General features: G+C 41.0%; 27 protein-coding genes across 28 annotated transcripts; 16 read left to right on the plus strand and 11 right to left on the minus strand.

Annotated features, from left to right (window-relative positions):
* Positions 1-3,795: 3,795 nt before the first annotated feature.
* On the plus strand, positions 3,796-21,244 carry dpp7 (dipeptidyl-peptidase 7). The gene is made up of 13 exons (XM_083978286.1): positions 3,796-3,986; positions 12,749-12,875; positions 12,956-13,095; positions 13,841-14,004; positions 14,449-14,584; positions 14,694-14,775; positions 15,321-15,487; positions 16,419-16,479; positions 16,599-16,717; positions 17,717-17,873; positions 18,613-18,677; positions 18,762-18,832; positions 19,383-21,244. Exons 1-13 carry the CDS (start codon positions 3,900-3,902, stop codon positions 19,492-19,494), a joined length of 1,488 nt encoding a protein of 495 aa, XP_083834412.1. The 5' UTR covers positions 3,796-3,899; the 3' UTR covers positions 19,495-21,244.
* A 270-nt stretch (positions 21,245-21,514) lies between these two features.
* On the minus strand, positions 21,515-31,557 carry man1b1b (mannosidase, alpha, class 1B, member 1b). Its single transcript, XM_083978285.1, has 14 exons — positions 31,334-31,557; positions 30,603-30,722; positions 29,551-29,659; positions 28,567-28,685; positions 27,838-27,971; positions 27,651-27,757; positions 27,290-27,466; positions 27,011-27,159; positions 26,373-26,561; positions 25,802-25,992; positions 25,572-25,692; positions 24,623-24,817; positions 24,377-24,508; positions 21,515-23,677 (listed from the first exon to the last, which is right to left on the minus strand). The coding sequence occupies exons 2-14, from the start codon at positions 30,705-30,707 to the stop codon at positions 23,471-23,473; spliced, it is 1,935 nt and encodes a 644-aa protein (XP_083834411.1). The 5' UTR covers positions 30,708-30,722; positions 31,334-31,557; the 3' UTR covers positions 21,515-23,470.
* Positions 31,558-33,442: 1,885 nt separating this feature from the next.
* noxa1 (NADPH oxidase activator 1) lies at positions 33,443-43,886 on the plus strand (the record flags this gene model as incomplete). The annotated part of the gene is made up of 15 exons (XM_083978555.1): positions 33,443-33,616; positions 34,360-34,442; positions 35,496-35,604; positions 36,169-36,300; positions 38,929-39,036; positions 39,313-39,372; positions 39,455-39,492; positions 39,589-39,727; positions 39,919-39,987; positions 40,110-40,197; positions 41,484-41,587; positions 42,265-42,419; positions 42,866-42,968; positions 43,527-43,650; positions 43,780-43,886. 15 exons carry the CDS (start codon positions 33,443-33,445, stop codon positions 43,884-43,886), a joined length of 1,593 nt encoding a protein of 530 aa, XP_083834681.1.
* A 6,163-nt stretch (positions 43,887-50,049) lies between these two features.
* whrnb (whirlin b) lies at positions 50,050-85,102 on the plus strand (the record flags this gene model as incomplete). Its single annotated transcript, XM_083978665.1, has 11 exons — positions 50,050-50,763; positions 64,206-64,382; positions 65,269-65,394; positions 71,754-72,031; positions 73,838-73,874; positions 74,855-75,040; positions 79,217-79,408; positions 81,763-82,453; positions 83,190-83,374; positions 84,022-84,144; positions 84,926-85,102. 11 exons carry the CDS (start codon positions 50,050-50,052, stop codon positions 85,100-85,102), a joined length of 2,886 nt encoding a protein of 961 aa, XP_083834791.1.
* Positions 85,103-94,289: 9,187 nt separating this feature from the next.
* stxbp1b (syntaxin binding protein 1b) lies at positions 94,290-111,818 on the minus strand (the record flags this gene model as incomplete). Its single annotated transcript, XM_083978556.1, has 19 exons — positions 94,290-94,402; positions 95,140-95,294; positions 95,398-95,483; positions 96,065-96,166; positions 97,069-97,178; positions 97,490-97,628; positions 97,888-97,968; positions 98,105-98,170; positions 98,751-98,811; positions 98,957-99,064; positions 99,375-99,505; positions 99,972-100,056; positions 100,376-100,524; positions 102,087-102,190; positions 105,558-105,636; positions 106,394-106,470; positions 106,866-106,947; positions 107,045-107,094; positions 111,782-111,818. 19 exons carry the CDS (start codon positions 111,816-111,818, stop codon positions 94,290-94,292), a joined length of 1,815 nt encoding a protein of 604 aa, XP_083834682.1.
* Positions 111,819-115,425: 3,607 nt separating this feature from the next.
* On the plus strand, positions 115,426-138,697 carry niban2b (niban apoptosis regulator 2b). Its single transcript, XM_083978746.1, has 14 exons — positions 115,426-115,708; positions 125,713-125,843; positions 126,093-126,221; positions 126,315-126,420; positions 127,269-127,436; positions 130,098-130,213; positions 131,340-131,444; positions 132,009-132,171; positions 133,081-133,268; positions 133,394-133,549; positions 134,502-134,615; positions 134,970-135,077; positions 135,953-136,064; positions 136,946-138,697. The coding sequence occupies exons 1-14, from the start codon at positions 115,654-115,656 to the stop codon at positions 137,881-137,883; spliced, it is 2,589 nt and encodes an 862-aa protein (XP_083834872.1). The 5' UTR covers positions 115,426-115,653; the 3' UTR covers positions 137,884-138,697.
* Positions 138,698-140,124: 1,427 nt separating this feature from the next.
* On the plus strand, positions 140,125-155,931 carry npdc1b (neural proliferation, differentiation and control, 1b; the record flags this gene model as incomplete). The annotated part of the gene is made up of 9 exons (XM_083978557.1): positions 140,125-140,194; positions 149,644-149,811; positions 151,329-151,418; positions 151,515-151,730; positions 153,030-153,096; positions 153,553-153,634; positions 154,199-154,278; positions 154,956-155,055; positions 155,821-155,931. The coding sequence occupies 9 exons, from the start codon at positions 140,125-140,127 to the stop codon at positions 155,890-155,892; spliced, it is 945 nt and encodes a 314-aa protein (XP_083834683.1). The 3' UTR covers positions 155,893-155,931.
* Positions 155,932-160,907: 4,976 nt separating this feature from the next.
* Positions 160,908-161,921, plus strand: LOC310990991 (alpha-(1,3)-fucosyltransferase 7-like; the record flags this gene model as incomplete). Its single annotated transcript, XM_083978558.1, has 1 exon — positions 160,908-161,921. The coding sequence occupies exon 1, from the start codon at positions 161,082-161,084 to the stop codon at positions 161,919-161,921; it is 840 nt and encodes a 279-aa protein (XP_083834684.1). The 5' UTR covers positions 160,908-161,081.
* A 2,809-nt stretch (positions 161,922-164,730) lies between these two features.
* LOC310991177 (lymphocyte antigen 6G-like) lies at positions 164,731-170,698 on the minus strand. Its single transcript, XM_083978791.1, has 4 exons — positions 170,639-170,698; positions 168,674-168,724; positions 167,672-167,779; positions 164,731-165,143 (listed from the first exon to the last, which is right to left on the minus strand). Exons 2-4 carry the CDS (start codon positions 168,720-168,722, stop codon positions 164,989-164,991), a joined length of 312 nt encoding a protein of 103 aa, XP_083834917.1. The 5' UTR covers positions 168,723-168,724; positions 170,639-170,698; the 3' UTR covers positions 164,731-164,988.
* Positions 170,699-171,177: 479 nt separating this feature from the next.
* On the plus strand, positions 171,178-208,445 carry msh3 (mutS homolog 3 (E. coli)). The gene is made up of 24 exons (XM_083978369.1): positions 171,178-171,439; positions 171,563-171,677; positions 172,881-173,164; positions 173,720-173,953; positions 174,222-174,338; positions 174,429-174,546; positions 174,649-174,788; positions 175,473-175,639; positions 179,559-179,668; positions 179,836-179,950; positions 180,729-180,813; positions 181,397-181,506; positions 183,563-183,695; positions 185,301-185,488; positions 186,149-186,317; positions 186,517-186,581; positions 187,263-187,379; positions 187,656-187,763; positions 188,696-188,810; positions 189,228-189,385; positions 196,982-197,168; positions 205,792-205,924; positions 206,082-206,250; positions 208,253-208,445. The coding sequence occupies exons 1-24, from the start codon at positions 171,302-171,304 to the stop codon at positions 208,335-208,337; spliced, it is 3,360 nt and encodes a 1,119-aa protein (XP_083834495.1). The 5' UTR covers positions 171,178-171,301; the 3' UTR covers positions 208,338-208,445.
* A 1,334-nt stretch (positions 208,446-209,779) lies between these two features.
* rasgrf2b (Ras protein-specific guanine nucleotide-releasing factor 2b) lies at positions 209,780-253,269 on the plus strand (the record flags this gene model as incomplete). The annotated part of the gene is made up of 28 exons (XM_083978185.1): positions 209,780-210,055; positions 226,490-226,596; positions 227,704-227,851; positions 235,071-235,160; positions 235,249-235,385; positions 236,267-236,383; positions 236,552-236,631; positions 237,795-237,988; positions 238,124-238,233; positions 238,324-238,442; positions 239,402-239,562; positions 239,678-239,744; positions 240,256-240,392; positions 240,906-240,988; positions 241,325-241,573; positions 244,645-245,138; positions 247,110-247,235; positions 247,758-247,847; positions 248,681-248,787; positions 249,791-249,903; positions 250,104-250,164; positions 250,810-250,913; positions 251,645-251,729; positions 251,816-252,013; positions 252,499-252,578; positions 252,685-252,802; positions 252,909-252,977; positions 253,112-253,269. The coding sequence occupies 28 exons, from the start codon at positions 209,780-209,782 to the stop codon at positions 253,202-253,204; spliced, it is 3,813 nt and encodes a 1,270-aa protein (XP_083834311.1). The 3' UTR covers positions 253,205-253,269.
* A 7,411-nt stretch (positions 253,270-260,680) lies between these two features.
* On the plus strand, positions 260,681-264,543 carry LOC310991441 (creatine kinase U-type, mitochondrial-like; the record flags this gene model as incomplete). The annotated part of the gene is made up of 9 exons (XM_083979150.1): positions 260,681-260,832; positions 261,170-261,368; positions 261,454-261,549; positions 261,653-261,874; positions 262,006-262,091; positions 262,934-263,057; positions 263,229-263,363; positions 263,465-263,590; positions 264,427-264,543. 9 exons carry the CDS (start codon positions 260,681-260,683, stop codon positions 264,541-264,543), a joined length of 1,257 nt encoding a protein of 418 aa, XP_083835276.1.
* Positions 264,544-272,903: 8,360 nt separating this feature from the next.
* Positions 272,904-280,144, minus strand: LOC310992026 (corticotropin-releasing factor-binding protein-like). The gene is made up of 7 exons (XM_083979988.1): positions 280,038-280,144; positions 279,806-279,893; positions 279,130-279,287; positions 277,761-277,971; positions 276,483-276,637; positions 274,077-274,197; positions 272,904-273,359 (listed from the first exon to the last, which is right to left on the minus strand). The coding sequence occupies exons 1-7, from the start codon at positions 280,116-280,118 to the stop codon at positions 273,205-273,207; spliced, it is 969 nt and encodes a 322-aa protein (XP_083836114.1). The 5' UTR covers positions 280,119-280,144; the 3' UTR covers positions 272,904-273,204.
* Positions 280,145-292,707: 12,563 nt separating this feature from the next.
* Positions 292,708-296,729, minus strand: LOC310992024 (homeobox protein orthopedia B-like; the record flags this gene model as incomplete). The annotated part of the gene is made up of 3 exons (XM_083979986.1): positions 292,708-293,310; positions 295,962-296,353; positions 296,654-296,729. The coding sequence occupies 3 exons, from the start codon at positions 296,727-296,729 to the stop codon at positions 292,798-292,800; spliced, it is 981 nt and encodes a 326-aa protein (XP_083836112.1). The 3' UTR covers positions 292,708-292,797.
* Positions 296,730-346,501: 49,772 nt separating this feature from the next.
* Positions 346,502-355,091, plus strand: LOC310991721 (secretory carrier-associated membrane protein 1-like). 2 transcript variants are annotated; one of them, XM_083979604.1, is made up of 10 exons: positions 346,502-346,825; positions 347,999-348,079; positions 348,312-348,425; positions 348,608-348,619; positions 348,938-349,049; positions 350,640-350,768; positions 351,042-351,201; positions 351,541-351,642; positions 351,751-351,868; positions 352,216-355,091. In XM_083979604.1, the coding sequence occupies exons 1-10, from the start codon at positions 346,769-346,771 to the stop codon at positions 352,375-352,377; spliced, it is 1,047 nt and encodes a 348-aa protein (XP_083835730.1). In that variant the 5' UTR covers positions 346,502-346,768; the 3' UTR covers positions 352,378-355,091. The 2 variants fall into 2 exon arrangements, with proteins under 2 accessions (XP_083835730.1, XP_083835731.1); XM_083979605.1 differs by lacking the exon at positions 348,608-348,619.
* A 504-nt stretch (positions 355,092-355,595) lies between these two features.
* LOC310991699 (LHFPL tetraspan subfamily member 2a protein-like) lies at positions 355,596-367,860 on the minus strand. The gene is made up of 3 exons (XM_083979571.1): positions 367,707-367,860; positions 358,519-359,246; positions 355,596-357,196 (listed from the first exon to the last, which is right to left on the minus strand). Exons 2-3 carry the CDS (start codon positions 358,928-358,930, stop codon positions 356,940-356,942), a joined length of 669 nt encoding a protein of 222 aa, XP_083835697.1. The 5' UTR covers positions 358,931-359,246; positions 367,707-367,860; the 3' UTR covers positions 355,596-356,939.
* A 10,599-nt stretch (positions 367,861-378,459) lies between these two features.
* LOC310991131 (betaine--homocysteine S-methyltransferase 1-like) lies at positions 378,460-381,335 on the plus strand. Its single transcript, XM_083978724.1, has 8 exons — positions 378,460-378,607; positions 379,088-379,220; positions 379,622-379,734; positions 379,823-380,014; positions 380,127-380,274; positions 380,352-380,534; positions 380,639-380,867; positions 380,978-381,335. Exons 1-8 carry the CDS (start codon positions 378,590-378,592, stop codon positions 381,165-381,167), a joined length of 1,206 nt encoding a protein of 401 aa, XP_083834850.1. The 5' UTR covers positions 378,460-378,589; the 3' UTR covers positions 381,168-381,335.
* Positions 381,336-381,474: 139 nt separating this feature from the next.
* On the plus strand, positions 381,475-385,736 carry LOC310991132 (betaine--homocysteine S-methyltransferase 1-like). Its single transcript, XM_083978725.1, has 8 exons — positions 381,475-381,790; positions 383,156-383,288; positions 383,427-383,539; positions 383,718-383,909; positions 383,993-384,140; positions 384,609-384,791; positions 384,896-385,124; positions 385,253-385,736. Exons 1-8 carry the CDS (start codon positions 381,773-381,775, stop codon positions 385,428-385,430), a joined length of 1,194 nt encoding a protein of 397 aa, XP_083834851.1. The 5' UTR covers positions 381,475-381,772; the 3' UTR covers positions 385,431-385,736.
* Positions 385,737-386,757: 1,021 nt separating this feature from the next.
* kgd4 (alpha-ketoglutarate dehydrogenase subunit 4) lies at positions 386,758-389,622 on the plus strand. The gene is made up of 5 exons (XM_083979994.1): positions 386,758-387,081; positions 387,300-387,448; positions 388,521-388,584; positions 388,802-388,995; positions 389,089-389,622. Exons 2-5 carry the CDS (start codon positions 387,395-387,397, stop codon positions 389,104-389,106), a joined length of 330 nt encoding a protein of 109 aa, XP_083836120.1. The 5' UTR covers positions 386,758-387,081; positions 387,300-387,394; the 3' UTR covers positions 389,107-389,622.
* A 65-nt stretch (positions 389,623-389,687) lies between these two features.
* pdxp (pyridoxal (pyridoxine, vitamin B6) phosphatase) lies at positions 389,688-393,117 on the minus strand. The gene is made up of 2 exons (XM_083978503.1): positions 392,324-393,117; positions 389,688-390,849 (listed from the first exon to the last, which is right to left on the minus strand). Exons 1-2 carry the CDS (start codon positions 392,919-392,921, stop codon positions 390,503-390,505), a joined length of 945 nt encoding a protein of 314 aa, XP_083834629.1. The 5' UTR covers positions 392,922-393,117; the 3' UTR covers positions 389,688-390,502.
* Positions 393,118-394,664: 1,547 nt separating this feature from the next.
* LOC310990992 (UDP-glucuronosyltransferase 3A1-like) lies at positions 394,665-400,443 on the minus strand (the record flags this gene model as incomplete). The annotated part of the gene is given in 13 exon segments (XM_083978559.1): positions 394,665-394,822; positions 395,695-395,918; positions 396,035-396,254; positions 396,472-396,557; positions 397,158-397,303; positions 397,398-397,606; positions 397,900-398,064; positions 398,251-398,414; positions 398,684-398,804; positions 398,894-398,995; positions 399,268-399,388; positions 399,392-399,433; positions 400,306-400,443. Coding segments are annotated over 13 exon segments (1,896 nt in total).
* Positions 400,444-401,095: 652 nt separating this feature from the next.
* On the minus strand, positions 401,096-414,822 carry spef2 (sperm flagellar 2; the record flags this gene model as incomplete). Its single annotated transcript, XM_083978560.1, has 37 exons — positions 401,096-401,245; positions 401,633-401,848; positions 401,952-402,122; positions 402,420-402,512; positions 402,863-403,045; positions 403,296-403,402; positions 403,492-403,648; positions 403,811-403,883; positions 404,316-404,454; positions 404,604-404,729; positions 404,863-404,953; positions 405,050-405,115; positions 405,362-405,425; positions 405,574-405,642; positions 405,757-405,902; positions 406,150-406,287; positions 406,403-406,541; positions 406,927-407,054; positions 407,256-407,389; positions 407,635-407,805; positions 408,004-408,155; positions 408,282-408,354; positions 408,495-408,733; positions 408,938-409,053; positions 409,393-409,476; positions 409,657-409,730; positions 409,880-410,099; positions 410,322-410,493; positions 411,026-411,213; positions 411,878-412,066; positions 412,245-412,458; positions 412,605-412,678; positions 412,980-413,126; positions 413,438-413,587; positions 413,802-414,054; positions 414,189-414,291; positions 414,765-414,822. The coding sequence occupies 37 exons, from the start codon at positions 414,820-414,822 to the stop codon at positions 401,096-401,098; spliced, it is 5,067 nt and encodes a 1,688-aa protein (XP_083834686.1).
* Positions 414,823-415,953: 1,131 nt separating this feature from the next.
* Positions 415,954-434,493, minus strand: lifra (LIF receptor subunit alpha a). The gene is made up of 18 exons (XM_083979488.1): positions 434,345-434,493; positions 426,579-426,797; positions 426,203-426,339; positions 425,450-425,603; positions 424,966-425,241; positions 424,093-424,219; positions 422,957-423,093; positions 422,682-422,824; positions 422,278-422,431; positions 421,660-421,724; positions 421,146-421,383; positions 420,758-420,943; positions 420,504-420,605; positions 420,218-420,364; positions 419,885-420,019; positions 419,674-419,767; positions 419,469-419,535; positions 415,954-419,304 (listed from the first exon to the last, which is right to left on the minus strand). Exons 2-18 carry the CDS (start codon positions 426,682-426,684, stop codon positions 418,609-418,611), a joined length of 2,964 nt encoding a protein of 987 aa, XP_083835614.1. The 5' UTR covers positions 426,685-426,797; positions 434,345-434,493; the 3' UTR covers positions 415,954-418,608.
* Positions 434,494-436,560: 2,067 nt separating this feature from the next.
* Positions 436,561-448,558, plus strand: cep78 (centrosomal protein 78; the record flags this gene model as incomplete). Its single annotated transcript, XM_083978562.1, has 17 exons — positions 436,561-436,642; positions 437,635-437,903; positions 438,009-438,184; positions 438,364-438,436; positions 438,554-438,657; positions 438,841-439,015; positions 439,137-439,250; positions 439,611-439,675; positions 439,812-439,914; positions 440,580-440,700; positions 441,957-441,999; positions 442,170-442,325; positions 443,589-443,666; positions 443,997-444,178; positions 445,919-446,081; positions 447,012-447,267; positions 448,545-448,558. The coding sequence occupies exons 2-17, from the start codon at positions 437,642-437,644 to the stop codon at positions 448,556-448,558; spliced, it is 2,085 nt and encodes a 694-aa protein (XP_083834688.1). The 5' UTR covers positions 436,561-436,642; positions 437,635-437,641.
* A 3,825-nt stretch (positions 448,559-452,383) lies between these two features.
* cdo1 (cysteine dioxygenase, type I) lies at positions 452,384-458,099 on the minus strand. The gene is made up of 5 exons (XM_083979682.1): positions 457,844-458,099; positions 456,547-456,624; positions 455,213-455,370; positions 454,494-454,663; positions 452,384-453,432 (listed from the first exon to the last, which is right to left on the minus strand). The coding sequence occupies exons 1-5, from the start codon at positions 458,011-458,013 to the stop codon at positions 453,403-453,405; spliced, it is 606 nt and encodes a 201-aa protein (XP_083835808.1). The 5' UTR covers positions 458,014-458,099; the 3' UTR covers positions 452,384-453,402.
* Positions 458,100-468,557: 10,458 nt separating this feature from the next.
* Positions 468,558-478,895, plus strand: ap3s1 (adaptor related protein complex 3 subunit sigma 1). Its single transcript, XM_083979893.1, has 6 exons — positions 468,558-468,861; positions 472,048-472,139; positions 472,913-473,024; positions 473,109-473,180; positions 473,633-473,740; positions 478,068-478,895. The coding sequence occupies exons 1-6, from the start codon at positions 468,793-468,795 to the stop codon at positions 478,194-478,196; spliced, it is 582 nt and encodes a 193-aa protein (XP_083836019.1). The 5' UTR covers positions 468,558-468,792; the 3' UTR covers positions 478,197-478,895.
* A 2,640-nt stretch (positions 478,896-481,535) lies between these two features.
* Positions 481,536-540,641, plus strand: commd10 (COMM domain containing 10). The gene is made up of 7 exons (XM_083978873.1): positions 481,536-481,681; positions 483,124-483,214; positions 484,747-484,857; positions 486,264-486,419; positions 488,440-488,550; positions 539,673-539,732; positions 540,074-540,641. The coding sequence occupies exons 1-7, from the start codon at positions 481,653-481,655 to the stop codon at positions 540,110-540,112; spliced, it is 597 nt and encodes a 198-aa protein (XP_083834999.1). The 5' UTR covers positions 481,536-481,652; the 3' UTR covers positions 540,113-540,641.
* The last annotated feature ends 32,113 nt before the right edge of the window (positions 540,642-572,754 follow it).

Below are 572,754 nucleotides of genomic sequence, written 5' to 3' on the forward strand. Positions count from 1 at the left end.
TGTTAGTGCAGCTTTAATCTTTAGATTAGAAAACATGGACACGCACATTTTTATCAATATCTGCTCCGTTTACCAAGGGAAATAAATTTTGCAAATGTGCTATATAAAAATAAGAATAAAAAATAAAAATTAGATTATTGCTTTCATCAAAAGTACTCTGCGCCACATACACAATAATCACAGAGGCACATGAAGAGCCAGATTTTCACGACACTGTAAAACAGCATAACATTTGATTTTTTAGTCCAGTTGTTGAATCAAACTGTAGCTGAGAGTTTTGAAGAGCATTTGAGAGTCAGCATGGTCATGTCAACAGACAGTGAAAGCACTGCATGTCATGGAAAAAGGACAAAACCCAGGTTAATAGTTCAGTGAAACGATACTTTAACATATTGGAGAGATATTGTGACACCGTACAAATAGCTGTGATGTTGTTTAGGATCCAACCATTCTCTAATTATGCCTAATCCTTTATGACATTCCCTTTGTGTGATGACTTGCTGTCCAACAGGCAGCCATGATTGTTTATCTGTTAAATGTTTCTTGCAAACTTCAAAGAGAGAAGGAACCCACGCTGGTGAGACCTACCTGACTGATTTGTTTTCTACAAAAAAAAGAAAAAGAATAACTTGTAGATGTTCTCTTTTCTTTGTGTCATTTTTTGTATGACATGAAAAAATAACTATGGTGTGTTTTATGTGACTTGCTTTTGGTTTGCCATCGTTCCAGGTCAAATGTTTCTTACAGACTTCTTTGCAATGTTTTAAGACAAAGTGCCTATCCTTTTAGATATACTGTAGAAAAAGATGCAATTTCAACTGTTTTCTAATGCATCCCACTTGAGTAGATGTTTGGTTTATTCTGTATGTAGCTCTGCAGGAAAACATGTTGTACAGAACGCCTTATCTGCACGGAGAGAAACGAAACATACAGTACATTTAGACGACAGGAGACGTGATTATTTGTCTTGTTTCTGACAAAACCTTAAACCACATGTAGGTGGAGAGCAAGAATAACATTGTGGAAATGCCGTGACAACTGCATAAATATATCTATCCACATACATTAACGCCAGTTACACATTGTGCATATTTTTTGGGGGAAAATGATGTCATAGTGTGAGCCTCACAAGCTCTTGTTTGGACTGTTGAGTGTGTGTTGGTCAGCTGAGGTCTAACAGGAGTAGGTGGACGAGGAGAGGAGTTGAACAGTGAGCACTTTCTGATTTAGGACCCAGAGTAGCAAAAGATGATGCTGTCTATTGTTTAAATCAAGTCAGGCCTTGTGTGTGTGTGTGTGTGTGTGTGTGTGTGTGTGTGTGTGTGTGTGTGTGTGTGTGTGTGTGTGTGTGTGTGTGTGTGTGTGTGTGTGTGTGTGTGTGTGTGTGTGTGTGTGTGTGTGTGTGTGTGTGTGTGTGTGTGTGTGTAAATTGATTAAATGAACATTGGTAAGCATCAGCTGTTGTGGATATACAGTACTTTTAACAGTTTGTTTCATGGAGGGTTTTTTCTTTCATTTTCTTCTGTAAAACTGGGAGAACATAGATCTGCAAGAAATAATAACACCAGATATTTCCAGCAGCTACTGACCCATGGAGTTTGACAACAGAACATGTTACAGCTCATTTCACTTTTAAACATCAGGCTTTGGAGTCAGGATGAAAAGGTTTCCTTTTGTAGAACCCAAAGAAGCTGAAATGAAGAACTTCTCCATCCACATCAAAAGAAATTAAAACCACACAACACAACTGCATCATAAGTTGTGTCCCAGATCCACGCCACATGTGAACTGACCTGTGCAGTAGAGATGCTGTTGATGGAAGTAGAAGCATCAAATGCACAGAACAACAAAAGTTAGGTCACAGGACCATATAAGAATTCAGCTCTGAAGATCACAAAAATAAAAGAATAAATTCAAGGCATGAGGCATTAATAGGCTCAAGAAAAATCTTGGAATGCAAAAAAAAATGAAGAATGAGTGTTTCATTTTTACTTGTTAAAAGCTCGGCTTCCATTTTGAAGGAAGAAATTCTCCAGCTGTCATATTCGTAGAAGTAACGTCTCCACACCGCCGAAGGTCACAGAGCTCTGGGGGACCGTCTGGTGTTGCCTGAACCTGTACTCTGCTCTGATACATGTCGGCTTATCTGTTATATGCAACTTGCTCAATTTACATTCACATGTTGACGTACTGCTGAGTTATGACATCACAGTGAACCAGAGCTGAACCTTTGCAGCTGCTGACTGGGTGGACGGCTGGAGACTGGTTCCTTGTTTAACCACAGTGATGCACACACACTACATGGGCCTGACAGAGTAGGGCTATGCAACAAGACAAACCCATTTCTTCATCCATTCTGTAGCTTTACATGCTGGTCTCTTCAGATTCAGGCTTCAGCATGAGTGTGACCAAATCTTTTATAGAAAACGCTTTGAAAAACATGCAGACAAAAAAGACTAAAATACATAAAGGCACAAAGTGTAAACAACAAACAGAATATTTAGGATTACAGCAACTTTATACATATATTTGCATGCATAACATTTATCCACTTTGACAACGTCAAATGGAAATCCCATGGCTCAAAATGAGACGAGGTGTTTCCTGTTAGATCAAAACAAAACGGTTTTCATAAAACAGCTTTGAGCACTGTCCACGTGATTACCATTGTCAGACAGGAACACGCTCTTCTGCAGATAGATCACAGTCATTATTTTAAAGGTTTTGTGATACTACGGCAGAAATATTCTCACAGTACCGGTACCATCTTAAACTACGTGGCCTCTATATAGCGTCAAATGAAATGTATCTGTGTCCATGTCTGGACCAGTCGGCCACCAAACATTAGAGGCGCTCCAATCTCTTAATTTCTGCATCCTACAGTACCGGCCACGGTCAGATGCAGCTTTTTCCTGAGAAAATACAAATGTTTGCATGTTCTGACGATGTATGTGCATGTAGAACACTTAGTACTTTTAGATACTCTGCATTATTTTGTTGTTGATTTTTAATATTTGATATAAACTGTGGGGTTTGTTGAAAAAGACAAATTTCTATTAAGAACAGTATTGAACATTGTTGATAGTTCCACCCCCGTGCAGCAGAGCTGGAACATTCCTTTATTTGGGATTCGGTGAAATGTTTGTTTGCCTGATTTTGAGTTCCTTCGCCAGCCTTTGAATTCTACAGTTGTTTCTACATTAAACATTTTGTATGAAGCAAAGTTCCTTGAAATAAAAAAGAATGAAATGAAACTGTCTATGATTAGTCAGATGATTGTGTGAGTTTTTGAGTACAGTGGGGGTGGATGGAGTCTCCTGGGTAATTGTAGCCTACTGTATGTGATGATGGAGGTTCACTCTTAAAACACACACAAAACATCAATTTGACAAGCACAGCCCTCACAACACAAGCAAATAAATAAACATAAATAGTACTGGATATACTGACAACACATTTCTAATGGACACCAGTGGATGGGTCAAAAGACAAACAGCCAGACTTCAGATAGATAGATAGATAGATAGATAGATAGATAGATAGATAGATAGATAGATAGATAGATAGATAGATAGATAGAAAGATAGAAAGAACCTTTAAATTCAGCCTTAGGGCCACATTGAGAACTTTTTTTTTCACAGACTTCGAAAATAAAGTCGTAAATTACGAGAATAAAGTCATATTGCACATAATATTTTAACCTGTTGTTTTAGAGGAGGAAAAAGACTGACGGCTTCATGTGTCAGCTTCATGTTCTACTAAAATCTCGCCGCACCTGAACGCAGCACGGATGAAAACAAAAGTCACATGATGCTTGCGCCTCGCGCAGGCGCACTGGCCACTAATGAAGCGATACACGACTGTGGCGTGGCGTAAATAAACGCGAGTATCTGAAAAACATGGGGAGAATATCGGAGTTTTTGGCGGTGACAGTGACGCTTTTGTCTGCTCGGGTGCTGCTGGCGCTGCCGCACACCTACTCCCAGGTAATGAGTCAGTTTCTGTCCCTGCTGTGTCTCTTTTTTCTACACCTCAGTTCCGCTTCTGAGAAAACTCCGTCTCCGTTCACACGTATGGAGTCCGGAGAAACATGTGAAAAAGGAGTTACATATCGATTGCTTGATTGGGTCTGGTCTTAAAATAGCAGAAACGTTTCAAACTCGGCAGTTGGCCAACAAATTAAGAAATACGTCGACCTTCATTCAAGTAAAACTTTATTATGCAGTGGGTATGATAATAAACTACATGAAGTTGATGTTTTTACCACGCAGGGCTAAGCATTAGCCATACTTATGTTGAATGAATATTCTGGCATTCAAATAGTAAGATATTATACTGCGGTCAAGTGAGCCGTCGTTCTTCCTCGCGGAGTCAAGCCAGCCGCACAAACATTTGAACTGCGCCCGTATCATAGAACTTACGGTAAATTCTCCGAGTCCACTGACGAAGCTAACGCTAGTTCAGAACCAAGCGAGATGACTTCCGGTTTTCAAAATAAGACGCGGATAATACAAAGGCAAGGTGTGTGTGTGTTCCCGTGTGTGTGTGTGTGTGTGTGTGTGTGTGTGTGTGTGTGTGTGTGTGTGTGTGTGTGTTCCCGTGTGTGTGTGTGTGTGTGTGTGTGTGTGTGTGTGTGTGTGTGTGTGTGTGTGTGTGTGTGTGTGTGTGTGCGCGCGCGCGCGCGCGCGTGTGTTCCCGTGTGTGTGTGTGTGTGTGTGTGTGTGTGTGTGTGTGTGTGTGTTCCCGTGTACCTACCTAACAGGGCCTTATGAATTTTAAACAGGAAAAGAGCCTTATACTCCATTTTTACTGTGCAGTAACATGACTTTGGCCCATAAGTTCTGGCAATACTTGGTACAGGTGACTTCAGGACCACCCTGGCTACTTCCACAGTCATTATCAAACAATTTTACTGTATCATTTTGGAGAAATTAAGCCTCAAAGTTGCATCTCTAGTTTTTTTGTTTTTTTCTTTACGGGAAAAGTGCCTCATACTCCATTTTTACTGTACAATAACATAACTTTGGCCCATAAGTTCTGGCAATACTTGGTACAGGTGACTTCAGGACCACCCTGGCTACTTCCTCAGTCATTATCAAACAATTTTACTGTATCATTTTGGAGAAATTAAGCCTCAACGTTGCATCTCAGTTTTTTTTAAACAGGAAAAATGCCTTATACTCCATTTTTACTGTACAATAACATGACTTTGGCCCATAAGTTCTGGCAATACTTGGTACAGGTGACTTCAGGACCACCCTGGCTACTTCCTCAGTCATTATCAAACAATTTTACTGTATAACTTTGGAGAAATTAAGCCTCAAAGTTGCATCTCTAGTTTTTTTGTTTTTTTCTTTACGGGAAAAGTGCCTCATACTCCATTTTTACTGTACAGTAACATGACTTTGGCCCATAAGTTCTGGCAATACTTGGTACAGGTGACTTCAGGACCACCCTGGCTACTTCCTCAGTCATTATCAAACAATTTTACTGTATCATTTTGGAGAAATTAAGCCTCAAAGTTGCATCTCAGTTTTTTTTAAACAGGAAAAATGCCTTATACTCCATTTTTACTGTACAGTAACATGACTTTGGCCCATAAGTTCTGGCAATACTTGGTACAGGTGACTTCAGGACCACCCTGGCTACTTCCACAGTCATTATCAAACAATTTTACTGTATAATTTTGGAGAAATTAAGCCTCAAAGTTGCATCTCTAGTTTTTTTGTTTTTTTCTTTACGGGAAAAGTGCCTCATACTCCATTTTTACTGTACAATAACATGACTTTGGCCCATAAGTTCTGGCAATACTTGGTACAGGTGACTTCAGGACCACCCTGGCTACTTCCACAGTCATTATCAAACAATTTTACTGTATAATTTTGGAGAAATTAAGCCTCAAAGTTGCATCTCTAGTTTTTTTGTTTTTTTCTTTACGGGAAAAGTGCCTCATACTCCATTTTTACTGTACAGTAACATGACTTTGGCCCATAAGTTCTGGCAATACTTGGTACAGGTGACTTCAGGACCACCCTGGCTACTTCCACAGTCATTATCAAACAATTTTACTGTATAATTTTGGAGAAATTAAGCCTCAAAGTTGCATCTCTAGTTTTTTTGTTTTTTTCTTTACGGGAAAAGTGCCTCATACTCCATTTTTACTGTACAATAACATGACTTTGGCCCATAAGTTCTGGCAATACTTGGTACAGGTGACTTCAGGACCACCCTGGCTACTTCCACAGTCATTATCAAACAATTTTACTGTATAATTTTGGAGAAATTAAGCCTCAAAGTTGCATCTCTAGTTTTTTTGTTTTTTTCATTACGGGAAAAGTGCCTCATACTCCATTTTTACTGTACAGTAACATGACTTTGGCCCATAAGTTCTGGCAATACTTGGTACAGGTGACTTCAGGACCACCCTGGCTACTTCCTCAGTCATTATCAAACAATTTTACTGTATCATTTTGGAGAAATTAAGCCTCAAAGTTGCATCTCAGTTTTTTTTAAACAGGAAAAGTGCCTTATACTCCATTTTTACTGTACAGTAACATGACTTTGGCCCATAAGTTCTGGCAATACTTGGTACAGGTGACTTCAGGACCACCCTGGCTACTTCCACAGTCATTATCAAACAATTTTACTGTATAATTTTGGAGAAATTAAGCCTCAAAGTTGCATCTCTAGTTTTTTTGTTTTTTTCTTTACGGGAAAAGTGCCTCATACTCCATTTTTACTGTACAGTAACATGACTTTGGCCCATAAGTTCTGGCAATACTTGGTACAGGTGACTTCAGGACCACCCTGGCTACTTCCACAGTCATTATCAAACAATTTTACTGTATAATTTTGGAGAAATTAAGCCTCAAAGTTGCATCTCTAGTTTTTTTGTTTTTTTCTTTACGGGAAAAGTGCCTCATACTCCATTTTTACTGTACAATAACATGACTTTGGCCCATAAGTTCTGGCAATACTTGGTACAGGTGACTTCAGGACCACCCTGGCTACTTCCACAGTCATTATCAAACAATTTTACTGTATAATTTTGGAGAAATTAAGCCTCAAAGTTGCATCTCTAGTTTTTTTGTTTTTTTCTTTACGGGAAAAGTGCCTCATACTCCATTTTTACTGTACAGTAACATGACTTTGGCCCATAAGTTCTGGCAATACTTGGTACAGGTGACTTCAGGACCACCCTGGCTACTTCCTCAGTCATTATCAAACAATTTTACTGTATCATTTTGGAGAAATTAAGCCTCAAAGTTGCATCTCAGTTTTTTTTAAACAGGAAAAATGCCTTATACTCCATTTTTACTGTACAGTAACATGACTTTGGCCCATAAGTTCTGGCAATACTTGGTACAGGTGACTTCAGGACCACCCTGGCTACTTCCACAGTCATTATCAAACAATTTTACTGTATAATTTTGGAGAAATTAAGCCTCAAAGTTGCATCTCTAGTTTTTTTGTTTTTTTCTTTACGGGAAAAGTGCCTCATACTCCATTTTTACTGTACAATAACATGACTTTGGCCCATAAGTTCTGGCAATACTTGGTACAGGTGACTTCAGGACCACCCTGGCTACTTCCACAGTCATTATCAAACAATTTTACTGTATAATTTTGGAGAAATTAAGCCTCAAAGTTGCATCTCTAGTTTTTTTGTTTTTTTCTTTACGGGAAAAGTGCCTCATACTCCATTTTTACTGTACAGTAACATGACTTTGGCCCATAAGTTCTGGCAATACTTGGTACAGGTGACTTCAGGACCACCCTGGCTACTTCCACAGTCATTATCAAACAATTTTACTGTATCATTTTGGAGAAATTAAGCCTCAAAGTTGCATCTTCAGCTTCTTTTAAACAGGAAAAAATGCCCTATACTCAATTTTTACTGTACAATAACGACACTTTGGCCCATAAGTTCAGGGAATGGTTGGTACAGTTGGCTTCAGGACCACCCTGACTACTCCCTCACTCAATATCAAACGTTTTTACTGTATCATTTTGGAGAAATTAAGCCTCAAAGTTGCATCTCTAGTTTTTTTGTTTTTTTCTTTACGGGAAAAGTGCCTCATACTCCATTTTTACTGTACAGTAACATGACTTTGGCCCATAAGTTCTGGCAATACTTGGTACAGGTGACTTCAGGACCACCCTGGCTACTTCCACAGTCATTATCAAACAATTTTACTGTATCATTTTGGAGAAATTAAGCCTCAAAGTTGCATCTTCAGCTTCTTTTAAACAGGAAAAAATGCCCTATACTCAATTTTTACTGTACAATAACGACACTTTGGCCCATAAGTTCAGGGAATGGTTGGTACAGTTGGCTTCAGGACCACCCTGACTACTCCCTCACTCAATATCAAACGTTTTTACTGTATCATTTTGGAGAAATTAAGCCTCAAAGTTGCATTTTTGGATTTTTTTTTTTTTTGAAGGAAAAAATGCCTTATACTCTATATTTACTGCACAATAACATCACTTTGGTCCATAAGTTCAGGCAATGGTTGGTACAGTTGACTTCAGGACCACTCTGACTACTCCCTCAGTCATTATCAAACATTTTTACTGTATCATTTTGGAGAAATTAAGCCTCAAAGTTGCATTCTTTGATTTTTTTTTTTTTTTTTGAAGGAAAAAAGGCCTTATACTCTTTATTTACTGTACTATAACATCACTTTGGTCCAGAAGTTCATGGAATGGTTAGTACAGTTGACGTTAGGACCACCCTGACTACTCCCTCACTCAATATCAAACATTTTTACTGTATCATTTTGGAGAAATTAAGCCTCAAAGTTGCATTTTTAGCTTTTTTTTAAACAGGAAAAAGGCCTAATACTCCACATTTACTGTACTGTTCCATCACATTGGCCCATAAGTTCTGACAATGGTTGGTACAGTTGACTTCAGGAGTATCCTGGCTACACCCTCGGTCATTCTCAAACATTTTTACTGTATCATTTTGGAGAAATTAAGCCTAGAAGTTGTCTTTCCTTTGTTTGTTTTGCACTGGAAAAGCTCTCTCATTTTAGAGAAATTAAGCCTCTAAATTAGAATAAATACTGAGCATAAGGCCTCTTTCTATGTAAAAATGGAACTGTATAGCTGATTTTCTCTAAAATGATGCAGGAAAAATGCTTAATAGTGGATCAGTGGGTAGTAAGGATGGTCCTGGAAACAACTTTATCAACTTTTGTCAAAAATTATGTATCATAGGGATTTTACATTTGCGTGAATATTGAGCAAAATTAATGGATTAATTTCTCAAAAATTATACAGTCCAAATACTTGATACTGCATGGGTGAGTAGTCAGGGTATTCCCGAGGTCAACTACACTACTGTACAGTAAAGATGGAACATTAGGCTTTTCAGTGCAAAACTAATTTTTTTTATTATTATTAATTTTTTTTTTTACAAATTTGAGGCTTAATTTCTCCAAAATGATACAGTAAAAATGTTTGATATTGAGTGAGGGAATAGTCAAGATGGTCCTGAAGTCAACTGTACCAACCATTGTCCGAACTTATGCACCAAAGTGATGTTATTGTACAGTAAATATGGAGTATTAGATCTTTTTGTCATGTTTAAAAAAAGAAAGAAATGCAACTTGGAGGCTTAATTTTTCCAAAATTATACAGTAAAAATGTTTGATAATGACTGTGGAAGTAGCCAGGGTGGTCCTGAAGCCAACTGTACTAAGTATTGACCGAACTTATGGACCAAAGTGATGTTACTGTACAGTAACAATTGAGTAAAGGGCATTTTTTCCTGTTTAAAAGAAGCTGAAGATGCAACTTTGAGGCTTAATTTCTCCAAAATGATACAGTAAAATTGTTTGATAATGACTGAGGAAGTAGCCAGGGTGGTCCTGAAGTCACCTGTACCAAGTATTGCCAGAACTTATGGGCCAAAGTCATGTTACTGTACAGTAAAAATGGAGTATGAGGCACTTTTCCCGTAAAGAAAAAAACAAAAAAACTAGAGATGCAACTTTGAGGCTTAATTTCTCCAAAATTATACAGTAAAATTGTTTGATAATGACTGTGGAAGTAGCCAGGGTGGTCCTGAAGTCACCTGTACCAAGTATTGCCAGAACTTATGGGCCAAAGTCATGTTATTGTACAGTAAAAATGGAGTATGAGGCACTTTTCCCGTAAAGAAAAAAACAAAAAAACTAGAGATGCAACTTTGAGGCTTAATTTCTCCAAAATGATACAGTAAAATTGTTTGATAATGACTGTGGAAGTAGCCAGGGTGGTCCTGAAGTCACCTGTACCAAGTATTGCCAGAACTTATGGGCCAAAGTCATGTTATTGTACAGTAAAAATGGAGTATGAGGCACTTTTCCCGTAAAGAAAAAAACAAAAAAACTAGAGATGCAACTTTGAGGCTTAATTTCTCCAAAATGATACAGTAAAATTGTTTGATAATGACTGTGGAAGTAGCCAGGGTGGTCCTGAAGTCACCTGTACCAAGTATTGCCAGAACTTATGGGCCAAAGTCATGTTATTGTACAGTAAAAATGGAGTATGAGGCACTTTTCCTGTTTAAAAAAAACTGAGATGCAACTTTGAGGCTTAATTTCTCCAAAATGATACAGTAAAATTGTTTGATAATGACTGTGGAAGTAGCCAGGGTGGTCCTGAAGTCACCTGTACCAAGTATTGCCAGAACTTATGGGCCAAAGTCATGTTATTGTACAGTAAAAATGGAGTATGAGGCACTTTTCCTGTTTAAAAAAAACTGAGATGCAACTTTGAGGCTTAATTTCTCCAAAATGATACAGTAAAATTGTTTGATAATGACTGTGGAAGTAGCCAGGGTGGTCCTGAAGTCACCTGTACCAAGTATTGCCAGAACTTATGGGCCAAAGTCATGTTATTGTACAGTAAAAATGGAGTATGAGGCACTTTTCCCGTAAAGAAAAAAACAAAAAAACTAGAGATGCAACTTTGAGGCTTAATTTCTCCAAAATTATACAGTAAAATTGTTTGATAATGACTGTGGAAGTAGCCAGGGTGGTCCTGAAGTCACCTGTACCAAGTATTGCCAGAACTTATGGGCCAAAGTCATGTTACTGTACAGTAAAAATGGAGTATGAGGCACTTTTCCCGTAAAGAAAAAAACAAAAAAACTAGAGATGCAACTTTGAGGCTTAATTTCTCCAAAATTATACAGTAAAATTGTTTGATAATGACTGTGGAAGTAGCCAGGGTGGTCCTGAAGTCACCTGTACCAAGTATTGCCAGAACTTATGGGCCAAAGTCATGTTACTGTACAGTAAAAATGGAGTATGAGGCACTTTTCCCGTAAAGAAAAAAACAAAAAAACTAGAGATGCAACTTTGAGGCTTAATTTCTCCAAAATGATACAGTAAAATTGTTTGATAATGACTGTGGAAGTAGCCAGGGTGGTCCTGAAGTCACCTGTACCAAGTATTGCCAGAACTTATGGGCCAAAGTCATGTTACTGTACAGTAAAAATGGAGTATGAGGCACTTTTCCCGTAAAGAAAAAAACAAAAAAACTAGAGATGCAACTTTGAGGCTTAATTTCTCCAAAATTATACAGTAAAATTGTTTGATAATGACTGTGGAAGTAGCCAGGGTGGTCCTGAAGTCACCTGTACCAAGTATTGCCAGAACTTATGGGCCAAAGTCATGTTACTGTACAGTAAAAATGGAGTATGAGGCACTTTTCCCGTAAAGAAAAAAACAAAAAAACTAGAGATGCAACTTTGAGGCTTAATTTCTCCAAAATTATACAGTAAAATTGTTTGATAATGACTGAGGAAGTAGCCAGGGTGGTCCTGAAGTCACCTGTACCAAGTATTGCCAGAACTTATGGGCCAAAGTCATGTTATTGTACAGTAAAAATGGAGTATAAGGCATTTTTCCTGTTTAAAAAAAACTGAGATGCAACGTTGAGGCTTAATTTCTCCAAAATGATACAGTAAAATTGTTTGATAATGACTGAGGAAGTAGCCAGGGTGGTCCTGAAGTCACCTGTACCAAGTATTGCCAGAACTTATGGGCCAAAGTTATGTTATTGTACAGTAAAAATGGAGTATGAGGCACTTTTCCCGTAAAGAAAAAAACAAAAAAACTAGAGATGCAACTTTGAGGCTTAATTTCTCCAAAATGATACAGTAAAATTGTTTGATAATGACTGTGGAAGTAGCCAGGGTGGTCCTGAAGTCACCTGTACCAAGTATTGCCAGAACTTATGGGCCAAAGTCATGTTACTGCACAGTAAAAATGGAGTATAAGGCTCTTTTCCTGTTTAAAATTCATAACACACGGGAACACACACACACACACACGGGAACACACACACACCTTGCCTTTGTATTATCCGCGTCTTATTTTGAAAACCGGAAGTCATCTCGCTTGGTTCTGAACTAGCGTTAGCTTCGTCAGTGGACTCGGAGAATTTACCGTAAGTTCTATGATACGGGCGCAGTTCAAATGTTTGTGCGGCTGGCTTGACTCCGCGAGGAAGAACGACGGCTCACTTGACCGCAGTGATATAGTGATATTATGGGATTGCTAGTCTTGAATAGAGCTGGGTGTAACACTGGAACACTTCCTGGGCTTCCAGACAGATTTTTAGGAACCACAAAATGCTGAGTAATGTTATAATCTCCGTTTGATCTGGTGTGTAAAGTGTAAAGCCTATGTTGTCAGAATTGAAGTGATTCAGTATGTTAATATTCTCCATATTTCATTAACATTATTAGCCCAGAAAACATGATGGATTCGAGACAGCTCCCCAGTTCACAGAGAAGTATTTCACTCAGACTATGGATCACTTCAACTTTAACAGCATGGGGAACGGGACATTCAGTCAGCGTTACCTGATCACAGGTAAGACCAGTGTCCTCTTATAAACGTGTCAAACGTTTAACCAAATGACTCATCGTGTTGTGTGATTCCTCTCCTTCTAGATCAGTACTGGGAGAAAGGCTCTGGCCCGATTTTCTTCTACACAGGCAACGAGGGAGACATCTTTGAGTTTGCCCTCAACTCTGGGTTCATCACAGAGTTGGCTGCTCAGCAGAGGGCGCTCGTCATATTTGCTGAACATGTAAGAAAAACGTGTGACAGTGCAGTTAAATGCAGACAGACAGTGCTGTCTGTGGAAATACTGACTCAACGTGTCTTGTGACAAAGGCAAGGGGGTGGTTATGGTTAACGTTTGACTTATATAATCATATGATCAGCTGATTTTTACTTCCAATGTTCCTTTCAAATTTTACAGGGCAATGCCTGCATTGTTTTACTTGGTCAATCAATTTATTTTTCACATTACACAACATTTAATACAGGAAGAGTTTTGTAGGAATTGAAGTGTTGAAATGCATTTTTGTCTCTGTGCCTAAACATATGGTTTAAGAAATAATACAGAATAATGTCTATTGTTGACATTATTCTCTGTATAACCACAATGTGCTCTCAGCATGTAGGCTATTGTTTCCCCATAGGAAGTCATAGGACCTTTGAAACAGTTAGTAACTCCAACAATATGACTGTGTTCAGTGGATTAATCCATAGCTGGTGCTCACCAGGGTGGTGTGAGTGGAATTAAATTAAAATTAAGATGTAAATAAAATAAATACTGGTTAGTTGGATACACCAATTGTTTGTTGACCACAGGAAAATCACAAATTATTGCCTGACTCGTCCTTTAAATGCACTCTCATCTGTTCATCTGGTTTCTATGAGTATTTTTCAGTGTAAGAAAAGATAGAGCTGGCGTGTCCTGTTGCTCTGGCTCTGCATCTGCTTTGAAGCTCGGATCAAACAGTTTTGTCGTCCTCCGTCTCTCACAGAGATACTACGGCAAATCTCTGCCCTTTGGCAAAGACTCCTTCAGCATCCCTCAGGTCGGCCTGCTGACGGTGGAGCAGGCTCTCGCCGACTACAGCGTCCTGATCACTGAGCTGAGGCGGCAGCTGTCGGCCTCACGCTGTCCCGTCATCGTGTTCGGTGGCAGGTAGGATCCACCTGCCTGTTGTCCGTGTCGTCCACCCGCCGTGTGACTTGTTGTGGAGTTTGTCCGAGTTTGTCCTCCTCCTTACATAACACATCATTACAAAACTGGTTCATACCTCAGTGCTTTTATAATGTGGCACATCACTGTGTTACAAGCCACAAAATGAAGTGAACACTGTATTTGAATCATGTGAACATGTTCAGAAATCAGATGCCATATTTAACAACCTGTCTTTTCACAAGTTCCCTCTATTTACCTAATGCTGTCTCTGCTCTCAAGTATCAAACAGCCCAGTGAATGACATCAAGTTTCTCTTTGCTCTGATATCTGATAGGGGCCAGGCATGCTATGCCCACTGAAAGAAAAGATACAGACAGTTAGTATTAGGTCTTCTTTGTTTACTCTGGTGCATTAACTGTACACTGTCTGTTCTTTTCTCTGCAGTTACGGTGGCATGTTGTCGGTCTACATGAGACTGAAGTATCCAAACATAGTAGCAGGAGCTCTGGCTGCCAGTGCACCCATCCTGTCCACAGCTGGCCTGGGAGACTCCAAACAGTTTTTTAGAGATGTTACAGCTGTAAGTGCACAGATAGTACTTTCTCCCTCTACAGAAATTCTTACAGATGACATGGTAAGAAAATAGTATATGTACATCTAAGTTCACAGCTGTCATTTCTCTCTTGAAGGACTTTGAGAGCGTTGCCCCTGAATGCAGAGACGCTGTGAGAGGAGCTTTCCATCAGTTGAAAGATCTGGCTGAACACCAAGGTAAATGTTGTTGCCATGACCTTCATCTTATCTACAGAAAATTGAATGCCTTTATTTTAACAAGAGCTTGGCACGAGCAAGAAAACACTTGGATATGGACAAGGAAGGTGGTGGGCAAATAAACAAAACCAGACAAGAAGACAGATAAAACAAACGTAAGGAAAAAACATTTGATTGATCAAATGTGAATGTGAACAGCACACATGACACTGGGTTAATTCTGATGCCACTTCATATTTACACTGTATATCTTCAGATGGATTTAAACTCATTAAATGATGAGAGTGAGTTAGATCTTGATGTGTGAAATGAAACAAACACATCAACATCTGCATAAAGTGAATTTGGACTGATCAGGGCCTTTTTTTCAATCTAGATTAGTTATATCTGTGTAGCTTGAAAGATGAAGAGACCTGGTGGTAAAAGTTATATTCAGTCGGCTCAGTAGATATAATTCAAACAATTTTCATAAAAATGCCTCAAATGTAAATATTTAAGTAAAAAAGTACCTAATACCTCTCACTAACTCTGAGTTTTGTTTCCAGATTACAGCCGCATCCAGTCAGAGTTCAGTCTGTGTAAACCTCCGTCGTCTGCTCAGGACATCCACCAGCTGTACGGCCTGCTGAGGAACGCCTTTACTATGATGGCCATGTTGGATTACCCCTACAGCACGCACTTCATGGGCAACATGCCCGCCAACCCAGTGAAGGTACTGTATACATACACACAGTAATGAAACCACAAGTCAGTAGCCTACAGTGCTGTGCATGAGGTAGCAACGCCACATATACTGAAACTATTCTGAAAAACAACAGAAACTTCTCATTCAACCGTCCCAAGGCACAATAAACAAATATATAAACAAGGCCAACAGATTACAGCAGCTGTGGACCAGCTGTGGACCTCAGCTGTACAGCTGCAGTTATATCATTTAAAACCCAAGCTAATATTATAGAGAAGACCCTAGAGCAGTGGTTCCCAATCATGACCCCCTTTTCACATCACAAATTTCTGGCAACCCGGCGCCATCAATCAAGATGTGCCAGCTCAGATATTTTTATATGCTGCATTTTATTTGAACTCGATTTATATTTGAGAAAATGAAAATATAGAATACTGTTGTTTAAGATTATGCATGTGTGGTGTTTTTAATCATAATTAAAAAAAAAAAAATATTAGTTTAAAAAATATTCTTATATATCAAATACTAGACATTTCAGGCGACTCCACATGTGGTCCCGACCCCAAGGTTGAAAAACACTGCACTAGAGACAACACAAAAGACACATACAGAGAAAAGAGGAGAGGAATGAGAGAGCAAAAAGACATAAAATAAATAAATGTGTGGAAAGGAAAATGTTCCTTATGGGTCGTTGTCATCGCAGCACAAAAATGAAAAAAAATACAGTTTACTAGTAAAGCACATGAAAAAAGTTTTAAACAAACAGATAAATGAATGAATGACAACAGAAGAAAATGGGAGATACAAATATTGATGTACAAGATGTGAAAGTGTAGATTTTTATGATGTGTGTTTCTGTCGTGTGTGTCTGAATTAAAGGCAGAAAATTAACATAAAGAGATCAAATGAGCAAATATGAATTTCAATAAATCTGATCTCGACTGACTTTGGTTTTCAGGTGGCTTGTAAAACCATGCTCAGTGGATCTGATCTACTGGCCAACCTCAGGGACACTGCAGGTAAAACTGTGGAAAGACTCAAAAGTGCAGAAATGAAATGCAAACCAGTCTTCTCCTCATCCATGTTGTGGAGGTGGTGATCAGACACTGCAGTAACCATCATGCTTTCCATCCTGCAGCGATTTTTTACAACGCCACGGGCGTGCTGACCTGCTTCGACATGTACAATCTGTATGTGCAGTGCGCTGATCCCACTGGATGTGGACTGGGCTTCGACAGCCAGGCCTGGGACTACCAGGTACTCCACCGTCCACCAACACACAGCGCAGCATGTGCAGCATCTACACAGTATTTTGTATGTAAACAGAACAACAACACAAGGATTATCAGTAAAGAAGCAGAGGGAATATTTTCATGTAGCCAAAGTTAATAAAATACAAATAAACTGAACAAACACAGCCATTGAAATACCATTTGAATGAATTACTATTGCATTTTCACTAAAGCAGAAAGACTTGTGGAGAAGTGTGAGTCCAAGAAGAGATTGTGTTTCCTTCTTTGTGGGACAGAATCTAGTTTGGACAACAGAACCACCTCATTCATCTTAAAGGGATAGTAGCATTTTTTAAAAAGTGGGGTTGTATGATCTACAAATAGCCCCTAAGTACTTTAATTGTAGTAGAAGACTCTCTGCACTCCTCCCGTTAGCAACGCCAGCTCATAGCCCTGCCTAGAGATTTACAACATACAGTGTTGTGAATGGACCCAAAGAAACGGCCTATTTTCGCAGCCTAAAAGAGGTTTTATGTGAAAAAAAAATACACAGTTCCATTGTTTGCTATAATATAATTTTTTCCAGCCCTTCAAAGTGCAGGAAAAACGCAGTTTTTATTTGGACCTAACCAACTTACGTATCCCTCCAGCCCAGGGTTAGCACCCGCCGATCAGCAGTTGGTTAAGTCCAAATAAAAACTGTGTTTTTCCTGCACTTTGAGGAGTTGGAAAAAATTATATTATAGCGAACAATGGAACTGTGTATTTTTTTTTCAGGTAAAACCTCTTTTAGGCCACGAAAATAGGCCGTTTCTTTGGGTCCATTCACAACAATGCATGTTGTAAATCTCTGGGCAGGGCTATGGGCTGGCGTTGCTAACAGGAGGAGTGTAGAGAGTCTTCTACTGCAATTAAAGTACTTAGGGGCTATTTGTAGATCATACAACCCCACTTTTAAAAAAAAAATGCTACTATCCCTTTAACAATGATCTGAACCCTGTCCCTGCTCCTGCTGTGTCTTCAGGCGTGCACGGAGATCAATCTGTGCTACGAGAGCAACAACGTGACGGACATGTTTCCTCCCATGGCCTTCACTGAGACAGACCGCCAGGTCTACTGCTCCAAACGCTGGGGGGTGGTTCCCCGACCCGCCTGGCTCCAGACCCAGTTCTGGGGCGATGGTGAGTAGTGACAGGAGATACATACACCACCAGACTTCTAAAACTTAAAGGTCAATATCGACAAGGCAATGAAAAAGTCCCACTGACTCTGTTTAATATCTGAATAAAATGCTTGTATGATGTGTTGTATTTAAGCTAAATGATTCTGTGACCTTTTTCAAATGTACCCTCTGTCAGATCCATATAAGACCAGAATCAAGCATTTTATATACGGAGAAGGAAGTGTAAACCTAAAGTTTACATGAGGTGTGAATGAGCCTGATACCACTTCACCAAATGTCACTATAAAATACCAAAAGCACCTGCTGCTATTAAAATATACCTGTCAGCCATTATAACCACTGACCTTTATCAGGCTAAATGTTTTCCTGCAGCATTTGATCATATTGTGATTTCGATCACGTTTTGATTATTTATTCAGACTCAGTACCTACACAAGGTGCTGGTCTATATATGTCCAGAGAAGATCTCTTAGTGCTGTTGAAAGTGGAAACATAAACCAGTGCACAACAGTTAAGTGGTAAAAAGCACTCCCATTAGTTTTGGACGACCTTGGCTCAGTCAAGGGCAGCAACAGATTAGCGATGACATGGTACATGATTATGATGATGTACTGTAAGTCATCATTTTAAAACAGGTACCATTTTGTAATTATTTAACACTTTGGAATAGATGATTGTTCCACATTTCTCCTCCACCTGTGTTTGTGTTTTCTGATGAGCTCTGCTCCTGTGTTCAGTCCTGTCTGCAGCCAGCAACATCATCTTCTCCAACGGAGATCTGGACCCGTGGGCCAATGGAGGGGTAAGAGATGAAACCGAGTCGGAACGCTTTACTGAACTGTTTCTGCTTTCAGCCCGACTTCATCAGCTCTCTCTCTGTCTCTAGGTCCGAAAGTCCCTGAGCTCATCACTGATAGCTGTTAATATTGCTGGAGGAGCCCATCATCTGGACCTCAGGTACAGCCAGCTGTTGGGCTCTGGTCACTTTTTTGTTTTTGTTTTTTAATTGACACACATTAATTGGGAGTTCTCACCAAAGGTTGTCAAAGTGACTTGTACACTTTCTTTTTTTTAAGTATATTTTTGGGGCTGGGAAACCTTTTTTTAAATCCCTGTTTGCATCAAATGAAATCGAGTCATAATCTGGTATTGGAATTGGATGAAACGGCTCTATAATGGTTGGACTCTCCTCCCATAGTTCCTCTGTAACGCCCAGCTCCTCTGCCCAGATGATCTGCACCCACACGTGCAGCAAAGGCTGCGACAACGTGTTTAGATTTAAATCATAAATTGATGTTTGTGCCTCTTGTGTTTTATGGGAAACTCAGGAATACTCTTTGACACACAGCGGTAGATATGATATTAAGATATTAAGGTTGGAGCTGAACAATATAAACTAATTCATCTCTGTAAAGATCATTTTACAACATCATCCTTTCTCGTAACTCTTGGACACACGAAGAGCAAAATCTCACAGGACTTTTCTCATCTTTCTCTTTCTATGCAGAGGATCCAACGATGCTGATCCTGTGTCGGTGATCACTGCCAGGAAAACAGAAGCAGACTTAATCGCTCAGTGGGTGAAAACGGAGAGGACCAGATTACAGCTGTCACCTTAGGAACACCGCTGCAGAGTCTGAAGCATAAAAAAACTTTTATTTGTAAAACCACCGAGGTTCATTTGAAACCTCTGACCAGAGGAAATACTGGACTGAACAAATCCATCCACTTCTCTTCTGCATTTTAATTGAAGTAGGTGGGTGTAGAGTACTGCGTGTGCGCTTTGTGCTTCCCACTGATCGCATCATTGTATTCTGGGTTGTTTTTTTATTTTATTGTCGACACTTAATGACTCAATGATTGACTCAAATCTTTTGTTTCTGGTGAATAAAATCTCTTTAATTTGAATGTATCGATACAGAATTAAAGCAGATCCAGTGTTGTTTACACCAACAATACATTTAGCATGTTTGAGAAATCTGAAATAAATTAAAAGAAGACATTTAATAAACATTGAACGGATGCTGCCGCTCCTCCACGAGAAGAAAGCTCTTTAACACTTGTTCCACATTCATATATTAAAATCCCTTTCTACAAAAATCACAACTTAACATTGATCGAGGACGTGTTAGGTTTGACACAAACGACAAAAACAACAGAGCTCTTTGAGGAAAAAGAAAGTTGAAGAGAACATTTAGGATATTTCGGTCCTGTTTCGAGGGTTGATGCCGAGAGGACAGATGTCGGGTTAAGAATATCAGCAGTGATCGGATGTAGACGGCGGCCATGTTGATTGTTAAATGCAACTGACACTGTGATGATCCTGTACTAATGATTTCATCAAACCCACAGACAGTTGTGTGTTTACCACTGGCTTCTATTTACAGTAGATCAAACATAATGCGAACACGTGGGTCTGAAACCACAGTTCAGGTGTAAACTCCACACTATCTGCAAACCACTATGACAGTATATGAATGAAACAACAAAAAACTGACCACGTGTTCACACAGTAACAATATTCTTAAGCCCTTAATTAAAGCAGCTGTTCCACTTCCACTGTAAAACTGTGTAAAAACTGCATTACAGCTGGACTTGTCACGTAAAGACACAAGTCTAAATAAGGTTTCAAATGTTTCCATTCTGGTGACAGCACTGAAAGTGATGAATGACAACAGATTGTTGGGCACCGATCGTCAACATTAAGACTTGAAGTCAAATCTGGCTGTAAACGGTAAAACCTCACAGCTGGTTAGGCATCTGTATATCTGCAGCCTTTTGTTAAAGTCTGTTCAGTGGCTGCAGTCTAATGTAGAAATAAAATCAGTCATCGGTGACAAAAATCTAAAAATATTAACATCAGTCACCCACACCAGTGACACCGTTATCAAAAGCGCTGAAAATATCTCCTTTTTGTTAGTTTTTTTCCTGAAAGATGTGGCTTTGGAGAAGATGGCTTTTCATTGGTGAAAACAAAATTAAGAAAAAGAAAAAAACAACAACCTGGGATTGATCATATTTTCAGCATCTTTGGCTCAGGAATTATGCTGAAACAATCACAGAGGGATCACACACACACAGAGAGCTTGGAGGCGGGGTTTAAACACACACACACTGGTAAGAGAGTAGCGTTATGTAACTCAGATGACTGCTTTGAGGGACTGCTGGGAAAATATCAATCCTCATTTCATTGTTCTGCTGTAAAAAAACAACAACACTCAAACCTGCAATCAGCTGATGGATGGTAACAGTTTGAATGTTGTCTGGAGCAACATTAAAGGCACATGTGAGGAAAAACACAGAAGGTACAAAATGAGTTTGGTCTCAATTCAAAGTCAGAAGGTTTTTTTTTTTTTTTTTAAAGAAGAACTGGGATGTAACTTAACTGTTTTTACATAAAAGACTGAAAACTGTTCTGTAACGGCTACGACAACTAAAAAAAAAACGCACAATCCAGGCTGTTAGCATAATGGTAGCTGCAATTACATTACAGCTGAACAGAGACTCTACAAATCAATATAGTGCTAAATTAAGACACACAATCTAACAATTTCTTTCTGTTGAGAGATAAACACAAAAACGTCACAAGGAAGACGACAAGACAATGAACAGGAACATTCAGTGAACCCCCATCCCATCCAAACACGTAAATCATTGACCACCACCAATAACTATCCTCATAAGACAAAAGCTTCCCACGCAATCAGATCTGTTGTTGGGCAAAAAAAAAGAAAAAGAGTTCATTCCCGGTGCTGCATTCATATCATATGGGGGAAACGGACCTTTCTGTTGTAGTGAGCCATACCTGACAGACTTGAGTGTTTAGTTCTGATTGTTAGTTTATCAGCAATTTTTTTCCCACACCTGACATTTCCTTGTTGATGTCTTGACAGCTCTGAGTTTGTCAGTGAGCGTGACCACTTGTTCGTCTTCGGTCACGGACCACCAGTCACTTCCTGTACAGCAGATGGCTGTGTGGCACCGCGATGTAATCATTTCTATAACAAGTGCACAATGGAGACGCTTTTCTCGCTGTCACCGAACAGCCCGCAGGACACCAATTATTGAATAACAATTATTAGATAATTACACAGGTTTTCCATCAAAACAAATGGAACAAGAAGTGAAGAATAAATAGAATATATGGAGGATGAGTTGATCTGAACCAGATTAATTTGTCACTTTAAACAGGACAAACTTAAGAGACAAATAAGGGGCAGCAAGTTAAATACCTGACAAGACAGTTTGTTATATTTAATATAAAGAAAAACTGTCCTGCCAATGAATTTGTAACTACTGCACTGTTAATAATAGCGGTAGAAAGTTAACGTTCTTGTGTACTTGCCACTTTATACCTCTACTACATTAACACTGAATGTAATATTTACAGATTCTGCTTAAATAAAAAATATTGTATAAGTTCGGTCTGTGGCCCCGCTGTTGTCTCTTGGTAAAACTCACCTGTGCTGAAATGGGCCATTTACCAGATTAATTCAAATTCATATGAAGATGCTCTGACTGGATTTTATGAGGCTGTTTTGTGTGCAAATAATTTACGGAGACATTTGTGAACATAACTGGGTTGCTAGGATGAAACATATATTCATATATTTAATCCATGCTGCTTCAGCACATTTACTCAAAGTAGAATCACCATGCAGCCGTACGCCTCTGCCATAACACTATTTCTATTTGAGGTTGATGTTGTGTTCACGCCACAGTGACACGGCAACCCTTAAGTCCCAGTGAATGGTTGTGGCACAGAGACATAAAGGATCTGTAAATTCCCCCATATCCTGTATGACATGAATGCAGCACGGCACGCCAAATGCACACGCGCGCGCCCCATCAGGAAGCTTCAGCATCTGAGAATAGTTTCTAGCACTTAATGACTATAAACAGTGATATGAGGAATTAGCTCACACCCCTCCTGTACAAACATGTGAGCAGGGCGTCAGGGTCCAGGTGCAGCAGGCAAGTGGTTGGTTTCAGTTCAGATTGTGTGTGGCTGCTGCCGTCAGGGGACACACACACACACACACACACGCTGCTACAAACGCAACAACCAGCGCTACGGTCAGACACTCAGATACTGGCTCTGTGTCACAGTGGATTACATTCTGTTGCAGAAACCTCTCCTCTTGTTAGAAGAATATAACGCAGGGGTAAAATCTTTTTTTTTTTCCTGGCATGGCCATTTTTGTTTAGAAAGTGAATATGAACAACTGATAGTAAAATAGAAGCTATGAGGAGCTTTAAACTGAATATAATCGACCCAGTCCTCAAACACATGTCCGAGCCCCATGCTCCTTCTTCCCTCGACATGTGATGAAGACAGCTTCAGTTCAAGTCAGTCAGGTTTTTCTCCTCTGTGCTGAAGTTTTCTGGGTGTTAGAGGACAGAAAGCGTCCTGTGCTTCTGCAGCACGCAGAGATCCACACCGCAAAAATGACCCAGAACAGTGACGAGGCATTTTCTAGTTGGCTCACTGATACAGAGGAGACTAAGCTACTGTCTTGGTGTTAGACGACCCTGAGATGTTCTGTGTTTAATATGTGCCATTTGAATTCCTGTCAATGTGTATGTGTGTGTGTGTCATGCAGTGGAAGGCCATATAGGCAGAGGATGAGCTTCAGTGTTGAAGACATACTGGTCTAGACTGACCAGGTTGGGGTCATCTGAGAAGAGCAGGTAGAAATATTTCAGGGTCTCCCCCAGGAAGAAGCTCTCCATCTTGTCCCGGGGGCTCGGGTATTCTGGGTCACGCACATTATTAACGGAGGTGTAGCCGCCGGAGGAAACCTGAAACACACACAGTCGCACAATCCATTCATTATATTGTCAAACATAAAAGAGTTGATTTTTCTAGAGTGAACCACAATTTAGCGAGCTACGTTACACAACCCCAGAGCATAAAAACACAAACCATCCCTTTAAAGTGATAGGAATAAACTGCCTTTAATACGTTAATACGTCTACACTCTCCCCAGTACTTATGAGAAATCACATGGGAGATAAGTTTGGCAACATTTTTTTTTTTTTTTAAATAAGACATATGATTGGCTGTTTGAGTAATAGCACATTGCCCAAGACCTGCTGTGAGCCGTTAACAACCAGTTTACAAAGTAGGAAGGTGGAGCCTTTAACGCCAACAGCTTTTTTGACACATGAATACTTTTAGTCAAAATTAAATTCGAACTTTCACACTTGATGGTTTCCTTTCTCACACTTTTATTTGGTAGGCAAATTTTTTTTGTCAACAATTATCACTTTTACTAGCAAAAGAGGAAGTGGTTCTGTGGGTGAGTTTCTGCCATGATGGAGATCTATCTAAGCCTGTGGCCTGTTGTGACTCCTCTGTTTACTCTGAACATGAACAGAAGTGTCCTCAGGTTGGGTTAGACTGTCTATTAGGACATGATAGCTAAATGTGGGACTGTCATTCTGATGTTACAAGATTAAAAAATATTCATCTTCATAGATAATCTCTTTTTCACCTACCATGGTGTACTTGTTAAAGCTTTGGAGAATCTCCCAACCCCATTCCCGGTACTTTTGGTCCTTGGTAAACCTGTACAGGTAGAAGAGACTCTCTACCGTCTCTGGTCGTAGGAGGTTGTGTCTGTCTGCCAGCTGTCACAGAGAAAATAACAGAGACACAGACAATACAGTTTTAATATCTGATTTGATAAATAGGAGTCATCACTCTGTGTATACAATCTCTTGAAGTTCTGTCTCTCTATGCACCTTCACTTCGATGTCCCGGGTGCTGCCCTCGTGCATATTGAAGTGGACGATCTCTGGACTGAGGCCGGTCTCCATCTGGACGTACATCTGGTAGCAGGTCTCCATTAGCTCTTTAGCCAGATCCATGTGATCAGCAGGCAGGCCGTTGTGAGCACCGAGGGCCAGAGTGCCCGGCAGGAAACACACTAGATGGTCCTGAGTTAACAGAGTTTAAAGGGATAGTTCAACATTTTGGCAAATTCACCTATTGCCATAATCCCTATAGTTTAGCGGTAGGTTAATTAGCTTTAATTGTCAGTTCATGCTGTTTTTAGATCTGTGGGGTAGAGACGTGAGCTGCTCAGCTAACGCAACGGAGGCGAAAGGTACTTACGCCTTTCCCTCATCAAACTCATCAAATACACAATCCAACATTCTCCAACACAATCCAACATCCAACACGTTCTCGTGGACAAGTTGTTGTTTTCGAGGCAAATGCGTAGCCGGAACTACATTCCTGACACAGCTGCTGGTCGGAGTGATTTCAAAAGTGCAAGTACTGTAGTTCAGAGTATTTGCTTCATGTGTCGTAATGATACATAATTATACATGATTATTTCATAGCGTGGTGAACGTGCAGGTCACCACTTGTCCACAAGAGCGTTTTGGAGTTGTTGGATTGTGTATTTGATGAGTTTGATGAGGGACAGGGGACCTTGTACCATTCACCTCCATTGTGTTCGCTGAGCAGCTCACACCTCTGCCCCGCGGATCTCAAAACAACATGCACCGATAATTAAAAGCAATTAACCTACTCCTATGACTATACGGTTTATGGCAATAGGCAAATTTAGTCAAACTGATTTTCAAGTCTGTTAAATAGATTTTTTTGAGACATACATTCTTATCTTTCAACAATAGATAACAGAGAAGCAGGAGGAGCCTCAGGATGCTTCTGAGTGTTACTGACCATTTTAGGGCTGAACTGTCCATGTGAGATCTCCCCAACAAAGGTCAAGCCATTAGGAGAAGATTTCTGCAACAGGTTCTTCTTTACACCCTCTATTGCCTGCAGGTAGTCCTCCAAGAGCCTTCACATACATACATGCAAAATTAGTCTTTTTTATTTTGCATAAAGCTACAAAGGTCTATAGACTTTCTGAAAACACTGTCAGTGTTTGTGTGTGTGGTCCGACTCACTGGTCCTCCTTCTTGCCTCCCTGGATCCACTGCTTCAGCAGGTATTCATAGTAACTGTCGGCTCTGGCTCCCAGTGTGTAGATGCCTTGATGGGTGAACTGTCCGTTGTTTGTGTTGATGAACATGGGCACGAGGCCATCCAGCTTGCCGTCTAGCTTATGGACCTGATTCATCACCTCAGCCACCGCAGCCTGGAAAAATCAAGGTTGGAGGTCATAGTAGTTAAGCTGGGGGGATTTTAGTGACACATTATGTTTCTGCAAAACAGATTCTAAATCTCTATCTGGAATATTTTAATATGCGACCACAGTAAGCTTGACACATTTTCTTCTAAACGAATTTAATAACACAAAATACACATCTCAACAAAACAAGCCCTGCTCACATAATGAACTCATAAACTGCACAGCCACTACACAAAGGTGATGGAGAAATATGCTATCATCTTAGTATATGTTTAAAAGAAATACAATTTTTTTTTCTAACTACAACTTATTTTGTTGCAGATCATTCAGTCATGGCTTAACAATAAAGGCTTTCTAATTTTCTAATGTCTTGGGCAGTTTGTCACCTCATACTGTGGATCCTGGGTGAGGCGGCTTAGCTCCCTGAACTCCAACTGGATGCTCGTAACCTCGGCCACAGTGCTGTCTGAGGTCCAGCGAGGGGGGTGGGCTGTGCCTTTCCCGATGTTCACGTCAGAGTAGGGGATCTTGGAGGGGGTGTTGAAGGCTGGCATCAGCCTGGAGCCGATGTCTTTCTGTGTAGGAAGAACATGGATTGAGTGATTGAATAAATTAAGCTTTATTTATTTATCCCTTATTCTTATTATCAGTGTATTATTTATCATTTTTTATGCATCTATTGTATTTACAGGGTTATTTTTCATTTTTATGGCACAAAAGCATCAAATAACAACACAAACAGAATAAAACGCCAAAAACACAGGTGAGATGGTTACATGTTTATGTCTGTGTGGAGTTTAAATGCTTTGTTTTGCATTATAGTTAAAGTATCAACCATTTTGTCTCATAGCTTTGATTTGAAAATTGACCTTTGGTTTCTTTTCTTTCAATCTCATTGACAGTGTGTGGCCGGTGAGGAGGCGGTCTGAAAGTCTCAAGACTGAAAGCTCAAGTATTTTTAAAAGGTGCTGCGTATGTGTATGATTTGTTCTTTATGAATGAGGGAGAATGTGTGTTGACTCACAGCTTTGTCCAGGAACAGTGCGTCTCCAGTCAGATGGTAGGTGCCCAGCAGGCCTCCCAGGATGCGAATGGTGCTCTCGAACAGGTTGACATTGACATTCTTGTTGAATGTGAGTTCTGTGGCCACCCATGCCTTTGCTTCTTCAAATTCTGCAACACAATAACAAGAATAAATGTAGAAAAAGTGATTTGAGAAAGCTCTACAGATGACAACCACTGTTCTTTGTGAGCTTTCAGCTTTCAGGAGATTAGATTTTTAGTGTTGGAAAGCACAACCTACCTTCTTTGAGCCCCAAAATCCACATGGTGTCCAAGGCATCAATAAGCGTCAAACCGAGGCCAAACCACTCGCTGTAGGACTTAGAGATGGGTCTGAGCTCATCGTGACCCCAAGCAAATTCCTTATATCCCTTCCATGCATGTCTGAAAGCTTCCCGCACTGCCTCCGGCCAGCTGACTACATCAAAACACAATACGCACCAGCCAGTTCAGTATCTCATCTTAGTCAGTCAACGGATTGATTCAGAAGGGATTGAAGTGTTTTATAAAGTGAATATTAGATGTAATGGTATTAATTGTGATGTATTTTGTATTAACTTGCAATTTTGCTACACAGAAAAACACAATAAAACAGCAGGTACCGGGATCTTGAGATGGTTTGGCCTCTGGGTTGACAGGTGGATCTTCCTTTTTCCGATCCTTGGTGCCCTCTGTGGCCTGTTCGGTGTCGATCACCGCCCCACGCCAGCTGAAAGTGACCACTGGATTTAGAAATCAACATACACAGACAAATCTAACTTTGCTTAAGATCAAAGGGGGAAGTCTCACCTTATGACATTCTCCTCTTCCCCTTCTTTCTTGCCAACCGCTGGCTTCTCCTCAGCCACTGTAGCTGAAACATTTCCTCTCTTCTGAAGACGATTCTGAAGGACAGGTGGTCCTCTCTTATTGGATAATTTCCTCTGTGACACAAACAAGAAAACTTATTTTACCATTTATGTCTTCTCTTCATGTGAATAGATTATTAGGAAAGGAAAGCAGATAGGACATCCTTTTCAACTTTGGCTATTAAACAGATACTACTGTGACAGACTAATTTCCCTGTGAATACATTTATGAGAGGATCATATTTATTTATTCTCACAAAGCCACATTGCTGAATCCGTGCATCAGGGATATTAAACTGAACCTTGTTCTGAGCAACAAGTTATTTATAACCTAACCATATTAAATCGAGCTGTAACCAAACAAATTACTGTTACAAAGCACTGTGACTCTCCCACTCCTCACGAGCTCCACACTGACAAGCTACCGGCAACACAGCGTCTCTGTCTGCCCTTTCAAAGTAAAAAGCCGCTGTCTGACGTTTAATAGCAGCGGGGATGGTTGTGAAAATACATGCGGTGGTGCGGGGCGGGTCAAATTACTTCCGGTTTATTATTCCGGAACCGGACGTTAGGAACCGGTTCCTATTTGGAACCGTTTTTCGGTGCCCAACCCTATTCACGACCTTTGGGAAGCCAGTGGTACTCTTCAGAGAACAGTGAGAGATCAAACCTGGGATAGTTGATCAGGCAGTACTGGTTGGCCCTGCTTGGCAGGCTCAGGCAGCACATGGGGGATGACGGGCTTCTCAAGGCTCTCGGTGGCCGAGTCTCGCTCCACATCTGGAAGGCCTAAACACACAGATCAAAATACTTGAATCAAGACTGAACCAAACTGATCCATGAGTTATAAAAAGTTGTATGCAAATTCTCGGGCACCACTGGACAGATTTCATAGTCTGTTGACACTGAACTGAAAACAAAAATTTAAAGAGGAACTATGCAAGTCGCTTTTTCGCTGTTTTGCTTACCTTCCTCTCAGCCATGTGCATTTGTTTACAACGAAGTGGGTGAAAAATCAATTAATAGGGCGATACATAACGTTATATATCAAATACGATGTTACAACGTGTATATTTGTGTAGTTTAATCCGTCATAAACAAGAGATTACGGGTTACGGGGCGCGTTTGTGTCGTGGCGCTGCAGAGACAAGAGCTAATAATTAGACAAAGGTTATTAGTTACTAGTGCAAATGTCACCAGCTGATAATTTCTAATGACAACTCACAAGTCCTTGAGAATCTATTCAGGTACAATAAGGTGAGTCACAGAATAAGAGAGTCACACAAGCCACAGTTACAGTTAATTCATTTATTTATCTTTTTTGTTTTTCACTTTTATAAATTAATTGACCAAAAAGCTGACCTGATGTCAGCTGGGATTCGCTTCACCCTCTCCTCAGCAGCCCTAAGGGATAAGCAGTGCTGCTAACAAATTGGGGAATTTCAAGAAAGGTCTCTTTTCTAAACTATATTTGGTGCAGGGTTGTATTTACTTCTTTTCACTTCAAACAAGATATTTCATGTGCTGATGTGTTCACACTCGCTGTAAACAAGATTGAGCAGTTTTTCTCATATTGGCATTCGATAACTGCAGCTGCTGACAGCATGCTCACAAAGCACCCCATGGGAGACATTGAATGTATGAAGAGCTTTACCTCTGAGGTGTTCAGTAACAGTGGGATAGGAAGCAATTCCACAAATAAACAGAAGGATGCCGGCGCAGAGAATGAGGCTCCGCTGCAGTCTGGACAGCTGCTTCCATTTCTGCAAGAACATAGAGAAAGAGGAGATAATCTCAGTTACTATTCAGTTTCAGTACAATTTATATTCTTATAAATAATGACAAAAATATCACATTATAGCATCTTTAGGCTGCCGGGCACAGATCAACATAAATAACAATTCCAAGGTGAGACCAGCACCGAAACAAACCAATTTCTGTTACTTTGTAGCCTGTGCATGTGACTGATAATTAAGTGTACAGTTGATTATGTGCATCTGTCTAGAGCTGAAGCAGTAAATACATCTGTCCTGCAACGAATTCTCCAGTTTCATAGTGGTAATAGCACCCAACAAAGTATCCAATGGATGGATGATTGTCAATAATCTGTATCCCAACCGACCCTAAAGAAGCCACAACGTTTGATTCCTACATTGTTTATTACATCACATCAGCTTTTGGTCTAATCAACAGTATAGTAGCATTGCATCGGCAAAACACCTCCCGTGAAGGAAACCAGCTTTCTAAATCTTAAAATAATGCCTTTTGATACTTGACCATGAGACTGTAGTTTTTCACCTTCCCTTCTCTTTTTTTTTTATATCTTAAGTAAATTCAATCATATGTTTAGTAGAATGACAAACATAAACTTGGACGTGTGCAAAGCCCCGGCAATGACACCTGAAGAGCTGTGAAATGAACTAATGGTTTGGTCTGAATACTGTATATCACCAGTATATCACCCAGGGCAAAGCACACAACTCTTCATTGTTACACAGAGAAGAAGAGGGAGCTAATGCATTCTTCAGGGTGTCTTTTTCCCACAGATATATTGACTATCATCAGCAACTAAAGCCAGGGATGGGGAAAATAGGACACAATAGTGCTGCTGTCCTTTACTGGGTCTTAGCAGGGTGGGAAACCAGAGCAGTGTGAAGATGAGAGCAAAAAGGGAAAACCATCTACTGTATGATGCAACCCACTTACCCTCCAGCAGGACTGCCTCCTCCACTGCTTACTGTTATTGTAACTTCCACTTCCTTGTCCTGTAAGGCTTATAGATACATATTCCCGTCGAGATGGTGTGTGCATGTCTGTAACCCAGCCCTGAGAGAAGACACAGTGGATAGAAATGGCAAATGACAATGATGAGGTGACATAAACAGTAGGGGAATTAGCATGCCATGCCAGTCTGGCTGATACATAAAACTGTGCTACAAACTAATACAAAAATACCACATAAGAAGTAACGTAAAGCTGCTTAATACTGGCTCTGGTTCATTATCAGGGGGTTATTTAGCATTAATGTGAGAGCTCAGCACAGCTAAGCTACTAGCTGCATGGCTGTAGCTACATCACAAGATGCAAAGTTAAATCAACAGGCTGATTGAACTAATGGGCACTGAATATTGACATCTCAGTAATGTGTCACTGTCACGGGCAGTAGTTTGAAATTAGCTTGCTCTAATTAAAGAATAACATTATTTCGTTAAAGAGGCTAGCCGCTGTTATTTCGGCTGCCTCATCGATGTGCATCGGCGGGTTGAGGTGACGGCTGAGACGGTTAGCAGCTCAACTGTAGACCGAGGCATAGCTTGAGGCCTAAAATAACGGACATTGTAGGTTAAAAATAATGTGAAAGTACAGCAGAAATATTATCTGAAGAAATGTTTTGCTGAAGATAGAAATATATAAAAACAATATTCTGTCATCATTACCTTGAAAAGTATCCAGCATTACAAATGCGACCAGTCTTATCCAGTAGCACCCAGCAGCGCTTCAATAAATAGCCCTTAGCTCAATGTTGTTAATGAAAAAGCCTCGGGGGTCTCTTCATGTCTAAACGATTACTTGTTACTACACAAACAGTAAAGAAAAAATGTGCTAGTCGGATGTGCTCCACTTGTAGCTGACGATGTGATGCCGCTCGCCTACAACAACAAATGATACAGGCGCTTCCATGCTGCGTTCATGGACCTCTTGAAATGTGGTAAACATTAGAACTATAATTACACTGGCTGGCACCAGGCTGGCACTTATAGACTGTATAGACATATGGGCACTTCCACCTACGCAGCAGCCTCAGGCATCTTTAAATGTCACTTGGAGCCTCTGCATACCAAAGGTGATCTGTATACAGAGGGGTGACATAGGGTTTGAACAGAGCACATTTTACATCTACAGCAGCCTCAGGGTATATTTTACAACACTGTCGACGGATGTTCAAATGATTATTTTTTTGTCAGTTTTGAAGTAGCCTATTTAAGTACTTTTCCCTCTACAGTTTCCATTATGTTATACTGCTTTTACCCGTGGCGTTTCATTGATGGCTAGGGCATTTCATTGATGGGTAGGGCATGTCGTACTACCCAACCTGTGCAGCAGGTTGACCCAGTAGACCCAGCATGGAAGACATTGGATGCTTTTCCTTGTTTTTAAAAATCAAACCTATTCTGTGTCACTTTATGTTTACAATGACTTTCTGGGACATGAAGTCGTTTTTCTCCATACTTCCTTCTCTGTAACTTTCCTCATAAAAGAATATTGAATAGACCTCATTCAAAACTTCTCTTCTGTAGATCTATGATGCAAACTGCAGTGTGTGTTACCATAATACAATGACTCAGTGTAATTACACCTGTTCTAGATAGGCCTTAACCTCGATATTTATGACACAGATAATGCTGGATTTCACAGTCATCGTCGCCAGGTTTAATCATGTTTAAACACATCTGTGTGTAGAAGGTGGATTTCATACATTCATACAAAATATTGTTGACATATCTTATTATTACTTTTCAATTTACCAGTCATGATTTTAGTGATAAAATGGGTTTATTACATCTTGTTCAGTCCTGTGTGACTCATTTATATTATAGCTGTCATACGTACGTGCCACACTGAGAGGTGAATTCCTGAGCCTCTGTTGGTCCTTTCTCGGGAATGTGGATAGGGAACTTCCTTATAGCAGGAGGGTGGAGACTTTGGAGACCTGTTTCATTCACTCACACTTCCCTGTTGGTAGGCTACAGTGTGGAGGACCGTAGGCACAGACTGACTTTCACTGGGTTTCTCCATTGGCAGCACAAGGTAAGCAGTCTGACAGCAGGAGATTTATAAAGTTTCTCCCATGAACTCTTCAACTTGTGTGAACTGAGCTGAACAACGTGTGTATAATTAGCAGTGGGTGAAGTTCAAGGAAGTGTTCCAGGAAAAATGTGCAGGTTGTTACAGATAAACAGAGGTGCAGTTTCTTTAGTTGTTGTTCATTTGTAATTTTATCATGTTTTTGTTTTTATCTTTTATTTTTTTCTTTAATTTCAAATAACTACCAGATAACAGAGAAGGTCTTACCTTATTTGTCTTTGATCCAGATCCCACAATTGTCAAACTGATGGTTCATGTGACATAACCTTTTCCTATGTGGTTACTTGTATATTGACAGTGGCCAAATCATTAACTGTGAATGTGAAGCACTCAATGCTGCTTTGCTTTGAATTTTTAATACCTAAAAACTCAAAAAAAAGAAAGAAAGAAAAACAGATTTTTTAAAAATCAGATTGTATGCTGTTATGTTGGCTCACATATGAACCCAGTGCAAGAGTTTAAGTTTTTATTCATAAGTTTATGATTAAAAGTAAAAGTGACAGACTTGCACTTTATCTTCACTTCATCAGTGTCACAGTTTGTGGTTCAGAAGAACAAACCCTCATGTCACTATAATTTTCTTTTTAAAAAAATCAACAAACATTAGGAGAAGCCACCTCCACTTGATATCAATGTCCATGTTTGTTTTTTTGTTTTTTATTTGCTCTCCTCTCTCCAAGATGCTTTACACCGAGTTAATCAAGTTGTGGGATGAGTCGGTGCAGGCTGTCGACGCCAAGGACTGGCAAGGAGCTCTGGACAAACTCGAGAAGATTACTGAGCCCACGTCTCGCACTCTGTTCAATACTGCCGCAGCTAACCTGGCTCTGGGACAACTGGAGGAGGCCCTCAAGGTCTGTGTGTGGACTGACGATGTCATTCCTGTCACTAATATGGCTGTGTCAGATCCCATGATAATAACTTTACTGACAACTGATAAATTGTCCAATAAGTTTTATTCAATCAATGTCATATAAAAGGGGATGATGCTGTATTGAACATCAGCATGGCTGTGATTTGGTTGTATAGGCTGCAGGTCTGCATGCTTTTAAACAACAGACATGGCATTCAATAGACATGAAACTCAAAATTCAGGGACAAACATCAAACATCACACCTAATCAGAAAGTTTATGGTCAGAGGCGCTCCATGTTGTTTATTTTACAAAACCAGATTTTTCAGACAAGCATGCTGACATTGCCCTGAGGAGTAATTTGCACACTTGTAACCCCAGGGTACTCTCTTCAGTCACAGTCAGCCACCTGTAACAGTTAGTATCATCTCTGCTGCTCTAGTTTTGTGAGACAATGTAGAAATGTAAAAGGTTCTGGCTCAGTCATGGCTGTGGGGGGTTGCCACATTGTTGTTTACTGTCACTGTTTATTTTGCATGTTTATTATTTTCTTGCAAGAATCTGGTTTTCTACATTCATGTAGATGGTGCACCACCATGTAGTGTAATTGTTGGTGAGATACTAATGGATGCAAGCATCAGTACAGTACAATACAGTCTCTTGAGCAAACTATTAAACCAGCTGCCTCCCACTCTCCATCGGTGTGGCCGTCACCATTGAAGAAAAACTTGTCCTTTTCCTCAGGCTTTAGACCTCACCCTCGTCAAGGATGAACGTCTTGCTGTCGGCTTCTTCCAGAGATCAGGAGTGATGATGCAGGTTGACAGGTAGGAGCCGTCACCCTGTCACAAACACTGATTTAAAGTTAACACCACAATGCACACTCACTCTCTCTCTCTCTCACTCACACATGAGAGTCTCATGTGTGAGTGATGAGACAGACAACGTTTCATTCAAAAATACTGTGATTGTTTTGTGAAATGTGCATAGTTTTGTGCTAAAGGTCACTTAAAGGCAGTTGTCCCTTCCTAAATGTAATGGATTCCCTGTTGTAACTACAGTAGTGTGTGACGTCACAGTCTTATAATCAAACCTACTGAATGTATAAATGGAAAGACTAAATGGTTGACCAGGTGGCAAAGGTAGTACTGGAAAAACATTTAAAAATCGAAGAAAAATACTAAATCACATAACAAACACAATAAAAACACATAAAACACCAAACTCAGGAACAACAAAAGATAACAGACAAGAAATCACATGACTCTCATGATGGAGTAAAAGCCAAGAAGTTAAAAAAGACATGATTTAAAAGCTTTACAAAGGTTGGGAGGCATTTTGATGTGTGGATAATAACAGTTATGGGCTACTGCTGGAAAGGCACAGTTATAACCTAGTTGTCAAAATGGCAAGATGCACCTGATCAGCAGACCTAAGAGACCTAAAGGGGCTTTGGACGTAAGAGGTCAGAGTTATACTGGGAGGCAAACCCATTAAAGCAAACAAAAATCTAGGAAACCAGTGGAAGGAGGCTAAAACTCGGGGGTAATGTGTTTTCTCTTGTGGGTTCCTGTTTAAGGATGAGCAGAAGCATTTCAGATTAACTGTATGAAAGGGAGAAAGCTTTTAGATCTTGCTTGTGTGTGTTATATAAGGACCAAAGTGTAAAAATAACACTTTGTGGTCTATTGGTTTGTGGGGTTACATATCTTGGATGGGCACAAAAGTCTTTCCTGGGACATTTCATCACCATCACTACCAAGTGATAATCAACTAATGTAATGCTCCAAATGAAGAGTTGTAAAAACATAAAGCTTGTACAATGGTCCCGCTTGTTATCCATCACTGTTTGTCTGTTTTCTGCATCACTCTCTGTCCAGGTTGGAGGAGGCTCTGTCGGACTGTATCTGGGCACAGAAGTATCTGAGAGGAAACATGGTCATTGACTACAGACAGCTGGGGCTACGATACAAGCTGTACATCTGGCAGGTCTGACACACGCACACACGTGCACGCATGCATGCACACTCCTGGGAGCTAACAAAGCTTCATTGATGGAGGCTGATGAAGAGGTTGCACAATATCACATATTTCTTACAGTACAGATAAGACATGCTTGAGCTTCTCACAGACAATGCACCTGCAGTTGCACCTGGCCGGTGACAGTAACATTACCAAAAATCACATGGATCAAGATGGTGTAAAATTGTCACAAAGGGCTACTGACAGAAAAACATTGCATTGAAAATTGGTTGGTAGCACTTCACATTACAACTTGGTAATAGTGGTTTAATAATATGATTTAAAAAAAATTAAGTGACACTATGAAATTACCAAAGTAATAATCAGGCAAAAATATTTCCATTAACAATGCACAGAAACAGGAGTTTTGATTCAGAGGCAAATGCATCAAGAGTCAAGTCAAAACTCAGATTTTCTTATTGCACCACCACATTTTTTTTAGCTATCACTGGATGGGGCCCTGAGTTTGTGTGTGAATTTAATTTTCATTCATAAAAGCATTATTAAGATATGATCTCATTCCCCCTATAGGTTTTATTTAATGCAGCAGCTGTGTACTCTCGGATGGGCGACTGGAAGCAGGCCACAGAGGTCCTGATGTCAGCGTCTCAGGAGAGAGGAGGTCGTGGGGGAAACATAGAGGTGGCTCTGGAAAGTGTTGCGGTGAGTTTCACATCTTTCATAACAGACTGGAAGAGATAAAAAACTAGGTTTGGTGACATCTCCCACATGATTGTGCAGAACATTGAAATTGAACAGTTTACACATTTGATGAGGATGGTTTGCTCTTCTGCACTCACCTCTTTAAAGATTAACCTTAAAAAGGTACGGAAACTTCCTGGAAAAAAAAAAAAACTTCCTGTAGCTTCCTGGAAAACAGCTAATTGTAATTGTTGTCTGTGCTCCACTGGGCGATGCTGTTGTGCAGTTTATGAGATCACACCAGCACCAGCAGGTTGATATGATATGATATGATATCAGCTCATAATCAAACAGCAGCAGGTAGAGTAGATATTGTATGAGCAGTTCAGGTTGAGGAGTTGATGACTAGCCAGAGCTGAAGAAAACTTTTCAGGTGAGAGGGGAAACCTTAGGCTGCCTTCAGCTCTAAGTGCACATGACTGTATGGAGGGTTTTTTTTTTTTTTGTGTGTGTGTGTGTGTGTGTGTGTGTGTGTGTGTGTGTGTGTGTGTGTGTGTGTGTGTGTGTGTGTGTGTGTGTGTGTGTGTGTGTGTGTGTATGTATGTATTGTGGTGTTAACTTTTAACCAGTGTTTGGGCGTTGCTTCCTGTTTTTTGCTGTGGCTTCAGACCAACCGTCTAAATCCTCAAGCAGACACTTGAAGTTGTGTATTAGTGACAACCAGCCAAAATGTCTGTAAAGTTTAACGCACAACTTTCAAACAATAAATCAATTAATTTACAAAATACCTGAACATTACAGCAACATTTGTAAGTTAAGCAGTGCTCGCAAATTGTGAAACATCGGTAACACTTTAGATTAGGGAACACATATTCACCATTAACTAGGTGCTTATTAATATGCATAGCTTACTAGTTCCTTATTAGTAATTATTAAGCATGTATTAACACCTTATTCTACATAGCCTTATTCTACCTCTATTACACCATGAATTAAGATTTTTCATGATATTAACTCCTGATTATTGCTTATTCATTGTAAATGAATGCATTGTTGTTTCTGAATAATGATGTGAATAACCAGTGGCTTATTGGGGCCTTGTACAGAACAGTAATTCTACCTTTATCACTCTTAATTAGTATAGCATTAATGCATTCATTGCATATTAATAAGCACCTCGTTAATGGTGAATATGTGTTCCCTAATCTAAAGTGTTACCGAAACATCTTACATTGGTATAAATTACATGTACTAAAGTGGAAAACATGTGGTTCTGATGTGGCTTGGTAGTAGCCTACTGCCCATTACACAAGGTCAAGAACAAAAGAAAGCCTTCCCACATTTGTAATAAATCCCACCTCCTGCCTCCTGTGTCACATTGACTGATGGCCCAGCTCACCTTGATTGTACGCACACCTTGACACGCTCTCACATCAGAAAGCTGCCAAGTACAACCACAGGCTCAGCAGCTCCTCTGGAGCAACAGGGGTCGGAGGAAATGAGGTTGGGACCACTGAAGCCCCACTCACTGAGAACGACATTACACTGTGATAGATACCACAACACAACCTATGTCAACATGAATGACATCACAGGAATCAAAGAGGCCCTGTCATTGCGTTTTATGTGATATTGCTTTTATACAACAGTGCTACGAGCGCATTTTAGAACAGTAATAAACTACAAGAGATTATGATTTGTTTGTTTATTTAATCATTTATTTGGCTCCGCCAACAGAAATAGTTCCGCAACTGGAAGGGAGACAAGGCTGTTGCCAGGCAACACATAAACATTTCATACTAGCTTGCTACTAGCTACAAGCTTCTCCACCGAGCTGCTTCCAGTGCTGGTTCTGGTTCTGGTTCTGAGCCCGTGTCTGATTAACACCGGAGCAACAGGACCAGCGTGAAGACATACAGAGACGTTATCGATACCGTATTACATTTGTTTATCATCTATGTAATCAATATAAACACAGTTGAAGCTAGTAGCTGAGCTACGTGGCTAACAACAGCTAATGCTAATATCAAAACACATCACCGTTAAAACGTAGTTGCCCCGCGGCGATTTTTTTTCCAGCTGGGTTTAGTAGAGATTTATCGCCAATTAGACGGACCAGGTCAGGTCCAGGTTTTAATGTTCAGGTCCTTTTATAACTGTAGCTGTAGCAGCAGCAGCAGCAGCAGCAGCAGCAGAGAGATGGGGCAGCTCCTGTGTGGGGAGCGTGGCTCTGACTTAGCTCCTGTCCAGCTGAACAGCGGAGTGATTATGTCTGTGAAAAGTCCCAGTGCTGTTATACTGTATATCAGCACTATGGAATGTCTCGTTGTCCAATCAAATTGCTCGGTTGGGACCGGTCGGAACTAACTGTTGTATAATCTTATTTATAAAAGGTGTGGCTATTGTTATTTTAATGAAAGCTATTGTATAACTGTTTCACACAACAAATACAGATTGTTCAGGCCAGACATGTTTCAGAATAACCAGAGGTGAAATGACTATAATGTGACTGCATGTTTCACAGATACTGTCACTTTAGAGTGATTTCGTAATTCTACAAAATTCCTTTCAAAAAGTTAGTACATACATAAATACAGTCACTGTGATTTTCATTAAAACAAAACATTTTGACCCCAACTTTAAAAACAGAGAAAGGAGGTCCTGGCTCCCCTCATGGTGCCTGAGGATGTGGTGTTTCGTCCCTCGAAACAGGATGTGGAGCAGCTGAAGCAGAGAGACTTCTTGGGCAAAGCAAAGGTAAGGTATCCAAATTACCTGTCAATGTGATAATAGTTATAATTATCGCTCATTAACTTTTTTTTTTAAGGTTTTAAAAGACCTGCGGATGAACAATTACCTAATTAAAATGATAATTTCTTCCCAACTTTTCTGATTGAATATGTTTGCCTTCAGAAACTGAAGCTATCTTTGATTAGATACAGAACAATATCTGGGTCAACAGAAGAAAAAAAAAAAGTTTAACATTCAAATGAAATGTGTGGGATTTGTTAACATATGATGTTCGACTTGCAGGTGATTTCCTCCATTGTCCCAAATGATGATTTTGGAGGCTTTGAACCTCTGAGGCTGCAGGTAATGAAATGAAAGATGAAAGATGATGTGATTTTGTCGTCACTCTCTCCCTCGGCTGACTGTCCCTCTCCCCTCTCCTCAGAAACCTGGTTTCTACGAGCCCAAGATGGATGGAGCTCAGTGAGTTTTACCACGATTCAAACTGACATTATCACAAATATTAAAAAAAAAAAAAAAAGCTGTGATGTGTGACTGGCTTTGTCTTTTCATTGTCAGGGATTCTCGATACATGCGCCTTCGAACCCCTTACATGGGTCGGGGCCCAGGACAGCTGACGGTGCCGGGAGGGGCCACAGTGTTTTTATTCGGCGAGGAGGACAGGGATGGGATGGCAACTGTCATATATGATGGACAGGTGAGGAGAGAGAGAGAAGAGACAGGCAGGTAGAATGATTTCTTTCTGCCCCCTAGTGGCCAAAGGTTAATAAAACTAATCCAAATCTGCAGATACAACACTGGGAATCTTGTGTCATCAACCCTGGTGTGTTTTTCAGAACAATGTATTTCATGCCAGTGTCTGATGTTTAGTCCTTTATTTTTTTTCAGAGAGGACTTCTACCAATGTCGCTATTGGATCCTGCAGATGTGAAGACCCCCAAAAGCAAAAAGGACAATGTAATGTGTTCGTCCGTGCAATTAATGATGTGATGATGACGACACACATTTCTCACCATTGGGAAAAATAAAAACATGAATTGCAGTTTTCACCGACCTTCCTGTCTTGTTTTGTTCCACAGAGTGTCCCCAGTGGTATTCCCCTCCCACCCGGACTCAAACCTCCCACCCGTCCTCACTCCCAGTCCAGCGCTGCAGCTTCTCCTGGGGGTAATGATTAATCCCTTTGCCCTTCTAGCCTATTTATTATACATTTTCTAAAACCTCATTGCTCTGGAGGGGAAGCTCTCTCCACCCTCTGTCCTCTGATCTGATCTGCAGCAGTCAACACTTTTGCTTATTATCAGTATAAGAGAGACATGTTATAGTAATGGAGGTTTGAGTGAAACCACTTTTTTTCCCTCGAAGATTATGTTTTAGCAATTTGCCGTTTTTAGACAGTTGACAATCTAGAGAGAATATTAAAATCTGCAACAAAAGTATAACTGCACATTGACTCATCTACATTTAATATAAAGCTTGACCCATGTGAGTCACTGTCACTGACTTAGACAGTGTGAGTCAGTGACAGAAGTTAGTTGGAACTAAATCTTCAGTCCATCCTCATTGTTTCAGTCTTATAAATTGAATTGATTTATTTTCAGTTCTTGGTGAATCATTTGCTCATCTGTAGACAAATGAAACACGTACAACTGATCTACTGTGCACTGACGACTGACTCTGGGTCCTTGGGTTCAAGAGTAGACTGAAGCATAGATGATACCCACTGAAAGGGTTTTTATGTATTTTTGATTAATTTGATTAAAAAACAATCAAGTGACACATTGTGCACTTTTTAATTATATTGTAAAAACATTTTAATAGTTAGAGCATGAATGGAAAGATTTATCACACAAAATGCTGTAAAAACAGCCATCCATGTAATCTGAGAACCACTGCAGCATAGTTATTTAAAAGGAGCTAATTTGTAATATCGTAATTGACCACAGTCTCCATTTTTCCTATAATTACAAAATGATTATATCTTTCTAGGATAACTCTCAGGAAATTACAGCCCTGTAATAAAGAATTGCTTCATTGCTTTCTTTGCTCAACTTTAATCTTATCTAAGAAGATTGCCATTGAAGCACAATCCCAGTCAAATGGTTTAAATGATTTAGATTGTAATGACTTCAGGAGAAATACTACAATCTACTTTCACTTTTGTTTTTTTGTTTTTTCAGCCACTTCATGCTGATCACATCTTGGGTTGTTGAAGACAATGGCATCAATAAAAAACAAAGCACAAACAGATAATCCAAAAGAGTCAAGAGTTAAAAGTTTAGGGAAAATGATGAAGAATTATTGAACACATGCATGTGGATTTTTAAGGATTGATAATTCACATGAGAATATAGTGGATAACACACTCCTAAAACACAACATGTACCTGACTAACCTTCCAATAGACTTGTATTGTGTGTGCTCAGACTGTACCTGCATTGTTTTCCCTGCAGTCCGTGCCTTAGACACTCCACCTCCATCCTACACCACTGCCACCCACGCACCGCTGCCAGCCTCAGAGCCTCCCAAGTACACAGCCAACGCAGCCAGCAACCAGGTAGTGCTCCCCTCTGAAAAGCTTGATTCATTTGTATGAGCTGAAAGGTGGAATCACATGATAGTTCTCTTCCTCTCACATCCAGCTTATGTAACTCTTTGGTCTCCTACAACCCTGTGTCTTAGAAATCACGTTTATATGCAATTAAACGGCAACACAAACTACATTTTGTTTGGAAATTAAAAAATACTAGATTGTTGACACATGAGAACATTAAACTCACCTTGAACTCCTGCTGGCACATTGGAAATAATGGTTTTCAAACATCAAAAATCCTGCATCTCATAATGTGCTCAACAATCTGTATCAAACCCATGTGCGCCTCACGTAACTTCTAACCTAATGTTAGAAGTTACGTTCCTGTAATGCGTATAGAACAAAACTTTTGACTTCAACTGACTTTTTATGAGGCCTGCACATGTTGTTATAGCAAATAAATTTCATTTACTTCACCCAGGACTCAAATTCCAAGGACAGGACAAACTTATTGAGATATCTCAAAATGATAGCTAGCTTTTAATGAAAACAAAGTGTCAAAGGGGTAACGATGATAGTAAGTACTATTACTGCTACAAAATAACCACATAAAAGTTAAAGTAACTGGAACAGATCCAGAATATTATCCTCCAGATGCATTCACACAATTTTTTGTATGTGTTTGTGCTCTTTGCTCCTAGCAGACCAGCTCAGCTCAGGCAGAAGACTCTGTGGTGGTGAAGGTCCACTACACGTACACTGTGGCTATGTCTGTCCCTCTGGACACCCCATATCATGAAGTGAAGGAACAAATTGCACAGAAATTGGGCCAGCCTGCATCTCAGCTGCGCCTCAGGTAACTGCAGTCGAGCCAACCCACTTCTGTCTACATGAATTTCAACAAGTGATGCTTCATTTTCTAAAAATATGCTTTCTTTGTCCGCAACCACCCTGTGGGTCCAAAATCTGCTCCAGCTAAGAAAACCTAACATGAGATATAGGACACTGAGGCTACAGCTCCTCAGGCATGAGAGGAACTGTAATAAACAGCAGAACAGACAAAAACACATCACAAAAACATCATAATGGGACCAGTTCATTTTGATAGCTGTCCAAATGTGTCAAAGAAAATCAAAACCTGTATCAGAGCTTTGATTTGCATTGATCTAACAGTTTTGAATGAAGTCACTTCATTTCTCATTTTTTATATTCTGACAGCCCACTTTTGCCTCCAAGATGCCCTCAAATTCCCAGCTATTTCCTTGCCACCAGTTCACTTAACTCTTACTGTTCTCTCTTCAGACATAAGGAGCACGGCTCCCGGGTACTGATACCACTGAGCGGGGAGCCAGGCCATACCATACAAGAGGTGGCTGAGGCCGGCAGAGCCACCCTATGGTGCCAGGTGAGCATTTAATCTTGCAACAGCGTGAATACCAGATCTTAAAATCGACATCAAATGTTAGGTGTCAAAAGGTTTGTATTTGCCACTGAGCAAAATTTCACCTCTGTCAAAGGAGCAGACACTCAAACAGTGGGTCAAAGCTGGAGAGCCCTGTGGGTTAAAATGCTGAGTACTGCAGTGTGCTTCAGCTGTGAAGTGGTTGCACCAAAGAAAGATGCAAATTAAGATTATAAATTTAACATAGGATAACAAAATTTATTGCACAAAACACACTTAAGTCTTCTTCTTAACTTGAGTATTTTAAGGTTTTTCCTTCACTGTTCACTGTAAATACACTTACGTTTTGTCAGTAAGTCACAGGCATTGAGCACTGTGATACAACGGTTCAGCCGAAAAGCACAAAACACAGTTCAGAGCCCCATTTATTTTTCACACAGTGAAACAGGAGAACATTATGTTGCATCCTCATGCCCAAAGTCACCCAAATTTAATGGATGAGTTGTCCAGGTTACTACATTGCTGCTAGGCTAATAAAAACGTACTCTCCTCCCCCTTCAGACAGAAGACCCCCTGGCCAATCGTAACATCCTCTACCAAATGCTGGCTCTCTATGACTACACTGCTCAGGGCCCAGAGGACTTGGAGTTCAGTGAAGGAGACACCATCGACATTCTGGGTGAAGGTGAGGCCCTGCAGGTTAACCTCTCACCAGGCTGTGTGTCAGTGGTACTGTGATCTGAAATGTTCTCCCACTGCTGTATGCTCTCTTCAGATGTACCTCATTTTGTTTCTCGCTTGCTCTCTCTTCTAGTTAATGAGGAATGGCTGGAGGGGCACTGTGCGGGAAACATCGGCATCTTCCCCAGCGGCTTCGCCTACAGGGAGACCACCAACACTGACCAGAGCTCCCAGTTATAAAAGACGACAACAACGTACTGTGCAGTCATCTCTAATAATCTGTAAAATAGTTTCTCTCCCACATGGTATCACTAGTGGCTCAGAGAACGTCTTTGGCACTGAAGAATATGTTTACAGTCAATCTGCTGTAGTTTTCCATCTATTACATTCTGTATATTCTGTAATATTATGATATTCTGTATGAAATATGTCTATCCAACTTGGTATCAACATTATGCTCCTGTAATAATTCTATAGAGCTGTGATCTTGGTTAGGTACGTTTTTTTTTTTTAGTAGCCTCTATTTTGGGGGCTTTTCAGGCCTTTAATGGATAGGACAGTAGAGGGACATGAAATGGGGAGATATTTTTTCTCAATGAAGTTACTCAGAGTGTTTATTCAATATCAGTGAATACATTTATCCCTGTTGAGAAAGACAGTAAAACATCCATAGCAAGTTAAAAGTTACAATCTTGAACAGTGTCCAGGAGCCTCATTACTGCAGAGCAGAGAGAAGGAGCGGTTATCACTTATTCAGAGAAGCACACTCATGTCTTTGAGACAACTGATGAAGGAGACTGAAATATCTGAGTTGAAGAGCTCTTTGTTCCCATGAGACTAAATCTAAACTTGCAACAACACCACACTCAGTTTGTTACACTTGCTTACAGTATGTTTGAAAATGGGCAAGCAAGCGAAAAGCAAAGATACATAATTCATCACAGTCATTCAGGAGACCTCACACTATTACATACTAAAATGCAATGCAGTGGAATTACAATTGAGCTGGTTGAAGTATATTATTTGCAAAAATAATTTTGATCATTTGCATCACAATATAAATGGTAGGTAATTAATCCAATTTATAATTGTGACTTCTGTTTCCTTGTTCACTGATAAAAAAAAAAAGATATATATCTCTCAGTCTTATCAACACAAAGCAGACTTCCCAGGATGCATTTAAGATATTACTGATTAGCCTTTCACACACTGTGATAACTACACTGGACAACCATATCAAAAGCCATGTTGATGGTCATTGTATGGTCCCTAGTTTTAATCTGGTTTCATGCTGACTTGTGAGGAGAAATAGAGGACCAATAAATGAATTTAGTGTGTAGCTACTGGGTGTGCATGTGCCTTTCTGAATTGAAACATTGCCTTTAATCAAATCCATGTCAATCTCTGCTTGATCTTTGCTCCCTTTTATAATGCTGCAAGCGACAAAATCAAATAGGTATTTTTGATAGACCGACTGTTACAGCTCAACATCATGCATCCAGACACCTTTCACATCATCTTAACTGTATGTCTGGGGGGTGGACTAAAGATAGCCATTCAAGTCTGTGTATTAGTTAGACAGGGGGGAGTTTAACTTCCTCACAACCGTGGGAAGTTCACTGCCTTGAGCATTAATTGCCAGCAATGGAAATGTCAGGTGCTTTTAGCAGCTGCCACAGATGGTGGATGTAAAAATGGATGAGATGGGGGCACCTGAGCAGCTAAGAGCTCCATTCAAATGGATTATGAAACAGAGGCCTCTAATTACTTGGCTATTCTCCCAACACAGAATCAACACCCACCTTCCTCTACTATAGCTAGCCTACTGGTAACAAGGATGAATCCTGTGGGAGTTATATTAGCTATAGAGAGTGAAAGCAGCCATTCAAAATGACAAATGGAAAAAGCATAATTTGGTTATGGTGTGAGTGTAATTGCAAATAGTGCAATACTTAATAAAAAAAAAAGACTAAACAAAGTCTGCAGCCACTTTACATGTCTGTAAAATTACACTTAACTCACAGTGGTACTTTGAGCTAAATGAAAACACATTTTACAGTTTACTGTGTTACTGATAATCTCTGTCTTAACACTCCTTTAAATGCCACTTGGCAAACTCCAAGCAGGCTGACAAATACCTCGCAGCTCGTAGCTCTACCATGACAGCTGTTTTTGATGGAGTGCAGGTGGCCTCCTTCCTGTGGGTTCAACCAAATCTGATGTCCTGCCAGAGTGAATTTTGGAGGGGGAGGTTTTGGTGTTTCCAAACATCCTCTATTCAGGACTGACTGAAAGAGCCAATCCACTAAAGACATTAGGCCTTAATGAATTTTGAAATCAATTCTTGCCAATAACATCTTGTTCACTTTTGGACCAAATGTAGCCTACTGGTCATGGGTAGGAGAGAAAATAGTTTGTTTTAGTTCTGGAAAAGAAGAAGACTACAGAGACATTATATAGCATATTGTGCCTAGAAGGACTTTGCTCTACTTTGTGAATTGGATACAATAAGATTTATTCTTTGGCAACTAATAGCCTAGACGTGAAATGCGGTTCTTGCAATAGGCCTAAAATCTGTGAAACTGCAGTCACAGAAAATAATGGAGAAATTCCTGAATGTGTTAAAAAGGGAAATCAAACATGCAACAACACTTGTGACAAAACAAGTTAGAAAAACACCTGGGCTAAAAACTAAATTATTTCATGTGTTGTATGTAGCTGGTTAAAAGTTAAAACCACACAGTCGCCATTTTGGAGTGACGTCACTTTACGTGCCTGGATTCATTGGTTGGTTGATTGGTCGAGGAACAGACTCACCTGGCTGGCGCGGGCTGCAGGAGGGTATCGCACCGGGAGCCCGGTAGCTACACCGGAATGCACGGGCTTTCGAGTTGATAACGTACGGCGTCTGAACCGTAATGGTCCGTGTTCAGGTGGAAAAAGTCTGAGGGCAAACAACAAACAAGGAGAGCGAACAGCAGCCAATTACTGCTGTTGTGCAGGGCGGTATTAGCTAGCCTACACAAGCTCATCAAAAGTCAGGTGTGCAGTGGTTCCTGGAGGGACTTTGAGAATAACATAGCCTACTTGTCTTAGCATTTTCCCTTAGGATGGGTTGACGGCTTTGCTGTTGTCGGGACACGTGAAGCCAAAGCTGGCTGAAAACTTTTTTTCCCCTTTTTTGTGTGTGCATGCAATGCAAATGGATGAAACACGTTCATGTTGACGAACGTGATGGAAATGGGCAATAACATCAGAGGATTGTCTAACTATTGGAGAGCTGGTTGGGAAACCGGGAGTTAAGGTAAGAAATATTTCCTGGAAATCTTGGAGGTTTGCATTGATCAGCTGCTGTGGCCTTGTGCTGAGGAATGTTTATGTTTATTGAGATCCCCATTAGCATCTGCATAGCATCCGCTATTCTTCCTGGGGTCCAAAACATAGGCTACATGCAGACAATAAAAGATTCACACTAAACAATATAGACGTAAAACAACACAAACAATAAATACAAACAATATAGACCACATAGACAAATACAAAACATGACATAGCCTACATTCACTACATGACCAACACAACAAAATAACAAGACGACAGCTCCAACCAGGTTTCCATAATATAGTACCCTCCACAAATAATTAATTGACTCTATAACCACTATCTATATCTACCTACTATAATAATATAATACACTAACCCATAGCCTATATTTATAATAGCCTACCCATATATTTATATCAAGTAGGCTACCTAATCACGATTAATGGAAGTTCATTATATTCATCATAATATTCTTTTAGAGCAATGTGTGGTGTTGATTGAGACATGTGAGTTTTGTGGGCATTCATCCAGTGATGGACATGTTATGTTTACTAGCCCAGCAACAAGATGATGAGTTTGGCTTGTGTCTTGTGTTCACTCTTATCTCTAAATTCTTGCCAATGGATCTGAAGCAAGACTGAAACTCAGATCAGACTATCAGGTGGAGTGTCTGTGGGCCCATCATTAAAAACATCCCCATCAGATGCAGGTGCACTCCCAATAACTGCAGCTTGAAGCTTATTCAGTCTTTTCATTTTGTGGGTTTTGCAAACAAGACCATATAGAAATTTGAGATTGTTTTCTTCTTAATATTGTGTTTTATCAACACAGTGTTTTTCTGAATTTTTGGATTAGAAGACAGACAGTGGCTCTGCTGGTCAGTGTTAGCTTTAACTTTGAGAGGGAGTAGATTAATGTTGTCTCTCAACAAAACCTCACTCATTCTACTTAATTTAAGCTCTACAACGTAGGTTTGTCACGTGTCAGTCAAAAGCATGGTGATATCAGCCTCCAAAACCAAATATAATGGGTGTAAGCAGCTTTTTCTTTAAAAAAAAAAAGGGGGGGGGGGGGGGGGGGCATTTGTTCCTTAACATTTTAAGAGTGTTAAGAAGAGGTGACTAAACATGACACTGTCCCAGCTTTTTGAGTTGCTAAAAAAATTGAAAATGAGCGAATCACTTGAAAAACAATTTAATTTCTGAGTTTGCAATAGGCTATCACTTGAATATGGACTTGTGTTACAAATCATCACAATTTTCTTTTGGTGCCAGCCAGGGTTTTAAGAGTTATTCATCATTTGTTTTTTGTTTTTTTGAATGATTTAGCCTTGGTCCCCACACAACACAAAAGAGTAGTCAAAAGGCAAGGCTGCCATTAACAAAAACTTTGTCACCTAAGACAGCAGAGCTCTGCTAGAATTAGTTAGAAATCATTAACCATTTGTCCAAATATCACAAAACGTGGAAGATAAAATAATATAATTATAATTCAATGTCAAAAACTTTGAAAGGCTGGAGCGTCACACCGTGTGTCATATTGACTACATATTTAACTCACTCCTACAAGACAACATGAAGTTTGACTGCTTCTCCTTGAGTTCAAATAACTGGAACTTGTTACAGCCTGAGCATTGCTGTTCAATTCAGTGTCTTAAATGTTTTTCAATTGCCTACAGTATGATTGTCCCTGCTATAATTGCTTGTTGATCAGCCTGTCATTCCTGTTGAATAAGTCCATATTGTTGGGAAACTCGGATCACTCGACTCGATGGGCATGGAAGTGAGGGAACTATGCATTTCTTATCTATTATTTGTTTACAAGAAAAACATCACAGTCAGAAGACAGTAGGTGGCAGCAGGATCACTTTACTCGAGGGATCGTGCTGACTTGGTGAGAAATCTGGATAAGTTTGGAGTTAAACAGCTTTGACTGAACCTCCACAAAGTGGGAGGCCCCACTGGGCCCTTGTCAGGAGCCCATCTCTTCAGCTGCACCGTCGTGTGGCAGAAATGTTTCCGTGGGACTCTTATCATGCAAGCGGGCCAGACAGAGGGAGCTTGTTACTGTCATGAGGAGGAAGACTCTGGGTTTCTATAAATAGCTGGGCTGTGTAAAAATAGCTGTGGGCTACAGTTATGACAAGGAGTCTCAGGGAAGTATTTGCTATAATGCAGCTTGATCAGCTTAAAGGCTGACGGGCAGACACCTCCACTCCTCTCTGCACCCACATGAAGCAAAACTGTTTAGAGATGATCCCAGAGCACACAGGTTCACAGAGCTGCTCCATCCAGATAAAACACAACTGTCTCAAACAGAGCTTCACATCCAGAGCGTCTGTTGAGGAAATTATGAAATCAAATGTGTGAATTGTGACATTTCACCAGGCAGTTTGAAGTTATTTGTAGCTGAACTGTCATTCCTGCTCCACCACTCCACAGAGCATGACATCAGCCAGAACTACCATTAAATAAGAGTGAATAGTGTTGTCAGTTTCTAAGCAACACCTACACACACACACACACACACACACACACACACACACACACACACACACACACACACACACACACACACACACACACACACACACCTGCGTCATTTCCTATACACTGAGGGGTCTCTGAGCTCAATTCAGCTCAGCCAGTCGGTTGCGCACATTCAAGACTCCGCCGTGGAAACGGCAGACTCGGAGTTGGTCTCGAGTGAACGTGTTGAACAGCAGCAGTTATCATAAGGCACAGTTGAGTTGTGTGATACTCTACCACGGACTCCAGTCTGACGTTTTTTTGCCTATTATACGGGGCATTTACATTGAATGATTGGAGGATAACAAAACCAACAGGGGAAAAGACGCTTTGCTTTGATGTGAAGATGCTTGTTTTCACTGGGACGTGGTTTGTTTTCGGCTGACACGCCGTACACGCGCGGCGCACACAGCCAGTTTACGCGCGCTTATCCCCGATTACCTGTTGAAGTTGCCCGATGCGCGGCGAGTTGTTTCACCTTAGTGCTTTTCAAGTGGGAGACTCGACCGGTCCGTCCCGTGTGATGCTCCGTTTCCCCGTTATGTTGTAGGATGAGTGCTGATCTGGAGCGAGTGTCGCTCAACACATCGCTGAACTCGAGCGGCTCGGGTGGCCGCGCGCTCTCTGCCAACGTCCGGAGGCTCCACAACGCTCTCAACCTGCTGCTCAGCGACCTGGAGAGAGAGCACTTCATCCACTGCCTGAATGTTTACCACGCCAAGCGCAACGTCTTCGACTTGGTCCAAACTCTCAACGTGATTCTCAACACGGCCGACAAACGCCAGCTGCTGCCCATGTTGCGCCTGGTCATCCCGAGGTCCGACCAGCTGCTGTTCGACCAGTACACGTCCGAGGGTCTCTACCTGAAAGCGGACCTGCTCCCCAGCAACGGTAGCGCGGAGGGTTTCGGAGAGGAGGGTGACTCAGCTCTGCAAAATTATGTCAGCTCCATCCACGAACAGCCTCTTCCCTCGGGCTGTCCGGACGGTTTCAGCAGCGCCGCGGCGCAGCTCTCCGCTCCCATGCTGCAGCAGTTTCCCGAGAGCTTCTTTGGAGAGGTGCGCCAAGTCACCCTGACGCGCTCCAGGAGCCACGAGGGTCTTGGCTTCAGCATCCGTGGGGGAGCGGAGCACGGCGTGGGGATCTACGTTTCCCTCGTGGAACCGGGGTCGTCGGCAGAGAGAGAGGGACTAAGGGTCGGGGACCAGATAGTGGGTGTGAACGACCTGGTGTTCAACAGTGTCACTCACATAGAGGCGGTGAAGGTAGGATGTCATGCAGGGGGACCCACAGTCCCAGGGTGTGTGAACCTGTTACTGCAGCTGCAGTCCACATGTAAACACATGAGCTCTGGGTGTAACATGGGGCAGTTGTAACTCTCACAACATCAGTGTTTCCAATCAGGAACATGTTAGAAATCACCATATTCACTCTAAATCTGCTTATTGAGTCCTTATCATGTGAGGAAGCAGCAGCCTGTAAAAGACACTGTTTTAGAAGGAATTATTTAATAAACCTGCAATTACGTATATCATTTGGATAGTGTTGGTTAATTAATTATGGATACAGTATCTTTATCATGCCTGGTTAGTTCATGGTTGTAAGTCTGGATCATAACAGCAATACAAACACACACACACACACACACACACACACACACACACACACACACACACACACACACACACGCAACTACTCTGTTGCAAAGTTATTTTAGTGTGGAACAAAAAGCTTATTTGAAGTTCTTCTCATAATCCCAGTGTGTTTGTGTAGCAGAGTAGACAGCTACACCATATAATAGCAAACACATGGATCAAGTTTGTATTAAATTTTGAACACAGTCTGCCTTGCTATTAAAACACTGGGAAATTCAATGCTGCAAATATAGTTTTTAAAATGCGCTTCTTTCCTGCTCCAAGTGCCTCTAGTCCAGCTACACACTAATTAGTTTTGCTGCTTTTACTAATTCTTCTGCACCACTAAATGCTGGTGTTAATGCTCAATGGCTGCAGAACCAAGATGTACTCAAATGTTCAAATGCAGATACTCTCTCTTTCTCTTTCTCTAACTCTGTCCTCTCTCTGCCTCTCTCTCTTGGACTTAGTCTGGTTGCTTCATGTTGTCATCTCACAGACACCAGGACTCTTGATGAGCTGCAACTAATAATCATTCACTTTCGGGAAAGGTCCATCTGGTCTACACAGAAACCAAGTCCCTGTGGAGGCCAGTCACTGCATTTACCTCTGACCCACCGTCTAAAAATAGCTTCAAAGATCCTCTATAACAAAAGATGGTGCATCACAAAGCATGGTCGTGATTGCTGTATGAATTCATTTCAAAACATACAAAACTAGAGCCCTTATTTGACAGCAGCAGTTATGAAGAAAGACAAGTTTAATTCATGGTTTCACATAATCCATGGTCCCTCCGAACTCTGATTGGAAAGTATATTGTCCACAGAAGTGAAGCCAAACCAAGAGAGAGAGAGAGACTGTGAGATCCTGCAAGAGTCTGTCACTGAGACAGAAACAGGTCTTGAACGAAGTAAATGTTCTCCTGATCTGTCAGAAAAATGTCATTTTGACATCAGAAAGTTCTGAGGATCTGTGTGGTGTGAAAAACTGATACAATGTTTATTTTTGGTGACTATGAAGAGAGAGAATCTTACTTTACTCCACTTCTCCTGTTGGAGTGAACAGACACAGACCGCAGCTGCTGGTCTCCTAAAGGGGCAGGGACATGGAGGAAGCAATGTGACACAGCGACAGGAAATTATATGTGTATCCTAAACCTCTCCTTCATCAACTGTCCCTGCTGTAGCATTAAAATGTGTGTGGGTGTCTATAGTCTGTTATGTGAAGGATACTCACAGCAGGACATATTTGGTCCGGATAGCTACTGTATCTTGCAGGCTACTCTTGGTGATGGAAATCTGGAAAATTGGCTAATTATATGTGATGATTTTATATTTGTTTGTCTGTGTCTGTGCTGGTCACTGCTCAGGATCAGAGAGAGGGTGCTGTGGTCTTTTTGTCTTATTAGGGCTATACAGTCGAATGTATCTGTACACAATGTCTTATTGTCACAAACTGGAGATTTGATTTGTTTTCTCCACTTTTCCTGGTTGTCCATTTGTTGATTCTCAGGAAGGAGCTGACCCTTTGACCTGTGGTCTGGTTGTACATTTCTTCAGTGTAAAAAAAAAAGCTAGTCTGTTTGTTAGAGAAAAGTTGCTTGCTCTCTGATTCCTGTTATTTGAGTTATGGACAGAGTATTGTGTCCATAACTCTGCACGTCCTTACTGTGAGCCTATTTAGTGGTCCATGGCTGATGCCAGACCTGATGTGTCTGCTACGGATCATAATATAAAGAAATGATAAAGAATGATCAGTATTATTGCAGTAGAAGTATTCAGGGAATGTTTAAAAAGTTCTAAACACATGACCTGCAATGCGATCTTTAATCGTTATGTTAAAATAATCAAATATACAAAAGCTCTGTGAGTCACAGATGCCTGCTTCATGCCCACTCTCTGAACAAAGGAATTTTAGTTATATTTCATGCTGTAATATATTTTGTAGCACGCTGACGCTGTAAACAGACCTGTCACCTGTCCCTCTCAGTGCTGTTAAAAGATGTAGATGAAACGCCGACTCATACATCAAAGCATCTCAGGTAGAGGATCAGCAGCTGATAGCTCACCTTTTTGCCACTTGTCCAAACAGGTAACTGTTTAAAATCATGTAATCATAGGAGGAAAGTACAAAATAAAAGCTGACACGATGAACACAAACACGAGGAACTCAGAACTCAAACACAGAAAAAAGCAACAAAAACACAAAACATGAAAGCATCAACAAGGTGAAGACATAAAGATATGAAACTGAAGGTGAGGGGAGACGATGAGACACAGCCGAAACTTTGCATTAAAACATTGTAACTGTATTTGGTCAAAATGTAAACACAAATATTGATGGCATGCATACAACAGCTGCAGTCTGCTGCGCCAGGCCAGTGCAGAAAGGACTTAATACATTTTACAAAGAGATAAGGACGCCAACTTTAAGGCAAAGCTCTGTAGAATAAAGCTGCGGGATCTGTTGGATTTTGGACTGCAGCCAGTAAAAGCATTTTGATTGAGAAATCCTGTAATGTAACAACAGAGTGGCAGCAATCTTAGTAAAGAAAACCTCCTGCTGACTTCCCTTATTGACAGAGAAGCATGAGAGGAGAGATATTTAATAGAACAAATGCGGCGACGGTTTCAAGCAGTAAAATAAATATGTTGTTCAGCTGATGTCACTATGTTTAAAAATATCTTGGAGGATGTACTTTTTTTATTGTCCTAGACATACTTGTTTTGCAGCATGTATTCAGACTGTCTGACTGGAGAAATCTGTTATTACCTTGGAAGATTTTCTCACTTAGTCAGACTTGAATACGCTCTACCCTCAACAATATTTCAATCAGAAACAACCTTTCCATGCGGGTGAAAAGCTCAGACCTTGGACGTCGTCTTCTTTATGAGCAAACAAAGAACCTTTTCAGTCATCTTTACAAGCCTGTATTGAATGAGTACAGCAGCGTGAGGGGAAAATAAGCTGAGCACATTGTTTTCTTTTACCTACATACTAACACGTGTGGCATATGGAGGGAGTATCTGGTTTATTTTGCTGTCTGCAGTGAAGCAATTGGTAATAGGCAAGACAGGTTTTTGTCCTGAAGCAAAAACTATAAAGGGGGCACGTTATGTTATGTGATTTTTTTCTCTCAATTGAACGCTGTTCTTCATGTTTAACGCTGCCAGATGTCTCGAACATGTGGCGAGTGGTGGCGGTGGTGGTGGTGTGCAGTCTTAGAGATTAGGCATTAAGCATTTGCAATTATTTGGTGCCAGTCGTCCATTAGGTGGCAGTTTTGTACAAAAATCATTAAATATGCTAAGATTATTTTTCCAATTCATTTTGAATGATGAAACAGCACATAATCATCTACTATATGTCCTCTTATAAAAGGTCTGTTAAAAAGTTTAGGTGGCACTTACTGAGGTGCCCAAAGCTGCAGTCCCTGTTAATGACCAGTAGTATCTGGCTCCAACAGTGAATCAGTCCCCATAGACTCCCATCCTAAAATGTCCAACTTTACAGCAGAAATAAACATTGTCTACAGCTTGGTACAAATAACTGCACAGGTAATTCCTTCCTTATAATTAGATCTCACAACATATATAACTCAAAACATACTGTTACTGACTTCAATTATGGGTCCTGTGAGGGGTTGGAGGTATATGAGAAGGGATTGATAAGTGGCTGCTAGTGCTACACATAGATGAAGGTCTCCATGTAAACAGATTTAGTCACGTAAACAGATTGGACCAGTCCCAGCCTGGTCAGATGCGTACATGAACTGATGAAGCCTCTTGGATGAGAGGTGAAACGTCTTCCTAGACAAATAACTAAGTCCAGTTGCTTTCGATTTAACCTCCTTTGAAATACTATGACCTGGGCAAATGAGAATATGCACCGGCTTATTTAGTCACGTTACTTGAGAGCAAAATAGTGAGAAACTTGGTTCAACTTTTTCATCTTTCTATCGAGAGAAATCACCTTTTCAAATAGCAAATGCACTTGTGCCAAGGCCGAGGTGGAAAGCGACTGAGCGGTCTTAAGTCTGTTGTGTTATGTTTAGTGGTGCCTATTGTCAAGTCTGTTACGCACAAATTTGTTGAAAATAAATCAACTTAAATGTTGGGATCAGTCAGGTGAAACAAAACAGTATAGAGAATGTGAAGTTACGTCATGCCGTGGAACGTTGGGCGCCATCTTTGGAGGATCGCGAATGTAAACACTTGCTCGTCTCCCTAAAAAAAGTTCCCCAAAGTCGCTTAAAAGTAATCATGGTGGGACAGTACTGCTGCGTAAAAAAAATGCCACAGTAGTATATGCACTAATACCAAAACGAGATAGTTCACGATGTCTGGATAAGTCAGTGGAGGTCTTGAATCCAGTCCCCACTCTCTGTTTACGTTTGCGTTCCTCCAAAGATGGCGCCGACGTCCCACAACGCAAAGCGGCGTGACGTCAGCTTCACATTCTCTATAGACTTACTTTGTGAAAGTTTGTGCAAGAACCTCTGCAGAGGAGCTTTTCGTTAAATTGGTAACCAGTTTCATGATGACCAGAAAATTGATTTGTATTCCTATAATATAAAATATGTTGTATCAGCTGGTGTGTGTGTGTGTCAGGACTGGACTTACGGGTCAGTCTAGTAACAGCAAACAGAATCTAATTCTGTGTGAAACACCGCAAGTTCAGCAGTACACTTTAGATGCAGCGTGCTTAATGGGAGATGACACTAGATTGGTTAACTGGGTCTTATGTCCAAAACACTCCCATAAGTACAGCCCTCTTCAAATAATACACCAGGAGCAGCAACTGTTTTTTCTGCCATTGAAATGACTATTGTTGTTTGTTTGGACTGGTCATTACAATTTGGCTCATAGATGTAAAACTAACTGTTGTGCAAATTTGCGTTTCTATTGCATTTTTGCTCACACATGCACAAAGAATGTACTGTATTTTCCTTATCCTTTCCCCTTCATCATCCATTCAGGAACCTTCCTGTGCTGAAATCCCACACAAACAGAGCAAATAGGTATGATGCTGTTTGTACACGAACAGGCAGAGGGCAGAGACCTTGCAGAGCCTTCACAAAGAGCCACAAATATAAATGTTAAGTAATAGAAATAAAGAAACAGAGCAGCAAAGTGATGTAAGGCGGATAATAATAAAAATTTATGACAGCCTTTTTGTGATGAAGCTGTTTGATCAGATGCTTAAAACTAAACTCAAGCAGAAAGCTGCTCTGACCTGCTCGTATTAATAGCAGCATTACTTTAACAGGAAACAACATGAGCACAGATTCTGTTGGGGACTTCAGAGATAAACTCATGGATGAGACAAGGCAGGAATATTTTCCATTTTCATATTCACAGCAGAGGGGTTTATATTGAGAAATTATTGCACAATTATCAGTTTTCCTATTGGTGCCTACTGTACACATGCACATCTGGAGGACTTTGTCCATCCTTCAACATTAAGCCTTACCACTAATTTTTAAGTGATTCTAGATGAAGAGATAGTGTCACAGGGCTTCTCACAGCACATACCTTGAGCATGGGGGGGCTCTGTATTGTATCAGTTCATTTGTCCTGAGCCTGCAATCTAAGGGTTAACAAGAAAGGAAGGCAATCTGACTTAGAAATCAAGGGAGACTGTCTGAGACTGAATGGAATTGTCAGACTGTCTGTGAGGGAATGCTTTCAATGTCTTTACGTAGTGATTGTGTTTAGAGGTGGAGAAGTCTCTGAACGCAGAGAGAAGGAGGCCAGCAGGCTTTTTTTTCCTCCTCCGTTATTCACAGCAGGTGTAAACGTGTTCCTTTTTAGTAAGATGTTATTTTGAAGCCCGAAGTCCACAGTGTATAGTCTCTGCCGGGATATACTACTCTGCGATAGCAGCTGATCAGGCTTCGTTACCAACCTCTCTCACTATACTGTACGCTCGCTTTTCCTTTGTCCAAGCTGTTGCCTTCATCTGGCTTGGTTTACTCGCATAAACTCCTCAAGTAACTCCTTGTGTTTGCCTCTCAGACTCTCTCTCTCTCTCTCTCTCTCTCCATCCATCACATTTTTCTTCTTGATCTCTCTCTCACCAGCCCTCCCTGGTGAGACTCGTGTGCTCAGTTGTGTATTTCTTGTTTGGAAACTCTGACAGAATATTAAAGTCGGAGACCCTCCACTGAGGCTGCGTGTAGTGTATCAGCAAAACCTGCCTCACTGCATCAGACTTAGAATGGGAAGAGATAGTGGTGGGATATAGATATTCAGTGATGTTCATGCTGCAGAGAGAGCGCTGATCTGTGTCCATGTGAAATAAGTTCTGGGAGCTGAGCCTCGCTGTTCCCTGTGTCTCTGAAGCTCAGCAGTAAATAACAAATAAAACAAAAGTGAATGGAGACAAGCTACTGAAGGTTTTACAGTTGGAAAGTTGAGCTCAATATACACAAACATGGTGTTAATCATGGATATCTTTCTATATGAAATAGATTTTTAAAGTTGCATGTCCTTTTCTGAAGATGTTGAAAATGACACTGTAGTGACTGTCATTGTAGCCATCGTTTTCTAAATCTTTATGAAAGTGATGCAGATGATATTGTTATTCACTTTGTTCATTATCATATTAGTTGTGTGATGTGTCTGCTGATCACAGCATAGTATGCAGACACTATAATCACTGAGGAACTTTTAGAAACTTTCAGATTTAAAATATTACATTTTTCTCTCGCTCGCTCGTTTCTGCTGTGTTTTCAAGGTTGAATTGGGTTTTATCTGAATCGTCTGTCTGACATTACCGTGGACATCAGAGGAGGTGTGCTTTTTCAGTATAATGTCTGGAGATCTCTTCTCTCCCACCGTAGCAGCTCCACTCTGAGATGCACTTGTCTGGAAAATTCACATTTTACTTAACATTGCATAGACATTTTTTTCTTTTAAAGCTAATTTATGATGAGTGCCTTTTTTATTTCTGAAAATAAGAGTGCAATAACGATGCTCCGGGCTGGGTGTGACTATCAAACCATACCCAAACAGCCTCAGCAGTTTGTCACCAGGTTGTCAAAGCGGGCTTAATGAACGTGAACAATTAATGACTAGACAGCGTATGGTGTGTAGTTTTCTAGTTTCCTAAGTTCATGATTGATTATTATTACAGATGATATGAGTTGCTGCATAATATACAAGTATAGTGTTTGTGTTTGAGCAGCTAATTATCCATCTGTTTGAAACAAACATTTGTTTCATGAGGTAAAAGTTGTGTGGTCAAGCTTCTACTACCACCATGAAGAGGTGTGTCTGTCTGCTGCCAGTATTTTGATCTGTCCTTGTTCACCTCTATGAAATCCTCCTCACTGCATTGGTGGTTTTCAAGTATATATTTGAACCAGATGAAAAATCTTATTGGTAGGATATCTGAATCCCAGGTTTTTAGCTGAGTAAACGTTGAACAGCTCAGCTCTCAGCTGCTGGAGACGTCGTGTCCTGTGTCCACTGTAGAGTGCCTGTGAATCTTTCTAAGTGAATCTCCTCTAAAGTAATGTCCTGGTCTGTTTGTTACGGAGAGGAGCGTGTCTCCCTGGATAATTCAGCTGCTGGTAAAAACCTAATGAGAGTCTGCTGCATAAGTTATCAGACAAAACAATCAAAACAAAAGTTAATAACAATCTTGGCTCCCAAATCTCCCCTGACGTCTCTGTCCTCCGTACAGCTTCATTCATTCTTTATAATGTTATAATCACTGGCTCTGTTTGATTTCCTGAACAACAGACACTAAAGAAATCCAAACTGGGAGGAATCTGCAGTAATGAAAATCATCTCCCATTATTCTGTAATTGTTTTCAGAAGTTAAGACATTTCGTTAAAAATGGATCCAGTCCTCCAACCTGAACAAAACACACAGGTAGTTTTTTTTTTTTTTTTTAACCCTCTAATTTGACTGACAAGAGTGTCTCTTGAAATAGCACACCCACGGCAGCAGGAATACAAGGCCGTGGTTGTCATGGTTACAATACTAAACATGGGGACTGTTACCGACGGCACGCACTGACCTTTGTTGCCATGGTTACTATAATAACGATTGGTCTGGGAAAAGATGGTGATGTGCATCAAAACAAAATCCTAAACTTGACATGATGTTATTTATAATGGGTTATCAATGGGACATATAAATATGAATGTGTGGCTCTCTGCAGCTGTAATGAAAGGCCTCTTGTTATTTCTCATGATCTCTTATGTGCTACATAGCCTACTTGACCCACACCCTGTCTGTCATCTTAGCTAAACCAAAACCAAACCAAAAAATAACTCAACTACAGATCAGAATGTGAGTTTCAACCAGGGGAGACTTAACAGGAGAAACGCTGTGCTGCCACAGAGTAGACTTATGTATGATAATATTTAATACAATGACTGTTTTTAAGTTGTGTTTTAGTCATGGAGATTTGCGGGTCTGAAAGTCTCCTTAAAATTCCTTCACCAATCAGCTCCAGGCCAGCGGTTGCTATGGGCAGCTGTGGGCTCAGCCCACACAAAGTGAAGAGAAATGTTTGGTTGTGATTTAAAGCATTACATAAGCACCGTCAGATGTTAAATGAACACCGTGGGGCGGTGTACAAGCACCATGTGGTGCTGAATTGAGCTCAGTGGGATTTACATACTGTATGCACGTTGCACTGTTCAAGTGTATTTGGCTCCTCGTCCTGGTGCTTTTACCCTGTCCTCTCTTCCCCTCATGTCACTTTGGCCCTGTTGTTCTAGGGACGAGAGCTCCAGCCAAATCCAATCTGTTTTCCCACTGTGTGACTTCAGCTCAGCTTTATGACCTTGCCTTGGCTGATTCCTTTGGATTTGTCTGCCTGTGTTTGTTTTCTCTCTCGTGTATTAAACCTTTTTGCCGACTAATGAGATGGTTGAAACCTATTTTTGTGTCCAAGTTGTTTTTTTGAGTCCCAGCCACGGGGTTATGTTCTAGTTTTGTCATCAAATATGACTTATCTAGGTGAAAAAAATACCACTTTGAGCCAAGCTTGTTTTCAGAAACAATATTAATTTCTTCTGTTATAAACCAGATGAAAAAGAATTAATTTAAATGAACTGCTTCATTCTGTGTGCGTGAGGAAAAATAAGATTACATAATAATCAGTCGCATCAGACCTTCAACAAGCTCTCCCTCGGATAGCTCCATGGACGAAGAGGAGGAGGAAGTATTTCAGTGAGTGAGGTTATCTTACGCTGTCAGGACCAACATCATGTGACGGGTGGTTGCAGAACAAACCTTGTTGACGGCTCAGCTCATTTGGCTGCTTTTTCTAAAAAAAACTCCACTGCAGGAAGCTGCTGTTGTGTTTCAAGTGTCCTTGAACAAAACTCTTTTTTTTTCTTCCCTGACTGCGATAACAGGCATTAGTGTGCAAGAGAGGCCGACGGGATTCAACTCCCCTATGTAGAGGAGAGGTGGTAGATGCGGCGGCTTACTGTAATACATGCATGCATAATAAAATGTACGTGTACAACATATGTATGTAGGAATGTGTGTGTGTGTGTGTGTGTGTGTGTGTGTCTGTCTGTGTGTGTTTGCTTAAGCAAGAAGGAGAGGGCACAGTAAAGGAAACAGAGAGAGAATCAGGTGCAGTAACTGTGATAAATGAACAAGCAAAAGGAAAACAGCTGGCTCAGGAGATTTGAGGTGACAGTCAATTTAACTCAATATACTTCCTCCATACACACACACACATGCACTTTAGTCTTACTGAAGTTGTGAGGACACTGGCTGACATAATGCATTTTCCAGCCCTTTACCCTAACGTCACTACCAAATGTCTAAACACCTCTGTAGTCCTGATTCTTATGGACGGTACACACAGAATAAACTGGCAGAAACTTTTCTGGAAATGACGGTTTGAGGCTGACGTAGTGGTTCGGTCACAGTGAAGGGCCCTCACAGTGGCCCCTGGAGACTGGGTGACCAGTACTGATGTCTGCTTTGGCCTCTTGTCCCACACATCACCCCCCTTCCCCCCCTCCCTGAATAAAAATAAACCCATCTACCACTTTTAACATAGCAACGCTTGCCTCCATCCTCTCCACATCCACCTACCCATCCTGCTCCATGCAAGACCCACTGAGAGCTCCTCGTCCACCCACTCCATCCTCCATCAAGCACCGTGGGGATTCATATATAGCCCGAAATTGCACTTGAGTGTCACTCGTTTGTGCTCGTGGCGGGGCTGATCTTTGCCTCTTTCCATCTCTGAATGGCTCTGAGCCTGCAGAAATGTTTGGCCCAGAATAGAAAGCAGCTACTTCTGCCTCAGCCTCTAATTTACTCTTGTGATACAACGTTGAACAAAGTGAATGGACCCGCCTGCAGAGACTTTCTTTGTCATGTCTGGTATTTGTTAGTGAAGCTCTAGTTGCAGACTACCATCATTCCCTCACTCCAATTTATCTGGGTCGCTCTTTTTATCGGAGTCTGTTGAGGAGCCTGATACTAAAATATTTTATCAGGGCTATAATTGAGTAGAGGACGCACTGCGCTGTAATGGTGGGTACATCCTTTAATGGCTTGTTTGTCTTAACTGTGTGATGTCAGAGTGGAAAATGTAATTTTAAGGGCCTCGTTTTATAAAGGACAGATGAAGGAAACACTTTGTGTTCCCTGTGGAATGATAATGAGTTTTAATAAATGTAATTACTGATGATGGGTGAGCATATTTTTCAGTAGCCTATCATGTTTGTTAACCGCTGCGTTTGCTGCTTCTCTGTAAAACCACAAAAGTCCTACACTCACACAACACAAAAAAAAAAACACAATGATGACGATACCAGGAACTGAGGAAACACTATCATCATAAACTTGTACTGAGGAAAACACAGATTAAAGAGCGATAAAGATAAAATAATGAAAATCTAAAAAAGAGGAGTTGAATTAAAAAATAAAACTAGAAATAAAAGTATGAATAAAATGATAAATAATAAAAAAGGGTCTACGACAGAACAGTAAAACAACTGACTGAATGACTGAATATATAAGTGGAAAATTAGACTAATTACTAAAAGACGGGCTAAAAAGATAGGTTGAGTTTGCTTTTAAAATTTCCTGCACTTTGTGCTGCCTCAGAGAGGCTGTTTCACAGTGAAAAAAACTTCACTATGGGTTTTCACTGTGAGTTCACACGACACAGGCACTTGCATGACTGTTGCTTGAATAGACACAATATTTTTCTGGTTTAATTATCAGTAGATGAAACCAGACGAGTGTATTTGAAGTGACTGCTTCTCTGATGAGTAGTCAAAGGAGCAGGTCTTTGCCTCTGTCATGGTTTGCCCTCACAGGACTATTTTGGGCTTTTAGGTCTCTGTGTGTTTGGACATTTATCCACCTCCACTGTGTTCTGAATGTGCTCTGCCTGAGATCAGTTGAATTAGTTGTTCTATGCTTTTCCACCAGTAGAAGCTGAATTTCTCAGAAAACAAAGTATGAAATGATGTAGATGAATGGCCGTTACATGACGTACAATAACAGCATCATGTTCCCTCCATGATCCCTCTGATAGCTGACTCTACATCCTGGCATCTAGCTAAACCTTGATTATACTAATCACATGACAAACAGTTGAGGCCAGTGTGTGGTTGATTGACGTTACCGTAGTTTTTGTTGTTGCATGATTTGAATGTCAGTGATCTTAGTTATCTCACAGTAAGTCCCTGGTGTCTGGAGGAGACTATGAGTGAGTGAACAGTAACGCCATTCATTTTCTACAACCAGACCTAAAACCTAAAACCAGCCCATTCGTAAGTGAATAGAAATAACTGTCACTGTCTTTTGTTGACACCCTGCACTAAGACCATAAAGCCAACTGTTTAATTCTCTATAATTAGAGACCAATCACCTTTCACAGCAGCTTTCCTTCATCCGTCCTCATACCTCGCCAAACAGAAATAACTGAGCTGTCACACAAAATGGAGAACTTTTCATGTCCCATCAAAAAGCTGTTGTGCCACTGTAATGGTGACATATCTAGGAGAGCTGCAAGATGAGCATCATCCATCACAGACGTAGGGCAGCGGCACAGACCAGACCCAGTTTCCAGCAGAGAGAGGCAGACTAAAATATCTTGCTGAGGAGAAACCAAATATCCTGCATGGAGACACAGGACTGGAATTTAAATCATATTTCTTGAAAATAAGTTTAGAAATGTGTCATTCAAAGATGCACAAGTGGAGGATAATGTTATGTCTTTCTCAAAGGTGCATCCACAGTGTACATCAGTCATACTTAAGGAGAGTGTACAGTGTACTTAAAGGAGAACTGTGGTAGATAAAGAGTTGTAAACTTATCGCATTTGCCTCAGTTTACGGTAGATACCTTTGATTTTTTTTTGGGTTAGGGTTTGTGGATACAACAGATCAAAGCAGATTTTTTCCTCTGAGGCCATTCATTCGAAAATCACATTAGCCAATTTCAGCCAATTTTTCAAAAGGCCACCATTTTTCAAGATGGCCCCCATTTCTGGCATAGGAATCAAAGTTAACATTATTTTACCCATCAGACAAATCTCAGTGATTTTGCTATGTTCGTACTGATAATGTCAAATTCACAATACTTAAAGGGATACTTCACCCAAAATCGATGATTCACCAGTGAAGGCTTTGGAGAACTTTCAGAGTCATCAAAATGCTTTTGGAGTTCCGGGGGGAGGTCCGGCTATCGATTTTTGAAATAATGAAAAATTTTTTCACTAAATGGTGTCTCTCTATGATTTTTTTCTATGATTGTTCTAATTCAACAGGACATTTATGGGACCTTTTGTCATCGGTTTAATCCTTATCAGTTCCCTGAAGTTCCCCTTCTACATTGTTAAAGATGCATGATTTGAGACGTGGATAATTGATATGGAAAAAATGTGGATGAGCTTATTGCAAAAAGTGTCATTTCCACAGAGCCCCCAAAGACCCTCCCTCCATATCATATTTCATCATTTGGTCATCAAGACCATGTTGTGGGAACAAGTTCACCTGAAATGATTTTCAGCAGGTGTTAAGTTGCCTACTGTATCTACTGTATGACGTCATCCTCCTCTCCTGTTGCAGGTGCTGAAAGGATGTAAGAAACTGGCCATGTCCGTGTGTTCGATGGGTCGGATCCCAGGAGGCCATATCACCAACCATGTGTACAGCTGGGTGGACCCTCAGGGCCGGAGCGTGTCTCCACCGCCCGACAGCCAGGACGCAAACCCGAGACAAGCGTCTGGCATGGAGGAGAGGACGGTAAGAGCAGTTTGTGTGTGCGTGTGTTGTGTTGTGGTGGTGAGGCTAAAAAAGAAGGTCGGGTGTAGAGGATGTGATGCATTCTACAACCCAACATGAATAAAACATCCGAAGCAGAAAGACATAAATGCAGTGCAGGCTTTTCTATGAAAGCAAATATACTGTTGGATGATTTTGGAAATTCAATTCAAAACAATTTATTATCGAGGACGACTCCAAAGTTTTTGTAACTGTCCTCCCACTCACAGCATCATTTCAGCACTGGAATATGAATATAATCTCTGAAGTCATTTTCCCCACAGGCCTGTGACTTTTCCGCCCCTCAGGAGATGATTTAGTCAAACTGAATCATCTAAAAAATGCATCTGTTACTATGTTTTCTGATCATCATCAACCATTACACACTGATTCACGCTGAAAAAAATAACCTAAACAAATCCTATCTCACAACAAGGCAGAATGTAAAAGAGATTATAACTTCAAATGCCTCCGTTCTTTTGTCACACTTGAAACGCCCACATTTGATTCAGTTTTTTAGGCATCTTAGTCATATGAATTAAAAAATACTCAGCATACTCAGTTCAGTTGAACACCTGCTTGATTTAATTTCATCATTACGGTTGGGTTGAAAAAATTCATCCTCTGATTAAAGCAAATCTTAATTTGAGTAATCTGATATTGATTCAGTGCTGATTAATTAGCCAAACCAATAACTGGTCTACCTCTAGTAGAGAGCAAATAGATGGCTAATAATAGCGAATAAACATATAAATATTTATACAGCAGATATACTGTTTTCAGCATGCAACTACTGCAGTTTCTCACTACAACAGGAAGACATGATTGTCAATCAAGCTGAAAGGTGTGAATGGTTCCTTCTCCACAGGTTAACCTGAATATGGATGATGGTCGCTCTCTGGGCCTAATGATCAGGGGTGGAGCTGAGTATGGGCTGGGGATCTACATCACAGGCGTGGACCCTGGATCTGCTGCAGACGCTGGTGCACTAAAGGTACTTACAGTAGAGTTAACCTGTCCTGACAAGCGTGGCTACATCACACCACAAAGCCTGCACAATATCCCCGGTTGAATGAGTTTAATTGAAACTGTGGCAAAGGATCATTCCCTGAAGTTGTCCATAAGAAGGTGTTACTCAAGCCTCGCTGTCTTCGTGACGAGGCTGTATTTGAGTAGTGCATTCCTGCTAAATCAGTTAAAGTGTGGAAAAGTGTGTTAGAAAAATATTAGGTATGTGCTTTCAGAAGACTCACAACAGAAAAAGCAAAAATCTTCGCACTTCTATTTCCTTGGCAGGTGCATCGGAGGATGACAATTAAGTCCAAATTAAACAAAGAAGAGTTCCCCCACACATGGCCAACTTGCAGAATTTATTGCCGAAACGTCGCAATAAATTCTGCAAGACTCACAACAACCATAATAGTCTCCAATCCACCTATTGTGTATGTTTTTGGACTGTGAGGGGGGAACCAGGAGAGAATTGACTCAGGCACAGGGAGAACAATCAGTTGAACCAAACCCAGGACCCTCCAGAGCCGCTGAGAGGCAACGGTGCTAACCACAGCGCCACCATGCCACCCTCATTTGCAATGTGGTGATAGATTAAAATTCAAGACATTTCCAACATGACTTTGTGTATCTATCCAGCAGTTTCACTCTGACATGCACTGAATTTCCACCTTCGGCTGACATGGAATTGCGTCATTGCCATTATTATTTACCAAGTGCAGAGAAACACTTTGACTGCTCCTTCAAGGTTGTCTACAGTTGAAGTGCATTTTATTTGTGGTAGAACATCCCTTAATACTGTCGACAAACTTTCAATCTTTACAATGTATTAAATGAAACGTTGACATGAGGATTTCTGGCAGTGCGTCAGCTATTAACATCTGCCACCGGAGTCTTGATGAACCTATTAGTATTCCTGCCACCTGCTCACTATTAGACTGCTAAACCTGTTGTCATCGCTAACATCTGCTAACTGCCTCACAGCCTCAGTCAAGCAGCTGACTTCATCACCATGACAGGCCTGCAGAAATGCTTCAGCAGCCCTTGCTAAATCTGTGCTGTGTGCTTTCAGGTCAGCTTTCTGCCTCAACAAGCAGGCCACTCTCACTCTGTGCTATTTTGTAATTTGCCTAAGGGAAGAAGAGAAGTGGGGAGTGTTTCCTACCTGTAAACAATATGGTTAGAACCTAAATATGGCTTCAAACTTTTCCTCACAATACCACAGTGTGTCCGACTTGGGATAAAAATAAAACATGAAATTTGATTGATTTAAAAACAAACAAAAAAAAGGTTTAAAAGGCACTGAAGCTCGGAAGGCATGCTCCCTGAAAGTCGTTGTGACACCTTTCACTTTACTTGACACTGGGATGAGAAGTTACTTTTATTATTGCGGTACTTTTTATTACGACTGGCTTGGTTATACTGCAGAACTGGACATTTTGACAGGCTCTGAAAGAATATATGAAAGCAGGAAAAAAAGAAGAGCGCAGAGAGCGTGAAAGAGAATAGGGGCATATAAAAAATGTAGTGGATGTTTTCTCTTCACTTCACAGATGTGCCTCCATTCACTAGTCTGCAGCCAGCCATTGTCTGTGGACGTGAGCTGCTGCCCATCCTCACAGTGTGCATGAATGTGTGTGGTGGTCTAGGACGGTGCAGAAGAATTTCTTTGGGAGCGGCATTAAGAGAAAGAGGCTGTATATCCTCTCCCAGGACCCCCGCCCACTCTGTGTGGCAGTAAATAAGATGGAGGGCTGGCGACATACAGCTGCAGGTCATCATCACAAGTCAAGTATAAAGAATTTTCATTAGAGCTGGCCAAAACAAACTAATCATTATCACAGCTGTTTTTGCAAGTCGCATAAGGTACACACTGGTAAGTATTGCCTCCAGGAAATCTCTGTACGCCCACAGTCTAAGCCCAGAACCTGACGTGGCAGATGGTTTCTTACACAGACTTTATTGGAAACCATTTGGAAAATGAATAAATGCTACTAAGACGGGCTCCACACTAAAATATTGAATTTGATTTTTTTTTTTTTTTTTTAATTTTTAAGTATTTTCTTTTACTTTTATGCCTTTAATTGATAGGATAGTCAGAGAGAGACAGGAAATGGGGAGACAAAGAGGAGAATGACATGCAGCGAGGAGCCTCTGTATATGGGACGCCTACTCAACCCAGTGAGCTATACAATGCCTCCGATTCCTAAATCTTAATAAGTTTTAAAAAAAACATGGAAGAAAAAGTGACTTCAGGAGAAAGACAAAAGTGACGGCGATCACATGGTCAGGCCTGCCATGCAGTGAGTGTATAGTATATAGGTGAAATCCTGGCTAAGAAGATGGTATAGACATTAGGCACAGCCACAACACGCAACAGTACACAAAATCTGGTTAGTGTCGCTTCCTGGCTAGCTCGCTCTCATTGGTTACTGTGAGTACTTCCATTAATCATGTTTACGATTACCCTCTCTTCTCATTGGTTACCTGTCTTTAACAGATGAATGATCGTTGTGAATGCAACACAGCATTACCGTTCGTTCAACACTATTTAGCTCAGAGTGAAATGGCTGAGGGTTGATAGTTGGTCTGGTGTAAAGCCCAAAGCAGCAGAATTAGCTGGACACAGTTTGAGATTGCAATGTTTCTCCTGAACTCAGCGTTGCTGGGAAACTAGTAGATCTATGCAGCTGTGTGAATGGCCCTGGCTGAGGCCATAATACTAATTTATATTTGTGCAGCGTAGTGACAATTGCTGTTGTCCATTCATTACTTAAAGAGAGTGAACTGTTGAGCCATATTCATTAGAAAGTGATATAAATCTGCTCTAAATATATTCAGTGAGAGGCTGTTTTCTGACCTTGAAGACATCTCTGCTGCCTGTGACACTTGATTTGAAAGATAAAGATGAACATATTTAATTCAGTGTTTGCAATATTGAATATTATTTCAAAGGAGTAGATGGTATATACCCAGGCATCTTTCCTTATACTCTCAGGATTTCATATTTCAATCATTAAACTATGTCTCTTCTGAGAGATTTCCTTTACTCATGAGCTAACTCTTTGCTCTCTGCATCTTATGGTTCAACTTGATCTAAATGAGAGTTTGTCCCTCCTCAAGCCACAGGTTTGTTTATCACGTCCCACGTCTTTGGCAAAAAATCAGAGTCGGTTTCTCAAACGACTAGTGTCAAATTAAACAGATATACGAGTGAGTATTGGCCCTTTATTCAGCAGTGGATTGCAGCCAGGCAGTTTATCTAAATCTGATAAGACTCAGCTAACACAGGTCCCATGAAGTTTTTCACATCAAGAAGAAGACAGTCCTGAGGGGAACACTGGTTATCAGTGTGAATGTGGGAGATAATTTAACTCTCATTATATCAAGATCCTGACAAATTAAGATGAGAGGGTTTTTTTTACCCCAGTAACGACATCACTGCCCTCCAATGTCGAGGACGAAGTGATCAACATAGTGGATGTGTCTGGTGCTGAAAGACATCCAGAGTTTTATTGGGGAGTAGAAGATGTCCCTCTGGTAGATTCAATATCAAGTGAATGCTGATAACGACTTTAATGGAGTTTGTCATCAATTTATTCTGCTTTTATTCCAAACATGGAGAGTTTCAGACCACGTTGAATGTCCCACTCAATGTCAGGTTGTAAATTGTGGAAGAAAATGTAGCGGCGCAGCTGCTGCTGCTGCTGGAAGGACACAGTGTCTTCTGTTGCAGGACGTCTTTCAGGAGTTCATCATAAAAGTATAAAAATATCAGAGAACACTTAACAAATTTTTCATGGCCTGCACAGAACAACATTAAGGATGAATTTCCAATAAAGATTCAAGTGGCTAAAGCTCATGTTGCCTCAAGCACAGGTAAAGTGGAGCAACTGCAGAACTAAAGGTGGAAGGAAAGGGTTGACAGAAGACAGAAAAAAAATAGATAAATACAAAATTTTTCTGGATGGATCAGATGAGCAGCATTAAGTCTTGTGTGATCTGAGCTCCCCGTCCTCTCAATCCTCTCTGGACCTCCCACTTGGAGGAGAGTGCTCATCGGCGTCTTTGAAGTTTGTCATTGTTGATGGCGTAATCCCCTGTACATGCATCCCACTCACTGGGTTTCAGTCTGATTGGCTTCACTTTTGGGGCTGGCTGCTGTCACCTCTCCCAGCTCCTCCAATCATCTCCCCCGGATAATTCCCAACTCTAGTGCAGTTGGCCTTCTTTAATGACAGAAACTAGACCATCTGTATGATGGTAGAAGAAAACCTGGCCTTGTGATGGTTCAGTGGGTGGTAGCTATATGAGGAGATTTATAGGGTTCAACTCACAAGTGCAACAAACCTACTGAACAAGATCCAGATCCAGACTATCATTGATAAATGACTTGTTGTTTCAATGCTGGTGGTCCCCCGACTTCTCAGTCTGTCCAACACATTTCCCACTTCTGTGTTTAGTGTTACTCTGCAAATGTTAATGTTAGTTCGCTAACATGCTGAAAAAAGTATTAACGAAACATGAGCGTGTTATAGCCATGTGTGGGTGTGTTAGTATGCCCACATTAGCATTTACTGTAGCTCAAAGCATCAGGGTGTCTAAGTACAGTACAGCCTGATAGAGCTGCCGGCAAGGTTTTTTAGTCTCTTCATGCAAATGTGTCCAGTGTTTGACACTAGTGGACGTCTTACTGCGTTGAACAACCTGACAGAGACACTGAGTAACATCGTGATTCCCTTCAATCATTCTCTGCTTAAATTCAAAACCCCAAAAGCAGCAACACTGTACTTGATGTACAAAGTTTCATAACAATAGGACTGTTGCTCAATCTGTCACATTAAGATCCCAGTGCTAGAAAATGAAATGGAAGTGGGACAGCGGTTATGAAAGCAGCATTAGTGTTTTGTCTCGGACTTCAGAGCAGTGACCGATGATTGGTTCTCATGAATAACATGATCATCGCTGTGACACTGTCCTCTTACAGTCTGTGTTTAAAAGAGCCTGGACCTCACCTTTTGTCTGGTACAAAGGAGGACAGTTTGCTCCGGTGCAGCATTCGTTTTTATGTGTGTGTCTGTGAGTGTGACACCGTGCAGACAACTGAACCAGAGGGGAAAGTGAGAGCGACCTTGGGTTTCACTGAGGGTTGTAATGAGCTGCTAACACCAACAGCCTATGGGCTTGTTTGTTATTTATAGGAGGACAGACTCACTAATTCCCAGCTCTATGTACTGTACTGTATCTATCAACACAAACCACTGCTTCATTTCTCCATTTTTTTTAAAACGGCAATTATTTTTGCTGGATGTTTTCAGTGCAACAATCTCTCAATCCCTCAAAAGACAATAACAAAGTAGTACCACTTCAGTATTGTACATATGCTTTTTGTGTTTGATTCCTTTTGAATTACAAAATGGTTTCTTTGTTTTAAATGTTTAGGATAAAACAATATATGATAAAAATAAGTATAAAAATGACAATTCCTGCAGTCTTTCTTTTATATTGGGTTTTACACCCAATATAAAAGATTTCCGGATGGAAATTAGCATTGCTGCTATAATCCGGCACATTTACATGTTTTTATATGTACATTGATGTGCACTGTCCCACCCAAATAAACAAATAAAGTAAAGTACTGTCATTCAGTATGTTGTTTCAGAGTCACAAGGTTCTGTACTGTGTGCAACAATACAACAAAGTGCTGCAATCAAACTGAGTTCAAAATGGTCCACTTCATTCATGCCTGCATAGCAACTCTGCCTGTCTGTTGATCTTTGTAGCCTGCTACTGTTGCTTGGTAAATGCAAGTTACATGAACAGAAATGCTGTCTTGTAATGTGCGAGCTCAGAGATCTAATAACCACTTGGTGTTATGTCGTTAACAAAGTTAAAACAACAATAGAAAAAAAGATAGTTACTGGGTTGTGTTGGTGGAGGTTACAGATGTCCTGACAGCTGGTTTTGAACCTCAGTTTCTGAATAGTTGTGAGATGGTGTTTATTTTTCTGTGAGACTTTGGTACTTCTACATTATTGATATAGAGGCTAGACCTGCTGTAAACTCAAACTTCACATGTCCTCTACAATATAGGAATATTGAGAGTCTACAGTGCATTTCCCTACAGTCAGAGAGCACCTCTATATGATATGAGGTAATCTCTTGATTTTGTTTTTGTTACCTGAAGACTTTTGCATGTAGAGGAAATGGATCATTTTTAGCGTTATCTCTCGTTAGCATCCAGAATTCCCAGAGACAAACCTACATGCTGATCTTCCATGCTTACCCGGCATCTGTGTCAGTCTATAGTGGGTTGTCATTGATTGTTTAACTGGTCTGTTGCAGGTGGGTGACCAGATCCTGGAGGTGAACGGGCAGAGCTTTGTCATCATCTGCCACGACGAGGCGGTTAACATCCTCAAATCAGGACGCCACCTGCTGATGAAGGTGAGGGATGTCGGTCGCCTGCCTCACGCACGCACAATGGTGGATGAAACCAAATGGATCTGCAGTCAGGGCATAGCAGAGACCAGTGCAACAGCTAACCCGAGCTCTGTCACCAACCCCACGGCCGGTGCTGCTGTTGTCCACACTAATGCCAGTGCCAGTACCTGCAGTTCGAGGTGAGTACAGTACGGTCAGACAAATAAATACTAGAACTGTCAAAAGCAATGGTACATAAATGCCCACGTTGTGCAGGCTGAGCTGAGAGGAGAGATTGGGAGGAAGGAGAGAACCCAGGAGCAGCAGCATTCAAACACTACTAAGCTATTTGTTATAATGTTCAGAGTGATCGCTAATGATAATATCTCACGTGTTGAGCACAACATCCATTATTTTCAACAATTAGTTTTGTGTAGCCTGGATGGAAAGCCTTGTGTCAGCTGGTTTCAGCTCTGTATCTGTTCTCTTCTCTCCTCCTCCCTGCAGTCACATAAACAGTTTTATAAAGCAGCGGCATTCACAATGAAGCTGTTCATTTTTACATGTTTTGTGTTTCTGCTGTCAGATGGAACGGAGCAAGTATGTAACTAGTAATTGAAACACAGTTCACATGATCTACCGCACAGGTGGAGATAGCAGTACTTGTTTTGCTCTTTAATCCCAGCTTTATACCAGAAACGCATTTCTCTCTTCCAGGCAACAATCGATTCTCAATCACACATAGTTCTGATCTTTAATTACCACATGGATTTGTAACAAAGAGCTTTTTGTGTGTGTTTGCTTGTTGCTTCATTTGCAAACAATGAACTTGAAAAGAACTGTCGCCCTGGGAGGAGGAGCTTCTCTTTGTGTGCGTCTGCTCCTCTGTCTCTCTCTCTGTTTAGACTCTCACATTTATTTACTTGAGTGGGTGGTTGCAGCCTGCCTCAGTTCACAAGGTTTGTAGGAAGTATGAAGAAGAAAGAAGAGGGAAAAAACAGAGGAAGCCAACAGAGTGAAGCTGTTGCTAACTCAAAGGAATTAGCAGGTCTGAATAAAATGTTAACAACAAACACCAGCAACCAGAAATAAGACAATACATGCACCGCTGAGAGATAAGGGGTTTCCACTCAGTGAAACACCAGAGTGCTTTTAATTTGAAATTATTACAGGATGTGTTGTGTTTGTTTTAACCTGTACTACATTTAACTACTCTCCATAACAAACAGAGGGAGTCGGACATGAAGAGCTGCCTCTAATAAAAGCCTGTTACCTGCTGGAGTTGAAGTAAATAAAACTATTATGGAACTAGACGGAGGATGTGAGCTGCATGAGAGAGGAAAGATAGACAATACTGTACAGCTGAAATCACAGCTGTGTTTTAATTCATTTGTTTGATATCATGTGATGATTTGACCATAGTAGTAGGTCCACACATAATACCATAGGCTTTGCCCTGGTCTTATTTTGAATGGACACCACATTTTCCAGAGTCTATATAATCAGTGCCTCTCAGTTTCTGAGACAGAAACGCTGTCATTTTATGAACATAATCTTATCTAATAGAGATTCCATCACAGAGAGAGGCTCTGTTTGGGGACAAGAAAACCTGCCCTGTCATGGAGGATTGCGTTTGACGTTTCCATTGTGTCTGACAGCAGAGCAGTGTGTGGAGATACCGCTCTCCCTCCCTCATCCATCTGTCTCCAGCCCCTAATGGAGTTGGCCCTGATTGGGAGTTAGGGGAAGTATAAATTCCTCTGCCGGCTGCTGCCTAATAAATCATTCAAGTTGGCTCTCAGCTACACACTTCATTAAACTCATGTAGCTGCAGGCGGGGCAATAATGTTGTGTTTTGTAATGTTCTACATGCACAAGAATTGGTGAGGTAATACATTCATGTTGATGTGTTGCTCTCGACAAAGTGTTTTGTTGGATGATTATAAACTAAGTGGAGGTGATTTGTGTCTTGAATATGCTTGCATTGTTTTATGCTTTGTTTGCAGACCATCGTCAGCCAGAGCTACACATGTATTAGGAAAGGTAAGAATGGCAGTCATGCATCACCCTGCCTGTACATACTGTAACACTAATGAGCATGTATGATCTTGACTTGTCTGACTCGGCATGTTGTATGTCCATGTCTGTCCCGTTTTGTTTTGAGTTAACCAAATCAAACACGGTGCTACTTGAATTTTAATCTCGTGATGGTGGAATACCAGGAGCTACTTATGACTTTCTGCCACAGTCTCCAGTCAGCTCCTCTAACTAAGCTGTCTGGCCCAGTTGAGACTCTATTATTTGAGGTGAATATAATGCAAGGAACTGCCATTCCTGTGTCAAAATGTGTGCAGTTTTGTAGAGAACATGTCTACAGTATCATATTCTACAATCTTTTTGTTTTCCATGTCCTGCAGTCAGTCCGTTCTATTACTCCAGTAATGTGTGCAACTGTGGTGTTTATCCCCCTTTACTTGCCATGTGCCTGCTTTCTGATGGGACCTTAATGTGGCAAGAAAATTAAGAATCTAAGACCTGTGGTGCTCGTTGGTCGAGTGGTTGTAAGACCATTGGATTTTGCTGAAACTCAGTCTGCCAACAGTGAGAAAAGCTATTTTCAAGTTGAGCCGCAAATGAAGAGTAAACCACTGATGGCAAACAAGTTGATTTTGTCTGACTGTGAACAGATCAGATATGTGTGTGGAGGATTATGTTGGTGGGGGGGGTCTGAGACTTTCTCTCTGCATGCTACAGACCATTTTTCTTTTTTTTTCTACTATCATGTTTTCTTTTGACGGTGTGTCAGTGGCACAGTGGTTCGCATGTGGAGTGTAGTTTGCATGTTCTCCCTGTACCTGTGTGGGTTCTCTCTGGGTACTCCAGCTTCCTCGCAAAGTCCAAAGACATGCACGCTAGATTGATTAGTAACTCTAAAATTGCCTGTAGGTGTGAATGTGAGCTAATGGATGGATGTTTTCTTTTCATCTTCCCTCATATGTTTTGCTATCTGTCCCTCCATCCAGCCTGCACTGTACAGAGGCGTGGGCCCGCCCGGTGTGCTGCTGTCTCTGGAGCAGCAGGCCTACATGCTGCTGACGGAGCCAGAAAGGAAGACCATGGGCTACTACCTGCAGGAGTACCAGGACGGACACATAGGAGTGGAGTCTTTGGTCATGGCTCTGTTCGAGCTCTTCAACACACACGCAAAGGTGAAACAATCACCTGTGTGTGCATCACTTTTTATTGTCCTCTGGAAACATTTCCATTGTGTTTGTGCTACTCGCAGTTGTGTGTCCTCTGTTTGGCTGCTCATTTCTGTATCTGGTTTTGTTGAGTTACTGTATATAATACAGATGTTACTGGTTCAAATTTGCGGGGTTTGTCCTGCACTGCAGGATCGCGTGATCGCGTGACTTTTCACCACAACTGTTTTCCTCTAGGTGGCAGCACCGTACTAAATACTGCTCAGACGTTTTGGGGACAATGCTGACAGCCTGATAGCCGCGATTAGGAGTGGCGCTGTTCATGATACAGAATACAAGAGGATGAAAGGAGAACTAGCTGCAGACAGTAAATAATATAGTAGCCTAGTTTTTCAATGACAAAATGTAACGACGGCAGCTACAGTAGACTATAGCCCACGTCTCACTCTCTTTTTTCGGTCATCTGTCTCGTCATCTCCAAAATGTGTTTTTACAATGAGCCAACTACAGTACTGTGCAGTAGTGCCGCAGATTTCTCACTCCGCACCTTGTTTGAGAGTGCAGCTGGATGATTTCTTGTGAATGAACGGGTCTGTGTCACTTTGGGGCTGGGCGATAAAACATAGGATAAATAACTTTCCCTCGATAGAAGACGCGGCCGATACAAAGTGACACCGTCAGCCATGCAGCCGGCCTGGACTTTTTATTTTTAATTATGAAGGATCGCAAGGCAAAGATGATAGCATCAACAAAACACGGCGTAACACACGCGGCTGTATGGGACAGGCTTTTATTTAATTCAGAACAAACCGCTTAGCAAAAATGGAAAATATAGTCTATAATAATTAATTGATCTGTTGTTTGGCCACTGTTTGAAAATAACCCGAATTATGAGCAAATAATCTGATCCAGAACAGCAGTCATAATCAGACTTCTTCTAAATAAACCTAAACATTAAATAACTGGGTCAGGTCGGACCATGGGGTTATTTTTTCTCTTCTTCTTCACAGGAGAAGAGGAGGTGCGCTGCGCTCACGGACGCGTTGATGTTTTGTGATTTATCTGCTGCCTTGACTCTGCCCTTTATACATGTGCGTTCAGATTAACAATAAGACAAGCCATGGTTGAGTTTATTGAGTTTTAGCTGCTCAATCTCATTGTTTCAAAGAAAAGGGATTGATTTTTATAACGAAATGAAACGAAAACAATATTATATTGATACATTGTTGTAAAAAAAATCCAAAAGAAACGAAAATGAACTAAAGAAAATAACTTTCACACACACACATTAAAACAGTGCGATTGGTTGAAAGCTGATAATTAGCCATGTGCTTATAAGCTGATTGGCCGAAACCAAGAACAAAGCCGCGTGAATGGCCAATCGCCATGTGTTAACATTTCCATATTCCGCACATTCTGTGACAAACTGTAAACTGTTTTCTTGTCTGTAACAACATCTATTGCACGTCTGTCCGTCCTGGGTGAGGGATCCCTCCTCTGTTGCTCACCCTGAGGTTTCTCCTGTTTTTCCCTGTTAAAAGGGTTTCCATGGAGTTTTTCCTCAGTCGATGTGAGGGTCTAAGGACAGAGGATGTTGCTACGATGCCATGTGAAGCCCTTTGAGACAAACTGTTTGTAAAAACGGGCTATACAAATAAAATTGCCTTGCCTTGCCTTGCCTTAACGGCCGACATGTAAATCAGCTGTTTCGATGGGCGTTATATGAATAGAGATGTTAATGTGGTACTTTGCACATAGCCTCCTCTTCTCCTGTGAAGAAGAAGAGAAAAAATAACCCCATGGTCCGACCTGACCCAGTTATTTAATGTTTAGGTTTATTTAGAAGAAGTCTGATTATGACTGCTGTTCTGGATCAGATTATTTGCTCATAATTCGGGTTATTTTCAAACAGTGGCCAAACAACAGATCAATTAATTATTATAGACTATATTTTCCATTTTTGCTAAGCGGTTTGTTCTGAATTAAATAAAAGCCTGTCCCATACAGCCGCGTGTGTTACGCCGTGTTTTGTTGATGCTATCATCTTTGCCTTGCGCAGATGATCCTTCATAATTAAAAATAAAAAGTCCAGGCCGGCTGCATGGCTGACGGTGTCACTTTGTATCGGCCGCGTCTTCTATCGAGGGAAAGTTATTTATCCTATGTTTTATCGCCCAGCCCCAAAGTGACACAGACCCGTTCATTCACAAGAAATCATCCAGCTGCACTCTCAAACAAGGTGCGGAGTGAGAAATCTGCGGCACTACTGCACAGTACTGTAGTTGGCTCATTTTAAAAACACATTTTGGAGATGACGAGACAGATGACCGAAAAAAGAGAGTGAGACGTGGGCTATAGTCTACTGTAGCTGCCGTCGTTACATTTTGTCATTGAAAAACTAGGCTACTATATTATTTACTGTCTGCAGCTAGTTCTCCTTTCATCCTCTTGTATTCTGTATCATGAACAGCGCCACTCCTAATCGCGGCGATATGTGATACATAATCATCAAGTCATAAAGCAAGACAGGCTTTATCATATTACAATAGTTTCTGTGATTTAGGCAGTGTATACAGTAGTTAGTTCTAGTTTAATAGCCTAGAGTTTAAGCTGTGGATTACTGCACAGATCACTGAGTCATCCGCCTGTCGTCCTCCGTTCTCACAGATGCCACCTGGCGGTTGTTTTGGCACATTGAGGCTTTTCATTAAAACCTCTTGTCTCGCCAAAGAAAAAAAATGCATGAGTCTTGTGCCGTCTCGCGTGGACCACGCGTGAAGTCCGCAAATTTGAACCAGTAACATCTGTAGAGGAAAAGAAAGAAAAAACATCAGTCATTATTAGGGGTGTAACGGTACACAAAAGTCACGGTTCGGTACGTACCTCGGTTCAGGGGTCACGGTTCGGTACGGTTTCGGTACAACAGACACTAATTGAATGTAAAACTAAAATCTGTCTTGTGTTATAAAAGTTAAAAGAAAAAAGAATACAAAATGAAACAAGTGCATTAGGAGTGTTATAATGCCATTCATTAATTCTAGAGGAAAAAAAACGTGCACTTGACAACTGGCAACTATTATTCGAATTATTAAATTATTATTATTAAAAAAATATTATTAAAAAAACAAAACAATAAACTGACATCAATGTTGGTTTACACAGTTAAATTAGACTAGCAGTTGCTTTGGTGATGTTTCTGGTCCTGCCTGTGTTCATAAAACATATTAGGCAGCTACACGCACATCCCCCAAAAAACTGAAGACTAGGTGCTGGACCACCAAGAAAGACACAGGTAAGGAAAAAAGGAGACCGCACACTAGTTAAAAGCTCCCGTGACAGTTTAATGTCACTCACACGTTTCGGGCGTCAGCCCTTCATCAGACAAAATGTGTCTGATTATATATAGTGTGCGGTCTCCTTTTCTCCTCACCTGTCTGTGTTCATGTCAAGAGGCTTAAAAGCTGCGGGATAAGTTGTTGCACACAACTAGTCTTTTTACTTGCACCAGTGATTGACATATCGGGTTGAACATGCGCTACGTGTTTGATGCGTTTCTAGCGACGCACCGCGCATCCGTGAAACATCGCCGACGGACTTTGTCCGGTGGACCAGTCGCGAGCATGGATGTACTATGGTCGCGAGCCGCCGCCGTTTGTTTCATTGAGAAGCCACAGTGACATGAATGAAGCAGACAGCTCTCCTCCTCTAACTTCACTCTCTCATCACTTCTCTTCTTCGTCTGCTATGACGGCTGCAGGCAGCTTCGAGGCTCATTACCGCCACCTGGAATCGAGTGAGGACTCGACTTTTTTTTTTTTTTTTTTTTTTTTTTTTTTTTAATATTCATTCAGACGTATTCGTCGTGTGACTGTGTGCACCGAACCGTGACCCCCGTACCGTGACGGCACGGGACGAATACATATACCGTTACACCCCTAGTCATTATCAATGTGACAATTGATTATCAACAGTAAAACAAAATAAAACATGGTCTTGTATCATTTTCTGTGGAGAAAAAATGGTTATGCCCGCACACTGATAGTCACACAGTGATTTTTATTGCACACAAACTTTTTTTCCATGGTATTTGTATTGCCCTAGGCTGCACCTCAGGAAAACGTGATGTGCGTATAAAAAACCCTTGCTTTCTTATATCATTTTCTGCCATTTACTTCCCTGCAGCTGTCCATGTTGTCCGAGGTGAGGAGTCTGGTCATCCCCCAGGATCTTGAGCTGTATGACAGGCTGGTGTTGCACCGTGAGCGGGAGAACCACCAGCCCTGGCATGGAGGCCTGGGAGTGCCGCACCTACAGGGCCACTGCAACCACACCGCCTCTGTGATCCATGATGGAGGACAGACCGTCCCCGCCACGGTAAAGCCCTTATCTGCTACCACTGACATTCAATATAGAAATGAGACTTGATAGAGCATGATAATCACTGAAAGAGATTTTTTAAAACTTTGCCAAGGTTACTTTGCGCTAATGACCACCTTGTTACAGCCTCTAGTTACATGGCTGCTTCCCAAATCATCTGACAGAAAAATGAAATGATTTATGTGGTAGAGTATGATGCAATAATGCAGGGTGTGCTGGCACACTGCCACACAATGCTAATTCATTTCCTAACATTAAGCCAATCAGATCTCACTGAATAGGACGAAACAGTCTCCTCTGTCAGAAAATGTATATCCTTGTGTGAAAACAGTTAGGATATTTGATTGGTAAGCCTGAGTTTGAGAGAACTGAACCCTTATCTCAGTAAAACCAGATAAAAGCAGATAAAATCACCATGGTAACCTCTGGGTGGTGGGGGAGGGGGGGATGTTTTAAATCAGCTGATAAGATAGCATCTGAGTTATCAGTAACATTTTACTGACATTTAAATTCTTCTGTTGAGATAAAAAAAAAAGTGAATTGTGTGCCATATCTGGTCATCTTTCATTGGTATGGCTAGGCTCAATATAAGCTAATATTAAATATGGAAAACAATGGTTGGTCTGGTCCAAATAGTCTCTGAGTAATTATGAGAAGTGCAAAACGATGTTGCAGAGATTCCAATCCAACGTAGCAAACGTTGCTAGTCCTAGACATCACTGCACACTTTCAGAGCACTTGCTGATCTCAGAGCTGGGTTTTTTTTTGGCAGAAGGGGGATCTTTACTATATTAGGCAGGTTGTCATGATGTTATGGCTGATTGGTATATGGTTCAGGTTGTGGTTTTGTTCATACTGAGTGAAGTGTGAATTTTCTATAACCGACTTTGTTCTTACTGACTGAACCCTCTTGGACTCTGCACACCGCCCCGAGGGGCCGATCATGTCCTTGTAGCATCGGCATTGAATAGGCTAATGTTGTTATCACAGATTTGGCCCCTGCAGTACTAAAGTGCTTCATACTCACACTCTTTCTTTCAGACTGATGGCTGTATTAGCGACTGGACACAAAAAGAGCAGGAGGAAAACACTAAAGCCTTACAGAACATCACACTGGTACGTCTCATTTTTTTAAAATTTTATCTTCAGAAAAATTGGGCATGCATAATTGCATTGTGATTTAATGTTTCACAGAGCATATAATATCCAGAGGACAGATTAGATTAAAATCCCCATTAGAGAAATTCATCGGAGCTTTGATGGTAATCACATCCTACAGGAACAAGTGCAAGGTTAACCATGAGAATAAGAAACAGCATATGCAATAGAGCTGCTTCACATTAAGACAGATACAGCAGATAAACTGCTGGTTATAAACTAACCACACAAACCTACCACACAATCAGAGATAGACATTTTTATGTACCCAATTGATTGAAAATACAACTCGAAATACTACAGAGCTTTAGAGGTGTGGAATTTTTTTACTGAGCTGCAATTTTGATGAATATTTATCATCTTATTCTCAATAAAAAATGAACAGTTGGTTCACAGTTATAACCAAAACATTCACCACTGGCACCAATGAAGTTTTGGTAAGGTGTTTGGTGAATCCGAACGGGGAAGCAAGGCTCGGCCCAGGTTGTGTCCTGACTGGGAAAGTCGTTGATCAGTGGAAAGAATAATTTGCTGAACTCAGCCGACACGTCATCCGTGAAGGAGGCAGAGTCTGAAACTCAGGGGACGTCTTATCCACAACCCTAGTGCAGATCACTGAGTAGCGAAGCTCTCAATTTACTCGTCAATTTTTGCTCCAACCTTCACCTATGTGTCATGAGCTTTGGGTAGTGACTGAAAGAAGAGAGACTCCAGATGAAAGCGGCTGAAATGGGTTTTCCTCCGTAGGGTGACTCAGCTCAGCCCCAGAGACAGAGTGAGGAGCTCAGACATCCAGGGGAGTTTAGAGTAGAGCTGCTGCTCCTTTGCGTCGAGGAACCAGACAAGGCTGTTTGGCATCTGATAAGTTATGCTTCCTGGCAGCCTCCGTTTAGAGGTCTCATGGGAATGCCCAAGTGGGAAGAGACCCCGGGGCAGCGGTTTTCTCTCTGGCCTGGAAATGCCTCGGGATGCCCCAAGAAGAAGAGCTGCTGGAGAGAGATGTTTGAAACTCTCTGCTTTACCTACCCAACCCCAGATAAGCAGGAAAAAATGGATGGATAAATCAGCACTGAAAGTTTTAAGGATAATAACTTATACATTTCTGTCTTTCTTTCATTATGTGTACATGTCAGAGAGCAGGGAGCAGCTCCATTAATCTGTGATTCATTGTGTTGCCTTCTTTTCGCTGACAGGATGAAATGCAGGCGTCTGCTGAGTTTCTGTGGAGCGCTCCTCTCCAGGCCCAGAGCCGGCTGTCCAGGGAGAAGGAGCTGGGCCGGAAGTCTCCAGTCCGGCTGATGCAGCCCGGATCCAGCCAGCTCTTCGCCGGCCCCAACCAGCTGCTCCAGGACTGCCTCCAAAAATCGCTTAAATCCCTCCCCATCGCCCACCAGCCCTCCCCCGCCTCCGGCGACCACTCGGGCATCGGAGCCACCCATCACACCTCTCTCAATGCACTGCATCACACTTTCTTTCAGCCCTGCGACGCCGAACACCTCAACCACCCATACTTTGCTCATCACTTCCACCACCATCCCGGCCACCACCTCAGATCTAGCTCGGGGCACCACACCTGCCCCGGCTTCCTGCACCACCGGGACTCTGCAAAACCGCAGGCGTCCGTCAAGCTCTCCTCCAGATCTTCCTCCTACGAGAAATCCTACATCTTGTCGAAGTCTGCGTCCTCTTCCAAAGCGGCATCTCCCTTGGCCTCCCCGCGCCCATCGCCACATCCCTCGCCATGTCCCTCCCCCTGCCCCTCCCTCATCACACCTGCTGCTCCACCCTGTAGTCCCGACCCCCACTGCTCACCTGCCCTGCCTCAGAAAGTTATGGCAACCGACATGAACTGGTTGTCCGCAGACTCCAGACCACAGCAAAGAGGTATGAAAGTATGCAGCAGCACATGTCCGTATTTGTATCGTTTGTGCAAAACCCATGTTTTAACCCGGTTTTAAACTAAATTGGCAACTACACATGTACCACTACGCATATGGTGCCATATACCCAGCTGTGTATCTGGCAGCAGAGTTAGTATGTGGAGCCAGCGCACAATATTTCAGCTTTGATCCCAACATCCTGAAAGAAAATTGGGTTACATATTGTACATTAAGTACTTTTACACAAGATAAGACAAACTGGATTTTCTCATTAACAGATTTATTTCCAAACATTCAATTTTCCTTCCTTTGATAGGTGTTAGGCCACTGTCAGTGAATTCAACACCTCCTGCAGATTGTTCACATTAAAAGGCTAATGAGGAACCTTTGACCAGCAAAAGCTTATTTATTTATTTATCTTTTGATCTATATTTTTTATTGTACAACTGCACAGAAACTATTTTCTCTGGCACTCTTGTGGAAGGTAACTAATCACATTTATTTACATATTTTACATAGATAATCTCTTAAACATATGTTTTTCAAGCACAAATTTTTGAACTCAAGGCAGCTGGTTTGCATCAACAGTAAATAACAATAACATCAGTGAGAGCACATCTCTTGCTTTCTGCAAAGCAGCATCATACTCAGCTCAGGGCACAATCCAAGACCAGACCTGACCCCAGTTGCTCTGCATATATTTACTGCTCCATAAACTAAGACGACAATGTCACATCCAGGGGCCACGCTGTCCCAGCTGTCAGACAGTGGCCAGACCCTGAGTGAGGACAGCGGGGTGGATATAGCCGAGGCAGGAGGCCTCAGTAAGGACGGCAGCCCTCGACCCAGCAAGAACCAGAGGCGCCATCTTGAACAGCCAGGGGCCCAGTTCTACCCTACTTCAGGGGCCGTCAGACAAGTGAGTGTGTCACGCTGTCGTAACCACTTAAACACATCAGTTGATTGGTCATGGTCGCATTGTGCTGAGGTCACAAATGGAACTAATAAATGTGTGAGTAGTTTATCATGAGTTTGTGAATTCAACATACTGGGACTTCCTTAATTGCATTTACTTCATGGAGTGAAGCTATGCAAAGACATTTTACATCATAGCCTATTAACTGCAGATACAACAGTGTGATTAACGATTATGAGTGATAATTTGCTGTCTCATAACAGTGAACTATGGTGATTATCAAACCTATTCACAATGTTCCCACCATCTCTACACACTGTTTTAAGACAAGCTACCCTCAGCATTCAGTTCACTGACTTCACCTTTCTGAAACAGTCATATTTGAAGTAACAGCAGCTGATCATTATTATTACATTACTGGCTGGCTATCTTACCACTGGAGTGTTCATTGTGTAGATAAAGAGAAATCTGAACTGCAATTTAATGCAGTTCATGCTGCAACAGTCATGGTGCTACACTTTGTTTCTGTCACATGCTGCGATGTTGAACTTTTTCTGTTGTTTCTCTTTTTCCAATTTTGTCTGGTCTCGATCTGAAGACTAACTTTCTGATCTAAAGATAAACTTAATATCAGTATCTCTGACCTCTCCCAGCAGACACCAGTGCCAGAAGCCACTGCTACCTTGGTACGAGTGGTGAAGAATGCCAGCACCCTCGGCATTGCTATTGAAGGTGGAGCCAATACACGCCAACCTATGCCACGCATAGTCACCATTCAGGTGAGACGGTATCCTAGTAGTGTTTGGCTGAAATTTGGTTAGAAGCTACACATGATGAAGATTTACTGTCTTCACCGTACAAGGCCTAGGTTTTTACCTACCCTACCCTACATATACAGTACCTGATCATAGGCTTATTAGCATTCTGAGACAATCCACATCCTCCTGTTGATATTTCCTTTTAATGCCACTCACATTTTATGGCATAAAAATGTTCAAAGGTGTGAGGATGAGAGGCACTAATATTAGATACAGATGTAATAAGTTACAGCTTCATCTCAGCAGAATCCAGCCTCTCAAACTCCAACCCAGACTAATGTATGATGTAGGGCATCATTGACTGAGCTGTGATTTATCTGGGATCATAACACTGATCCCACTCACCAATGTCTGTAAAGACACTCAACCCTTAAAGGGCATTTCCAGTCATAATCAATGTTTATCTCAGATATCAGGTCACCTATGATCAGTCCATTTCACACCATCCATACTCTACTCCCAACTGCAGCGTGTGGACGTTTATATTCGTTTTTGTTCAAGAATCTATCGTTTTTTCAATGTTCATTAATGGGCTTTGGACTAATTTTAAAATTGTTCTGTGGTTGCAAATACTGTCCTTTTGGGCTGTATCTGTTAAAATCTTATATAGAAGGACATATAAATCCTAGCAGTGCAAAGACTTCTGACTTTAGTTTGACTTTAGTTAGACTTGTTGTATGAAACTGCACACATGTATTCTCTGTCTGAATATGTTCTGCCTTTTCTCCTTCTGTACTGACAGAAAGGAGGCTCAGCTTATAGCTGCGAGAAGCTGAAGGTGGGCCTGGTCATCCTAGAGGTCAATGGCACCTCTCTTAGAGGTCAGGAGCATAAGGACGCCGCCCGTATCATTGCAGAGGCCTTCAAGTCCAAAGAGAAGGACTACATTGACTTTCTGGTGATTGAGCCAGGACTCTGATATGAAGATTTTGGACTTCATGCAGCTAAGAAGACACCATTTTACTGCTTGAGGGAACCATATGAACTCAATCATAATATATACATCATGGCCCTCATTTTAATCTAATGTTACATTCTTTGCACTCTCAGTCTTGAGTTATCCTTTGTATGAAACATGAAAATGTCATATGATATCTGAGTCACTCTGGAAGGAGGGAGGATAATTTATGTTCATCACAATTAATCAAATCAAATCAAGTTTGATTACTCTAATTTTCATTACAGAGGTACCCAGTAAAATGCCGCAATACTGTAAGTGTATATGAAGTGAGTCTGGTCCAATCACAACCACCAAGTGAACAGTTTAGCCACATTGTGACTTTCTAAATACATAAATTAATAAATCCAACATATTCTCATTAGGTTAATAAGAAATGTAATTCATTCACAGCTACATTTCCTGCTAAACATATTTCCTTTATGAACAAAAAACAGCAGATAGAGCGCTCATGTGGGTTCGTTGCAGAAATAGTATCCAGGAAGGTAGTTTTTGGTCGGGATATGCAATCAGACTGGAACAAAACGGGATCCAAGGCAACTCTTCTCTGGTACAAAAAATTAAAAAGCCTTTATTGAAAGGCTAGGCTAACATTAAAAATACCAACATGTTTCGGCTTCATCAGGGCATATTTCCTTCATGATTTACATATATCGTTTATCACATTATATAGTTTCTGATAGACAGAGAAAATGAACCAATGTAAAGACCAAATAAGGCCTGTTATGTTAACATGTCAAACCTGTGGCTGTGGACTGACGGGGACTGAAGACAATTATTAAGGCTGTGGATGAAAGTGCACCTATTGTATGTGGCTCCATTTCATAATGTAAGTGGGTCCACACAACCTAATTTGCAAACAGGTTAGCAAGAAACACGGCTTAAGTTTACTTATAACATCATATGAAGTAGTATAATAATAGACAGAAAATGTAAATGTACTGGAGAATTTTATTCTTTAGAATTCTAATGTTCACTGAGTGTAGGATGTTTCTACAGTATATCAGTCCTGTCTGCTCAGAAATGACATTTATATTCATATATTTATTTCGTTGAAGAAGTTGCCATGACAACTTAATGAGGACATGTTGCTCAATTGTGTTGATTCTGGGCAACTGAGCAAAACAGTTGTTGTGAAACTGTTCTGTTTAGACTCAGAGCACAGTTAGGGAAACAGGGCTTTGGTCTAATACAGAAAAAGTTCACAGTGACTTCACAAACAAGACGTTTCTTTACATTTAACCGAACCGCCGTCTTTCCCATTAAATGCGCCTCTGTTGTACACAGGACCATGGGAGTGAACACACATCACTGCTCTTCATAAATGTAGCGCTTCATTTGTTTTTCAATTAGAAATACATCATCTCCAGTATACAGGCTGGTCTATATGAAACTTCATCCAAACATACAGATGAGATAATGGGGGTCTTGTATGATTGATAATATCATTATCCTGCTCTCTATGGGATGCTAACGAGATGAATCAGGGAAACACTGCTCAGATTGTTGTAATTAAACTGTGAAGAACAGAACAGAGGACAGATATACCAAATAAGAAATGACAGAGTAAAGAGCGGCACTTATTTTCCATTAAAAAAAAGAAAAAGAAAAATATTACCATAATAAAATCAAAATGAATAGGTCCACCTAGCCCAGACTTAAGCAGCCTACTGTGAAGGACTTACCATTTCAACTCCATATAAGATAACAGCTGACATGGCTAAGATAGGTACAGTAGCTTAAATACTTTGAAATATTCAGTGCAGTCAATACTAAACAAAAACATGGCGTGCATGATCAGAAATCTCCCTGTGATAGACCTTTAATTTAACAGGTCAGGTTACCGTGATTCTGTTTCAATTTGTTTTAGGGGTGAAGCTATAATATTTGCACAAATAGTGCAAAACAAATCAAACTTGAAAACTAGAGAATAAGGACTCTTGGAGATGAGTTCTGGGTTCTGTCAGTGTCTCAGTGGTTCAGCCTCAGTGAAGTTTGACAGTAGACGTTTTGTCTTAGCAACTCTTGATCTCATTGTAGGCCTCTATGCAGGCAGTTGATGCGAAATAAAACTTTAATGCGTTTGTTTTTATAAAATACCATAAGAATAGGCGGGCATTTGCAGGATGGCTCTTTCTCAAAAAGAAATAGTGATAATAATTAAAAAGTTCCAAAACTTGGTTTTGACTGGGGTTATAGAAATAAAAGATGCATGGAGATGAACGGCCAAAACAGCAAGATAGCAAAAGCTGCAGCTAAGAGCATGGCTCAGGGTATTGGCTATGAGCCGTGGCTAAGCATTGGTAATGGGCATTGCCAACAGCACAGGGCTGAGAGCTCAGTGAAGAGCGAAGTGGAGCTAAGCTAAGGGGCATGGGATGTGATCAGCAGTATTATTCCTGGTGCACGTTTCAGAGGTGTTATTTATCTTCTCCTTTGTTTCAGCTTAGAAAAGAGTAAATTTCCATGACACTTCTAAACTGTTTAATCTAAAGTTTATGAGATAAACTTACACATCTGCCCTCTACCATGACTATAAAGTGTTAAGGAAGCAACATATAATCCAAATGGCACTTAAAATGACAGAAATTAACAATTCAAAAGTGGGTTTCATCAGGCCTCAATTCAAGCATAATACTTGTTGTGAACTGATGAAGAACACAAGCTGTCACTAAATCAAAAGTCTTAAAGTCCCTTGATTATAATGATAATGCTACAGTATGTAGTCTGTTGTGTAAAGGATGCTGATTGTATGGTCACATGAAAGATGTTCATTCTAAGATGTTATAGGATATTGCCGTCTAGATTATAGAAATACAGGAATTTATTTAAATACATGTAAAAAACAACATGCACGTTACAGAATTGTTAAATATTTAATTTTATATTCCTCTCAGATCTGTGTGTGCTGGTCACCACTCAGGACTGGAATGTGGGTTTTAGTTTATGGCTCCATCTAAAGAGGGGAAGGGGGAGACTGTAGATTGTGTGTGCTTTAAGGGCAGAGAGTTCAGAATATAGACCTTAGCGACAATCAGTGTTTTTGTTGTTACTTTTTCTACATAAATAATTATCAAATGTCAATACACAATTTTTTTTCATTACAAACTGGAGATTTGGTTTGTTTTCTCCAATTTGTCTGATGTCCATTCGTTTTAAAAAAAGAACGGTGTCCAGCAGAGTTTCTGAAAGTCTCTTGTTTTAAAGACTAAAGTGGTGCGGACGGCAGAAGGAAATGTAGCAGAAGTGATGTGCTTTAAAACTAAAATGCAGAAGTATACCTAGCCTTAATGGCTTGGAGTGCCCCTTTAAAAGCATTTACTGTATATTTGATTTATCTGACTCTGTTTCAACAGAGGCCAAACAAATTGTTTTCTATTATATCCACAGTATACAATTTTTTTCATAATCAAATTTGAACCCGCACTCAGGACAATCTAAAAATACACTAAGCTAATTCAGCAGAAGCGCAGTGCAGCATCTGTTGAGAGGGATGTAAATCACATGTCCAGCTTGTATTTGGACTGTTTCTTTCAAAACACATAGGCTATTTGTTCCACATAACCCAAGATTTATTTTTTAATCATAGCCATAATCCAAAGTAATACACTCGGGCCAACTAGATAATTATCAATATTTGCTTAGAGAAATGCAAACATGTGCTTGTTTTTCTAATGAATATCATCTAATCATCATCATGTAATTTCCATTTTACAGTTGTGTTATATTATTATCATCATTATTATTATTATTATTATTATTATTATTATTATATACCCTATTTGTCAGATATCTGAAAAGGAATATTGGAACATAAATTCAAAACACATGCACTCTCATGCCTGCATCGAACGAATGCCCTGCAGTAGGTCCTCCCTTTATGAGAATCATAAAGTCCTTGAACCTGTTTGAAAGTGGTGCTGATTTATCAACATGCTCTTAAACGTCACATGACGCACGCCGTAGGACGATAGTTATATTTTTGCAGTCAAATGATATAATCCCACTTCACTGAGATAGTACTAGAGAAATGTAGGAGTTTAGTGATAAAATGTAATGCAACACTAAATAGTCTGGATCAAGGATATATGTTGGTGAGAATACTGTTTTAATGATGTGTTAAAGACTAGGTTTTTTTGTTTTTTCATTTTGTGAATGCAAATATTTTAGCAATATAGCTTATACAGATGAGACTGTGCACAGATTTATAGAGCTGTATGTACAGTAAGTGGTGAGAGGCTGGAGCATTTTGTTAAATACAGTTATGTAACCTCCTTTGTGGCTGATGTAACTGCTAATGTCTCTTGTGTGTTTCCCTAGCACAGCTGTCTCAGCACAAAAATATCCTTCAGAACAAATCACTTATTCTTGTATATGGTTCTCTTTTTTTTAACAGCTGGAAGAATGAAATATGCCCAAATAATCCCCAGACGCAATAAAAAAAGGTCTGATCAAAGTAATCCTCACATCTCATGTTGCATACTTGGTGAAACAAGCAGAATTTTAAATCTGTTCAGGTGTGTAGTACTCTAGCTAGTATCAGCAGTGTACAGTGGCTGGTGAAGGCAAACACGTGGCAACAGTTTAAAACACTTGACACATTTGGAGGGCCGAGGTACATATTATTCAGTATATAAGCTACTGTAATGCTAGTGCTAATGCATTTTCTATTACTCTTTTACAGTATTGTAAAAACTATGGCCAAATCTAAAACCTTTTACGTCATCTCTTCTTTCTCTCCACATTCTTATTCATCTGGTCCAAGGTCAAAGGTCAAATGTCTAGTCATAGGTCTGGCCTGCAGCATTTTGTCTGTTGCAGTTTGTGATGTTCATGGTATTTCTCTTGGCTTTCTGCCGCAAATTTCCATTTTTATTAATTATATTTTTTCTGTCTCTTCTTTTTGAATCTACGTCGCTTTTGAATTTGCAGGTTGTCTCCTATTAGAAATGTTCTGGGCTGTTGCAGCGTCTTTGCTCTTGTCAGCCAGGGTTGTACTTAAGACAAGAGGAGTTATTCTTTAATGTGTTGTATTTTTAAAGGGTAAGTATTTTTTTTCTCAGACAAATAGAGCCTGCGCCATAAACCAATCATGTGTGTCCTACACACACATGTTGCTAGTGTCTCCTCAGATGAAATCTGATTAACATAAACACTTGGAAGGGGGGAAATGGGTCTCATGCCAGACTTTTATTTCTTCAATGCCCTCCACTCATGGATGTGCTTTCACTGCTTTTATTTATCCTCTACACAAGTATAGTATTATGTCAAAGCAGGTGTGAGAACAGGAGTATGGAGATGACAATTACATTTAGTCGGCTCCAGGACAATGAGATCAGCCATTTGTTAAATGGACTGAAAAATGTGTTAAGTGACTGACTGATTTAAAGACTCTTTCGGAAACATAACTGCAAATGTAAAATGATCATGATCATTGATCACTACATACATAGCTTTGCTTCACGTAAACAGTAGCTGAAGGTAATTGGGTGGGTGGAAATGTAAAAACTGAAACAGTGGAATTCCCTTTAGTTATATTTGACAAGATGTTGTGGTTATATAAGCTTGTTTGTATTCACATAGCAGAGGTGGACATGAGTTCACCTGCTCTGCGGTTTCTATAGTGTTGAAGTGACTCACATCCTCTACTCTTCTCTGCTTGCACACTGGATGAATAAATTGAGTTTGTGCCAGATTGGCAGTAGAGCTTTATTCTGAAAGGAAATGTAATGTCTCTCTAATGCTTGAGCCTTAGTCAGAGTAGTATTCACTGGACGCTCACTTTTCTCACTTCCCTGGTTTGTTCTCTTTTTAGTTTGTCATATAAAAACCAAATGCAGCTTTCGAGGGAAATGACTCTAAAAATAGTCACAGTTGAGTCCACATGTTTCAAGAGCCTTGTCATCTCCTGCTTTCAATCAGCAGCTGGAAATGGCTCCCTCCAGTGATGTATATAATAATTACAGCTGAAACTTTGTAATGTGTAATGTAGTAGGCTACTGTAACCAGGTAAGTCACACTGAACCTCTAGGCTGGGTTGACCTTGGTTGCTAAAACCATCTCCTGCCCACTGTGGCAGAAGGCCTTTACAGTCTTATGGCTATTGCTTCTACAATCTTAATAATCTATAGATTTATTGTTAAGACAAATTGTTATTTGAAACATTTACAGTATTTATGGGGTGCTGAATTTAGTTTAGTTTCATCGCTGATATTTTGAGTATTTAGCTCACTGTTCTCACATTTAGCTACTTTTTGTAAAACAACAACTGCTATAAATGTCTATACATAAAACATAAATCTAAAGCTAAATGTGAGAAAAGTGAGCTTAATACACACAATATATCAGCGATGTAACTGTAGCCTAACCAAAATGTTACATTCAGCATCCCATAAGTCCCAAGTATTCCTGTGCAACCATTATGATTTAGAGGCCAGATTTTGGATTTATTGGACAGGTAATGCAATGTTTTCTCCTTTATTCTTTCCCTTGTTCCCCTTGTGGTTTGTGGATGCTGTTACTCAACAGCTGTCAGTGGTTCTGCAACAACCCTGTTCCAGATGTCTGGGTACTTCATGCTGCCCTTAAGGCTTCTGAACCACAATTGTGAGGTGACCTTAGGACTGTCTGTGAACAAACTTTGAATCCAAATAGGACTAAAGATTCATTTGTGGCCAGTTGATTAAAACTCAGTGCAAACTGAATAGATATTGACTGAGTCACTTCTTTTATGCAACACATTTTTTTTGTCTTGTTTGAAAGTGTCTCGCTGACTAATATCTGACATTTTGAAAGTTTATCAAATCAATTTACAAGTTAACACTCTTTTTCAAACTTGAACATTTTTAGAAAAAGTTTTTTTGGCCAATGATTCATTCTGAGCGGAGAGAAGACAATGAAGCAATTGACACACAAAGATATTATTTTGACAGTCTTAATCTCTCTTTCCAGCTCACAAGGTTTTAGTGTCATGAATCACTGAACCCTGTGAATCAAACCACATTTCAGTCAGATGTTCAACTATCCCTTCATAAAATGAGTACAAGTAATGGACAATGTGTAGAATTTTTGCAGTGTTTTTAAAAGTATGGTTTTGTTTAATAACAAATAAATAAATAATAAAATTGCACCACTACAGTTGTTTTATCTGCAGTTTACTGTATCACATGAATGTAAATAATGTATGTTATTGCTGAGCTTACAGGGTGGAGAGCTGACTTCAACTAAATCTAAATGATGGAAGCTTAACACACACAACCTGCAGCAAGTATGTTTCATGTATGGACATGAAAACACATATTTAACATTTGATATTTTGCATATTGACTTTTCTCTTCACAGAGGTTAGGGTTAGGATCACTGGTTACAGAAAAGCACTATACAACAATAAGCAATGACAAAATTGATGGTAAAACACGGAGAGCTGACAGGAACCTGAATCTCTAAAGGACAAAACTACAATGTCAGAAACATTGGTGATTATTAAGACGATGCACGAGAGACTATTAAACTACGCTGTATAATTATCTTCAAATGCTTCATCTACAGCTACAAATATCATCAGAGTACATTGGCATTTTCAAGGTCAGACACGTGACTGTGACTCTGGTTATTTGTACAGTGTAATATGGTTGCTACAGTGAGGCGCTACAGACATGGCATGGAGCAACACAATAAATGAAGAAAGTGGTGTGTTGGTGTTAGTGAGATAACAACAGAAGCGAAAATGTCTCAGATCCATGAGTTTGTTCCAATATAACTGTGAAGCAGTGGATTATTGTCTAAATAAACTCTATACTCTCCTGAATCTCATCCAATCATTTAAACTGATTCACACACATTACTCTACTACGGAAACCAAGAGTGGTCATTCTTGCAAACATCCTTTAATCTCAAGATAACACAAGGTCTTCATCCTGAGATAACAGTTAATTATCCTGTTACCTGGAGATAACAAAGTTTGCTTTTTCTTTTTTATTATCCTATTTCTCAGGTGTGATAAGAAAACTAGGGATGGTGCATTGATTACAGTCAGAGAATATTTCATTCAAAGGCAGGAAACACACTGCGCCTTTTCACACAAGCTCATTTTCACATCTGCCCTCGTCAGCTAACGAGTTACTAAGGATCACTGAGCAGTACTGTGACTTCATGTAGTGAACGAGGCTCAGTCATAATTGTTTTCTCCTGATAAAATCTCATAACCTCAAGATAATGAGTTGTATTGAGATAAAGGAATACAAATATTTACAAGCATGCCCCCTCTGGGCTTCCATAGATTCCCATAGAAAGTCATCCCACAATTCACACTGTCTAATATTAATAACCAAAAAAAACAACCTTTCATCAACATCAACAAACTGACTTCAAATTACAATTTCAGGACTGACACAGCAACTGAATGGTGCACAACATCAAGTGTATATTTGATGCAACATGCTGGAGGATGTAGTGGAGGGGAGGGGGGTGGGGCCATGGCTGCCGTGGAGGACTGACGGGGGGAGCACTACAGGAGCTTCTTAGCTGGTCTGCTCATCTTTGTCTAAGTTTCTGAGGACATTCAGAAGGCGAGATGGGGTGAAGATCTCAGTTGATCCTGAAAGACACAGGAAGAGGATACCGGTATGTGAGATTTGAAACTTGCACATCTTTGAGTCAGGACACAAAGTGAACATGAAGAGAAACAACGAGACACACAAGCAGACTGGGTGTCTTGTTTCCATGTAGGAAGATTAGGGGCCTGCTGAGTCCTAAAACATCTATGATTTGTCATGGTTTATAGACTGATGGATTACACAAATGCCCCAAATACCTTTGAGCTCTGTTGGTCTGGAGCTACTTTAGGGGTTCACTATGTATACATGTATACATAATACATAGACTATGTTTTTTTTCAAGTGGGTCTCAGTGCTCCCATCACCTTTCTCCCCTATGCAACAGCCCTGGGTATAATTACAAAAAAGTACATATGAAACAACAGAGGACCAGTCAGCTGCTCCACACATAATGACACTGTAAACATCACTGACAAAGGAATAATACAGGGTTGGAGTCACAGGTGGGACACATTGGGCACATGAGTGGGTTGACATGGTGGAACACGGATTCACAAATCACATTATGACCTCTGTATTTACTTCCAAAAGTCTTAGTCTTCTGCAGGCGGCTCCTCTGTGCCCTCTGGTGGGGCATTTGGGTCCAAGAAGTCTGGGTGCTGTAGTTCCTTTAGGTACTTAGGGGGGGTGAGAATGTGGGTTGAACCTACAGGGGACAAAAGCCTGCAAGCTCAGCAAGGACTGAAACCTGGGGGAAAACCTTGTTTGTTAGATAAGATACACACACGAGATTGATAAGAGACAAGAAAGATTAATTTAAAGAGGCGCTGCCAAATAAGAGCGCTCTCCTGGCAGATAAGCTGTGACTGAAGGCAAACAAAGTGAGAAAAAAGTCTGATAAATGAAGCCTGAGGCTTGGAGGCTGGATGAACTGCAGATCATTTTACAGATTCACTTGTTTTCTGCCTCTTCCTGTTCCTGACGTGGCATCGATTTCCTCTAAGTTTCAACGAATCAGCTCAATGGCAGACAGTGATTAGGTCCTGTCTGACCTCTGTCAGGCTGCAACAAATCTGCAAGAGACTGTGTTTTAATTCATTGGTCTTGTGCGGGTCAAACGCTGTTATGTGTACTTCTGAACATAAAACAAAAAAATATAAAGACATATCAGTGCATGACATCATCACTGCATTTCAGTTATGACATCTACAGCTGGATGCTACAGTTCCTCCAATGTCAATGCTCGTGTCTGTTTGACTCCATATTTCCAGTTTGTTATGCAGACTCTGTTTGAAATTATCAGGTTTCCTTTCTAAAGACGTGATAAAGCTGCTCCAGAGCTTTCAAGAACAGTACGCAGCTATCAGAACAGACGTAGTCAGATGATACAGTGCAATACAAGCAGAAATACCCCGGGCAGCTTATTCTGTCCATTCAACTCACCAATCAGAGCCTCCCACTTGCCATTGGCCTGGGTGACCTCATACACACACCGCATCTCGCTGTACGTTACTCCTCCGATAATGAAGATGATGATCCTGGGCCCTGTCTTTATCTCTGTGGGGCCTCTGTTCTTGTGCCAGTTACCATAGCGAGCACTGGATGGTGAGAAAAAATTACATTTTTCAAGAAAATATTTAACACTAGCGATTCATTGACACAGTGCAGTGTGTAGTTTAATGGCTTTCCTTTACCACTCACCTTGATGGGGCACTGGATTTGGAAGATACTTGTCGCTGGGAGATGTATGGGTACTGCTTAGGGTCAAGCTTGTCCTCAATAGCATCCTATGGGAACACATAAATAATAAGAACTTTACTACAGTTTGCACCAGTGACAGACTCAACTATGTTACAGTTCTCATCCAGAATACTATCTAAAGCCTCATACAGATGAGTGTGTGATATTTTATGACCTCCTCTGCAATTTAACTCCTTGTTCAGGAGGATTGTATCATTGCAACCTGCATATTTTTTACAGCTCAAATCAGAACATCAGCTAAGATCTTTGTGTATTTGTTTGTCATTTGTTCATTCTCTTCCTGCTTTGCTGTGATTTACTAACAAGACATTTTCTATTTTGCAAAATAAAAAAATAAAAAAACAGAGCTGCACTTTAAAATACATGGACAACAGAATATAAACAATAGGGGGATCAGCAAATGTGCATAGACAACAAAGATAATTGTGGCTGTGGAGCTCCAGAGAGAAGCCTGAGAGAGAAGTAAAATCAACAATTGTTGATCCAATTGTTGATTTGGGTCAACAATTCAAATAAAACACAGCAGAAGAAGAAAATATGGAGCTTTAACAGGAAATATCCGGTAATTCCAATGTCCCAATGTGTAGTCGTAGCGTACGAGAAGTACCTCAATAAGGTCCTTGACATGAGGAGTCCACCTGGAGAGCTGGTAGGTCTGCTCACTGACGCGTTCTTTACGATCCGGCTTCTTGGCTTTCTTGGCTGTGCCCTGTAAAGAGACAGCACCAGTCATGCATGCACACATCAGCAAATCAATTCACTGAGACAGTTGAAGAGTACATCATGTTTTAGTTTTTTGAGTTTCTTGAGTCAGTATTGGTCACTAGTGGTCATTGTGCTCCTGCGCTGACAAAATGACACTAAAGCACAGAGACACAAACACACCTGTTCATTTGGGGTTTTTACATCACCCACAAAATCCACACAAAAAAATCTACAACAAAAAAGCTAGGAGGTGTGATATCAGATATGTTCTTGATAATATTCTTTTGTGCCACAAAGCTCCTTTGTTTCCAAAAATGATTAAAACAAACTGGTGAGCCACAGTGTTGCACTATTCATGACCATGAACACACACACTGTAATTTATTCAAAGCACATCTCACAAATGCCATCCTGCGGCTGGAAATACTCATTCGAGCACCAAATGCGAATTAATCTGCTGCTAAAAATAGTTCAAAACAAATGCATTATTTCCTCTTTGTTGAATAATGCTCGCTAAAACTGAAGTGTCCAGCTGTTTTTGGGAAACTACTGAACAACCCCTAATAATAAAACATTTTCTGAAGTGTTGCAGCGTGTTGAGTATTCAGGGCCACCGTACTCTAAAGCCTGAGTTTGCGTGTTACAGACAGGACCAAGGACAGAGAAATTAATGACACATTGTTGCGTTTGGTGTTAGGAGATTTTGTTGAGAATAGGGGAAAACACAGAATATGACCAGTCTGAAAAGCTATGTGTAATCTAACAGTAATTCATCTGTGTGTATGTTTGGTCTTGTGTTGTTATTACATTTAACTGTGTAACTGTAGTTCAGACACCTTAAGATTACATGTTCCCCGTACAAGAGCCATTTTTCTGGCACTGAGGTTGTGGGCCAGGGCAGCTCACCTCAGAGATAATGGGAATGCCCATGTGGGCCATGTTGGAAATGATGTCACTGTCCTCTGGTGGGATGTTGGCATGCTGCAGGAGCTTACACAGGTTCTCCTCACTCACCCCTGACACACACACATACACACATGCGCCACAGATTTTCAGTCCCGACATGCAACACACACAGGTGAGAGCATGCACATGTACAAATGTGGTGTACTGTAATGCCTTTCAACACAAGGAAAACTGAGAATAGATTAGCACCAAAAACAAACAGAAGACATGACACATGACTGAAAATATGTTATACTTCAAATCAAATATTGTGTTCAAATGCCAGAAATGTTCCTAGTTAAAAGCTTCAAATATTGTCATCATAATGCAATCCTCTCAACTATGAATGGGATAAGAAAACCAACAGGAGTGGACAGCTGACCGTTCTTGAGGAAAATGTAGAGCAGGATGATGCGGATCTTGTCAGTGACGTTGACGTTGGCGTCCAGTAGAACGGGTACAATGAGCCTCATGGGATCCTTGATCTTCTCTCCCTCTGCATCTGTGCTCATGGCCAGATCCTTGAAAACAATAGAAAACAGAAGGAGACATTCGTTCATTTTGATAACACAGGGTCAGAGGTCACTGAGATGGAAATCTACAGTAGCTGAGACAGTAGGAACGCTTGTTGTCTTTGATGAGGTCAGTTACTGTACACCCATGGCTACAACTTAATAATTTTTTCAAACTGGCAACATAAAAAAAAACACAAATTTATTATATTTACTATTAAATATAATTATTTTTTATGTTCATAATAAAATAATCTATTTGGTTTACCTGTTCCACACGACACAGTTTGTCCACAGTGCCCTGGTAACGGTTCATGCAGTCCTCTGCCAGGTGGAGATGGGTTGAATACTGAGGTCAGAGAGGTCAGAGAGGTCAGAGAGGACACCTGACCATAGGAGCCTCATGTTTCATGAGATGAGACTCTGAAACTGTGACAACGCATTATAACATATACATAAATGTTCTGTAACACTGAAGCTCTTACCTTGCTCAACTCTTTTTGATACTGAGGCATTTTCTTCAGCATCTGAGACAGTTCCTTCATTGTGGTCTGAAAGAAACAGATTTATGATATAATTTATTCTGTTATGTAACCTTGTTCACTTTCATATCTTAAGTGCTGTTACTGTAAATAATTTCTACAGTACTGCATTTAGTTCGTTTTCCACCAATTTCCTTCGAATCAGAAGTATAGTGTTTTTTTTTGCTCCACTACATTCACTTTTAATTACAGATTAATATTTTACATACAAAATATATACTGTGCATAAGTAATCATTTTTAAATCATCATCTCTTCTTCTATCTGTGGCGCTTTTTAAGCATCTAGTGTTGCTTTAGTAAATCAAAGTGTTTGTTTGGCCTGTTTTGCCTTAAGACTGCAAAATGAACAATAAATGTATTTCTGTATTGATATGAATTTATTCATATGAACCACAGCCATGACAGTTTGGGGGTAAAAGAAATGTTGTTATCTGAGTATATTTTTGTTCGCGCTGTATCTTCATCCCATCAAATACAAGTACATATTAAAAATGAGTGCTGCCTGACACTTTTGCTCTCCTTTTCTCTCTGCGTGGCTGTGTGACAGTAATAAAGTAATACATCTGGAAAGCAGTGTGCGCTCTCTACCTTTTCTCCAGTGTTCATCTTTTTGCTTGCAGAGAATTCTTTCAGGGAACGAGTCACAGCCCTGTGAGGGGAAGTGAGAAACACGGAAAGTCGGGAACACTTAGTGAAGAATGAATGAAATGTGATTTTCTGTGTGTTGACACCTCTGTGGCAGCTTTTCACAGAGCTTTAGGTTTGTGGTAATGGGTGAGGAGAGCGTCACTCACGTTGACACCTCAGCGATGTGTTTGTGTCTCAGACTCATCCACAGGTCATCGTCCTCATCCAACAGAACCTCCTTTGTTCTCGTCTCTCCCATCCCACTGGTCTCAAAACTGAAAGAGGCCGAGAGAGCAAAGTCTGTATGTGTTGACCGAGGAGAGGGAGTTTTCAATTTGATGCCGTTGGGAATTAAATGTTTTTTCAGTGCAGACTGACAGTGAATGTAATAATGTTTATGGTAGTACATTCATCTCTTGGTGTCTTCCCTCTACTAAGACTGACTGGGCACTGTTTTACCATACTGACTGAGACATTTGACCCAAATACAACTTTAATACATAACCCCAAGTAAGTGAGTAAAGTAAACGAAAAAAAAAACCCAGACAAACAGTGAAATGTGCACCATGAGCTGTGGTATATTACCTGTAGACATCATTCTCGACGCCCAGCAGATCGTAAGCCATGGCCTGCAGCGTGAGCTCGTGTAGGACAGGTGTCACAGGATCAAAGCCCCGATCCAGGATGAGCAGCTGAGTACGAGACTTGTCTGGACCCTGAAGGCATCAGAGCAGACACACAACAGGGTCTGATTAAAAGAAGTTTCACGTGTTGGCACACACACTCCACTCCAGTGACGGGTAATATCAGGTGTTAGCAGCCACAGTCGGTGCTTCCTCTGATTTTCAGGGTGAAAGATCTAGAGTCTGCTGCACTTTGTGTCACATACAGTTGGCCACCTGGCAGTATTCACTCTTACTTAATGGATTTGTGTTCAAAAAACAAACAAAAACATTTAACATGAAGATCATTTTTCTTGAGAGCAGACAGATCACACTAAAACTTGTGACCTATCAGTGATGCCAGATTGTTTGGGGCAGATGTAGGTCACATATGACTCTGTATGAGTACTCGCAATGTATTCCCAGGACTGTATCCAAAGGCCAGCAATACATCAATACTATACTATACATAAACAACAGTACCTACTCAATGTTAGTCATTTGGTCATCCAGCACCTACCTCTCCCATGGTGGGGTCATCAGCCTTGTAAGCATCCAGCTTCTCCTGCAGCATCTGGGCCAGAACTCCACAGTCTTTGTACTCCCTGAAACCACACACAAATACACACAGCACTTGTGGGGGTGCACTAATTTTACACATGTAAGAGATCAGTCACATGAGTCACATGATGTTATTTCACAGGTAAATTCATGTTTCATGTTTAAAAACACCAGCCTATGGTGTAATTTTGATTCCTAATGTGACATGTTATTTGCATTGTGTGATATGAGACATAATTATTATTAGTTGTAGTAGTAGTAACAGTAGTATTAGTAGCAGTAATAGTAGCAGAACTTTGCTGTGAATTGCTGTGAATTGGACCTTAAACTGAAGGGTATATAATGAGGCGTGGTCTGTCTCACATTCTGTATCGGACTCCAGGATACTCTTTGAGTGTGGCGCATAAGGTGGCGATCTGCTCAGCACAACGCTCCAGCATGTTGTTCTTCACATCAGCCTTGAAGGGGCTGTAGAAGTCCTGAAAGGCATCGACTTTGCCCAGGGAGAAGACCTGAACATATGGGACATAACAGGGAGACAGGCCGAGGGTCACTGTCAGTTTCATCCTTGTCCTGAATTTTATTTGACACAGGTATGCATGAATACATAAAAGAAATATCATCTGTAACTTAAAAATATGTCTGAAAGCAATTGGACCACTGTTTTATTCAGTGCTTTTAATGTTATTAGTACCACTGACTCTGAAGGAATCCAAGATGGGAGGAGCTTGTAATGGTGGTGAAGACAATATCTCCCATGATCCTCCACTATTTCATGATGTCACTCAACATTGTCACTGTTTTGATTGTGAACCCCTCTCGAGACAGACGTTACAGACTGTCACTTTAATTATATTCAGCTTTCGGGAAAAAATAATAAATGAAAAAAACATATTGGCTTCCAGAAGCTTCTGGCTCAGAGGACTGGCGCTGGCAGTGAAAAGCTGACACTAATTAAACCGTTTTCCACCCACACTCACCTACAGTACAAACAGCATGTACACATGCATCCATCTGTTCCTCACAAGACAACAATCCCTCTGCTTTCTCCTGTCAAACAGCTTATCTGCTCCCCATTGCCCATGAGCAGTGGTCCCATCAGCCAATCAGGTACACGGATGAGAAGAGGGTGGGGCTATCGGGTGGGTAAGATTTGTCCCTCCCTCTCAGGATTAAATCTACAGCAGCAGAGGATTGACAACTAAAGCTGATCCAACACAAAACGCTGTCAGTCTGCTCCTCATAAGCACCGTTCTCCCATCTATTGAGGAACTGTGTCAATAGCACAGACCCAGGTGAAGGGTGTGGGGGGTTAATAAATTCTCATTTTGTTTTTTTAGCATGGGCAAGAGTAAAGACCCTGCTTATATTCTAATTCATCCGTTTCTTTCCTTACAATTTGCAAAGAAAATAACTTTACAAATGATCTTTCAACTACTAGAGAAAACAGTCACTGCCTTTTATCATAGATGTAATAATCAAACTTCCAGTCCAAAAGCCTACTCTTAATCCAAATATTTTGACCAATATCCAACATTTCATTTGTGACCAGGACATTACATTTATGCAACAATAAACAAACCCTATTCTTCTACCTGTGCAACAATGGGAAAATTAGGAACATCCATTTCCCGAGACGACGCTGAAAACCTAGTCCATGCATTTGTTACCTCGAGCCTGAACTGCAGAAATTCTTTATGTAATATCCCAATAAAAGGCCTCCAGTGGATTCAAAATGCTGCAGCATGTGCACCAAACCAAACCAGAAAAAGAGACCACGTATCTCTTTATTAGCTCAATAGAAAGAGAAATCAAGAGTCATAATACTTTACCAGACTCTTCAGGCTGTGTTGTACAGTAGGCTGTTTGTGTGTAGTAATAGTGATAAGATGATGATAAGCTGGTTGATTCACAGCAGTGCAATTAAAGACATACCCAGTTTCCACTCAACCTTTTAGCATTAAAAAAGTGACACTATAGCCAGGTCTCTCCTTTCAAACTTCACTCTTCATATCAGGGTTAGATAGTTTTGAGTGGTTGCCATGGTCTGATCCCAGACTAGACAGCGTCTCACCTGTGATTCATAGGGCAGAAAGGCGACATGGATCTCAGTCAAGGCCTTCATGGCTTTGGAGGCTCTGGATTTGGTCAGCAGTCCGAACAATAAGTCTGGGATCGCTGCAGAGAGTCAGAAGAAAACATTGTGACTGACTGAGACAACCAGTAGTTAGATAACATAAAGATATCAACCTCGTCGGATTGCTTATTCAACACAATCCCACTGATTAATGAAATGTATTTTAACAGTAATATGTTGTACCCATCCCTCATCGGTGTGTTGCATTTGTTCCAGGTGTTAGGGTCTATTCATGTTCACAACTTTATTCAGATCAGGTCTGACTGTCCTAAAGGAATTTTTATTTTAAATTTCATTTTTTGAAAAATGATTGGTGCTTGATTCTGGTACTTTCTTCGGATCTACTGAAGACATAGCCTGACAAGCCAGACTATATCATTAAAATGTATACCTAATGTACACCTACACCTACTTTGCACCTACGGAGCAAATATATTTGCTGCCGCTAGGGTGCGTCTAGATTTCTAGGCTACTGAAGACATCCAAATCCAATAAGAGTTCAGCCATACACTCCAGCTGTACCTGCTTGTCAACACTAGTGAGCTGGCTCTTTTAAGTAAATGACAGGATGATCTTCTCCGCGCCACGCGTCGCGGACTGTGACTGTATGTTGTGCTAATGTTGTGCGTGCTGTGCGAATCATGTGATTACAAGCATGGCATGCTAACAGTTTACAGGAGGGAGGGAAACAGAGAGAGATGTGGTGTGTTGCGTAGAGTTGTGTTGCTTTGTTTAGCCTTGCATTGCAGTGCATTGTGGTGTAGCGAGATTTTTATACAAGGACCAGATGCATTGTGTCTGTTCAGTTTTTGCAGTGAAACAATACAATATACGTTGATAGCGTTTGATTCTCTTGCATGTGATCTTTTTTATACCAAGCATATTGTAAACTTATGGTACTATGTAACTGATAAGGTTAGTTACATTGATTTATTTAAGTGTTGCCCATTAAGTTGACATAATTTTTTTTTTTTACCTCTTCTCATGAAATGATTGTGATTTATTCTGGATAGATAAAGTGTATAACTTCTCAAAACTTTACTGATCAATCTCTTCCAAACATACCACTGTTACGGTGTACATTTTAGGACATCCTCAGGTGTCAGGCTTCAGCCTTAGACTTTAGATGAAAAGGCATGAGGTCTTAGGAAAACCACTGTCAGGTGTCCACTAAACAGCCTCAGAAAAAAGTCGTCAGACCAAAAAGCGTCAGAAAAAAGGCGTCAGACCAAAAGGTGTCAGAAAAAAGGCGTCAGACCAAAAGGCGTCAAGAAAAAGGCATCAGAAAAAAGACGTCAGACCAAAAGGCGTCACAAAAAAGGCGTCAGAAAAAAGGCGTCAGAAAAAAGACATCAGAAAAAAGACATCAGAAAAAAAGGCGTCAGAAAAAAGATGTCAGAAAAAAGGTGTCAGAAAAAAGACGTCACACCAAAAGGCATCACAAAAAAGGCGTCAGAACAAAAGACGTCAGAAAAAAGGTGTCAGAAAAAAGACGTCAGACCAAAAGGCGTCAGAAAAAAGACGTCAGAAAAAAGACGTCAGAAAAAAAGGCGTCAGAAAAAAGACGTCAGAAAAAAGGCGTCAGAAAAAAGGTGTCAGAAAAAAGGCGTCAGAAAAAAGACGTCAGAAAAAAGGCATCAGACCAAAAGGTGTCAGAAAAAAGGTGTCGGAAAAAAAGACATCAGATTAAAAACTGACTATTTTCATTTCTTCAAACTTTGATTTAACAGTCTGCAGACCATACTTTTTTTTTTGCTGCTGTAAAATTAAAAACATCATGTTTTTAAATGTGACATGATAATTAGCACATACTAATTTCTTGTTATGTGTTATGTAATTGCTCATCAAAGCTTTCTGCATAAATGTATTTATCCACATACAATCATTGAAACTGAAATTGTTGAATATTTAAATAGGCTATAACTTTATTTATAGGTTAAAATGGTGTAAATTCACGTCACATAACAAAACATGATGTTTTTCATCCTAGAGCAGTAGAAACAACAACAATAGCAATAAAAGTAAACCGTCAACACTCATGTCATGACGACATATCCACGCTGTTCTGGCAGAAGCGCTGCACAAAGGAAAATCGCGCGCAAGCTGGAGCCCTCCCATTCACACCAGATGCACATTTCTCCATACCGGTCAACCAGCGCCTCTGCCTGTGTGTAGGCTGTGTGGGTCTGTGGCTGCGTGTGTAGTGTATGTGTGGGTCGACTGTGGCTGTGTGTGTGTGTATGTGTTGCCTAGGTATGTGCGTGTGTTCATCTTTCTCATGCTCTGTTTAGGTATATAAACACAAATAGATCACAAACGCAAACACACGGCTATTGTATTTGTCAATCGCAGTATTTTATTTTGAAAATTGCTTTAATCTTGAAAATTAACCGAATTCTCTTGTGTTTCTTTGGGTAACTTCCTGCCCAGATTGATGCGATCGTTCGCGACTCACACACAAAATAGACCAAAACGATCGCTGCAGGGTGCGAGCCGGCTGCGTAGGTGCGCGCCGCGGTGTGTCTGGTGTGAACAACACAATCGGTTAACAAGGGCGCCGGTAGGAAACAGACTCCGTTCCGCGTCTATTCGTGGCACTTCCGCGTCCGGTGTGAACCTGGCGTTACATATCGGAGACGCGTGTTCCTTTCGGGTGCAGACTCTTTTCTGCACGACAGCTCGTTACCGGTGTCGTGTTTCGATGATGTCATTAAATACAGCGATAGATAGATAATTTACTAGTCTGCCCCCCCCTCCAAAAAAAAAAAGCCCCAACTGAATCAAAGTTTGACACCTTTTGGTCTGACACCTTTTTTTCTGACACCTTTTTTCTGACACCTTTTTTCTGACGCCTTTTTTCTGATGCCTTTTGGTCTGACACCTTTTTTCTGACACCTTTTTTCTGACGCCTTTTTTCTGACGTCTTTTGTTCTGACGTCTTTTTTCTGACGCCTTTTGGTCTGACGCCTTTTTTTCTGACACCTTTTTTCTGACGTCTTTTGTTCTGACGCCTTTTTTCTGACGCCTTTTGGTATGACGACTTTTTTCTGATGCCTTTTGGTCTGACGACTTTTGGTCTGACGCCTTTTGGTCTGACAACTTTTTTCTGAGGCTGTTTAGTGGACACCTGACAGAGGTTTTCCTAAGACCTTATGCCTTTTCATCTAAAGTCTGAGGCTGAAGCCTGACACCTGAGGATGTCCTAAAATGTACACCGTACACTGTGAAAATTAAACCACATTAACCTTTATAATAGGAATAAAAAGAGTAATGTGTCTGAAAACAAAATGATTCCAACTTTGTGTGCACACATTTATTGAGGTCATTCTGTTTTTCAGAATGAGTTTTGAAAGTGTAAAAATGTTCTATCTACAGTGCAGTTTGTTGGTGTGGACTGGATTTACTTACTGTCGGTGAAGAAGACGTGAGCAGCTCGGTACCTTGGAGACGACGGATCTCTGAAGTCATCGATCAGACCTTCGACAGACTGACATAGCAGACAAACAACGACTTAACTGACAATTCATAATTCTGTTCACAAAGTTAGTGAAAAGAAACATCTAATAATAATCAGTGGTTATGTTTCCTACTATGTATATATAACTAGGCTATATAACACAGACTAACTGTAACACTATTGGAAGTATTCACAAGACAACTAGAAATACTGTAGGCTGCTGGATCCAGTTGCACAAAGTGTTTGACACTTACAGTAAGATTTAATTTTTGCTTTGACCCCAGAAGTAAAAATCAACAGTTTCCATGGAAATCACTATATTGTCTCACAAATCCACTCTTATCTTCTTATAATCTTATCTATCTAATTCTTGTGGTCAAAGCATCAGACACAATGAGGTGAATGACACAGCACAGTGCAGAGGAGAGGGAAGAGCACACCTGAGTAAAATGAATCAAATCTACAGCCATATCAATTCCTCTTTGTTGGGAGTTAAGGTTTTTCCTGATCCCAACTCTTGTCAAGATGTTCATTCTCTTCGTTTACACCCAAAACTGAGTTATGTTGAGGTTAACATTCAATCAGAGGAACCCTAATTTTGCTGAGGTTTACTGTGCAATGTGACTTTAAGTGATTCCTTGGGGGAAAAGAAACCTTAAGAAGAAGACTTGTGGGTGGGAAATCTTACTGTAAGTTAGTCTTACCTTGGCCCCTGAAATTCAATGAGATCAAATGGAATCAAGTGGTTCTGTATCATACAGTATGATTATATACACTGTTCATTTACCTCATCTGAGGGCGTGATCAGGTAGATGGCCTCCATGCTGGGTAGAGGCTCACGGCGCTTGGCTATGTCCTCTACAACTGAATAGCACAGGAAAACAATGACGATCAATGAAGGAACAAGAGACCTTGACACACAGCGCAGGTTTTCATTTGTGTCATTTCTTTGTCAAGTCCACACAGTTAATGTTTGCCTATTGCTGTGTATATATCATTTTAGCCTTTACTTTAACAGATACCAAAGGGGCCTTCTTTGTCTTTCAGCTGTGAGACTGTAATATACGGCATGCAGGTAATGCCAGTATTCCTCTTCTCCTCCATTAGTGGCCACAAAGATTTCAGCAATTTAATCAGCAATTGATTCATATTTGTATGGGGTATTCACAGACTCTTTTACCTGAACTGAATTTGATCTAATAGCACTACATTAGGGTTAACCTGACTTGAAAATGTCCAGCCGGTAACGGTGTACTTACTGGTGATTCCTTCCGACATGATGTCTGTCATCTTACAACAAGAGGAAATCATCCTCATACTCAGCTTGTCCACCACCAGCACCTGAAACACAGATGCACACAGCAGCAGGATTTTACCTTTATATTCTGAATGATTTTACTTATATTCAATGAATGAATTATAACATCAGGTCCATTACCTTCCATTTCCCTTTTTCTCGTGCCTTCTTGATGACATCGTTCATTATCTCTGTAAAGACAGAACATTTAATTACACATATTTTAAGACATCAACATAAAACGTGAAAATAAACCAAATCACACTTCACATGACAAACTCAATCTCAGCAGTCACATGAAACAAGCTAAATGTATCATCATTCAGAAACTGAGCCTTAAAACCAGCTGTCATGACTTCTGTCCCAAACCCTATCTTCTATATTTTTTAATGTATCAGTTTGGACAGAGTTGACTTAAATTTTGCTGGGAAAAATAATCAGTCAGCCCCTATTGATCTCTGTGCAGACTGCACAGTGTGAAAACTTCCATCCAGTGTTTACATTGGTAAACCATACAGTATGGAGGGGTGCGTGTAGAGATGGGTCACTGGTCTATCACAGGACCAACATAAAGAAACAAACAACACACATATCCCTTCAGCCTCAAGCTTAATCTATATTAGTAAAATCAATGGATTTACACAATATATAATTTTAGTTTATGATTTCTCATTGTAGAAAAGTGGAATTATTACAGCTCTAGTAGTTTTGTAGTCAAAGTGAAGTATGGTGTAGAAATTTGAAGCAGAGATTCTGTCAGTATTACTTAAATACAGATGAAATTTCTGAGATGTCCGTATAATGGCCAAATATATCAGCAGAAGCCTTGATAAGAGTAGCTTTACACATATGTGCAATCTCATCACAACACAATTTTGCAAATCCTTTTCCGCTGGGAGAAAAAAATGCCTATACATCTGCAATAACTGGACAGCAGGAAACAGAGGAACAACATGATCCTCTCATGACTGGGGCAAGTGTACAGCAGCAGCCAAATAATATCATAATCATGTAGGCCTATAATCGATAATAAAGATGGAATAATATAGGGAAGTGAGTCAGCTGAGGTGTGAATCAAACTAATGTTTGAGAGACAGAATCCCATGTTTCACAACATCCTGTCATTTGTGTTGATGAGCAGCAGCGTCCCAATTTTCCCCACTAGGGTTTTAAGTCTCGTCCAGTCTGTCAGCCTGAACATGAAGGGCCCACTGCAATCACTGCATCTAATCTGCTCCCAATCCTCTTACCCCATCCACCGTTCTGCGCCGTTTCTGTGTCAGCGGATGTGACGTCTCTCTCTCTCTCTCTCTCTCTCTCTCTCTCTCTCTCTCTCTCTCTCTCTCTCTCTCTCTCTCTCTCTCTTTCTCTCTCTCACACACACACATAGGCCTACATACACACAGACACACACACACACATTCTCCAAAACAAGTCAAAATGTCCTGTTTCCACAGAGGGGCGGGATGAAATTTCATGCAAAGAGCTGCTCCTGAGATTTTAGAGATACATCAGCAGGACATTGCAGGGACATGATACATGATGATATGAAATTGGAGCTAAACCTCGGTTGTTTGTCACAGATTTCAAGAGAATTTTATATGATTTATCATAAACATTTTGATCATTTATTGATCAGATTGGATATTTTCCAAACCCTGTCTCCACTCAGCCAGACTCTGTTGTCTGTTGGAAAACCAGTAATGACAGTAGGCTAAATTATACATCAATGAATGGTCCTGTTTATCCAATTAGTCATCAGGATTAGGTGTAGGTGTTGTGAAGGAATGGGGCGCCTGACGAGCAACTTTCATAAGCAGGATCAACAACAACAGGCTGTTGCTGTAGCTGATAGATCCAGTTTCAGGATAAAGTGGTTTATCACAGTCACTCGTTGCACCGATCTGAAGACAGCCCCTCTTCTTAAAACACAAAACCTCTACATCGCTGCTAAAAGCACTGCTATGTCCATGTTTTACAGAATCTGAATCTGAATATGAATACTTTACTGACCCTGAAGCGGTAATGAAGTTACATAAGAGTTGCTCCCTTAGGAATGACAACAAAGAATAATGAATAAGAATTAAAATTATACGGATACAAATAAAAAGATCACCATAAAAGGCAAGAAATGTTCTTTCAATAAATGTATATGGTAATTGGAAACATATGCAAAGATATATCAAAGATTGTACACAATAGTAATATAAACGCAACAAGATATGGTGTAATATCTGTTTGAAATTGTACCTTTTTTTTTAAACAACAGTAGAATATTGCGCAGAGAACTTGAAGTATTGTACTCATTTATAATGTTGCATCAGAATCACATTTTTTTATATAGTGAGTGTAAATGAAGATGTGCAGGTTACTAATGCCATGTGAACTGACAACAATTCAGAGGGTCCCTCTCCTCTTTAGCCTTGAGGATGGAGTTCGACCTGATCCTCGGTCTAAATGGACATTTGTACTGACGGGACTCCCATCAAGAGTTCCCAATATATTAATTCAACCTGGCTGGATGATATAAAACTTGATGGCAGAAATGTGCTGCCACAGAGTAGTTGTAATGAATTGAATTTCTAATTCATAATACAGTCTTAATTCATTTCATTCACTCAGCTTGTTGACTCGCTTAGCCCCTTGCTGCCTTGCTCTCACTCTCTTCTCTCTCTCTCTCTCTCTCTCTCTCTCTCTCTATCACACAAACACGCTAACAACAAACCCATCTGTCATCGTCTGACTGGCCGTCAGAAGCACCGGTATCAGTGGGATGATGGGCCGGGGAAAAAAACAAAACATCAGTAAAACGTTTACTGTCCCTGTCTGTCTGTCTCCCTTTCAGCCTCGTGTGCCTGTCATTCAGGGTGCTCAGAGCGCGTACTGACACTTGTTGTTTAGCTTTGTGTATGTTTTTTATTTATCACAAAGTACTTGGCAAACACACTATTTGCAGTGGACCATCTATCCTAAGATAATCATCATGCGCTGAAGCATGAACATGGGGGAGAATAGTAAACCAGTAAGAGGCATCCCGGCCAGCCCATGATTAGGGAGAACATTCATCTTGTGATCATTTGTGCAAAATTTGAACAAATTCCCTTTAGATGTTCCTGAGACATCATATTCATGAATGGACAAGGACAGAAAGATGGAGGTAAAGACAGTCTCTAGCCACAGCTGTTGCTTTCATAAAATGGTCTTTGTCTGAAGGAATTACACTTACACTTGCAATCTGTATGCTGAGGTGCTTGTCTCACTCTTGCGCACTTTAGTTTCCACTAAAAAATCATCATGAAAATGTTGTTTTGCTGATATATTTCACTTTCATTACTGTAAAACCCATCAGTCTTGAACAGCTGAATCTCTGGTCCCTCGACAGCATCTGATAGCTTCTACAAAAAGACAGCCTGAATATTTAATATGTCCTGTTTCTGGGAGAGATCTGCTGAATGCCAACTACATCTGTTAACTAGATGCCACAGCAGAAATATAATGATATAATGATGCAAAACATCAGATATAGTTGGAAAGTCAATTTTCCTTTTCCTGGAAGATCACTGATCATATCACAAGATTGATATCACCTAGAATTCTCAGCCGACATCAAGCAGTAAAATATTAAGCAACAGAAATAACACTGACCGCTGGTATTACAGAAGTTAAAGAGTACAAGAGTAAAAAGCTTCTTCTTTTTTTCTTTTCTTTTTTACATTTGTGCACTTCAAAGTCCATCTTATTCTCTTTGCATCACTAAAACTTTGTTGTTAAATCTCTAAACCAAAATCAACAAACTAATCACTCAATAAACATTTATTGATTCATTACCAATATTAATATTGTATTATCATATAAAAGGGATAAACACCATCCAAATGAAGTTGTCACCAAAACTATGTTCCTACTGACATCTTTGGATGGATATATGTATACTGTAGTGAGTGTATTCCAGAAAAAGACATCAGTATAAAGCCATTACTTTTATAATTCATTAAACCTTTATAAAATAGTGACTAAATGCAGTTACAGTATTATTTAGTATTCATTAGCATTTATCAGCACTGAATGGTTTATCAGCACTTTAAAGTGGATATAATGAGGACCAAACCTGTTTATGTTTGAGCATCTGTCAACAATTTAACGTTTTCCTATGGAAAGATACATTTTATAACATCGCAACACTCTCAGGTAGAGCTGCTATGTCACTTATTATTGTTGACATGCAGCCTGAAGTTGACTAAATATCTGCAGTGATGTTTTATAGTGGAGTGTGTGCAGCTGACAGCAGACACACACGCTTGTTTCGTTGTTACTGTGGATCTTCCCCCTGCACCTCACCTCCTCTGACAATGATGTCACAGCTCTTAATCCACACAGGCAAAGATTAGCGAGGAAGGATTTACACCAACCCAGGACCGTGCTCTTATATGAAAGACAAACACTAATAGTTTAACGGGCCAATGACAACACAAACCCCCATAACGGTCTAACAGAACGGCACCAGGCCACTTGCAGCCTTATAATCCCGCCATGGATAAAAAAAAAACCCAAAAAAGAAGGGAAAAAAGCGCACAAACAACTATCTACAGAGCCGCATGTGGCGGATTGAATCTGTGCTTCTTTTGCGCAATGAAGTGCTCATAATAAAAAGAAAATGGGGGCCGAACCTGCGTTATCCTACAATAATAATCAATAATCGGTGCATGTATCTACCGGTAACTCTAGCTCCTGTCACAGTACGGGTTCGAGGCAGCACCTGCCTGTGCAATCATTTAAATGTCAGTGGACTAATAATGATCACATCAGATGTGGACGACGCCTTTCTCAACATATTACAAAAGTGAAAATATTATTATAAATAAAATAATCAGTTCTTACTATCTCCAACAATGGCTTTTAGTCCCAGTGGTGACATGATGACCCTTTCGCTGCGCGTCCAGCTACAACTGATTGATGTACTTCAAGCGCATGAGAATAAGCCTCTTATTTCCGTTCCAGTTCAATTCAAAATAAAAGCCTTTTGTTGTTAAACGTTTATCACTTTTGTAAAATTGCTAAACCAATTTCTCATCACGGAGTCCACACAAAAAACATTCAGCCTGTTGCCTCATCTTTCAAAAATTGTCATTCTCAGTTTGATCCTGAGTAAAAAGACAAAAAAAAATATGCAGCATTCACACTAACTCAGCGATTTCGGGGTTCAAGGAAAAGAATACATTATTAATACAGATAAAAGAAAGTCATAAAGTCTCGCTGGCTGGTTGTGTAAAAACATACATATTGAGTTGCAACTGTAGATGCCCCTTCTATTAGACTGACAGATAGCTACAACCTCACATCTTGAGAAGACGAATAGAGAAAACATTAAAAGTTGTCGTTGCATCTAAAAAAAAAAAGAAGAAATAGTTTTGTTCTCTTTTTAAATTGTTTTTTTTGTGCTTGATGTGTATTTTTGTTTTAAGCTGATTGACTGTCTTGGCAGATGTCACAGATGCTGGACATCAAGTGATTCTACAAGCATTTTGGTGTTATTTCAAATAATGAAATTATATACAGGAGCTTTTTTTTTTTTTTTTTTTATCTTGGGTCTCTGATCCTGTTGCTGAATGCAATCCAATTTAACAGTTGTTTCGTGGCTTTTATTTTGAAAATAACGTGTCAAATCCAGAAACCCGATGTTGCTATTCTGTTCTGACTTATTGTAACAGAAGTATGTCAAAAGCCAATATAATAAAATACAATACATAATTTGAAGGACAAATAAAAGTGAATACAGATATGTTCCCTTTAGAATCGAATTAAATCCATATTTTAATATTTCAGTGTAAGAAGAATATTTTTTGGATTCCCTGCTGGATTTCCTGAAAATCCGCTGCAGAGTGCAGGTTAGGCCACATGAACGATATTAAAACTAGTCCCTCATGTCCAGCAAGATCAAGCCAAGGTTATGGTAGTAGCCCATCAAGGTCTGCACCTCAGGCAACACCAGAGAGAAAAGACAGTTGGTCTGACAGCCATGAGAGGGCAGCAAAGGAGAAATAACCAGAATATCAGCTTGGAGCCATGTGTGTCTCACTGTTTCTGTTTGTTACAGTCTCCAAATACACATTTTCCCAAAATGTAAGTAGAACTTATAAAACTGAGCCTTTTTCATGGTAATCCTTGAGTTAAACGACTAATAACAACCAGATAGATTTGATTTCTGTTGGTGAAGCCTTAGCAATTAAACACATGGGTACAAACACACAAATGGAGATAAATAGTGTGCTGCTGACACATCCAGAGTTTTCAGAGCAGCTCTGGAATGTACCATGCTCTGGCACTGTGCACAAGATTTTAATTTGCAACAGCATGTAACAAATCCAGCTGTAGGCCTGTGGCATTTTTTTTGTTTCAATTTGTTGTGTTTTTGTTTGTCTGTTTAAAGATGTTGAGTCATCTTCACAGACTGCCAATTTCTGGTTTAGTGAAACTGTTACCAAACTATAATTAGCTTTTCTAATTGCTCTTCAGATGACTGAAACTAACATCTCTACATTGCCACTTGGGTGTAATATTTGTGTTCCTGTTTATAGTAAATAGGGGCACCACAAATCCAATGTCCAGTTCCGGTTAATTTAATTTTGACGGTAATTCATTTGATTGTCATCTCAAGTGTATTTTTAAATGTTATTCTATTTTTATTTTTGATTGATTGCTGAACTCAGTATTTGCAGAATTAATAAACCGAGTTGACTGCAGACCACTGTAGACTCAGGAAGGGGACTACACAAAGCATTCAGTCTTTCACCACCACAGCTGTAATCACTGGAAAGAGGCCTTTGAAATACCATTCAAACATTCATGTTGAGAGATAAGAGACTCTATAAGAGATCTGTAGAAACAGTTCTCAGACTTTATCTGTTGGTCTCAGGACTGTGACACTATGACTAAAGCCTTGTAGGGTGTGTTAAAGTCCACTGGTGCAAGTGAACAGGTGAAAAAAGGAGGTTGCCTTCAAAAGGATTGAACTTAATCTTTTAATTGTTTGGGGTGTGGCATTCAATAATCCAGTCAAAGTGCTATTCCCACATCTTTTTTAAGGCCTGGTACACTACTGGATCGTAATTATATTGCTCACTGACCAATGTTAGGACTTAATAAATGACTGGCTTTGTCCTGGCATTGGAGATGAGGACTCATTGATAAGGATGACAGGAAAGTGTCTGCCTAGTTGGCAGACACTTTCCTGTCATCCTTATCATCATTATCATTTTTAGAAGGTCCCTTATTGACTGAACTTTAGGCCTCACCTAATGCAGTACAGACAAAAAAGAAATGAGAACATTGATGATTTTGTAGCAAGGAGAAGAGAAGAGAGAAGAGATGGCAGTGAAATGTCAGTTTCCTGATGAAGAGCTTAAAGAATGTCTGATTGACCACATTATTGCAAGCACATCACATGATGCACTGAAGAATTATCAATAAACCCAGAGGCGTTTCCTTAGCTGATGTGAAAATATGAAGCCCTACCAGCAGGCAATGCACAGCTTCATCATCTCAGTCTGTCATACACTGAGAAAGTGTAACAGTTGTCAGTTGCCAAACCCTGAAAACCACAGTGACATTGAGCCGGACGAGTGCTTTGATGGAAAATCCACAAGATACGAAGAAGAAGAAAAAAAGACAGCCCACTGCAAAGAAAAAGTTGAGAACACTTGCATACATTTTCATGTGTTACTTTAAAGAAATAATTGTTGGTTATGCACAAAAGAGAACAACACCACCAGGTTAACATGTCAAAGTCTGTGGGATACCCCAGTTGAGAAGAGATTTGTGTTTACAGTGTTAAGTGTGTAGTTATACATGACCTGGATTGAGGGAGTGATATGATTTATTGGGCACTGCACATGATATAAAGTGTTCAACCAAATGTTCATATTGGTTATCTTGGTAACAACACTTCAGATACTATAATAACTGTGAAATGATACTATGCTATTAACTCAAGACCAGGGTTAAGTTGGTCAGTCATTTTCTTCTACCTCACCGAAGCATGCTCCAACAGCACGCCAGACCACACCTCATTATAAGACCTGCACACCCACGGGTGGCCTCAGATTGGTGAAACTACTATTTAAACAAGGTTGTGGCTGAACAGGAAAATGACAACTACACCCATCGAAAAAGCAACAAAGTAAATTGTGGTTAGCTTTGCCCTGGTATAAACTAGAGCCCTTGAACTCGTGACCTCAGTATTTGACTCTTTCTCAACTACTAGGAAAAGCCATGTGGTATATTCTATTGAGGAGAGTTGGGGAGATGTGAAATCTTCTATCTAATTTTACATTGTTTCTCACATCATAATTCTGTTAATAATGTGAAAAAAAAAAAAACTACAACAACCACGTTGCCCTGATACCATCTTTAGTTTTGAGGCACATTTCCCAATTTTCCCCACATGCAGTGAACGCACCACCACTGGAGGGTGGGAGTTCCTCTTACTTTGAAGGAGGGTGTGTCTGAGCGAGGAAAAAGACCAACGTTTGTGACTTGGTTGACTTATTTTTTCTTCCCCCTCCTTGTCCGGAGTGTTCGCCACCGCCCGTCTTTTCCTCCGACTTCACTCAGTCTAAGTTTTACCCAAGAGGAGGCGGAGGGCTTCTACAAGTGTCTGCGATTCTCCCTAAGGATTATTCTGCCTTTGTCTCAAAAAGACTAGCTGTAGACCTGCAGTGGAGTCAGTCTGGGACTTTTGAGTTTCATCCACCATGGGGGACGTCATTTCCAGTCACCTGGATGAAGCCAAGCGGGAGATTATCACAGGTGAGCAGCAGTCTGCGTCTCTGGTGTGTTTTCTTTTCATTTTGGTGCTCGCTGTTTTTTTTTTTTTTTCGCGTTTTGGCACATGTGCGTTTTTACGCAGCGGCCGCCCTGAGACAGAGTCATGTTAGGAGGATGTGGCACCGCTCACTGCTCTTTAACCAGACCGTGAACGTGTCTTCTACAGCCGCTGGTATCACTCTCATATCAGTATTGATCTGCTGTTGTAATAGGTCCCTGTGTGTGTATGAGAGAGCGTGAGAGTGAGAGTGTGTGAACAGGGCAGTGGACAGGATTTTAAAACGCAGGGTCATTAGTCTGCTCAGCCCCCCCACCACCTCTCCAAGCATGACTAAGTTTTCTTCTCATGTTAACACAGTGTATGGCCCACAGTACAGTATGTGTGGCTGTTTTCTCAGAGCCTTTTGATCCATACATTAACTTCTTGTGGTTAGAATTACTGCGTTTCCTCATGTTTTTGCCTTCAAGTGCTCTTATCATTTATATAAATGGTGTATCTACTTTTTTCAGCAAACTTACATTGGAAAAATGTAAGTTTACATACATTATGTAATGTAAATGCACCTACAGTATGTTTCCAGTTAGGTTACCAATTGAGACAAATACAGGTCTGATTGAATAGCTGTGAGTTCTCTCAAGTTCTGCCTGTCTCTGTTGTAATGTTAGTGCTGTCATTCTTGTACACATTTTTTACATTGGCCCTGAAAGGTCAACACAGAAAACGCCTACAATTACACAAACGTGCTGCAGAAACCCAACCTGCTCAACAGATAGTTGTCAGGTAGCTTGATTTGAATGGAAATCTGACAAACCTGCATGACAAACCCCCCCTGCCCCGGTCAACAGACAGGGTGGAGCTGCTGCATCCGCCAGCCCCACCCTGTCTATTGACCTTATCAGTTGATTAACCAGGGTTAACTCTCACTTATCACAGTTGTCTGGGCTGCAGCTAACTACACTAGTGCCCAGGTTCTTGGGACTGATTCCTGTGGGACACTATGACAGTTTTCCACACTGATTTCCACACAAGTTTCAGATGGATACAGATGAGGTGAAAAGCAACAGAGAGGTGATGCTATGTTACCAGCCAAGTGTCATCTTATTATTTTATTTAATGCCTTGAGTTGCCAATTCAGAATGACGCACATACACAGAGACACGCATACACAGTGTACACACACACACACGGGAGATGTGTAATCTGAGGAATGCATGAAAAAGTGTGTGTGTGTGTGTGTCTGGAAGGACACAGCCTCCTCCGGGCCTTGAGCTGCAGCGTTGCACAGCCAGTATAAGCCCAATGCCAGGCTGGCTTCAAGGGAAGTGCCTGGATTTATCATTAAAGCTGTCCACACACACATGCACACATTCTCTCCACTCCCTCTTGTTGCACTGAGAAGGCAATAGACGACTGAGCTAGAGATGAAATATGTAAACTACATTTTGTGGACATGATTCTTATCAGAGTTGATGTAATCACATTCATAGATAGCTCATTGTCTTCACGCAATGAATTACGACCACTTGATGAATGGGCTGCACCTATTTGTTGTCATCTGACAGTGAGAAAAGAGAGTTTCCTTTTATTATATGTTGATGAGATTAGTGAGTGTGTCCCATGTTCCACTTTCCTAATCACCTCCAACACTGACCTCATTCCACTTCAGAGGGTGATACGGGGGTTGGTAGGAGGGAAATGACCGAAATCACAGGGCTAAACTCTCATTTCCTCTTTGGAAGCTGGCGCGAGTGCACCTGTGTGTCACACTTCTGTATCTAAATCACAAGTCAGTAGTTTTATAACATCCCATTTTCCTGTTTTCATTGAAAGTTAAGTCCAGCGAATACCAAAAATGATTACAGTGCATGATGTTACATTATATCCATGCAAGGTTATGGAACCTTGAGCCAATCACAGCTTACAGAGAGTGAGGGTGGGGTACACTCTGCACAGGGTTGACAGCGGGTGAGAGGTTTGTCTGTGATAGACTCACATTTGTCACATTTGTATGGTGTCACAGTTAACCTGACGTGTCTCTGTGGGAGGAGTCGGAGAACTTGGAGAAAACTCACATACAGTAGGCACAGTGATAACATGCAAACTCCACATACAGTAGAAAAGCCCCAGGTCTTCTTCTTGCTGAGGCAACGAGCCACTTTCCCACCGTGCTGCCCCGTTGATATTTAGTGAGCATGTGAGATTTCTAGCGGCTGCAATGTACTGTATACCGCTGCTACTTCTGCATTGCTGACTTCCACTGATGTGGTTGTGTCACTTCTATTTTAGAGCTGCTCTACCAGTCACAGTGTAGAGTCAAAATCCTTAATGTAACACACTGTATACTTTTTGTTGTATTCACTGTCCACCTCTAAGTCTGACACCTCCGATTTATCTTGGGGCACCTTCAAGGTACGACTGGTCAGTGAGGGCATGATTCAGCTTTTCTATAAACTCTAACAGGGTCCCCCAAACCTAATAGATAATAATTTGAAGTCATATTATCTGTTGGATACCAAAGATAACAACCCAATAAACAGTAGCTTGCAGGACAGTAACAATTAAGAGTAAAACGATCTTTTAGTCAGGGTTGCAAATTACAAGTTATTCTCCCAGAATAACGTGTCTAAATGCTGTTATTATTACAGTCAGGTTTTCAATGTTTTTTCCTATTTAGATTCCAAAAATGTGTATCTAGTTGACCACATTCACAAAGTGTTCCCCTGTGTAGTCATACTCAGTGTGGTGTGAGTGTTTTGTGCGACAGGCCAGGAAACAGGAAGTCCCAACGTGGAGTGTTTTTCCCCAGCTCTGTTAAATCTCCAGCCTCTGGAGCGAGAATGAGGTGGTCAACAAGCTGGCCCTCTGTGGCCCGCTGAGGTGCGACACTCTCACTTTCAGAACACACCCTTCTCAGCACAGAGACACTTTTTAAATAAAACGGATACCTGTGGCTGCTCGGACCCCACAGTATATGTACTGTATGCACACCTCAGCTGGAGGCAGAGCAGGTCTCACGAGGTAAAGCTCTATAAAGTCAGAGCCGAGCCTGAGAATGCTTCAGCTGAGGATAAAAACCAGAGAAAAAGGATAAGTTAGAGGGTGGGACACTTCATGAAACCTATGTAAATAGAAATCAGAGGGAATGTTGTGGAGAGGAGCTGCTGTGGCTGTCTGAACAAAACTGTCCCACTTTAAACATGCGATGTGAAAAAACTGCTCTTTGGAGATGTTTGAACTAAAAACGTCCTCTAATTACATCAGTACACATGTTTACATCTAACTGAATTTGCTCTCATTTAGTGTTCGAGATACTTAACACGAGTGCAGCTGCAGCTCCTGCCTCAGCTGTGATGGGAACAGTCTAAATTTATGAGTCAGCCTATGGGTCTATCTCAGTGGAATGTTTTTGTTAAGACACTGTGGCGAGAGGAGGAGGGGGCAGGGGCTTCTCCTGTGCGTCTATTAAATCACAGTCTGGTCTTAACTCAGATCTCTATGATCAAGACGTGCTGAAACTGTGGAGCTGATAAAACATACTGCCATCATGTAAACTCTTAGTGGTGTTGGTTAGATAAGATCATCACAGCGATGGAAGACAGCACACGGGTTTCATTAGAGCTGGTAGCTGGACTCAGCACTGCTGAGGGCCCCTGGGCAATTAGTGTGGTAGCCAGCAGCAGCACAACAAAGCGTCTGGTGGCCTCCCAGCAGCGGCTCACCCAGCTTCCTCAGGTTCTTACAACATCTGAATCTGAAACGCTGACTTCACTAAAAGATCAATATTTGTACCTAGATACTTCCACTTTACTAAGTACTGTATATCCAAGTCATGTTTCTACTGTACCCACAGAATGTAAATAAAGATGGACATAGCCTCCTGTCTCATTAAAAGTTACAGAGGAGAGGTGAGCAAGGAGCTGAGATTTGGTCCATGCTGGCTTTTGGAAGCATATGCTCACCTATCTATCACTCGAAAGAGGCCACGCCTTCAGTTTGTTAGATTTAGCATTACACTTTTAGAGACTACAACTGCTTTTTGTATCAGTTCTGATGTGAAGTTGAAATTTTAACATGGGAGTTTGGGGATTGACTTCTTGTTGAAGCCAGGCTCCAGTGGTCTTGGCTTCAGCATCTGAGACTGCTGCTTGAAAAAGATGTAGCTATGAGTTTGTTTACAAATTAAAATAGTTCAAAGAGTCAAAAATAAAAAATAAATATGTTTTTACAGTAATCATCTTATGCCTTCCCAGGCTTATCTGGTGACCATTAGGAAAGGCCTGACTAGAGATGAAACTATATGAAAATCCTAATTATTGTGATTAAATTAGATATATTTTGAAAACCACAAAGAAAATAAGCACCATGAATAACAATGTCTGTACTAAGACGACTGAGCTTGTTATAGCTGTGATCAGAGGTATATACCTCACTGCTGCCTCTGATGATCCCTGTCATTCAGCGCAGTGTCTGAAAAGTTGGAGGAGCTCAGTGAGACAAACATTGACAGGGACATAGTTTGAATTTAGAGTGAAACAGTTACCGTGTGGGATGCGTCGTTTATGTTGCACAATGATGAGAATTAACGGTCTTAGAGCAAATGTAGAACCTCGAGGGGGAGATTCAGAGTGACTGTCAGGGAGGCATATGCAACAAATGATTTTTTTTTTATAATTACTAGTTACTGTTACCTAGCAGCGTAGTGTTGTGTCTTTTTCATCTGTAGCCAATGTTGTACACATCTCCAGCTTTTCTGCTGCTTTACTCTGCTGTTAATTTCTGAAAAGAAGTGGCAGCTGTTTGATTGATGTAGCTTAATATTGCCACATAAAGTCTATGGACACCCACAGTGGTGTCGTAATGTTTCTGTTCTGATTTCCCCCTTCATAGCAGTGAATGTAGGCTAAACAATTAACTCCTAATACAAACATCATCAAGTAAAGCAGCAGTTCTTTTCTAATGTACATAATAAGCTGTGAGTGTATATTCGTTATCTTTTTTGTGGATAGGCTGCATGAATATATTAGATTTTATTGGTTGCTGTTGATCCTTCTCTCACAACATATAAAATTACAATACCTGTATACTGTATGTTTGGTAGCTTAAATATGTCATAACATTTAATAGTGTAATTGTAAGGTCATCATTATTACCTTGCAACCTCTGTTACCTAGGTGGGCTGCCACAGTTTATGTAATTAATAGGCAACACTGACAATAATTGGAATGTATCTTGTGAACATTATATTGTCCAGGGGGCAAAATGATGAAACTGAACACATCCATCTTTAGATCCTAGACAGACGTGAACTCGTTGTCCTTCTTAATTTATTATTATTCCACAGAAACACAGAAGTGTTGTTTGTGAGTAAATTGCTTCAGTACATCAGCTTAGTCGCCACATGAATAGGACTGAAGACAAGCATGGAAGAATCACATCCTTAACTAATGGTGGATAAAAACACCCCGACACTATGAAATCAATCTCACATACAAGCGCTCACACACACGTCACTGTCACTGGCTTCCTGAAAGGCCCAATCAGTACTGCTGAGGAACAAAAACCTAAAACACACACACACACACACACACACACACACACACACACACACACACACACACACACACACACACACACACACACACACACACACACACACACACACACACACACACACACACACAACACTCATCCTCATCACACAGTCACCACACACCCTCACATTGATGTAAGCTGCCGCTTTGTTGGGGCTTCTCTGTTTTGGCAACAGAAGTGCCAAATTAGGGATTTTTGAGTTCAGGAAGTGGACAGTCAGTGGAAACCCTGAAAGGTCTACTAACACATATCAAAATAGTCAAGACAGTCAGATAAGAACAGTATTATAGTGTATCCCCTGCTGTCTTCAGTGGTTTGAGATGAATAAGGCCTTTGATTCCTCCCGGCTGCTTGATGCAGTCTGGTTGTCATGTGATTACGCTGATTGACTTGTCCAAACCACTTGGAAGCAGCTGCTGTCCGTCAAATGGATGAAATGGGCTTCTGCTGAAGTTTTAAATACTTTTACTACTCACAAATATTTTTTACTGGTATTAGTGTCTTTGGGCTGAGCCAGCTGTTGGAGGGAGCTTTTGAAACAGGTCTTACACTGTAATAAATATGCTAAAGGTCCCAAGTTATTGTCAGAGTGACAGGAAGGAAACTGTAAAGGGCAGCAGCCAACAGGATTCATACTTTGACTTTAAAGGGTGAACCAGTCGTGGGTCATGCATTTTGGTTTGTGGGGTTTATGTCGCCTTTGTCGCACAAGCTTTCTCATGTGTAATCATCGTCATGTGGTACTGTGTGACTAAGATGAGTGAGAGAAACATTCACATTATTGCATTGTTGCTGTCTGCGGTGGATATTAGATGAGTCAGTCCTGAATGACCTATTGTGCACTCATCTCGCAGAGCTTTTGCCCCACCCACTCAAAGGGGGAAGTCAATCTGATGTGCTACAGTTCAGAAAGATCACTGCCGGAATCAAATATGGTTGACGAGTCATAGATCTAAGATGACATCCTCTGGAGTCGGGTTTTTATTGGACTGGAACAAAAAAAAAGTGTCAGTGCTTCATGACAAAGGTTCATGCTGACTTGACTTCATACTGTATCAGCAGATTAGTCAGCTGCCCATCTCCTGTTCAACCACATTTCAGAAGTCCAACTGGATCCAGGTCTGGAGACTGAGTGAGGAGGTCACTGAAGTTCACTGAACTCTCTGTCAAGTAGATGAAAACAGTTTGTGACATGGAGCGTGATCCTGCTGCTTTATAAATAGTGAATAGAGGCCATTAAAAGTGACGGTCATGGTCAGCAACAACACTGGGTTAGATGGTGACAATCAACCATGCTTGATTGATTGTACTTTGATGACAGTATTCCTCATGAGGCAGGTTCATTGATTCAGACTCTCTGCCGTCTCAGTACAAATCCAGATTCATCAGGACTGGTGCTCCCGGGTCGGTGATGTTGAGTCTGTGTCCACCGCTGCCTCAGGTTTCTGTTCATAACAGGAAGTGGAACATGACGGGGTCTTTTCTTCTACTGTTGACAGTCCATCCACCTCAAAGTTTGAGGTTTTGTTCTTCTCTACTCAGCACAGTTGTGAAAAAAGTGGTTATCTGAGTTACTGCAGTGTGGCCTTTCTGTCAACCAGCTGCAACCAGTCGGTCCATCTTCCTGGATCTTGTCGTTGCTACATACATTCTGGAGAAAAACTCTGCAGGTTGTATGTGAAAATCCAGAAGATCAGCATTTTGAGAAACACTCAGACCAACAATTACAGTCGGAGTCACTGAGCTCATATTTGTCCTCATTCAGATGTTTGGTGAGAATATGAACTGAAGCTTCTGACCAGGTTTAGAAGTATCTCTAATAAATTGAGTGTCTGTTGTAGGGTTAAGCTGTATGATTGTATGGCACTTGGACTTCCCTTACCATCTCACCCCTTCCTCCATTTTTTTTTTTTTTAGCTAAGGGCCACATTCCTCTTGAAACTTCCTGTCCAAAGAACCAGAGAACAATTCCATTGATGTTCACCACACTTAACTCACTGGTTCTCACAGAGTAAAACTTGAGAGTGTGGCCTTAGACATACACACAGGGAGAAACTACAGTATTCCCCTGGTTGTTAGCTCTTAGGTTTTTTTTGTGGACTCTGGTGCTAGAGAAGCAAATGTGTTTCTGAAGTATGATAGACTATGTGGGAGAGAGGTGAGGAGAAGGGCGAGTGTGATGACTCATACTGAGGGGAATGTGGAGGAGGAATGGCTCACTCTCTTTGGTCACCAGGATGTTTATTCAAGATCATTTGGTTGAAGGAGGAGCTGGATTTGGGAAGACCTACTACAAGGAGATGATTTAAATTGAGCTGTTACACCTCTGCTATTACCAGATTCACTTTCATCTCAGACAAACGGTATATAGTACCAGGAAATAAAAATAAATTGCACAATTTTCTGTGATTCATCTCTCTTTTCTTAAGATCAAAGGATGGTACTTTCAAATGCTGTTGTTTAATATTGTTTGAATCTCTCTTTTTTTCTGGACCTTTATTTCTGGACTTACTCTTATTCACTGTATCTCTGTGAAGGATTAAGTCTGTGGTTTGTGATTTGGTCAAGGTGTCCAACCTCTGAGATAAATGGTTGCTCTGTGAATATGGAGCCACTGCCGCTAAAACATGTTTAACATTTCAAACTAATCGGTAAAGTTAACATCCATTTTGACATCACTATTTTCTGCATTGTAGAACAATACTGAGAACATCAGTGACTAAATGAAAAGACACATGTGATTATTTAGTTAACTGTATAAATAAACCAAGATGATTTAGACTGTTGACACTTCCCAGCGGCCTCCTTTTGCTTTGACAGCTTTGCACGCACTAACCTGACTTCATGAAGTTGTCACTAGTTTTCAACAGTCTTCAAGGAGTTCATCTATGCGCCTCTTGGCCGATTTTCTTTCACTGTGCGTCCAGCTCAGATGAGTTCTGTCCCACCACTACATGCACCATCACCCCCCCCCCCCCCCCCCCCCCTTCATGATTTATTGTGGGAACCGCGCATGCATGTGTTCCACCTAAGATGCAACATTTGGAACCACTTGTATTTCTTGGCCCAAAACATTTCACTTCATCTTGGCCTCCCTTAGTGGTGGTTTCTTTGCAGCAGTTCGACTGTGAAGGCCTGATTCACATGGTCTCCTCCAGACAGCTGATGTTCTGTCTGCTACTTGAACTCAGCATTCAAGGAGCTGTTGCTAACTGCTGATTTGTGAGGCTGAATGAACTTCTCTGCAGCAGAGGTCAGTCTAGGTGTTGGTGCTTTCATGGGACAGTCCTCATGAGAATCAGCTTCTGCACAGTTTGAATGTATCTTATTGCACAACAATTTGAAGATGTATTCAAAGATGTAACTAATGAATGAATGAATGGATAGATGTGTACTTGATGTTTGCATCCTTTACCATGGCATACCTGGCATATATCTTACAAAACAGTGTTTTTTATGTCTGACTTGTTGAGAGGCTGTAAGCTGCAGGGAGTAGTTGTTCTTTCCTATCCGACTCTCACCTCTTTATGCTGTCATTTGACACGCTGGGAAAATGTGGTCGTAAATGGACATATTGGACATAAGCAAGCATTTACAACACATGTTGCACAGGACTTGCACACATTTGCCTTTTTACCCACTTTCTTACTGCTGTCTGGAGCATTTAAGCTGAAAGGCTCCCACATGAGAGACTGAAATAATGCTACTGGCACACCAACTAACTCTGGGAATATGAAACAAAAACTCTATTTTTAGAAAAACTGTCATAGTGTAAAAAAAAAAACTGTATGCACAAACAAATACGGTTTATTTTTATGCATTCAGACTCAGAATACTTAGACTCGTATTTCAGAGTTTCTTTAAGATCCTAGTAATCATATTGGATGTCATGTAATAGTTCTTGTGAAATCAGAACAAAAGAAATCATTTGTTGGAGGCTCAAATACATCACCAACACAACACCACTGTCACCATGTAAAGTGTTGATGAGATATGGATACAGTGCTTCAAAGAATCGATAAAGTATCACATAAAATATTGCAATATTCTAGTGTATCAATATTTTCTTACACCCCTACGCTTGGTACATGGTACCATGTGTGCGTGTGATTGTGTTTGTCTTGGCCTGTGGAAGTCTCTGTGGAAATAACTGTTGTTCTGAATCATCTTGATAAAACACTGATTGCAATGACAGTTGTTGTATACCGCACCCTGGAGCTGTACCTCTGACTATGGTCATTGTTTGAAACACAATGTGAAACACAATAAGCATCACAGCCATTGTACACACGTCCACATTCAATGTGTGAATATGAAAAGAATTGTAGAACATTTCTTGGTGAACTTAGTGACTCCACTTTCCTAACCCTCTGTGTGTGTGTCTGTGTTGCAGCTCGGACCGGGGAGGTTATGGGTGAGTTTGGGCATCTGTATGAGCAGCAGTACGCAGTGGCTCTCTTCAATAATATTCGCCTTGACATAGAAGGAGGAGGTGGCCCACAACCCCAGCTGCTACACCGCAAGGTAAAGCTTCCTCTTGTTTCTGCAGCCGTTTACGATGCAGTCAGCTCTCTTGAGGGAAATAATGCTGACTATTAGACTAATTTGAGATGTTTCTAATACAACATAAACACAGGCTGGCTTATTCCCTGCTTCATTAGTGAAAAAGAAAATCTTAAATGATCCAGCCTGTGCCGTGTACTGTCATGCACATGTGTCGGTTTGCCTTTTGTGGTTTATAAGCTTTGGGCTGAGATCTGTTTTTGTTTCCAGATTCCTGTGGAAAACAAGTCCATCTTCTCTGGCTCGCTGCTCCAGTATCTGGAGGAGAACAAGAAATGGAGGAATCACTTTCTCTTTGTCCCAGACTCCTATAACATCAGCTATTACGACAACAAAGCGGTAAGTTGTCTGTACAGTCTGTTCCTAATTGACGCCTTGTTGATTCACTGTCTGACTTCACTTGTTAACTCTGCTCTCTGTCTTATCTAACAGGCTCATGACAGACGCCTCCATCCCAAAGGAACTATCAACTGTGCTGGCTACAGAGTGCTGACGTCTATGGAGCAGTACCTGGATGTGCTTAGCAGCAGCCTACCTGGTAGGCAGGGGGGGGGGGGTGGGGGTGTTGTGGTGGGAAACGGGAGCAGAAACTGAGGCTCGGACAAATACATTATATAGGATATTTTTCTATCATGACCCTGGTATCTGTTGTTGTTTTTAGCCAATCAACAGACGGGTACATTGTCACTTGTCAGAGTGCTTGTGTGTGTATCATGATATTCAAATTTGGCACAAATGTGCACTTGGATTAGACTTTGGTGGACAAAGGTCAAAGATCAAGATCACGGTGACACAGGTGAACACAGACCTAGTATAGTATAGTATAGTATTTCTCAAGTGATCCAATTACAAATGGTGATCACTAACACAGGCCTCTCTCTCTCTTCCTCACTCCCTCCCACTTTCTTTAACTCTCACTTTCAATCTCTGTCTTACTCTAACTCTTACAACAGTCAACCGTCATTTGGCCAAAAACAAGAACTCATATCTGCTTATTTGAATATAAAGCTGGGAGACCCACCCCACCTCTCTCTCTCCCTGGGGTCTTCAGCTGTGTTTCTGTGGCCATGTCGCTCACCTGTCTGAGGGCCGGGTCTGTTCTCACCCCTCACTAATGTATGATGAACATAATATTAATTATTTTGATAGTTTATATTGTATGAAATTATGATTAACCTAATATATTACTGTCATATATTATTTTATTCTGTGTTATTACCTACTGAACATCATCACAAACATCAGTGTAGACGCCTTTTAGACAACTTGGTGTAGGTTTGTCCCTCTTATTGATCTTGTTGTGAAGACTACACTATATTAAAATGTATGGAAAGACATTCATTATAGAGATTATATTATAATCTAATATATATGCCTTTTTTTCAGGTGTGAAAGCCAAGGTGGGAAGTTCACCCTTCCTAAAGTGTGCCAGCCAGTTCCCTCTGATCCTGTGGCACCCATACAGCCGTCACTACTACTTCTGTGTGGCGACGGAGAAAGAGCAACAGAAGTGGCATGCTGTCCTTCAGGACTGTGTTAGACACGCCAACGACGGTGAGTCCTGCAAGAGATTTTTGACCACACATGGTTTGAAATGTACTGTTTTGGTCCATGGTGGGACTACAATATTCAGAGGGCATTTTCAGAGAAAACAGAGGAACTGTTTTTGTTTGTCTGCTTTGCTTTAAAATCTGATGTGATTCTGATGTGTGGTAGTGGTACTATCTTTTTGTACTAAATGGCAGGAGTTTGAGAGGTGTGTTGAGCAAAAGTATCAATCAGGTTTGTGTAACCTGTGTCTCCTAGCAACACACAGCTGAAGGGTATTAATCGGCTGATTCAGATCATGAGAGACATCTGACATTTCTGTCAAACGCTATGGACTGTTTTCATTACATACAATATGTTTCAGTACAGTTTTATTCAGGAAACATTTGGGTGTTTAGTTTTTTATCCTAACTGACCCAACTGACCAAATATACCTTAGTGCCCAAGAAAGGTGTATGTGTGGGAAACACTGAAATACATTATGGCATCATGCCATGACTCATGTACCTGTCAGCCAAGGCTCCCAGCTCAGATTAGCATTGTGCAAGAGGTAGGAGCCAGGAGGAACCGTGACTTACAGCAGGAGCTTTGTTCTAACTTCACCTCTGCTGTTTACCTTAGCAAAGTATTCATTAACTGCCAGTTGCTGCAGTTTATTCAACAGGCCTGCACAAACACTATCTGTAGTTATTTCGAGATGGAAATGGACAAATGAGTTTTTGGGACTGTGAGTGGCAGTGAAGACTTTATTGAGAGGAGATAATCAACAGAGAGCATTTGATGGTATCAAAAAGCATCTGAAGGGCAGCACTGGCACTCTGCTGCACCAAAACTCACATAGTGGTTTCATCTACTCTGTCCTCATATACACTCGGAGCAGAGACAACAGGACAGCCAACTCAAATCAGTAGCATATGCCTCCATAGCACGCACCAGCAAAGATCCGGACAATGCTAAAATAAAAAAGGGGCCTTAGCCATCACATGTTATGTTCAGATATGTGTCTCTGTTGGGTTGAAGAACTATTTTCCACGATGCAGCTTCAAATAAAGCCACTGCTGATGTCCCGCCGAGAGCATCTGTAGGGACCAAAGGTGTTCAAGACTAGACTGAATACTGCACCGAGGGGTGGACAGACGGAGAGCACTGCTGAAGACGGCGACTTGTCACTCAAAGCAGCCACGCCCTCAGTTCTGTGCTACTACGCCAGTAGAGTTGTGGTTTTAATGGTCATCAGAGGAACTGCAGCGTTGAACACATCTATTAGCTTCATTTTCATTCTCAGCCTCTGCCACATGGTTACAAATAGTTAGGTCCAGGAAAAGCCTCTATAAATTTCCAGTCATAAAACCGAAATATGAAAACCAGGACAGCACACTATTTTGCAAGTTGAGCAGATTAGAATACCTGGATTTTCAGATTTTAATTTGCTCCTTAGTGTCTCGGGAGTGCAGTGCATTGATTGTGTGAGTGTAGAGGGCAGTTGTTAAAGTGAAAAACCTGAAAGTGGAAACACCAATAGTTAACATGCCTGAGCTGTGAGGTATGAGCAGCTGAATGATTCCCTATGTTCTCCATCTACCACACAAAGCAGTGAGACCTGCACTGGCTTTTAATAGCTCTGTTAAACAAGGTGTGAGTGCACCAGTTTCTCCCCAGGTCAAAGACTTATTGTCTTTCACACTGTGGGTTCTGTTAGTGTTTCACACAGACAGAGTGTAGTCCTCGTGCACTGAAGCTTCTGCTACATGTTCAGAGGAACAACTGATGGGATTGTAATGCTCCAGAAATGAAACAGAAATATTTGAGGTTTGACCGTCACTCTTGTTACACACTCTTCAACTTCAGTAGCTTAATGACATCCGAATGGAAAATGACTTCCACCTGCTGTTTACTTCAATTATCTCATCCATAATATTCACGTAATGGTCATGGAGGGAAATGCACATTAAATTGTATCTGCTGGTGCCAGTTGTCTTCTGTTTCTCTGTCTGTTGCTTTTTTCTCTACTGTAGTACTCATGTTGGAGCGTACCCTAAATGTATAAAAGCAATTTCATTTTCTGCTTTACCAGGCAGCATACTCGCATTTTCTATTTGACTTGCATTCCACTTTCCATACGTATAAAACTGGATTTCATTGCACATTTTATTATTTTATTATTACCAATTGAAAAGATTGCTGTTATGTCTACAGTTTGCCGTGTGAGCCTTAACTACTGTAGTTCATTAAAAAAGCAAGATATCAAGGCTATAAAACTCCTCCTGTATTTCCTGCTCTCCTCTTCATTATGTGGGTGTGGATGCAGCCAGCAAATAAAACAGGATTTTGAAGAGGATATGTTAAAAAAAATTAAATTAAAATTAAAAAAAATGATGGCTTAGGGCTGCGGCTGCGGTAGTCAGGATGCTAATGGTTAGATATTACTGAAGAGAAAGTCAGTGTTTTCTAAAGAACTCCAGGAGGCTCACTCCTTTCTTCATAAGGTACTCCCTGGCAACGAATATGCTGCATTCATGGTGTCCATGATATTGAAAGTTGAGCTCAGTGTGTGTGCTAAGCACTGAAATAAACCTCTCCCATCCTGATGGAACTTTTGCAGTGCCAGTTTTGGGATGCTTAAACTTAAATGCAAACCCCTAACAGCTGTGAATATTTTCACCCCAGGTTTATCGGAGGAAGATAAAGTCCAAACACCTGCATTCACTGACACAGTGCGACTCTACCGCCAAGCAAAGGGACACTACGGCACCTGGGAAATGATGTGTGGTGCACCATCACAGGTAAGCATGGCAGCAGCAACACTTTGTTTCACTCCTGGGATGTGCCTCATTTTTTAAGGTGGAATAGGTTTGTATGCCTTATCTCTGAAGAAATAGACAAGATGTGGGATCTTTACATTTGACCTTTGTCCTCCAAAATGACACCGGTTCATCCAAGTGAATGTTTGTGCCAAATTTAAAGAAGTTCTGTAAAGGTGGTACAGAGATATTGCATCGATAGGGATGTGGCAGATGTCTCGATGCTTCTTCCTGCCGCCCAAACAGAGGCATAAAAATCTGGAGTATGAAGCAAGAAATGAATTGAACATACCCGGTCCAACCAACTCTTTTTGGGCAGGCTCTATTCTTTCAGTACTCTTTTCTTTATGACTTGTTTCCAGCTGTCAGCTGACTCTCCCTGCACCAGCACTCAGTAACAATGAGCTAATCTTTTTCCTGCGCCTGTATACAAGGTTACAACTGATGGACCTTTTAACCTTCTTCCTGAGTGGAGATGGAGAAAAAAAAACCTCTCTGTATTTCTCACATTCAGTTCATTTTCAGTAGTTTCATTTTCAGACATTGTTGTCATTGTTGTTATTGTTTAAAGTTCGACTCAATCAGTATATTTTCCAAGCAGAACACACGCACACAGACTGACTGACTTCTACATCCTGCCGCTCAACTCTGTTTGAAGCTAGTGCCTTGAGGGAACATTAGCAGCCACTAAAATAACACATCTGAATCTCTGGCTAAACTGAAGAAGCATTCGAGTTGCATTATGGGTAATGCGGGTGCCAGGTTTTGACAAGGATAAAGAATGTATGGAATTTAAAAGATGATATCTCTGCCTCTTCTATGTCGATTTCTGTCTTTTGATCAAGGAATGAGGTGGTTGTAATACTGAAAACATAATACTGAATACAGATTGTGTATTTTATTCTTCTGGTTAAACTGGTTTTATTTGATGCTGATTAGATAAACTCAAAACTGGGAACTCAATGTCGAGTTAATGTCCTGGAGGCAAGGGATTGTTTTTGGCTCATATTACACTGAGGTCCTGGAGAGAAACTGAACCGTGCTCAAAATACTAATTTCAAGAATTGAAAGACACTCTGGTTGTACTGATGTAATTTTCTTCTTGTAGATCCTCTCTAACCTGGTGATGGAGGACCTCCTCCCTGAGCTGAGGGAACTCATCTCACCCCGTCTGAAAGGCAAACTACATGAAAGGCAGAGGAACTGGATGCTGGTAAGAAATGACCTCACACACATTACACTGAAGAAATTTATATGAATTTGTATTTTTACCTTTTAGCATCAGATGTGTTTAACATCTTACCCATGTAGATTCTAAGAAATATTAAGTTATCAATACTATTACATTTCCCTTAGTTTATAGCCTTCAGGGTAAGGGTATAAACACCGAAGACAGTAAATAATAATAATAATAGTAAATAGACAGATAAATACAATTTCTAAACTTGTGTAAAATCAAAAGTTCATCTTTGTCCTTTGACTTTTAAAACAAGTGTAAGTGTTCTATTGATGAAGTAAGTTTCAATTAAATAAATGCATTGCCTGCACTAATTGATGATTGGTGGCTTGGTATTTGGTTGCTATCTCTGTGGGTGCAGGTTGTAGACCGTATACACATATACAGACTAAGTTACTATTTGTTTTGTGAAACTTGGCAGCCTCATGCTCAGCGTCATCAGAGTATCATGCAGGGGCAGTGCCAACTCCAAACTAAAATACTAAAGCATTAGTATGTTAGATTGATTCATTTACCTTGAGCAACCGTGTGTGTGTGTAGATCAGCGATGCGGTTTACAGCCTGGTGCAGGGGCGGTGCCAGACCCAATATGAGGCGCTGCTGCAGAGGTGTGAGGCGGCCAGTTCTTCTCTAGACGCCACCATAAGAACAGACATGGACCAGATCATCACGTCCAAGGAGCACGTCACCAACAAGATCAGGGGTGAGTGACAGCAGCAGCTTTTACTGCCGGAAATACTCCAGGGAAACAATTTCACACTGTTTTTATTTGATCCCTGTTTGAGAGTTTCATTGCTTATTGCCTAATAAAATGTATTGAGCATGAAGTGTGCCACCACAGTGACTATAGAGTGATGGGCCTACTGTTTTGTGCTGCAGGAGTTTGAATGGTATTGTTATTTTTCAGCAGTTGTTCCTCATTGTTGCAAATAATCTCTGTTTGGTTTGACAGCAACTTCAATTTTAAGCATTACACAATAAAACTTGTGCAGATTTGATTTTATCATATGAGAAATCCACCCAGAATTCAGTCTCATTTTATCTTTTTAAACACACTGAGACCATTGGACAAGTTTTCATTTCCTGACACTTACACTATCACAACAGTCTGTTCACCAGCCTCAACCAAAAAATCTTGTCACGGGTTCCAGACCGAACAGAACTCAGCTGCCAAACTTTTAATAGGATCCAGGAGAAGTGACCACATCAAACTGGTTTCGGTCTCCTTGCAATCGCTCCCAGTACATTTCAGAATTTTTAAGATCTTACTGGTGACTTTGAAAGCTTTTCATGGCTTCTCTCTGGCTTTGTATATCTGACCTTTTAACATCTTATGAACCGGCCCATAACTTGAAATCCTGAGGCAGAGTTCTTTTATTCCTGAGGCAAAGATAAAAACCAGAGGTGACAGAGGTTTCACAGTCAGAGCTGAAACTGTGGAAAGAGCTGTCTGAGGAAATCAGCTCAGCAGAGCCAGTGACTCCTTTTTAACCCTTTTATTATAGAGCTTTTTTTTTTCAATGTGACATATTTTCTCGACTACTATTTTGGCTTTGGTCTCTTCCTGTGGTCTTTTTGCACTATCATTATTATTATTCCTATCCCCCCACAGCGGTGGTTCTCCCCAAAGCCGAGAAGCTGCTGAAGGTGAGCATCCAGCCCTACATCAACTCCATTCTGGATGCCCTGATGGAGCCAACCAGCCGAGGGTTCTCCGAGGTCCGCGAGGTGTTTTTCAGAGAGCTGGTCGACATGAGCAAGAACACCCTTAATGACAGCAGCAAGGAGAGCGTAGCACAGGTAGGATGTGGGGATGATGACAGGATGATATGCAGACCAGATTTTCAAGACCAAAGATATTAGATACATGAACTTTTTGGTACCAATAAACACTGTTACCCCTTCCTTCTCCTCCTCCTCCTCAGCACATGGAGAAGATCTCCCTTTTGGCCTTCCACCCTGTAAAGATGCACAGCTGCTATGAGAAGGTGGAGCAGCTGAGTCTGGAGGGTCTGCAGCAGAGGTTTGATGTTTCCAGCCCCTCAGTGTTCACCCAGAGGGCTCAGATCCTCATGAGAGAGGTAAGTCTCAGAAATTTGCATTTATCTATGGCACTTTCTGTCAGCTTTATGATAATTGTCATTTCTATCTGTTATGAGTTTGAACATGTTCACGTTGATCGCGTGAATCTGGGAATATGATGACATTAGCACAAATCTGACAGGTGAAGAACTAATAGCACACCTGAAATGTCAGTAATAATTCCCTCTGTTATGTAAGAAGCACTTTAGGCCTCAAGCCTTATGTGTCAACAAGACATTTTAGCCTTTCAAAAATGAAACACACCAATCAGAGGATCGTTACACTCAGCATACCTGAGTGTAACTTCTGGGTTCCTACGTGAGATGCCTTTGCTAAACTCACCAATTTTTACTTTCTCCTGAAATTGTGTCTTCATGGATTTTAAAACTACAAACAATAAAGCAGAGATAATAGCTTTGGGTGTTTATCTAAGTTACCAATGTCTCCAGTCTATAGTAAACATGAGGAAAGTGTTAGACAGAAGAAACATTTATATCACATTGTATAAATACTTTGTTTTGTTTTTGCATTGAGTCAAGCTGAGCTTTACCAGGCCTCCACTCACAAATTAATTCCTCCTCTAGTCTCCCTGTGTGGCAATTTCTATCATGTTTAGCAAAGTCAACAATGTGAAGTTTTGGTGGTCGGGGTTTAACTTGTGCTGACAGCCTGACACTGTAGAGAAGTGAACGCCCTCTAGTGGTGGTTCAGTCAGGTGAACATGGAACAGAGGGGAAGCCATTTACATGATGTATCTTAAACTTTGTGTGTATTTCACAAGACATTACTGTACTTCACACAGTCCAACAGTGATTTTACCAAATGTATTGCTTTTAAACTTCAACCTACATGTCTATGCCAAAAAATGCATACAATGAATATGATAAAACATACTCACGTGGTCTCTGAAATGTGACACACTGGCCTCTCTCTCCTCATCTGTGTCCACAGCAAATGGACGATGCAGTGTATACCTTTGAGCAGATCCTTCACCAGAGTCTGGAATCTCAAGGCACTGAAGATCTTTGTAAGACCATCCAGCGCTGCCAGGACAGAGTCATTAAGGTAAAACCAAAAGAAAGAAACTCTGTGGGCCTTTGATTCATCATCGTAGGAAAGGCACAGGTGCTGCTCATGACCTCAACAATGTTTAAACATCTGGGTGAGCCAGCCTGCACACTTCCAGGCCCCTCATGTCCGATACTGCTTTTTGTAAGTGGTCATAAACCAAACGTGAAGACCCAGCAGTGTAATCTCTAATACTATACAGTACACCAATCAAGCATAACAATAAACAATTTATTTTTAATGGTGTGTACTGAAGCAATGAAGCTGTGCAAAATAACTAAATCGATGAAAAAAATAAATTCCCAAATCTGTGTGTGCTAACGATGCTTTCTTTGTCTCTCCTTGGTTCAGAAATTTGACTACGACAGCAGTACGGTGAGGAAGCGTTTCTTCCGCGAGGCTCTTCTTCAGATCTTCATCCCCTACATGCTGAAGCAGCTCAGCCCTGCCTGTGCTTCGGTGAGAGCCACAAAACTTTGTCACCAATTAGATGCATTCATTCATTTCTGTGGTTCGCTCAAAAGTCACAGGGGAAATACTGTATGCTAAATGATAAGTGTTCTGCTATTAAATGTATATATAGTAGTGTGAAAAATAGTGAAAATATACGCACATCCCTTGCTTGGGGTGCTGGGCCAAAGGGACAGTAGAAAAGAGAAGAAATAGCCCGCACAACCTCGTTTTGCTCCAGAATATTTTACTGACAACGTTTCGGGCTTCTCAGCCCTTCATCAGGTCATCATCATCGATCATCGATCATCGCATGATGATGACCTGATAAAGGGCTGAGAAGCCCGAAACGTTGTCAGTAAAATATTCTGGAGCAAAACGAGGTTGTGCGGGCTATTTCTTCTCTTTTCTATATAGTAGTGTGCAAATTGTAAAATTGAGATTTTTAAAGCAGATGTTGATTTTAATATCATCATCAACCTTTATTTAACCAGGCAAGTTAGCCAATAACTCATTGTTATCAAAGGCAACAGCTTGGTAGGAGGCAAAAGACCTCCTAAGGGAAAAACATAAAAAAACAAAACAAATGTTTGTCAATTGAGAACAAGCATATTAATCTGATATGTGGTTCATTGAGCTGGTTGCGTCGTTCCATCCAGCTATACACATGAATGAGTTATAACAACATGTAATAACACTGTGTGCCTGACAGATGGCACTATTTATATGAAGGTGACTGAAATATTCCTATACTTCTGTACACACTTTTGTTAGATACAAACCTGAAAAGGCATGCAGTCATTTAGAAAGATGTTTAGTTGAGACAAAAAGTCAAATCATTTGGAGGTTCTGAGTTTTGTTTTTGTTGTTGTTGTGAACACCAGGAGCTGCCGCGCTTCCAGGAGCTGATCTTTGAGGATTTCTCCCGCTTCATCTTGGTGGAGAACATCTTTGAGGAGGTGGTGCTGCACTCAGCCATGAAGGACATCATGATGGGTCAGTATAGAGTCTCTTTCTACATTTACGTAGTATAATCCTTTTTTTTTTATTCACTTAAAACAAAACAATTTGAATCTCCCATATTTTGATGTTTAAGAAACAATTCCTAATTTTTGCTTTGTCCACTGTTCCCAGTAATGTCTTTGTGACTATGTATATCATAATTAGCAGCAAGTTACAAACACAAACCATTAGCCATAAAATCAGTAATTGTACAAACACAGATAAGCTCCAACATTTTCAGGAAAGAACCATTTGATGTAATGTGTCAAAATGACATTAAGACATGTTACACATTTATGCGTATTTGCCTGACATTCACTCGAATATAACTGACAAAGAAAAATGAGAAATATTCCAATTCAAAACTTTCTATATTTTGCTTAAAACCATACCTGATGATGTTATGGGAGAATGTCTCCTATAAGAAAATTAGTCCGAAAGTGATTCAATTTTTTGCTTGGTGTTTTATGAAGACGTTGTCTCTAAAGAGTTTCATAAAATCACTAAATCTACTGTTAAAATTGGCCTGTTGGAAAGAACAGAGAGGTAAAGCTCCTGTGTACCAGTCAACGCAATAGTAGCAGATCCAGCCAATCAGTCACACCACCATCAATCCACGTTTAGACTGAGGAACACACAAATACAGATCAGGAAATGTGGAAATACAGAAATGAATCAATAAATACACAAATTAATAGATAAAGGGATTAATGTAGAAATACAAAAATAAATACACATGAACGAATAATAAATGCATGTACAGTATAAATACAAAATGATGTTGTTTTGTATTTGTTTATTTATACTTATATTATTATTTGGCTTTTTAACTTTACTGTTGATGCACATTTTTCATCTCTTTTCTCTGTCTGTAGCTGTGAAAGAGGCGGCAGTCCAGAGGAGACATAACCTGTACAGGGACAGCATTGTCCTCAGTAACAGTGACCCCAGCCTGCACCTACTGGGAGAAAACCCCTCCATTGACTGGGCTAAAGAGCACAGCGGAGGAAAGGAGGAGGCGGATGGAGCAGGGGACGATGCAGAGGGTGACATTGAGGGGGAAGATGGAGAATCCCAGAAGAAGAGAAGGATGAAGCAGGTTGTTTCCATGATTCACGTGGAGGACTCTGTGGAGCTGTCCACTGAGTCGAGCACAGAGGTGCCCAGCAATGATGACATGGCAGAGAGGGATGAGGAGGAGGCAGAGGACGAAGGAGATGAGGGAGAGAGCTCAGATGGTAAAGCTTCTCCTGGCCAGAAGGAATCTGAAAGTCTCAAAGCATCAGAGAGCTCTCCTGGGCTGTCAAACGGTCCCGTCTCGAAGGAAGAGAAGGCCAGATGTGAAGAGCAGGTTCAGGAAATCCTGCCAAAGGTTGAGTCTGCTACAGAAAGTGCTTTGGCCTCAGAAGAGATGGAGAAGGAGACAGAGAAAGAGATGGAGAAGGAGACGGAGAAGGAGACGGAGGAGGAGGAGGAGAAAGGAGACAACAACCAATCTGTGCTTGAAGAACAACCACCCTCCATCCAGGAGGTGTCAGAGGAGGTGTTGTCCCCAGCGCCTGCAGCTACAGAAACAGCTTCAGAGAATCCTCCGGAGGTGACCGCTGACCTCCCCCCACCTCCGCATGATGACAGCGGTTTCCAGTCTCCTACCAGTGACGGAGCGCAGGAGGAGGAGGAGGCAGCTGCCTGCACAGTAGTTCCACCACCAGCAGCAGCAGCAGCAGCGGCAGAGGAGCACCTTAAGGAGGAGGAGGGGACGACAAGTTGTACCATCACAGCAGAAGCTGAGGCCAAAACCACTGACTCCTGAGAGCAGAGAGCAGTGAAGAAACTGTTTCCATTTGTTTCACCTAAACTGAATCCTGCTCTGTTTCTGCTTCTTCTTTTTTTTTTTTCGACAGACATGAAAAACACTTCATGCCGTTTGAACCACATCAGTTTTCCATTTCCATTAGTTCTGGGCATGTAATCACTCAACCAGTTATTTTCACCAAGCTGGGCTTAGGTACTGTCTTCCTTTTTATTCATAAAGGTTTTTGTTTACTTTTCACAATTTTGGATCTGGCAGAAAGTCCTCAGCAAACTCTCACCTGTCAGTCCTCATACGTTCTCTTCACCTGGTATGAATGTGAGCACAGTGGACGACTTCAAGTCTTCAATGGTTATAAACATGAATGGCCTTGTTGAGGTGCATTTAGTGAAGTAGGTGCTCTCATTATATGCATGTGCAGTTCAACCTCTTTGAGGTTAATGTTTATAACTTCTGTGGTATTTGTATTTCGGCTTATTGAAGATTGAAAGTGTGGTGTTGGTGTAAACTCACTGCGGTGACTAACAACTCAGTCCAAGTGTTATAAAGAAGAATCCAGAACACATGTTGGTTGTTATTAGACCTGACGAGCCAACAGAAAATACTTTCCAGGCTTCATCATCTTGACTGTCTTCATGTTCACCGACATCTCAAGACTTGACAATTTCTCGTTTTGGTGGGAGTAACACTATTTTATGACTTTATCCCTTAGCAAAGATATTTTATGTATATATACTTGTTTATGAAGTGGTGACCTACCAAAATGTAATTTTACATAATTTTATATAATTTTTTATCAGTGCTGTTACTGATATCTCTCCAACACCTGTTTTATTTATTATTTTGCACCCCTTCCCCTTTTTTGACCAATTTACTTTAAGATATATTTTATTCTTGTTTACAAATGACTGTTATTCATAATAAATCAGAATTGATTAAATACTATCATTTTGTCTTCATGATTTTTACGGTTACCACTCGAAGGATAGAATAGGATAGAAGATGCATAAAGTTTCTTCACATCTACCAACCCAGTCATCTCAAGTAGTTGACTGGGAGTCAGGATGTGAATGTCTGGGAGTGAGGGCCACATGTTGACAGCTGACACCTCCTAAACCTCTCAGTCCTGAAAAGCAGTGAGATGAGACATTGGCTGCTGCTGTAGCTGCTTCTCTTTCCTGCCAGAATATTTTGGAGAGAGTGGTTTGTATTGTCTAAAATGTCCTGCATCTTCCTTTGCATGCGTCGCCGTCTTTCAACAACTGTCCTGACTGAGTCCAGACTCCTGCTGATCACAATCCCAGATTGTTTTCAACTAGCTCAGTAGCTTCAGTAATTCACTGCTGACATCCTGTACACATCCGTCAGAGTGAAAAAGGCAGGGAACCAAGTGTGAACTGCGGTTTCATAGGATTCAGTAAAGAACAGTTACAGGTGTAAAAATCTGTCAAAGCGCCATGAGAAGTGTTAACCAACAGGCAAACTGTATTGAGATTGAGACTGAGATTTGTGCTGGATACTGATACTTGATCCAAAAGATGTGTGATAGAGAGACTGTGTCAGTGGCTGTGTGCACACCTTTTACTAGAAATTTCTTGTGATTATATTAATTTCTGATTTATTTTTTACATAAAACTTTAGTAAATTGTCACTGCCTCCACATGCTGCTGTGACAATGCTTTATTTTTTCATGTCTGTTTCATAGTGAATATTGTTATTATCATTGGTAGTAGTAGTCTTAGGTAGTAGCCTAGTAGCAGTTAGTAGCTTAATGTAATGTAGATCCTGTTCTACACTGTAGGTGGCGACTTGCACTTAGAAGTTGGTGTTGCATTGAGGAAGGGCAGCAGAGAAGAAGCAGCAGCAGCAGCACCGGAGTGCAGCGTGCTGACATCACGGACTGACTTGGATCAGCAGCAGCGATGACGCTCAGTCAGTAACAGGAGAGCATCAGTGCAGCAGCAGCATCAGCAGCATCATCAGCCTGGAGGAGCGGACACACAGGGACACTGGTGATCTGAGCCGCCGCCGCCGCTGCATCGTCTCTTCATCTCCCGGTTCTTATCCTGACCTGAGTCCTCTCCTCCCTGAGCACCAGGGGATGGGGGGGTGAGGGAATGATCAGCACCGACTACCTTCCGCCGTCGCCTCCTCTTTCTCCTCCTCCTCCTTCTCTTCCTCCTGCTCCTCCTCTGGTTGATCTCCGTGGCCCTTGACAGTCGTCGGTGAGCTGCGTCCAGGATGCGGGCCCCGCTGCTCCGCCAGGCTGCGGTGTTTGCGGCCCTGTTGGCGCTGGGGATGTGTCTGACAGGTAAGAAGACCCGCTGGCTGCTGCTGCCACCTGCTCGGCTGCTTGTAGAGCACCGGGCCTCCAGCATCAGGCTGTAATCCTCTCCTCTCACCTCTGACAACAAATGATGACCATGTCACTGTAGTGGTGCAGTAGTAGCCTACTTGATTGTTTACACAACCTAGTAGTGATTTGCAATAGATTGTGTAACATGTTAGTACATGTTTAATTTTAATGAACAGAATGTAACCCTTTTTTATTTTTATTTTTTATTTTTTTTAGCAATTAAAGGACAATGTAGGTTGCATGTTTAATAATTAGGAAATAGTTAACATCATTGATCTTTTTAAATATTATTATGATGATTCCATGTGCCTGTTACTTTTTCTTCATGTTTTAGATATGATATCCTAAAAACAGATCTGAAAGTATCAGTCTGACTGACTGATACTTTCAGGTCTATTTTGATTGATTATGTCAAGAAAGAAGAAAACTGACAACAATTTTGATAATAACCCATTGAGCATTTTCACTTTTGTGTGATGTGTTATAGGCTACACAATTCCTCATAAGGGTGTCATTCACTTGACACATGGATCTGGAAATGATCAGAAAATGCTGAATGTTATGGTCACTACAGTGATTTCTGAATAGCTTTATATAGTATGTGAAGTTGTGGTGAAGTTTGTGTGTAAGATCAGTCACGACCACAAACACACATGAAGGCTTCAGTGTCTCTAGGCATCTCCAGCCAGTGATGGGTGTTGCTTTGTGCGGCTGTGAGACCGTGCAGCAGAAATCACATTAGACAGTGAGGTGGGAGAAGGGTGATTCAGTGCCAGAGAAATAGATTGGAACAGGATGTTTTCAGGGTGTGTGAGTGGGTATGACGGTGGTATCATGGCAGAGGTGTCGCCATGGGGCCTGGTTGTCCTCAGAAACACATTCCTGCTGTCAGAGCGTAAGAGGTCTCCGTAACTGACCGAAGATGACGACCATTTAACCTCTCAGGGCTCACTGTGACATCCACACAATCCCCCTTTTGCATTTTGAGTCATAAGGTAAATGGCAGAGATTGACAGGAAAAACAGAGTAGTTGTGCGCACATCCAGTCCTATTTTAGGCCAGGTGCCGGATAGTCATAGGATCAGAGAAAAAGGAAAAAGAGAACATCTGCACACTGGATTAAGGCTCCCAAATGTTTTTGTGTAAATGCAACGTTTCGACCAAAGTGGTCTTCCAAGATAATCCAATGGCAGAACATCATCAAACTGAGACACAAACACGCCTTTACACCATTACTGTATGTGACACTGCTGTGAATCTCTTCACCGAATTTAGATGGTCGCATTATTTAATGCAGTGTGACACGGTCTGGCTCTGATCTGAGAGCCACGACTCACAGCCTGACACACGCACACCTTTTGGAGTGTGATGGTGATCCATCTCCTTGACAGCTGATGATCTGCTGTGCTCCGTCTTTTTGCTCAGTGCAGCACTGCTCTTTACATGATAGATAACATTCACCTTGCAGTGCATCTGTGTGGTTTTTCCTTTAATATATATACTGTATATACTGTGTGTGTGTGTGTGTGTGTGTGTGTGTGTGTGTGTGTGTGTGTGTGTGTGTGTGTGTGTGTGTGTGTGTCTCAGGGTTGTCCGGTAATTATCAGTTTAACTGTTACTGTGCTTATTTTGAGGTTAATGATCTAGTTGTATAAGCAGTGGCCTGACTGTAAACACTGGAGTTGCAGTATTTGGCGCTGGTCCTCTGGTCTTTAATAACAATTAGGGCTGTTTTTTTATGATGACTCAATGAATTTATAAATTAGAGTTCTTCACCTGTTCTTGCATCAGCAGGATGTTGTGTGTGTGTGCAGCGTCATGGGATTTTATTGTTTAACTACATTTATTTCAGCAGCTGCAGTAACCCGTTGCTTCATCATGCTATAGAAATCAAACATACTGTTATGTTTGCATTCTATTCAATTGATGTGAAAGCAGCTCCATAGGGTTCAGGTCTGAAGACTGAGCTGGTCTCTGTCTTCATTAGCTACTTCTGACAACAATTTACAGCCCTACTTCCTGCTCGACAGTATTGTCCTAATGATGCTTCAGAGGCTGTAGTAACAGTAGGGCCTATACATCACATAAAACATAACATATTAACATAATATACATAACTCAGTTTTCATTGCACTGATTCCCCAGTCTCTCAGTGCAGCAGCCAGTTGCTTCTTTGTTTTGGTATTTGAGGACAGACTCATTGGAATCCCGCTGATGCTGTCTCGACCCGTTTTGCTCTGATGATAATCTGAGCAGATGAGATTTGTGTTTGTCCTCTGTGTTTGCAGTTGGCCTGATTTTTATATGCCCAATCTGTGAATAGTTGATTTAGAAAGCCTCATCCCTCAGGCTCTTACTCTCTAATGTGTTTTCACAATTTGAACTTTGTGCTGCAGTGTTCATCAACATGACTGTCACAGTGAGCACAGTGAGCTGCCACGTCTTCTTCTTTCTTGGATTTTATGATTTACACAGACCTCACAGACTATCAGCAAACAGTCAGAGGCACCACCTAGTGGCACAACAGATACTTCAGTCATACATTTTCTGACTGTTCTGTGTTGTTGGTTAATAATTAATTAAATTATCAATTGGAAATTAATGGACATTTATCAGTTAATCACTGACAGTCTCATTCCTTTCTGTGTCAGTTTAACATCTTCGTGGTCCAGGGCTGAATCCTTGTCACTTCAGAGTCCCTGTCATGGCCAGCTGGCCAATGTTGTTTCAAGTGAAATAAAAAGGGCTCCTTAGTTTTCTCCTTAGAACATTTCTGTTATGATAAATTAACTTCAGTGTATTATCTCAAAGCCCCTTGAAATATTGAATCATTTTCATCCAACTGTAACAATAAGGTCAATAACTGTCATCCTTGTGCTGATACGACCAGTATTAGCAGCTAAGCTCTGGGCTGAATTGAAGGTAGCAATTCTGGGTTCAGTGTCTTGCCCAGGGACTCGGTGACACATATGTGTGAATTACACAAGCTAGAGGGAGCTGGTTATCGTCTCCTTCTCCTGAGCTGCAGCTCGGTAATTGTCAATTTAAAGATGCTTCAGCAAGGTTTCTATTTCTGCATCTGCTTTTTACTCTGAGCCATCTATTTTAAGACTTCTTCCTGTGAACCCCCGTTTGAAGCTGTGGATGGAGCTGCTGCTTTCTGCATGGTGTGAATCAGGAAAAGAAAACTGTGTTAATTAAATTTCTTTACAATGTTTGCTTGACTCATCCTGACCTAGTGGAGTTCTACAGGTAAAGGTCAAGCTGCTTTCTTTCAGTTGTGCTTCTTTTACCTGGTGGTTTACCAAATAAAACCTGCAGTATGTTTTTGCACGATTGTGATTGTATCCTTCAGTTGGCTAACAATTTATTTATTTATTTGTTTATTTCGGGCATGTCAATTAAATCATCATCATCACACTTCATATTAGTTCAAATAATACAATACACATGGCCGAAAGGGAAAGCGGGAGAAGCTAAAGCTTATCTAGTCCCGCCCCCCATGGCTCTGCAGTGGGATGCGAATTTAGGAAAAACCATGATCTGTCCCACAAATTGTTCTCTGCTGAGTGGAACATGTGGTCACATCGAAAAATTAAAAGCACTTTCCTTTGGCACTACATTTTTTGAACCACTTACCCCCCATATTCATACACACAAGCAAACCTGCTGAGGGCAGTGTGAGTGAATGTGAGAGTATTCAGAAGTATGAGATTCTACTGTCCAAAGTTGACAATATGGCTGTGGGCTTCTTCTTAGGAAGGTTTATACTGAAGAGAAATGAGCTCAAGTATATATGTGCATCATCAATGATAAATAGCATGAGCTCGATTGATCTGTCATTTCAGCATCCTGATTTCATGCACTGGTGGACTGCACATCGGGAGCACTGGGACATTTCCCTGCCTCGAACAGTCAACCTCACCAGTGCAAATATAGCAAGCAAGAATGAGATGGACCAATCAAACCCACTTATCTGGCAACCAACATAATCATGCCTGTAGGCGACGCACAGTAATTAAAGATAATACAGCTCTGCTGTCTTAAATCTGTATCCGTGTGCTTACGTGCAAGGTCACATTGTTTCCCTCAGGTCTGAAATAATAATAATCTAGTAGCAGTAACGTGCTGCTAATGAATGAATAAAGTATGAAGGATCTCAGAAATTGTGTTATTGTCACCAAATATATGTGCAGGAAACACTGGGTCAGAAATAAGGAAAAGCTGAGCAGAAAGGGAGAGGAGATAGAAAGCCCATAGATGCAGCTAAATGCTGTTAAAATAAGCTGTTGTTGTCATGTTCACTGGGAGGGCCGGTCAATCAAAAACTGGGCCATGCCAGCACTGGGTCAACAGGCTGCAGTTACGCCACTAACACAGTCTGTGCAACACAGTGATGAGATCAATAGCGCCAGTTGTAATGACTGGTGTTTTAGTCAAATGCAAGAAATATCAGTGACAGCAATATATAGTATATATATATAGTTTGTGTGATAGATTCGCTCTGATTTTAGTATATTGTAGCCTGCAGAGTTAGGTGTCCGGTGATGGAGTCAAGTTCACAGTCTAATTATCCACCATTGATTTCATGTGATCCTGGACATGGTCATGTATGAGTTCAGAAGAAAAAAAGGGTGAAGTCTGTATCAGCTCCTCATGTGTTTATTGTACAGTAGATCAACGTTTCGATCACATGGATCTTCGTCAGACGAAAATCCATTTTCAATCCAATTTCTGCAACTCCAAAACCCTAAAAGCTCTGAAGGACATGTAGCTCAGTACGTCAGTGCTGCTACTACAATTTAAGCTGTTGAATAAAATTAAAATCCTAAATTCCAAAATTTGCAGTACTGCTGTGAGTTTATTGGTTTTCCAAGAGAGTCCACTGACCCTGTTTGACAGCCGAGGGGACAGTGGTGGCCCCGAGTAGTTTACAGTTGTCAATAGTTCACAGTTCTCTTCTGTCAGTACAGTTCATTTGAGATGACGTCAAAGTGAAAAGAAAGAAAGAAAGAACATGTTTCACCTTCTTTGACAAAACACGGGGCTAGAAGTTGCTAGGAAACAGTGACTTTATTTGACACTGATGATCTTGCTGGTGTTCGGAGAGTCGATGACCATGAGTGCTACTGACTAAAGCATAAAGGCCTGATAATACATGTTCTTATGTGCAGAGATAAAGCTTCTCTGCAGACACTTACTATTTGAATATGGAGGTATTCAAAGCAGTGCAGCTGGCAGACAGTTTTCACAGTGTGTGCAGCAGGTGCGCACAGACTTTGTGTACTGATGTCTGCACAGTTATACCGCAGGACTCTAGTAAGCAGGTTGTATGTGCAGCACATAAGAATACAAACCTCTTACCTGAACCGAGACTAAAAAATGAAGTTCTTCTACTGATCACTAGAGTCTGGTTTAATGGCTTACATTTATATTACGCTTTTCCCAACACCCAAAGCGCTTTACAGAAACCATTATTCATTCATACCTCATTCACATTTAGTTTCTACTGCTGATTTCCTCCCTCAAGACAACAGTGTAGTGAGTGAATCTCTACATAACTCACCTTTTTTACATTTCATTAAGGCTTAAAGTTATATGTAATTGAAGGTTTGGCCTCACTCCACCTGTGCCCCTCCTCTATGCTCATTTCTAGATTAACTGTTTGGGTCGGAGACTCGGAGTCCAACGCTGCCAAGATGCTAACAGCAGAGCAACTCACTCTGAGCGTCTAACCTGCTGTTCAAAAACCTGTGGGTTACGTCAGGGAGGCTACATTCATCTTTATTGACAGTGTTGGTTTGTCAGCAGATTGTGCCAAAAGTGCTGAATTTACAATTCTCAGGAAATAATATGGTACAGATCATGATGTGAAAATGTTTTTTATGCCTCCATGATTGATCCCATTGATGATCTGAAAGTCTCAAATGTGTGTAGGATTGTTTGGCCTTGACCATGTGTCATTTTAATGAAATATTGTGTTACTAGAGTCAACACACGTACCTAAACTGGTGTGTTTTTCATGGTGGTGATATTTGCATGTGCTACTTGCCCGTACTTCACTGTCTTTAATGTTGAGTTAAGTTTGGTGCTTACAGTGTCCTCACTGAGGTGGGGAAGGGGTTTGGTCCATGGGTCTTTAGACATCTGTGAGCTTCAGCTGTTTTCCTGTGCTTAGCTCTGAAATGAATGAGCCCAGCTAGTTCATTTCAGACACAGAAACAGGGCCTCAGTGCACCCTGCTCTCCATCAGCAAGTTGTAAAGCTTTTGCATAGATTAGCACTGCTGTTGTAGTCTGCAAGATTAGGCCACTGGGAGTGTGTATGGGCCGTACAGTTTGATAGCTGCTTTGGCCATGGCATTAATTATAGCGCAGCCAGGACCTTTATACACACACACACACCACAGAATAGTAAGTCATAAAAAGTGTTAAAAGTAAGCCTCTAATTTTTATAGAAATGAACGCTTCACCTGCTCTCAGCTGTTATCACTGATGGTCTAATCATTTCTTTCCTTGTGCATTTGTCATCCTTTCTCTGCTCATTACACCAGCCTGAGACAAACCCTCCATCCTTGACTTGTGCACTCGCGCTGTGACTCACCCCTTGATGATGTCACACCTCCTCAGTTGCCATGGACGTTCTCATGACAACCAGTGTCTGGGTTCCAGTATAGCAGAGACAAGAGCGATTCTGACAAGGAGGCTGAAGGGGTTAATATTGATAGTTGGCTCTAATTATTTTCCACTTCTCGAGGCGAAGAGTCCAGTTTTATTCTGCTCTTCACACCGGTGCTGTGTGTTCACATGTTTTCTGTTATCCTCACAGGTAAATGGGTGCAGTGTTACAGGAAAACAACAGGCGCAACAGATACTCCCTGTGGGGAGGTAGCTACCTGCAGCAATGCTCTAACTGCTCAATGGGGCTGTTGTGGAGAAAACTGGATGAAAAATCCAATGAATCCTCTTCACCCTTTAAACTGATGTCTTCTTCTCTCATGTGCAATAAAGCAATGTAAAGAGGATGACAAGATTATAATCTAAAACACAATCACACTAAAGGCTGTGATGTTGTCCTAAATATAATTTTCCAAGCTGGCATTTTCCCTGAAATGCCTTGTGATTATATCATCTCTGACCTTCACATACGCATGCAGTCAGGACAGTTTAAAGCAATCTCCTGTGACTTCTGTGTGACTCAGGGAGCAGATTTCCAGCGTTGATTTTGTATTTTCTTATACAGTACACACATGAGCGGAAAAGAGTTGCTTTGAATTTCCGGCTTCTCCCGTTAAGATGCGGCCACAACTGCAGCCTTCCTCTATAGTTGATCTATACACCTGTCCATATAGCCTACAGTAGAGTATTGGAATGATAGATATGTTTCCGACACAACAGTGGGCATTTATCTTATGAATAGGATTTCTGTCAGATGTAAAGAACATAACACCCATGGAAACTTCACAGTTACTGTGCATGTGTTTGATTTACTGCCTATGGAAAATGTTAGAAGTATATCATATAATACAGTTTTTCTCAATCGCTTTGGTGCTTTTCTCAGATCAGAATGAAAGTTCTCATAACTATTAGTTCAACCTCCACAACATGTAGTCATTTGTCCAAATCATCGTAGCAGTTTCTCCTTCCTTTGAACAAATTGCAAATGCTTTTGGACATGTATCAGTTGCTCTCATACAATTCTCTGCTGTTTTACAACATTTGCTTATGTCCTGTCAGTCAAAATGAACTATACTTCTGAACGCTGAATAGTCATTCTCTATAAAACTAATAGTCCTAATTTCATTGCTTGAGTCATTACATACAAAATTGTTGAACTAGTTTTCAAAATCTGTCAAACTCATTTTAAATGTTGGGAGAACCGCTGTAAATTCAATTATTCAAACATTTTAGGGAGAACAGGTATGTGTGGTATTGGACAGTAATTCAGCACTAAACAATCTGCACTGCACTGCTGTCATTGTGTCAGGCATTACTGTAAGCTACAGTGGGACAAGCATTTTTTTTTTACATACATTTCTTTACATACATACAGAAATACTGTATTGTAGTGTGTTACAGCAACCTACTTACGGAAAAGATCTGCCATATTTACAGTATTGTACACTACAGTACATAATATGGGTTGATTCAGTATATGTAGCCTACTGTACATTACTGTAATTTTACTCTGCACCACATAGCATTGCAAGACAACCTCACAGAGGTGGGAGAGGACCCTTTTTACTCTGCAACAAGAGGAAGCCATTTGTGCAATGGTGATTGCAAACAGTGACATAAGGTTGAGAGACAAAGCAATGATGACAATAACTTTAGGAATATTTTTCTTTTGCACAACAAAAAAAAACAACTGTGAACAAAATAGAATTACAGAGGACATATGCAGTAAAAATGTGAAACATACAGTACGTAGTCAGTATCAGTTACTTCACTAAATACAGTAATGTGTAACTTTATTGTAGTTTTCAAATGGCTGTAAAAGTAGTGTATACGGTACTGCTGTCTTGACCATTTTCAGGTAGTATCACCAAGACCTGATTTTTCTGCATTAGAAAACACTTAGAGAATAAACTGTCATAATGAAAACATGACAAAGCCATTTGACTATCTTGTCCATAAACAATGGTGTCAAGACTTCTCATTTTGACGACACTGACAGTTTCATTGACATGAATACTTGCTTTTGAGGGATGAACTATCCATTTTGAGCGAGTGACGCACTTTTGCAGGTTATCCACTAGGTTTTGCATTTTGTAATAATTGTTTTGAGAAATGCACTAACTGTTGTGCAAATGTTACAGTAATAGTGATTTGAGAAAAGCACTAAAGCGATTGAGAAAAACTGTAACATAAGGTATGGAGAAATGTCCTACTTACAAAAACACACATGTAATCCTCAATGTGTGTAATATAGGCTATTTGATAGAGCAACAAACTAAACAGGAGAAGTTTTTGTGCCATTATTACGTTTTAGACAATTGATGTTGATGTGTAGCCTATCAGTTTACTTTTGAAAAACTTAATGCCACTCATGTTTGTATGATAATTATAAAGCCCGGAGCCTGTTAGTTCAGGAATCAGGGAAAAACGGGTAACAAAATATACTTGCAAGTTAGGTAAATATATACCTTATTATCTGTTTAATCTATACAAATACAAAAGTGTGACACTTTTTCCGATTTCCTTTGGACTTCAAACGTCAAACAAAGCTGTTTGTGCTAAAATTAGCTGCCTTAGTTCTGGTGGTATTGGTCTTTTCTTCTAATGCTCTGTGAAAAAGATTTTTTTGAAATTGTCTCTTTTGTTGGTTTTAACGATTGTTGCACTGAAAATGTTATTCCTCAGAGCATTGTTTATAGTTTTCCTTTGTTATATCTTCATCAGCAGGATCCCATCTGTGCCCCCGGAGCTTAGACTGTGCCCGAGAAAGACGACACTTCTGCCAGCCGGGCAGCTCACACTGCGGCCCCTGCCTGCGCCCTTTCGTGGAAAACTCCCATGGCCGATGTGTGGTCAAGAGGAGACATTCCTCTCATTCTGCTCACATCATTAAAGGTAGGTGCTCTGTCCTCACTCTGGCCTTGTACACAACTCAGTCAGTTAGTCATTCAGCAATATTTGTAATTATAGGAACATTATCAATCAATTGATTTAATTACTACAGAGGCTACAAAAACGGCCTCTCTGAGTTGTTGTCGTTTAAGGGATTGGCTCTAGCAGTGTGTATTGGACTTCATATTACCCAGTCTTCCCTGAATGTCCCATGTTTGATGATAGTCTCACACTGAGCACACCTGCATGCACATGTGAAGTCAGAACACCACCTGGAGAGACGATCATTTGATTTACATGACATTTCCATTGTGTGGCCTGATACACAGCTACACGTTGTGTGGTCTCTGGCTCCATCTGTCCTGCTTTCACACAGTCTGTACAGGAACTAAGCTATGAGCACGGTGTCTGGCAGTCGCTATAATGCACGACTGCGTTAACCAGCCTGCTGTGACCACCCACGAGATGTGCAGGAGTGCAAAGTCTCACATGCAGTTTTAATTTATTCTAGCTTCTTCTCTTCTTCTCTCTTCTCTTCTCCTTTTCATTTTTTTCTCTGCACAACACAGAGGTTGCAGCAGCAGAGAGGCTTCTTTACCTTCTCATCCTCTTTTTCCTCCCTGTTGCTGCAGTGATGCTTTTCATTCATCACCTTGAGACCCACCAGCCACCTTCACATCCATATATCTGTCTGTTCTGGTGTGTTTTTCATTTCACTGTCCTCCCTGTCCTTGCTGCCCATCCACCGACACACACACACACACACACACACACACACACACACACACACACACACACACACACACACACACACACACACACACACACACACACACACACACACACACACACACACACACAAACACAGGTTCACACACTCATAGTATACTATATATAAAAATAGACGAATGAAAACTATTTGGCACATTTGCCACCCCAGCCTTGCACTCACAAACACACACTTGTATTCTTCCTCCCACACAACAGACCTAAGGCAGTGTGATGATCGTGCAGCACAGGGTCACAGGAAGTGAATGAGCCTGAGATCCGTCATTAAAACGATAACAAGAAGACCGCCGTTTTGTTTTGTTTTTCTGTTTTTTGTCACATGAGGCAATGTTGTCATTTTCTATTGAAAGAAATTCTCAACAGCATTAGCTGATGATGGGAAGAATAGTGTAATATCATTATACAAGGAAACATGTCTGATTTGGAACGGTTGTTCATCCGTAATATTAGGATTTATGGTATCCTGGAGGAGGCAGAGAACACCTAGATACTGCAGATAGATAGATAGATAGATAGATAGATAGATAGATAGATAGATAGATAGATAGATAGATAGATAGATAGATAGATAGATAGATAGATAGATAGATAGATAGATAGATAGATAGATAGATAGATAGATAGATAGATAGATAGATAGATAGATAGATAGATAGATAGATAGATAGATAGATAGATAGATAGAGAATTGAATGAATGAATGAGTGAATTCTGGTTATGTGTTCTCCCAGGTAAGACAAGCACACACCCTGAACTGGATGAGGAGATCGACTTCCTGGCTGCCATCATCAGTGAGCAGAGAACTGAAACCAGGCTACCAGGTAGTGGAGCAGCTAAATACTTTACCCCTGTTGTTGGTATTTTCTGCTACATCTCTGCTGATGTAATGCCTCTAAACTGTCCTTTCCGTATCTCAGCTCCACCCTCCGAGGATTTCCCCAGAGTCCGACCCATAACCAAGCAGCTCAGTGAGCTGGGCCACACTCACAGACCTTCAACTGCAGAGCATGCTACTGGCCAGATTGTCCCGTTCACCAGAGTGACTCCACCCACCACCACCACAAACCACACCCCCGCTCTGCTCAGCAGTCCCGTCATCCTCCCCTACCCCACCAATGACCGCGTCTTCATCAGTAAGTCTCTTGTCCTTTAACCTCAACCCGATTTGCTGAGTAACTAGTCCTCTTTGATCAGGAGGATTTGATTTGATGATAAATATTTATTAAAACAAACAATAAAAACAATGCATAATACAGCTTTCCAGCCAGTGCCTGAATGACAACGATGTTCAGAAAGTTTCCTTTATGATGTCATGGTCTGGTGACTGAAAATAACAGTTGAAGAGATTCTAATGTTCAGTTCATTTCACATCTTTATTGTCCAATGTCGGGACATTTTTGCCACACTCTGGCAAACAAACAATAAGACAAGGAAATGTACTACACAGGGAATATAGAATACAATAAAGATTCATGTAATAAAAGCAAAGAAGCACTGCAACAAATAAGATTACAGATAAGATGACAATCACGTGTTGCAGCAGATGGTCACACACAGCAGATTGTAAAGGAGGTGAGATCAATTTGTATTCATTAAAATATTGTGACTTGATGGATTTATGCATAAATTTCACTACTGCCATAATTTAGCAGTTTGATATTGCTAATGTAAGATTGGGCAGTATTTACATTCCCAGTGTAGCTGACAGAAGGCTGTTGCTTCAGGACCCTATATAAATAATAATAACATAATAGAGGGCTTAAAATGACATAATTAGTTTGCACTCTTAATATATGTATAAGAGCTGTCATACTGAAACTGATTTGTTTGGCAAATACAAATCAAGCTCTGCCAAAAGAAAGTTATTGTATGTTTGATTATTCCTATTTTTGTGCATTATCTTATATTATATTAAGAGGGTAAACCAGTATAACCACATACACAAAGCGCCCTCAGGTTGCTAGTGCTGGAATCGCAGATGGCGCTAAATGCAGCCTCAATAAAAAAAGGTGTTGGAGAGTATAAAGATGAACAACAATCATAAAGTAGCTATCTGCAGCAGAAAAAGCAGTCACATTGCAAGGGGGGAAGTTTTCCTGTGATGTCAAAACCTAAAAAGAAACTCGAAATTATTGGGGTGAGTCCAGTAAAAGACCTCTTTTGTCAGGACAAATGTCAGCACTGCACGCTGGGAAATCTCGAGACTGGCCTCAAGGTTTCAGAATAGAGCCTGTATGTTACTGTCATTTAGTTCTGCCACACTCCATTACTGTCATCACTGTTTTCACTGTTGGTGATGACCAGTGCACACAAACACTGACACTCTGCTTCAGACACGTCTCCAGAGCAGTCAGGCATCATGTCCTCCTCTGATACCTACAGATATGCACAGCGCTCTCTGCCCCTAATTGTCTGTATGTATTTCTTTTCAGCCATGAGCACCATCTTCATCGCGGCAGGTTCATTGGCTTTGATAATAGCCGGGGCCTGTTGGGTCAGGTAAGATGATTATTCCTCTTTCTTGGAAAAAAAACAAACATTAGTAAGTCATGTAGGTAGCACTCACAGAAGCTTTGAACACTGGTTGCTAGTCCTGCTTTGGATAAGGTATTAAGTCCAGGGAGTCAGTGAAATTATGGAGGTGATGTGGAGGAAACAAAAGAAGAAGGTAATTCGTTCCTGGTGGAAATCTTTGATATTAAATAAGGTCTTGTCACGCTAAATAGGAAAACTGGGTCAATTATTTTTTAATAGCTGTGAAGTCTAAAGTGTTTTCAGTTGTGTTCACATCTTAATTGGTCTAATTTTCTGTTTTGTTCCCAAAGAAAAATAGTGCCATTAAGTTTTGACAATGTAGCAGGGGGATTTTATTGTGCAAAGTTGTGTGCTGTTGAAAATGTCACAGAGACACAGTATGACATGCCAGTCCGTTCCAAATTCATTTTTTCCCGACAGATTGCAGAAAGGTGTGCGTCTCACTCGGAAGGTGGACTTTGCTGCTTATGGACTGATTGGAGCCCAGAACTTTGACACTACGGTGAGCAGAACATTTTAGATCTGTCCTAGATTACAGTAAGATGTGTATAATATAATGTCATGCCCCACTAAAAACTATATTGTAATGTATTGAAAATGTTAGTTGTGACTATTATTTGTTGATCTTATAACGTTGAAATATGTTATTATTTATTATTAGTAATGCTGCTGCCTAAAGCATGGCCATGTGTAATATGACATATCTTTATAACAGAAGAGAATAGAACTGTTGTCGTGCATGTTTAAACCTTTGTGCTTAATAACTCTTTGAGCTTAATGACACAAGAAATAATAAGATGTCATTATATCATCTTAAACATCTTACATATCTTATATACCTTAAATGAATGCTTTTAAATGGAAGATCATTCACCAAATGTCTTGCTGGGCACCACATAAATGACCAGAAGGACCAGAGGGACCTGCCCTTTCAGCAGTTTTACAACATGAACACGTGCGGTACAGACACATGGTAGAAAGTAAAGGCCACCTGAACGGTGTGACTGTGATGTGGATGAGTACCGCTGACATCCTCATGACCCTTCTGCCCTGCACTTTGTTCTAGCCCGGGGACAAGAAACTGGCCCACAGCGCTCAGATGTACCACTACCAGCACCAGAAGCAGCAGATGCTCTCCTTGGAGAAGTGAGTCTTCCTCCACACACACACACACACACACACACACACACACACACACACACACACACACACACACACACACACACACACACACACACACACACACACACACACACTTCTTTCGTTGGCGTGTATGATTCGCCTAATAGCTGTATCCCCCTCCAGGGCCTAAACTCTGAAACCCCTAACAGATTAATTCAATCAGCCGGTCAGTATCTGAGTGAGAGCATATAAAGAGGGATAAGAAAGCACTGTTTTATACAGCTGTAGGTTCAGGACTTGTGATTCTTTATTTCCCTTCATTCACTCCCTGTTTGTAAAGAAATGATAATGTTGATCTGATGTGATGAAAGCAGATCTTTAATTAATTATCATATCATCATTAGACAGACAACTACGCACAGTTGTGAATCACCGGTGAGCTCTGTGTTTATAACATAATGTCTTTTTTCTTTAGTGTCTGTAACTATTCTTCTACATACTTCTACTATTTCATAGGCAATGTTCACCAGTTTTTTAACACTTATGGCATCCCTTGGTAACTATGGTAATTCCAGATTTCCTGCAGAAATGTTGACTCACAGAATCGTGAATGGCTCAAAATGTCTGCTACAGAGCTCTTATGCCCTCTGTCTGTCTGTCCGTGTGTGTGTGTGTGTGTGTGTGTGCGCCATGTGATGCAGACACAGGGATGAGCACAAAGTTCCTGACTCAGGAGCATCCACAGACGAGGAGAATGAGGACGGAGACTTCACCGTGTACGAGTGTCCTGGTTTGGCACCTGTGAGTAAATCATCTTTGCTTTCATTACAGCTGACTGCGCCTGTATAATCATCCACATTGCTAAATCTGCTAAATCTGTTGTCAGTGGAGACCTTGGATCAGCAACCCATGGTTGATACAGGCGGCTGGAACAGAGCTGCCTGCAGGCCAGGAGAGGGGACCTGGTTTAATGAAGGAGTAATGAGCAATACAGATTTGAGTATCCGACAGCGCTGGGTATTTTTATTTAAGTCGTGGTTACACAATCAGACGCAGCTGGAGGGACTGAAGTACAATTACTTCCACTCACATGGACACACACACAAAGTCTTTTTTTTTCTCAGGGAAGTTCAAACTGAGTGAAATGAGCTGAAGCAGCACTATGATCACATTACCAACCGTTTTCGAAATCTAGATATGAGTCATCATGAATAACTAGCCGATAATATTTGTCATGATGACAATGGTATTGTTACCCAAAAAGACAACCTAAGAATCACTAAATTAAGCATTGTATAAATCACCTCAATTAACTCTTACAATTAATATTCACCATGTTTAATAACAGCCCACAGGTCAGGAAACTATATGTAATATAATTCGCTCTGATCCCTACTATGTGTCTTTTTTTATTCAATGGTTATTTCATGGTCTCAACTTTCTCTACATGCAGAAACAATGGGTGTTTGAAAATAAGGAACATAATTTCTTGTTCTGTTAGAAAGTGTAGCTGATGCAGCTCCTCTCTCTCTCTCTCTTTCTGTCTTTCTCTCTGTCCATCTGTAGACGGGGGAAATGGAAGTGAAAAACCCACTGTTTGACGACTCCACCCTCTACCTTCAGAGGTTCCACAAGTAAACTCGGACATTCAACTCGTTGTGTGTAAAAATAGTTTAATTTACTCCTCAGTCCAGTCGCTTTAATGGAGAGTGTGAGGTAAACGGAGGAGGAAGAGCATGGCGTTCGTGGACAGTGAACAAACGTCACCGGGCTGGTTTCTTGTTTGAAGCAGGACTGAATCTGGGACCAATGTCTCCCATCCTACAGCCACAGTCTCTTATTATGTTATCTGAATTTCTCCTAGTTTTGTTTACAAGACTGTAATTAACCGTTATGGAAGAACTGAGAATGACTTCTGTCAGGTAGCACACACATATTCAATATGATATCCTTTGGTAATAGAGCAGAGTCTGATGCACAGACAGTTTTCAGATGCCACTAACCTAAGTATTTCTGTCAGTTTATTGATAGATGGATATATTTATTGATAGGTAACTACTTAATTTATCAGGTTTTCATTTGGGCTTTGGTTTGACTGAAGTATTTTTAAAAGGAAATGTAATTTTCATATTTCATGCAGCACCCTGATCTCACTGTTATGTAGCCTCTCAGTCTAGTTGCTCTATGCATGAATTGATGATGCTGCGTATGAAACACGAGAGCTAATATGCATTTTACAGGTCTTACAAGTTTCTTGCCAACTTGAATGATTTCAAAGGAATTTGAAACGTCTTCATGTTTAACTCTGACACAGAGTGAGGCCATGCTGTTGCTGAAGTGGCTGGTCCCCATGGTTTTGTGATCTGTATTTAGCTGCTAATGTACTGTACAGGAGAGAGATCTGACCTCTCACTGTGTGTCCGTTCACATGTTCAACTAGACTCTCGATTGCTGTGTCAAATATTGCGCTGTTTGCTTTCATATCATTGACTGTGTTAGCAGGGTTCCTACACACAAGTTGTGGTTTTCAAGTTTTTAAAGCATTATACCCATTATATGTGTTGTGCATAATACTTTTTAGCTGAAATGTCATAGTTTTGTAGATTAAAGGTGCAATACTGTATGTACATTTTTGCTGTCGCTACATAGCCAATATTTACATTGGCAGCTATCTAGTCCAGTAGAAATGTTGTGAGTTCAGCATCAACCTTCATTTCCTTTACTCACAACAGCTGTGCCCAGAGGTGAAGAGAAACACTTGCTTTTCTTTTCACTCATACTTGCTTCACACTCACACTCACCCCCGAATCACACTGTAGCCTCCAGTCCGCCCTCAGTTCACCATGAGAGGACGTGACTCATTTTCGCAGCATGATGTCTTTTTTTTCTTAAAATATATTTTTTATCATTTTATTTTCTAAATGACAACTTTATTCTTCTAATTTTATGACTTTATTCTCGACAGTTAGACTTTTTTTCCCTCAATGTGGCCCTGGTTGTAGTATTCTGACCTCACAGGGAACTTAAATGTAGCACTTTTACGTGTAAAGCAGAGAGCGTCCACATAACTTCACACAGCTTCTAAACATTTATTAGTATACAGACAATGTTTCAATCCTGTCTTTTACGGATTTTGACGAACATGACAAAACTATTGATAAAATATTTACCTACACGACGATCTTACACGATAAGAGACTAATTGTAATCTGCAACCATTTTAAAACAGTCAACATAGCAAACACACAACGGAGCCAGAACAGCATAAATGGAAACACATACTAATAAATCTGCGATTCTTATGTAATTAGAATCAGCTGATTTAAAATTAAACTTGCTCGAAAATAATCTAATTTACTTAAATTAGGCAGACATGACAAGTCTAGCCAGAATATTCAATCAGATGTTCCAATGTTATAGTTTTACAAGTGTGAAAATCATCACCAAAACTGAATTCAGGCCATAGTTGGTGCAATTCCATTTTTACAATGTTAAATTAACTTTCACAATGGTAATGCCAACTAGAAGTTTATGTTAAACTTAAACTGTGGTAATTATATGTTTCTTAAACATAACAACATCACATTTTTACATTTTCCCAGACATAATCACAACCTCAAATTGAAAAACGATTTTATTCAAACATTGGCTTCTCAGAACTTCTATACAGTAATTCAGTGTGCAGATATAATATGCCCCAATCTAATGTTGTCTTCCCTCATACCAGGGTGGATTTTAACAATGGTAGATATGATACATGACAGATAAGATTAGATTGGTGCATCCCTGTAACATACTGTATTCTCTGTTTTTTTCTTTTACCGGACCAGCTCTCTTCACTTGGACTAAATAGTACTGCAAATGTACGCAACTACCTTTCTGTATTTTGCATTGGTCATACAGTAGATGATATTACACACTTAAAGTCCAGTGACAGAAGTCTGGCAGGGACCACAGCTGTAAATGTGTCCCGTCGCTGTTGTTTCTCAGGAAAGCCGCTGTCTGTGGCACCTCTCTTCAGCCCCACTCCCACAGCCTTTCAACTCTCCCCAAAATAAAGGAGCATATTCAACTGTACGTGACCTGCACACGTACTCAAGTGTCAGTATGAGAAACATGTATAGCAGATACAAGGAAGTATTAAGACAAGAAAGCTTTAACTGTGTTGTAAAGATGGTTTATTGTAACGCACTGAGCTTGTAGAACAACATGTATTGGTTGGATGTACTGTGTCAGGAATGACCAGAAAAGATACAATTGTCATGTTTTTTGCCTTTTCTAATAATAGCTGGCTCTTCTTCCCCTTCACCAGTGCTGAGAGCTAAACAACCCAAGCTGCTTGTCTTGTCATTTTCTCTCTCTGATGATGACTAGGTCTCGTGAAGGAACTCTAGAACAAGGCTGGCTCTCTTTGATAAAGACTGTTTTCAGACTACATATAACAAGTTCTATACACTAAGAAGGACTTCTTTACACTATGTTTAGCATGCATGTGGATATATCAGAGCTGAAATGGAAGAAATAAATATTTATATAATCTGAAGTCATATATGGTCTGTGGCATTGTTTGTTCAAATGAAATAACAACACACTCATAAGAGGAGAACATTCCTGAAGCGTTCATTCACCCCAAATCCTTGGATAAATCATGACACATAAACTATTTCAGAGCCAGAGGCATATTGTTTTCAGTTTATTCATCTACCCTATTCTTGTGGACACCACTGCAGGACGTATTCAAGTATGGCACAAAGATAAGCTAAACTAAGATAAAATAAACTAAACTAAATGTAAACATGTTATATCCTCTAGAAATATGCGCTAGGTTTGCTTTTGATCCATTGCAAAGAAATGCAGTGGCGTGTGAAAGTATGGGGGAGACACAGAGACACAGAGACCAGGGGGAAAAAACAATTCGTTGAAACAGTTAAGATGTGGTTGGTGCCTACAGGAGCTGCCTAACACTGTGCCCCTTTCCTCTGCAGAGCTGTGAAACAGGAAGAGGAAGACCAGCTTGTGGTTTCCAAATCTAGATCATCAGTGCTTCAGTGCCAATTCTGCAAACAGCAGATGCACAAGCAGTTAAACAGGAAGGTACATGAGAATGAAACAAGGTGGTACAGTGATAGATGTCGGTAATGTGGGGTGTGGGTGACACCTAAACCTAAAACCAGCTAAACACCAGAATAAAAAAACCTGTCCTCTCTAAGAGTAAAATCTGCATGATGTTATTTCAAGTTCATTCAGGTCTATTTTATGTATTAGTGTTAAATGTGTTTTGAGGTATTTGTACGTTTTATAGTTCTTTTATAATAAGATTTTTTTTTATTCCCTGTGCAGCTCATTGGTAAAATGTGCGTTATCTTTATTATTAAAGAGTATAAGATTTAATTATTAATATGATGATATTATTAACATAACATTTTCTTTTTTTAAAAAAGGACTTTTCACACAGAGCAAGTCTAGACTGGTTCTTTACAATGTATTCCTTTGGTATACAGAAAACGTCAAAACTCTTTTTAGAGGTTATGTAAGTGGTTATAAAGTATGAAAAATGTTTTCTTTTCTCACCGCTTTTGAACTAGTGACCACAGACATAGTAGGTTGTACACTAGTATGTCAACCCCTACTGGGTGGGTATGTGTGTAACTGTCAAGTAAGAAATGAGTGGCAGGATTTCCTTTTCTAGGATGTATTAAGCAGGACAACGTTCTGCGGGCAGCAGCTTGATGCCATGAAAATCCTGGTAAGTTTATTTTATTCAAACCCTCCTGCATATCTGACAAATTTTGCTGCAGACTGATGTCCTCATTGTTTATATATCTTTTTATCATAAAATATTCTGTCTCTGAAATGACGTCGAGTTTGTTGTACCCAGTTATGTGGGTGTGCCACCGTTAGAGAGACGCTTTTGACAGTTATCAGAAGATGCTTCGTCATCAATACACACAAAGAGTTCCCACACTACTCATATCAAGTTATTTTAAGTATTTATTATTAATCATATTGATAGAAAATCTGTTCTCTGATTAAAAAAAAAAAAAAGACTGACCAGTCATTAGTTTATTTCATTGTCATCTGATTTTGACGGTAATTTGTGTGACAAAAAGTTTGATTTGTATTTTGTATTGATTGATTTGTACTTTTTTTTAAACCATGAAAATACGTTTTCTTTAGCAATTAGGAGTGTGCAATACTGATGATGACACCTTAAAGAGAAGTAGAACTAATACTGACAACACAGAGAACACAGACAGCAGTGCATATTTCATTAAATCATCTGCTAGTTTACAGTTTGTTATTATCTGATGCAATTTTCACACAAATTATTCAAAATAATTTACCACATTAGAAAAAATATTAAACAATTTTATATATATTTTTTTGTTTACATCTCTACTATGTTCACTTGAAATTGAGCTCACTGAATTATATAAATGATAGTTGTTAGTTAATGTGTTAAAAAAGAACGAGATATGTGGAGTTGTTATTCTTGTTAACACCCTCTGCAGTTCCTGCATTGTAACCCTGTGAAAACATTGCATCGTACCTCTGATCTACCCTTCCTTCCTTTCAAGTTCCAAACCAGTGATCTGTGCCTTTTATTTCCAGTTACCATGACGACATCTGAATTCCAAGCTTTCCGCCTCCTCCTTTTCCTCGCCCTCCTCAGCTTTCTCTCGTCTTTGTTTTATTACACTTTGTTGGACCAGAAACTTCATCTGCAGAAATATCATGCAGATGTTCCTCAAAGAAACATCAACATCCTGCTGTGGCACTGGCCATTTGGCCGCTCCTACACACTCGATGGGAACAAGTGCCTGCAGATGTACAACATCAGCCACTGTTCGCTCTCTGATAACACCTCTGACCTCTCCAGTGCCGATGTGGTCGTCTTCCACCACCATGAGCTGAGTTACAGTCTATCAGCGCTGCCCTTGAACGTGGATCGTCCAGTCTCCCAGCACTGGGTGTGGATGTCCATGGAGCCTCCCATCAACAACGAAAACCTTATGCAACTCAATGGCCTCTTCAACTGGACAATGACCTATAGACGTGATGCAGATATACCCATCCCTTATGGAAAGACCATTAGAGGAGAGGATAACTCCAGCTTCCAGATTCCTGCTCCAAATCGCTCCTGCCTCGTCAGCTGGGTTGTCACCAAATACAATCCTGACCAGGCTCGGGCTCATGTTTACCAAAGTCTGAAGAAGTATATCCCCATAAACGTGTATGGCAGTTGGAACAAAAGACCTCTGGCTGACAAGAATCTGCTGCCCGCCATTGCAAAATGTGTCTTTTATCTGTCGTTTGAGAACTCTCAGACGAAGGACTACATCACTGAGAAGCTCTGGAGGAACGCTTTCCAAGCAGGAGCCATCCCAGTGGTTCTTGGCCCCAGCAGGGCCACATATGAGGCGTTGGCTCCTCCCGGTTCCTTTATCCATGTCGAGGACTTCAAGAGCATAGCACAACTTGCTGCCTATCTGAAGCATGTTGCTGCAGACAGGCAGGCCTATGAGCAGTACTTTGAATGGCGTCACACTCACAGAATCAAAACCTACACTGATTGGAGAGAAAGGTTGTGTCAGATCTGTGTCAAGTACCCAAGTTTACCCGCCAATAGAGTCTACCATGACCTGGAGAGTTGGGTCAACTGCTAAGACTGTCTTCTTCATGCTCTCACTGTTTTGTAACCAAATGCAAGCATAAAATACCACACGAGATATTCTTCGGTTGGTGGTTCACTGTATGAGAAAGCAGAAGTGGGAACTTCAATCATAAATAAACATGTGTCAAAACCACAGAAGCATGTTTCTCTTTTCACATTTTGAACAGAGAAACTTTCAAATTCAGTGAAATGTCTGTTTATTATAATATGATTTTTTTAAATGAGTTTTCAACTAATTTTAGGTGTCTGAAAATACTTGGTTAACTTAATTAGCTTTTTGGAAGCAATGGGAAGATCAAATGCTGATTAAATGTACCTGATCATTCTTTCTAAAGGTCTCATGATGCCACAAAAAATCTGATTAACATTACCCCCAACCCTGGTCAAGACCTGCGTCTGTTTGGGGTTCAAAACCCTTATGGATATTTTTTGCTGCATGAGATGGAGATGGAGTGTAGGTTTCAATGCAAAGAATCTACAAATTCCTTACAAATAAAACATCAAAAACATGTAACATGGACCAAAACAAATGGGCAAGCCGCCACTGCTACAGTAGCTAATAGGCCTACTGTTAAGTGTCTTTTTTTTACACATACAAACAGGGCAAGAAAATGTCGAGGAAGAATAACTGAACAGTACAATTTACATGACTGACTTAAATGTGAAACAAATAAAATAAACAGCAAAACTGAAGAGTGTTCACTAGGCTACTGTTGACTCAAGTAGCAGGCCCCTTGAATTCCTGTTGGGACTTTTGGGATTGTTTCCGACCTTGAAGATCCAATTTCAGGAGGCCAGATTAAACTCCAATTTGGAGTTTAGAAATTCCAACTTCTGACCTACAACTGGAGCGCACCTTTAATTACACTTCACATCAGAATTGCATTCCTAGCCTTGGGGAAGACTTTGCCAAAAGACCAAATAAACCCTTGTGTTGACAAAATGTTCATATTCAGGTTCAGTCTCTTTTTTAAAATTAGATTTAGGGTTATAATTTCTGCTGTTATTGACATGTGAGGATAACATTTTAACAGATTTTTTCTCAAGCACAGTCAACTCCTCTATCAGTTTCAACATTTACAGTATAATTTGACCTCATTAAAAGCCACACCCATGTACCCACTAGATGAAAGAAGTGTGATGATGAGAAGATATAGATAATCTCTCTCTGCATCCAAATTAACAATTAATAAACATATAGCCTTCTGATTAACTTTGGCATGTGTAGAACTTTTTACATCTTCCCAGAAAATTAAGTATAAGTAAAAGTTGATTTCAAAACAAAAGCATTGTTTAGCCTAGTTTTTCCACTTATACACACATATCTGAGCGTGGATTGCGGCTGAACAGGGTGCGAGTGATGACGTGATTTCTGTCAACTACGCAAATTTGGTGTTGCCTTTAGTGAAGACAGCAAAGCGGGTACGGCATTGCATTGTGGCTTCCTGTTTCTACGGCAGACCCAATGTTAGATGACTAGTAGATGAAGTGAATTATCAGGAGCATGCATGCTGTGATCGAGTTTGAACAGAATGGCGAAATGAAATCGATCTAATGGAATTTATGAAGAGGCAAATAAAGTTGTTGTTGAGCCACAGTAAATAAGAAACGCTACGTTAAATATTATTTGTGAGGAAGTAAATGCAGCTGTGGGAAAAAAAAGACCAGCAGATGAAGTTTTTGGGAAGATGGCAAGATACGGCGAAGGCGAGGTGCAAAAGAGAGATGATGGGCTGATAAAATGTAGGCGAAGAGACGCATGTAACCAGTGTTGAACAGCAGGTGGAGCTCACTTTCTTTCTGCGATGAGCAGGTAATACCACGGGAGGGATCGAAGATGTGGTAAAGGCTTTTTATAGGACAGTCTATGGGCGATGGTAGTGTCTCTCTGAAAAACTGAAGACTGGAGAGGGAGGAGTTTCAGCACCAGCAATCTCATGAATAACTGTTTGCACGTTCTCCTCGCCAATATTTTCCACACCAGGGTAGAGGCACCCCATACTGTACTACTACAAGACTAGATGGATAGTGCGTTTGTTTTGCGCGTTTGAAAGACACGATCCCCAGTGTTCGTAGATCTGCATACAGCGTGCAGGTGGCAAATAAGGTCCTGTGCACAGGTTTAATCAATACTTTGATGGCATTTTGGGACCATCTGAGGTTGAGTGAGTTAGTGAGAAATGATAAAGGTGTTTTGTTGTTCTTGGGGCAGCTGTGAATTTGGTTATTGGTTTTGCGTAGCCTAAATAGCAGGACGAGTTCGTATCAGTGATATCAGGCAACAAACCATATCTGATCTGAACTGAAGTTTTGCTGTTTCAGTTTCAGGTTCCTGATACTATGTGTCTGCTGCCTCATAGTCACATTGTCATCTGCTTTGTCAGTCAAAATGTCTACTGCGAAAATAAGACCATGTCTTGTCAAGAGGTCACTGCTGCTTCTGCCAATTGTATAGGCCTTTAACTCCTTCCAAAGCATTAAACATATACCTTAATTGTCTACTGACGTAATTTTTACTTGTTCTGTCATTGATTTTTCTAAATACGGCTTCAAGACCAATCTATTTCGACCTATTGTGGTCGTTTTCATAAAATGTATCAGTTTAATCTAACCTATGACAGAACTGAGATTACAGTGATTCTGATTAAGCCTATTGTAAATAACCCCACCAACCACATCAGATCTAAGATACAGTGAAATGGGGAGGAATAAAAATACAGTGAGATGATTTTTACATTTACATTTAAATTTGAATTTAATTCAATATTTTCTCTTAAAAAAAAAAATCAAATGATTCATTGTTTTCATCTTTTTATTTAAAGAGAGTCACATTTTCATTTTTCTGTATAATTGATACTGGTTTAAATATTCTCACATAAATTATGAGTGCTAAAGCAAAGAGTGAAAAGGGGGCCAAACAACCCTGGTCTCCCCTCAGATAGAGGGTATCAATTCATATCTTTTCAGTTTTAAAATTTGTTTATTTAGTTGTACAAATTACATTGGGAAAAAGAGCAGCACAGAAATTTAAAATTCTTGGATGTAGCTCTCCCAGAGCCTCAAAGAAAGACTGTAATGATGGCTGAGGATACCAGCAGGAGGATGACACTAGGACCAGTTGGCACAGCACTGTTACACAAGTCCCCTTCACAGCAGTCCATGGCACTCACACATGCTAAGCTGGTTTGGCAGCCCTTGGTAACCATGTCGTAACCTGCAAAACATGATGGGAAAACACAAACTTTTTGGCCCTCATTTATCAAACTTGCGCAGGATCTGGTGTAGATTCTGGTGTAAATATCAGTGTACGCCAAGTGTCACGTGTGATTTACTAAAAGTGTGTAGGCCTACGCTGCTGATTTTGGCGTAGAACCGGCGTGGTGGTGATAAATCCGGCAGCTGAAAACGAGCGTCATTTAAATGTCACGCCCGATATATTCCTGCTTTAGAGGCGTCGCCCTGCCCCTTTTACGACATGGAGACACGGAAGACGGCCAAGAATACGGACTTTACCGACATTACCGCGTTGAACAGGGAGAGGGCGGCAACATTAAATATCTGGACATTATAGATTGATAGTTTTTGTGATTGATAAGCGTCATCCCGGTGGATGGAGGCTGCAGACGCACGTGTCACCGACCACGTCAGGAAACCCAGCGATCTAATGAAATGCTCCTGCAGTTTACTAAACACAAGTGATTGAGGAGAAATCATTTGGCATATTACTGCGAACGTGACTTTATGACCATCAGCACCGCTGGCATGGTTCGGCTGATGGAGGGATGTGAAACACCGGCCCGATGTCCCGCTGACAGGTCCCGGTGACGGGGGGAAAAAAAAACACTCCGCCGCGGAGATCAGCTGCACCTGGACAGGTAGCGGGGGCTCCGGTGTCCGGCAGAGAGAGAGACTGAGGAGCTGTCCGGTCATGCTCTGGTGCTGCAGATGTTGGAAGTTTGTGTGTGTGATCTACAGTAACAGGTCTGTCTGTCATTGACTGTTCCTGTTTACACAGCTGATTATGAATTAACGAGCATCTGTCACGTCGTGGTTTTTAATTCATCTCAGTTGCTCAAAATAAAAGTCGAGTTAAATTTTCAACACGGACTTGGTGGTATCGTTTCTCTTTTTTTGGCTACTTTTTTATCTTTTTATCAATGTAAACAACAACAACAACATGTGGTCCACATCGCTGCGTTATTAGACTATGGTTTAATAATCGTTCTGACACAGCAGCACTCCTTCCTGCATGTTCTACGCTGGTTCCAAATGTGCGTACACCTGGGGCCTCATTTATCAAAGAGGGTGTAAAACTGCTACTAAATATTTGCGTACGGCGAAAAGACGAAAATGGCGTACACCCGAAATATTTACACCTTTTTCAGATCAATCAAACTGTGCGTACGCACAACTCTCCGCAATAAATCACACAGGACTCAAGAATGGTGCACACGTGAACACACCTCTTACTCCGCCCCCGGAACGCCTATATACAACTATATATAGTCAGCACGTGCATATTTAATTAGCCATGTGCTCTCTGTGGCGCAGCAACTTTTGTGACAACAAAGTGACATCGAGACAACGGGCGGAGGACAGAGGAAAGAAGCGGAACTTCTCCGCTTCTCCGAAAGCAGATACACGGGCAATAAATCAGTCAGAAAAATGATCTTGCATTTTAATAAGCTACAATAAAAACAAAAACCTCCCAAATCTCAACAAAAGGGAGCAGAAAGAAGAAGAATCTTATGTAATCTGCCCCTTTATCCCAGAAAATCTTTTTTTTTTTTTTTTACCTAGATGTTAAAACAATGTAGGAAGCAGGACGATAGTTACCATTACTTTGCACGCCTTTCCACTACACAGTTACAGCTCTACTGGACTTGGTTTAGGTCATTTTCCATTCACAGTTCCTCCTCAGAGCCTCAGAGTTGTCTCACTCTTTATTCTCTCCTCTCGTCAGCTCCAAACACACGTGCACCTCGTTAACTCAGGTGACAGAATAATAACAGTCTCAGTAGCTGCAGATCGGTGTGCGCTGCTGCCGGTGTGTTTTTAAACTTGGATGGTTTGATCCTTGTCGGACGTCACACATAGCCTAATCAAAAAAGCAAAATCCTCAATCCGCTCTGTTTATTAATTAACATATAGCCTAGTGTTATTATAGAGCGGGTTGGATTGCCAGCATCAACGGTCCACCACTACCACAATTACTTCAAAAAATCCTACTGTGCTCTTCTAAATGTACTCCGCTGCTCTCTCCCTCTCACACTGCAGTTCTCTGACTCAGCAACGGTGTCGCCAATTCCTCCTGTTCCTCAAAAAAGGCGTACGCCAGGGTCAAAATGGGTGTAAATGTCCGCACTTTTCCCCGTCAGGTTTTGGCTTTATAGATCCCAAATTTGGCGGAGAAAAGTGCGTACGCACAAAACGAGGGGAAAATGGCGTAAAAAAAGGTGTATCCACAATGATAAATGAGGCCCCAGGTCAGAGCTGGCGTGAGATTTGTGCGTACCGTACGCTCACGCTCAGATTGATAAATGCCGATCCTTGAGGTGAATTTGGTGTACACCCATTTTTTTGGTGTACGCAAGTTTCATAAATGAGGGCCAATTATGTTGTGTAAAATGGCGACTGAGCATTTATTACAAAAACATCCTGCATCAGCTGTTTCATTTTTGTCGTGTAGGGGAACTGTGATATGATATGATATGATGTTCTGTTATGTAAAAACAAACTTACCGTCCACTCTGAGAGAGAAACAACGGTTGAAGATGACAGGACAAGATTTGGTGTCCGTGCAGGATTTAGGTGCAGCGGCTGTGCATGTGTAGCACCTTAACCCACATACTGTAGAGAGACACAGAACTCAGCAGTTCAAAACATGCCACATTATTATAACCACTTTGCAATTTTAAGTTAATTTGCTGCCTTAAAAACACGAGTTAACATAACTTGAAAAGGCAATGGGCTTTATGCACAGTTCCACAACTTCCTGAAATAAGCCAGCTGGTTTATTTCCTGTCTTACATTATTGGACCAACTAATTAATCCAGGTGTGCCTGACCATTGTTGTGAGGTCAGACACACCTGGATTAATTAGTTGGTCCAATAATGTAAAACAGGAAATAAACCAGCTGGCTTATTTCAGGAAGTTGTGGAACTGTGCATAAAGCCCATTGGTATGAGTATTAATTAAACAGAATAATGTGGGCTGAAAGGGTGTCTAATTGTATGTTCCTTTGACAAGACAAAGCACCTTTTTTTCAAATGGATAATGTAATATAGTTAGTTTCAACTCAAAATATCAAGTTCAATGAGTTAAACAACTAGTATAACTGAATTTTGTGAGTTGAAATGGCATATATTGACAAGAAAAAGTTTAGAATATCAAGTTCAAACACTGATTATTAATTAAACAATCTATACCTTCCTGAGTTTGTAAAGTTGAGTTCACTCGTGTTTTTAAGGCAAGGCAAGGCAAGGCAAAGCAAGGCAAGGCAATTTTATTTGTATAGCCCGATTTTACAAACAGTTTGTCTCAAAAGGCTTTACACAGCATCATGCCAAATCCTCGGCCCTTAGACCCTCACATCGACCGAGGAAAAAATACCAAGAAAACCCTTTATACAGGGAAAAAGTTGGAGAAACCTCAGGGTGAGCAACAGAGGCAACAATTGAACTTGAGTTTTTAAGTTAAACCAGTCCAGAGCACATACGCACAAGTCAATAGGTTTTTCTTACCTGTGGAAAGAGTCATCAACAGGATCATAGCTCTATATAGTTGCATCATGACTGTGAAGAAAACAGTTTGTTAATCAAGCTTGTGAGACAGAACTGGGGAGAAACTTCTCTCTTTCAGTGCAACTTCTCCGTCTTCTTTCAGACTTTAAGCATTAGCATTTTCTTACAAAGCTTCCTCCCAAGTGCCCTGAATAACGCCAGCCCTAAAGTGACCTCATTGTTCTGGAGACAAGCGTATGGAAGATTAACACTTTACAGAACTGAAAACAACTCCTTCCTCAGACTGCAGACTATCTACTAGTCTGTGTAAGATCTGTGTTTGTGGAACAAAAAAAAAAGATATTTTGTGTTATTTATTTACACGTATAGTACTTTTTCTCTCTCTCTCATATCAGATGTTGTCTGGATGGGCAAAATACTTTCACTTCCTTCTTTTGACTCACTCTCAGATGACATTCAAATAAACAAGAAGAGAAGCCTAACTTGAATGGAAAATTCTTAACACAAGGTGACATTACTCGCCGATTCATTTGACTCCTTTGACCTGTAAAGACATGTCAGCACTGTTGCATGGTTCACCGTGTTTGAATAAGGCTTGACTCAATGATCTTTTGTTCACTTAGATCAAATAGCCTAAGTGTTTGTGATTCCAATATTTTCTTAAAAAAATAAAAACAAAAACCTTTCAATCTAATCATAATAGCTAGTTGTATTTCCAGTAGTTTTTCAAAGAGTTACAATACCAGTCAAAAGTTTGGACCCACCTTCTCTTCCAATGGTTTTCCTTTATTTTATTTTTTTCTACATTGTAGATTCACACTGAAGACATCAACATTATGAAAGAGCATATGTAAGTAGTAAACAAAAAAGTGTTAAACAAAGCAGAATATGTTTTGATTTTTCAAAGTATTTGATGGCGGTTTTTAACACTCTTGACATTCTCTCATCAGCTTCACGAGGGCGCCACATGGAACAGTTTTTCACAGTCTTGGAGGAGTTCCCACAGGGGCTGAGCACTCAACAGAGTGGAAGCTCTGTGGTCTAAGTAATCCCAAACCAACAATTGAATTTAGGTCACATGACAATACAGTAAAACTTTAATGAGCACTTTTTTTGTTTACTACATAATTCCATCCTTCATAGTTTTAATGTCTCCAATATAAATCTGTGTCAAGAGTGTTCAAAACTGTCATCAAAGCAAAAGGTGGCTACTTAGAAAAATGTTAAACACATTCTGCTTTGTATAACACATCTTTACTACATGATTTCATATGTGCTCCTTCATAGTTTTGATATAAGTGTGAATCTTGAAGAAAGTAATAAAAATAGGGAAAAATCATTTAATGAGAAGGCGTGTCCAAACCTTTGGCCTGGTAGGCTACTGCATATTAGCCTACATAGGCTAGGCAGAGACATTCTATATTGTAGAAGGACTTTGGCCTAGGCCTATAATTACATAATGTAACAACAGGCTTTATGCCGAGCTCCACTACTTCTTGAACTTAAACAAGCTCCAAGCTCTATTCTGATGTTAATTGATTTATTCACTAAAATTTTTTCAAAACTATCACAAATACATACTTTTGTCTATTAATCTGTCTGACTCTGACCTCAGTAGTCACAACAATGGTCAGACACACCGGGATTAATCAGTTTGTCCAACAATGTAAGACAGGAAGTAAAGGAGCTTGTTTAAGTTCAGGAAGTAGTGGAGCTCAGCCAAAGATGGTTTGGCATAAAGCCTATTTAAAATCATTAGGGGGGGACAAAAATAATGTATTTGTGATAGTTTTGAAAAAACGTTAGTGAATAAATCAATTAACATCAGAATAGCATAGAATTCATGAAAAATGTTTAAGGTAGCCTAAATTAAATTATGTCTTATGTATGTAAATGTAGCTATACAGCATTATGTTTATAAAACGTAGGCCTATATAGCCCGTTTAATAAAGAGCTTGGGCTTACCTTATAAGGTGTATCAGAGATTTGTCATGAAACGGTTGAGCTGCCTGGAGGTGGAAGTGGTGCACCCCATTTGTTTAGAAATGAAGGTTTTGAGCGCTTATTAAATACTGTGTTGTACCGGAAGTGATTTGATCAATTTCAAAATAAAAGCGTATCCGGATGACGTAACTATTGTAGAGGAGATGATGTACCAAGAGGAGATGAAAAGGTCTGTAGGCTACTTTGGTATGGCTAACTAATAGTGGAGGCTAAGACAGTTCACACAAGAGTCAGTAATAATAACAATAACAATAACAATAACAATAACAATAATAATAATAATAATAATAATAATAATAATAATAATAATACAATCCCCCATCCCATATATTTTTTAACCTTCAATCGAATCCGACTACTGTATGTGCACAAACAACCATATTGTCAAGCTCAATTGTTTAATTTTGAAAGGTGTAACCGGAAACTTTTATGTTCTCCAATTGACTTGACGTTGGCTGCGTCATTTATGCGTCCCCGTGAGCTCAGCAAATGCGCCGCAATGTTTTGAAAAGCCGGGTAGGAAACTGAGGCTAAAGACCCGTGCCACACCGACGGGCTGCACGTTACGTGCACACATTTCTACGCATTTAAGTCCGCGGCGCAGATAAAGAGATAAGAGCAAAGATGCCAAAGTCTCTGAAAAAGTCCTGCAACGCTCCGATCAGCAGGTACTTCACAAAACTTAGCAGCAGCAACAGCAGCAGCAACACTCACTGTGGGATTAAGCAGAAGCCTAATGAGCAGCAGGTTTCAAGGGGCAAGGTGAGGTGTTCTTCATTGAGTAAAACTCTCACACACACGCAGACATGCACAAATGCGTGGATCAGATATGCTCGGGTTTTGAATGCTTTTCAACACTGAACCTGAGCTGCTTGTCTCCTGCAGCAGAAACTTTCCTCTGAAAATGTTGGACTGCCATCAAAACGAGCAAAGCTGTCTGCACAGGATCAGCAGGTGGAGGATTTGGACTGTGAGCTTTTACCCTGCCAGAAGAGTAAAGGTGAGTGTGCGCACTGTAATGTGGGCTACCTCAAACCCAACCAGCCTCAGCATTACCACCATTCAAATACATCAAACAACATGATTTGCTATTGATATTGAGTCTGTGAAGTTGACAATGTGAACACACTGCTTGCCTAAAGCTCAAACAATGGGAATTTTGATAATTGGAACATAATGGTAGGCTATTGTGACAACCTACAGACAAAGTGCAACCGCAACCATGTGTAGGTTGTTTATGAAAAAGAGCAAATTATTTATAGATTTGCACAGCATTTACAGTGCCTTGCAAAAATATTCATACTGTACCCCTTGAACTCTTCCACATTTTGTCACATTACAACCACAAACTTAAATGTATTTCATTGGGATTTAATGTGATAGATCAACACAAAGTAGCACATAATTGTGAAGTGGAAGGAAAATGATACTTTTTTTTTTTTTTTACAAATCAAAGATCAAAATTTAACTTTTGGCTGACATGCAAAATGACAAGAACACTGCACACCAACCTGAGCACACCATCCCCACTGTGAGCCATGGTGGTGGCAACATCATGCTGTGGGGATGCTTTTCTTCAGCAGGGACAGGGAAGCTGGTCAGAGTTGATGGGAAGATGGATGGAGCTAAAAACAGGGCAATCCTGGAGGAAAACCTATAGAGGCAGCAAAAGACTTGAGACTGTGATGGAAGTTCACCTTCCAGCAGGACAACGACCCTAAACATACAGCCAGAGCTACAATGGAAAGCTTTAGATCAGAGCATATTCATGTGTTAGAATGGCCCAGTCAAAGTCCAGACCTAAATCCTGCTGAGAATCTGTGGCAAGACTTGAAAATTGCTGTTCACAGACACAGACGCTCTCCGTCCAGTCTGACTGAACTGTAGCTATTTTTCAAAGAAGAATGGGCAAAAAGACTCAAAAAGACTTGCAGCTGTAATTGCAGCAAAAAGACTCAGGGGGGCTGAATATGCAAACCAAGGTTTCAGATTTTTATTTCTTCAACACGATGTATAATTTTCCTTCCACTTCACAATTATGCACTACTTTGTGTTGGTCTATCACATAAAACCCCAATAAAATACATTTAAGTTGGTGGTTGTAACGTGACAAAATGTGGTTATGTTAAAGGGGTGTAAATACTTTTCCAAGGTACTGTATATAATAATCATAATAGTAATCACTCTTACTCTGTTTTTCAAGCATTGAGTCATGGAGCAAGAAGCCTCTGCTCCTCCACCCTGGAGAAGCTGAAAGGCTTCAACTTGACGGCCGAGCCCACTGTCAGGAACAGTGATAGTCAAAGGGAAGAAAAGAGGACAGAGGCTGCTGGCAGTAAAATTTGTGATGGTGGAAGCGGCGTTTGGCCTCCTCAAGATGTCCCAGATCATCACAGCAATAAAAACAGACCTCAGTTGGCAGAGGAGGAGCAGGAGGATGACGATTCGGCCGAGGAGGAGTTTAATGAAATGGCTGCTAAAAAACAGGTGTCGTTATAATTACTGACTCCATCACACAGTACTCACCTGAGTGGGTTTTTGGCAGCACAACGGCCAATGATGACAGTTGAAGCCCCTAATAACAGGAAGCATCTGACACACTATAGCGTCCATGAGCAAGACAGGGCCAAAAGCCAGCTTCCTTATGGAGTGGAGGGTAGGATGAGGTGTTACATGCAATAGTGTGAGTTGTGTGGAGAAAAGAGCAGCCTTGTATAAGGTTGGAGTTTCATTATTTTTTGGTACAAATATTTCTATGATAAAACTTTATTAAGCATTTATTCATCATTATTGGGTTTTCAAACTGCCATATATCAATATGGATACTGTCTGGTCAAGAAATCTACTGTGGTATCTCGTAAGTCTGTAAAGATAAAGATGAAATTGTAAAGGGGCATAATCTTAGCATAATGTGTTTTTTTCCTCACACACAAACAAGAACTGAAAGTGCCAAGTGGGGAACTGTTAACTGCTAAACAATACTGTGGCTTTTGCCAGGGTGAACCACCGTTTTGTGGTGTGTGTGTGTGTTTTTCTTTGCAGCCATTCGTCTTGTCTCAGTTTGCAAAGTCAGGAAGAGGAGGAGTTGGGGGAGGAGGGGGAGGAAAAGGTGCAAATCCGAATCCTCCGTCAGATGCCAGCGCCCCCTCCAGACGCTCAAAAAGCATCTACACTCCCCTGGAGCAGCAGGTCATCCAGCTCAAAGAGAAACACAAAGACGCCCTGTTGGCTGTGGAGTGCGGTTACAAGTACAGGTTCTTTGGGGAGGATGCAGAGGTGAGAGCTGAAAAGTATCCATGCAAACATGAACATTAATTTCTGGTTTCTTTGCATTGTTTTAATATCATTATTATCATTATGAATATGTGCCAGCACCATTGAAAAAAGGTCCACCTAATTGGACTAAATTCAAACCAAAAACAAGTTTTAGTCATCATGTCAAAAAACTGGAGTAATGAGAAATTTGAGAATTTACCTGAAGGCTAAATTTGGCCTCAGTTATTTTCAAAGGTTTCACTGATGTCATCTTTGTGTGTGTGAACAGATTGCTGCTAAGGAGCTGAATATCACCTGTCACCTGGATCATAACTTCATGACGTGCAGCATCCCCACACATCGCTTGTTTGTCCATGTCAGACGGTTGGTGTCCCACGGGCACAAGGTATGAAGTAATGTGTAGTATATTGCAAATCCAGGCTGTCAAGAGCCACATTGTTACTCATCAAAATATACCATTGTCTTGAATTTTTAGGTTGGTGTGGTGAAGCAGACGGAGACGTCTGCGATCAAGGCCTTGGGGGTCAATAAGAACGCCCTGTTCACTCGTCAGCTCAGTGCTCTGTACACCAAGTCCACTCTGGTGGGAGAGGGTATCCTTGTAGACTGTGAATATCTGTGTGCACGTGTCCCGAAAAACCACCTTTGACCACGTGTGTGAGTCTACAGCTCCTTGACAGTTTGTTTTTGTTGAGATGTGAACCCGCTGGGCAGACTGGAGGATGTAGAGGAGGGGGTCTGTGGGGATGTGGCGGTGGACCCACCTGACAGCTTCCTGCTGTGTATCAGTGAGAACTGGAATAAAGTGAAGACGCAGCTCACTGTAGGGTTGGTGGTGAGTATCATGGGCACAAAATCTTAAAAATAAAGCAAAAAAAGGAGGATTACAATGATGTACACATTGTGAAAAAAAATAGGGTGTATGTTTTCATGATTTGTTTATCTCTCCCTTTAACATCTGTTATTGCTCAGATTCGTGAGATTTAGTTCTTTTCTTTTTCTTTATTCATCAGTTTGTTACAGCAATAACCAAAAACAAGACTTTTCCATCTGGTTATTTTATCCATAAGCTGTTTCTCAATTTTAATTTCTGTATTATGAGATATAAAAATGACACATCACACAGATTGCACATTCTGAAATGGAAACATGTGTCCATATCACATAGCACAGCCCTGACATGGAGAGTAAAGTTAATGTTGATGGGGTTATGTTGTCACTATATGTTGTCAAAGTACACTTACTTGACTTTGAAATCCTACTTCCCTCATCTTTCTATGGAAATTTCATTTAAACCTGTATGAATGAATGAATTTATATTTATTTAAGTGTCATGCACCAATTAAGGCATATTGTATTATATATTAAATTTGAAGGTGAAGGTGAAGGTGAACAACATAATATGATTCTTGAAATCAGACCAATGGTCCAAGCATCACAGGAAAATATCCTCCTTCTTGTTATGTACCTGTTTTTTCTTTGTTATATTACTTCAGTACACATGTGTTTGTGTTTGCAGTCCGTCCAGCCCAGCACAGGAGACGTGTTACTAGACTGTTTCCCTGAGGGTCAGTCTCGCTCTGAGCTGGAGACTCGTCTCCTGAAGATAAACCCCGTGGAGATCCTGGTGCCCTCTGACCTCTCCGAGCAAACCCACAGACTCCTACAGAGCATCGCCAATGCCAGGTAATCTACCATCCGGACACAAGGGGGCACTATATACCCATTTACCACACCACACCATGCATACACTGATGTGTTGACGTGTGTTTGTGAGTTTCATTCACAGCAAGTGTGTTTAGATTTCCCCAGGCAGGCAGACAGATGTCTTGTCTGGACTTTTCATTGGCTCAGTACAGATAAGGAAATCAATGCAGGTTCATATTGAGGTGATATGATGATGGCCCACGGCACCCTGGGTACCACTGTAAGGCTCAACTGGGTCCATATATATGCGTATAAACTGGCTTTACCCTTAAATTGATGTTTTTGGTGGCTAATATATTAGATGTATCTATGGTCAAACATGTAAAATAGTTATATTTGTCGAAAAAGTTAAGAAAGGCTGGTTGGAAGCTCTGGAGGCCAGCAGTGATAAATGTCTTTTCCTTTAGAAATGAACTCCATCACAGTTTTTCCAAAGTGCAGCTGCTGGAAAGTCAGATGTTGCAAACTATTGGTACATGAAGGTATACATTTATAACCAATATTATCAACACTATTGTGGAATACTACTCGAAGTAAACTTTTTAGGTGTTAAAATAAATAAACAGCAATAGTCTAGTGCTTCTGGGAACAGCTGCTTGTCTTTGTGAAATCATTCTCTTGTTCACGTTATTTAAAAGATATTTTCAAAATGTGCCTTTTGATGTAAAGTGTTTACTGCAGAAAAAAATCCAGTGCAACTCAATAAAGGCCAATAAAGTTTATATTAAAAACGCTGTGCAGCTCAGCCACCTTGGAGCCGCATGTTACTGTAGATTGAGTTTTAGTTTCACTTCAAATCACATAAGGAAGGGATCTTTTAATTATACCAGCAAGCAAGACTTCTTTTAATGTTCATATGGGCACCTGAATGTTGTTTTAAAACAAAAAGACAAATTATAAATATGAACCTGTACATAACTGAGACATCACAGTCAATGAAACACCATTATTCCAAATGACAGAGATTTGGCAGCAGTGAATTTATCCTAGTGAGAAGCTCAGCACAAGAACATGAGGAACAGCAGGAAGTCGTCAGGGTTTATGTTGTACCAACAAGTCTGTTGCAGAAACAGACACCGGCTGCTGGATGAAGCACAAGATCGAAAAAGAGTTCAACACTTTGTTCCTTGTTTGTCAGTGGACTAACAGCTCTGCCAGTGACAGTGCTGCTCTAACTGCTGTATTGCAGAAACCTGTTGCCTCCCATCGCGTCACCGTTTGGTTCATCTCTGCTGACAGTCTGCACCCAGCGCGTTCACACCAGTGGGGACGGGTTCCTCTGGAGGCTGCCTGTGATTGTATTATGCTGTGAAAATGAAATGAAGAAGTGGCAGCGAGTGGATTAGATTAGAAAGGCGATGCTTGAATGAATGGGAGGGGGTGTGTGCTGCTGCTTTTGACTCCCTGAGGGTGCACATCACTAATTATTCACCTTTATTTGTTGCATTCCAGTGGCTATTTTTCTTAGCCTTTCTTTACCTTCTCACTTTAGATTTAATTCTGCAAGTTTTGGTTCATTTGTATTCAATCCTGTCTTTCTTTGTCTCTTCCTCCTCTTCCTTTTTTTCAGCTGTCTGTGTTGAGTGATTACAGAGGAGGGGGGCCTGTAAAGGCCAGTCCAATTATTGTGTTTGAACAGCACTGCTCTCTAGCGTTGTGCTTATCAGCGGCAAGACACTTCTCACTTTGTATTCTGTATATCATACAAATACAGGGCAGCTTTGTCCATTCTCCTCAGACATACAATTTGACACATGTGCTGTGTATACTCACACACAAACACAGCCATGCAAGGCACCTTACAAATCCTTCATATCGGCCTCCTCCCAAGACAAGTGATTCATTTTTTTCTGTAATCATGATTCATCAGACTGAGAAGAATCACACTTAAAATGCATAAATTATTCTAAAATAGATGTTTTGATGGACGTCAGGTTTGACACTTGCAAATATTACAGTAATGTAACAGCAACCTATTAAGACGCACAAAAGCAAGACCCACCCAAGTGAATGTTGGAGATTTTTGTGCTTGTTGACATTACGTCGACAGCCTCTGTGTCCCTGGGGGGCGTGCTGACGAGACGGCCCCCAAGGCAACAAGCTGTATGTGTGTCCATGGAGCGGCAGGTAATGAGTCCCTGGGAGGTTGGCAGTAGCTAGGTGCAGCATTAGTTTCTTTACTCATCCAGCAGCCTGGACTCATGAGTCAGGATCAGAGCGGTGACGGGGATCAGAGCGACTGAAAAGCTCAACGGCTGATGCTGTCAATATAAATGTTCTCGGTTGGCTTTCCCAAAGATTTTAAGTCGACGGCTGACGCTCTTGAAAGTTGATATTACATCCTGGGTGGATGGTGGAACTGCAGTGATGTATTAAGAGCGATCCATAGTGTGTGGTCTGTGTGTGTGTGTGTGTGTGTGTGTGCTTCACAGAGACTCAGTCAGAGACTAATCGAGCACCTTAATCTGTTGTGCACATTAACCTCTGATCTCTGGGTCTCAACATTCTGCTTTAACCTTTAGCCATCCCTGCTTCGTATTGATTATCACCATCACAGTGCTGTGAGCATTTGAAGAAAAACTAAATATTAGAAAAGAACCTTGTGGTTTAAGATGCACAGTGCGTCTCTTTTAAGCACAAAACCCCCCTCCCTTCACATCAATTGAATTGAATTGAAATTTTAAGTGCTGACACAGTAGTGACTTTCATCTGCGTACCAACATGATTCATGAATTATAACCACTTTGATTGTTGCACCATCATCAAATGAAGGTTATAATTAGGTTTGAATTTGTACAGTTTGTGACTAAATGCCTGCAGAATTATTGCAGAATTGCCATCAGCCTCAGCTGTACTGTTTCCTGCTATTTGGCACCGTGTTTCTGCAGACTTACACAACCGCATGTTAACATTGCCACTCTGTCTCTATCTATATTAACATGCTGACATTAGCATGAAGCTTCAATTAGCGTTGTTGTGCTTATTGTCCCACAAAGCTGCTGCTTTCATGTTTTTTTTTTTTAGTTTTAAGTGGAGTTATCAAATCCCTGATCAGTTGTTTGAAGTATGGATGTGGCTAAGGAGGTAGAGTGGATCATCCACCAATTAGAGAGTTGGTGGTTTGATCCCCAGCTTCTCCAGGCTGGTGGTTGAAGTGTGCTTGGGCAAGATATTCAAGTGTAAGTGAATGGGTCAGTGTGGCAAGCATTGCAAAGCACTTTGAGTTGTCAGTGAGAACAGAAAAGTGCGTTGACCTCAAACCACCACACTGAAACGTCCTGAACCCAGGGTCACGATGCCGCCAGGGTCCTGGCTGTCAGGGCGTTGTAGCAATGCTACACTGCTTCCCGCTGTCCCTCGATCAATACCTGCAATCACTGATGTTCTTGTAAACCTCATAATATGGCTCAGTTGACTGGTTAAATGATTAATGGTCCTAGTTGTACTGCAGGCACAATATGCAGTTTATTGATCACACTATGCAATCTTTGTTCCCACAGTCCTGAAGTGAAAGATGATGATTCTTCTGTGTGTGTGTGTGTGTGTGTGTGTGAGAGAGAGAGCGATAGAGAATGTGAGAGCATTAGGAAACGGAAGACAGTAAATGCTTCAGCGCTGTGTCCAGAGCCACGTGCTCGCCTTGGTTGCTGTGGCAACAGCAGAGCGGACAAAAGCAACCAAGTCCTTGAAAGCAGCGATGCCTAGATAGTGAATGGAACAATAGGGTGATACAGGGAAGTAGCAGGGAGATGCAGGAGGGGAGCAGTCTGTGTGTGTGTTTGCCTGTGTCCCTGTCCAATTCTTCTTGTCTCATTAGACGTCAGATGTTGCGTTTCTTTCTTTCGTCACAAGCATAAATAATAATAATAATAATAAACACTCATGTTGCCTCCTCCAGTGTCCAGGCTGATGACCGCGTGAGAGTTGAGAAGAGAGACAGCGTCCAGTTTGAGTTCCCCTCGGCGATGAACACAGTCACCGAATTCTACAGCCACACCCACGAGAAAGGTGCGCTTGTCATCGCTTCTCTTTTCACACTTTTATTCTTTATTATTCCCATCATCAGTTGCTCGTACACTGTCACAGCCGTTCTGACGTCAAACACTGGATGTGTCTGAGGAGTAGGCCTGTGAACACTGTGTGTGTGTATTTGTGTGTGTGTGTGTGTACTCTAGGCGCTCGCTCTCTGTCGAGTGTGGCGTCCTTGGAGAGCCCGGTGATCTGCTGTCTGGGGCCGCTCATCCAGTACCTCCAAGAATTCAACTTGGAGAGAGTTCTTAAGAGTGAAAGGTACACACACAGACCCACACACTGTACACAAACAAACACACTCGCACTCGGCAACACCGGCTACAAGCTTCATAATTATCGAGCGTGCTCGGTGGGCAGTGAATTCCTGGGTCTCCAATTAATTTTCAGAGTTGGATTCCAGTCAGGAATGTGTGTGAATTTACGCATTAAACCTGCAGCAATATAAAGGAGCGTTTTACAACTTATTTTTACACTTGTATCACTTTGAACTGCTGTATTTATCTCCTCCTTTTCCCTTTTTACCACCCTTTAAGCTGAATGTTAACATTGTACAATTTATGCAAAGTCATAAAGTTGTGGAATTTTCACAATCATCTCATTTCAAAAACGGCTCCCTTTAGGCAAATTCACATCATGTCTTTAAACTCCTGTAGTTGTAAATGGTGCAGCGGTGGATCGCTATCTGCTTCATGGCTCAATACTTGGCTGTAGAAGCCATCTAACATTCATTAAAACCATCACTTTTTCCAGTTTTCCATTCTCCAACATCATATGTAGGTAAGTGTCAGGGGTTCTAAGTTGTAGGTGGATAATGAGGTGAAAGTGCAAAAGAAAAGCTACTTTAAGTGTCAGTTTGGTCGGTTCACCATATTTTACATTGTATTTTACACTTTGATTGCTTTGTCCTTTCTTTACCTCATTTACAACTTTACACAAAGAGAACACCAGGATTGATTTTGACTTATGGGAAATGTATGGAAATTGTCTTAATAAGAAAAATTGATGAATCTAAAATAATATTTTTTGTGCTCCATAGCTCTTTTCTGCATCTGTCCTGCATGTCTGAGGGTATGAATCTCAGCGCTGCCACTCTCAGGAACCTGGACATCCTTAATAATCAGGTAGACGTACATCTCAGCTGACACTGCTCTCATCTCCCGATTGCTAAATAGGAAAGTCTGTCTTTGGCCTGGTGAAGAAAAACCAAGTGTCCAAAAATTAGTTGGATGTCACCAGGTAGATAGACACATATTTACATATGTCGATGCAACTTTCCACATGATTGTCATAAAACCTGGAGAAATCAGTTTAGAGTCAGATTCGTTCAGTGGACTGTAAAAATTTAATGCATGATGGAAACTGAAGGAAAATGTTCAGTGACTAGTCAGACGTGCGTGGGTGACGGCTCAAAAGTTCAGCATGTCTCCACTGCTGTGGCATGTGTGTCAGACGAGCAGGCATTCTGCACAGTAAACACACACACACATAAACGACACATTTGGAGGTCAAACCAGGTCCAAGCCACTCACTGCTTGTGGCTCATTCATTTAATTACTAAGAGAATGGCTCTTTCTATCTATGCTAAAAAAACAACAAGTTGTAACACCATGTGGACGTTATGTACAAGCGGCATGTGTAATGTACACATGCCGCTTGTATGTGTAAGCTGTTTTTTTGTGCTTATGTGTGTCCTTTAAACGATAGACAGATGGCGGTGTGAGGGGCAGTCTGCTGTGGGTGCTGGACCACACTCGCACACCGTTTGGAAGGAGACTGATGAGGAAGTGGGTGACCCAGCCCCTCACAAACCCACAGTAAGTACAGGATCACCTGCCCTGACTCTCTCTGCTTCTTTCACTCTTCCTGACATTCAGTTTTCACAATGCAACACAATTAATTTCCACATCAGGATTTGTTTTCCTGCTCTGTTAGACCCTAACTCTTATTAAGCCCTGGAAAAAGCCTCTTATCAGTGATTATACAACTTTCATGTCATACGGTTAAGATGGGATAGATTTCCCTATTTAGGATTTTCAGGTGGTCATGTTATCAGACAATTTAAGCTTAAGGATTAATAGCCTTGATGATATAACATTATATCCATGAGATCTGGGTTCAGTTACCTTGAACAACCGACTCTGGCTCACATGAGGCATCAGTGTTTTTCAGTCAGTATTACAACTGCGCCCCCAAAAGTTCAGCTTGTTGTGTAGTTTTGTCAGGATATACTGTGTGTGTACATGTATGTGTGGTGTTTAAAATGCCTTGCTGGAAGAATAATTTCCCCTCATGGGGCAATAAAGGTCTGACCTGAATGTGTTTGACTGCAGACCGTAGGTGCACCGTCTGGGAGGCCAAATGCAGGGCAAAAAAAGGCCCGGACCATTAACTTTACCTTGTGTCACAGTAGAACAGAAAGCAAAAGTGCACAATTATTGTTTTTGTTCAATAATACATGTTTTTTTATGACTGCTGTTTTGAGGAATTAATTATCGGATTTAGTTTCTGCTTTCTGGTGCATTTAGAGAGTATGAGCTTCAAGGGTCAAATGAGTGTTTAAATGATCTCCACAGTCCAGTTTTTAGTTCTGTTACTTTAAATGAAATGCTCCTTTTTCACATCTAAGTAAACATTGTTGGAGAGGATTGATAATCTGAACACTGATGTGTTTTTCACTCAATAGAGCAGCTGCTCTTATTTTCAAAAATAAAGGCACACACAAAAATGCTGAAATTGACTCACAGCACTTCTACTACAGAAACCTCTCAGTTTTAATACTGCAGCATTATTCCAGCTCTCTTCTCGGCAGTGTAATTTTATAATCCATATATTGATTGTGTGAGTATTTCTCCTTTGTTTGTATGTGTGCGAGTCCCTCCCTCTCTCCCTGTGCGGGGATTATAGCCGAGGATTGGTCAGTGCTGTTGGATTATACAAATATCTGAATTAGAGAATTTCGACATCAGTAAAACCCAGATTACACCCGGCCACATTAACTCACAAGACACACTCTGCAGATGCACACAGACACTAGTACACATGTGCACGCAAAGACACATGTGTGCGTATGCTGTCTATAGTTATTATATCTCTAAACTCATCTTGATCTGCTTTTTCAGTCAATGTTCTCTTCATGACCATAGAAAGGTCTTTTGTTGTTTGTGTCTTTCAATAGAAGATTTTAGTACATGGTTGTCTGCAATTCAGACATCAAGTCAGTTTTTTAAAAAAGTTTTTATAATCTATAATCTCACCTTTAATATTGTGCCTCACATGGCCCTAATGCACTGTAAATGTCTGTTTTTTTTAGTTTAACAGACCTTTCAAAGTGCTTTATAATACTTACCAAATTCATCTATTCACTGACACATTCATACATCACACACATACACACTTTCGCAAACTGGAACAACCATCGGAGGCAACGTGGGGTTCAGTACGTGACCTGGGGGAGCCGAGGATCGAAGCGCCAACCATCTCATTAGTGGACAAGTAACCCACTCTACCGCCTGAGCCACGGCTGTCCCAGTTGATTAATAATCTGGATACTCTCAGCATCTACCCTGTCTCCAGAGATGATGTGCCAGAGATCCTTTAATTAAAACTAATTTAAGGGGGGAAAAGCATGTGATCTTGCTACAGTATAGATAAGACTGTTCTTTATAGCTGAAGAGAAGTAATAGGCAAACCACAGCACATGTAATGAAAAGAGTTCTTCAAAAGGAGCAAGTACCTCTCACTCAAGACAGATTCAGCCCTCTAAATGACTCATTTTCTTTGGTGATGATGTTAAATGAAAAGTTTAATTTCTCTCATTTTTTTTCTTTCATTAATGTCTTCCCTATTCCTGCTCCTCCCATCAACCCACAGATCCATCTCTCAGCGGCAGGATGCGGTGCAGGAGATCTTAGAGTCGGATTCTCTAGCTATAAATTCCACCAGGTCCCTGCTGTCACATCTACCCGACCTGGAGAGAGGCATCTGCAGCATCTACCACAAAAAGGTAGGAAGTAATGAAACGGGCATAGGTCAGAGCACGGAGCGCCAGACTGACAAGTGTCTCCATCAGTCTCACACACCTCTGGCCGATTCAATTTCTGAGATCTGTGGGTGTAGAGAAATTGTTTAAAACTGCCAGAAACAACAGCCAGGATCACAAACGTCTTTTACAGGAGCAGCAGACCTTCATCCCCTCACTGTTTTGCATGAGAATTAAAACCAAGATCTCTCTTTCTTTCTTTCTTTCTTTCTTTCTTTCTTTCTTTCTTTCTTTCTTTCTTTCTTTCTTTCTTTCTTTCTTTCTTTCTTTCTTTCTTTCTTTCTTTCTTTTTCTCTCTGCTTCCCTCTCTTTGTCTCTCTCACTCTCTTTTATGGCATGTCTCTTGATTAACAACGGGGAACAGTGGCCTCAGTGGCACTTACCTGATTGTCTGACAGTCTCATTTCCCGTCGGACCCATCTTCGAAATGTCAGAAGGCTTCATCTCACATATGTGTGTGTGTGTGCACAGAGATTAAAGCAGCAGTGTGGTCTGAGTTTGATATCTTGTTTCACATTCAACTTTCTGACTCCTTCACATATTGTTAAAGAAAATCATCAAATATCACTGAACACACGTACTCACACACATACCCACACTCTCTGTCTCTCTCTCACACACGCACATAGACACACACACATAGAGTGCTTAATTGTCATTTCGCCCATCTGTAGATAAATGGACCTGTGTGTAATGGCCTGTGTCTCTATGGCTCCATTGACATAATGGGAGGGAGGGCACGCTTCTGGTCTGCACTCACTGTCTGTTTGGGTTCATAAAAGAGCAACAAGGGGGCTGCTGACATCTAGGACCATTAAAACTGCAGCATGTGATTAATACCATAAACCATTGTCGGCGTGACACTCATTAACCTTTCATGACTTGGTACTACACTGTGACATCACCAATGGCTATATGCAGTCAATATGATTTACAATATTACTTCTCCTCAGAGGTGAAAGCAGAACATTGATTAATCATTAAGTTAATTTCCTTTTAGATGTTCACCAGTTTTATTTTTAAAAGCCGCAGCATTGATCCTGAGGAGACATAAAACTGTTGCTGATGTATACAGCTGCATTTCCTACATTGTGGATTGTCATTATTTACAGAAGGAGCTGAAATCTGCACAAAATAAAATAGACTAATGGCAGAATTTGGTCAGAGTCAGAGTCACTTTATTTCAGACTGATGATATGTAAATAAAGATATCAGGACAAAATAAGTGAGCAAAATCCAGGCAAATTCTGTGTCTACATTTCCGTGACATTTGTCACAGACAGTGCACTAAAGCAGCTGTGATATTTAGTTTTGTTTTGGGTGGGCGGGGGGCGACTGTGCTGGCTTTTCTCAACGGTTGCTCTTTAAGCTTTACTTCCATATTCAATGCAGATGAGATTTTGTGATCTAATCTCGCTGGTGTACAGAGTCGCATACACACACTAAGCAGTGGGGAGAAAATGATTTTCAGCTACCTTTTGCAGTTGAGCAACACCGTGTCAGAAGCCACCACATGCTCCACTAATCACTTCAGTGAATATTCTGCATATCTTTGTGTGTTTGTTCCAGTCCTCCACGCAGCAGTTCTACCTCATTAGTAGCAGTCTTTCACGCCTGGGGCTGGAGCTGCAGGCCTTACTCCCCGCCATCAAGTCACAGATCAGCTCCACGCTGCTCCACGGCCTCCTGTTGGACACTCCTGATCTGCTGGCTGCGGCCCACGACTTTCTCAAGGTGCTCAATGAAACAGCGGCCAAGTGAGTATCCAGAGGCATTAAAAGTAATGGAGGAAAAGTCCAGGAAATGCTCTACTAAGAATGTTTTGATAATAATGTGATTTTTAAAGATACCTCATATATATAAATCTCCATTGATTGAGCTCTTTGGTGCTTTTTTTTCCCCCTTTTCAAGTCAGTTCTTCAGGCATTTTGGAAGTGTGACAGGAAACAGGGAGAGGGAATGGGGGGAACAGACACTTGGTAAATGATCTTCCCATGTCATGAGTTGAACCTCCTGTAATAGTGCCAGGGCCCATATGGGATGATGCTGTCTAACCGCTCACCCACCACAGCACCCCCATGGTATTCTTTTGACTTCTGTACAAAGGATTTGATTTGATTCAGTTTCCGACTTCATTCAGTTTGATTCACTCTGGTGCACAAGTGTTAGATCTAGAAATAAATCTTACGTGGTGACATCGAGCCCTTATGTTCATATGCTGAAGTGGGAATGTTGATTGTTGTTGTCTGCTGTCGCTCCACGTAATGTATGATCAGCAGTTGGCATGGAGTACGAGAGCAAAGGACCTCCTAGTGACATATGGATGATTTCCTCTCCTCTCGGTTTTTCACTGCTGAAGAAAATCGAGCTGATGGGCAGGCTGATGTCACTGAAAATGTCTCTGTGTGTTTGTGCAGGTCGGGGAATAAAACTGAGCTGTTCTCAGATCTGTCCGGCTTCCCGGTGCTGCAGGAGAGGAGAGACCAGATCCAGACCGCCCTCAATGAGATTCAAGACCACCGCAGAGAAGTCCGAGTGACACTGAAGGCCCCCGCATTCGAATACACGACCGTCTCTGGACAGGAGGTAGTGTCTGTGTGTGTGAGGTTTGAGCGACAATGGCCTGTCATGTCATAGTCTGATTGGGTTGAAAGACTGACTCACGGTGATGATCTGTGTGTGTTTGTGTGTGTAATTTTTGATCAAAAGTGACGCATTAATTTGTCTGACTGCTGAGGCCTTGTTTATGAAAATCTTCCTCCTCCTCTTCCTTCTCTGCTCTCAGTTTCTGATTGAGGTGAAGAACTCGCTGTCATCCACTGTGCCACGCAACTGGGTCAAAGTCAGCAGGTCAGCTCACAGCTGCAACACACACACACACACACACACACACACACACACACACACACACACACACACACAATTACGAACCCTTTGTATTCTGACAACGGAGACAATGAATAAAAACCGCTCTGTGGTTTTAAATATCACCTCTGAGCGCCGTCTGAGATGTAGCTGTGTTGCTCTACATCTTCTAACTACATCGTCTCCAGAACATTTACATTGACACTTTCATCCCACTTACAAAATGAAGAAGAACACTGAAGCGTCAGTACAGTAGGAGACCTTGAAGTTAGTATATTAAGCACTAAATCTGCTCGGTAAGTTGTAATGCAATGAGATCAGGCAAGGAGGTGCTCAGTAAGAGAGGGTTTAGGCATTAGGGTGTTAGAGGTTTTAGGAGAGGAGGTGCCTTTGGAGGAGAGTACCAGCGAGTACTTTGCTTAAATTTGGTGATGGAGCTAATATAAGATGGTTTGACACTGCACTACTCAAAACTTTTCACATTAGCTGTGTAATGTTATGTAAAAGAGGATTAATATCACCTGCCTCTGAAGTTTGCTGCTGCTGCTGCTGCTGCATTTGAAAATGGGATGATGGTGACAGCCAGGGTGCAGTAACTGAGATTCGTCAGATATTTAAAACATGGACACAGTCCAATCAGACGCTCTCCTCCTTCTTCCTCTGCAGCACCAAGGCAGTCAGCAGGTATCACTCTCCTTTCCTGGTGGAGCACTACAAGAAGCTGCTGCAGCTCAGGGAACAACTGCTGCTGGACTGCCAGAGGGAGTGGATCGGCTTTCTGGAGTATGACACTCTCTTGCATCCACAAACACACACACACACACACACACACACACACACACACACACACACACAGATTATAAACCCAAATGAAGAACTGTTCAAAACATGCCAGTCTGTGGTGCAGGTACGTAGATGCCTCCGCAGCTCTCAGCCTGCCAGAATTAGTCCGTTTTAGTCAAGTGCACTGTCAGTGGCGCTTTGTCAGAACACAGTATGCACTCACCTTAATTTACACTTGAAAATCTTTTTCCTCTCTCTCCCTCTCTCTCCCTGTAGCCAGTTTGGGGAGCACTACCACACCATTAAAAGGGCTATTAGTCACCTAGCAACCATGGACTGTCTCTTTTCGTTGGCTGAGGTGGCTAAACAGGGGAACTATTGCAGGTGATGTCCTCTCGTGATGACCGTAAATATAAGTGTGTGAGTGTGTGTAAGTTTGTGTTGTGCATATATTGTGTGTGTGTGCATTTACTGTATGTGTGGGATATTGTGTGGTTGTGTGTGTGTGTGTGTGGGTGTCCTGTGTCATGTCCTATAGTCTCAGACAGGCTGTGTGTGGGAGTGTGCACTGGGCTCAGCAGCGTGCTCGGCCAGAACGCCAACATCTCTCCCCCACACACACACTCACGCACACACAAACTGACATACACTTTTACACGTATTGTCTATTTCTACACGTTTTAGTACTTAGGGCTTACTTCTGTGTATTTGTACTATAGGTCCACACTTGTTGTATTGAGTAGAGATTTATGCCTTCAGTTTAGTGTGGGAAATATAGAGCATTACTGACACATAGACAGCTCACAGCTGTGTACTGTGGATAGAGTGGATAGTGTAGTAGATAAAAACAAAGTAGAATAAAATAAGTTACAGAGCACTCTACTGCAATGATGAATTTAATTTAATTTAATTTTAAATATGTTAATATAATTACAAATTTACCAATTTTTAGCATCCAAAATGTAGTGTTATATTCACTGCTTCTGACATCTCTGATAGCTGGATATTGTTCATATAATGTCTATTTGGAAATGTCTGTTTATCTGATGTTCTGATGTTTTTGTTATATATGTATATGTGTGTTTATCACATTTTAATTCATTTAAAAAAATGTTATCCTCTAGAATCAGTATCGTCCATTTAAGTTCAGTATTGGTCAGTCTCTAATATTCGTACCTTTAAATAAATGGGAAAGTGAAAACACTGTGTCAGTTTTAATAGTTTTGGCATTTTCACACATGTACTGAATGTGTGGTGTGTGTGAATGTGTTTTTATTGTACATGGCAAACTGACTGAGTGTCTTCTCTGTGTTCAGACCAGAGATGTGTGCAAATCAACGTCAGATCCTGATTAGGGACGGGAGACACCCTGCCATAGACTTACTGATGGGAGAGCACAATCAGTTTGTGCCCAACCACACTGAACTGCAGGTACACACACACACAGTCGGAGAGCTATGATACAAAGTTGAGCCAAAACGCACACAGACGGTTGCCTGCTCACTAACTCATTGAGACAGTTCTGAAACAAAATTGCAACAGTACTAAATGCATAAATACACATGATATCCACACACACACATAGACACACACTTCCTTGCTTGGTGGGTGTAGGTTAATCTTGCAACAGAAGCACAAGCCAGTAGGAAGAGAAGCCAAGCTTTCAGTCCACCCACCTCCTCAGCTGTGCAGAACAGCATGCAGATATCTTATTCTGTCTCTCTTCTCGTTTGCCTTCTGTCTATGTCACTGTTACCATTCTCTCTCCTCTCCTCTCCTCTCCTCTCCTCTCCTCTCCTCTCCTCTCCTCTCCTCTCCTCTCCTCTCCTCTCCTCTCCTCTCCTCCAGGGGGATGGCAGGAGAACTATGATAATCACTGGTCCTAACATGGGGGGTAAGAGCTCCTACATCCGCCAGGTGTCCCTGATCTGTGTTATGGCTCAGATGGGCTCCTACGTCCCGGCCTCTGAAGCCCGTCTGGGGATACTGGATGGTATTTTTACAAGGTATGAACACAAACACATGTGAAATTTACCTCTGCATTTGTTTTTGATGTCTCAGGGCTCCAGACTGACCCTAAATGGAGGCATTTTGTACCTAAAATTTGAGACAGTGCAACAAAAATTTCCATCTACTTGTGCAACCAGTATTACAGGTTTTTCTTTTTCCTTCTTTTTTCCTCTTGGCGAAATGTGCAAGGGGCAACTCCAAGGATCTGGAATCTGTCATTACAAGTGTCAGACCAATGTGTGTGAGGACCATGAATGAAAAGGAAATGTGAATATTTGCTGTGCAAGTCGATTTCTGGTGTGCGCCCCTACATTTTCTGCTTGTGCTCCTAAAATTTTAAGTTAAGCGCCACTGTGCTCCCAGTAAAAAAGGTTAGTCTGGAGCACATGGATGATTTTTGACCCCTGACCACCAAAGTTTAATCAGTTTGTCCTTGAGTCTTTGAGAAATTCCCTCAAGTGTTTACAAGGCCAGAACCATGTGTTGTGGCGTCACAGTGACCTTAACCTGGAGACCTTTGACCTCTAAAATCTCATTAAGTAATCCTTGACTTCAAGTGGACATTTCCAGTCATTACTGAAAAACTGTGTCAACGAGAATGGAAACAGACATGGACAATCTGAAAACTCTGGCTCTGGCTGTTACCGGCCTGGAGGCATAAAATTTAACTCTACAGCAACATCTCCGTCCAAAAACAGTTCACATTATGATCCACACAACACACAGGGCTGCTCATCTCTGACAAAATGCTCCATATGACAACTGCCAAGAGCTGCTGGAGTTAACTAAGAAATATGTTAATTTGTAATTTGGGCGAACCGACATTTATCTGAGAATCTGCTCATGAATTGGCTTCAACATGCAGTGTGGCTTTTACAGGAACAGGAGATGGATAACGGCGATACAGGAAAAAAAAAAAAAAAAAAAAGAACACAGCTCACATTTAACGGTCTCTTGGGCACAGAAGCATGTCCATGTTTTTCCTGGCAGGCATATTAAAGATGAGAAATCACACACACCACAATTACATGTACACATATCCCTGGTCTATTATGTAAAAGTGATATAACCACAGTGCCATGGAAAGCAACAGTCTATTTTTTTATATGGATGAAGACAGAAACACTCAAGAAGTGATACCTATGAGCGTTTTCTAGTCTTGTCTCCCGTGACCATGACAACACTGATGGAGCACGTTGCACTTTCACCTCTGCAGATTCTGTCTTATTAATACCAATAAACATCAGGAAACCAGGGGGGAAGTGAGATTCAGTTTTTTGTCCTCAGGTCATGCCTGAAGTTGATGCACCAAACACCTTAGTTTCCCTTACGTCTCCTTCATCATCTGTGTCATGGTTGGGTTGGTTTACCATCGCCTCTTATCCCACTGCATTTCTTTCCCACACAGGAGGAGACGTGGGGAGTTGAGTAAGTACGAGTTGTTTGACAGACCGGCTCCATTGTTCTGTCACGGTTTAGTGCGATGCGGCTCTTTCTGTATCGTAGGAACTCTTAAGACAATAAGGTTTTGTGGGAGGAGATCTTTCTTTGCCGCTGATGATTGTTCTCGTAATGATGAGAGCAGCAGTAAGCTCTGCATGTAGTTTCCAGCCCTGACTACATATTAGTGTGGAACACAGGCCAACATACGGTTTGGTCTCTGCTATTATGCCGGTGCTGCACTTTGTGATTAGACCTAATGGCTTGCAGATGTGTGTAATTGTATTTTTTTGCGGGTTTAAGCATGTTCTTATGTATTAACCCAGTGGGAGACAGCCACTTTTCAGTACATCAAACCTGTGTGCGTGCGAGTGTGCGTGTGTGCAACTGTGCACGCGCGCGTTTCCTAAGATACAGTGTTGGGGGGGGGGTTCTGTATTTCATGTTATCTTAGTGTGTGGAGGGTTGACATTGTACAGTAGTACAGATGATATATATTTTCTGTAAACTGGAAACAAACAAAAAAGAAAATTTAAAGTAACCTTTAGGCTAATCAGCTCAGTTGGATAAGCTCGCAACATAAATGTGTTAATAAAAAATCTTGGAACAATTCACTATGAATAAAAAGGCTGTATATATGAATCAAAACCACTAAAATCGGCAGAACAGTATAGTATCTTTTAAAAAATTTTTTTTTTTTACAAAATTTAGTGGACACAAGCAGATATTTAGAAGCGCAGAAATCGTTTTTGTTCTTTCAAAACAAAAATGATTTCTATTTCCTGGTAAACTAAGGTAACTGATGTGTTCTTCCAGCGTCAGACAGCACGCGGGCACAAAATCCAAGTGGAAATCAGTCTAACCTGACCTGGATTCTGGGGTGTTTTATGACTTTATATTATATCAGCCAGTTGGCAGTAAATGAGGGAAAAGAGCTGTGTGAGTGATTTGTAGCTAATCACTACAGCTGGACTTGAACTGAGGACGTTGCGGTTTCTGGTAAAAAAAAAAAAAAGCCTTCAAACTAACACTGTGTCACCTCTGTGCTTCAGTTGCTCTGTTTTTATAAACACTTGGATGTTTCAAGAAAACGGTTAAAAGAGCCCATTCAAGCTTAGAATTACAATGAAGGAGTAATGATGTCACCTCGATGTCAGAAACAATGAGTGTACTTACTTTACTGTGAGTCTATATAAGTCGGTACAGAACCGAGCATGTGTGTGTCTCTGATTTGAGTTTTAGGTTAACTATGTCTTCCTGCATTTCAGAGCTAATTAATGTCCACAGAGACAACACACACAGCCTCCCTGTAATCTCTGTCCTCTCTTCACCTACATCGTTACCTCTGTCGTCCTCCCCGTTTCTAATTGGACTGCTCAGCCTCCGTTTTATCACAGGGAGCAAAGATCCTGAGGAGAATGGGTCTTGATAATAAACGCTCGATCAATTCCCACTGCTGTGTCAAGCATAATAGACGCAGCGGTGGGAATTGCTTCATCTTGTGTGTTTGTGTATATGAGAGATGTGATGTGTTTATGAGTGAGAGCTTGTGAGTTTTTTTACCAGAGTGGAATAAGCAGACTTTGTGGGTTGGGGGGTAATTAGATGGTGCGTAGGTGTTTTAATGGGATATCCTGTCTGAACTGATCCAGATGATTGATGATCAACGAGGATACAATGAATAATCTGGAGATTGGTTTAAAGCTGCGTGCTGCCTCACATAGTCTTGGTTTTATCCTCCTGCCCACTTCACTGTGCCGCAGGATTTTTACACATATGCCTTACAGTGGTTTCTCCACGACTGTGTGTGTGTGTGTGTTCTTTTACAGGCTTAACCAGAGTAAGCCAACAGCCCGGTGTGAGCGACGAATATGTGAATGTGCACGTATGCAGCTGCTGTATGTGCTTGTTTTCTTGTTAGTATTGAGCCCTGAGGGTTATAGAGCACTTCTTTCATCACTTCATGGTTGTTATGGAAACAGCAAAAGGAAGCAGAATGTAAAAGTGTGTTTTGAGAGGGACCTTAAATCGACCATGGACTCCTAGCAGTGATTATACAGTGTTTTACTTCCACAAAGTCTTCACAGGCTTCACGGGAGGGGGTGGGGGTGGGCTGGCTACCAACAGGTCTCTGTGTAACATCATCCCCTAAGTGGGTGTCGTAACATGTGGAGAAATGCAGGACCCTAAATCCACTCATTCGTTCCTCCGGGGGGTTTTTGTGTGTGGAGTCAGAGAGCCTGCGTCGTACAGGCCTGTTTGGGTCTTTGGTGTTCTATTATAGCAGGGATTCCCAAACAGTGGTGCGGCTGCTAGGGGGTGCGTGGCATGAAAAGGGTAATGGTGACACTATGGTGTTATGTGTTTATTAATAATTAAATAACTCAGACATTATATTAAATGAGGTTCTCACAGTGTTAGTAGAAAAATCCAAGAAAATCATTTGTTGACCTGAATTAGAAACGTTTTTTTTTTTTTTTTAATCGTATGTGTCGGGCACGGGGGTGTGTCAGCTAAGTCGGTAAGTAGAAGAGGGTGCATGGCCTAAAAAGTTTGGGAACCACTGTTCTATAGGACCTTGAGGTTTAACCCAAACTCTGCAGAAATCTATAGTTCAAATTCAAAATGATCGGAAAACTCCAAAGGCCACATGTCCTTTGCTTTTGTACACAGCATGCTGTGATAAAGATAAGGAATAAAGCCAAGCAACACACATTTTTAAGTCTTGACGTGGATAACAATAAACTAGCTGCATCCCAAAATTACAGTATAAAGCTGCAGGATATAAAACCATTCATCCTTTTCAGGGTGCAGGGTCGCTGCCTGGAGCCAATCCCAGCTGACGTTGCCAGTCTTATCACAGGGCGGACATGCAAAGACGAGCAACATCACATTCACATCTGTGGGCAGTCTAGAGTCCCCAATCAATGTACTGTTCATGTCTGCACTGTGCAGACACAGAGAGACCCGGGAATCGAACACAGAACCTTTTTTCCTGAAAACCTATAGTGCTAAGTGCTGAGTCTGTCCCACAAGAGGATATTGCACATTTGCTTAGTTGTCCTATGCACAAGTATTGTAGTGAGGAATGTATACAGCAGCTGGAATGTAAACATCTGTACTCTCTGTAAATGCAGCGTATAGGGTCAGTGTCAGTGTTCGGTAGTGTTCAGCTCTCACATGGCTCTGGGCCGGAAACCTGCTCTTAGTCTGTTTGTTCATGATATAATTAACCTCAAGTGTCTACCAGAGGGCTGCAGGTCAAACACATATGTTTTGGGGGGAGAGAGGGTCTTTCAGCGTGTCGGCTGCTCCGCTGAGAGCTGAATAAGTCGTCTAAAGGGAGCAGTGAGCAGCTAGTGATTTTCAGGGTGGTACTGATGGCCCTCTGAAGGGCTCTCCTGTCTGCTGATGAGCAGCTGGGGAACCATGCAGAGATGCAATATGTTTGCACACTCTTGATGGAGTAGTGGTAGCTGGAGGCCAGCAGCTTCTCCTGCAGGTTTTTTTTTACCCAGAATCCTAAAAACAAGGACCTGGCCTTTCCACATGGGGAAAAATGACTCTCTGAGTCCTGCACCATCAGACCTTCGGACATCATCCCTGTCGGCTGTCTTGTCTCCTCCTGAGATAATTGTAAACTCGATGATGGCTGTTGCTGGGATGAGTGGTGGCGCAGTCATGAGTGCAGAGGGTGGAGAGAAGGGGGCTGCAGCCCTGCTGGGCGCTGTAATAGTGGATGAGAAGTGGGGGCATCATCTAACAGTCTGGAGGCGGTGAGAAAGTTGTAAGTTAGTAATGGAACATAAACGGCAAATATGTGAACTGTCGCTATGGATAAAAACTGTGAAAAATAAAATAAAAACAAAAAAGAAAACTGTTAAAAGATAATTAAGAGCTCAAGCAGCTGAGACACTGGGGCTTGGCTCTTTTCTTTTTTACCCCATTGTTAACACTGTGTGTATTTATTTTCCTGTGTAATATGTGGCTTGGGGTTCAGAAAAACTGTTCCAGTGAAGTCTAACAGCAGGAGTTTGAAAGACATCAGTGCCGGGTGTCAGTCTCTGATATGAAACAGCAGAGCACATCTCCTCAGTGTGTCACTTTGAAAATAGATTTCTCACTTTGAAGTTTCTGTGTGAGAGTATTGTGGTTGTCTAGTCGGTTTCTGGTGTTTAGTATTGTGGTTGTTCTTTGGCTTTCAATTTTCTGCTCTAAAAAGCTAAAGACTGTTGAAGCTAAGTTTATAAGCGAAAGCTGTCAAAGTAAGAACAAAATATTGATAGAATAAGAAATGAAATAAGTCACCCAGCAAAGAGGAAACCTCGAGTGATTGATAAACACTTGAAATGTGGCTAAACAAGCTTTTCTGTGTGAGGTGGTGGTGATGATAAATGGAGGCTATTTTCAGAACCAGTTTGTTTGGCGGGAAGAAGGGACTAAATGAGAGCAGCAGGACACCCAGCTGGTGGAGGGTTGTTGTGTTTCCGCTGTGCTCCCCTCCTCAGCGGACAGACAACACGTGTCTTGCTTTTCATCTGATTCTGTCCGTCCTCTCTGCCATGCAGTATAGATCCGATTGGCGCAAATGTCCCCTGAGTTTCAGACACACACACACACACACAATCACTACATAAATTGCCTAATGAAATGCAGCAGCATGTCTGCCACACCCCTCTTCTATATGGCGTGTGGTGTAACCATGGTAGCGCAAGGTGCCGCAGGATCCTGCTGGTTGTTCATTGATAGGTATGGTGTTGAAGGTCAATCAGGACAGGAATAGACAGATTTTTCGGAGTGCGAAACGCCGACTGGAGGAGGTCTGTGATCCAGCTTGTGGAGTCTGAAGTTTTCATCACATGCGTCACTGCTCTGTCTGTCAGTCTGTGTCACGGAGCGTCACAGGAGCTCTCGCACTGGCTTTGAAGAGCTCAACAGGTTGCCATAGTGTCTCTGCGGTGCAATCAGCTCGTATCTGTTGACATGGACTCCACAGATGGAAACATCAGTTGTATTTAAGGTTGTTGTATTTTCCGCTGTTTCAGTTTCAGATACCCTTAACATCTCTTATTTTGCTTGCATGAGCTTTCCAAGTCTCAACAAACCCCATTAACTTGACAAATGTGTTGCATATCCCTCACTTCTGCCTGATGAGGAACACCTGTTCATGAGGTAAACATTCACCCAAATGGCCTCAAAATGTATATACAGTATATATAAGCCTTATATAACCTATATAAGAACATTACCCTGTGTTTGTAACAAAGTCTCAGTTACAAAAATGTTGCCAAAGCCACACAAACGCACTTTATTTCATGCAGTCAGATTGTGGCCAACAAATTTAGCAGTGGTATGAGAGGACTGGAAACAGCAATATTAGTAGTACAGCTGTCTGCAGTGCGTCATCACAACAGCTTTGTACTGTGACAGATACTGCACAAACAGGAATGATTTAACATCGGGTTAAAAGCTTAACAATGTCTTTGTAAATCAAAGCAGTCCACAGGCCTGATGACTGCATAGCCCACAGTGGGTGACGTTCCTCTGTCTGTGATGATGCCATGATGATGGTGACAATATGGTGAACAGAATAATTGATTTGTTTGGTTAAACTGATGATGCCCCATTTAAACTCCAGCTTAATTCAGATTAAAGCATTATGTCCATGAAGGTCTGAAATGCCCATGAATTTCGCTGCAAGTATGAGAAAAGCAGTAAATGTCTCAAATCCTCTGCTCCTCTTCTTTCTGCCTCCTAAGATTGAAGCTGTTCTGTTGTAATTCTTGCTTCTTGGCCAAGGCCCCTTCAGATGTCCTCCATGACCAGCAGCATGTGGACATGAGATTTTTTTTGCCGATTTGCTTAGGGTTGTTTTTGTCTTTACTTGGTGCATCAGCAAAACCTCTGTGAGAAGAAGAAGAAAAGCTTTTACTTTTTTTTTTTTTTTTTTATAAAAATGGCTGACCTTTCATTTTTCTGTCTGTGAGTTGGTTTGGGGCTTTCTGGAAGAACAGCAGCAGTTTGTTGGTTTTCTCCCTGTAACAAATCATTCTCCATCAAAATGAAGCTGGTCTTCCAATATAACCACACATACGTCCCACCATATTACCTTCAACCTCTCACATCTTTTTTTTTTTCTTTATGATTATCAGGATGGGGGCTTCCGATAACATCTACAAAGGACGCAGCACATTCATGGAAGAGCTGACCGAAGCCTCCGAGATCATCGCCCTCGCAACTGAGCGGTCATTGGTCATCCTTGATGAACTGGGACGGGGGACTAGCACCCATGATGGGATCGCCATCGCTTATGCCACCCTGGAGCACTTCATCAGAGATGTAAGTGTGTGTTTATTTGTGTGTGTGTGTGTGTGTGTGTGTTTGAGCTCTGTAGTGATGATTTGGGAATAAGATGGTTCTGAATATTTAAAGAGGGAAAGAGAAAGAGATGAGAAATGAGAGGAGAGGCACTGATGAGACATTTGGGGCATGCAACTGTTTGCGTAGCTGCTGAATTACCAAATAACTTAAAAACCATGCTTTCCAGAAACACAGCCGCGCACACACATGCACGCCTATTCTACTTGTTGCCATCTCCACGAGCATTGCAGGATCTTGAAGCCCAGCCCAATTAGCCAATCAAATTAATGGCTCTCGGTCTCAAATGAAGAGGTGCATGTGCACACTTGAATATTTGTGTGCATGCATCTGTTTGATTGTGTGTGTGCTCTGCCGCCTGCTGAGATTGTTTCCTTTGCAGGGAAATACGAGCCACCAGAGAGGCCTCAGCAGCAGAGCAGCTCAGGAAAACTGAGCAGAATTGCAGAGAAGTCTGATCTATAGTGTTAATATCCTATTAGAGAGCAGGAACAAAAGAAGAAAGAGAGCGAAAGTGACCCCAAGATACCTAATTGTTGAAGGGATGTATGTTATGCTGCAGCAGGCCTCATTTACCTTCAAGAAACGCCCACATAATCAAGGTTGATGACAGGCTGTCCAGGGTCTAGCGTTTGCTCTTGCAATGGATCTTATGCCTCCGAATGGGTCAGCGCCATTTCTTAATAACATGTTTCCTGTTCCGTCTTGTCAGCTGTTGTAATAATGATGTGCTTTGAAAGCAGGAAGGTGCCATTTTAGCTAAAGGGAGGAGAAGAACAGCTCAGAGACTCATGGTTCTCTGAAGAGTAGAGATGGGGCAGGAGATATATAGTACTGGGTATTTCAGCAGTTCTTGGAAATCAGTATTCCTGTTAGAGAGACTGTGTGTATGTGTATGTGTATGTGTATGTGTATGTGTATGTGTATGTGTATGTGTATGTGTATGTGTATGTGTATGTGTATGTGTGTGTATGTGTGTGTGTTATCTGCAGGGATTATGTGAATGGCTGAACAGGAGTCCTTTGGGCATTGCACAATGTTGCGTATCTCGGTTTTGACAGAACAGATGAGTGGTACCCTGAGAGAGGAGGGAGGATGTTTGTGTCATTGGATGGAGTTATCAATAACAACATTGGCAAATGAACTGTTGTTTCCTTGTGAAGAACCTGTTCAGTCTCGTGAATGTTTGTGAGTCATCGTGTCATGAGATCTTTACCATTTGGATATGGAGATGTGATGCTCTTCTGCTCTTGGATACATCAGATGTGTCAAATAGTGTGAATGTACATTAATTAGAGGCAAATAATTTGTGTATTTGCACGTGACATTTACACACTGTGTTTGACTGTGTGGGCAATCTTCTGTGGAGGCAGGTGTTACAGCTCTTTGCACTTTACCATCGGAGAGATGATTGTAACTGTAAATAGAGAATGAAATACACTTGAAATTAAAGGTAGGGTTGTAGATTCTGGAAAAAGGATTCTAGCAGGCCATAAGTCAAAAGTCCCAGCCCCTTTCATCAGACCTCTCTCTGAATCCATGCTATAAAGGGCAGTGAACTACACACTAAATGAATCCTTATGTCTTTAAGTCTAAATGTCAAAAAGCAAAAAGACAACTTAAGGAGGGGAAAAGGGCAACATTTTTTAAAAACTGAATAAACCAAGATGAATAATTTATACTAAGACAATAGATGATATGTCTAATCTAAACTTATGTAAACTATCTAATTTACTAAATACAATAAGCAGCCAACTGCACCAAAAGGAACGCCATCCATCAGCCCAGGTCCAGCAACCTGCTAAACATACTCGATAGCTTATACATGCTCCTCACACTTGAGGAAATAGAAAGCGCCCCCCAAGGTGCTGATGCTGCTTCAGTCCTCAGTGACAGATTCCATTCATAGGCTCCTGGAGTTTTACCATCAAACTGTACTTATTTCTTTTCTACCTTCTGGGTAATCAAAGCTGTGTCCATGAGAACTGGCATTTTGCTATTTGTTTATTTTCTGTTTTCCAAGAGTTTATTCAAAAAAGCCCCAAATTGCCCCTAGTTACCTCCTTTTCAAATATAGATGAATAAACATTTATCTTTGAAAACCTCCTTCCAGTTTTAATGTTTTGCCAGTTCCACATTAATCTTTGGACAGAATCTCGGGGTTATGTAATTCTGCTGGAAAACGTAGAATGAAAATGTGTGTAAGTAGCAGCTAATGCAGCAGGGAGCTGCGGTTGGCAGGAGGAGGCAGCTCTCGAACTACCTGTTGTATAACAGCATTGATTTGTTAGAAAACGCTTGCTATTAAAGGAAAGACAAATAAAAGAGCACAAAAAGAGTTGTGCTCTGCAGAAAGAGGCCTCCTTGGTACAGACAGACCTGCAGAGTCCTTCATGCTCACTCCTCTTCCTCCTCCTCTTCCTCCTCCTCCTCGCCAGACTCAACTTACACGTCAAAAGTCAAGACTACACTTCCTTTGACTCGGTTGTTATAGTAACACACCTTTCCCTGTCCCCAACACTCACCGAAGAGGTAGTTAAGAATGTAGATGAGTTTCATAACACCACTCAATAAAAGAGACAACCTTGGCGCAGAAAGAAAAAAAGAAAAAGAAAATGGGAAAGCAGAGGAGAGAGAGAGAATCACTAAAGCTGTGTTATACTGTGTTTTCTGGTGAAATCATGACCAGCATGAGAGCGGTTCACTACATGTTTATCTAATTTAATTCCTGTTCTGCTGCAATATATGAAGCAACCCATACTGTCCTCTTTTTTTAAGCCATTAGCCACTCTCAGACTCACTTGGACTCTCACTTTTCAGCAGGTCCTGCCATTAGCTTCACACATCGCTCTTCACTCGCACCGTGACTCAGAGTTGCACGTTACAGCACATGCATCGTACAGTAATACTGCAGTTTAGTATCTGGAGAGCATCGGGCTGCGCTTCACACCGGGACTCTTCAAACTCACCAAAGCTCACTTTTGACTGTGTACTAATGGGTGAATTTCCAGAAGAATGTATTGTTCCACGTGGGCGTAAATGGTCTGATGTGCTCACGCTGATGCACAAAGCTCCTACGAAGACCCACATGTGCTCCACTGCACTGCGCTGCGTTGCTCTGTACTCTCTCCACTGTATACTCATACACATGGATAAGATGTTTGTCTGTTTCTCTCCCAGCTCACTTTGATTGCACCTCTTTGCCGAGCAATCTAGCGGCTTCAAAGTTTGACTGGGAGGATTTTGTTGGAAAATTCATTGCACTTCTTCGCACAATGTTTAGAAGCAGTGGTTACCAGCATGTGGGTCAGGACCCCAGAAGGAGTTCCCGCAAAGTGACGCAAGGAGATGGAGAATTTTTTTTTTTTTCTCAAATGATGTTTATTTTCTTCTGATGTAACTACAATTTCTCACCCACACCACCAGATTGAACATTCAACACAAATTCTTTTAGTGAATTCAAGGAAGATGTCATCACTTGTCAATGTGATTACATTTGTCCATTCTCATATTAATTATAAGTTTAAGGTAACTTAAACTATTGGTAATTGATTAAATTTGATTGATAATATGTCGTATAAAACACTATCAAATGGTGACATTTGTCCATCACAGTTTCTCAGTCTAATGTTTCATTTTTATCACACCATGTATTATGTAGGAGCTCAAAATAGCAAACGTTCATTGTATTTCCTTGTATTTTCAGTGATGTGTTATCAGTAAATCACACCACATTGTTGTCCAAATACTTGCTCACACTTTGTTTAGTGTGCAAGTTAGTTTGGTGTACAGTATTTAAAAAAAGTTCTGAAACAGAAACATTGATGCATCCTGTTGCCAGTAATTGAGATTATATAAACTGGCCATATGCCCAGTCAGGCCACAACCATATCCAAGCCTGCTAGCTTCACTCAGAGATGAGGAGCAGGCAACAGAGGTCTGGTGTACTTGCTTTTATATAGTTTACTACAAAGGTTTTGTAAAACCGGAAATTCATTTTTATTTTTTCTAACTTTTTTTTTTTTTTTTAGATATGTGCGTAAACGGTGACCTGTAAACACACTTTGACGCAATTAAAACTGTCGGAGCTGCCACTAAATTCATTTTTGCAACCACAGAGGTAAAGATGCACTAAAGCAACAAGCCATGTCAGCATCTTTAGCAGTCAGTTCTTACTACTGGACCACAGATGTTACAAAAAAGCTACAGATATACTAAGTATTTCCACTTTAACAAAAAGCCAAAACGTGACCTTCAGGGAAGGATTGCCTGCCTGGCACCTTTCATTGACCCTGGTTCAAATTAAACCAATGAGAAAATGACTCTGACTCAAAGCCGAGGTCAGAGGTCAGTGAACCAAATCTCAAAGCACTTTGGTGAGAGCCTCGTTATTTGTGAGGTGTTGACTCGAGTCTAATTGGACAGAGAGTAGTACCAAGACAGAGAGTCGGTAATAGTGTCGTTGACACCTTTAGCCTTATCCTCAGAATCAGATTAGCGAGTGGAAACACACTTGCAAGCGCACACACGCTCAAGTCTTGACAGCATGTTATTATGAAACAGCTGAGGAGAGAGGAGATGCAATACAGGTGTAAAAAAAAAAAAAAAGACATTTATAATAGGAGGAGAAATGGACAAGGTGATACAACACAGTGTTTTCTGTAGCACCTGACAGATCAGCAGTCTGTGAGATGCTGTATTATTGGAGCCATAAAGTGTTCTCTGCATCTCTCATCCCTCACCCGAGAGTCATCTGAGCGAACCATGTGTAAGTCAGAGCTGCTTTTCAACAGACATCCTCCAGATCTTTGGCAGTGTTTCTTCCCAGGCTGTAGCTAGCTTTTATTTTCTATGTTAACCAACTTAAAGCTTCACTAATTAGTTTTTTCAATCAACACAGCGCAAATGATGATGTTTGAAACCTGCAGAGAATTAACAAAATGGCAGTTCCCCACCATGCTTATCGGGTGCTTTGATGGCTTTCCAACTTACTGTTTTGATTTTCTGGCCACGACCTTTGTTGTGGTTCAGCTGACCCCAAGTGGCCATTAAGTGAATTTCTGAATTTCAATTATTTTTTCATTACTGAAAAATCAAAAATGATGAAAAAAAAAAAAAAAAATGCTGAAAAGCAGTTTCCAGAATTCATTTAAACCAACTGTAAATATTCAATCAAATTCAGTTTTATTTGTGTAGAGCTAAATCATAAAATACTAGGGGTGGGAGAAAAAATCGATTCACATAGATATCGCGATATCTTTTTTGACGATTTTTAAATCGATTTTATTTTTCAAAAATCGATTTTTTTTTTTTGAAAAAAAAAAAAAAAATTGAATTTTTTTTGAATTTTTTTTAAATATTGTGCAATGTGTATTTGTTAGCCTCTTTTACATACAGAGAGTACAGGCTTTGAAAAGGGTTTAAGTTCACTTTATAATGGAGTATGTTAATTTATAGGCTCCTACAGTATTTGTGTGCAGATAAATGTTAAAAATGCGACTAAAAATCAAGAGAATCGGCAATATCGTAGAATCGCAATTTAAATCGAATCGCCATCCAAAAAATCGTAGAAGAATCGAATCGGGAGAAAAGCATATCGTCCCAGCCCTATAAAATACATTATCTCAAGGCACTTTACAGTACAGGCTAAGGTCAAGACCTGATTTTATCATAGAGAGAAACCCAAGAGCTCCCACAGAGCAGAGCAGCACTTGGCAACAAGAGGAAGGAAAAACTCACTTTTAACAGGAAGAAATCTCCAGCAGAACCGGGCTCAGGAAGGGTAGCCTACTGACTGAACTGATTGTGTTTCAAATACAAAATAGGGGGGGTATGGAAATTGAGAGAGACCATGAACAGCAGCTGATTGTTCATTGTAATGATAAACTGTAATAACAAACAGATTGATATGTAGGAAATAATTTTAATTAGAATAGTTGTTGTGGCAGATCTGGATCCTGCTGCTCTGAAACAAAGATACCGGATGTAGCAGCTAACTGTTTGACTGAGAAGATTATTTGATTATCAAAATTGGCTTTAATCAGTCGATTAATTTACTAATTTCATCAGATCGTCCAGCTCTGCAGAACAAGCCTGTCAGTGTTACCCTAGGGTGGTCTGGTAATGAGCTGCCATTAGCACCTAATCAGACCATTATCCCGGCTGCAGCCTCCCTCTGCCACACTCCATTTGTTCTTCACTTCCAGTGTAGGTGGACAGGAATGATTGAAGTTGCTTGTCTGTGTGTGTGCATGTGTGTGTGTATTGTTGTACATGCATTTCAGCGGGTACAGGTCTGTGAGTCTCCATTGGAAACATGTGGGAGTGACCCTGCGCTTCACTTTCAGAGGGAGGTATTGCTTTTGACATGTGACCTTTCTTAGACTGAGCTGTTTGCAGGCCCATCCCGAAGCCAGCCGAGTCCTGCAGCTGCATGTGTGTCGCGATGATGTAAGACCGGGGGGCCCTGCTCCACCATGAGAACTCCTGTATGATTTGTTATCATTACAGCTCTGATTGAACGTAATATTCATTAATAACATTTCGGGGTTATTAATGCAGCATTGGAAGGGTGTTTTTCATTGGTTTTATCATGTTTTCAACACAGGTTTCTGCACTCCCTCTTCCATTTACATGATGAGGTTGTTAAAGTAAGCAGGAAGAAGGAAATGCACTATGTTTTAGTGAGAACTCTTAACAGCTGCCCTGAGGAAAATGTTTGTACATGAATTTCACACGGAGGGAGTGAGAGTGAGTGAGTACATGAGTGCACTTACCACACACTTTTTGTGGTTTTCATGTCTTAACCTTAACGCCAGAGTTCAGTTATGTTTCATTCAGCCCAACAGAGATGAAAGCAAAGCAGAATGAGGTGAAGTGCTTTCACTTAACTGAATATGTCTCCAGAGCCTGGAAAGCAAAAGAGTGCAGAAAAACGGGGGCAGAAATCCTTAAGAAACAAGAAAAAAACAAAAAAACAAAAGAAGTCAGTGAGCTGATGGAGGGGAAAAAGTGATATGTGTGTTTATACCAGTGGCAATATTCACAAAGCATGCCTTCAAGTGTTGGCTCATCACACTACAGGGAACAGAGACAGTTAGCAACACTGGGCCGAAGCACTGTAGATAGACACTCTGCTCTTTGTTTTTCAGCTAGTGTTGCCTAATACATTTGCTCTGCTACCTGCCATTTGCTATATGTGTTACTGTTACTTTTTTTGCTTCAACTTCTCTTTAATACAAGGGTTAAAAATCTTTGAAAAAAAAGAAAAATTGTTTGGTAAATATGAGATAAAAGTTAGAGGACAAAGAAATACATTGAGTTACTTTGAGCTATTTTTTAGCCACTTTCAGACCTTCAGGTCCAGATTGAAATGTCTAAGTATTAGAGGGATTGATGGGAATTTTGCTCAGACTTTGGTGGATCTCCTCCCTCCTATATCTTTTGGGGTGGTCTGTGTGGGCCGAGGAGGTACAGCAGGTTGTTGACTACCAGAGGGTCAGTGGTTCAAGCCCCGCCTCCTCCAGTGCACATCTCGAAGTGTCTTTGGGCAAGACACTAAACCCAAGACTTGCCCCGATGTATCATGTGTGTGAAATGTGCAATATGTAGATAAAAAGTGCACTGTGAATGTGTGAAAAGTCCTACAGTACATAAATGCTAATCCATTTATTTACCATTTTGTCTTTAGCGCCACTAGCAGGTTGACATTTCTGGGTGTGGGTTAGTGAATTATGTCATCAACTAGCTGCTGGATTATTGCTATGAATTTTAATACAGACTTTCATGTCCCCCTCAGGATGAAGTAGGCTATAATAACTTTTAGTGATGCCTCCCAGCTGCCTTAGCTCCACTTTTTGTTTAAAAGTAATTGGCAAATAATAACGTGATGAATGCTAAATTCAAACATGTAAGCTTTGTCAATGAGAGCCAGCTGCCAAACTGATGTTAACTTTTAGCTCAAAGCGCTGCTATATTTTAACATTATGGCTTCAGGCTGTTCATGAAAATGTTTCTGTTTCTCTCTTGTATTTTATTTGACTCATCACTGGCTCGTTTGCTTATGTGATCATCAATCTATTAACACAGCCTCTTGCACCTGGTAAGAAAATGTGATCTGCATATGGATGTGTTAATCAGATAGTGACAAATACAACATCGTTATCGCAACGTGTCCGTCGGTTTTGTTTTTGGTTTATGGTTTTCTTGGCTGCAATCTGTGAGATCTCCTTTTTTTCACAGGCACGATGCAAAGCTGGCGAGTAGGAGGGCAGGCGTCAGTTCTGTTTTCAGTAAAACTAAACATGACAGGTAGAGGGTCAGAACAAGTGATATTACTCTGTAGCCTGTGCTTTCTTTTTTACTTTATACCTACCAAAGACAGAACAACACAGGCGACAAGCTTCTGGCAGGTCGGTGCAGAGCAGTAGTGACATTCCTACCTGCAGCTGTGCTCGGTTTTTACAAGAGCAGATACCCAACTCACCCTGTTTATGCAGTTTTCCTGCATTTTGTTTGGAGCTGCCAGTGGAGTTGCCCTGCATAAGACTGCTCCGGGTGTTAATTCTCTCTTTCTTTTTCTCAGGTGAAATCCCTTACCCTGTTTGTGACCCATTATCCTCCGCTGTGCGAGCTGGAGCGGGCATATCCTGAACATGTGTCTAACTACCATATGGCGTTCCTACTCAATGAACCTGACATCATTACCGACGCTGATGGTATGTGTGTGCATTTTCATGAACGTGTAAAAAAAGTTTTATGGTGGAAATTATGGGTTCGCCTGAACAGTATTACTTAGGCAGTTTCTGGATTATTATCGCTTGTTGAATTGTTGAGAATTGAATTTGTGTGCAATGTATGTGTGCATGCTGACAGATGGAGAAGTTCAGCCAGAGTTCGTCACCTTTCTCTACCAACTAACTGAAGGAGCTGCAGGGCGGAGCTATGGCCTGAACGTTGCCCGATTGGCTGACGTCCCAGATCCTATACTACACACTGCTGCTCGCAAAGCCCAAGAACTGGAGAACACGATTAATGCCAGGAGGTGTGTTCACTCTTCACTCTAACTATTTTGTAATGGGTAGCGCATTTACACATCAAGATCTGTTTACTGTTCACAGGGAGAGCCACTCAGTCTGTGAAAAACATTTGTATAATGTACTTTGAGGCTCTGGAGGAGCTGTTAAAGGACTGTGACAGTACTGCTCTCTCAGGACAGTTTGGGACTAAAAACATTATAATTATAAACATTATAGAATTATAATAGAAAGCCTGTGGTGCAAACAGTAGGTGTTTTAAGGATGTGGACCCAGCCATGGTTTAAAGTAATGCAGGGGGCTGAGTTAGTGGGGGTGTATTGCCTCAGTGAGACAATGAAATCCCCAAATTCAAAGGCTTATCGGGCCACAACAAGGCACAGGGATTTGCAGTAGGGGACAGAGGATTTTATAACTCTGCAGAGTTATCAGTGTATCAGCATTTTATTTATCTTCATGTGACAGAAACAAGGTAAACTGTAGAAATGCACCGGTAATCTATGATGCATTTATTTTTGCCAGATGGCATATTGTTGTGGTAAAAGTTGAGCTTGGTGTGTGTCCTGTGTCCTGTGTTTGGATCCCCTCTGTGTTACCAGACTCTCATAAATGAATGGGTCTGAACGCCACGTGACACAAAAGCTATAAGAAGTTGCATTATGGGGAATTTAGCTGCTTTGATTTTTAACCAGTCTTCTTAAAACCTGTAAGTGTTTGACTAAATGGCTGAAATACAGTTTATACAAACCCACAAATCACAAAATATCCTGTTCCTGTGTTAATGGAGAGTTTCTTAAATATCATGAGGTACAAATGGAGCCAGATGGTTTCAAACTAACAGTCAAACGTGTGTCATGAAGTTATAAAAACCTCAAAGCAGCTACACCGACACTAAATCCAATGTTTGTTTAAGCTTTAACGCTAAAGTTAACTTGATTTCCTGGTTGCGCTGACACATCTGAACCAGAAAATGTACCAATATTTCTGGAAAATCAGACAGGGCACAGATTAATAAGAGCAGCTCAGAGTTTGCCACCTGATGACATCAAGGAGTCTCACAGAGGATACACAGACACCTACAAGCAGCTTTATGGCAGGATGTTGTCTGGTGGGAAAATCCCTGGGTGCTGCTTAGAAAAGACAGAATTTTTTTTTTAATCATCTTGCTCCAAGTCTTGATTTTAAATTAATGTGCCAAATCTGGCTATTAACCGAAGGGCAATTTTAATTAGTATTAAATGTGCTAGAATTTCTTTTTTTTTTAATAAATCTAAATTGAGAATCTTTAACAGCTTTTGTTAAATTTCATGTCATTGCATATTTTCTCCCAGGGAGCACAAATCTTATTTTCCCTCGGCTAATTTATTTTCCAAGTATTGAGGAGAATACTCCGTGCGCACTAATGGGGAAAGGGAGAGAAAATGTATGTCCTTTTCATGCTGATGGAGAAATGATTTTTTCTCCCAGGATAAACCACATACTGCCTGCCTGGCAGAGATGTTCAGGGATGCTCACGAGTGAGTAAGGAGGCAGAAACGTGGCTAATTCTTAGTCCTTTGCTGTCAAAGCGTCAGAATATTGCACTTTTTCCAAACACAGTCTTCTGTCTCTGTAAATTTGTACATGGCATTTCCTCGCTCTGTAACAGACAGCCTGCTGGGAGTTGAGTGCTGCTTAGACTCTTCCTAAGTAATCCTCACCATATGAGATATCTGTCACCGCACGCGCACACACAGAGCCATATCTCTCTGTCAGTGTAATCCCCCCTATATGAAATGTTTGTCCTTTGTTGGACTGAAGCCACGCTGAGTACACAATAATCGTACACAGGAGAGCTGAGCTGCCGGTCGGAGGTTAAGAACTGGGATTTTATTGTGCTCTCACACAGCTCTGTGCCAGACTACAATGTGTTTAGGCGCGACACATAGGGGGCTATGTGAGGATAGAGCTACGATTGTTTTATATACAGTGTTTTGTTAAAGCAACATTACTCTGTCTCTGCCTCTGTAGGAAGAGTAAGAAACTTCTCTCAGACTTCTGGAGCATCTCGGACAGATCATCCCTCATGGAGTGGCAGAAGTCACTCGACTCTTGACGTGGCTGCAATACTGGTCAACACCATCACCACCACACACACAAAGGAGAGACGGTCAAAGCTACCGGTGAATTAGGATGCTCGCAGAAGATACAAGTTCACAGAAGTAAGAATTAGTTTCAGAGTGGACTCAGAATTGAATCATTTTCATCACCGGTTTCCTAATATCTGGTTAGGTGGTTGAATAAACAAAAGAAGACAACCTTGTCGCACCTGTCATTCTTACTTCACTTTTTTAGTATTGCACTAACATTGTTGGACTCATGGTGGATGAAGAAGAAATAAGGAAAGATAAAAATCAATACCATAGATGTCATCTGTTTCTGTTTCCCACATTGCTCAACCTCGTCCACATTGTGGTGCCTACACATTGCATCTTTTATGGCCAACAGTTGAGTTGCACAATGCACATTCAGGTGAGTGGCAGCTTGCATTGCCTTGAACCAATGGCTTCAAACAGATGTGAGGAGCTCGGCTACAGAGGCCAAGTAAGCTCATGACTTTCTAACTCCACACCCCCAGACTCAGTCCCATGTGGCGCCAGTGTATAACTACTCAGGCAGCTCCCTGTGGAGCCTCGGAGACCTGTAAACACACTTTAATGTGTAAAATCTGTAGGGTTCACTTTCAAGTACGAAATATGGCATTTCCTCTTGCCAGGCAGAGTGTCAAAAAAGAAAAATACAGTGATGTTAAATTGGTTCGGGCAAGGTTGAATATTGTATTTATTTAATTAATTTATTTAATTATTTATCTTATGACCCATTAATGTATTCACTAGTCTGCTCTTTGGCCCAAATCCATTAATAATTCAGAAACAAATCACAACACTTGCCTCTGAGAGAAATCTGCATTACATCTCTCTACTAGCTCTCTCACCCACACACACACACACACACACACACACACACACACACACACACACACACACACACACACACACACACACGCTCCGCCTTTAATTCCGCCAACTCCAAGATCAGCACCCATCACCGGAGAGAGAGGAGTAGAGAGACCTAGTGGGAGAGAGTGGTGTGTAATAGAGAGAGAGAGTTAACCACTGTCATACCGGTTACAGCTTATCTCCTCTGCGAGCGTGTCACTGTCTGTCCACTTGAGGGAACAACGCTCTCTCTCTCTCTCTCGTCGTTCAATTATAGTCGCGTGTTTTTGTTTTGTTTTTTGTCGCCAGCAGTATGGATTAATTCTGGTGCTTGTGGGACTCGAACACCTTTGTTATGAGTTCCTCAGCTGAAGCGCTTCCGTCAGCGGAGCAACTTTTCCGTGCGCCACGGCGCCGCTGAGCTGCCGCGCGTCTCTCGGTCGGAAAGTTCACACGCAGACTCCGGTGAACATGGGCTCACGGTGAGAACTCACGGCTTGCCCCTAATTTTCGTCCTCTCTTCCAAACCCTGGTGCGATTAAAAATATAAAAAATAAAAATGCAAAAGAGCGTCCGCTACAACGAAGGGCACGCGCTGTTCCTGTCGGCGGTCGCGCGTAAAGAGGGAACCAAGCGCGGCTATTTGAGCAAGAAGACGGCGGAGAACAGCCGATGGCACGAGAAGTTCTTCGCCCTCTACCAGAACGTGCTCTTCTACTTCGAGAACGAGCAGAGCGCGCGACCTGCCGGGATTTACCTGTTGGAAGGATGCACCTGCGAGCGCGCGCCGGCGCCCAAGATGTCCACGACGGGGAAGGAAGCGCTGGAGAAACAGGTGAGAGATTTAAAAGAAAGCAGGAGGGCGTCAGTGCACTAAACCCTGAGAAGCTCCCACATGTAATCTCACCTGCCTCAACAACTTCTCTCTGACAGGCAGCCCACTGACAACCAGGAACAGACATGGTAACACATGCATAACAAAGGGGAGCACTGTTTCTGGAGGCTAATCATAGTGTTGGTTTTCAGATTACCAATTACATAGTTAAAACAATTACCACAGTAAAAAAAAAAAGAAGAAGAAATAAATAAATACAACATGAACTCGATCTCCTGTGCTTGAACTGACATCCATGTACTGAAAAGAGCGAATGGCTCATGCAGCATCAAACTAAAGTGGAGCATTTAAGCCTCTCTGCTCTCCACAGTTTCAAAAAAGCCATGCAGTGTCAAGAGGAGCTCCAAGTGCATTCTCCCAGAACAGGTGACCATCCCCCAAGGATTCACATGTGCAAGTGGCTGATATAGGAGACAGTGGTTACAGCATACTACAGCAGCAGTAGGCTGTTTTTTTTCCAATTCCTAATGACAACAATGTTGAAAATAATATTAATAATACCACAACCACAAAATGTAGGCTACTTGATCTGTAATCTGAGAGTGAACCCAATAATCTGTCACATTTTTATCACGAATGCAATGAAGTTATTGCCAGCAAACATGAAAAGATGAAGCAAAACAAGGTTTCAGCTCAAAATTCAAATACACTGCTGGTCAAACAGTGCAAGGAGCAATGCAATGCAGCAACAGGTTCTTGTGTTTAACCCTATGATGGCTGCAAAGTATGAGAGCCCTTTGAAGACACGTAGCCAATCACATATACACTTCAGTAAATCTATTTACATTTAATGAAAAATGTGTACATTGGATGCCATAACATTACTTCAAATGGAAATATTTTTAAACAGATGTGCCTCATCTAGTTCAACATGCTGCAACATTTAACATCTTAGCATCCTCAGAAATCTGTGATTTGAACTGTACAAAAAAAAGCAAATCTGTTAGTAGGCTATAGGTGCCCCTGGAAGTCGCCTAAGCATTGTTGCTTCAACATCTTGTTGCTAGGAAACATTTGAATTACCATTTTGCACATGCGTTTCATTCAGAAAAAAATTGAAATGCACATGGTTCACAATTCGCATCATTTTGAGGGTTGTCTCAATCAAAGCATCAGAAAACAGCACGTGAAAAAAAACCTTGACTTGATGAAAAATAATTACAGAGCGAGAAAAAGAGTGATTTCTTTTTCTGATCCCAGTTTTCAGCTGGCCTTGGCAGCTGTGTTCATGTGTGTACAGGCATCATGCCCATTTAAATGTGGGGAGATGAATACAGTGGAATGCAGTGACTTTTTTTAAATTTATTTTTTTTACACTTTTAGAGAGTATTAAAGAGACAGTGAGTGTATGCACAATTGATCATAAGAGCTGAGGAGAGGTCAGATATAGCCACCAATCACCATGTAGAAATATTTATCTCCCACCTACTTGTACAGTGGACGTCTGTCTCTTTAAATGAACACTACGTGTAAAGATAATTCATTCCAGATGTATGCAAATGGAGGAGAAGGTTTAAGCCAGGAGATTGTAGAGTGTGGTTTTAATCAAAGCACGAGGAAAGTAAGAGGAGGTTTTCTTTACTGTAATGGAGTTGTGATTCAGGATGATGAAAGGAGGACAGATATGTCTTTTGAGGGCAAAATTACACATGGCTCCGACTGCTAATACTGGCATAGATGAAAGCATGAAACCTGTCTCTTATGATGTTAGCAAGCCGGGCAATTATGATCTTATTTTATCCTCTCTTTACACACACACACCACACCACACACACACTGTCTGTCTCACTCTCCATCCCCACCTGTCTCACACTCACACTACAGCTGTGATGTTTAATTAGGGCTATTTTCTCTCTGTGCTCAGCTGAAACCTTGTGTGCTGCTCTGTAAGGGTATCACTACATCACCACACACTCAGGGGGGATAAAGCAAATAATGAGAAATAAAAAGGTTTATGAATGTGTATTTGAGATCTTAATCAGGGAGAATTTCAGAGTTCAGTCTTGTGCAGTGTTGTGAGTGAGGGTTTTGTTGGATGAAGTGAGAGAAGGCCTTCCATATCTCCATCAGTACAGTAGCTCTTGCTCTTTACTGTTTCTGTGTGCAGTCGAGTGAGTCTGCCAGCAACCTGCAGTATCACACCCCCACAGCGAACCACAATGCAACCACACAAATAACACAGCTACTGCCTCCCGCTCACTTTCTCTCTCTCTCTCTATGTCTCTCTCTCTTTCTCTCTCTCTGCATTGTAGATAGACACAAACCCTTCAAATAATTTTGGAGAGGATTCACAGTGGTTTGAATGGTTTCCACAGCGACTGTGGATATGCACTACTGATGTGTGTGTGTATGTGTGTGTAAGTGTGTAAAAGGCCGGCAGATTTAGCTGTGTATAATTGTGACACTATCCCTCCTCCCATCGTCAGGCATCCAGTTGGTTATTGATCCCCAGAAGGAGTCCTGCAGAGGCCACGGACCATTGAAGCCATTATATACAGTGTGGTAGAATCATATGTCAAAACACAACATTTCCAAAGATAAAAGAACAGGACATGACATGAACAACTTATTTCTGAGAAAAAACAACAACATTTTTTTCAGAAAATACTATTTTTTGAAACTAAAAGATCTGTCTTGTTAATTTTCATAGAGCAAATCGATGGATATTCTTTTGTGTTCACATTGTACAGATGCTCCAAACAAATACTGAAAATATGCTTTTTTCCCCCCGTTTAACATGTTTTTGTGATTATTGGAAAAAGGGAAAACACATGTTCCTTTTTGTGACTGCCTCTCTTACAGAAACAAAAAATCAGTTTGGCGTTTTAGTAGCTTCAGTGTTGCCATCCAAAACTAAGTGCATCCAGATTGTTATGTATACTGCAGCAAAAAGATTCACAGTCAAACTTTGGACTTGTGTAGGACGGCGCTTCGTGTGTGAAATAATCAAAACCAGCCACACTTTTTTATTGAGGTGGAACCATGTTGGATGTTTCCAGAACGTAAAGTTATATAATGTAACTCTTTCATATTTAAATATCAAAAAATGACTCGCATATCACATATTTTCTCATCCTATGTTTTGACCTTGGTGATTGTCTGAATGTTTCATTTGGTCTTCTGTCAGTATTGTGGTTGCCTGCAAGAAGCTCAAAATTGCCTTTTATCTAATTTCAAGCCACATTTTTAAGCTACACTTTTTACAGCTCATTAATTTTCAATTATGCATTTTCTACAGATGACGCATTTTAGTCATAGGACATATAGATATTAAGTGAGAAAAAAGCCAGGCAAATATTAGGCACCTCAGCTCACAGCCCATTCGAGATGGCCCTCATCCACCAAACAGCTCATCACTGCTTTATTCTGTGGTTTTAATCCCCTGCTCCATTGGTTATGGAGAGGATAACACCTCTGTGATAGGTCAGCAGCAGGTGAAAACCTCCTGAATGTCTGGTTCATAAGTTATCAGAGAAACAAGCCAAGGAAACATTAGGCAGTCTCGCCTCCCAGCCCTCTTCCTGATGTCCAGGGTCTGCCAAACGTGTTGGTGAAACAGTGATATTTTATGTGAAACTTCCTTAGTCAGTGTTTTTACTGGTGAGAATGACCTGGTCTGTTTGTTTTGGAGTGGAGGAGACCTCTGTGTCTAATTCGGCTGCTCTTAGACATGTCCAGGGTGACTGATACTGAGGGAAGCGGAACTGGGCGAAGCTTGTGGCCATCGTGGTGGAGATAACAGCTCCTATGACCCCACACATCATCAGCAAATGCCACCTTTTGTTATTGTTTTGATTGAAAGACCCTGAGTGGTAGAAGTTACATAATGAGCATTTAAGACCATCATCAAGCATGCTTTGAAAGAGACAAATTGGCAGTTAAGGGGATCGAATGTGCGACCTTGCCTCCATCCATGCGTAATGCAAACGGCTGCAGTATAGTGAAATAGGAACTGTCATTATTAGAAACTCCAAGCAGGGGAGAGACACGAGTGGTAATTCGCTCCTCTCTGGTCTGGGTGCACTGGCTTTAATAAAGCAGGCATTTGTTGAGCTACGGGCACACAAGGAGTCTTCACAACCTGCCTGATTAGAGTTAATGAAAGAAAAGGTGGTGTGACAATGAAGAGCTGATTTGTTGGTGCTGACTTCCTGGCGTATGCATCAATAGACATGTGCATGTGAGCATAATTACTTCTCATTAGAAGACTTCTCTAGCTCTAAACGCCACTCTCAGATCCTGCTTATCCTGATTGTCTGTATCAAGTAGAGGTCGACCAATGGGACATTTTATCAACTATGCATAACAAGTGAGGCTCTAATGGGGCCGATGGCAGTCTCCTCCCTATGGTACTGACAGCTTCATCATATTATTGCACCAGACAACTTAATTCATAAACTATAAGCATGAAAAGGTTTTTGGTTGATGTAGAAAGCTTGGAGTTTTCTCTCAACACTGGCTAGCACCACATAGTTGGACCTAAAGGCATCTTCAGCGGCTCCTCTCTCTCCCTCCTGATGTCCTGTGTTTGATGGAGAAAAGCAGATTTTTTACACAAAATTACGTTATTGTGTTTCTAGGATTTCAATTAGGTTTTTGAGAGAAGCTGCCTAAAAATACACGTTTTCTCGCAACCCTGCATTTAGTCTGCAGAATCTCTCTGACCGTGCTGTGTGTGTCCCACTTTCTACGTGTTTGTTAGCGCCTTACACACACACACACATATACAGAGCATCGGTTTACCAGAGTTTGACACACTAAAGATTGATGTCAAACTAAGTTAAACGGTGGTTAGATGACCTACAGCTGAACCAACAGGCCTTAACCAAACATAGCCAGCTTGGGCAGAAAAATCTAACCAAAAACCACCTCACGCTTATAAAATATGAATGAAATGGTAAGTTGCAAAGGTGTGAACCTGGTTTTGCCTCTATCTATAGATCTGTAAAAACATGATGTACTGTAGCTTTATACAGTAAAATGTTCTATCAGTGTCTTATCAGTTCAAATAAAACAGGTTTTTCACTTACAACAACATAATTTTTTTTCATGCGCTATCGGCCGCTTGATTGATTATCAGCATTTCTTGCTCCAAACCATCGTTATTCTATTGGTCTTTAAAAATCCACTATCGGCTGACCTCTGGCATCAGGGAACCAATTCTCCCTGTAATCCTGGAGTCTGATCTGCCTTCCTCTGCAGGATGCTTTTTATTTTGCTCTGAAGGTTTCTGTCAGGTCTTACAGCCATTGCAGACCTCATTAGTGTCAGATAAGAATTGAAAGTTGCCTTTAAATCTGTCTCTCATATTTGAAATACTGCACCAATGAAAATGTGAGTGACAACAATAATGGATTTTACTTTAAAAAAAAATACTCCTGATCGGGGCGGTGTGTGGCACAGTGGTTAAAGCGGCCGCCCCATGTAGAGGCTACAGTCCTCAACGCAGGCGTCCCCGGTTCGAATCCCGCGTCGGCCAGACCTTTCCTGCATGTCATTCCCCCTCTCTCTGCCTCCCCCTTTCCTGTCTATCTCACTATGTGCTATCAAATAAAGGCAAAAACGCCAAAAAAAAATACTCCGGATGACAAATGTGTACATGTCTGTTTTCTTTAGCAAGTAGTTTCTCACCTGAAAAAAAATTTGTCTGCAAATAGACAAATATTCATGAATTTAAGTTAATGAATGAAGTTAATTTTAATGGGGAACTATTAAGTCTGGTCGTTTTTACGCTGTTTTGCTAACCCCCGTCCGGGCTATCTGCATTTGTTTGAAGCCGGTGAGAAAGCAATCCATGGAGTGGTGGATAACGTTATATCATATACAAAGTTACAATGTTTATATTTGTGTAGTCTTATCTGTCATAAACAAGAGATTACGGGTTAAGTTAGGTGTGTTTCTGTTGTGGTGCTGCTGAGACAAGAGCTGGGACACCGTGTGACACCGATCTTGCAGGGTTGGTTTTCAGCCAAGAGATGCTACATGGAAGGCAGAGAGCCTGCATTCTCCCTCGTAACAAGTTACAAGTCATTTCTTCATCAATCCATCACAATTACTACAAAGCTGTTTAATTAAGGTAAAAATGTAGCAAACCAGTTCCTCTTTAAAGAAACAGCTCCATTTTGGCAATAGGCTTATTTTTTCTCAGAGAAAACCACAGCAAGTCACTAGAGCAATTTATAAATATTTTCATTTAATTGTTTTGCTATATAGTTGAAATTATTACAGACTAAGAAAATTGCACGATGACATCAACAGTGTGAAAAGCAGTAATTGAAAGTAAAAGCTATGCATCTGGGTCTGTGGAAACTGGAGGAGAGAGCTCTGTATTTGGAAAGGAGCTCATCATCTAAACTGTTACCATCTCTGACCGAGGGTCAGAGGCTGTGAGGGCAGGGTCATGTTTAACTATGCAATAAAACGAAGAATGGTGTTATTACAGGGCCACAATTAAGATTTAGCATCACCGTACCTGATCAGCCAGGGACCCCTGGTCAAAGTAAACACGACTGACCAACAGGTAAATATTAGGTCAAAATGCTAAATGCTAAAATACCACTTTGACTTATACATTGGCTTTAGTGAAGAGTGCTCCGCATTCCTTGTGTTTTTAATCATCCTGCTGCTACTGTTGAGCGTGTTCAGCTCACTGTTTAAAATCTTGGCAGAACTGAATAGATTTTTACATTGAGAGTGAATAAGCGGAGAAGTTGGATTAAGAGCAGATTGTTGGACTTCAATGTGCAGTACAGTACAGTAACTGACTGTTGTAACTTACTGTATAGAGGAGAGCATCAACAACTGTGTTGCCTGGAAACGCAGTTTTTTCTTTGTGTTTGTTAGCCGCAGCCACTGACCATCTAAAGATGCTTTTTAATAGTTTCATACTGCAACTATCTCACTGCACATGTAAAGAGCCAGTCCAGCTGCAGCTTCTTTCTTTATTAAGGCTATCCACCTCCTGGCTGTAGGTCGATGCTTAACAAAGACTCACAGTCTTGATTTTCTCAGTCAACCCTTAAAAAACCAAACAACTCGATTCTGTTATATTACATTGTTCCTTTAAAACAATCAGTTATTTCATGTTTCATAATTTCATTTGAATGTTCGGGTCTATTCATAGCATAAATCCCACAGAGATTTATTGTCACATTCCTCAGCTTTACCAGACTTCCAACAAAAGCTCCAGAGGTCCAGTATCTCTCCAACACAACAGAGCATTGAACAGCTAACTTGATTTTCTGACTTAAATCACCCCCACACATGACTCTAAAGGAATGCTTACAGTATACCGCTAAGATCTGCTCGATGTGAAAATAAGCAGCTTCACTAACTTCTTTGAGATATCAACTTTTGCAGGTAACGTGTCAGTCTTACGTTGATGAATTGTGGTGCTGCTCGGTGCCGCTTTTTATCAACTTTGGTAAAAAAAAAAAAAAGTATGGCTTTTATACACCTGACTCCAAACGTGATACAAAAATGTTCTACCATATTGTTTATCTTTGTCAGGACAGTTGATTTTTGACATGACTGAAACCTCTCAGTCACCACTCTGCCTCAGGTCAGGCTCAGCTGAGGTGAGAACAACACAAAAAAGAAACATCTTAGCAAGTGCTAGGTTTGAATCATCACATCTCCTCCTGTTGCAGTGCTGGGCTGTTTGTGGGGACGCTGCAGGTGTTAAGAGCTCCCCAAGCTCCCAGCTTCTGCACTCTTCACTGGCGTTATCGCTATTGCTGGGGCTGCTCCCATCTATTATATAGACTCCTCCTGTCACCGGCTAAAGGTGCTGATGTGCAGAGGTGGCACAGGGAGAAGGACACATGCATCCTCTCACACATCCCACCAGGAACATATATGATAAACTATACAACGGCAGGCAATAAGATTGTTTTATGTGTTTGTTGTGCAACCATTATGAATGCTGTTTTCTAGAGTCATGATAGGCAATTCTCAAGAATATACTTATGTTGTGAAACAGATTTATGGTGTGTTTAGAGACCTCTGCTGTTGCATTGTGGGAGTTAGAGCAAATTATCCAATTCCAGGATCTACAGTATTACATAATAAAACCTGTATTGGAGAATTGTGTGGCAGGATATTTTACCAACAATTCGTTCTGGTGATGCAGTTACAGAGCAACTATGAAGCAACAAATTTGTAAGATGGAGGGGAAAAAAAGCTTGATGTTGGTTGCATCATACAGTATGTTGCATTTTATATTCCATGTGTGTGTTTTTGAGTTATATAGAAGAGAAGGACAGCAGTGTAAGCAAAGAGTGGAGGAGGGGAGCAATCTGTTTAATCTCCAGATAAACAGACAGGTAATCCCTGATGAGAGTGTTCTGAGGCAGGGACAATAGTTATTAGTGTATTTATATACAGTGCGTGTGTGTGTTTGTGTTTGTGTGAGAGAGAACTATGCAGATGTGTGAAAGTTGTGTGTGTGAGAGAGCGAGACAGAGACCCTTAATCTGTCAGAAGTGGAAGTGAAAAGCATGGAGGGCGATGAGAAAACAGCAGGATGTGGGATGTTGATTCTGTGATTGTCACATTAGCTGGTGCATCATTAGTTGAATGCAGTGGTTACATAAAGTATTGCTGCTGTTGGATTAATGTTTTGAATCTGCTTACAATGATGAGTCTCCAGGAAATAAAAAAAAATCTGTTTTTTGTTCCTAGGCTTTTGTATGATGTTTGCTCTGGCACTTTGCTTACACTGGCTGCCCTACAACTACAACAAAAATGGAAGGTGAAAAACAAAACACATCTTCTATACCCTTTGAAGCTCACTAATTATACCAAAGTTGTTTAATCCCTTGAACACAGATCTGTTAATTTGTGGTTTTAAAAACAGTTCTGTGTCAGACTTTCTGGTTGCAGTGACTTCCTGTGAGGCCTTAATAACTAAAATAACTAAACTAACCGGCCTCTGCAGACTTTAGTTGAGTCATAATCTAATGTAGCTCTCCGAAAGGAATAAATGTATTTCCCAAAATGTTAAACAATTATCTAAGGAAGAGAAGGTTGGCCAATGTCTAAAAAAAAAAAAAAAAAAATTGTTTTGGAGGTGCTGTTCAGCCACCAGCCAATTACTTTGGCTGGTGGTTGTTGCATTATACATATATTGACCTTATTTACGTTGTGAATAAAGGTGAATAAACAATAATTTATATAAAATAAAATAAAAATCCAATAGTTGTCAAACTGTTCCTAGTAATAATAACTACTAATAGAATGTGTTTTTATTCACTCCATTACATCATTTATTATGGCAAACATTATGGATGACACCTGACCACTTATTAAAAAATTAACAGAGAATTTTTGTGACCATAGCAATATACTTTTTTTGTTCTTGTCCTTGGATCATTTTTATGTATTTTTACGCTCGGCACAAAAAAGACATTATTGCCCCTGAGGGAGTGCGACAGGAGCTGAGAAATGAGAGGAATACAAAGTCGAGAGAGGCAGATTGTGAGTTTGATCCAGAAGATTGGTGGGTGGAAAAAGTGAACGCACACCCCTCCTCTCCAATTTATCTTTCTAAAGCGTCCTCTCACACACTTGTATTGTTTCAGTAACTGGTTTGATAATGGGCAATAATAATGTATTTTGTGCCTTTGTGCATGGAAATTCTGAATAAAGATGATAAGATCTATAGATTAAATCTTTTGCAAAAAGCAGAAAGCTTCTCTCTGTGCAATCTTTCAGTTTTTTTCTGATAAACACCCACAGTAGAGAGCTATGGCTTTAAGTACTCTTATTGGGTCTTTCTACCATATAGGACTAATACTGCAATATTTTTTCAAACAAAAATATCAGCTATTTGTTTTGAGTATGAAGTCAATAATCTCTTGCTGATATGTTGGAAACATAGTGTTCTCCTATGAGAACTGCTGACAACAGGTGGTTTGAGATTATCTCTGTTTTGATAATCACCCACAATCTCTACATGTGGTTCTTCTGTAGTACCTCACTTTGTTGTTCTGTTCTTTTCAGGACAACACCACGTGGTCAATATACACCCACACAAGTCTACAGGAAATCCAGTGTATGGATTATATCAGTTCCTCTGTCCTCTTTTGTCTTACACACACACACACACACACACACACATGAATCAGGCCTACTCTCTGTTGTATTTCTCTGTAATGGTAATTATCACCCTGCGGGACACAGGATCACTGTGCAGAGCCTGCTTCTCCACAGCAGTACAAAGGTGAAGGCACATTATACAGCAGCCTCCACTGAAGCCCACTGTTTCTAGTTTGTAGTGAGCATATATGATCTTAACAAATGAGAGGAGACAAAAATGTGTTTTTAATCTGACAGATGTTTACTGCAAACACATTACAAGGCACAGCCAACCTGTGATTGTTTTTTCTCTGCAGCACAGTATGATATGTTCCCAGTTCTCTTTGCACTTATCTATTTCTTGCTTGCACAATATTTTGCTACAAATATGTACTTTTTGTGACCTGCCTGGCTGCTAGTTCCACTAATGCAACTTTTGAGTTGGGTTGTGATTAAAAGCTGAATTAGCACTTTTATATGCCATTTGTGTAGTAGAACATCAACACTTTAGAAGTCATTACATTTCAATTAGGTGTTTGCCTAATTTGTGCTGCAGAACACACAGTGGAGCAGCTTTTGGAAGACGTGAACAGACCTTATTTTCAATAATTTTTCATTTATTTCAACAGAAACAGAAACAGAAAATGCAAAAGTGGCGTTGCGTTCTCACTTTTTATTTCGCGTTTAGACAAGCGTTGTTTGGGCTGGGAATCTGCGTGCATACAGTGATGTAAAAGGTTGTGGAATTCTATGTTGTATGCACGCCAGGTGGCCAGGGCGTGCAGACTTTGTGATGTTGTGTGGCAGACAACACCACAAAGTCTGCACAAAGTCAGTGCATAGAACCTTCCTTCTCCTTCTCTTTTCAGTAATACTGTTTGTAAAGACTCAGTACAACTGCTGAAACGACTGTTGCATGTTTATTAGAGCTGCCAGGGCAACTCAAAGGTCCGACGGATGGTAATAATCCGACATGTTTGTTGTTATTTTCCTGTACTGGCACATGCCTGTGATGTAAACACCTACTGTACGCGATGTGAGCAGATTGGAACAGACTTTTGCGTTTTTTACCCTTTAGATGGGAAGGCGATGGTGGAGCGCTTTTAAGATTTCCACTCTGGATGGAAGGGTGGTGTTTCACTTTTTTGTGTTTTTAAGCCCGAAAAATGCTGTTGCCGTCTAAACGAAAGGAACATTCGATAAAATATTTAGTCGTTTTCACCCGCGTGCGTTGTCGTGTAAACAGGGCCTTAGCCAACATTAGCATTAACAGCTGGTTACTTATCAGTCAAGATGAAACATTGTGAGCTGTGGATAGGGTTAAAACGATGTAGTCATTAAGCAGATAACATATCCATAGGTCCATGAAAGTGCTTTCTTGCATGTTTGTGCAATGCAGCAAATGCAGAGCCTGACTCTGTCCTCTCTTTAGCTTCTTGGCATATTCATTAATGCTTTTACAGCGGGGCTCCACACTATCGTTTAACTTTGAACTAAACTTTGAACTAAACTTTGAAACAACTTTGAAGTTTCTTGGGTGGGTCTGATGCTGATGGAGAGGACTGCAGAGTTGAACCCCACAGTCTTATATGCGCACACACACATGAATCGGATCTACTCTCTGTTGTATTTCTCTGTAATGGTAATTATCACCCTGCTGTGGACAACAGCATCTTTTCTATTTTGCCATGATACCAGGTAAAATAGAAAAGATGATCTACCAAGAAAAGGCAACCGTTGCTGTGGAAATCAATGCCGATGGTAACCCCTGTTTTGCGTTTGTCACTTTATTTGATTCAACAGTTACTTTTCTTTCCTTTTGTGCCAAGGTTAGCATGGTAACCAGCTAGCATCAGCCCGCTTTGTCACTTTCTGATACCGAGTCACTGTCCAATCTGCCCTTAGTTTAATATTTACCCCACTTGCTTAATGCTAATGTTGGCGACATGGCAAAGCGTGGCTCCTCTATAATGATAAACACACCTATAGCCTATCCCTCTATTCACTTAGCTTGATAAAATCCCTCAGGACTATGTGGCCATGTAGTTTGACATATTCCTCATCAGGTAGCCTATATGGCAGGGGTGTCCAACATGCGGCCTGCGGGCCAAAACCGTCCCGGCAGTGGGTCCAATCCGGCCCTCAGCATGAATTTGCAGAGTGTGAACATTTTAAATTTCACATATTTTTATCAAGAAATTTCAGGTGGTTCATAATATGTTTTGTAAAAGGATAGTTCATTAACTGTAAACATCTTAATAATGTACTAAAACAGAGGAAATTCAATTCAATTTTTAAAATATATTTATTGGTTATCATGCTATTGTTTTACTGGTTAGGCCCACTTGAGATCAAATTGTGCTGTTTGTCGCCCCTGAACTAAATTGAGTTTGACACCCCTGCTATATGGCATAGCTCCACCCAATTTCCACCTGACTAGAGGTCTAATCAGCCAGTGTGATTTAAAACACTCTTGTGGCTGCACAGGGTCCTTAAGAGACTGTTGACTGGTTTTCATACAGTGTAGAAATGAATTGAAAAAAATGGTGAACTGGAAAATTGGTTAGCAAAAATGGAAAGAAGCCTAGACTTGGTTTATTGTGAAGTAGGCAGAACACACTGGTGCGGTCTTAAAAACCCGTGGGGGAACATAACATATGCACTGGAGCCTTTATTGCTGGTTGCTTTCTTCTGCTGTACAATAGAGTCTACTTAACCCATATACACTATTCACCAATGCCCATGTGTGACGCTGCTGTGTCAATATTGTAATTCAACCACCTTTCAGTATCACAAGTGTATACACATTTAGCCCCAGTACAGTGGGGATCAATCTTTTAACACTTTCAGCATACGGTACATGCCTCTTTCTACCCCGTAAACAACATCAAAGAAGTGAAATGCCAGTTGCTTTGAAACACTGAGCTATGAGAGCCAAGGGAGAGAGAGAAAGAGAGGGAAAAAAACAAAACAAGGTCCATCCCTGGAACTGTACAACACAATTTGGCCTCTCATCAGTGCAGATACCAAAGCAGACGGCAGTGTTGCATGATCATTAGTGGCTGTTCCAGTCCCTTATCATCAGCGCATCCCAACAGCAATTCTGTCATCTCTGCTTTTAAATATTTAGAGCAGATGAGTATTTCTGGATCCCCCAGCCATCGTTTGCCTAATGAATCTATTACCACCAAGTCCAGTTTCATCCTTGACTCTTTAATCTTTAATAAAGGTAAAAGTCTTTCATCACAGTGCTGAGGTGAACCTGTGTGCTTGTGGTATGTTTTAATTTCCTAACGTTAGGTCTCTATTGGTAAGTGATGTGGAGTGAGTCAGATGTTGTTTCCAAGAACTTTTCATGTGGCACATCTGGTGTCTCAGCAGGCAGCTTTAAATGACTGACCAGAAATTGCTTCTGAATAATGAAATGTGCTGCCCTTCATTGTGTCTGTGTCTCGCTCTGTGGTGGTAAAACACTCACGCTGTCAGTTTCACAGTCTCATTTTCCTTAATAGCTGTTTCTCAGCAAAAAAAATGGTCGTCTCAGGTGAGTGGTAAATTGCTCGTTAGTGACATAAAGAATGAAAGAGTGGAAAGGATCTCTGTCTCTGGGTTTCTTTTACCTTCCCTCTCTGTCTTTGTTTGTCTAAATTACATTTTTACAGTACAGTGAAGGCCCTGTGGGATGAAGCCTATTTGAAGGGAGGGTGAGCTGGTTGTCCTGAATGGTACTGTAGAGCAGGGTAGCTGTGTGCTTACAGCTCAGAGAGAGTTGGACCTGTGTTTACTGTGTTCCTCTTCAGCTAATAATGATACAGTGTTATCCAGTGCAATGCATTATTTCTACGAGGACCAGCTCAATGTGAAATCCTCTACACAGGATCTTATAACATTAAACTTTAATGTTTTGCCAAGGGGCAATTGGGTCGCTGCTACAGCATAAAGTAATAGCAGATAGGGGTAAAAGAGCATATACTGTAGATATAAAAGTAGGATAAAATATATCTCAGATTATTTAAACGTAGCTACAAACTGACACCTTTAACACATCTTAAGCAGAGAACTTCTTAACACAGAATTGAGTACAAACGACTTACTATCTATCTAGAGAGTCCCAAGGAGGGAATAGCGGCACAGACTTAGGCTCAGTTCTTCATCAGATTTAATAAGCTGATGCGTTAGCATATGATGATGATATGCTCTATATAATATAAAGAATGGTGATGCCGTATTTAATATAAAGACTGGTTGATTGGAACTAACTTGGAAGTATGTCGTACTAATAAGTAGAGCCACTGTGGGGTTTCTATTCTATGCATCCTTGAGCTTGAACAGATGTGGTCAGTGTATTTTCTTCCTCACAATACATTTTGCGAAATTGTTTTTTTTTTCACCACGTTTGCAAGGACATTGTGACGCTTCTTCACCATTATCAGCTGTCAATTGCAGACCATTCTCATGTGCAATGCAAACAAAGATGTTCATGTGAAAACACTGTTTGTTTTTTTGCCTGAATGTTTCCATTTTATGCTACAATATTGTACATTCATATATCTGTTAGAATAAAAAAAAATACAATCCATTATGACATAATTAATTAACCAAAGCTTAACAGTCAGTGATACTTGTATTACAGTAACATAATAATTCACATTTAGAATCCTCTGTACTTTTACTTAATTGTAAATTTACCATTGCGTTTATTTACATTATTGTTTTGCTACTTTAAGTATATTTAAAGTAAATATATTCTATAAGACAGCTAAATTGTTGTCTGTCCATGTAATGCATAGAGCAAAAATCTATAAACCTTATAAATACAGACTTCTATCTGAAATGTGCTTTGGCTCTGATTATCAATTCAGGCCTCTAAAATCCGCTTTAATCTGGATTGATTCGTTTTTCCACTGAATGGCTCTTGCTCCTCATGTTTTAAATTGCAGGATGGATCAATAAAAGCATTAAATGAATAGAGGCAGTGCTGAAAAGCAGAAAATGGAAAACACAGCTGAAGCGTCAGATATCGGGTTGCCATGGAAATGTTATCTTGTTAGGTAGTGACACAATTTAGAAATAGTATTGGGTTAAGAAATATTATGTAACAAGTCCTTCTCCTCCCGCTCTCTCTTCCTCTCTGGCTCTCTTTCTCCTTGTCAAACACCGTTAGAGCGCAGATTATTGTTGATGTAATAAAATCCAGGCAGCCAGTGAATCGAAATGACACACACATAAAAAAAAAGCAGGGATAGTAGGTTGAGATGGAGATGGAGGGTCTATGTGTGTGCGTGCTCCAATAACCTTAGTGGCTCTGCCCCGGCCCATCCCCACTGCAGGGGCCAAAGCCCATGCATCCTCCTGCAGGGTAAACATCTCTCTGGACTGTGTTTGGTTCACTGAATCCTTACTGAGAGAGACACAAAGAGAGAAGAGATGAAAGTATGGAGGGATGCAGAGATAGAGGAGGAGGAGGAGTGGGTTTCGACAACAAGAGAAGTGAGGATGCTGGTTGAGCTGGGCAGAGGAGGTGGAGTGGGATGGTAGGTGAAGTGCAAAGAGAGAGGGAGGAGGAAAGAGGTGGTTGGATGAAGAGAAGAGAAGAGAAAGTCCATGTACTGTAGAGCTGAGCCTTCTCTGTTTTCCCTGACTAAGAATAGCAGCTCTTCTGGTAACCCAGTGCCCCAGGACATCACCATTTGAATAAAAGCCTCTATCGCTTCATATAATGTCTGGTGTGTGCTCTTACTGTAGGTGCATGTCTCTCTGCTTGCATGTGTTGGTATGTGTCTGTGTGCGAGAGTGGGGTAGCATTTTAAGGGCAGATACTGAGGGAAGCTCATCAGAATAATAAGAGAGACAGACAGGAAACGAGAGACTGAGAGAGGGAAGAGAGAAACAGAGAGAGCAGGCTAATTGATGGTGATGATAATAGGCTGGTGGAAAAGGAAGGCACAGACGAGACTTGATGTTTTATTTCAGCGAGCAAATAACTCTGTCGTGTGTGTTGAGCCACCCACCCTCCCCCATCCTGTCTCCCTCTCTGTCTGTGTGCTCTGCTTGGTTCATGTGAGGCCTGTGGAACTGTATGCAGGATGAATTGCTGGGCAAGAAAAGTAGCGTTTCCATATGTCGTACCATATGTCTGATTAGCTGCGGCTGTCGCATCTCAAATGAGCAGCCAAAACATCATTGTGTGCTGTAAAGTGAGACTGCTGACATCACCGAGGAGTGGTGACGCTGAGGCTGCTTTGCTCTCAGGGTCGCAGATATAAACCAATTTTCTCTCTCTCTCTTCCTCTGCAGCACTACTTCCTCATCGTGTTTGGTCATGATGGGCAGAAACCTCTGGAGCTGCGGACAGAGGAGGAGAGTGAGTGTGATGAATGGGTGGAGGCCATCCAGCAGGCCAGGTATACACACAGGGTTATACAAATGCTATTTCCTATGGGGATAATATTAGCTGTGTTTATTATGTTAGCCAGAAAATGAGCGCTCACTCCCTTTTCCTTTGCGTGGAAAGGAAATAGTTTATCGAGTAAAATTGCATGACCACAGTTTGATTTAATGTGACAGGACATTAACATTAGAGACCATTAAAATGAAGTTAAAAGGCCATACTGGTGGTTTTGCACATTAAATATAAATCATGTATAACTGACCACAAAGCTGGTTGTTTCCCAAAGAATACACTAACTTGTTGCATTTCTTTTAGTTCATTTTAGAGCTGATTTCACTGGAAACATGTTTTTTTTTGTATTCTTCTGCATCTGGACCGCAGTTGTAGCAAGACCTTTTTTTGAAAGCTCTCACTCACTGTTTAATTCAGAGGCTATGACATGTAGACTAAGTTTTGACAATCAGCTGTTGAGTCCCTGCATTCACAAGCCCCAATGTGAGAAAAAACAAACCTCCAAGATAATGAAACTCACTGATCTGAAACGTCTGAGAAAGATAATGAACACTTTATAGTTTCAAAGCAGGTGGGAATTGTTTGTAATTTTATAGCTGGTGCTTTACAAGCTCGGGTTTATTAGGTGCTTGCGGTGTCATCCGTCTGTCTTGTATCCAAGCGAAGCAATCAGTGACTATTCAGACTGTTTGAGCTGCTGACACACACACACACGCACACACTTTTACAGACACTGAATGGATTCAAACCACTGCTGGACAGTAACAAGTTAGAGGGAAATTATGGCATCTTAGAGAGTACAGTGTGCTCAGCAGAAATATATGGTAGACTCATTCATTATATATATAAAAAAAGATAAAACGTACCAAACCATCAGTATGATCATTACCCGATTCACCCAGCAGCATTAATTCACTAGTGTTTTTGTTATTCTCTTACTTTCTACTATTACACATGGTGGGGGACAGCAGCAAGCAACAAGCATGCCTATGTTGTGTACAATTAGTCACAATACAGTCTTGTTTCTTATTAGTGTCTTATTTATCTGTATGAAGTTGTGTGCATCCTCCTTTCTGTAAATATCTGTGGACCTCTCCTTTATTTTCAGTTACTCCGACATCATCATCGAGCGGGAGGTGCTGATGCAGAAATACATCCACCTCATACAGATAGTGGAGACTGAGAAGGTGGCTGCCAATCAGCTGCGCACACAGCTAGAGGATCAGGACACAGAAATTGAGAGGCTCAAAGCTGAGGTACAGCAGACACACACGAGGACACACTCAAACACACACACACAGGCCTTAGAGGTGTAATCCTCAAGGTTTTCATTCATCATCAAACTTCATTTTCATTACCAATCAGCAAATGTGGGCGTCTCCACATCAAGCAGGATTCGTAGAGTGGAGGATTATAACTTGAAGGCATGTGTATCATTTTAAAGCTGGGGTCTGTAATCCTGTTCAGAAGCACTTTTCGTTATACTGGGGGAAATGGCCCGTCTAATTTCAGAGGAATCAGTGCATTATGTCATCAGGAAAAGGAACGGAGAAAAACAGAGCTCTGTGACAGCGGCAGGACTGAGAAAACTCCGCCCAATCTGTATCCTTCAGACCGAAGGGCACGGATTGGTCGAAGTTTGCTCGGAGAGTAAAGAACCAATCAGATGCCTCCGTGTCTCGTTCTGCACCCGCCCCCTCCTGCGCGCGCGTGCACAGTCTTCACGTCTCGCTGTTGTTGCCCGGCTGGAAAAAGTCAGCACTGCTCTGCAGAAGAACGGATTTCATGCTCATTTCTGAGCAATGGCTGAGAAAACGCAGCCCAAATCACCACTTCCACGGTTACTTGTAACGACTCGCCCTGAGAAAAAGGCAAGGAAGAGAAAGCCGGAGGAAGAAAAGGCTGGCTGCTGACAAAACGGCTCGGGATCAGTCTATGCTCTGGATGCGGCAAGAGGCTAAACCAGAGTACATCGGTGTAGCTTCAGGTCGGTGGAAACAACGGAGGGATCTGGGCCTGAAAAGTGATGCCGAGGTTGCTGTCTTTCTGCTGGACAGGTAATTATTTGTTTTGCTTCGGGGAGGATTTCTTATTTTCATGAAATATGTAGGCTAACTTTTGCTAACGTAGCTATTGTAGCTTGTATTAGCCAAATGCTAATATTAGCTTCTCTGTGGGTTTAAAACTGGTCGGTGACTCTAGTATTGAATAGATTCTACCATAGTCGTCAGTGTCTGCATTATTATTGTGATAAAAGACGCACATATGTTGGCTTTTACGTTTTACAACTGTTGCTTATTTATGTTTTCATAGTCATGACATGAGAAGGATCGATCAACCTCGACGCAGTCTAAACACGGATCGATTAGGCCCCGCTAGCTTCAACTACTGTTTCCAAGTCTCTGTCCACGGTGAGTTCAACTTGCTGCTGCTGCTGCTGCTATTGCTATTGCTATGAATTTGACCAACGTTGTCTTTGGTGTGGTGTAAAAATCTGTCTTTCATATCTAGCCCTTTCTGTTTTATGTGGCTCAAAGTGCTATTTGAGGTACTTCAGAAAAGTATTATTGCACATACAGTAAATAGGCTATAGCCTACAGTATATGAAGTGATATCTGCCGTATCATTATACAGACATTGAGTAAATGTTAGTGATTATCTTTTGAGAAATATGATGGCCTGAGGATAAAACCTGTCCTTCACCTTAGGAGGCCCAGCACTCCACACAGAGTTGTTAACATCAACTACAACAACCACCAACACTAAAATAAAACACAGCTACCATAGGTACCTCTAACTTTGTGTGGTGTTGGTGGAGTAATTGATAATGTTACAAGCTTGTCTATGGACTATACTCTGTTAGCTGCTATGCAGAGAGGATAGGGGAAAACTGAGGATCTTCTCAACAGTTTATATAAATCTTTATGCCTTTTTGTTCTGTCAAAACATCTTCCTTTCAACTGCCAAACCCAAGACTTCTATTTCTACATATAAGCAGTTCTGTGTTTTGTCCTCTATGAATGAAGGGTAAATGTATGTTGATGCTGCACTGACAGTATTCTCTAATTTTGCAATCTTCACAGAGATGATGACTTCTCAGTAGCTGGGGTTCAGGAATCAGACATTAGCTGCCCAGAGGAGACAGCTCTTCAGCAATTGGATGCAAGGTATGTTACTGTGACAACCATCCCTGCTGCCTTGCTCTCTCTCTCCTCACAGTAGCAGGGTGGTCAGTGGCCGAAGCTGCACCTGGGCTCTGGGGAGGCTGTGGTCTACAACCCCCTCCTGGAGTCAACTGCTCTCCCTCTCTCCTGCCTGCAACACCTCCTGCTCTTTGGTTCATGTTTTGGTTCTGTTTTTACACTCTACAACACCCCACACACACACATACTCTTCCATCCATACACCCACTTACATTACTGATCTTACAGACCACACACGCCATGCTTAGTTTGTTCTTTTTCAATCCTTTTTAATCAGGAAAAAAGGGGCAAAAAATATTATTGGCATTTTTGAAGAGGACACTTTTGTCCCTAAATGATAAGAACGTATGTTTTTCATAAGGGTGTAGGTTATAGGTTGTATCACAGCCACCACACTTGACAGGAGTTACCTCCTGCTCCTTATGATGTTGCTCCTTTCAGACGTTGTTCAACTGGGGCAGAGCTTTATGCTTCAGACCTTGACGCATAAAACTCCACCCCGAGTAAACTGTAAGCTAATATGAATGTATCACACAAAGCTTATTATCTTTTCTCTTATTACAGATACGGCAAGGTGTACAATAAAAAGTGGAAGAAGTGGAGCCTTTCCACAGAAAAGGTGGAGATGGACTACAGTTACATTGCAGATCAACAGAGCTGACAAAACACTCCTCATACACAGCCTGACCTGTCTGCCTTCCCTGGAAACACCTTTTCCATGTAAACACCTTCTCCAATGTGTAGATATACTCATGTTGAAAATGTACAGATACTTATGTAACAATAAAGGGTTATACCAACTTTGTTGTAATTTTTCTGTAATCACTTATTTTTGTTGTGGTGGTGAGAAAATGTATAGCTTCTTTTGCAGAAATACTAAAATGAAAGGCATTCATCACTTTCAAATTTTTATTAAAAACAATATAAATAACAAAAGACACAATTTAAATATAAGTCAAAAATATAGGCCTAAATAAGAATAATAAAATAACTTTGGAATGTACAGACTGTAAACCTCAGTGCAAATTTGACAGGAATCTAATGTAGAACACAGTATAAACAGCAGGGCTCTAGTAAATCTTACAGTGTGTTTACACTCTACAAGGGACAAAACCTTTATACTGTCCATGAGGATCTGGGTAGCGGTCTCTTTATTTTCCAGACACAGGAACTAGGTAGATGTGGAGCTGGAGGGCCTGGCGGAGGAGCATCTCCTGATGCTGACATCTGCAGGTATCAAACAGGAGGTTTGGGTTGATGAGATTCTTCCAAGCTCAAGTCGTTCATTTCTAGCCTGTAAAGAGAATAGTTCATCAAGAAGATTAGACTTTCTCATCATGTTGTCCTTATTATTACTAATATTACTGGAATTTCATTTATTATTTTTCCTTTTACAGTTTATGAATGACAATGAATTCTCTAACAGAAATGTTGTGTTCACAGTAAATGGCATGTCATTGTTTACAGTTGTTTACATGTTTATGTTTATGTTGAGATCAAGAGAAAAAAAAGGGCTCAGACTGTAGCTGGGGTCTGAGCCAGTGCTGTCATCGTGTAAACTATCAAACAACAAAGATATCGTTATCCTATTGGCATATCTGCCTAACTAATTTATGTAGCCAAATTGAGATATTGGCCTAAATTTACTTTCCTAACACTTCTGCATCACCCTGCATCATTTTCAATGAAAAACTGAGTTAGGCAGATATGCTATGTGACTATTAAAAACACTAAATACACGTTTGTCAGTGAAAAACACATCACAATCAGGCTACAATGTAATTTAGCTGATGGGTCTGTATCCAGCCGGATCCTCGGGAAAATTCAGCAGATTCAGACCTTCAGACCTGACCTGCCCCTGGGTCTGCACAGACTGATGTGCTATAAAACAAACAATAATAATAATAATAATATAGTTTACTTACAGGTACGGTAAGTGAGACATGACTGTTTGTTGTCGTCCAAAACTACTCCTAGCTCGTTAGCTCGTAGCTCGTAGCCCTTAGCTCGTAGCTGTCCTCTCCTCCGTGCTGCTTCTGTGCGCGTGCTAGTGTGTGGGGGCGTGGCTTGGACGGACTCACTGACGGGAGGGGGAGCAGGGGGGAGGAACTTTAGGAGGTGCTTTTTTCAAATCTTGCTCGCTCTCTTGCTAGTTTTCCAGCATTACAGACCCCAGCTTTAAAGAAGACCTCCACTAACACATCTCTCACCATGCTGTTGGAGGAGGAGGTGGAGACGGAGGGAGAAACTAGCAATTCAGGCTCTTTTAGAAATGTAAAAAACTTACAAATATCACATACTGTACCTCCTACAGTATGATGTCACTCGGGTGGCTACAGGTTCATTTGGTCACAAGTAATGATGATGATTTGATTATGGTAATTCATTCAGATTACTGTAAGTCAAAAATGATTTGTTTGACATGGGTTTGACATAACCAAACAGACACAGGATTAAAACTTTCTTGAAAATGTTTTTTATTTCACTCACTCACTCTGCTGTCAACAATCATGAATCACACTTATATATATCAAAACGCTGTGGGTGTGTGTGTGATTTCTTACAGTTTTGTTTATGGCAGCGGAGGGAGGAGTGGGTGTGAACGGTGCTCAGTCTGCGCTGAGCATAGGAGGAGAAGCCCACTCCTCAATAAAGACAGCCCATCAGTTTCCTCACAAACAGCCACCAAACCATTACACTATCGAACGCAACACATTTCACAGCACAATAAATCAGACGTGCACGTTCCGCTTGCACACGCAACACACACCTGACCTCGACATTGTTAATCAGAACTAATTGCGATTCTCCCTTTCTCTCTCTAACGCACACACACATACACACACAACGGCAGGCAGTTATTGGTTTATTGTAATTAGATCAATAGCTCTAATCTTCCCGGAAGTAAACAGTGAATGAGTTTACAACGCTGTCAAACTGTTTCAGAATCATTGCTTATTGACTTTCACTGGAATTGTGTTGTGACGACGCGAATGTAAGCAGGTGTGTTTCGTATCATTTTACAAAACTCCTGTGTCCAAATGAATAATTTCAAGCAATATAGCAAAATAACTGTCAATGTAACATATTTGACAAGTGTGTCTCATGTAGCCTAATGCAAAACACTGGGTCACAGTTAAAACATAAAGCATCTTGCTGGTTATTTAGCATTTAGTCTTCAGAATTGATATTGGAATACATTTTCTAGTTAGTGCCATTTTAACCACATTGTTCAGTGTAAGTTAGAGAGCAGTGTGTCTGCAGGAGCTCAATTCAAAGCTTCATGGGTCAGTGATCTAATCAAACAAATGTTTTAAAATGTTTCCTGGAAAAAAATAATGTAGAATGTAAATTGTATCCTAAGATAGAGTTCAGATTTTTGCTAATATAAATACACTCTTAAGTTTTACTGTCATTTAATGGAACTATTTAAGTTTCTCAACTGATTCAATTATCCTTACTGTAATAGGAAAATAGTAAACTAGACAATTCAGATATTGTGGACCAAAACATTGACGCTGCAGTGTTTTAAAATGAAACAACTAATTAGAGATTTAGAGAGAATATTCTTTCTGTTATGTACCACAGAAGTGGCCAGAAGGCAATGCACAGTTATTTTTAAGGTACAGGTGTTTGACTGAAATTGAAATCTGGTCCATGCAGCAGTCTGGCCCCAGGGGATGCCATTTACTCATCCAGCTGCTAACATCTCCATAAATCACCACCACCCCACACACACACACACACACACACACACACACACACACACACACACACACACACACACACACACACACACACACACACACACACACACACACATCCCCCTGAAAGACATTTCCAATTCTGTCTTTGCTCATCTGTGTCAATAGTCAGTAGTATTAACAGCTTGCTCATGTGCACAGGAAATCACACGTTGTTGAATGGATTAGTCTGTAATTCTCCCTCGGAGCAACAAGTGGATCAGATACAATACTGCTCACTTGTTATATCTCATTGGCAGCATACAGTGAGCCAGGTTTATAATGAAAATGCTAACGAAAGACGTTTTATATTAGGAAACATCTGCCTGTGTAATGGGGCTGCTCATGAAAAAGGATTAGACTTGGAGAGCCAGTGTGCAATTGATGATCCATCTCATTAAAAACATACTCTTGTTTTTTTTTTTTTTATGTGTGTGTTGCTCCGTGTTTATGAATAATTAAACCAACTAGCCACTGGAACTGTCAACACTTGGCAGACCGGTTCCTCTCCGCTGCCATTTGCATGATAGTGCTAGTGAATAAGAAAATGAAGATGAAAGTGTGTGTGGCTGTAAAATGGCTTTGGTTTCATGTTTCATGCTCCTCTCATTATGTGATAAACTGATGTTGTCAAGAGGCCTGGAGGTAAAAACAAACAGGTTTAAGTGATATAGTAGCAAAGCAGGTGTTTACCAGAAGGCAGTGTTGCTAAGAAAAAACCTTTTACCAGCTATGGTTGAAATTCATTACAGAGAAGTGGTGCTATCTATTATTAGGTTTACAATGTGAAGTGAGTTTCTTTCCCCCCACAGTTTTATGACATTTTGAGCCTGGCGTATTCCCTCTGTGATGCATTTCATGTATGGCTCACTTTTCAAACCCAGTAGATGACATTAAATCTGTGGTAGGTGGTTGGTTTTTCTCACCTGCAGCAAGTAAATGTCACATGTCTAAAGGATAATCTGACCTTGCTGTCTGAAGGGAGCGTTTCACAGCTGCAAGAAATTATGCACAAACTGACATAATTAGATAGATTGGCTCTAAAAGGATTTCATATAAGGGTATCTGCAGATTGGCCTCTGCTAGAAATACATGGCAGTGGATTATGCTTTGTCTTCCGTCCCTGCTGTGTCCTACAATGCACTACAGGTGATCAGACTCATAAGAGCCTTCATTTGCTTACTGTCACCAGCTGATAGCAGCCACCCACCCCCTCCCCTCCCCTCCCCTCCCCTCCTCCCTTCCTGTGTCATTCTCTGTTTCTGAATGAAGGCACCAGATTGTCAAAGATGAGGAAGTCTGATGTTTATCTGGTGAAAACACACCAACAGTTCACTGAGCACGCACTGAATGACTATCACCTACACAATATTCAAACAAAAAGACTGTTGGTCCCATTCAGCATATAATATCCTCATCACTAAAACCTTATCACCTTATACTGTACCTCAGAGGACACCTGCTTCTTTTTAAATGTACATTTTATTTAATGTCTTATATGTTGTTTTTGACTGAATTTCTCTTAAAAGATTATAGCTCTGAACAAAACCAAGGAGCGAATGCGGCCTTACCATGTCAACCATGAAACTGAAGACCCAGACATCAAAAAGATCAAAAAGGTAAATAAATCAATTTCCACATGTTTTGTGTGTTTCTGGTTGCTGTGAAGTGAGATCTCTCATCTTGGCCTCTCTTGTGTCCATTCAGGTGCAGAGTTTCATGCGGGGTTGGCTCTGTCGGAGGAAGTGGAAGATCATCGTTCAGGATTACATCTGCTCCCCTCACGCTGAGAGCATGAGGAAGAGGAACCAGATTGTTTTCAACATGGTGGAGGCAGAGACAGAGTATGTAAATGTACATTATGCCTAGAGGGGTACAGTAGCTGTAGAAAAGTTGTCATTGTTGGTTTGCACTACATGATGTTATCTCACTTCACATCTCAGATCAGGGAAGGATGCCAATTGTGATGTGTTACACTATTAGCAGTGTGCAGCAGGATTGGATGATATGATGATGAATACTATGAGGAGACAGAGACGTGTCCATGCTTTTTATGTTATGTAATGAACTAGGTGTAGCTTTAACATCTCATGCAGTTTGAGATCATTCCTGCAAATCAAAATTGTCCATATTTCTTAATCAAATTGAGTTTTATTGAATCACAGTCACATTATTACACTCTAACTGGCAGACAAAAATCCATCCTCAAATCTCCTGATTAAATGCTTTAGGGCAGTTTGTATTTGCACCAAATTAAACTGTGATGATTGTGCTGTAATATAGAAAATCTGAGATAAATATGATGATATAATATAAGTAATATTGGACTAAATAGATTCAAATGAAGTGTTATATGAGCACTGCTCACACACAGATCATGTTACAAATCACATCTTGCTTGTGGCAAAGACGGTGAAATGGTGACTTCAAAAGATACTTTAATTTCATCCAACATGCTCTCCTATAACAGGTAAAAAAAAAAAAGTAATCTATGTGCAACTGTGTATTACAAAATAAAAAATAAAAAACTCTTAAATATATATAATTGCTTGTGTATGTGTTAAGGAGAGAAATATGAATTCCTACAGCATTGCAGTCTGCTGTACATGACTAATCCAAAGCCTGTGCAAGGATAAACCCAGATGGTTTTATAATAAAGTCATCAATATTAATGTTTTTCTGTTCATCTGTCTGTGTGTGTGTGTGCGTGTGTGTGTGATGACAGGTACGTCCACCAGCTGTACATACTGGTCAACTGTTTCCTCAGACCTCTGAGGATGGCTGCCAGCTCCAAGAAACCCCCCATCAGCCATGACGATGTCAGCAGCATCTTCCTCAACAGGTGTGTACTGTATGTGTTCATCCAACATGTTCTGTTTGTATAATTTCTCCATTTAAATTGATTACTCAAGTGTTAATTACGCCGCAGGCACAAGCAGAGACACATGAGGATTAACAAAAAAACAAAACAACAGTTAAATCTCTTTTGTACTTTTGTTGTATTGTTCAGTGAGACCATCATGTTTCTTCATGAGATTTTCCACCAAGGCTTAAAGGCGAGGATAGCCAACTGGCCAACTCTGGTGCTGGGTAAGCTTCAACATATACCACACATATACCACACAAAAAACGCACAAATACACACTGGGTGCATACCGTTTCCTCTCCAGTGCTCAGTGACATCAAGGTCAGGTTTTCAGTGGTCCTCCAAATCCAGTTGGTCTCATTCAAACGTCAGCCTTGACGTCTTTCTGCCTTTCAGACGCACATGCACACACACGCTCATTTCCCTATCTCTGTCTGCAACACACACAATCATTGTCTTGACAGACAATGACCACTTAGACCAGAAGGCATCCCACAATTTCTCCTCCGAAAACAGAAGCGCCCTCAACAGATAAGCATCACCTAGGAGACAGACGACTGAAAGACGTGGCAGCAAATTACTTGTGACAAATTCAAAAAGGAAAGGGTCCACTGATTAAACATGTCACCCTTATCTGACTCCCTGCTTCAGGCGGGCGCTGAATGGAGATTTTTGGCCAATAGTATGTTTTACTTCAAATCTTTTGCAGATTGTTTGTGTTCTTCTTATTAATGTTTTTTATTGAAAATATGTAGCTTCCAGCACAACTTGTTTTTAGATTATGCACAAATGGATATGCCAATATATAATGGAGGCACAATGGGTTTCTGCAGTAGCTTAAAATGAGCCATTTGTATTTTTTGCTATTGATACATAGCCAGTATGAGCATTAATGGTAGTTTACCTGCTTGCTTGGATGAAACATTGTGATTTTAGCATCAAACTTTATTCATTTCATCACTATGAGCCGTTTCTAGCAGTGGCAAGCAATGGCATTGTTAACTCTTGTCACCATCACAACTGTTCTTACTGCTAACAAGCTAACTAGCACTTTGTCACTTTGATAGCACTGGTCAGAGGGTGTATTATCACCTCCTATCCTGGGAAACACAACAATGGCTGTTCCTGGCAAAGAAACCACGTTCGGTGGCAGAGGACACGTACAAATAGCCCCATGTCTGCTACACCAGATGCTATTTAATTTCATGTCACAAAGATGCTCAAATTAGCTTCCTTTTCCTATTTCTCTCTTTACCACAGCTTCTCTTCTCTTCCCATGTATTTTGTCTTTTTGATTTTGAATTTATTTTTTTTCTTTTTATCTTGACCAACCATAAATCTAAACATCTGGCTACTATGTGGTATATGTGTATGTTTTTGTTTCCAGCTGATCTATTCGACATCCTGCTGCCCATGCTGAACATCTATCAGGAGTTTGTGAGAAACCATCAGTACAGCCTGCAGGTTTTGGCCAATTGTAAGCAGAACAGAGACTTTGACAAGCTGCTGAAACAGTACGAGTCCAACGCTGCCTGTGAGGGAAGGATGCTCGAAACCTTCCTCACGTACCCCATGTTCCAGGTAGAACTTGGACACCGACACACACTCATTTACTTTCACAAATACGTGAAGTGTTGTCTCAATTTATTGCCACCAACTGTCTTCTATAAACACTTCATGCATTTTAAAAGAGCCTTTTTCCACATTCACTTCAAGATCCCCCGCTACATCATCACTTTACATGAGCTGTTGGCACACACACCTCATGAGCATGTGGAGCGCAAGAGTCTTGAATTTGCCAAGTCCAAATTAGAGGAACTGTCCAGGTGTGTATCAGGTTGTCAAAATTATCAACTCTCCTGACGCATGTGAATACACTGAATACTGAACTAACTGGTGTGTTTGTGTTTGGCCAGAGTAATGCACGATGAAGTGAGTGACACGGAGAACATCCGGAAGAACCTGGCCATAGAGCGGATGATAGTGGAGGGCTGTGACATCCTGCTGGACACCAGCCAGACCTTCGTCAGGCAGGGTGAGCTTTCATGTGCTGCCAGCACTGCTCAGCAGACAGAAAATCTCTGAGGGTTTACGTCACAGTAACATCCACCTGTCTGCCAACTTGTACTCAGAGAGCGCAGACATGGTACTGTGGTGGAGCTCAGTCACTGAATCATGACATTAGCCACTGTAATGCTTTCTGGGAGAGGGAAGATTTGTCTCTGTCAGCACGCCAAGGGAAAATGTGACTCTGACTTTGTTGTGGTGTTAACCTCTGGAAAACTTTTTTTTTCATTAGATGTTGTGCTGACTCTGCTCGATCACATCCTATGTATGTAAAATGCCAGACTTACTAGACTTCATCCACTAAAAGTCGCCATTCTTTCACAGAACAGATAAATGGATTACCTGATGACTCAGGTCTTACTGTAGCCTGGAGTGCCAGAACAAACAGTGTGCTTAATCTAATAGAACAAAGTCGTTCTTCATCTCAAATCCACTAAATATTTTGTATTTTATTTACCATCGCTGACCTGAAGCGACAAGTTATTAAAGGAACACAGGTTCAAATCTTGTAAAATCTTAATTCTGATCCAGTGTTTCTGAGAAATTCACTGAATTCATATCTGCACTGGTTGTCAGCAAAAGATATTCTAAATATTGAATAATTCTGCTTGTCTTTTTTGCTGTAATTGTGTTACAGTTCAGTAGATGACAGCGATTTGACAGATCATGACTTGTTCTGATCCTGAAGAAACAAAATGTCACCCTTGAATCTTAACATTTGAGTGATCTCCTCTTTCATTTTACTATTGCAGATCCAAGTGCACACACTTATGCACACATGCAGAATTTATAAATTGTGTTTACAAGTTGTTGTTTTTTTTTTTACACATGCATGTTGTGCCACTGGAAAAGCTTAGTAAAGCCAGCCTCAGCTTAGTGTCAGCTTAATGAAATGTAATGTAATCCTGTGCCCCTCCTGCACTCCAGGCTCTCTGATCCAGCTGCCGTCAGTGGAGCGAGGGAAGCTAAGTAAGGTTCGTTTGGGTTCTCTCTCTCTGAAGAAGGAAGGAGAAAGGCAGTGTTTCCTCTTTACCAAGCACTTCCTCGTCTGCACACGCAGCTCCGGAGGGAAACTCCATCTTCTCAAGGTGAGTACACCTTAACCTCTGCAGTTTAACTTTGTGAGAAAATTTGTTTTCTACATTAAAAGTAACACTCAACTGAAGTGTCAATAAAAGTTTGTGCATCTTCTCTCTTTTGCAGCAAGGTGGAGTTCTGTCCCTAATAGACTGTACACTCATAGAGGAACCAGATGCCAGTGACGAGGAGTGTAAGTTGAAGCAGTGTGTGCATGTTAGTCGACACACATGCAGCACTTATTGGCTCATTTAGGCCCTCCAGCACTTATGGAGGTTAATTAGATGTCAGACAATAAGTGTCCAGAAATGACTTCCCCTTAAATATCAGATGTTCATCCCTTTAAATGTCAGGTTTTGATCTTTTAACATTGCAGTGCCATCATTATTTTTTTTCTGCGGATTCATTTTGCAAATAGGGACTTCGATGAAAAACCTACACACACACCACACACACGCACACACAAACACACCTGCTGAGAAAAGCATGTGCATATGCACACACAGTTGCCTTCAACACACACCTTTAACACTTAAGCCCCAAGAGTGTGTAGAATGGAGATAGTGGGTCTGTTTAATTAACCCTCTGTGTGTCTGTGTGTGTTTGTGTGCGTAATTTTTTCCCTGTTATCGTCATTAAATGGTCTGTTGCACTGTAGAAAATAAATAAATAAATAAACTATTTCTTTCTCCTCTGCCATGCAGCTAAAGCTGGTGGTCAGGTATTTGGTCAGCTGGACTTTAAGCTTGTGGTGGAGCCATCGGACTCACCTTCATTCACCGTGGTGTTGCTGGCACCATCTCGTCAGGAGAAGGCTGCATGGACCAGTGATATTAGCCAGGTAATGCACAAAGTCGCACAAACACACACACGCCCAGACAAACACAGAATAACAAGAACCTCCAAATAGCAAAAGCATGTCTCCGCTGGGCATTGCGAAGGCTTAGTGATAAGTAAACACAGACACGGGTGCAGTTCTCCAGGGGCGGGTTCAGCTCACTGCCTCAGTACTTGACAAACAGAGTAGCACTATAGCGCTAAGCGTGTCAGACTGGATTAATTCTTAACAGACAAAAAAAGACACTGACAGTCCTCTTTTTCACACCATCTTCTTTTTAGTCACACTTCAAAACTATTCTTTGAATTTGTTTTGAAAGGGACCACACACACAAACAAATGAGTGCCTAAGTGTTTTTCCATGAGGACGATATATGAAGTTTCAGCCTTCAGCACCAATGAACGTCTTTGAATACTTGTAATTCAAACAAAAAAGTGAAAATAATTTGCATATGGTATGTTATTCTCTCACTCTATTTTGTCATTATTTACCTTCCTTTCCTCTCTGTCACTGCAGTGTATAGATAATATCCGCTGTAATGGTTTGATGACCAGTGTATTTGAGGAGAACTCCAAAGTCACTGTGCCTCATATGATCAAGTAAGTATGTTTATGTGTGTGAAGAGGAAAACCATCTCTTCATGCCGCTGTTGCAAAACATACCTTTATAATGAAGCATATCTGGGTGAAAATGTCACAGTTGTGTTGATGTAACGTTTCTAGGCTGTATGTTATGTATTATGCTTTTTAATATATTGATTTTTACCTGCTTGATGGTATTCTTTGGTCTTATTTTTTACCGCCTTTCTTTAAAATTAGTGGATTTTTTATTAATTTTGTTTTTGTTGAGCTCCTTTTCATAAACTTTTCCTTGCTTAGCAGCCCAAACAGTCACCCATGCTTGGTTATGTGTGTGTGTACGTGTATATCCATCAGATCCGATGTGCGTCTCCATAAAGATGATGTTGACATTTGCTTCAGCAAGACGCTCAACTCCTGCAAGGTCCCCCAGATCCGCTACGCCAGCGTGGAGCGGCTGCTGGAGAGGCTGACCGACCTGCGTTTCCTCTCCATAGACTTCCTCAACACCTTTCTGCACACATACAGGATCTTCACCACAGCCACGGTGGTCATGGACAAACTGGCCGACATCTACAAGAAGCCGTTTTCCTCCATACCCATCAGGTCATACTGTGCACACACACACACACACACACATAAATGTCAGCTACAAACACACATAAAGACAGAAATAACATATATGAGGAGGTGATCGCCTCATATAACTTCATAAAATCTACTACATTCTGATCTGTCTGGTGTCTGTGTATGATTTTGTGCTTATACAAACACGAACACAGAAGGATGTTTATTGGCATTTTGTGAATTTTCTTTACTTTCTTTCTTTTCTTTTTCTTTTTTCACTGTGTGAATGATGTAATCAGGTGTGCTTCCACCTCGGTCCACAAGGTTAAATACATACTGGCTGAAATACACACCAGCCTGTGTGTGGGGACCAGCAGAACAGATGCTCCAACAAAGTTTCTGGCACAGCCATAGGAATATATTGTGTATCCAATGAGAGGTCTCTTTCTCTCTCTCTCTCTCTCTCTCCCCCCTGCTTTCCCCATGCTCTCTCTTTCTTATTAGGCTCTGGCTGCATCAGATTCATGTGTTTATATTCCTTCCTCTGCTTTACCTCAATTAGCTTTTCAATTTGAAAAGCTCTGCCTTTCCCTTTGCCCAGGGGCATGTTTGAATGCAAAGCTTTATTCACCATGACCTGTGGCCTCCCTCTCACTGGGAGAGAGCAGGAAAGATTCATGCAGGTGTGCAGGTGCAAGTGTGGTACAGGCATGTGGGGAAAGTCTGCTTTCTTAAACCTTTACTTAAATAGGATGCGTCTAATGTTTGCCCTTAATGCCTCTCCAGTTTGGCACATGAGCAGCGCAAATGTGCCTCTAGTCAACTCCCCTGTTTATTTAAGTACAATAGCATCGGTACAGTATGAACAAGATTTATGTTTTCCAGTTGTTTGTTAGTAGGTTTTTTAATCTTCTTTGTGTTCATCTATTATAGTCATCCATAGCCTTGTGGATGTCATCTTTCATGTTTATCTTGGTATTACTAATTTTGAGGTCTATTAATGGCCGTCTTATGGGCAAAGAAAGGTGCACGACAGTTTCCTGTGTCTCACACAGATGATTAGATTCTCTGCTGTTATGGACACACATGCTCACACTCTTGCAGCAATAAGGTTATTAAACATTAACATAGGTTCCTTGCACTGGATTTCTCTTTCTCCCATGTGGTCAGTATAGGTCAGTATCTGAAGACATGCTGCTGCTCTTCCACTCACCCCCTCCTCCTCCTCACCTCCCCCCCTTCAAACACACCTTTCCTCCTCCGAGAGATTCATTCATCATTCTCCCACCATCTTCTCTCAAACCATCCTCCGCCTCCGTCACATCCCCCACTGGCATTCACATGTCTCGATCCAACCGTCACACCCATCCATCTAATCATTTTTCTGTGTCATCCATCTTTTTCGTGTCCCCTCCAACTACAGGGCGCAGTACCACTCATTTGACCGTCTGTCCATCTCATCCATCTGTCCCGACTACAGCCTGAAGATCAAGAAGATAGCCATGGATCAGTCCAAGTAACCAACTCCACTCTCTCTGTCCTCCTTCTTACTCTCTTTTTTCCTACTTTTTCTGCTCGTTCTTCCATTCCTCTCTTGGTGTGATTCTTCACTGATGCATGACTTTCCCCCTTGACTCTTTAGTGACTTCTTTATCTTTATAAGAATGAATAACAACAACTCACAGAGGTTGTAATTTCATCCGTTTGAGACATTTTAGGTTGATGGTACAAAAACAGGGACGGGTGAAGGGAAAATATTTTGTAGTCTTCAGTCTGCAGCTGGTCTGTAGCATGTTTTTCTCACTGTGGCATCGCTTCCTCAAGGCTGGTTTTTCCTTCTGTATCCATATTGATCCTTCTTGTCATTCCTCCTCAGTCTGCTTTTTATCCTTCTGTTGAGCATATTTTGGTGCTTGCTTCATATTTCTGGTGCTTGGTTCAGATTTCCTTCTGCATTTCTCCTTTGGGCCTTTCCTCCATCCTCCCTTTATTTCCCTCCACCCTCTTTCAATCTGGGATGCAAATTTTTCTTCTATTTCCTCCTGAATACCTGGCATATGTGAATAAATGATGGCTGTGTTTATCTATGCATGATTACTTCTCTCTTGATGTAGGTCTTTACACTCTGAGTAGTGTTAACGTCATCATGAAGAGAAAACCCAAATGCTTGCTAATTAAAACTTTTGCACCTCCATTGCCTAGTAAATAAGGCATTTAAATGTTGCAAATGTAATCTGCAGTAACGGATAGAGCTGAGTGCATTTTATGTTGACTATGATGCTCCTTTCAGGCACAGGATCAGATACTAAATTCCATTTCTGTGACTTTCTGCTTTAGGGGTGTTGAAAGGCATTTATACTCATGCTGGCTGAACAGTTTTTATACATAGTCCCGACAGTGCAGCAGCACAGTGATCCTAGACATTCAACAAAGACCTTTTTCGAGCTAAACACCAACAAGACAGTCACTTAACATAAGCCAAGCTGTACAAACTTAACTTACTAAACTCTAAACTCAAGTCAAAAAGCACCTTAGCATCAAGCATGAAGTTCATCCAGTAAGAGTAGAAGATGAGAGATGGTACTGGTGAGAGAGTACCAAAACAGTAAGGGTCCAGGTCATAAAACCAAAAGATTTGTTCGTCAGTGCTATAAAGCTCCATGGGGCTAATGGATCTGTAAAGTCTAGTAATGATTCTTTGTGGGTCTATCACTACAAGCTACCTCTGTCACATCCTTTGAACTGATAAACAGAATGATTACAGCAGCTTTAAGTTTATGTGAACCTTGCTTTCTATTAAAATATGGGAACCATGTATATACAGTAAAGGTGTTGCACTACTGTAATAATCAAACTACAAGTCAGAGACATTGTTCTTTACAGTATGAATTCTGATGACACTGTATGACATTTTTAACCCTAAACCAAGGATTTATCTCTAATACAGGGAAGCCTGAAAAAAAAATCCATTTGCTAACAAACCTTTTACAGTCTGGGGGATAGAGACTCTCGTATTGAGCTGTCATAATCACTTGTTTGCCTGAACTCTCGCTTTATTGCTCTTGTAATATCCTAGTATTTTGCTAACATATTGCTTTCCCTCCTTTCAGGTCCTTGGAGCTGTTCTTTGCCACCAATCAGAACAACAGAGGTGGCGAGCACACAAACGATAAATCTCCTCGTCTCTGCCGCAAGTTCTCCTCTCCTCCTCCTCTGTCCATCCCATCCCGCACCTCCTCCCCTGTCCGAACACGAAAGCTTTCCCTCCACTCCCCCATCAGCGCCAGGGTCGGAGGCCTTGACCTGACAAGTCCTCTGTCAAGCTTTGGCATCAACCACAACACGTCGCAGTCTGCTGCCAGCAGCCCGACATCTGCCCACACCCCTCAGACCCCGACGCCTCAGACCCCGACCCCAACCACCTCTTCTCCTCCTCCCCCTCCCTCCTCAACTTCTCCCCCACCCAACAACTCCAAAACACAACAAGACCAAATTCCTACTGTTCCTTCGTCCCCGGACCAGAGTCCCGGGCCGACTGCAGAGGGAGAGGAGGCGCCCAAGATCGACCCCTTCTGTGGGAAACTGCGACGGAGCATCCGTAGAGGTACAGTACACCACAGTGTCCGTATGAACACAATACAAAAACACTTTTACTCCCATTAGAGCTGTGTTCCATTTATGTTATACTACCTAACAACAGAGAAATAACAACCCACACACATGACAAAAGCCAAAATTATCAAATCCTTAAGTACGTGAATGTAAAAACACTGGAAACTGACAACATTTTGATTTTAAATAAGTAATAATCTGACAAAGAGTTCCTTAACAGCACCTGGGCAGTTCTTTTTGCACCTTTAACAACACCAAACATTGATACCAGGTTGTAGTATAGTTCTACATCACTTCAGTGAGGAGAGGTTACACCAGAAAAATGTCAGAAAAGACCACATACAATATTTCTCAAACGTAGAACCTTTTGGATGTTTTAGTGGAATCCAGAAATACTGTCAAAAGATGATTATTGTGCTTTTTCCCATGACTATGACAGGCTGGGGCTGTAACAGCCATATGCAAAAATGTGAAGCATTAAGCAGATGATAAAACTCTTCTCCTGCATTATGCCATGTGCTCCGTATATAAACTATATATTCTCCATAACTGAGCATCCACATGTACAGTCTTATTGGGGTACTCAAGAGCTCATGAAGAGCTGGAGGTCACTCATCAAACGACGCAGTGTGAAGTGTTCTCTATAAGAGCAGAACAGGCGCCTGGTGGGACATCATTATCTCCTCGCATTTGTGTGCTTGAGTCAACTAAGCTGACTTCCCACCGCACATGCTCAGATCCTCTAATAGTAGCCTGGACGGGAGACTGGAGACAGTGTTGTCAGGCTGTCACGGTATAAGAAGCAGCAACGCCGAGGACAAGCTCCAGTTAGACCCTCATTAGCATGTGCATGCACACGCGCCTAAATTGTGTGTATGTATGTGTGCCGATGTGCATGTGTGAATGCATACGTGTGAGACAGCTGCTAACCGCTGCTAACTGCTCACCGGGAGAAAAAGGCCCATTAGTGGCCGTGCCATCAAACCACCCTCACTTCCTCTACATAGTCAGTTCCTTAGCCCCTAATCAGTCCATAGATTTCTGCACTGTATGTACCTGTACACATACTGAACAGATATTTCCATATCTTTTATTTTTCTATTAATCTTGCCCTGTTTCTTGGTCTTTCCTCTCTTACTGACAAATTTTCAAGTGTGACGATCTGAAGAGACGTTAGATGAAACCTCTCACAGTTTGAGACGACCCTGCCTCTCTGTGTCTTTCAAGTTACATCAAAGTGAGATTTATCTCAATGGAACATTTAGATTTAATCGCAAAGCAAAGCACCTCAATACACAAGCAGTAACACAAGCATCTAGAGTAGGGATGCTGGTAATAAGGCGGAGTGTTTACTGTACTCAAGGCCAAATGCAAAAATGAACTCGTGACAAATTAAAGGAAAAACCTGAATAAATATACCAAGTGTCGACCCAAGTGCACACCTGTGGGAGACGGTGCCACAGTTATCATCAAAGCACTAAAAATGAAGAAATATCATTTGGAAAATGAGGTATTCATCCCTCCAGAAACATGTAGATTCATGTTGAGGAAAACTGAGGCTGTTGTGGAGGCTTGTGTTGGCTCACACTTAATGTTGATTTTTCCTCCAATTTGTCACCCATTTAAACTGTGTATTTTGGTTCAGTTGTAATCCTTGCTAATGCGCCAAGACACACTTGAATTATCGCTTCTTTTCTGGTCACTATATTCATGTATTTATGTTGGAGTTGGAGTGTTTAATTTATTTATTTATCTATTGTATTTAAAAAAAAAAAAAAAATTGGACTGAACTGAATCATCTGAATTGAACTGATTGGACATTTTCTGGGTGAATGAATCAATGTAACACACAAACATGTGGAATTACGGATGATATTGTTCTTCATTATAGTGGAGCAGCAGCGGTAATGACTAGCCATCATCATCACTGCTACTCTTGTTCTTCTCCTCTCCTCCTGTCCAGCTGTTCTGGAGTCAGTGTCGCTGGAGAAAATCATCCCAGAGTCTCCTCAGAGCAGCGAAGCAGGAGACATGTCTCCATGTCGCTCTCCCTCCACACCTCGACACCTCCGCTACAGACAGCCTGGAGGTTAGACTGTGTGTGTATGTATGTGTTTATGTGTGTGTGTGTAGTTTATGACTCATAATTAGACCACAATGTCATAGGCAGAGGCCTCTGCAGTGCGCAGCGTTGTGCTCACTGATGGGCAGCTTGGGACCCTGGAGGCTAACGTCATTGGTACAGCAGCAAAACACAAAAGTCAACCCAGACCCTGTGTGTTTGTATCAGAGTTTTTGGTTAGTGGAAGTTTTTTCCTTGGGGTATGCCCAGTGAAATTGATTTCCTGGATGGCATGAGTATGGTTAGTCATGCGGACTTCATTGTGCTTACAACAAAAAATACAAAAATGTTAATGATTGGCAGTGTTGCTTTTGCCAGCTATGAAATGATTATTTCATTTGACTCACAATGTCAGGGGAAAAATCACAATAAAGTAATTTTAATTGGTTGCTATTGTAATCCTGTCACATATCAGAATGAAAAATATATATATATATAATTTACTGTATTGTTGCTCTTGATGATAATTATGTGTTTGTGTGTCTGCAGTCCAGTCAGGGGAGAACTCACGCTGCTCAGTCTCTCCTGCCTCAGCCTTCGCCATCGCTACAGCCGCTGCAGGACATGGTACTCCACCAGGTACACACACACACACACACACACACACACACACACACACACACACACACACACACACACACACACACACACACACACACACACACACACACACACACACACACACACACACACACACACACACACACACACAGGCACACACACACACACAGATTGATTAAACATATTGTGAAGTTTTCAGTGAATTAATGAAGGGGTGTTGTTGAAAGTGAATGTCAATAAACTATAGCCAAGGTAATATGGAAAAGTGAGTCTTTAATTCAAACTGCCTTTTATTGTTGACAGAGTGTTAAAATAATACTGCAGACCAAGTTTATCATAACAAGGTTTTATATATTCTGAGGGAAGCTAGAAGTCATTTTTTCTTCTGAAGAGTATATACAATATTTTAATATAATAATCAATGTAATATCATATCATAGGCGATAGGCCTGGAAAAGTAATGGAAGAAAGTTGTCCTTTTACTTTCTTTATAAAAATAGCTCCAGTATAGGATTTTTTTTTATGTGTAATTAATTTGTCAGTGTAGCACTACGTGGACCAAGTAAAATACTAAAACTCTGTGTCTGTCCAAGCAAACACTTTTGGTTTTATTTGTTCAGATATGACATTGATGCTATGATAGAATAGAAACTAAATGAATTAATAGTTATAGTCCTTACACTCCACATTTAACAGTTTTCACACATTTCAAAAGAGTTTCTCCTTGTGATATATTTACTTTCATCCACATTATTTGGACAATCGTGTTGGATCTTGCCGTCAGTGGTGGAGTATAATACATTATGCAATCGTAACTCTGAAGCTTTCGTTTTCTCCTTCTCTTTTTCCAGTCTTTACTAACTCTGAGAGAACTTGTGATAAAGAGTTCATCATCCGCCGAGCTGCAACCAACAGAGTTCTCAACGTGTTGCGTCACTGGGTGTCCAAACACTCACAGGTCTGTCTGCACCCACTACTCCCACTACTGCCTGTATATGTGTGTGCGTGTGTGTGTGTGCGGAGCTGGGTTGGATGCTGTATTTTGCTGTGGTGGTCAAGTCTGTGGTCTCATTAAAGCAGGTGTCTGATGCGTTCTCTCCCTGCTCTGTTGCTCTCACTTGAGCATGTAAACAGCCGCATGCACACAAACACACACCACATAATGTTGCCGTGTCAGTTAGACGAGCAGCGCAGCCCGCCTCAGTCCACCTACCCACTCTGCTAAACAGCCAGTGGTGCCTCTAATGAATCGAATATCAAGGTAATTGCCTGGCTCCCTGTGTAGAGGTCCTTCCAGTCCAACTGCATCGATCTGTTTTATGTATTTTTCTTCAATAATACAAAATGCTGTGATGACGGGCCAGCTTTAGCCGGCTTATTAACACACAGACAAGCACAAACACACACATTTGTACACCCACTCACATTTTTCTATCTGAGGCCAAAGAACAAAGAGCTTGTTAAAACCGACCTTTGAACAGAAGTTCAATTGAAGTGGGGAGGAGGAAAGGGAGAAAGTGAAGGGACAGGAGGTGTAAAGAAGATTGGAGGGAATAAGAGGGAAAGGAAGGATGATACAGCAGTGACAGATGATTGAATGGGGGAGATGAGAAGAAGTAATTAATCATAACCCTGAGGGAGAGAAGAATGGGATCACCTGTTGTGTGTGTATGTGTATGTGTGTGTGCAAGGTGCACAGACCTTTGTAATTCCTAATCTACAAACAAGAATATTCTTTTATATTCTTTTCACCATGATGCTATTAATTCAGTTATGTCAAATATCCTTATAAACCTAAATAGGATATGGAGTAAATAGGTCAAATAGGTCTGGGTCTGGTTTTTATTAGAATTAAATTAAGTTTTATGTTGTGATGCAAGTTCAGTTTAAGAAACGTTGCGGTGAACCTTTTAAGTCAGGGTCCTTTCACGTATAAAAGCTCATTTGTGCTTTGTGTTTAGGACTTTGAGATGAACGGGGAGCTGAAGATGTCAGTGATCTGTCTCCTGGAGGAGGTGCTCAGAGATCCAGACCTTCTGCCACAAGAGAGAAAAGCTACTGCCAACATACTAAGGTGCAGCACACACACACACACACACACACACACACACACACACACACACACACACACACACACACACACACACACACACACACACACACACACACACACATACACATATACAGCTGCACAGATAGCTGCACGTTCAGTATCATACTGCACATGTATGAAGCACTTGATTGCAACACTACCCTCCACTTCCACTCTCCTAGTGCCCTTTCTCAAGACGAGCAGGATGACGCCCAGCTGAGGATCGAGGACATCTTACAGATGGTGAGAAAACTGCAGCACATCAAATCTTAAATTACCCTTTGGTGAGCCATTGAAAACATTTTGTTGTGATTTTATGTTTAATCAGTTTTTATTCCTTTGGACCAGATACACAGCAATGTTTATCTGACAATGTTTTATAAAAAAGATAAATTCCACAACTTTCTGCATAATGTGAACCTCTTGCTACTGCAGACTTTCTATTTGACATGGCATTTAATTTCAATATGAATATTCATGTGGCCCTCTATGGGATTACTTGCTTTTATGAAACTGTCTCCCTAATGTATTTACACATTAATACACACCTCCCCTAATTTCCTGGTACTCCCCTTTGCCAGTTCTTGGGATGAAAACAATCAGGGCTCAGGAATGTCTCTGCTGAATGGTCTTGGCTGAATAGTATTTGGAAATCACAGAGAGAGACACATTGGCTTTGTCAGAAAGTTAAAAGTGCATACTGTCCCCTCCCCTTCTCCTGTCTGTTGTCCATCTCCAGCGGATTGTCAAATGTCAAAATTCAGATTAATCGTAATGAGCCTCTTTAATAGACATCTATACTGTATCTCCTTGTTATTAGGGCTTTGTGTTATGCTGTGAGTATTTGTTTACGACTGTGTGTGTGTGCATGTCCCTGTGTGTGTTTAGGCAGACTGTCCGAAGGCAGAGTGTTTTGAATCCCTCTCAGCGATGGAGCTGGCTGAACAGATCACTCTGCTGGATCACATTGTCTTCAGGAGTATTCCTTACGAGTCAGTCCTCACCTCACACACTGTCACCTGCATCAGGCCGAACTACACAAAATCAGTTTCATGGCTACTGAGACCGGCTACTGCACATAAAACTTTGTTTTTACAAGGACAACATGAAAAAGTGACGGCATTGCATTATAACTTCACCACTTCAAACATCCAGTTATTCTTTATTAAGATATTCACATACTGCTATGACGAAGGTTTCTCCTTCCATCCCGCTTTGAGAAACATCTGCAGCTGCTCATTTGTGGTGCATACTGTATTTAATTTTCTGATAATGAGAATTGAAAATAATTTTTCAACTCAATGATTTAGACCAATTTCCTTTGCTGTTAATTGGGTAACACGCACAAGATGTGATTATACGTAAACAGTAACTTTTCTAACATCAAAAATCTGTGACCTGAGAGAGATCATCCAATTCTCCAGCGTGTTATATTAAACTAGTTGGAAGAATAAGGAAATACAAATAGCTTTTAAATATTAAAGCAAAGCTGTTTTGTAGTTTCTCATGTTGAGATTTTGGCTAAATGGCAGCAGAAGATTTTCATCCAACAATAATACTCTAATCACTGTTCAGTTCTTGTTTTTTCTCCTCTTTCTTTGTGGTGCGGAAATCCTGACAAAAGATGATAATAACAGTAAATCACTCATATCTTGTGAGCCTGATGTGCTGTATTTTAGATCTCATTCAGACCTCTCACATGTTTTTTCCCTCCTTTTCTCAGAGAGTTCCTGGGCCAGGGCTGGATGAAGGTTGATAAGACGGAGCGGACGCCCTATATCATGAAAACTAGCCAACACTTCAATGACGTGAGCTCTTTCACTGCATCTCTGACTCCGCTGTCACTTTCAAATGTATCTCCTTTTTATTTACTCCCCTCTCTTCCTTATTGAAGATGAGTAACCTGGTGGCATCACAGATTATGACCCACACAGACGTGGGCTCGAGGGCCAACTCCATAGAGAAGTGGGTTGCTGTGGCTGACATCTGTCGCTGTCTCAACAACTACAACGGAGTTCTGGAGATCACGTCTGCTCTCAATCGCAGTGCCATCTACCGTTTGAAGAAGACGTGGGCTAAAATCAGCAAACAGGTGGAATAATTCCCCATCAATCCTCTCTATGTATAAAACACAGTTCGCACTAAGTATTTCACTTAAAAACAAGTGCATGTAAAGTTTTTTTTAGAAGCGCAGAGGAATAGGAGAAAGTTATTTTGTCTCTACATGGATGTCTCTTGGTAGCATTGATGTCATTAGAGAGTTCAGAGACAAGACAATGTAGCACGGCATTCCCTCGTCGTGCTCAGTATCTTTCCCTGCTTCATTCTGATGAACCCTAAATCAATTAAGGCCATAATCATCCAATCACCAGACAGTCTGTCTCTCCACCAAGCCATTCTGCCTCTTCAGCTCTGAGGCTAATTTGATTTTTGCCATTTTATTACTTTTAATCATCATCTTTTATCGAGAGTAAGTGGATCTTAGGTTAATGCAACTGTCTTTTTTGGCCCGAGTTGTTCATAATCATCTTTTAACTGATTTTGTGATTTTGAATGTGTATTTGTCGTCTCTCTCAGACTAAAGCTCTGATGGACAAATTGCAGAAGACTGTGTCCTCTGAGGGGAGGTTTAAGAATCTGAGGGAAACCTTGAAAAAGTGAGATTTTTCACAAATGAGACAATAGAAATGAGTTTTTCTTGGCTGTTTAAAAAGATAAAATGAAAGAAAATATTTCACACTTTCACACACTGTCCCCCAACAGCTGCAACCCTCCATGTGTGCCATACCTGGGAATGTATCTAACAGACCTGGCTTTTATTGAGGAAGGGACGCCCAATTTCACTGAGGAAGGTCTTGTAAACTTCTCCAAAATGAGGATGGTAGGCTCATACGTTCATTTAAAAATAAAATACACAACGTCATCAACACGTGTACACTCTACTGTACTTCAACATCAAATCAACTTTAATTCTACATTTGCTTTAGATATCCCATATCATCAGAGAGATCCGACAGTTCCAGCAGACTCCATACAGAATAGAGCATCAACCCAAGGTATATACTCTTTTCTAAGCATCACTTCTTTCTGCAAATACATTTCTATCTATTCATCTAGCTGTTAAAAATGCTAAAATTGGCAGCTACGTATGTGAAACCTTTAATGGCACTAATTAATGTTTTCTCTCCAGGTGACCCAGTACCTCATGGATAAGACTCTCATCATGGATGAAGACACGCTCTATGATCTGTCACTGAAGATTGAGCCCAGGCTTCCCGCCTGAGTTACAGCTGTTTGTGGCCAGCAGGAGAATGTCAAACCTGGACCCCCTCCCCCAAAGGGCAACACGCCCACGCAATCTCATCAATCAAGAGGAAATCAGGAAGTTTTGAGAGCGGCATGAAGATGGAAATAAAGGACTGATGTGAGAGATAGCTTGAGAGCCTCGTGTGAGGACAGTCAAAGGAGCTTCAGAGTTTTTACAAGCGACTGAGAGCGCATGAGAAGTGGACAGACTGCAGATTTGTAAAGTGTTAGGCTGATTTGCCTTGAAGGCACACAAGCTGCGTTGCATGAGGGTTTTGAGGAAATGGCATGTTGCTGTGTGTGTGTGTGTGTGTGTACTCATCATTTCCTCAATGGAGAGTGTGGTTGCACAAGACATCACACTTCCTCAGATGGCCTAAGAGAGCAGGAAAGGCTGAGAGCATGGAGGAGGGAATCAAATACAGTGGGTATAACAGAGATGTAGCATATACAGATAGTGTGACAGAGAGATGTCTGAGCTCGTGTCTCTGTGCTGTTGTCTGTGTTCATGTTGCCTGTGCAATTCTGTGCCATGTCCCGGAGCAAGAGACCCCTAAATTGCTTTCTGTCATGATGGTCACTGCATAAAACTTGCATGATTTCAGCTTGGGATGTAACTGTGTAAAATGGCCTTCAACCTGACCCCTGACCCTCAGCTTAGCATGCTTCACTCTTAACCTGGGTGACAACTGAGCCACTATGCACCCTCAGTGGGCTGGGTACGGCGAAATGCCTTTAAGCCTTCAAATATAATGTGGACAGACATTAAAACAAGACAAAAAGATTATCTGAAATGGAAAATTTGGTGCATTTGGTTATGAAGGGTCTGATATTTTTCCATTTATGAAACAATTAACTCTTTGTCTTTAAACAGCCTTTTCCTAAAGACTTCCCATGAGAATGGAGAGCTGTTTTTTTTAAAGAAAAAAAAAGAAGTCCACATGAATGATACACAAATTATAAATTTCACTTTACAGTGCCTTCCACTAGTGTAGGTCAATTTCCCCACAATTGCCAATTTACAAGCAAATTTTTTATACACAGTAAATCCTGCATTGAAATCCTCAGATTTCTTTTAAAAATAAGATAGAAAATATTCTCATAAAGCTTCTTTTTTCAGAAAATAGGTCATGTAGACTTAACAGTAGCATGTTAGTGAAAACACAGTGAAGTCATTGGCGCATCTAATTGTCAGCAAATATCTCCCTCTAGTGTTTAAACCTTGCTATAACCTTCTGCTGACCCAAAGCTTTTGCAGTGTTTGTGTGCATTTGACTTTTGTTTTCGTTTTTTAACTCCTTTTTTTTGTTGTTTTTTTCATTTCATTTTATATAATTTGCTTTTACAAACTGTCAAATTCTGACATGTGTATAGTCAGGTCTCAGTGTGCAACCTTTGGATGTACGCTGGGACAGTTTTTGCACTCCCTGAGATGTAGCTTTGCTTGAGTGACAGTATGATCGTTATTTACCATGCTATTTATTTAATCAGATACTGTATTTATATTATATTTGTATATAGTGACTCCACACATATCATATGATCAATGAAACTTTGAATTGTTATGCTGTGAATATTATTTTTCTTTTGTCTTTCTTGCTTTTATGTTGTATTCTAGTTTTGCATCCCAGGCTCTTGTATTGCAAGAAATCTGTTTAACTTTATTCTGAAATTTAGAGAAAAAAAAAGTCTTTTGAAGGTTAAAAAAAATGTAGCATTTGAAAAATAAAAATTTGTTTTCCATATAGCTGATATGATGAATGTAGTTGTCCTGCAACAGCTGCATGTTGTGCATGTCTGACTGGACGCTCCCTGTTCCTTCTCCCGCTGCTTATCTATATTAATATTGTCTCTGTAGGTGTCAGGAGGCTCCGTTAAAAAGGCATAAAAATGATATCTTGTCTATCAAATCTGGAATGTTAGTCTCTTGGTGTGTACCGTACAAAGTCAAGCATAGTCTTTATAGGCTGTGCCATCTGCAGAACAGTCTGTTGTTATGCAGTGTTGGACGTTACGCAGGCCTCAGTGGAAATGGAGAGCCTTCCTCATAAAACAATAACCTTTCTCCAGATTGATTAGAGGAAATGTTTTCAGGCTTCGCTTTTGGGAAAACGTGTCATTTGCACTGCTCCTGTAATTCTGAGTGTCTATGTCACGTACAGGTTTGGGAAGATTGGATGCTATGTTTGTACTGTAATATGATTTTGTGTATTTGTGTGTTTATTTATTTGTTTGCATTTTTCACTCGTAGGTGCAGGAGAAATAAATTCAACATGCCTTATGTGTTTGCGCTGTGTAATCATTCCAATGATATTAAGATTTTTTTTTCACTTCTGCTTCCTCTGGCAACAGCTGCCCTTCATTTTAACTCCCATTGCATTACGGCAACATAATGCAGGGCTCCAACAACCGTGTTTCAGCTATGATGTTTGTGTCAAACTACCAACATCGAAGCAATTCTCTTGTTTGATCAGAGTACAGTTACATATACAGTAGATAGATGTCTCAGTAGAATTAACCCAACGTAAGAAATGATTTACCTGGGACTAACCACTTATTACTGTAACTCACATGTACACACTCAAGGCAAGAATCTAGACTAAACTAGATTATAAATTCTACATTGTCAAAGCAGACTACAAAACTTGATGCAACTCTTACAGGTAACCTGGGCTATTTGCAATATCCATCCTGTTTTGAGGTTTACAGGGAAACACACACACAGTGAGTGAGTGCAAAGCTGAAACAACAGTTATTGTGCACTCTCTATGGCGGTTTTTATGTTTTTATGTGTATTTTTGTATGTGGTTGATGGGTCTTGTCAGGTGGCATTGTGCCCAAGCCAAATTTTCCCCCATGGGGACAATAAAGTATCTATCTATCTATCTATCTATCTATCTATCTATCTATCTATCTATCTATCTATCTATCTATCTATCTATCTATCTATCTATCTATCTATCTATCTATCTATCTATCTTCCATTTTACAGATTAAGGTGCATAATTGAACAATGTGAAAACCTCCATGCATCTTGACATAGTGCGCCCTGGCACTGTGACAATCCTGCCCCTCTGTGGTCAAGAGTGGCACTGCCTCTTCAGTAAAGGACTGACCTGCTTATAAGGTGTTCATCTCGCTAAACCATCTCAGTCTTACAGTAATGGAGGTGGATAATTAGGGTGGATCCATCCATCATTTACTGATCCATTAAATGACCATCTAAGTTAGGAAGTGGAAACACTGTTGAACAGTTTCATCTGAAGTGAAAACAACAGAAACTGTTACTCATTTGTGGGTGGTGCAGTAAATAACATCAGAGTGAAGGAAGAGGACAATGGGGAAAATAGCATGGCGTAAAGTCCAGGCAAGTCATTGCGACAAATGTTGTTGAGGGGGTGTCACATTTTACTGTGGGATTTCGTGACAGTTTTTAGTGCAGATGAACCAGCTGGAGGGCAGCTTGCAGTTGTGGGTTGTCATCTCCCAGTGGGAGTTTTATAGCAGATCAACCAACACAAATCCTGTTTCTGGGGGACAGATGGATGGCAGTTAGTTCAAGTTTATCACAACACTGAGAGTGTGACATCTCACAGCCTTTTCCAGTCAAAGACAAGACAGCAGCTCATGGGTTCAGTGAAAATTATAAGGCCGATTACAGAAATGCTGAGAAAAAAACACACATTAAAAACAGGCTTTTGAGGTGCCGTGTGATGCACGGGTAGTGACAACTGTGTGATCTTAAAAGCCATAAAAGAATAAAAAAAATGTCACAATACATCTGCTTTGTGCTTTGTGCCTCCTTGGGAAACTCTTTCTATTTCTCCAGTCCCCACCCTTCATGACGTTACCGAAGTGAACTTCACTCTCAGTGATATAAAAGAGCTATTAAAACACACGTGAAATACTGTAACACTTTGAGGAAGTGGATATATTCTGAGCAGGGCCGTTAATCTTGTTTACAGATAAAGTGTCCATGACCCACATTTTGATCAGTCCAAATAGGCCCATTAGCATCTTTAATTTGCATGATAACTAATGTGTCCTTTATTTCTCAGAAAAATAGCAAATCACATTTTCATGTATTTTTCTCTTGCTTTATACCTGGATTTTTGTAACTGGAGACATGGGTTAGAAAACTCAGATAAAAGCCACAACGTTGATACATTTGGTGATAAGTAAGAGATTTTCAGCAGGAAAATATGACACTGTGTTTCAGACAAAACACAGAACATTAGTTGAAGTGTTGCTGCTGAAAGACACTTGACCAATATTGCTGAGAGCCTTTGAGTGTTTACTTTAGGAGTTGGCATTCAAAAGTCGGTGCAAGGCCTGAGAAATAAATTGATGATTTTGAAAGGAGTGGCCCTCCAACAACAACAACCTGAGCAATTTCACAAAAATAGCTTGAGCTTCATTTCTCGATGTCGACTTTTTCCTCTGAACATAACCAAATGAATGAATACTTGACCTTAAACGGCCTTTTGACTCATTGAACATATGTTTCTTAGACCTTTTGTGTCCGACTTACAGTAAGTTTGGAGCAAGTAAACTGAGGACTGAACCTGCAACATTATCAAAAGCCCCGATGAGAGCTACATTTCTGACAGACTTCGAGACTTCACTGGGTGTTGGGTTTCAAAGTTTACTGAGGCTTTCAAAAATTGAACCTCGGGGTAGCATGTCCACAGTCTTTTAATACACTGAGACAGCTTCACTTGTTCTCAAGAGGAATAAGTAGAAGTGTTGCTGGACAGATAGCTTAAGGTGTTAGACGACTATGTGGTAGCTTTAGGTTCTGGGGTTTGAGCCATGAGACATGCATTACATTTTGAGTCCAAGGAAAAGGAATCATAATCTCTAAGAAAACAAGCTCCATCATCCTTAAATATCTTGGGGAGGGAAAGACCACCATGCAGGTCTGAGGTCCTGTGTTCAATCTTCAGGATCTACGGTGAATTATAAAGTCTAGCTCCAAAAGTAAACACAGCTCATGGTGTTAGAAGACTGCTTGATGGCAATCAGGGTGTCAGTTTGATTCTTTGGAGGCTCAGCAACTGGGAAAAATCCCAGCGTGACGGCTTCAGTGCTTGGTTTGCATTGTGTCTATTACAGGTACCTGGAAGGTCAAAATCGACAGACGACAAAGGAAGAGGCCTCTTTTTGCATTTGTGTGTATATTGATTTAGCCTTTATCCACATCTAATGATGCAGGGTTCCCCACTAATACGTTTAAAAGAATTGGTCTGGGGATAAGTGCCGCCATGACACTCAGAAACTTGTGCGCATGCATGTGCGTAAGTGCATGTGTGAAGAGGCAGGCAGACATGCTGACTGACTGAAAGAGGATTTTCTGTCTGTCGCCCAGTGAGAGGCTAATCCTGAGCCAGTGTCCCCATATCTCTCTCTCTCTCTCTCTCTCTCTCTCTCTGATCCCATCTCTGTTCTTCAGTCTGCTCTCTCTCTCTCTGCAGATCGACCCTCTCTGGACTGAGCTGCAAGACGCACATCAGCACTCTGCTGCCTCCTCTCTTCCGCTATCCTCAGGTGAGTGATGGACCCTTCCTCTTCACTTTTAATCCCTCTCTTTTGCAGATCATCACTTTTTCCTTCCTATTACCACACTACGTCGCTACAGACCAGTGGCTGTTCCAGGAATTATGTACATTTATTTTAAATATCATCTGTTTAGGTTTGGTATAGGGGCATCAGTTTTGCTCTTCAAGTAAAATAGGTATAGGTATGAATAAGTATGAATAATGAGATAAATAGGATTTAATATACTTATATACTTATACAATCTACACACAATACAGCAGTATTTTTATTGGCTGTTTGATCCTTTAGTTTGTTCTTTTCTCAGGCAAACATTTTCATCACATGGTTTATCTTACACAGCAGCCACCTGTAATATTAGTCTCTAAATATGCCTGATATCAACAGGGAGCAGCCACCTGGCAGCAACTGACTGTTCATCTTACATTTAACATCGATTACAGAAAATCAATTAAATCTAACAAACATCACTTGACTTTTCCCATCTCAGTTAAAGTGCCTCTCCTCATTACTTTCCCTTTCCTTATGTAATCGTCTAGTACCTGATGGGAATCCCTCTAATCCTACCTTTTCCATCGTCTCTTTTAATTGTCCTCACACTCTCTAACCCCTCCTGACCTTAATCTGACCCTTAACCCATTTCACACAGCCCCTCACTCCTTCATTCAGTTTCATCTCTCCACTGGTCTGTTCTTTATTCCAAGTCTATTAAAAACATTCCCTATACTTTTCCAGTAGGTAACTCAGTTCTCCCTGACTTCCTCCTGCTCTCCCTCATCTTCCTCAGTACCTGTTTGACTCCTCCCCACCACCTACCCACTCTCTGTCTTGGTTTCCGTCTTGTGTGAGGTCAGTGACCGACCCAGAATGTCTGAAAGGATCATGTGTTGTTCGGGGCTGATGCCAACTCCAAGTTGGCCTCCTGAGTTTAATCTCACCGAGTGCTGCTATCAATAGTGTGTGTGTGTGTGTGTGTGTGTGTGTGTGTGTGTGTGTGTGTGTGTGTGTGTGTGTGTGTGTGTGTGTGTGTGTGTGTGTGTGTGTGTGTGTGTGTGTGTGTGTGTGTGTGTGTGTGTGTGACAGACAGAGAGAGAGAGAGAGAGAGAGAGAGAGAGAGAGAGAGAGAGAGAGAGAGAGAGAGAGAGAGAGAGAGGGAGATGTGTGGGTGGGTCAAATGTGACTTTGACCCAAAAGCTCAAGACAGATTTACAATTTATAATTTACATTTGTATTAAGGCTATTGTGCAACAATACAGCAGCCTCTCCTGGGAGAGCTGAAATATTGATTTATAACATTAGGGCGACTTATATCTATTTTTCTCCATTACACTTATTATCCTAAATTTCAGGATGATAGGTACAACATTAATTACAGTTTAATGCTTCTTTACTTGACATCAGTTCTGATATTTGATTGGATGGGTCGACATGTTATATCAATATGGCGGTATCTCTCTCAGTGTCCAATCACAAATCATCTGATCACCTGAGCTGCTGATTCTCCCAGGACGACCAATCACAGAGCTTCTGTCTGCTTGTAGAATAATCTCAGCACACAAGATGCAGGCATATCTGTTACTTAAGGATTTGATTGGTTAATGCAATTAGCAGTTTTGGCTGAGTGTGTACCTGTGAAGATGTGTGTCAGTAAATCTTACTGTAAATGTGAACTTAAGGCAACTGTCCATCGAGTAGCAAATACAAAAGGGTGAATATATATTTGGATATTTAAATTCAAAAACTACTTATCACAGCAATTCAAAAAGATCCATTGTCCTTATTTCATATTCATAGGCATCACTTGAAAAGCACCAAAGGCAGATTGAAATTTGTTAGTTTATCTTCACATCTTTGCCCTCTGACCTCTCTCCAGGCAATTACCTATATCAGGTAAAACATGGCGAACTCTTTCACCCGTGTAATTTCTGGTCGTAACACCGCAGTGGTGTTGGCCAGCATTGGAGCTGGCACCATGGCATCTGGATACCTGCTGAGTGACACCACTGGTGCTGCTGGTGCCTCTGAGAGGAAGAGACTCTACCCACCCAGGTACGTGAGTGTGGATGAGTTAAACTGAGGCAGGACAACCTTGTTCCATGACAATTTTCCACCTCAGTGGACAATAAAGATTTATTCTATTCTATTGTCCAAACCTGCAGTTCATACATCAAAACATCATCATACTGTATGATCATGACTGGGCTTGTTGTTATACAATACATAATATGCATGCAGAAAGCCTGATCCAAAGTTATGACACTGCTAAATTTCAACTGCTGTTTCTGTTGAGCCACATCTGTATATGCAGAGTTAGTAAATCTGAGAGTCGACTGAACAGCTCAACTAAGTTAATTATTTATCCACTCACTCTTTCCACTTTCCACAGTGCTGATTTCCCTGACCTGAGAAAGCACAACAACTGCATGGCAGCAGCCCTGACCCCAACTATCTATGGACGGCTGAGGGACAGGGAAACCCCACGCCACTGGACCATCGACCAGTGCATCCAGACTGGCGTAGACAACCCTGGACACCCCTTTATCAAGACCGTTGGCATGGTAGCTGGGGATGAGGAGAGCTACGAGGTAGGAGCTCGTAACCACTGTGAGTTATTGGATTTGATCCTAAACCATGGACAAACCTGAACCTTAATTTTTTTGTTTAAATCAGGTGTTTTCTGAGCTGTTTGACCCTGTTATCAAGGACAGACACAACGGCTATGACCCTCGCACAATGAAGCACCCCACTGACCTGGATGCTTCCAAGGTTACACCTGCATTTCTCTTTACTCCTGTGTCACATGATGTCTTCTATACGTCAATTCCTGCATCCCCTCCTGCTTATGGTGACCTTAATATTTTCTCCTCAGATCACCCAGGGAACGTTTGATGAGCGCTACGTGCTGTCAAGTCGTGTCCGTACTGGTCGTAGCATCCGTGGACTGAGTCTTCCCCCCGCGTGCACTCGCTCTGAGCGCCGTGAAGTGGAGCGTGTGGTGGTGACAGCTCTGTCTGGCCTGAAGGGAGACCTGTCTGGTCGCTACTACAGCCTGGGAGACATGACTGATAGGGAGCAGCAGCAGCTTATTGATGTGAGTGCACAATCAAACACATTTGGACACACACAAACACAGACAAGGTTAGTTTATGTCATATTTTTTAACTTCCTTCACCATCTAATACCCCACCTTCCGGTTCCTCTGTCCCTTCACTGGCCCACCAGGAGCACTTTCTGTTTGATAAACCTGTGTCACCTCTGCTCATGTCAGCTGGGATGGCCAGAGATTGGCCTGATGCTCGTGGGATCTGGTAAGAGTATAGGAGAAATTTAGTTTAAAAGAAACATGTCTGGTTCTGTAGCTTAGAGACCCTGCAAAAGCTGTAGTCACTGCATACAGTACTTTATCCAGTCTCACATTCACAGCCATTGCCCATTTGTTGGGTTGAGCTGGGCTGGAGACATCAGTAGAAAACCAACAACTGCTAATCCATGATCATTTCCAGGCTATAACTTCTTTTGAGGAACAAATCAGTGTTTTGTTTAATTATATTCATCAATTTTATTAACCAAGAATGGTTATTAAAGAATTTTATGGGAATACTGTCCACCAAACAAGTGGACCAACACGACTGGAGAAAAGTTTATTATGAAGTAATGTCCTTTATTTTGTATAATTATGAAATAGAAGATAATGTAAAAAACTAAACAAAAACAACAACAACAACCAGGTTCAGGGTCTCTCACATTCTAGATGTAGATTTCTATGTGTAATTTATATTATACAATGTAATAAAATTGCATTGCATTGCATTGCATAATAATGGAGTTGAATCGCTCATAGTGCCCCAGAACTCCTTCAGACTATATAAATACCCCTTCTTACACTTTTCAAAAAGCTGCTTTTCCTCTCTTCTGAAAACCCCATGTCTTTTCTCATAAATCTAAATTCAAGTTAATTTTATTTTTTTATAAAGTACTGTAGTTCTTATCCCCACCCCACCTGTGCCTTTATAAACTACGACCAGCCTGACACTGAAGGCACATGGTCTGCTGAATGTGATGTGTAAAAGACACTTTCTTCTCTTCATATGATTTAGCTGGGAAATAAATTGTATGTAAAACATCAGCTCTGCCTTCCTGATTGTCTCAGGCACAACAACGAGAAGAACTTCTTGATCTGGATCAATGAGGAGGATCACACAAGGATCATATCCATGGAGAAAGGAGGAAACATGAAGAGAGTGTTTGAAAGGTTCTGCAGAGGTCTTAAACAGGTATGTCTGTGCATCCTCTTGCACCACTATGGGTCATTGTGATCTTTTTAATCCTTGCCTACAAGAAAATATACAGAAAATATTCAAATTAACACATCAAACTAAAAGAAACAGGACTTGCCCTGCAAAAAGTTTAGTTTTCTCTCTGCTTTCTTTTCATGTATATTCTAGGTGGAGCAACTAATTCAGGAGAGAGGTTGGGAGTTCATGTGGAATGAGCGTCTGGGCTACATCCTCACCTGTCCCTCTAACCTTGGCACCGGGCTCAGGGCTGGTGTGCATATCCGCCTGCCCTACCTCAGCAGGGTATTTCTGGAAACACTGCACACACACACTTTCTGTTCCATACTGTGGTTCTCATGTCTGAAAAATGAAATGACTGAGCGTGTGTGACGCTTATGATGCAGGACCCTCGCTTCAAGAAGATGCTGGATAACCTGAGGCTACAGAAGAGAGGCACAGGAGGTGTTGACACAGCTGCTTCCGGAGACACTGTTGACATCTCCAACCTCGACCGTCTGGGCAAATCCGAGGTAAACACTTGAGAAGGAAGGCAACAGGTTAAGTAGAAGAGGAAATGAGCAGCAGGTACAGGGAGACAGAGTCAGACTGAGGAGAGCAGACATCCCAACAGGTGTGGGCTGTGAATCACCATACCACCTGCTGTTATCTAATCTGTAATCCAGGCAGGGATGTGCCACTTGAGGTTAAAAGACTTCTGCCACTTGATCTGAGCCTTTCATGCAGCACTTCCTCACAGGCTCTGAGAAAACAGGCACTTTAAATCAAGTGCTACAAAAGGTCAGAAATGGTTAAGGTCAGGGCTATAACTAGGGGTTCCTCCAGTTGCACCAAAGGAGGCAGGAGCATGCAAACCTGAACTCAGGGAATTCACTGATAACTTATCTGTGATAAAGTAAGCAATTTTATGCATTTATTGGGCCATAGAAACCAAACAGATTGTTGGATGGCATGGCAAACAAGTCAGTGGTTCTCAGCTGCCACACAGCTGAAAAGGTACAAGCACAAAAGTATATGTCGTTTATTAAGTATTTAACTTCAAAAAGTATAAATAATATAAAATAAATAAGCTTAAGTCATTTAATTTGTGTACAAAATTATGCAATTTAAGCAAAACTAAATTTCTTCCTCTGTATACTGATGCTCATTACAAGCTGACAAAATGTGACAATTCTCAGTTTATTCCAGCCAAACCAACTGCTTCTAAAATGAAATTAAATCTGACACTTGAGTCTCAGTGGCCACAGATAATTAACACGGACAATTAAAATGAACCTGTCTAACAACTTTGCACATTTTGATCATGTGATTTTTTTTGTTTTTCTTTTTGTTTGCTTTGTGTTCACAGGTCGAGCTGGTACAGTTAGTGGTTGACGGCGTAAACTACCTAATTGAATGCGAGAAGAGGTTGGAGAGGGGACAGGACATCAAGATCCCCGCCCCCATCGCTCAGTTCAGGAAGTGAACGACAACCTCTGCTTGGAATCTTGGAATAGAGGAGGCGCTCCAACCGCTGGTCTTTTAAATGTTGGTCTTACAAGATATTCATGGCATGTGTATCACTGTACTGACATATATGCACCATTAATTCATGTACATGAATTCTAAACAAAATAAACTCTTGATGAACTGAGTTGCATCACTGGCAGGTTTTGAAATGTTGGGTGGAAAATGTACAGGAATCTAAACAAGAAAAAAATAGTAACTAAATTTTAGGGAAGCCTACTTGTACTTTACTAACTTGTACATCAAAAAACACAAGATAATATTATAAAAATCCACTACATTGCTATGGCAAATATTAAAGCACCCTCGACTTCTCGGTCGTCAAACAAAAAAACTAATACAAAAAAACAAAATAGGCTACTGTGTGGTTCTTTGTCATGTTTCACACTGAGTTTTTAGCAGCTCCACCATAAAGACATTCCCTCTCTCATCTCCTTTTTGTACGTCTATTAGGGTAGAGTACCTCTCAATCAGCTCTTGTATATCAAATCCATCCAAGCCACGTAACACTCCCATAAAACTATAAAACAAATGCAAAACAAGACCATAAAGCAAAGCTGTATCGAGGTTCAGAAAGCACAACTCAAGTGCAGGCGAAACACACATACACACAAGGCTGAGCTCCCAGCTCCTGACAGAGATGTTTAGGTCATGGCCAGCTGCCAGACCTAATAAGATGGAGCTATACTGGACAATAATGCCATGACCTTTGAAACTCTACAATATGAAGTGCTGAAGCTGATGTGTTGTACTGTGACTCAGACTACAGTGGGTTCATATTGTTTTTCATGATCATATGTATACATCTTTACCTAAGACAAAGGAGGACATGAGGAATAAAATGATACACAAATGAAGGATCATCCTTCCGGAGCAGCTGGTGGTTAACCTGGCATTCAGACCTCACCTGCCTCCTACAGTATACAAGGCATTTAATCCAGGGGGTAAAAGGCCAAGCTATAACTGACACCAGACAGGCCACCACGGCAAGGTGGCTGGTTAACAACATGACATATCCAGTTTCATCTTAGGTGAGAAGAAATGGGGATTATACTTTAAGGATAAAGGCACCCTGCCATGAGAAATTAGTGTTATAATAATTAGAGTGAATGGTCCCTTTAAATCCCGGTCAGAGAGTTGCTCTTCCTTTTCTGGCAGCAGATTAATGACGTAGATCTATTAATGCTATTAGAGATCTAAACTGAAGAGCTCAGAAACTGAGTCTCTGAGCTGAGTGTGTGTGTGTGTGTGTGTGTGTATGTGAGTGCTGAAGAAATAATGCACCAATTATCACGACTGAATGAGGCTAGGATTTATTTGATGGACATTAAAATTAGATTTTTTGACGTCACACAGAAAAGATGTGTTTTTTGGGTTTTTTTCAAAAACATATCTTTTCTGTGTGACGTCAGAAAATCTAATTTTAATGTCCACATCAGCATCTGTACACTACTGTACTAATATGAAGCCAGTTATGATGATAGCAATATTCTGCTAAGGTCACTGTGGATCGTTTTGGCTGTGTGAACGTGTGTGTGTGTGTGTGTGTGTGTGTGTGTGTGTGTGTGTGTGTGTGTGTGTGTGTGTGTGTGTGTGTGTGTGTGTGTGTGTGTGTGTGTGTGTGTGTGTGTGTGTGAACAAGGATTAGTTACACATTCACATCTCTGGGTGTGTCGGCTTCACGCGCTCAGCTTTACTCCAGATGGCTGCAGTGTTTCTAGTAAACAAAAGACAAATAAAATTAGTTTCAGTGCAAGTTCTCCAGTTAAGCAACCTCCTATTGACACTGGAACTCCTTTGAAAAATGAACTGATGATGAATTAGACAGAACTGTCGAGAGCTAGATATCAACACGAGCTATAATTTATTATGGCCGTTGGTGGACACTCCCCAGAGTTTTTTTTTTTGGCCATAAAACAGGTAACGAGGTGGACAGAGTTCATTTGACATCAGACATCTGAACTGTTTTCAGTTCTCTGCACTTAATCATTTGATCAAATGCACAAAATGAGGCTGTGTGTGTCTTTAGCTTTCCTCTGTGTGATGCTGTCCACAGGTAAGAACAGGAAATACGAATTGCACAGAATTCAATAAGGGATATCTTTTTTTCTTTTCTTTTTCTTTTTCTTCTTCCAGCTTCATTTTGCATTCTCCTTTACCCACAGTGTCCGGGATAAGGTGTTTCACCTGCTGGGGGGATAACCCTGGCACCTGTTATGAGATAAGGATGTGTCCTAATGGGTATGATCGCTGTTCCTCTACAATAAGTAAGTTTAATACACCATGACATGCGGCTTTAATAATGTGGATTTTTATATGTAAGGTGTGATCTTTATTTTTCCTGAGTGGATCTAAGCTGTAGCATCACTAAAACGTTGTCTGAGCTATAATTCTGTCAGCCTCATCACATATAATAACTTATCTAATAGAGCCTATCATGTCTCTCCATTACAGTTGCTGAGAATTTGGTCAGCAAGCACTGTATGAGGAGTGATGTGTGCAATAATGTTGTCTCCAATGGCGTCCGATGCTGTGCTGAAGACCTGTGTAATGGAGCAAAACACACGCAAGTCTTTGTCCCTCTACTTCTGGCGCCCTTTGCTGTTATCAAACTCTTACTTTGAAACCAATTGTGACATTATTATGCGATACAAAGTCTAAAGCTGAGTTTTCGGGAGAAGATCAGCCCTCAAAGTGGAAAAATAACTGTTAATCAAACAACTTTGGAGGCAGCCATCTTTGATATCTGTATATCTGTAATGTTTCTGATGGTTACCTCAGTATGACTTGAACAGATGTTATATATTTTGATAAAGCCTATTTGTATATATCATGTACCTGTATGAAATGATATTGTAAGTAAATATATTTGCAAACTTTTTATTTTTGCCACATTTTTTCTGCATAGAGCTGACTGGATTTAAACATCTAAAAATCTTAATAAAAAATAAACAAAGAGTTTAAATTAAAATGGCTTTGAGGCATTAAAGATTAAACAGAGAGTAAATTAAACTGGGATTGACTGTCAAGCACCGTCCTGTGATCAAAGATGGCAAACTGAACAAAATTCACATTTCTCACAGTAGAGGGCAGTATAGGAGAAAACAAATGTGATACTAACCAAAGCCCATACATATTTGTGTGTATCACTTTTAATTTTCATGCCAAATTTACACATTATATGTTATTACAGTTTTTTACGATTGAATAAACACTAAAATCTAAAGTTTTGCCCAATTATCAAAACCTTACACTCAAGGAGCAAAACTTGGCCCCAGATTTGCACCACTGTAAGCACAATGAGTCCGTTCACACTTTGTGCAAAACAATACACACCGTGATTTGAAACACTAACACACACGTCTATGCATTAGACACAGAAGTATATCAAGATGTCACTTCCTTGCAATTCTAAAGCACTGACTGTCAAATTACCACACCTATGAGCCAGTTGATTGAACACTGCCATCAGGTGTGCAAACACAAGATTGCTTAATTGTAGACACACCAATCAGGTTTAAGCACTATAAAAATGCAGCAGGTGAGTTCACCAAGCTTAACCAAAATGGAAGGAAGAGGAAGAGGAAGAGGAAGAGGAAGAGGAAGACCTCAAGCAGGAGTAGGTGAAGCTCAAAGGAGAAGAGGTCCAACTTTACTAAGCAATGAAATTCGCGCAACTCTTGTGGACCATGTTGTGAACCATGGATTGACGCTGAGGGAGGCTGGACTGAGAGTCCAGCCAAATCTCAGCAGATTCACCGTGGCATCTGTCATAAGGGCATTCAGACTGGAAATGTGTTTACAGTTGTGCAAATCCGAGCGATGTTTTGCAAATTCACTGTGTGCTTCACCCATACTACTCTATGCACTTAGAAGCAGAATTAGCCGAAAGTGTTTAAGGTTTTCAACAGCAGAGTGTAACTGGTGCAAACAGAGTTAAGTCATGTGCAACGTGTGTGTTTCATATGGTAAAAAAATATGGTTTTGATAAGTTAGTGTATCGTTTTTACAAGAGTGGTTCATTTTGCAAAGGAGTTAAGGTGTTTTGCTAATTGGGTATGTGGTTGTGCTATTCGTGTGTTGGGTTTTGCTAAACAAAACAAAACAATCAAAATTGTGTTTATTCAATCGTAAAAAACTGTAAGTAAGGATTGTTTTAATTAAGTGGTCACTGTTGTACTAAGGTTTTTAGATTTTTGACAGTGGATTGTTTTCTGCATTGTATTAGCCTGTGACAACAACTATGACTGATCACAGACCAGTTTTATGTGGCCAGGTCGGAGTTTGGTTTACTGAGGTAGTTACTGTACATTGTAGTTGTATATAAGGGACTGTTGTGGCACTTCTTATTTGATACAACAAGCAAGTTTAATCAAAGACTTTTGCAAAGAGACCCAAAGCACTCATGGGGGTGCAGAGTAAAGGAGACGGCAGATTAAATAGTTCTGTGGGTTAAACATTATCTATCAAGGTTACTCTCTGTCTCTCTTTAGACAAACAAACAGCATCTTATGGTCATAATATACATATGATATCAAAGAACAACACAGTCAGGACAATGTGATCAAGTAACTCAGCTCACTGTAACTTTTATTACAAGGCATGTAACTCTTGACCTTGTGTGCACTTCTAAAACAGCAGATCGAGGCCTCACCCAGCACATTATCTGATCAAAGTGTTTTATTACACAGAAACTGTAAACAAACTCACAGCACTTCAGACATCCATTGTCTAATGTTTATAGTCAATATTACTTTATGATATCAATGTTAGTTAGTGACAGATGTATCATTGTGACACGTCACCCACAGATCTGCATAAAAGGACTGATTTTCACATCACCTCTTCAAAAAATTCCTTAAGCTATATTCTTAACTAAAAAATTAATCACAACGCACAAAGAATTTTGTGTCTTCATCTGCACAATTGATGCAGCTTCATAAATAACACTTGTAAAGCACTTTTAAAAAAATGTTTGAAGTGTTGTGTCAATACTGAAAAGAGCAAAAAGCTGGATAGAGCAAATGAAAAAATGTGTGTGTGTGTGTGTGTGTGTGTGTGTGTGTGTGTGTGTGTGTGTGTGTGTGTGTGTGTGTGTGTGTGTGTGTGTGTGTGTGTGTGTGTGTGTGTAACCAATGAATGTTCGTTCACTGGTGTAAATGCTGTAATGCTCTATCGGGTATGTGTGCAACATATATATTTAGATATTCTTGATATCAGGAAGCCATCAGGATGTTTGTATATAAATACACTCTGTTATATACTAGAGACCATCACCTTCTATAAATGGGACAATACGGGATCTTTAATGATTATTTTGCTTTAGGACATTAGAATAGAAACTTTATTGTCATTGTATCAGATAAAACGAAATTGGAGATGCTACTCCTAACTCTCCTCCTAACACTCCTTTAACTGTTAATGCTTCACTATGACTACTTAATTACAATATAATGTTTTTACACTGTGTGAGTCTTAATACTCCTTTCATCACTAAACCAAAGTATTTTAAAATAATCTGAATATACTATCCAGTAACATTAGGAGTGAAGACATGAAGAGAAAATCAGTTGGGCAAACAGAACCTCTGCACAGTAGGTGGTGAATGTAATCAGGTGCAGACCTGTTCTGTAAGTACAGGGACTGTTGGGCGAGAGAAAAGGAGAGAAGTCATTATAAAGAAGCAGCAGCAGAAGACTTTCATCTCTGTGGCATATTCACTGAGCAGTTCAGTGTGAATAATATCTTAAATAAAGATAATTTCCTCTTTCTCTCTGACTTCAGTGTTATTAATAACATAAGCATGTCTCTTTCAGCACAGGGTCACATTTCATCCACAGTGACTTGTGACCCCTCTCGGCCAAACAAGTGACAAACTCATTCCCACTCCACCGTCACAGATCTCTATAAATACATTACATTATTCAAGACTGCTGTGCCCAGTGCTAGAAACAAATAATCAGGCTTTATCCCTTTTGATGGCATCCAAAGTGCATTTCATTCTCTAATGAAGACTGAAAATTGCAACACATCGAGCGAAAAAAGACATCCGCTGGTTAATTGAATCATCACGGCTGAGCAGGTTTGAGATTAATTCCACGTAAGGAGAAGATCAAAAGCGAGTCAGTGAGAGGGATGTCAGGAGGAATAAGAGCACCGAGGCTTGTGGGATAATCCCATTAAGAGCTGCACATTCATTCAGACTGAGGATCCACAACTATACAGTATATAAGACACTGAGGATAAACAGTCAGTATTGGAGAGGAGGTCCCAAGCAAACCTGTGCTCTCAGTTTTAGAAGATTGGGGTGAATTATTCTGTGCTCTCAGTATAAAGCCTTTCTAATTATGATTTTGTGCAATGATCAACCACTATGAAAGAGTTTGTCTCTGGAACAGATTGGATTACAAAAAAGGAAAAAGAAATGCATGCGTCATTGCTTAATACTGATTGCCAACAACATATTTTTAATACACTGGAATACACATTTATACTGTACATATACACACGTATCACTGATGACTACACGCCAAGCATTTGATCTAAAGCGAGAATTTAGCACTCCACATGTGTCTGTGTGTGAATATTCACATCACCATATATGGCACAACCAAAGTTTTTCAAATCCTTACAGCTGCAGCGGTATATGCTAGTGTTGGCTAATTGGTACAAAATAACCAGAACAGCTAATGCTAATCCAAAGGAGGCTAGTGGATTAATATGACCTTTGACCTGATGATGCTGTTAGATGCAAAATTAAGCAACAACTAAGGTTACCATAGTTTTTCCTGAGTTGGTCTGTCATGTGCTCACCATCCCAAGAACAGTTTGTAAATTTAATCTTTCTTTATTTTGAAAGATGTAGAGACTGTTTTTATGCATTTAATTCTTCATGCCTTGACCACTGCAACAGTCAATGCACTTGATGTCACCGAAAATGTGTGAATTGACTCCAGACTTTTTCCACCAGAACCAAGAGGTACTGTCCATATCCATATTGCTCCTATTTTAGCTTCTTTACACTGACTCACACACAGTATGTTTGATTTATTGTTTACTTTTTTTTTCTCCCATAGTTATATTTAAGACATTTTAGTAAAATATGAAATCATTTTATTAATGTCTTAAAGCAGAAGTGAGTGATATATTTGTGTTAATATAAGTCTTAAATAGTTATATCTTCCAACAGCAATCACTTACATAGAGTGTTTGGACTGAAACACGGGTCTCTCAGTCCCTCTGCTCTGCTCTGAGCCGAAGAGAAAACATTTATCGTATCCTACAGTTTTTATCCAATCAGGAGAGAGAACGGCATGCAGGGCTGTGTGGGCAGCCAAGGAACGCCGTGAATGTGGTGACGTAGCGACGAGGACTGTTATGGTGCGTTCAAGGAAACTCGTATTTTTCCGACCGTGAAGTGGTACCAGTTCGATCTGGTACGAGTTCACCGGTCGGAAGTTACGAGTGGCCGTTATAGTGACTTTCACCGGTAAAACAGGTCGGAAAAACACGAGTGGGTTGCCTGGAACGCTACAAAGTCGTAAGTTGTGACTTGAAGCTGTAATTTACGATTTCAAAAGCCTGCCTGGAACGCAGCATTAGCGAAAACGACCGGATCACTCACTTCTGCTTTAATTTGAAGTTTGAATCATTTTTTTATATAATGTTGTGGATTATAGATCACTAGATTGGGATCATCATTTATCTTTTACACTATAAGTTTGGTTTATTTTGATGTATCATGTAACTTTATTTTGCCTCTAACATTTTGTAACCTCTGTTTCAAAAAACTTTTATTCATTTACACGCATCATTATCATTATCAATATCATTATCACCTTATTTTGATAAGATGATAATAATGCTGATACATTTCATACATTTCAGGATCATGGTGGTGGTAGGGGAGTCTTTGCCTTTAAGATTCATCCTCTAAGAAGTTTCTGAGATGTTTCAGCAACAATGTAAATGTTGGAGAGTTTTGCAAGTAGATTTAGTGCCACGTAAGCACATCTAGTATTTTGAGACGATGGTTTTGAGACGTAAAAGTGAAACAAGCAGAGTGAGTATGAAAGTATGTATGAGATGGGAGTAAGCTCATAAAAGCAGTACATTAAAAATATGCTTTATCATGCAAGTCATATTTATTTTTTAAATTGTCAAGGTCATATAAACATAAGACAGTAGAGACGTAAAACCTCCCAGAGAATACTGAAGCAGATATAAACTAAGAACAACAGAGGAACGGTTTGCCAAGAAATACAATCTATCACAGGTTTTCATGACAAACACCTAAAAAGAAAATAATCAAATCCTCTAACCTGTAATCCATACATTTGAGATTAATAAAATAGTTATTCAAATAAATATGCTACGACCAAAGCTAACATACAGTAATAAGGGCACTGAATAAAATATCTGGCAAAGACAATACAAAATATTTAATGATGTTATTGGTCCAATAGGCCACTTTCATTAAACTGGTATGTTTACAGAGAAATGCATGGCTGTGTGATTGCATGTGCATGTGCATGTTAATTTGTGGGTCTGTGTGCGTGCACTTGTGTGTACTGTGCATATGTGCAAGTGTGTGTGTGTGTGTGTGTGTGTGTGAGAGATCTCATTCCACAGAGCAGAAGTTATCCAGACTGTTCTCTCGGGTCTTGGGCAGCTCGTTGTGTTCCAGTAGTCGGTACTGGAAGGAAACGCGGTTGATATAGTTCCCACTGGACACCAGCCTCACCACCGAGTTATCACAACCAATCTTCATCTGGGCTGAAGAAACAAAGAGAAAAACAGACACTTTACACTGGAGCACATTCAGAGCATTCTTGTTCTCCAGCCAGGCCTCCTTAGCCTGGTCAGGACAAGTGTCTGAGCAGGACTAATCTTTGTCCCACTTCATTGAGATCATGGTCAATCAATAAGAATAATCTAATTAAGTATAGAGCAGATGTTGAAAATGTAGGAACTGCTCATTGACATGTTAATAAAAATGTTTGATCACACACTTTTATGGGCAAATCATAAATATTTATAGGTTTACAGGTGCATTGATTGGTTTATTTTTGTAATACTAATACAGTATCAGATAAAAATCAGGGTTGTAAAGTTCAATTTGCGTTATAATTATTTGGTGATTTCCTCATGAGGTGAAACATCGCCACATGAGAGATGTTCCTATTATCTTTCCATCTGCAGCATGAACTGTCGTCTGAACTGTCCTCACTGTGAGAGGGTGTTGTTGCTGTAACATTTTGGTGAAGATGAAATTAAGTTTGGATATTTTGATCAATCAACGTGGTGGTAGAAATATGCCAAACTGTGTCAAATAACAAAAGATGGCGTAATATACAGTCAAAACCAATGGTAGACATAGTGTAGCATTGCAAGGCAAATTGTAGAATTACAAAATATTCTGATGGAAATCTCCTGTTACAGAGGATCTACAGTGGAGGTAGTAACCTGGGGTGGGGGCGGGGGGAGACTCACCAAGCCCACTGAGGGAGAAACAGAGGTCAGCGACAGGAAACATCTTGGAGGTGTCCACCCCGTTCCCTCCCAGCAGTTCCACGTAGTCACCTGACCCCGAGCAGCCAGACCACAGCTGCCTCTGTAAAATACAAACAACAAAGTACTCTGGTGGATTTTTTTTTTTTTTTAAACACAAATGGCAAATATGTTGAGGCATTCACATATACAGGGTAAAAACAAAAGGAGGAAGAGGATGACCAGGTGGGTAGGGGGAATATATGAGATCTTTGATTTTAAATTACTGTATTTCACTGACAGGCAGTTGGTGACCTAAAAGCCGTAACACTGCAGAGCATTAAGCGGAAAACAAGGGCCGTAAAACGGTCAAATCAGTTTTGAAAAATTGTAACACTTGACTTTGGAACAATTACAACTTTCCACAACAGTTGAGTAGAAATGTCAGATTGTTGTATTTGGCCCAGTAAATCCAGTACTTACAGTTTATCATCATGTCAGTAGTCTGGCAACCAGTGTCACACCAGCTGCCAAAATCTTCATCGGTCATGGCTACGCAGCAATAACAAAACCTTCAAACAGCACCGATAAATATTTATATCATTCTGTCATTTTTTATGCGATTTTTTGATTTAAGGAAAAAACGATTAATCACATTTTACGCGTAAAGCGCTTAACTACCACGTACTTAAAATGTATCGTAGTAGTTGTAGAAACTGTTTTCAAGTTATTGTGTTATTGTGATCCTCTACAGTATTTGAGTGTGTGTGTTTTTTTTATTCTTAATATTTCTCAAATCTGCATTGACAGATTTTTTGGCCACTGCAAATATGTGAGCACAACATAATAATCAATCCCATTTTAACCTGGACTTGTTCCCACACACAGCAGTTACATTGCAACATTATCATCCATTTGGAGTTGTGTTTCTCAGATGGTAAATGCAAGTCCAACATTTGTTCTCTGGTTTTTGGCCTCTACCAACTCCTGAGGGAAATACAGTATCTGGCTCTTAAGCTGCTAAATGTTCCACTATGTTCTGTCTGCCTTCTGGTGCTCAGCAGGTAGAGTACAGTGGGGTTTCAAAACATTTTTTGGTGCAGACAGCTGCCTACCGAGGCCAAAATGATGCTATGAGAGCCCTGAAACTAAATTCATCTGAACAATGAGCTGAAACTCATTATAAAGCTCTGCAAAGTCAAGAGAGCAGCAAATGTAGTGAAGTTTCTCCCATTACGATTGTTTTCACTTTGTTATTTGATTCATTGCTATTAAAATAATATTGGTTCTTGCTGCTTAATGTACTTTGACTGAAGCATTTTTCTTTACTCCAATTTGAACTCATTTCATTACATAATGCATGTGAAAATGCCTGGCATCTGTATTGAACATTTACCATATAGGGTTAATACACTACAAACTGTGATGATTGTGTTCAATGAGTAGTAGATAATTGAAGCTCCAACATAACTATAGTCTGCCAACACAGATGTTCTCTCTCTGACTTATTGTAATAACAATAGTAATACTAATAATAATAACCTCTATTTATATTGAATCAATCAGACATTTTGCCTTTGCAGTCTAATTAGACGTTGCAAACTCCTGGCCAAACAGAACAATGATTGTGGACAACTCTTCAAAACCCTGGATCATTTTCACTGACAATAGTTTTAGTTTTCCTCCCAATGTTTTGCAATTGATTCTTGCTATGATTTCCACACATGGAAAATACAAGACAAGGTCAAAATAAGGCCAATGCAACTTCATAGTTTGAAATAATTTTGGACATTTACTGGTAAAATGTTTATCACTTTCATGAGGGTTAGGAAGATAGGAGTTACTGTAGTCTCTAGGATTTTCCTAAAAAACAAAATATAGACTTATACAAAAGAAATCCTGCGTAACCGTCAAGGCTACAGGCTTCTACGCATGTGGTGGTGACTTTGTCTGCAGAGCTGCTGCCCTCTGCCTGGATTATGATGTTTTGGTGTAGTCGGGTAATTCATGGGCGGGGAGCTCGGTGAGTTTTCCCCAGCCAATGACAGAACGCAGGTGAAGTTGGGCATGCGGTGCCTTGAGCATGCATAAAACACGGAGGCTGGACACCACCAAGCCTGGAGAAATGGCAGATACACACTTCCACAAATGGAAATGAAAATACAGTCGGAGTGAGGCGCTGCAGCGTAGGGCCCATACTGGCAACGGGAGCCTTGAAGCCAGCGATCGGCTCCACTGTCCACTCACTGCAGCGGCCCTCCTACTCCTCGTGGCATAGCCCTCAATGTGTGTGTGTGTGTGTGTGTGTGTGTGTGTGTGTGTGTGTGTGTGTGTGTGTGTGTGTGTGTGTGTGTGTGTGTGTGTGTGTGTGTGTGTGTGTTAGCGTGCGCGTATGTGTGTGTGTCTAACCTGTGGGCTGAGCTCATTGCTTTTGGCCTGCCCCAGGCTGAGTTCTGTCAGTCGGATCTCCACAGGATAGATGATGGAGAAGCTGCAGTTCCTGTGCTGGTGTGGTATCACCATGGTGAAGCTGCCCTCTGGACTCTGAGACATGATGTTACAGGCTTTACACACATACACACGCACACACACACACACACACACACACACACACACACACACACACACACACACACACACACACACACACACACACACACACACACGCACGCACAGAAGCAGAGGTTTCAAATTAACAGTTCCCCATCACCAGAGAAACTCATTATTGACACCTCATGTTACAAATTGGACATAATCAAGGCTGACTGCGGGGAGGGGACACAATTAGAGCTGAGCATGGAAATCCAATTCCAGTTCTGATGACAAAGATAAGAAAATAATGAAATCTGAATTGATAACAGTATGGTAGACTAGACAGGCATCAACAGGAGTCGGAACACTTTACTCCTGCAGGCATGTTGTTCATTTGGAAACATTTTCATGGTATGAGAGTCTTGCCAATCAAAGCCGAGGGGAGAACTATTAGAATAAATAACATGGAGTGTTATTTGTACTGCAAGTGCAAGATCTAAGGGACTTTGACTGTTGTTTATGTGCGTACGGTAACACCCGCTCACATTTATGAATGAATATAAATGCGGAACTATAGGTAAATCACATCTTTACAAATATGGACAGATTTATACTGTTTTATTCACTTGACTTGCGATCAGATAAAGTAAAGGGACAATACTATGGCCAGCTGCAGTTAATGGTCAATAAAACCAAACATACTGCTCTGAGATTTATACTGTTTTGCTACAGATAATCCATTCAAACCTCCTCTTTTGTCTCAGCGCTCTTTCTTTGTCTGTGTTTGTCTTACAGCCAGATTGTGATTGTTACATTATGTTGCTTGACACAGTGTTAACACCGTGTTTGTCAAGCAGCTGGAAAACAGGTGCATCCCTCTTATTCAATCTCTTGCTGTCGCTCTCGGCCTTGATTAATGCTCAACCAGGCGCAAATGTCCAGGAAGACACACATGCATGCGCACAAGCAAGTACCACCAGTCTATCCCTCATCTTACAACACGAACAGCACAAATCTGATTTAGATGCAAGACCTTGGTCCTCCTTGTGATTTTTTTTTTTATCTTTCTCTTTTATCGACTTGATCACTGTTTATTTTGCTTTCAAACTTTTAAGCCAATGAATTGATGAATCAAAGATGTGCAGCAGGACTCACGGAAAGGGTTGTGCAGCTTTTTGACTGCAAGGGTGAAGCGACTCTCGGGGCTGTGAATGCGGAAGAAGATCATGGCGACGTTCTGAGAGGAGCGGCTGCTGGATCCTGGCAATGGAGAGGAGCAGTAGTCTGTGTAGCGCTGGTGCAGAGGGAGCTGGTGATCTCGACTGCTGGGGAACTTATCCCCCTTAAGAACCCAGCCGTCAAACATCTGCAGGGGAGGCAAAACATTTGAGCATAATTTTGCATGATGAAAATATCTAATATGAAACATGCTAGATTTATTTTATCAACATAGAATTTCCCTCATACCTTTGTTTATATCTAGGAAATATACTTCTGATATGACCCAAAGGAAAACAACAATTCAGAAGTGAAACATTGAAATAAAACAATCAATTTAGATACATACCACGGCTCTAGCTGCCAGTATGAATTATAAACTAGTAAGAACTGCCAATTTTGTCAGTTTTGAGGAGGACAACTGGTGAAATGCACACAAATTGAGATATTAAAATAACATTTTGGACTGTCTCACAACTTTTTTGGTTCATAATGAGTACAACATGAAAATAATTGGCAATTAGAAACTGTGCAGCTAATTTTTATGGTGCGTTAGAATGCAGCTACACAACAAATGCAACCTAAAAAAAGGGTAAAAACTGACGACAGCAGGTATTCAGTACAGTTCATCAACGTGTGAGTCTCTGGGTTAGGATTCATTTTACCCTCAGAGGGTAATTGAGGTGTTTTTTCTACTGCTGTCAATCCAAAGAGATTCACAGGGCTAATCACAATGCTGAGTCATCAATCCAATTTGATTACCACCATTATCCAGTGACAATTTTGTGCTATAAATATCTTGTTAATCATATTTAAACAGACAAGCGTGTTGAAAATACAGAGACAGACGCTTGGCATTTGTTTTTGTTGAGCAAGATGAGTGTCTTTCTCCTCATGCGGATTAGATGCAGGTTACACAGAGACACTTCAAACCCAGTCAGTGTTTAAAGAAAAAGTGGTTTGCAGACCTTCTGACTGTCATGTTTTACCACTTTGGCCCACATGAACTGACAAGGCAATGTAACTGGCAGGCTTGGCTTCAGAACCAAAGCCTCCACTTCCCACACTTGCTGTGGGTGACGTGACCAATGCAGAATGTGGCGTTTGGCCGTTGAGCGCTTCCTTAACCCTGCCTGGCACCATTTTAATCAAACAGAAGGAAGATGAAATAGATTTCAGGGTTTAAAAAGGCAAAGCACTGAACTTCCGATCTTTGCTCGCTCCGAGAGGTTTGGGTCAATGTGTGGGCGGGCGTTATGTTTTGGTGAGCAGGGATGGGTGAGTGGGTGTTGGGGGTGTGGGCAACCTTAATGAAATCTCCAGCGCTGCAGTCGATGCTGACGTCAGACAGCTCCAGACTGATGACCTCACTTGGCTCGGCGATGATGAAAGCAGCGCAGGCCAGCTGTGGCCGAGATGCAACAAAGGTGAAGTAGCCATCAGTGGCCAGCATGTCCAAACATCCTACACACACACAAACACACACACACACACACATTATATTATGACAATAAAGGGATTCCCAAAGCACTTGTCACCATATTTTCATTCTCAGAAATTTGTCTTGCACTCAAAGTGGGATTAAGGTCAAACACAACAAATCCTCCAGTGTCCATAAGACACAACAAGTGATGATTAGTGGACTCATACAGTAGCTCTGATAGAGCTCTGAGGAGCTTGTGCCATAATGGACTAAGAGGGAAAAAAAATTAACCCTGATATAAGTGGAACAATAAAGATTGATTGCTGTCATACTTGCTAATGTTGTTATGCTTTCTAAATTAAGTTAATACAGTTACAGCACGGACAACATATTACTGAGCATGGACTGACTGACTGATTGACGAGTATCTGCCTGGACGCTGGAGCTGCTCTGAATACTTTTAATTATGTAAAGCGTTTACTTGTTGCTTGCCAAGTCGGTAAACAGCGCTAAGTACAATGAGCTAATGAATAAAGCCATTGTTTGCAGCAGCACTTACTGAGAGGTCGGCGGAAAATAAAATCCTCTGATTCTCTTTTCTGGTCCAAAGTGAGCAGAGAATATAATCCATCTGCCGCCTCGATGTCCTGGATCACACAGGACACAAACACACGTCAAGTTCCAGGTAGTGGGTTTACTTTGAAGGCACCAGTTTAACCTGCATGGCTTCATCACTCCTTCCCTTCCTTTGGTTTAGTTGAGTTACATGGAAAACAAAAACGGCATCTTACCTCAATATAGCGGCTGATCCCCATCCTGGATGAAAGGGAGATGAGGAAGAGGAGCAGCTGTGTGCGCAGAGCCAGCGACATGCTGAAGTGTCTCGGTGAAGTGTTTCCTGAAGGGGGGGGGAGAAGAACAGCTCCGGCTGTGAGGTGGCAGCTTTTATAGCAGCACATGCAGGCAGGCAGGCCTACATCAGAGGGTCACTGAAGAACTATACTGAGCCGAGGAGACTCAGTGATTCACATAACGTGTGAAAAGCTGTCATTCAAAGCCACATGAATGTACTTAAATATGGGCAGCTGTGTGGAAGATGAAAACAATTACTTAGGTTAGAAATGTAATTAAAAGTCATATGAAGCTAATTTCAGCCAAATTTAATACATTACTAAGGTATAAACTAACCAACTGTTTAGCAGTTGTTACATTATATACATGCTATCTTCATGTTCATTTACATGAAGATAGCATGATAAATGTTGACACTAATGCTGAGTTATTAAATCTAAAACACATTTCACCCCTGATAAATCAGTTTACACCTAATTTCCTTTGGAACTACAACTTAAATTAACTTTGTAGGCTGATTTTTAATACATTTCACAAATGAATGGCTATAGTGTCTGACACAGAAACACACTGTGATGATTTATAACCCACATGTTAAGAGGAATTTCACATCTGAGATCTAGCTATTATTACACAAACTACAATACAAACAAGCAACAAATTTCAGATGTAATTATTTTCTAACAGATTAAATAAAAATTTGTGCAAAAATGGCACGTGAGCTGCACTGACCTCAGTCCAGTTTCCAGAAGCACAACCTAGGGTTCGAACACGCAGCCCAGAGAAAACATTGTAGTGTTTGGGAAGCCAGTGAGGGATTTAAGGTTCTCTTTAATCCTCCATGAGTTACAGATAAACAACCTGTGGGAAGTTTTCTGTCAACACTAATGCTGAGTAAATCACCTGTATCACTGTTAATCCCTGATATGCATCACAGTGCTTGTTTTTCTCAACACCTCTGTTACATACATCATTTCTAGGAAACAAGGATCGTCTGTTAAGGATGTCGACCAACATCTGCCTCCACTGATTTATATGGAATTTCCAGCTGTGCCTTGTTTTCACCTTTTATCTCACCCTCCTCCCTCCCTCCTCTGTTGCCTTGTGGTCAGTCGGTGTCTACATACTGTAGACTTATTTGCCAACTTCTGGCTCATAAGCACGGATAAGAAAGGGAAAATTAGTTTCACTTACTCTTTAATAAAGCTCTCCATCCCTCTGTCAAAACAAAGAAATCCTGGTTAAGTTTTTGTGGTCTGATTCTCTAAAAGCAAACAGAGATTGATACTGTGGCAGCAAAAACGTATCGACAAATCCAAAGGAGCAACTTCAAACTTTATTTCTACTCAAAATGGAAAAACACCTTCTGTAACAGGAAAATACATTCAGTAGAGTGCAGACTTGCAGACTTGAGAGAAAAGAACTAAAATTCAGAGTAAATGACTCGTATCTGACCAAAAAAATAAAATAAAATCTTCCTTGACCTGTGTTCACCAAGTTAAGTGTAAATCAGCTCAGTACTTTTTTGTGTAATCCTGCTGACAAAGCAACAAACAAACACACACACACAGGTGAAAGCTAACCTCTTTAGCAGAGCTGATCATTTAGGTGCTGACACTAATTTTGCTTGACCCGCAAGTAAAAAAAAAAACAAAAGATCATCACATAATCATAGCAGAGGAGAATTATGTTTACATTACAGGTATTTGATGTTGATGAGACAGGCAGCTGCAGTAGAGCAACTACATTCAGCCAGAGAGAAATCATCAAGTGTACGGTTGTGTTGTTCCTTGCACGTCTGTGTGGACAGGTGTTCACAAGAAGAGACACTTGTTCAGTTAATGTTTGACCACATTTGAGTGTATTCTGCCGCTGAGATCCAACCAGAGAGCCAGTGATTTAATGTACAGCTGTATTCAAACACGCAGCATTGATGACATTTCGTAACAAAACAAGAACAAAACAGTGGAGAGAGTTCATTCTGCACAAAGCAAAGAATAAAAAAAGAGCAGATGAATAGGAGAGGAGGGAGAGTCAGAGAGAGAGTGAGAGAGAGGGGGGCCTGTGACGTAATTTGGTTTGGAGTGACATAGCAAATTCATTTAGATGAGACTAATTGTGGGTGTCCATGCTGCCACTGTGAAAGGTCAAACTCAGATGTAGCTGTGTGTACGAGATGATCATCGCCCTGTCAGCGTTCATACACGCTCCTGATGGAACAACCAACACGCTCTCTCTCTCATTCATCTGAAATGAAGACGAGAGACTCTGTGAGAAACTCTGGCTCGCAATTATCTTGAGCTAATGATAGCTGACGTTTTCTCATAGTGATGAAGGTCTGCGATGCCGTACACAGGAGTGTGAACTTAAAAAAAGACAACAAAAAAAACAAAACAATGATGAGCATAATGAATAACATTTGGTGTAACACCCCCCCTCAGTCTGTTGTCTAAATACTGATGACCTATTCAAGGTGTATTACCTTCATCTTAAAAGCCAGTGGTCAGTGATAATAATTAGATGTCTTGCAATGCCCTAGTGTTGAGAAGATGTCCGAACCTATTAGGCAAAGTCTCACAGCTAAAGTGTGTTTTGCTAATGTGACAGCAGAAGGAAAGGAAAATGTTAGCAAAATGCTAGATGGTGTGTGTGCGTGTGCGCGCGTGTGTGTTTGTAGGCTTATTTCATATGCCAGCATGTGCTACAAGTGTTTGTCCCCTGGCAATTTCTCAGAAGTGCTACCATGTGTGCAATGTGGCGCTCTAATACATACAGTACTGTAATTGTTTAAATCCAATTTATTAAATGAATCGATAGATTTTAATGAACAAGTAACCCCACAGTCACATTGTACTGCTCTAAATGATGAACAGATATATCAATTCATATTATGTTGGTCTGTTCACATTCTAATATAATCGAATGCAATCCTATCTAACCCCCCTGCCCCTGATACCCCCTAGCTACAAATCCTGTCCTCATTAACATCCACTGCAAATGCGTCACATTGCAGAAATTTGGATTCTTAAAAAATGCTACAGTGGCAAGGTAAAGCCAACAATCACATGAAGAAAACATGACAGCATACAAAAGTATACAGACTTCAAAAAACACAGACCGAAAACTGTATCCATACTGAGTTAGCAGTGACATCAGTGAATTCTGTTTGTGTTCCTGCTCTGACGCTGTATGAAAATGTAACATGAAATTATGATATCTTTGAAATTGATTGAATTCAGAAAGATCCCTGTCCTCATTACTTAAATAAATCCTAGTGGAAGTGTTGGCTGAGTCAGTCCCAACAAGACAAAAGACTACAGCACCATCTGGTGGCAAGTACAGGTTGAGATTATTTGAAGGTCTATGAGGTGCAGCTCGAAGTGAGGAGCAAGGACACTATGATTTTCTTAAAAATGTAACCTATTCTTCTCTGTAAGTTTTTTTTTAAAGATAGAAGCAAGTCAGGAAATGTTAAAGAGTGCAATTTTGGAGTGCCCTCTGTGTCTATGATGATTGGCTCAGCAGGCCGCCCCTCCATGTGGTCAAAGTTAAATCACAGTGATTGTTGACTCCACACATTAGCGTCTTAACCCTGCCTTGTACCTCAGCATGCAGCCTCCTTCTGCACACCTGCTCCCGGGCAAAGATAGCACATATAGCTAAGTGTTTGCTTTGTTGTTCCTTGTGTGTAAACCCCCCCTCCCCCCACCCCACCCCCCCCTCACACTCACACACACACACCTGTGTGCGGATCTGTCTGTCAACGCAGCGGTCCAGCCCAGCTCTCCTTACTGCCTGACTGACCCATTCATCTCCTGTGGGGGCCGTAATGAGCCCACCCTCCCTGTTTGGACCGACCTGACAGAGAGAGATTACTTTAAAGCCTGCATGGATTTTCTTGCTTGTCCCCTCCTCCCCATTCCTCTCCCCTGAATGTGGTTAATTCAAAGTACATTAATGAGGAGCGATGGATAACACACTCTTCTTTTAATTACCTCCCAACCGAGTTCTTCAGGGGAGGTCTGGTGACTCCCATCTGATGCTAGGCCTGTTTGTTTGATTTGTTTTTACTTGTAAAAGTCTTCTATCTAATACATTTTGTGATCGTGTATGAATCATGTATGGGTCAGTGATGGAGACACTGCACATTAAGGTAAGAAATAATAGGATATGCAAAACTTAACTTTTCTTAAAAAAAGGGCTTGAGTACTCTTATTCTCTCTCTTATTCTTTTTGTGTGCAAGGTCGTTGAGAGTCACTCACAAACTTCCCTGTATTAAACAATTATTGACAAGGTTACTAGACAAGTCTTTACTATTAATCTTTAAGAACATAATGATCACAATATACTGTATGTTGATTATGCTGAGGTACCTGAAATAGTGGGACATCTTGTGTCTGGCCTGGTAAAGCAATGAACACATTACCAGATTGTGCAGTGATGATTGATGGTGCATGCAGATGAAGAGAATAATTCAGCATGATTGTATAATTACAGAAAGCTCCGTGGAATAATTTTTCCCAGGCAGCAAGAGGCCTCTTTACCCAATGAGACACAATCAGATAGACTGACACAATCAGAAAGCAGTGGCCCCAGATCTATAGGAAAACACTAGCTTCAAAGTTAAACATTATCACAATACACTTATATTTGCTGTTGTTGTTTGTGCAACTAATGCAATGTGGATACCCATGTTTGGCCTTGTGTGAAAGTACAAGAATGGGTTGAAAAACTGATGGAAAGGATGGAGGGACACCATTGAGACTACTGTTTAAGTATTAGATTACTTGTTCTTTCAAACAAAAAACACAACACAGCCATATATTGTTCAGAGAGGGTCAGTGTAAAACAAATGAGAGATGCTGAACACACCTGTATCAACACAGTTTTTTTAATCAAACTACATTTTTAACACAAATTAACAAAATTATATATATCTTTAAAGAGTAAATGGACGGCATACAGTGCTTCTCTTGTCTCAAAGCTTTACACATTCGACCATTCATACAGCGCGTTTACCCTTTTTTCTACCACACAAACATTCACACATCAGTGATACATTAGGGGCAGGTTTTGGTTCACTATCTTGCACAAAGACACTTCAACATGTGGAACGACTGATCTGGAGCCACTGCAGGCTCCCTTTGACTCAACTCTGACTATAGAGTCTTATTCAATCTGAACAAATAAACCGTATATCGTCCTCTAAACATAGTTTGAAGTTCTCTGGGTGAAGTTCCCTAAAACTCTGAAGCATGTGTGCTGAGGTGGTTGGGCCTTTGACACTCACTAAATGTGTTCCTTCATCATTCACCCTCCACTGTGGTCTGGTCAGTCTTTTCCAGCCTAATAAACATTGATTAGTCCACATAATCAATGCACTCAATGACAATGATTCAGTGCACTGCATAAATGTATCGACTGCAATCAGCTATAAACAGCAGCCCTGTTTTTCATGCATTTTCTGCGTTTTATTAGCAATGTTTTGATAGAACCATAATTGTACAACTCTCTGTGGCATCAACAGACATATTTCATTAAGTGATACCGAGATGAGATAAAAATCTATTGACCATCTGTCTAAATTCTTATTTCTTATTTATTAAATAAATAAATAATTGTATGAATGAATAAAGAACACGCGTGAACTGTGATCGTCTCAACTGCAACCAGAAGGTGGCAATGTTTAGCTGCTGTTGGCTTTAAAGCACTGCCAGCTCTTGGTTTCTGCTTTTCTTCAAGTGCTGCACACTGATTTGTATTTTCTGCTGTTTTTTGTTTTTTTTTAGCCAAGGTGTATGAACTGAATAAATACAAACTGTGACCAGAAATGAGTTTTCATTGTTGAAAATTCGGTTACAATCAGGATTTCAAATTAGGAAATGAAGACGATCAACTGTTGGATATTATAAACCACAAAACCATGTAGGATTACAAAACTAGCTCGGCCACCTGCATTCAGGTTCAGGGTGTAAAAGGACATCTAACCTACCAGTCTGGGTGAGGAGAGTTTTTGGGGAATACCATAACACATCTATCTGCTCTTAGAGTGTCAACGACACCATCCAAGATCCAAAAAAGATCCAGATTAGATCATCTTTCACTTAACAGTTGAAATAATAATACAAAAAATGTCCAAAAGGAAAACCCCAACGTGAAGCATGTAACTTTTCTATTCGTGGTTTCTGTGGCCATGCATGACCAGGTCATGTAATGAATGTTGATAAAGTAGAAAAGCTGGTTTAATCAGGACGGATCACTGTGCAGAAGTGGAGAATGTCAGAGAGAGCAGGCACAGATGCTTAGTGAGAAATCCAATATTGACTGTCGGGATAAATGTCCTGCATATTCTCTCATCTGTCCCAGGGGCCGTGGTATTATGCCTCTCACGTTAGCACTCCTAATTGGATTAAAAATGGCTTGTTATTGGGAGAAAAATGACTGAGAAAACTATCATGATTATTGCCTCTCAACAACGTTGGCTCCCAGAGCTGAAGTGGTGAAGTAATTGTCATGGCTTGGGAAAATGTCAGAATCGGGTGATGCAGTCTCTTTAGAAACAAATAGCTTCTTTGATTGATTGTGTTTTCATATCAAACCAATGGGAGTCGATGCAGACACATTCTGCGCCTTGTACATTGTGTTATTCTGGTATAAAGCAATGCCACATCAAAGTCCAGCAGCAAAAAGAATTAATTTGCATCCTCCTTGTTTTATCCTTTTTTAAATTGTTGTATTGTATCAACTATACTTTGTGCGTGAATATGTGTGTGTCAGTCTGTAGGTAGACATGTATTGTATGCATGCACGTGTGGCTGTGAACACACGCATGAACAGAAATGAAACAGACAAATCCATCAGACGTCCAATGGGTTTTGGTTTGTATACCACCAGGAGCACCCATTAACAGAAAATAAATGCTTGACGCCATAAAGCTGACAGTGTCTCATTCATACTGACACTCTGGCTAAATTACACATAAAAGCACTGATAACATCATCATTAAATATTGATTTTAAGGATGGTTGAAACGAAAACACATCCACACATAGTCGTGCAGATGAGGGCATTTGGATGAGAGTCAAAGCAGAAACAGAAAGGGCAGTTACAGTGGCATCTCGTGAGAATACGAGACAGAATATGAGCAGAGGAAGAAAGAGAGAGGGGGAGAGAGGGTGAAAAGTAAAGAGAGGTAAAGGGATGGAGGTGGTGGTGGTGGAGTGGTGGTGGGAGAGGGGTGGGGGGGGTTGGAAAGAGATTTAAGGCTGAGGCTCAGAGCAGATGTTAGTGTTGATGATGATGGATGCAGGTTGTTGAGATGCAGAGTTGTTATCATGAGAGGCACTCGCAGCCTCCTCACAGCACACTTTCCCCCCAGATGTCACTGTGTGTGTGCGTGAGTGTATGTGCACGAGTGTGTGTGTGCACAGCAGTGGGCTGGGGGGGGGGGGGGGGGGGGGGTCTAAAATGAGGAAACCGCAGGCCAAAATTACAAAATTAGGTAAACACACTCAGACATACGCACACATTTTTTTTTTATCTGTGTTGTTTTTATAAAGTTGTAGGTGATAATTCTTTTTTTTCTTTTTTTTTGTAGCTCAAACACATTGAATCCAAACAGTAAAGAGAAAAAAATGCAATACAACAAAGGAGAGTTTGGAGACTGATTGGCACAGATGAGGATAATGAACAACTGTGTGTTTGCTCTTAGGCAGGAAACACAGTGAAAAGCAACTTCCTCTAAAGGTCCTAATTGGCTTAATTTGAAGATTTTTCACCTCAATCTCACACAGGAGAGAGGTCGCATTCTCTTGCATTACACCATGTGTCACTGGGCTACCACACACATCCCTGCAATAATCCAAATTCACCAAAAAGCATACACACTGGCTGCACACGCACACATACATAGGCAGCAGGTGGTGTGTGTGTGTGTGTGTGTGTGTTGAGTGGAAACCTGCTCGACACTCTAACCAGATAAAAGGTGCAGGACAGAAACATGTCGGTAATTGATTGCTAATTAGTTCTTTTGTTGTCGTCCATTGTGTCCTGACAGAGCCTTGCCCCCGAGCTGTCTATTCACTCACACACACACGTGCGCGCACACACACAGAGATGTAACCCCAGCAGGCCTCCGCTATCCAACTCTTGAATCCAAATACACAAGAATTTACAGTGTAAATGGTGGATTTTTTCCTCCCTCCATTCACTTCATGCATTCACAGACAAGAAGACACACATGCAAAGTCTCATTTCATCTCAAATCCTCCTGACAAATCATACTACTGTAGTGCAGCACCACCTTCCCTTGTCAGCTTCATCCTACATTACAGTATGAGTTGCAGCAGACTCTACCTATATGTGCCATTTCCACTGAGTCGCCATGCCCACATCTCTCTCTCTCTCCCTCTCTCATCAGTGCATGAGAAATTACCTAATGAGGAATGGGTCGCACATTTCCACAAACTCATTAACCCGCGAGCGAGTGAGACTAATTGCAGCGTTTGGGTAATGTGATTTCACATCTGTTACTGCAGCCCAGGACACAGTAGTCAGCACAGGGCTGGATCTAGTGGGCTGAGCCTTGCATAGAGCTAGATTTAGCAGAACAACCCACACTCGGAGGCTGACACCGCTGCTGCTCCAGCCTGGATGGGTGGAGCAGCCAGTCAGTTTGGCTGTGGTTACAACATTTGATCAACTGTTGTCATGAAATATCTGGTAATTACATTGCTGCTGCTGGGTGGGTGGGCCACTTGCATTCATTCTGAAAAAAAAATTGACTCCTTATAGCTAGAGCTGGAATTTGTGAATGTGTGAAGTAAGGGGGTAAGTATAAAACAAATAAGCAATGATGAGATTTCAAACAGACAAAAAAAAGTGGCATTATTGTGGATACTGAAATTTTATGTCAGACTCAGAGGGGTGACCAAATCCTTTATTGGTTTACACTTCAATGAGTGTAAACAACCCATCTTAGTTTTTTTTCCAAGAATGCATTAATAATTTAATATAAATGTACCCAAGAAAAAAGTATATTTTCAATTATCTTCAGGTTTACCCTCCCTGCTGAGTTACTTATGCTATCCTCCACTCTGTAAATAGTGTGGCCTGGCTGTTGTGTATCAGTCTGTAAATGTAATCACAGTGTGATCCCTTGTCATGCTGTTGTATGGCTCACTCCTAAACAGCTTGAAAAATGATGTGAAAACAATAGTTTCTTACTGTACGTTGGAAAACTTCAGGCTATTTCATTCAGACTAATTGGGTATAACAGAAACATAGGGTTTGACACACACACATTCACACAAACACACACCAATGTGAAAGCACAGGGAGGAATAAATGAATTTTTCAGGGTCTTGACTTGGGTTGGTATTTTCAATAATTCAGTAAATTACTGCAAACAAATTTGTGTTAATAGAAAAGGTGGGAACCAACTGTTTAATACGGGAAAAGTAATATACTTTTGTTAATTATGATTAATCCTTTGCTTAACCCCCCTGCATTGTTACCGAAACTCCAATTATAAGTTTACAGGCAGTGGGACTGCTTATGGTAATGCCATATCTCATCAATTACCATCCCGTGACCGTAAATTGGCCTCAGCGCTGACAACGAGATGAGGTTAACACGCTGATTAATTTGAGCTGCTGTGATTTCAGGCTCAAGTTGACACTTATAATCTTTGACACAGACAGAGAGGTCCGCTCACTTTCATAATGGAAAAATTTTATTTACTACTTTCAGAAGCTGCGTCTGAGTTTATAGACATTAGCCTACATTTCACATCAGGATAATTTGAAATTGAAGCCACACAAATAAGGTGAGAGTTTTTTTTTTCTTATTACAGAGCTGATGGGCAAGTAATGACGGATTTTAAATAAATGTCAAATGATCAAACGGTGTAAAAGCTAAACTGTTTAGTGCTGTTTATCTGTATTTTCTGTCTGTTGTGACATGCGTGTAATGCAGCAAAACACCATACAACCATGGGCCTCATAATGAATCAAAAATAATGAGAACATGCCAGTTTAGCAACTCCAGGATGGTAGTGTCAGTTTATATTCATAAATAGAGGATTGTGTTTGTCCATGGCTGTAAAACACACACACACACACACACACACACACACTGATAGTCCTACCATGTCTCATGGATGCTCAAGCAGTAGTTCAGTTGCAAACAGGAACTGAGCTGCAACATACATGCAGGTGTATGCTGATATTTAAAGGTTGTGCTAAATTGCAAAAATATTCTTAAGCGACAGCCCCTATGGGAAACACCAAGATCAACAAGGTTTATTATCTCATTGATATTTTTTGCTCGTCACTCTGTTTGACTATCTAAGCTCCCTCAATGAGCATCTGTTTGCATTAAAAAGGTGAAAAACACATAAATAACACTGTGCTGTAGGTCAACATCTAGTACATTGACCAATAATGTATTGTTTCCATTTAAGAAGAAAATGCATCTGGGGGCGGTGCGTGGCGCAGTGGGTCGAGCGGCCGCCCCATGTAGAGGCTACAGTCCTCACCGCAGGCGGCCCCGGTTCGAATCCCGCGTCGGGCAGCCCTTTCCTGCATGTCATTCCCCCTCTCTCTGCCTCCCTCTTTCCTGTCTATCTCTACTGTGGACTATCAAATAAAGGCAAAAAAATATATACTTAAGAAGAATATGCATCTGAATAGAGTCAGTCTGTGTTCATATTTATCCCACCAGTTTCTGTGGGTCCTGAACTGCACTACACTACATTGGTGTGAGACTACAGATAACACAGTGGTTTCTATAGACACTCCACTAGGTTATTTTCTTTAATTATAATTATATGAATAATGATAATAATGATAATGTCAAAGCTACATGCTTATTCAGGTCTGGTTGAACTCGAACATAAACCTGAGGATTATTAGCTACTGTAAACCAGACTTAATGAAATCACAGTTTGGCTATTTGGGCTGTATTTGTACAAATTGCTATTTGGCAGCCACCCAAGAGCAAAATGATACTGTATCTGTTTCTAATGCAGTGTGTTCAGGAGTTGTCTGCAGATGCTTGTGACCCATACAGGCTTATAGGCATGAATATAATTATTGGATTATTGATCCATGTGGCTAAAATTCTGGTGGAATTCCACTTGCCTTAATATGTCTGTGGGAACTCGTGGTGTTTTCATCTCGTCCAACATTTCTCTCACAACCCATTAATGTTTAGTTTTTGCTAAAACTGATCGATTATGTCATTTCTGTTTTGCTAGTTTAGGGTCATAGCAACCTACAGTACCCCAGCCTATAAATATAATCTATAGGCCAGTGGGTACTGTTGACAGAGACACACTCGGCCCTGTGATTCCTCCTGTTTAGTTACAGTCCATCCAGTCTGCTCAGTGGGATGACCGTCATGGTTAAAAGCAATGACCGTCACATCACAGCACTGACATCTTTACCGCTGCTGTCTGCCACCATGGGACCAGTCACCCTTCATAAACCCTTAACCCTGTCACCTCAGACACTGTAAAAAGAAACTCAATAGGTCACTGAACAATGACCACAAACACAATTGTGCAACAGAATGATATCTATGAATACAAGCTTCAGTACAAGTCTTGTCAGATGAATCCACTGTTTTTCACAGATGATCCAACTAAATCCCTGCACAGTAAAGACAGCACCAAATATCATAATATAGTCTTCAAACCAAAATAATGATTTGATTACCAGTGCAAATCTAATGGAGACATGAATCATTCTTGTTTTGACATTCTTGAAAATTACTTTTATTTGTTCTCATTTTAAATTGGTACAAACCCGTCAATGTGGTGCATCTCGATGTAAGATCAAACATTTAAGAAATGTGTTAAGTAATAGCACATACAATAAGTTAAAACATGTCACAAAAAAGACCAGCGGGTACATAGCAAGAATGTTTTATCTACACAAAACATCCTAAAACATAGTAGGCCTACTGAAAGGATCATTGTATATATATTTTTTTTCTTTTGTCCTCTTTAGATTTATGCTCCCGTCTCATGCAGACGAGACTGAGGTCGCCTACCTGTTCAATCTGAGTGGGAACCATTTTCTCCTGAAATTATTCAAGCGTTTAAATCCACATGCACAGTGCAAGCCTGAGACGCAGTTCAATAGGCCCATCTAATAGTGTGTGTTTGTATGTATGTATGTGTGTGTGTGGGTGTGTGTGTGTGTAGGTGTGTGTCTGTGTGTGGTAGACCAAAATGTATACCCAATCTTATAAATAACCGTTTTGACATAACACAACTTCACCTGAACACAATAACATGTGTGCATAAAGACACACTCAATGAAAACGTAAATACGACGATTGTTTGGCTCTTGGTAATTAGGGCCTATAATCTAGAGATCATTACAATAGTATTTATCATCAGTAGTTGATAAAATCCTTTTTGAATTAACAAGATAAATAACCCCAAACCCAAATTATTATTTTTTCCTCCAGTTGTCCATCAGTGTTGTCCTTTTTCTTTTTGTCATTATGTCTAGATGAAGTCACACACAGTCTCCACATTTCAGACATGTCGGGCCCGATTAGCTCGCTCGTTCTCTCGCGTTGCTCTAAATAGCGGGGGTAAAAACAGAAGAATTGCCCCATGGTGGAGCTGGGAGAGGGAGTTGGGAGGAGAGGGGGTGCGGTGTTGGTTGGTTATTTTTTAAAAGTCACTAAGTGAAACTCATGGACACTGTGTGCTCCAGCGCTTTGCGCCGCAGTGACGCGATGCTTGTCCCTCTCCACATGTCACTGTCCGGGGAGTTACACAGCTGCGGGGAGCCCGATACGTTCGTTGGGCCGGAGAGAGAGGCCGACATTGAGGCCGACATTCCGGGGAAATGCGACTGGTAGAGGTGGGACTGCAGACCGGGGCCGTTGGAGGACAGGCCGTTGGACAGACCCATGGAGTTTGGTGGGCCCGGGCCCAGGCTGCACTGTGACAGAGACTGCGCCATGCCCGGCTGACGACCCAGGGCGGGCGGCAGCTGCAGCTGGGAGACCCCCGGCATCCCCGTGGCCCAGCGAGAGTCGTTGGCGTGGAAGGAACACAAACTGTTCTCCATGGCGGCCGCGGCAGAGAACTGGGGCAGGCCCGGTGTGGGGAGCAGCGTCCCCGGGGAGCGGAAAACATTGGTGGTCTTCTTCCTTTTCTTCCACTTAGCGCGTCTGTTCTGGAACCAAACCTGCGATCAGAGAGAGACGAGACCATGAACCATCAGAGGGACACACTCAGGGACACATGTCTGAGACAGTGTCAGTTTACATCACACCATAACATAGGCAGCAAGGAGGATGTTGTTGGAGACATGTCCAGCCAACACAGTGGGCTGTGTGGGTTAGTGCAACCAGAAAAATAACCCATTTTTACTCACGCAAATCCCACTATAACCTCGCTGCATCTCACTCAAACTTCAGGATTAATATGACATTTGGGTTTTTATAAAAGCTGCCATATGAACATGTGCATTTCATGACATAGCAGAGCAACACGAACCCAATTCAGGTTGTGAGGCCTGGTCTAAATTAGACCACATGTTGTGTGACCACTGATGAGCTGAGACAAACTGTACAGACAGTAAATAAATAAAACTATAGGCTAGATCTTCTTAAATCTCTATCTGCACCTGCCTGTCCAGTAATGAGTGTTAGCCTTTATAACACAAATATACGTCAAAAGAATTTCTTGTCAATACCAAATCATTCACCTACTGTCCACTTAGGTTGTTATCATGTGTTTCTAAGAGGCTATAGGAAAAACTACAGCAACCAAATGAATACAAAGCTGGAGGGAGCTTTGTATTAAAAGGCAACAATCACATCACTTTATTACTGGAGTTCCGCTGCACTGGGCCCAACAATTTATCTTCCTTACATCTTATTTACAAACAGATTAATTCAAAATTGCCCTAAATATTGTCGGGGCTTAAATACAAATGGCCGACAGTTACTACTATACACAATCTAACGTGGAAATAATATGTGCCAATCCGCTCACGCGCCCAGAAACCCATGCACGTATACAGCGAAGCCTATAGGCAACACGGATAAGGACGCACGCGCCTCCCCTGTTGGGCTTTATAAAGATTTCATCACCCTCGGCCGTGATTAATGCGCGCGCGAGGCCGCGAGTCGATGCCTCCGTATTAAAAGTGAAATCTCGCTCTCTCTCATTCCGCCCAGCCATCCGTGAAACGTCGCCCAAACCCATTACACTCGCGGGGAAAGAAAATGCAATTTCTCATTCCATTAAAAAAAAAAGTACAATATATTCTTGAGTCCTATTAAGACGTCGCTGATAGAGCATTTAAAAAAAAGAGGAAGAAAAAGAAGAAGGGGGCGCGCACTGGGACCCAACATGCCCACTGAAGGCTGCACCTGCGCGGCTTCAGTGTTTACCAACAGCCCACAGGAGCCGGGCTGAGCGGCTGCAGGGATCCTGCACCGCACAGAATAAAAGAATTGATTATTAAGGTGACTAATGATTATACTGCTTTTATTGCTTTCAGTGGGATAATTTGCATGAATTTCACATCACTGGTTAATAACCCGTTCACTGTTATAAATAAGGCTGAAACTGGTTGATAATGTGTTTGGTTTATTGGAGCCTGTTAATGCAGGCTGGTTCAAAAATAAGCTTGTAGTGTTAGCAAGTGGAAAATGTTTGAAAGTGATTGCTATGTTTCATTACCCCAACTATTAAATAAGGTTGCAAACGTCACAACCAACTATAACCTAAGCCTCTCATTCCCAATCTAATCATTTTGTAAAAAAATATGTGAGTCATGGAATTTAAATGAAATCCTTAAAAATATTTTGCTCCCATTATTTTTAAATAATAATGAAAATAATAATACTTTGATAAAGAACGAGTTGTTGTGTGCAGTTGTTTTGGGTCTAAGTTTTTTAATTGCATAAATGGCAGCTGCAACGTCCTTATTTTAATATTTCAGGGGTGCAGTCACAGAAGGGGGGTTGCAAAAAAATAAATAATAATAATAAAAAATAAAAATCCGAAAACTGTGAAAATTATGAAAGGCGTCCTAATATTTTTTGACTTCATGAGAACCAGATTCCTGTTCTGAGAAATGTTTCAGCACCTTGGACAGAGGCAGTGTGTACCTATTAGAGGGGGCACGGCTTCTTCAAATTAAATACAGCCTGCTACTTACCATCAGGCTAAAACTGATCAAATTATGGGATAGATGAATTATATAATTGAATTAAAACAGGCTTGCATTAGTATATTTTTGTAAAACAATCGGTATTAGAATAACACTAAACGAATCCTGCATTTTCTCAAACACAATTTCATGTGAGTAATGAGGCAGGATATGGGAGCAACTGTATAATATATATTTTTTAAAAAGAGATCATTTTAAAGAGGATTATTACTTTAATGAATCTACACAAAAGTGGACTTGAAGTTATAGTTTGAGGTAACTTAGACTGCACCAGTGACGTCAATGCATTCCTGTTAGCTTTAACTTTCTTGGCATTTGCAGCCAAATTAGCGGGGAAACTAGACAAACAACTGAGAGTACATTATAGTCAATTAGAAAAAAAAAAATATATATATATAGCCTATATATATATATATATTAGAAAACACTGGACTATTTCATACAAACGCACAGAATGAACATGGAATCCTGAATCCTCTGCTGGTGTGTATTTAGCCTGTTTGTTGCACCTTAGCTCCCAGACGGAACTAAAGGGCTTTTTGGACATTTATAACCAAGGATCGAAATGTAACAACCACAGCCCGTCCCTGCCTTTTTATGTCAGTGTTTGCATCACATACAAAAAACAAAAACTACACTGCAGGAGTATTTACCTGAACTCTGGACTCAGTGAGGCCGATCCTCAGCGCCAGTTCCTCCCTCATGAAGATGTCGGGGTAGTGGGTTTTGGCGAAGCTGCGCTCCAGCTCGTTGAGCTGCGCCGGAGTGAAGCGCGTCCGGTGCCGCTTCTGTTTCTGGCTGGCGGACTGACTGGAGCTCTGCTGCGGCTGCTGCTGCTGCTTCTCCTGCTCCTTCCCGTTCACCGGCATGCCGGCAGAGTTGGATCCCACAGTGGCGATGTCTTCTCCCGGCAGGAGGGTGGTTCCCTCTACTGAGTCTGAACCAGGGGCCATGTCTCCCGGATGCCCCTGGTCTTGCACGCCGCCTCCCAGCCGGCACTTGAGAGCTTCTCGGTGTCCGAGTAACTCTGCAGCATCCTTCATCCCTGAGAGGGCGAGGAGGGGAGAGGCTTTGAGTAAACAGCCGGCACAAGCATCTTTAAATCAGAGTTGCATGAAATAGCCTGGTTTCTCTGAAACAAGCACTGGGTTAATGTAGAAAACACACACAGTCAACAGCCTGAAGCTTCAGATATAATCTTATATCGTAATTTTTGCTGTCAAATCATTCCGGATAAATTACAGTAAACAACTGCTTCCAACAACGATAAAACATTTAGCTGTTGACACAATTAACTACACAGTCTATTTATCACTTTAAAATGTTAAAGAAGTTGAAATCTTACACTGGAGTTTAGGGCCGGAGTTTAGTGATGATAACTCACCGAGCCGAGCATCCAGGAGGTCGGCATGAGAGAGCATCGCGTACCGCTCCAGGGTGAAATGCGGTCCAAAAAAACCCTACAACTTTGGGGCAATTTAAAAAGTATATATCGTCTAAATGAACGAAAATTCGGTTTGTGGTTAAAAAAGGAGGTCCCTTGCATTATAATGTCCTTTAGAGCGACGGGGAGGCGCTTATTAGTTGAAAGAACCCGTGAGCTTCCTCAAATAAGAGCCAATCAGAGTGGGAGCTTGGAAATGTCAGCGACGTGACTCCCCCCTCTTTTTTTCTTTCTTTTTTTTTTAATATACACACATAGGTACGCACACGCACGGATTCAAACGTGCACGAAAGACTACAATTCAATCCAATCCTCTGCCATTCCGTTCTCTGATTTATTAGCTTTTCATGCTCAAATTATTCCACGTTAAACATCTTAATGTGTTTGTTTAATCTCATATAGCCCATGTGCCATGACAGGACTCCCGTTTGCAGACAGACATACATGTAAAATAGCGGAGGTGCATGAGCTCATTGAAAAAGGGGGCTTGTTTTACTTTGCTCAAGGAGAGAGGAGCTTACAGTTGTTTGAGCCAGAAAATGTGTTGCCATTAAATAATTACACGAATCCAAATCTCAATTTTCAAAGCACTGGACTGTGTCAAATGGTCTGTTTACACACAGTGACCCAGCTTCACAAGGGGAGGATTGATTCCCTAAATTAAGGGAAAAAAGCCAATGAATTAAAACACATTTCAAGCTAATTACTCTTTGTAGGCCTGTATTAGTTTTTATTTTATAATTTTTTTCTGGAAGAAATAACAGTGTGTGTGTGTGTGTGTTCTGCACAGATCACAGTGTGGACTTTAGTCATAAGAGAAAAGAAACACCATAGGAAGTGAGAAGCCTTACAAGAGCAGGCCTTCTCTCTCAGCCCCACTTCCCCTCCCGTCCTTGAATCACAAACAAAACGAATATCGCTCCCGTTCCCCCATGGCAGGTGATTTGTGGAAACAAATGGAGGAAATAAATAAATAAACGAGTACAGATGGATTTAAGCTCCGTTAGTGATCGGCCGCTTTAACTCCCATCGACTTTTCATCAGCGCGGGGGCAATTAAAGGTATTTAGGCCTGTTTGGTTCAAACAAAATCAGACGTGGTAGACCCTAAACGATTGTGCCCCCTTTAGCAGCGGTCCATAAGTAGGTCTATTATACAATTAACAGGACAGTCATTGATCTGCGCGCTACTCTTCCTTCTCCAGACAGTGCTGGTTAGAGAGGGCTTTTGGCAGATGTCAGGGTGAGCCTGGTGAATAGACCTCCGCCTGGGACTAAATAGGTTTCTTTGCAGCCGCACAAAGGAGGCGTCCGAGCGAGGACTCCTCTCTCTCCTCCCGCGCCACATGGAGGCAGCTCATCTTTTATGCTCCTCAGCCGCAATCTGCCGGGACGCAGGGAAGTAGCCTATATGTGGCACAGCGTGAAAACTTAAGGAAATGGTCTGGTGCATGGTCCACTGAGATGAGGAAAACTGTGACCAGCTCCCGAAGGTTCAGGATAAGCAATCAGCAGCAGCAGCAGCAGCAGCAGAGGCTCGATTCGTTTGATTCACAAGTGTAGACAAGGAGAGAGCAGAGGTGTCTGTGCTGGGAGTTGGAAGGCCAGCCCTGCGTTTGTGAAGGGCTTGAGCCAGGAGAGACGGTTTGTACGCTCTGGAAGTTGTTTGATTTCCAACTAGTGGAAGCATGAGGATGACTAATGTAACATTAAAAAAAAAAAAAAACTAACTAACTAACTTTTTTTTTTTTTTTTTTTTTTTTAGAAATGAACTCAGTCCATGAAGGTCAGAGAATATTCAATATCTGTGGAAGTAGGCTAAATGTATGAATAATCTACGACACTAAGTTAAGTAAATACATTTATTCAAATTCTGAAATATTTTAAAAGTCATTTTGAAGTTATTATCTGGAAATTATTCGATTCAGATAAATTTTACTTTTTTTTTCAAGTGCATATTTCAACTGGTAAAAACAATCATGAAATTACTAATCTATCACTGTTATTAATTATTTAATATGGAGTTGCTTTATTTTATTTTCAAAAAACTTGTGCAAGTTGCAATTTTTTTCTTATTCGGTTTTATGCAGAAATAGACAATAATACATATTAATAAATGAACGTACTAGTTTAACAACATCAACAATAGGTCTGATAAAAGAAGAAGAACATATTTTTCAAAGTATTGGTACATTTACAGGATAAAAACTGATTTCGTAATAGTTCATATGGGCGCTCTATGCACATACAAATGTAAGAATTAAATGCTCGTAGTTATTCTTTGCCTCGCATTGATAAATATTGATATTGTGTTTTGCTGCAGGGAGAGCAGGGAGCCGGATCGCAGATATCCCCCCTCAGCTGTCCGATCCTCAGGCTGTAACTTATTGCTGTAATAAGAGGAACCCACATGAAATGGGTCTATGTCTCACTCAGCCTCCCTAACTGGACCACATCAATCTTCCCCAGTAAAAACACACTCACATACAATCCTCCCGGGTTAATGCGGCGCATCTGAGTGCGGAACGGCTGTTTACACGCGAGGAGACACTTTTAATGGAAGCGCACCAAAAACAAATGCAATTTTGTAGAGCAATTTCAAAGATCAAGAATTCCGTGTCCACCCTCTCCGCGCTTTTTTAGCAATCAAACTGCGTTAAATCCATTGCTCATATGGGCCTTTACAGAGTAGGTTAGAATAATACAAGTAACAAAAGGCAGATGCAGGGATGAGATCCTTTACACCACAGCCAAATTGTACCATGGACCAGCAGGCGAACTGGTTGTTTCTTATGTTCAGGCCTAATGCTTCGCCTCGTAGGCATCTGCATTCACTCAGTTATAGAAATCTAAAAGGAAAATCGATTTTTCATCTGCAGAAACGGCTCTCTAACAAATCGCCAATGTAGTTTTGTGCAGGTGATTTGATGACAGTCGGATAAGGGGTATAAAAGGAGCCGACCAATATTGCATCCGAGCCCGGGAGATGCAGAGAGAGGCGCGGAGTGGAGAGCCGCAGACAGCTAGGCAAACCCATTAGAGGCTTCCCTCTTCGGCCACCCAGCCTGGCTGCACCACCCCGCGCATCTCATGCCCCAATTAGGCCCGCTGCCCTCCGCCTGGTCTCCGTTACTGCGTGATCTGGTGCACGGAGCGGTAATCACGGCTTCAAATAAAATAATCAGCAAAGAAGAGCGATTTCCTTAATGAGGAAGAAGAGGCGTGTGTCACGGAGAGGGATGGTGTGGTGCGTGCGTGCTTGGAGCTGTGTGTGTGTGTGTGTGTGTGTGTGTGTGTGTGTGTGTGTGTGTGTGTGTGTGTGTGTGTGTGTGTGTTTGAGTGGTTGGTTGGTAGTTGCGGGGTTATTAAAACAGCAATGAAAGTCACAAAGGTGTCATTAAAGCAGTGGTGTTCTGTCTCAACAGCTTTAAAAGTGTCTCATTACTTGTGCTGTTAAAAGTTGACCCCAGGAGTGAGCAGCAGCAGCCATCTCCTGCCAGTCAAAACCAAACATAAAAAGGTGGATTGTTCCAACTTGTTTATTGGGTCAATAGCCCCCAAGGAAAAGTAGTAAGTACCATACATTCATGACGACACAGCAGCACTTTCAATTGTTTTATATAAAAAGGGGGTGGGCTTCTGTGGTATGCCATACTGTACTGTAGTAGAGTCAGGAGATTAGTTTGCCTCCAAATGACTCAGCTGCAGCCTTATAAAAAAACACTTAACCACACTCAACCTCTCAACACAATCACAACAATCCTTCTATAAATCCATCAAGTTAAAAATGTAAATAAAAAAACCTGTCAAACTGTTTCTTTAACATTATTGTCCTCTTGTAAAGTGAATGTAATTTTCTTACATTTCACTGCTTAATAAAACTGTGTCATGTTTGGGATGATTTAAGGACAGCTCGCCCCTTTAAAAACAGACCATAAATATTGACTGTTCAGCTGAAATACTCTTGCTCGACCACAAGACTTTAACGTCTGATTAGTCGCCTAATTGAGTAAATGGCAGCAGCACTACACATCACACAATCATTCAAATCCCAACAGAAAGGCCAGTGGACCTGATGATGCTGGTGCCTTAGAACCACAAAGATCCATTGATTATATATCCCAAATTTATCTTATTTCCCAATAGTTATTTTTAAAATAATTTATAGACATTTGTACACTTCTTCCTTAGAAATCAAAAATAAATGCTGAAAAATGGTGAAAAAGAAAGTCTACAAAACAGACGGTGATCAATTTGAAATCAAAGCTGTTTTCTTCGCTCTCTGAAAACAGACATTTTGGAAATACAGGAGTTAAAAGGCCACTGGCAAAACAAATCTTTTCTAAAATCTGTGTTGACATTTTATTGGCTGAGAGTATCTACTGAGGTTTGCAGCACAATTCTGATAAAAGCTCGATTCCTCTGGATCATGAGCCCTCTATGTTTTCATTAGATCTCACTGTACTGGCAGCAGTGTAAAGCACCCGTTTGCCTGAATGTGCTTTTTTCTTTGTGTTTATTTAATTTCTAGGCATAAATACTCTCAATTTTTTAATTAATCCTATCCTAACTTAATCAGATTTAAAACAGGAGCTAAATATTTAACTCGCAGGGTTACAGTATTAAGCATAGCCTGTAATCTATTGTATTTACAGCCTGACCTCAGTCAATTAGGCTTCCCCTGTCTGCAGATCTAATTCCTTCTCCTCCCAGACACCTTGACTTTCCCTCCAGTTCTGCTCCAGCTATTAGAATATGTTCTTTCTTAAGTCCGGTCATTAGTTAGGTCCATTACTGTGGTTCCATCATTAGGAAGCTGTAATGCATCATTGAAGGTAATGAGTGCCTTACATTACAGGTGCCAGCGAGCCTTTGACACACTGAGCGAGAGCCTTTTCCTTTCACTGCAGCCTGAAAACAGTAAAATCAGCTTTTACACATTTTAACAGCAGAGACTGTCAGAGTATAACAGTATATAAGGCCAGTGTTCAGACGTATCTAAAGTGTTAAAGAAGCTTTTATTAGCAACACCAACAATGCGGATGATTAAGTAAAATATGACAGTTTATGATTTAATAGTTGCAGATGATGAGAAGGTGCTGTGGTTACTCTAGTTGTGGCAAACCATATGTATATACATCCACATACACACACACACACACACACACACGCCACCTCCCACACATACTCACACACTCATGCTCCTAAAATACCAGATAAAGGGGAGGACTTGGGTCACTAGTGTCTCTGAGTAGCTTGAAATTAGAAACATGTGCTGGTAATTATCAGCCTGCAGCAAAGCCACATCATGCAATTTAATGCCTCAGCAAATTAAAGAATAAATGGGATCAGTCTCTTTGACCTTGCTCACTCTGACTTGCCGAACTTGATCTACCTGATACTTCAGTGAGTGTGGCTCACTCACTCTCTCAAGAACTATATGGCGCACAGCACACACACACCCCAATATATAGTAGTGGGGGGTGGGAGTTGGTGCATGTGCACATATAAACACATCCTAAAAATGAGCTCTGGCTGATTGTGTGATGAGGAGAACGGTGTGTGTGGAAGCAATGCAGTAAAACCTTTGAAATAAAAACGAGAAAGCACACAAGTGCACACACACACACACAGATGTTGTATTTCTATGTTGTTGCCGCCCATCACAACCTCGCAGCTTCCTTGTGTTTTCAGTGCTGTTACTCACCCAGCCAGTTCAGCTCGTCTCTCACCTCACAAATCCCACACTTTCCCATCCATCCATTCTCTTTATCATCCTCTACTCCCTCCCTCCCCTTTCTCTCTCTCTCTCTCCTCCCTCCTTTCAACCCACCCCCGCCACATTTCTGCTGCTTCTCTGCTAAACACGGCGCACTACCCCTCCCAAGATTAATTGATCATCAATTTAGCTCTAATTTGGACCAAGTCAGCTGGTAAATGGGGCAGTTTTCCCTGATTGTTAGTGAAATGTGTGCAAGTACATTGATAAATTTTGATTATTTATCAATTACAACCAAATGAACTAAATCTATTGAATAAATTCTAGCCTGATTGCCATAATAGAGTTTGAAAATATGGCTATTGATAATGATTCCGGCTAATAGTCTTTTCCGGCCGTGGTTGCCGGCTTGTCGGAATGACAACACAAAACTCATTTTTCACAGAATCAGCTGAGTGAGTGCGAGGCCGATCTTTCATTAATCAGTCACATTACGGAGCTGATTCGCCGTAATACGCGACGCTTTCCTCAGAAAGACTCAAACACTTTGTCATATTTTATGTCAATTACCAGTCATTTCGTTGTGTTCCATCAAGACATCTTGTAATAGTTAACATATGCTAAGGTAAAGCTCCCCAGTCCCGCCCTCCGGGAGCTCCACCGGCGGATGATGCCGTCGCTGTGTTTGGGTGAGGAGAGACAAGAGAGAGAGAGAGAGAGGGAGGAGGGAGGGAGGGAGGCTGCTGATGATGAAATGGGCCCTGCTCTTAATTTCTTATTTTCCCGAGCTGAGGCGCTTATGGGAAGGGTGGAGCAGGGGCTTTTTAAATGGACCTGCCACCGTGTTTTCCCAAAGTTAATGGAAAAGCAGCTTGCTGGAAAATAGGGAGAGGGAAAAATTGGAATTAGGTTCAGAGGCTTTCACACACAATAACAAGGGATAACTATGAGCTACGGGCCTGTTTCCTCACTGACATACAAATTAGTGCCGTCATTTTCTCACAGCCCCGGCGTGCCATCAAATCAAAAAAAGGGATCTTTTCTATATCATTTTATCAGAAATGTGTTGGGACAGGACTGTGTACGGTCTGAGGACGCGTTAAAAACAAACCAGATGTTCAGTGCAGTGTTCAGTGAATGAAACGGATTCGATCTTAAATGTGTCTTACATTTGCCCTCTCTCTCTCTCCCTCTCTCTCTCTAAGGCTGACCGCTGGGAGAGAGGAAGGGCTTTGAAATAACTGCGATATCAGCCTTCCTTTTTAATCAACGATATGAGCCCCTCTGCACCAATCATGGCTGCTGGAAGCAACTTAATGATCAGCATTTAGACTGGGCAGGTAAACCGCCGCGCTATGGAGCCAACACAGGGGCCAAGTGCAGGTGAATTAACCCAGTCCAGATCTAATATGCTGGTGTCAGCTCTGGTTAGTGCGTGGCTAACTGTGGCCTGTATTGGCAGTGGCATAGCATCCAACATTGTCTCCCTCATATGCCAGCAGGCAGCTATCTATAATCGATGGCCACTTTTAATTGGACAGGCTGTCTGTTAGTGGACCCCGAAGGTTGTGCAGAGGGGGAGCAGCACTGTATTTACCACATGGTTATTGTGGATAAATAGGTTGGGGACGTTGGAGCTTTTCTCTGTAAAAAGCCAATCAAGGCCTCTACTGTTGCATGACAGTCAATTATACTTGGGAATCTCACACAGTGACCCTTAACAATTTACAGAGGCTCCTACTCATAACGCCTGTAATAAGCAGGAAATGCCATAATAAAACATTACTGTCCATTCGTCAGTCAAAATTGAGTGAGGGAGATTTTTTTTGGGTGGAATTTATGTTTTTGTTTTTAATCATGCAATAAACTGCATGCCTAAGTGTCACTGTGATCAATAGGCTATTGATAAAATATTGCAAATTATATTAGCAGTTCAACAGTTATTTCTTTCCAGTGCTGCTTAATAAAGAAACTTTCGTTTGTAATTAAGCCTAACTGCACTGAATTGACCCATTATATCAAAACACAAACTAGCTCCTCTTAAATATATATCGGCTAGTTGGTGTTTAAGATATGGAATCAATAAGGTTAGACATAAATATCTCCACTAATGCAGTCGGTAAATGAAATCAGCCGCTATTAGCCTCATTTCTATCCAGGCAAGGAGGTCAGAGAAGAGGAGAAATATGAATTAATTCTCTCTAAGCCGGAACGACCTACTGATGCTGGGTTGAAAGGCTTTTCATTCCATATCCACATACTATTCATTATTTCCAAAATGAACTCCGCAGAGGTAGGCCGCGCTGCCTTGACTAATAGGCCTAAGTGACTTTTCCTTTATTTCGCCACTTGAGGTGCGAGAGACTGGGAGAGATTTTTTTTTTAAAAGTCTGTGATTGCGTTTGTTATTATTTGCTGTGGTGTATAATACGGCTACCACGTGATCACCTGTCCTTCCTCATCTCTCCCAGTGACTGTTAAACATTCAATGCCAAGACTGTTTTATCCTCGCCTTAGTGATATTAGGCTGCTGCCTTTTTAAAGCAGCGGATTGCCAGCGCATGTGAACAGGCTGGAAGCAAGAGACAGAGGGCCACCGGTGGACATGCTGCTTTTGGCGCAGCCTCTAATTGATATTGAGCGAGCTGCTGGTGAGGAGCGCACAGGGCCACTGCTGGCTAATCTATGCTTTAATCAGTGTGTGTAATGAGAGTGGCGGCACGCTCGGAGAGAAAAAGAGACTTACAAGCAACGTCTGTCGGGGTCCGGAGGAAAATATTGGGTCTAATTGTCGCGATTAAGGAAAACTAGAAGACACTGTGCTTTGTGTGTGTTTTCTGTAGAGCCGGGAGAAGGTGCATGGACTCCGGGCTTCAGACAGCAACACCTGAGCGGAGCCCTCAGGTGCTGTCCAAGGTGCTGAAGTTTACACAGGTAACTCAAGTGTGGGTCACTGGGTAAATGTAGGCTTACTGTATATGTCTGTGCGTCTTTTTCTCCCCAATCTAAATTCTCACAATCAGTGTGTGCCTCACAAGAACCTGATCACAATTCTGGTGAGGTAAGCTCATTAGTGAGCGAGGCTGCTATTGTAACGGAACAATCCGTACCGAGGGGAGAGGGGAGGAGGAGGAGGAGGAGGAAGGATGAGAGGCAGGAGGAAGGCAGGCGGGCCGCTGGCTGAATAGCAAGCGGAACATTAGTAGAGGTGTGTGTGGGAACACTGTCAGGCAATTAACAGGCCATTAGAGATGACGCACACACGCGCACATGTAGCACCGCACGCGCACACATACACATAGTATGGTTCCGCCGCGTCACGTGACCCACAACCTCGACGTGTGCGCACAAGCGGAGACGCACTTGTCGCGTTGCACACACACTTGTGAGTGGCCAGAACAAATAGAAACTCAAGTGAAATGCAATGCACAAACAGCAGCCGTGCAATAAATCCAACACTGGTGAAACCTGTAATTCGCAAGCTAATTGTTGTTGACGTGATGTCACAGGTGTTGATTTGACTGGTCATTTGTGTTGCACTGGATTGGATCATGTAAGTTTGTAATGATCCATGGAACAGCCTACAGTACATTTTAACTTGTCGTGCAGCCAGAGGTAAATTGGCTTTTTGTTGAATGAGTCAGTCTGATGTTGCTCGCGTGCCACTGTACAGGTGTTCCTATTTTTCTGGTCACTCGCAGCGAGAGAGAGAGAGAGAGAGAGAGAGAGAGAGAGAGAGAGAGAGAGAGAGAGAGAGAGAGAGAGAGAGAGAGAGAGAGCAGCCGAGCGCCATTTTACACCCAGAGTGTCAGCAAAGCTGTCTGACAGTCTGCCTGCGGCTGAGATTAGCCTCATCTATCCGGTGTCAGGGACGGCCGTGTCCAGAAAATCACAGCATATAAACGGGTCTGACTGAGGTGTGAGTGTGTACGTGGGGGGAGGGAGGGAGGGAGAGAGAGAGGGGTCAACTGCATACTTACACAAACAGACTGAAATTGACATTTGACTGCGGTGCTGTGCGAGGGGATGGAGGGGAGGGGTGGGGGGTGAGGGGTGGAGGGATGAACAGAGCACACCTCAGTCTGGGTCCACTTCCCATCCCCGGTGCTAACACTTTGTCCTTCCATCAATCACACCTGCACACCTGCATGGATATATACTAGTGTGAACAGTAGCCTATACACACTCACACTTATTCTCCTATTGTTGTGTATAAATAAACAAACGTTAGTGTGCAATAACAACCTAAAGCTATGTGAACGAGATTATTATCACATAACACAAGAGGGATCCCCATCCACCCTTACACCAACAAAATGAGATATCCATTACATTAGTCCACAAAAGTGACAACTAACACAGTGATTGATAGCACAAACTGGAGAGAAATCGTGGCACTTTTTAAAAAAGGTGAGGAGACATCTGGAGTCATTGGTTGACAAAGTCATTACACCTGCGACAAAGTGGATCCTGTAAATTTAAGAGATATGACTGATGACTGAACCCTGTCGCATGTTGTTATTATAGGAATAATATTTTGCTTTTTAAACTCCTTACACGTCTTATTTAGCTGCTTTTATTTGCAACGTGAAGTGGCTTCTGGGAAATACGACCACATCCTGTTTTTTGTTTTTTTTTATCATAATAAATTTCACTTACAGTTATGGTTGTTGTTGACGGTTGTTATTATAATTCGTGGGGCCTAATTTATAACCTGCAGAAATGAATTGTGCATATTCTATTATTTCTATGACCTATTTATTCCCCTTTTATTTGTATTTTCTGTTTACATTGTGTCTGACTAAATTGAAAAGCAAACACTGGAGCGTTTTGCTCCCCGGTTGCAGAATATCCGGCGGGATGGAGAGATGGAGATATCAGGAGCGATCATATTTATGAGACTTTCTGACAAATAGGCGCAGTTACGCTCCGGCGGCGCACTGCCTGTTTACATAGAGCAGCTCCATCTGAGCGCCAGGCGTTTATGGACCGTGTATATGTGCGTTTGTATTGACGTGCGTGAATGTGCAAGCGTGACTGTGCTCGTGTGTATGTGTGTGTGTGTGTGTGTGTGTTTGTATGTGTGGTGCCCTAGAGACGAGAGACGGCCTGATGACCTTGGAGAGAGTCACCTGTGAGGAAGTGACACATCCCGGAGAGACAGAAGACAAACCAGGGCTCTGTGGAGGTAGACACCCCCAGTAAAACTGTCCACCTTGTAAAGCTGCTGAAGTTTTGAAGGTGACTGCGTGACTCCATACCCCCACCCCCACCACCCCCCTTTCTCTTGCATCTGGAAACGCCGACGTCCTGAATGCACTCTACCTCTCCTGGGCTCCCCCTGCGCTCTAACAGCCTATTATGGCTCATTGAACGACCTGGAGTTATTTCCTATACAAATAAAGTGCCTTTGAAAGAGATTAGAGAAATATGTATGAATTTCAGCTTAATTTATTTGATCATTCCACATTACAAAGCAGCGTAGTGCTCAAATGTGATAACAAGTTTTCAGTTCCTTTCATTATGTAAGAGAAATTAGACCTCGATAGGATTTCACTGGGGCGCGGTGGTTCCTCGGATGAAATGTAATTTGTGGGGAGAATTTGTTGTATCTGTCACAAATATTCCCAATTAGCTGCGTAATTATTTGAGGGTTTCTGCAATTACGGCTTAAAGCGGTAAATTTGAAGCTGTGGCTGTCCCTAATTGGTCTAGATTTGATATTTTGCATATTTGCATAATGAGGAAATTGGGAGGAAATTGTGTTCATCCATTTGTGAAAAATTCTATGAATTTTATGAATCTGAAAGCCATCCCCTTGCGGTCGGTGACTTTGCCTCGGCTCCCAAAGGAAGACGGGGCGGGTGCGCGCGGGGCACGGTCACGTCTCCATGTGCGCCCCTGAACGCACTCAGGGTGAACAGAGAGCTTTTACAGTACACTGCAGAAAGTGCTGCAGGAAGCAAGGCTTTGTAAATACAATAAAATATTGTAACAATTATTTTTGATTGATTAAAATCACAATATTACTGCAGTGGGATGTATAGGAATATACATTTGTGATAAAAAGCGGTGTAATGGTATTTGCTTTATGCCTCTGTTCACTGATTTATTAAACATTAGCAGACAGGCCATGGCTATCTTTTCCATCAGTTAACAAACAATATGGCTGTATGGCTTTTATTAAGGAGCCTTTGATTTTGTCATTAGGTTTATATTAGATAATTCATCCAGATTGGTCTGTGAGACTTAATTATGCATTATCACAGTGTGCTGATTGATATTGAGAAAGCTAAGTGTTCTATGTAATTGGTAATAAAGAAGGTAATTTTAGAAATTTGTCCAATCAGTAATGATTATGAGGCTGTGAGTAGGTAATGATGTTAACCCTAGTTGCCTCTTACACAGTCCACCTCTAGCATATCAAATATTAAATATAATAAGCTCGACAAAAAGAGGAAATACCCTGTTCACACACATTAGCATTGGTGCAAAATTCCTGCTTGCAAAAGTTAATGAAAATTGTAAAGAAAATGAGCTCAGGAGGGCCAAACCTCAGGTACAGTAAAACACTTCACCTTTGTGGTGCGACTTGGATTCAATATTACATGAAGGATCCACCTGATAATAGTGGTGGTGGAGTGTGTGTCCTCCTCATGTGGAAGGGCTTCAGCCCACTGAGAGTCGTATATCAGAAAGCAGTAAAAGAGGGACACTAAGAGCACTGATGAATGTCTGAGAGATAGATGTGTTAAGTGACCTTGGTACATTACACTCTCCTTCAAAGCCAGAGCAATGAAGATTAGTACAGTCTTACCCTGCCACACCAAGCGTGTGTATGTGTGTGTGGGTGTGTATTTGTAGTCTCAGGCTGGATCTTATGCCCACTTTTCCGACCAGATTTAGTTACAAGAGTGACATGAGTTTAATGTGAGTGTGTCCACAGGTCTTGTGCTTCACAGGTATGGATGTGTTCACATTTTATATATACGTTTATTGTTTTTTAATGAAGAGTTGTGACTATAGATTGGCCTAAATTCATTATTGATTCATTAGAAAAAGAAACAGCAGCTTGATTAATGATTTGTTTCGTTTATGAAATGTTAAAAAGGGGGAAATTTTAAAATTCTCTGAGTACAAGTCGATGTGGTCAGATGTCTTTTTCCAGCCAACAATGCAAAAAATCCAAATATTTAATCTATAATGGTATAAACCAGAGGCACACTTTTGAGAAGCTGGAACCAGAGGAGGTTTTTGTTTTGTAAATTACTTAAATTGTTGTGTATTAATTTTCTGTCCAACAAAAGTGACAGAGCTCTGTTTAAATATGACTCTTTTTTTTTATTCCTTAGACAATGGTTGATTTTTGGTTTTCCCTTAGAAGCTTACAAGCTCCTTAACCAACAGTTGCTGTTTGAACATCCCAATATTGTTCTCAAAACTGGTCCAACAACAACAATGACCCTGAATTACACCAACTGCGGTTTTATTAAGAGAGAGGAAAGCAAGCCAAAAACAAACACAATCACAATGATTTATGGGATGGGTTTCATACAAAATATCCGTCTTTAATATTCACAGGCAGCTCGTAAAATAGGCTGCATAATAATTTCACCATTTCATGGGATATTAGACCATAATGACCACAGTCCAACCCTCTACACCCCGCAGCCCTACAGGCTACACACACATACAGATATACACCTCAACCCCTGGGCAGACCAGTGTCGGGGCTAATTTATAGGTGAAAATGAAAGGCAAGCTTAATGTAATGGCTCCTTACAGCCATGACATATTATTCACACCATCACTCCATGGGTTCGGAAAGAGGAAGATTTTGAAACAAGAAGGAATGTGGATTAAAGAGGGGAGCAGGTCAAGTGAGAGAGGGAGAGAAAGAAAGAAAGAAAGAAAGAAAGAGAGAAAGAAAGAGAGAGAGAGAGAGAGAGAGAGAGAGAGAGAGAGAGAGAGAGAGAGAGAGAGAGAGAGAGAGAGAGAGAGAGAGAGAGAGAGAGAGAGGGAGAGAGAGGGAGGGAGGGGGAGATAGAGACTAAACACATCAATACAGGGATTGGAGGGCTCAGAGCACACATTCAGTTTTTTTTTTCCAGGGAAAAAACAACAGCAGCCATGAATGTGTTCCCAATGAATCTACAACTACAAGCCTGAACAAATAGAATCACACACACACACAAACACAGCGGCAACAACAGCAGCAGCAGCAGCAGCAGCAGCAGCAGCAGCAGCTGAAACTGGCGTATTCTACTCTTTGAGTTAATGGGAATAAAATACCTCAGTGGATGAGTGCAGATGTGTTTGATACAAATAGTCATTTTCCTATTTGCTGCCTCATTGGGCATGATGAATGATGGAAGTCAGGGAGGCGGTGTGATAAATGGCAGCACCTTGGCTCTACTGCATGGCCTATTGATTCTCCTTCTTTATTACCCCTCCAACCCAGCTGGCTGCTCTGCCCCCCCTCTACACACACACACACACACACACTCTCTCTCTCTCACACACACACACACACACACACACGCTCATGCAGTGCTCGCAGAGAAACAAATACACAAGTGCATGCAGCCATGTGCTGAATGAATACACACAGAACAAACACACAAAGCATGCAACACATGCACATTCGGGGCTGCACAGAGTAAGGGAAGGTGATGAGAGGCGGCGAGAAAAAGAGGTGAAGAGAAAGTGATAAGAGGTTGGAGGAAGGGTGAAGAGAGCAGAGCAGGACTGTGTTTTTATATTTATGGTTTAACAAAGCCATGAGGTGTCTGGCAGCCTCCGATGATGAAAAATTTATACAAAGCCAAAATCAAAACATATGATGACTCAATTAAAGTGTTTTGTGAGGGGGTGATTCCATCTTCCTGAAACTGTTGGTTCATTTATAAATTCCAAGCTGTCAAAGACTGAATAGTTTGATGAGGGATTGGCCTGTGTGTGCAACACCATCAGTCACACAGACAAAGCGGGCAGGATAAATCAGTGATATGACCATCTACTGAGCTCTTCATTGCGAGGTAATGAGGGTAGCATCCTCCTCTGCACAGTAACATCCTAGCAGATTTCTAGGAGACAATCAGGCAAGTCCACGCCGCTGTAACTGTCACAAACAGTCATCGGAGAAAAGAGGAATGACAGATGTATCCTGTGCGATGACAACACGAGCAGAGAGCACGAGGAAGCGCTTTCTGTTGGCCAGCAGGAAGGAAGGGACACGGGTCAGATGGAAAGAGGGAGAGATAAGGCCTGTCAAAGATGAACGGAGCAAATGTCTCCATCATCACTCTGGTGAAAATAAGCCGACTTATTCCTCCTTCATCTCTCTGAACAAGTGCAAAGGAACAGAGAGATCAAACCCCCGCTGACCTCTCAGACTTCAATTTACCTGCTGCATCTCCTTGACCTTGAACCACAGAGATAATAATTCAGAGTCTTGGGCTGGTGATGAATGGTTTGTGTCCATGTGTGCACGTGTGTGTGTCTGCGTGCGTGTGTTCATATCTAATTCACAATAGCAATGGCAAGAATAAAAAATGGAGAGGCCCTGAGCAAGACAAACAGAGGCAAAACGCACACATACATAAATACACACCTGTGACTTCAGAACGAGTTGAGTAATGTATTGGATTAATATACTGAGCCGGCTGTTTTGCAATTAAGCTAAACTTTGTTCCATTAGGCTGCAGAGTAATGAAATATTCCTTTGGCTTGTGGCCTTTATTCAATATTTACGTCACTATGCTGTTTATTTTTTCTGTTCCATTTTTCTGATTGAACTGTTACTGTGCATCGTCATTAAATATGATGTGTGTATTGTCTTTGGGTCTACTTTCACATGAGCCACTCGTGATGTCTAATCACGGTTTTGTGCCATTTTAAATTTCTAATAACTCTACATAATATTAGTAAATATTCATTATCCATTAATAAAGCAATGATCTGTTTTTTTTTAATGCAAAACCTAACTTTAAAACACCTTTTTTTAAAGCATTTAGAAGCATTATTTAAATATTTTAGTTAGTGTTTCAAAACGTGAATGTGAGGAGATAAGGTGGTAAACTTGTACTACATCTCCTTATGTGGACACCAGTAAGTAGCTGTACACACAGATGATAAATAACCAAATAGTAAAGAACAGATGCAGTAATATCAGATAGACCGATGTTGTTATAGAAGCTATAATAGCTGACAAAACTGTACATTAATATAATGTTGGAGGGTTAAAGGAAATACATTTTTCCCATGATTCTCTTTTGCATACATGGATATGGCATATGATCTGTAGGGGTGTGTGTGTGTGTGTGTGGTGTGTGTGTGTGTGTGTGTAGGCACCATGAGCATGTGCGTGTACATGTGCAGAGTTGATGGCTTCCACCTCACGCTCACTGCTTTAAAAGTCCATTTGGACTCCTGCCTACAATCACCTTCTCGTCATCGCTGTGGTAACAGAGCCAGGCCTAATTAGTATGCATTATCAATTAACAAACTTAATAGCCGGCAGATTGATTAGATCCTCAGTTATAGGGGCAGAACTCAGGCGAAACACGAAATGAAAAATAATCATACACACAGGCTTTCATGCTCACTCTCTCTCTCTCACTCTCTTTCTTTCATTCACAAACAGCCACACACACACACACAGCAGCAGCAGCAGCTCACTCACCTTCTCCTCCTCCTCACTTGTGTAATTACTGTATGCATATGGCGGTGAGTGGATTGGGAATGAGGCAGTGTGAGGTTTTAAATAAACCTTCAGCTTATAATGAGTCAGGCCGCCATGGCTAGTTTAGCTCTGATTGTGCTCCATTCTAATGAATGACAAACCCTCTCCACACGTATGCACATATACACGCACATACACGCACACAAAACATGGATGCTGTTCAAAGACATGAGCAGTGTATGGAGAAATGTATACGGTGCATCTTTCACTCCCACACATTTCACCATGCACACAGACACACAGACACACACATCAACTCATCCCCACACACACTGAGAATGTAATCAGGCGTTAGGTTTACCCTCCTATCAGTCTAATGGAGGTTAATGAATGATTAGGTCTAATAATTTTAGAGTGGAGCTCTAGCTTAGCCACACGATGCATCAAACGCTAAACAGAGTGAGATCAGTGACAGAGTTAGAGCGTCAGCAACAAGAAACAATAATCAGTGTTTGGATGGTGAAATGAATGCAAAAAGGAGAAAAAGGGAAAATATCACTACTTTTTTTTTTTTTTTTTAAGAGATTTACTTTTAAAAATGTTACTTTTAAGTCTCTATCACTGCAAGTGCTGTCCGTGGTGCTGAAATGCTAAAGTTCAGAGCTGCATATATATACACAACGCGGGTAAAAATATATGAGACAAGATTTTTTCTCTATCAAAGAAGTGTATAAATCAGTTAAACATGAGGCACAAACAGGGAATCAGACTGAAGGGGAGAAAGTTTGTAGCCAATTGAAAGTGACATATTTTACACATTTTTACTTTATTAACTTTCATATAATTTTCTCTCTGGATAAAATAAAATGGTTGTGACAGAACACATACGTAAAGATTTAGTGCATGTTGCTACATACTGTCTTGGAGTAATCTTTGAACAGGACCGTTAAAACAATATACATGTATGATCCAAAAAATAACATCTGGAGGTGATCACTACAATACCAGTCCTGATGGAACTGGGAGACCAATAACTCAAATTATTTTGGGGTATTGATAGGTGAAAAATGCGTACTTCAGAAGAAAGAAGACAATGGAGCAACGGTCAGTCATATAACATGATTTTCCTTCCTAAGCCCTGGCTACTAAATGCAGGGCTATAGTACATAGGCCCAGTATAGAACCAGTGACCTACCACATCAGTGAAAGGCCAATTCATGAGCATTAAAATGCAAACGCGCGCATATTTCACAGTGTTAAATTTTATGAAGCATTTAAAGCACCGTCCCTCCAGTAGTAAATCCTAATGGTCTTATTTCCTATTCATAATATTCATACTCGCCACCTCTAAGCAGTGACATTAAAAATGTTTGCATCTCCACCAACTTAGAGGTTGAAATGAAACAGAGTTTGGCAGCAAAGACACATACATATTTGCACATAATCACACATACACACACTCACACACACAGGCTCACAGTGTGACTTTAGTGCAGATGTGCGCCTGGTTTCCTCTGCTGCATTGTGGCCCAGTTTGCAGCCATCTCCCCTCTGATGTATAACTCGTTGTCCAAGCCTTAATGTTGATTTATTATCCATCCATAAATTAGAAAAATATGTTTGAGAATTCCATGGCGCAGCCAGGCTCTGCGGACCGTCTGGGGATTGGCTGATGTGTCAGAGGCGCATATTGGCTCGCCAGGCAGCCTTTTGTTTCCCTGCACCAGCAGGCATTTAATGAGTGCTGATGGCTTAAGGTAAATGTGTTAGGACAGACAGCAACAACAGCCACAAAAACAGCCTGCTACATGGGAGAGATGCGAGAGACCCGCTCAACAGCAGAATAATCCTGCTCATTTTTTTCCTCTACCGGCGTCATGTGCATGTTAAACAACAACATGATTGTCATTATAAATCATCTGACCCTTTTCATCAAGAGTCAAATAAAGTTTCATAAGCAGCTCATGCTTGTGAACTTCATGAGCGGTGTCTTAACGCTACCTTAAAGACAGTTTGGCTAATTTTACAAAGCTTCAGCCTCCCATTCAGCAGCTCAATAAAATACCTCTCTAGAGCCAGCTCATCATATTAGCTCCAGTTTCAGCAGTATGCAAGCCTATTTTTTTCTTATCCTGCTATTATCGAATAAGGTTCATTATTACTGGCGATGATTCTCTAGCCGGTCCTGGCTGACTTGTGCACCGACATACACACTAATTTCTAATAAAGCCTCAGACATCTCTGGGGGTAACATGTTGCAGCACCACCAAGACTGTGCCACGGTTCTATCAGAAATGTTTTTGTGCCGTTCCTATTAATCATAGAAGTAATCATGGGTCAAGGTTTAATTTTGTGACATAAAAAGCTGCCGTGATGTACGCTGGAGCTTCGTTCCCTATTTATCCAGAACAGCCTCTAGCTCTATGAGACACACTGTACAGTGCATAATCAACACACTGAGACAGAAACATCATTGTCATCTTGTCTTGAGCTGACACTGTCACTTCATTGTCATGGCTGTTAGGTCTGCTGTGCTGATGTCCTGCTCCACTGTTTATGTTACAGATGTTGCAGTAATCAGAGCAGCAGCGTGTGAAGGACTCAGCCTGCAACCCCGACCAACATCACGCCTGCAAAGGTCATTGTGGAAATGCTGGGTGATGGTGATGGCTGGGATAGAATGAGACATGGTTCCACTGAGATAACCCATTTTTCCTCACATCGATACTTTCGCCATCAGTGGTTCTCTTAACTCTTTAGATGCTCATATGTCTCCCCGACAACCTCAAACAGACCAAAAAAAAAAAAAAAAATCTACCAACAAAAACATCACATGACAATGTATTTTAAAAAGCTTTATAATAAAAATGACTAGTATTCGCTTCTTAAACCTTAATAGCTGCCTCAGTGTTAAGTATCTTGTCTTGGTGGCTCGGTGTAATATCAGCAATTAAGTTAATTGGGCAATAATAGGGACAGTAAGGCACATGTGTGCTCAGTGTTTGTTCACAATCTATTATTAATCCATATTTTAATCATCTTGTTAGAATTTTGAACCAATTACAGCGCTTGTCACAACATTAGCTGGCCAGTTTACTCTCAGAATGGCTTCACCCATTAGCTGGGATTTTGAGTGCCTTTTCTCATCCAGAAAACGATGAATCTTTCTCATAGAAATCCATATCAGTCAAGGCACAATTGCTGTTTTGATGCCAGACTGGGTTGAGGAAACAACTGGTGTAGTTTTGAGGAGGAGGAGGAAGAAGAGGAGGAGGGGTGGTGGGGTGGTGGGGGGGGAATGATGCCTGCGAGACACACTTATGGTCCGTCAGTTGGTTAGCTATGTCTCAGTCTGAGCATTTATCCTGGGCCATAATGGGGGGGCGCCGAGTTGCTAGTGGCGGCCATTGTTTAATGATCTCCTTCGGCTTTGGGAGTAAACTACTGCGGTAATCAGAAGGGTAAACTCAGCTATATTTCAATTTGGAGAGCCGCTCTTCCGTTCAGAGAGGCCGCTCTGAGACGATAAATAATAGGACTATTTAGCCTATCCCACAGGCTGCCTCTCTGACACCTACCCAAACACACACAGACGCACACACACACACACACACACACACATATATAAGACAGCCTATAACAATTCATGTCCCTTCCATAAATCAGCCCCACTAAAAGCTGGTGATTAGCGACATCATTTAGCCCCTAAAACCCAAACAGCGACAACTGTTTCCTTCCCTGTTTCAGAGAGAAGATGGAGAGATGCACAGATGGTAAATTGGCTGCAGGGGAATGAACTGTAGCTGGATGACTGGACTTGGGAATGTAGAGTAAATTCAATGCAGTTTTCAGCTCAGGAGCTCAGATTATTTGGGCTTTTTATTGTGGCCAGTGACGGTTCTGACCTTACGTATTATAACATGGTCACCGGGGAGATGATAGCATCCTTTATGAAGCGTTTTGTTGTATTTAAGGTCAACAACATTTTCAAGGCAACCCTCTCTAGACAGTGACTGAATAATGACACTCAACTCAAATACTTCCACATTAGACTGGGTTTTGCAGTCAGTTTTGCAATCCTATTCCACTTAATTAAATCTATATAATGTTATTGACAAGATGTTATTTTTTATTTTTCAAACCAGAAAGCAAAGACAGTTTTTCCTTCTTTCAGGGGTGAAACCACAGCCCAACATATCAAAACGATGCAGATGTATTAATGCATAAACATCTTTCGGGTGTAATTTTTTACTTTTCCACATATTCATTATCTTTGTCCTCTGTTTATCAAGGAACAAATTGATAATTGCATAGCCAGGTTTGCTCACTCTTTAAACCCACAGGTGACAAACAAGCAGTTGACATGAATCTAGTTTGTGTTACACACTTGTCCCTTCCCTATCCGTGCCCTCGTATCATTTCTGGTGCCTGCTGTGCGTTTAAATTTATGTTTTTACCACGATATATGGAAAATTGCATTGTAATATTCCTCTACTTATTTTCTTATCAAGGGCTCAGTAAGCCTATATGATGATTTTTTTTTTTTATCATCTCCACATCAGCAGTGGAAGCAATTTTCAAATTACGGTGGGCCACCAGCGCAGCGTAAAACACTGATAGTGTTTATTTGCTTGGGGGAGTGTCGTGTTGAGAAACACAAGACTCAAGTCAATGGTAGAAGGTCACACTGAGGATAAAATAAAAAGCTGTTGATAGCGCACCACTGTACTTTATGAAGGTAAAATACTTTGTTTAGAGTAGAGACTATGGAATAATGATATTCTGCCCTGAGAAAAACTATTTATCTTTATTTATTTATTATTTTGCTTCTTGTAAGGTCTGTAAATGACATTGGAATGTTTTCATACAACATTTTACTTTAAAATGTTCTTATTGTATTTTCATTGAAATCTCAAAATATCATTCAAATCAAAGTTCCTCATAGATTTGCGATAACATTAAGTTCTTTATGATAAACCACTCTACACAGAGCTTGTATGAAGCATTGTTTCTTCTTTTTTTTTAATCCCTTTGATTTACAAGCACCAATAAAATCAAACACATTAAGCTACCTAACCCAACAATTTCCTCATCTACCGTGCTGCAATACTGTTCTGCTGGTCTCAGTGGAGAGGGATCAGACGTGTGTCTGATGATGGCTTCCTAAAGAGCTTCAATTAATGGCCTGTCACTTATCATTAGAACCGCTGAAAGGCGGGACGCCGGGGAGCATGATGCAAACAAAGGCCCGTTTTAGAACGTCAATTCTAAAAGCATCCATTGACTCTCTTTTATAGCGGCCGGCCTCTGAGGCCCTTGTCCCTGCTGGCCCCGAGCCCTGCTGTCTCTCATGGGGGATTAGGGGGGGATCTGCAGAAATTAGCCGTTTGGATGACAAGCAGAGGCCAAAGGACGAGCGGGTGTTAATGTCCCCTTTTACAGGAACAAAAGCAGTGGGGATTTTAAATAACACGTCTCCACTGCCGCCTGCGGCCACTCCAGCCACGGTGTGTGTGTGTGGTAGGTTACTCTGCAGTGTTAATTGATTGAAGTTGTGCGCCGGCAGGAGGAATTGGTGTGTCTGATAGCCTACATCTTCTTGCATCTGTGGCTCAGAAATCCAGCAAATTTTCTAAAAGGGGAAATTTAAGAAGAAAAGGCTGAAGTGTTTACTTCAAGTGTGGGTAAAATGGAGTCAGCAAACTGTGTAAAATTTTAATTTATATGACTGGTGCCAATTTAAAACTAATGCTACCCCCTGGGTGGTCACAATGAGTATTTCCCTCAACAATTTCTCAAAAACTGAGAATAAGATTTTTCTAAAAAAAAAAAAATGTTTCTATTAGGGGCTTAAGGTGCAAGATGTCAACATTCAACTGGAAGTCTTACAATTCCTAATGCAGCCCAACTATCTCAGGTCTGGCATTGCAAGGTTGTTTACTCTTCATTACAGTTTCAGACAGAGGCAGGGAGATCCTCAAAGAGAACAACCACAACAACATCCTCTTGACTGGGGCTCTGCAGTGCTGCTTTTGTCCATTACGCTTGGCCTCCTCATTGACAGCCAATAAATCATTCATTTAGAGGCAAAGCAGGGAGAGAATCAAACAGCCATTTCAGAGCCTGAGGCCTTTCACTGTAGTGGCTGCTGCAGGCCACAGATCTAATGTAGAGTGGCTAGGCTGCAGGCGGGTGGAAGGGCTCTTAAGAGACAGGAGCGCATTGTTTGGAGAGACGGGAAACGCTGCTCTCATTAGACCTGGAGCTGAAAACCAACCTGAAAGGCCTGCTTCAATTTACCTGCCCTGTGCTTGGAATAAATCACCCTTGTGTGTGTGTGTGTGTGTGTGTGTGTGTGTGTGTATATATATGTGTGTGTGTGTGTGTCATGCACACATACAAACACATGTAGAACTGCTAACAACTGAACACACACACTCATAAGCAGACACTTACAAAGAGCTTTATACGTGCCTTTCAGAGCACACCTCTTTAGGTTCAGAGTTGTTTTAGCGCAGCGCTTGTTAAGGTAAAACCTTTTACCTCTCTGCCTCCGATGGTCCTTTTATTAAGGTGCTTTCTCATTCAAATCAGAATCACAATTAAGCCTGTCCCGTCTTGTGTTTTCTTTTTTTTCCTCCTTCTTCTCTGTGCTCCTGTAGATTTGAGTACATCTTTGCACAAAGTGACTCGCCGCTGCAATGAGTGGCTTCTGTATGAACAAAACTATAGTGAGAGGAGCGTCGGGCTTCTGCTTCTAGGTCTGATAAGTGTAAGCATACAAAAGATATAGCTGTTATTATTCCCATGGAATATTGCCAGAAAGGTTGGGGGATAATTTCGAACTCAGATTTCGTCTTTTGGCTTGTTGCCATGCTGAATTTCACAAGAGCCAAAAACTCACTCAGCGCAGCCAAAGTAAAGAGAATCTAATACTTTACACCAGGTAGTCAGGCACAGCAGGTAACACTCTGTGACAAATCCCAACACACACTGAGACAAACAAAGAAAAGAAAAAAGGGAATACATTTCACAGTCTCTGACATAAAGAGCAGAAAAAGAGGTTGACGGAGCATGAGGGCTGCCTGGCGGAGGAGGAAGAGGAAGGATGGAGAGAAGGTAAGAGGAAGGACAGAGGGATGAAAGGGCAGAGAGGAGACATGCTGGAAAAGTGGGAGTGGAGAGCAGCAAACCCCTGCAGAAATGTGGTGGCAGAGATGTCAGTCTATTTAAATACTGATGAGGCCCTCTGTCTGTCCTCGTCTCTGCTAATGACATGCTCGTCAAAGCCAAACAAAAGGACCTGCAGCCTGCCACTACACACACACACACACACATCAGGGTACATCTGTGTTTATGTGTGCCTATGTGTGCGTGTGTGTCAGGGGGATTCTCACACTCGCTGTTCAGGGTGTAAGGTACCACTGAGAGGTGATAAATCTCTCCTTCCTTGTCAGGGAGAGCTGGCAACGCATCCTCAGACACACAACTGCCACAACACAAACAAAGCAACAAAATCTCCTCTTGGGCATCCTTCACTTTCCTCTTTTCCCTCACTCTCCCATCCATTCGTTCTTTTTTTTTGGCCTGCTGTGTCTCCTCCAGCATTCAAAATTAAGGTGTCACACTAGAGCAGATGGATTACACACGCGCACACACACACGCAGCCACACGTACAACTCAGAAATGAGGTGAAATGGGAACAGACTCTTATTGAAAACCTGCTTGAAAAACTGTGTGGCGTCCATAAGCACCGCGCCCGCTTTCCAACACCGTTATCGATTCCCGCATGCTATTTGTTTCGAAGCGAATAGTACGTACATGTTTTGGACTAATGGCAAAGTCTTTGATCTATCAGACTGCTGACAGGAAACAGCAGGTGATGGAGAAACATCATGAAAGGAATGGCCCGCTATAAAACAGCCAATAAGCACCGCGAAAATGGTTGCCTCACAAAACACGCGAGTCTGTTTGATACATGAACACAGAGTCATGTCAGACAATAAAGTGCCCCTGCGACAGACACTCAAACGGACAGGGGGAATTATATTTGTTTGGGATTCACTGTGTGGCGACGTTCCCAATTGTTATTGCAGCTGGAAACAAAACTTTTGCTCTAAATTGGCTTTAAAAAGACATCATAAAACTGTCCCTCCATCTTTCATCGACTCTCCCCGTCTTCTTCTCTCGTCTCCTCTTTGTGACTTTAGCTCTAAAGCAGAGGAGAGTGTCAGCGAGTGTTCGGTTTGATTCAGTGCTATCTAACCTTGCTTTATGAAAGCATTAAATTGATGGTTCCAGACCAGCCCAGAGAAAATGCACATAAAACTGAGACTAACTGAGAGATAATAGTCCTCGTAAACTGGTCTAAGAGCTCTATAACTCACAACGTCCTCAACTTGTTCCATCTTACACAGCAAGAGCTGTCGCATCCAAAATACTGATGGCCCAGTGGCACAAACAGTGATGTAGATGAAAAACAAAGAGAGAACGCACTCTACCAAATCGTTTATAAAGATGCAAGATTGAAACCTGTTATTGCTCCCTAATTTGCTGATTGGGCTTTCAAAACATAAACCAACACTATACAACTGAATCTGCATCTACATCAGCCATATATTTTCCATGATTGTCAAGCAGAGGAACACAAAAAGCTTGGTTTTTCAAAGTTTAGGTCGAACTTTTAAAGGATTTCTCTGAACATCCTGGAAAATACACTTATTTGCTTTTAGAGTCAGATGAGAAGATCAATACCGTCCTTGTCTCAGTAAATGCGAGGCTGGAGCCAGTTAGCTTACTTTAGCACACGACTGGGAACATTGGAGAACAGCTATAGCCGAGAAACAGTCTTAACCCTTTGGAACCGCAAATTGTCGATTTGCTCTGTTGGAATATATCATTCCCAAACATTATTTAAATATAATTGGTGTTGGGGTTAAGGTATGATTTTTCATCAGTCTTTGTTGTTGATTAACCCGATCACCTGAAAAATGTGTGCGAGTGTGTGTGTAGTAGTACCAGCTGCTGTCAGCTAGATGAGTGATGAGCCATGTGAGGGCAGCGTTAAGTGTGTGTATATATGTGTGTGTGTGTGTGTGTAGTGGGAGAGAGAGAAGATAAAGACATTTTCCCTCCAACACTCGGCTCCATCAAGGTCTGCTCAGCTCCCATAAACCAACTCTGCCTCCAGATGCTGGGCCTCCTGTGTCTTAAATCTAACCTCTGCCTCATCCTGCTTTTCCAGTACAAATCACACACAGAGGGCAACGATTAAACAAAAATCAAAATCAAAATTTTGCAAAGTCCCTAAAGCAGCAGGACAGTGGCTGCTCTTGTATATGCAGACCACAAGCCCGGCGTGCAGCGGGCGCATGAGCTCTGTGAGTCCACTGCACGTCTTTGCAGGTTGCACAGGGTGGTAATGGATGGCCGGTGGGTGCCCGCTGACGTGTTATTCTTTTATAAAACATTGCCTCTGCGTACCGGAGCGCAGGGGAGAGCGTGTCACGCTTGTGATGAATGACCAGAGGGTAACATCTTCACTCCTGACCCCTAAACACGGGCAAGCATGCTCGCACATAGGCACAGACATGCAAACACAAACACAAACACAAACAGAGACACACATGGAATCAAGCATGCACTCGTGCACATTCAGGTTAGTAAACAGATTTTTTTTTTCTTTTTATAAAAAAGGCAAAAGCAGACAAAAACATGTGATCCAGTGAATCCACTCAGCAGATGGTGATCCCGATGCAGGTTGCTGACCTCTCCCTGTGCTTCGCTTCTGAGTGTGTGGTGAATACAAAAAGAGGCTCAATTTTTTGTATTCTTTTCAAAGCTTTTGCTCACATCAGTTTCATTGCTTTATTCATTTTTTTTTTTTATTGGAGCGCAGATCAGTCATTAAAAAGACTCTTCCTTACTTCCTCTCATTTATCACACAGCCTGACTAATAGGCCTGCCGTCATCAAAGGTATCCTCAGCTATGTCTCCAAACAAAGCATGAAAGACCAACATCAAAAGAAGCTCCTTAACACTGACAGAGCCGGAGCTGCCGGACAATGCTGGGGAGCTGGAGAGGTGAGTAATAAGCAGTGACCTTCTGCTTTTAAATGCACACACACAGCTTCAATATAATAATAAGCAGCAAAGAATTCTTCTACATCATCAGAGGACTGAGCCCCGAAGCAGCTACAGCCCGAAGAAGTGTATAGTCGCAGAAAGAGAAAAGAAAAAGAGAGACAGAGAAAGAGATGGGAAGAGAAGGAGATATGATAGGGAGGAAAGCGAGACAGAGGGGATGAGGAGGGGGAGACAATGAGACAAGGAGACAGAGACAGAGTGGGTGAAGCTGGCGGCGGAGGTTTGGTGAGGCGGGCGGGCGGGTGGGGAAGGGGGAACAGGCAGCCAGTCTATTATCAGGGGTCTATAGAGAAGCATTTAGGGACAAATAGGACACCACCCCCCTGTCACCCCGAACCATTCAGGCCCCGTCAGCCCAGCCCCATTCAGCCAAACCCCAGGGGGAAGCGGCAGAGGGGGGACAGAGAGGAGGAAGCAGGACCGGGATGGTAAGAGTGTGTGAGAGTGTGTGTGTGTGTGAGAGGGAGGAGGGCAGAAGATGGAGTACCCCAGTACCACCCTCCCATGATGCTTCAGATGCTGTATCCTAGCAACGGCACTCAGGGTGTGACCCAAAGTCATATGGCTCCATTCAGTTTTGCACATCTTGAACACACACACACACACACACACACACACACACACACGGGGCCCCACAGTGTTTATCAGGAGCCAAAACAGGCTCTCATGTACAATAATTAGCACAGATCATGCCCCCCACCCCTCCCGAACACCCTGGCCCCCAACCTGGCCGTACCAGCAACCCCGCAGGGAGCAAACTTAATTACCATCAACAGACAAAGGGGAGTTTATCTTTACACACTTAAGATGATCCACTTTGCACACACTGACACACACACACACACACACACCCCATCCTATATGAAAACTCTCCATTTCAGCGAGCTGTCAATCACAGGCTAATTAAAGCGGCGTATTGATGGCATTCTACTCTCCCCGAATTTTTATATGGAATTAGTATTTAATGAATTGTGTGCAGATTAATTACAACATAATGATATTTAATTGTTTCCAACTAATTGTTGTGGCACTCTTTGTTTTGCAGTCGCTGTGAACTTTGTTTAGTTTTAGTTCTGAAAGAAACAGTTGGCTGGAGAACACTTCATTGAGCACCGTTTAGACTTGAAACGTTTCAGGAGAAGAGCCTTTTAATCACAATCATGGTTTTTACTTCTGTTTTGTGGAAAATTAGCACGTAATGTTTCGAGATAAGTGATGTTAAAGACCGAGGGGTGGAGAATTGTAATAAACCCGATTTAGACTCACTTTTGAAATCATCGTGTTTGTGGTTCATCTCTGCTGTCACCTCTGAAAGACACACACACAGGGTCTGTGTCTGGTAATCCCTCTCTCAGAGGGGGTAAACGTCTTGTTCTGACTAATAGATTTATATACTCCATCTATTATTTATCCAAGGATTATCTCTGTTGCCTGAAGCTAGTGATGTACAATGTTTATGATGACCTTGGGCCAAACACACGAACACACAACCACACATTCACACTTACACCGCATTCAATTTGGGCTTGGAATTGGTGAGTGATAATAAACAGACGTGCAATAATTGTCCCAAAGTCACTTTGTTCTTTTTCAACCCTGAGGAACCTTGCGAGCCAATTCTGAGGCCTATTGAATAAGATTGTCTACTGAGTCTTTATGACTACTCATTAAAATGCGCTTTTATCATTTGTTATAATATAGTACACTCCTCTCCAAATGACATCATTAAACATAATTCAATCTTTACCTCTTCTTCATGTGTGCTGGTTTTCCTGATTTATCCCCACTTTTATTTCATTTTCTCTCCAGGTCCACAGCAGCTGCAAACTGCTGCACTGCCCCTCTGTGGATGATTACGGAGCTGCAGCGTTGCCAACACAGAAAACTGCAAAAGAAAAAAAAAAAAAAAAGAGAGAGAGAGAGAGAGAGAGAGAGAGAGAGAGAAAGGCAAAGATCAGTAAGGAAAACCAAACTGTCCACTCAACTCAAATTGATCTACAGTGTTACTGAAATGGAGAAATGGAAGTTGGCACACGTGTTGCCAAGCAGAGACATTAGGCACTTGCATACAGAAACACACATTGCTTTGTGTGTGTGTGTGTGTGTGTGTGTGTCACATACACATAATATTTATACACTACATAAACATACATATACACACACACGCATGGTGCAATTTAGCAAATGTCATCAGGTCTGCAGAAAGAGAGGGAAATCGGCCTGCCTCCCATCTTTGTATTGGGAACACAGGTGAGATTGATGAGTAGCGTCTGTTTATGATATTGGTTATTCAAGATGAAAGATGAGGGTTTGTAGAGGGGTTCCTCCCATTCACTGTCATTGATTTACACACACAAACACACACACACAGACACGAGAACATACCCACAGTGAGTGTCCTTGCTTTGTCAATAGTCAAGGTTATTTCATATGGAGTGGAATATTTAGCTAATATGCTGAAATTAAACACAACAAGTAAATATTACGTTTGGTCCTGACGCCAGAACAAAGAGCGACTATTTTGGGGACGCACCCCTCGTCAGAGAAGCAACTAAAAGTATCGAGGGGGATGTCTTATCAGTGAGCATAGAACATAAATTGGTTTAAAAAGCGATAAAAAGATGGCAGGGGAATTTGTGAAGAGCAGACAGCGCAGAAAGGGAGGCACTCAAGCTGCAGGCCTATTCATGCTCTGGTGAAACCTCCTTTGCATGAACATCCGCACAGAGACAAGTGCTGCGGTAAGTGAATGTGTTGCCTGTGTTTGTGTCAAAAGCCTGTTTTTCTTTTCCTCAGGCCAATTAGAGTGAGTAAGGCACAAAAGGCGACTAATTTTGACAAGCTCCTGTAAATGGCATGATGGATGCTGACGTTTTGGGTGAGGAGCAGGGCGGGCAGGGGCGAGGTGTACGCCTCGTGGTTACCCGGCAAGGCCTCCTTCATTAAAGCTTCTTCCAGAGAAACACATGCAAACAGAGAGAGAGAGAGAGAGAGAGAGAGAGAGAGAGAGAGAGAGAGAGAGAGAGAGACGCACAAACTCCCTATTCAGGGTGAATTAAAAACCCACAACACACTACTTTTCACAAGAGAGCATTCATTATGGAGCCCTAATGTAATGGCATAAAGCACAGGAGCAACAGCCTATCAAGTGCAGCGATTTGGCTTTTTTCACTTGTGCTGTTTCGTTGCTATAGGGTAATTTGTAGCACTCAGCAGGGCAGGGTAAAGTGAATCAAGATTAATTTACATGCAGGCGAACACTTAGGCAAGGCAGAGCGGTAAGCAAATGCACCGTCTCTGTGGCTGAGCGGGAAGAAGGCAGCAAGGCAGAAGGCGGGTGGGTGGGGGGGTGGAGGGGGGATGCGGGTGTTGGATAATTAAGGAGCATCAAATGTGATTGCTGAAGGCAGTTAAAAGGCCACAACATGCCGACTGTGGTTGCTCTCAGAATGCAGCCCTCGCGTTTTTTTTTTGTTTTGTTTTTTCTTAAGCCGAGCTGCATTGATGGAAGCATGGATTCTAATGGGAACAACAGCTCTACAGCCAACCAGCCATTTCAAATTCAGTCTTCATTAATTGTGCTTTAGTGTCTCTCCTCTACGCATATTATTCCAATACATTAGTTTGTTTTCACTTAGGAAGAACATGTGCCACACTCTGTGCTGCACCAAACAAGCCGTGGAGTTCCGTAGAGTCGCTATAGAAGCTCTGGATGGGCCCAAAGTAGAGATCATTCAATTGAAATACTTGATTTAAATAACATATTGCGACGCATCACGGTTGACGCCGAGACAAAGCGAAGACTCCCAGAGGACACGGGGCTGAAGTGACAAGGCTAACTTGGACAAACCACTGCAAAAATTCAGATACAAATGCAACTACAAGTGCACCGCAGAGAGGGGGGAATGAAAACGCTAAATAAGCTGTTTGAGCTGGACACACATCTCAGACCAGCAATGGAAGCTAAATCCTTGCCCCACTGAACAGACTTAACACATCAGAGAGAGAGAGATCACTGGGATGGGATAAAAAAAAAGGGAATAGCTGGTACACTATCTCCCCCCTCTATCGCTCAGTGGTAATGGACCCTGGACCAAGGCTGTGGCAGGGGAATCTGATCAAGCATGCCATCCTGAAGACCCATGCACACAACCGTACATGCACGCAGACACACAGAATCATTCTGTCAAATCTGAATAAACACAAACACACACCGGTTGGATTGCAGAGTGCAGCTTGGGGATTTGGGGCGAGCGTCTGGCATATTTGGCCATCTCAGATCTCCTGTCAGGGCTTGAATGCGGGATGACAGCAAGAGAGAGCCCACAGCGTCTGGAGACCTGTCTCCATCTATGCATCTCTCACATAAACAAATTCTCCCGTCGCTGTATTCAGACTAGCCTCTCTGCTCTATTACACACAACACACAGCTGCCACAAGCACTCAGACACCCAATCAACAACCACAGAGAGAGAGAGAGAGAGAAAGAGAGAGGGAAGGGGAAAAGGAAGAGCAGAAGGAGAAGAAAGAGGAAAAAAGCAGAAGGAAAAAGGAGGGAGCGGGGGAGTGGGGGCAGTGGAGGGAGATGGAGGAGAGGAGAAAGCGAGACAGGAGCAGCGTCGGGGGAGATGCTGAGATGTGAATGTTGAGAGGAAGGCCAGCGCTCCGGAACTGTGCTCAGCGTTCTGTCTGGCCGAGCAGGAACCTCCTAAAAAGCAGGACAACCACCGCCGTGGATGAAAGACAAATGGGCTCCAGTGGGATGAGGAATAGACGAGGGCAGGAGCAGGGGGCTAAGGGCTGCAAACACACTGAACGCATGAAATCATAGGACCACCTGCTTTTTTTTTTTTCCATAAAGACAGGCCGAGCAGGAGAATGCAACAGCTGAGACCAAAAAAACGTCAGGAGAGAAGTAAAGGGGCTGTGGTGTTTTTGTTGTCAGGCACAGCGGCTCAGTCACCATCACTGTCGCTTATGAGTTATTTGTTTGTTTGTTTATTAGTTGCTCTGGTTTCTGGGGACAAATATGTGACAATCAATACCAGGTGGAATGACCAATATTCTGTTACAATAGGCCCGCTCCCACTTGTAATCTCAGCTTTTATTTGTGAATTTTAATAAATCTTTCTTTGCAAAACAGATAAACTGTAAAAAAAAAAAAAAAAAAAAAACTGTGAAAATGTCGGTCACTATATGTCACAGAACCATCTTTAAACCGTTTCATTTTTCCAAACAACAGCAGCTCAAATCACAATGTAGTTGTACCAAGTTTTAAAGTTCCTTTGAGAAGCTGGAACCAGCACATGTTTGTCATTACAGGCCAATGAGTAATCAATTAAAACTGCATAATAATTAATATTAGTATATTTCCTTCAAATTCTTAATTCACAATCTGTGAAACATACAGCACCGTGTATTTTTAGACCCATGAGCGGAGCAGCTGTTATTTTCTTATACATTTACAGAAAAGTTCAAATGGATTTCACAGAGAATGCGATATTTGGGCTAAAATATTCTCAGAAACTCTGTTGTTGTTCAGCCAATTTCATCTGCTGCACATTACAAACCTCCCTCCTCCTGCACCTGCATCCCTATTTTCTGCTCCCACCTCTTCTGATCAGGGTATTGATCCCCAGACCAGTCAATCGTTTGCTACTCTGTGATCTGGCCCGGGCCAATTACTTCAGTGAGTAATAGTGATTAGTTTGTGTCGAGATCAATCCATACTGATACAGGCAGAGGGGATGTGGACGGGGGGCTGAGGGAACCACTGACTTTACACATCAACCGCACATTTGTGAAGCAACAACAACGTCGATGCAAGCTCCTGCACTTAGTATCCTGAATGCAATTGTTTCATTATGCCATCATCATTAAACCTGCAGAGATGCATGTACAGGTGCCGGTCATGCTAAGGCCTGCGGTGGGACTCTGTATTGTGAAAAGTAAAAGAAAAAATGTAAGATTTTCAAAGAAAAAACATGAATAGAAACTAAGGTTTGTTGCAAATTCACAAACACACACGCACACACACAACAACCCATAGTGCCTAGCACTTAAGTCTCAGCCTGTGGCATTGGTTTGACATTGTGCAGGTCATCAAAGGAAAACTAGTACTAATGTCGAAGGCAAATCTATTTATGTTGATAGTATTCATGGGCAATCTTTCCATAACATTGATCAACACAGTTTGTCTAATAGGAAAATAATAAACAATTACTCCTGCAGACGAGAAGGGTAATTGATTTTCTTCTGTAAATTACTACCACCATCAGCCCTGCGTACACAGAAAGGTGATCATCTGCATAAAATCAATGGGATATGATCCTATCTGTATGATAATCATGGACTGTAACCAAGGAGCCTTCATTAGCTTCAGAGAGAGGAGGGAGCGTGGAGGGTAAAACAAAGAGACGCCGAGCGAGCAGTGAGACTTCAAACAGATGTAAAGGCAGCTGTCTTCTATGTAAGTCCTGCTGGAGACATCTCCAACATTTACACTTGAAGTCGTTTTTATGACATTTACAAAGCTGTTAGATGCTAATCTGATCAATGTAATGCTCTGCAGCTGCACTCGAGCCAAACATCGCGACACTGTGCAATATGAATAATGTGAGAACTGTACCAACTCCTGAAATAGTGGAGGCGAAGCATGCATTAAATCTCTCTGATTAATTTCTGATGGGTGCTGACACCACCCCTGGTGTTCCCAGCCAGACACTGACTTATGGTGATTGGTAAGCCCACCATCGGACAGCTGTATGTATGACTGCGTGCAGGCCTCCAAATCAATACCGCCACCAATATTAATATCACCACATACGTCAACAGGCGAGGGCCAGCCTGCAACAAGGACAAAGAATGAATGGAAGGAATATGACTTCCTGACACAATCGGTTACTTAATTCACAACAAAACCAGAGCAAAATTGGTAGACGTGGAGTTTCTCTCGCTCTCTCCTGATCTCACAAAAATGACAGCACTGCTTTTCTGTTAAAACACAGTGATTTATGTTTTGTCTATGCTTCCCTGACAAGCACTTTTTTTTCTCTCTGAATAATGACTGTTCTCCCTCAGAAATGTGACAAGTTTCAGGGCAACCAAATGATGAACCAATCACAATTCCATCATTTCCATGGTCAAAAAAAAGAAAAGAATTGTGACTCAGGGGAAAATGACTTTTATTTTCTGAATCAAATTTACTAAAAGTATAATTGAGCTGTTAATTGAATAAATACATTTCCCAAATTATATATATAAAAAAGTAATTATGATACTAAAAATTGAGACTTTTTAATTTATCATGAGGAGTTGGTGAGTTGGGTGCTCGGGAAAAACGCTCTTGGTGTTTCAAAAGATTTTAAGTTTTCTTTTGGCTATTTTGCCTTCATTGTTATCATAGGTTAGTGGAGAGAGACAAAAAATTCAGGAAGAGAAGGTCACTTATGTTAGGACAAAGCCTATGTAGAACACACTCTACCAGGTGAGACGCACTAAACTTGACACCGGAGGCTGAGGATCAAATGTCGTCACCTACCAAGAGTATTTTTTTCTTTTAACATTCATGATATCACTTAAGCCAAGTGGTTTAACGTGCAGTTAAATCAAACTATATTTTAAGTGGAAGGAAAGGCGCCATGTGCATTCATCAATTTTCTGCAATTAGAATGAATCTGTAAAGACGTTACCTAACAAATCAGTGGGAGAAGGGCAATGACGAAAAAGCTCATCATGAGCATGTCAGCTGATACTGTAGATGCTTTAAGTTTAGATGTCAATATAAACTAGAAGTTTACAGAAGTACTGCAAACCAAATGAAACAAGTTTGAACCTGGGATAATGTGTCCGGGGGCCAGGTACTGGCTTTCTTGTCCTGTTCAACTCTGAGCTAATGCAATATTTTACTGTCCAGAAAGTCTGAAACTACACCAGCTTCAAAAGAAAAGCAGTAGTGATGGTAGAGCACAACCAACAGCACGACAGAGAGCTTTCAGTGTGACTACTTTACTGTACCTCCATCTCTCTATGTCTTTCCTGTGTATTTAGAAGCCACACACAGACATACTGTATAATGAATCTATTTCAGGCATCCACAGCACTCAAACCCCTTTTCACTCTCTGTTCAATGAGGAAAATGTGGTCCACGATTTTGTTAGACCCTAAAACTAAATAGAGGTCTTTTCAATAATAAAGGCTTTGGGCTTTTAAAGCTGAGAGAATGAGGAGCCGGAGACAAACAGGCAAGAGGAGGCTTTCAGTATATTAGCTTCTCAAATCAAATCACTATGAAGGGAACGTAGAACCAGCATTTAACATTGTGAGGCGCCCTGGACACAGATGAATAAAGTGAATGCTCTGTTTGAATCTGTCCTCCCTTCATAGATTTTAATGGCCTATGGTAAAGCGAAGTGCGTTAACACTTGATAACTACACGAGCTTGGGAGTAGTTCCCCCCCCCCCCCCCCCCAAAGTACAGACAGGTCTTAGCACATTTACCATTTCCATTTCTATTGCTGCTGTAAATTGCACAGAATGAAATCAAAACCTCCAGCACACTCAGTCCGTAACCTGTTATCAAATTATATTGATTTATCAAGGCTAGTTAATTTGAGGCGGTAAGGTCAATTAAAGGCGCAGACTGATATGCAGTGGCTACTATGCATAACCAACACATCACATCGCACTGAAGTCAAGTTTGCAGTATTGGAATTATAGTTGTTGAAGAAGTAGCTTTGCCTAGATTGATGTCCTGTTTCCGTCATGACCGGCTGGAAGGCTGCGATCACTCAATACTAATCAACAGGCTGGACACGAGCTGGTCTTTATCACTTTGTCCCCTTTATATGACTCCCAACCTTGGCTGCGCAACCAGTTGCCTGATTTCTCATTTTGTTGCACTGCGACTGACAGTGAGCGGCACTGATTGAGGGGATCCATTAGGGATCAGCCTGAGGAAAGCCTGTTTGATGGATGAGACCAGCAGTCACCTTCAGAGCTTGCTAACAACACCTGTATCCTCTCTGTCACACACACATACACACCGACACACAGACCATGCACACTTCTGCTGACATATAACAATTCACACATATTGTAGCGCGTACGGAGCGAGAGCCTGAGAGAGATTTAAGAAGATGAAAATCTATACAGTTGTATCAACAGTGGCCGTTCAGTTCAACCCAGAGCTCAAACTAAGATCTGGTGAAACTACACTTGTAATGCCAAGGACGCACTCTGGTCCTCTTTCAGAGATAGCTGACAGTGTAGTTTTACAGTGCAACTCAAGCTACAGAACACTGAAGAGCCATTCAGTTTCGAGAAATCAAGTGCAGGCGATTTAAAGAAAAATCTAAGGACAAAGTATATTTGCTATGCTACTTTGAAGCCTGGAACACAAATATTTTGGAAATACGGCCATTGGAAAAATGGACGTTGGTAGGTTGAAATGCTTGTAGGACAAAAAATGTGATATTTCTGAGGCCAGCTGAGGCACAAAACAGACATTGGCCAACTTACTCAGCATTAGGCTGCATTACAAGCAAAATTGAAATAAAATAAAATACTAGCATCAATTTGGCAGATACTGCTGTTGCTAAATGTGTTTTTTTTTCTTTTCCACTTAAAAAAATGAGATAATCGGGCGTCGCGTGGTGTAGTGGTTAGAGCGGGCGCCCCATGTATAGAGGCACAGTCCTCGCTGCAGTCGGCCCTGGTTCGAGTCCCGCGTCGGGCGCCATTTACTGCATGTCATTCCCCCTCTCTCTGCCTCCCCGTTTCCTGTCTGTCTCAACTGTACTATCCATAACGGCATAAATGCCCCAAAAAATATTTAAAAAACTAAATAAAAATTAGATAATTATGAAATTGTGATGTAAAATTTGGTTATGTACCAAATAAAAATGCTTCTTAAGATATGAAAAATGTTATCTGGGCTCCAGCATGTTGCCGGCACCACGGTTATGGAGCTCACAATGTACAAAAAACAGACACATTTTTACACCTCTTGCCATTATGCACTTGGCCAGATTGCAGTTTTGATTATAATTCAATTAACCATGCAGCCCTACTGTCACATGAAAAATATTTAATACAGTACTTACTCAAGATGGCCATCAAATACACTTAATAGCTCAAAATCAATTTACAGAATAAATATGATAAAAGAGAAATCTGACCAGCTTTGTTCCTACATGGTGTTTTGAGTAAATTTTTATTTTATTTTATAAAAAGGTGAGCCGAGGTGACGTTCTCGACTAAATGTGATGCTCTTGTAATGACAATACTGTCTGTAACAAGTCAGCTTTGTTTTGGCCCATTAACTAAATCAGGAAGTCCTATATTAAGAGCAATCTTCTCCCTTTAGGTGTCACTTGTTTTCTCCAATCAGCCAAATACAGTATGCATACAAGTGTTTGTATACACAAACTGTATGTGTGCAAGTCCACATGTTGATGTGAACAGTCCTCTCTGTGACTAGCAGCCTAATTGCTCTCAGCAGCATTATCTCATTAGGACCCATCAGCATTTGACATTTAAATACAAAGCTGCTAAAAGCCTCTCTGCTTATTTAACATTAACATTACCATCCATCACATCCTCCAGAGGGGCAGGGCAGGCACGGGCCTCGGTCTTGTTAGCTCCTTTTCTCCTGACTCCAAGCTCTTGAAGCCTCTGGGTAATTTTTTTTTTTTTTTCAATTCATCAATTGATGCATTTAATGAGAATAATGTTGCTAATAGCTACAGAGTGAGTGTGGCTAAAGAGAGAGCACAATCATATCGCATGTACAGTCAGTGACAGTAGTCTAAAATAAGGAGGGAATGCTGTGGCGAGTGGGGGGGGGGGGGTTAATGCAGGAAGGTGAAATGGAAGATGAGAGATGGAGGAGAGAGGAGGAACGGGAGAGGGTGAAACAGAGGGAGGGAGGTCAGCAGAGCGGCGTTAGAGACGGAAGGTAGAGCCTGATGGGCACCAAATGAACAAATTATGACGGGCTCCATTTTGCCGGATGGGGTCACCCCCCCACCCCACCCTCGCCTCCACCTCCTACCCACCCTCCTCTCTCCTCCACTCCCCCTCTCTTCTCTTCTCTCTCTGACAGTTCAATTTCCCCCTCTCGCCTCCCTGCTCCTGCCTGCTAATTGTGAGTGAAGCCTTATCATTGGGCCCCCCATCCACCCTCGGCCCAAGGTATCGCAGTGTCTGAGAGAGGAGACTGGAATGTCAAAATGTTATCCAAGACAGCAAACAGCCAGAGAGACGGAGGTCACACACAATAAGACCGGACGTTCATCTGAATGCACAAGCACATTGGGCGAGCCACCTCTCACAGGATGCAGAGACAAAAAAGACCAGGAGATGTTCCATGAAAATCATCCAGAAAAAAAAAAAAGAGTCAGGTTTAAACCTGTTTTTTTTTTGTTTTTTTTAAACTCTGTTGCAAACGTGTGAAAGAAACGTTCTCCATGTGTTAACTTCTTTGCAGTGATCTGAAAGACTGGTTGTTGTACAGGATAACTGAGTGCCAGGTGCCAATCAAATACAACATTAGAAAACAACGTTGCATCAAGGGCAATAAAACTGTGATCCAATAGATTTTCTTCCAAAACATATTGGATTTTGAGACTGAGAAATCAAACTCACGAATTCACGGCAGGAGCAAATTCTTAGAGCTGGATTGATTCATGTGCTTTATATAAAATAAAAAAAGTCTGAACAGTGGATATACTGGTGTCTCTCTGGTGAAACACACAGTCACATACACACACTCGTACTCCAATCTCAGCTGAGAGCACTTGATTCTCGCGTGCAAAGTGGAGCTGAGGCATGTTATTTACAGGCTGGAGGAGGCCAAGTTTAAATGACACCTGAGGATAAAGCTCATCTCACACCAGTGCTCAGCTCACTGTCTCTACTTTGTCATTTGAAATTGAAGCATTGCCGAAAAGCATTCGCTCATGGTTTCCTTTTTAGTCGCACTGTTCCTCCTGCTCGTAACCAGACAGAGACAGATAGACAAACAAGCTGAGAGAGATGAGGCAATCTCTGCACTGAGGGGAGCAGCTGGCATTTGGATAGGTTGGGGTTTAAAGTGCTTTAGTGGTCAGCTGATAGGGCTGATCTCAGGTCAGAATAATCTGAATGCAGGAGGAACTATCAGGGGCAACACAGGACAGAATCACTGACCCCAGACGTCCCCCATCACAGAAAGCCAGATAGAGGGTAAGAACAGGATCGAGAGAAGGGGGGAGTGTGGGTGGGATTCGGAGCAAGAGGGGGAGAAAGAGCACTCATCTATATTCCAACACTGGTAATGAGGGTTAATTCATTGGTTAAGGATTAACAAGGTGCAAGAGTATGATAGGCAAGCAGTTGCCTTCTCGAATATAAGTTTAAATCAACCCCATCATTGGTGATGTGATTTCAGCTCCAGAGCCCCGCCTAGTGGGAAAGTAATTACACCGTGACTTCGGGGACTCCTCTTAAAGTAAAACTCCAAACCTGCGGTGCACCGATACAAATGAGAGGCGGTCAGTTCATAAGGGAGTCCTTTTCATTGTCTCCTTCCTAAAGACGTCGTGATCAAGAAGTCACACATGTCACACTGCGCAATCAAGTCAGTGCGACAGTTATTTAATCCTAAAAAAAGTTCTTTCAGGGGGATTGAAAGCACTAATCTTTACTTTTTAAATGGACTAATTACCAAAATGGTCTTTAAGTTTTCATTACATAATAATAAAGACACTGTTACATTATGTTGTGTCCACTACATTGCTAAATGCATCACAGTTTGACAGGAAACAGCAGGATGTAGAAGACCGAGGGCGACAGGCAGGTTATATACGAGCTGGTAATGACAGTGAATTACACTCAGTGGGTTTTCAGCTCTTTGGTTTCAAATAACAGTAATGTATTTGTTTTGTTTGCTATGTATCATTAGCATGGATGTAAGTTTTAGACAACATGCTGTTCCTACCATGTTTAGCTCTTTGTCTGAATTCTGACAAAGGTATAAGGTGAACAGTTGAATAGAAGCCAAACATAAGAAGTAAGTAGAACCCAGAACATTTAGATTCAATTAGTTTGGGGTCTTTCAGTGCAAGTCAGCTTTAACTGCTTATAAATGTTAGGGACTTACAGTTTTAGACAATGCTAATTCGGAAGCGTCATATATTTACATTACACTCTGTTAGTTCTGGTAATTGTCCATGAACACGACCGCAATGCTCCATCTCCTCACTGTCAACTATCAAAGACAAGAATGCATTAACAAAAACAAAACATGTGAATGAATGAATACATAAATAAACAAATAAATATGGACCATCCAAGCAGATAAAGGAAGAGTTTTTGGCAGTAAAATAAGAAATTAATACAACACCGGCAGATTTAAGCTGCAGTAGCCATCATCTTTTCTACCAACTGACAAAATTAAGAATTTAATCTGCACATTCAGTTATTAACTGGGTTTGATCTCTGTGTGCCAGAAATAAGAGAGCCCTGACCTCCAAGGCAAGCCCAGACTAACTAATGACAGCCTGAGCTAAGCTAATATTTCATCATCAGCTATAGCCTGTGTTGGAATGATCCTGATGCTATTAGCAGACTAATGGCTAAATACTCCGGCACTGCTAAAGAGGAGCCAGCCACTGACACACTTTAGCATCCACTGGCTCGTTTAGCATGGACATAAATGAGTATGTGAAATGAAGACATGAGAGGGATGGGCACACCAGTGACCCCTGCATATATACATGCACATATACAGACACATTCACCATTACCACCACCACCACCACACACACACACAAACACAAGCACGGACATGGTGACCCCTACACGGTTGATGAGACGGGAGCTGATATGCGAGTCAGACAGAGCCACATTTGTAAAAAGCGATAGCCAATTACGGCAGCCCGGGCTCGGGGATAATAGCCTGCCTGTCAGGGTCTGTGTGCAGTGTATGCGAGTGCATGTGTGTGTGTATGTGTGTGTGTGTGTGTGCCTGAGCACGTAGTTCCCAAGAGTGAATATTGGGTTCCTATTCTCATCTATTTGCCCTATATCTCCATTCCTTAGATATTAATTTCAGAGCAGTGCTGCAGCACAGGGCCCAGGTCGTTAGTGTGATTCATCTGGGCTTCATCCAAAACGGGCATGAAAAAGACAGAAAGAGTAACCCACGTCTAGCAAAATGGGAGGCATATTTCTGTAAGATTTCAGCACTATGGAATAATGGGGAGGTTTTTATCCATAATATTCCCTGTCCCTGCTTTGTATTACAAATTATGTGCAATACTGAGTGAACCAGAACATAAAGACGGGGGATAAAGATGGAAAAAGATGGGTGAAATATAAGGAACACGTTCCAGAGCGTCAAAAAGAGGTGAAAGATCTACAGTCAAGATCGCAGAACGACATATATGATCATTCCTTAAACAATACATGACTCTTTAAAAGCTCTCCAACAAGGCGAATTCATGTATTTCTGTATATATGTGCCAAGCCAAGGGCCGCCACTGCCATACTGACACTGGGAATGAAACGCGGCAGAGGCAGAGCAAAAGGGGCAACAACAGGGACATGGGATTGAAAGCTCAAACATCAATGCTTGTCCTGTACTTTCCACAGACACATGATCGCCCCCCCGCCCCAAGGACTCGGCCCTGTCAGCCACAGTGGCCAGCCACCTGAAACAGAGGAATGATAGACTATCAGAGGAAGGGAAACTGTTCAAGGGAATTGTGTGGATTTAGTGGTCTAGTGCTGACACATGGCTTTGAGCATGGTAGAAAAGCACTTTAACTCTTCAGTGCTTTTATCGCATGCACACACCCCATAAAACATGGGGATCTGCGCGGAAGCATGGTTCGCACATATACAGTAACACGCACATGACGCTCCCTCAGAAGCCGCAAGGTTGTCAGAAGAAGCCAAGATCTTTTCCAAATGTATTTCTTTAATGGCAGTTGTGTTGTTGTAGCGTCCCCTGATGTGGCCTTATCTCCACAGAGGCAAATCAAAAAGATGTTGACAGCACGCTAGGAAATATTGAGGAGGGGGGACTTTAAACAGCTGTTTAAAGTTCACACTGCAGCCACTTCAGTCGGTTTGAGGTTCAAGCACTCATTTGTTCATAGTGTGATGAAACTCTGGGCTCAAAGTGTAATTTTTTTTCCTCAGTGAGCAGCAACCTGATTGGGCTTTGTTATCTGTATTTGCAGCATCCCAGCCGTCAACAAATTGCCAACAGTGAGACACACACTGACAACCCGACAACAGACTCATGCAGACATGCACGCAGCTAGACTCCTGTATTTATAAATGTATTGTCCCTGCAGTTGCAATCTGATCATTTCCATAAAAATCAAATCACAGAGAGGGAAAAAAGAAAAAAGAAAAAACACACCCACCCCCCGGAACTGAAACACACCAGCAGGAAAAAATAATAAATAAATAAAATGTTATGGCACTGCTTTTTATAACATTATTTGATTGAATTTAAAGTAGTTCTCTATAAAAATTGATTAACTGAAAATAAATTGTTTTTCAAGGGCTGGCAGCATACACATGAATTTTAAATCTATTCTGAAGCTGTAAATAGTTTGCTCTTGCTCATATTTATTTGCGTTGTGACACTGGAGAAAAATGTAACTATGGTGACGATATGGTGGATTATAAAAGTTTTGACAATATTTTTTCATCAGCAAGCTTCTCCTTGTATATTTATATATATACATAATTCATATGTACTTAAAGAAATCCCAGATTGGCGCTTTAATGCAGAAAACAAACAGTGAAGTTAGAGCGTATCCTATGCGATATTCCCCTCACTCCTATTCATCTCCATAATAGAGATGCAAGCTCCGTAATGCTCGCTGGGAGCCAAGCATGAGATTGAGGATTTCTCACACACCATGCATTATTCATAGTCCAGAGCAACAGAGTGTGTAAGATGAGAATTACACAGCATGAAGAGAACAGGGGAGAGGGGACTGAGGGGAGAAGAGGGGGGTAGAGGGGAGGAAGGAGAGGGGAGCAAAGGTGAGAGACAGTGTGGAAGAGAAAGAGATAAAGGAGAAGAAAAGAGAACAGGATACTGGACACTGTCAGATCTCCATTTCCCATCCCTTTCGGGTTAACCCCGGGATTGTTTTCGGAGTTTGCGAACAGCGGGGTGGAGGAAATGAATATGGAACCGGGAGCCCAGATAGCTCGACCAGATTGGCTCACAATTTGCATTTGTTAAATGTGCGTCTTGTTAGTTGGTTTGTATTCTGAGCACAAACTGAATAGTGAGCAGGAAATTTCAGGGTTCTGTTACGATTCGTGTCCGGCCTTTGTTCTTCATAATGAAAAACAGTGGGAAGTGAGTCAGGGTTGGAATTGATTTGTTTAACAATGGAAATGAAACAAAGTAGGAGGCATGGACCAAAATAGGAGGCATGCTATCTTAAATGAAAGCTCGGGACCAAGAAAGATTGCGGCTGATACAATTTGACAAATGACTTTTACAGAATGATATAGAGCATTTTTCATCAGAATAATTTGTAAATTGGTAGATGGATATAAAAAAAAAGATTTCATGTCCATTACACTGCACAGATATACCTGCGCTAACATGCAAAAGGCTGGCCAATAGACTCTAAATGCACTTAATTTAGAGCTTGAATTGTACAATGTAAAAGTCATTTATCAGCAGCCATTTTCTGATGGTAATTATTAAATCAAAGCAGGATATGTAATATGAAATAGTAGCAATAAAATGTTGTTATTCCTCTGATGATGCCATTTACTTGGTGTGAAAGCCTTTCTCTGCTGAAGACTAATGCTATTAGTGTGCGTGTTTAATGGAATATTACATTAAATATTTTTCCTTCCAACTTAAATACGTATGTGAGCATGTGTGTGTACGCCTGTGTGTGTGTGTGTGTGTCTGTGTGTGCATGCTCGTGTCTCCTCAGACGCAACGCAACCTTAATGACAAGAATGTGATGGTTACTGGCTTTTTAACTTCCCAGTGATGAAAAGCCAGTATTAATTTAGGCTACAGATTTCATTTGTTCCGAACAGGAAAAACAATATAAATCACTTTTAGAGTGATTAGAGAGAGGGTTGGATTAATCCAGGCCTGATTAGGGCATTATGCTGGCTTGTTATGGACACACAGGGTGACTGACGGTAATTACTGTCTGTAATAGGAGAGCACACACTCAGTCAAGGCATGAGCCACGGCACAATGTGTGTGAATTTGTGTGTGTGTGTGGTTTTTGCTACTGTATGTGTGCACACAGTTTGATGAAAACTTGGTTTGATAATGTTTGCTTTTCACCAATTACACACTGAAATATGTAGACTGCACGCAATCAGAGAATAAGCGGGGGGGAGCAGCCTCGTGTGAGAGACAGACGGAGGTATGGAGACGGGTGTGCAGAGGGAGAGGTGAAAGAGTCATGGCTTTGTTTATGATTATTGATATCCTTAGACAAACATATTCACCCAGATAATAAAAACAGATGGCAGCAGGTACGGCAAATATTACCTCGTGGAAAATTAGGGAGGTGCTAAATCAGCAAATCGAACCCGAATGTGCACAAGTGACACACACACACACACACACACACACACACACACACACACACACACACACACACTTGAATCTAATCCATACTCACAATATAGACAGGGGGATTTCTACCTCTACAAAAGCTGTCTACTCTTAAACAAAAGGATACACTGATTAATCCTAATTTCACGTCATTTCGATTCAAAGGCAAGTTAAATGCAACTTTGAGCGCAACTAGTTTTATTCTTTTACAAGCCGCATTAAAAGTCACGCACTTAGACATCACTGCGCAGATTCAGCAAAGGCTCCATATGCCAATATTGTCTTTATTATGGGGGAATTTCCTGCAGGTGTAAAGCTAAATATCTTTTACAGTTTGGAAGCAGACATAAGGCACCCAATGAGTTGTGTCCCATTAAAGGCATGGAAAATACAGTATGCATATGTAGCAGAACGCTGCTCATATCTCCTCCAACTGCACTCTCTCTCCTTCCCAGAGCACTCCTCCACTCTGCCTTTCTCCCCTCTCTCTGTCCATCCATCCTTTCGTTCTTTCTTTCTTTATGGCAGCAATTGTTCCCTTTCATCACATCAATGGTTGAGAGAGAACTTTAACACGCTGTTGGCTCAGCAAGAGCTCCACATGATTTGACAGGCTGAGAGCCCCACTCACCACCTCCACCCACCATTCTCTCTACCATCGGTCCCTTTGGGCTGTAAAACAACAGTCTGGAAGCTTATTTTATGAGTGCACGCCTCTGCTCTTTGCATGTTTATGTCAAACATTTGGAACAAATGGCATCCATTGGCTGGAACAACACAGATAAATCTAGTCAATTCACAGGCAAGCAGAGCAGCACAGGCCACTGAGAAAGTGGCCCACTTGATGGCTGACAAGAGGAGTGCTTGCATTATTCAATTAATACCTGAAAGGGGTACATTTTATGCAGCATTTACTAAAGCATTCACCAGTCAATACACACGGTGCACACAAATACACAAACTCACACATACCCCCACACAAACACAGGGACCTGTGTTTGCATCCTGGGAAAAGACTGGACTCCCCTTCCATTTTGCCAAATCAAATATACAGTGAGAGCAAGCTAAAAGGCACTTTCAATCAGCCGCTCTGGGTCTGTCTGTCAATCTGGGAACAACAACAATCTAGCCTACTTGGAGTGGTCTAGTCAACATCCATTCCCCAATAAATTCAATCAGTGATGCTTTGTGTGTATGTGTGGCAGTTGTGTGTTGTGTGTGTGTCCAAGTGCACGTGCACTCCATGAGAGAGGCAGAAAAGAAAGACAGAAACTCTTTCTGACAGAGTTGTTTTAGAGCAACAAAAGATCATTTTAAAAAGTGACACCTGCATGTATAGAAGATGTTGAATATTCAAGAAGACATAAAAATAAAAGATACAGGGAACTGGGAAATACAGGGAACACAGAAGTGAATACTGTACATTCTTTACTTTGTGCACCATCCTGTTCTTCATGCAAAGTGATAATAGGAATCTCTAGTTCACCAAATAATCTTAGAAAGCCAAGTAGCAGAGTTAACAGGCCTGAGCTAATGACATTGATGTGGAGGGCTGCACGCTGGAGTGATTGTCTGACTGTTTGAGACCCGAAAGCAGCACAAGCAGGCTCATCATGGACTCGCACTCTCATTATTTGGCCACAAATGGAAATGCAAATCGCTCGCTTTGCTGCGGACGCCTCAAATTTATTAAACTAAAAGGTTTAATTTCCATTTTTCTCTGCATCAGCTTTATTTATAAATGTCGTGCCCTATGAAGACCCTGTTATTTTCTCCCTCTCCTGCAGGCTCTTAACAAATCTGCTCATTAATATGGAAATGGAGAATCAATCGCTTTTCCGGCGACGGAGGCCTGTTTCCCTCAGCGGTGTGTAATGTGCTCTGACTGGTCATCAGCACAAACAAATTCATATGCATACACACCATACATGGAGGTATATATTGCCCTATACCTATATACAGTATCTATTTCTGCCTCCATCAGTGCATTCATGTAAAAAAAATATTTCTACATTGTATTTTGCTACAGTGACTGTCAGAATATGGCCAGAATGGCACCAGATGTTGTAGCGTTAATAACCCATAATATCAAGTCCTGCTTATCCAACCTTTCAGAGCCCTAAAATAACACTCATAGACCTTAATGAGATCTAATTATGCACACAGTTCTTATTCAGGGCAATATGATGATAATTGCATCTGCAGCTTTTAACACTTGGTTGTCATGTTGGCCAGCAAATTGCTTTTCTCTCCCTCCTTATCTCTCCCTCTCTCCTCCTGTCTGTCTGCCTGCCTCCCTCTCTCTCTCTCTCTCTCTCTCCACTCTCTGACTGTTTTTCTGTCTTTCTACAGTCAACAGTGGGGAGTGAACTACACCTATCCACTCTGGTCTGCAACCTAATGAACATTTCTAAATGGCCATGACCAGCTGGTTAAGAGACTAATGCAGCAGCTATTAGCCAAAGCGGTTGTTTCCACACAGAGTCATCTGAGGAGAGCGGCATTAGAGAGTCAGGAGGGAGTGGACAAGGGCAGACAGGTCCTCGTTTTCACACTGGTCTTGTCCACACACACACACACACACACACACGCACGCACGCACGCATAAATACAGTACATACACACATTGCACAGTCTGGAACAGCGTGTTTATCTTTCAAATTCTGCAGCAAACAAACCATGTGACATATTCTCAACCCACAGTGCATTAGTGCTTATTAGGGCCTCAAGTTGTGTGAGCGTATGCGCACGCGCCTGTGTGTGTATGTGTGTGTCTTATTAGGAAAATTCAGTTTCACTCAAGGTCTCAGCACTGCGGTTGCAGACCACTGGCCATTGATTATTCATAGAGTCTGTGATTGGGTCCATTAATACAAGATTAGGGAGGGAACTGATGCTCATTTTGTGCGAGTGTGTATGTGTGAGTGAAGGGGTGTGTGTGGGCCTATGTGCATGTGTTTGTGGACAGGAGTTGAATGGTAATGAATACGTGGTTTGTGTTTAGTCTACCAATGTGGTCTATGCATACAGTACATAAAGCAGGAGGACTATAATTGCTGTGTATGAAGGTGCACAATTATTTATTAACTTTAGCCTAAATGTGTTCTAGGCTAAAGGCGCTGGGGTGTTAGGGTGCCACTAAATGAGCAGCAGGATTCAAACAATAAAAGGGAATATCTTAAGCTCCATCATTTACCACATACTGTAAGATTTCCACCTAATAGCATTTGTTCTTCAATTGAAACTTAATCTGGGTAAATGGTGCTTAAATGTTTAAATCACATTTACAGGCTGTCAACTGATCTGATGTTCTTCACATGGTCACCCTTCGTTTGAATGAGAATAAATTGATGGCAAATGAGAACGGATTCTGCAAAACGGCTTGAGGACACAAACTGGATCATAGCTCCCCCAAGTGGGCAACTTTAGGGTAGCTCACAGACAGAAAGTGCACACGCACACACACACCACAGGAGCTCAAAGGGTGTCTGATACGTTGTGTAAGGACAAGTGAGATAAGATGATTTCCAGTAAATTGTCTGGAATTGCTGCTAAGAAAAGGGGGTCACTGGTACATATCATGAATTAGGCAGCCTGGGTTTGCCTCACCACAGCTCTATCTCACAGGGGTAAGCCACCAACTGAGCAGCAGACGCCTCCATGTATCATCGTCCTCATTATCATTACCATCGTTAACATAATAATCATGATCATCAAGTGGCGGAGATTGCCGTGGTATTTGACCTAAAGGAGCTCAAATGTACATACACAAATGATATAAAAATAAAAACAAGGAGGATGACATAAAAACCAAATGGAAAAATAAATGAGTGATTAAGATTTATCATTTAATTTCACTTGAATAGCGTGGGCCTGGGAAACAAATATGATGATGATGATAAGAATAATAAATAAATAAACAAACAAACAAACATCTATAAATAAGAACTCATACTTAACAACTTTGTTGAGGATGAACATTTTAATCCTCTTTACATTGTGTCAAAATAAAAATAGTATGTAATAGTACAGTAGTATAGCATAGTAAGTAGTATTGCATTTAAGTCAAAGTCTACTCTGTACTAAAGATAAATCTATTGAAAAGGTAGAAAGATACTCAGGTAACCAGTTGATTCAATATCTTTAGGTTTTATGCATGTTGCATCTTTCAACCTTCAGACTAACTGTAGATGTATGGGTACAAATATTTAAATGCCTTAAATTTGCACAGTATACTTAGTACCTCACTCTGCAAGGATATCTAAGGAAATTTCCTGTTTGTTAAAAAAATAAAACAAAAAGTCTCAAAAGCCCTGAGGCTGATTGAGTGACAGTTGTGTTTGTTTGTTTGTTTTTTAGTATATTTGCAAAACAGTGTATGTAACACCCATGTACTGCTGTTTGCACTGCATTAATGAATAAACTATTCTGTGGGAGTTAAGGAGTGGGGGGTTTAATGGGGCACCACCTCAAATTCTTGCCCCAGGGGCTGCTGTTTTATTCCTATGTAAACCTGGCTCACAGGTAAAAATAGCGAGAAAATTACTGGGTTTTTTTCTGTTACTGCAGTGTGATCATCAGTGTTGAAAAACATGACTTTGTGAGGTACAAACATGGACGCAGGGGACGTAGGAGGAGGAAATTCATGTGACATGCAGCGTGTGTACACAGACGCAATGTACCTGTCCTGACGTCATGCTGTCCACGGTGCTGAAGCTGTGGCGTAGACGGCGCCCATCCTCACGCATCCTCGTCTCCTGCTTGCTATGATGATGATGATGATAAGAATAAACATTTATAAATTAGAACTCATACACCACTTGACTTTGTTGAGGATGAACATTTTAATCCCCTTTACATTGTGTCAAAAATAAAAATAGTATAGTAGTATAGCTACTACATTACAAGTAAAAGTCCATAGGCTACTGAAGGGAAATCTACTGAAAAGAGTAGAAAGATATTTAGGTAACTGATTTAGCTATTTAATGTTAGGCATTCTTGCAGTATATCTTTAGGCTTATTATGTAGGTTGCATCTCATCTTTCAACACACACACACTAACTGTAGATGTACGATGTGGCATAGTAAAATGAAAACAAATATTTAAATGCCTCAAATGTGTACAGTACTTGAGTAATGGTAGAGTTACTTCACTCTGCCAGAATATCTAAGGAAATTTTAAAGCCCTCAGGCTGATAGAGTGTTTCTTTTTATCAATTTGCATAACAGTTGCATATGTAACCCCCATGTACTGCTGTTTGCACTGCATTAATAAATAAACAATTCACAGCTGTGGGAGTTAAGGAGTAGGGGGATATAAAGGGGCACCCTCTCAAATTCTTACCCCAGGGCCTGTTTGTTTATTCCTATGTAAACCTAGCAGCACATAGCAAAAAATAAATAAATAGCGAGAACATTTTAATGTTTTTTTTTTTCCTGTTACTGCAGTGTGATAGTGTTCAAGTCTCAGTACAAAACATGACTTTGTGAAGTACAAACATGGACGCAGGGGACGGCAGAGGTAAGTCATTCCTGTGCCTGTGTACACAGTGCAAACGAACTGTACCTGTCCTGACGTCATGCTGTCCACGGTCCACGGTGCTGAAGCTGTGACGTAGACGTTGCCGTTCATCATCACGCATCCTCCTCTCCTCTCCTGCCATCTTTCCCTGCTACTTGGCTACTAGCTTGCTGCTGCTAGGCGAAAGGGTCTCCATCATCAGCAGGAGGCGGGGAAGAAGACTGCAGAGAGAGAGAGAGAGAGAGAGGCAGGCAGTCAAATCAAGGGACCGATCCTTCCCCCGGAGAATCGGGAGGCGTTTTCAGGCAGTAAACTGTTATTTAGAGAGGCTGCACAATGTCCGATTTTGACAGCAACCCGTTCGCAGACCCGGACTTCAGCAACCCCTTCCAGGTAGCTGCTAACTCGGCTAACTAGCCGGCTAGCCAAACGGTTTAGAATCCTACTGATGCCAATTGGAACGTTAGCGTCGTTGCTAACTTAGGTAGCACACCGAGCTAACAATCACCTACATTATCAGACAGCGACTCACACATTTTATGGTTGTTAATGTTGTAAGGGAAGCTACGTTTGATTTTCTAACATGTTGCCACTGAGGTTGTTTGTTTTTAACGTTGCAATTATTAAGCTGAACGAACAAAGACACATCATGTTAGCGGGCTGGCTGGCTAGCTAGCTAGCTAGATAGTTAGCTTGTAGCATCCCCCCCTTTTCTTTTCTTTTTTCTTTATATTTTTTACACATTGTGAGTCTGGGTTTGTCCAAATACTGCAGAGACGCTGGTTTTGGAGGACATTAAAACGTATTCACACATATATTTTAGCCATTTTGCAATACTTTAATACACGTAATGCACGTATGCAGGTCGCAGAGACTATTTACATTTCAACCGATGATGTGTCGACCTGTATCATGTAGTGTTAAAACACACACGCACACATTTTACACTCTTAATTGTTAAGATAATGGTTGTTTGTTTTTCCATCTAGGCTCTTATTCATTGTAGGCCAGATGCAGACAACGGGCTCTTTGTTTGTGCTACAGCAGTCAGTCATTTATACGTGATGTACAGTAGTAGGATTTATTCTCCCTGGTGAGCTCCTACCTCGTGCCACAGACCTCGGCCAGTTGCTTTCACCTCAGCAGGTGATTCAACTGTTGAGTCCCTCCCCTCTATTTGAGGGGTGCGCTTGGTAGTGGGCGGGGTTAGGTTAGGCTGCAGGCTGCTGTTGGCTCTTCATGATTGCACATGGTGGGGTCACCGTAGCCTAGAGGCTGTACTGTCATGCTGCATGTTATTAGTGACCTTTTCCAGTTTCCCTCTGCACCTGACCCCATTCATTGTTTTTAAATGGCCACAAGATCAAGAAATATTTGTTTTTTAATATGCGGCACACATAGCCTGCTTTCTGTTATCTCTTTACCTATAATGTCTGATCAGAGCATGAGAATGAATCGTGTAGCTGTTGCATACAATCTGTATTTAGATTATAAAAACGACTTCAAGTAAGAATTTGATTTTGTGGTAGTAAGTTTTTACCCCATGAAACCCTCTCTGTCCCGTAGGATCCCTCGGTGACGCAGGTGACCCGGTCTGCCCCTCCTGGTGGTCTGGAGGAGTATAACCCCTTTACAGACGCCAGAACGGTCAGCTTAACTAGCATCGCTATTGACGAGAGTGTGTGCATGCATGTGTTTGTGTGCTTCTGAGTCAGTGACCTCATTTTATCCACTACCCTCTTTCTCTCTTCCTCCGCCACCTCTCAGTCACAGAGGATTTTACTGACAAATTATGACTGTGGCCTAATTACAGTGTGGATTCAGGTTCTGGATTTTGATTGCGCAAATATTAACATAACATGTCTATGCTGGTTTACAGGCGGCGCCCGGAAATGCACCCAAATCTGCCCCTGCTGCCCCTGCCCAGAACACACAACCTGCCATCATGAAGCCCACAGAAGAGCCGCCGGCTTATTCACAGCAACAGACTCAGGTACACAAAGAAACATGCTCATATACATGGGATTGGCATGTGTTTTTTATTTATCCAGGCTATAGGTTAACATATACTCTAAACATGTAGACTGACAACACTATACAGACTCTGTCTTTGCTTCTGGTTCACCTTTCCTCTTGTCCTTCATTTACTCATCTTGTACTCTGATGGCCCAACAGCGGCGCAATGAGGTACTGTCTTTCATCTGGTGTCTCCTGCACCCCTTCATGTCACTGTCTTGAAGAGTGTGATTTCTTTCCCCTCCCACCTGTAGCTTTACCTTTGCAGTGTATTTTACAGCTAGTTTAGCTCTTAACTGAAGAAGACAAGTGAGTTGACTACAGTAGTTGATTGCTTTTCCAACCCTAACCTCTTCTCTCCTTCCTAAACTAACACGCCCCAGTTTACCTGAGTGGAAAATATCTTCCATTACTTATCTTATTGGATATCATAACCCCTGTCAGAGACTGGGTAGTGAATTTTAAGAGCATTTCTGTGTCTGTGTTAAGGACCAAGCACGTGCTCAGGCTGAGTTGTTGAGAAGGCAGGAGGAGTTGGAGAAGAAAGCAGCAGAGCTTGATCGTCGGGAGAGGGAGTTACAGACCCACGGAGCCGCGGGAGGTCAGTCAGTCAGTCAGTCCGTCCGTCTGTCCATCAGTCATCCACTTTATTACGCTCACTTACGTACCTCACCTTAACCTCCCAGTTCGAGTGGTCCAAAATTACCGATCAAGATTCATGGCAGTGTTGATAAGACTGATAAGACAGTTGATGTGTTACCATGGCAATGTCACGATTTTTGGCTCAACTTTCTGAGTCGCAGAAGGCCTTTCTCAACACTTGAGTTCGCCATGTATGAAATCATACTGTCCAAGCCCAGGAGTGTCAACTCATATTTCCATGAAATGTGGTCTAAACATATACACCTGTCATCTAATCAGTATTAAAAAACAAAACAAAAAACAAAATATATCATACACAATTCTGACTTATTACATGAAACAAGCTGACAAGCTTTTTTAACAAGCTTTTTTTTTTTTTTTTTACGATGTTCCTGTCCAGTGAAGACATTAACTTTATTTTTACCCTCAGACAGACCATACTTTCTCCTCTAAAAGTAATTGTGTCATATATCAAAACACTACAGAGATGTCACCAGTAGTAAATTTGGCTTGCACAGATAAGACCCAGAATCATGATGGATTCAAAATCATGTCCTTTGTCGCCTTAAAATATATGAAAAATAGATTTGAAAACACATAAAAGATCCCTAGGACAAAAATTTACAGCTTTGGCACAAAGAGTATTTGGGGAAACTTGGCTACTCTAAGTCGATGCAAATTAGTTCCCAAAGCATCCTCAATAAAACAGATGGCGCAAGAACCCTTGTGTTGATTTGGACTGGCTCAGCTAGATGCAGACTTTGAGTTGGAGCAGAACTCGGGCTGTGACTGATGACATTTCACAAGTCACGACACAACTGCAGACAGGAACACACTTTGAGAAAGGCCTTCATTTTACATACACATGAAAAAATGTTCATTTTTATATGGAAGCATCAGTGTTCACTCTGAAGTACTCTATCTGTCTGATTATGTTCTCTGTCACAATTTGCACTGCATGTCAATGATTTGTTTTAGAATTTGGTTACAAATAGTACTAGTTAATATTATAAATAGTTCTGTATATATATTTTTGTTTTTCTGCTGCTATAAATCATCGTATTAAGATGATTCCTTTCAAAATAACTGCAAAGTATCTGTCATACATGTTCAGGTTACCAGCTCTTCTACAACAACTAGAAAAAATCTTGGACTTCATTGCTTTGTTGTTTTCCATGACATTTTGCAGCTATGTGTGACCTGGGGTCTCCTTTTTTTAATTCAGCCAAATAAACTGAACTAAAAATAAATGTCAGTTCCCGGCAGAGCAAAGGCAAGTTGTACTATGAAATCTTGTGATGCAATGGACAAAGCATCTTTGAGCGATAAGGACTGTGTCTTAAGGCATCTAGAAGCAGGGAATAACTAGTATCGCTAAAAGTTCATAATTAGAGCCATCAAAATATCTAGGCAACTTCCAAAGCTATCCAGGATTTTACTCAATAAAAAAGACAGTTACACACATACATCTCACATGTACTTACTGTATATTAAGGTAGAGATGTAACCAGTTGATCATTCAAACAATCATTTGCCTTTGTTTATACAGGACGTAAGAACAACTGGCCTCCGCTGCCTGAGAAGTTCCCCGTTGGCCCGTGTTTCTACCACGACATCGCAGTGGACATTCCTGTAGAGTTCCAGAAGACGGTCAAGATCATGTACAACCTCTGGATGTGTAAGTGGATCATCTCCCACATCGCAAAAAGAGCATGATTACCTCCTATTCTCTCTCACACTCCCCAGAACATGTGGGTTTTTACAACACAAATGAATGTATTGCATCATAAGAGACGCCATGCAGCTTATCTCAACCTCACAGTCTTAAAATAACATTAAGAAATCTCATCTCAAATTTGTTATCAAACACATTAGAGATTTGAATGATTTCATTATTATTATTATTGTAAATCATATTTTCAATATGTCACTTTGTTGTGTTTCCTTCCAGTTCACGCCGGCACGCTCTTTGTGAACATGTTTGGCTGCCTGGCCTGGTTCTGTGTGGATGCAAGTCGCGGTGTAGATTTTGGTCTGGCCATGCTGTGGTTTCTGCTGTTCACCCCCTGCTCTTTTGTCTGCTGGTACAGACCGCTCTATGGGGCTTTCAGGTAAACACATACAAAGAAAAGAGCACCGCTTTCTCCTGCAGCAGAAAGACACAGACACACGTCCATGTACTGATAAGGCAAAAAAAAAAATGTCACTGTATAAAAGCATGAAACTACTTAAAGTGGTGGGCAGCTGGCAGCTTTGACAATGCTGTTATTTCTTGGGCACTCATTCTCCAACACCACATTTAACAATTCCCAGAATTCTTTCCTTTATGTGAAGAGACTTTCACAGTCTGATGGAAGAAGAGAGCAATTAATGTTAAATGGAGGCTGAATTAGTGACAGAGTAAAAAAAAAAAACTACTCTCACTAGCTTGTTCTCTTTCTCCACAACAGGAGTGACAGTTCATTCCGCTTCTTTGTCTTCTTCTTCGTCTATATCTGTCAGTTTGGAGTTCACGTTCTACAAACTATTGGCATCACTGGCTGGGGAACATGGTTAGTATGGTGGTGTTTTGCTTTTATGTATTCTGCTACTTCTGTGAGAGAGAGAGAGTGTACAGAAGTTCAAGCTTTGCTTTTTGTTTTTGTTTTGTTTTTTACCAGTGGCTGGATCGCAGCTTTAACTGGCCTGAACACCAGTATCCCAGTGGGCATCATCATGTTACTGATCGCAGCTCTGTTTACTGCGCTGTCTGTGGGCTCGCTCATCATGTTTAAAAAGGTAACTCAATCACAAAGTACTCCCAGTGTCTTGCTGTGTTTAACACAACTGTGGTTGAAATGTGAGAAACCCAACCGCAATGGCAAAAACAAGTGAAGGATGTAAGTTATTTAAAGACTATTGAATAAGGAAGAGTGACAGGTAATTTAGTTGGCTTCAGTTGCCTGAATAAACAAGGAGTGTACATGGTGTGAAGAAAAAAAAAACAGGACACAAGCCAAATCTCAGCGCTGCGTGATTAGACAGGAAGTGAGATATCTGCAGACTGAGTCATGCAGTGCTGTGCCACGTCCATGGAATTTGCTCGAAACTTGACTCCAGCTCGTTCTCTCTCTCGTTCTCTCCAGGTGCACGCGCTCTATCGTACCACCGGTGCTAGTTTCGAGAAGGCTCAGCAGGAGTTCGCAACTGGCGTCATGTCCAACAAGACCGTTCAGACCGCGGCCGCCAACGCCGCAGCCAACGCTGCAACCAATGCTGCTCGCGGGGCCTTCAAAGCTCATCCATAAACTGACAGGCGTACGCATACAGTACATGCACACACACACACATACATAGATACAAACACACACACTGAAAAGATGGAGATGCACAGCTCTGGCCCTGCCAGTTCTCTGATCAAATTGATTTTATTTATGAATGTTGCAATGCTACAATTGCCCCCACACACTTTACTTTAAAAAAGTGTAATGTTTGTAACAGACACGTGACCAGAGCTGTCCATCCTCACTTAACATCATATATCAGTAAAAACACTCCTACATCCACCCTGTCTGCTTTTCAGCCAGGCGACTGTCTGCTCACATCCCTTGAAACATCCACTTCAGTGACTCAAGGTGTGCTCTGAGAGTGCAGGGTTTCATCTCACACTCTCTTGACTCCCTCCTTTTGCTTTTCCCTGTTCTTCTGTCCCCTTGAGGTGATCCTAGGTCAGGCAGAGACGGCAGTACAAGCATACCTTATTTCTGTCATGGCGATGACTTCCAAACAGCTTTCCTGCCTGGTTAATACAGTATAGAGTCAAGAAAAGTGATAATCTGATCATGGTGTTTTTGCACATAGTTCTGTTTTCTTGGTCACATACCGAAAGTGCAGTATACTGTATGTTTGAATGGCTGGGGCTGCGTGTGAATGTGTACTTCACTTTAAGAAAATTGTGGCTCTGACTTGTTTTGACTTTTTTAAATAATCCAGTGCTTGATCATTGAGATCTGAAAGGCAAATTTTACCGTGTACTATATCTGTGCTTCTCTTCTCAGACAATACCATGGTCATTATGGTAAAACTTAATTCATAAAAATAGGAATATGTTTATATGTTCTTATTTAAGGACCTGCCCACAGCTCCCACCAGAGCTCCCGTGACACCTGTCAGTGGAGTTGTTCCCTCTCTGTACGCTACGTTGTTGATCAGCAAAGTGGGCCGGGTCGACATCTCTGTGGCTTTTACGTACTAAGATCTGACAGCATGACGGTGACACGCATGTTTAGCACACACGAGGTAGAAGTCATGCTGTCTGCTATCGGTGGTTGCTCAGTGCTACAGGGGTGAGCCAGTTCAGACAGAGGGACGTCTGCCCGCTGGACTCCATTTTCCCCTGGGTTTCTGTGAGAAGCGAGCTGTAATGTACTTGCATGTCCCGGTGGCTGTTTGACTGATAGATGACGTTCGGATCTATTTGTGAGGATGCACTGAACACCCCGTCCCCCCGCCCGGTCAGTAGGTCACCACCAGTTCTCAGCACAAACTTTTTAAGGAGGCTCAGTCAGATGCTTTCATGGCCTTGTGCACTAAGAGGGGAAAACACCTGTGAAATCATCTCATTTTCTTTTACGTATGGCGTTAACAGACTACTCCCTCGGTTGTTTTTGTAGCCCCTTTCTCACACTAACGCTGCTATGATTGCGAGAGCTGCTCGGTCGCGGCCTCCTGCTGTCACCGCTCCCGGTGAAAAGGACACGCTGAGACAAGCGATCGGGCTTTTCTCACTGGGGATGTTCTGGACATAGATAAAGCTACGATTTCTCTCAAGACTATGCTGTATAGGCAAAAATAGTAAAACAAAACAAAACACTGGTACTGCGTGTATGTGCGCCACAAAGACTAACGGTCCGTTTGCATTTTAACAGACAAAGAAAAAAAGTCACAGGTTTCATAGCCAAAATGTACATTAAGCTAACTCATAAGAAATGACTGGACATGATGCAGATTCCGTGATAACACTAAGATATGTTAATTTATATACAATAACAACAGTGTTATTCAGCACTAGTACAGACTACTGGCATAGTGGTGACGAGTGTGTGACGATATGCATGATAGATGACTGGTAATGTTGTTATTACAGTACAAATGTGTGAATTGAACCTTTTTAATACTGGATGAAACACTCATGTGAGTGCTACCAAGTTAAAGATCAGTGATTAGTCATAAAGTAGTGAGCTTACGTTTTTGGCAGTATTGTTTTTGTCTGGAAACTTTGCGTTTTAAACGCATTGCACATTTCTCGTCCTTGCGTTCAACTTAGTGCAAAAGACAAACATTGTTTTTATTTATGGTGTAATTTAAGTTTGTTTGAATTTCAGTTGTGTTTTAAATTGATTTTACATAATGTATTATGTTTGTGTGGTTTTTGTAATGACATGATCATAGCATCAGCTAGATTTAAAAAGAAAAAAGTGTTCAATGACTTTGCAACTTGATCATGCAAAAGTTGTGTGCATGTTGTGTGGATGAGGATGTGTGTACGATGGTGTGGAAGAAGAAAAAAAAAAAAAGAAACTCCCTAAAGTGTTATTTCAAGTCCTGAAAAGCTGTGAGAGATCTACCAAATGTCCATACAGATTTGTTTTTAAATCTTGGTCTGTGATGTGTTCCCTTACCACATGTCACCCTAATGTATTACACTACTTTTCTTTGTTATGTACATCCACTTGATCCCCATGTATGTATAGTTTGAAGCAGTTGTCATATGAAGCCATGCCACCATGGGTCATTCTTTTGATGTTGTTGGAGAGCCGGTCTACAGTATAATACAGAGGGACGTGTTTGAAGTTTGCTGACACTAAACTGTGTTTTTTGACCTGTGACCATGTTTATTTCACGGAATCAGAGAAGAAACTCATTCAAAAGGGACACTTGTATATTTTGTAAAGTTGAAAATTTGATCCCCATTATCAATCATGTGTAAAAAGAAAACGTAATGCACTCTTGTCTGGCCTTTGTCGCATGTGAAATAGTTTGAGTTTTGTATATTTATGGTATTAACATGAAATAAAATTTGAAAAAAAAAAAGAAAAGGTTTGTGGGATTACTTTCAGAAAAAAACATTCATATCATCTGTAGTGTATTTGTTAAAATTGTTGTGTAAAAATGACCCACAACGTGTAAAGACAATATCAGAAAATAAGGCAAAACATTAATGTTCAGCGGTTTTTGTCTTAAATCTAATCAGTCCAAAGAGGATTGATTATTAAAAATAAAAATAGAAAATAAATCAATAATTAAAAGTATTTAACAGTATTTAAGAAAGAAAAAAAACATTTTATTTTGAAATCCTGGTTGGGAACACTGGTTTAAACCTCTGCTCTGTGATGTTGACCCTCCGCCTCTAGGTGTCAGTGTTTCCTGTGGAAGATAGGATTTACCAGGAAATAAATATTAACTTGTAGAAAGGTTGTAGTAGAAAAGAAAGATAACACACACACACATTTACCAATGAGGGCCTGGTTTATTTGAGTAGAAAGAACCGACTGTATCTCTATCCACACATATTAACCTCTCATACATGCTGTAACTCTTTTGTTAATGTAACAAAAAAAACAGCAGTCTACATTATTAACTTAAAGCGCAGACAGACTAGAAACGCTTTCTGAAACATATCCATGTAATGGTCTCATTCTTCAGCCTCATCCTCTCCGTCCACTCGCTCTCACACCAAACACACTACAGTTGAAATTATTGCACATCTCATCTACAATGAATAAAAAGCACAGCATCACATGGATCAGTTCAGATTTACAGCGACATTTGTAGCAATGTGAAGTGAAGTAAGTGCAAAACACACTGACAGGTGCTATTTAGAAAGGGGAAACTACCAAACTAACAGGGTCTGGCAACTCCTGTAATCCACTGGGAGCTTTTGCTAAAGGCTCAACAACAGCTTTTTTTTCTGAATTTCCACCTACTTATAACGTATGTGTTGTTGTTGCTTTACAAAGTCAGATCTTGTCTGCATGGTTTTTCTTCTTGTCATAAGGAAGCTCATGATAAGCTATACGCAGCAGTCTGCTTTATATCGCTGTGAGCAAACACCCCCTCATGAAAGCTCAGCACAGGGAAACATATGGTAAGTGTCTGTTCTTTTTCTGCGCACGCTCTGCCAGTTATTAAGCTGCAATGGACCCACAAACAATCCATTTAACAGGAGGAACTCCCTTTGAAGTGAACAATCCCTTAAGTGGCGCAGCTAAAGTTAACAAGGGAGTCTTCACTATCCCGCTGGGCCACAGAATCAGAGCATATGGACATTTAATCTAATCCTAACAGTTAATGTCTTTTAAAAACACACGCACACACACACTCTCACTCTCTCAAACACACACACACATAGTTACGCATTTAAGTGGGCACATCTGCTAGTATTCAGTGGTTTGTTGAGGTTTGCAGGTGAAGCATGTGAATGAACATTATAATGACGTTACAAACATACGCACTGTTTTACTGGCAGTGTTGAACCCATCCACAATAACACTAATCTGCTTTTCCAGTACAGTGGTTTGTTTAAAGGAAGAATTATTACAAAAATAAACAATATCTAGGTACAAAAAAAAAAAAAAAAGGAATAAGTGTATGGGTAATGTTCCTCAGCCTCAGGTAGGCTTCAAAGAGTATCAGAGGAGGAACACCACGCCTAAAGTTTGAAAAAGCTGAGACCAAGCCATCTATCTTTTCAATGATCAACTGATTTCATCCAGGATGTTGTGAAGAAAATCAACCAGAGAAATGTCTTCTCCTCCCTCCACACAGAAACACCGGTGTCCATCTGACACCAAGGATGGTCCGCAATGGCTCAGATGAGGCATATCAGACTCTTCCCCTCCTCTATTTCCTCCTGAACCTTGTCGCTGGAGGTGGCGATCTCAGCCTGCGCCGACAGCACGGCGCACAGGAAGGTTCCCAGCGTCCCTCCTATGGCCGCGTAGAACGCCCAGCCCAGCGAGCACAAGGACGGCCTGAAGGGCGAGGCCTCGGGGCCGCAGTAGCTGATCACCTTCTCTGAACCCCAACCGGCAGGGTACAGCATGAGGCCCACCATCAGCAACAGGCCTGGAGGGGGGAAGAGCAGACAGGGAGACGAGGGTTTTTTAAGTCACGAACATGTAAACATCGAGGGCTGAGAGCACAAACAGATCACAGTGCGCAGCTGGGAACATGGTGGTGACTCAGCTGTGGTGAAGAATACGTCTATGCTTTTGATTTGTGATGTGGGGAGAAGGCCCCATCTAACCCGCCCCCTTCAGTGATGTCACGTAATGATAGATTACCTTCTCTACAGGCCTGATGAGCCAAACACACCTACTGTAGGAGCCCACCGTTGAAAGAAACATGCAAAAACACGAGGAACAGTGCAGCAGAGCACTACGAGATGTTGCCAACGCAGACAGTGAATTTGTTGCATGATAATAAAACGTGTCTGCATGCATAGATGTAAAACCACTACAGACCACATGTTAAACCCAGATTATTATAGTTTTGGTAGCAACAGAGGTGTTAAAATGCTTTGAATTAGTTTGGTTTGTTCTTTCTTGCTTTTTCTGAGCTCAGTCACTGAACATACAGTTTAGAGGATGCAAAGTCAATGGGGACTTCCTGTAAACTTGAACCCAGTGGAAGCATTGCAATGAAAAGAACAAGAGTGTATGTTTGTTTGGTCAAGATAAATCACTATACAGTATATTTTATATTTACATATTGAGTTGTTTTCACAAGCACGTTCTTTTTTAAAATGTGGTTTAATCACATTAAAAACAATACAACACCTGGTAAGAGAAAAATAAAGTCCTTAACATATTATTACCTATGATCTGGGAAGGTATTTCACATCTGACATTAAAGGGATAGTTCAACATTTTGGCAAATTGGCCTATTGCCATAATCCCTGTAGTCATAGGGGTAGGTTCATTACCTTTAGTTATCGGTGCATTTTGTTTTGAGATCTGCGGGGAAGAGACATGAGCAGCTCAGTGAACACAATGGAGGTGAACGGTACAGGTCCCCTGGCCTGTCCCTCATTAAACTCATCAACAATCCGACAACTCCAAAACGCTATTGTGACCTGCACATTCACCACGCTATGAAAAAATCATGTATAATTATGCAAACATTACGACACATGAAGCAAATACGCATATGCATTTGCCTTGAAAACAACTTTGTCTCGTAATGTTACATTATTATTTTATAGCGTGGTGAATGTGCAGGTCACAACTTCTCCACAAGAGTGTTTTGGAGTTGTTGGATTGTCTCTGTGATTTCTCTCCATCTCTAAGGTCTACTGGTTCCTATGTGGAAGACCTAGGACTCTCTTCTCTCTTGTACTGAAAACACACCCACCCACTTATCAACTCAGACAGAGGGAGACGTCTCACCTGCGATCGCCTGGAGAAGTCCACAGATGTTGAATATGCTCTTCTTCAGGATGCTCTGAAAACACAGGCTGAAGATGGAGATACAGGCCACGCACCCGAGCACCAACGTCCCTGCTGCCAGAAACAACATGGCAGCCTTCCAGAAGCCACTGGCTACTTCTCCAAAAGTCCCAGCGTAGGGTCCGCAGCTGACCCCTAATCCCTGGGACCCGACACGAAGGCAGCGGCTGTACAGGCCAAGAGACGGACGGTACTCCCCAGAGTCCACTCCCGCCCCACTCACGCTGGAGGCCGACCGGGGAAATCCCAGCAACCAATCGGGGCTCATGAAGGCAATGAGCTCAGCAAAGGCCACGACAATACTGAGCAGTGTCCAGAGCATGGAGCGGCATGTTACAATAACATGGCACATGGTGCTGAATATTTCTGAGACAGAATCAACCAATGATGAAAAGAAAAAGAAAAATCTTGCTGTTTAAGCTCCTTTAGGCAACAGAGCTTTGGAGCTATCGGAGTAGAAATTACTTTCCTTACAAAAAGAAAGGTCCAGTCGGTTCCCTGTTCAGATCCAGATGTGCTGCTGATCTTATCCTCCGTGGACAGATGTTTTCCCTCCTCCTCTCACAATTCTTTCTTCTTTCTTTGCTTCCCGTCTTCCTTTTTCAGGCAAACAGCTACAACGCACCAAAGCAGCTCCCCTCAGCCATGGCACCATCTGCAGAGCACACCTACGAACACAGAAACAAATTCCTTAAACATAAGCTGCCAGTAACACAGCGGCTTCTCTTCAACTGAGGGTCAGAGACACAGAGAATTTGTATACATAAGTGGGAGTAACTAATATCTTCAAGGGGCTAAGGGGGGGGGGGAAGAAGGATGACCAAGCTCATTTCCCATCCTCTGTGAGTCATCGAGCTCCCTTGTGTTTGCTGGGTGTCCAATTTGTACCACTGTCGTCAAAAGGACTCATCCTCACCCAAGACTTTCCCACAGAGCGCTACTTCACAATCACTCTCAGCCAGCTGTGGGTGAGTGTAACCATGAGCAACAGTTCCAGATGTCTGTTGAAACAGCCCCGGTGAATCACGCACACACATACTCACATCCACACACACATAACTGTTAGAGACAACAGAGTGTACACCGTCTTCATTTTACTGGGTTTTGTGGGTTTGATTTTTATCTGCAAAATGACAGGAGTTGTGTGTGTGTGTGTGTGTGTGTGTGTGTGTGTGTGTGTGTGTGTGTGTGTGTGTGTGTGTGTGTGTGTGTGTGTGTGTGTGTGTGTGTGTGTGTGTGTGTGTGTGTGTGTTTTGCCGCTGAGCAGCTGTCAACACAGGTCACTGCAGATCTCTGTTACAGCACGTCATGTTTCTCCGTAACACACAGTTACACATGCCAATCCTAACCGGCTGCTGCAGCAAGCATACACAGGAACGCCATCATTCAGTTCACTGTTCTCGATTACTATCTGCCTGGAGCCGGAGGTGATTGGCTTTATTGTAGCATTTTAATGTTTCAATCAAATTTCTTTATACAAGATTCAACAGCTATCAAAACTTGATTACAAACTTCTTACAGATTTTCAGAGTGTGTCTGTGTGAGAGAAAGAGAGAGCCAGCGTTCAAGTGTGTACGGGTCCCAATCAAAACAACTGTCTGTGATATTGTTGTCATGTTATGATTTGGTTGCCATGACTACACTGGCTTCGACACAGCCACGGCCCCGGCGAGCGTGGAGGTTTCTCGGACACACTCTGATGTCATCGTCCAGCGTTGATGATACACACAGGAAAATATGTGGGGTCCGGTGGTGGTCGCCTCTGCTGTGCTGGTGAATCTCACAAGCGAAGCCAGAGAGGTTTAAAGGGTCTATTCACCCAAATTACAAATACTGGGTCTAATTTATCTCTAACCATGGACATAGTGTTGGTTTCATTTGTCCAGATTTTAAGATTTCAGTGGATCTGGCACCTTAGAGTGAACTTATGTAAACCAGCTTCAAACATCATCCTCAATAGTTTAGCTAATTTCTTCCACTACTGTTGTCATTTTTGTGTCCATTTCTGTCACTATTTTCTCACAAAGTTCAGCCATTTCTCTGGGTGTTTGTTTCCCCAACTCAGGAAAAGTATGTCTGAAACTAGCATCTCAAAATGTGCACTAAATGAGAGAGCAGTTTTACATTTAGTATTTGAGTGAGGCCACGCTTTAAAAACGAGTCCAGTCTGTAACAGTTATGAGAGGAACTATAAATTGGGCTTTAACTCAGTCTAATAGATTCATAACTCTCACATAAATGAAAAGGGAGGCTTGTTAAACTGACAAGAGTGGACTGCTCTATCAAATTATCGCTCTAATTCTTGCTGGATGTGTCACTCTGGTGGCGATGAAAGGCTCAGCACAAAAACATTCATTAAGTCACTGCGATGCCCTCAGGGGAATAAGTGTGGTATTAGGTTACACAAAACATCTCCATCAGCCTCCATCCAGACTGGTAAATCATCCCTCCACATCTGTAAGGAATGAATGCTGATGTTGTACAGTATGATTGTCTGATATGATCTGAGTGAGTCCAAAGCAACAAAAAAAAAAGCACTTCAGACATTTCCCAGGCTACACAATAAGTATTATCTCATGCAGCTAAAAGGGCTTAGCTTAGCCCACAGGTCAAGTAGAAACCAGCAGAACTGGGTCAGGATAACAAAGTCACAGGCATGACAACATCTGAGGAGCAGGTATGAGATTTGCAACAGTTAAGATATGGGATGATTCGGTTCAGTGGGGTTTTTGGATGTCTGCATACAGTTTTCATGCTTTTTCTTTTCAAGCTGCAGTTGTGACAGGGATTTTTTTTCTAAGTGTGAAGACTTGTGCCTGTCGTTTGTGCACAGGCTTGTTGTGTCTCGAGTTTAACAACAGTGATGCCTATCTGTAGCGTCCGATTTCATCTTATTCCATCTTCAGTAGAACTGCATGAGCACACCAACACTGAGAGTTTGTTTTATTCTCACTCCACCACTTCACATCCTAATCCCTCAGCCAAAACACACTGTCTTCATATAACTGTCTGCATTCCACTCACAACTGCTCGGAGTAAAGTTATATCAACAGAATAAAGACGTTACTATTCATTATCAGCCAAAAAGGAAATGGTAGCAATAAACAGGAAGCAAGCAGGAAGCATCAGTGTCTGTCCAACAGCCTCTGAGGCGCAGTCACGCATTCAGAAGAGGATCTGTCAAGATATCGTCTTTCCATCTAAACTGTCGTCCTTCACTCAGGTTCATGCAAAAAGTATGAAAGGAATGTCTGAAAAAACATGTTTTAGATTCGTAAATCCAGTGAGTTGTAGTTGTATGGAGAATATAATCAGGTGTTTGAAGTGTGTTTATGTGTTTGAGGAAGGTTTGGGGAGTGCCAGTTTCTATTGTGGTGCTTGAGTTTATTCCAGACCTCCTGACAAAGTCTCCTTATTGTTATCACAGTTTCCATTCTCCCGTAGTTACAATGCTTTCTCACTCACACTGACTCACCACACAGACAGGGTTTTAGCACTATTTACAGATAGACAGAAAAGTAGGGTTTTAAATCTAAATCTTTATGTATATGTATATTCTGTATGTGCGCATGTTTGTTTGTGGGACTTTTTTGTTTTCAGCCTCCTAGACTCCAGTTTTAGTTTCTCTGTGGGGTTTGAGTTTCTGTTTTGTAGCTGATTACAGTGCATCCAGGCCCAGGCATGGTGCTGTCTGTTAAGACTACAATGGCCACAAATTAGCAGCTCTGCCTCTTTAAACAACAGGGATGGAGCCTAGACGTACCCCGGCGAGGCAATCAGCAGGCACCTTGTGCACCGTGTGATCTCCCCGCAGCACTTACAGGAAATCTCTTCACTCATACCTCATCGTGGCAGTCTGTGCTCTCACTGAAGCCTGCACTCAGAGGGAGATAAAAAATAAATAAAAAAACTTGAAGGGGATTTTTCCTAGTGAGATAAAGAGCAAAACTATTTACAGGAAGTGTTTCATGGGGGTTTCTCACCGTTTTTGACAATTAAAACTTGTCTTCAGCAGTTATTTGACAATTTACATATAATCTGAGTGTGAAACCTGTAGACATTTGCACATTTGTGGTTTCATGCATCAATATCCTGTCTGTGTATGTTTATGTATGCATGTGCCACCGAGTCACTAAGCGAGCAGAAAGGTCACTGCATCCTGCAACTGATGAATACTTTCCGCTTGTTTGCTGGTTGTTGCACAGATTTCTGGGAAAGTGCTTGAGCAGTGCTGCTCTGGCAAGGTCAGGACTTTCTCTGTGTTTATGTGAGTGCTGAGGGAGGAGGATTTTACACTTCACGGCACATCACAGACGCTCAGAATTATGACTTATTCAGAACCAGGCGATCCAGGCGCTGTGGGTGAGAGGTCTCAGCCTCCCGGTTGCTTTCGATAGATGCGTATCTTCAAACTGTCAGATCTTTGTTTCTGCAGCTCTCCGTGTGCCTGTGGAGTCACTGTCATAGATATGTATCATCACCGAAACCGACAGATCACGGAGTCATATGCTTCTTTCATGACTCCTCTGTGACGCTGAGTCCGACTGATGACACAGCAGATACGCTACGAGATGAAAGCTGTGTGGTTCTGCATCTAATCTGGACCTGCTCATTCCCACACTGCTCTCCTGTCCTGACAGAAACCAAGCTTGCCGCATGGGATTATACGCATGTAATGAGGGCCTGAAGCCAATTTACACACAGTTTTCCAATCCTTCATTCGGCCAGCCAACATGAACAGTCTCCCTGCTGCTATGAGACAAACTTTCTCTGGTTGGAATTTATAAAAAAAAACACAGCGCCGGAGCCAACAGCTAGCCATGTGGACTACGACTTTGGCTGTGAAAACCTGTTGGCCAAGCAGCCTGTATGGTCAATAAAATTTCTGCTAATGAAGCGCAACATCAGTTTGAGCCAGAGCCCTTCTCAAAGCCCCAGACAAAGCGGTGGATACGAGGCAGACAGTATGTGGGTCAGTCAGTTGGCCGTTAGTTATAAAGGAGGCTGCTGAGTTGTAAATCTAGAGTAATTGGTCTGAGATATCAGCAGCGGCGCTGGTAGCATGCCAAGGTGCTGAGGTAATGAGTGCTGGCCACCGTAGTCTGTTGGGGAGGGTGACAGTGAATGAGGACTGAAGGTGGGTGGGTGGGTGAGAGATCTAAAGCACAGTTGACCCAGATTGTTCTATGAAGGGGAGGTTAGCTGGTACAGAGTTTGCAAGAAAACAACTCCATTCATGGACATGAATTACAAATTCATGAGAGATGATGGAAATGCTTAATTTCTTTGTAATGGGTGTGAGCTGGTCCCAGTTTAGAAAAAAGATATTTTAGCTGTTGGATCACCCACCCAGATCAGATAACCCCCCCCACCCCCATCCCTCCTTCCTCCCTTCCAGCTGATCTGGGCTGGGAGGACTCCATTAGCTCATTTTCTTAACTCAAAGATCCTGAACCAGAAACCTCAAACCAAGGCAATCTGTTCCCTAAGCTGCTGCGCCTGGTCTGCTCTGGTCATGCATCTGGACCAGCCAGGAGGAAGGCCCTCAAACCAAAACCACATAAGAGGGGCCGGTTCGCCATTTTCAGGGCTGCGCAGCTACTCAAACAAGATGTGGACAGCGGGCAAATCACAGGCCACTGATGAGGGTCTAATTTCCTCTCTGTATCTCTAAGAAACAGGGAAATTAAAAAAAAAAACTACCAAGAGATATGAATGATACCAGTCAGAGTTGGGCAGGACCAAACAAATCCCTCACTCATAAAGGAATGCAAGCAGATGGTTTCGAGGTGAAGTGAGGTTGGTAGAATGAAGCAATGTAGATTCAATATTGAAGGTACACCACCCACACACTGGAAAAAAAAACATACACGATCAATTTCCCAATCACTTTCCTATTAACTTTAACGGAAAGGGTTCATTGTCAGTGGTTGATCATCATGACATGGCAGAGCACATGTACACGTACGAACAGCAAGGCAAGCCCTAACATCAGCGGGAACAGAGACACCCATGCCTGCAGTGTTGACTCGTAAATTTTCATCACAGCTCATTTGTTTGGCCTCCGGCGAGTGTGAAGAACAGCAGATTTGCGAACTTGTGAAACCCAAACCATGTCAACCATCAGAGGCTGAGAGACAACAAAGCCTTTCCAACACAAAACAGATGACAGAACCTTCACGCCACACTAATGAGTTATACATTATGGCTTCCTTTGAGTGTCACACCTGAACATGTATAGCCTTAGGGAGGCAAACATCCACCTGCTTCCACAATGTGCATCATATTAAATGCAGGGACACAAAGGGGAACAAGCACAAAGAGGAGTTCAGTCAGTGTCTCTGGTTGACATGGAGCTTTGTCAGTGTTTGCAGATGTTGTCAAAGGATCCAAACAGCTCTCTCCAACAACTTTTCCTGGCTAACCATAACCATGTGAGCCACTGCCTTTGTCGCCCTCCATAAACAGCGAATGAAAGGGCTGCGCGAGGAGAAAATGTTTCCCATGGTTCGGCATTCACCACAGCTTGTGTCTCATAACGTCAGCCAGTGAGCGATGGCTGCCATCAAATGCACGTTTAGTGCTGCAGAGAGAGTTTCGATTTATTTTACAGACCCAGATTAAACACTATAAAACAATTCAAGCCGTTTTAAATGTAATTCCCCAACTGTGCATGAAGAGTGAAGAGATGGCAGCAGTCCTGGCTTTCAAACGCTACCCCTGAGTGTTTGTGTGTGTGTGTCTGTGTGTGTGTGTGTGTGTGTGTGTGTGTGTGAGGGGGGGGGGGGGTCTTAGTGAAAATATGAAGCCCCAAAATGTAAACAACAAGTCAACAGTAAAAAGCCCCTCAACATCGTGCTAAACCAGTACAGGCCACGTTACTGACAACAAAAAACACACAAACAAATACAAACTGTGAAAGGTGCCAGCCTGCGCTCACTCATCCAGGCTTTAATTGCATAAAAACGCATGACTTCCCCAGAGAAAAGTATCGGCCAGACTCATTTGTGAGTGTGTGTGTGTGTGTGTGCGCAAGTGCCAAAAAAAAAGCCTGAATAAAATCAACCCTCTTCATCTCAAGCTCAACAAAAGCTGCACAAAGACGTGCCGACACCGGCCCCCTCACTCACTCCTGAGCTCTCAGACATGCCACCGTTGGCCCAGAATGCACTCCTTCATTCTCAAAAGACAGGGCCGCCGTGGCCCCTAACCTATTCAGTCTGCGCAACACCAACACCCCCGAACCCCCCCACCCCAACCCTCCTCGGCCCCCTCACTCCCCACACTGACTTTGTAGTGGCCCCACAGTTTCTGACGCACAAAGCCCCTCAGTGACCCTCACATTTCACCTAGACAAAGACAGGCATGACAAGGCCTCGCTCCACTCCCTCCTCACTGCTTCTCCTCTCTCTTTTGTTTCTAAAAAGATGATGGATGCACACTCAGACTTTTCTTTCGCTTTTCTTTGTATGCACTCTCTCTTCTACACTGATGTTTGAAGATTTTTTCATGTTTACTATTAATGTACAGTTGCTTAACCTGAATGTTGCCTGAGAGGGAAATAAACGTAATGTTTTAAGCATTCAAGCTGGTGTGTGAACCACTAACAATAAGCAAAAAAAATGCATTTACTGTAAGGGAAGCTGAATGCATGACTTTACACATGAAAATGAATTTACTTTTAGAAAGTACTAATTAGCCTGTGAATACAGTTGTGTTAAGACACTGCTATTTACCAAACATGGAGGATCTGATTAAAGACAGCACCGGATGTCTTTACAGGAGTTTCAAATGTCTATGAATCCTAAAGTGTATATATACCCACAAGGATACTTTAAGAAACGCATCAGGTTTTACATAAATAACAGCGATTTCCTTAAGGGCAGAGAGTCTGTCTATAACAACTTATGGTGAGCAGCTCCATCACAAGATGCACACAAGCATCTCTGCGGTTCTTTCGTATCATCTATGTGGTCGAGTGTTTTCTACCACCGAGACTCTTCACCATCTTCTGATGTTCACAACTCCTACACACAGGGTGAAATTACCAAATTCTCTGCCAGTCATGTGCATCGCAATCACATACAGCTGCAACACTGCTGCTAAACTTTGCCTTCTCATCACTGTAAAAAAAAATGCTCAGTATCACATTGCTCCATCCAATAACACATAAAAACAAGTTTGCACTTGTTCCCAGGGGGCTGTCAAAACTCATTCTCGAAAAAGTAGGCAGGCTCGGGCAGTCAAAAAAGAAAAATCACTTCACAACTGAACTGCATGATGAAACACCTCCTAGAATTTGTTGAGCAATTAGAGAAGTGGATTTGTGACGTTGTGAACGTTTTGATTGTGAAAAGCCAAGATAGCTGTGATCAGCTCCCCTCATCATTGTACTCTACTCTGTCCTTGAACTGTGCCTAGAATAAACACTGAAGATTTTCCTGGTTTTGTTTAGTTTATGATGTAGTACCACTTCCCCTCTTGGCGCACAGTGTGTGTGTGTGTGTGTGTGTGTGTGTGTGTGTGTGTGTGTGTGTGTGTGTGTGTGTGTGTGTGTGTGTGTGTGTGTGTGTGTCAGGCCGAGCGCTCCATGGGTGGCTCTCACACAGATGGACCTCCTCCCTTGCACATTCAAGGACGTGAGGCTGTGGTGGAAAAGAGGTGTGGGGAAGCAACGGCTGCTGTGTGGACATGTGTGAAAGACATATTAAGAAATAAAAACAAAGTCTAATATAGTATGATGTGATAGGCTTTCCTGGTGGAGGAGATTCCTCTAATTAGACACTGAAGTCCAACTGCTACCAGATGTTTGTACCTGAACACATCTGCAAATGTAAAGATGTCACTTTCTGTTTGAAGAAATAGACTAGACTAATAAATCCCCATCCCCTCTGTCAGTGTTCAAATTTGTGCATGAATTAAATGCAATGCAATTAAAAACTTGATCCTGAGAAAGGACTAGACTATACTGACAGGAGAACACAACTCTGATCAATGACAACAGTTTCCCTAATGATACTAAGAGCAACAGGATCCATATCTGCCAGTCAATACAGGATACATGTGTGCTGCCCAGAAACTAACTGCTACCTCACGTTTCCTTGTTGCCTTTTCTTTCTTCTACTTACGGGAAGTCAGAGTGCGAGTGTTTTTGCAGAAGAAGATGAAGAAGACGAGGCTCTTTCCTCCGTGGTGTATTTGAAACGCCGCTTCACTTCCCGGGGTTTGCACCGTTTCCCGGACGCTGCGTTCACTGACTGACTCCTCTCTTTTCTTCAGGACTCTCCTCTCTCTCTCTCTCTCTCTCTCTCTCTCTCTCTCCCCGCCTCTCCCTCACTCTACACAAAGCCATCCCACCTCCCATCTGACGTCGTCGTCTCTCCTCTCCTCTCCTCTCCTCTGCCCTCCCTCCCCCTTCTCCCTTCCCCCACTCCGTGTGTCAGAGAGAGAAAGAGGAAGAAAAGTTGCAGACATGGTGATGAAGATGATGATGATTTGCGCGTGGATTTCACTTCCCTTCAACATAGTTTGTTGTCTTAGAAACGCATGTGTGTGGGAAGAAAAGATGCTGAAGTTGTCATAATGTTGGTGATTCACTGCTCTTTTTGTGTCAATTTTTGAGACAGTGGCCAACTTATGGCACATTTGTCATCCCTACTGTCACTCAACTTCCCTGTCACTTTCCAACTTACAGATAAAAAAAACTGACAAAAAAAAAAGTTTATATAAGTTTTGAGTCTCAAAGTTTAAATCGTTGAATGTAATTTGTCTTGGATTGCTGTAGACTATGCAGAGGTGTTGCAACAGGGGAGGCAACCTAGGGCCCCGAGCTGGAAGGAGGCCCCCAGAGACGGCTGACATTGGTCCATATCAATGACAACACAATGCCAATGGCTGTGTAACCAGAACATTGTGCATTGGCCAAAGTGTCTACACCTCTTGAATGTTAAACAAGAGAAAAATCTGGAAGAAATAAATCACTCATTTTCATAGCTAACAGCTAACACTGAGATAGCCTACCTGAAATATGACTGGCTGGCAGTGTGCTTATAACAATTTGTGGTTTTAGTTGGATGTAGTTTGATAGTTTGCAAAGAGGGCAACAGCTATTTTCTTTCTTGTCAGGAGTTAGCCCATATGAGAGGATCTATAAAACGACAGCCAGAAGGCAGTTAGCTTAGCTTAACAGAAAGATTGGAAAAAGCCAAAGCTAACATGGTCTGACAAGAAATAGTTTGGCACATACGCTGTAAAATCACAACTTGTCCCTGTTGGCTTCTGGCTTTTCGACAGATTAAACAAACAAGATTAAACAGGCTCATTAGTGAGGTAGAGGTGCAAGGAGGTAGATTTTGTTTCAGAGGCAGGCTAGCTGTTTCCTCCTGTTTCCAGTCTTTGTGCTAAGCTAACCAAGTGTCGCTTTCTTATACTAGACAAGAGATTGGTGTTGATCGTCTCATTGTATGTAGCTTCAGGAATGCTTGAGATTTTGCAACTTTGACTTGACAGTTTTGATCATTGGTTGTGGATCATATAGGCCTAGACAACAGTGTCTCCATGCAGTGTAGCCTAAGTAATTAGAGAGCCACTTCCGCTGTTTTCTTCACTGAGGCCTCCAGAAAAGATCGTAAGCTTCCCACTGCATGCTGTGTCTCCTCCTGTGGAAAGGAAACTGTTCTCTCCTCTCTTCTCAGGCCGAGAGACAGAGACCACACTTATTACATTGTGGCCTGTGGAATAGTGACAACTCAGGGAAGGCTGTCACACTGGGACTGTATGAATTTTTCGTTAGGGAGGGCAAGCACATTGCAGCAGGGAACAGTGAATGACGCTGGGCCCCAGTTCCATGTTTTTTTGAAGGATTGTGTGGCTTGTAAGCAAAGTTAAATAGTGACGGTGATGAATTGTTGGAGGAAGTCCACATGGATCACTGTGGGCCTTGCACAAGAGTCACTTTAGTCTCAACAAACCAAGTATGGTATCATTTACAGACAGGTTTGGAAAAACATGTTCACATGCTTCAATTTTGTGCAGGACTGGAATACTGTAATGGTCTTTTATTAGGTCTATGCATTGTCACATGGTGGGTCTTATTATTTTTCATGTTTGTATGTTTTAGGTTCATTATGCTGTATTTTTCATGTAGCTACCTATTATCTTCCATGCCTTATAAAAAGCACTGTGTCTTTGTTCTGTATTCAGCCTTGCATTCATTTATTGCATGGCTGGCTAGAGGTGAACCACAGAGTGACACCCCAATGTTAGACATGACACCTGTGTGAAGTCTGATCATCATTTTACTTGATGTACCATAGACAGTAACTTAGGTTCAATGTCTATGTGATGGAGGGATGACCTCAAAGACTCTGCAATGAGAAAGGAAGTGTTTGTTGTAGCCACTATACCACAAACTCATATTTTCTCAGCGCTTGATTTAAAAAAAAAAAACTCCTTGTTACATTACAGAGTTACTGCACACTATAATATCCCCCTGGTAAATAACAGTTTGATAGTTCAATCCGTACAGTTTTTGTTGAGACCGAAAGAGATCCCATAAAGTGTTTAGAGCCCACTTGTGACCACTGGTCAACTTCACATTTATATGTTTTATTTACATCATTGTGATTTTTCTGTGTTGGTCTTTCTGCCCATGTTTTTCCATGTTTGTCAAGATACTACTACGCTTTTTACCACATGGGTATTTACTACATTCTCAATGCATGCTGTTTTAGAAAACCTCCCAAAAGATCAGTTAAACCTTATCCCAGCCTGTTAACACCATCTCTCATTTCCTCCCTGGGATGCTGAAGTGGGAGTTTGATAAGTGCAGCCCTTCACGCTTCCCCCTCTCACATTCTTCACAGTCTCTAAGTTCATACTCTACAGTTTGTTTCCTCGCCCGCTCACACAGTATCTAACTTCTCACTGCGGCCAAGCCACTGTGTCATTTGGCCGACTCTGCCTTGAGGACTTCCTCTTTCCACACCAGATCTGTCTGTGTGTGTGTTATCCTGGTGAGAACACTGTGGGAGGCAGAAAAGTCTGTAAATAGATAAGTGTGGTCTGAATGGCACTTTGGTCTGAGAAGAAGGGAGGATGTTCTTGGCTGCAGGGCAACTCCATGGGAAGAACAGCAGGATTTAAGAGACACTGGGAGATAGGTTTGCATGGTTGGTGGCTGTGGAGAGAAAATGATGCCATGATGCCATTCTTGGTGCATGTGTGTACAGATTTGAATATGTGTGTGTGAAAATAAGGGATGGTGTAATTGTGTTAATTTCAGCCTCTAAAACTATCAATAGACAAATCATGGGAGAATTTTAAAACAACGATGTGAAGTTTCCAAAAAGAAGCAGCCTAGTAGATAAAAGTCATAATGTTTTCTTTTTTGAACATGATGACTGTGGATGTATGGAAGATAATGTAATAATAATATGCATTCACATGAACATACAGATACTGTATGAATAACAAACTATACTCATAAATTCTTGTCGCTTTTGCAGAAGAACAGAAAAAGGCTCACGCACATCCAGAGTGTAGCAAGGTGCTGAGTCCAGGGAGGTGAACAACAAAAAGAAGAAGGGGATTTAATCTTTCTACACAGATGATAATATACTGTAAAGCAGTGGCTACACTCCAGTGGGTCCCAAGATTCATTTTTAGATATTTCAAATACCCAGTGATAGAACTGCTATTGTTCACACATCTGAAAACACTCACAGGGATTCGTCCAATTTTGAAACTATGAGTTGTAGCCTATATTTTATTTTTTCAAAAAAAATCTGGTTGAGCCTTCAGATGTGTGTTGGAGTTGTTTCAGTAACAGATGTGCCATTACATCCTCTACTTAAGGTTGATGAGATGCTGGTGAAGTCATTCTCTATCTGATGAGAAACAGTCACCAAACAAAAGAGCCTCAGCTGTGAAGGTCTGAACTAAATATGGCTTTTACAGAGTCAGGATCAATAACTTTGCAATTGACTGAAAGAGAGATATTTCTTAAAGCTTTTGCTCACAAATCACCTTTGATCGCCTCTGCATCTTAAGTTGCATAGTGAAAAACACAGTGTGGCATCAAGTGAGTAGCAAATAGGCGCAAATGGCTGATGAAGATTGAAATTTACAACATGTCTTATATATGAGCCTTTTCTTTTTTGGGTACCTTTACGTTGTTTGCATTAACTATCAAGGCCTTTACACCATTTAAAACAAGTAATCATGACTAAAAGTATCATTTTCATTCAGTTTATACTGTATTAACTTTTTTATAACTTGAGCTATCTCTCTCAAACACACACACACACACACACACACACTCACGCTGCCAGTCCTTTAAGAAAGAATGCACTTATTTAGGGGTTTGAATGCCTCGGTCTACTGAGGTAAACATAAACATACAGTAGGCAACAGTGTGGTCAGGGACCTGGTATTTATAGAAAGAAAAAGGAGAATCCATCAATTTCAATTCTTGTTTTGGGGGATTTCCCACAATGATTAAGGTTTAATGTTGGAAATTACGTCAAACCAGGACACGCATGAGACAGAAATAAGGTATGACAAAGAGGTGACACAAGTTTTTGGACCACAAAACAGCGAACCAAAGGAGAACATAACAGATGAGTTGGGTCAGCCAAACAGACCTTGAATGAAGTCATGACTTTATGGGAGAGAAAATGCTCTGGTGTCTCTGCTGTGGCCAAAGACACATTTGCACTGGTCCATGATGGATAACAAAGTTGTATTGCATTTCATCTCAAAAACAAAAACATCAAGGCTATTAAATCTCACTCTCCATGACTCATAGGTGCACTGCACGTAGAGATGATCTTATATGGTGAACTTGATGAGCACCTTGGCTCAACATTATAGCTTTACAAATATTTTGACTCTCTGTGTATCCAATTTGTATTTATTTGGCAAGGCCTCTTCTACTAATCTCAATATTTGAATCAACCTGCTGACATGATGAATGATGTGAAACACTGCAGCATCTCCTGAGTCATTCCTGTGAAATCACATCAACCATCAACCCTAACTAACATCAGCAGTGTTACGCTGCTGTTTGTTTGGCCAAAATAAGTATAAGTCTTGGATGCAAGTGTCTGCATGGAGTGATTTTGGACAACACGTCTGTGGTTGCTAGCAAACAAAACAGGAACAACACACACAAGTTAATTCAGTCTGATATTTGAAGAGGGTCATTCCTTGGGAATGCTGTTCATGATCCTACAGCTGTTTATTTTATTTACAGTGCTTTAAAATACTTAAAAATGTACAGAATGTGTGTTAATCTTTAAAAGAAATATATATCATCTGACCAATATCCAATGATAAATATTCTTGCACTCATTTTTTTGTTTTGTTTGTATGCATATGTGTGTGCACTTCAGCAGCATCAGCTGTAGCTACCTGTTCACCTTTCTGCAGAGTCATTCTGTGAGACTTTATAGTGAGATTATACAAGGAGCAGTTAGAAGATAAGTGATGATAAAACCTTCCATACTGTAAATACTTACAGTGCCGAGAGGTAATGACAAGAGGAATGTAATGAGAAGCCGTGCAGCTGCTTTATTACAGTGAACTACGTTCAAAGAGTCTCTCTCTTTACTGTAAGAGAGTCGCACACTTTGCATTGACTTGTTGCAGTGTAGCTTTAGACACCAAATTATTCCAACAAAAAAAAAGTGAAATTTAATGTCGTTTCCTCACAGCTGCAGAGGCAACAGCAAGACGTTAAGGATTCCAGCCCAGCTTCTGAGGAGAACACCACACCTGAAATGTTGTATATCTGTAGCGTCTTGTTCTTTTCACCTTTCACTGCCAACATGCTTGTACAAACTAAGCACCTATAGGTACATTCTTTCATTACTCTGTATTGACACCCCAACCCCACCCCCACCCGCCTGATATTGCTGACACAGTTGGGAAGCAGATTCTATGTGGATTTGAGGAAAATTAAAGGAAAAAATAACTATACAAAGTGTCTATTAATGATGTTTTACCTGCACCTTCACTGCTGAAAACATGAATGAGCACTGTCTTTCCATGTGTCATAAGAATTTCATCTAGATTGACAAGTCAGTGACCTTTCCTGCCCTGTGACCATCTGTTATGTTTCTCCACTTGTTTTTTTCAGGTATCACTTTCCTTGTTTGTGTAGAGAGAAAGCCACAGCATTTACCAGTATTCTAAGAAAATGTACTCTTCTGCCCTCTTGTGTCCTAACAAAGTATTACACTATATTATTTTCCCCACCTTCTTCTCACGATGAGTGTGTTGCAGTCAGATAGGCTACTATGTCTTACAACCAGTGTCTTTATGTAACATTAGAGATAAGGAACAAACCTATAAAAGGTGAGTTTATAGGTCATAGAGGCTCCCTCTCCCTCTCTCTTTTACTCAATGACAATCTCTCTATCTATCTTTCTGTGGCCTACAAATCCACAAAGAATGGACAGTTTCAGCAGAAAGTCTTCTTCTGCTTGAGCTGTGATTGGACCAGAGGAGGGGGTGGAGGTAAACAGGGGAGTCCCTCTAAAATGGGAGGGCAGAAGAGTGAAGCAACACAGAAAGAACTTGTGTGAAAAGACATCAAGCATTGGTTGTGGTAGTGTCTGCTCTCACTCACATAGTTTTCATTTTGGGAAATTCTCACAAGCTCAAGCAGGAAACATGAATGACCGAGTTGCAAACCATTAATTATCTCTAATAATCATCATCTAACAACAACAACAACAACAGCATTACCATAACTTTGCAGCACATGTTTGGGATGCAAAGACATGATCTCATGTCTGTGGTAACAATCTGTTTCTGTTGCCACCTGGCCTGAAGAGCATGTGACCGGCCCCAACACTTTATCAGTTTGTTAGGAGTCAATAGTTAACCACAACTTTATCAGTGTCAGCTCAGGTTATTCACATTAGCTACAAACATGTTTTCTCCAAAGCAAGAACCCTCTCCTGATTCTTCTTCTCTCATGGCTCAAATCTGGCTTTTTTCCCACCCAGTCTCACTCCTTGTACTCACCACCACCACCACCACCACCACCACCCAAACACTCATCAGCACCCACTACTTCTCCTCCTCCGCCTTTGGTCTCATTCAGTCCCGTTGATATTGCACAGACGGCCTCAGTTCCAGCCACAGCCTGTGAGAACTAGTTGTAGCTGCAAAGAGAAAATGTCATTCAGTACAGCTGCTGGTCAACGCCCGATACTCCCAACTGGAATAACTGGAATAACTCTGAAGAAACTGGATATGGTAGATATTCACCATGTAAATAGATTTCATAGAACTGAATCTATAGTGTAACCTCACAAGGTCCCACATGTAGTGGTACCTATGGACGTGACCTCTGTGACACCTCAGAGACAGAAGAGAAGGAGAGGAGAGGAGAGGAGAGGAAGAGCCACAAAATGAAGAAGAGTTGGAAAGAAATCTGAAAGAAGCTTCTGATCAGTGGAAGAAAAAAAAAGATTATTTATCATTCAGTGCTTCTTTGCTCCCTTCAGTGTGTTACATTGGGCCAGTAAACATAAAGTGGGCACAGTGAGCAGAGTGTGCTTTGGTAAATTTGGAGCTCTTTTCAGAGTAGGGTTGTGGTTCAGGGTGTGCACTTCAGGGTCTCCACTGTGGAGAACTGCTGTCTGACTCAGCATTGCAGTGACACTTGACACATGAGAACTATTTATACTCATACACATGAATGCACATGCACGCACCCACACATATATAAACAAACGCCATGTGCACCACCTATGTGCGTTTCAACACGCGTGCCCGAGTGAAGACGCTGCTGGTGCTGCCTTTGCCACTAAAAGTAAAAATGGCACTTCTCTCTATCAGCGCATACCACATTTTTAGGGCCCGAGTGACGACAAGCGTTGGCGAAGGCCCTATGGAAATTGCTATGTTTTTTCTTATGTTTAGCCCCAATAAATCGACTTTACGGGTGCTTGAAAACACATGAAACTTGACACATAGGGAATGGCAAAAATCTACATATTTTAAAGTCGTTTGACATGGGCGGGGCAAATTGGCTCAACAGAGCCCCCTAGAAAATTTCAAAAATGCAGTGCCTTGTAGAAGTTTTACTTGTGGAAATTGGGAGGCTAATAGAACATGCCAAGACGCACAAAAAAGCCTCTTGATGTCATGGTGAAATCCCAACAGGAAGTCGGCCATTTTGATTAGAATTTTTTAATAATAATTAATGCAGTCAAGGTGTGGAGGCTGATGCACACCAACCCTGCTTGAATAAGGTCCTGTGGACCGAAACGTTGTTTGTTTTATTAAAGTCTTTTGCAAGTTATTTGACAGTGTGCGGGAGACCCTTTTTTTCCCTTTGTTCACGCCTTAATAATAATTAATAAAATACAATTTTAATAATTTCCTCACGTCATATCTGAACAAACTAATCCTAGGGATTTTGCCTGATCAACTTCAAATTGGCTACGTATCATCAAGACCCCATGCCGATCAAAGGTTGTGCTCTGCATGTCTGTAGGTCAAAGGGCTGCTAGGGCTCGACAAACTTTAGCGCTGTTTCTGTGCTCGTCATTTAATTTCGAACGGCTCTCACACACACATATCCTATCAAGTTCAACCTTGCTGGACATGATGATGGCTCTGCCCTGAACATTGCAATATACTAACTTCCCACTTTACTCTCGCTGTCTTACATGCAGGACTAGTTAAACCAGGAGATTAGCTCAAAGTCTCAAAAAAAAAAGAGGAAACAACTTTTCTAGCTCTGTCCAAAGATTATTCATTCACAAATTATATCTTCTTCTTTCTTTGGTTTGTCCAATATGAAAACACAAGGAGTTAAACAATAGCTTATGCAGTGACGTCTTGGACTGAAGGCTAGTTGTTGTTGTTGTTGTCATGAGGTTAACCCCAGAGTCACAGTTCCCTACCAAAGAGAAATCACTTTGTTGTTTTGTTTTTGTTTGGTTTGAACAAATGCTGCCTTTAAGGAGCTGTCAGGCTGAATAAATATCTTTGGCGAAAACCAGGCTAAATGTTTTCCCCATTTCAACTGTTTGTGCCATGCTAAGCTTACTGTGTCCCTCCTCAAGGCTCATATTCAACAGATGTACCTATCTAAGGTTGGGGAAAGCATCCTACTCTACAGCTTTTTATTGAAACTAAAAAATGTTCACTCTGAGTGGGATGAATGAGAGGAGAAGAACAACTCTCCACTGGTAATGAAATGTCAAAGGTCTTGTGCATCATTGTGCACATGTTTGTCAACCTATTTTTTTTTTCCATCTTTGGAAACTTCTGTTTTTGTCACATAAAAGACTTAAGGTCTGAACAATGCTTGGCTGCACAGCATGAGTTTGTAATGAATGGCCTACCAGTGAGAAGAGGTAAGAATTGTCAGCATATTTGCAAACCGGTGCCAGAATCCATTTTGGGGGCATGTGACAGCATTATGTAATACAATAAACACTTTGCTCTACTGAGCAAAGGGGGCTCCTTAATACAAGCTGATGAAATCCTATAGTGAACTATAGATTGGAGGCGTTTTTCTGAACTTTGACTCTGTTGATAAACACCTTAGGGAGGTGTGCAACATTCCCCCTGAAACTGGATAGACCCAGAGCTGACAGAACTACACACCGCCAGGTCAATATCCCCCTCTGTGCGTGTTTGTGTGTTTGTGTGCGTGTTTGTGTGTGTGTTTGTGTGTGTGCATGTTTGTGTGTGCATGTGTGTGTGTGTGTGTGTGTGTGTGTGTGTGTGTGTGTGTGTGTGTGTGTGTGTGTGTGTGTGTGTGTGTGTGTGTGTGTGTGTGTGTGTGTGTGTGTGTGTGTGTGTGCACGCGCAGAATAAAACAAGGACAGCTATGAAGACTCTGGGCAGGAAAGGAGGTGTTACTGGTTAACCTTGATAAATGCAGTGACCTACATGCTTTTCAGGTTCACAGTATTCTCTCACATAATGTATTGTACAATGGTTCAGCATCATTCTAATTCAACTGACTGAAAATATAGAAAATATAACTGCAACAGCTATTTCCATTATTGATAAATCTGCTGATCATTTTCCTAATGAATCGCCTTCATCTTCTTAAGCAAGCTGTAGTTTACTGATTCATTTCATGTCAAATAAGTAATCTTTTATTGAACAATTCTTGCAGCTGTAGTATCTGTTATAGTATGCCATTTATATACCATAGCCTCTGCACAGATTAAGATTTCAATAATTCTACAAAACACAAACCTAAAATCTGGTATTATACAGTAGAACATGTTTTGGGGGGTTTCCCACAAGGCTGATAAGACTCTGCCTTGTGTCTCAAGACCAACAGCAACATATGTACTGTAGTTGGACAGAGGTGAATAATACAAGCTTATCTCTTGCAGAAGGCCCCAGTTGTGTGGACACTTGTTCCTAATTGCATCAGAATCACATAAAGAAGACACAGATCTGAAGTATTTCATTTGATGCAACCAGTTCTGAGCATGAATGAACTTGCGAGCAATGAAGCTAAATTGCACAAATAAACCACATTGGTTACATAATAAAGATGCTCTGGTCCGTTAAACTCACTAAGGCCTTTTGTTCACTTTTGTTCATGTTACACTCCACTAGAGTCCAGTTTTCCAAACAGCCGTTTTCCACAAAGCTCAAATGGCTCTGGAGGAGGTTAATGTTAAACTAGAGATATTATTGGCTTGGACCGGATTAGTAATATAATCATTAAACAGCCAAATCTCTCTTTCTGTCACAAACTGTGTGTCCCTGTCTTACCCGAACCAACCGCTACATCCCATGCCACCTTCAGTCAGAAGAACATGCCAGTCAGACCAAGTTGCACAATATACAAACAGACATGTGGCAATTAGACATGGATTTGGCACCAACATGAAAACCTCCCATACTGATGCAGCAGTATAAAACTGGCGAGGGGCAGCTCTTGGGCACTCTTCAGGGATTCAAAGGGAGTCACTGTTACTAAGTGCTTAGTGCTGCAGCTGAAACTGGGGACAAAGAGATGGCACCTGTCAAGAAGGTAAAATAACCTGCTGCTGCTGACAACGATGCACAAAGATTACCTCTACTTTCATGTACAGGGAACAACTTTTCTTGATGCAGCTTAAACCTCAATACCAGCTTTAACATCATGCAACCTGATTTCATACTGCAGATCATAGGATGTACTGGAGGTGGTGTAAGGATAATGTTGCCAGTTTTATGAGTGCGCGTGCCGTGCATTGGCGTGTGTGCTTGCGTGCGATTTGTGAAATATCCAGACTAAAGCGGTCGATGCTGAAGACGCTTGAGCTAAAACCACTTTTATCTTTTCACCTTTGTACCTGATTGGCAGCTTCTATCACATAAACACATAAAGAATCATAAAATCTTCACTGTGTGTGCATGTGTATGTATGTATGACATCACCAGTCTGTGATCGGCCATAAAGTTTGTCTGATGTCTGATTGCCTTGCCGATGTTGAGTCAGTGATAACTCTCAGTGGCTCTCTCTTGCTAGGGTATCCTTGAACGTCTGAATGCTGGGGAGGTGGTGATTGGCGATGGAGGTTTTGTGTTTGCTCTGGAGAAGAGGGGGTATGTGAAGGCCGGGCCATGGACTCCTGAGGCTACTGTCACACATCCAGAGGCTGGTAAGACAGACAGACAGGTAGCACCCACACATATTGTATCCAACACTCCCATACAGCAAGAGGGAACTTGATGCACAAACCCTACATGAATGAATGAATGAATAAATGTTATTTTATTTACGTGTCATACACCAGTTAAGGTGCCCAGCCTATAAGGGCTTACAAGACACAGATTTCATACTCATAGCCAGCAAACATAATCAGCAGGGTACAAACAAAACCCCATAGATTGTACATTTCAAGAATTTGCGCAAATAATTAATTCTTTCTTAATTTCCAAGCACTTTTTTATGAAAGTAGCTATAGTAAATACCTCTTCCCTGACAAAACCAACCCAACTTGACTTCATCATCAGTTCAGAACAACTCAGGCTTCCTACAAATCTGTATTTTTTCCTTCAGTGCGACAGCTGCACAGGGAGTTCCTGAGGGCAGGGGCTAACGTCATGCAGACGTTCACATTCTACGCCAGTGACGACAAACTGGAGAACAGGGGTCAATCGCTGAGACTCACTGTGAGTATCCAACTGTAGTACCCCACGTCCAACATTAGGCTGTAGTCGTGCAAATACCAAACCATTATCACCGTCCTGATTGTTTTAGGGGGCACAAATCAACGAGGCAGCCTGTGACCTGGCGAGGGAGGTGGCCAATGAGGGCGACGCTCTGGTAGCTGGTGGAGTGTCCCAGACTCCATCCTACCTGAGCTGCAAGAGTGAGACAGAAGTGAAGGCCATCTTCAAGAAGCAGCTGGATGTGTTCATGAAGAAGAATGTGGATTTCCTCATCGCTGAGGTGGATTCACTTTGTTAACTCGACAAGTTGTATCAAAGTGACTCCGGTATGAACTAATACCGGAGCTGATAAAAGCTCAGAGCTGTGCTCAATGTTGTTTCTGTCATTGCAGTACTATGAGCATGTTGAGGAGGCCGAGTGGGCCGTCCAAGTGCTGAAGACCAGCGGAAAACCAGTCGCTGCTTCTCTGTGCATTGGACCAGAGGGAGACATGCACGGCATCTCGCCCGGAGACTGCGCTGTCAGGCTGGTGAAGGCTGGTATGTATTTAATCGACTGTGCAACTGGCAAGCTGTTTCATCCAGTGTGACAATAACTATTTCCCCCTGTACTCCAGGTGCCCAGATTATTGGTGTCAACTGCCACTTTGACCCCATGACCTGTGTGAAGGCTGTCAAGATGATGAAGGAAGGAGTGGAGAAGGCCGGGCTGAAGGCTCACTACATGGTGCAGCCACTTGCCTTCCACACTCCCGACTGCAACTGCCAGGGATTCATTGACTTGCCAGAGTTCCCCTTCGGTAATTTTTTAAAAACTTATTACAACATTAAAAGAAAAAAAAGAAAAAAACATCTCACAAGTGACAGCCATTAAAGTTTGTTTCTGTGTTCCTCTTGCTGTCAGGTCTGGAGCCCAGGATCCTGACCCGCTGGGACATGCACAAGTACGCCAGAGAGGCCTACAAGGTTGGCATCAGGTTCATTGGAGGCTGCTGTGGGTTTGAGCCTTATCACATCAGGGCTGTGGCAGAGGAGCTGGGCCCAGAGAGAGGGATCATGCCTCCTGGCGCAGAAAAGCATGGAATGTGGGGTGCTGGTCTGGAGATGCACACCAAGCCCTGGGTCAGAGCCAGGTAAACCATCTGGAAAACATTCAGCACACTGGCGAGCACAGAGTTTTATAAATATTATAATTTGCTTAATTTTCCCTCCTGTATGTAACTTGTGTCTTTATCTCCTCCAGGGCCCGTCGTGACTACTGGGAGCAGCTCATGCCCGCATCCGGTCGTCCCCAGTGCCCGTCCCTCTCCACACCAGAAGGATGGGGTGTGACCAAGGGCCACGCTGACCTGCTGCAGCACAAAGAGGCCACCAGCACCCAGGAGATGAAGCACGTGGTGGATATGCAGAAGAAGGTCAAGGGAACAGCATGAGCGAGACAGAGCGCTACAACCATCGGTCAACAACAAAGACACAAAGGGGAAGGAGTGACGTCTTTCCCAGTTCAGTTTGGAGAGAAAAAGCACTTGTAACAGTGATGCTCCAGTGGTGGAGTATTCATTTGCAACTCCCGAGTCAATAAACCTGAGTTTGTCACTTAATTTTATGACTACATGTTGTCATTTACTGTGCAAGGAAACCTATGAAACAGTGTCTCCAACTATAAATACGTCACACATGTCCCATATTTTAATTTAAGTGATTTAGTCCTCACTGGTTTTACTAAAAGTGGATGTTTACTATCAAAGAATGAGTCTATTCAAGGCCAAAAAAACAGAAACCCCACAAACACACCGACAGCCGTAATTAATCCGGCCCAAACTAGTAGCACACATTCACAATACTCTCATTCAGCAACAGAGGGGAGGAGAAGGAGTAAACATTGACATTGTGTAACTTGCCCCTTGCCAATCAGAGCGGCTCTTGCTTAGACCCCTCCCCTACTTCAGCGAGATTTATAGAGGGCCCCTACACCACTCTAATGTCACTTCAGCTTCTCAAAGTCTGAGCAGTCAGGGGTCCACACAGCTGTAGGATTATGGCACCAGCAAAGAAGGTACGTGTTGAGTTTTGTCTAAAGGGACCACACTGCAGAATATTCATACACATCTGCTTTACACAACTGAAGAATGCCACTAGTGATAATATGTGTCATGTTTACTTGTGAAGACAAATGGGCTCGAAACTGGGGGCCCACTCTGGGGGGACACGCTGCATGCTTTTCGGTGGTGTTTTTGTGCAGTGTGTATTCTGGGCGATGGGGTACAGTCTTCCTCATGTATCTTCTGCACAACTGGCGTGTCAGCTCACATTTCTCTGAAGCTCCACTGAAGTTTCCAGCTGCTCTCAGAGATATAAGACCAGTAACGCCACTATAGAGTTATATAGGTGACTTGAAAAATGTCCTGACTAAAAAAAACACTGGAAAAACAGACACATTTTGGCTTTAAATTCAGAATGATGAATGCTATATTATCTCAACATGAGTGAATTTTATATCTTTTTTCTTAAATTAGATGTCTGCATAATATGTACATTTTCATCCGCTACATTTTGGGATAATTTTAAAAAGATTAATTTAAACAACTTTTTTCCCAGGCTTTTATTTTATAATTTGCCTAACTGAGAGAAAAACAAAACAAAACAAAAAACACTTCCCCTCCCGTAATTGCAAATAACAGAGAAATGACTTAATTCATTGTTTTATTTTTGCAGAATTTCACTGATTTGTTTAGAGGATTTTTTTTTTTTTTTTGGGGGGGGGGGGGGTTCATAAAGTTTAGGAACTTACAAATCTGACTCTCAGCGTGCTGAGGTTTCATGCCATGTGTACACACCAGGTGGAGCTTTTCTTAGATTCAAATACATGAATCAATCAATGAATAGGCCTAATTAAAATATCCAGAACAACTGTAAGAGAATTCAAACTCATTACAGTGATAGCTAGTTTTGCTCAACAATTTTACACTCAAGACTGTGTTTGATTGCAAATGCATTTATGCCCACAGCCTAAAGTGGAATGGATAACACCTTTTCAGAGCAGAGATATCTGAATGGTTACGGAAGGTCAAAATATTCACATCAACAGTTGAACAATATTCGAATGAGAAGGTGCGGGTCTATCAGTCAGGACGAGTAGTGCAGCTGTTGTCAGACATGTGCTGGTTTCCTGAGGACTCAGGGTCATGGTCGAGGGGGAGGGGATGGGGTGGTGAGGGTAGGGTGGGGTGAGTTTGGGGTCGTGGAGTGCGCTGAACTTGGGAAACCACTTTGCAAGAAGTAGCCTATAATGCATACACAATCAATTGTCAATTCATATATTTCAATTCATTATGAGGCCTCAGAGGATCATCTCCAACCTGAGTGTAGTCTTACTCAGTCCACATCATTCTAAATTCACTATGCTGATCCTTCATCACAGGGAATCTTGGAGCGTCTTGACGCTAACGAAGTCGTGATTGGCGATGGAGGCTTCGTGTTTGCCCTGGAGAAGAGAGGCTACGTGAAGGCTGGTCCCTGGACCCCTGAGGCCGCTGCAGAGTACCCTGAAGCAGGTGAGGGCAAACTTTAACTTTAAAAGACCTCTTTACTGTCTCCTCTTTGTCCTCTGTGAGTTACTCTTCTTTATGCATTGTGTGCCAAACTTTGAATTTGCTAAAATGTTTGCAATCTCTTTGTTCAACGGTTCTCAGTGCGTCAGCTGCACAGGGAGTTCCTGAGGGCCGGATCCAACGTCATGCAGACCTTCACCTTCTACGCCAGTGACGACAAACTGGAGAACAGGGGCAACAAGCTCGCCTTCACCGTAAGTTAAATGGGACATCCCACTACTGTCACAGAAATAAGTATATATAGTAAGTATATAATCTGTCAATGGAACTGACAGCGATCTAAACTCTTAGAAATAGAAATACAACTAATACAATACGACATGTTTTTGATTCTAGCCTTTGTTTCAATATAAATTGTTTTTTCTCTTTCAGGGAGCTCAGATCAACGAGGCCGCCTGCGATCTGGCCCGTGAGGTCGCCAACGAGGGCGATGCTCTGGTTGCTGGAGGAGTGTGTCAGACTCCATCCTACCTGAGCTGCAAGAGCGAGAAAGACGTGAAGGCCATCTTCAAGAAACAGCTGGATGTCTTCATCAAGAAAGACGTGGACTTCCTGATTGCTGAGGTAAAGTGTTTTGTTTGAGGTTAACCTTCTCACGTTACGTTAACAATAACACGACTCGACTGACTTGACTCTATTTCCTGCAGTACTTTGAGCACGTTGAGGAGGCCGTGTGGGCTGTGGAGGCGCTGAAGGAGACAGGAAAGCCCGTGGCTGCTAATATGTGCATTGGACCAGAGGGAGACATGCACGGTGTCTCACCTGCTGAGTGTGCTGTCAAGCTGGTCAAAGCTGGTGGGTACAGTGCTCTTCAATAAACCAATGAGAATAACACCTATCTATCTCAACTGGAAATGAATGGCAAACAGTTTCTTGAAATTACTGTTTTTGATTTCTGGATGTAAATGCAAGAAAAATATAGTAATTCTCATTTAATGTGTTCATACGAACTCATCTTGTCCTCGTATGGCCTCTCTGTGGTGTGACTAAGATGTGTATACGATGGCAAGGACAAGATGTACAGCTGGAAGACATGAGATAATGACACATGTTCTTAGCCCACTGGTGTTGTAGATAATAACTAGGACCAGCCTACATGTCAGATGTCACCGACACAAAATACAAAGACTGTTACAGGGAAAGAACACAACTCTAAATGTTTAACAGATTCAAGCAAAGCCTTCCAACAACAGTTAGTGCTGTCTCCCCTACTTGCGTCCTTATCTGCAACAGTCAGCTCACACCAATGCATGTTCCTCTTAGGTGCCCAGATCGTTGGTGTCAACTGCCACTTTGACCCCATGACCTGTGTGGAGGCTGTCAAGATGATGAAGGAGGGAGTGGAGAAGGCCGGGCTGAAGGCTCACTACATGGTGCAGCCACTGGCATACCACACCCCGGACTGCAGCTGCCAGGGATTCATCGATCTGCCAGAGTTCCCCTTCGGTAATAAAAAAAAAATAAAAGTCTTTCCATTCAATTTTTTACCATTCAGTCAGTCAATGTAAACCTGCATGAGATACTACAATAAATGCTCCATCTTCTGTCAGGTCTGGAGCCCAGGATCCTGACCCGCTGGGACATGCACAAGTACGCCAGAGAGGCCTACAATGTTGGCATCCGCTTCATTGGAGGCTGCTGTGGGTTTGAGCCTTATCACATCAGGGCTGTGGCAGAGGAGCTGGGCCCAGAGAGAGGGATCCTCCCCGCTGCATCTGAGAAACACGGCAACTGGGGTGCTGGTCTGGAGATGCACACCAAGCCCTGGGTCAGAGCCAGGTGAGTCGATGATGTGTCACTCAGTAACATAAATATGCACAGAAACTCAGTGAAATGTGAATCCTGGGCTCTTCAGCACCAGTGAGCGACAACAGGTATGAATAATCTTGTCTATTTGTCTCTTTTAGAGCCCGCCGTGATTACTGGGAGAGCCTGAGGCCAGCTTCCGGCCGTCCCCAGTGTCCCTCCATGTCTGTCCCTGATGGTTGGGGTGTTACCAAGGGCCATGCTGATCTCATGCAGCAGACAGAGGCCACCTCTAAGGACCAACTCAAACAGCTGTTCGACAGGTCAAAGACCGAATGAGTCAGTCTTTCTCCTTCAGACCTGGCAGCAGAGCTGAGTCAAACAGCCGTGCTGTGGAGCTCCTGATGCTGCATAGTGGTTCGCACTATGTGTAAACAGTGCTCCATCTCGCAAACACAATGTCAGGGGCAGAATCCTGGCTTGAGACTGGCACTGTTGATTGTAAAATTGTAATCTATGTGAAGCCACAGTGGTATCTCAAGTTCGGAGGCAGTGCATGTTTAAGATTGGGACCTTTCTGTTTTCCATGACTCTGGACCAGTTTGTTTAATAAAAATAAAACCCAATAAAATGTGAATTGGTTAATTGTCTGTCGAGATGTAATTTCTTGGTGTTGAGTGTGTTTAAAGACAGGGTCGGAGGTATATTCTGTCTCTGGCTATGAGCATCATCTCTACTTGGTGAGCACAAACAAATGCACAAAAAACAAATGCATTATTGGACAGAACTATTAGATCATGGACAAATAGGCTATCATGTAGATATTTACATGTTCAAGCTTGAATACCATGAGAATTAACCCACTAATGTTAATCAACGCCTACATTAGAGTGCTTCATAGCAGACCTGATTATGACTTTCAACTTTCATCCTATTCTTGTGATGAAATAAATAAATAAACTAATGACACACCTGTTAACTCAACAAGTGCATGGCACATTTAATGCTATGCACATAATAAAGAGCCTACAATATCATTATGGTGATTCAAGAGTTGGAGATGGGCCTTATTATTTATGAATGCAGAATAATACATGAGTGAAGAGACACCAAACATTTATGTGTGCAATGAATTGGGACTCCAGTAGATGGCAGTGTCATGGTACTATGGCCCAGATATTTGACCGCATTTACAAAGAGCCTTGGAAGAGAGATGACAAACAGCTTGCAATATTTGCACAGGACGGTCTTAAAATCTTTTAAAGCTACACTTGAATTTATTGAAACTAGAAAACCTCAAGGTGATGTCAGTCCTTCTCCTTCAAATAAGTTTGATCTAATTTTAGTATTTTAATTATCAATGCACTTGACAATTATTTTCTTAATACACGATTTAGGCTACTGCACAGACCATGTAGTATCAGAAAATGGTTTAATAAGATCTTTAAATTCCCTGCTCCATCAATCAGCAAAGTGTTGTCAGAGATACTCAACTATGATGTTTCTAAAACGTCTTTGGTGCCGGTTCCTGATAATAAATAACACATCTTCTCAAATACAACATATCTGCTGCTTTCCTCGTCTCTGATTGGACAAACTTCGACCATGTGACCAAGTGATCGTATTTTTTTTTTTAAGGCGGAGTGAAATTGAAGATAGGGGTATGATATGTCTTTGCGTGACACAGTAGTCGTATATTTGCATTTTTCTGATAAAACTAAGACATTATTTTCGTTATTTATTTTTGCTATATAGTGAATTAAACTCTGAAGCTTCACTGGGCCTCGGCTGGTTGTGCTTCGTAGGGGATTAAGGACTTTTATTTATCTATTTGTGTGTGCCCTTGTGTTTTGACAGGAGGGTAACTTTACCAGCCCGGGCAGGATTTTCTGGCTGCAGGAGGCTATGGCCTGAGATTTGACCTGGCGCGGACAACCTTTCTAGGACAACACATTAATTCATCGGCTGCTGGCCTGGATCACAAAGACAGGTTAGATACATAGGGGGAAGGTGCAGCGCAGCTCATATCAGGCTGGATATTTAGGCTAACGCTTAAAATAAGAAATTACACCTTCTATTGTAAAAATGCATGCGGTGTTAATATGAATAACCTCCGACTTGTGTTATTACCTCTCATCTTTAAGCTGTAGCGAGCAGGTACGTCTAATTTGAGCCAATTTACTTACCACATCCTTATGGTACCTATAGACTTCGCCGCCGAGCGTGGTAAGGCCGCCATCTTGTGGCCTGTTTCGTCAACTACACGGAGCTCGTCATACCGGAAGTGAAACTGTGAGGTCGTCATGGGGAGCAAAGTCAGCTCCAAAATGGCAGCTCCAGCCGCCCGAGTTATCCAGGTATGGTCTCTCCTGACTTTATTATCACTCCAGACATGTATTTGTTGTGTTCACATGAGTAATAGAAAGTAAAATGTAGGGTTTTGTTTTTATTTGTTTTGTCCGGTTAAACAGTGATGTCGGTGAGGCCTTTGAGGTTGATAAATCCTCGTACCCTTGTTCATGCCCTTGTTTCACCGCAAACACACAACAGGCATGTTACGTATTCATCACATTGTAAATGTAGCAGAAATGCTGTTTTACTGGTTTAAATGTGTATGGATGTTGTGCGATATGTTCACGGTTTGGGCTGCGGCATTAGTCCGGTTTGTCGTGCTGGTTTGCGGCTGTCACATCTGTTTCAGAGGGGGAGCTAACTTTGAGTCCAGAGCTAAAAAACCCAACCTTAAAATAGCCGCTGGACAGAAAGGCACAGAAAACACACTGTCGACAGTTGTGCTGTTTAGTTTTGAGTCATTTTGTCCTATTTTCTCGCCTAAAGCTTGGCTGAGAGTACCTGTAAACACTGTCTGCGTGAACTGGGACCTCTACTAATGACTGTCTTCATTTACTGATGTAGCCTATCAGATAATTGTATTGTTTTATCAGCTGGTAGTTTGTTTATTACTAACCGAGGCTGTCCTCTGATTTGCTTTGTCTTTAATTGTAATACACTCAGTTCAATAAATGAATGAAATGTACCACGTATTCACAGTAGTAAGTAATGAATAAGTAGGCCTAATAATCTGAACCTTGTTTTTCTGGATGAAAATCAATGTATTTTTGGCTGTACTTTGTGCCATAGCTGTCACAGCCCGAGACTTCATTGTGAACGGATCACACCCAAAACCACAAATAATCTTTTCCTGAACACGCCTCAGTATCAACCTACCGGTATTTTCTTGGCCACCATACTTGTTCTGCCTGGTCTGCCACTGAAACACATCAGACAGATTCATCAAAAAATATCTACAAATTAGAGGACTGTCTGCATAGGTCAGATACAACATGTAGGAGGTGGGAAACTATAGATGGACTGACTGTTTAACTTACTGTTAGGTGACACAGCTGTGTGATTTCTCTGTTTTCTCAGGCTGTACGGCCTCATATGCCCCTGATCAAGTTCCCCAGCAGACATGACGTCCCAAAGCCTAACGGTGAGTCTTCAGTGAAAGTGACACAAGACTCAGATACTGTAGTTAAAATTTGCCCTGTTAGTTGTTGTTGGTGATGTATTTGGTGTCTTCTCTGGTATATTGTTGCAAACTATATATTTTTAGGATCAGCTGTTTAATTTACAATATCTTTACACAATGTGCTGATGATTTGGGATCTCAACATTAATCATTTTCTTTTCCATTCCCTTTTCTTTAGCTCAAGAGGCATTAAAAACACTAGCAATGAACCTTCCACAACACGGGACATCACCTTTAGCTGCAGCGCCTCCTCCAATATCGAGAACTTTAACACCAATCTCTGGCACGCCGGACACATTGGCCTCTATTCAGCTGCTTCCTGCAAGGTACCGCAGGAGAGCAGTGGCGGTGGATGAAATGGAGTTCATCCAGGTGAGGGATAGAACTCACAACCCACTTACTAAAACTGAACATAACCTTTGTCCTTTGTGAGGTTTATAATCTTGTCGTCTTTCTTTGCCACAGCGCGGTGGACCAGAGTGACATGAAGCGACTTCAATCGCTGCAGCCAAAGTCCTTATGTGTTGGAGATCAGTATGTGTCTTGAACTCTGTTCCTCAGCACAAGAAAAGCTAATGCCACATGAGACATGATGTAGAATAAAGTATTGCATCAATCCTGTTAAAATGTACATATGTTAAATCTTAATTATATTCCATTAGCCTAGGAAGTTCATATGAAGGGACATCGTAATTGTTTCACACAATAAAGCCATAACAATAGCTTCAAGGTTTTAATTTTGTCATAATTTCTCGTGAGCTTGACTTGCAATACCACCAAACCTAAATCCAACCATAAGGCTCTGGTAAATATATATGAAAAAACAACCACTGGAAGGTTCCTTTATTCTCCATTGAAATAAAATTGAGAGATGGATGTTTTGGAGCTAAACACTGCTAAAGAGATGCTGGATGTCACATTGGAATAGCACTGACTGAAAATGATGTAAAGTTCATGTTAACTGCTGGATTTAAATGATTAAAGTCACTTGTATTTTCATTGTGGTGTTCTCATTATGCTCGTCGTAGATGTGTAGACAAACAACATCATATTCAGGATGAATTTGAAGTTTTTATTGTTGTTACCGTTGCTGGCATGCTCTATATGGTAAACATTAACAACATTGAAATTTTACAACAGCGCAGTATGATCAGCCACCATCATTAATGTGCTACTGCTTTTTCTAACTATAAGATTCAGTGAGCTTTTACTCACTCAGGTGGATATTGGCACAAGAAGTTCAGACATGACGGAAAGGCCAAAAGTGAAAATACGCTTCACTTGTCTGACTGACAGATTGTCGTCTCAGTCTTAACCAGAGCTGAGAAAAGCTCACACAGTTTTTTATTTCGTCCTCTTGCCATGAATGAATCAAGGAGAGGTCACACCGAGGCAAACATGTATGAGGAAACAATTCAGTGTTGGTAAGTACACGTCTGCCTCTTTGGCAGAAAATGAAACAACCAGCCTCTAAACACATGAATGCCGTTAGAGAACAATTCATGGCTTTACAAAAATACCTCTGGATGTTGAAAACCCCAATATCAAACACGACCTATGAATTTTATGAACAAGAAAGTGCAGTATATTCATATTAATATAAACACTTACAGCAACAAGAACCGTCAAATCACAAATGGACACAACACTATAAGAAACACTGAGGTATGCACTGGATTACTGTGGTTATTTTGAGGAGAATATTCTGGCCTAAGCATGTCTTGATCACAACAAACAGCGCCTTGGTACTGAGGAACATTTATGGTTTTTAATCATAGTCGATTTCTTTTTTGTTTTTTTCTGCAAACGCCAGACTAAACATTGCACTTGAAATGTAGTAGAAGCAATCTGTGCTCCGTACTCGGGGTGAAAGGACTCATCAATTGCTCTGTTCGTCCAGTTCCTCAAAAGCGGGTAAGAAATCAGCGATGGTGTCCACCACGTAGTCGGGCACCAAGCTGTGGTTGGTGGTCAGCTCACTATTCCTGTACTCCTGGGCCTCCTCGATCTGAGACACGCCGGTGAGGGTGAGCATGGTGTCCAGGCCGCAGTTGGACCCGAACAGCATGTCTGTCTCCAAGCGATCCCCGACCATCAGGCACTGGGCGGGGTCCACCCCCCTGAACTGACTGGAGATGCACTCGAACATGAAGCGGCTGGGCTTGCCGATCACAGTGGCCTTGCGGCCTGAGGCTACCTCCAGGGCTGCAGTGAGGGACCCAGAACCTGTCAGGGGGTCAAGATAAGAGAAAGGTCAGGCAAAAGTAAATCTGAAAAGAAAGAGACGTTTCCCCCAAACTTCCCACTAAATCCTTCCTCTTCAGTTACATTTGGAGGAGACTGAGATTTAATACATTATACCATCTGCAGTGACTTCTTCGTTCGTTGCAAACTCCAAAACAAGAGAGGGATGGAGGGTGATTTATTCTGCAGTGTTGATTAATGGGTTTAATTATGTGACTGCCTAATCTCATACATACACAAGGCTGCATTACTGCCAGTGTCTCCCTTTTAGATTTATCAGTGCAGTATTGAACTGGTTTTAATTCATTCCAGTGCAACTTGAAAATTAACTTGCAAGTTCCTGAAAATGAGAATGGATTACTGAATGGGCAAAACCCAGGGGCCTTCTGTGCACTTCCTGGGATCCTAACATTGTCCTCAAACACACTGCTAAAGTTAAGACTAACATTTCTGCAGAATCACTGACTCGTTTAAAAAAAAAATTGGGGGAGCATTTTCTTTTCTTACATAGTGACAGAAGGGAGGTGTGAGGAAAAATAAAGAAAGAGAGGAGGGCTGATATGTAAAAACCCTGTGCTGAACTTGAGCCATGGTTGTGGGAATTAAATTGAGAGCATTTAAAAACCATCAGCCCTCTAGTAGTCTTTAATAATAACCTATTTGTCACATGCCTATAAAATAACACAAGTCTGTGACCTGAGGGTATTTCATCACAGAGACACAATTTGGCAATACCACACTATAATTAAGCAGTCACGTGCCTTGCTATACTGTACATGATGGGCCTCTTACACAGGCCACATCAACAATGTACACAGAGCCAGAAGAATGGCAGTCAATGCTCCCCTCCAACAAACACCAGCGTGTTTGTAACTTTGACAAAAGAAGTGTTTAATGCAACAGAAAGGCAGCTAGAATTGTGCAGGTTAACCTTGAACCCTCTGTTGTTGGTTTCAAACTATTTTGTCCATGCAGGACTTAAAAGGAAGCGGTTAAAAATCCCTCTGGATCAAAACAATCTGTCACTGCAGACTCACACCAACACGGCCCTAAAATGTGATGGAAAGCACCACAGAATCATATATGTAGGACACCATTAAAGGTAACCTGTGATGCAGATGTAGGACTGTTCTTCTGCCACTTTAGCTTAATTATTCAGTATAAAAGATAACTAAAATGTCATTTTCCAACTGTACTAAGAACATAAGTTATATCAAACTGAGGCCCTGGCACTGGGCCCCTGAGCCCTTTGGCTCCTGGGCCTGTGCCCACTAAACCCTTTCAATAATCCATCCATCATGATTATATTGGTAGTAAAATATATAATTACACTGGGATGGTCCTGAACTTTACTGAATCAAGCACTGCTGTGCAGAACTAAACCTCGGTGAGCTGGACTGAACCTGAAAAGCTTCAGTGACCACCACCACCACCACCACCACCACCACCACTGTACCTGGCAGTATCCTTCCACTGGACAGAGGATGCCAGGGGTCGGGGTCGGTGGCCAGGAACAGACAGTCCGGGTCCTTCAGGTAGCACGAGGCTTTGGCCAGTTTGAGAAAAGTCAGTTTATCATCATGTCCCACCAGCACCGCCTTGACGTCCGGAGCCAGAGCGCAGTTGTAGATGGTGGCGTCGGGGTCGTCCGCCTCCTCCAGGCAGGGGACCCCCGCCTCCTGCAGCTCCCTGCGCAGCCCGTCGCAGCCGATGACGAACACCTGGCCGCGGATCTTGACGACGTCTCTCAGGTAGAGAGCCGAGCAGTAGGACGAGCTGAAGATCTGCTCCAGCATCACGTCGGTGAAGCCGAGCCGGTAGAACTTACTCACGTAATTCTCCCGGGGCCTGGTGCAGTTGTTGGTGACGAACACCACGTTTTTGCCCTGTCGGATCAGGGCGCTGACCACCTTGGCCGCGCCAGATATCGCCTTCTCTCCGTGCCATATGACCCCGTCGCAGTCGAAGAGGAAGAAGTCCTTCGCCTCCAACAGATTTCTAATCTGCGGACCTCGAATTTTCTGGCAGCCTTTGAAGCCAAAGGCGCCCGCCATTCCGGCGTTTTCCTCCGTTTCTTCCGTCTTTCACCTGCTAGTGGTTCCCCATGTCAGAAGCTGGAGCATCGTATGGTTGAAGGCAGCGGATGAAACGGGATGAAAACAAATCAATGTCAGGAAATCACATTGCAGAGTCCTTGGTAGCGGTTACATACACGGACAGTGGGCTACATAAACATTGACGTCTGGCCACGCCCACGCTGTCAGCGCTGACCAATCAGGCTTCAGCGCTTTAACCAATCAGGTTTGTGTGTCACAAGCATTTTCCTGAAAAACATCCTCTAGAAATTAAATTGCGCCCTCATGGCAGCAAATTTCATATTTAAGTGTACAGAACCTCCAGATTACAGTGTTAAGGCCAATTAAAAACATTTTCCTATTGTATAAAAATATTGTAAATCAATCCATCAATGTATGAACAGTAATATTGATATATAATATTTGTATTCATAAATTCTTGTGTGTTCTTTATGTAGTAAGAGTACTGACATTTTAATTTGAAGTTTTATATATAAAACTGTAATTTGTAATTGTAACATTTTAAACCCCCATAATATAAATCTTGTAGACTAATATTTTCCTACCTACAGTATTTTTTATTCTAACCTTTAAGGAGGCTATATATCCCAGGGTTAATATTTTGTACACTCAAGATTTATTAATGATGATAGACTAAATATATGAAACTAACATTGGTTGTTACCTCCAACATGGCCATCTGGTTATATCAGCACCTTTCTAGAACAGTTTCAACACAACTTGAGTTAATAATAAACCTGGAAGTGCATGTGTGAACTCTGTCTGAGAAAGAGTGGATCTAGTCCAGTCGACACACAGGTTATTGTTACATCAGACCTTATAAAAGCTGTGATTTTAATCCTAGCACTTGAATAATACTCATTTCCACTTGATATACGAGTAGTTCTAGAAACTCATCAGTCTTTTTCTCAGGTCACTAGATGGGGCTCTAACCCACAGACACAGCACAGATTGAAACTACAGACCTCAAACCCCATTGCATACGGTCCATTCATGCAGTTGATTCCCTCTCTACAGTGTCCTATTGTCTTCTCATTTACTGTCACAACAAAACTGCAGTGCCAATAGCAAGTGTTATAACTTTAATGCAGCAGATGTCAAACATGCTTTTTCATAAGTCTAGAAAAATTTCAAACCAGGGCTATTATATCTATTGTAAAGAACTTTAAATCACTTATTATATTCGACGCAATTATTATTGCATAATTATATCTTTCATTATTGTTTCTACAAGATATTGGTTAAAAAAACTATTCAAAGACGGTGTCATGGTTGTAAATAAAATGTCTACTTGTAATTCCAACTCAAACCAAAAGGGAATAACACTAATTGAAATAGTTGGTTGTTTTGTTGTTGTTTTTAGTATTTCTTCCATCTGCTATGAATTTCTTAACGCTACTTCAGCTATTTTCTTCTGCTCCATTAAAGTTTGCTCTTTTTTTTTTGCCATGTTACTTTTTTCCCCCAGTCATGCTTTGGCTGCTCTGCCCTGTCTGTTTTGGATTGCGTGCGAGTGAGAGGAAGACTCACTGGCACCTGCGACTGCCAGACAAATAGACAAATGAAATGCAGGGAAGGAATGAAGGAGAGGACAGCTGAATGGACAGAGAACAAACCTTCCTAATTGGTCATTATTTCCTTGATAATCTATATTTTCCTCCCTGCTAACCCTCAACACAGATGTGAGGAGTGGGAGGGAGGTCAGAACAGAGAGAGGGGGGGCAGGGGGGCGGGTCTGCTCTCAACTGTGGCTTGAGCGCTGACCGTGAACATTGTGTCTTGTTTAGAGAGGGGACGGAGACTCAGTGGAAACCAGCAGAGGAGGGTGTGGGGGTCAGAGTTGAGACTTGCAGGTGGTGCTGGTGGTTAATAACCGAAGAGCGGGTGGGTACACCATAATGCTTTCCGAAACACACACACATATGCACACAGAGAATTTGGATGTATTGCATAACGCTTAACACCTATATTGTTTACGCATATCTACCTAAACCAGGCAATTAAAGCACACAAAAACACTGCTGCCATTTTGAAACGTGCAACAACACGAAAGCACAAAAGCATAACATAATTGGGGTGTACAGTATGTGTGTGTGTCTGCATGCATACTGTCAACCTCCTCTGCTGCGGTGCAACCAGGTCAAAACAGTGTAGAGGTGTTGGACAATGTGGCGCTGCCGTGCAAATGAGATGTCTGGTAGACATACCGGCGCTGGGAGGGGAGAGGGCAGGAAACTTGGCATTAGGGGGATTCAACTGGAAATTCTTCTCTGTACATACAGTAGTTACAGCAACAGTTAATGTCATTAAAACACAACTAGCCTACTACTGAAACCACTCCCAGGTTAAATTAAACATTTTTAAAACTTTCTGCTTTGCTGTAATTTTAGCTTTCAATTTGATAATTCTAAAAAAAAAAAGTTATCTTTGATAGTGAAGCATATTATATCCATGTCTGGTCAAAGCGATATATATTTAAAGGTGAATTATTATTAAATAGTTAGAAGCATGGCTTATTTATTGAACATCTGCAGTGTATTAAGGTAAAGTGTGTAATAAAGGTTTGTTTTTTTAAGTTCTCATGCACAGTACAGTACAATGTACAATACAGTCCAAGCCCAATATAAGGAAGTGACACAGAAGTGAGGTATAAATCTGAAGTATCTGTCAGGAAGGACGTGATGTTGTTATTATATTTTTTTGTGTTTTCTCCTGCTATTCCTGCTCCTACAGAAAGTCCAGCAGAGAGCTACAGCTCCAAGAAGGCCCAAGGAGAGGAGAAGCACCAGGTCCAGCAGGTATCTCTGGTACCATGGCTGTGTCAGAGAAGCTGGCTTTAAATGGGCACCACCTCCACTGTGCAGGATGTGGTCCACCCACTGGACGAGTCGAAGGCTTGGAGGGACAGGATGGGATTTGTGGATCCTGCTAAGGGACAAAGCTGAAGACTTGAACCTAGAAAGGCAGAAATGAAAACAACATAAAGAGAAACGCTATGTGGTTACATGCATCTCTGTGCTCCGCTGGCATCATAAAATAACATCCAGCCATCCAGCCATCCATCCACATACCTGGTGTCCTGGATGAGTGTCTGAATAGTAGAGCTGAGCAGTTCCCTTGTGATGTGTGTGGGGCTGATGGTGAGACCAAGTCCCTTTGCTTCAGCCCTTACCACATTATCAAACTGGTCTCCAAACAGAGGGATTCCCAGCACAGGAACAGCATGGTACACTGCCTGCAGCAGGCTGTTCTGTCCACCATGGGTGATGAAGAGACGTGTTTGCTTGTGGCCTGAGGTAAACAACCAAAAAAAGAAGGAAAAAAGTCGGTGTCATGATTGTAAATAAAGCATCCGACAGGAATCTATCCAGAAATTCATTGTTTTGGTCTTTCAGATCATCCACAATGCCCAGAATGAACAAGCCCTGTGACATTCTACCATATACTGTAATGGGCCTTTATGTGCGTGACAAAAGGCTAGCGTGAGAGAGAGGCAGACTGTTCCTACCCAGCAGGTCATTGAGAGGTAGCCAGTCCACTAGCCAGAGGTTGGGAGGTCTTTTCAGGTGAGGTGGCCATCGCTTGAGGTCATACCTGCGAGCAAAACACTGTGCGTTTATGAGTGTCCGATTACATCCTGAAAACAACAAGTTTGCACGTATGTGTCTTTAAAGGGATAGTTCAACATTTTGGCAAATTGGCCTATTGCCATAATGCCTATAGTCATAGGGGTAGGTTCACTACCTTTAATTATCGGTGCATTTTGTTTTGAGATCCATGGGGCAGAGACGTGAGCTGCTCAGTGAACACAATGGAGCTGAACGGTACAGGTCCCCTGTCCCTCATCAAACCAATCAAATAGACAATCCGACAATTCCAAGACACTCGTGTGAATAAGTTGTGACCTGCATATTCATCACGCTATGAAAAAAAAAACGTAACACGAGACGGATTTGTTTTCGAGGCAAATGAGTACTGGAACTACATTTCAGACACAGCTGCTGGGCAGAGTGATTTTAAAAGTGCAAGTAGTTCTGAGTATTTGCTTCATGTGTCGTAATGTTACACAATTATACATGATTATTTCTTTCTATGACTATAGGGATTATGGCATTAGGCGAATTTGCCAAAATGTTGAACTATCCCTTTAAAACCAAAGCTTATATTTTGAAGGAAACAGCATTATATGTTCACCTCCAGATTACCCCCTGAGGAATCCTGGAGAAGCCTGCCACTAGCTCCACAAGCAGATTGTCCACAGATACTGACGAGACCATCGACCCTAAAGTCACAACAATGAAACCCGCTTCTCCAAAACTGGAGATCCACAACTCCAGATCCTGCAGGATCAAAAAGATAAAAGTAGGGGCAACAGAGAAAATATGTAGATTGTAGAGGGAAATTTGATGACGGCGATGCATTAAGAAAAGAGACCTGTTCCAGAGGCTTTGCAGGTTTATTCAGCAGACCTCCCACCAGCACAGTGTAGGGCATGAGAGGCTGTGGGAACTCCAGTGAGAAGTCGGTGTTGAAGGCCCAGAGCTCAGCTCCTCGGTGTAACTCCTGCAGACCGGCAGGGGCTGAGCCTGACTCAAGGTGGTGCTCAGCTACTTCCTTAAATCTTGACCATATAAGTTCCTCACCTTTGATACAAGACAAGATGCACCAACATGTGAGTGTAAAATTTGTGAAATGTCACTCGGATCCAATCATTGTTCATTTCTTCTTACTTTCTTAGTTGCAAATGTCAACAATATAAATGTAATAATATGCACTAAGAAAATCAGCATGGACAATGGTATATGCAAATGGGAGATACTAGGTGAATATGATATGATGAGAAGAATTAAAATGTAAAAATTCAGTATATTCACAACATTGAAAAATAGATAATGCTCCTGCCTCTATGTGATTTCCTATGAAATGCCGTTCTTACCTACAGGTGCTAGGAAAGAATAAAATAGGTTCTTGATACGACCCCAGAGGTTCATGTGGTCAGACAGCTGGGAGCTGAAGACAGGGATGTAGGAGAGTGGACTGGGGAGGGCGATGGACAGAGGACCGTTCAGAGTGCCAGGATAGAAAGCTATGTAGGGGACACCTGCAGCAAATACAGTGTAGAGTGCATGGAAGTTTTGAATAGCTGTTGTATTTAGTTGTAGCACATTTAAATACATCTACAATCTGCATGGAATGGGATTGGTAAAAAATAATGCACTGTACAAATGTTAAACATATTAAAGATGTAAAAGGATGATTACAGCAAAGTGATATGAGCAGCAGATACCAAGTTTGTGTGCAAGGATGAAGGAACAGGGGTTAAAAGCATCAAGGATGGTGATGTCGAAGTGCTGCCTCTGGAGGAACGTTACGATCTCTTTGTCTCCTAACAGCTTGTCACACTGATAAGACAAGTGCCCCATGAAGTTTAAAAAATTACTAAAGTTATCCCTGAGAGAAAGAGAAAGGATGGGAAAAGGAGAAAATTAGTGAGATAAAAACAAAAAAGTGGGTTAAGAATTGATCTCTTTAAATGTGATATATTTTGTTAGAGGCAAATATTTTTTTGCTATTATCATAAGAAAAGCATCTGTCTATTGTATAAGATAAATTCAAAGTCTAAAAAACTGATTCTAGATCAAAACATGTTTACACAAATTTGTCTGTTTCTCATAAGATAACCATCAATGTAATCAAGTGTCCTTAAATCTGTGGGATACCTCCCCAATAAAAACTGTGTCTGTTGCTCCAGGAACCAGCCATTGTATTCTTTAATGTATTTCTCTCCCAAGGACCAGGTGCTCGTCTGGTAACTGTCCACACGGCTTTCATAGGAGAAACCTGGGAGGAAGTCAGTTACATGAAAATTAGAGACAACATTTTTTAGAAAAGAAAATGAGAGTGTGTTCTCCATGTACAGTATACTGTACCTGTGATAATAGGGTTGCCCAGTTGCAAGAGCATGCGGACCTCGTGGCCATGCTGGTGTAAGTTATGAGAAATTTCATCTAATAACAAGTAATGGCTTCCTCCTTTAGAAGAAGAGAGGGAAGGAGATGAGCAGAGAGACTAAACCTCCAACTGTAACTGTGCTTTCACTATATCTGAATGAATGACTTATTTTATGCAACACGACACACAAACTGTAAAGCATATTTCCTTTGCAAACTCTTGGAAATCAAAATTATTTACTCCCCAGCCTGGCAATGAGATGCCTGTTCTTCTCATATTTCAGATGAAATATTTACACTGCATATTTCTAACTGTTAAAGGGCACTTTGATAGCCTTTGCTCCACTACTCACCAATTAGACAGACGGTCAGGATCTTGGCAGACTGAAGTACTGGAAGAGCCAGAACCGAAAACGTCCAAAATACAATCCCCATGTTGTTATTGTAGTAACACACTGTGACCTGCAGCCAAAGTCAGAAATAGTCTTCCAGTTCCAAAATAAACTGTAATGAAAGCCTTTCTGCGTGAACAACCGTTCCTTGTGACAAAGTTTGCCCCTTTTCACTCTGTAATACGGCAACAGAGCAATTGGGTGGTGACTAACCGGGACAGAACGATCCGAGAACAGTGAGAGTGGTGATCCAAAAAACTTCCACAAGAAATCAGCAGGACACGCGGCAGAATTACCTACACAACACTGAGAAATATCACGTTCTTTGTGAAATCATCTTTTCAGTGCACGAAGTAAGGTCCGGGAAGTCTTCTTTTTCATCTCGTGTCCATTTGAGTCTGGAGTCAGTTTTTTTTTTTTTAAATTTTCTTAATTTGGTAGCGAGGAAAAATCCTTATCTTGAGCACCTAGAATGTTTCCAGTGTACTGTTACAGATGGAAAAAGATGCTGATTCATTTCTTATTATTCTGAAAGTTTTGGACGCAAGTACACGAGTATGACTATATGATACATGTGAGTGGCTCTGATTTCTCCACAAGTCAGACACCGATATGTCCAAGAGCTCTGGACCTGCAGCGATAATGAAAAGGAGGGAAAGAGAGAACGTGCAGAGGGACAGGGGAGTGGGAGGTTCCCCCAGCGCCTGTTGCATCAAACTAAAAAAAAAAGGAAATGTTAACAGGAGTTACTTTCTCGACAGGCTGCTGCTGACTTCATCAATAAGTACAGGGAAGCACTTGGTGCGACAACTACAATGATGCATTATGCAATATTAACGTGCTTTGACTTCACTAACAAAAAAAGTTGGCTAACATCACTAATTGCGTTATTTATATATGTCCCTATTTTAAAAAGTCATTTTTCTAACCAGCATGCACATTATCTTGATTGGTAGGGAGGCACCAGTGACTGCTAAATAGAGAGACTATGACAACACATCCCTGCTCAGTGGACTCAGATCGGGTTGTGGGTGCCTGGCAGGCAGTTGCTGGCAAGTCAGGCTTGACATGTAGGTTATCCTGGACAATGCACTCATTGTAGCTGCAACCGATGCTTTTGTGTGTCAGAGAGGTCATTAGAAAAACAAGTCAGTCAGAAAAACTGCTGGAGTGTATCAGGAAAGAAAGAGTCAGAGGGGTCAGTCCTGCCATCACTGATGTTATTGTTGTCATTTCAATTACGTGGGCATCCTAACGTTCATCAGTAAGACATCTCTACAAACTGAAACAGGTTATGTATGCAAATGTATTTATTCAATACTGAAGTGAGCAATATGGCTGACAGCAAACGCATCAAATGTAAAAGCATTGAGAATACTTGAAAATGGCCAAAGCAGCATTCTTTTCATTTCCTAAGTAAAGAGTTATTCATGATGCAGACTGGAGCATGTATATGAACTGTATGTCTCATCCTTTAGGAAACTGTTAGTAAGCTGTTAGCTGCTCCCTCACCCTGATTGGGCAGTAGCACCCTATGTATATTCTGAGACACAGAGAGGAAAAGAGAGAGACAAAGAGAGAAAGAGACAATTTAGAGAGATAAACGTTGAAAAGTAGAAAGAAGGACAGAGAGGGTGGGGATGGGAGAGAGAGATGAAAGATTAAGGTGAATCCTCATGTTGGTTTGTAAGCTTAATAAATAAACAGCAAAGATCACAAATTATGCCCAGCCATTATTCTGGATTCTCATCAAATAGACACTGTAGTAGGGGAATAAGTACAGTAACAATCACATGATGCTCAGGTTGAGACTTACTACAAGCTGGTATTGTGTTGAGGTGTCCATCAGGCCCTCGATCAAAGGATGCTCAGACAGGATGGAGAAGGGGACACAGTTCTCAGGCTCGTAGCCCAGCTCTCTGAATACATTCACCAGTTGCTGGGCAGCAGCAGAGATAAACAGAATTAACACAAGAAAGGAGTTTCATTAATTAAAAAATATGGTTAATTATTCTTAGGGCATTCATTTTTAAGCATAGACCCTTTGCCTTTAAAACAAAGCCATTATGCTAACCAACAAGTCAGTAAAATAAACCTATGAACTATTTGGCTTACGTTAGTTTAATGTGATTGAATGTGATTGAAGGTATGGAATCTCCCCTAAATATTCAAATTATGACGCCATCAAAAACCCTTATGGATTATTACTGACACTCAAAATGGCCAATGCAGTAAGGTGGGTAAGGTTAGTAAACATTTTATCATTAATCTCAATCAGCCATTCATGTATGTGCTCCTTTAAAAACCCAGTTTAATCAGGCTATACCTCAGTGTGCTCCTCCTGACTCAGGCAGCCTGGTGGGAGGGGGCTGCCATCTTTCACCTTGGTGACTTTGTGGCTGATGACTTCAAGGAGAGCTGGGATGGACACTTCCTGTTCCCCCAATGAACCACCTGGTGAACATGCCGTCTCTTCTTCCTTGCACTCACTGTCAAGTTCTGAAGAGCTGAATTCTGTGGCCTCTTCTATACTGGGCATCGACTGCAAACACATTGGAGGACATTGATGAAAATAATATGTTGTTGATGTGAGAAAGTGTCGAGTCGATTTTTCAAGGTTTCCTGGTGGAAATTGATGTACTCACCCTGACTAGGTGGCCCAGTGAGGGTGGCTGAAGATGTTGTCCCAACACTACACTAAGTGCTCTGATAAGGCCCTGTCTGGGGTTAGGGTCAGCTGCAAAGCACTGCAGCATGGACACGTAATCCAGTCGAGGGGGAACGACAGAGTGGTCTGCAAACATCTGGAAAAAGAACTGAGAGGGAAGAGGAGAGATCAGTGGCACTGTGATTTATTTGATATATTACATGTAGTGGACAAACCGTAAACGTAACGCTTTGGGGTTTTGCCTAAAAGCCTTTTCATAGTAATAGTAAAGACACCTGGTAATGCTCTTTTATTACTGCATGTGTTATCATTTTGTCTTTCTTCTTTCTTCTTCTTTCTTTATTCTTTTAGTTTCTTTTGTGTACCATGACCATTTGAATTTCCCATTCCAGGAAGAATAAAAAATGAACATGACTTTGAATCAAGCTAAATTGTAGGTAGTTACCTTGCGTAGATTAGCCAGACGGTCATAGGGTAGAGGCTCAGAGGGATCCTCCGGGACAGGATGAACACTCTCACTGGGAAACCACAACTCTGTCTGCAGAGAAAGTCAGCAAGACGAGTAACTTAAAAATGTTATTTTTATGTGTGTGTTTTTTTTTTTAAAGAATATAATATATATTACATACATTATATAACATGGATTTGAACCCAGGTCTGTCTGTAAAAATAGTCTCAGCACACAGTAGGGCCACAAGAGCACAAAGGGGCAATTGATAGGTATAAATGGATTGACAACTGTTGACACAGGTTCATAATGAGTAGGACTTTATGTCACAATCTGTATTTACTACAAACAGAAATTATGCGTGTGTGTGTGTGTGTGTGTGTGTGTGTGTGTGTGTGTGTGTGTGTGTGTGTGTGTGTGTGTGTGTGAGAGAGACTAACCTGTAGGTACTGTTCTCTGTTTATATAGCCAGTGTTGCCAGTATCCGCTGCCTTGAAACATCGCAGCACAGCAAGCAGCTGTGTTAGGGAGGGAAATGGCCAAGGGAGGGCAGCACTGAGCAGAAACCGACGCCAGTCTACAAGCTCATAGTTGTCCATTAGCAAAGACACAATGTCCATCAACTGGGTACAAGAGAGAGAAGGAGATTGCTCCTACTTAGACTGTGTAAGTAAATGAAAATATGGTGCTTTGCTCTCTCTGCACTGAGGTGGTGGCAGCAGAGTGGTATGTGGCTATTTGGGTTTAAAACACTTTGTCACCTGACTCATTGTTTATTCATGTCTAAACTGTGGCCTGCTTCTATTATATGGAGCTATGAGAGAAAATACATGAAACATAGTTGCCCAACTTCATGTTCACTTTTAAGGGTACCTGTCGTTCAGTTTTGTTGATCCAGTGCTCAGGTAAGGTGTTTCTGCCCATGTTAACAGAGGTGATGTCCCTGAGCAAACTGGAGAATGCAGAACTGGGTATCAGACCTGAAATCCAGAATGGACGCAAAAATGATTGAGGGATAAATTAATAGCTGGATGTCAGTGTTATTTAAGCTTTTTCCCCGTGTATGCACCTGATGGTGCAACGCTGTATAGTTGTTGGTGGAGTGACTCCAACTGAGTGATGGTCGGGGTGGACTGTGTGGGTTTCTCCAAAGGTGGTGGGCGGGCAGGAGGAGGTGGGGGGGCCACCATGTGATAGTCTCCATTGAGAAAGAAGTCAGTACATTCCTGAAGAGGAGAGGGGATTTCAGCCCATTGTCAATTTAATTTAATTGTCATATACTGAAAGAACAATGTAGATTTCACCCTACAGTGCAACCCTGTTACTAGTGAGCATCACACTATACTGTACCTTAAAAAAATCAATACAATTATAAAGTCACCACGTACCAACACTAGTTCATTCTGTAGCTTAGCACCAGCCTCTATGTGGTGGCGAACCACCTCTGATAAATCATCAACACTAAGGAAAAGGAGACAGAAACAGGTAAAATGTCAAACATGTCTTCTGTGTATAATTAATAGCCAGGTTTAAATGTGTTTGCCATGTGGAAAACTAAAACCTGCATATTTTCACAAGCACTGTGTATTATTTGTGTATGAAGTAACTTCTGTTATATAAAACAGTAGTACTCTAGTTCCAGCAGTTCAACTCTGGGGCTTACTTACATACACAAATTGCTTGTAAAGTATTTTGAAAAGGAAAGGTAGAGGGCATGGAGATACAATATAGACAACATTTATCACATGCTAAAAAACAAAAACACTGATAAAATATTAACCATAGTGCATTATTGTTAATTTATTTGCATTTATGCCCCTCTATAGGAACACATGGCCCTCATACCATACACACACAAATGAACCATGAATCCACACTCCTCCTGCACCATACCTCTTCATCTCTGCAAGATAGTGAGCTTCTAACCACTTCTCCATGTCGCTAAAGGCCTCTTGTGCTCTGCTTTGCAGGCTTTGCACCATCACCAGACCATGACTTTTCACCAGCGCAATGCGCCCCTTTGCTGCATTCTCTGGAAATTACAGAGGAACACTATTATGTATGCAAATTGACCATTAAAACAGTCACACCTGCAGTATATCAGTCATATTGCCACTTTTAAAAATAAAATACAATTTGATGGGAGGTAACTTCTGTTCCTCTTGCTGTGTGTGTGCATACCCTCCTGGTGCAGTGCGGCTGTATATTCCTTATGTATCTTGTTTCTGACTTCTTGTTCATGAGACTTCTCTGAGGTTTTGTCATCAGCTGGTGCAGGGCTTGGTGCCGGAGGTGGGGATGGTGGACCTAGAGGAAGAAGATGGACAAGGAGATTATGATACATAAAGCATATATGAGAGGGCACTACTATTTTCTGAATACTGAGACATGCCTTTCTGCTTTTTTGCTGATTGCTTTCCCTTGTTGTCTTTGTTTGCACTTGCAGCGGTCTTCTCCTTCTCCTTCTCCTTCTCTGAGGGTTTCTCCTTCTGCTCCTTTGTCTCCCTCTGGTGGGATTCTGCTGCTGACGCCTGCATACATATGTCCCTTACACATTAGGCTCTATGTACAGTATGTACTATGTATATACTTGCATAAAATGTGAATGCAAACTCTCACACACAGACCTTTACTAATTTGTTGATGGTCCCAATGGCCTCTTCATAGTCAGATAGGAGTTTCTCTTGGGGTGTCTATGGTGAACAATGAAAAGGGTCAATATCTCTACTGTATATTGTATATCACTATTAATATTCTTATGTAAGTGTTAAGAGTGTTTTTGATTGATTTGATGCACTTTTTTTTTTCTTTTTCTTTTTTAAATAACAGAAATTAATTCTGATAAGAGTAGATACTAAAATAACTAAATCAGTTACAGACTCTGGGAGAGAGAAAAAATAAAAGTGAATGAAATGTGCATAAAGAGATGCAGTAGTGACCTTGGTAGGTTCTGTTTGATCCTGGCCTTTTGTCTTGGACGCTCCCCCAGAGGAGTCAGGACGTCTGAAGTGGAGGAGAGGAGGAAATTGTTAATGCATGTGTTTGTGGTCAATATTTAGACTGTGAGGAAATTACAACATCCATTTCTTCTATATACAAACAACCCAAAAGGACTCAAAGGAAACATTATGTGATCGTGCTTTTCCCTTACAATCTCATCTTCCTCCTCTCCTCTCCGTCATCCATCTGACTAGACATATTTGTGTCTCCTGGCTCATGGCTGGTGGAACAAAAAACATTTTTCACTTTCTCCACTTTTTGTCCTTTGACTATTCACTATTTCATAATTTCAGTTTGTCTTTTATCAACATTGCTCTGATTGTGTGTTTCTTGCCTTTCAACCTGATCCTTAATATCCGAGGCATCCAGTAGGGAGATACATACAAACTTGGAGGGTTGCGCAGGAAGCACCTCTTTGTGCATGCTCAAATAGTAGACTCTAAGAACACAGAGGGTTTCCTGGAAATGGTCCAACTCCACCTATACAACACAAATAATCCAACATTAATTGTTTTGCTTAAAACAAAGACACACTGAAGGGATATGTCCCCACACACCATCAACACAAAGAGGATGGAAAGGAAGCAATGAAACAAAGCACTCAGAATAAAGCAATCAGCCTCTAACATGATCTTATAATTACCCAGGGAAATACACGATGGTTCCCCAGACAACCTTGCTCAGGCTGATCTGCTTCTTTTCAGTTACACAGAAACCAAAAACTTACCTGTGTGAGCGTGGTGTGGTGGTTGATGAGGACAGCGATGTGGTCTTCCAACCAACCGTTATACATGAGAGAAGCCCTCTCTTGCTCGTCCTTTTCCTTGCGTTTGTCACTGATGTCCCATATACGTTCACGTAACTCCTGAGCACAAATCAAAACATTCCCATGTATTTCATATCTTCATTTTTTAACTGGTTTTCACACAGGTTTTCAGTTTAATAGTATTTATTTAGTATTTTATAACAAATCATCTTACATCAAGTCTCAGATGTAGCTCTGCTTTGGTATCCTCATCTTCTCTCATATCGTCAGGTATGCTATTGAAGTCCTTCTGCCGCTGAGATACTAACTCCTGCTTCAAGTCGGGACGCCCCAGGTAATGTTTGAACTCCTCTCTAGAGATACAGAGAATTGGGTAATACATACATAGTAAGTAATGTAATATTCATCAATTAATTATTTTCTACAAATATAAATTCTCTTAATTTAAAAAAAAGTATGAATATATTGTACCCTAAAAATAAGAATAACCATGCATATTATATTATATATATATATTTCAAGAGAAAATCGGTTATGAAAAGGATAAAATGGATCAGTTGTTGCCCTTGTTTGAGTGCAAAGTTGTATGGCCACCAGAGTTACAGGGCATAACTGTGGTGTTAGATTTACATGTTGTCAAATTAACAAATGTAAGAATCCACACAGTCATAAAAAGTTGTTGAACATGCAAATACTTAGTAATGTGCTTATTTGTACTTTAAATGTCTGGAAGAATACCTGATGTTGAATATGTGATGGTTGATAACGGTGCGTTGTGAGCGCAGCTGCTGCATCACTGTCTTTATGTTGTTCACATGAGAATCACACACTGTGTCCCAGTGTGGGTACAGGTACTCTGGGATCTCCTAGAGATAGGGATGTGGAGGGGGAGAGCAAGAACCACAGGGCAGACTGTGTGATGCAACAGAGACAGAAATTTCACATGACAGCTCAATGGCATGTCTGAATATAATGTTGTCAGTACATCTTTCAGGGAATAAAGTTAAGTATTAGCGGTGCTGCAACTATGATTAGTAAAACAAACATGAACATAAGCTGTATCCTACGGTAGGAAGAGGTTCATCCACATAGACCCAACTGGATGAGCCTGGGCAGGCTGAGGCAGATTCAGGTGTGTTCTTGGAGAGTCCCTGAGAGCCCTCATTGGTCACTGAGGAAATGGATGGCTTCCTAGAGTTCCCTGTTGAAAAGACAAAAGTACACAAATCATCACTATAACAAATAATAAAGTCATATCTACTGAAAATTAATGGGTTATTATTAAAAATGTTAATCACAGTATCGTTATTAAAAAAATATCCAATGTTTAGCGTCAGTGGATATCATTTATAAACTCTGTGAGGGAGAATTTCTTTTGTGACCTCAACTGACTTTAAAATATTAACTAAAATGTATAATCCACAGACCAATGATTAATTAAATCACCTCCGGGGGAGTGTGTGTTGGATTTGGAAAGTGAGGTCACACTTCTGGAGTCAGGGTCTGTGGTGCCTGGGGCTTCATCTGTGAGAGCTGGAGGTTGGTCTTCAGGTAGAGGAGTGGCTGACTCAGAAGAGTCAGGAACTTCCCCACTTTCCAGGACAGGAGTGGCTACAGCTGGTGAGGAAATATAACTGTGAGAAATGATTTTATTTCTGTCACGCATGGCATTATCTGCTATACATTATCTACTGTAAAAGTGAGAATCCAATGATCAGTACCTTAGATTTACCTCATGGAACAATAGCTACAGAAACTGATCCTCAATAAAAACATGAGAACATCAAGAATTTGACTCTAATGACAACCAGTTACCTTCATGTGTTTTCAAAACTTGCTGCAGGACAGACTCCACACTCCTGTAAAGCTCCTCCTCCACTTCACTGGCATCAACACGCACTAAAATATTTTGCCTTTCAGCATACCACTGCTCAAGTTTTGGCCAGGTGTCTTGAAAAGCTGTGATCCTGGGGTAGTAGTGGTGGTTGGGGTTAGATTTCAGTAGATAGGAGTGGTGCATTTTAAGAGTAGATCATATAAAGCAGTAATGCAATAATGTAATCCCCCCCCCCTTTTTTCTTTTTTTGTTTTACCTGTGTGGAATCTGTGCCAGATATAAGTTTTTGTCTGTGGAGTGGGAGGTTGTATCCACATCCATATCTGCATCTGCAGACATGTCTGTATCTGCACAAGGTTTGGGAGCAAGAAAAAAAACAAGATAAAAGCAAATAGTTCACATTAGAGTAGTTACTCTTATAAGTACATACACAATCTGACTGATGAAGTAATAAAGAACATTATCACACCGGTGTTATTGAATGCACGTCTCATCGCAGTCTCATCAGAGACATCCAGCAGCACAGCCAGGTCCAGTGCAGGCTTTGGGGTTGGCAGTGCTTCTGGTGAATCAGGGTCAGCAGCAAGGTTACTTTCAACTTCATTCCCTACATCTACAGACCCACCCAGTGCTTTTTCTAACAGGCAGGCCTGGGTGATGTCCACTGGAAAACCATCCAGGATCCAACCTGACTGAGCTGGAAGTTTCCTAGTAAGAACACATGAAATATTTAACTTGTGATAAAGTGCTTGTTGTTGTTTCCTTTGTCCACACTATGTAAAAGTGAGATTGTATCATTTAGAACTCTCTGAAATATTGAATATGTCAAATGAATTGCAGTTGGTAAAGCCTGGTCTGAATTAACTCAATCCTATATACTGTACCGCCATTTATAGCAATACCCATAATTACCTGATAGCGTCAACAACTATGTCTAGTAACAGCTCATTGGGGATTGCGTTGCCTTCTCTCAGCTCTTTTTCTGCTGCTGCACCTAGCATGGCCTGGGCAGACAGCTGGATACAGGACTAGTAAGCAGGGGGGAAAATATCAGCAAAGAAAGCCAATTTTAATTAAATTGGTTAGTGATATACAGTAAATTGAACACAGGTTATATTATTTGTAAGCAAACACAAAATGTTAAAAGTCAGAAAATCCTAAATGCAAATGCAAAATATACTCAAATAACTCCTACTTGTACGTCACTGTCTCTAGTTTCCTCTTGAGCTTCAAGGTCTATAAAACAATAAAAAGATAAGTCACTTGTATCAAAATAAACAAGCAATTGTGTGAAATACTTAATATGTATATTTTTACTACAACACACTTGAGTAAAAATTGGAAAGTTGCCTAGAATATAACCATACTGGCTTCAGTAACCCACCAGATTCCAGTGATGTGGAGGATGCAAGCAGTTGCTCATTGTCTTTTTCTTCCTGCGGCTCAGTGACCTGTAAATTTTGTCCAAAGAAGTACTTGTTTTAAAAGGTGAAATGTTTTGGGTCTTTAAGGCCATGTACTCATAGGTCTATTCATTTTGGGCACTGGCAGGAAAGAGTGGCGAGATTCCATGGACCTGAACAACCTTTTTAATGGAAAATGATGACACACTTGTACTGTATCTGACTTACCTGCTCTCCTTTATGGTAAGCATTCAACGCCTCCTCAATCAGTGAGTCAGCTGATAAGACACAGATGCCGTGGGCTAAAGCAGAAAATAACACATATACTCAACAAGAGCATGTCATCCAGTCTCATTCCTTATTTCTTTTTGATGTATTGTTTCTATGAAAAATATAATCAAGAGGTGTGACACTGTATTTGTATGTGTATGTCTTTGTTTGGGCTGCATGCCTTCAGCGATCTTGGCCAGGCAGGTTGTCTTGCCAGAGCAAAACTTGCCCAGGACACAGGCTTTGAGGATAAAGTGAGGAAATGAAGGCGTGGAAGGTTCCATGATGGGAGCTTGAACAATGTTCCTGAGCCGCTCGACAACATGTCCAAGAATGTTGTTGGTCGGGGCTAATTTGGTCTCCCCTGCTTCCTCTGGCCATGCCCACTCACCTACCATGTTCTGACAAACACAACATGTTTAGCAAAGACAAAGAGGATCCATTCAGGGCAGGCACAATGCAAACTCAGTCAGAATCAAAACGTGTAGTTTGGATTGCTTTCCCTATTTCATTCCCTCATATAAGTTTTCAGTTTGCACAAACAAGATATATGAAGTGTGCAAACAACCTCACATGTACAAAATATCATCTAAAAACCCACTGCACTCATGTTTCAAACTCACAGTGTATTCATCATAGTCCTGGTTGTTGAGTATCTCCTGCTTCTCAAGCTCTACAGGATCTAGTGGTGAAGTGAACTCAAACCCAGGCTGCTGGCCATTTACCGGCTCATAGAGGGGCAGACCCCTGAACAGCAACTCCTTCCACTCTCTCATCAGCTTCTCTGGAATCAGACTGGACATGACAACAAAAAAAATAACATGAGCCAAAGCCACACAGGCATTATAAGTGGAATTGTGGTTAAAATGAAATCCGCACCACACATGTTAATAGTTCAACCTGTTTAAAATGCTGCATACAAGGCGAATTTTTTGAACTACTGTGCTCTTTATTGTCCACCACACATATTCAAAATCAAATTGAAAAACGATTTGACTACGCCTTGATGACTGTGGCCAATTTCGTTTCAAGAAATTGTTAATCTTAGTGTAAAAGATTTGATCGATGCAGTGGAAATCTAAAACCTTAGGTGGCACGATACACATATATGTAGAAATGATGTATGTGATCATGAGAAGAAGCAAACAGGATCTTGACATCTCCTGATTTTATTTGACCACTGATCAGCTGTACAAAAATGTTTTCAATATTAGTAATTTCATTACGTTTTAGCACCGTGCTCCAGTGTTTCTGTTTTTATACCTATACAAGTTGTCACTTTATCAATACTACTTTTATTGCATCATTAAAAAAGTATGTTACATACTTTGCAGTGAGCAGTCGATATTCTCCAACCTTGGTGGCAAAGTCCACAATCTGCTCCACAATGTCCTTGCAGCTGTTAAAGTGCTTCTTGTATCTGCTCTGAGCTCGCTCAGCAGCAATCCTGTCAAAGAGCTCAAGCTCCTTTTTGATCTCTTCGGCCCGGTCCAACTTAGCCTGCTGAGCCAAAGCCTACACCAGGCCCCAGCCAGAAAGACGAAATGAGTGGAGAAGGCATGGCATTAAAGTTCACCACTGTTGTAAGTCATTAAGGAATATGAAAGCTGTTACACTGGACAGTGATTTATTTTATGTCATCAGTAGATTACTGATATTAAAGGACACAGAAAAAACAAATAAGATTTCAACCATTGCTACCTACTGATATAGATTATTTTTAACAGTAGGCAACAGTTCATTCAGCTTTCTATTTCCCCGATAGAAAGAAACATCAATAATACCTTACTAAATCCTTTACATATGCAGATATAATGGCATTTTTTCTCTGCTCTGCTCTGAGATTATCTGAATACTACAACATACTATTTAACACTGAAACCAGGCTGAACTATGGCTGTTATCCTTTGCAATACATTTATTCAAGTATCTCTGTCTTTTCAATTAAAACAATTATCTAAAGTATAACTGTGATCACTGGATGGACTTAATAATCAACACAGACTGAGAGTTTTTTATGTGGTTTATACCGTTTATCTGCGCCCCTAAGGTCTCTCTCTGTCTCTCTTTATCCTAATAAAATCCACCCTCTCTTTGATACTTAGACCATAATCGACAAACACTATTACAAAGTGACAAAAGAGAGGGTCATTCTTCTTCTTTATTCATCCTATCTCACCGCCTCCCTCTCCAGAGCCTCCTGGAAGTCCCTCTCTCTGCGCTGCTGGTACTGCTGCTCTCTGAACAGGCGGTTTTCCCGGATCACCTCCTTCTGCATGCGCATCTGAAGGAGTTGAGTTGCCAAACGCTGCTCCTGCTGAGTCTGACGTGTCAGACGCTTCACCAACTGCTCCTCTCGCCGTGCCTCCTGCAAGGTGAGGGAGTTGTGGCTGATCAGGTGACTGACAAAAAGGTATGTATGATGTATGATGTTTAAAATGTTTTCCATTCATAATCGACAAAACCAAAGGGTGAACCACGTCATTTATCTCCATTAACATGAGATGAATTAACATTTTTCAGCAGGGGGAGAGGAGCAGTTTCACCTCTTGAGCTTCATGGGCCTTGAGCTGCTCCACCAGGAATCTGTCTCGTCTTTTTCCTCTTTGCTCACGAGCAACAGCATTCTCCTCCAGTCTCTGCCGGATCTCTTGTATGTACTTGCTACTAGACTGTAAAACCAGCTTTGGTGCACTTCCAGGGACCTCGCAGCCCTGTCTGCTCGGACCAAGGGAAAGATCTCCAGGGATGGGATGACCACTACAAATGAAATGGTAAAAATCACATGTGAGGCCATTGTCAAGATGTATCAGGGTTACTATTTCTATAGTCTATATTATATTAACATCTAGAATAATGAACATAAAAACAATAGTACTTCAGTGAATGTTTGCTTTTTTTCTCACCTTGAAGAGGTGGCAAAACCAGGGATAAATTTCTTCCTGTTTGACTCAAACTGGGCTATTTCAATCTGGACAGCCTGCATGGACAAAATAGGCAGAGGCTGCAGTAAGCACCAGGGAAACAAACAAACTCATGTCAATCCTTAGTTGTAAATTTGAACATGTGTTCCAAATGTGCTGTTCCTACAGAGAAAAACCAACGAAAGAATACTAGAAACAAACTGCACTCTGTAAACAATGAAAGCTGTTTAACCATAACAAGACATGAGAACAAGTGATGGGCTTTACAACAAACTAAATGTTCTTGGGCTTGGATTTAACTGACATTTACTCTGCAGGAAATTGGTACATTATCACTGTTTTTGATCTGGATCAGACCTGTGCTTGCTGTTTTCTGCGTAGCTGCTGCTGTTGTCGCTTCCTTAGGTGGAGCTGTGAAGTGTAGGGCGGTGGCTTGGGCACCTGGACAGTAGTGGCCTGGTTACAAGGCACGATGCCATTGTACTTCTGCCGGGACATCTGCAGCTGCAAAATATATAGCATCCCATGTTCACCATTGCCAGTACCATAAATTGCCCTATATTCCATCATCAAGACACTATGGTTTAAGTGTTGTGGGTTTTCATCAAGTACTATATTGTGTTATTTATTATTATTATCTGTATTATACTAATATTGCACCAAACACCAAAACAGTGAAAAGACCTAACACTGTGTGACATGAGACTGAAAACAAATGTATGTTGAGAAAGATTCACAGTGAAAAAAGAGGTGAAGTTCTACAAAACTAGAAAACTTTCCATAATGTTCAATACCATCTCGATATTCTTCATTCTCTTCTCATCCTGGACTTTGAGTTGTGTCTTCTGTGGGATGGGATAGGTCATGACAGACCTGGCCTTCAGTTGCTGGCATTTCTCCCCATAGTGCTCAGAGATTTTCTGTAGCTTCAGGTCTGCATCACGTTTCACCACCTGATGGAGCCTCTGTATAAAAAGAAATACGCGAAAATACATTTTTGTGGATACTGAATATACTGTATACACTATTCTATATTTAATATACTACTATGCAATATACTATATTTTTCAGTACTTGTACACAGCTTAGTTCAAGGTTTGTATAGGTCAAAACATGCTTTTCTCCCAAAAATCACATGCACATCCAGCACATAATGTACATCTACACAGCCCCTCTTACATCAGAGTAGATATCATGCTCCTTTTTATGCAGGCCTGAACTGGCTGCTGGCTGCATGATTTCCATCATTGTCCCGCTGATTTCTGCTCTCTTCTTGTTTTCAAGTGAGATGTAGAGCTGATAGAGGAGGCGTGTGGCAACACCCTGCTTCTCCTGCATCAGTTCCTGGACAGTGTTTATGTCGAAGGAGATCCCCAGTAAATGGAGAGTAGGCTCAAGACGGGTAAAATTATTCAGTTTGGAGATGGAGTTGCTGTGGGAAAAGGTGGGATCAACTCCAATAATTATGGACATTTCATTTGAGTTTTCTTCCACAAAGCAACATGGATAGACAATTGGGAAAAGCAAGACAGCAAGATACACAGAAAGGGGGGCAATCTAACTTACTCTTTCTTCATAAACATACTGAAATCGTTCTGCAGCTGATATTTATGCAGAACCTCCCCAATTAGGTACCCATTGGAGAAATCCTTGGCAATGGTCTTTGGCTCTGTGAGGATGCACATGCAATAAATTAGGCAAACAATGAAACCACTGTCATTGTGTGATGATTATTAATCCAATATTGTGTAAAACATACTTACTGTTGTTTTAAATTTACTTTCAGTAACTATCAAAAAATATTAAAGATAGATAGTTGGAGTAGCCTACCTGTCTAGCTATAAGCTTAAACTATGTTTGAGAAAATACGTTGTTAATCAGCATCTTCTAAACGAATATACCTTGGTTTTGTTTAAAAGTTATTAAGTCTTTGTTCATTTGAATAATATGTAGCTTCAGTAGCTACCGGTAATTACAGTAATTCATCGCTTTGTGGATCCACATGATTAGCCCCCAAATGTAGAAACTGTTAGCTGTAGGTTAAACCCTCAGTTAGCCCTTCAGTCACCGTTAACGTTACTAAACTCACGAGTAAAGTTAGCTTCACAGGTTGTAAGTTAACTTTAAGTTAGTCATACTTACCAACAGCTTTAGACAACCGGAGCTCCTGGTTCAGCCAACTGCACAATATATCCGACATTCTCTTTCATTAAAGTACAAGAAACAAATATTACCAACTTATAATAATACCAAACAAGGTGACCGAGTGACTCGTTAGCTCGAAAACAAAACAGACAAGAAAGAACCGAGGAAATCCCAGTGGTGCACAGTTGCCATGGCGACATGTCAACGGGGTTGCCAAGGGTGCTTCAGAAGGGCACTCTAGGGAGCGGGCGGGCCCAACTTACCCTGGATCAGTTTTCATTTCAAGTGAAAACGCGCGTGTAGTGACGACTAACTGATCCAGGACCTGTGCAGTTCCACTCTTAAAGGTCAGTAGGGACGATAGTATTTTTAGCAGCGCTTGATTGCAGCCATCTTTCACTAATGATGGCACTAAAGAAGAGAACAACTTGTATTTATTGGCCTGGAAATGATATCAGACAAGTGGAATATAAAACAGTGACAAAACCAATTATTGACCAGACAAGTAACTTTATTGCCTTTAAACAAGTAGCATCAGTTTGTGTTACTAGTGTTAACATTTACTAATTCACTCAAAAGCACTTCACTGTCTCTTTTCAATCAATCAATAGTAAAATATCTTGCAAAATATCATGAATTTTAAAGCATCTTCAAAGATGAAAGCTTTTTTTTTTCAATACTTCAGTCATGTCGTCATGCACAACATTAGTTAGTGTTAGTGTTGTAAAGCCATAGGGTAACATAAAGATCGAAAGGATTTACGAGCCACTGTTTTCTAGTAATAGTCTATACAGCATGCATTGATTTTGCAAAAACATCTAGGGCCAGAGATGAAAATGTGCGAGGCAGCAAGCGCACCATGCTGCACAGACCTCAGAACTGTAACGCTCGACAGACTAAACATAGGCTCCAATAAAAAAGCAGGTGGACAATGGGGAAACAATAGGCTGAGTGTAAAATTGGATGTCAGTAGTTGCCATGAACTGATCTGCATGGTGTGTGCTCTGGCCCTTCTTATGATGTCTCTAGCGAAGCAACATTGCTCTGATAAGATAGGAATACGAATCAGGCTTATCTCTTGAAAGTGGACAAGATCACAATTACAGTATGTTACATTGATTTTTTGACACTGTAGAGGTCCCTACCTGTTTAAGCACATAATAAAGATACAGTTTAAGTGTGATGCTCTATATTTCATAGAACTCTATATAGTATATATCTGGTGTCTTCAATGCAGACATTTGTCTAAATTCTCTCAGTAAAGCTGGTTAGTCAACATTTACTTTGCATGTTGTAGTACAGGGAATATAATTTCCATTGCAAAAACAAGAAAATATTCTGTAGTGAAGAGTGAAAAGAGTGACAATTATGTACAGTTAGTTGTATAAAAACAAAGATTCAGAGAAAATAAAAAAAATTAAAAGGTGCCATTTTGTTGATCCAAATCAACATAAAAGCATGTAACACATAGCGTTCATAGGTTAGTCTCCAAAGCTCTGCTGGCAGGCTTCAAAGGAAAAGAAAAACATCTGCAGCCATGTTCAAATACTCAAAACTATATCCACCCTCTACTGCTGCCTTTAAGTCATCACTGATCCCATGCCGCCAAACTCTTTACCCAGTTTGACTGGTGCAAGGTGGAGCTTTTAACAAATTCTTTAAAACCACCTCATCACATCAGTCAAGTTAAAATTGAGATCAGTGTTACAAGATAGAGAGAAGGAGGGGATACATTTTTCTCAGTAGTCAAAGAGGACTGCCTGCCTGTTATGAGTTCATCAGTGAAGCCATCTATTATATGTAGTTAATCTAAGTAATCATTCATGTCACAGTAGTTTTACTTAAAGCTTGTTGGCTGGAGGCACAGAGGAACAATATACCACAAGCTGCCACATAGGCAAGCCAGGGGCCTAAATGAAAAATACCATGAAACACGCATCCTGGTCGCCACTTCATTAGAATGTCAAAGGATATTATTTGCATAATGATGCTTCTGAGAATCCAAGCCGATGGTGCATCCTTAACACCCACACGGTACCCATGAGTGGAGAGCTAATGGAGTATGTGAAGTGTGCTTGGGCAATTAGTGCCCTGTGTTTGACACCGTTATAGAGATGCCAAAAGTGCTGTCCAGCGAACCAATATCCCACAAGGTCATTTCATCACAATTTTGTCCATAAAAGCCAAATTGCAGCATTTCCCGATATATGATTTCCCCTTGGTCCCTTTCTCCAATCACAAATTTTGCATGGTGGCTTCAGGAAGCGTTTTCAATGAAAAGATAAAGTCACATTTGAAAAACATGAAATAAAATGTAGTGTAGATTTAAAAACAAACAAAATAAAATGTTATCAAGCACAGCAAATCAGCAATCTGTCTGGACTTGAAAAATAAAGCAACCAAAAAGAATGAATTTGCCAAATCCACACAAATATACTGAGAGGGCTGACAGTAACATAATGACAATAATAGAGTAACCATAGTTTAGAAATTACAGCACTGACTGAAATGATAAGAAACAGCCATCTTCTTCAACATTACACTCAGTGCCAGTGGAACCTGTATTCCCAGTACAGTGATCAGTCCTGAACTGCAATACTGTAAATATTCTTTTGCATTATACATGACATTTAAGAGTAAGGCAGTGTGTGTGAAACATGATTTTAACACGGTGATTACCCATCCATCATTCTCATAATATTTTCAATATCATTTATAATCACCTGCAGGGTAATTCACCACACAAAACAACATCAAAAAAAGACACTGGCCTGACAATGAAATGCATTAATGTCTTAATAAGAACAAAAAAAAGACAACAACAAAAAGACACACAAAAAAACAATGACAAAGGAAAAGAACTCTACCGGTTTAGAAAGACAAAACAATAACACTCAAAAGAAACAATATAGTGTATTCATTAAATTACATCAGTTTGTATTCGTGTTCTAGCTTATATCAGTGTATCCTCTGGGCAAATCGCCCACATAGTTCCAGACCATAACAGAAAGCACCCCTCATTTATCTGTGTAAAATAATGGCTGTTCTCATTCACAAGTGAATCATTCAATTAACATTTCACTGTTCATGCCAGCTTTTTTTTTTTTTTTTACAGCAATGCCGTCTTTCCTTTTCAGAAGCCCATCAGCTATCACGAAGCAGCCAAGATTACCCCAAACAGCAGACCAGCACGAGACGTGGATACTGGCCAGCGAGATCTTCAGTCTACTTAGCTACCATCCGTTCTTCTGTAGTGTTCTGTCACAAAATGTCCTTTCATTTTCACTCCATCACTGGGATCAAAACCTTCTCGCTTTCAGTTTACTTCTGTCGTGTAGTAAAGTTCACATCATAAAACATAAAATCACTTGGGATGCAAGCTAAAAACGGGATATACTCAACTGAAACATAGAATATGCCATTGCTAAATGCCCATTGTTGGGAGTCACAGAAAAGGCAGTGAGAGGATTTACTGTAACAGCCACCAGTTTGCCAGGGGGTGCAATAAATATGGTGGACAAGAGGTCTGAGGAAATATTTTTGACGACATCTGTTGTTGGATAGAAATGTTCATAAATATATGGATTTTGATTCAGGATATTTGCATAAATGAAATGATCTATATATGCATTTCTGTGGGTTTGGAATTCACACCTTATATATCATCATTAACCTGCTGTCAAAGTGCAAATGTGGGGATGTAGTGCTACATCAGTGGGGACATTTACCTCGACCATATGGGCTAAGCTGCTTTGATGCCTGACACAGTAACAGTGATGAATCTGAAAGTTTTATGACAACAGCCCCCGGCTTGGCGGCTAGTAGTGACACAGAGATGACATCATGGTTTTGTGGATGACAGCAGATTGGTGAACCAGGTAGCTGCTGATGATGACAGCTGCCGTCTCTCCTCTGCATGTTCCTCTCCTTCGGGGAGGAGAAACTGAGTGGAGGCGATAGATGTGGGTGACCCAAGCGAGGGTGCCAAGCCTCCGCTTTCCCCAGCCTCCACCGGGGAGTCCAAATGCCAGGAGCTTTGGGGTTTGTAGCCCCCAGAACTGGCACCTTGAGGCTCGGGGAAAGGCTCGGGTGAAACTAGGCCCATGTCATCGCTTGGGGCACTACGCTGCATCTGGGGCCTGTAGCCTCCTCCTCCACCTCCACAGCTGGCAGACTGATCGATGTGGGCTTGGTGGCCATCAGAGGAGCTCTGTGGATCCAGCTGGAAGACCAACGAAGACCCTGAAGTTTGGATGCCTGTGTAAGTCACATCGGTGCGTGCTGAATCCAAAGAGGAAGCAGAAGACATAGAGGAATCTGGGAAGCGCGGCCTTATCGGCCGGTCATCTACTACTTGGTTGTAGTAGCGCAATGATGTCGGCTCATCTGTGTCAACTGGCTCGTCTCCAATTCCCTCCCCTTCTTCGTCCTCATCTTCTTCAGGAATGACGACAAGGGCTTCTTTACTCGAGTCCCACTCAGGCTTCTCTACAATGTGGATGATGCTGTGGGAAGATGGCTTCACATCCAACGGCCCCTGTAACACACAGAGAAACTTAAATATGTCAGTTTAAAGGGTAGCAAATACACAGAAGGGTGATCAAAACACAATAACAGGAAGTTTGTAAAAGAAAGAAAGATTTTACACTTAGCTAAATCAGTTGTGTGTGAGTGTAATATGGAATTAGGCTGATACTTTACCGTTGTTCTGGACCAATCACCAGGCAGCTTGGGCTCAGGTATGTCTGGATAAAATGCCTTTTTCACCCTGATGGCAAAGTAGAATGTACATTTAAACATACATTACCATTAAAATCCTCCTAGTAGCTCAACACAAACAGATGTTGCTTTATGTGTACTTGTGCCATTATTTATGAAATGCATAAAGACACACAGGGAATCTCACCATTTCCTTTTCTTGTAGCAAACAAAGGTGACAATGACCAGGAACAAGGCTGTGACCCCCAAAGATATCAAGATTTCCATTATTAACCATCCACCTGTCAGGACATGATAAAAAAAAGGGTTATTGTTTTTTTGTCACCTCAAAATATCCGTAATAGTAATAATTGTAGTACAAGTACCAATGTCATCAACACAACTAAACATTCACGTACTGTACTCCAGAGTTATGGAGGTGGTGGCTCCTGTGTCCTCGCCTGCTGAGGTGTAGGCCTTGACAGTAAATTTATGGTTGCCTTCAGTGAATCCCTTCACTGTGTAGCTCCTGATCCCTGGCTCTGGCAGATTGGCTATTTAAAGAACAGGGTGAAAAACGAAGGGAGAGAGACACAGGAAGGAGAAGAGAGGCAGGAAAATGGAAAGAAGCAGAATTGGGAGCAACAAGGAGGAAAAATTAGCAGGATACAAATTACACTTCATAGGACACATCTTGATTGTTGTAATATAAATTTTGCTTTTTTCCTCACTCTCTCTGCTAAAACATTTACCGAGGAGTTTGAGCTCCGAGCCAGTGCTGTTGTAAATGTTGTAGCCTAGGACATAGCCTCTCATCTTGGCCGGCGGGATATCTTCCCAGGTGAGGATAATATCAGAGTCCTGCTGACGGATTTGCAGGGGGACAATGATGGAGGGGACTGTGGGGAAAAAGAGGAGAGGGAAGTATAACAGAGGGAATGAGAAGAAGGGGGCAGAAATGAAAATGCATTGGTTCAATGCCTGAAGTCATTGCCTTTTCTAAAAGTCTCAGATTTCCACATGCAGTGAAATCCTTACCCAGCTCCTGCGTGTATCCCTGCCAGCGCTGCCGCAGCACTGGAGCCTCTAAGGAGCAGCTGTAGACGGAGAAGTTGTACCTCACGCCTGGCTGGAAGTTGGCTGATGGCAAAGAAAGAGATGGTGATGTATTTTACAGTATAACTTCACATCTGTCGACCAGGTCTACTGCCAGAGATGGAAGAGGCCGTACTGACAATATACGTAGAGATTATCATTTTCACAGACTTCAGGAGACTTGAGGGATGGCTTACCTGACTCAACAGTGAAATTAGTGTTTCCAGCAGCCAACTTGATCCACTCCACAGGACAGTGCTGCGCGCAGAAGGCATCGTACCATTCGACCACATAACCACAGGTGGTGTTGGCATCGCTTTGCCAGGACAGAGGGAAACCTCCGTTCACATATTCTACCTTGGACACAGCAAGAGGCTCCACATCTGGGAAGAAGAAAATATGGATACAGAGTGTAATAGCTGCAAGTTTTTATGTTCTCCTATTCTAACAACTGCTTCAGTCTTTCAATATAGATAGATAGATAGATAGATAGATAGATAGATAGATAGATAGATAGATAGATAGATAGATAGATAGATAGATAGATAGATAGATAGATAGATAGATAGATAGATAGATAGATACCTGGCAAATGTAGAGGTATAACCACACTCGCAGGCTGAGATAACCCTTCAGCGTTCTTTGCCATGACTGTTGCTATAACTCTGCTGTCACTGTTGAAGGTGGTGATCTGTGTGAGGCTGACTGGTGCAGCAGTAGTATCGGCTGAAAAGATTTCTGTGTGCTGCACTTTGTCTTCAGGGCTCCAGAGGGTGACTTCATAACCTGTGATCTGACCGTGGCTCTGCCTTCGTGTCAGAGGCTACAATCAAATTGCATGAAAAGGGGAAAGGCAGGAGACAAAATTAAATCACCTTTTATTTCTAATTCCAGGTCTTCATGACATATTTAACATTCATTGTCAAGATGGATGAACAGAGTAACTTGAGAAAGAGTCACAAGGGATAAAGACTCAAATAGAAGAACCCTGACAAACTTTCATAATCTGATTCTGGAGTATTTGAACACTCTGCTTTCCACAGTAAAAATGGCAAACTGTCTGAAACAATTCAATTCAAGGACATGAAACAAAAATTACCTTCCAGACGACCTGACCAGTGTTATCGCTGTTTATCCACCTCCACACATCAGGAGCATCTGGAACTGAAAGAAGACAGAAATGTATTTGATCAAGGTGCTGTCTCGTGTTGAAAATACACAGTAATACAGATACGACAACTACCACAAAAAAGGAAATCTTTTGAACTTGAATGTCCATTACAGATCTCAGCACAAGGTCACTTTACTAACTTACTTACCCTGGAAACAATCATCTGTTATCATGGGACCAACATTCATGAAAGCAGAAATGCAGCTGAATCTTTAGTTGTTTGTTTTTTCTTTAAGGATTTTTTCTCTTGTGATGTATATGAATATATCAGTTAAAGTCAGTAAATATGGATGAGGCTTTAATTGACAAAATGGCTTAACATTAATAAAATATCTAGTTTTTCTGTGGCTTTAACATTTTAGAAGCAAGGAAAATCTAATTATAGTTATATATCATACTCTTTAGAAATTATTTTTCAAGATTAAGTCAGTATGTAGCAACATTAGTCACCTGCTAAGTCAGTGAATGATAATTATAGTTATAGTATGCCTGCCCTGATTAACTGTTATTTTGACTAAAATAAGAGAAAAAAACTGAATCCCTTACTGTAGGTTTTGGTTTTGAAGGTAAATGGTTCGCTCCAGTTTCCCCACTTCCAGAAATTCTGCTGGGCACCGCAGCGGATTCGCACACTGTAATCCTCATCAGGGTGAAGGTCTGATAACACCACTGACTTCAAACCCACACCTGAGAACGTATGCTGGACACACACATGAGACTCCATTATTGCATAGTACACTGACAGGCATGTGCAAAGTCATTAGTATGTCGTTATAGAGATATCGTGGAAACATGGGAGAGAGATTTTCTTGCTGTCAAATCATATGCAAACAAACTGAAACATTTTAAGTTGTCGTCAAAACAGACAGTGCAAACAAATACAAGCAAATCAAGTGGTCATCCCACACAACACACCCATACACAGCTTGGCACACAATCAGACAACTCACATTTGTTTTGGATCCATGACAGGTGAGCTCCACCTGGCAAACAAGAGCCAGGGAGGAGTAGCTATCATACTTCCACTGCCACTGCACAACGGCATTCCAGGCGTTGGCAACAGAGCTGAGGGCGGCAGGTGCAACTGGGCGCACTGAGGAGAGACAGAGAAACAACTGAGACAACTGAGGGGGGAAAAAACTGAACATTTTGGGTGAATTTCCTGTCTAGGTTTATAAAAAAAAAAGGTCAAATGACTTTGATGAGGCAAGGGAAATACACCAACCTCTGTGGCTGAGTTCAGCAGAGTCGGTGAGGATGTGCTGTCCAAGAGGATTCACGGCTACCAGCGTCCAGTTACCCTCCCACTGGGCCGCACTACACTCTCTCCGCTTCTGCTGCGGGTTCTTCTGTGCACAATTCCTAAAAAAGAAAATATAGGCCAAACAAATAAAAATTAAGGGCATGTTCACTGAAAACCGGAAAATCGAAACATCTGAATTCTATTTAAAATAAAAGATAATCATTTTAGACACTTATCTACCCTACAGATAAAAACACAGCCCATACACATTCATAATGTAACAGCATCTATGGCCGGCCTTCAGGCAATTCCTGTAAAAGGTCTGGCCACTAGCCAGTCCACTATCAATCCACACGGAAGCAGCAAGTAGTCACTCAGACTAAGTGCTTTATTTTTCTTGTCGTTCTCTGTCTTGTTAGGTTTTTTGTTTTTTCAGGGCAGAAAAACACATTTTTGGGAAAGGCCAGCGAGAACAATCATTAATAATGCAGTGATATTTTCTCAGAAAGAAAGTGACATTGTACCACACCCTGGAACATCCAGGAACGGCTAAGAATCTGGCCAAAACAATCAAATTTAAAAGAAAAAAAAAACCATCTCTCCATCACTGCCACCTCAGTCCCTGACCAGTATGACTCTCCACAAAGAATTTCCAAAGTATTGTGTCTTTTCTTTTTCCTGTTTTATAGAGTCTGGGATGTGAGTCAGATACAGATTGCGTTGTTGTATGATTAAATAGGCAACAGACTGTCATTCAGGGTGTCCACAATTGTTTAGATGCTGGGGGGGACTACAGGCTGGTGTCCACTACATAATCATTCCAAGACAGCTCGGGACAGTGGACCTGGATTTTTATTCACTGTTGAGAAACCAGCCTCCAAATCAGAGATGTGTTGAACAAGGGCCCTATTCACCACATTTTAGAAGTTGTAGCCTTCTTTTTGTGAAAGAACGAGTGTGTACAGCTCTGAAACCAAACCCCCGAGCCCTGCGGTCCCTGACATAGTATCAAGTTTCAGATCGGGTGACAGCCATTTTGCTGCATCCGTGTGTAAGCTGTGGGGAGGGTTAAGCCATTTTCATTGATTGTGTTCGTACAGTAAGTGTGACTGTGCTACCTCTCGTTCAGCGTGTAGTTTGTTTTTCGTCTTCCGTAGAGGTGTGTGTCTCGACCTTCATTCCACTGGCATACAGCTGAGGTCAAGTCATGAGTTTCGCACACAAAATCACTGAGCAGTGGTGGATCTGGGGATGGAGACACCAAGAAGAGACTCATTTAGTTGCTTCATAATATACATATATAGATTAAGATTAAATACATTTGAGTAATTACCAAGACGAGCTCTGGAATAATCACTGTAATAACCCATCAACATTTTACACAATTTTCTCTTGCATTGTCCCTTTTCTGCTGTTGGAGGGTAAACACATCAAATAAACATATGAACAATGAACAAGTTTGTAGCCTGAACCAAGGGGATCAATAATCTACAATACACAATGTCCTTACTGCACAAAGTCTGCTCTCAATGGAGACACAAAGTCAACCCAGTTTTCCCAGTAATTTTTAAAAGTATCTGTTTTCAGTCTAGCTGAGAAAGTCAGCTTCTCCATTCTATAAATATTAAGCATTACCTCTACCCAGTCCTCCATTCTTGGTGCATCTGTTTTTAGCCATTTTCTGGTGATGGCTTTTTTAGCTGCCATCAACATTATTCGAAATATGTGTTTTTCTCCTGACTTTGTAATCTCCTGGTTCTTTTTTTCCCAAATATAAAACTTCAAATGTAAGTTTTCAGATTTTTTTTTCCATACTCTTCTTTAACTCCTGCCAATAAGGTATAATACAGGGGCATCCCCAAAGGTTATGAAAATGATTGGCCTTATTTTTCCCACACAGTCTCCAACATCTTGTGTCTCGAGAGTGAATCTCTGTTTCATAGATAAAACAGGCATTCACACACACTTCACTTCTTCAAGTTTCATCTTACATCCAACAAACACCACCGTTCCACCGCTCAGCTCCTGGAAGACCACACGACACACGACATTGGTTCCCGAGCTGCCCGACGGTCCCTGATTCACTGCCGTGGTCGCGTAGCTCCGTCTGCTCAGTCGTGTTGTGTCCATGACCGTGCTGCTGTACTTGATCTTGTCAAAGACGCTCCCCTCTTTCACAATGCAACAGAAGGTGGTGTTGGCCCCCACAGGTACAATTCTGTCCACGGGGTACATCTGGGATTTCTCATTGCTGGGGAGATCATTTCCTGAAAAGAAGGAGTGCGAGAGAGAGAAAGAAGCTGAGAATTAAAAGGGAGAAAATAATCTGAAACAAAAAAGGGATGAACTCCCCCAGAATTGATAAATGTATTATATTAATGCCAAATTGACAGGCAAAGCTGCATTTCTATTTCTATTTCTATTCAATGTTATCCTATAACATAGATATAGAGATGTTATTATTGTCCCTCTAACCTGGAAGTATCTCAGTTTTGCTCCATTCACTTGCCGTCTGCCCATCTCTTGAGCGGACCATGATGGACAGTGAGGTACACTCCAGAGGTTCAACTGAGGTCCAGTTCCACTGGTGCAGCCCACTCGCCTGATTCACTGCCACAGACACCGTTTCCTACACGTAACAGTAACAGCACACAGAGAAAACTGTAAGTGGGACAAACCAGAACACATGAACCTGGTAGGTGATGACAGGTAACCAGAAACTCATCTGGATCATTCTGCCATTGCATCTGCATAAAGTCAAACAAACTCTTATAGCAAAATGGGCTGAAGAGGCAAATAACGTATGAAAATAAAACATCAATATATTATTATCATTATTATAATAATAATAATAATAATAATAATAATAAAAATAATAACAATAAATAAACAAACAAACGTTTATGTCAGCTGATAAATGACACATTTTGTGCTCCCTCTATGAAGTCAGCCATACACCTTAACAGTAGGACTGGCCAACCCCTCCTTCATGATCTACTGGCAAGGTCACACAATCTGTTGCTGTGAATTAATGTAAAAGGGCAGGGCTTTCTAATGTTATTTCTGTCACTCAAGCTGCAATTCCACTTTCACTTACAATGCGTGTTGTAATGGCAGTGATGCTTGGCATGTTTTCACACGTCAACTCGAATGTAATCAAGCTGTAACAAAAGTTGAATGATAATAAAAGCAAGAGAACAAGTTCAACGGCGGAAGAAATGCTCTTACGTAGAAGACAGTTTCATTGAGTTCAGTTCTTAGAATCATGACGTCAAACGCTGTGGCCGCTCCTCCCAGCCATGATATGGACAGTTGCTGTGTATATCTGTTAGCTGACAGGCTCACCCGTTGGGGTACACTGAGGACTGGAAAAGAAAGATCAGAGCAAGTCTCAGAGATATAAATAGCAAAGTATACATACATACATCAATGCAAGTCTAATTTATCCCCAAAGAACAAAAGTGCAACCCTTTCCATATGCACTGCTATACTAAATCAATGTCCATCACTTTCAGCATCACGTGTATTGAGTTTTGCAGAACAATGATTTATGGATTATTGAAGTTAAGGGTGGAACATTTCCTTAATGTAGTTCGGTTCTTACCATCTTTAGCGTGAGTGTGTGCTGCCGAGAGACTCAGGAGAACGCAGACGAGCCAGACGGGGCGACAGTTCGGCCTTGAGTTGGGATTGATGCTTAAGCGAGGCATGGTGATCGACACGCCGCGCCACTGTCTGCGGGTACAAAGGCGGTGTTCCTCTCCACTACAGTAACACGATGCTGGACATCCCGAAACAAGGCAAGACTCAGGAAGAGGGCACCCTGTGGAGAAAGATGGCAGAGGAGAAGGGGTTAGAAAATGATGATTGTTGACTGAATGCAACAGAGATATGTCAGATACACATAAACAGATTTGTCAGCTAACCCGGTCTTGTTTAAATAGAACTCTGGACGCCAAAACACTGGGCTGCTTCATACTGTGAAGGTTGGGGGGGGGGGGCAGCTGTTGGGAAACTGTGAAGTTGGTGTCACGCAAACATAACACACTTACCCAGTGAGTGCTCTGGTATGCACAGTAATTTCATAAAATGTCCCGAGAGATTCGGCTTGTTTGCTCTTATCACCAGGTGCTGCAGTCTGTTGTGCCCTTTTGAGTTTCTCTGCTCCCTATCCGCCGTCCTCGCACTCCAAAGTTCAAGGTAAAACGCCAAATCGTACATCAACACAAGAAAACACATCTCTCCAGCTGCTGCTTTTGGTTGAGACATGCAAACACACAGGTCAGAGAGTGCTGTTTATAAGCAATGAAGCTTGCCCATGTTTATCCAGTTCATCTTTGCCCTTCTCAGCCTGTGCCGTTTTTTGTTGTTGTTTTTTTTTAATGCTGAATGCTTGGTTTTGCTGCTTAACTACTGTGAATGCATCCATCTACAAGTGTAGTGTATTGTAGCCAGATGGAGATCAGGTAGACAGAGACAGTAAAAGCTAGAGACAAAGACGACAGAGCGCTGCTGATCCAGCAGGATTAATCCATTCATGACGCCATATGTCCGGCATTTGGAATCGCCTCTTTGTTCAACATGTGCAAAACAAACAAAGGTGCATTACGGTACTTATATTTACCTTTACTTTCAGGATCATTTCAATCGGATACACTTGGCTAAAAAGTGAACAGAGTCCTCCAAAGGTTTCCACAGAAATACTGCATATCCTGTCCTACAGCAACCTCTCTCCAAATAAAACAATCAGAATCACAGGAGCGTTTGTTTGCTCTGCAAGCTTGTTTGACCCTCAGACACAAACACACGACTCATAGGCGTCTAGAACCAATAAAAACACACCTGAAGAAACATGAACGAACTATTTTTTCCACAGAGGTTTATTTTCCCCACCTGTTTGTCTAAAGTGAAAGTTGAGTCATACACCTCCTTCCTGCACAGCTTCAGATAAAGATTTAGTTGGAGATCTGCATCACTTCAACCACGTCTGTATTGTCACATTTTGTGATCTTCCCATGAAGGCAACCAAATCAATGTTATGGAATAAATAGGTGATAGGAAACATTCCTGCTCACTGAAGCTTTGACAGACAGAAGGTCTGGCCAACTCCTCCTTCATCATCAACTGGTACTGTAGGTCTTTACGACTTTCCCAGTAAATCTGGGAGATAATAGAAAAACCGGTCCAGAGATATGTGCACCGAGTACATGCCGCCTTTTTGCCATGTGAAAACAAAATCTGTAATTGCTGTGAAAGAATGTAAAAGGGTGAGGCTTTCTATTATTATTTATTTCACTCAAGCTGCAATTCAACCTTCGACTACTCTGCCGGTTGCAATGGCAGTGACACTGTCCGTGTTTTTACTCATCCACTCCATGGGCAGACAAAACAGCATGAGGTAAATGCAGAGACTGCTTGCCGAAAAACTGCCCCCAACGGGGACACACATCGGCAGTTTTGCATGAATTTACCTCGAAAACAACTCTGTCTCGTATGTTACGTTATTATCTCATAGCGTGGTGAATGTGCAGGTCACAACTTGTCCACCAGAGCGTTTTGGAGTTGTTGGATTGCGTATTTGATGAGTTTGATGAGGGAAACCAAGAAATCCCATTAGCCTCCATAGCATAGCTCTGAGCAGCTCGCGGCTCTGCTTCGCCGTTCTAAAAATAGCTTGCACTGACAATTAAAGGTAACGAACCTACTGCTATGACTATAGCGATTACAGCAATGGGCCAATTGCCAAAATGTTGAACTGTTCCTTTAAACATGAGGACAAAATCAGTGCACCTGATTGCAGCAGGAACATATGTTGCATATGTTGCAATCATTCCCGTACAAGCTTTAGCCAGAATGTACCGTACTTGCATGTGCACGTTTGTGTACTCTGTGTGTGTGTGTAAATGTCACAGGGACGCTGCAGTGCAGATTGTCTGGTTTCTTTTGACTCATGCTGGGACAGGCCTTACATTACTTGGTACCTTGACAAAACAATCTTCACAAGTGCCGCCCGTCCCGTCGCTGCAACAACTCAGGATAAACATAAAACACGCAGGAAGGCACAATCGTACAAGCAAAGCCTGTTTTGGATAACTGAAGAAAACGCCTCTAACCCAAAGCTGAAACAACAAGAACAACAATGGATGATACACTGGAGGCTGTCAGACAGTGCAGTGTTACCCTAATGTAATGGGTTAATTCATTCAAACCATCATTGTCTGCTAGTAGATGGATCAGAGATGGATTTGAAAAAGAAAAACGTGGATAGATACCCATCTTTGCAAATAGTTGCCCTTTCAGCTGAAAACCAACAACATCTAAAAATATTCAAATTCATGAAAAATGCATGTAAATCCAAATCTGTATCAAATTTTTATGTGTTCCTCCTTGACCCAGTTTGGTGCAGATCGGTTCAGCGTTTTTTGCATAATACTGCCTACATAAAAACGGACGTAGGTGAAAACACAGCCTCCATCCTGGAAACGATAACAACAGCGTGACAATAAAACAAAGGCCTTCTCTCCATCATGACGATCACTGGTAGATAACATTTTCATTTCATGGTGTTAAGAGCAAAGCCAGCTGTTACAAGCATCAGAGCCTTGTAGCCCATAATAGCACGGGACACAAGGCTACACAAACAAATACACACTGGAGAAGAGAAAGCTTGCACTACACGGGAACTGAGGACAGCAGCACATTTTTTCCCTTGGTGCTTATCTAAGAGTCCCTCCCTAAAGTTTCATTTCAAGTCAAGTTATTTTCAGTTTTTATCTGGTCTTCGGTGAAAGGCAGAATGCAATTACAGGAATAAAATCCAGCAAAAAACAAGAAGATACTGAAAATATAAATCTGACGGTCAGATGATTCAAAATATTACAAGGTGCTTTTTGTAAACATTGGTGCAGAAAGACAGGTAGTAGAAACAAGTCAACAGTTTCTTAGTAAGAAATAGCTTGGTTTAGTCTGGTGGAGTCTAGAGTCATCTGCGTTGATAATCAGTGCGCGCAATTTGGTTCCTCTGGGTGGTTCTGCAGCAGATGCAGTGAGGGAGGAGGAATGTGAAATCCTGGATGTGCTTTCATTTTTGACTCTTGAAGCGGTTTCACATACGGTTTGAGAAAGAGCTCCTGTTCAAAAATGTAGCCTACATGGGTGAACCCTGAGGTCACATATCCAGCTGTTAGTTTCTGCATGCACAATCATGGCCTCTACTGTGAGTTTATATGGTTGTGTAAAAACCGGAGGTGAGAATTTGTTAAATTAATATAATATAAATACTGGAGAGCCTAAAAAACACACAACAAGAAAATCTGAACACTTAACCCGCTGCTTTTACAAATCTTGTGTTACGGCCTTAAAAAACCACCACCTCCTGGTGAAATTCAGAGGCATGGTTCAACATAAATACAGCTGTGTCGGCTCAGTGCTTCACACACTTGTGTGCCTGCACCGAAATGTTTCCAAGCCTGCTGCAGTACGCCAAGTGAGGCCCCACATGAAAAGAGCTGTTACATGTTTTAGTGATCTTGGATCCTAAAGATGATTATTTTTCCAACTTCAGCACCACGCCGAAAACATTTTACAACCTCTAATATACCCTACGACCTCCAAGCCTTGAAAAAAAAAAAAGAAAAAAAACATAATGCACTGATGGGAAGCGGGAAAAACAGCTGCAGATTCTGGGAAATCTCACCAAGAAACTGATAGCTACAAATGCACACCAACACACAAATCAATACCTCTTAGCTGCATGGCTCTGGTCCTTGTCCTTACAGGCGAAACAAATATGACCACAAACTACAGAAACCACAAGGATCTTGTTGTTACTTAAAAACCCAAACCTCATCTGTATTCCAGCCAATGTCTTATTTTAAGAAGAAAAGAAAACTGACTCACCTAAAACCAGTGTCATGATTTGGAGTTTGGCTCCTCTCTCAACACTGGACTTTGCCACCGTTGTGTTTGACCATTCATTTGTGAAAGACGGCCCTTTTGGAGTGAACCACCCATGGAAAATGTCCAGGTGTAGTCACACAGAAAATATACTGTGCAGGACTGACCACCCTGCTGTGATACAGTCATTTCTCGGAAACTGAGGTCAGGCTAAAAGACCTAATTTGTCCCTCGCTATTTCCTTATTATCTGGGATCGTAAAATCTAAATCTACCTCAGTCAATATGTGGCATGTCCCCGTTTCCCCGTGTGCTAATTTGGGGATTTATACAATTACTGGAATATACAACACTATGTGTATTTACTCTGATAAGTGTGTATGTATGTTGACCGGGCCAGTTCACACCACATAATAACCATTTCGTGTTGAGGCCAATGGGATGTTTTCATTGGTTTTGTATGAGAAGCTGTAGCCACCAAAGGTTTAATATTTACATTTGATGATTGATGCATAAATAGTGACAAAAAACAGCTGTTTGCCGATATACTATTTCAATATTAGTTTCAGTCTGAAAAAAAAAAAACATCCTTAAGTATTAAGTGAAATGTTATCCCTGTAGGAGCCAAAACCTGGACAAATATAAGAATGAATTGGAGCCAAAACCAAAATTACACCCAAGTACTTAGATGGAAAAACCTGTTCATGCACTACAGTGACATCACTATCTAAACATCTCTTTTGGATGAAATATTTTATATGGGTGCTGTCATGTTTTTTCCAAGAAGTAGTAGATATGTTCTCTGACTTTCTATCTTTATCAATCTGTATGATACGCCTCCATCGACCTAATGCACCTTCACACGTCTTAAAACAAAGATCAAAACCTTTGATATAAATGTCTCAAATAAAAGTGTGTGGGATGGCAGCTGAGACCAAATCCAGGGAAAAGTTGTGTCTGTTCTCAGCCTACACACAGCAACGCTGTCATTACGTTGTCATAAGATGACCACCAGGACCAAAGGAATAAACACACAGTGGCTCTAGTGTACTATATAAGTGTGGTGGTATTTTGAAACATGAGCTAAAGTTGCAGCTAATTATGTTTGACCTTTGAATGGAAGACCGGATGCTACTGAGAGAATACGTTTTTAAAAAAGGAGAGTGTTAACGGATGAGTGTGCCTGTGTGAAATGTCGGTGTGCTGACCTCAGTGGAGAAGGGACATTCAGTCCTGTGAGTGTGTGGCTTTTGGACATCAACCAAACAGCATTTCCTTCCTTCCCTTTCCCCTTGTAACCCATTATGAATGTAAATGTAAAATCTAAGAAGCAACAGGAAGTGAGTAAAAAAAGAAGTCCCTTTAAAAATGCAATTTGCTCAATTTGCTCTTAGATAAAACACACACTGACAGTTAACAGCATAGTAATCCAATCCGTGCAGGAATATACAAACTAGTCTTATCTCTCTTTTTGGCACAAAAAAACATCAGTTACTGGTAACAGAAAACGTACAAACAGTGGTGCTACTGTCGGTCCAGGTACGATGAATAGAAAGGCTCTACCATGAAAGAGGAGCGTTAAAAGTATTAATGCTAAAATCAATCTGTTATCTGCTGCATGCAAACACATGTAAATATAAACACAATGGAAAAACAGTCGTTGTTTGCAGGTGCAGACACAGTAACACCTGTGAATGAATGATGATTGATCTCCTTTCAACTTTCTGCATTTCCACTTTTTTTATGTGTTAGGCTACCGTTCGGAAATTGTCTCATGATAAAACGTTATCTTCACTATACTACACTTGATCTTAGCCAAAAGGCAGAGAAGTAATATAAAATGTTATCTTTAATATTCACTCACACCTGTTTCCCTACTAATCAGGTACAGTAATCAGTTACCATAGTTACCCAGTTCTCTATTTCACCATAAAAGCCTTTTTTCTCCATGAAGGGCTGTAAACTTTGGAACAACTATTGTTGTCTCTTTGCTGACATCTCTTCATTTTTGTCTTGTTTGTTTCTGTATTGTTTTTGTTATCACATTCAATGCATTTCAGCACAGTATTTTATTTTAATCGCATAGCGTATTGTGGTTTTAAGATAATGAAACCTGACTAATGCCACTGTACATGAAAAGCCCCCATTAACTGTCATCATGTTCATGCTCTGTTAATTTGCACGGACTCTGTTAAATAAATAAATATGGTTAGGATTAGGGTTCAAAGATAAAACTACAGAGAGGAAAAATAACTCTACTGTAAAAAAAATAAAAAAATAAATAAATAAAAAACATTATAGGCTATTTGTTTCACTTTCAGATTCTCACAGTTTTATACTGAAAGAAGCAAGGTCCTAGGATAAACTCTGAGAAAGTCCCTTTGCAACACTGGTATTTAACTAATTAAACAGAATCAACAAGACCCGAGTCAAATCAAAATGAAAAGATTTTGGACTTTTTGGGTCAAACTCAAATTAAATTGGGAGATTGGTGCCTGTGGTCTAGTAATTATTATTATTATTATTATTATTATTATTATTATTATTATTATATAAAAGATTACAGAAAAATAACAAACTGTGGATCAGTTCTGCAGCATACTGGCAGGGAATTGAAAATATTAAGAAATCATGATAAAAGATACTTAATCTAACACAAAACATTATCACACCTGCAAAATAAATTTATGTGTGAATAAATGTGTAATAATGTGCAGTACCGTTGTATTATAAATGAATCATTATGGTGCTACAGAGGTGTAACGTTAGGGGAAAAAACATAAAAAATAATAATATATCTATATATTTTTAAATCACATCAACACAGTTTCTGTATTTTTTCAGGAAAACACGAAAACTCTCACAAGTCAAAATGATAAAATGGCTAGATTATTTGTTACTTTCTGTATAGATGTGACCCTCCTCAGTCTGCGGACAAAACAGCCATGATGACGAAATACACATGACAATATTGTACATCCCAAACTGGGGGTCCCCACACTAAACAAAAATGACACCAATATAAAAAAAAATTGCCTCATCTGATTTACAACTGTGACTGTAAATATTAATGTGTAATAGCTGTTGTTTATATTCCACTTCAGCCGCCATCCAGGACAGCACCGTCGCAGGACGTTTTTCTTTTAACATTAGCATTAGCAACAGGGCAGCATGATGGGCACCGTAACATTAAGTTTTACTGTTAACAACAACATAATAATCCAGACATATAACTATCATTCTTACAGCACCTTACCAAGGCAGACTGTGTAGTAAATACTGATAAACAGGGCTGACATTTTAGGTTCATTCATGTTAAATTCACCAACAGGACAGCACCCCATCACCATCACACACAGTGTAAGAAACACACAGGCCACTAATGTTTTGGGGGAAACCACTGTTAGCTACAGGAGCTATCCACGCACTATAATCAAACGGTTATTTTTGAGTTCGCAAATCACGACAAAATTACCTTTAACGTAGATATAAATGCTTCTCGGCGTTGTTCCGGCTCTGTATCCAGTAATTCAGTTTCTTTAAAAATAAAAACAAAACCCGTAAACAATTATTTTTGACAGCTCGCTGTCGAAATCTCCGCGGTCCCGTCTCCGCGCAGTGTAGCTAGCCTATGTATGCCCAGTGAATCCAGTGTGGGATTACTGGAATGGGTGCTCCTGGCGTTTGATTGACAGTCGCACTGACCAATAAGATTCGACTATTCCCGATGGAGAGGGCGTATCCCATGGTGGTGGGCGAGGGCGTTCTCATGATGCGTTCAAGTCACGCAGCGCGTACCGGAAGATACGGGTCACGACCGTGGTCAGCACACCGTCCGCACTTGTTTCGGGACTCTTTCTGGATTCCAGTCACGAGAGGAACATGAAAGCAAACACAGTGTTAGATAAGTCTGTGATTATTTAACAATGGTTTAGGTTAAACTTTTCATTACCGTAAAATATTACACAACCACAATTTGGGAGGCTTTACGACGGGACCCAAATGCACCTCTGAAAGTACATGCTGACCACAGTCTATGATGCTGACCCGTTATTGTTCTAGATTTATTAGCCATATCAAATTGCACAACAACAAAACACATAGGGCTTATTTAAAATGCTGCACAAGTTTCAGACAGTCATGACTCATATAAATTTAAGTAAGACACTGTGGTAAACTGTGCCTTATTTTGAGCTCAACCCAAAAATGAATAAATCAAAGCTGTATTTAGACACACAATAAATTGTGAAGGTCTTAAACAAAGATGGATCAACTTTGACACAATGCCTGTCTTCTTCAAACTAGAGCAGAGGTCTTTAACAGGGAGTCCATGACCCCTAGGGGGTCCGTGCAGGGGTCTTTAACAGGGAGTCCGTGACCCCTAAGGGGTCCGCGCAGGGGGTCGTGGAATTTTTGGTTGATTAGACAATGTTTTGGGCTATATATTTTAGTTTCCACATTTATGTTTCAAATAGAAATGTCAATTTGCTTGTCTGCATGATTATCATGCAGTTGACAGACATTGTTGATATTGGCATTGGTAATTATCAGTGAATTAGGTCTGTTTATGAATGGCAGCGGGACAGCCCCACTGTACCTTGTACACGATTAGAAAATAAAACACGACTGTATGAACCTGTGTATTATTTGAATAGCTTAGTATTGAATGCACAATAACAAGCTACATTTATACATGGTACTGGGAACAGTTTAACATAATACACCATTTTTCAATATGATAGGGGTCCCTGCTCCATCTCTTTGTCAGTTTGGGGGTCCTTGGCCTGAAAAACATTGAAGACACTGGTTAGAGGGCTCAATTTTGGCATTTATTGCACTGGATGCTGAGTGGCCACCAAGGCAAAGTGGGCCAGTGCCCAGTCTACCAGGGCTGCCCAAAAGCCCTATGTTTGGCACTCATTATTACATTTTTGTTGAGTAGTTTTATCAGAATAAGTAGGCTACTGTAACTTACTGCTACTAGCCTCTAAAACACACATTTCTCGGTTTTCTATGATTTTTTTTTTTTTTAAATCTCAAAATGAACCGATGTCCATCTTCAGGACCGGGGCCACCAGATGGAGTATGGAGACATGGTCGAATTACAAACAAATTTACTACTGATTACTGATAAATAATGTAGACCCAAGTGATTTAGGACAGAGGTTTTCAAAGTGGGGGCCGGCCCCATATGGGTGTCCTTAGCAAATTGAGGAAAAAAGCAAACAACAAAATAAAATTTGATTATTATATTTTGAGAATTATTATAAATATATAATTTATAATAATTTATTGGAACCCATTTTGACTGCCAGTCAAAATACCATTCATCATGACCTCATGAACTGTTGTTGACGTGGCGGTTTGCGTCTGACATCAGGCCTCAAACTCAGTGGGTTTGCAAAGGGGGTCCCCAGCCAGAAACTAATACTATTTGGGGGGACATGGCATGGAGAATTTTGAGAACCCCTGATTTAGGATAATGTGTAAAATTATAAGGTGTGATCTTTTTTATATAGTCTATGGTGTGACCACAGTCTATGGGTGTGACCCTTTATCTCCTTGCCGACCCGACAGGGGGCAGCAGCTGTCTGGATGGAGAGGCGGAACAACACACAGTGAGTAAGAGAAGTGGGCGGGGCCTGTCTGCTACAACAGCGCCACTTTTGAGCGGTCGCTTGCTGCTGCTGCTGCCTCACGTCGTCAACAATCACAACAGACGGCGAAAGTTGTCACATTGGTCAAGAAGAGGTTGGAGGACTGTGACACGACGGTAGACGCATCAGTTATATGTATAAGGTGTATTATATGTCATAAAGTTTGATGTTGAATGATGAGTGGGTCCAAGCAGCAGCACGAGTAGAAGTAGTAGTAGAGAGCCCGCTGCTGCTGCTGTGCTTCCCTACCAACGGTCGCTAGGCGGTTAGCTTGCTATCGCCGCTAGCCGAAGGATTGCTAACATTGTATTAGCCATTTAATAGCAATGAAACCTGCCACACAATATGTTCTAAATCAGTTTCAATTTGATAGTTAAACTTAGTGCGGCTTCTACTGCATTTAACTTCATGTAAGATTTAGCATTGACGTCCAAAGTGTGTCCTGAAAATCTGTGACTCGAATCGATGTTATTACTAACGTTAACGGTTGTTTAGCCATGGGAGATTGACAAGTAATGTAAGTTACGTGCTGTGACCTGTGACCCGTAATGTTAACCAGCCAATGAGTCGGATCATTACTAGGTGATCTATGTTTAAAATATATATGCCTTGCTGAACAAACTAGGTTTGGATCCATATTGTTGCACGTCAAAGTATTAAGAAACTAGCTGATCTGACCCTCTTCAGTTAATGAACTATACACAACCCTGATGACACCCCCCTTTCAAAACTGTACAAAATAATATCAATGGCCAATCATGTGTCTCTTTATGTACTTGGTACGTTGGCAGTCTGATATCTGTGACCCTTTATCATTCAGGCTTGATCAGCTATGGGAGAAAAGCTGATGTGTTAAACATGAACACATCAGTCTTTCCCTTTGGTGTGTGTTTAAAGTGCTTAAAAGTCCCCTGTTAGTGTTGTTATAAATCTGGACACTGACCTCATATGCAAATGCGTGTAGCAAGAATTGTACTGAGCCAGCCATTTACAAACAATAGAGATATATGTTTTTGTTTGTCCATTGCCGTCCCATCATTATGAGAAGTTCCCATGTCTTTGTTATGACTAACATTAACATAACAGTTTATATGTGTTTTGTTCCTAGATCAAAGATGGTACAGGACAGTGCTCAGATTCGGCGACAGGGTGCCCAGGACTTTATGGCATATTATGACTTTGCCTGTGCCAAACAGGAATCCGTCCCTCTCACCGCTGTCAAGATGAACCTTGACAAAGGGATGCTGGACTTCAATGGAGACAGGCTCAAAATGACAGACTGGTCGCCTGTTCTCGGTTCAATCTCCATCAATAAACACCTGCACCATATTGCAATAAGTAGCACATACCAAGCTAATCTGGGTTCTGGAGACACAGGTAAAACTTATTCAACTTTGGTATAAACCTTTGCAAGTTAAGTTGAATTAGAAATGTGAATGAATTACCATGCTGGCACACTAACCATATCACCACCAATTTCAGATAGAAGGTACTACAAGTCTACCTTCAGGAGGAAGATCCCAGCCATTCGTTCCAAGGATATGACATTCAAGTTGTGCAAGGCCCTTAGAGACTGTCTCAATGTCTCTTCCAACCTCAAGACTCTGCAGCTTAACGGACTCCCACTGAGAGAGAGGGACCTAATTGTCTTGACAAAGGTAAAAACATAGCCAAAACATTATTTGCATCACGAACTGTTATTATTTAGAGGCTGGCACAGAGTTGCCTATTTATTTGTACATAAGCCTGTAACTGTCAATCACAGAGAATAGTATACTGTCATCTTGGACGAGGGAATATGGTTAAAACTGAAAACAATGCATCTATTCTTTTCCAGGGTTTAGCAAAAAGTGTTACTTTGGAAAACCTGTCTCTGGCTAACTGCCCGATCAGTGATGAAGGCTTGGAGGGTATGTAATGTATATTCATAGTATTGTTTCTTTCATTGTTCTTAACCCCCTGGCAGGATTATACTGCATGTGAGCATGTTTGTAACTTTTTGTAATGGCCGTTATCATATGTTACAGTGATTTGCCAAAGTGTCAAGTACTCAGCAAGTATCAGGACAGTAGATTTTACAGGATGCAGTCTCACCTGGAGAGGGGCAGAGCATATGGCCAGCATCATCAAGGTGAAGTGTCTCATTATTTTAACATTTTACCGAGAACACTGGCTTTTAAATATGTTATGGACACAGTCTATTTAAGTGACATTTTATTAATCTTTAATTGCAAAAATGAATGTCATTTCAAAAACGGTCTGTTTTTAAAAGATCCGTATTTGAATGATGTTGACTTTTTTCTTTTTCTCGCAGCATCAAGGAATGCAAAGACACGGTACTGCATGGGCAGAGTCTCTGAGGTATCGGCAGCCACAGTTTGAGGGAATGGGAGGTCTCCGCCGTATCACCCTTAACTGTAACACTTTGATTGGGGACCGGGGTGCTGCTGCTCTTGCACATGAACTGGCCGACGACCTCTGGGTCAAAGGTGAGCAGATGTGTGTTCGTCTGAGTGAATACAGCGCAGATAATTTGTTTCATCATTGCTGTACTAGCCTTTCTGGAGGGTCTTCGCTCAAGTTTTCTGTTTTATGATTTTTTATGAACAGCTGTGGACCTACAGAGATGTGGTCTGTCCAATGAAGGAGCTCGTCGTTTGCTGGAATCCTTCAAGACAAATTCTTCTCTTTGTGTTATGGATATTCGAAGTAACCCTTTAGTTGGTAAGAAGCTACCTCATGCAAAGTTGTAACAAGTCTAGCTTCTTTTCACACAATGTAGAACTTTGGCTAAATTATCAATAAGTTGCGTCTGTCACACAGTACTTTGCATTGTTCCAGCAGTAAATGTTGCAAGCTTCAGGTGCAGGCAGTGCATAGTTGGATTTTTATTTAGTAGCCTTTTTTCCCAATTGCATACTAATTCCAGCAAGCTTTGACTATGTAATGTTTTTATACTGGAAAGTTTTATCTCCATAATCCTGTGGCCACATTAAGTGTGTAATTGCTCTGAGATATCTGAAAACAGAAAAACATAAATCACCTGAAATACATATTAGTGTTTTTTCCCCCCCTCTTTTACAGACAAGGTGTTGATTAAAACTATAATTGAGAAAGTGCTGATGAATGCTGATGGACAGTCACAAGAGGTAAGTGTCTGCAGCTAATTTAATCCTTAAGAAAAAAAGTTAATTCAAATCCCACATACACAAGTGCAGATTTTGCCTGAATCAGATTTTTATCACAAAGCTGTGACCACAATGACTGGCTAATGTTGTACTGCAGTACCACTGGATCAAGCCTGCAGCCACTGAGCCACAGAGAGCTCCTGGTCCAAAGAAACGATCGCTGGCCAGTTCAGTCAGAGGAAAACCCACATTTAAGATGGGTATGTATAATGTCTTTCTTTTTTGCTCTTTTCAAACAGAACACACTACAAATATGTGTTGTACTGGTCACAGTGATCCAGTAGAAAATGCACAGATGTTGTTCACTTTGGCAATGTATTTTCTCTCAGCACTTCACGAGGCTCGTTAAAGAAATGTAGTATTGTAGTTACATATGATTGAAAAGGTTATTTTTTCTATTAAGAACAAAACTATAAAGTGTCAGTATCAGTGTCAGATTTCCTCCAAATATATTTAGCACCACAAATTTAGCCTTTAACTCTGTAGTCATTGTTAAGACATCGCCAAAATGCACATCAGAGACCTCTAAACATTTGCCTTTGTAAATCATATGGAGATGAGAATTTGATTAGTTTTCATCCTGACAAGATGGACACTTTTGGTGCATTTGGTGTAGTGGCAAATATCAAATGAAAAAGATGAAGAAATACCATGTTTGCTCATAACTGATAATCTTAAATACACACAGTGTATAACTTCCTTGTTACCAGTAAATCATGCTTTCATTAAGTCATGGTCTGTCTGCTGCTGTCCAGGAGACCATAACGCAGAATGACCATATTTAGAACCAGTCTCATGTATTCTCTACAAAAGTCTGTATTTTGTTAAATATTTAGCTCTTCACAAAGTTCTTTTTCTGGCGCAGCCACTCGTAAAGGAACATCTCATGGAGGGCGCAGTGCAGGTGTTGCTCAGGCACAGAAGAAGCCCTATTCTCGCTCCAGTAATATCCCTTGGCGGGCCGCTGCACGTGCTGGACGCCAGAGGTGAGATGTCGACTAAAACACTTGCTTCTTGTTCAAAGCAAACTGTCTTCCACCTATAAATTCTAAACATATTTTTGATTAGAATAACATTATGACATGCAAAAAAAAATCCCATCACCAATCTAGGCTGTTTTTGCAAAGCATGTCTCCTCAAGCAAACAAAATCTAACAAAAACAAAACAATAACACCTCCTGTATTTAAAAAGCATTCACAAGGTAATGACTGTATTATCTAGGCCTGGGACGATAATAAATTTTGCTGGACGATATATTGTCCCACAAATTATTGACGATAAACGATATTATTGACACATTTTTTTGAGAACAAATTAACCACTAATATAATAATAATATTTCATAATAATGCAAGTAGACCCTTTTAAATGCGATAAACTTTTATTTCTCATTAGTATTTTTTTTTTAACCATTGTAATTGGAATGACAAGAACATATAGCTACTATCCTAAATAAATAAAATAAATAAACAGTGCAGTGCAGCTCTTCTGTTCAATAACGTTACACACCTGAAGCTCCACTTTTCATTCAAACAAACTAATGTGACTTCCACAGATGTAAGATTTCATCAATGAGACTAGCATTTATCTCCTATAAAGTATTAAACCAGCCGGAGGTAAACCTCTAAAAACCTGCTGATAAGTTTTCTTAGATCGTTTTCTCCCCCAATGACGGAGGTTGACCGGCCCGTGAGCTGCTGCAGACGGCTGCAGACTGTGGGAAGCCCCGCTCCTCCTGCTGGCTCCTAGCACAGTAGCTCCAAAAACGTCGGAGGAAATCTCCTAACAGGCGATGTGGATAAACTGACCACAGACTAGGGATCTAAACTGTGACTTTCTGGCATGAAAAAATATTAAAACTTTAAAAAGTGACGTGTTAACAGCGCTGCAGCGAGAACAGCTGTTAGCTGCGTAGCTTTAGCTCTACCGCTAGCGCTGCCGGTTGCCACGACATGCATTCTGGGAAACAAAGATCCTGGATGACTGAAAAGAGGGTTCACTCCTTTCATTCTGCAAAACAAACGGCCCAGGTGCTGAGACCGATGCACAGAGTGAAGCCTCTTGTCATCCAGCCTGGTTGGAGGAAAACAAATGTGCGCATGTACATGGCGATTTATCGAGGCCGGAAAAACTATCGAATTCATTTTCATTTATCGTGCGATTAATTGATTTATTGATTATCGTCCCAGGCCTAGTATTATCATTTCGTGAATCAAAGACACATTTTATGTTGGGTTGCAGAGGCCTGCCTCCTGGAGTGTCTGTGACAGACCAAAGCTTTCAGGTCAGTTTTCTTTTTTTGTGAACAGCAGATCTCGTTTTTTTTTTTTTGTTGTTTTTTTAATGTAGGGATCAGAACCCTGTGAAACAGCTAAATTTTGCAAAAATGTTGAAACTGAAAACATTTAAGCTCAAAGTGTACCTTCATCTGACGAAATACCTGGTTTTAATTAGGGTGCAGCTACTGTGAAGGTTACTGTAGACTCCGATACGGAGGGAGAGGACGTTGAGGAAGACGAAGAGGCCGAAGTTGTGGTGGAAGTGGAGCAGAGACCATCTTCTCTCAGTCATCAGGACAGGCTCACTGGACGGCAGTTTGAGCGTATGCAGGTCAGTCACAATAGATTAGGTCCTTAACCTAAACTTTTTTGAGACTTTTATCTTTTGTAGCCGTAAAGGAAAAAAATCTCAAAGTCCTGCATCTTTAATATCAATGTAGTGATTTTCCGTTATAGATTTTCTTAGTATGATTATTGACAGAGAAATAATCTATTACGATTATATCATAATTATTATGCATTGATTAATTTGACAACACTATGAATCGAATCAAATAATAATTACATTAATGATTATATGCACAATATATTTCAAGTATCTATTAATATATATTATATATAAAGTACACGCTAACATTTAAATTCTTACCAGTTAATTGTTATGTTACGTAAACTGGAAAAAGGAGGTTTTTATACGCACATCATGCTGTAGGCTATTGAGGTGCAGGGCAATAAAAAGTAACGTAGAAAAAGAGAGGGTTGCCCGCACACTCTTACAGGAGGTCACAGTGATTTATTCAGCACAAACGTTTTCGACCATGTGTGGTCTTCATCAGGTGCCAACAGAACAAAGGAACACTCACGCCCATATAAAGGTTCACAGGTGTATGGGTGTGAGGTCCAATTAGGTGAGGAGGGGCGAGCCTGAAGGCAAGGGGCACATCCTTAAGCTTACAATATTGAATTATACACTTTTTAAATATATGGTTTTAAATATACAGTTCGTAAACTGACATTAAAGCAGAAGTAAGCGATCCGGTCGTTTTGGCTAACTTCTTGTCAGCCAATGGAGTTAGCAGTCCCCGCCCTCGTCCCTACGTCACCACATTCACGCGCATCCCTTGGCTGCACACACAGAGAGGACCACCCCTTTATGCCGTTCTCTCTCCTCATTGGATAAAGGTTGTAGGATACAAGGAAAGTTTTCTCCTCGGCTTACAGCAGAGCAGAGTGACTGACAGACCCGTGTTTCAGACCAAACACTCTATATGAGTGATTGCCGTCGGAAGATATAACTATTTAACACTTATATTAACACAAACATTCCGCTTACTTCTGCTTTAATGAAATTTAACCCAGCTACTGTGCATTTACCTTGTTTTTGTTTGTGCGAGTTGCAATGATCTCCCTATTTGGTTTAAACATAATTTTTTATGGAAAGTGACGGTATTTAGGAGTCTTTACGATTAATTAATTGTGGCATTTAATACCGCGATTATTTGTGAAAACAAGTAATTGTGACATCCCTACATCAATGCAGTAGAAACATCCTGTATATTGTTGTGTGTGTTCTTATATACAGTATGTCCTGCAGATGGAGCTAAAAGAGTGTCGTTTGAGGCTGGCTGAGGAGCGTCGAGCCAGACTGAAAGCTGAGTCAAGGCTCATGGAGGTAAAGGATAATCCTAAAAGTATACTTGAATTTTTCTCTGATGCTTTAAGCACTCACAGTGATTTGTTATGGATATGAAGTCTGTACGCATTGTAATACCCTTAAATTCAGAGATTATCTCAGTGCCAAATCACAGTATATTTGGATATTGTTAAGAGATATTAACCACATGTTGAGATGATTTTTGTATGAGTTCATGCCAGCTTATGGTGCCAATATCAGCTATTTACCATCATCAGCCATCAGTTCATTCTCATCCTAATGTTTTGTTTGTCTATTACTAGACAAATGAAAGTTGATGCCTTGTTTCTTTTATTTATCTGTACACAGTACGAGTTGGAGAACGCCCGTCTTCGTGATGCCAACCACTCCCTGTCAGAAGCACTGGCAGCAGTTGGCGGTGGATCAGCACCACCTGCTGCCAGTGTTCTTGAGGATGAGGCCGTACTCGAGAGCATTGAGAGCTCGTTTAACAAGTTCCATGCTTTCCTGGATCTCCTCGGGGATGCTGGGTGGGTAATCTGAAAACTGACCAGAACAAGTTTCTCTTGGTTTCAGTGTGCCAAATTGGTGCTGGGCCCAAGAGTCAAAGAAAGTCTGTGTTCAGTCATGCAACTTTCAGTTTCGTTATGTCTCTTTGGCCATTCAGAGCTGTTTTTCCATCAATGGTCAACAGACGTATTAGCTTTCACCTCCCGGAAAGGTGTTACACATCCCCGTCAAAATAAGGTTTCACTCTGACAAAATCCCCGTGGAAAGTTATTTGGATGAATTTATCTGTTGATCTTCCCTTACTCAAATGTTCTTTTCATCTAATTCTGTTTGTCATGTATTTCTTTTGGGATCACCATAACAATTGCTATCCATTGTTAATCAATTTAGGTGTTGTTTCTGTAATTTAATCGTCCACAAGGTACTTGAATCCAAAGACATAATGTTTATATTTACATTGATAGACAGTTCTTATTGATAGACAGATAAAATGCTGTCTATCAAGGTGTTCCGTCTGTGAATATGTCAACCCCCTTGGAGATATATACTACTCCATTCCTCTTCAGTATTTGTTGATGAACTACTTGATTAATCAACTAATCATTTTTGTTAATCTTTTTGTTTTGACTAAAATATTCTCTTCTTTGTGATACAATCACAGATTAATTTTGTAAATATTAACTAGGGTAAGTGATGTAGGAAAAGTAAACGGGCAATCACAGAATTGAGTCATGTGTGAAAAAAAACACATTGGCTGTGTTGTTGTCTGGACTGCATGATTATCAGAAGTCACAGTGGAGTCTTTTGGGACCTTTTGTGCAGGGTGCACAATGATGAAAGAGATGTCAACTCACGTGACTGATGGTTGGATTGCAAATATGTGTATTTCCCAAAATCCAGGGCTATTTTTTGTTAGTTGAGTTTACTGTAGGTGTGGTTGTAGATTTGTTTCATTCTGAGATCCATTTACTTTCAGTATGTGGCTGCCCGGTACAAAGTTTCGTTCTGACGGGATGTTTTATTCTGACAGAACCACCCGTTTACCATCTTTGCTGTGGTTTCATCCATTTTCATATTTGCATGTATATTTCAGTCTCTGGGACTGACAAAATCCTTCTGCAGCCAGTTCTTCCTCAAGGGCATTTAACAGATTTGTAAAAGAAAAAATCATCTTTTACACAAACTAGTTCATTCTCATGTTCTAAAACCATTTAGACTTTTACCCAGTGGAAAGAGGAAAACCAGCATCTTCACAGGCATAACATTTATTCTGCCGCTTTTCTCTTCTGTCTTTCCCCACTGTTCACATGATCTGGCTACTTTTTGAAAACATGTGAAAGGAAGGGTCCACACACACACACACACACACACACACACACACACACACACACACACACACACACACACACACACACACACACACACACACACACACACACACACACACACACACACACACACACACACACAGGCATTTCTTATACTGCTGAAGTATCACAGCAAGCTAAAGGTGCCCTGTGAACTCACCTGTGGATGATATGGATGCCATTTAGCACTTTTACCATTTTACCACCAATTTATTATATATTCAAGTACTGAATCCTAATGCACGTGACATGTCAGTGGGAGTATCTTTACTTTTTTTTACTGTGGGAAAAAGGCAACCTGCATATAGCATCTGTTAATGTTTACCATGGCAATTCAATATGCATGTGCCAACTCTTGACATCTTTGGTTTTGTGTTGTGTTTTTTTTTCTAGCCTAGGTCAGCTATCTGCAATGGCTGGAATTGACAAGTCAGATTTCCAACCTCTGGGAAGACCTCAGCTCTCGTCTACAATAGGAACACATCTGGATGATGCCGCATCACTGACAAGAGGCGACTATCAGCATGTTCAGGCTAAAACTGATGTTTTGTCCTTGGTAAGGACATGTAATGCAATGTTTAGGAAATGTTTGTCAGTGTGAAGTGGCTGTCTTATTCCCCTTAACACTAAGTGTTCTAGTTTCATGCTTGAATGTTGTTTTGAAATGGCATGGCAGTGAGTATAATTGAAAAAAGGGGGAAATCAGCAAGCACTCTCCCAGGTCAATCTACGATGGGTGCTGGGCTTGAATAGGCATGGAAGAAGTTGAAAGGCCAGCACTCACAAAATGTCCTTTTACGTAGCTTTAATGGAACAGGTGGCGAGGTACAAACGTTTAGACAGTAGCAGTGTTCTTCAGTGTACACTGAAGGAGACTGCTACTGTCTAAACGTTTGTACCTCACCACCTGTGCAATTACACCTACTTAAAAGGACATTTTGTGAGTGCTGGCCTTTCAACTTCTTCCAGTGAGTATAATTGACCATAAGAGAGTTAGGGTTAGGGCCTTTTGCTTCTGAGATGCACCGTTCCCAAACTGCATTAAGTTGAAATCCGAGTGCCCTGCCCTATTGTTCACTGGCTCTGTGACAATTCTGAGGATTGAGATTTTTGACATTAGTCAGTTCCCTTTCACAGAACTCTGCGAGGGAGCGTTTCTTTTAACGGGACAGTTCCTCCACAATACTCAGAAACTAATTAAAATTGGCTGACAGAGTAATACCAATACCACCAGTAATTGCCAATATTGTCCTATTTTCAATACATTTTTTTTATGATTTTCCTGTGGTTAGCATTGTAAGGCACTGATAAATGCTGATTGTGCTAAATGATAGAATAGTTAATGTGTGCTCACTTTTTGGCAGGCAACAGTTCAAGTCATTTTTATTCATAAACCATTTATAAGAATAGTCTTATTCTAAACTATTCATTTAATTAGAATTATATCTCAGTTTTTCTTATTAAACATCCAGTTTGTTTCCCTCAGGCAGGCAATGGCCTACCACCTCTTCCTGGTGGCCCAGGTGACCCCACCGCACCCAGATCCTCATCCTTGGTGAAGGAGGCCTTGCGTGAAGATGGGAGACTGGCTGGGACCTTCAGCAAGGCTTCTGGACATGCCGGAGACCCTGGAATGGGTGAAGAGGTGGAACTGGATCGATATCCCAAGCCTAGCAGCCACCACAACTCAGATTCTGAGCACAGTTTCCATAGCCAAACATCCTTTGATAAGGTTTCCTTTGGTAAAACCTTTCAGACTGAAGCAGGCAAACAAAAAAACTACAGCAATTCTCACCGGAGCAGTTCTCATCATAGCAATGGTTCCCATGGATACAACAAAAGGTATGCTCACAGTCATGCTTCCCATAGCAATGGCTCTTATGGTGGATTGTCTGGAAGATCGAGTTTAAGTGACATCATAAGTGACCAAGCAGACTCTATAAGATCAGTAGGGTCCAGGACCAGGGGAAAGGGACGGCTGGTGACAGTAGGACAGTCAGGGTCAGAAGGGTCAATGGGGAAAGTCTATACTGGGATGGAGACTCTGGGTGGTCTGAGGGGGCATTCGGATAACGAATCCTTCTGACCAGCTGACCAACTCTGTCACTTATTAAGATTTGTGTTCCTTTTGATGTAGATTTTATAAATCTTTAAGTATAGTTTTAGTCTAAATGTTTAGAGGGTCCATGACCAGAATTCAGTTTAAAATCTTGTCTTCAAGCCAAAGCAGGGGAGGAGTTGCCAAGGTCCCATTAAATTAATATTGGAGTTAGTTACTAATTGTGAGATGTGCCAAAAATGCAAGGCAATGTATATTTTTGAATGTGCATTTTACTCTTATTTTGTTAACTTGGCACTTGGGGTCATGTACAATATATAGATTCCATACAGAAAATTGAAACGGTTGATATTTTATATGCTACATAAATCTAGTCTCAATTACAAATGACAAATCAAGTGCCTCCCGGTGTAATCCAGTTTCATGTGGGAGTGGGAACGCATCAAACTTTGGGGAAGAAAAATTAATATGCACTGCTTGTTTCATATGTATTTCATAAATGGTTATTTTACATATTTTTTACACAATTCAGTGCTGATGGATGTTAAATTTGTCCTCAATTTGATTTTAATTCTTAGTTCTTAGTTCTTTTGAAAAAAATTATGTAGAATTCAGCTTTTATTCCCATTAAGATATTCTGTATATCTTTGAAACATGTATTTTAGAATAAAGTTTGCAATGTTTCAAATTACGTTCATTAATTCAAAACAGTCTATCACTCAGTATCTCAGAAATGCATATGAAATGCTTACAGTACTTTTTAAGTTTGTTTATGCTTTATGCCATCAACATATGTAGAACTCATACCAATTGGATATATAAAATCAATTTGTTCTGACACCTGATGCATGCCCTAAGAACGGCTGCTTGCTCAAATCAAAACGTAGGTGCAACTGTTTTTCTGCTTTCTTCACAGCATATGTCAATAGACCTTTCCTGTCCCGACTGTTACTCCTCCAGCTCTGAATAGCTGAATGAATTTTTACTGCTCGCACAGTCTATGCAGCACGTCAGTGGACAAAAATGTGTCTGAATACTTTTTGGATCTGTGCTTTTTGGATCTGTGCCTCCTCTAAATGTAGATACTGTGTCGTGGAGGATGTAAGCCTCATTCACAGGCTCCGAATCTGTTGACTGCATTATGTTGTTTACAGCTTCCTTGGTTCCCTGAGAGAGAAGGAAATGATTATTATGGGTTAGAATAGAACATAGTGTTCTGTTTTCCACTACAAGTCAGAACCAAACAGCAGTAAAAGCCAGGAGCAGAGCTTTCTGCAAACGTGACAAGGAGTGCAAGTAGTTTTCCCCTCATACCGTCTTCTTAGTGTGTTGGTCATATGAATTGCTGTTATCTAGTCAGAAATGCATTACATTTTCACTATTCATTGGTATTATGTCTTACAAGTGCACAGAGAGAGTTTCGGATTGAAACAGTGCTTTTATTCAAAGGGGAATCGTGTGTAAAATGAGATGTAAGAACAGATTTTCAGTTTCACTCACATCTCTGATCACTCAGTTGTATAGAGGCATCAATATACCAAAAAGTATTTTCTTCACAGGCTGGGTAAAATACCTAATACTGTCACAGTTTACATTTTCAATAATTTATTCACCTTTTAATCTTTTGAACGAAGAAATGTCACTGTTACAAATGAAAAGGTGTCTGGTATAAGCAATAGCTAACATTGGCTCCAACGTGCGGGGGGGTCTGAAGCCAACCCCAGCTGACACTGGCGGGCAGGGTAAACTGTGGACAGGTTGTCACTGACACAGAGCCAAGATATAGAGACAAACAACCTCACACACTAGTACGCAGGATTCATTTGGAAAGTGAATCTAAACCAGAATCTTCTTGCTGTGAGGCCACAATGCTAACCACCATGCCACCTCTAGCAAATGTCTTCGATGGATTTTGCTGATTGAGAGTGCAAGTGTAGTTCTCTTTACGGCTTTTGTTACTGTCACACACCATTTTCACACAACTACCAGTAAAATAAACGCAATTATAGAAACAAGGGAACGTGAAGTCAGAGTGAAAGTGAAGTCAACTTCATCAAATTTAATTCATGAACATGCCAAAAACAGAAGTTGTGTGCAGACACAGGCTGAGAGAGCAGACTCAGGCTGCTTATGGAAAAACTGACAAAGCTGAAGTCACTAATTACCAGTTAGCAAACCCAGGGTGTGGTGCTTGTGTCCTACTAGAATTCACTTTTCTAACATAAAGTATTGAAGACAAGTTCCTCCTTTTATCTTCTCAACCCATGTGTGACTAATTCATGACACATTCACAAGTTAGGAAATGGCCAGGTCATCTTAAATTTGCTTATGAACTTATGAACTGTTTTTTGTCTATTCATAAAATATAAGAAGCCATCAAATCATTTAAAGATTATTAATAGTATGAAGTGAAAAGCTAAGAGGCCCTAAAGGTGAAGAGCAGGGGCTTTATCACTGACATGTAATAAAACAATGGGCTGTCATGCAACACAATGTTGATAATACAGCATATGTACAATGCTGTATGAATGAGTGTTTCACTATCAATGTGCTGAGTCCACTTTGATAAGTAAATTATCAAAGCTCCTCGGCGTCTTCAGATTCTACAACACTGGCTCATTGTTATCATCACAGGACACAGTGCCAGACTCTACTTTGCACTTTCAGTCAGCACCGCCGGAACAAAATAGCGAAACAGTGTGAAAACCTCTGTCATGTTTTATGATTGCTACCATAACTTTAGCTGCTCGACAGATATGGAAGACTACTGTAGCAGCTCTGAGCGAGAACAGTGTGAGTGTGGAAGGGAACACAGAGAGAGAAGATCCAAGTGTCGAAGCTGATACAAGGAACAAAAACACCACATGAAAACTGTCACACTTCCAATATTCCAGTAAAGCAAAATAAGTAGACCATTGTTGAGAATGCATTCCAAGCCTCCGTCTGTCCGGGCCGGCAACAGATATCACCAAGGTCAACATCTACTCTCGCTACATTCATTCTGCATATTTTCCATCCAGAATGATTCCTTCTGTAAAAAATCTATAAAATATCAAGTGAAATGCATCAACAGTCATACTCTTGTGACAAGACCTGAACAGAAGTCAAAGTATTCAAGTGTAATAATAGCCAACAGGTTTATAAAGGGCCTCAAACTGCATTAATTTGATTCAGGTGCAGCATTGCACCTGAAGTGTGACTAACTCTGATTATGGGAGGAACAAACTTGTTTTTTGTTTGTTGAAAATGAACCTCACAAATAAACAGGTGCATAAATGGAGTAAAGTTGCATTCAAGGCTATATCTGCAGAATCTGTGGAAATGGACATTCAAGCTCAGCATCTTGTTTCTTATTCATGCGAATGAATCATCACCCAGCAATGTTCTGACACTGCACTCACCGTTTTATTGGAGGATTAAGCTTCAATAAATGGACTTGCCAAATGTTAGAATTTATCGTCGGATGAACATAAAAGTATTTTTTACAGGTACCTGCATCCTTCCTGGCACATGGTGACCATGGCCTCTTATAAAACAGGTGCTTCACCGGTACAATCAAAGCTGTCATCTCAGTATTACACAACACTGGCTGTAGGCCATTCCATGGTTGACCTGGTACAGAGAAAACCTGGGGATATTTATTTGACAGGCGCAAATCCATGACACCGTGTACTTTTAGCAAAAGCAAATAATGATAAAATGTGTTTAATGACGTGTGTTTGTTTATTCCGATGTGCTGCCAGTTTTTTTTTTTTTTGGGGGGGGGAGTGAATCTTGGATGATTTATCACAGGTAGCTGAAAAAGGAGCAGATGAGTCCGGGCTGGTGCATGAGTATGATTAATGTTGAATGAGTAGCTGTTACAGTTGTCTACTTTTAGCTGAACAGAGTCGACTTCCTGGCTTTCTGTCACTGCAGACCTTATTTTCTAATGACAAAACTGATATTTGACGAGCAGCCACTTTCACTGACTCTTCAGGCTTCTGCTTTTACACACCTAAGCTCATCAAAAACCACATGCACCACAGCCATTGGTACATACAGTGGACACCCATCCACTCCCCTTATCTGGTCATTGACTGAGTTTGTAATAGTTTAGCTGGACGTGTGCAGCCGTCACAGAGGACAAGGTGAAATATCAATATTTATTGTCGCTGTGGCCATAACCGTTATTTGTTCATTGTACAGAAGAGTGATGCTTTGCACGTACACTCAAGTCAGTCTGTCCTCAATGGTGCAAATTCCTCCACCGATATGTGCAACACATGTAGCACACACACACCTTTTCACTTTCCAAGAAGATGATGCTTCTGCATAGACATTAACAAATCTGGTTGTGTTTGCATGACACCTATCTACTGTATGCCCCATTAATACTATATAATTACTGATTAAAATGATGACCAATCATTAAATTCCTTTGAATCAACGTTCAGATGACAATGCCCTACCTTTACTTTCTTGCCAGGCTGGTGCCAGACAGACAGACGTTATCGTAATATGCTCAGTACTTTTATGTGACTATCAATTAGCCATTAGGGGTTATTAGCCAACTTTGGCTACATGTCAATAAGAAGTACATACATAAAAGAGTTCACACCTGGACTAACACACACACACACACACACACACGCACACGTCCTGTTATTGTGATATTTCAAATTATGCTTTTGCCCAGGCCAATCAAACATATATGCATTTTCTGTGCTTGTTGTGTAAAATTATTTGAATTATGGATGTTGCTTAAAAAAAAATAAAAACACATGTATCAGGAGGAATAAAGACGGCACAAGATGAAGTTCTGTGGCAGGGTAATCATGTTTATTGGTCTACAGTTGTAACTAGATTTATCATATTGCCGCATCACAGAAAGCATGCATGCATTCGACAGTGCTGAGAGAGGTGCTATGCTGCACAACTAGCCTACACACTATATAAATACAGCTACAATCAAAATATCCCAAAATCCTGAGAAAAAAAGTATGAGTTTTAACTAAACATCTGCCAATAATACAAAATCACCTCTCCCTAAAACTTTCTTGGTCAAAACTTGAGTACAGTATGAATACATGTAGGAGTAACATGGTATCTTGCTGAATTAAACACTCCTTCCTTGAACAGAATACTCTGTAAATAAATTACAAGCATCGCACTTTTAAAAACAACACAACTCTAAAGCTTTACATTTCTTTTTCCAAATGAACAAACTCTTTTTCTTTAATTAGACTGTACAAACAATGTTACATTTCATCACAATTTCGAACAGGTGTTAAGACTATTTTGAGTGGTATAAACTGACAGTAAATACAGCTAGGAAAGTGCTCCATTGAGAAGAAACTGTTGATTAAAAAATGTTTTTTTTTCTTTCTTTCTTGAGATATAAAATTAAAGAGAAACACTTTAACGGCGATATCTTCCCCTTTTTGTTTTTGAAATGCTTAAGCTCTATTCTTCGGCTATGGGCCATAACTTCACAAAAATGTTGGTTGCACAGGTCATGGATAGACAGGAATGTTGTTATTGGAAAAGGGTCTCCTCAGGCCCAGCAAACAAAAGGCAGATTCAATCCATGTCCAAGCCTATTCATGCATTCGTCCTGTGCTCATCAGTATTTGCCAAGCTCACACTGGGCAGCGATAAAGCCATTCTAATTACTGGGTTGTCCTTTTGAACTGGCCCGCTCCTGATTTTGAAATGGTTTGCTTAGTCATATGAGGTCCACATTTCGCTCCCCCAGCAGTTTCCCTTGAATCAATTTCACAACATTGTCATTTTTAATGCAACTGTCTTCATCATCTGGAGCCTGCTTTGGTGACCATTAGTTGTTCTCCCGGGAGATTGTGGTCTCCTAAGAAAAGAGTCAAAAAACATAAAGTTAGACCACTGGTTGAGATCACTGAAGTGCTCGCAGCTATAGTCTCTTAAGTAAGTCCCCCCAAGGCTAATCCAGAAAGCATGTTCAAGTTTCCAACATCATATAGCCGCTAATTGATAATAGCTGAGTAGAGCTAGGGGCGTAGATTGTGTTAAGTTCATTGTGTACTCACACTCCCCTACCTCTATCTTATCGCCTCTGTTTCGTGTTGCAATCTAATGCACTAAATTGACAGTATTATGGTCAAGGTATGCTTATACAACTTGTAATTTTCAGATAAGGCGACTGTTGTTGGCAGGGTGGCCGGAGAAGGTAGAGGTCCTGTACCGCAGCTGCACTTGTTTAGTGTAATTTTCATGTCATTATGTCTCATACAGTTTTGCAGGACATATTATACTTAAAAAGCAAATTTGACTTAATTTGGCTCCTTTCACTCTGAACACACAAAAACAGCTTCAAACATGTAAAAATTTTCTGCTGGAACAGCAACAAATGTAAACTACATGGAAACTTTATACTGAATTCTTGGTTCTACCTGGGGCGCTGCTGTAATTGATGTTGTGCTTAATGAAAGAAGCAACGCGCTATAAAAATGTCCCACTTCCTGTTCATAAGGTAGTAAATGTTAGTGGGTGTTCAGTTAACTGTTTGCAGTGATCCTGTGTGGTAATATGCAAAGAAACACCACTACATTAACAGGGATTTTTATGTATGTAAATACATGCTGTTACGATTTACATATCTTTTAGAAATACCACAGTGATTTAGTGTGTTAACTTCAATCTTTGTCCCTCTTCAGTCGTGGCAACCATCTACACTTTAGAGCTTGAGTGCTGTCTAATGTGCAGTGCTGTAAAGGTTTTTATACTGCGCATTATGTCACAATATCACATATCTCTGGGTTTGATTTCCCACATATCAACGTCATCTACAGAATTAAAAGTTTGGAGTTTCAGAGATCAAGACTCTTTTTTGTTGTTGTAAATTTTCATTGAATGTTTGTGTCTTAAAAAAGTCATTAAAAAGTTCCTTACAAATGGAGTCCTCTCTCCAAATTTGCTCCAGAACGTCATCTTGACAGTGTTCCTGTGTCCTGTCCGCTGGTCAAAGGTCTGGCAGGTCTGGAAGGGAGGACTGTACAGGTGCAAACTGGCTGCGCACTCTGTGTGGCTGACATTCTCCACACGATGCAGGCCAATGGAGTCTATAGGCAAATACACACACATACATTTTTACAGGGTATGCCACTGGAATGCTATGAAATGAAATGGGGCTCTGAGGTGGTGACTAGCATGGCTGTAACCAGCAGCTGAACCCAAACATCACACCAGAGCTCTGCTGACTTAGTGAAAACACACAGTCAACAGAGATTTGAGGAGAGACCTGAATACTCTTCATTGTAAAATTGAAACTGCCTGGTAACGCCTGGGAGGCCAATTACATAACTGCAATGACTAGACTCATTGGCATTACTGAGTGAGAACTGTATATAAAAGAAACATATCACACATATTGTACTGCTGCACACAGAGTTCAGAGATACGTCATCGGCAGCATATCTCGTGAGGTACAGAACATGGAAAATATGTTTGTTCTCTTGCACTCTCTTGTGTTCACAGCAACAGAACAATGTGAGTGTATCAATGTATTAGGAAGAGTTACATGTTGCACCACTCAAATAGACAGATATTAATAGCTCTGACTAGTGGTTGGTTTTGAAGAATGTGTTTAAAAAGAGAGTCCAGTTTCTTACCATTTATATAAGCACAACTGTTTTCCTGGAGAATCCTCTGTGACTTCTGGACCATGTCTCCATGAGATTTACCCTCCGGCCACTCGAACAACGTCTCCTTCAGCTGACCCTGGAGCAGCTTCATGAAGCAGTGGGAGTTTGTGTGGTCGTGGATGCTACTGCAAAGCGTCAAGGTCACAAAGTCAACATATATCAAGATTTTGCCCTCTTCAAGATTTCTAAAAGTTAATAATAATAATAATAATAAAAAAAAAAAAAAAAAAAAAAAAAATATATATATATATATATATATATATATATATATATATATATATATATATATATATATATATATATATATATATATATATATATATATATATATATTATTCAATCTAATGTTGAATTCTGAGTTTGTTTTCAGAAACTCTTTCGTCAGCAGGGTTGAAAACAACATTTGAGCTATTAAGTTTAAACTGTTTATCTAAGCTGGCAGCTGCCAAAATGCATTCATAATAATGTAATGCAATGTACCCCCATTACACTTTCCTAAGTAATAAGCTGAAACACAGTTCAGGCTGCTCTGTGGAAACAAGGCTACCCTTCAGCTTGAACATCTGTGTTAGTTAACTATCGCTGGGCATGTGGCAAAACATGTCTGAGTTGGCACCCATCACTTTTGCTCCAGGGCTGCAGCAGCCATGAGAGACAAGTCTAGAAATGTCTCTTTCCACATGAGCAAAGGTGCATGTCTTTACTGCATCATTACTTCAGTAGTGGGGATGTGGTAAAACCAAGTCTTAAAAACTTCAAAACCACATCCATTTTTCAACACCATCAGCAGGGATGTGGTATAACAATGGGGCATGTCCCTTGTGAAAAGGATTTTTTTCTCCTATGCCTGTAATCTAAAATCATATCAAATTGTCACTGAGATTTGCATGAATCGTTTCAGTCAACTCCAGTGTCAGACGTTCAGGTGACGTTTATTGACAGAGTGGGGCATCATCAAATAGTGTCTATTTACACAACCTCTCTGTCAGAACATTGGACTCGCTTATCTTTATCAAGTAATAAAATAATTACCACAGAAAATCAGTTGAATATCGTGTCTAAAAGTGAAAGGTTGCAAACATGACTGGTTAACCCTCGACCGCAGAAAGCAGCCTCATTATTCCCAGAATGTACAGTAGCAGCTTTGATAGAATCAATGACCGCTACAGGTTTCAGTCAGCAGGTTATTCAAAAACTTGCGAAACGCTGCGTGATAGTGTCGTGTGCTGCAATAAATAAGGAGATCAGATTAACACAACTTAGTCGTGTTAATAATTCTTTTACATGTGGAGGCATCTCACCTGCCATGGCCTTCACCCCAGCACAGGATCATGAGGTTGAACTTCCCGTTACCCTCGTCCACTAGGTTCCTTGTGTATCTGGAAAATAGTTGAATGTGTTTAATGAGCAGGGAGACAAGAATGTGAGGTAAAACTTATGAGAAGTGAAGCCACAAAACAGGCCACAACTGGAAAAATTTAAAACATATTAGGCCTACTTTAGAAGTTTTGCATAATAAATTCCATTGATGGAGACTTTCACAAACCTACTGTAAATCATGAAGAATTTTTCAGGATATGACACAGCTAGAGCCTGTGCAGTAATTTGAGTATTGTTGCTTAAGTTTAAGGAGGAGTATGGGGGAGGGTTTTACTACATAGATGCCAACTAAAATACAATCTGCAATCTGCATTTAAATCCAGCTGGACAGATGACAAAGGGAGGGACAGAACATTTTTTGTTCTTTGTTGCTTCATTTTTCTATTTCCATGCACAAGGCTGCTTCAGCCTCTGCTCCATGTGCCCTGACGTGCTTTGCCTTTGCCTGTAAATAATCTGCCACACTCGGCTCGTTTTCCTACTCAGATTCCGTCACTCTCCAAATATTTTCGAGGCAGCTGCAGTGAGCAGAGCCTCAACCACAGACACCCATCTCTAGAGGAAAAAAGAAACAATCAGCGGGTGTGGATCTGTTCTCGGTGTTGATTGGATGATCAGACCACCCCTCCTCTACTCACCCACCTACCCTCCCTCCACTGACCCCTCTCCTGCAAAACACTGTGACATGGGGCTCTCCATGCATTTTGAATAGAGGAGGCGACACTGTTGTGGGGAGCCCCTGCAGCTGGAGCAAGTGTTCAAATAAACTGTTTTGCTTCCCCTTTATTATATTCATGATATTGTTATTGTTGTCTATTTAATATAAAAAATAATCAAAGCCATTTGATAAAACAATGGTATACGATATTACAGTTTGTTTTTAAATTCAGATAAGAAGGATAACACCTGGTTTTGATTCAAACATAAGAATTGTGCTATAGACATTTTAATAACAGGTTGTATTGTTGTAAGTGAATATGAATAGTTTGCAAACTTAGTGCATAACCAAGCAGTCAACGAATATGTCTGTTTTACTCAATGGAAAGTAAAAACAAGCAAAAGCAGGAAAGAATATACAAATAAAAGTTAAATGTATGATTGTATAGCAATCACATAAGGCTGAGGTGGCTCACAGGGTTATATAGCAGGAGTGCAAAGTGCAGCAGCATAATAACTGGGTAATATCTGATGAGGATTATGAAACAAATCAGTTTTTACCTGTACTGGTCAAACTTTGCAAACTTCATCCATTCCTGTGGGTTGCTATCATATGCTTCCATGAGAGCCTGGACCTCCTCCACATTGATGCAGTCACTCTCAAAGATGTGGTGCAGGGTTTTTATCAGGTCATCCAGGGTCTCTGGCTTCACCACCTCGGTGTGCTCCATCTCTCTCTATGCTGAGCTGGAGGCTGTTTTTCTCGGATTATTTGCTTCAGTTAAAACAACAGGTTTCTCTTTCCAACGTTGCAAAGTCGTTTACTTTTTATAGGCTGGCGCTGCAATTTAGGGGCGAGCTGGTGATGGACTGTACCATTACGGAGGAAGGTGAACGCCCCCAGCACGGAGTCCCTTTTAAATAAGTTTTGCAATCAGCTCATAGTGCAGCCTTGGGGGAAAAAATATACATGGCTGCGATCTCACCACAGACACTCCTAGATTCTGAGTCATTTATCATTTTAATTCTGAATGTTTTTATCCAAACTATTCACTCATCTCACACATTAAGAACTTGGACTAATCCTCTGTGAGTCCAATTCCACCACGTTGCCACAAACCAACACATCCTCCCCCTTTTCCCTCTCCCTTTTTCACTGAGGCATTCCTGCAACAATAGCCACCCCAGTCTCTTTCTGTGGGCCCTCTCCTCAGAAACTCAGACATCAACACACACTACCTAAGGTGTGTGTACACCACGGGCTCACAAACAAGTGGGTGATTGGAGGGTGGGTGTGGAGGGATCTGCTTTGGGAAACACAACACTTTTCTTGTAGACTTGATGGGGTTTATTTTCACGCCTTTAATCACCTGTGTTCTGGTTGCACTGAATCATGAGATTATGACTTGCAAGGCATTCAAAACAGACATAAACACACTTAATAGCAGACATGCTCTGAGGAGATTCTGAAATAACATATTCAAAGGGATGAAAACATTCATTATTAAATGTTAAGGAGCAAAAAAAAAAAAAGTGAAAAGTTTCTTACTTATACTTCAGATAGGCTACATAATGGTTTACTTAATTACCCATAATATAATGTTAGTATAGCAATAAAAACATGCAGGTCTTGTGGGCGTGAGTAAGAGCTGATGGAAAAGTACTAAAATAGATTTAGCTTATGAATGGAAAATATTCAATTCTATATTTATTTCATTCCCATGCATAATAAGCAGCCTTAAATAGTCCATACAAGTAAAAATAAAACATCCTTATTGAGCGGTTAATATTTAGCCAGGTGGTTTAATGTCTAATAGTGCCCCCTCCTCATCTGCGAGTCTACTTTTACATCTCAGCCTCTGATCAGCAAACAAATGGAGGCAAATTTGGGAAATGTTTTGACATTTCAACTGTTAGTTCACATGCATCCACCTGTGTTTGTCCCTAAATTTACTCTGAAACAGTCATACAGCATTTAGAAAGTCAGACATGGACAAAGAGAGATGCTTTTGTCCATGCTCCTGTTCAATATTGAGTTCATGGAATGTTTTTGCAGCCGATCTTCATCCAGTTGAGAACTTTAAATCATAAATCATTCTTATGAGTATGGTGAATTCCTTCAGAGAGTTACAGGTCATGCACATGCAGTGCTCCGCCTGTTTGCCTTCAAGGAGATACTGTATGAAGAATAACAACATCAGTGAAAGCCAGTTCTGAGGGTATTGCAGGTCACATACAGTGTAGATAACATGTACAGAGTGTTTGTTTTGCATGCTGTTGAGTGGTAGTGACTCAGGCATGACCAAAAAAACAACGACTAATATACTGTAGCCTACATATAATTTGAGAAGTTAAAATGATACTGCCTGTGTAGAAACTGCTCACTTTTCACAATTTTCAAAAGTTGGTCGAGGTAGAATTGTCTCAATGTTGCAGTCAACCACAGATGTTTACCACAAGTGATATTCCAGCAGGACAACTCCAACATGTGTCAGTCTGTCAAGGGAAAATCCTCCAAGACCTAGGAGGATATTCAGGCTTTTGTGTTTACTGGCAGGATAAAAAGTGGAGAATGTTCTTTGCATCTGATACATTGCCAAGTTTTCTTCAGAGCTGCCACATCATCAGTACTAGATGTACTTTTGCTCCACCTTCTGGCTGAAAGTTGTACTTTAGGTAACAGAAAAACAAATAGGAGAACTAAATTATAGATGCTAATCAGCTTCACAATACTGGTGAATAAACAGTACAGAACAGACCATGTAAATATTCATTTACTTTACAAAAGGCTATTCTTAAAAAAACAACAACAAACAACTTCAAATAAGATTCACAAGAAAGTTGAGCATCCTGTATTGAGTCAAAAAGGGACAGTGCATTTTGGGACAATCTGGTATTGTTATTAGTTTATTATTCATTATGTTAAATCATGTCTAATAATAACATTGCGTGGCCAAGCCCAAGGCCACATGGCCTCAGTGCTCTCCGAGGGAGGCTGGTGCAGCCGCAATAAAGAAAACCTTCTCCTCCTCCTCCTCTTCCTCCTCCTTGTTCTTGTTCTTGTTCTTCTTACCCCAGCCTCCCAGTCCAAAGTCAGTGCACATTACCCAAAGGGCTATCCAGCTATATTGTCTTACATCACACTTAGCCTAATACTTATAGTAAGAATGACACAAAACACAATTCATTTTGATTACAGCAAATTTCACATCTATTCATTACAAGAAAAGAACCTCTTCTTCTGCAGATGTTGCTAATCAAACAGTAACATACTTGCCCCAAATGGGATTCAAATCCAAAGTCACTGGCATTACCCACTGAGCTTCCCAGCTGGTTGTGTTGAGCCCTCCGGTCCACTAAACTATTATCTTACATTACACCTCCTGATTATTCTTATGTAAGTCATATAACTGAAATGTTCTGCTACTGATTAAAGCAAATACTTTTCACATCTATTCTCTTCTTCTGAAAATCTTGTTGACCCAAACCTCCAGCCTCCCAATCCAAAGTCAGTGTCATTACCCACAGAGCTATCCAGCTGATTGTGTTGATTAGGGACTTCTCTGACTCTCCACAGACAGGTTAGCTCTCCTTTATGTCAGTGGCCAGAGAGACAGATGTTCATTTGTCTGTTTAGCTCTGTCTGTACAATGTGTGACTCCTGATGTTATGGTCATGGGTTCAATTCCCATGTTGACAGAGACCATACCTTGGCAATGCCCCAGTGGTAGGCTACTCTGAACATTTCTGAGAGGAAAATGTCTACTTTGTAGTGCAGTCCTGCATGTGGAGGATGCCATATAAATCAAACCTGCAGTCTTTGTGTTTACTTTTGCAAAACTCAGAACATATCATTTCTGATGACTATTCATTGGTAATGTCCCTTCACCTTTAAACTTCAATTTAACCAAACAGTCAGCTCTACTTTGCAAGACAATTCAGCTAGAATACATATAGGCCTATTGTAGACAATGTCAGATGTTTTGATTAGAAAAAGAAGGCAGGGGGTTATTTGTGGCTTTGTTTTGATGATGGTTAGCCCAGAATATTTTTGTCATAGAAAGATTAGGTCACTGGGAGTTTTTGTGAACCCTACTGGGCTGTGAGCCTCTAGAATTGTCATCACCTTCACATTTACACATATGCAGGCTTTTGTACACATTTGTAAATGTAACTGGATACATTTTTCCATTTTCTCACATCAATCTACACCCAATAATAGGGTTTAAAAACTTTTCAAAGATCAAAAACTGACATTTTCCAATATCTGCTTTGATTAGGCCTATAGCACAACTGCAGTGAAGTTAGTTTGAAGTTGGATATTTGACAGACATTCGCTCACTCACTCGCTTCTCAATATATTAAAAATCCATATAAAATATTAGATGTGTTCAAATGCAATAAAAACAGGTGTGTCTCATAGAGGAGGCTTAGCTCTACCATCCTGTGTCGATCTTGAGCCAACAGGTCACATGACCTAGGAGTTATTGAGCTATAATGCTCATATTTACAGTATAAAATACATTAAAAATTCATATAAAATATTTAATGTGTTTAAATGCAATAAAAACAGGTGTGTCATAGAGGAGGCTTAGCCCTACCATCCTGTGTTGATTTTGAGCCAACAGGTTACATGACCTGAGAGTTATTGAGCTCTAATGCTCATATTTACAGTATAAAATACATAAAAAAATTCATATAAAATATTAAATGTGTTTAAATACAATAAAAACAGGTGCGTCTCATAGAGGAGGCTTAGCCCTACCATCCTGTGTTGATTCTGAGTCAACAGGTCACATGACCTAGGAGTTATTGAGCTATAATGCTCATATTTACTGTATAAAATATATAAAATATTCATATAAAATATTAAATGTGTTTAAATACAATAAAAACAGGTGTGTCTCATAGAGGAGGCTTAGCCCTACCATCCTGTGTTGATTTTGAGCCAACAGGTCACATGACCTAGGAGTTATTGAGCTATAATGCTCATATTTACAGTATAAAATACATTAAAAATTCATATAAAATATTAAATGTGTTTAAATACAATAAAAACAGGTGTGTGTCATAGAGGAGGCTTAGCTCTACCATCCTGTGTTGATTTTGAGCCAACAGGTCACATGACCTGGGAGTTATTGAGCTATTAATGCTCATATTTACTGTATAAAATATATAAAATATTCATAAAAAATAGTAAATGTGTTTAAATGCAATAAAAACAGGTGTGTGTCATAGAGGAGGCTTAGCTCTACCACCCTGTGCAGATTTTGAGCCAACAGGTCACATGACCTGAGAGTTATTGAGCTCTAATGCTCATATTTACAGTATAAAATACATTAAAAATTCATATAAAATATTAAGTGTGTTTAAATACAATAAAAACAGGTGTGTCTCATAGAGGAGGCTTAACCCTACCATCCTGTGTTGATTTTGAGCCAACAGGTCACATGACCTGAGAGTTATTGAGCTCTAATGCTCATATTTACAGTATAAAATACATTAAAAATTCATATAAAATATTAAATGTGTTTAAATACAATAAAAACAGGTGAATCTCATAGAGGAGGCTTAGCCCTACCATCCTGTGTTGATTTTGAGCCAACAGGTCACATGACCTAGGAGTTATTGAGCTATAATGCTCATATTTACAGTATAAAATAAATCAAAAATCCATATAAAATATTACATTCGTTTAAATGCAATAAAAACAGGTGCGTCTCATAGAGGAGGCTTAGCCCTACCATCCTATGTTGATTTTGAGCCAACAGGTCACATGACCTAGGAGTTATTGAGCTATAATACTCATATTTACAGTATAAAATAAATCAAAAATCCATATAAAATAGTAAATGTGTTCAAATGCAATAAAAACAGGTGTGTCTCATAGAGGAGGCTTAGCTCTACCATCCTGTGTTGATTTTGAGCCAACAGGTCCCATGACCTGGGAGTTATTGAGCTATAATGCTCATATTTACAGTATAAAACAAATCAAAAATCCATATAAAATATTACATTCGTTTAAATGCAATAAAAACAGGTGTGTGTCATAGAGGAGGCTTAGCCCTACCATCCTATGTTGATTTTGAGCCAACAGGTCCCATGACCTAGGAGTTATTGAGCTCTAATGCTCATATTTAGCCTACTGTATAAAATATATTAAAAATTCATATAAAATAGTAAATGTGTTTAAATACAATAAAAACAGGTGTGTCTTATAGAGGAGGCTTAGCCCTACCATCCTGTGTTGATTTTGAGCCAACAGGTCACATGACCTAGGAGTTATTGAGCTATAATGCTCATATTTACAGTATAAAATACATAAAGAATTCATATAAAATATTACATTCGTTTAAATGCAATAAAAAACAGGTGTGTCTCATAGAGGAGGCTTAGCTCTACCATCCTGTGCTGATTTTGAGCCAACAGGTCACATGACCTGAGAGTTATTGAGCTCTAATGCTCATATTTACAGTATAAAATACATTAAAAATTCATATAAAATATTAAGTGTGTTTAAATACAATAAAAACAGGTGTGTCTCATAGAGGAGGCTTAACCCTACCATCCTGTGTTGATTTTGAGCCAACAGGTCACATGACCTGAGAGTTATTGAGCTCTAATGCTCATATTTACAGTATAAAATACATTAAAAATTCATATAAAATATTAAATGTGTTTAAATACAATAAAAACAGGTGAATCTCATAGAGGAGGCTTAGCCCTACCATCCTGTGTTGATTTTGAGCCAACAGGTCACATGACCTGAGAGTTATTGAGCTATAATGCTCATATTTACAGTATAAAATAAATTAAAAATTCATATAAAATATTAAATGTGTTTAAATACAATAAAAACAGGTGTGTCTCATAGAGGAGGCTTAGCCCTACCATCCTGTGTTGATTTTGAGCCAACAGGTCACATGACCTAGGAGTTATTGAGCTCTAATGCTCATATTTAGCCTACTGTATAAAATATATTAAAAATTCATATAAAATAGTAAATGTGTTTAAATACAATAAAAACAGGTGTGTCTTATAGAGGAGGCTTAGCCCTACCATCCTGTGTTGATTTTGAGCCAACAGGTCACATGACCTAGGAGTTATTGAGCTATAATGCTCATATTTACAGTATAAAATAAATTAAAAATTCATATAAAATATTAAATGTGTTTAAATACAATAAAAACAGGTGTGTCTCATAGAGGAGGCTTAGCCCTACCATCCTGTGTTGATTTTGAGCCAACAGGTCACATGACCTGAGAGTTATTGAGCTCTAATGCTCATATTTACAGTATAAAATACATTAAAAATGCATATAAAATATTAAATGTGTTTAAATACAATAAAAACAGGTGTGTCTCATAAAGGAGGCTTAGCCCTACCATCCTGTGTTGATTTTGAGCCAACAGGTCACATGACCTAGGAGTTATTGAGCTATAATGCTCATATTTACAGTATAAAATACATAAAGAATTCATATAAAATATTACATTCGTTTAAATGCAATAAAAAACAGGTGTGTCTCATAGAGGAGGCTTAGCTCTACCATCCTGTGTTGATTCTGAGTCAACAGGTCACATGACCTAGGAGTTATTGAGCTATAATGCTCATATTTACAGTATAAAATAAATCAAAAATCCATATAAAATATTACATTCGTTTAAATGCAATAAAAACAGGTGTGTTTCATAGAGGAGGCTTAGCCCTACCATCCTATGTTGATTTTGAGCCAACAGGTCACATGACCTAGGAGTTATTGAGCTATAATGCTCATATTTACAGTATAAAATAAATCAAAAATTCATATAAAATAGTAAATGTGTTTAAATGCAATAAAAACAGGTGTGTGTCATAGAGGAGGCTTAGCCCTACCATCCTGTGTTGATTTTGAGCCAACAGGTCACATGACCTGGGAGTTATTGAGCTATTAATGCTCATATTTACTGTATAAAATATATAAAATATTCATATAAAATAGTAAATGTGTTTAAATGCAATAAAAACAGGTGTGTGTCATAGAGGAGGCATAGCTCTACCACCCTGTGCTGATTTTGAGCCAACAGGTCACATGACTTGGGAGTTATTGAGCTATTAATGCTCATATTTACTGTATAAAATATATAAAATATTCATATAAAATAGTAAATGTGTTTAAATGCAATAAAAAAAGGTGTGTGTCATAGAGGACGCTCACATCTGCCATTCTGTGTTGATTTTGAGCCAAAAGGTCACATTAATTTTTTATATATTTTATACAGTAAATATGGGTGTTAGAGCTCAATAACTCCCAGGTCATGTGACCTGTTGGCTCAAAATCAACACAGAACAGAAGATCTAAGTCTCCTCTATGACACACACCCGTTTTTATTGCATTTAAACACATTTACTATTTTATATGAATTTTTAATATATTTTATACAGTAAATATGAGCATTAATAGCTCAATAACTCCCAGGTCATGTGACCTGTTGGCTCAAAATCAACATAGGATGGTAGGGCTAAGCCTCCTCTATGAGACATACCTGTTTTTATTGCATTTAAACGAATTTAATATTTTATATGGATTTTTGATTTATTTTATACTGTAAATATGAGCATTATAGCTCAATAACTCTCAGGTCATGTGACCTGTTGGCTCAAAATCAACACAGGATGGTAGGGCTAAGCCTCCTCTATGAGACACACCTGTTTTTATTGTATTTAAACACATTTAATATTTTATATGAATTTTTAATTTATTTTATACTGTAAATATGAGCATTAGAGCTCAATAACTCTCAGGTCATGTGACCTGTTGGCTCAAAATCAACACAGGATGGTAGAGCTAAGCCTCCTCTATGACACACACCTGTTTTTATTGCATTTAAACGAATGTAATATTTTATATGAATTTTTAATTTATTTTATACTGTAAATATGAGCATTAGAGCTCAATAACTCTCAGGTCATGTGACCTGTTGGCTCAAAATCAACACAGGATGGTAGGGCTAAGCCTCCTCTATGAGACACACCTGTTTTTATTGTATTTAAACACATTTACTATTTTATATGAATTTTTAATATATTTTATACAGTAGGCTAAATATGAGCATTAGAGCTCAATAACTCCTAGGTCATGGGACCTGTTGGCTCAAAATCAACATAGGATGGTAGGGCTAAGCCTCCTCTATGACACACACCTGTTTTTATTGCATTTAAACGAATGTAATATTTTATATGGATTTTTGATTTGTTTTATACTGTAAATATGAGCATTATAGCTCAATAACTCCCAGGTCATGGGACCTGTTGGCTCAAAATCAACACAGGATGGTAGAGCTAAGCCTCCTCTATGAGACACACCTGTTTTTATTGCATTTAAACACATTTACTATTTTATATGGATTTTTGATTTATTTTATACTGTAAATATGAGCATTATAGCTCAATAACTCCTAGGTCATGTGACCTGTTGGCTCAAAATCAACATAGGATGGTAGGGCTAAGCCTCCTCTATGAGACACACCTGTTTTTATTGCATTTAAACGAATGTAATATTTTATATGGATTTTTGATTTATTTTATACTGTAAATATGAGCATTATAGCTCAATAACTCCTAGGTCATGTGACCTGTTGGCTCAAAATCAACACAGGATGGTAGGGCTAAGCCTCCTCTATGAGACACACCTGTTTTTATTGTATTTAAACACATTTAATATTTTATATGAATTTTTTATGTATTTTATACTGTAAATATGAGCATTAGAGCTCAATAACTCTCAGGTCATGTGACCTGTTGGCTCAAAATCAACACAGGATGGTAGGGTTAAGCCTCCTCTATGAGACACACCTGTTTTTATTGTATTTAAACACATTTAATATTTTATATGAATTTTTAATGTATTTTATATTGTAAATATGAGCATTAGAGCTCAATAACTCTCAGGTCATGTGACCTGTTGGCTCAAAATCAACACAGGATGGTAGAGCTAAGCCTCCTCTATGAGACACACCTGTTTTTATTGCATTTAAACACATTTACTATTTTTTATGAATATTTTATATATTTTATACAGTAAATATGAGCATTAATAGCTCAATAACTCCCAGGTCATGTGACCTGTTGGCTCAAAATCAACACAGGATGGTAGAGCTAAGCCTCCTCTATGACACACACCTGTTTTTATTGTATTTAAACACATTTAATATTTTATATGAATTTTTAATGTATTTTATACTGTAAATATGAGCATACAGCTCAATAACTCCTAGGTCATGTGACCTGTTGGCTCAAAATCAACACAGGATGGTAGGGCTAAGCCTCCTCTATGAGACACACCTGTTTTTATTGTATTTAAACACATTTAATATTTTATTTGAATATTTTATATATTTTATACAGTAAATATGAGCATTATAGCTCAATAACTCCTAGGTCATGTGACCTGTTGACTCAGAATCAACACAGGATGGTAGGGCTAAGCCTCCTCTATGAGACACACCTGTTTTTATTGTATTTAAACACATTTAATATTTTATATAAATTTTTTATGTATTTTATACTGTAAATATGAGCATTAGAGCTCAATAACTCTCAGGTCATGTAACCTGTTGGCTCAAAATCAACACAGGATGGTAGGGCTAAGCCTCCTCTATGACACACACCTGTTTTTATTGCATTTAAACACATTAAATATTTTATATGAATTTTTAATGTGTTTTATACTGTAAATATGAGCATTATAGCTCAATAACTCCTAGGTCATGTGACCTGTTGGCTCAAAATCGACACAGGGTGGTAGAGCTAAGCCTCCTCTATGAGACACACCTGTTTTTATTGCATTTGAACACATCTAATATTTTATATGGATTTTTAATATATTGAGAAGCGAGTGAGTGAGCGAATGTCTGTCAAATATCCAACTTCAAACTAACTTCACTGCAGTTATAGCACAGACAACGTAAATATCAGACTGTTCTTTCTTTCTTTCTTTCTTTCTCACTCAGCTAGCTACTGTCTTTCTTCCTAGACCAACCCCTTTACCAAATTCATTATTTTCCCCTGTAGACTTTTTAAGATAAAAACATGAGGAAAAAAAAACACGTATATGGATAAAAAGAGAAAGTCGGACATTTTTACCACTGCGCATTGATGACCCGAGTAGCTAGGTCTATATTAGGCTACTCGCCGAAATAGCAATAAATGATCCCGCTGTTCACCTGTGAGTGTTTTTCAGTCGTCCGGAACGGGAGATGTTTGAACCACCGCGGCTCCTGTAGCTGGGGGAAGGAGGAGGAGGAGGAGGAAGAGGAGGAAGAGGAGCATGACTGGTCCTTTGACGTGGAATATTTCCGTAAAGAGACGATGAAGGAGTAGCAGCAGCAGCAGCAGCGAGTAGCTCGAAGCTATCCCGTATTAACCTTAAATCGAGACGGGATTTAGCCGTGAATCCCACTCAGATCTGGGTTCACGGGTAGTTGACAGACAACAGTCTCCCCCCCGCCTCCCTCCGCTCCGCTACAATCATGATAAAAGCCATTTTAATATTCAACAATCATGGGAAACCAAGGCTTTCTAAATTCTACGAGCATTATGTGAGTAACATGAGACATTTATTTTTCTTTATTCCATATTTTGTTTCATTTATTGCAGGTTTGTGTGTGTGGTGTGGTGTTCAGGCCAAGATGGGAGGAGAAGGAAAAAAAAAAAAGTAAAACCTCATGGTGTGGCTGTTCAGATACATGTATGTTTTCTCATGCAGACATTTAATATGATGTTGTTGCAGACAGTTTGAATGAAAAGGTGTGTATGCTCTGTGTGTGTAAGTGTAGCCTACATCACGGTGTCTCCCACTGAGTCTGGTGTATTAGATGTCAGTGTGCACGATGCTGTCCTTTGAAACATGAATAATTAAAACATGTGCGAGGCAAAGCGAGGCTATCAGCTTTCCCCCCGCCGAGTCAGTCTGTGTTATAGAAGAGGACTGGTCCCAGGTCAGAGCATCAACCCCCATTATTACTTCTGAGTCCAGCTGTGGCCCAGCTGTGGCCCACGAGAACAGTGAAGTGAGTTCACTCGTCTTGTTTGTGTCACATGACTTCAGTAACGGCCTTGTGATTGACTCGTGCTCACTCTCAACCTTTCACCACTATTCATTCAATCACAACCCACAAGTAAAAAACCCATAAGGAGTGAGTTGTAGGTACAAAAAACACATGTGTTATGTTATGTAATGTCCTGTCCTGTCCTGTGTTGTGTTGTGTCGGCCTCTTCTTCTCTTAATTGGATTTATATCTCCAGCTTTTCCAACATTGGTACTACAATAGCAAGGTGGCGTCAATAGTGTCCTCCTAACCCAAGCAGAGCCAAGCAGCTACATTAATTCTCTTGCCAGTGCTAGATTAGATTAGCAGATTAACTGATTAGTTGATTGACAGGAAATTAATTGGCAACTGTTTGGATAATACTACTTTCACCACAGAGCTTCTCAGATGTTCTGGAGATAAACAGGAAATCAGCATTTTTTTTTATTTGTAATTTTTCTGCATAACAATTACTTTCAAAGATAAATTTTTGGACCAAAATCACAGATCGTGTTATCTCTGTTCTGCTATTCGGTGAATTGACTAGTTGTTGCAGTTGTATTATTATCATATAGGACAAGGAAAAGCTGCAAATCCTCACGTATCCGGAGCAGGAGCTGGCAGAGCTGGGGCACTTTAGTCTGGTAAATCACGCAAGCAATTAATCAATAGTCAGCATAGATGCTGATCATTTTCTAGTCAGATCAAGTAAATCAATTTTCAATTAATCCACTCAGCTCTAGATTTCTGGCTGCTGAGCAGATAAAACAAAACTTCACGAAGATGTAAGTTGGGACATTTTGCTTAAAAAACAAATCTTCTGACATTTTGCAGATGAAATGGTTATTGATGACTCATGAAAATAATTGGAAGTTTGATTAACAATAAAGAAAGTTAATTGAATTCTCTGCACTTCAAAATAAATCATTTTTAGAGAAAAATACATCTGTGGTTACTCTGCTTCATCTGATTGTATCTGGTTTATATCATTGTACACTGAGGATATTTGGCCAGACACTACAAGTCATTTGTTGGGTTTGTTTTTATCTGTCCCCTGACATTTCCAATATCCATTATCCAAGAGAAGAATCAGTAGATTTATCAATAATGAAAATAAACCTTACTTGCAGCTTCAGTGAACACTGTTGCTCCATATCTTAAGATGAGATGCACATGGGTGTATTTGTATTTCAGGAGGATGGATTGAAATTGATTGGATTATCAGAAGGCTGTGGAGACGGTGACACCATCTGTTATATCAACATCTGAGGCGTTGGTTTAACTGGCTGCCTGGATGTAACATTCACACATATTCCTCGCTGTTAACACAGTTTGAAGAAGCATTTGGTTTTTTTTAAGTTTGCTCACTGCCACGTCTGGGCTTCGGTTCGGCTGCTAACATGGTGTGTGTGTGTGTGTGTGTGTTGTGAGTCTGTTTGAGGGACTGTGTGTTGTGCTGAGAGGGAGAGTGGCAGAGCTGAGACATGAAGCCAAAGCATCTGTCCAATCTAGGTGTGACATGTCGGGGATAGGGGAGTGAAATATGGACAAACACACACACGCACACTCACAATCTCACGTACACACACACACACACACACACACCACATAAATTCATGTACCATCAGCGGGCCCTCTGCCAGCCTCTGTGAGAAGCCTTGGATAGAGAACAGCTGTGAGCTTGTGGCCTGTATTTGTGTGTGAGTTTCTGGTTATGCAGCTTTACAGCAACAATGGTTCATTGTATTAAAATAAATCTTACATGAATGGTAAGTGAGCTGTAAATCTCTGCGCTGTGAAATCACAGAACTGAAAAGCAGCTTTGAATATCTGGGAACACTTAGTTTGCTTTAACCTCCCTAAATCCCATAAATTAAACACTTAACACTGTCCTTACATCACTTACATTATACAGTAGTGTGTTCAAAAGCATTTACATGATTATATTTCTGGTATTATTACTATTACTATTACCTTTTATTGGGAAGTTAGAGGGGAGTTGGTTTGTAACGATGGTCCTTGGTCAAAATTAAACTTTTAGAGGAAAGTTGTGTCCATTAAAATCCACAACATTCATAAATATCTTAATGGCAAGTTTAAAAGATACTGCTGTTTTTCACAGTCTTCTCTGACTGTATCGTGAAACTGTTGAGTACCATAACCCTGCTGGTCTCATGCTACATGTCACATGACTGGTTCAGCCTTGCAGCCAGCTGCATGTTGGACGCCCTCGTCTCTCCTTGTGCTCACTGACCTGTCATGGGCCTAAAGAGGACATTTAGCACTCTATGGTGAAGCAGCCTCAGTGTTAAAGGTGCAAACCACAAGATATTTTAGACATGATTTGGATTGTTGAGGTCTTTGGATATTTAATACTGTAAACAGAATCTCATCCAGTAGCAAATAATAAGATAAGCCTACCTTGATTCAGCTTGTACAATGAAATCATTGCTTCCGTTGCCTGTGGGCACTAGTGTGTGTTTAAATGTGACTAAGAAAATAATAAGTCCTGTTTGTTTTTTTCAACTCAGAGCCAGTGGATGTGTTGAAGAAAGGAGGGGAACCATTATTTTACCTGCTGGTCTTCTGGCTAGTAGTAATGAAATGGCTGACTGAATGCTATTAAGTGCACAAACAAGGCATTATTTACCATCTCCTGTTTGTTTAACAGCCTCCGTTTTCTCATTCATCCTGCAGAATGAAGACACAGAGCAACAGATCATCAGGGAAACCTTCCACTTGGTCTCAAAACGAGATGAGAACGTCTGTAATTTCCTAGAAGGTGGAATGTAAGTGACGTGTGGTCCGGGTGCATCAGCAAGTGACTGTGTCCAGATCCTTAGGAACTGGGTTTAAATTATTTACCCTGTGGATGTAAATAATTTACCGTGATGCAACATCACAGGAATTTATTTCACAGTGTAAAGGGAAGCTTAGGGGCCTTAGTGAATGGCAGTTGATAGGGACATTGTTTATTTGAGGGTCATTCATCATTAATGAATGAGGAACAAGGTGTTGTTTTACTCTGGGCAACCTCCAGTGTGTGTGCTCTCTGTTACCTCTTAATTGTGTGGCTCCAAAGCCAAAAACTCAGTAGTGTCACAACAACCAAATATTTAACACTATGTGCAATCACTTTCAAGTGATTTCAAGTGATTGCACATGAGCAGGGGAAGTTACAAAAACAAAAACACTCACTGATGTCTTACCTAAGCCCAACTGGTTAATCATTTGGTTACTAGGTTAAATGTCTACCTTCCATATCTTATCATGTTGGTACATCTTCAGTCCTATCTTAACACATGTTGACTTGAGACTGAAAACATACTTTTATTTTTCTCCTAATCACTCAGTGTTTGGGTAAACATGTCATGACATGTTTACGACATGCTAATTGCATCAGGTCGGACCGTGTGTTCATGAACTCCAGATGAACTCGAGGCCTTTTTGTGTCTATTTCCAACATGTTCAGTGGTCTTTCAGGCAAATGGAAACATTAACGAGATGTTGTTGACATGTGTTTTCACTGTGATATCTTCTTGTCTCTCCCACCCGGTATCAGGTTGATCGGAGGATCGGACTACAAGCTGATCTACAGACACTATGCCACACTCTACTTTGTGTTTTGTGTGGACTCTTCAGAGAGTGAACTAGGAATTTTAGACTTAATCCAGGTAATAGACAACAAATATTTGTGATTATCACCGTCAGTCAGTCTGAATTCTCCTTTACGAAATTCCTACTCTTTCTGTTCACAGGTATTTGTGGAAACGCTGGACAAATGCTTTGAGAACGTCTGTGAGCTTGACTTAATTTTCCATGTAGACAAGGTAGGAAATACCTTAGAGTCAGTTTGCCTCCCAGCGATTCAAACTCTAATCCATCTTGAATTTTTGATGTTATATGACCTTTTTTTGGGCAACTTCTTAAAGCAACTTAAATAAGCGCTGCAGCCAAGAGCAGAAATGAGTCAATTAATCTGTTTGTAAACCCACAAAAAGTGAATCTGCAACTATTTTGATGAAATTTTACTTCTTTTATGTCATCGATTCATAGTTTCCGAATTTTGATTTCAGATGGTTTTAAAACTCTTCCTGCAGGCACCAATAAATAGAGGATGGGATGTTAGCAGATACCTAATGATAACCTAGTAACAGAATATGATATGTCCTTATATCTGCTAAATTATAGTGTTATATCTATGAAATGTTTGTATCCTCAAGACATATACTTTTCAGTGACATTAAAGTGCCACCTTCATATCTCATTTTTTCCCATGCAGGTCCACAACATCCTGGCAGAGATGGTGATGGGCGGGATGGTCCTGGAGACCAACATGAACGAAATCATCACGCAGGTGGATGCTCAGAACAAGATGGAGAAGTCTGAGGTAAGCATGACCCCACCCATTCGCTTGTATGTATGACTTGATCCTACCTCCATACCCTCTGAGGTATCGTATACAGTATGCAGGCATGTGTGTATGCTGCACCCTGCATGCCACTCTCCGGTGACCTTGTGGATGCTCCCTACCTACTCTTGAGTGTTTGTGCTCTTTCTTTCGGCCTCTCTTCTTGCCGCTGCACTGCTCTCAATGCAGATCCACACTCGACATAATTCTCTCAGTATAAAAGACAGTGTCACGGTCATCACTTTTGCCATTACTATGCAGTCTTAACTGTACCATCGTCCAATGCATCTCCAGAATCTGACCATTGATCACGTCCACAGAAATTGAACAGTGGTGAAAGTAGTCCAGTTTTTTCACGTGCTTGTTATTGTAGAGGACAATGTGAATCTTATGCGCTGTCCATGTTGAAGTATTTGCTTTCCAAATGTGTCTTGTAGCATCTATAAGCCAGTGTCCTTGCTTTGGATATTTATTCTATGCAAGGACATTGCTTTGCTTTCCATACAGCTTCTGCTAGCAGATAAACATCCATTTACTCATTGGAAAGTTTTAATCATACAAGACAGCCAGAGACAATTTCATGAAATCATTTCTATTTTGGTTTGTAGCCCCTGTAGTCCAAAAAAATAGAAAAGACATAACTGCACTAATGATTTGGTTTTGTTTTACTTACAATGCACTGCAATGATGTCCTAACACTAAGGCAATGTTTTTTTGGAGGAAGTCCTTTTTTTTTTTTTTTTTTTACTTTTGCAATGAGAAACACTAACAGAAAGTCACAATGTTGTACAAATCTGTTGTGTTTTGTTGCTTACATGACAAAGTGAAGGTTTTTGTTTTTTAACTGACATCATTTGTGTGGTCTAATAATTGACTTTGAAAAGTTTTAGTGTTAAAGTAATTCTTTTCCCTAAAGCTGCATTGTGTGCTTGTAACCAGACAGAATCTTCTTTTTCGATTGATATTCTGTAAGCAGACTCTTTTTACTGTTCTACAATCATCAGAGCTGCTCTGTCTCTTCCCTCTTGGACCTACCCTAGACCGCAGTGTGTGTTTTTTCACACTGATGCTAATTCAAAACGACACTGTCCATTCATAGGGCAGTGTCTGCGGAAACAAGGAATGGGCTGTTCTTCGTCCAAACTGGCACAGACTGATTAGGTGGCATCAATGTTTTTCCATCAAACTGATCCCTCTCGATTCATATCTGTATTCACTGCAGAAAAAGAAAAAAACAAATCAAAAGATTGGTTTTGTTGTTGTTGGTGATGTGGTCTATGATAGGTCCTATCACTTTTTTTCTGTGGAGATAAACTGTAATTACTTTAATCTGCTTTAACATTCCTCATTCCTCTTTTTCCTGACCCTGTCTAGTTCTTTCCATTCTTCTCTCTCTTTACAGACGTTTATCTTTCAGTCTACCAGGCAGGACAGGTAGACACAGGTACTGCTAAATTTACAACCAAGTACTGTAACCTTAACTGAAAAGTTTACTCCCCCTCAGTCTCTCCATACGGCCCTCCATGTTATAGCAAACTGACGTCACTAACATATTCAAGGAATCTTTCATGGCAGACCCAAAAATGTTGCCGTCCCTCTCCTTCACTAGTTGCACAATACAGTCACTTTGGTGTAGATGGTCGCTGAATCGCTCATCTTTGCATCAAGACAGAAAGAAACAGCTAGCCCTGCTTTGTTGACTATTAAGAAAATGCACCAATCGGCACCTCTAAAGCTTTGTAATGAACAGGATTTATCTCCATTTGTTTAACTTGAAAGCTGAGGTGTAACAACAACAGTGTTTCATAGTCTGTTATTCATCTTCTATATACCTTTGCCAGTTGAGATTTAAGATATAGTTTGGAAGATAACCTGACTGAACATGATAAAAGGCTTTTTTTTTTACTTGTCTACCTTTGTCTTTTGCTAAGCTAAGCTAAGTGGCTGCTGCATGATATTCACATAAACATGAGAGACAGTAGAGCTGATCTTCCTTTCTAACCCTCTATTAAAAAGCAAATGTTCTCCAAATGTCAAACCTTTCCCTTTAGATCAGTTCCTCTAAAGCACATTAGTAGTTTGATGTAAACCGGTCATGAAAACTTTATCCCATGGTTCTTTTAGATAGGTTACTGCTCGAGCTTTAAAAGACTCTCTGACTTCTGACGAATCAAACCACTGTTGTGTGTTACTTTTTCTGTACTTATTAGTAACCCGGTATTTCATTAAAAACCCCACTAGAATGGACTTTGCCCTACAACGGAAGAAAGGGGTAACTCCTCAGAGTGCAGTTCTGAGAAAAATTAGTTTAAAGTATTTTTGTTGTCCAGTCAACTGTATTGAACTTAGGATTCTGAAAATTGGTCAAATCCTTGCTTTTGCGAGTAGTATTCTAGCTGTGTAAAAATATTTAACTCAAACTTAACATTTTACCCTTATTTCAGAGTTACCTCTGTCTGTCTGTGCATTGAGGCAAAATATAAGCTGGCCATACAATGCAAGAAAGGGGTAACTCCCATTGGTTCTAAAATGGTAGTAGCCTGTTGTACAGTAGGGCCTGTTGAACATTCTATACACAGGAAGAAAAGGGTAACTCATGTTACTGTGTTCTCTTGTTGTTTCACTGCAGTTTTGGGTAGTTCTATACACAGAGAGAAAGGGGTAACTCTAGTTACTGTGTTCTCTTGTTGTTTCACCACAGTTTTTGGGAGTTACTGTGAAAACCACCCACAAATATATCCCAAATAAGATAAAGTTGAGTCAAGATATTTATCCACATGATGTAGCAGACCTTTAATGTCCCAAAAATGACAAAATCTCATTTTTGACAAAAAATGAGTTACCCCTTTCTTGCGTTGTAGGGCAGTACAGTAGGTCTCCAGGCGACTCTGCAGGCAAAAACAATCCTACATCCTGACTCCTGTAGACTTGAGTCCATGCGCTGGATCAGCAGTCCTCTCCATTAACACCACGGTCATCTTTCCATCCAACACGAGTCTCCTTCATTCTTGGCAGAGGGAGCCAAACCCGTTAGACAAATGGTCCATTGAAATAACCTTGTGAAATTAAATGGAGTGAATAAATCTAAGTTCCAGACATAGTTTGTGTGCATCACATCACGAGGGTGTTCATCCGAATTTGTTCCTTGGAGAGGCAGTGGACATTATAGTTGCTGTATTTGAAGCCTTTTGGTCATTTTTGGGTCTGTCTCCTAAAGATTCAATTGGAGGATCTCTAACAGCAGTGATTCTCAAATGTCTGCTCTCACCTGAGATGAAAAAATTATATCTTTCCCTTTATAAATGTATATTATTTTACTGCTACAAAAGGCTAAACTACCTTCACTTCTTCCTTTAAAAAAAAAAAAAAACGCCAAGTTGTTCTTACACAGCTTCACATTGAGATTCATTGCGTTAGAGTGAGGTGCCTCCTCTGTCCCTTAGAATAGATCTCCCATTGTAGCTTAGCACTACTAGGCTTACAACCTCCTCATATCATTTCTAGGCAACACTTTAGACACGTAAATGGCACAATATTCTTGTTCTTCTACTCATAGATATGTATCTAGATAGAAAAGTGTTAGCTGTTGTCACGTGTAGTCTTTTCCAGAAGTAACCCAACCCACTAGAGGTACAGTATCACCTGTATATTTATGGCTTAAGAGTATATTATGTTGACATGTTTTATTTATTCTTTATTTTTTAAATTTGACGCACACATCCTATACATTACTATCTATCCAAACGTCATTTCCGCCTTCATATAAAAATCCATTTTTTTCTGCTTTATCAATTCTCTCCTTGCATTTTTACCCTTATCGGTCCTCAAGAGTCCGGTGGGTTCACTTTTCCAAGCAATGCTGCCTTTTGTCCATTCGATGATTGTTCAGTACTGCGTGTTCAGTACATCAAAACTAGTGAATGGTCAAGAACAGTGTGTCCTCACAGTTGATTCATAATTGGCTCTGGTTGTGATGTAAGTCATTATAGAACCAAGTAATGCATGTGCGTATGAAGCTATGAAGGCATCTGAATGTACATTTGCACATGATGTCTGTCCGAGTAGCTGTCAGTCCTTTTGCATTTTGTCAGCAGTTGACTGTTGTTTGTCTAGTACTTTGTTTTAGCATTGTGTGTGTGTGCGCGCGTGTGTGTGTGTGTCCAACGTTCGCTGTTAAATGTGTTGTTGTGCATAGCATGTTATTTTGATTTACTGATTTGTATCTTATCAACCCTCCTTGTGTGTGTTTTGTATGCGCGTGTGTATGCGTGTGTGTGTGTGTGTGTGTGTGTGTGTGTGTGTACAGGCCGGTATTGCAGGAGCGCCAGCTCGTGCCGTATCAGCTGTAAAGAACATGAACCTCCCGGAAATGCCCAGAAACATCAACATTGGTGACATCAGCATAAAAGTGCCAAATTTACCCTCCTTCAAATAATGGCAGCGAGATCCTGAGCCTACAGATGTCAGCCAGTGTTTACCATGATGCAATCTGTTTACCAAAACCTCAAATTACTAACTTTTCTCAAAACTATACATCTTGAAGGTACTGTGTGGTTTGACACTCCTTGTTCTGGTGTTATCACTTTTGTTTTTCCTGTTAAAGAAAAGAATGTTTTACATGTTTTTTTTTCTGTTGGAAGGAAAAAATGAAATATTTATTTATCAGTGGTACATTCCTTCTGCCTCGCTGGAGGTTGGCCCTTGATGTTCAGCTGCTACAGTGCAGATCTGTGTCAGTTTGCAACTGAAATTATTTCACTTCCTCAAGTGTTTACGTTAAAGAGTGGCATGTTTAGAAATTTTATGGGAAGTCGTATTGGTTTGGTTTTTCCAGACTAGAAATCGATCAGTGGAGGGAAGTAAATGAAAACATTTCAAATTGGAGTAGGTCTGCTACGGTATTGGAAGTCATATGTTATAGCTTGTTTGTAAAATCAGTGCAAACAATACAGAATATTATATTGCTGTGTGACAGAAATATGGATATATATATATGCTGAAATTACTTTTTTTTCTTATTTGTATGCAGAATATTTTTAAATGATTTATCATGTCTTATCAAATAATTCCCTTGATTTTAATCTGTGCATGTTTTTTTCTCTTCTTTTTCAACATAATAAACTGTTAAAACTCAGGCTTTGCCTTGTTTCATTATTACGGTAATCTCCTCATTAATTTTTTCCCACTCAGTTGTCAACCTGTCTGGATCTACGTATCTTGCTCTCAGAGGTTCAATTTTATATTGTTATTAAATGAAATTGTGACACTTACGTACATGACATGCCAGCTGAAAAGTAGTCAGGTGACAGCATAATTATTCTAAAATGTCTGCAGTAATCACAAAATATCACAGAAAATGTCAGTAATACCGAGGTTAAATACAATGTCTCAAGTAAAATTAGCAGCTAACTTTGGCTGTCACAATGCTTATATTTAGATAAAACATGTCAGTTATGGGTATACTGTAGCTCGTATAGTTGGAGCAGGCGCCACATGTATAGGGCAGAGGCTGTGGTCCTCACTGTAGCTGCCCTGGTTCGATTCCCCCCATGGCCCTTTGCTGCGTGTCATTCCCCCTCTCTGTGTCTCCCCATTTCGGGAGAAAAAGGAAAAAGTGACAGTAAAATTTGCTGCTAATGCTGGCCATCACACAATATTGAACAGTGATGGTTACTTTATCTGTCAGCAAATCTGTGAGTGCAACTTCAACTCCTGCTTTTCAGAAATTCATAGGCCTTCACTAAGCTTTGGACAAAAGGCTCGTTGCATGAACTGTTGATTGATTTGTTATAAAACATGATGCATATCTGCACCATAGTTAAAAACGGTTGGGATGACACAATAAAGCCACAAGGTTTATTTCCATTTTGGTCCCTAAATAAAACATCAAACATCCTGAAGATCAGTTCATGAAGAGTATAATAAATACATTATTGTGTCTGAGACATTTTTTCAGTCCCTTTTTAAATCTTTCTATAACAGACTTAGCCTAAGTGTTCTGGGTAAGCGATGGTTTCAATATACAAAAAAACTTTACCCACATAATACCAAACATTTGGGGGGCATAAAGTCTGTCAAACTGCCCCTATTAAAGTACATATGGTATGGACCTTAGTTACCCGATTAAAAATAATGTATGAAGTAGTTGGGAACAATTCCAAGAACGATCCTGTGGACATTACACAGTTGTAACTGAGAGACTCGATCTTGTACTTTAACCATCCAATCCTATCAAAATGGGTAGAGGTGAGTTCTCATGGGGAGATTCAAAATGATTCTTACCGCCTTATTTTGTGAGGTTTGACGTCTACGTTTCAGGTTCATCGTGAGACCATGATCCACAGGCATAATAAAGTTATGGCTGGATTACAGCACCTGCCAGAGTCGGCACTGTTTTTGATGGTGTTAATGATCAGATTTTACAATTACACAAGTATTGCTCTGCTACATAAAACCAAAGAGTTGTTAGATGAGAAAGGATTGTATACTGTTCTATGATTGTTCCACATCTGACCTGTATTGAAATATGGGGAAATGCCTGCAAATCATTTACACATTCAGTTTTCATTTTACAAAAAAGAGCCATAAGGATCGTTAGTAGGGAGCATTATAAAGAACACACAAATCCAATATCCCTTCAGTTACATTTGATGAAATTTCAGGATCTGGTTGACTACAGTATACTCCAAATAATTTTTAAGGCTCACAAAAAAATATTGCCAACTAACATCCAGTATCCAGCATATAAGTTTGCTTCTTTCTGCCCCTTTCATTCAAGAGTTACAGTAGCCTATTGTCATTTTTTTTATGAGTTTTATTTTTGTTTTTATGCTTGATAAATGAATGAAATAAATAAACTAAACTAAACTAAACTAAACTAAACAAAGATAACTTTGACCCCTTCCAACCTCTGAATTTAATGAGGCTAGCATTTCATAGTAGAACATGTGCTGCATGAGTTTTAAATTGTTGCATTGTGTGCAGGGGCCAGGGGTGTAATTAAGAAGTAGCCTATAAAAAAATACAAATATAAAATCAATGTTATGTGGGTAGAATTTGTGAGGTATGTCTTTTAAAAAAAATCATATTTTACAGCCACAAACCGATATAAAACTAGGCTACTTCAGGTGCTGTAGGCTACATCATGCATTATGGTGAAATGAGCTCTTAGCTGTCAATCCTGCAGTAGTCCCTGTGTCCATGAAGACAAAGGCTCCATTTTCATTGAACCTGTTTTATTGCATGTTACAGTAGGCTGTATGAGTTTTTTTCTGTTTCTCAGCCTTTCAGTGATGTAAATGGGGACATATATTATGTTACATAGCTAGCATAACCAAAACCAAGTTCAATCAACACAACATTAGCCTATAACATTCACCAACGTTGGAATATATTATTGCTGGGCAGCTGTTAGACTACACCGCATTAGTTTCAGCGAAATGTTCCTGATAAACTGCCAGATGTGAAAATCCTGACTTCACAACAGTATGGATGTTTCTTCTTTTACGCGTATGTTGCAGGGTTTGTCCAAAACCCATTCCGTAGTTGTCAGTGTAGTTGACGCTTTCAGAGGGTCATTCTGCGTACTTTTTACGCAAACGCCATTTACGGATGTCCAACTTGTGCCCTCACATCAGTTTTTGAAGGGTAAAAATATCGATAATAGTAATAATTAAATTGCACGCATCTTATTTATTTTCACTTTTAGTAGTAGTCTCTTCCTCCACTTTATCTTGCGCTTTACTGCGCATTGTTGCGCAGCTTTGACTGTCACGTGAATCGTCTCGAGACAACAGGAAGAAGGAATAACAACAGTGTGATGATGCTGCTGCTGCTGCTCCTGACACTTTTCAACTCTTAATTTTTCATTTGGACACATCAACAGACAACAATGACTTCAATTATAAAAGAAACACAGAGGTGGGCTTCTTTATTTCATTCAGAGACAAAGGCTTCTTTCACGTCTTTTCACCGTTATGCTACCTGTAGCCTGAGCCAGAGACATGAAGGCAGTCTGAAAGTTATCGATACTGTGTGATTTGGTGCATAAATGGGCATTAACACATATTAGCGTGGGATTGACTTTGTTACTGCTGCCATCAGGCCAGCTGACAGTCTTGGCTGGGCCCGGGACAAGATAATGTTAGATGGCCCCCCCCCCCCCTCTCCATCTCGCCTCCTTTCCTCCGGCTCCTTTCCTTCCTCTCCTCCTTTCCACATAGGACTAATTTGACAATAATAATGAAAAAAAAGTCCACAAAAAAAAAGTCCACAATTTAATGAGGGCCCAGTTGTGGGCCCCCCCTCTTTCCTGGGCCCGGGACAGCAGACCCGTTTGTCCCCCCCTATCGGCGGGCCTGGCTGCCATTATCAAGCAGATAATTATCATGTTTTCTTTTCTTTCCTTGCTTTTTCCGGAGGAAACACACACACAGCTTTTCTCCGATGTGTTCTTCAGTAACAGACATAACTCTGCTTGGTGGTAGCCTGCATTGGGATGGACAGGAGGAAAGTAGCTACTGTGGTAGAGATGTGGGTAAATGGCAGCCCACTTAAGTATAGCCTAATCTTTCGTACAATGCACCCAACATTTCAGACGGAAATAAAATAAAATATTAAATGTTTAAATTTTGAGTTCAAAGATGACTGTGCTGATGTGCAGTGTAGAGCAATCAAACCACATGCCTTGTGACCGCATTAGAGTAAATGTTCAGCTTTTATCTTCGGCATCTTCTGCAATTAAAGGTCACAGTTCCTTTTAATGATCCAAGCTCTTAGTGTACAGAATGTCTAATTATTTTAGAGCTGTAATTAACAACTCTCTTTTCTTTTTTAAATTATTTTCATCATTCATTTTCCCTTGTTATTATCCCAATTAACTGATGAATTGTTTTGTCTTTCTAGTATCAGAATATACTGAAAATGTATTTTCCCAGAGATCAAGATACCTTAAGACTGTTTTACAACATCATTAATCAATGATCAACATTTTAGGATGCAAAGTCAACACTGTAACAACAACAAAAAATATCATACAGTCTCAAAAGATAAACCAATCGTTTGTAAGATGCTCAAACTGGACCTAAAACCACAGAACTTCAATAATGATAAATACATCAGTACAGAAATGTCTTCAGTTCTTGTTCTTCTTTGGGCAGCCTATTGCCATTTTAGAAAACACTACTGTGTGTTTGTGTCTTTGTTGTCAATGTATAGAGCTTTGTTATTCACTGACAAACCGAAGTATCTTACATGTATCACACACGTGTGGGCATGAACTGTGACTCTGTGTCTTACGTCAAACATCTTAGCACCATCTGCACCGCTGTCATTAACACTCACAACTCTCTCTCTCCAAACAGCATTAAAGAAGCAGTGACTTTCATCAACGCCATTGATGTGAACAAGTTCTCCAGGCTGATCTCTCGTATCATACAAAAGCTTCATCTGAAGGTACTGAGACTGCACAGTGTTATCTGTGTCAAAGACAAGAGGCTTTTGAGGCTTTTGCTGTAAAGCTGTAGTGCTAGAGAGAGCAGCGCATGCATAATGACATACGGGAGCATCAGTCAGACTGGGGTTTTTAATGAATGCACACACATGGCTGCTGCTGTTGATCATTCTGGGTTTTCACAAGTCTTAGCTGTCAAGAGGTGTCACTCATTAATTCCAAGAGCAATTTGTGTCTTCTTAAAATGGTTCACCCTGCTAAAAGAAAGTCGTACCCATCTGTTTAATGATAATGTATAAAATCTAACAGACATTTGGAAATGTTGTAGCTGGAAAATACAGGTGTACCTAACATTAATGATGATACAGGGGTTTAAAAAATAATTTGTTACGGTTTTTCAAAAAAAGCCTTAAGGTATTAGAAAATCTTAAATTTGATTTACAACTGTCTTAAATATTTTCTCTTGCCTGCTGTGGGCAGTCATGTTACTTACAGTATAAAATGTCTCTGTGGACTTCTGTCTTGTTAGATTTTATACTATAAACCTAAAATGTTGTTTCAGCAGTTAGTTGTGCTGCTGGAGGCTGTTCAAGCAGGGAGGTCATAATGGACTGGAATCTGTTTATGTAAAAAATTATGAATTATTTTTGAATTGACTTACATCATCCACATCCCTCTATTTGGATGCAGGTTTTGACTAATGTTATTAATTTAACCATTAACACTAAAACTGTGATATTATTGGTCATATTCTCCCTACTGCTTTTCCATCATACTGTCATAATTTGATTTGGGAATGAACTAGGCATTAAATTCTATGCAGCATTAAAAGGGTATTTAAATGTCTCAAGTTTAACTAGAGCCGCAACAATTAATCAAACAATAACCGATTATTAAATTAATCGTCAACTATTTTGATAATCGAATAATTGGTTTGGGTCGTTGTTTTAAGAAAAAAAGTCAAAATTCTCTGATTTCAGCTTCTTAAATGTGAATATTTCTTGTTCCTTTGTTACTTTATGACAATACATGAGTATCTCTTTGGTTTGTGGACAAAACAAGACATTTGAGGACGTCATCTTGTGGTTTGGGAAACACTGATTGACATTTTTCAACATTTTTTAACATTTTATTGACCAAACAACTAATCGATTAATTGTTTACATAATTGACAGATTAATCCATAATGAAAATAATCGTTAGTTATGCAGCTCTAAATTTAACTTCCCGTCCCATCCCATCCCCACAGAAACCTCAATACATTGACATGACTTACTGTTACTCTTACATCTACCGCCTTCGTCGTTGCTGTGACAGTTCCTGTGTTCCAGTGTTTGTTTTGTTTTTTTTTAATTTTGTGGAGGCTATGGCATTGCACATGGTTTAAATGATGTACAAAAAGCTTATTGTTTTCATTTCATACTAGTGTTGTTGAAAATGAATGGCGACCTGAGCTTAGCATTTTGATATTGTAATTGAATGATGGTTATTGGATCTTTTCACATCAACACAGTAAAGTTTGTTTTCTTCACAGAGTGAGCGAACTTTCAGCGAAGAAGAGGAGCAAAAACTTCAGGCTGCTCTCTCACTGGAAAAAAAAGCGCTCAGTCTGGTCCTGGAAACAGCTGCCTTCATACTGGAGCAGGTGAGGGGAAATCATCCAAAAATCCTTTATTACAATATTATTTCAGCCAAAGAGGTTATGTTTGCACCGGTGTCTGTTTAATTATCACTTGGATTATGCATGTATTAAACTGATTTGCACCAAACACAGTGGAGAGATGGTTCATTCGCCAGAGAAGAAGCCATTAAAATTTGGGGCAGATCCGAATAATTTACTAGGAATTTGAACTTTTTCCTTTGAAGTCTGGTGTATAATGTGTGACATTGGCCTTGGCGAAGGTCTGCACTGAGTGCCCTTCTACAGAAGTTACAGGGGCTTAAGTATCTGGTGTTTGTTTATATTGTGACTGAAATTCAAATTTTGTTGGAAGTTTTTTACGTTTTTTAGATATCAGCTTCACGGCCGTTTCGGCTAATGCTGCGTTCAAGGCAGGCTTTTGAAACCGTAAGTTACAGCTTCAAGTCACAACTACGACTTGGTAGCGTTCCAGGTAACCCGTAGCTCGTGTTTTTACCATCCTGTTGTCTGTGAAAGTTCCCTATAACGGCCACTCGTAACTTCCGACCCGTGAACTCGTACCAGATCGAACTGGTATGACTTCACAGGAAGGAAAAACACAAAGTACGAGTTTCTTTGAACGCACCATGAGTTAGCAGCCCCCGCCCTTGTCAGGCATCAATTGGTCCTCGTGCTACGTCACCACATTCACGCGCATCCCTTGGCTGCACACACAGCCCTTCATGCCGTTCTCTCTCCTCATTGGATAACACTTGTATCCCACAAGGAAAATTTTCTCCTCGGGTTACAGCAGAGCAGAGTGACGGAGAGACTCGTGTTTAGGCTGAAATACTTCATGTAAGTGATTGCTGACGGAAAATAGGACTATTTAGGACTTAGATTAACAAAAACATTCCACTGATATCTGCTTTAATCATGGTCTTTAAAACTATTTTAGGGGTCAACGTTAGATATGAGGTAATATGCTGGAGACCAATGAGACTATGAAGATTTCCATCTTTTGTTAATGAAAAATGAGAAGAATGATGACGCTAATCCTCTTATATCTTAGTCATTTCTGTCCATATAACATATGGACTATTATTATCTACAGTAACTGTGCTCTCTAGAGACAATAATGACTGTAGACACCGTTTACAAGTCGTACAAATCTGCGGGTTGAAATTATATGATTTGATTAAGTTAATGTTTTATCTAACAAGGGGCCGAAAGCAAGAGAGAGAAGTTAGTGTCTGTAGCTTTTGTGTCTGTATTGTGAGCCCATTTCTCCAGCTGGGGTCACTGTTGCATTGTGGCAGGGTTGAGTTGAGTGTTTGGTGAATAGAAATGGGAGCAAGGATGTGAAAGTTGCACAGTTGTTGCACCTGCAAAGCATAGTTAATATAAGTCATGCCTCCTCTCCTCTGCAGGCAGTGTATCATAATGTAAAGCCGGCAGCCCTGCAGCAGCAGCTGGAGATGGTTCATCTGAACCCTGATAAGGCTGAAGTTTTCTCTCAGGCCTGGGCCACCGCCGGACCTGAGCTGGTGGAGAAGCTGAAGCACAATATATTTGCCCCAAATAAGGTACTGAACTTTGTCTATACCTACATCACACAATTTTAACCTGAACCTGATCATGTTTTAAAACAAAAATGTCAAATGACACTGATTATTATTGCTTTATACACATTGTTGTATTCCTTTGAACTGATCACTGTTTGGTGAGACGTTATACTAAATTGAGAATCAGCGTCAGACTATCCATATTAAGACTGACCTGCTTTTGTGTGAAGTTTATTCCAGCTCCTCGGTTTACAAAGAGTTTGCTCACAGTTCACACAAGTTGTCACATAAATTTTGAAACATGTTTCTCTCTGTAACTCGATTAGGCAGTGACACATCAAACGGCATTCGTTTCAACGTCAAGGGAGTTTGAATCTCTCAGGTTAAATAAGCAGCAGGTAGACCTCAGTCACAGTATGCTGGAGTTGTTGCTGCTGTCGTACCTTCAGACATCTCACCTGCCCGTGTCTCCCAAATCATCTCTTCCTCTCCCCCGCCCCATGAATTTGTTGCTGCCGGCTGAAGGCTGTGATGGCCACTGATCGTCAAGACGACCTCTGCTCCTGCTTTGACTTTGGACAGTTGTCAAGAGACTGTATATAACTGACATGTAGCTGTTTTCTCATCCACATATTCTATCAGCCAACTAAGATACGTCCTAAAATTATCATCTGTTGTCCCACTAGTGTTACTATCATCAGATAAAATAAGTCACCTTGGGACATGGGAAATTATAAAGTACATTTCCACTATATTTTGACATTTTATAGATAAAGTTATTCACTGATAATTCAAGAAAGCAGCCCGCACTACTCAGTCTACTAAAAAATAATTTAAAACTGAAACTATATACAAGTTTCATGGTGCACAAACGGGTATAACAATTTTTGTATGCTTAACATTGTGCACAAATATCTCCAATTTCAAGTTTATTCATCTATTAATATTTGATTTTGAAAAGGTAATTGTGCACATGAATGTCTAGAAATAAAGTTTTGTCTTACACGTATTCATAAATTGTTCAGTACGAATGCATTTATCACCTGACATCTGAAGTAGGATAAACTGATGTGAGCCTCTGAACCATTTGTGGTCAAGCGCTGGTGGAAAACTCAAGACATCTGACCTGAGTGTGGTTGGATATGTCAGCAGTATTGGGATTTATCTCTGTAATGATTGTTGATGTGCATTGTTCACTTGAATTGCATTACTTACTACATGAACTGACAGGGCGGAACATCCCAGTTAGCCTTCATGTTGGTCAGTTGTCTGATTGGCCAGCGCAGCAAGTTGTTCTTATGATTAACACTGTTGCTTACGTAGTCATTTTTTAAGATGAAATAATGTTAAAATACAGTATATGTATTTATTCCATTAACCATAATCGATTTTCTTGAGAAGCTACTTTGTGTATTTATTTGCATATGCTTAAAGGAGAATAACAGACTCATCATAGAGTTGTGGTGTTTATCCATGCTAATGTGGATGTTGTTCCAGTTTTAAAAAATGTGGCCCAGCCCTCCTCTACCTCACACCTGTCGTCTGACGCCATGGAAGCATCCAGACCCAATAAGTCACACATGGTTTATTGTTATGGCCTCTCTCTGCTTCATAAAACACTTAACTGCCCTGCCTTGACTCAGTGCTGCTAATCTATCACACTGCTACATCTGACTGATGAGGTATCTCCCAGTAAATCAGCCAGGCAGGCAGTGAATTGGTGAGATTGGTGTTTGGAGGCACTACAAGGTTTTCACCTGACTTTAGCAACAGCTGTGGGTTTTTTTTTTCACAGAAGATTAGAAATGTTGGAGAAAAGTTTTTGAGAAAATGAGTTATGAAGGACAGTCAAATCAAATCAATCAAATATATAGGCTATACCACTTATCAAAGAGCACCGAGAAGTTGCATAGTGAAAGCATAGTGAGGACAAGTGTAATAAAATATCAGCATATTCATAAATCTACACAAATTAACATTTTTTAGGCTTTATTATGATTGATTTGATATTAAAATAACTTTGGCATAATTTGTGTTTCAGCTGGAGTATGTTGGTTGGCAGTTGAACCTGGAGATGGCCCAGTCCAGCCAAGCCAGGCTGAAATCTCCCAGTGCTGTCGTCCAGCTGGGGCTCCACAGTGAAGAATCTGAGGTATGAACACACACCCGCTGTACACATACATGTGCTTTTAATGCGCCATTTATTAATTTCTTTTCTCTGTGTCTCTTAAACCTTCATGCTTCTCATATAAACACATTGGCCACAATGGAAATCTGCACTATCTGCTGTAATCGGAGACCTCTTCTGTGTTTATGCCAAACGAGAGGCATCTCCAATCTGTCGCTCTCTCTTTGCTAATAGATGGTAATCCCACTGGTGTCTGTCTTGACCCAGAGGTAGACGTACATCTGGCTCCGGAGTAACTGTAGTGTAAAGACCAGAGATCAGGGAGCTTGTTATCTGAAACCTCCAGGGTTTCTTTGTTCTCAAGAGTGACTCACTAGCTTGAATTGGACAGTATGTGCATTTATCGGCGTGTCTCGTTAAGACTAGCATTGAACTGTAGCCATTTATGCACAGTATCCCGCAGTATCCAGGCTTGTTTACAGTGCGCGTTATATTGAGTCTACATGTCTGCCTTATTGACGTAATTATTGGTCATTACGGTTTTCTTATTTATGTTCTTAATACTCAACCTTTCCATTTAGATATATGTCAATTTAAAACAAAGTAATACTTAAAGGATTTCGGTGCGGCATTATAATGAGGCGTAGCCCTAAGTGTTTGCATGTATAAACTAAATGTTTAGAAACATGATACAAATAGGATTTCAACTTTGATGATTTTCCACTGTAGTGTTCCTTGTTTCCATTCATTTGTATTCAGTGGAGTTTGTTTGGATCCCAATTAGCTAATAGCATGTAGTTACTCTAATAGCCAAGACCTCATGTGCCTCCTTCACTCATTTCTTTCTTTTCCACTGGGAGAAGTAATGCTCTGCAGCTAGCAGAAGGAGTGAGAACTTCACAAATGTGTTTTTCTTATTTCACATTCAATAATTTTCCACCACTGGAGTATATGATTTCTTTGAAATATTCTATCTAGACTTCATGTTTTGATTCTTCTTACATACTTGGTGAGATGGGATCAAGTGCTCTTGGATATTTTGACAAAATGTCAAAAGATCCACAGATCGTAAATTCTAGACACGAGTTCTGTTTGTTGCTCTGGATACCGAAATTTTTAGTTATAAAATTCAGGCATTTGTCTGGTGGTTTCTTCTTTTTTTTGTCACAAAATGGTGGGACTGATTATCCCCCAAGCCTGGATAGTGTTGTTCCAGCTGACTAGTCAAGTGTCTTTCTTGCACGCTGCTTTGTATTCAGTCCCTAGAGAATGCCGGTTTAGCCTAAACGTGGAATTAGGGATGACATATTCAAATTGCTGCCATCTCAAATTTGGGCCTATAGGCGTAAACTAGACAAAATATATGTTATTCTTTATCTTTGAGAATGCAACGGCAGAAGGAATTTTTTTTTTGATTTGGACTATTTTCTGCCATGTTTTCCCTAGGCTAGCAAAAGAGGCATTAATTTATTTAAATCCACTTACACAATTCCCCTTGTGGGAGGAGATAGCTGGGGGGCTAAAACAAGGCTGGTTAAAAGTGGGGAGGGATCAACTTCAGTGAATGTAACTGAGGTGCACATCCTGTGGTGAACTGCAGGGGGCACTGTTGTCTCACTGGTTGCGAAGCATCCCTCGGGCGCAGTGAAGTCTCAGAGCAATGGATAGAATACCTTGTTCAACTTTGTATTAAGGCAGTTTGAGTGGGAATGTTTTGTCTTTTTATTTTCATCCATCATTGTTTCCTGATTATAGTAAGTTTGTTTCCCTCCAAACTCACGGGGAATAGCTCAGTGCAACTTCTGGTATGTCAAAATACTTGCAATGACTGAGAAGTAAATTAGTTCTGAATAGAAATTAAATTCAGCTGCAAGTGTCATTCTAATTGCAGAGCAGATTTATAACACCCTCACTTTTAACTGTCTGAAAGAGACGGGGAAGGCAAAGCTGCAAATAGAAGAAATTAGAGGATTAAAGGTAGGAGAGGACAGGAGGAGAGGAGGAGGATGTAAGGATATAAGGAAGAGGATCTGAAGACAAATTAAAAAAAAAAAAGTAGGGGGTAAAAAATAGGGAGTAAAAATAATGAAGATGAAGAGGATAAAGGAAAGAAAATGAAAGAGAAGGAGAGGAAGGCGAGGGTGGCCGTCTGTATATTATTGATTGCTTGGAACCCAAATGGAGAGTTAGAGTCTCCCATCTGACCAGCCTCCTGCTTCATTAGCACTCTCCCTCAGGAGGAAGAGGAGGAAGAGGAGGAGGAGGGAGCTTCACATTTTCCCCACTGAACAATATGTGACATAGAGTGTATATACAGTACAGTGGAGCGCGTGTTGGATATTAAGATATAATTTTCATGGAATTATTTATTATCAGGGATTTGTTTCCCCCTCTGCCTCTAGAACCAACAACGTATATTGAAATTATAGCTCACTGTTTCTGCCTCCATGCAGCAGCCACCCAACCCGGGTAAGCTGCTGATTCCCCTTAAAATGAATTTGTATGGGGTGTAAAGTTGATGTACTGCAGGAGCATTGCAGTGCATCGTCACTCAGGTAAATGTCCTCACACCTTCCCCTTAGTGACATCTCTGCTTCATCCTCATAAGGACAAGTGGAAATGGCCTCATTCAGTGTCGGTATGACACGAGACCTGTTGCGCAGCTTGTTTGTTATCCCAGAGGAGAAGCGGCAGAGACAGAAAAAGACTTAAGCGATCTGCTGTCAGAAGGAAAAAGAAAATAGAAAAGAAAGAGGATCCGAGCTTGGGACAGAAGGAAGAAGGCAAAGATGCAGAGGAAGGTGAGAGGAAGGACGAAAAACACAGGAAAGACGATGAGGAAAACAGGAGAATGACAACAGAAAGCTGACATTGGGAGGAGATGGAGATGAAGAGAGGGATGGGAAGGTGACAACAAAGATGAAACATGCTGAAGGAGGGTGGAGGATGTGTTTATATTTCTCTTGCATGTCAATGTGGGACAGCGAAGTAACAGAGTAATGGAAGTTTAGAGTTTCAGTAAATGCAGAGGTGGTAATTATAGTATGTAGATGTCTCTTCACATCAGCCAGTTACAGTTGCAGTTATTAATGGTTTGAAGAGTTTCCCATTCATCAACTTAGATAAGAGCACAAGGACTCTGTGTCTTTTACGTGCTATGCACGCTATCTACACTACAGATGACCAAGTTTGCTTCTTTTCCGACTGCACAGACCATTAAACATTAAATACACAATATCTACCCATTTTAATTCTGAGGTGTGCTGTCTGCAGAGAGTTGGTCTTTGTGGGACGAAGTTTCACTTGAAGAGAAGAAACTAAAACACAACTAATAAATGGCTTTCTGCCGAGTACCTGGTGCATGTGTATCCTCTCTTGACTGCTGACGTGTGGAGCCAATGCAGGTCTACTTTTTTTTTTTTTTTTTTTTACCAGTTTTTAAAGTTGCTGAGTTTCTCCTGGTTATGGTCTTGTGCTTCAGAGACTCTTCCTCTTCTGTAGATTTAAGTTTTAAGATGAAGAGTATAGGCTGAAAGAGGAATCATCTAGCTTTGGCTTGTAAACCACCTGTCAAAGTCAACTCATGCCTCCTCATCAAAGGTTGAATAGTACCCGAGGCTGGCGGTGGGGTACTGAGTATTTTATTTTTAAGGAACAAGCAGATGTCTTAATAAATAAGGAGCAGAAAAAATGTTTTTTGTGTTCTTCTCTTTGATCTTGTTAAGGACCCCAGGGAGGACACCACTGATTTAGCTAGACAATAATGGTAACAGCCAAACTGAAACATAAGCTGGCCTGCTCTCTCTTGTGCTCTCTCTCTCTCTGTCTATCTCTCCCTATCACACACACACACACACACTCGCTATCATTTTGTCCCACTTTTTTCACAGTATCCATTTGCCCTTTTATTCATAAACATGCAAGTAGACACTCTGATGTCACTTTAATGAGTCTGAAAGTTGAATTCCCTTGCTGGTCGTGGTCTCTCTCTCTCTTTCTCTGTGTCTGTCCTGTGGCATTAGAATGAGCCTCTGCTCTGCCGACCAAGGGTAGGGTGACATTTATAATACAGAACATCCACTTGCAAGGCAGCCACCGTCGATTTCAATATTTATTGTGGGCATGCTAGGCCACAAAGGCACAGGGTAAGAGCGAGTGAGCTAATGTAGCTTCCACATGCTGGCTCAGACTTCAAAGGATATGTGTAGCTGATAGCTTCAGACAGACTTGATGAGAACTGATAAAGCAAAGCTTTTTTGAGTTTCAAACCGCAAAAGGAGGAAAAAAATATACTTAATGCAGCTTTAAGACACTTTACAACAAAATCCCAAACAGATTTCACTTCTGTTCCTCCAAAGGCCCCAGAACATTCAATTACATTTGTGAGCAAGGGCAATTTTCTCCCAGAGCAAGAATCTCCACTTTACTTGATGGAAGTTCTTGAATGACTTTTTTATTTGACTTTTGTGGCATTTTGACAATATTGAATAATAACACCCAAGTACTTAGTTTCTTAGATTTTGAACATTTGTGGGGTTTGGACTGTAAGCTGGTCAAGACAAGTAATGTGAAGATGTCACTTTAGAAATGAGCAGTTTGGGTATCTTGTGGAGTAATCAATTAATTGATTGCATCAAAACTTAAAAAAAAAAAAATCAATAATTCAAATAATGTCTAGCTGCAGTCTTTCTTCCCCCCTCAACAAGGAGATCAGAGGTTATGGGGTCAGCACCTCCGAACTGGAGGAGATACGATGTTTGGCTCCAGGTAATTTCAGTTTACTGATGGCTTTGACTGCGAGGCTTGGTTACTGTTTGCGTTTCCATTTGCACCGCTGCATTTTCTTTTCCTTTTCAATCTAAATCAAACTAAAAAGCATCTTAACTGCATCCAGCTCTTTTTTTTTAATGTGACACTCACAACCAAATTAATTTCAAGACTGCGGTTTGACAGCTGTCCATTTCTTGTGGCGCCTGAAAAGAGAAAACAACTTTATTTTTCTTTCTTTCAGTAGATATGATGTCAAAGTGTCTTAAAGAATAGATCCAGCTGTATCTTGTCTCAAATTTTAATAGGGGTGTCTGTAAGCATCACAGAGTCCCTGCTGTTAAATGTGCTCATTCATACAAAAGTGCTTTTGAATTGTCAGAAAGATCATATTCCTGTCAGATCAGAGTGTAGCAACATTTCTGAATCCTCCACATTTGCATTACTCTACCTCAGCAGACACTCTGCTCCCTCTTCCTCTTCAAGTACCTTCCTCTCTCTTTTTTTTATTAATCCCAAAAATAAATGTCATAATGCAATTCTTACTCCCTTTCTTTTATTTGGGACTTATTCATGAGTGAGGCTTCTATTTGTTGTTTGATTTTTTTGTGTCAAGCTGTCCCCAGCTAGCTCCGAATTATAAGCCAACTTTGTGGAAACCTGCTTGTTTTTGTTATCAAAGCATCAGACATGAAAGACTTTTCTTCTTGTGATTCTAATTTATATTCTCTGTTCTGGCTTTCAGCGCCAGTGCAGTAATCACGGAGGAACGGAAGCTCTTTGTTTGATAGCACACAACAGCTCGCACCCGTATGAAAACACACTCTCACTCGCACACACACATATTGTGTGCCCTGCCCTCCCAGTAAAGGCTGCGACTTTATTTATTAACACCGTGCGATGGGGAATGCAATTAAACATCCCATTTTGACTTCTTCTTCGAGGAGGTGCTGTGATGAGAGGCTCCCCGAATATCCCTCCCTGCCTCACGTGTCTCCATCAAACCGGCATCATGAGCAACAGGCCAAACTTTGAACACAGCTCAAAGCTTCCCGTGACGACGAGATCTTGCCTCCCACATGCTGTTGTCATGTAGACCCAACTAACAACACACCCGGAGTAGATCCAACCTTTTCATTTATCATTGGAGGGATTACATGGCCCGATCAATATATTGGAGAGGCTCTGATGTAAATGCTACCACGTTCAAATCCTTCACACCCAGCCACCCACCAGCCAGGAAGGACAAAGGCAGCTTTGTCTCAATCTCTACTTGCCTTGCTCTACATGTCCCAAGATGCTTTGTTGCTTTGTGTGCACATCTTTTTAAGGGTCTCCCTTTCTCTCTCCATCTCTCTCTGTCTCTTTCTCCATCTCTCCCTCGCCCTCCCCCTTTCCCACTGGTGATTTGTTTTTCTTCTCTGGGATTTGGGATCCTATTCATTGAGAGCACATTGTTCGGCTCTTATCCATTCCAGAGGATGGGCCCCGAGAGGCAAGAATGGGCGACTGTGGGTGCTCTCGTCTCTCCCCCCTCAACCCCTCGCCACCCTGCTCCTTGCTCCTTGCCATACGATGATGTCATAGCTTTTATTAGCTCCGGGGGTACCCATTGATTCTCTCTCCCTATTACACACTCTCTATATCTCCCTCTTCCACCCACCCCCACCTCCCCCCTAACCTTCACTTCTGTTTTCCTGCGCCAGTCCCTTTCCCAGATTCTTTTGCCTCTCAAAAGGCGCCTTGGGGATTTGGGGATGTTTGGATGTTGTTTAGCACACCCACGGTACATGCTTGACACCCAGATAGGGAAGCCATCAACCCCACAAATCCAACTGCAACTCCCATTTAAATCTCATTGATTTAACATCCCCCTTTTATTCTCACATCTCCCACTCCTGTGATCAGCTTCTATTTCTCTCTCTTTATTCAGCCTGTTTTGTTTCACACCCAGTCTGTGAAATAATCATTAATCCTCCGATAATGTGGTATTTACCATAGCCGGTAGCAATGGTAAAAAAAAAAAAAAAAAAAAGGTGCTTAAAACCGAGATATTCAGATGTGCATGTGTGTGCTTTTCTTCTTCTTCATTTCAGTTTTTTGTCAGAGTTTATTTGAGAGAAGCTGCTCTGCCTCTTGGCTGAACTGTGCCAGGGTGAGAAATCTATTTCAGTTTAAACAAGACGCACTGATTGCAGAAGCACAGAGCCAAATCACATCCATTCATTCCAGTGAAAGTTGGCTGATAGGCGTACACGGGGTAAAAAGGCTGGGGTCTTTTATGAAAATGCCAAATGTCTGTAATAAGTCAGATACATTATCGGATCATGAACAGGTTCGAGGTATTTATTCATGTGGTTTCAGTGTCCTCGATTGTTGTCGCATTCTTTTCTTGTCTGATTTGTGCTGCATTTCATGTTGACAACAGTCGTCTTTGTCTGCTCGCATCTCGCTGTGACAGGATATAATGGCAATGAAAGGATATGAGCCATAGGCCGCTTCCCTTCCTTGAAATAATGATTATAATGAGTGGGTTTGGAGCCTGGCACTGTTGTCATCCGACATGCAGTGATAGGGCACAGAGTGCTTCCTCCGCCTGTATCAACAAATTGTCACCAGTGTCTTGCGGAACACCCAACCTCTTTGATGCAACACTTATTTTTGACTGTTTTGTTGAAAGGTAAAGTATTGCTTTGGTAAACAGGTTCAAAGTGGTATGTACAGTACTTGGTAGAGGTCTGGGAATCCCATGAGATGTTTCAATAGCAACGCAGGTGCAAATGTGGGGGTTTTGGTGCAGATACCTTTGGATACGTATCATCGGATCTTTCGTTACCACGTTTACACAGGTGGCATGATGTGAAAGGAGCAACCCAGCAGAGCAGCAGTTTCAGTCCTCAGTGTCTGCGCAGGATTCGTTCAGGCACAGTACTGAGTGCATGTCTCCCGAGTTTTGGCAGCACTGAGAGCAGAATACACAATCACTGCGGTTACGCACATAAAACTGAAGAAAATGGGCTTGAGGTGTAAAAATACGATCCGACTATGAGCTTCAAGCGTGAGAGAAGCACCAAATATTGCACCTGTGTTCATTTAAATAGAAGTGTATCTGCTCCATCAGGTGCATTTGTGATGGACAAAAGTAAAACACAGTTGAAACCTCTTGTGCAGACAAAACTTTATTGGACAAAACAAAGACATGATTTTCTACAAAACTCTTTCATTTAACAGCAGGAGGTGACATACAAGAGTTGTTCCTCAAAATAAAATTCATAAAATTACAAAATTATGACTTAAATTAGTAAACATGTTATTAAAGAATAACTAAATGTGATGTACAAATCTGACCAGATATTTCGTGCCAACTTTTGGTACTTCATTTTAGTTCCAGCACTGCTCAGTGCTCTGATGTCTTATTTAGGACATGAACTGAAGAGCGCTGCCAAGAAAGGGAAAACTTAGTTGTCTCTTATCTTAAATGCTCTGTATTTATGGATGACACCATATTAATGTCATGATTCTGAGTTGTTGGTTAGTGATGAAAGGTTTTTACTTTTTAGGGACAGCTCATGTTTTTACTGAAAACTTTCTAACTCTCCCTCTTTCTCACACACACACACACACACACACATTTTTGTCCCCCCCACCTCCTTGTGTATGAGAACGACAGTGTCTACATACCATGGGGGCATAGGCTGGGTGCCTTGGCAATCCTCTAGCTCTGCCACATCGTGGAAAAAACAGGCCTTACAGTTGTGAATAGCAGCCGTTACTTGTCTTGTGCACTCTCTGTCTCTTACACACACACAGCTCAGTTGCCCATGACCCCCACTCCAACATTTTGCCAACCTAATACATTAAAATGCATACTGTTTCAAAATGGGGGCCTTGGCTGAAGGGGTTGAGTGCCACTTATCCGAGAACCTGGCACTCCGATGGTTAGTGAAGGCTCACACTACAAGATGTTGCCTAGCTTCGGCTTTTATTCAAGCCACCCCACACACATTTAGAAGATTAGGGTTTGACGCAGCCTTTTCAGACTATGTGATAAGCAGAATCAGAGGTGAAGATGAAGTTTGATCAAAGAAATGTGACTTATGAAACTTGTACTGGGGGGGTCTGGGTGCAAGATGCAAAAGAGCCACATGGCTGTATCTAATATTAGTCAACTTTGTGCATCCAGTGCCTCGCCAATAAAGCTTTTCTCATAGTGGCCGCTCTTCAGTCAGAACATCTTTTCTCAGCCCTGAGTTTATGGGCTTGGCAGCAGAGGCTGCTACATGACAAGGCACCATCCTTCTCTCTCCATATCAGGCAGCGGTAACTAGCTGCCACCGCCATAATCATCTTGTTATGGCTCACACACGGCTCGTGTTCCTTGGCTTGTTTATCCTGGCGCTTGGGCTGTTGAGTGCCTCCATTCTCCTTGGCTCTCCAGCGTCAAGCGTCTTGATTTAGAAGCTCTTAAACAGGAAGATTTATTTTGGGTTTAAGAAAAAAAAACACCCAGGGATGGATTTTTGGAAATGTTTGACAATGTTAGATTATTTAATGGGACAAAATATCTTTCATTTTCCACTACAACTGCGGGTTATAGGTTATAGAAGTTGAATGTGTTGAAAATAAGGTTGAACCACATTAAAGACATTGTAGCAAAGTTAAGAAACTAACTTTCTGTCATTGACACCCTTTTCTTTTAATCTTGTATTTCATTTGTCAATAACAAATCTCAAGTAGATACAAGGTCTATAGTGGACATACCTCTATAATTATGCCGTCAACTTACAACTGTACAAGAATAATCTAGTGAAGTGATTACAGGTTGCAGTGCAGCAGCCAAGGGGTTGATGTAGCGTTGATTAACAAGTAGCATTTATTTCAGTCACATTACTATTCTGTCAACAGGACTGTGTAGTAATGGAATTTGTATAGAGAGTGACTGAAACATGAGGTGCTACTGAGAGACAACTTGTGTGCTAAAAGTCAAAATAACTTCTCAGTTAAAAGCTGTGGTCCTTGAGATTTCATGCCTGGTTGATTAGGTACCAGGATTTGGTTTACCTTGCGAGGTGTGTAGCTGGTCGCCTGCAGCTCTTCATCTAGCACCTCATGACTGCACCTTCTTGTTCCATTACCCTCTACAAAAACGAAAACTGATACTATGCCCCTCAAATTAAAAGTTTAAAGTATGAATTTTTGATGATTCATCACAGTTAGCGCTGATCTCAGTGACAAAGACACTGTACAGTTACTTCCTCTGACAGCCCCATGCTTCAGCACTTAATTGGAAATGTTCAGTTTGTATTAACTTAACACAGCTCTGACACCGCTGTGGGAGAGTGAACGGTAAACAGTTTGTGTGAAGGCAACTTGTATCCATCTCTGGAGACTTTCCCACTAACAATAGAAACAACAAAACAACTTTATTTAATATGAAAAAAATATCAATTTGGCTTCTAACTTTCAACACACTCCTAGCCAATTAGTTGTTAGTTGACATAATGCACCACTTTGTTGCCACTGTATTCACCAGATAGAGAGGGAAGAGGAGAATTTTAAACAAATTCTGGTATTGTGTTGATGTTTTGTATTGCGTTACATGTCTAAGGCTTTTTCAGATGTGTCCTCATTGGTGTGGGCATGGCCTAAATTCACGAGTTGAAAGGCTCGAGGGTTGAGCTGAAAGTCTTGTAAACATTAAGCCTTGGATAAATAGTCTGCAGAGGCAGAGCTCCTTCTGCCCACGGATAAACTGCCAGCCATAGTCATTCCAATTCAGGGTTTGGCAGTTTTTAGGTGCTTAATGTGATTTGTCTCCTTTCAATGTTTGCACTCTCCATCTAAGAGGTGTGGGAGGTGTGAACAAACAATATGAAAACACCACGGTATTTCCAGACATCTCTTTTTTTCTTAGTCAGATGCCATTCAACATGGAATATACTGCGTTGCTTTTAAACTTCAATTCAGTATTTTCCTCTGTCTCCCTGCCTGTGATTCAGCTGCTGTGTCTGTTTTCATTTCTTTGCTGATCAGTTTTTTTTATTGGCCTGTGTTTACGTTCAGGCTCCATCTTTTAGTGTCCCTGTCTCTTGTTTTCCTTGATGCTTATAACATTATTATATTTAAAATATTGCTAGAGTGAGGCATATACTATATATGTAGGGGTGTGTGTGTTTAAGCAGTGCAGTAACAATGGCAGCTGATATTGATTCTGGACTGGAAATAGCTTAAACATTTTTCTAATATTATTTCAACAAAAGCATGAGGATTGTGGGGGTCTGGGAGACCGTAAAGCAGGTCATGGCGATCAATAATGGACAAATCCTGGCTAACAACCCTCTCTGAGCCTGTAGCTCCACTTTTGGAGAGGTGAATATAAGCTGCAACAGTGAGCCCCCATTACAAGCATATATAAGTCATATAAGACTTTTTTCTCTTTTCATTTAGCATATTTTCATTTTCCTACCTGCACACTCACAACCCCCCCCCCCCCCCCCCCCCTGTTCCTCTACCTTATGTTGCATCTCCTGATTGTTGCTCTCTGTTTGACTAAAAGAGAATGAATGAGAGGAAAAACACACTGCGTTGCAGTTGGTGGGAAAGCTATTTTTGGCTGCTCTAAAAAGGATGAGTCACAGTGACATATGAATAGATAAGAAATGATCCTTCCATCACTTACGAAAAAGCCACTTTTCCCTTTCCATCACTGCCACTGCCACATCCACACCGCTTCTTGCTGTCATTAACTTGCCGTCTTTGCACTCATCTTTCTGTCTCTCTTTCAATATATGATGTACCACTTTTTTACCCCCCCTCCTCGGTTTTTCTCTACTTCTTAATGAACTTGCCTTCCATCTGCCTGGCTTGTTTGTTGTGGTGATAATTGGAGCACGCATCACACTGACAGCAAAGGCCCATGACAGTTTGTGTGTTTAGAGCACCACATATGTCACCTGCTATTATCAATATGTAACATTATAATTAATACAGAATTTACACATCTCGCAATAATAGAGGAGAAGCTGAGGCTCACATGAGCAGATGTAAGGAGGGCCCTATGGAGCCGCCGTAACATCTCAATGCTCTGAATAAACAGAAGCAATTCCACGTCCCATTGATTTAATCAGCTACACAAACCGTGATAGGCTGTCAAACGCAGCTGAAACTGTCACACAATGTCAACATTAAGAGCAGTGGCTGTATCCTTAGGAAACCCTAGGTGTGGGCGCGTTTTCTTTTCAAGCAAAAGCAATTGTTAATGCTTTGATGAACTTGCCTAAGATGTGGTGATTCAAGTGCAAATAATTCCCACTTTTGATTTTATATTCAACTAATGGTTAAAGGCATCAGTACGCATCAAATACAGTTGCAAGCACATTATGTCTGTTGCTGTCACATTGGGTATCAGTGTCTGAAATCCTCCTCTTCCTACGTTGTTGATGTCCAACTATTTTGTTTTAACTTTTCCAAGAGCCTCAGTCCAACTTCTGTCATTTTCCGTGCGAGACACCGGGACGGGATGCCTAAAAGTCGTCTTGTGCCTGAACAGACATAAACACTATTTACTTTAGACATGGACAGCCAACGCTTCATAATAACTGGTCTTTTTCAAGCCACAAGAATAGATGATCAGAATACAGTGCTTTATTGTACTGTTGAGTTCTCTAGATTACTCTTTGAGGGAATGAAATTACAGTATTTACATATATATGTCTGTTTATATATATATATATATATATGTGTGTGTGTGTGTGCGCGCGCCTGTGTTAGAAAGAGGATGGAGAAGTTGAAACAGCAGATATGTGAAACTTTACTTGATAAATCTGATAAACAATTCACTTTTAGTAAAAATTGCTGATGATTAGCTTCCAGTCAGTTGATTAATACAACAGTCACTTCCACCCTACTTTGTACTTTGTACTTGATCTTTATCAGACTGGTTGTTCGTCAGGATGGAAAAATCTATGATTGCCAGCCAACCTTTTGTTTCAAAGAAAAGGTACAAGAGACTTTATTTAGCAACGATGAGTCTTGAGTATGACTAATGTGACAAGTTCCTTCCCATGTAGCACGGAGACAAACCTCAACAAACAACAGGTATAAATCTTGCATCTTCCCTCTGAGAATAACTGGAGCTCGAGTTTCTAAATATTGCATGATTGTCCTCCAAGTGAGCATGGGATGATTACAGGTGTCCATCACAACAAAAGAAACATCGGGCGGCGTTGAAAGAGCCTTTGTTTCAGTGTAGACAGCACACTGAGTCATATTTGAACCTGTTCACATGTCTGCCTGTCTGTTTCCTGATAATGTGGGTCAGAGAAAATCCATCAAGACAGAGAGAAAGAGAGACAAAGAGAAAATAGTATCCCTTATTCCACATGTGGCTGTCATCTGCCTGCCTGTCAGGCGGTGCGCTCTTCTCTACTATCACAGACCATAATACCTCTTATTAGCTCCAGGTCTTAGCTATCCAGCTATATTTTGTTTGCAGCTTTAGCAACCGTGTCAGTTCCCCAGTAGCTTGTCTGATGGGAGCTGAACACTCTGTTCTTTGTTTAGAGCTTGTGCTATGAATTATAGATACAGGAAGCTTCTCCGATATGTCACTTTCTTGCGCTTGGTAGAACACACACACACTGACACACAACACACACACACACAAGTCAAATCTAGACACAATGCAGACACACACATGCACTCACGCAAAAAAACTGAAAATTGCATATTGATGTATATGTATATGAGTTGAGCCAAAATCATGTGCATGCAAGTTGACAAATACACAGTGGAAACACTCAGGAACACACACACACGCACACACACATCAGGTGCCGTCCTGGGAAATTGTTCTGTTTTGTTCCAAAGGCTTTTCAGAGTCGCCCACAGCGCTCTAAATACATACACCCTTGGAAAGCTGCTCTGGTTTGGTTGCTTTTACTGTTCTTGTCAGATTCATACTCGATGAACACACACACACCCTTGTACACTTACCTTTGTGGGGAACAATCATTGATTTCCAAAACCTGTCTAACCTAACTAACTTTAACTTAAACCCTACTTCTACTTGTAATCCTTCAACAAATCTTAACCTCCAGCTCCAGCTTGTGCAGTTTTTAGACCCTACAAATAGTAAAACTAGCACACATGCCAACAAAATGCGTAGGCAATAATCGTTCTAATAATTGGGTAATAATCATGTTGTCACATCAGCCTATGGGGATCAACGTGTGCTCTCTGGTTGTCTGCTCTTTCCTGTGTCTCTTCCTCCCAGCGATAGTGAAAAACTCACACACATTCTCAGCAATAAGCTTTCACACATATTTTCACAAACTGGGATATGGCACATGGTATGTTTTGGTATCTGCTGAGATGTTAATTGATCGCTGTTCATTCTGTTTCTGCTCTGCCATACTGCGCCATTGTGTTGCCTTGTCTGGTATGTGGGTGTCTACTCGTATGTGTGTGTGTGTGTATGTGGTGGTGGAAGTTTATGCATGTTGATCTTAAAATGGAAAATCTAGTTTCATACAGCCTGGGTCTTTGTTTTGTAGTTTTGGCCGTCATCCCCTATGACTGATGATAACATTGATGCTTCGAGCTTGAGTGTGACAACATGGTTAAAAATAACGCAGTCACGTGATCAGACAGGTTTTAAACAAACTCCTATAAACCAAACAAAACCAAAAGGGTAGACAAAAGTCAGTGATAACAACATTTCCCCAACTGTCTGTTATAGATGTCTATCACATTTAACAGAGACAGATCCCATATTTACATCGACCTTAAGTAGTTCTTGCATAATATCCGTGGTTAGAACAGACATTTCAAATGCACCGACCTACATTTTACCTCCAAATGAAGAGTTTTCAATAACCTACCTGAACGGGTGTATTGTCTGACTGCCTGTTTTTCTTTCCCATGTCTGACTTTTCCGAAGAAAATGTCTAGGTGGTCCCAGATCTTAGCAATTACTTTTGTGAGCACACTGTTATCATAACTGGCCCAAACTACAAAAATAAGATTTTTCCTTGAAGGAGAGTCTCCGCTGAGTTTATCCTTGCATGTGCACACCCCTGGTCAAACAGTCTATATTTGGGAAACCGAGTAACAACTCCCAACTGGCCCCAAAAGCTTGACTGCAGTGAACTTGCACTCAACTCCATGATGTCACCAGGTGTTAAATCTGGAGCTTCTCCAAAGATAATAATTTGAGCGAGATGATAAATGTGTCTGGAAAAGCACCTTGGAGCATTTTCTGGGAATACAGAATAGATTTTGTGGTCGTGGACTGCCAAAAGCACAAGGTAAGAAATCTCAGACAAAGCAGCTCTGAGTCCATAATAGGAGGCTCAACAGTGAGAGCAACTCTGGGCCTCCAGAGCTCTGACAAGCCCGACTCCTTCTTAATTTCTCTTCTTAATTTGACATCTGGCTGTTGTGCACAATCACAAATATTTATTGGAGAATGGTAGCAGCATGGAATAAGAGATAAATTCTGAAATTTAATGATGTTCTTTTTAATGTCAGTACAAACTGACTAATGGTAAGTGTTGCTTACTGTGGCAGGAGTAATATTCTAAGGACATTAGCCGGCCATGATCTGCTGCTGCACTGCGACTGTTTTCTAAATGATATAGGAGGAGTGCGGGGAGAACGGAGGAGTAAGCACTTTTGTTATCATCTCCTTGTCAGATCCTCACAACCACAGCCCTCTATTACACTGCTAATAATAGAGGCAGGCTTTATCACTTGGATCACTATCGCACTGGGAAAGAGAGGGAGAATGAAAGAGATGCTGCCATGCAATATTGACAAAACTCATTTTGTGATTCCTTTTTCCAGAATATTGTAAAGAAGAAAAGCAGCAGACAGGCAGCTGGAAAGAGATGTTGTTACTGAAAGCAAGTTTTTTTTTTATGAATGTTTGATTGGCACCCTAAAGAGGAAACATAACCTGGGTAAAGGAGTGTTTCTCTGCAGTCTTTGTAGCGCGAAGCTGAACATGTGTGGGTGGGAATAGGTGGAGCGAGGTTTTCTCCTGGTTTGCGCTCTATCCAGTAAAGCCAGTCTGGGTGAGATGGAGTCCCATCAAACAAGAAAGAAAAAAAAGAAGAAGAAGAAGTCGGATCAGAGCTGATATCTTTGCTGCATCAAGGCCCACCTGCACTGTATCAAAGCTGCACTCGATCCCCTGTGCTATCTGGCGTAGCCTTGATGGTGACGGATCAGGTGCAGCCAGGTTAGCCAGGTGGCGGTGCACAAATGTGTTTGGTCAAAAACAAAGCTCGGGGGATGAGAGATAGCTCCAGATGCATGCTCGGTGGCCCCTTGTTTGTTGTGGTTTCTGTTGTTGCTTCAGATGTTGGCTGACATCTTGAAAATGTAAAAAAGAAGCTGTTTGTCTAGCTCTGTGAGGAGTTCTTGAAGTTTGGTCTATTTGTAGAGCTGGAAAAAGTCAGTTTGAGGCAACTGAAATCTCTAACATATTAACTTTTTTTGTTTTAGGCTTCGTGTCAAACGCTTGCGTGATTTAACTTTAACATTTAAGCCTCCAAGTCCATTATGTGTTTGACATTTATTTTTGTGCACAACAAAGTTTAACAAGAATTTATGAGCCTATTTTTAATGACTAGGATTATGCAGTGATGTTTCCTTGGGTTATTCTACAACTTTGATCACTAGCACAAGCCTTTTCCATATTGTTTGGAGCAAAAAACTCCCACAGAACTTGCATTAGTGTTTGTACTTCTGCACTGTCAGAACAGTTCTGCAGAGTCTGTGCAGAGCCGAGATATGAAGGCTTTGAACACACAAAATCTTTCTGAAATGCATACACATGCAAACACACAGTGTCCATCTCCGGTTTCCTTTCTCAAAGACACATATCCACAAACGCACACACACCCTTTGGTCATATATTCTCTTTGCTGTGTCAGGGTGTGCTGGCTGACTTGCCTCTCTTTGAATACACTCCGACTGTGTATATGTTGACTTGCCTGCATCAGTGAGTTTGCTGGAGGCGTAGGCGTGCATACATGACCACCTGAGAATATGTCCTGCGCAATGTATGTATGTGTACAGTGCAGCGGGGTCCGAGACCACTTTCCCATTCACTTGAAATGTACTTTCAGTAGCTGGATTCTTCTTGTCTGTATATTTGAGAGTGTATTTCAGAAAGTTTTCTTGTCTGTTATGAATAATAGAGGGAGCTGAATCCAAAAGTGAAAGCAGTCAAACTGACAGCCGCGTCTTTGATGGCTTGGTCTTTTAAACACTGAAAACCAATTAGATGGGTCAGGGGCCTGGGGAGCACGACAGATAAGAACCCCCGTGCCACTGTTCTGTCATCGGCAGCTTCAATCAACACTCTGCGACGGCTAACACACACACAGACACGCACACATGAAAGAGGTTCGTGCAGACACTCAGGAGCTACAACTGTGTTGAACAGTTTAGTTATCTGGGTGGCACTGGAGCTATGTTTCCGTTCAGCTGTCAAGTGGATTATAAGAAAGCTTTTTGAAATACAACTAAAAGAAAAATGGAAATTAGTTTTCAATCGGATGGATTTAGATATTTAGGTAAATGCCTCAATGGTTCTCGGTGTGGCTGTGTGCGAAAATATCTGTAATTTATAAAAACGCACCGATTGATTGACATGGTGCAGTTTTATTATGTGTCTATAGTCTCTATTGTCTGCTGCTATTGGAAAGAAAAAGGTTCATTCAGTATCATAATGCACAATTGATTGGCTGTGCTTTTATGGGCTCTTAACACAGTCCAGCTGACATTTCCTGCAGGTAGTCAGATGTTGTTTTCTTGTTCAAGATTCTCTTATTATTATTTTTCAGAATATCAAAAGCCATATTCTGCTTTTGTGCCACCAACTTCCCTATTTTCACATCATTTCTTCATCTCCAGCATTCATCTTATGATTCATTATGGTTTTTGTGAAATGACTTAGTTGAGGTCTATTGTGTATCTTAAATGCATTCATTGCTGCTTTTTCAGAGTACCACAAAAAGTGACATCAACCAAGAATCTTTAACAAAAGACAGCTGCAGACTCACTGAGATTAATTCTCTCATTTGCAGTGATGCGGTGTCTACAGTTTTACTTCTCTCTTTGTCATTTGAAATCAGTCATATTGCAACTATGGTTAAGGCCACACACAAGATAATGTTGCAGCGAGGCTTTGTTGTATCAGTTTCATGCAAGACGCCTTGTCTAGCCAACATTGTTCTGTTCCTTTTAAACCAGATAAAACAAAAATACAACTAAGCTGTATCTTAGCTGAGAAGCTGCGATATCTGCAGCTTTTTCCACTTTCTTCTTGAGCTATTTAACTTTTCTAATTGGCTTCTATATTTAAAGGCGGCAAATGTTACCGACATCCTCAGAAGATAGTCGTTTTCCCCCCAAAGCATTTCCTGCACAAGTCACTGAACTATCACTCCTGGGAGCAGTGTGGTCTCACATTTTGGATTTAGAACCTGGCAATACCTTAATCTGCATCTGATAAATTACTGCCAAGAGGACAGCAGTCTGGATTTTGATCGTCACTCTGCCTGTGTTATAACTTCTGTCATGTAGGTCGTCTTGTGGTGGATGTGCAGCAGGTTGCGTGATAAGTCCATGCGGCTTCCAGACAAAGCCATTGAACCAGCTACGCTCTGAGCTGCTGAGATAGCAGTGGCCTTTTTTCCTATTTCCTCGAGCCGTGTCACTTCGACCATTCAGCCAGCCAAATGTGCCAACCTCATCAAGGTGCTCGGCTCTGCCCTTTTCAATAATTCATCCCCAAATTTGCAGGGAGGAGTTGAGGTTTGTCTAACAGCTTGCCATACAGTGGAGTGTTTCTCCTAATTGGAGTGACATGCAGTCCCCATTGGTCAGTGCTAAATGTCATTAGAGCAACAGCCAAATACCATGTGCTGTTTGAGGCGAAGTCACAGACGCTACATTGGAAGTGGCAGTCTAAACTGTGGCTGACCTGACAGGGATGAATATGATTACAAGTGCAACACACATGCACACACACACAACAGCAGGTGCTCTTTATAAACATGAGCCATTCACTTGTGCTCATTCACACAAACGGTAAAAGCCCGTGAGCATGAATATTTCTAAATATTGTCTTACTTTCTTCTTCCCTCCTCCTTTTCACACATATTTCTTTTGTGAGTTTCTTTACACGCACACACGGCTACTGCACACAAATTCTAATGAACCGAAGCAGTTTGAGCCCTCCACTGCTTTCTTCATCCCAAGCTCTAACTAATGCAACACTTTAATAGCCACTGCTATTCTCTTGGAGCTAATTAGAGATTATACAAATGCACACACACATAGACACACATGCACCTAATGCACGCACATACATACATGCAAACTGTGCCCATAGTGCCGTGGAGAGGTATAATTACAAAGTCTAATTCCTGTATCGTTTTACATTATTTATGAAGTAGTGTTGCAAGTGTCACACTGACCTTCCTCTAATGATGCTACTCACGCGCATACGCACACACATACATGCGCTCTCGTGTTTTACAAGCATCATTTGCTAACAGATGTGAAGTGTGCGCTGACACACAGGCACACACATGTACACACACACACACGCAAAGCCATAGCCTCATAATTCCCTCTAGTGATCTGAATATCTCCCCACATTTTAAACTAACTTTAAAAGCCTTCCAAGTCGCTCCCAGCTGTGACTTGGTGGTGGTTCAACAGCTTGAAGGTTGCATTTATTTTCAGTTTGAAAATAGGTTGGTGAGAGCCAACTAAAACTGACACTGAAGCATTAAAGACAGCCAGCGTATTGTTTTAAGAGGGGTGGTAGCTGTTGGCACTGTGTTTGAACATCAGCATTAGCATTGTGCATTTGATGTGAATGTCGGAGGACTACAGTACCATTCAAAACATCTGACAGTGCTGATCAAGCATTCAGTAACGCCACTGTAGGTAGATTCAATACAAATGGCTCTCTCTCGTCTGTTCAAGTGTTCGCCAGTGGCCAAGATTATATGCTGCAGTATGACATTTCTTTTTTTTTCTTAAATCTGTTGCTATTCTCCTACACAAACAGTTTTGCTCCTACCATTTGTCACTATGCAGTAGCACAGAGAGAACAATGCCCAAGATGACAGCTTGTCAGATAGGCCAGAACATGCCAGTGGTGGTGGGTGGAGAGAGATAATCCTCATTGTTCTAAGTCTAGTACAAGTGTCAGAACCCACTTGTTTATGTAGGCGTCATCTGCCTCGATGTTTCAGAGGCTTTTGCCCCATCATACACATACAGTATATGTGTGTGTGTGTGTTTGCACACACACAAAAAACAGTAACACACAAATACTAATACTCACTCTTCCTGGATCATCATCCACACACATATGTGATATTGGTTTGTCACACTTTTTCACACAGACTAGTAAATGCATCTCGCAGGTGATTTCCATCGCATCCTGCTGTGTATGTCCGGAGAGCTGAACTCCACACAGTAAAAAACAGCTGGGATTTAACTTTGCCTTCAGCTGTGAGAGGGAAAATCCATCGAAAAAAAGAAAAAGAAAAGTTAACAGAGGTAAATGTTGCACGCTCCAGCTCACCAAGGCAATATTTTTCTCATTTTGGGTACACTGGGTATTTTATGAAGTCTCTGCTATTTCGTATTGCAAGTTTGAATCTGATCTGCAAACTGTAAAATAGGCATGCAGAGAAGACTCGAGACTTTGTTGAATGGATAAAGAGCGAAAGGAAGACAAACGGGGAGAGAGGAAAGTGTGACAAGACTTACAAAACTTCAGCCTCTTATGTTCTGCACAACATTTTGTAGAAGTGATCTTATTCTCTCTACCTTTGAGGTTTTTTTTTTTCTTTTTTTTTTTCTTGGTGCGCCATTTTTCTTCCACGCAAAAATGTTAGACATTGAGGGAATACTCCCGCTGTTGCCCTTGACCAAGGAGCTGAGTTTGGTCACTTGGTGCTGCGCTGTAAGTGCCTGCTGCTTCTCATTAGCTCGGCTAGGTCAAATGAAGATGATGAGTTTCCACAAGGGGAAGCAACAGATCTAACATTACTTAAAGCCTTAAGCATAAAGACTTGTGGAGTCCCTGATGGTTTTTACACATCTTATAAATGTGAAAGTTAAATTAAAGTCTCTTCATATTAAGAGATGTTTGTGACAAACTCTCTCAGCTAGAAACAAGTAAGATATAGATAGATGATCCTGGTGAATCTTTCTGGCATGTCTTTACGCTTCAGTGTCCCCTAGGAGTTAGCAGCAGGATACAGCAGGGACGTCTGTAATTTACACGTGATGTATTTGTGTGTGCATGGTTAAGTTGTTGCCCACTTCCAATATTCATATAACCAGTGTTCCTGCACTACCACATTAATATGAGACTTTTTTATAACCAAATACAAACTCCTCGTTGTCCCTTTAATTGGCTAAAGTGGTTCCAACCTTTTTTCCTTGAAGCCCCCCATGCTTCTGTCCAAGAGAAGCCACCGCATCAAAAGAGTAACGTGATCAGTTGCAAACTTTTATTTACAAAAATAAACAGCAGTTGTAGGTTTTTGTTCATATTGTTGTATTGTCAGAGTTTTGATTATCCAATGAGGTTTGTTATTGGGATTTTTTAATTTTATGCACAAAGCTTTGTGGACCCCATGAGATCTCTGGCACTCACCTGAGGGGGGCCCGGACCCCAGGTTGGGAACCATTGGACTAAACACACCATCACGTTGCACTGACTTTATGAATAGTTTTATCGTGTTATGGTACAGTATGGATAGATAATGGATGTACTGTAGTAGGTTGTAATTAGCGCAGCATTAAGCAATAAAGGCAAATAATCATAAATAGTGTTTTTGTATAATGTGATTTCATAGCAGAATATGTGGAAGACCCTTTGAAGTGCGACTTTGAAGGGTTGTATTACCTGGTCTTTATGTGTAGTCACGACAGTGGCCAGAGTGAATCACAATCTGTAATGAAAAATCTATTTATCAATCTAAGTGTAATCTGTCTCAGTGTTTAAATTAAATCTACCTTCCTCTCTCTCCTTCTCTCTCTCTCTCCCTTACTGAGCCAAGTGTCGCTGTGTCTCCACTCTGTTGTTTCAAATTAAAAGCCTCTGCAGTGCCGGGTAATTGAGACATTGTAGTGTCTGCAATAATTTACAGTAGTAACGAAAAAATGTATAAGGCAAACACTGCGCTTTTAGATGCCCTCCACGAGCCGAAACTCACTTGGGTGTAGTCGTTTTAATTTTTTTAATATGAGCGTGTTTCTCTGTCATGCTTCGGCGCACCCACCTTTTTCTCCATGCAGCTCACACACCCTCTATAGACACTCAAACAGAACCTGTTAGTGTGTGGTTTCGGAAAAATTGATATTTAATCTCAAAACATGTACAAAGGCATTTAGTGTGTGTGTGTGTGTGATTCCTGGGTCAGTCATTAAAACAATGCTTGTGGTTCACATTGCCAGTCTGCTATCCACACCTGCAGAGCCTCAGAGAACAATAGACAAAGACCTACAGTCTGTGTGTGTTTTCATGTCACCTCCATTTGACTTCCCCTCTCCGGGTCTGTGTGTCCTGTCACAGATCATGCATAAATTTGATCAACAGGAATGTTTTTCGGCATATTTTTTTCCCCCTTTGTCTTGTGACATGACTCATTCCACATTCTAGGTTAACTGCTCTATAATAATAAACAGTTTTATTCATTTTTCAGTGAGTGTTTATGTCTGCGGGTGACAAACATGACATAGTTAGCTGAGAAATGACAGCGGATTGGTGATTTACGGTTGTGAACCAGTTGTTGATGGATGGAAATATTATTATCGCTTCTGCGAAAGTGAAAACAGAAGCACGTTTGGAAAGATAGTTGCGTTTTGGCAGAAGAGAGACTGACAGAAAATCAACCTCAGCACTATTATCATTTATCTTTTAAATCATGTGAAATAATTCACTTCACATGCGTTGCTTTTCACTGACTGGATAGGATTTACTGTAGATGTGTTGAGCACCTGATTTGAATAAGCTGTCAGCCTGTTGTAAGCTTCACCCGGTCTCCATTTACTGGTCTGGTTCCTCCTGACAGTTTTCATAATGCGTTTTTTACAATTACGACCATTAAGCACAATTTCTCTTTCTAGCAAAACCCTGTAAGGAAAAGACTCTAGTCTAAACCAGACTTTTGTTTGGGGTTGATAAGCCTCTGTGTGTGCATTTATTTTCCATGCGTATCTGTGTGAATGCGCTTCCTTGAGTATGTATGTCAACCTCATTGTGACTGCCATGGAGCTGATAGTGGAAAGTGGGGTTGACAGTATAGCTTCTCCTCAGCCTCGCCTGCAGACCTGGGAAGCCTCGATAAGGCGCACCGCCTCTGAAGCCCCTAAAAAGACACATCGGTGTGGAGAGCAGAATGAAGAGATAGGGTAGTGAGGAGGAGGAGGGTGAGAAAGAAGAAGAAGAAGAAGAGGAAGATGGGGTAGGGTTGGTAAGGATGTAAAAAAAAAGAAATCCTCCTCTGCCTTTTGGCACTTGCTCCCAACGAGGCAGTTTTCTCCCTCTGCCATTACGTCAAAAATCCCCACAATCCTTTTAGTCACAGAAGAGATGGGAGAAGCCCTCAAAGGGAGACACACACGCGTGTGCACACACACACACACGCTCATGTTTTCACACACCCAAACTTGCGCATCTATCCTTGTGAGGACCTTCCATTGACATTATACATTCCCAAGTCCCTCACCCTCTGCTTAACCATCACAACTGAATGTCTAACCCCAACTCTTACCTTCACATGAACCATAAACCTCACCAAACCAATTCTTCACCATCAAAAACCATTTACAGGGATGAGGACAGGCTGAAATATGCTCACTCCTAAGGTCTAAAACTCAAACCGGTCCTCTCAAAGATAAAAATACAAGTAGACACACACACGCTGCCATTTTGAGGGTTCATCTTTGTTACCAGAGAAACTTAGTTAATTCTATCTGAAGGCATATTTCAATCTTGCCAGCGGCTGTGTTGCGCTAACAGTTATAAAACTCTCAGAGTTATCTTGAATATGCCAAAGTAAGTGACTGTGACATTAGACTGAGGGATTGGTTTGCCTTCTTGTAACATAGTGGAGTTTTAAAGTTGGATGGCCATCCATTTTTGAGAGCGAGAGAGCACGCAAGCTCGACTCCAAAAATCGGGAAAAAAAACCTTTCGCAGACCTTTCCAAAGTTTTTGAGATGATGAGCTTCCTTCTACAGAAAGCATATTTGACCTAAGATAGTGAAAGCGTGGCCGAAAACAACTCTAGCGTTTCAGGAGGCTCAGCAGAGGCTACGCTTCTGCTGTCTCTCACTTCTTGGAGGCTATCATGACTCGAGTGTGGAGACAGGAAGGGTTAAAGGTGGTGTTGATGTGTGCCTGTCTGTGGCTGTGTCTTAGTGTGTGCGTGTGTGTGTGTGTGTATGTGTGTGTGCATGCAGGCATGTGCAGTGTTTGTGTTAACTGTGTGCATGAGATGGATGACCAAGTAGTGGTGTGTTTATGTATCTGTGCACAAGCGTGTGGGTGCTTTCAGGTTAGAAAAACATGGGCTGATGGATGGACGGCGGAGCCAGGGCAGGGAGGGAGGCAGTAAAGGGTTTGACAATGAAGACGAGAGACAGTGGCTATGTTTTGATTTGGTCATGAAAGACTTAAAGATAGCTGTGGAATCTGGATGACACCTGAGGCTCCTTTTCCACCTTCTTTTTCTCTTTCTCTTTTCTTTCTTAGCTTGGGCTTCGTTTACTTTTCACACTTCAAGGATATAGTACAATCAAAGCTTTCATACCTGGTTTTTTTCCCCTCTGTGAGATGTTGAAAGAGGAAAAGAATCTAGGCTACTGCACTGGGACGAGTTGGTGTGTGATGTTATTTTGCAAGGTTGGATTTTATTTCAGGAATGCATAGCATTAGAAGCATGCCGATACTGTGCCTATTATTGTGCCTATTACTATGAGAAAAATACAACCCCTGTTCTTCTTGTGAATTAGCCTGAATGATGGAAATTATATTTACACTGCTGGGGCTGGAGGGAATGGTTGAACTCACTGTCATAATATAAATAAGAACATTTTCCAAAATGATTTATATAACAAGATGAAACAATTTCGTTCACTTCTCTTTAAGATTGGCTTAAAAGCTTTGATTAAATTTGTTCAATTGAATTGTGTTATAACTGCATGAACTCTCAAGAGGTGAGAATCGTTTATATCTCAAATTGATGTTTAATGTTGTTACTGCCCTGAGAGCTCTTCGCACTGCACATTAAGACACATGCAAAGAGACAAAACACATACAGTATACATTCAGAGAAGATGTATTGACACCAGATGCTGCAAATACACACAAAACAACCAAATATGCATCACTGCCAAGGTTATTATTTACTCTTTTACATTTTTTGTTATCACAGGCAGGTTTAATCACACTATGTTAATTTCCCCCACCTGAAAATTGCTTCTAATGAGTAATTTTCATGATTCCTAATTTTCCTCAGAACTTAGACACTCAAACAAATTGGCAGACATTGTTGTGCGATATAGTATCAATAGTATCACTATGTTCTTAGCTCAGCATAAAGAATGGGGCCTGATTGAAACTGCAAGCCTAGCTCTCCAAAAGTCCAAAAATCTGCTTTCCATTACCACTAAAGGTTGCCAGATATTACATTATATCTCATTTGTTTATTCATGCAGACACTGAAAAGTAAAAATGTTGTATTTGTGTCCTAGTTGTGTTTTTAGGAACTTGTCAAATGTCCTCAGTCACAGTCACAGTATCTTTCCCATTTATACATTTAGGCAAATACATTGTGTGGATTTTCTGCACCAACCACAGGTGATGGCAGAAAGTTGGAGCTTAGCTTGGGCTGCTATTACGCCACTTTATTGAGTTTGGATATTTCTTTAAGTGAGTCGATTATAATGTCTCAGTTTATCCATACAATTCCTATTTGGAAATTTTGGTTGATGTTTTAGAAATGGGAGGAACCTCCTCCTACAGTAGGTTGGTCTTGCCACTTTGCTTTCATCCTTGAACAATCTTATCTTGACAAGCACTTTGGTAATTTACCACGTGGCCTCATACCTCCTCATACAGTATAGCATTGCCACCCTGTCCACTATATATTATATAAATATTGCTGTAGATTGAAATATGTGAATTAAAAAATAATTAATTAAACAAATAAATAAAGTCAATGAAAATATTCAAATTTTATTTTCTACTTTATATTACATCACAGGTGTATCTGAAAAAGGTCTGGATGAACTGCTATTCTGCCAAACCCAAAGTGTATTTCCCAGAATACCTACCTTCATATAGAGCAAGATAACAAGTCAGTGTGATTCCTCGGTATCACTTCAATTTACAGCTCCAAGCCTGACTCTGCCACCTCAGTATATGACAGACTCATAAGAGGTGATTGTTTCACACGTGACTGAACCTCAGAGCACAGGTTGAGCTCATTATGCTGTAATTCAGTGTTCTCACTGTCAGCAGACGTCCTGTTTCTGGAGTTCATTTATTATTTAATCCTATCTGCAGCCATACTGACATAATGTACAGGTGTTTAGGGAGAGGAGAGCAGTATTGCACACAGTATTGCCGTGGTTTTCCTTTCATTCATTCATATATGAGTAGATAACGTTAAGCTATAGCAAAAGGTTATAGCACTGACTGTACAGTATATTAAGACTATCATTTAGATATCTTATCTTTATGTGGTGCAGTATAGACCAACAGAAGTCTTATCCAAATGTCATTTGTCGCTTATATGTCAGTTTGACTATTTTGATCTGCCAGAAAATACCTGGTTTGAGTTGTTCCCTTGACAAATCGGCCCAGAATTGTATCTAAGATAGCACAGAACGAGGCTGTGAGGCATGTTAATTGGGTTTTTAATGTCTTCTAGTGAAAAATAGGCGAAAATTGGATGGAAAAAAATAAATAATGCAAAATTCCTGAGGGTAATCAGGCCCTTTTTTGCCATGTTAAAATGATGGTAATTTAGCTTATTATCATGTTTTTAATGTGACATCAGAGAGGCATAAGGTTGAACTGCAGTAGAGTTTCAAATGTTTCTGTATTATTTGCTTTATATCATTTTTCACTTTAAAAAATATGATGTAATTTGTTTAAATAGTTCATCAGCTGTAGTCATTGTAAATTGTACAGCTCCTGAGGTTAGGGATGAGGCCAAATTGCAGCGGAAATTTGATACTGATAAGGTACAGCACACATTCAGCAAGAAGAGGTATATTATTGTGATATTATCAGCTCAGTAAAGCTAAAACCCCATCTCTTTGCTATATATGTTGTTTGACCATGTCTCTTATTCAAGGCTACAGTAAAACCAGTGTCAACCTGATGCGTCTCTCAGAGAAAAAAGGGAAATTGTGACACCAGAGCTTTTCCAGTGTAAATTACCTTTGTAAGGTTAATGTGGCTTCAGTTAGCTTGAGTTCACAGAGCTTTGACACATACTCTTTTTCTTTTATAGAATGAAGCATAGCTCATTAGTCTAGAGCACATTGTTCAGTCTGAGTACCTCCTGGCCAGAGTCAGCTTAGACTGTGTAGGTGATAATAACCCTGCCTAACCTTTATATAATCAGCCTCCATCCAAGAGAAATATAAGATGTCAGTAGCATACAGGTGGACCGACAGCATATTGTATGGTGAGGTGGGACCTATATTATTTAATTAGAGCAGTGGGACAAGGAAGAAGGACAGGAAGTCAAAGCATACTGTAGGTTTCCCAGGGTTTCTTTATTTGCCAGATTCCAGTGCAAGGCATTTCTCTAATTAGACCCGAGCAAAGGTCAAATAGTTTGTTACAGTAAGCATCACTCTAGATAAAAGTTTAAGTAAAAAAGACGCAGGACAAGTTCAAACCTCCCTAATGTTAATTGGGCAGAGTGCGATGGCCGGTCTCTCCTATAATGAAACATCTGAGAAAGGTTAAAATATTAAGTTGTGCAAGGGTCAGAAACATCAGGACAGAAGATTGTAAAATCCACAAGACAAAATTAGAGGTTACAAAGTTCATTTCTGCCTTTTGCTAACGTCCTTTAGCAGGTAGCGTTCCTAATTAGACACTTCTTTAAGTCAAGTTTTGTTTTTTCTGGTGAGGGTCAGAATATTTCTGCTTTCTTATGACAGGTAGTTTCACTAATTAGGCCCAATAAATCTAAAGGTTAAAAGCACTTTATGGGAATTTATACGACTCAAGTATAAGGACATGAAGAGGCGAAGGGCAGACTAACAGTACTCGACTTTGTTGTGCACAGATGTCCACACACTCATTTGGAGAATTAGCTTGAGAACCCCTGATCATACTTTTTCTCAGCAGCTTTGTTTGACCAAGTCCTAAAAAAACAAGAGCTCGAGCTCATTCACTTCTGCAAAATGCTAATTAATGTTTTTTTGCAAAAAGTCTTGATCTATGACTTCTATGTGAAAGTACAGAGAGGAACGGCATCTCCCGCATTACAGCCAGCATGTTTTCCAAGTTAAATGAGCATCACATCATCTTAATGTGCATTCTTGGTATAGTTTACGGAGCCTATTATAAACAAACTTTTGGATTTGTAGCTTTAGGCATGACCTGCCCTGCCAGCACTTCTTTCGAAGCCGGTCCATTGTTCAGCACACTGTCCTGCTGGGTTCCCTTCGCCTTTCGCATCAGGGTAATTAGGAGGAGGGAAGCCTGGTTTTGTTGATGCAGGAGGTACAGGGATTTATGGTATTAGAAATAAAGGACCAATACAGGCCAGGGAAACCACGCTCATTCTTTTCTAACTAATCTAACTCATAATGAAGCCCAGTCAGGCCTCTTTCTAAGAAGCAAAGGGCAGTAGGAATGCAGGAGAGTGACAGGGGTGCTGATAACAGGGAGAATAAAAGCCAGACTGACAGAAAATGACAGAAATATGACTACAGACAGACAGAACTATCTCGCACATTTACGGTCAGAGGCATTCAGGATGCCGTAATAGCAAATTTTATACCGTACATCGATTTTTATCTTCCCCCAAATTGAGTCCATCTTTTCCCCACCACTTATCTCTAACTCTGGTCTTTGCCTGCCTTTCAGACTGTGAAATGGAGAGTGGTAATTTCCCCCCGCTTCTCTCTGTATGTTAATGAAGCGCTAATCTGTTCCTGAGCGAGTGCCTTAATGAGGGCGACGTGTCTCTTGCTCAGCCGGCTAGCTCCCGTTAAGCTACCATTATGGAAATAGCTGGGTACTGCTTGTCGTCCTGGGACCGGACTGAAATGTATGCCTTATTTCCACTTTTAAAGCTTTCTTCTCCCTCCTTAACAAGGCTGGGTGTTCCTCTGAGGGGAGCGAGCAGTGGATAAACAAACATGGTAATGACGAGCACAGGGAGAGGCTTCACACTCTTTGAGGTCTAGTCGTTTTCGGTTGCTGGATGTTGGTTGAGCTAAATAGGCCACACAGGACAGGTTGTTGCAGACAGAAAGCACAGTGTGGGCCAATCAAACCTTTCAGAAGCTGTATAGGTCAGTTGCATTATTATAATTAATCAATATTACTGTCTTTATATCATCTTTTACTCAGGTGCTGATTTATCCATCCCACGGTCCCTTGTGAAGTTAAACTTGTACACAGAAATCAAAGTAACTCGGATTATTGACGTTTTCTCCTGCATCAGTGCATTGCATTGATTGTGCCTTATCCTTGTATCCCTAATGCCTGCTGATGATGATAATATTTGGCTGTATTTAGAAAAACGCCCAAACCAGATTAAAAGTGGGAACAGATGCTGCTTGGAGCTTTCAAAGACTTGTATCAAAGCATATTATGGCTTTATTCAATTTGCATGTATTTAGGCCAGCCCAGCCCATGCCACTCCCACAGACCACATATCTAGGGTGGTGTGGTGGGTGACTATGGAATGGATTAACTTCTCTCGCTTGCTTCACTCTCAAAACTCCTTATCTTCAGGCTTCTCTCTTTGTCTCTCCCCTCCTTCAGTTAGGTCTCATGTCTTGTCTCTTTTCCCATCCTCCTCCCTACTCTGTCTTAGCCCCCCCCCCTGTATTTAATGCTGTGTACAACGTTTAACTTCTCTAGTTTGTCATTTATGGAGTGAAAAGGTGGTCAGATTCAGGCAGGATCCACTGTAGTTATCTTCCTAACCTTTCAAAGACTCTATATACCTGATGCGGGAAGATGAGGTCAGCCTCATGTTAAGCTGGCATTGAGCTGACTTATCTTATCTAGCGCAACTTCCCACCAATGCACAGCTTCTCTTTATGAATTTCCATAGTCATGAGCAGAGCAGTAATAGAACAGCATGAATGAGTAAAATACACTGGTAGGAGCTTAAAAGTAATTTGGAAGAAACAGGTGTGATAGTGAGTTTAAAGTGTTTGAAATACAAGTGGGAGGTTTTTGGAGGAAGTTGGAGGAGAGGTGTTTCACTTTTTTTTTTGTCTTGCACTCAGCTGCTCACATTACACAAATTCACTACAGGGGATGAAACCTCAGGATTCCTCTTACGATGATGAAAAGATGTCTAAGCCATGTCTCAGAAGAGTCTTTAACGGTGTGCTTGGATTTAAAGACCCTCCGGAGGCTTTTGTTACAAGTTTTCAAGTTCATACATCTGTGAAATAGTCATGAACTACGCCACTTTGTCAGATTAAGATTGTCAGGCTTTTGGTGGTTGGGGGAAGAGTTTGATGTAGGTGAAGCTTAATGGCTTGCACTGCTTCCTTCCTCCACCACATGTGGAGGGGTTTAATCAGAAATCCATGAAAACTCCTGCATGTTTTTTCTTTTATTAAGAGTCAACCGTCATGCGTCATGCACTGAGCTTCAAAAGGTGGATTTTGCTGAAGTTTTTTTTAAAAGTATGTGCAGGCACATAGTGTATTGCAATAATGGAAAATATATGTATCTCATATACAGTGGTTTGGACTCTGAACATCACTAAGTATCTCAGAGTCCATTAAAAGAAAGTGCCCCAGATTCACCTATTAAAAATGTACTAACTGTTTTGTACATGGCATGGGCTGTGTCAATCTCTTTTTTTGCTGCCTTTGGCTCAGCTTTGGGCAATGCTGGCTGATACATGACACCGGATAAAAGTGTAGTTATTAGCAGAGAATATGACCAAGCAAAAAAAAAATCACTGAACTAACACAGTGGCATTTTTTAAAGGTAAAATGCTCATGGCCAAAACCTTGAATTATTGATTTCTGTAATAATCTTTAGGCACCAGGAATACTCATTTATACGAGGCAGGGGCAATGTTTCAAATCAATGAAAAGTGCTTATTATTGCTCGTATATTGGTTTAGGCTCACAGACTTTAAGGCCATAGAGATACCAGTAACCGCAGCGTATAGCAGATGACGCATTGCAGACTTGCCAAGTAAAGGGCTGATCAGAACCAGGCTCTGTTTCTATTCAACGCTGACCACAGCCTGGGGAGCGAGGGATGGAACGGTTGAAGAGCTGTCATATTTTCCCCCAGGAAGGGAGGGAGAGATTCCCATGTGGTTGAATAATAATGTGGCTCCACCTCGGCAGGGAGAAGTTCAGGGGTGCGGAGTGGGAGGAGAGGACCCGGTCACAGAGCATTTGTCATAGAAGTTCAGTAGTGTCGCTAGCACCACAAAAAGCACCCCAGTGCCTATAAAACTTGGCCGTGTGCGTGCATGTGGGTTTTCTGTGTTCCATGCTTGCGTAGAAGTGCTTTTGATTAAAGTTTGGGGGCCTGCGAAATCAAGCGAGGGCCGAGGAGGGAGGAGGATGTGGCGTCGGTGCGGTAGTCCCAGTCATCGTCAGTTAGCTCGCAGGCTGCTGAGGAGCACAGATGGTACCATGCTGCCTCTGAAGCACCATCAGTGCACGCACCCTGCAAGATGTGAGCCAGATTTATCCCAAATTGTAGCTTGACACTCGCCCAGAATAACAATATATTCAAGAGCTGAAGTGTGCAGCCAATGAGAATATTTTTCCCTGTTGACTTTGGTGGTTTGTTTAGCATGTCTTTATCTTGAGACCAGTGGAAATCCAATCCCATCAATAGCCGACAACTGTCTCTCTTAGCTTTTATTTATCTTGGTATCACATCCACATTGTGCTTTTGTTCCACCGATTTAAGAAAATGATCAACTTTACAAAACATTGATGTCTTTACACAAGAGTCGAAAAAAAAAAACCCAGTGATAATCTGCCAAGATCTCTCAGAGGCTTTGGTGTTTTAGCGCTCATTTGTTTACTTTGTATCCTTTCAGTGCTTTTTTTTTTATCACCCAGTAATATGAACTCCTTATGTTTATGCCTTCAGGAATTAATTTTGTGGCCTCTGTACAGACTGATGAGCATCACCAGGCTATCAAACAAAAACAAAACAAAAACAAAACAAAACAAAACCATTAGGTAACTATGGAGCTCCACTTTTCTTATCACAGCAGTTTTGTTGTTGTTGTTATATCCACCTTTTTCCGAACGTCAAAAACGTAGCCTGTTTTGCCGGTTTTGCTCTTCCGGTGGAATGTTATGTTTACGTTTCCATGGTTTCGGTAGTCGCGGTAAATGCATGGATTTTTTTTTTTTTTCCCCCCAATGAAAATCTGTAAAACGCATGGATCATCACACCAGCTTTTAACAGTGGATATCACACAAATTGACATCTGTGTTAAAAGCCAGCGTTAATAGATCCATGCGTTTACCGCAACTATGACAACGCCTGAAAACCATGGAAACGTAAACGTACAATTCCACCAAACCGGCAAAACTGACTTCCGGTTTTGCCCATAGATGACGTCGGAAACTTGTGGATAGCTGTACACCAAGCCTCTTCCATTATGTAGCTAACATAGCATAATATAATCATTCTATACTTTGTAAATCATTGTTGTTATGATTTGATGCATACAGACCTATTTGGTCTAAATCTAACTCTTGCAGTCACAGTTTCAGTTTGCCTCCATTAAAAAAAACAACAACTGCCAAGCCCAACCGCTGTATTCGACCTTTACAGAAAGTATGTGTGGTTGCCTGCATATAGCCGTGCACGTAGATGTATAGTGAGAACAGAAGAGAGCGTACTTGACAAAGGCCGTGTGCTATAAGACTTAACCACTGGTTCTGGCTGACTTGAAAGAGACAAGAGGAAGACGGGGAGAGAATGAGAAAAAGAGAGAGACCTTGGATGTACTTGGGGAAAGAAAAAGAAGAGCCTGGTCCGAAAAAGAACCGCACAAATCAAACACTTAAATGTGCAGTATAGACACATGTTTAAAGGAAATATGGCACATAACACTCTTAAAACTGGATTAGGATTACTTATAATTAACTGTAACTCATTTGCCCCCGCCAGACTATTTATCCACTGTCTTACGTACGCTCTCTTCAGTCCTGAAAGAAACAGAGAGAGAGAGTTTTTATTAGATAGTTTTATTACTGCCGTGCTTTATTAAAATAAGACTGATTCTTTTTATTTTGAAAAAACAGTGAATGGCTCTCAAACATTTATTTAGGTCTATGGTGGCCTTGGCTATTATTTATGAATTAACTCCTTTAAATACCTCAAAAATCAAATATAACACAGCAGGAGGGCCATCAAAGTGGAACAGAGGAACTTGCATCAAAGTGCATTTAACTTTGCAAAAAGCACAATTGCAGGTTGATCAAAGTAGTATTTATACAGTAAAGTGGTTCTATTTGCAGCTGATGTTGTTGAGCTTGGAACAAAATGCATTGTGTGAGTCTAACTCGGAAGACACACAAGGCTTCAAAGAGTGATTGTGAGCTCACTGTGGTGAAGTTATTCAGCCTCTTAGAAATGTAGTTCTTTAATAAGGCCGTTAGTGCAGAAGTTAGTTAATCAGATAGTGACTCTGTCCATCCGAGCGCTTGTTCAAACTGCAGGCGGCAGTCAGCTCGGAAGGCCTGAGCTTCCCAGAAATAAGGTTGCGAATGCAGCGTGTGTCCATGCGTGTGCGCGGCTGTGCGCGTGCGTGTGTGTTCATGCATGTCCGTAGTGAACTTGTGTATGTAACTGCATCCGTGCCTCAGTGTGTTTCTGTCATTCTAGTTCAGCGAGTGGCCCACTGGGTGCAGACAATCCCAGGCTTTGTGTGTATGTCCTGCTGCCATGCTGTGTACTGTACTGAATGGGCTCTGGGGAGCGAGGCGTGTGAAAATCCCACCCTTGCCCACCTAGAGACTGTCAGTTGTGTGTGTGTGTATGTGTGCATACAAAAGAAAGACAGAAACAGAGGGGAAAGGAGTGCCTGTGTGTGTGTGTGTGTGTGTGAGTGTGGTTGTATTCATGTGTGTGTAGGGTGGGAAGCGGTGGGTGAAAGAGTGCACTCCACACTGAAACAACCACTTTCTGTGTTGGACAGTACAGAGGGATTCTTTATTGTTCTTTTATTTCATTAACTGGGGAACCTAATGGCCTGACAAATGACCCCCAGCAGAGGCCACTCTGTTGTCTCAGCTGCAGCACCACTGTCACTGCTTGTCTCTTCTAGTCCGTGTCTCTCTCTGTCTCCCCTTCATCATGTTTTATAACCTATAATAACAGTAATGAAGGCTGCGTCAAATTCAGGTTTCTCTGTTCCCCGGCCTTCATGTTGTGCTCTAATGGAACAGACAGTGCCATCATAACATTATTAGTTACACCTCTGTTTTTCCTATCACAACCAGTCAAATTGCTACCTTGGTGTAGGCCTGTTTTATATGCATTATAGTTTTTACTTTTACTTTTATTTCTTGCGATGTTCGGTTTTTTAATTCTTTTACAAGTATTTAGTATGTATTTTGCTTCGGGGACTTTGATGACATGTCTGTAGATTACTATTTACTGATTTAAAACATGCTTTACACCCTATGTACCAGAATTAAATTTGTGTTAGTTAATCATATCATGCATTTACATGCTCAAATACCTTGCATTGCTTTTATCAGTATTAAAGGCCCTGCACAGATACACAGGTGTTTTCAGTCGCCATGGTTGAGGAGACCTCTCGTCAGGCAGAAGTGAACTAATACTAATGAGAGACATGTAAATTGTCCCCGCCCCAACAGTGGCAAATAACAGAGGCATTAAGGAGAGTTGTCAGTCAAGCACGACGCCCATACAGTCCTGAAAGGAAGCGCAATTAGGCAAAAACACCTCCACCAATGGACTCTGGATGTGTTGGGCCCACAGTCACTACCACAGACCTAGAATTTGCATCTTATTATTTGTGTTTTCTGCACAACTGGAGTGTGAATAAAAGCTGTCCAAATGCTGGTAAAGGGAAAGCACAGTATTATCATATTCATATGTGTTACGAATCATGCAAACCAGTCACGAGAGACTGGGAGGTCATGCTTCATTCACGTGGTGTCGGCAGGATGGGGAGAAGAACAGGAAAAACACCCCTTATTCCAACTTGGGAGTGTTCAAGCATTATTCAGAGGTGGTTAGCTTTAGTGCTAATCTTGTAGTCACGGCAGATTAACAGCCCAAATTAGTCTCTGTTATTTACAGCAGTTTGTTATCGAATGAAACCAGATACAAACAAGGCTGATGTGAACGGTTTAACCCATCTGGTTCTTCGTAATTACGTTAAATAAATGTTTTGGAAGCAGAAGGAATGACACTCGCGGGAGGCTTTAGCCAGGCAAGAAACTACTTTGTAAAAAACAAAATGACTGGAAATTATTCAAGTGCCCATAATAGAGAACTCGTTCCTGGGCGAGATAACGCTGACAGTTGAGTGGCATGTTTTGGAAAGCAGTCTCTCACCTGGTGCTCGCCGTATAGTCTCATGCGCCAGAGGCCACATACCATGCAAACACTGTACCTCTTTTAATAACAGTTCTACTTAAGTCAGCTTGTAATTTTTCCAGAACAGAGGCCTCGGTATGAGAGGCAAAAATTAATTACTATAACAGACAGAGGAAACCAGCAATGTCGGAGATTTCATACCTAAAAGGGGATTTTTTCCCCCCATCTTTTGTTATCCCATCTCCTAGTAGTGATGGTGATGGATTGTTCAGATGTAGATCATCATCATCATCATCATCATCATCACTAAGTGTCGTACTGTGTCTTGCTGCGTAGCGTGTGAAGATTCAAGAGGCGGATGTGGGAGCAGTGCGCTGGGGTGGAAGACTAGTCATGTTCCCATTGTTCCTAACCACAACACAGGATGTGGTGGATTCTGATTGGGGAGGTGGATGGACGGCGCACACACACACACATGTAAACAAATAATGAACAAAGTACAGAGACAGGACATTGGTGACCTCATCCATGTGAGACAAAACCAATAGGCAAAATAGCTGTCGTCCCATTCAGCCCACCTTCGAGGATGTTATTTGTTTAGCCCCGGTAGCCGCCTCCTGCTGCTCATAAATGTCAAGCCTCATCATTGCTGAATGAGAGTTTGCTGCACAATTTGACTGTGCAGGGTGTCTCGGTGTGTTTAATGTCTTGAATAAAGGTGCTGTGTGTTCATTTAGCACGTTTGTTATGTGACTTTTATTCACAACACCCTTATTGACTTCTTCTTTTGTTACAACACCCATTAAGCACAGTAGGTAGTTCCTGTTTCATCAAAACTTTACACTTAACACTGTGTTCCCCAAAGGAGCTTCTTCAAACTAAACTCCTAGTGAGATATATTTAAAACTTCTCCGCTCTTTCTCTTCCTGTGTCCTTCTCTCCCTTCATCCATCCCTCCGTCTGTTTGCTGTTCCTGTTTGTGTGTTTGTTTGTATTTGCGGCCTAGCCTCTCGGAGCATGTAGACATATGCCCCGTTCCTTCTCTAATTGGTTCTCTGTATTCATGTGGGGATGCAGAGAGAAGCAGGGAGACTGCAGGCAAAGCCGACTCTTAATAAATGTCAGTCCATTGCCGGCTACGGATGGACAGCTCACTGATGGGCTGTTTATAACAAGGCGTAACTTAATGCAAGGGAAGATGGGAGCTGAGGCAGAGGTGGAGAGAGATAAAGAAAAGGAATACATCAGTAGAGGGAGGGCGATGCTTCTTTTGAGGAGGAGACAAGAGAGGGACAGGGAGACAGACTCACCTCAACAGGCAGGAGGAGACAGAGGAAGACCTCCCCTCATGCTGTTACAGCCTGAGGGAAATGCTTGTCAAGGTGTGTGTGTGTGTGTGTGTGTGTGTGTGTGAGTGACAGGAGGGAGGTCAAAGGCAGGCAGCAGAGTATCTGGGTGTGTGTCTGCTGACTTATGTATGACTTACGTGTGTCAGTGCAATGATTCCAGCAGGTACCAGGAAAGCTCCTGTCATCAACTAGTTATTTTAACAATAACCCGTGGGCTGCCTTTCAACCTGAGTTAGATGTTGCATATTAACATCACAACTTGCAGTTGAGCGTGTACTGTATTAAAACCTTCCCACTCGTCTGCTGAATAAACCATTTCAAAAGCGTAGTCTCGTGGATAAATACTTATGCAAAGGTTATGGGCTGAAATCTCCAGCTTCTATGGACAGATTCGACCAAAACAAGTTAAACACTGACAATTTAATAGGCTTTATACACAGCTCCACTACTTCCTGATTTTAAGCCAGTTCCTTTATTTCCTGTCTAACATTATTGGACAAACTGATTAATCCAGGCGTGTCTGACCATTGTCCAGGTGTCTGACAACAATGGTCAGACACACCTGGATTAATCAGTTTGTCCAATAATGTAAGACAGGAAATAAAGGAGCTGGCTTAAGATCAGGAAGTAGTGGAGCTGTGCATAAAGCCAATTGTATGAGAAAATACACATAACAACAACTTGTGCTATATTGATAATGTTCAGTATGTTGTATGTATTGTATTAATAGAAACTAGTGTGTTACGTTGTATTCAAACAAGTGCAAATTTGTGTTTTTATGTGAGCATATGTGCTTATGTGTGTGTGTGTGTGTGTCACATATACTCTTGTGTTAGTGTGATTATTATCTGCATGTTGGTTGCACAGGCTTCTGTGTCCGCGCTTGCTTGTGTATACGTATACATTTATAGTATACAGTATAGTGTGTTATTCAGCCTTTGTGTATTATGTGTGTGTGTGTGTGCATCCTGTCAGGTCTGGAACCTGCTACCTCCTCCCAGCTTCTATCTCAACACAAAACAGAGCAAAATCCCTGGTTTGTTTATTGTTTTTCCACCTTGTTTTTCTTTTGATTGTTGTCAAAGTTCCCACCGTCTCCCCTGGCGTAGCAGCACACACTCCACTCTTCTCTGCTGTTATTTACTGCGGTTTTTCAGAGCTGCGATAGAATGAGAGCATTATCAAAAGGCCTGTTGAGAGAGAAAAAAAGGAAGAAATAGTTAAGAGGGATAATATATTCAGGCTGATTGAATGTTCTAGGCCAGTTCGTTCCCGGGTGTTTTCTCCAAATCATAGAAATCAGAAAGGCTGAGTGACATGTTGGCGCCTTCACATGTTCTTGGGAGGCCCCTTACTGTACATGAAGGGTTCTTCATCATGTCATCTCTGGTATGTCATAAGTCTGACAGAGGTTTGGAAAAATCTTCTTCTCTTCTCTTCTCTTCTCTTCTCTTCTCTTCTCTTCTCTTCTCTTCTCTTCTCTTCTCTTCTCTTCTCTTCTCTTCTCTTTCCCTTTCTTCCGACTTGTGTGTGTTTTTGTCGGGGCCTGGCTGCTGCATGTGTGTGCACATATCTGCTGGTGCTGATTTCTGTTATAAATACCAGTGGTGATTGACAGTTTCCACTGTTTTGGTTTGACAGCTCTTATTTGTTGTAGTCGACAGGCTTTTAGTGAACGCCTGACGTTTTGAGGTTCCACGTCTGTCACTGCTCGCTCGGTGGCTATGGGGCACTCTTGTGGGTGTGGATGTGGACCAGTTCTTGGTGCCCCCCTTTCAGAATCTATACACATTGCATATGTGGCTCCTTTGGGCTTCTGAACGACTCTGGGTTCAAAGGGTCATGGGAAGATTAAACATAGTTGCTTTTTGGTCTGTTGATAAGTGTTTGTTGTTGTAGATCTGCACATTGCAGCTCTGTTTTAGTGGCAGCAGTGTTTACCGAATGACTCCAATGCAGTGACGTAAAGCAGCTGCATCTTGATATAGTGAATTAAATGAAAAACCTAAAGCTCTTGAAGATGTCCATTATTGTTCGTCGTTGCATTTTGTCATTCGTAGGGATACTTGACCAAATTATCTGTACTGCAAGTGATAATATAAAGGTGAACTATGCAAGTCTGGTCGCTTTTCGTCTGTTTTGCTAACCCTCCACCTGGCCATGTGCATTGTTTTTAACAAATCTGGCAAAAAATCGATCCATGGAGTGGTGGATAACGTTATATAACATACGATTTTACGGCATGTATATTTGTCTAATCTTATCTGTCTTAAACAAACAGAGTTGCAAGATTGGTTTTCAGCCATGAGACGCCAGGTGGAAGGCAGAGAGCCTCCATTCTCACTCGTAACAAGTTATGTAGTAAACTATCACAATTATTCGGGAGGTTTTTAATTAAGGTACAAATGTAGCATAGCCACGGGGAAAATACTGCTTAGTTCTTCTTTAAGATCATCTGCTGCACATCAGGCTTCAGGTTTTCAAATTAAAGTCAAATCTTTCAAGCCTTCTATTATGCGAGTACTTCTTGATAAAAAAAAAAAACCCTCCATAGTAGAGGCAGAGAAAATATAGTTTCTTTACAGCCTGGAGCTTCCACAGACGACAAAAGGTCACTCTCTCATCCATTAGAGAGCTCTGGCTGCTGCTAACCCTCTCTCCACCTACACTTTACATGGTTAACACGCAGTTAGTTCATTCCTATTCTCTGTGAGGTTGCAAAAAAAATCTCACCTCAAGCCCCATGTAGCTCTTCTGGTGCTTTCTACCGCGTGATCATCAGCAGATGAAGGTTGCCAGGTTGTCATGGGTGTAAATGCAAATATATATGTATGTACATTTTTTTTCCACAAGTGACTGGACCTTCAGGGGGGTTAAGGTTATGGTTCAGATGGATAAATGAAAAAGTAGAAGTGCATAGAGTAACAGCTTGACAGTATAAAAGGGCAAATTGAGATTGTATTCTCTTCTGTACAGTGTAATACAAACACAACACTGATGGACCATTTATGAAATGTAAAACTTTTAAAAACACAATTTACACACCGTTGACAATAATTAGAAAGTGTTAAGTATACAAAGGACGCATAATGAATATTCACAGTTATAATTAGCTGTTTAAGAGCACAGTATTATTCAATGATTCTAGCATTATGCCTCGGTAAGTGTGAAACCAAGACACGCTGTTAGAAAAATATTCTCAATACTTTGGCTCCAGAGAAACAACGTCAGAGCACAACAAAAGTTTTAAAAGCAGCTTTAGTGTCAGTTGCTTTAAAGATGTCTCATTACATCCACTACCAACACCTTACCTGCAAATTAACCACTATTCCCTCTCTCTATATATAGTATACACACTATTAGCCTGTAAGCTGTCTGACTGAGCAGCATACCTGAGTTTGAGAAATGCTGGTTCTAATACATCAAGATATTTCCAATGCTTTGGGAATCGGGGATCACTAGCCAGCCACCATTCTCTAATTGCCTTATTATGCCATCGCCTACTTATTTATAAAACATAATTAGAGAACATATCAGATGATGTGATGTGATATATTACATCTAGCTTGATTAGTGTGCGATAATGAGTAGAAAGCTATTAATTAAACTCATTATAAACATAATGCTTAAGCCAATTCAATAACCCCTTTTCTCCTCAGCTGAACCCTTGACCTGTCTCCGCTTCCCCGTCTGTATTCCTCCTCCACAGTGAATCAGGTGCTTACCTCTTTAGTGTTGATGAGGTTCAGACAGATGCACAGAAACGCTTGCAACATAAAAAAAAAAAAAAAAAAACAGCGCACCTGTAGCACTGATGTGAACAACAACAATCTTGACTGAGACATTAAAGGACTGTGTGTTGACAGCACAGATGCCTACGTCAGAGTCTGTTTTTAGCAACGGACGGCTGAACAAACGCACACAAATGTATGCATCTTCAATCACACCAGTAACATAATTATATACTGTACATGTCTCGGTAAGTTATTATTGTTATTAGGGCCACGGGCAATCGCACCGGGCACTGGTCCCAACAGCTATGAAATAGCTGCAGGGACCAGTGCCCGGGCAAAGCCCGGGCACTACTGTTATTGTGTGGATTTTTTCCTAGTTAGTGTGAATGCTGAAAGCATTCACACTATTGTTCTTCTGTTCGGCCATTTTCTTCCGCCTTTTTACGGTTTTCTTCTAGTCCTTCATACTTTGTGCTATTTCAACAATTCATATATCAAAACGTGCAGCTTTTTTTGAACTTTATCGGCATTACTTTTCTCTTTTTAACTATTTATACTTTTTAAAATATTTAACTTTTTCTGCAAATTAAACTCTAGACAAATTATTTTCTCCAGTTTTGTAGCCACACTTGTCTTCTGGCTATAATTCTGGTCAAAAATGCAAAGAGACTTAGATAATAATTTAAAATATTTTTTAAATGCAGCCAGGGAGCTCTCTGCTCTCATTCAGTCCAATGCATTTTTTTCACAGCAGCAGGAGAAGGAGCTCAACTTTGTAACTTCTTCACAACTCTGTCTGTCTATGTGATGTTGAATTCTGCTCCCCTCCCCCACCCTCAATTGGTTACAGGTGTTCGTGAAGAGACGCATTAATTGCTTCTGCCACCGTTTGCAGCACATCATCACATTACAATGGCAACATTCTTATGTCTGTGCTCTCTGTGGCGAAGTGGCAGAGTAAAGGTTTATTGATCATGAGGTCATGGGTTCGATTCCTGCCTCATTCATGTTGTACTTTCTGCTAGAGACTTCATTCAAATTCTGATTTGTAGACAAACTTCTAATGGCTAATTTATGATGCTTTTTTAAGCATCATTGAAAAATCTCACATTCATCAAAGTCTCAACCTGTACTTCATAGGAAGTGTTGGAATGGCCTAGTGGATAAGGTTCCTGCCATCCAACCACAAGGTCTCAGGTTCAAATCCCACCTGAGCAGTCTTGTTGGTGTGTCAGCCACTTTGAACTTTAACCAATACTACTTGGTCTGGTCACATGATCATACTTGATAATGCATATGCGCCCCCACCTATTCTCTTTACCTCTTTCAATCTTGGTTTGTGTTAACATGTTTCTTGTTTATACCACTGCACTAAGATTGATTTGCACTGGAACTACAGCTTTGGGCTCGTTAACTTCAGAGTGAGACAGAGTGCAGTTCATCAACAGACAACAGTCTCTGCAACTGTGTGTACACTGTGGCCTAGAGGCAGAGTGAAAGTCTGCTGACCATGAGGTTGTGGGTTCGATACCTACCTTGGTCAACCATTTGAATGGTGATCACTGCTTGCACTATTTGCTAATTCTGCAACAGCGTTCAGCTGCTTTCAGCATTCACACGCATTTCCATCAGGAAATGCTACTTTATCTAGTTTTTATTTTTCATCTTCCGGACGATTTTCGATTCGCTACTAGTCCTGCAACTCGAAGAGTTGCAGGCCAAATTATATATCAAAACGTGCGGTTTGATCGGGATCGGTATGCTATTACTTTTCTTAACAGTGTACGAATTTTTCGCGACGTAAGTCGCGAAAAACTGCGCAAAAATTTGCATTGAAGTCAATGGGACGGGCGGAAAAAAAAAAGCAAAAAAGACCAATCATTGGAGTTTAACAAACGTCTACTGCTCAGGCATACTTTCACCTAGAGACTCCATTTAAACTTTAAACAGTAGACACAAGTCTTGTGTATTGGCGTATTACTCCACGTTTTAATAGGTCATATAGTTTTTGATCAATCCCTGTTCAATGACCATGATCATTTTTGGAGAAATTATGAGATTATAATGGGTGTGTATTGGACGGAATGTTCGTGTCAGAGTGCGTGACATCATCGGTTAGAGTGGGAGAGATGCCAGAAAAACTCCAGATTTTTTCTCTTTCCAAACTCGGCCCGGCCACAATTTACACTCCACACACATAATTTTTTCAGAATTTGTAAGACAAACTTGTTCTGTCACTCATCATCTGCTCAAAATATCAGAGAGACTTACAGAATTTAAACTCGGAGCCTCTAAGTGCGGCCACGTCTGTCTCTGCTCCTCATTGACTCCAATACAAATATTTTCTGAGAGAAGCAGAACGGCCTGATGTTTTAAAACTGCCAGCGTCGCCAAAATATTTACTGTAGAAACACCAAATCGTACCAAAATTTTCAGTAAGTCCTTAGAGCAACGTTGATCTGTGTTTTGTTCTGATAGGAGTTACCGTTTTGTCATGCTAAGCCTAAATGTGAGACCGGTGCAGAGGCAGAAAATCGCTCTTTTTCTCCATGTTTCTGTCTGTCTCAGCCTGCGGGGGCCCCTATCGCCGTGGTAACCTCTTTGATCCTCAGGCCAGAGCTCGTTAACTTCATAAACAATCCACCTGGCGCTCGTTTAAATGTTTATAAACACCGACACAGCTAAATCAGACTGACACAGGATGCAGCTACTAACTAACTATGTGTCAAGTCAGTCACACACACACACACAGACTCTAGAGCCAGCTTCATGTGATTACAGTTACACACACATCAAAACACACAGGTAACATACAAATGCGCGCGGAAGCGCGCACTCCTCTCCCACACTCTAACACACACAGGTAACTTCATGTGATCACACACACACACACACACACACACACACACACACACACACACACACACACACACACACACACACACACACACACACACACACACACACACACACACACACACACACACAGTTAACCTAATGTGGTTACAGCTCCTCCATATCAGTGCTTATAGAAAGATGATCATGTGTCTGTCTGATCAGCTCTGTCTTGACCTTAAGATCGTGGGTTTGATTCCCATGTTGACAGAGATGGCAACACTGGCAGTAGCCCCGTGGCCCATTCAAAATTTCCCGAGAGGAAATTTTCTAGTTACATTTAAGCTACAGATGTGTGTTTTCTCATTGTTGTTCAGTTGACATTTCCATCTCACTTCATTTCTCATTAATTAGAAAAATAATGTCAGCGATGACGAGATGCCAATTTCTTCCACATAATTACCTGCTCATGAAAAAACCTGTTGTCACCGTGCCACAGTTTTACAGTATTTGTGCTGTCACCTGCCCAGCCTCCCTGCACGTTCCTCATAAAATAACCACCACTGATCGTCTTTCAGCAAGATGGCAGAAAGCAGCTCCAACGGCCAGAAAAAGCCTGTGAATGCAGCCTGGCACGAGGACAGAGGAGGAGGACAGGCAGACAAGTTGGCAGAGATGCATGTATATTGCAGGCTAACTGACGAACGGTAATGACACGTATATTGTCGTTGCTGTAAGCTGACCGTCAGAGAGGCGGCCAAGCGTGCAGCCAAGTTGAAATACCAGATAGAAAGATAGAAAGGCCCAGAGTCAATCAGACGTCAGGTGTTTGTGTACACTTGTGTGGCCATGGCAACGTAAGAGTGCATCAGCAAGGGTTGGAGATTGTTATTGCAATGAATAATGGTCAGAGGTGTATGTGCTTGTGTGTATGTGCAAATTACAGTAAAGCATTCAGGAAGAGGAAAGGGTGTATTTGCTATGAGCGTCCGTATTGAGAGGAGGAGGGATAAAGGGTTGCCAAAAATCCGACAGCTCAGCCTCCTGTGCCTTCCCCCCTCTCTTTCTGTTTCTTTGTCTTTCATTGTCAAGATTTCTCTCCGTCAGGCCAGGCAGCAGCAGCAGCAGCAGCGATCTCCAGTCCGACAAACTGTCAAAGAGCTCATAGTCGCGAGGAGACATGTGACGTACCAAAGTCACAGAGGAACCATAATCTTCCATATTCTGTCTCTGCCCAGCACTGACCAGACTGGCAACAGTGATTCAGTGCTGTGTTTGTGTGCATGACCAGAACCAGAAGCACTTTTGGCATTTACTATTAAATACTCTGGACCACCAAAATCAGTGGATTTGATGCACATGCTGAAACATTTATACTATTTGTCATATTTGCCAAGTGGAATGCATCAAGGCCGAAAACAATCACACGCTTTTCACTTAATGTGTGTGTGGTTTTTTTGTTGTTGGCTTTTTTTGCAGTCTTCATGTTTTGCAAATTACTACCCGCTGTGAACGGATTGATGATGAATGATTTCTGGATAAGTGGAAAACCCCATGGTTAAATGAACTCCACATGGGCACCTACTAGGTAGTGCAGAGCAAACACTTGTCCACCTCTGGAGGGGACCTGTCTCCATTTCCCACCTTTGATTTCTTCTGGCTCGGCAGGTCGCTCCTACGGCTGACAGTGTTTTTGCGAGGTGTGGTGTTGATGAGGCTCAAGCATGTCATAGTCACTGCACCAGTTAGTCTCACTGGCATGAACCTCATCACGCCTGAGGGACAGGCTGTGTTTGGACTGACAATGTGCTCCGCTGAATGTGTGCTACCTCTTCATGCGCCGCATGAGACCGCTGCATGGGCTCGGCAGAGGTGATGACAGAAAATGCTGCTTTATGAATTTAGCACAAAACATACAGCAACACTGTGGAGACACATACCTACAAGTTACTATAATATGAACAGCATACTCCTCTTATAAGTTCATCCTCTCTACTTTACAGAGTGGTTAAATTCATTCTCATTGACATATCACTGAATGATACGCCAATGGGGTTATGAACAGTGAGATGGAGTCTGATTCATCCATTCAAGGAAACAAGGAAACCATATTAATTTCAGGGATCACAATATCTTTAATACTAAAAGTTAAAAATGAAAAATGAGAAGAAATGAAGTGGAGAAGCTTTAAAATAAAGGGTATACAGTACAATCAAGTTAAAGACAAAACAACAGCAGTGCTGATGAAAGGTTGAGTCGTATTGTCGGACCCTGGTTTGTGAAACTGCAGTAAGATGTCTGTAAGATCATAATAAGACCAACCCAGTGACTGCGGTGAGTTTATTAATCCTTATCCACACAGTGGTATCTATGAATGGCACAGCTCAGAAACTTCTGCACCTCTCTCTGAGACACACACACACAAACGTTCACACTAGGACACATCATCTGACCAGGCTGCAGAAAATTGATTGGCGCTTGATGTCGCTACTTGAGCCTGATTTGTTTCACTTTGTGTCCGTCTGGTGTGGACTTCTTCATGCGTATTTTTTTGAGATTGCTTCACCCGGCAGACAGTTTCACACAGGCGCTACGAACATGTTCCCTCTGCAGAGTTATAGGCGGCTTTGTTGTGACACCACCAGATATGAAGTTTAATTTCCAGATATAAGACACCTTCTCTGTGTGTCAGTGAAATATGTTTTTGTTTAATGCTGAGATGCTTGTGGTTGTTTTCTTTTTCTTTACAATGAAAGCTCTTTTTGGTTGTTCACAGTTTCTTGTTATTTTACTCAGGCTCACGTTCCCTCTCACATTCTCCTCCTCTCTGGTTTCACATTCCCTCTTATTTCTCTTATATGTCTTTTCTCTATTTCTCTCCTTCTGTCTTTGTTTTTGTCAATCTCTTTCCTGTCATCCTTTACTCTGTCTCCCTTTCTTTCTCCCCACCGTGCCTTTTCTATCCTTTTATCAGTGAGAAGTAAGAAATTCAGTTTCTGTGAAGCACTCAGCAAAAAAAAGAAAAGAATCATTGCTTTGACAAGTGTTTTAAATCCAAGCAATCCTTTATTGCACTGAAGCAAATAATTGATGAAGGCTGTCTTTTTGCATCCATACAGCTCCATTCATAGAGATTCCTTACCACCACTCAGTACATCTCAGTTTGATATTAACTGACATCACTGACACCACTAACCACTTGATGAGATAAAAGCACTGCTTTCTCAATGTGTCACTTTGTTATCAGCAACACAGTGATTGGTTCACTAAAGAATAGCAAACCTCTGAAAGCTTCAAATTCTGAAATTGGTCTCCTCCAAACATCAATGCTGCAGTTACAGATTGTTAATCTATGACACCAGATCTTGTTCAGTTTCGCACTAAAGGGTAATTATGTTTAATTTTAGTGCAACTTGGATGTTGTCTTGACTCTCATCTCTATTGCTTAAATCAGTGTCCTCATTGCAGTAACTTCTGAGAAACATGGTCATATCACTACCACGTAATCTAATGGGACATATCTCACAGGAAGTAAGAGCTTCAGAGTAGTAGAAGAAGATAGTGCAGGCTGTTTTTGAGACATGTTGGATGGATGATATTTGAGAAATCTGAAATTTTGGCTCAAGGATGCGGCTAGATGAAAGGCCTGGAGACCGGTAAAGTTCACCAAGACTATGAATGTCTGCATCAAATTACCTCGAAATCCATTTAAGAGTCTCCCAGATAGTTCACTTTGAACCATGAATATCAAAATGCTGGTGGCATTACATACAGAGTCTAAAATGTGTGTGCTGATCTATTTTGTAGATGTTGAGGAAGGTTGTAGAAGAGCCAGAGACGGAGCTGGAGCTGGAAGCTGGTTAAAAAATAAAAGTTGCCAGAGGACCAGATCATTCATCCTCTGGGCACAGCAGATATTTGTGTTAAAATCTGTCTCCATCCTCTTAAATATTTCATCAAAAAAAAATGTCAACCCCATGCTGGCACTCGAGAAAACAGGCTTTGTCGTCATGGGACCATGAACATTGGTGATTGTTTATATATTTCATTGTTGGCCAAAGCAACTGGCTGACTGACAGGAATGCTGAGATTCCCATCCTGGGATGGGAATCTCTCTGACAGGTTATCTCATTTCTTGATTTGAGATTGAACTGAATACACACAACTGAACTGAATAACGAGTTTTTGTTTTGTTTTGTTTTGTGTTTGCGCAACTGCGGTGAATATGGTCACAGTTGAAGCATGAAGACATTTGGACGGATGTCTAACACCAGACAGTTCCCAGTCAATCTCTTTTTATACAGTATGTTGTCACATTCTCACATTACGGAAAGTAACATAATGAGCATATCGTGTTATTATTACTGACACACCATGGACACTGTGTTATCAAGTATCAGGTATCAAGAAGAGTTGTAATCCCTGCAGAGCTTCTCCTGCAGTTGTCTCTTGATTACTTTGCTTGTTTATCTAGGGAATAGTGTAAGTAGGCATGTCAAAAGCTATTATGCTTGTACCAAGAAAAACAACAGAATATTTCGTCCACGTTTGGAGAAATTTCCTTGATATATTTTATGAATTTATTAGTTAGTTTATACTCTTCAATGTGTTGGGCCTCCATTGGTATGTAGAGTGTATTATAATAATATAATGTAGTGTATAGGGAACACGAGATGCAAGTGAATTCATGATTATTTTCATGGGTTAATCCCATTTTCTGTATCCTGGCACACATGATTTTGGCTCTGAGACAGATAAGAAGTGTATGTATGTGTGTGTGTGTGTGTGCGTGCGTAATTGTAGTATAGGGGGCTGTGATGATGAGGATGATGCATCCTATCCCCATTAGTGTTAGCCTAGATCTGTCAGAGCCTCGTTGGGTTACTGCCTGGCAAAATCTCAACCCTGAGGAACAATGGGATGGGCCAAACACACATTCACAAACACACACGCACGCGCACACACACACACACACACACACACACACACACACACACACACACACACACACACACACACACACACACAGACACACACACACACACACACACACACACACACACACACACACACACACACACACACAGTGCCTGGAAATTCTCATCAGAAACACTCACAAACACCTTCATCCTTGACCCCTATGTAACATAAAGTCTGGTTTATTGTCTTCACTTCATTGTTGCTTAGTTTTGATCGATGTCATATCTCACACCCTGAAACGTGCGTTTTAAGTTGCTCCCCCCCCACATTGCCCCCCCACCAACACCACCTCTGTCAGACAATAATGGAGACGGCTCCGTTGGCTGACAAGTGCTTATTTCTCTTAACAAATGGGCTGAGTTTGTTATTCTGACCCCGGCTCACCAAAGACCATTAACCCAAATGACTAATTATGCAGCACTGGCCTTCTCATTACAATAGTATTTGCCATAGTGGAGATAAATAGAAAGCAGTGTGGTGTTGAAGCGTGAATTAGATCACTGGTGTTGGAAAACACAGGCTCCTCGTAAATGTTACTTCACTGCGTACTCAATTTGTGTTTAAACTCAAACCATTCCCTAACAAGGCCTTGTTTACTCTCAGAGATTATCACCTTGTAGATCTACTTTGATGTGCCTCTTCTTTTCATTTTTAATTACTTGGTTACAACCTAAATAAGTTGTTTTATTACCTATCGTGCTGAGGCATGCCCTTCCAGCGCTCCCTCTGCCGTAGCCAAATTCAAGGCTGCCCTACATTCTGCATACTCGACGTGCCGTGGATCTGCCGTGGATTCGGGGCTTTGAACGAGAGATAACATTTTCCCTCTGTGCTCTCCTTTATGGACTTTTAACGTTGCTTCTAATTAATATCTTTGTAATTAATTTGCAGTGACACATGACCTCTTTCTACGTATACACACACACACTGAACCAGCCCTCCAACCAGCCAGCCAACCAGCCACCCAGTTAGTTTGAAGCCCCGAGGCCCCATTTAGTCTCTAAGCAGCAAACTGCAGGGGAGAGAGCTGCAGACGGGAGATAGCAATCGGACAATTCGCATGTGGTGTTGGCGTCTTTCAGTCGAGACCTATTTCTTTCTTTTTTTGTGTTTGTGTCTTTCTTGGTGTTTGTTGTACCTGCACTTTTTCTGTTCTCTCCTCCCGTCCTCTTCTGCCCTTCTTGTCGGCCGGAGGAGTTCAGCGCTATTATCGACAGTCAGCGTGACAGCGCTGAGTGTACTTTGGTTCACTACAAGACTGCCCCTCTCATTCTCTGCTACCAAGAAAGCATTTCACATATTATAGCCATTTTCTCAATCATGGGTTTTGATAAAGTGGCTCGCCATTATGTCCACTCATGGTGGTTGTTCAGCCTTCATTTCTGATGAAGGCTGATAACGATGATGACGGCAAGGGTTTTTTTTTTTTGTGCAACCCTGCGTCCTGTCGATCGTTTGTCAAGCCTGCAGTCTTTTCAGAGAGGAGAGAGGGAAAGGCAAATGGCTCCCAGGGGAAGAGAGGAATAAGCATATAATGATGTCTCACAATAACATGTGATGTAACTGAAAACTGACGTGACAAACTTGGAGCAGTGGTCACAAATCATTTTATTACTCCAGCTTCACAAAAACCCAAACTTCTTATGCATTATACTAAACAAGTAGCTTAACTTAATATTTGTTCCATTACATTAATATTGGTTTAATTCCAGACTGCACTATGTGCTTTTTTTTTCTTTACTCTTTTCAAATTCAACACATTGCACTAAAATGACAAAGTTACATAACTTCAGCTTTTAACTTTGCAGAAGTTGAAGTTATTAACCCACAGAGAAAAAGGAAAGACCGGCAGGAGAAACACCTGTTTTTGCTTTGTATCAACAAACCTAGAAATAGAATTCCCTGTTGTTTTTTTTAATATATTTTTTTAATCTAATTACATAATTTTGGTCTGTTTGTTTGGACTTGTCCTTCATTTAAAGTTAGAACAAAAAGTCCTCTCTCGATTCTTGTTAGTCTTGTCTTGTCCTGCATACTAAATGGATCAGTTTTGCTTTATCAGTGTGTGTGTGTGTGTGTGTGTGTTATGTTTAAGATGCAGCTTGGAAAAGTGAACTTTCAATGTCATAAAAGTTTACTGTATGAAATTTCAATTGATCAAGCAGGGAAATGGTTTATAGAGCAGGGTACCATGACCGTTTTCCTTCCCTGGGTTGAGCAGTTAGTACACGTTTAGCTGCGTGGGGCAACAAATGCTGCGGCCTGTCTCAACTTTCTAAAAGGTAGTCAAATCAAATGGAGAAGGAGTGATGGGTCCTTCTACTATGACTTAGTGGACAGTGACTTTGCCTGCAGTGTATTTTTAAACACTCTGATGGATAACACTTAGAGGATAGTGCGCACTGGCCAGAGAGCAGTAATAATTAATGACAGTTTTTATAGAAAGCACAAGAAGCCGACAGAAGAAAAAGAAGAAGTCTTGGTCATGAATCTTACGAGTGTGTGTGCTCTTACTGCTGCGCTTTTATCTTGTATCTGCTCTTTTAACTGGTTATTCTTATTTGTTGGGGGTTTGTTCTCAGTCCCCTCACCTCTCTGACCCTCTCTAACACTACCTCTCTCTCTCTCTCTCTCTCTCTCCAGGTTCAGAAAAATGTCTTTGTTGAGTTTAATCACCAGGAGCTGCTTGACTTCTACAACAAGGTAGGTCTTTCAGTGTGCACTTGCGTGTGTGTGCTTGTGCGTGTGTGGTGCATACAGCACATGCTTGTGTCCACTTTCCTGTCGCCCTGTATGTGCCTCGTTGTGTGTCGGTGCCTTACCTTCCCTCGTTGTGTTTCAGCCTGTATTGCAGACATTTTCTGACAAAATCCATCGAGCTGTGTGTCTTTTCTCGTGCTTAGATATATTTTGTTGCACATGTTTCCCTCTCTTTCTCTGCCTTTTTCATTTTCCTTTGTTTTTCATGCATGAGTGTGTGTGTGTGTGTGTGTGTGTGCTTGTCTTTTTCCCCAAAACTCAACCATATCTTCTCTTTCTTGCAGCTTGAAGTCATACAAGGCCAGTTGGATTCCTTGACTTGATGCCTGCCGCTCTCTGTACAGCCACACACACACACATGCACACACAGAACCACACACTTTGTTAGTGTTTTTGCTGACAGCTATGCCAGCTGTTAGAAGCCTAGCAATTACATTCTCTCTCTGATTTATCACAGACAAATGTCAAAATTTGCAGGCAGTGGTTTCTTTCCTTTATGAGCTCCATTCAATCCAGGTTTGCCATTACAATTTAGAGAGGACTGTGTAATAATTCTCATTGTGCTTTGAATTTTTATGTCTTTATCAAAGAGATAGTGGAGAAATTACCTTTTTCAATGTTAAAAAAATAAAAGGTTTCATAGTGACATTTTTCTATAACCTGCAGTGAACGACTTTGATTGCGCTATCACTTATAAGACAATGTTGAAATGTGCCAATAATCAGTGATCTTAAAGATTCAGAGAAAAATTAAGTAAAAAGAAAGTCAGACTGTCACTTTATCTCGAAACAAATGGAATTTGTAACTTGTAGAATGAACGCCATTCTAATAAAATCTGAATCGGAGGTGAAATCCATCCAAGCTGTTGTTATTTAGTGAAGGCTCATTATTTCTCATTAAAACCAACCTGGACTGCTGGTTCAACAGATGGGAGTTCTGGGAGGCACAGCGGACCTCCAGTGTGTGTGTGTGTGTGTGTGTGTGTGTGTGTTTGTGTGTGTGTGTGTGTGTGTGTGTGTGTCGCTGTGTAGATGGATGTATGAATATGTCCTTGTTGATATGCATCTGTTCTTATGTGTGTGTTTCTGTGTGACTATCTCCCCTGCTTTGATTTGAAACCTACAGTAGAGCAGTTCCCAGATTACCAGATGTTGTTGTCCGATACAGACTTAGTAAGAACCCACTGGCTCTGCTCTGAAGTGAAGCTTTATATTTCTTCTGTCCTGCTCATTATATATCTTGTTTGGCCTGGGAACAGAACATCTTGAAGGACAACTGGACTTCTTCTCTTTAGTCTACTACCACTGCTTCCCAGACTCAGATGAGTGGTGGAGAATCAATGGCTCTATCAAAGTAAATATCATGGGATACAGATGTAATCACATGTGTAATTGAGGCCCCTGGTGCTTACAGTACTAACAGCCTTGATTTATAGATCCAGGAAATTGTTCACAAACGATATTTTCATTTCAAAAGGTTGTCCCCCAGTCAGCAGGGTGATTGCACAAAACGTTCCCATGTGGCTGTGTTGCTTGTTGTGTTTAACCTTAGAGGCGGCAAGCTGTGTTAATGGGATAATCAGCATGTACAGTAGTGAACACATAATTCTTAAATACACAATAAACCAGTAAACAAAACCAGTCCCACTTCCACCTTATAAAATGGGTGAATTCGCAACTTATTTTACTATGTGTAAAGTACATAGAGCTGCTGGAGAGACCACCAGCAGCACAGTGCGTTTCTTCCAATGAAACAGGTGACAGAGAGTAATCCTTATCCTTAAATGGAGACGTGAACAGAACACACTCATAGGCACATAGTTACACAAAACACACACTCGGACAAAAACATTAATACACTCACTAAACCCGGGAACTAAAATTGTAAAATTACTCATAGAGTGACTAAACTGCCCCAAAAAACAGTCTGAGCCACATTTTGATCCACTTCTGTTTTTTTTTAAAAATCCAATTGACAATTTTTGCCACCATGTGAAAATGCCTGCAGCCAGAGGGAGCGCCGTGTTCCACAGCATGGAGAACAGATGGCAAGGCTGAGCAGAGATGGTCGCCTAGAAAAAAAGAAGAGAAAAAAGAGACTCACACACTGAGACTCACACTGAGATCCGGCAGAACACGGCACACAGAGTCCCAATGAGAACGATAGGGGGAGTGTGTGTCTGAGTTTGTGTATTTATGTCTAGTGAGTTGTGTCTCTGCGTGTACTTGTCAAAGCTGTTTACATGCTCTGGTGTGTGTGATGAGGCAAACTAAGTTTGGCCAGACACCACACAAACGCACACATCCAAAGCGCGGTGGTTTTTGCAGAGCATCTGGTTGGGGGGTGCTGTCCTTTTCCAGCTTTAGTAAGTGTCTAATGGACTTACCTCAGTATGGGGCTGTGGTCCTGCAGGGCCGACAGAGATTGGCCACAGATGACAGACACTGAGAACTGACTTGGAGCATACACAAAAACAAGCAAACACTTGAACCCACTGTTAGCTACCCACAATAATATGGATGAATCTGAAAGCTCTCGTCTTGAGACCCTGGAGGAGTCTCACGATTTATTGTGAATGGGCAAAGTTTTGAAAGAAAGATCTATGCATGATAACGCTCGGCTGTTGAGCGAAACACAAACCTAAATTGAGCAAACATTTTAGAAACTCAGAGACAACATAAATGTCACACCAGAAAAATGGCACAGTGAAATTAATGTGAAGCTTAATGACGTAGTGATTTGTTCTGCAGGGGACAGCGCTGGATGAGACCGCTTTTGTTTGAGCCAAAGATGGCCAAAAATGAGAAATCTCAATTGACATTGCTTCCTATTCACCAGAGCAGGTATAAAATTGGATGCTTTCTCAATTTTAGTCTCTGTGGTCCAATTAGAGCAAAAGCACTGTCACAGCTGTGGCAGTGGTCACCAGCACGAATGTGTATTAGTTTACCCAAGTTGAACTGCCTCAGCTCCGTAGGCAAAGACATAAAATGAGGCAATTTCAATGAGCTAAAAACGATTTTGGCCCAAAAAACGTACGATCAATAACAGTATATGTTAAAATCATTTCCCTCGATGCCAAATTTATGATGGAAATGCCCTGCAAGGAAGAAGAGAGAATAGATGTTATTTTTTATTAAGATTAAGATGCTTTTATTGTCATTGTATATCATACAACGAAAGGTACAACTAGTTCAATTTACAGTTTTGTATTTGCTAACTTTTGTGCATTCAATCAATTTCTGATCCATTTCAGTACAAACCTATAGACACACTGTAAATCATGCTAATAGCAGCAGCTTAGTGTTTATGATCGAGTTATCGGACTTTGATTGTTTCTGTGGCTTTCATGGTCTCCTACTGTACAGTAATAGGCTTTTAATGAGGGAGTAACATGTATGGCCGCTGAGATTGCAACAGTGTAGTGGTCCCATAGTTTGAGGATTCATTGTTAAAGCCTCATTTGTACGCAGACTGAACGCCTCTTGATGTAACTGTTAGTGTTTCAGCGTGAACACTGGACTCATCGTACCAACAGCTTTTTGTTAAATGTGCCCACGTTCATGCGAACACGGTCTCTTGCTACTGACAAAACACTGAAGTGTGCAATTGTGAGGGCATTCATGAGTGCTTGTTGTGTGTACGACACAGTGTACGTGTGCATACAGTGTGTTTTTATGTCTGCCGTGTCTTGTGCCTGTTTGACGAACACTGTTTCTAAAAAGTCAATGGAGGCATGATCACCAGTGTATTTTGTAAAAGATGAACAACAGCTAAGAGTCATAACATTAGTATTAAGCTGCACAGATAGCACCAGTCTGCTTTTATGAGGAACGACCCTGCACAACGCACAAGCAAACAATGAGCAGCTAATAAGAGGAGAACAATAACAGAGAGGCAGTCACGACAAATGTGTGTTGTGTCAAGAACAATCTGTTGTGCATGCCATTGCCTCTTCTGCGTGCTCGGTCATTAAAATATTTAATACTGTGCTCTCCAGCAGAAAGTGCTGCTATAAAAGGACACATGCTGAATATAAATTTGACCAAACATTAGTCAGTATTTGCAACATTTCAGAGTCTGCCTCCAGTATTCAGTTTATTACATTACAATGCACATTATTTTATGTTGTGGATGACCAGTTTGGGACAGTAGTTTATTTAAAACACTTGACTATATTTTCAAAAGGATATATGTGATGTATGTTGACATTTTGTGTCAGCTAGATCAAACCACTGAAAAAAATAGTCCTACTCTGCACATGTCATAGTGATTTAAAAGAGTAATATAAGACAGATTATTATATTATACTTACTTTGATTTACACTTCAATTTCATTAAAAACCAAATGGGTTATATAAGATCTGAAATTTGGTTTAATTTTGTCATGGCAGAATTGTTTAGTCTCAAGTGTCCCGCATTAAGTTTGACTCTCAAGCTCAAGCCATGAAAAAGTTATCATTAGTCAACACCCTTTTATCTCCTGCCTGGTGCTGTCAGATTGATTTCAAGTGAATCCTTTTAGCCACTTTTTTTTTTATAGCATATTTATAGCGTTAAAGTCCCAGTGAAGTCAGAAGTCACACTGACGGAGTCTGACTTGTGTCCAGGTCTTGTGATTCAACTCACACACATCTGAGCAACACACACCGCACTCAGTCTGTCAGTTCCACTTCACATTGGCTACACAAGGAAATTGATTCAAAAATATGTAAAACTTAACTTCTGTCCAAACTGTGACTCTCTCTCTCTCGAGCAGAAACTTAATGCCTTCAAACCAGATTCAGCCACTACTCATTCATATTGACCAGAGGAGTGATTGTTTTTGAGTGTGGGTATTCAATATATATGCCATTTTCCAGTTGATGTGTATTGTTTCTTGAAGCATGCCAAAGAGATTATTATAAGTTTTCTTTGCCTGGAGCAGGTGATGGTTTAAGATGCCCTCTGAGCAGCGCCACATCTTCAGATTGGAGGCTGCAGTGAGTCACTATCGGAAAGTGATGAGAGGGGGACCGGGCCATGGTTAGCATGCTAACTTCAGTAGAAGAAAAGATGTGATTCAGACATGAGATATTGATATTGTTGTTACTTCTTCCACCACAGGAGACTGCACCTGGTGAGTAAAAGGAATGAATTTTGATGCTAAACTCTCCGCATCTTTTTTTAGACTGGTAAGCAAACTGCTTTTAATGCTAACGGTGGCTCTATAGCAGTAGCAAAACCAACAAATAGCTCCCTTAATGCAAAAGCAGCAAATTACAAAGCACTTTCAAAAGCTGACAACTGTAATAAAATCCTGAGCGATTTTCAGGCACTAGTCCAGATAAGCAAATTCACCTGCAACTGGCACGTAACAGCATTTTTCTCCTTGTGTACCCTCAGAGTCTGAAGTGCTCCTCACAGCACTCTATCTCTTATTTTTGATAACCTTCAAGACAAAAGTCAAATAGCCTTCTTTCAATATCCAGAGATACTCTCTATTGTCTCTACGTGACACAAATGTCTTCAGCACCATGTACTGTAACGACAAAAACTAGGAGCAGTACCTGACGGAGCAAAAAGCTGGAAGATGATTTTCTTTTTTTTTTGTCTGGTTTTTCAGGCACCTTATTGAAAAAGAGCAGCCTCTCCCATCAGCACAACCATTAGCCAGAATCAGTGCTCTGACAGAGCTCTGTAAAAGGGGACATTTATTTTGGCATCATTTAATTGATCTTTAAGAGAAGAAGATGAAAAGAGTGAAGAATTTATCCTGTTATGCCGAAGTCGAAGTGAAGTCATTTTTCTTTTGACGTTGGATGACTAAATCATTGAGACCCTCAGTTGCTTTGGATACGACGCGGCCCAAGTTCTGTTGGCATCCTTTTGTCCAAAGAGATATAGAAATGAGTCAGCGTAGGAATCACTGGAGTAACAAATGGTGAAACCACCGTGGAAATAACTTCATAATAACGTAGGTACTGGCCACTATTTTGGTTTAATCAGCCTTGAGGCATGTCACCCTGCCCCTGTATTTGTGACATATTTGTGGCTGTAATTCAAGAGCCTGTCTGCTTCAACCATCAGAAAATATTTATTAAGACAGCCTGAGTGCAAATGGATCATGTTTTGATCTCAGCTAACATTTAAACATTTTGAAACCTCAATATTGACCCAACAGCTTCTAAATTTAGCACTTTTGCCAGCATTTTAATTATGTACAAGGTATATCACTAGGGCCCAACAGTTGCCCTGCTATGTCAAAACTTGACTCTATTATTTTTTAATGTGCAGATTGATAATCTCTCACAAAATCTATTCACGTTTCCTTTTAACTTTGCACTTCAGTCACTTTTGTTGCTTTGTTAAATCTGCTCTTGTTATCTCTGGCTTCTTTGTGTCACCTCGTCTCCCTTTGACTCCTTGTCATAGACACTTCTCATCATACGCGCTGTCTCTAGAGCCACGGCTCCACCATTGGTACTGCATGTAAAAGCATGCTTTGTGTCTGAATTTTAAAGGCAAGGTTTATTTTTTCTCTCTCAAACACATACAGTATCATTCCCCTGGCTTTCATCTCTCTACACCAGTGTTAATTTCCAGCAGAATAGCTCCATCAAATATTCAGTACCGCCACTCTATTTGTTTTCCTGCCAAAATGACCATTCTGCTTTCATCCCCAATAACCCACCTGTGGTCAGTCCCCACACAAACAAATGTTTCACAAATTGTTAGTTTCTCTTCTATTCTAAAACTGTATTCTGTATATGTATTTCTTCCCTTTTTTAAAAGTCTGTTATTATCCTGGTAGAGCTTGCATCTCGCTGCAGGGCATAGACAGAAAAGTTATAACCCCAGTGTCTTCCCTGCATGTTTATATCTAGCTTACTGACTTGAATTTCATTTCACTGAATTGAACTGGGACACCCAGCTTCTCCCTGAAATTCGTCTTTTTTTCTCACAGCCTTATGATCCCACTAACGCTCTCCCACAACTTTCCAACCTCCCTATCTACTCTAGCCAGCCATGAGCCCCACTTGACCCAGCAGCCTCCAGTTCCTGTGCAGATAAAGACACTTTACTCCCAGCCCAGTCAAAGCTTCTTTTCTCCTCTGTATCTTCAGGACCAAGGTGTTCCTCTGGACAAGGGGTTATTATAACTCTCTCTGCCTCTGTTCCCTCATTATACTGACCCTCGACTTAAAAAGAGGAGAAAAAAAAGAAGATCCAAACTCCTCTGACATATAAAATATAGTTTTGTCTCTTCAGTTAGTTTACTTCATCTGTCGGAGATGTGAGTACATGAGACATCTGCCAGCATTATACTGAATGACAATACTTGTCATCAGAATCAGTCATCATCTCATTAAACAGTGGACTGCTTGTAATTTTCTGTGGCGTTTTGCTTTGTGTCGCAGCATGTCTAAAATTAGACACCATCTTTGTTTTCTTTGCCCCAGGAGCTGCCTGTCCATCCACAGATCAGCTGCATTAAAGGGTTTCTCTTCAAACATATGCAGCAGTCTGAGAAATGAATATAAATGGTACTAAAGCTGATACACTGATGTTCCTGTAATGGTAATCTGTGCAACATGTTGCAACACTTCATTATGCTAAAGGCTTGTTTTTTCCCCCAGTGGAATGCATGAAAAGACTGTTTTAGCCCATAAATCATATATACTTGATATTACTGCCATCCATCAACAAACATGGATATGGTGATTTGTTTATTGCCTTGCAGGTATGTCATCTTTTTTTATTCTTGACACAACAATATGAAAATAAACTTGTAGGTGCAGGAAATGCGAGTTTCTATTATTTTGTGACCAAATATACATCAAAGACATAATAAAAACGTGGGCTAGGACTGCTCTGGAAACTCCCCCATGGTGATGTTGTTTTAATAGAGAGGTCGGACTTCTTAGATTTGAGAGACTACGGGCAATAACTTCGGCATTTATTTGAAATTCTTTCAAGAAGTCAAACACTGGAGACAAAGACGGACATCATGAATAAAGTATAATGTGGATCTGAGAGATAAAAACACTCAAAATTCAGAGCTTCCATGAATTTGGCAGAAAGTAAGTTTTCAAAACAGTCATAGCTCTACAGAAAATATACCTGTCTGACTGCTGAACTGCGCTGACAGAGCACAGTTAATGACAGACATCTTTTACCTAATGCCCTATTTTCAACTGTTCAACTGTTATCATAATTCAGATGCAATTATTTTCCTATCACACATTTTCTGCTGAAAATTATGTGTATACAGACATAACCTCATGGGCAGTCAATGCTGTTTCATATCACTTTAAAGCCCAAATCCTTGGAGATTGTTTAACTTGCTGCAGTATGGCTGTGCCCCCACCACTAAGAAAGGTAGAAGAATATGCTTTAAAAGTGGTAACGGTAATGTTTAGCATAGAGAATATATACATGAATGTGTTGCAGTGTGCAGAACTACTTTGTTAGCAGCTTTATGTTGTGAGAGTTTTCCAACAAAGAAGCGTAGCACGTGCTTCTTCATTCAAAGGTCATACCACTGCTGCTTCCCTGCAGTCCCAATTGTTGGAAGTAGATACATCATTATCTCTCTCAGACCAACTTCCTGTCCTCCTCCTCATCCCTCTATTCATTTTTCAGAGTCTTTGCTCGTCCAAAACTCTTCCAGCCATGACCGTGATGTCTTCCTAAGACTCGCATCCTTCTCTGTCTTTCTGTTTCTGCTTCCACGCGCTGCCTTGCTGGCTGCACAGTTGGCAAAATGAATAGGCATACTCATTCAACTAGCGCCTCTCTGTTGGTCCCCTGCCCTAGGTGGCAGCGCTGGGCGTCCAGCCTAGTCTGGCTCGGTTTAGTCTGGTTTCCACTACAGAGCCAATCGGGACCTGCCAGGCCTTACTCATGATTCACATCGTTTGCTTTCCCCTCATTCCCCAACATTATTTTTTTGAGTCATCTTTTCATCTCGCTGCCAGACAAGATGCTTAGCCAGATGGGCAGATTTTCCAATAAACAAGTTGCAGTTTTGATCTTGCGTTATGATATTATGGAGTCGACCTTGGCTCAGGCAAAGTGCACCTGGCCTAAATGAAGCAAGTTTTCCTCTGTAGCATAATGTTTTTTTTTTTTTTTTTTTTTACTGTTTTGTCTCTGATGTATTACATATACTGTTGGAGCAGGTTAGTCTGACACACTTTGCACCATTCACTGATATGGAAGCATTGATACTGCTGCTGCATGTTGGTAAATAGAAACTAACAACTAAAAGAGAAGAATAAAGAAGAAAGTATCCACCCTGCCACTCACCCTGTGTGGAACGATTGTTGAAGGCTATCTCCTGTTCAGCCAAAACAATATGAACTCCTGACCACACAGTGAAATGCAGTTCATATTCAGTTCATGCAGTCCTGTAACAGAATGAGTTAGCGCTTGTATCACAAGGGAGATACATGTGTTTCTTTGACGAGCAAAAGGTTGAATTTTCAATTTATTGTTTGCATTTTTTTTTAAGTAGGAGTGTGAGATATGACAATAATAATAGTCACCAAGTAGGACAGAGCTGTTAACATCAATCTAAAATCTCATATATTAGCATCAGGACAGATGTTACAGGTTTGCATACAGTGTTTGACAGATTTGAACACGCCTTGATTTGTAACTCCACTAAATTTTGCAGTCCGTGTAACAAGCTAGCATTAGCAAAGTGGGATAACACAAAGAAACTCTCTGTTTACACATAGGCCTACTTATGGTTTTGAACAGACAGGTGCTAAAAAGACATGAGCCTTTATACTTTTCATAAACCGAGTATTAGTCCACACAGCCCCACACACTACACTTATGAATATGAAACCCACATCTTCCCAGGCCTGCCTGATTATGGTTGCTAAGCTCTGAATGCACAATGACTGAGCTTTGGGGCTGGCTTTAGGTCGGCTGATGACAATTTCTGTGTCTCTAAAATGCTTCTGGGGAAACTTCTGGCTTTATCTTTCACCACCACAGTTGCCACCATCACCTCTCCGTGGACATTTGGTCTGTTCTGGTCCCACACACAAAGAGATCACGTTCTGAGCAGCCAGTGTCTGCTGAATACATCTCTGGAGCCTAGCTGGCACCGCCAAGACACGACAGCACTGTCAACACGCACTAGCCTCTCTCTGTCTCCCTGGCCGTTCTTCCACAGCCCTCTTTTACCCCACTTGCTCTGCCCCTTTCTCTCGCTCTTGTTCTCCTCCTCCCTCCTCACAGACATCATCGTGTCTTGCCTCGTCTTCGCCTCCTCTTGCCGTCTCTGTCAATACGTGTGACATCACTTCTGTTGTTTGTTCATTCTGTCTTGTCCTTTCTTTCTCACTCTCTTGTATCCCTTTGTTCTCAGCTTGTAGCGGTGTCAGATACTGTGGCGCCTGTGTTGTGGCTCATTGTTTGCAGTTCTGATCAATTCAAATTTATTATGATTAGTGTTTGCATGTGATTCTGGGCCCGATGACAGAGAACAGTCAACGGCTGTCAGTGCTGTTTAGGGTCATGTGTTGTGTTGCAGGGTAACGAGCGGTGGCAGTAACATGCTGCCATGTTTCTGTCCCTTTTTTTTATATTCTTCTAATCTGTCCGGTCTGATCGTTGTTGGCTCTGCTGGTATTTCTGTTGTCATCAAAACCAAGTTTGTACATTATCTCTCAATGCAAAACCCTATGTTGCCGTCATGATATAATCAAGCATGTGGCCTGGCCGTTCTCTGTATTTGTTGTTGTTGTTGTCGCATTTCGCTGTTTTCATTATTTTTGTTGCTGTTTTCATTGCCATGTGACGTGAAGCATGCCACCGCCCTGCCCTGTGTGTCATGTCCTAGGCAAGGTGGTTCGGGGTGTGTGTCTGCAGGGTGTCTGCAGCAGTGGTGTGTTGCGTAAACAGTCTCAACACAGATGGTGCAGCATGCCGCTACACATGGCAGGTTCACAGCCGGGGGAGCTCACCATCCTCCTCCATCCCTCCCTCTCTCCCGCCCTCCTTCCTCTCTCCTCCTCTCGCTTCCTCTCTCTTCCTCTCTCTTCCTCTCCTCCTCTCTGTCTCATGTGTCCGTCAATGTCTGTCACTTTCTGTATTTCTTTCTGTCTTCTGCACCTGCTGCCCTTGTCTCTGTTGGTCTGCTTTGCTGTCCGTCTGTATGCCTATGTGTCTATATCTGTAAGCCTCTCTCCACCAATCCTGAACTTAAAGGATAATTCCAGGTTATTAAAACTTTCATACTTTCATACTTTCAGAGTTGTGGCCACCATTTCCACTTGTTATGAGAACACTGCACCCACCAGAGTAATTGCTGGTATCAGGAAACACAGCAACACTGCTCCCACTTTACTCAGAGGTAGTAGGTGCACTGAAAATGCTGGCACTGTAATAAGAATTTTATTACATTGTAAAACTGTTTGCACCCAAAACGTTAACTTAAAAAAAAAAGAGCCAGACCTGTGTACTCCAAATTATACTTATATACCACAAATAGGTATGTGCTTTGATGGGAACTGTTATTACTATCTGAGTTATGTTCACTGGCACATTTTCCTAAAAGCAAAAGCAACATTTTGGGTCCCCTGCTTGATGGACTTTTTAGGTCTGTGCAAGGTCATGTTCAGGGTGCAGGTTAAAGTTGATAAATTCATCTCCTCTTACGTATGCTTTAGGCAGAGACATTTTCAGAAAGGTTAATAACATTATAGTTTTTCCTGTGTTTTCTGTGTCATGTGGGTGGGTTTCTCCAAACCCCCTGCCTCCTTTTGGAGACCGCAGCAGCAGGTTTGAGTCTATTCACTCCAATGGGAGAAGTGAATATGATCACAGATTATGACAACTCTTTTGCCCCATAGTCACCAAAAATAAATATTGGATCAATTTTTCACATAAGCCACAGTTCCCCCGAACAGTCTAACATCAAAATGACTTTTGTGAAAATTAACTTTATTTGTGACCTGTTTCTGTCTCAGCAACAAACTCGTGTGAGATCTCACAGCAGATCTCTCTGTTGACTTTGGTTTCACTGCTGCACTGCTGCAGACGGCGCTTTCCAAGCACAGACGTTTGGAGGGAATTATATGGGGAACCATGAATTAAACATTTGGACTGAAATAAAGTATTTCTTAACTCAATATCACTATTACTGTTATTACGATTTAACTAATTGTGGAAAGAAAACAGAATACCAATATTATTTCTTGTATTAATTGTTAGATCCTTATTACAGTATTATTGTGATAGGATCAGATATGAAGTTAGTGGATCAAAACAACCAGTAAGATAAGACACAAATTCATATTGTCTCTACTGTAACACTGTTGTTATGTTTTGACATGAACAAGAAATCACGTCAACGCCCACTTAGGAGACAGGAAGTTTATATTATTCTCTGTATACTAAATAATCTAATATTTGGACTACCTCATAAAGTCACTGATGACTTTTCCAGTATTAAACCAAGATAATCATCTTGAAGCTTATTATCATCCTTCCTTTACCCAAGTGCTTTGGAAGCTTGAAAATAGTAAAATACAAATGGAAAGTGTTTGATTGTGCTTTAGTCATTATGTGCTTCTCTAGTCAGTAAAATAAATAGGATATGTTGTCAGTTTATGCTCCCTAATTATGTTGATAAAAGAAATAAAGTGCTATTCGGGCAGCATTAACTTTCTAATGCCACTTCCCCCTTGATGCCTCTATAGCTCTTTCTGAGGTATCTGCAGTTCATTCCCACTTAACAGGCTTTTCATGAGAAGTTGCTGCACAGATTCTAAAGTCTGTGAAATAACTAATTAAGCAAACATATCAGTAAAACAGCATTGTGTGGTATATTTTCTGTAACACTCTCAAGTTGTTTTGAAGCAGAAATAAAATTTAAGAGTTTCTCTTTTGACTGTAAAGCACATGAACATGCAAATAAAAACACTTGACAAAGTTCAGCCAGCCTATCTGGGAATGAATACTCTACTCTAAAAGAAGTGGATTGAATTGAAATGCAGGCGTGAACAAGTTCTTATTTCTGGTATTGAGTCACCAGTTTTAGACCTTGCAGGTCTGTGCAAAAACACTCACAACCTCTATTGGCTTTCCTGCACTTCTTTTTCCTCTGGACTGCTTGTAGCGATGTAGAAATGAGATGAGAAAATGGAACAAAAAAAGAAAAACTGGAGGCTTGTTTACTTTTGCAGCATGTTCAACCTGAGATCTATCAATTTTAGTGGGGGAGGCTGTTTCATAGCCTCTCTCGTTATCCTTTCCACATGTTTATATTTCCATTTCTTTTTGCATATTCAGATACTGCACATAGCAAAAAAAGAGAAATATCTCTCCTATCAGGAGTGTAATATATGATATCCAACGATCCACGCCGCAGAAGAGCAGCCTTCAATCTTCTGCTGAATTTTCTCAGATACATCCAGAAAGTGGTGTTTTTATTTTTATCGATGACACTTTAAAGCAATCAGACCAGCGCTGCTATTTCCTTTCTGTGATGGAGCAGCGAAATGGAGGGATGGAGTAAGAGGGTGGAAAGATATGAGAGGAGGAGGAGGAGGATGAAAAGAGGGAAAGTAGGACAGAGCGATGACTGACTGTTAGAGCCTTGTGGGTAGTTTGTAGCCATAGCTGGTCTTGTGTTAGACCTGATGGGGGGAAGTTCTGCTCCCCAGTTCACTGAACACGGTATGTTACAAACCAATTCAGCCAATTCAGCACAGGTGTCCTGGAGTTATGGAGTGGGAATTAAATTTTCAGTCATGTGATGACTTCTCTTCCAGCAGAACTGGCCAAGGCTGATTAGATGTTGTCGAGATGGATCTTTTATTGTCTTGTTTACTCCTTGATTAAATGGAAGAGAGAAGAATCATTTTGTCAATTTCCATTAGCCATTTGGAAGCAACAAAAGCCATAAAAAACACAAAACATTAGTCTTATACTATAAATATATATACATACATTTTTCAGTAAAAAGAACCAAAAATCCTCTGTCTGCATGCAGTACTATAGACCATGTTTTTAGTGTGTGGCCAGAACAGAAAACATACACATCAAACAGACATTGACCTTGTTCTTACAGTAGCTCTACCAAAGGGAATAAACAGAAGAAAAGGATAACTTGGTGGTTATTTATAAACTGATATAAAGATAAATATATAAATATATCAGCTGAACAACAGAGGCAATGGATCATGTGATGAATTGTTCTGTTTACAATCTGTATTGAACTGAGAGCCTTTTGAACAATGTAGTTCTGTTACTGGAATTAATAATTGTGTTAATAAATTAGTTGATCGACAGAAAAGTAACAGCCGTTTTGTCATTTACAGAGCAAAGATGGTAAATATTCCCACTTCTCAAACGTGAGTATTTTCTGTTTTTCTGTAGTTCTTTTTTAAATATTTAATCTATATCTGCATTGTCGACTGCCACAGTCAGAGGCGTTAGCCTACATTTTATATTCCCAGTCTTGAGGACAAGATGTGTCAGGAAAACCTGAAGAGAATTTCATTATATCTGGCTCAAACGTTCAGAGTTCAAAGATGAAATGATTAGATTATGGTGGTCAAAGGTCAAAGGTCAAGGGTCCCTCAACTTCACAGAACATACCTTTGGCTGACATGATGAGTGCTGGACATTTAATTCACTGAACAATTAATGGCTACTCAATCAACCAGTAAATGTATAATTACATTAATAATTGAATGCCCGATGCATACTGTGACTACATTACAGTAGTGAAGTGGTTAAACATTAAGGCCTATTTTCAGTCACTCAACATTAAAGCAGCCTTTTGCTTTGTAAATGTGGAGAATGATTAAATGAGCAAAGTTAACGCGTGCTAGTCGGTTTAATGTGTCCATATGTCTCATCTCTAGAGGGAAATTGCACATTTAACATTTCAATGTAGTGATTTCTGTGGAAGAAAATATTCATTTGGTTTAGTGAAGAGAGCAAAACCCTAGTGTTTCTCCTCAACGCGGTGCTTTCACTTATATTACAATGCTACCTTTCCTTATACACCTGGGTTTTTCCCGTATCCTGTTAATTCAGTTGCATGTCTTTTGTTAAAAATCATATGGCTGCCTTCAAATGTAAATACCTTTTGTTCCCCATGTGACTCTATGTGACACTAGGTTCACCAGCATTTTCTAGATAACTAATAAACTCACCCCACTACAGCAAACTCTAGTCTGGACATTTCAATGTTCATTCATTATTTCTTCCATTTTCATAACTTGATAAACGATGTACATTTTGCCTCATTTATGTTGTTGTAAATCACAAGTGACAGTTTATTATAAATGGAAATGTACACATCTCGCAAACACTTGATTCTTCTTTAAAACTACAGATGCAGAGTATTCACAATATATAACGAGACAAGTCAGTGAAAAACCAATGACAAGAACTGTTTCCTGTGCATCATTAGTTATATGGAACATGTAAAAATATTTCTTGGCTACTCAGGAGGGAGAGTTAAACTGAGTGTGATCTGGAACAGGAGCAGGCTTGTCCGGCTACTGAAGGCAACATACTGTAGATATGAGATGACAGATCAGAGGTCGGGGCTGTAAGCAACAACAGGCAACTATTCACTTCCTAACCTGTCACTCCAGATCTGTGTTCAAGGGGCAGCGGTGCAGCCCGGCAATACTTCAGCCCCCAAATACAGTCTGAAAAAGAAAAACTGCTCTGTGTGTTTTTCAGCAGTGATATTAAATGAAGCACGGGCGAGGACAGAGGTAGAGTGGATCCAGGGACAACCATGTTACTATTGTGCAGACCACAGTAATACAACCTGACATGCCTTTATTTGCTTCTCTCCATTCATCCAGTTTTATTTTCCTTGTGCCTGCATTTGCTCATCTGCAGGTACCTTAAGGTGAAAATGGAGTAATATGAAATCCCATTTTCACTACCCTTCTTGTTTTAATATATGTGATTCGAAGCGCAGGCGATAGTAAGCAACGTTATGAAAAGAGTGTCAGATAGTGAGGAGATTTTTTTTAAGATTAAAAAGCTTCTAAAACACTGTTTTATTAGGTTGTATTCAATGGAGACTGACAGGAAAATACAGAAAGGAGGACGGTAACATGCAAGTCAAGAACCAATCAAGTCACATCCTCCACAAATCTTATTCCAAAGTTGAGTGGGTGCTCACAGGTCTCTGGTTCTCAGGTGCGTGTATTCTGGTGGAGATAATATCCAGAAATGTATTTACAACAACACTTTTTTTTGCAGTAGATAGTGTCTTGTGTGTCAGTGTCTTGTGTGTGAGCCACAAAGAAATGTTTCTGTGTTGATAATAGAGTAAATATTTGATATCTTCAACAGAAAATAAATAGATTCTTGTCATTTTGCCTTTCTCTTTCGTTAGGAGTTGTCGGGCCGCTGACAGTGTGTATAGAAGACATGATGGGTTAAGCCATCGAATTAATGTATTCCAGGTCCTGTGTTCTTCAAGTGTCTTTGTTTTAAAGTGCTACTTATCAGCAAAGCATACAATCTTCCTTAATGTCTCTAATTGGCTTTAAGTGCACTTAAAATTGCAGAAGAACAGCATATTGACGGTGGATTGTCAACATAATTTATCATATTTCCAGTGGAGTAAAGACTTTAGTGGAGGTGGGGGTGGAGAGATATGATAACATAAACATTAGTGCTCTACTGATTTAGCGTGTCCATCCTATTAACATATGGTAATTTATGCATTTGGGTCCTCCGATTTAAACCAACTAAATAACTCAAAACCCAATAAAGTGAGAGTGCCAGGGTAAAGGCTTGGTTAGATTTAATGGAAGGTCAAGGTGTTGAAATAAGTACCTCATTACAAATAGAGGACATTTGTCATCATGGTTAAAATAAAGCTGACTTGGGTTGGAAATATGAGTGAATAATGATTTCTAATGTCCCAATTTGAATGTTTACTCTATTGCTCCACCATCCCCTGGTTTCCTCCTGTGCTTCTGTCAAATTGCTAAAGCCACTAGAGGGCTCTCACACTAAAACATTTTTCTTTTCTCCTTTTTGGCTCTGGCTAAAAAGAAACACCGATGCTCCATGTTATTTTACAATAATGCAAATAATGTGGTGTCCCACAGTTCAGTTTGAGTTTGTGTTTGTTATGCTAGTGGAAGCTATTATGAGCTTCTACAACTGGGCAGTCGGGCCATAGAGGTCTGCAAAGTTTTTTTTATCTTCCTAGCTCTAACTAACTTCATTTTTAAAACTTGTAGTCTTCTGCCCCACCCAACCTTTAACCTTATGCGGCACCCTCTGGAGCCAAAAAGGGTTTTTATACAACTCCATGCAGAAAGCACTCCCTCAAAAAGGAGTTGTAAACAGACTTTGATGTGTAACGTCCGTGGAGTGCCTGTTTAAAAGTGGGAGATGTGTTTTCAAAGCCAGACAATAATACAGATAGAGATATTAAAATGTCCATCCCTGATATAAAGCCATGAAAACCCAACAACTATTGTTACCGGACGATTTGTCTCGCTGCTAATGGAGTCTGGTAGAACTGGTGGTGCCAAAAGCTGTTTTTTTTTATTGAATAATAAGAAGAGCTAAAAGTTTTCAGGGTTTTTTTTGCCTCTCTTAAGAACCCACTGAGCATGACTTTGATCCTTAGGAAGCTTGAAGCTTTGGTGGTGCTAAAGAAATACAATTTTCCACAAAAGAAAATCCAATAGCCTTGCTCGTCATCATTGTATCTGTGCAGATTGCACTTTCGGGTGACCTTGGGGTCACATCAGTGCTTTACAGCTTTGTGCTAACAACACAATATTGGTTCAGATAACATCCATAAATGTTGTTTTTGCTCCTCGCCCAGAACTTGGGTTGCTGAATAAACCTGAATGAACCTGCTCTCTCTACATCACTGGAATCAACGTAAATGAACGACACATCCCATGAAGTAAATATGGCTGGAGCAGTCCAGGATATTGGTTACAGATTTGTGTAAGCTTGTAAAACTAAAACAGTGAGATTTTAATAGAGTCAGAACCAGCACACAAGGGTATATACATTTAATACTTTCTAGACGTGGACCCATAGTGGGAGGCTCCTGGCAGCGGTGCTTATTTGGGACTGTGTGTGTGCGAGTGGATAAAAGAGACATTGAGGTCCCATACCTGATAACCCAAACTAGGATGGCTCCATCAAATCTTTAGACTCTAACAGAAGGGGGGAAGAAGAAGAACATTTCATTCTTGGGGACCTTCCTAATCCCTTTGACTGCTCTCTTCAACCCCCCACTCCACACACGCGAAAAGACACACAAAAAGACACACACAAACGCACACCACATGGGCTGACTCTTCTGAGCACGCTGCCCCCATCACATCCACATTATTACACAGCAGCTAATCCTGTTTTCCAAATCCCAGTACCTTGGACTCCGCTGAGAAAATCCTATTGGTGCTGCACATTTCTCCATACGCTTTAGCATACAGGAATCCACTGTCCTCCAGACTGCCTTTGTCTCCCTCCAGCCTGCCTTCCCGATGTTTTCCCCTGCAGATCACCCTCTAAATCCCTGCACCCCATCCATAATCAACAATGTCTCAAGTTTATTATTGCATGCATTGTTGTGGAGAGTATCTCAGACAGACACAAAAACACACAGACAAAGAGGACACTCGCCATCTTTCCCCCCCGACCGCCTGTCTTGTTGTTTTGCTGTAACTAACTTAGTGGTTTATTTATTGCTGTGTTTGTTTATTGATAGGGTTTTAGTTAACAATTCATGAAGCTGTATTCTTTGCTGTGAAACTTGAGTGTGTGTGTTACTGAGAGAAACGAGAGGATGGGCTGTCAACTCTGATCACCTCTGTTCAATCTGTGCGGTTCTCTTCATAATTAATCGTGTGACGTTCGTCCTCCTGTATGTGACCGTGAGTGTGTGTGTGTGCGTGCGTGTTCAGGAGTGCACATCTGTCCAAATGTGTAATAAATGACAGGTTTTTTTTTCTCAGCATCCAGATGATACTGACTTCACAGTGTGTGGCAAGGCATCTGCTCCAAGACCCCTCTGCCAACAGCATGGATTAAGTTGTCTGTGTGTGTGTAAGCGAGAGTGTGTGACGGATATACCGTGCTCTATGCTCATCTGAATACCTGTAAGTGCTTTAGTAGCATCAGGGGATTTCAGTAAGGTAGCGTGTTCAGTTGTGTCTTTGCAATTAACCATCTGTCTCTCAGTGTATGTCTGCCTGTAGTTGTCTAGGTAGTGTGTGTGTGTGTGTGTGTGTGTATGTGTGTGTGCGGATAGGGAAGACAGGCTCCTATTAGCAGAGGGGCATGTGAAAAAGGTGTGTGTTTGCCGTGTGAAAGGACGGCATGTGCTCTAATTAGATTGACAACAACATCAGGTAGGAGCTGTGCTGCTGCACCCTGAGCTAGCAAACACACACACACACACACACGCACACGCACAAGGGCAAAAATGTGGTTTCAGAAGTACACACAAGCAATATGAATATTATTTTCTACATCATTCATGTAAATTTGTATTATGTAGCAAATTGAGTTGGGAAAGCTGTATTAAATCACATCACACATTACAAAGCACCCAGCAATTTAAATGTTGTTTTGAAGTAAAATGTTTAGTCTATTCTACTTCGGCCTCAAAAGTCCTTTAAATACTCCACGCCTACATGTTGCAATTACTGTATTTAGCATTTTCTGATAGAAACATAAAACAAGAACATGCAGCACTATAATGTTTGGGGCATTTACTGACCAGCTGTTACTTCAGCCTTAGTGAAAGCACAGAGATCATCAGAAGTCTCAGCCTCAGAGGAGCAGGTACAGACACACATACCTGAGGCTAATGTTTTACACACCAGGCAACCAAGAAAGACAAAATATGAAATGTCTCTTCTTTTGGTGCCTCGACACTCACACTGCCTCCATCCAAACATCCTGGTCCCATCTGGCCTCTGAACACACATCAAACCAATGGCAGCCCAGAATCACATAGGTGGAACAGTCAGTGAACATGCTGAACCTCAAATGAAAGTTAGAAAATGTAGAGTTACTGGGATCACTACCTGTCTTGTTATTGTGTCATGATAATGTCATCAAATTCTCAATCTATCATATACTTCACACAAACCAAAAACATCCACAAACATGTCTTTCTGCACAACCCTATGATGACCTAAAATTATCTACACTTTTTGACGGATAGCTACTGAGTATTGAGGACCTTTGACCTCAATAAATGTTTTTTTCTTCTGAACTAAGAACTCTTTTTTTTTTTTGGAGACAAAATCCCTTACAGTACTGCAGAGGTATCGGGTAAAGCTGCTGTTTTTCATCTTAACATGACTGCCTGGGTTGATACTCAAAAGTTTAGAGTTTAGCATACTAACTTATTGAACCTAATTTCTTTCCTGATCCCTAACTCTGCAAAATCAATTAAATGGATGTGTGGCAGCTGCTAATGGAGGTACAGAAGCTGTGTTGATAACTGGTGGTAAATGGAGGAAGATAAATGGCCGTTTGAACCAAATAATATCCAACAGAAATCACCACTCTGTCATTAGAGCAAAGCGACACTCAACTGATGTCAGCTATAATCAAGTCATCACTTCCTTTGCAATTGGTTGTTACAGATTTATCACACATGAAGGGACGATTCGCCAGTTTGAAAAAAAAAACCTGTGTTTGTGTGTGTGAGTTTGTCTTAATCAAATATGAGGAAGACAGATTCTCAGAGCCTCACCCCATCCATCAGTGCTACCGTGCCGTCGTCCTCTTCGCTCGCTTGTCACAATATTTGGATGATCATGAACTATGTGTGAGATGGTAAAAGCTGCTCTGCACTGGTTGTAAATGAACTCGTCTCTGAGGAGTAAACATTACTGAGTCTCGCTCTGAGTCTGCATGTGTGTGTGTGTGTGTGTGTGTGTTTGTGTGTCTGCAAAGTGTGCGTGTCTGATCGAATGCTTGAGACAGAGCTATTTGTTCTCTCAGCCTTAGCAGATGTGTGGCGTGCAAGTAATGCAGGGTTCATGATGTTGAAAAACACTTTGCAACATGCATGATTACTGCCTATTCAACCAGTGTGAACTACTGTAATCGTGAGATCCATCGACTAATGTGCAGCATGTGCAGGAGCCATGTGTGATACCTGAAGGGCACGCACGCTGGGGTGTCGCTGTACGCTTGCAAGATGTTTATAACTTTGGTCTCGGCTGTTTATTATGTTGAAGAGCTTCTGTGTCAGCTTTCAAGGTCAATCTATTCACATACACATATGCTTGAACATGTGTTTGGCATTAATTATAGAAAACATTAAACAGTTTTGATCTCTAGAACAGCCTCATACTACTGTAGGTATAGGCAACCAAAGGTAATAATACTGATAATTGATCATTTAGGCTTTCTTTGACTCCTGTTTCAAAGTATCTGATCTTTAGATTACATTCAGGGCATTTGTATTTGTAATTTTCCAGCAGTAGATTCAATCTCTTGAGCAGGTCATTACTAATAGTATCAGATATCCCGTTGATTGTTTCTCTCACTGGGATGCTGATTTACTCAAGAGGCGGCCAAAGTTAATGTGTTTTTCTGGCATTCATTTAGATGACTTGGGCACTTGTTTGAAAGGGTGCATTGTTGCTGTGAATAACCTTGTTGTTAGGATGAGTCGCTGCGTCACGTCGTCTTGATGAGATAAGAGTTAAACCGGCAGACCACATTAAACCCTTCTACTTAATGAGGTGGGTGTTACCGTAGCTACCATGAATCCCTCCCCAGCTTTCAGAGAAAATTAAAAAGCAAAACTCTGGCTCTGCTTCAAATCAACACTCAGATGTTTCCATCGGTTTTGCTGTCACAACAGAAAACGACACAACAAAACCACACAATGAAAACTGGATTCACACCAATGCATTAGATGGCTACATTAGTAGGCTCCAATGTCACACAATATACCTGGTCTATACAGTGTACATCTTTTTATGACCTATTATATAACCATACATACATAAATTCACATATTTGTATGAGCTAGAAATATATATCAATATGAACTTGTTAAAGTTTCACAATATGTTCCAAATGTGTGTGTGCACATACTGTATGTCTTTATGGAAATACACATAAATACATACATACGAATATATTCATGAAGTTAAATAAAAAGTCTCTCAATGGTTCCCTCCTTCTCAATAACAGATAACTAACAAAGTGATAACGCTATTCACCCTCTGTTTACTGTGACCTCCACTCTGTATGAGTGAAATACTATATACTGTATATAAATTACTTGGATGTAATTACACTTTTATTATTATATTATATTATATTATATTATATTATATTATATCATATTATAATATATTATGTGTGTGTAGCTTTCAGTTACCTTGAATCACATAGTGAATGCGCAAAAATGTGAAACAGTCAACTGCAGGGGATACACAGCCTTGTGTTGTGGAGATGGTGTCAGGAAATAAGAACCTATTAGCACAGATACAATAATCTGACATTACATTGAAACATGTGGTTTTAAAGTTGTGATTGATCAATGTAGTCTCTTTCTTTAAGATACATCCTCTGGCAGTCATGAATGTCTTTACAAGGAATCCCAATTCAGTCAAAGAAAATTCAGATACAGGACGTGTTATGTGTTTTGTGATTGAGACTCAGTATTCATCATAATCCTTAACAGTTTGCCTTGGTGGGTGTGATAGTGGCACAGCTAAACAGCATCTACAGCACCAAATTACCCATAAACACAACCTGGATAGCTGAAAAAGAGACTTAATGAAAGAAAACAAACGGAGACATAATGCAAAAAGAGTTTTGCATTTCTGTAAACAGCCCTTTAAAGTAGACACTTGAGAGCCATCACACTCTCAAAACTTCAAACTCCCCTAAGAGATATCCCATCAACTCTGATGCTGTAAGATGAGCTCCAGCTGTGTTGATAATTCACATGAAGCAATACATCATGATCAGAGGTGCTCTCTTTTTATTGTTATGACAGAATAGGCCGCATTAGTTTCCACAATCCTACAAAATCAGCAACAAACACAGTGCAGACAGTGAAAACCCCCTGATGGCTAAAGTAAACACCTCCTGTTCACCCAAGGATGATTCTTTTCCTGTTTTGACAGAAGAGACCTCATGTTTTCTGTGAACGATGTAAATACATATACTCTTGGGTACAGCAGGTTTGATTCCACCTCACACACTCGTCTCCCTTCGCCCATCTTCCCTGTCACTCTCAGCTACATCGTCTCATTTTAAAGCAGGGATCTCTCAAAATAGCCCATCTCTCTTTCCCCATAAAATGAGCTCAGGATACATCTGCTGCATGTAAATCAATCCCAAGTCTCCTTTACTTATAGGCTGTGATTCTTGTGCTGAGGAGCATGTGTTTTTTTCCCCTTCTTTTTCTTATTAAAAAAAAAAAAAAAAAGTCAACACGGAGGAGTCAAATAGGAGTCACAGCCCCATGTATTATTCATTGTGGCGTTGCCCTGCTGTATGGCCGTGTTTTCACTTATATTGCTGTTGTTTTCAGTGAGCAGTCCATGCCAATCAGTCCCTACTCCTTCACCATCTGCTGGTCTGGCGATTGGAGGATGGTCTCATGGTCCCCCGGGAGCAGTGGCCCTCCTCGGGGCTGCAGGCCTGCCTGTGAGGCACCCTAACCAGACAGAGCCACCAGACAGCCTCCTCAGGCTACAGCACTCACCACCGACCCGCCCAGGAACTATCACTTACCAGAATCACTGTCAGCCAGGGCTTGAAATTGTGCTTCACTTTCGATACACTTGAACAAGAGCAGTTTTAACAACAATAAAACAACTGATATCGGTTATAAATAAATAAATGTAATGAATACAAACCTTTCTATATTGGGACCATATGAAATATTTTTGGTTTCCTCTGCAGATTTAACTTCCCAATAGATTTTGTTTTGCTTGCATCTCACTGCGCTTCATTAGCTTAATTTTCAAACAAGTCCTCCAATCTTAACAACCTATAGTGTTTGTCCAAACAATCTCATACAACCTCTACAACATCTACAGAAATAACGCTTCTACAGTAGCCATTGTAGCCAAGATAAACACACAATGCGCTGGTGATAATGTACCAGACCTTTGTCGTCATGGTTACATTAATAACCGTGTGGTGTAGATAATAGAACGGCTGCGGTTTGCACAGGTTTGGGCACACTAACTATTTGGTGAGGTTTAGGCACTTGTGGAAATCACACTCCTGTTCTCATCCCCTGCACATTGATCTGTTTAATTTAAATCAATTTCAATTCACTTGAGCTCAATTCCATCTAAATTTTGGAACAAGCTGAGTGTGTAACTTTCCCTAAACTCCATCGATTTCATTTTTTGCATTAACCAGGTTATTTCTGATGAGCCTCTGCGCCAAAAAGGTGCAGAGTAAGATTTTTTTTTTTTTTTTTTTTTTTTTTAATATGAACAGGAGTGAGTGTGGAAGCTCTTCTCTTTGATGGGACAGTTGGAGTGACTTTATGAAGTGTGATTTATATTTCTTTTTTTACTTGAGCAATAAAACACGTTCCATTTCAGTGACCTCAATAATACATCCAATAAAGATGAATTTAATGCAACATAAAGTCACATTGTGCCACATTTACCTAGAAAGAGTGTATGAGTGTCATGTTTGATAAATTGAGACACACTTTATGTAAATTCATTATGTTAGTTAAGATATACTGCCTGTGCTGTTATATTATGAGATTACTGCGGGGTGACCAGCAAGGCCTGAGCTAATGTGCATGTGCGTGTCTATTCCATTAAGGGTCTCTGATGGTCCCACAGTAATTCAGCTTTTCTCTCACCGTACATCTCTATCAAGTGTGTGTGTGTGTATGTGTGTGTGTGTCTGTGAGAGAGTCTATCCCCGTGCCTGCCTTCCTCTTACTATCTCTACCAGCCAGGAAGACACTTAACATCTGGAGAGGGACCCAGGTACGGTGCGATAAAAGCCTCTTGGGGGGAGAGAGAGAGAGAGAAAGAGAGAGAAAGAGAGGGAGGGAGGGAGGGAGAGCACAAGGTCTGTCTGTGTGTCTGTGTGTGTCTGTGTGTGTGTGTGTGTCTGTGTGTGTGTGTGCAAACTGCAAAGTAAGAGTTTTGTGTTTCGTGTGTGTTCATGTGTGGTGTCGTAGATCTGCAGGCAATTGCCATTGGGTAACATGCCCCACCCAAATATATGAAAGAGGGAAATTTGATCACCCCCAAAAAACTTGTCATCCATCAATGTGATGAGTTGAAGCTCACACATTACACACAGGCGGTGGTATAGATAGATATAGATATATACTTTATTGTCCCCCTGGGGGGAAATTTGGCTTGGGCACAATGCCGCCAGACCCATCAACCACATACAAAAATACACATAAAAACATAAAAAACGCCATAGAGAGCGCACAATAAGATTTACAAAGAACACAATGGATCATAAAAAATCCTAAAAAATATAGCTATTTTATATATGTATGTATATCATAGAAGAAAACACAAGTGGTAGATAGAAGGCAAGCTGATAAGATGCAGGTTGGATGTGAGCATCAGGACGCTGTGTTGTTCCTCAAGCAACTCTGGCATAACATTATAGTTGGCAGCATGTCACAGGTTGTATTGAAGTTCATTATTTGTGAGTCTGTCGAGGGCAAACAACAACAACAAAAAAGTAGAAGCTGGCAAGCAGCCAATCTCCATAAAGTACAGTGTCTGTTGTCCTGAGGTCTCAGTCTGTGTTTGGTTTCCTTGCTGATGCTGCGGTGATGCTAACAGGTATCATGACGACGCTACTTATCACCTGCCTCCTGACTGGGGTTTCCAGCTGTGGGTGGAGGGAGGAGGCCGGTTCTTCACCACATAATCAGAAGCATGAATGAAGGATTGAGATGAGATGAAATGGTATTCAGTAGTGATTAAATGTCAAAATTTGTTATTCAGCTGCTGCTATGTTTCCTATTATTATGACAATGATTTGCATCCATACACAACAGGGTGCATTATCCTCACCCCCAACCCTCCACACACAGATATATCTCTCTCTCTCTCTCTCTCTCTCTCTCTCTTTCTTGCTCTCTCTCTCTCTTACTCACTCAGCCTCCATTTATTCACCATTAAAGCCTGAGTGAGGATTTTGCCCTTGGTGGGGGAGGGTGGATTTGTAGAAGACAGACATAGATGCAGAGACACATAGGAAGAGGGCAAACGGAGAGGAGGTGGGGTGGTTGCTATGAGTGGTTTGCTGGAACCGAACCGGTAACCCTCAGCGCCGTCAGCACATTAAATGGATGAGGGCCAGCAGGTATGAAAATGGGGAGGGGGGGTGGATGGGTGGGAGGGTGGGGGGCAAGATGAAAGGCAGGGGATGGAAGGGTGAAATGAAAGAAGGAGAAGGAGAGGAGAAGGTGAGCAGGAGACAGCCAAGAACAGCTGACCCCTGGGGATCCTCATCTCCCACATCAATTATGGAGGAAGTATGTGTGTGTCTATGTGTGTGTTTGTGTATGTGTGTGTGTTTGTGTCTGTGTATGTGTGTGTGTGTGTTTGTGTGGGTGAGAGAGAGGGAGAGAGAAAGAGACTTAGAAAAACACTAACCCTTACATCTGGAAAACGGCTCGACAAATGCTCTGGTCGTGTCCATCCAGCCCTTTTTATACAGACACAAACCTTTGATTATCTCACAAAATATAACATAATTTTATAGATTAAATAACATAACATTAAATAAAATAGCTATAATTTACCACACTGCAGCCACCATTCAGGAACAAAACTCTGTGTTTATGATATATTGATGCGATTACTCAGACATAAGCAAGTGGTTGTAAATGGACACCAGGGTTTCTTTTCATAACTGCATGAACATACAAATTAATTTTAACTGCAATATCTTTATATCTGTATCTGTAACTTTTAGCATTTGACTTGACTTGTAGAGGAATCTTTTTGTTGTGTTTCTTCTTCTGTTTGAATAGAGGACCTGGACATTTAAAGTGCAGTATTCAGTAAGCATTATAAATACTGTAGTGTCCAAAGTTGAATAGGTAGATATGAAAGAATAAAAGTTTCTCCTTTGAAACTTTTTAGTGGAAGGATGCAGTATTTTTAAAATGAAATATGTGAGGTCAAATTGCTGGAAACTGTGTAAAAAATACAGCTTTCTCAAATCAAACAATGCAAAGCTGCTTGTCGCCATTCAGAGAAATAGAGACTAGTCAAAAAAATGAAAAATAAAAATTATAGAGTAGTGGAGGTCAGATGCAGTGGGTTGAAATCCATCACATGGCATGACGCCAGATGATGGTTTTCATTTGCAGTCCAGCTTTTTGAATAAATATCAGGCATTGATGTCATCACTCATGTGGCTCCACTTATTCAGGCCTGACCTGTCATTGGGAACAGTGCTGTTAGCACAGCAGTGAACGAGCCTTAATGGTAGTCACCGTTCACAAGTAATGTCTTAAGCCCGCAATCACTGCCTGAAATAAAAAGCTTTTTAGATGTGTGTGCGTGTGTGTGGGGGGTGAAACAGAAATATGCATGTGCACATGACATGCCTCTCTGCTCGTGTTTATTTCCATTGGTTGCACCTTGGTTGATGGCGTGTCAGCAGCTCCCTCGTCCTCAGCTATCACGACGCACACTCTCTGCATAGGTCAATACGAAATGTCAAGTATGACTGATGCGCCCTCTACAAGATGTATGACCCCTGACCCCTCATGTAACAAGGCCAGGTCAAGATGGAACCCAAATGGCATTAAAAAGTCCATCCACTGAGCTGGTAAATGCTTCTCATTATAGAACAATTGGTTTCTTGGTCCAATAATCGCAAATGGAGATCAGTACACAGGTTTGGGCAATTCATCAAGTCCTCTCCTCTCATGCATATTAAGGGAGAATCAGATGGAGGCTATCACTCCATTCATATTCATGTGGCAAGATTGAGAAATACTGGGGAGGTGGTCATTTGAATTTCAATAACTTGTCAAACGTTTTAAATTTGAGAATTAAAATACCAGATGAGATCTTTCCCTATAACCCCCTTTGACAGTTCATCTAGATCCCAGAGAATACATTTCCACCCGTCCACTGAAACCATCAGTGACCTGTCACAAACACAGCCTGATCCCTCACCTTTTAACCGCCAACTTTAGAGGCATTCATCAGTTTGAGGATGATTAGGCTCGGTTTGTGTGTGTGTGTGTGTGTGTGTGTGTTTGTGTGTGCGAGCGTGAAAGAGAGAAAGAGAAGGAGAGCCAGAGAGGGAGGGAGGGAGGGAGAGAAGGGTAGAGATGGTCCAATCTGGTGTACAGTATGAATTTCCATCTGGAGTGACAGGAAATCAATGTGAAAGTGCAGCCGTTTGTGCTCCAAACCTGGATGCAGCTGAAGTATAATCACCTAACCACTGACCTTCAGAGCATCTGAGACACACACACTTCCACAGATATATAAATATAAATATAAATATAAATATATACACACACACGCACAAAACCACAGGCTGACAAACATGCAGCGGTTGACACGTCTGCTGTACACACACATGCAGTTCTGACACAAATATACACAGGTAAATGAACACATACAGACAGAGAGTATTGAGCTCACTCTCTCACTCTTATTCAGACAGACACACAATGTCAGTTCAAGTCTCCACTGGACAGCTTTGCACTGACTTACAAACTCTCTGGAGACCTAATCATAGCATGCATGCAAAATTCTAGTGGAGGAATGGGGGGAAAAAAATAAATCACTGACTAGCCCATAACCTACACACACACACTCTTCTACACAACACCCTGCTTCTCACAGTTTTATCTGGACACTTAAAGAGGCTCTAATCGTTATTGTTATTGGGCCTGACAGGAGGAGGACCACTGGACTTTCATTTGTGTGGTGGCCAGAAACACAACTTTAACTTTAGCTAATGCTGTCATGTGCTAAATTAATACCATTTAACTGTTTCCTATGAATTTGCCGGATCAAAAAGTGATGTGTAATATTTTTAATTCTAAATTATGGTGCATATGCATGGGATGATATACTGTATGTGCTTCTTAGTTATGTATAGTGGTCATTAAAAATATGTACTTGTTAATATTTGTGTGCTTAACCTTAAATTATATTACATTATATTGCAGTGTATTATATTATTATATAGCTCACTCTACAGTATTAAAAGCAACAGATGGAGCAGGGCAAGCTATAGTAAATGCAGTCGTGAGATAATGTGAATTTATGTATTTGACATTGTATTCTGTGACATACACACACACACTGGACGGTTATCACATTTTGTTTTCAAGTCTTTGTGTTGCGTTGCTTCTAAGCTCTGTAGTAGCTACTGCAGTTTTAGTTCACACTCAATACGACAACAAATATGGGACTTTACCGTTGTCCCTAATTAGACAAGTCACCCCAAGTCATCTGGTTGAAATTCTAAATCTGGCCCCAAATGTTTGAAAAGTGAGAAATGCACACATGGTCGAGACACACTCAATCATTCCCCTGGAGGGCTGACTGATCTCCGCAGCAGCCCTCAGAGAAGAGATGGCCAGACCAGCAGCTGAGACCCCACTGATTATAGTCCAGAGAGGCAGCAGGGGACGGTCCGCATGTGTGTGCATGTGTGTGTGTGTATGTATAGAGGTTACTGATATCCTGCAGCTGTGTCCCATAGCTCTGAGGTTTAAGTGACAGGTTGGTGGTGGAGCTGATGGGCAGGAGGAGGAGAGCGATGGAGGGATTTGATAGCAGGGTGGATGAGCGTGGAGAGCAGAAAAGATGTGAGATGATGCAACATTGGTGGGGGGAAGGCGATGAGGCAGGAAGAAACAATGGATATAGATACTGTTAGAGGGTGAAGGGCAAGAGGAGGAAGCTTGAAGGACACATTCAGGCTAATGAATATGTAATATCCATATTGTAAGGTGTATGTTTTGGGGTTATTTAAGGCTTAAAGCTTTGGTAGTTCAGGTGCTGCTGAGGTGTTTTGTCCCACTTTTCACAATCTTTTTGTTTGACCATTTAAAGCCACAAATAGACATGAATGTGTTGTGTTTTGTAGCACAAAATAAATTAATATAGAAATGTGTTGTAAAGAAAAATATCAATTAAATGTGTATTAATTAATATTAATATGATATCATGGGATGTCCCACTTATCCTATTTTATTCAGGGAGATGAGCCTGTTACTGCGGCTGCTCCTCTGACCTGTGAGAGTCGTGTGTAGAGGGTGTTGGGGGTCACCCAGGATGTGGCCTTCAGCTTACACCCCATCCTCCACTTAAACACAGCCTCCACCAGCTGCACTCCCTCTCCCATCACACAGCTACATTTCTTGATGAGCTTGTCTAGTCTGTTCCTGTCCCTGACCCCGATGTTGTTACCCCAGCAGACAATGGCAAAAAATATAACACTTGCAATGATGGAGTGATAGAACATGTGCAGCATTACATTACAGATGTCAAAGGACCTGAGTCTTCTCAAAAAGAAGAGCCTGCTTTGTGTCTTTTTGTACACAGTACTTGTGTGTATAGACCAATCCAACCTGTGATCAAGGTGTACTCCAAGGTACTACTGTATGATTTGATGATGCCACAATGGCCGTATCGTCAGAGTACTTCTGAACATGGCAAGATTCAGTTTTAGATCTAAAATCTGCAGTGAACAGTGTGAAGAGGTAAGGTGAGGTAAGCACAGTACCTGTACTGCATGCTGCTCACCACTGTGTCTTGCTTTTTCTGGTTGCACAATTAACAAACTGTGTAAATCCAGTCAGGTGGGAGGAGAGGGTAACATGGTTGATGTCACCTGATATTATTATTATAAGTGCCTCAGGATGTTTAGTCTGTGTCCTAGCAATGGTTTCATGCAGTACTATTTCACACGTAACATCACCCGTTGCCTTGGGAGAGATGTCCACAAGTGTTGTTATGATATGACTGAATTCTCTTGGTACATAGTATGGCCCCATTCCAGCAGCCAATAATTCAATGTCTGGACAACATATCTTCTCCTTGACAGTAATATGTGTAGTATTACACCATCTCTGGTCCATTTTTCTTGCCACTTGCCTTAGCATCTCTGTCTGACCATATGAGAGTGAAGCCAGGTATATCCACAATGGAGTCTGAGATGTTTGTCACCAATATCTCCAGCTCAAAACAGGCTTGTATCTCCATTTCCTTGCCTTCAACTTTGCACCGGCACGGCAACCACGAAAACACCTCCTTATCTCAGCTGGAATAGGGTGATATACTCCAGTCACCCTATTGGTATATGCGATATCAAAGAAAACACTGTTTCTTTGTAAGGCTTACAGATGTCTCACGGTGTAGGCTATGTAGCTGAAATCAGGCCATAATTAGTCAATGGGTTTGAGAATTTACTGCATGACACCAAGTGGACACAATCCAACATTTAATTAAAAAAAAAAAATCTGGCAACATCAGCTTGATTTATTGGCATTACGTATGAGTTCAGGTTCATTTCCAGGTTGATTCTAATCAGGATAGTGCTGTTTATGCTTGTTGTGTTTTTATGCCTTTTCCTTTTCTTTTTTGACTGTGTGTGCATATGTGTGTGTCTGTGTGTGTGCTGCCTGCTGGCCCAATACATACAGTATGTGTGTTAGCTCAGCCGCACCCAGGCAGACCAGATGGCCTGTGCTTTACCTTCTCTTCGTCACACATCATGTGATTATGGCTCCAGGTAATCCGTGCAATTATTACCAACACAGAGTTGTGTGGTCTGAATTAAATATAGAGGCACAGCATCATGGCAACAACAGCAGGGTGTTTGTGTGTCCCACCAAGGACCACACAGCGTCAGCGATGATGGAAAAATAGCGCTAGTTCTATTTTTAGCAGTCTCATTATGTGTTAAAATCTCCAATTGGAGTACATCAGAACTTCTCTCACAATCCAGGTGTTCACAGGGGCAAATGAGGGGGTAATTTCACTGCTAGAAATGAGCTTTCCATTTCTTCCCTCTGCAAAACAGCTTGGTAATAGACCCTGCTAAATATGTTGCACATTAAAAGTTTGCATCATTCATGCAGTTCACATCATGATTCACTCATTTCGTGTGTTGCTTGTTTATTTTGAAACATTTTCACATATAAGTCTTTAAAAAAAAGGCAGAATTTGTACTTGAAAATGTGATGCATGTCCTCTGGAGACAGAGGGATCTTGGTGTACGGGCAAACTATCGAGCAGCATATAACTTTTTTGGGTTTATTTTCTGTTATTGATTCTGGACTCACTTATTGCTGTTTCTGGACACAGTTGCTGAGTCCACTGAAAAAAAAGTGTCTCCAGATGGCAGGTCCTCCTCTGGTCCAGTGTTTGGCTTCACCCTCTCTGCAGAGGGCTGGGATGGCTCTGACGGAGGCAGCAGCAATTAGTCAAGCTCTTCACAGAGCCTCAGCTGCAAAAGGTAAATTAATTGGACAGACATTATGACAAGGAATCAATTTGTTCAGACTGGAGGCACCTTCAAACCAGGCTCAGTCATTGCTGTTTTTATGCCACTGTGCGATATGAGCCAATTTAACTCAAGGTTTCTTGCTGCTTGAAAGCTGAGTGCTTCCTAGAAAGCACGATAAACTGAACATCCTCCAAGGGGCAGTGGTGGAGGAAAGATTCACATCCTCTAGTACCAAAAATACTACATTACAAGTTAAAGTACTACATTATATATATATGGGGGGGGGGGGACCAGAATACCAAATTGATGTGTATATATATATATACACACGTCAATTTGGTATTCTGGTCCCTCTGATTGTCATAATAACATATATGACATCATAACTGTACATCATTAATACTGAAGCAGTTGTAGCTGCTGGAAGTGGAGCTATAGTTTCATAGGGGAACTAGATATGAGATGTTTAAGAGAGGAAAGAAGGGGAAAAAACAGTTCTGATTTGGAAATA

The sequence above is a fragment of the Trachurus trachurus genome (assembly GCF_905171665.1).
Source record: "Trachurus trachurus genome assembly, chromosome: 9".
In the NCBI taxonomy this organism is placed as follows: Eukaryota; Metazoa; Chordata; class Actinopteri; order Carangiformes; family Carangidae; genus Trachurus; species Trachurus trachurus.

Bases quoted from the DNA above. Each gene is read 5' to 3' on its own strand.
- LOC310992026 (XM_083979988.1), bottom strand. From the start codon at position 280,118: ATGTCGCTGGCTCTGCGCACACAGCTGCTCCTCTTCCTCATCTCCCTT. The intron at 277,972-279,129 runs GTTGCCCACACC...CCTCCCCTGCAG, and splicing joins GCGCTGGAGATTTCATTAAG to ATGTTTGACGGCTGGGTTCT. The intron at 274,198-276,482 runs GTTAGACACACA...TGTATTTTACAG, and splicing joins GCAATGAGCTCAGCCCACAG to AGGCAGCTGTGGTCTGGCTG.
- man1b1b (XM_083978285.1), bottom strand. From the start codon at position 30,707: ATGCACACACCATCTCGACGGGAATATGTATCTATAAGCCTTACAGGA. The intron at 25,693-25,801 runs GTGAGTCGGACC...ATGTATGTGAAG, and splicing joins GGAGGCAAGAAGGAGGACCA to GCTCTTGGAGGACTACCTGC. The intron at 24,818-25,571 runs GTCAGTAACACT...CTGTTAACTCAG, and splicing joins GACAGTTCAGCCCTAAAATG to GACCATCTAGTGTGTTTCCT.
- dpp7 (XM_083978286.1), top strand. From the start codon at position 3,900: ATGGGGAGAATATCGGAGTTTTTGGCGGTGACAGTGACGCTTTTGTCT. The intron at 16,480-16,598 runs GTAAAACTGTGG...TCCATCCTGCAG, and splicing joins CAACCTCAGGGACACTGCAG to CGATTTTTTACAACGCCACG. The intron at 16,718-17,716 runs GTACTCCACCGT...CTGTGTCTTCAG, and splicing joins GCCAGGCCTGGGACTACCAG to GCGTGCACGGAGATCAATCT.
- ap3s1 (XM_083979893.1), top strand. From the start codon at position 468,793: ATGATAAAAGCCATTTTAATATTCAACAATCATGGGAAACCAAGGCTT. The intron at 473,025-473,108 runs GTAATAGACAAC...TTCTGTTCACAG, and splicing joins GAATTTTAGACTTAATCCAG to GTATTTGTGGAAACGCTGGA. The intron at 473,741-478,067 runs GTAAGCATGACC...GTGTGTGTACAG, and splicing joins ACAAGATGGAGAAGTCTGAG to GCCGGTATTGCAGGAGCGCC.
- msh3 (XM_083978369.1), top strand. From the start codon at position 171,302: ATGCCAAAGTCTCTGAAAAAGTCCTGCAACGCTCCGATCAGCAGGTAC. The intron at 174,547-174,648 runs GTATCCTTGTAG...GTTTTTGTTGAG, and splicing joins GTCCACTCTGGTGGGAGAGG to ATGTGAACCCGCTGGGCAGA. The intron at 179,669-179,835 runs GTGCGCTTGTCA...TGTGTACTCTAG, and splicing joins CAGCCACACCCACGAGAAAG to GCGCTCGCTCTCTGTCGAGT.
- niban2b (XM_083978746.1), top strand. From the start codon at position 115,654: ATGGGGGACGTCATTTCCAGTCACCTGGATGAAGCCAAGCGGGAGATT. The intron at 131,445-132,008 runs GTAAGAAATGAC...GTGTGTGTGTAG, and splicing joins GGCAGAGGAACTGGATGCTG to ATCAGCGATGCGGTTTACAG. The intron at 132,172-133,080 runs GTGAGTGACAGC...ATCCCCCCACAG, and splicing joins CGTCACCAACAAGATCAGGG to CGGTGGTTCTCCCCAAAGCC.
- pdxp (XM_083978503.1), bottom strand. From the start codon at position 392,921: ATGGCGGGCGCCTTTGGCTTCAAAGGCTGCCAGAAAATTCGAGGTCCG. The intron at 390,850-392,323 runs GTACAGTGGTGG...ACCCCCTGACAG, and splicing joins CAGTGGAAGGATACTGCCAG to GTTCTGGGTCCCTCACTGCA.
- LOC310991131 (XM_083978724.1), top strand. The intron at 379,735-379,822 runs GTGAGTATCCAA...TGATTGTTTTAG, and splicing joins GTCAATCGCTGAGACTCACT to GGGGCACAAATCAACGAGGC. The intron at 380,275-380,351 runs GTATGTATTTAA...CCTGTACTCCAG, and splicing joins TGTCAGGCTGGTGAAGGCTG to GTGCCCAGATTATTGGTGTC.
- LOC310991177 (XM_083978791.1), bottom strand. From the start codon at position 168,722: ATGATGCAACTATATAGAGCTATGATCCTGTTGATGACTCTTTCCACA. The intron at 167,780-168,673 runs GTAAGAAAAACC...GTCTCTCTACAG, and splicing joins GTTGATGACTCTTTCCACAG to TATGTGGGTTAAGGTGCTAC. The intron at 165,144-167,671 runs GTAAGTTTGTTT...CATGTTTTGCAG, and splicing joins TTTCTCTCTCAGAGTGGACG to GTTACGACATGGTTACCAAG.
- LOC310991721 (XM_083979604.1), top strand. From the start codon at position 346,769: ATGTCCGATTTTGACAGCAACCCGTTCGCAGACCCGGACTTCAGCAAC. The intron at 351,202-351,540 runs GTAAACACATAC...TCTCCACAACAG, and splicing joins CCGCTCTATGGGGCTTTCAG to GAGTGACAGTTCATTCCGCT. The intron at 351,643-351,750 runs GTTAGTATGGTG...GTTTTTTACCAG, and splicing joins ATCACTGGCTGGGGAACATG to TGGCTGGATCGCAGCTTTAA.
- kgd4 (XM_083979994.1), top strand. From the start codon at position 387,395: ATGGGGAGCAAAGTCAGCTCCAAAATGGCAGCTCCAGCCGCCCGAGTT. The intron at 387,449-388,520 runs GTATGGTCTCTC...CTGTTTTCTCAG, and splicing joins CAGCCGCCCGAGTTATCCAG to GCTGTACGGCCTCATATGCC. The intron at 388,585-388,801 runs GTGAGTCTTCAG...CCTTTTCTTTAG, and splicing joins TGACGTCCCAAAGCCTAACG to CTCAAGAGGCATTAAAAACA.
- commd10 (XM_083978873.1), top strand. From the start codon at position 481,653: ATGACTTCAATTATAAAAGAAACACAGAG. The intron at 483,215-484,746 runs GTACTGAGACTG...TTTTCTTCACAG, and splicing joins TACAAAAGCTTCATCTGAAG to AGTGAGCGAACTTTCAGCGA. The intron at 488,551-539,672 runs GTATGAACACAC...CTCTCTCTCCAG, and splicing joins TCCACAGTGAAGAATCTGAG to GTTCAGAAAAATGTCTTTGT.
- lifra (XM_083979488.1), bottom strand. From the start codon at position 426,684: ATGCCTCGCTTAAGCATCAATCCCAACTCAAGGCCGAACTGTCGCCCC. The intron at 422,432-422,681 runs GTGAGTTGTCTG...GTGTGTGTCCAG, and splicing joins GTCATGGATCCAAAACAAAT to CATACGTTCTCAGGTGTGGG. The intron at 420,606-420,757 runs GTAAGCCATCCC...CTTTGCCATCAG, and splicing joins TAATTTCACTGTTGAGTCAG to CCAACTTCCAGCCAGGCGTG.
- cdo1 (XM_083979682.1), bottom strand. From the start codon at position 458,013: ATGGAGCACACCGAGGTGGTGAAGCCAGAGACCCTGGATGACCTGATA. The intron at 456,625-457,843 runs GTAAAAACTGAT...ACTATTTTCCAG, and splicing joins GCAAAGTTTGACCAGTACAG to ATACACAAGGAACCTAGTGG. The intron at 453,433-454,493 runs GTAAGGAACTTT...CTCTTTTCTTAG, and splicing joins TTGGAGAGAGGACTCCATTT to GAGACCACAATCTCCCGGGA.
- LOC310991132 (XM_083978725.1), top strand. The intron at 383,540-383,717 runs GTAAGTTAAATG...TTTCTCTTTCAG, and splicing joins GCAACAAGCTCGCCTTCACC to GGAGCTCAGATCAACGAGGC. The intron at 384,792-384,895 runs GTAATAAAAAAA...ATCTTCTGTCAG, and splicing joins TCTGCCAGAGTTCCCCTTCG to GTCTGGAGCCCAGGATCCTG.
- LOC310991699 (XM_083979571.1), bottom strand. From the start codon at position 358,930: ATGTGCCATGTTATTGTAACATGCCGCTCCATGCTCTGGACACTGCTC. The intron at 357,197-358,518 runs GTGAGACGTCTC...TCCCCCCTCCAG, and splicing joins ACTTCTCCAGGCGATCGCAG to GCCTGTTGCTGATGGTGGGC.